The following is a 576,716-nucleotide window of genomic DNA, read 5'->3' as shown; positions in this document are numbered from 1 at the left end:
TCCATTTTTCCCTTTACTTTGGTGGATCGTGTTTTTTTTAAAGTTGTCTCTAAAGGCATCACAAACAGCAATCAATTAAGAAAATAGTTGCCACAGATGGCTGGTTTCCCATGAAATTTAAAATATTATATGCTAATCAGATTTAAAAATCCTTCAAAATATAGTCACTCATCAGATAAAATAAAATTTTGTGTAAAAAGTATTTATTGTTAGTTAAAAGTAGTTGTGTACGTTGCACAAGAATTGTAATTTTGCTATGAGGAATAAGTTTCTAGAAACATATTAAAACTTTGCCACTTTTATGCCACACTTTATCACTGGCAAATGCATTATTTACTCAACTAGCATATACACTCGTGCAGGCTTCTTCCGTATTCCTAAGTACGCGTCACCTAACTGCACTCAAAATATGTGCATTTTTAACATGACTTCATCCTCCACTTCATCTGCTAAAGCCGCAGACGCGTCCAAAAAGTAAAGTCAAATAAATGTCTCTTTTAGCCAGAATGTCAACGTAATCAACATTTTTATCGTATGCAAGCAAAAGTCGTCTGCAAGTGCATGTGGGTGGATGGGGGCGCTGGTGGAAAGCGATATTAAATGCACTGTGAAAAGTAATTTATAGGAAAATTAAGTTACTTTTTGACTATTAAAAATATAACAAAATTAATGAAAATGGCCGCAAAGAAATAAAAATTATGATTTTTGAGGAACTTATTTAGCTTAAATTTAAAAAAAATATATGTATTAAAAATTATTTAAAATGCCAACAATTTATTTTAATAGTTTTTAGCAATTTGAAAAAAATAAAATAAAATAGAACATAAATATAGTGTCCTACTATTTCTTATTAACGGATTATAAATCAAATATATATATAAAATGGAAAAATAATTAAAGTGTCAACAAAAAATTTAATATTTTTGAAAAATGTATAAAAAAAATTAAGAAAATTTATAGAAAATTTAGATATTTGCGTTACTTAAAGCATTAAATAGATAATAGAAAAAATATTATGATAAATATAATCTTCGCTAAGCCTAATAAAAAAGTGGAAAAATGGAAAAAATAGTTATAATTTCAAAAATTTATTTGAATGCTTTTGGAAATAAAAAAAAAATACATATATTTCATTAGTACTCGTTAGCTTATTAGGTATTCATAGTACGCAATTCATAAAAAAAAGAAAATAAAACAACATAAAATAAAACAGCATAAAATAAAAAATAAATAAATAAAATATAGTAAACAAATTAAATTAAATAAAAACAAATTTCACTAAACCATTTTTCGCAGTGCTTAAACGTGCTCTCCATTCTGCTATTTGTGAATTTTGTAAGTTAACTGCAAGTAAATGTGGTAAAAATAAGTTTTGTGTAGGTGGCAAGGCACTCTAGCAGTTGCCGATGCACACACTATGAATATTTTCCGCTACACACTTACACACACATTACCGCTATGCATAGTTGTACTCATGTAACTATAGAATAAACTCATATCAGCACTTAAGTGACAGCAATTTTTAAACCTACTTACTTCTCATCTCCACAAATCCCTATATTTCTCGGCTTATATGCGTATATATGTATGTGCTTACATGCGTGCATATGTATGTGTGTGACTATGTACAAAGTAAAATGCGCATATGCTCGTATTTGCATAAATTTCCGAACACACGCTCGCATTTTGCTAACACAATTTTTCATTTTGAGTGAATTAAGTGCGACTGCTCGAGAGTGTAGAAATCTTCTATGACATTGTTGACAGTGAAAATCTCTTGAAAAATCAACACTATAGATATTTATTTATTAAAACTTTTAACTTGCTTGAATATTTGTGCGACTCAGGCGTCTCTAAGAGAGCAGATGTAAATTGGTACCAATCACATTAGAAAACTCCAGAAAGCTTGGATTTGTTAGCCGAAAGTTCTGAGACATTTTTTCTCCTTTGGATTGGGCTTCCATTTTCGAGTAGGTTTCGACAACACTCGTTTTTGAAAAGTGAAAGTTTATTTCCATTTGGCTTAACAGACGGCCAATAATGCATTAACACTAAGGTTACGAGTTCATCTTTGGTTTCAGGAAGCCTACATTAGAAATAAATAATTTCACTATTAAAAGATTCGTAACTATTCGATTTTCAAGATTTATTGCGAGTGAAAAAAATGTGTTTTGGTTCCTGGAACTGTTTTTATATCGTTATATAGTTCGTAAACCTTATCATTTCCATTGTCCTTACTGAAGCGTAAGAGTCGGTATATTTTACACAGAATTTCCTTTGAAATTTTTCGTATGGTTTATGTCGTTTTACGATGCCTTGATGTGGTGGAAACAGCGAACAATGCGACTCGCTGTTCTTTGCACAAATGGAGCTCCAAGAACCATTCCAACGGCTGAACTCGAACCAACCAATCGACATTTCAGTGGAAATAAAGTGGATAAATTCTTCCCAAGGAACTTCGGGCTTAGCACGATAAGTAGATGATTATTGGATAAAATAGACAACAACCACTTCCTCTTTATTTGAGAGAGAAAAGTAAGACTAAAAGAGACTTGCTAACGGAACTTACAATATCATAAATACACCGGCGTATCAAAATTGGTTAATGGTGTGGCCGCCGAAATCTATTTCTCAGAGCTGGATCATAAACGATTCTTCAAGCTTCCGAAATATTACAATATCTTCATGGTTGAAGTATTTGCGGTCATGAAAGCGTCTGAGATAGCTAACAGAACAGAAGCTTAGTAGTTCAACGGACTAGGTGAGTATCGAAATTAGATATCAAGTCACTCTGAAAGTTCGGGAAAAGCGTTGACGTTCTTTATGATAAATACTTCATCTCAAATTTAACTGAACCTCCATCTTGCATTCCTAAGGATCAGTAGTTCTGTATATGGCGTGACTGCTGGGCAGTATTATCTAATCTAATCTGGTTTAGTCGATTTTCTAGGGTTTTATAAATTTTATTTGAATGGTATTTCTACCATTTTCCATGGCTTTTTCAACCATACACCTCACCACTATGCTTGAATAGCTCAGCTACTAAATGTTTGGTATTAGTATAGGTATATATTTTTAAGATTTTTCCTGCCAAAAGGATCAATAAATTAATTACATAAACTTCAATTAGGCATTCGAATCCAAAAAGGCGTGATTTTGATACTCGACACTTACATCTTTATAACAATAGTTTTGTTTATGATCTCCAGAACGAGTTACTTTCCTTAGATAGATAGACTTCCATCTAAGAAGATATAACTGGATTTAAAAAAGCTTAAAATAGATAGAACCTGTCAGTAAAATGCATCTTAAAGAGATCTTACAAACTATAAACTTGGTGAGGGCGTAATCGGCACATTAAAAGAAAGATATACACAGATATGAAAAGTTGTAGTACCAAAATGGATTTAATAAATAATATCGACATCTTTTTTGGAATACGGTACACAAGAAGCTATGCAACAATCATGAGATGTCGAATCTGAGCAAGACTGACACTGAGATCCCCTGAATTGCCAAGGAAGCTCATCAGACCAGTAAACAAACTGGATGTACGATAATCACTGATATAAAATAAAACGCTAAGAAGTATTTACAAAAAAAAAAAAAACAACAGAATGTGACAACCATTCTTTCTTTCAAAATGTCAGCCTTTAAGGACACAAACATAAACGCTTTATAAACCTTCAGTCCTTGCTAGCTTAAGACGCTCAATAAGAATAAAATCTTGGACCTGTGTAGGACTAGACATTTGCCAAAACAAACAGATAAAGGAAGAAAATTAAAGCTTATAGTATAGGTCCACTTTTGCAAAATATTGCATGTTTGAAGCTCAAAAGCCTTAAGATGATCCACACCTTTGTCAGTTATTTGCCACTAATCTGTAATAACTGGTTCAATAATAACTTTTACGATCAGCAATTAGAACAAGCAAAAACTATTCATATTTTCGATTTAGACATAGTCGACACGCAACGATTGCGAGTTAGCCCCAGCGGCTACTGTTTGAGCGCAGAAACAATCAATGCCACAAAAGTGACGCAGCCACCGGCGCTGACTGCACAGAGCACGCCTTTTCAAAGACGCATAGACCAAATAAATGTCATTACAAATCACATTGGAATCTGCAGCAAAACGAATGAGTCCGACCAGGCACAACGACATGCAACCAACCACCAACAACATGGCCAACGCATTGCCGGCGTTCGCAGTTAGGATTCTTATAAACAGATCGCGCCTAGAGCACATAAAGGAAATGCCTTGCTATTGTTGTTATTGTCGTTGTTTCGCGCATGTACTAGTTGTTGCTCCTATTTCTGTATGCTGTGTAATTGTTTTTCCATTCGTTGTTCATTTTCTTGTCGCACGCTATTTTTTCCTGAAAGAGTCTTGTAATTTAATAGACTGATCGATCATAAAAATGATCACTCGCCGCAATGCGACATTGCCTCCACACAAAAAGCACACGTATCGACAAGTAGAATGGTGGGGAGGAGGTAGAGCGGCATATTGGTAACAGGAACAAATGTTACTGCCGAGCATACAACTGCTGGGGCGGTTAAGGAGTGCAGAAAAAATTTACAACAACAAGTTGGAGCGGCGCGATCAGTAGATCGGCGGTCTGACTGGTTGGCTGCAAGCAACGGCTGTAGCTGTGGCTGTGGCTGCGGCTGCGACTGCATATGATCATGTAGCAATAATATGCGTACAGATGTTTAGGCTGCAATTGGATCACTTCTGTTTCGGAATTAGATGATTTACGAGTGCCATTAAACGGAAACAACATAGCACAACATAGCACAACATAAAGGCGCATACGCAATACAAATGTGCGTTTGTGGCACAGACGGACAATCAGCGGTTTGGAATCACTGACTAACAGTGCAACCAAATGATTGAGTGAAGTAGCGGCGTACGACGGCGAAAGAGGCATTTCTTTGGGCTTGGCATTGCGTGTGTGCTGGCTGGAACTGATCGGTACTGTTTAGAAGAAAATTCTGCATTTAGAGTTAGTATTGATTAGTTACTAGTATGTATGCTGGTTTCGCTTGCGATTGGAATTTTCGAGTTCATGTTTGAATTTATGAGTCGATCAGTTATTATCAATTTGCATAAATATTGTTTCTTTTGAAATTAAGACTTTTAGTGCTTTGTATGCGCTAAGCTTCTGCTAGGCAGGTGCCGTAGCTATAAGCGACAATGCAAATAAATTGATTTGTTTGAGAAATTACTGCTCCAGTTCGATATGTAGGTTAAGTTATGATATGTTATATTGTATGACTGACACCAAGTCACACTCAAATAGTTGAAGGCAACTAAAGAAATTTCTTGGATGGATAAAATAATCGATAAAGCGCCTTGAACTGAAAATTTAATGTGCTATAGTTCACAAGGATAGCAGGAGGTGAAAGTTTAGAGTTTTCGATATCGATGTCGCAAAGGTAGAGCATTCAAGAGAATATTCCTGCAAACAACTTCAACATTTTGCATGTTGTATGTAAGATTTTTTAGCTAATCGCTTGGACGGCAATTAGACAACGATCAGTTAAACTACAAATAAATAGGAAACTGCGAACTGACTGCCAAGGTGAAAAAGACATCTTCTTCTTTGGCACTGAAACCGTGGTTTGATCTGGTGTGTTTCGGTGGCACCAGGCCTTTTTGGAAGGCCGGGAAGAGGTCGCTGATGAAGACCGTGCTGGGAGATCAAATGAGTAATCAAGGTCGGAGTCCCAACGCTTCCGCAGTCGGCCTACAGCCCAGATGTGGCCCCCGTGCTGTTTTTTGTTTCCTTGCCTGAAAATACTTCTAAAAGGGGATCCAAGCAGTATGCACAGCGACTCTCAAGGCTATTCCGGAGAATGTCTTCCGTTGCGCCTTTAAAGCTTGGGAGCGCAGAAGGAGGCTATTGGTTTAATAACTTCTTTTAAATCGTTTCAGTCCTATTACTTTCCGAAGAACCTTGTATAGGTGGTCACGCCACTTATACATCCTAAGTGCAGACAAGTTCATATGCACTAAGTCCATTGGCTGTGGGGGTGACCTTGCTTCCGTTGTCCATTCATGAATCTCGAATCGAAGAAACCATTTGGAGCCGAGCTAACGAGCACATTCGTTGTTCTAACTATCACCATGCCCACACAGAGAGTTTTCTATGACTAAGTTATTTTCAGTCAAAAATGTGTAATATTGTTTCTGATCTGATCTGAAACAAGACGACGCCAAATAATGATACCGGTAGCTTAGGCCAGGTTAGGTAAACACGAACACGAACAATTCCATTTCCATTGCTTGTCTGTTGCAATGCGCCGAACTACTAAGCATAGATCAAAAGGACCGTCGTATATCTGAAAAGCGCCTAAATTGATTGAGCTGGCTGATATCTATTCCTGCCGAATCGCCGGGATCGCAGAGAGTGCGACTATCGAGGTGCTTCAACCTTAATCTAGCGAAAGTTGGACAGTGAAGGAGAACTTTTCAAAAAATGTATTATGAGAAAATTATAAAACCCTGGCACCCTGCCCTATCAAACTCAAGTCTTGTATCGGTTTTTTTTATAATTTGACATGGCTTGCCCCCAAAATTTGGTACATATTATTATTATCGATTATAAGCATCGCTTCAATTTCCGAAGAGAGATCTTCCAAACCGAACGATTAAACCCAAGTTTTTGTAAGAATAACTTTTTTATTATTTTATTTTTTATTGTCAAAGTATCGCTACATTCTCCAAACATATTGTTCAGATCGGACCACTCAGCACATAGCTGCCTTCCACATAGCTCTACTCTCAGACGCTTCTATTGTGCCACATTCAAGTGAGCCAAGATTTTTGGTTATTATTTATGCGCTTTCAATTTGAAGACTTTAATAGCTTTACGGTTATTATTTTTCAAATCATTTTTCACTCTAAGCAAGCAGAGCGCATAATCGCACAGCAATTTACCTGCCAAATACGCTTTGTGCAATACTTCAATTTAATTACAATAAAATTACTAATATTTCCATCGACATTTGTCGATAACCGTTCACATCACTGTCACGACCATGTCAATTGCCATTTCAACTCAAATTAGTAAAAACGCTTAACTGATGCCAGTACAACAACTGGCAACAAACCTAAGTGCAACAAAAACAAGCAACGGCAATGTAACAAAATACAAATAGTAAGCAAAGTGCAAGGAAAAAGTAAAACAACCAGCAGAGGGAACACCATACAGCGGAGTTAGGAGGCAAAAGGAGCTCAAAGGCTTCAAAGGCCGTAAATGTCGTTGTTGTCTGACGATGCCCTGTGCACCCATTAGCGATGTCAGTTCAATTACTGAAACGCCACAACCACTGCACCACGCCAATGCCACCATTCTGACCGAAACGCCGCAGTGCAGAGGTGCTGCTTAAGGTGCAGGAGCGTTATGGCAACAAGAAGTGCCCGCGCTTGGGCTCTCGAGGTAGTGGAGGTAATGGTTTTGATATTTGCAGCGATTGTGGTTGGGCGGAGGGCCCAGGCGTCAAAGGCACGACGTACACATAGTAGCACAAGGTAACCACAGCAGCAGCAGCAACAGAGGTAGGAAAAAAATAAAAACGAACACGCCTTAAAGAGCCGCAGAGCATTTTTGCAATCAGGAGCAAAACAAAAAGATGGAAAAGTGTTGTTGCAAAGGAGCTGAGCTAATATCAAAATGTTATTCACGCTTTGTTGTTAAGTAGTAGTCTTCGCTGTTGCTGCTGCTGTTGTTGTTGATGTTGTTGAGCTGAAATTGCTGCAGAATGTCGCTGATCGTGTAATGCAACACATTTGAAGGTTCGCCTCGCCTCGCTCGAAGCCAGCCACCGTATAAAAATGCAACGACGAAATTTGTTGCGCGCAAGCGTCGACGGAATCGCTAGATGAGCCATGACGATGGCTCTGTTCCCCACTAGCAAATTACCAAAACCGAAATGATTACTGCAATTGCAACAATAACAAAAAGCGCTAAACATTCTTACATATGTACATTGTTTTAGTCATTTGCACGTTCTGACCGCAGGGCATGGTTAGCAAATTAAATGCAATTATCCTTGAGCAGAAATGATGATCCTTAATTTTCTGAGGTTTCGCACTACGGAATTAGTTAAATTTAAATTTGCCCACTTTACAATATTAGTTGTAAATGCTGGTGTGGGAAAGGTAGTGCTTCATAGTTGAGTTGAGGGTAGCAACATGTCAAGATTTAATAATAGCTTAGCAGTAATAATAATAATAATATTGCTTTGAGCTTTCACTGTTTCTAGCTTTCACTAATTTTTTTATTGTGTTGAGTAAAGCTTATGGCAAAGTACTCCGAAAAACTTGCCCAAACAAACCGACTCTAAATCATTAGAACTTTCACTGTTTCTTAGAGCTTTCACTCGTGTTTTCAATGTGTTAACATAAAGCTTTTTTGCAAAGCACTCTGAAAAACTTACAAAACCAAGTCCATTCGCAATGAACACCATCAATTAACCACCGTATTCGCCGGATTTGGCTCCGTGTGATTTTTTCTTGTTTCCCAAACAGAAATTGCCGCTCCGTGGAACCCTGGTGGGGATTACTTTGAAGGCGAAATAATAAATATTGATGAATAATTAAATATTTGGCATTTTATTCACAATTACCGGGTACTTTTTTGTCACAATATGTATTTATTGAATTATGAGTCCAGATCATAATATTTTAGAAGTACTTGTAAACCTTCCTGACTTGTAAAAAAATATAAACTTGGACTTTGCTCTAATCTGATGGAAAGATATGTGCCTTCAGAATATAACGAAATCACGTCTAAAGACATTGCCTCAACATTTCTAAATATTGCCAACATTGAGATCTTCGAAAAAAGTTGACAATGAAATGACAACAGCAACATAATAACTTCCAAACAAATCCGTCAAATGTCGCAGTTTACTGTCGCCACATAGCGGTTCAATACCTTTGATCTCTAATACGCGTACGAACGGAATTACATACAGATGTATTCACCTATGCTCGAACGATATCGCGAAGGTTAAGAGATTATCAACGCAAACTGTTCCCAAGCATGTGGTTTGGTGAAAAAATAACAACAACAATAACAATTGTAAGTAAATACACTTGTTCGTCAATTACGAGAAGCGAGCGCAAAACCTTTACTCGAATGCATCTATAAACGGAAAAGAGACAGAAAAAATAAACGAGAATATCAAGAACACGGTAATTGCTTACGATCGTCGGCAACATTTTAACTTGTTTTAATGTAATTTATTAAACGACTCAATAAGATGAAATATATGCTGGCAATAAAAATTGATATAATACTTGGAATACGTCAACTTCCCTACTTCATTTGATACGCTTGTAGGTGCTTAAGCTCATTTAGAACTTCCTGCTTGCCGCCGGGCTCTGGCCTTGTAGCCCAACCGCTGCTGCCACTCCAGTCCGCCTGTTCACTCGTTTTTTAATTTCAAAACAAAGCCACGACTGCTCCGGCTCGGCTGCATGTTGACTCTTTGTGCCTTTCTTGATCGCTTTGTGACATTTTTTCTTACGACAATTTGATTCCGTTTGTTTTTCTGCTCTGCGCTCTCATTTGCTGACGGCGCTTCGCTTTGCTCTGATCATTAAATGTTTCATTTGTCTCAATAAATTCTTTGGTAATAAAGCAGGTTGATACTTTCTGTTGCTTTTGATCGCGTGCGACGGTTATTTTGCACAAGATCACGAGATTACTACACTGATTGAACTTTACTATTTTGTACGAGCGTTAGAATTACATTCAATATGTAGTTATGATGGAAAAGATTTTTATTATAGAACTCTAAATTTCATTAAAATGAAATTTCTTCTCCAAAAAAAGATCTAACTTTAAGAGTTTTTCAAAATATAGTCGGTTAATTATAGTACTATAGTCCCCGACAAATATTTTAAAATTTGTTACTGAAGAATGAGTATGTCGTGAAATAATGTTATAAAATATAATTGACAACTTTTCTTACTAACTGATATATAGGTTATAAAAGCAACCGAAGGGTCGGGTATCACAGTCTTTAATTTTTGGTTAGCATGTTTACTTACTGCGATTAAAATATCTCGAATATTATGACGTAAGAAGTGCATGAAATAGTGATAATATTGCAGTAGCCTATCTAACGTCAGGGAATGTATCTAAATGCACATATTAATGGAAAGGTGTCCTGCTCTGGGAAGTAAATCCGAGAGGAGCGCTTCTCACCACAGGTTTGAATGTGCACCGAAAGAAAGATATAGCAGAAAGAAGAAAAACCATTAACTTCGACTGCACCGAAGCTATAATACCTAATACACATTAAAATGTTTCCATATAAGAACATGATTTTGATCAGACATTTTATATGGCAGCTCTATGAAAAAGATATCTTGTCAAACAAAAAAGTTTTCTATACAACAAATTGATTCCATTCGATCAGTTTGTGTGTCATTGTATATTATGTAGTTGTCCGATATCAGAGGTTTCGACAAATTTTCGAAAACTGAGGTACTACTATGTTTCCCTCTGCGTATTACAAACTTTATGACATTCCAATACTACAGTGGGTAAAAATAATACGATTTTTTAATTTAAATTTCCATTCGTCGAAATATTTCTTTTCAATGTTGGTATGACTGTCAGTGACACCTGTGCCAAATGTGACATCAAAATAGTCATTAGTGTTTAGTATATGCGTATCTTTCTAAAGTACATAAAGTGCATTCGGCGAATTTTACAATGAGTGAAATTATGTCGCGAAAAATTGTTTTTTATTGGTACAAATCATTCAAAGAGGGTCGAGAACGCGTTGACGACAATAATCAACACGTCAATAAAATAAAGAAATTTGTGGTTGAGAATTCACGATGGCATCGTAGCAATATTAGAAGGATCAGCAAAAACTATTTCTAAAGATCATATCATCGGCATACGCCACCAGCTGTACACTCTTATAGAAGATTGTACTTGCTCTATTAAGTTCTAAAGCTCGAATTATTTTCTCCAGAGTAATAGAACTTTTCTATCTTTATGTGTTTTTTTCTACCCGACCTTTAAGGAAACCTCGCAAAGAAGCAGGGGCGATAATGGAGTTATTAAAGCGTAAAGCTTAATACAAATATTTGTTCGCTATAAGCAGGTTTGGTTTAAATAACAGATAATATCTAGAGAGAATCAATTAAACTATGAGTAGTGTGGAAAAATGTAGCAATACTGTTGCTAATATATTTATGCCAGCTCCACCCACTGTGATTATCTCTCATATAAAATTAAATTTAATTAATTATAAACTCCTTCTGGATACTTAAGTCTTGGGTAGCAATTATGCGTAATTCAGCATGGCATTATATAGCACAAAGCAAAATACTATATAAACCAACTATTTATTTTATTTTCATAGCGCTTGTTAGGTAATTAGCTGTAATCGGCATTACGCACACGTAATGGAATATATATCGCAAAATTACGGTAACCACTTGTAATCTAAGCCTGGCCTACTAGTATTCTCATTTCGTTTCCCACTTTAACATGTGTAACGGGAAGTTAGACCGAGGTGCTGTAACACAAACATTAGATCTAATAATTAGCCAGAGTGATCTGCGTTACTAACGCACATAAATATCGGCAAATAAGCGCATTTATAATTGTTTAATTTATGCAGAAGTACAGATATACAAGTATATAAATGTTTATTATATTATAAATTAGAAAATGTATAAATAAATAGTAAAATTGCGTTAGATTCACAGTTGCGATCTGATTGTGGTCGACGAGTGGAAAAAATATGCGCAAGAAATAATTAAAGAAAAAAATATAATAAAATGGTCATTCTTGTAATACAAGCAAAGCCTTTGCATGGCAACCGGGTATTAAAAGTAAGTGTGAATTATATACAATTTTTATATTAGGTAGTGAGTAGTGAAAACTTGCTTTTGCAAAATAAAAAGGTACGTCTGCGTAGCGACTAGCTAGCAAAGTTGCACCTATAGAGAATCGACACGATAATTACGTTGGAAGAATAACACCAACAATAGCCTTATAGTATTAATAAAAGACTAATCAAGAGCGAGCAACATTGCAATTGCGTATCGAAGGCATGTGTTGGGCGCCTTGCTGTGTGTTGCCAACATTAACGAAACGGTGCAACCAGAAGCAGCGGCTTACTAAGCGTTTGCCCAGCGGCTGGGAGTTAGCCGGGCCGGCATTTATAATTGGCACTTTGGTAGCGACGGCACATTTGTTGCCTGCAACTGTGTTACCGTACTTTTTTGTTATAACCAACAAAGCAGTCAACCACTCCAGCGAACCGCTCTTAACCATTTTTGAATTCTTAAATGCAGTTTCAATTTAATTTCCATTTTCAAACCATTCATCGGTGAATTGTCAGTTGTTCTTTGTTGCTCTTTCATTAGTTGCTACTACTGGATTTTTGAGCAAAAAGTACATTCGCAAGTCTAAATGTGCATTTACAGACATTATATTCTCTTTAAGTACCGCTTAGCTTAAGTCCGCTTAATACATCTTCTCTCTTAACTGTAATAATGAAATAATTGTAAATACTTGTACATATGTAAGCGCCTGCCTTCGAATTACTAAATAAAAATATCGGATTATAATTATTCAGAATAATGAAGTGAATTAATATCGGATCGGTTTTTCTCTCTTTGTTCCGTCTAACTTAAATTGAAAGAATACAATAGAAGAAACTTAGCAAATGAAGACGCAATACATTGAGTTCTCTGAAGTGAATAGAGCCTTGACGACCACTGACAATTTATTGTGCTAAAGAGAAATCCTGTTTGGTTATCGCTTAAAACAATGCTAATGAAAATACCTCAAACTATCATAATGAGTTGTACTGCATTCTGAGTCTTCCCAGACCGACAAGCTTCGAATATAAACGCATCTGAATAAGATATAGTACTACTATAAGCAAAAAATAGTAAGACTTTGCTTAAATTTTTAAATACTCGTAGCCTCAAAGTAATTCTCCTTAGCCCCAATAAACTTCTGCCAACATTTTTTCCAATCCTCGGCACAGTTGTTAAAGTCAGTTTCCGGAATAGCCTTTATGTGGGGAGCCTGATTTAGAAGCTTCAAAAAATCGGATTTTTTTTTTGCTTAAATCTCTTTAAAAATAATCTAGGAATATGTCTCTAAAGTTTTAGACGGGAATTTGAAATATTTTCGAAGCTAGAAGGAAGAAAATAGTGACCAGCATCTAGCAGACATATAAGCAATTGGGCAGAAAACGAAAACTTTGACGCGCGATTTCTCGGTTTTTCATTTTTAAAAATTTTCTTAATTGACGGGCAGGAAAGAAAAAAAACTAAAAGTCGTATGGAATTGTTGCAAAGTTTATTATCTTTGGCAATAAGTTGTCTTCTATTTAAACTAAAAAAAACTAAGAAAAGTCAAGTTTGGACATATTTTTAAACAACAAAAAGTAAAATTTTTTTGGTCAAAAACCATTTTTTTTCAATTTTTAAAAAATTTCTAAAATTTTACACTTTTTCTTGGTATGTTTTTAGTTTAACTAGAAGATAAATTATTAAAATTAAATTATCTTTGAATTTTTTGTTTCCGTTAGAAATTGCGACCTGCATCCTGCCAGCCGTCCGACAAATGCACATGCGAGATGCATCGGGCAAATGCTTCCCAAAAGCGGAATATCTAAGATTTCGAATCCAAAAATTGTGTGTATGATGTTTAAATACATAACTATAAACCCTAGAAATATTGCTTAATTACTTATTTGTTTCTTTCCCAAAAAAATCCTCAAAAAATCGATTTTTTGAAGCCTCTAAAGCGGGCTTCCCCCTTAATGCGCGTAGCGATTCACGTTTGATGTCTTCAATTCACTCAAAACGGTTTCTCCGAAAGGCCGTTTGAGTTTGATGAATAGCCAGAATTCACACGGAGCGGCACGATATTGGTTGAAAATTTGGCGAAAAACTCACGGAGAAACAATGCACTACGCAATGGTTTAAGAACCAAGAGTTTTCGGCCCATAATTCCGGTTTTTTTTTTGTAGTTTTGCCTGTTGACAGTTTGGCCGGTCGGAAGGAATACGCAATGCACCACATCTCGATAGTCGATTTTTGACTTGCTTTGACGTGGGTTTTTCGGCTTCGGCTTACCTTTGTCATGATATTCGGCCGACTGATCGTCTGTTTTCCTTTTCATTGATGGCGTTTTTTACGTGGCGGGCTCCAAACCCAGCGCACAACCCTGTGTAGGGAATGTTTCGCCTTCTCACTATAGCTCGCCTTCAAACGGATGTTCTTTGGTTACTCAGAGGATACTTGGTCTAGGACCAGAAGTCGTAAACTGCTTGAGCCGTATGTAAAAGAAACGATTCTTTTCTTCTTGCCACTCTCAAGTGAATGGCAATCAATGAACTTTCCTCAATTGCGTGAACTTCCACAGAAGGCTTCATCCTCCGAAGTAATTGGTGTTATAGTTTTCACAGTTAAAGGCGGCTGATACTATACAGAATCATTAAAGTTTATTGGATGTAATTCTATTTGATTGAATGGAATATGAAAATATAAAATTCAGATTCTGCTTCAAGAAGGAAATACCCTATTTTTGTAATTTTGGTTTTTTTTTAAAGAAATATTCCAATATTTTTCTTTGACTTTAAAAGAAGTCTCGCTAAGTTGCCCACCATTCCTCACTATATACATTTCGCCATAGGAAAATGTACGCTAATAACTGTAATGGAGTTCCACACCCCCCAATGTTACTCATAATTAGATGCGTGTCTTTAACATGCTGCCCAATTAGTCAAGAGGCGTACATTTTTACACGATACACTTAAACGATAATGTTTATGCAAGAAGGTATTTATTTAATCTTTATACCACCAGGGGTCCGTGACTGGCTGCATAATTACATATGTATGTATATGCCAGTGGGTGCAGTGAAATCGCAACCAACATATGGAACATCACTCAATTAAGCACAAAATCCATGAAACATTAATACTTTTATTTTCTACGACTGCATATACATACCTACGTATGTGTGTGTGTAAATATAATTAAATATGCATAAACTCCAGGCGCAATTCATAAGTAAGTACTCTCCACATTAGCCGAGCAGACACATGTGCCACGCCACGCAGTCAATTTGAGTTTGCTCCGGCAACCAGCAGCCGCTGCAGCAGCACACTCATCGTTTTGTCTTCCTTCCTTCCGGTTTTGGTGAAATTCAGTGAAGCAATTTCTATGCGAATTTATTTCGTATGAAGATTTATCGCGATTTTAGACAGCACTGGCGACACCTGCCAACGCCTACGAATGTAATTTATGGCGTCGAAATAATAGTCTCCGCTACACACCTACACCTACAGACATACATACATATACATGTGTGAGTGAGCAAGTGTCTGTGGCAAAATTTGAATTTTGTGTTTGCACTTTCCAGCATCCGAGCTTACGAATTATTTTCACGCGTCTCTTTTTTTCTGTGGCACACACTTCACCAAACTTTGGTTCATTTGAGTACAGTTACAGTAAGTTTGTCGCTTTCAATATTTATTTTATTTGTGGCAAGCTAGGAAAAAAATATTTTGCCGCGCATCATCAGCTTGCAGCGCGGCAGTTCGCCGATGGCAGTTGGCAGCAGTGACAAGCGTAACGACGGCTGTATGCAGCGAAAGAGCCGGTGAGTGAGTGTGTGTGGGTGTCATTGTGGGTGTGTGTGCGTGAAAATGTAGTTGTATCAGCATAATACCATATACTTTGGTGGCAGCTCCACTTGCTGTACTCATGTGTCCATCTAGGAGGCGGCTGTGTCAGCTTGACTTGACGTGGCTCGCCTGTTCGCCAGCATATTAGCATCTGAAATGAGACAATTTAAGCGCGTTTCGAATTTCAGGAGTTGCAATGTAGGAAGTATGAAGTCGACATTGTACTGCAGCTGCCATGATCTTTTTAACTGAGTGGCAAGAGTGAATGAAAATCATATTTATTTCAAACCCGATCGGAATGCTTCGTCCTGAGTGTATAGAGTGATTTGCAACCAATACAAGGGTACATAGAAGCGGTCCTAAATATATTGTTATTCTCTTTTGTGGATGCAGCTTTTGACCATCTCATTTTCAACCATCTCCAATCTTCAACTAGTAGAAACATGTCAGTTAATACCAGTTAATTATAAAGACCTTTTAGTGTTCAGCTTCACGGAAAGTTTTTTCTGTATTCCAATATATGTATACTTTTCGCCTTACCTTATTTCTCATCCTGTAAAATTATATCATCAGATGTATTGTTATTGGTTTAAGATCTGTCTGATAAAAAGTTTTAAAATAGTGATATATAGAAGTAAGGCCGGACTAAAATGCTTTTTTAAAAAACTCGGCTTTAATATTCGTCATTTAGTGGGTCTCACCGAAGATGATTCGATATGATGAACTAACAACATTTTTACACCAATTTTTTTATAAAAAACGTATACGCTTCAAAATTGGACGTTAAATTTATTTTTTTTATTTTCTTTAGCTAGAAACGAGCCACTGGGACCAGATCCGGAACAATTCGAAGCCCAATGCATATATGTAATTTTATTATTTTTCCTGTGTAACCCAGTGAATCGGTCCATTGTGATCAACCTCTTTACACATATAGTTCACTGTTCTATTCAAAGATACAAGAACATTGGTCATTCAAAGTCATTTTATTTCATAGTTTTGTCTTTCCGACCGGAACAGCTCTTTTACGATCCTGGGCTCTTCGCCTTTGGTGCTAACTAACTCAACGGACTACGAATTGTTGTCTTTTCAATACTTGTTTAACAGATTCCCTGTTAATCGCACCAAACACACAGAAAACGTTCCTGACCAAGAACTCTGGTCAGTGATTCGATCACGATCGATGATTATCAGACGCGACCATTCCCGTTCTTGTACCGTTCTCGCTTTCGTTTTTCTGACCAACTTTGTGTGTATGTTGGTAAAGGAGTTATATATAGTATGTTTATATATAAAATTGCTTGGATTTTGATCCACAGATTGACGTTTTACACCATAAAGTATTTCCCTGCCTTTCATTCTCATAAGTTGCAAGAGTATAAAATGTTCGGTTGCATTCGAACTCAGTACTTCCTTATTGGTTTTATTGATATTTTCGATTTCACATTTGACAAAAAAATTATGGGAACAAAAATTAATGGAACAATATCAGAATCACTATTCACAATATTAGCCTTTATCGAAGAAAAACTGTAAAATAAAGCATATTTTCTTATTGCTGGTGTTTCTTTTTGAAAGGCACTGAAACAATATTGAATAGCCTTTTTAGTACGAAAGCTTATTTTTGTAGCAGCATATAGAGTTACTCAAGGCGATATATGTATAGATTGCTATAGCCGTCTAATAGAAAAATAATAAATTTATTTTTATAAACGAATTTCTCAACGTTTCTCGAAACAATTCGGTTGTTGCAGAAGTTGCGTTGGAACCACATGTTGTCAGGATCAACTGCTTCCAATTGCGGCCACAAAAAGTTGGTTATCACCGATCTATACCGCTCTCCACTGACCGTAATGGCGTCACAAGCCTCAATTCGAAAGAAGTAAGGACCGACAATGAATTTTCTTCGTACCAGGATCAACAGTTTCGTTTATTTACCGCACCACTCAGATGAAAGCGAACCTCTTCGATGAAGATGATTTTCACAAATAAATCATTATCATTTTATAGTTGTTTCACAGCAAAATCAGCAAATATACGATGGTAGCTTCAATTCTTGAGGAAGATCAACTTTATATGAAGGCAAGACCAAATCCTTTCTCAAAATTCTCCAGGTTCTGGTGAGATAGTCCCAATTCTTGAGATCGTATTGGAATCGACAAATTGCGGTCTTCAGCAACACATGCCTGAACGACAGCAATATTTTCATTACTTCGGGAGGTTCTTTGTCTCTTTGGCATGTGTACATTATGTAAAGAATGTGTACGGTCGAAATGTACAGTAATTCGACGAATACCTAGCACAGGTGGATGATTATTACGACTATTAATGGGAAAAAGCGCACGAACAATTGCAATTGAAGAACGATTATTTTGATAGTAAAATTGAGTAACTTTAAACGTTCTTGCGTATATCTTTACATGATGGATTTACCGAATACAAAACAAATTACAGCTCATGACATATTACAAATGGGTGAAACGACACTTAAAAATCATATCGTCGTTATTGGATAACCCGGCACTATAATATGCCATGATATTATTTTCTTGATTTTTTTCAAAAATTTGTCTAATTATAACAATCAGATCGGTGGTGCCTTCTCCAGTTGGTGATCCTGCTGTTAGTCACTTAAAATTTGGTTCACATTCATATTAAATGATAGTGTTTATCCTATATTTAGCAGTGTAATTGGCCTGTAGTTTGCGTATTGCAATTTGTCTCCTTATTTGATCAAAGATTATTCCGGTTTCCTTTTACCAGGGCATACTTTTTAAATTCAAACTTTTTGTTTAATGTTTTTAAGTAATTCAGTTAAATTTTACAATTGTAGAATAAATATTTTTTTCAAAGCATATTTTAATTTTGAAGAACATTTGCAGAAATGGAATTTCCGAAAAAGCGATTTGGAAGTAAATATATGCAAAAATGTTTAGAGCGCAAGTTAACACCGAAACACTACATTTAAATATAGAAAACGTTCTAAGTTCAGCAATACAACGCACACCATGATACACAAAGAAATAAACACTACGAACAGCAGTAATCACAAAAATTACATCGTGATGTTAAACTGCAAATTTGAAATGTACAAAGTTCGCCAGCAATTTTCCACATGCACACACAATTTTCAAAATAACAACATAGCAACAACAACAACTCAACTCGAGCAGCATAACCACGGTACTAGCATGCAAACAAATCGCCAGCAAGCGCCCCCAGTGACTGCAATGAAAACAAGAAAAGTGTTTGAGAAAATACGGCACAGAAACGACGTGGGCCAACAAGGGCGTCGCGTCTAGCCCGACAATGCGCCGGCCTACGAGGCCGGAGTAAGTGCAAGTATAGTAAGAGTATTCGCACAACAGCCAAATAGTAGGCTATAGGATAAGACGAAACAGTGTAGGCACCACCAAGTGGTTAGCAAGTGAACGCGGGTCGCAGGGCTCGCGATCTAAATTGTTTCGTGTGCAAGAAAATTAGTTTCAATGCGGACAAAAATAAAAACAAAAGCGAAAAATGTTCAAAAAATAAGGCAAAAATGCAAAATAATAACAAAGATAGCGAGTGGCACAAGCACAGTGTCGTTGCGGCAGTTGGGCATTTAATGCAGACGATGCGGAAATTCTACCAGCGCCGTAACATACACCAACACTCACACACAGCCAACCGCATGGGCACAGTGCGCTTGCTTTACAAGTATGTCGGAAACTAATCAAGCGCTAAGCAAAATCCAATCGCGAAAAGGGCTAAGAGCGAAATTCCACCGAAAATAAAAATAAAAATTAGGTTCCACAACAACAAATGGCGGCCATGTGCTCGTTTATGCTCGCATTAAGCGATAAGCGTTGGCAGAAATGAGCGCGTCTGGCAAAATAAAAGACTTAGGCAACGAACCCGAGGAGCGGCACAAAGGGCTAACCGTTGTTCTTGCATGCGCTTGTTGCACCAACCGCCTGCGGGATGTGCGCGCATAGCGGCCACGCTTGACTACCGACAGCTGCCGCCGAGTGTGCGCACACCCCGCGCTTGCCACATTCGACAATGTTGTGCGTTGTTACTTTGTGCTCCACTTCAAATTTGCAGCTAATAAGTATGACTTAGTTGAAAACATTTCAATAGCAGTACCAATCGTCGGTGCTGCTCTTACTTTCGCTGTTTATTTCTTTTCCACACTTCTCCCTTACTATTGTAGTATCTTCAACTGTTGATTATTTAGGCGGTCGCACGTCAACATCGACAGCCAGCCTGCCAACAAGTGGTGGCTGTTCTTGAACTAAAAATTTTATTTATTTTTCCTTGCTTCCACAAATATTGCTGTTCACACTATCATTTCTTCTCTCGTCTACGCTTTACGCAATTCCACATACAGCCAAAAACAACAGCAACGTCCTTCTTCCACCTTCCACTTGCACATTGCGATTCGTGAAGTAATTACTATAATTAGCTTCAAGGTAGATTTTCCAAAATGATGGTGCCTACGCGCCAACCAGCCACCATTGACCAACCAACAACTCAACTGATTGCAGCGGTCAGTTGCCACTTGCTTTCGCTGCTTCAATTGGTAAAAAAGGTAATATTATGAAGAAAGCAACTAAATTCGCGAGCTCAGTGTATTTTGTTGATTATTTGGCATCGTCTGCGCCATGTGTACTTGTACTGTTCTTTAGTTGCAGCAATAAAAACGAAATGAATGCGCATACTCTGCCTAAAATCCAAATCGTCCAGCTTACTTGCCAAAAACCTGCTTTCGTGTTCTTTGTTTTTGTTTTCTTTTCAACAGTTGTTGCTTTTATTGCAGGCATTTATAAGTCGCGTTACAGATTTTGAGTTTTATTTTCATTACTATAGCTCTTGAAGTTATCATGTCGTGTATATTTGTTGTTGTTTTGCAGCTTTTATATTTTTGTGCTTCTGATATTTGTTGGTAAAAAACTGTTACCATTTTGGGAGTTTTATTACTTTATTATTCACGAGATGGTTGGCATAAGAAAAACTTTTTGATTAATTAATTAAAGTAAGTAAAAAATAATTATAGGAACAAACGAATTTGGGTGTCATCAAACATTTACTAAGATATCTTTCCTATTGACCTATATATTGTATATATAGTACATATGTTATAGTTCATATAATAATAAAGCCGACCCAAAGTTTCAAAACCTTTTAGTAGGTATATGGAAGCTAGAGAAAATATTGAACCGATTTTATGTATTTTTGACATTACTAAAATTACGAGCCAACCATTTATATTTCGGCATTAGAAAACAAAAATAATTTCAAATCATCAAAAATCACATTATTGTTTTTAAAAATATTTCCATTTAAGATCTATAGCTTACTTTTAACTGCGTTTAAATTATCAAAGCATTTTTGCTACACTGATTCAATTATCTTCAAAACATGCTGTCTGAATCCATGAACCGCCTCTTCAGGTGCCTAAAAACGTTGATCTATTAGTTTATCTTTTACGTATGGGTCATTCAGTGTAAAGTCAGAATCATACTGTGGATGATTCATAAAATCGATATTTTGACTGCTCAAAATTGCAGTTGTTTCAGTCGATGTGCGAGGGCTAGACTTGTCGTGGGTATGGGTGATCTGTCTTCAGCGGTAGGATTTCCTAATTTCTTCAAAGACAACTGACAAAAAATGGTTCTGTAGTGATTTGGTTGTGACATATCCAGTTTTCCAAAAAAAAAAACAGGCAACCCTTCGCTTGGAAGTGCTTAGTGCGTGAACAACTTTTGTTGGATTCGGCTCATCAGTCGACGACTGTATACTTTCCGGCTTATGGCATATGAGTCGACGATTAGCACCCTATCTCGAAGTCATAGCCGTGTTTTGAAGCTCCGCTATCGTATTTTTAACATTTCACTCTACCTATTGACAAGAGCTTGTTACTGAACATTACAATATCAGTTTGCGCACAGCTTGCGGAACAACAACTCATTTAGAACGAGCTTAACCCCCTCGATTGCATCGATAATTTTTGGTCCTTGATGGAGCTTCATCAGGAACAATTTTGTTCAGTTCATCGAAATAATCGCACGAAAATGTTCGCGATTAAATTTCATTTTTGGCCGAGATGAATATTTTAAGTTACCGTGTGCAACACATATAGCGCTCGTATGTCAAAACATCCAAAATGTGGAAGTTTGAAATAAAGTTGTGAGTTGTGAGATTGCAACACTGGGGTTGCCAAATCCCGAAATATAAAAGGCAACTTACTCATTAACAGAAAGAGATGCTTTTTGAGTTACGTTGCGGCACTTTTCACATCCCAACATCAATATGTAAGGAATAAAGTCAACCGAATATTTGAAAACAACACATCAACAACATCACATCCCAACATCAATATGTAAGGAATAAAGTCAACCGAATATTTGAAAATTCTGATGTTAGTCATATTTGGTTTAAGGAAAGTTTTCACCCGATTTTATCCATTTTAGAAGCGGAGATACATTGTTGTCTCTCAATTTTATTAAGGCATCTCGACTTATCGTCCGATTCATGCGGCATAAAATCCACCTGAAATTCAAAAGTCGTTATAAAGTCTATGGGGAGAATATTAATCAGATTTAACCCATTTTTGACATCAGGCAATACTACAAGGTATGTTCCAAAGTAAACAGGACTTAAAAAAACAGAACAAATGGTTTTTTCGGCAAAATTGACTTATTTTATTCAAAATAGTCGCCTTCTGCTTCAATGCAGCTTTTTGCACGGTCTAAAAGCATGTCGAACGAGTGTTTTAGCTCGTTGGCCAGTATGGCCGCCAGTATGCCGGTGCAACTCTTTTGAATGGCCTCTACGTCTGCATAACGCTTTCCTTTCATGGGTAAATGCATTTCTCTGAAAAGTAAGAAGTCGCACGGTGCCTTATCAGGTCAATACGGGGAGTGCTTAATGGTTAAAATATGATTTTTGGTCAAATAATCTTCCTTCGAATGTTGGGTTCTGAGCAGTTTTTGGTCGTCAGTCAATTTGTGCGGAACAAACCGTGCACACAGTTTTCGTAAGCCCAAATGTTCGGTCAAAATGCCATAAATTGATGTTTTGGAGATGTTTAATTCCATTTCCATGACCTTCAATGTTGTTTTCGGCTGATTTTTGATGAATTCACGCACAGTTTCGATGGAATTTCCGGTGATGACAGATTTTGATTGGCCCACATGTTGATCGCCATTTATGTCCTCAAAAAAAAAAAATGCCATAAACTTGTTTCATCAAAAGGAATGTTTTACCAATTTAAAACAAAATTTAATGTCGGCTCTTTTTTCGAAGCTCATTTTCGCACCGGTAACATAAACATACTGACACTTAAAACGCAATAAATTCACTTCCAATTTATGAAATTTCATGAAATTCTCACCGGATAACCGATAAAGATAGCAGAATCAGGGGGCGCTAGAATCAAAAATTTTACTTTGGAATGCACCTTATACATATATCTCGATGAACTTTAATAACATATCTTACAAATTGAAAGCCAATAGGCACTGTGGTCCCCACATTTCGTATCGGGGGCTTGAATAGTTTTGATCCAGTTTTGACTATTTCAAGCCTCGAAACAGCTTACCTTAAAGATATGTACCTCGTGCTTTATTTGTATATTTCGAGAATCAGATGAAATTAATTCTTTTTTTTATATGAGAAGTAGTTTTGGTTTATTTTGAATTCAACCATTTTAACAACTTGATGTGGGAATGCCAGATATTTTTTCTGTGCCGAATTTGGTTTAAATTCTTCGGGTAAGTTTTGAAATAAGTGAATTCAACTAAAGATGGGCGGTCCATTGTGAATTTTAACAAGGGCTCCTATATGGTTCTTTTGTACCATCCTGATTACTCATGTATCGTTTTGTATTAGTTTTGAAAAAATTGTTATATGAGGAGTGCGTGGGGTTATTATCCTAATTCATTCATTTTCATACTGTCGTAAGAAGCTTCAAAAGGATTAAACCTGTGCAAATTTGGATGAAATAGCGTGAATGGTTCGAGCAATATACATATGTATTAAACCTTAAATTACTATGGAGTGGAGCCACGTTAACATTTTTACAATTTTAAAACTACAAGTTTCCCTCCTAAGTGCAACTCGTTGTATCAAACAACAGTATTATTTATTAATTTGCAACTTAGTTATGGCAATTTATAAGTTTTCGATTGAACTCATCTTGTTGGAGTAGCAGTGGTCCAACTGCTCGCATCTACAACCAAAATAACCAGCTTTTTATGGTTACAGGCAAAGCATTTGTCAATTTTCATCCAGATATTTTTAGTATTACTCAAGTTATTGCTTGCATAGGCAGACGGACGGACAGACAGTCATGATGCAAGAGTTTAAAAAGAATACATGTTTTTGCACCTGAGCTGAAGAGTTGGTAAGCTAACATAGAAACATTTCTTTATATTTGTGATTTTAATATTCAATATAGTTATCTGCCCTCTCTTTATTTCCATACTTTCCTTATATGGAACAAAAGATTTAAGTCTTCATTGATTTGCCACTCTTTGTTCATTGTGTTTGACCCTTTCTTCTGTCTTACTCTTCTGGTGTACTTGAATTCAATATAGGAGACAACTACTACAATAATAATTCTTTGTCTAATCAGTAATATAAATCAGAGTAAAGTATAAGTATATATTATACTGAAGAAAATAATTTCGATTAATAATGGTCTCCTTGTCCAAGTTGGATAAAGTTAAGCCGCGCTCTATTAGTTTCCTTTTTTTTCTTAAGATAGCTAAGTATTCGAGTAAGCACATCAATTATGTCTCCAGTTCTTTCAACTGCTTTTGCAACTAGACTCGGGTAGATAATTTTTGAAAACAAAAAAAGATCATAGTAAGATGAAATTCTATAAATTTGCTTCTTTTTTACCACTTTCAAAGGCTTCAGCATTAGTTTGAATGCGGAACCGGCATTTGAGCTTTCAGTTTTATAATATTAAAGTTCTAGGTGATTTTCACAATTGAAACTATTAAAAAGCACAAAACCAAAAATTGAAAGAACAATCATTTACAGAATGAGAAAGTCTGAAACGATTCTTTCAACATTTTATTTGTGGTTGCAAAAATAATTTTGCGAAAATCCTCAGCAATCAAATACAGCTGCTGCCTCTATGTTGTTGCTGTCGGCGCTGGCGCTGCTGTTCTAAGCCACAGTACAACAGCAAATTCAGAAGCATTAATAGAAACAACAACAATCACACAGTTAACTAAACGACATTTTAGAAAAACCCGTGGTTGGCACATCCTTTTGCACATTTCCTTACCACTACACAGCAGCCATACACTGCGCATATATGGGTATTAGCAAGCTTGTTGTCGTTGCTATTATACTTTTGCGGTTACAGAACAAGGATGAGCTTACGACCGCACTGTCTACGGATTTCTTTTGCCACACAAACGCACACACACGCACAAACACACATTGCCGATCGTTGACTGTTGGCTGCTGGCGGGAGATGTGACATTTGTGAGTGCCACACCGTACAGTGGTAACAACAACTACAACGCAAGGAGTAAACAGCTGCACATTTGGGAAAGTAAAGCAGAAAATGCATGCAGCCTGCTGCTGTGGCTGTTGCTGTTGCTGCTCGTGTTTACCAACAATATTCAGTTTCATTCGAAATTTTCTGCATTTCCTTGTATTTGTGCATGTGCGTTAGTGCAATGGCAGCCGGAAACGGAAGTGCAAAGCTACTCAGCAAACACCAGCATAAAACAATGCAGCAAAAATGCCAGCGCCACTTCTCTATTGCTTGCTGTCCTTCGGTTTGTAGGATGCGGGTTGGGATGGGAGGCTTTGTTGCTTGTTTTCGGTTTGCATCTTTCAGCTGTGTGCAGGCTGGAGAATGGAAGCGGGCTAAGCTGTGGCTTTTATCTACAACTTGGCATGACGTGCTCTCGTGGTCGTGATATCCTCTCAAGCACAAAACGTTGACAAACAGCATCTAAACGAAGCGACGACGAATAACCAGCGGTAGCTATCGCCATGCAAAGCAAGCATTCTTTGTGGCAAAAGAGAGATTATGTGGAAACGCTTGCAGCTGTCATAATTTTTTGGAAAATTCGCACAAACCAAAATCAAGCATATACTCGTAAACAGTATTTTGCATCTACTAAGTGACATACGGTGTGTTGTAAGTATTTGAGTGCAAGTGTATGTGTGTAAAAATAACGGTTTGCTTTATACTTTTGAGAAATAAATTTTCCAGACTTAAGAAATAAAGTTCCGTAAGCTAAAGTTCGATTTTCGGAATGATTGTTCAAAACGAAATTAAAAATAAAACCACCTACATATATAAAAAATAAAACAAAAATATTTAGTCCTTTTTATTTAAAAAAGATGTTTAGTTTTTATGTAATTTCTTATTTTCCCATAAAAAAACCAAATAGAAGTATTAAATTTTTTCACCTTCGAAAAAAAAGCTTTCTCATGTGTTACAAAACTAGGATTTTATAAAAATGAATCAGAAATTATGAATGGCTTTGTCGGAATTGAAAAGGTTAACTGAAAAAGTGATCACTTTGAGACTTGCAAGGAGTGAACATCAGCTCCAATACTAGATATTTATATCAAGGAAATATTTACTTGCAATTTAGAATAAATGGATAAAATTTCGGTCAAAACTTCATAACAGATATCAGACACCTAAATACAGCAGTTCACTAAAAGCTTTCTGGTTTCAAATTGCTGTTAAGCGATCCAAGCCTTTTACTCGGTCTATCCATCCATCCCTCTGTCCAGTCAACAGTTAAATTGAGAATGTTATAGTGCTTGGTACATGTGATTCTTGGCACTCAGACGAAATTGGTACCGAGGGTGCATTGATGCTATTTAAGACTTGACACAATCCTTTAATTAAATGGATTGCCGGCCGAGCTATTCAAATACGGCGACGACGAATTGACAAGATGCGTGCATCAGCTTTTCTGCAAGATATTGTTGGACGAAAGCATGCACGACGATTGGAGGTGTTCTCTATGTTTAGGGTGACACCATAAACCGCGCCGATTACCGTGGGATAAGCCTTCTTAATATCGCATATAAGGTTCTATCGAGCGTATTGTGTGAAATATTAAAACCCACTGTCAACAAACTGATTGGACCTTATTAGTGGGGTTTTATATCTGAAAAAGCCACTATCGATCACATTTTCACTGTGCGCCAAATCTTGGAAGAGACCCAGGAAAGGAATATCTACAGACACCCCCTTTTCGTCGATTTTAATACCGCCTTCAGCAGCACGAAAAGGAACTGACTCCATGCTCCGTCTAAATTTGGCCTCCCCTCAAAGCTAATACGGCTGTGTAAACTGGTGTTGGGAAATACTAAAATCTCCGTCAGGATTGGAACGGTCCTCCCAAGCTGTTCGATATGAAACGAGGTTTCAGTCAAGGCGACTCCCTATCGTACGACTACTTCAACCTACTATTGGAGAAAATAACTCCAGCTACAGAACTAAATAATAGATAATATTTTTGATCTCAGAAATGAAGTGAAGTCTGAAAAATGAATACAAGCAATATTGGGTGAAGATGATACTTTGAGTCAAAAGCATATGCAGCAAACAATTTCGGTTCGTTTGTAAGCTATGGAAAAGATCCAAAAGTGTATAAAATTGGTGTCACTTGAATTGAATAAAAGACAAATGGAAAACTGAAAAAACATTTGTGAAATTTGAAAGAAAATCAGTTTTGTATCGAATTGTCACTTGCGACGAAAACTGGATTTATTTTAAAATTCGGATTTAGAAAAAAATTATGGGTTATTCCTGAACAGCCGTCAACATCAACTACGAAAACAGATCGATTCGGTAAGAAGGCAATACTGGTGAGAACAGAAGAGAGTGGTATTTCATGAAATTCTAAAACCTGTTGAAACTGTTAATACTAATCGCTAAAGAGAAAGAAGTGAATTCAGGCAAATATGTAAATTCAGGATACAATCAAAGTACTTGGCTGGGAGCTGTCATCCGACTCGCTGTATTCATCAGATTTGGCACCTTCAGTTTACCATTTTTTCATTGCTGTGATACACATTGGCTGAGATGCACTACGATTCCTTTCGATGCAGAAGTCGAAACTAGGGTGTATGAATACCCCCAATTCGCCAGAATGGTGGACAAAATGTATAAAAAGCAATAATCAATACTTTGAATACATTTTATTTAATATTTCCAGAATAAGTATTTCATTTTCACAAAAAAACGCTCATTTCATACCAGTACACCTGGTACATATCATTATCTTTATTATAAACCATTTTTATGGCCTTTTATCTCATGTTGGACATATGATTTGTAAAAACCCATTAAAATCTTTTTCTTAGTATACAAGTTAGAAATGATTGTATGCCGAGTGTAGGTACTAACAAGTTCTGAGAAGAAGAACACCTCCGAGTATGTACCAAACAAATTTCAAATTGGAATGTGGTTTGTGAAATATTGTTACTCAAGTGAAAGCAGGCGTGGTCTGTTCCTTATTTTAAGCTCCTACATAGAAAGGCTAGATAAAGGAACTACAGCTTCTTGAGACTTCCTCTTACTGTGTTATTGTTAAAATGGCATAAGATATTGCCTATGAGCTCAAATTTAGCGTAAGCTCAACAAAGTGCAGATCAAATAACATTAAACGATAACTCTGTAACTCGAAATGTTTGCGAAATCACGTAAACCGTTAGAAACAAAGGGCCGACACATAGAAGGTAAGCAAAGAAAAAGCATCAGCACCAAATCGCCATTTATGCGCCGCCATGACGTGAACGCGCCAACTTAGCCGAATAACAGCTACACATCAGAACAAAAACAACAACAAGAAATCCAATAAGTAAAAGAAAACGCTTATGGTCATGTGTGGCCTGTGCAATGATGTCGCTGGCAAACAAATACGATTTGGTGATTGTGACAACAACAGCAAATAACTGCACAAAACAACAACAACAAAGACAGAGCTGAGGATGAACTTTGTGATGACTATGTGGCACGCAACAATTGAGAATTGCGAATTGTGGCAGCCTGCTCGCATGCGGCCATATTTTTGGCCACTACAACAACAACTTGCGGCATTTCACTTACACTTACGGGGCAAGCAGAAGTTCGCTGCGTTCGCACTCTTTCGTATAACGGACATTTGCATGGCTCCTTTGATGGCGTCGGCCACACTGGGGAGTGTTTTCTTTGTTAGAAATGGAACACAACGGAATAGAGCTTAATTGTTGTTGCAACCGAGCAGTTGAAGAAAAACCGCTAAATGCTTACAAGTTTAACAACAACAATAACAACAACAACGAGGTCTGTGGCTGCAATGACGTTGGTGACGTCAAAGTTTTTGATTTGAATTTGGTGCCACACGAAACATAGCAGCCTAATCTTAAGTGCACACATGCGTATTATTGCTGTAATTGCTGCACATGCGCACACAACCACCGCTATGTATGGCGTATGTACGTGGCTGTTTGTCGGAGAACGCAGCTGAGCACTACAAGCGGACAATTGTGCCAACAGGAAGCATCGAACTTATCGCATGCAAATGCAAATGCAATCAGCCAAATGCCGAAACACGCACAACGAAAGACACACACACACACACACAGCCGCATTCATTGCACACACGCTCAGCGTGCATTAGCGTAAGCGCAGAAGAATGCCACAGCCGAAAAAAGTGCCACAGCACAACACAAGCCAAATGGGGGCAAAGTTATTACAACTTGAGGCGTCAGCGGTTGCCATGTTTAGTTGCCACAACATGCACTGTGCGCAGCCATTTTCGTTGTTGACCCTCAGCAACTGCAGCGCTAAAAACAAAGCCGCTTTTTCACTACTGCTTAGACTTCTTCTTCTTCGTTGTCGTCGTCCACATTCGTTCCGTCCACTACTTTGGCTTGGTCATCCCGACATTTGCACTCATTTCAATATGTCCAATTTGGGTGACCAGCACTTTGTGTGTGTGCTCCTTGCGAGGTCTTCATGTTCAGCGCCTGTGTGGCCTTTGTCGCTTATCGCCCTTTCATGTTTGCATTGCGAAAATTAAAAGCCTGCAAAGGGACTGGCCAAAACATGGACTGTTAACCCTCATGTGTAGCGTAGACTATTACAATGAGACGCGAGCGAAGTTTGGCATTCCATGTTGGCTGTTGCGTAGGCGACTTAGACACTTAGACAAAAGAGGTCTTTAGTGACTTTTGAGCCGCAGCGCTGAGCACGCATATCTAAGTATTTTTACATACAAATATGGAATGCTATACGTATAACGGTATCGGTATAATGTGGACATATTGTGAGGGGTTGCTTTACTGAGGAAGTATGCGTTATAAGAAAGACACAACTCAAAATAATATATATTGCATTTTATTAAATATAACAGAGGCTAACGGTGCTTTGTACAAATATTATCATATTAATAAAATATACGCGTAATTGCTTATGCGACACCGAGAATAGTCACTAATTTGATTTCTTCTGCGTTACGAATATGTAGAACTGCAACTTCCTTCTACTCGATGTCAAGAAAGAGGAAAGGTTGTGGAATGTAAATGAATATAGCAAAGATATGAGTACCAGGTCAAGTGGGAAAATACAGTCGTCAAACTAACTTTTAACATAGTTATTCTATACTCCCTGAACGGTACATAAATCGTGTCATTTTCTAATACAAAGTTTAGGACCCAGACAGATGGACTGGATCTTAAACTAAAGCTGGAGAAGTAGGTCAGAAAAATATTACTTTTAACACAGAATGGAAGGTGGAGACTAAAATTAGCCGACCATCTAACAAATATTTACAACATTCGATAAGGTGAGCATGGCTTCTTCACTGCTCGCATACCGACAAGGCATATGTGGATGTGGTGAATCCTGGAGAAGAGGCGTAGCAAGCTTTTTCACGGCTGGGCTGAAGCTAGGAGAAAATGTTGAAGGGAAAACTTTCTGTTAGAAACTCTTCGTCAATCTTAGCTTTTGGCTATCGAATTACTGTAGTTTTTTACAGGCAGAACTGCAAAGCCGATGAACTAGACAGAGGAGGTATTCTTGGCCCGTTCTCATTGGTTTGGAATCGAGATGGATCCACATTGGCATTATACGTTTTAACAATGGACCTCATTGGTCCTCGCATGCGCTTCGTAGGTGCTGATCGACGATCCGCTCTCATGCAACTGCCAGATCATGTTGTTGTTGTTATTATATCGGCAGAGTTCTGCCGAGCTGACAGTACTTGACCGGATAAAAAATTCGGGTCCGTTCCGGTTACATAGTCGTTGAAACGGACTGCAGGATTCTTTTGACCTACAGTAGAACGCAAGAGATCTACTGGATTAGTTACTTTTAGCAAAATTCATCTTTCCACAATCGTAGGGGTTCAGACTCAAGTTGTCAAAGTTGTATGGAGGAGGGTAATGTGGAAAAAACAAAGCACTTTATACCGCTTCCTTTTTGATTTTTCCGCCTTTTTGTGATGAAGACTTAAATATTTCGCAACTCTTACGGTCAGACATCTTGTGGCTTTATCGACTTGGACTAGGTTTACACGAGGACTTTATATCAGATCCTTTGGATCATTGAGTCGCCAAACCAAACTCTGGCTGCTTTTTCTCTGCCCACAAACCTGCGCGGGAGTTGTGGATGGAAGCCGTTGTAGGAGGATCAATCAACTTCACTTCAGATTTCCTAGCTATTGCAGTATTTATCAGACCGAGTTTGCAGGAATAAAGGTAGCGGTAAATATACTGCTGAGTAATGGAGTCTTCAGAGACGTCACTATCCATTCGATACTAGCCTTGAGCTCACTAACCATGCGTTCAGGGCTGGTTAAATAATTCCTAACCTATAGGGGGTAGGCTGCAGCGGAATGCCACGCAAATGTAAAGCTGGTGAGCTGACAAGGGAAGATACTTTAACTCCGCTGTCAGCAGAAAAGGAACCTAAAGTGTGTTCTACTACAGGAAAGCTGGGCTTCGTGGGAACTTGGCCAGCGCTGGGCTACCATCGGCTCATACCATGTCGCAAGCTTCTTTTGGCCTAAGATGGATCGTTAGAGTTCCATTGAACTTTTTACCCTTCCTAGGTTTGGTGGTTCTACAAGGCCATATCCCAATTGTCGTTCATGCTGCAAGAGTGAAAATCTTACCGGACGCAGGCTGTAGAAGCTGTATGGATGAAAACGAGCTGGATAAATCTCAACACTGGGATCAGGAGCTGAACTATTGCGAATAGAAATTAAACAAAATTAGTTTTCACCACAATGGTTTACTGACTTATAAGATTAAATACAGTAATTCTATTTTTATGACTTTATAAAGGATCCGATCTTTGGATCAGATGGGTTAGATCATCCTAAACTATTAAGCACAATTTGACTAATATTTACATACAAGTATATCTGATTAAATGAATATATATTATATAATAAAATATTTGTATTCTAACCCCCTTTTACAATAATATTTTACAAAATAACAGTATCATTGCGAATAAAACAATTTTCTATTGCATGTAAATGTGAGGAAATACATATATTGGAACCGAAAGGTACACGCTTTACCCACCGGAGATGAACACTGTGATAATTATAGTTTATGAGTGACCCGATGGCATTTTGATGCAATGGACAGTGACATGAAATTCAAGTGAATGAGCGGATGTTGATGGCAGGGATCGCCGGAGAAAATGCATGCAACAAATATAACACATTTTGGTTACTCCAAATGACACGAAAGTCCACCATGTACGCTCGCTACAAGTGCTCACAAATGCATTGCAGGCACGATAACGCTCAACTGCATATACGGACAGCCCAAACAAGAGCTTTGCCGCCGATATGGGCATTGGTTGTAGTGGAAGAAGTGACAGAGACGCAGCAACGCGTCAAACAAAGACGGAAGGCGATATCGTAGAATATGCGACGTACTCATATACCAGGATGGAGGTGGCGCTGCATGACGAAAGCAAGCGCCAAAATATGGAAGTCTGCGCCTTCATTTGTCAACGAACGAACATGCAACATTGTCACAATGAGGCATTCGAGAAACAAACCATACACGGCTCCAACAAATGTTAGCATGCAGATTTGCTTGAGTGTATGTCCGTTAACGCCTTGTTGCGTACCACGAAACATGCGCTAAGTTCAGCACCGTCGCCGTTGTACTTACTTGCCGCACATATTTGTGGCATGTATGGACGAAAATGCAAATGTTGCCACTATCCTCAACGATGGTGCTATAGTATGGACCTGGTTAGTGCAACTGAAATTGTAACACTTCAGTCATTTCAACTGTGTTTTGTATTATATATAACTATGTATATATGTACTATATATATATACATAGCACTCTTTGGTTAAATACGCTCATATACTTGATTGTGCTCTTGCTTTGCCATTTTCTCCAGCCTCGAAATAAACATGAAATGGGTTTAGATTCGTACTATTTTAAAATTATTTGACATATCTTTTGGTCTATCTGACAGTTGGCGTTGTAGCTTCGCATATGTATATCCACGCGGTTGTTTGTTGTTTGTTGTCGCAATGGTTTGTTAGTTGATCGTAGATGATAAACACGACAATTCATTTAAAGGTATATGAAAATTATAAGAATTCTGCTCACGTCTATTAGTAATATAACGGTATTTTCTAAAAATGATTATTATCAACATGAGAATAAAATATAGAAATTAGTGATTGAGAATCGACGATTAAACTGACATCGTTGGAATATCGGAAGGATTAGTGAAAACTCTCTTGAATGATTATTTGGGCCTAAGGGCAAGTATAAGCACGATTGGTTCCAAAATTATTCAATTTTTTCGAAACACGGCGTCGCGTTAGCGTCTGTGAAATAATGCTTTCCGGTTACCTGAATGTCATGAAACGTATTATTACGGGCGATAAGTATTGGATCTATGCTTACGATCCGGAAAAAGACGATCAATCAGCCTAATATTTTGGGAAAGTGAGCCGCAGCCGAAAAAAACACGTCAAAGTAAGTCAAACATTAAAGGGATGTTGACTGTTTTCTTCGATTATCGAGATGTGGAGCACTTAAAGTTCCTTTCGACCAGCCAAACTCTCAAATACTAAATACTATTTGAGTGTAGGGTCATTTGCGCGAAGCTATTCGTAAAAAGAGGCCGAAATTATGGGCCGAATATTTTGGTTTTTGCACCGCGATAAAGCACTGTCGCACTCTTTCTGTGGGTTTTTCGCCAAATTTTCAACCAATATCGTACCGAAGCAACCGTATTTCCCTTATTTAGCTCCGTATGACTTCTGGCTACTCAGAAAGCTCAAACGACCGCTTCGCAGAAACCATTTGGAGGTGTGAACCAATACAATATTAAAGTGGAATCACCTTTTATTGTTCTTAAAAGGAGATTGTTTTTCTGCAAGTCGTAATACTCGTAATCTTTGATATAGTGGAGCTCTGAGACCTATTATGCTTCTTCAGATTATAATGTGGATCTCACCTTGTCAATTTCCGAAAAAGCTAGTCCACTGCTTCCTTGGTCTGTGGTGTGCCTCAGTTGTTAAATGTACCTACATATGTGTATCATCGACCTTCGTAAGTTGGATTGCTTCGCTTATGTCTGCGCTTGTCATCCAGAGAGAGCTTTGATTTCAACACATGATTTCCCTTTTAAAACTCAAAACTTTTTTTTAACTCGCTGAAACTTCCGCCGCTTCTACACGGAGTAAAGACAAAAATCAGATCGCGATTTGGATGAAATTGGTTTGGTTGAAGCGGTTTTTCGCCACTAAAGTGTAGTTGATTTCCCTCACCTCCGTCTCAAAACATTTTAATGTATTTTAAGATTTTAAGGAATTCCCTCAGACCACATTTGTTCTATTTTCCCACAAGCCTTCCAAAGCTTAGAAACCTGATTCGTTTATGAATAATAAAGAACATGTGTTCGCGAAATTTGTCTGTGAGTTTGTCTTTTTTAGTAGCACTCACTCGTACGGCGTTGGAGAGATTCACGCACACACGCGATTAATATGCCTCCATGCGAATTTCACCAAAGCTTTTTGTACATTTTGCGATTTTTTCGCGTTATGACTTATATGTATATATCTCCAGGGATATGTTGCGTTCTTAATATTTATGCAGTTGTATATCGCTATCGCCATATTTATTTAACAAAATTCTATGTTGAAATGATATAGTGGCAAATGTAATGAAATGGAAATGAAAATGGCTTAAGAATTTGCGTGAGTATGCGAGCGCATAAAAATGATAAGTGTGTGAATTTTGCGTGTTGAGTGCAAGTTGCGTTTTAAGAGATGCAAAAGAATTTTAGAATAGTGTGAATAAAGAATATTTTCTCAGATACTTTTACACTGAGAAAAACTAATTTAAATATTTGTTATTAAAAATTAGAAGTTCAAGGCTTTGAGGCATTGGCTCGGCATCTTAGCCTCAAGAAAATCGACCACAGCGTTTTCTTATCACTATGAAACTGATAACACATTGAATATCGCTGTGAAAATTTTAACTCATTCTTTTCCTCTTTCAAGCACTCTACAATGCAGTAGTATGGTTGAGGCAAAATCGGCTGGTCGACTACTGGCTGCAGGATAATTTACATATAGAACCTTCGGACATAGCTCGGTGGATAGTGGCGGTTTGGCAAGCACCGACTACACGATCCCACTTTTTAACTGGGAAAAAAGGTTCAAAGTAAACGTAGAAAGCGATGGTTGGCGTAAAGGTATGTTAGCTGCTCGCAACACTCTAAACATTTATATGGATGGCTCGAAAACGGAGGATGGAATTGATGAGGGGATATACTGTCCAGAGTTAAGCATAAGGCAATCTTTTAAGAGGCCGCATTACTGAAGTATATTTCAAGCTGAGATTTATGCTATTGCGAAAGCCGCTGAGCTGACCTCTAATCTACCTGCAGGCAATTCCAGAGTCAGCTTCTACTTTGACAGCCAAGCACCAATCATGGCAGTTACCTCGTATCTCATAGCGGCCAGAAAGTGTTGCCGGAAGCCAGCAAAGTCTCTTCTACTGGGGGCCAGGTCTCAAAGACATCGAAGGCAATGAAATAGTGGACGAGATTGCCAAGATTAACAACCGAAACACATGCATTGTCTACACGACGATCTAGGCAGGCATGATAAAAAAAATCAAATCAAATGATGGAACGAGCTCCCTGGATGCAAAACAGTACACATGACCGCTATTCGCACTCGTTAAAAGACACTGTAGAAACATGTTGGTGGGAACACATGCCCGCAGAATGGGGCTGCAGATCGAGAAGACTACAGGAAATGTCTAGAGCCGGGCATCAGGGAAACAATGAAGCTTCTCTTTTGCATTTGTCCCACGTTAGCAAAACTACGTTGTAAGCATATCCAGTTCCTACGGCATGATACACTTGAAGAAGTATCGATAGTGAACCACTGAGTCTGTTAAAATTTGCGTAAAGTGCAGGCATCCTAAAGGATGATTACTCCTCATGGACCTTGAAAGTGAACTCCATCTGGTATGGCTGAAGAACAAACCTGGTATAAGCGTGGCACCATTGCTGCTGAATTTAAGAAGCTTTTGTAAAAAAAACGATAATTTTTCATGCTTTCGAATTTCTCTCTGTGTCTGCAAAATCTTCCCAAAATTTTGATTATTTTTGGTTTCAAGTTTCAGTGTGCGTACGAAGGAGTAAAGCAATAAATATGATGAAGTAAGATAAACAAATAGCAAAAGACGCGACAAAAAAAATTAAATCAACAACTCTGGATGAGCAGAAATGGAAATCTCTAGCTTTTCATAAATTTTCACAAGCGAAGAAAAAACGAAAAATAACTAAGCGTAGGAAAAAAGGATTTTGGTGTGAGTGGAAGAAAAGTGCCTTTTTATCGTGTGTGCTCCCAGGAGAATTGCGAGTCTAGTTGCTATTTTGCATAGAAATGGCAAAAATCAAGCAAGATACACGCATATGTGGCGGAAAAAGAAGGGTTTGGGAATTATGGCACGCACAGACAATGAGGAGGTGGTGGGCAAAATAATGGGAAAGTGCTAAAATTGAGTGATGGTGGCAAATCCTTTTAATGATAAAACACGCATAAGCAATTTACAATTTGCCTGCGTGCGAATTATTTCTGATATGCAAACAGTATGATATGCAAAGGGTAGCGGAAAGGTACAAGTGGAGTTTTGCTGAAAATGCCGACTGATTGCCTATATTTAGGCGGTTTCACACGCGCGCACTCTAACGCTCATCACACACGCACGAAGCGCACACATGTCCACTTTTGGTATTAGAAATATATGTGTATGAGATGTTACCTCAATTTGGTCATAAATATGTTTTGTTTACAGGCTTACAACTAGTAGACACCTTAAATGCCTTCACTTTTATTAAGGAACTTACAAAATTAGGTTACAAGGACGAATAAACTTCTAGTTAAGGCCATGTAAGACTTTGTGATAATCAGTTTTTTCTTCCTTATCACATCCATCCAAGTTTTTATTTTAATTTTAAGAGTTGGCCAAACGCTGTTAGCACTTTGAAAACTTTTATTTTTTAAACAAAAACAACAAACAACTCAAAAATGAAATAAGTCATAATACCTGAAAAACAACTTGACTTTAGAATAGTATAAGAATTGATACATGTCTTAATAAAATTGGAGATAAATTTGAACCGTATAGTATCGAAGGATAGAAAAAAGTTGCGGCTCGCAGAGGCTTTTGTCACAACGAATAGCATAGGCCCAGTACATTGAAAATTTCCAGTCTCCTGCTAGGTGCTGCTGAGGAGATGTGAGTCTTTTTCTGATATACAGATCAAAGGGCCCTGATCTCACGTTTACAGGCTGCTGTGAAGTTTAGAATTAGATGCTTGGGAGTTTTCGGCTCCATGTTGAAATATCGTCAGCTTGTACAAAAAGCTACAGCCATGTTAAACATGAACTTTCATTTCAATCGTTGAGTTGGATATTTGTCGCTACATAACGACTTAACTTCTTCTTGGTAAATACTCGGAAAACGTTTCATAGGTATGGAAATTTTGGTAGGTGGTACTGCAACGACTGTAGCCGTCAGTGTTTCACTTAGTTGTTATTCGCTACCATTAGGTCAAGCACAAAGTTACTTCCTTTAGTCTTACTGCCGCGGATAACTTTATACTTCATTGTGAAGCTTACGTTTTTGGTTTCGAAGTTTACGATTTTGGTAATGTTGTTCCTCAGGAGAAAAGTCAACGGTGACTCATCACTTAAAGCCTGCGTTTGTTGGGACGAGATTACGTTCTCTCATCCATACCCTTCTACTGTCATATGATGCATTGTATGTTTAATGTTTGATTGTTTTCAAGGAGATGCAGGAAAGTATTTAGAGTCTCTATAATTGAAGACCTTAAGAAATAGGGTATCAATCGGTCAGTTGGAATATTAGCACTACCAAAAGGACATAATTTAATATACAAGGTGATTTCCAAAGTAAAAAGGACTTAAAAAAAACAGAAAAAATGTTTTTTCGGCAAAATCAATTTATTTTATTCAATGGCCTCTATGTCTGCATGACGCTTTCCTTTCATGGGCAAATGCATTTTCCCGAAAATGAAGAAAACGCACGGTGCCATATCGGGTGAATACGGGGAGTGGTTAATGGTTTAAATGTTAGTTTTGGTCAAATAATCGTCCTTCGAATGTAGGATTCTGAGCAATTTTTGGTCGTCAGTCAATTTGAGCGGAACAAACCGTGCACACACCTTTCGTAAGCCCAAATGCTCGGTCAAAATACGATAAATCGATGTTTTGGAGATGCTCAATTCCATTTCCATGATTCCAATGATGATTTCGGCTAATTTTTGATGAATTGAGGAACTGTTTCGATGGAATTTTCGGTGATCACGGATTTTGATTGGCCCATATGTTGATCGTCATTTATGTCCTCACGACCACTTTGAAAACGTTGAAACCACACCAATCATCGCCATAAACTTATTTCATCAATTGAAACGTTTTAGTAAAAGTTTTACCAATTTTAAAACAAAATTTAATCTTGGCTCTTTGTTCGAAGCTCATTTCCGCACTGAGAACACAAATATGCTGACACTTAAAACGCAATAACTTCACTTGCAATCAATGAAATGTCATGGAATTCGCATTGGATAATTGATTGAGATAGCAGATTCTATGTCACCAGTCGAGACATAGATGGCTGAAAGCTGTTGTTAGAAAGAAAACATTACTTTACTGAGACAACTCTAGTAGTTCATAATGAGAGTTGAGGCGAAGCACGAGGTTTAACAAAAAGGTGTCTATCCAGGCGCGCAGTACTTATATTTCGGAGGCTTATGTAATTAATATAGCTACTTGATTATATATATTGCATGTATATACCATATAAACCTAAGGCTTTTTCAACCTTTCAATTCATTGGATCATAAATTTCGAACCTCATTGGAGATAAAACGGTAATGTTAACGTATCTTTTATAAGCCCAGCAGATAATCTGCCAACATGAATGTGTAATTTCGTTCAATTTAGTAACTTACACCGCTACAAAGCCACACACTCACACATACGCATACATATAACACATACATATATAGGTAAGCTTACTGGTATGTAAGGTCAAAATGGCAAAATATGAGAAACGTGAATGTAATGGAAACGGCAAATATTTTCAATTTAAAATGCAATTCATGTGAAAAAATGAGTTTCGAATCATTTGAGGCGTGGCAAGAAATCATCATCAACATCAACGCGCAACACTACAATCAATGTTTTGCGGCCATAACAATTTGCGCGCACACACACCCATGCTCATGTGCACGCTGTGCATGCCGCATATAAGTGGTAATATCAAAACAACAACAACAATAATTGGTGCATACGATGCAGCTGAAACGGAGCAGAGCGATGAGTTGATCATAGGTTGCAGATTTCTTGGCCGGCCATGCGGCGGCGCAAGAATTGAGTTCAACGGGCGGCAGGATCATCGCTACGCCAGCAACATACCAATAGCAACAACAACAGCGTAAAAGAAAATAACAACAATGCTGATATTAAATACATTTGATGTGGACGCAACGAAATTGGCAGTTGCACGAATGATGCAATGATGGTGGCTGGCAGCGTGCAATGGCTGTGCTCGCCAGCACAGGAGGATGCAACGCATGCGCAGTTGTGTGCTGGCTGCCAAATGGCAATTGGTGCTTGGCGCAACTGAGGCATTGAGCGCAGCTAAACCGATTTGTGTAGTGCAACTTGTTATTATTTTTGTTAGGCTTGTTGCAACTTTCGTTGAGGGCTGCCGTTGGCGCATTTCCTTGCAATTATGTGTTGCTGTTGTTTTCGCTGTTATTAAAGTAGTATTGCTGCTCGAGTTTTGCTTTTTTCGTTTATAATATTTTTGTTGCAGTTTAGCGCGTGGTGGCAAGCTTTTTTTGGTACGGTGGAATAATAAGAAGATTTTTTAGTTATTTTCGTTTATTATATAATAAAATTAATTATTATAAAATAAAATAAAATTATTATAGAATTGTTAAGATATATTTTTTAAAATAAATGTGGGTTCCATCGACTTTTTTGAAGTCGATGTAAGCAAATACCACCTCCAATGGAAATTTTTGAAGGAATATATATCTCCTCTTCGAGTGGATTTTATGTGAATCTCATTTATTTTATTACTCTAAAATTAGAATAAACTTTCAGTTTGTTTGCACCGAAGTTACAATACCCTTCACAAAAAAACAAAAACAATTCCATACAATAATAAGCCATGCCAAATATTTTGAAAATACCTCATCAAATGAAAAAAATTCTTAAACAAAGTCTTGATTCAGATCACTCAGTTTGTATGACAGTTAGATATCGGCACTTCCAACAAATGACGAGCTTCTTGGGAAGAAAAAGATGTGGAAACAATTTCAAATCAATGCAGAAAAAGTATAAGTCCAAACTTTGAAGATAAATGAATAAGATCTTATATGAACGGATCTCGAAAAGATTATTAGAGTAGAATAGATAATAAAATATTAAATACCAGTAAATACAGGCTTCCAGAATTCACAAAAACAGTTGGAGACTCCTTTTCAAAGTGAGAAAAATAAATTCCACCTCTGAGAATTTTTAAAGAGATCATCTCATACCATCAACTGCCTATAATGAGTGTAGTCATTATTTTATACCTACATACTTGTATGTTAAACTCACATCTCTTATTACTCTAAGAAAGTTTCTCTGATCAAGTTATAGCGAACAATTGAGTTTTAATGACTAATTGCTTATATTTATTCTTTCAATGAGAATTTCTAAATTTGAATGACATTTTTTGAGAAATAGATTTTTTAGAACTCTGTTTTAGCTTACCGAAAACAAAAAAAAACCGAAAAGAGATAGTTTGTAAGATGCCGCACAAGTCTGCTTAATATAGCTTAAATCACGTGGGCCTTCACACCGATAAAATAGAAAATTGATAAGAATTAGCAGTTTAAGGAGTCATTATGAAATTATATGACAATATATAGTATTTACTTGAAATAAGCCACTGCATGGACTTTAGTATATTAATAAGGAAAATGCTAATACTAATATTGGTCTAAAATCTTTCTCAGAAGATCTTCTAGTAATTTGCACATCATTTTCTAAACTGTTGGATGTCTAATGATATCGTATTTTGCTCAATTAACTTAGGAAAGCTTGAAAAGACTAAGCGCAATCTGTTATTTCATTTTGAAAATCAGCTGATAGTTTCAGTTGGAAAAGACTGCTGTCATTAGAATTAATTACCATATATATAACAAAACCGCTTAACGATGATAAATTAGGCTGCTAATCGAACTTGAGATTTATTATATCATTTATATTATTATTTTACATCCTTATTTTATAGTATATACCTTAAAACATTTTCACTTTTTTTTATTTATTTTTGGTTTCCATGAAAAGTGAAGTTTAGTATTCTTATGGATTTTTCTTGCGATAACTGGGCAATTTTTCAACTCTTTATTGAACAATTACTCGTGGTAAGAGTGGTAAGCGAATGCTTTGGTGGAGAAAATGTCTATCAATCGATGGATTTCGAAAATATTTCTATTAGGTATAGGGGGCTAAGAAAAGTTTTGAACCGATATTCCACTGTTTGGTACAGGGGCATGTTGCCATCCCAAAAATATTCCCCCGAATTTTAATTCCGGAACTCACATTTTGTTATATAGGAAGTATGTATGGTTGTCATCCGATGCCCATATGTCATTTTCTCACTATATAATATAAATCTTTGGACAACCTCACTCACCAAATTTGGTTATAATTGGTCAAGTAGTTCTTGAGGTATAGGTTTTCACATAAGGATTCTATGCACAATGTCCAATTTTAACACTCAAACCAATAAAACCTTCCACTCCATCTTGATTGTGAAGTTTAGTAGTTTTTAACAAAACCGTAATATAATTTTACCCATTGAAAAAGTGCTAGAGGGACTTCTTGTCAGTAAGTGTGGTTTATGTAGCTTTAGCGGTTAATAGGTTTTCCGTTAGTGGCATTAGCTGTATTAATAATCTCCATTTTTACTCAAGTTATCGATTGCATAATATGATATACACATATTGGTATAAAATAAACTGATAACCCAACATCAAAAGAGATTTCCTTATCTGCGCTTGGTGCTCGTATACAATACACTATATAAGTAAGTATATCGATAAGTTTTACGTATGTATATGTAATATAACACAGTAACATGCATAAAATACCCACTGTGCGAGAACGAGAAAATGTAATTTGACTGCGATCAGCGACTATGGCGGATTAAGAAGCATGAAAATAAAAATGTTGTAGAACATAATTGCAGCAGGAAATGCAAGTAAAAAGAAAACAACAACAACAACAATGAAGCTACTTTCCTGCTGGCGATGTAAGCTGTACGATGGGCGCCTACTCCAATATGTGATTTTATTTATTTTCTACGCAATCATATTATTTCGATCGCTTCGCAAAATGGCAATTACTGCCATGAACAGCAGCATATTGGTAAAATGTTGCAGCAACACGACGAAAAAGCAAAGCAAATAAATAAATAAAAAATCCTTCATGTGAATTACAGCAATTTACGGTTACCAAACCATACAAACTTTAATCATTGTGTTAATGCAGTTGAAGGCAGACCGTAAAACAACAACAAACACAAGAAGTAAATAAGAAAAATTATAAAAACAACAATTGCTGTAAACGCAATTGCTTTTTTGGTGCACGCTTTTCGCTTTGAAAAGCAATTAATTCTCAAATTACACTATCATCCGCGTGTCCGCAGCCAGTCGCCCGACTGTCCGCCCCACAAGATGGAGCGCCCATAAACTAAACGGAAAGCTACACTCGAATTATTAGCAAACATTCGGATAGTTTGTGCGCTCATTCACGCGCACAAATGCGCTGCCAAAGACGAGTAGCAAAATTCTTATCCTTAATCGCTGATTTCCTGTCACTTGTCTGTTTTCCTGGTGTGACGGCTCCGGCGGCTTCGGTTCAGATTCAGCGAACTTTTCCCGCATATCACACTTCATCTTCTCATTACCCTCTCCCGCTTCTTGCTGCTTTTTGTTTAACGATTTCCTTACGTTGTTACTTGCTGAAGAAGTTTCAGCAGAAGAATTCTTCTAAATATTTGCTCGAGTTGATGGGAAGCAGCCAAATGACCAAAAAGTACCTCGTATCTAATTGCATGTGCGGGTGTTGGTGTGTGTGTGTGGTGGAAAGTTTTCTTTGTTCCACAATTTGCGTACAACTTCCGTTCGCACTTGAATGCCTCACTGATTTCGTTTGGAATGCCTCAGTGGCTGCCGCATGCCACACTCCATCGATTGCCACTAGCTTGTTTTCGTTTTCGAATTAGTTTTGTTTTTTCAGTCTCCGACTGTCACTCGACGCATACGGTTGTGCTATCAGTAATTTCGTTGTGTTAATCAATTTCGCTAGTGCAAGTTACATTTTCGCATTCCTTTTCGCACCTTATTTTTCAATAAGCCTGCTCTTATTTACTAACTCTTATTAATTAATTCAAATTGTAAAAACATGTCCCCTTGGGGGACCGCTCTAGAAAATAATAGGTTCGCCCTATTATCTTCTAGTCCTCAAGCAAAAAGAAAAAAAAAAGCCAACCCTATATCGAATGAAGAATTATTTCCTACTCTACCAACAACAATTAAAGACAGTCCTAAATATATAGTGGTAAGTTCAAGTGATGCAAATAAACCGTTGAATAAATTTTCCTGCTTCGCCGTTCACAAAGCCCTGAAACATATTAGCTCTGAAATAATAAAAATCAGTCAACTAAGGGACGGTAATTTGCTACTCCTAGTTAAAAATAGCACTATCGCAAAAAAATTCACTACAACAAAGCAACTCGTTGGGATATGCAGTGTAAAAATTGAGCTCCACAAAAATTTAAACTCATGCAAAGGTACTATTTACGCTCCGTGCCTAAACGATATTCCAGAGAACGAAATAATTGAAAACTTGAAAGAACAGGGTGTCATATCAATTTATAAATTTCCGAAATACATAAATAGCCAACCAACTCCAAGTGGTGTAGTCCTCCTAACTTTCGATCGCTACTCCCCTACCGGAAAAATTGATGTTTCATGGTATACAACAAAGGTAAAGACCATACTATCCAAATCCTATGAGATGCAAAACTGCCAGTTACTTGGTCACACTAAAAAACGCTGTAATAAGGTCCCTACTTGCGATACATGTGCATTACCAACCCACAATCCCTCACCCTGTACTCGCACTCTCTGTGCAAACTGTTCTGCTGATCACCCAGCTTCAAGTAAACTGTGTCCAAAGTTCAATCAAATTAAGAATATAATAACAATTCAAACAGACAATAAATGCTCTTTCCGCGAAGCAGTAAATATCCATAAAGCACAAACACCACCTGTTTTCAATTCTTCATCTCCTTCATTCGCTAACGTTATTAACAACCCGACAAACATAACTCCCACAAACAATCAACAAAACACTCAAACAAAAGAGCAAATCTCGCTCTCCTCTATTACTTCACCTACAACTTCCAACTCTAAAACAATCAGCACAAACAACGAAGAAAATGTAACAACCACTATAAATCAAACAAATTCAACTCATTCGTTTCCAACAACAAGTGCAGTCGAAGACTCAACTGTAACACCTTTTGACTACAACGCAACAAACTCACTCATTTCAAACTTGATCACCCAACTCAGTAACACTCCCGCCGCCCCATTACCCACAACCCCATCACAAAATAGACTATGAGAATTCTCCAGTGGAATTTGAAAGGTCTATTTAACAATTATCCAGATTTAAATATACTCATAAATGAATTCTCACCACACGTAATTGCATTACAAGAAACTCACCTCCCAGCAAATAAAACTGCATATACTCCTCACAAATACATTGGTTATTTCCATAATCTACCACAAAACAAATCAGCTAAACAAGGCATTGCCCTGTTTATCAAAAAACATATCAAACACAAACGTATCCCAGTCTTTTCCAACATTTCCGCCATTGCAATAGAAATTAACATCGGTTTCAAATTTTCCATAGTCAGATGCTACATCCCTCCGAATCAAAAGTTTACTGCAGGGTCATTAACGCTGTTCCTGCACCCACAATAATCATTGGAGATTTTAATGCTTGGAGCCCCCTATGGGGATCTACCTTCTCAAATGGAAGAGGCCAAATAATGGAAGGTGTTATTCTCTCAAAAAACTTATTTGTTCTTAATGATAGATCACCAACTCACTTTCACTCCCACAAAACTTTCACTCATATAGACATCGCTCTTTGTTAAGCTTCCATAGCCCATAAACTCTGTTCTTATATTCTAGAAGACCTTCAGAATAGCGACCACTTTCCTATCATAACTACCCTCATCACACCGATGCAATACATAATTAAGCCGAGATCAAAATTCCTTGCAGATAAAGCTGATTGGTTAAAATATTGCTCCCTGCTCAACACATCAACAAGTGTTGAAATAATATCAGAAAACATAAACGCAGAAGCATCAAAAATAAAAAGGATTATTCGATCCGCTGCACATATCTCCATTCCCCAAACTAGCACAAAAAAATTTTCCGCCAAACTACCGTATTGGTCCAATCTATTAACTGCCTTGAGAAATACAAAACAAGCTCTTTGGTCTAAATTCAAACAAAACGTAACAACTGAAAACTTAATTAGATACAAAAAAGCAAACTCTAACTTCAGAAGAGAACTAAAGTCTGCTAAACGCATAGCCCTTGAAAAACTAACAGCTAATATAAAACCCACTTCAAGCTCTAAAAAAATATGGAATGACATCAAATCTCTTTCAGGAGGACATAAACAAAATAAAATTGATTTTATTCAATCTCCCGTAGGTCCCATTTACGATCCGCAGCATATTGCTGAAAACTTTGCACAAGCATGGTCAAACAACTCCAAAAATTTCAACTTTCATCCGAATTTTATAACACTTTCTAATCAAATCATTTCCCAAACATACCACAACCCATCCCCGTGTTTCGAAGCTACATTGATAGAATCTCCCATTACATTAGAAGAGTTCGATTCTACTATCAGCAAAATGTCCGGAAAACCCCAGGATCAGACAAAATTTCCTACCCCTCCTAAAAATCTTCCATACTCTTTAAAAATCAGACTTATAACCCTATACAACAACATATTAAAACAGGGTATTGTTACCTCAAGAATGGAAAAAAGCTACAATTATTCCCATCCCTAAACCCAACAAATCGAGTGCCTCAATTTCAGACTTCAGACCTATTTCCTTGATACCCTGCATTGCCAAAGTTTTGGAAAAAATTATATCAAAGAGACTCATGTGGTATTTAAAACAAAAAGGACTGATAAGCCCCAACCAGTTTGGTTTTCAAAGTGGTCTTTGCGTCATTGACCCACTTCTTTACTTTGAACACCACGCTACAACAACAATATCTACCAAAAATCACTTATCCGTCCTCAGTCTAGATTTTGAGAAAGCATTCGATAGAATTGGAGCTCATACGGTATTACAAGAATTAAAAAAATGGGACATTGGAGATAAAATGTATAATTTCATAAAGTCATTCCTTTCAAATCGTAAGATTACAGTAAGTGTTAGTAACCACAACTCCAACATATACCCCTACATAATGGCATACCCCAAGGATCTCCCTTTCAACAACACTATTTATTATTGCCTTTAACCAATTAAGCAACTTAATAACCTCATACCGATGTGTAGACCATATCATCTACGCAGACGATGTTTTAATTTTTTCGGCTTTAAAAAATTTAAACCAAGTAAAAATCATTTTTAGCAACATCCTAACCGAAATAGCAGAATGGTCTAAAACGTCAGGAACAAAAGTTTCTGCAAGCAAAAGCGCAACATTTCACGTTTGCAGAAAAAGAAAATGCACCTTCCCTAACCTATCCTTCGAAAACACACAAATTCCTCACACTACAACTTTAAGAATACTTGGCTTAATTTTTGACAAAAAACTAACATTTAAGGAACATTGTAAATATGTTAGATTAAGTTTACTTAATAGACTAAATATTATAAAGTTTCTCTCTTCAAAACACTGTCATATCCATATCTCAACTCTCATAAATATTGTAAAAGCATTGATGTTGTCAAAAATAGACTTTTGGACTCGCAATCTATGGACACTGTGCTAAGTCCCATCTCGCACTCATTGAAACCCCTTATCACATAGCGGTAAAAGGAGCATTCGCGCATTCCCTACTTCTCCAACCAAAGTGGTCTTAACTGAAGCAGGTCTACCCAGCATCCATCTCCGAACAAAGCAGAATACAATGATGCTCATACCAAAGCTCCTCCACTGCAAAAACTCCTTTGTTTAATGCGATGAAAACATATCGTACCACCAAAAAACTATCCACGATCGTACAATGTATAAACATTATAAAAAAACTTGACATAATATCAACACCACAATTAATAAAGGAGAACACTCATCCTCACTGGCTGACGTTAAAATCATGCATAATAAGTACGTTATTCAAGTATCAAAAATCAACCACCAACGCAGAACAATATAACCAGCTATTTAACGACGCAGTAAACACTTATAAACCAGAGTGGAAAATTATCTACACCGATGGATCAAAATCGGACACCCACACTTCGTTTGCAGTGACAAACGACCAAGGTGTCATTATAACCGTCGGTATTTTACCACCGTACTGCTCTATACTTACAGCTGAAGCGGCTGCGATATACGAAGCGGTGCTATTTATTGCACAATCTAAAGAAAAACACATCATATGCAGTGATAGCAAATCGACAATTACCGCGCTGTTGAATGATACAAATAACTCAGTATTGATCAAGAATATAAAAGATATTTTATTCAAACACAAAAACATAATCAAGATAATGTGGATCCCTGGACACGCTGGTATTAGAGGCAACCAACTTGCAGACGATCGCGCCAAAAAGGCGAGTAGAGAACCAGTTTTCTCGTACGCACACGTCACATCAAAAGATATTCGCAACCTAGTAAAAAAGGAGCTTCACGAGTCAAACTCTAGAGACTGGATAAACTTTCAACACCAATACAAGGAACACAATCCCACTGGTGTCAAGCAAAACTACCCATCCGACTGTTCCTGCCAATACATAAAAATATTTGTGCGCCTTAGATTAGGTCATACTTTAAGAACACACAATTATCTGCTGAACAAAACGGAAAAACCTAGCTGCACACTTTGCAATCATCCAAACGACTCAGTTAACCACATCCTAAACGACTGCACTGCACTAGCACAAAAAAGGAAAACCATCTTTGGAAACAGGGAACCCTCCCGTCTGCTGAAAACCCCAAACATTGACAACATAAATGCTATCAACAATTTTCTTAAGATATGTAAGATAAATAACATTTAAATATTATAAGCAAATAAAAACTCAGTATTAATTTCACACTTAATTTTAATTAGACATAACTATTGTAATAGATAGCCGAAGGCCCTGGTAGCCAGTGCTTAATTCTCTGTGTATTAATTATTAATAATTAGTTCTCATTTAAATAAATAAATAAATAAAAAAATAGTTTTGTTTTTGCTCAGCCAATCGTTGATTAAGGGTGTCACTTACAGGAGTAGTCACTTAAATGAATTCCAATAGATATGCATGAGCGTAAGGCTTTTGAGTGTGGATAATGCATAAATATATTTAAAAGCCATTTGGGTTTAATTGTTTTATTTACAACCAAACTAATTTATATCCATTTCATTGTTCAAGAAGAAAGTGCATGTTGAGCATACTGGATACTTACTTCTTTTATTATATTCTGATTTAAATATTTCAATATTTGTACAAATAACGTCTCATATAGAGTTAGTAGAAAGAGCAATGAAAAATTTAAAATTGGTTATGTAACAAACCCATATTCTTCTCCGCCAACTGCGATTGTTCAGAGGTTAATTTAAGTAGCGTTCAGCCTTCAGTTTCAACAACTTCATTGTATAGCAACTAATCTACTTAGCCAAATATAAGTCAAATTCCTCAAAACTTTACTTGTATGTAACAAAAAGGGCATGCATTATGATAGTATTCATCTTAATTGGATTATAGAAGTATTATTTTATGGAAAGAAAAACGACAAAGATTTTATAGAAATCTATACATTCGTTTGGGTTTACGTCAGTACCTGCCGAAGTCGGCCTAAGCTCATGGTGCTTTAAAAAGCACATAGATCAATACAATGCGTTGATCAGCGCCCCAAATACTAAATGCTTTTTGCACGTAATTTTGGTTTCAATTGGTCTAGCTGGAAAGGGCACCTTTTCCAACTTGGTCGGGTTCGAGGCCGATCTAAAATCTATGCCGTGCTGTGGGTCCAGCACCCGACTCCACACTGGATTCAATTTTTCAACCCTATGCGCCTGTAGGTTTAAATCGCAGCCACCGTGAATCTCCACAAAGGGCCAAACCTACTACCAGTTGAGCACCCAACCGCCCAATGACTGATGACATTTGTCGCTTGAACTTTCAAGGCAAGCCCAAAATCCAGACACAGTGAATATGGATTTTAGTCGGCTCTTACAACAGGCATACCTTACCGCGGGCAAACTCTAACCTTGCCCGCTGAGGGAAGAAATCTATACAATAGAACACACATACATTGTCTGTCTTTTCAAAATTGGGTAGAGATTGTTCATCAATATAATTCATCCATAAACCACCTTACCACCGTTCGTCACTAGCAGAAAAATATCCTTCTAGATATTTTTTCTTGAACTTCCTGGAATCAAATTGTACACAATGAACCACAAAATTAAGACAAGCAACCAAACAATGATAAAAGCAACCGTCAACTTTTATAAACTGATCTCACTTGTATGCTCCGGCTAAAGTCCCACTTGTCGCCAAGAGTGATGATTCCAAAGTGGTTACAAGATCGACTTAGTTATCTAGAGTATAACGTCGAAACGATTTAAAAAGATGTTCCCACTATGGTGTGAAGAACTTTATATTGAAAGACTTGAATAACGTTAACATTTGCATCAGCAGAGCCGCCCCGGATGTGAATTCCATAAGATTAGATCTGCCAAAGTTATATATGAGTAGCTAATTCTTTAGACTGGGGAGGGATATTGTCTTTAGGAACCGGCACAGCTGCTCAAACCTAAGCCTGAACTGGGTTATGTTGGTTTTCGCGTGCCCTTTCCCTATTCTATTCTATGTTTTATCATTTGGAAGCCCACCATATTTATATTCTTGCAACCAGTTGATCCAGAGTTTTTTTAGTTTGTTTTGTTCACGTATCGCTTGTGCGTATCACCTAAAAGTAATCGAGATAGATATAGGGTTTCATATATATGTATGTATATAAATGATCAGGATGACGAGAAAAGTTAAAATCCGATTGGCCGCCTGTCTGTCCGTCCGTCCGTCCGTGCAAACTGTAACTTGAGTAAAAAATTGAGATATCTCGATGAAATTTGGGATGTGGGTTTCTTAGTACAAAAAAATTTCGAGCCGTAGATGGGCGTAATCGGATCATTGCCTCGCCCACCAATCGCCATTAAACGAAAACATATAAAGTGTCATAACTAAGCAATAAATTAAGATATAAAGCTGTGGTACAGACAATTGCAGTACCCAGGGGTACCTGTAGGCAACTTTTTTTCAAAAAGTGGGCGTGGCCCCGCCCTCTAACAAATTTAATGTACATATAGAATCTCTTAAACTACCGACAGGGTGAAAATGGATGAAATCCGAGGATAACTCTGCGTACTCCCTATATAACGGTACTGTTAAAAACTGCAAAAAGCGTAATAAAACAACAACTAAATACACCGGAGATATTAAATTTTATCACCGAGATGGTATGAGAAAGCGTTATGGGAGTCGATGTGAAAATTGGACGATGGGCGTGGCACCGCCCACTTTTTGGTGAAATCCCATATCTCGGGACCCGACATTCTGTGGCATTCTTCTTAGCACAATTTTAAATTCCACTTGATTCGACCAGTTACCAGTATACAAGTGAAGAAGCAATTAATATAACGGGTTAATGTCTTTAGTGTATGCCACTTTATGACCAAAAATTGTTGAAATCCAATAAAAACTGTTCAAGGCCATAGATATCGAATATTTAAACCCCGCTACCTATAGTTGACTTTTGATCGAAAATGTCGGTCAATGTGTGATATATATGTATAACTGAAATTTAGGGATAAATCCTTCTTTTATAATGGTATGTCTGTATGTCAAAAATGGGTTGAAACAGACTGATACTTCCCAAGCCTCCCTTTATTTACTATAAAAAGTTTTGAACTTCGGGGTGAATTTGTACCGCATATATCGGTCAATATTTGAGTTATACCAGTGAAAATAAGAGAGCGTGTTTTACTCATAACACTGTATCTTTGTGCCTAAAATAAACAAATTTGAGCAAAAACTTGGTCTATCCCCTATATATCTAACATCATGATTTTCGAACATCCGGCCAACTTTACTCCATATGATTGTCTTACACCTTAAAGTATTTTCCTGACTTTGATTCTTGCAAGTTGCAAGAGTATAAAATGTTCAGTTGCACCCGAACTTAGTCCAATCTAACTTGTTTCTTACTATTTTTGTTTTATATTTTGTATGTGGGTACCACTGAAAATGTGTAAAAAAGTACACAATAAACTTTGGGAGCGCAATGAGTAATACTATGTTTTTCGACATGGAGAGTGGCTAAAAATTGGTTTCGCAACATATAATATATAAAATAATATGAAAAAGATAAAAAAGGTTCAAATATTGTATATACTTCTTTCATTTACTTACACAATGTTCTACCCATGAAAACTCCACACTGTTTTCAATAACAGTATATTTTGAATAAATTAACAAAAAATTCAATACATTCACCGAAGTGTGAGCATTTGGGTGTACATCATTTGTTAATCAGCTATCAGCGAAGGCAATCAAATATGGTATCATCAAAAAGTAAGCGTGAAAATGGCAACCACAAAAACAAAAATTTCTTACAACAAACCATTTGATCCTTTAACGCCGACTCCCATGGATCATTGTTTTTGTTCATATCCGCTTGGAATTAGTTTCGACAACATTTAATGCAACACCCTTCGTGTGCGCCGCCAACTCACCTCACAACGCGACTGATAGAGCGATGTACAGTTCGTGGCCATTTGGAAGCAGTCAAGCGACAAGGTGAACCAATTTCCTTTGTACGCTCGGATAGTTCTAATGCGAGTGACAAAATTCTGCTGCGGCATATTTAACCCATGCTCTGCATAACTGTGAAAGTCGTGGGTTTTAGTTAGGTATGACAGCTTCTTAATCAGTTTTTGAACAGTAAATTGTGTGAATGGTTTGATGAACTGGTTTCCAGTGTGATTTTTAGTCTTCTTTATTTTATAGTCTTTTTTTGATTGTATAAAAATTATTGAAATTAAATTTAGCGCAACTTCACGTGTTTCTAATGTTCATTGTGAAATTTCAATAACAAATAATCTTAATAAGTAAGATTTTATTTAACAAGTTACCTTCATTTGTATTCAACATTGGGCACTCTGGCAACATTTCGGTCGATAACTTTCTATTCAGCACTTCAATGTAATAACTTCATTAACCGAAGTGTATTTTAAACATTTCATTTTTCTTTTCACACTGAAAAAAGTCCTTAGAGCATTTGGTTGAGATAGCATTCGAAATGAGTAAATGACATAGTTTGCCACTTGCTACCCCTTGCTTCTACTTCATTTCATTAACAATATTTGCCAAGACTTTTCTGCGCCATCCCTTCCATGCCGGCCTGCCGGCCTGCCTCCCTTGCCACATTGACACTTTGACATCGCTACATATACATATGTATGTATGTGTGGAGTATAAGTGCGTTTGTGTGCGTGTGGTGTCCTTTATACTTTTGTGCATGCTCTTATGCTCTGCACTCTTGTGTAGCGGCGTGCGAATGATTAATGACTTCTGGACAAATGGAAATTGTTTGAATTGCATTAAAGTATTTCTATGTGTTCGAATAAAAGCAAAAATGAATCAAATAGGAAAAAGGGGTTTGCGGCATTTGTTACGTTTGCTTATCAACGCTTCGCTTGTGCAACACCAACTTGGGCTGCAGATGTTGAGCAAGCAGAGCATATAGTATATTCCGCATAGATACAAATGTATTACATTTAGATAATCAGGAAATTGCTTATTGCTTAATGCTGGCATTTGTTGAGCTAAGCTTTGTACACAAAATTTAATCCGATGTAAGAATTCATGCAACGTGAAACTTGTCAAATGGAAAATAATTTTTTAACGGGGTTGGTGAACCGCAATACCGTTTGAAATTACTTTTAAATATATATTTTTTCGCCAGCATCTTGCATATTAAAGTTGCATGCACACTACATTTATTTTATAATTTTTATGTGCATTGAAATTCAGCCTTTTGGAAACACATGAAGATTCGATTTTTGGCAGACATTTTTATAGCTATTTTTTTCAAATAGTTGTAATCGTCCTTCGTCCAAGTCTTTAAGAATTTCAGGAAGATCGGTTGAGTAGTTGGCTTTTGGTCTACTTGGATCACCAGAGACTTTCTTGTGATATGCATAGAGTTTGAAGATTGATATTACTATTTGCTGCAACAGTTGAAAGCACGATTTAAAACATCATTTTCAGTACGGCAATAATAATTGAAGTACAATATCCGTTAAGGCCTGAAACCACTTGACAACCCAACGAGCTTCCCAAAATTATCCAGGACTTTCATAAATACCTACGTATTCGTTTATGGCTTAGTGAATGTTAGTAAGATGGTATTAGATGGTATTAATTTTATCAGTTTATTCTGAACAGGGTATATAGTATAGGGCCATCCATCCGTCTATTCATCGATGTGTATATACCCAAACTAGGCTCTCGTTCTTGAGATATCAATCTGTTATTTTGCATGCACGCTTTCCCCTTCCAGAACTTTATTTGTCAGAACCACCGATATCGGACGACTATAGCTTATACATTCCACATATAATATACTAACCGTTTAAAATCAAATCCCTGTAAGGAAAACTTTTTTGTACAACAAGATATTTTCAAGAAATTTGGCATAGATTTTTGTCCAAGAACACGCAATAATCTCCAATAAATATTTCAGATCAGATCATTATAGTATATATGTAACTGCCATATAAACAGGACTGTCGCAATTCAGATAAAATTCTTTTTATACCCTTTTATGCTATAAGAAATGCACCTAGGCAAATTATATTTTTTGTGCAGCCGAAGTTAATGTTTTTTCTTCAGACTACAGAATCTAGACACTACCCTTGAGATTTCGCAACTTTATCATAATACGGACAAAAATGCTAGGGCTAAATCTATCCATCGAACCATGTCATGACATCTTATATTTCGAAGAAATACAGTGAATACATCACTCAAACACTACAATCAAGCTTCGCCATTTGAAAGGATTTAGTAAGTACTTAGTCCATAAAATAAAATTTTAAGTTTAGTAAAAAACTAACTATCTTCGTTAGCTCATACAAACAATATAATCTATTTGAAGACCGATTTTGCAAAATACCGTGGATCGAGCAGCAGTTCGTATTTTAATTCGATCAGTTTAGCAGTGCCGACGGCGGATGACTGAACCGGTAGAAGAAAAGCTCTTCTTCTTCACCAAACGAGTTCGTATTTTTCCATTTTCCAGAAAGTTAAAGCAGACCATTGTGCATATTAGAAAATGCTGTTCAGCACCTTTCTGGCCAATAAGACAGTCTTAGTCTTTGTCGAAGTAAGTTCACGGGTGCAGTCGCCTTTTTCGACTATTCCTTGGTCTGTGGAGTATACTAGTAGATCCAGCAGAGATACTCTTTTGGATTGTACTTTTCCATCGTTAAATACTGACTGACGATTACGACAGATTTCTCTTACTAATAAGGACTGTATCGAAAAGAAACTGCACGCTTTCATTTCAATATTTCTTATAAAGCGGCCATTTGGTGATTTAAAAGCTAGAAAAATGGTTTAAAGTCAGTGTAAATTGTGTGAAAAATATTATAATAAAGTTTAAGGAAACCTGTTCTCAACAAGATTTATCAAAAAGTATACGAAAAAAAGGCCCTAGTGATTCAAATCTTGAAGCAAAGGTGTTGGCCTTAAAAAACCAAAACAAACCAATGTCTGTGCGCGATTTGGCGAAATTAGCTAAACCTAGCAAAGAAACAAAGACATTATTAAAAACTTATAAAAAACAAAATATTCTCAGAAAAAGTAAACGACGACTAAAAATAGGGAAAACAAGGAAATTGTACAATCGTTTGCAAAAATATTCTGTTGAGTGCATTATAATGGACGATGAAACATATGTAAAAATGGATTCAAGGTCCACCTCTAGCGGATATTACAGCATCGATACGAGCAGGCATTGACCCAACAAGTTTCTCAAAAACACTGCTTGAAATTTCCTCCTCCCAAACACTTTCTAACGTTTTTTTAGTTCTGGTTTACTTTCACTTTTTTGACACAAGTTATTTTTTTTTAATATTTTATATTTGTGTAAGTCAAAGATCACTTCGTTAAAACTTAACGGAAAAATTCCATTACCGCAACAAGTACCGTTACAATGAGTGATAGAACACGTGTTCGCTAGAAATTTCTTAATGGTAAGTTACGCTTGGCCGCGGGTGTATGTAAAAATGGATTCAAGAACATTACCAGGTTCCCAATTCTATACGAACCCAAAAGATGGTACTGTCGACCAGACCGTGTAAACAATTGAAATAGAAAAATTTGGCGAGAAAATACTCAACTGGCAGGCTATTTGCTCTTACGATCTTAAGACCACTTAATTTTTCTCAAAGGGTTCTATATCGGCCCACAGGCGCTCCTTAAAAGCAAACGTGCAACTTTTAATAGTTGACGTCAAACTTTAGGATTCACTGTATATATTATTCAAACGATCTATGACATAACTCCATTTTCGTATAAAACAAGACTACGCAATTTTCTAAATTACTTTCAAAGATGTCGAAACCTCTAAGTATATAAGAAATTTACACAAATATAAATTAGCGATTTAATTGTAGAACTTAAGCCTATTACAACCACATTACAATTTCAAAAATCACGTGACATTTGTTTAAAGTTTGGCAAAGAAATGTAATCAGTTTTTTAATGTTATGATCTATAGTATTCATGAAAAAGTAAGGGTATTAATAATTCAAAAGCTCCAAAGCTTAACAACCTCCTTTCGGCTTCAACGGAAATCCATCAAACATGTATGACCACCAACCAATTAATTTAATACAATTATTGTAATGAAAACCAATATTACAATATCGTATGCATACATATTTTATTTATTTCCAATTCGAAAATGCCCAAGGGCACAGCCAGCCATAGCGTGATCCCTGCGACCGCAACTCCACTGACTACCATATTTGACGACTAATTTGGCTGAAAATGCATTTTTACACACAACAATTATTAAATAAATAATAATAAATGCAGACAGTGACAAAAACAACAAAAGCCCGCGGCAGTCAGCAAATATTCGTATTAACAGCAAAAACTAAAGAATAACGGAAAATACAAAATACAATATAGTCGCGTATTAAAATAAAATAATAATGCATCAGCGCAAATTATGACAGTCAGCAGCAACAGCACAACAGCAACTGTATTTGTTGCATATGGGGAGCGACATTTTCCGAGGGGAAAAAATACGCCGACAGCAGCAAATTATGACAAACGGAAACGAAGCCATTTAAATGGAAGCTCATGTCCGCCAGTCAATGGTGGCGCACACTCGCCACTCCACCGCGCCACTTCGCCGTAGCGTGTATTGGTAGAGTTTTGATGTCACATAATGGCGTCACAATATACCAAAGTTGGGGAATTAAATTAAATAAAATATTTATTTTTGCTGGCATAGAGACGGAAGCGGAATAACGGCATGTGCCGAATGTATTTTATATTGTACAGTTACAGACTTAAAAAGCGTTATGTGAGTTAATACAAATTATCGAGTGAATTCACTTGTCACTTTGTCAACTAACGGTACATCATTATCAATGCTAACCCCTGCAATTGCAGAATTTATGCAGAGGATTTTCCGGTAATGAATTTCATTATTAATTAATCGTTGAATATTATTGAATGTTATTTGGCAACTTATCTTTGGCGCATGGACTTTCGCTTTTGGCACAGAGCAAGAAGGTTCCGAAGTAAATGTATTTTAAGAATATTCCAAAATTAAAGATCCCTTACGTTTGGCTCTCAGTAAAGAATTGTGATTGAAGTTAACAAAATTTCGCTCAATGTTGCAAATTATTTGCAATTTGCAGCCAATCTGATATGGCTGAAAAGTTTATATCGTTTTAAACGAATATAGAGCAGTTCGTGGGTTTTGAAATTACAAAATAATATTTGTTTGACACTATAATATTTCTAGTAGTGAAAGTGTAAGAGGATATACCAGTCATCTACTTCAATCATTGTTCGTGTTTTCTAGAAACATCGTTCTCAAAGTCGCCGATCATAATTTCCCAGAAATTAGTGAAGCTTTTTTATTGAAATTTTTTACAGTTCTTTTAAATAGCATGACCTCATGATTAATCAAAGGTTTTTTTCGATTACAACTAACTTTTTGAAGGCTAAGAAATATACCTAAAATCATACTGTTTTGATTGCAACTTTGTCAAAACTAATTTTTATCCAAATTCTTCGATTAATCACGATATATACTCATCTTCTAACCGATAAAATTAGATTTTTTGATTTTAATTTAATCCTTCGTTTATTATGCTGACCACCGAGAGGAGACGTTTTTGGACGGATTCGAAAATATTATTAAAATTTTTTTCTATGATATGCTCAAATATGGAAATTAATGAATTCATTTATTAAAAGAGAAAAAGAAACAACTAATGAGGGTGGTAATTTTTCGGCCGTCAAAACCCAAGTAACCCCTTAGGAGGTTTTACTATATACAGTTAAAATTTTCAAAAAATCGATACTTATTTTCTTAATATGCATATATTTATGAATACACACAGAAAGTTTCGTATCGTTCCTGTAAATATTTTCGAAGTTACATGCAAATTTGTAAAGGCGTATCAGAGTGCTTGGAAGTACAAGGCCAAACTTTAATCGCATTTTTCTCAAACTGCTGTTTTCAAAGTCAGTGACCAATATAAGCTTCTTAAATATAATTTTTAGTAATACTTACAATAAGTACTTTTTTATAAATAATTTGAGGACGAAATTTCGGTCAAAAATCGTTTTTTACTTAAAAACCGCCATTTTGTAAAAAAAAAAATTATTATTTTGCTTACTCCTCCGATTAGTTAGTAGATTTAATATTAATTTAACGAAATCTGTTAAGTTTTTTTAATTTCAGATTATTCAGCTCAGTGGAATTCTAGTCATCGCAAAACGTCTTTTTTGAGAAGAGCTCCCGAAGTTTAGCTGTAGTTCCTTTCCAAATAAATATTCACACCAATACTAAGCCTTAAAATACAGTTAAAATATACCATAATATGTGTAAAAATTTTTGGTTCAACAAATTTAAAAACTTTTCAGTAAAAATTCTGAAAAATTCCCTTTATTCGGCCATCTAACTGAATATGACCCCTTAAACATACCATCTCATCAAATTTGACTCGGGCTGACGAAATAAATTAATTTTCACGCATTTTTATAAAAATCGCTTTCAAAATAAGCGCATGAATCAATACAAACATGCCAACGTTTGATCCAATTTGCTATACTCTTGAAAGTAGAGTTCTCAGCTTACAGCTTCTCAACGTTAATCAAAATCGACTTTTGAATCTCTGCTATATCTCTGATGCCAACACGTTTTGAAAATACTGTTTTCATGATGTCATAATAAACACAAAATTTCAAAATATCTTGTTCCTAAATTTCTTTATTATGAAAAAATTGTCAGACATTGACAAATAGAGATCACACTTCACACGAGCATATAAAATTGAAACAATTCAGGAAAGAAATGTTTATCGGCTCAGTTTGAGCACGCAGTTCAAATGGCCAAATTTGGTAGTTACTGTCAAGGAGAGACTTTAATTTTCTCCAGCACAGATTTGAAGCACTCTCCTCACCCTCTTTGCACACAGCTTTCGCAAACGAAAACATATGACAACATTTCTCATATCACATTTATTATACTGCAAATGGTCAGCCTGATGAGCCGTGTCGATTTAGCCATATCCGTATATTCGTCTGTCTGTATATAGTTTTTGAGATATCGATCCAAAATCTGGTACACGTGCTTCTCTTCAAGAAGCGTTTCATTAGTTTACTGTAGCATGTAACTGACCAGATATTCACCATGCGCGAAGCAGATGGGTCTGGTAGTGAACGAGGGCAAGACGATATGTCTCCTGTCATCAAACAAACAGTCGTCGCATTCGCGATTAGAATCCCACGTCACAGTTGACAGTCACAATGTCGAAGTCGTAGAAAATTTCCTCTATCTTGGAATAAACAACGTCACGCAACATCAGCCTTGAAATCCAACGCACAATATCTCTTGCCAACAGGTGTTACTTCGGACTGAGTAGCCACCAACCACACTCTATAAGTCACTCAATATTCCCGTTCTGCTATGTGATGCAGAGGCATGGACGGTGACAATATGTGATGAGTCAACGTCAGGAGTTTTCGAGATAAAGGTTCTGCGCAAGATTTATGGTACTTTGCGCATTAGCAACGGCGAATACCGCATTCGATGGAACGATGAGCTGTACGAGATATACGACATTCACATAGTTCAGCGAATAAAAAGACAGCGCCAGTAAAGAAGAGGGTAAGTGATAGAGTTATCGGTTACTTATAAATGATTGTTTATACATAGAATATATCATTTTGTTGATGTGACTTTTGTGTTGCAATGCCATAAAATACTAGCTAAGTAAACCAAAAAATAAGGAACATATTTAATTAATGCATGCATCATACACTAACTCAACTCTATAAACCGACCGACGATCCTAAATACACACACTTTGTATATATTATATAATATAAAGTTAATCACACTGTGAGGGCTAGGAGCCTGCGATCACGGCGCTGGTGTCGGTAATGATGCCAAAAGCATTGCACTAAATGCATAATTCAACGAAATTGTCATGCCTGCCAAATTGACATTCGAACGAGAACCACCGCTGCTGCTGTGGAAAACTAAGAAAAATAAATATAACACACACACACTCACACAAATACTGAAATACGAAAGCGACAGCAGTGAAATAATTTCATAGCGCTTGCATGGCGAACAACAATAAAATTAATACAAAACTAAAGTGCAATAGTTGTGCGCGCATTGCGGTGAATAATAAAAAGCCGTCACATTAACAACCACTTTTGCCGCGCAAACCGTCCGCGCGCCGGCCGCCCGCTCCATGCGCTCGAAATAACAGCGCAGCGCGTCACTCTTAGCGGCGCACAAAACCGACAGCAATAATGTATGGAATTTGTTTGCTGCCTAATTAGCAGCGAGTTTTAAATTTATAATTTGATAAGCGGACATTTTTAACTTCTACTACACACTCACCATCCCACACATACACACGCCAGTATAGGAATTGTAAGGGTATATAGTGTTTGGGTCTGCGCTGGGGTTGCGCATACGCCATGGCGGCCCAGTGAATACTGCTGGGAATGCAATATGCATGATGCCCGCCGGTTGGCAACGGTATTTTGTAATTGTTTTAATGCCAGCGAATTGACATGTGTGCGCTTTGGTAGCGAGCAAGTGATGCAATTGAAAATTTCGTTTGTCAGTTTTATTTGCTTTTAAATATTACAGTTGGCCTGTTTGCCATTTTCCACATGTCAATTAACGTTTATTTAATGAAACTTTTACATTCCAAACCGCTGCTAGTGCTTATTCCCTGCACGCTACGGCCGTGGTCTGGCAGTGACTGCGCGCTTGTATGCGTGTTTATGTGTGTTCGGGTGTGTGCTATTTTATATTATGTGGCTTGCGGCAGCAATTGTTTACTCGCTTTTGTTGTGCACTCGAGCCTTTGCTCCACCCCCCACAGCTGCATTATAATTTAACCAATTTGCTAAATTACATTTTCGGCCATTTTCACCGCCTTATCCATTAAAGTAAGCCATTTTATTTGCCATAACTTCACATAAAATTATGCATTTTGAACTGATTAAAAATTAGCCGCACTCACCGTCGTAAGCGTTGGCCCTTTTCTTACCGTTACCGCCGTGCGTTGACGCAGTTTTACAACCACCGTTTTTTTGTTGTTGTACCAGCAGAAAGGGTTCGAAGAAAACAATTTATACTAACATAAAATTACCAGCACACTAATGCCGCGCAGCTTTTGGTATTGCCTTGAAAGGGACATTTGTGTGATTGTTTCTTTTAGTTGTTGTTGGGTTGTGCCTGCACCCATTTGGTGTTGTTGTGGTATGTGCCGCTCATCTCAAGAAATCTTAAGTTTTAATTAAAAGTTTTCTTTAAAATACAATTTTATCTGCATTACATAGCTGAAGTTTAGCAGAAGCAGGTGTTGCCTGTTGGAATTTAGGAGTAAAAAACTGGTTGTTTAAAAAAATTAAAATGAGTAAAATAATAAAAAATAAGTGAGGAAGAGCTACGTTCAGGTGCAACCGAACATTTTATACTCTTGCGACTTGAAAAAATTAAAGTCGGGGAAATACTCTAAGATGTAAAACCAATTATATGGAGTAAAGATGGCCCGATGTTCGAAAATCATGATATTAGTTATATGGGGGCAAGATACACTGTTATGTGCAAAACACGCTCTCTTATTTTCATTGAGATAACTCACATATTGGCCGATGTATGCGGTACAAAGTCACCCGGAAGTTCGAAAATCATTATTTTAAGTATATGGAGGCTAAGGGAAGTATTGGTCCGATTCAACACCTGTTTGAGATATGTACATACAAGGCGGCCCATCGTCCAATTTTCACACCGGCTCTCATAAAGCTCTCTCATATCAACACGTTGGTAAAATTTAATGTCTTTAGAGTATTAAGTGATTGATCGCACTTTTAGTAGGTTTCAACAGTACCGTTATATGGGGAGTGAGCGGGGTTTTAATCGGATTTCGTCCATTTTCACAGAATTGGTAGGAGTTCTTATTATATTCGTGATATATACATTAAACTTATTAGAGGGCGGGGCCACGCCTACTTTTTCAAAATTGTTTTTCCCAAAGATGCCTCTGGCTACTGCACGGACGGACAGACAGTCAACCGGATTTCAACTTTTCTCGTCACCCTGATCATTTATATATATATATATAATCCTATATTTACCTTAATTAATTTCAGGTGATACGTACAACCGTTAGGTGAACAAAGTTATAATACCCTGTGGCAACTGGTTGAAAGAGTATAAAAAAATGAATAAATATTGAAACCAACATGACTTTCTTTAATATAACAGGTGGCGCAAAAATAACCTTCCGATGTTTTTTGGAAAATGAAAAACTTTTTTAAAACATGAGAAACTTTGATTCAGCTTGTGGATTATTTTTACTTGGTCTTTTAAATTTTTTAACATCAAGTCGAGAATATGATATCATGTAAATGGCCGCCGCCACCGGTGATTGTCATTTGAGCCCTTTTTATGGCATTTTCCATCACTTTGGTCAGAACTTTCGGCGATAGGTCCTCACATTCTTGACGGATGTTGTCTTTAAGAGCTGGAAGAGTCTGAGGCTTGTTGACATAAACCCGCGACTTCAAAAAGCCCCACAAAAAGGAGTCTGGAGCGGTCAAATCAGGCGATCTTGCTGGTCAGTGCAAATCGCCAAAACAGGAGATTAGGCGCCCGGGAAATGCATCCTTCAGCATATCGGTTGTGGCACGCAGTGTAGCATACCATTGTTTATTTACGTGTATTTCGCATGTGTTTACTACACACATGTCAAAACAGAACTGATATTAGAGGTAAATTGCAAAATTTACAGCATCTTCTGAAAGGAGGATTAGTTTTGAGCCACCTTGTATATATTAGGGTGTTTTTTTTTTTGAAGTATTCATCTTTTTCAATCCCGTCATGAGATTTCCTTGGAAATACCCTAAAAAAATTCCCTGAAAATTTGAGCCCTTAATATTAACATTAAGGACTGGACCAAGGCATGTAAAAATTTTCCATTGAAAATACACGTAAATCGTAATATTTTATCTTTAAATTTCTATAGCTCAGAGGCATTTTATGGCATCGCTTTGATTTTGAACACATATTTCTCAGAATTGAACTCTCTACAAAGGTGCCCATTGGGACAATGTCCAAATTCACATAGGCGAGGTAGTACGAGGCTATAAACCTGATTTTCCACGAAATTCGCATTTTTCTTTATATACATATCTCGTGAACGACCAGAGCTATTGAAAAAATGTAACTGACAAACTTCTAGGAAATTTTATTTACTACAAAAAAGGTCCAAGGTCAAAATCGCTATCATTAATACTTCTCGAGATATTCGGCTTTTTAAGTAAGGCCGAATGGAATTTTCATAGAATTTTTATTACATATGTTTAATTACATAGAAATTTAATTTTTCCTTTCCATGAGCTGTACGAGATATACGACGACATTTACATAGTTTAACGAAGTAAGAGATAGCGGCTACGGTGGCCGGCGGGGAAAGCAGAGGAAGAGAAAGACATCCACTTCGTTGGAAAACCAGGTGGAGTAGGACCAGCTACATTTGGAACTTCCAATTGGCGCCGAATAGCGAAAAAGAAGAACGACTGGCGCGGTGTTGTATGGAAAATTCTCCAGTCCCGTGTTTTTAATATCAGTTTTAGAGCAATTAAGAGATAACGTACCCGTTCCGTATGTAGTTTTCAATAAAAATTTTAACTATATAAAAAATGCATAACATAATGTTTTTTTATTGATAAGGTTTTCTTATAAATATTCCTCTCGAAAAAATGTTTTAGTTTTTAACGAAAGAGCAAAGTTTTTCAAACGATGTCATATGGTATTTTTCAAACAATAGCAGCCTTTTCAGAATTTTTCCTACAGGTAACTTTTTTCACTGAACCACGACTTTAACGATAGTGTAATTCGGTCTGGTATATTTCAATAACCAAATTCCTGCTCAGGACAAATACGCAGCGATGACTTCTCAACAAAATGTGAAAATCTCCTGTGCTGGAATAGCGGCAAGTGTATTTCAAAACGCAAGCGGAACTACTGTTATTGTTGTTAATGTTGCTTAATAAAAGCACTTACATGTAATTTTAATTTTGAGCTGATTAGTGTCGCTCTTCCGAAAAGTGGCAAACAATGATAGCCCAACCCCCGTTAGAAGACTCGAGTCGGCCGAAGAAACGATAGGCGCGCGCTCATGCAGCGAAGCGGATGTTCCAGCTAATGCCATAACAATTTCAATACCAGAGCGGATGGAAAGAGAAAGGCAGGCATTTTGTTACCCCTTATTGTTGTCTGTCTTTCAACAAAGTTGTAATTTGACAATAAAGAAAATTCATAATTCTTTAGTATTATGTTAATACACAATAGCGGAAGATTCTGCCGTGGCATACACACCAGGGGTGCTAACGGCATTTTGCAACAATAACAACGAGCACAAAACGCGAAACAGCAAGTGTTGGCAGTCAAACGGAAGCTGAAACAACATAAACAGTTGTAACAGTTACACTTGCCGTTTTGCACCCCCATCTCTTGCGGCAAGCAGTCAACCAAATCACCACCGCCGCCAGCAGCGCTTACAACTCATTTAGAACAACAAACAACCCTTTATGGCTTTTAGCATGAAATTATTGTTGTTGTGTATTTTATGTTGCTGAGTTTCCATTATCGTTGGCTTTGACTTTTGCCAATAAATATGGCAAATCCGTACGGTCATCTATCTCCTTCGCAGAACTAACCTCAGTTTGGACCTTGGCTTTCATCGAATTTCCCGCGGTTCACTCCTCATAAACCCATCCTAGTGGCAGATCTTGACCCTTTCAGTTCGCAATTACAAATCCTTTAGAGTGGCTAGTCGTTGGGCCCTCTAGAGGGGTAAATATGATAATTTTCGCTTGTAATTGCGATTTTGTTGTTGTCTATATGTGTTTGTGTGCCTTTAATTGCCATTTTGCGCATTTTCGAACGTCTTCATCCCCACCATATTCAAACTCAACGAAGCTAATAGGGCAATGTTTGTGAAATTCCTCATTTTTGCTGCTCCGCTGTGCCAATTATATCGATCCCATGGGATGTGTGCGCATATACTATAGTACATAAATCATATTGTGCAGATTTCTTTATAATGATGTGATTTTTGACAGATGTCTTACGAACTGAAATAGGTTTCTAAACTGCTGCTTCTTTTGTTTCGGTGGTGAAAAATATGATTTTTTTGTATTCAAATAAACAACATGACCTGTTAAATATTTTCTGTCAGGTTTATTTGGGTAACGAATAGCTAAGTTAAAGTATACAGAATAGGGTCTACCATTAAATTTTCTAGGGATTTGTAAAAAATAAAGTAGAGTCAGAAAAAACGTTGTTTTTACAAGTTTTACATATCAAAAATTTTTGTTAATAAGCAAGAACGTATACACTTAATTTTATCCATGCAGCTCTCAGAAAGGAAGTGTACAGAAAATCGCAGTTCTTCAACGTTTCCAATGCAGTAGTCGGTAACTTGTTGTCTTTTGTTTTTTGCTTCTGCCCTCAATGGCACTGCTAGTGATCAAGTTCACGTTTGACCTTCAAACGTCTCAAGAGGTTGTGATTATCCAAAAGATCTTTGAATCTTTCTATCAAGCACTCAATAAGAGTTTCCATTTCTTTGGTTTTCAAAGAACATACTTTTCCTGGAAGCAGTAAATGCAGTTGAAATCCATCCAATACTTCTTTAGAAAAGTTCGTCTTCAAATTTTCTCCAATTGTATCAAACAGAGAAATATACACTGAGACCCTTTAGCGTTCTTCGCAAGTTCTCACGCAGAAATTTTCGCTTTTTATTTGTCGGCCGCAGATTCTTGGTTTTTCTTCGTCAACTTTCAGTTCTGCCGCCATTTTACATTTTATCGTGTCTGAATAAATGGAACGAAAATATTCCTCGCCTTTTGTTTTCGATTTCGGAACGTTACAAGCAGCGTATCTATCAAATTTGATTCCTTTGCCGGATCAATAAATTCTTTCTGAAGAATCACGCTGAGTGAATGAATTAAATATTGGTTATCACATAGTTAAAAAATCCCAATTATATGTTCAAATTTGTACACGCCTGCATTGCTTTTCCCGCTGTTTCCTTATTGTTCCATTTACTAATTTTTATAAGAAAATGGAAAATTTCTGTATTATATTACGGTTACTTTATTTTCAGAGCAGTAATGTTTATATTTTTGTTTCTACGTGTTTAGTACACGGTTGCATGTCATGAAACATATTATTACTGGCGGTAAGTCGTGAAGAAGAGACTTACGACCTGGAAACAGACGATTAATCCGTCGAATATCGTGGCAGAGGTGAATCGAAGCCGAAGAAACCACGTCATAGCAGGTCAAACATGAAGGTTATGTTGGCAGTTTTCTTCGATTATCGAGGTGTGGTGCACTCCGAATTCCTTCCGACCTGTCAAACGGTCAACAAGGAACTCTACAGGCAGGAGGAGGAGGAGGGACTTATGGGCCTACAACTTTTGGTTTTTGAATCACGATAATGCACCGTCGCATACTGCATTGATTCTTCATCAGCTTTTCGCCAAATTTTCTACCAATATTATGCCGCAAACACCGTATTCACCCAACTCAAACGACCACTCCGTGAAAGCTGTGAAAGTCAATGTCAACTGAAGACATTGAACGCGAATCGCTACGCGCATTGAAGGCTATTCTGGAAATAGATTTAAGTAGCAGTTTTGAGGATTGAAAAAAACCTTAGCACAAGTGTATTAGCGTCTAGGGCGATTACTTTGAGGGGCACGACATAGATATTGAAGAATAAATTAAGAATTTTAAAATTATGAACAAAGTCATACTATTTTTGCTCACGGTAAGTAGTATGTCTTTCTTTGTTTCTATCTTTCCTATAATGAGTTCTGCTCAAAAATACTCTAGGATCTCGCAGTGCGGTAAGATGGACAGATATACAAGATTGTAGATCTTTGAAGTGCATGAGCTGTCAATGTTTTGAAACTGAAAAGAAAATTGGTTGCAGAAAAAACGAAATTACTGCCCAGCTTCTTTAAAGCTTCGCCGATATGAAAATTTAATTAAACCAGCAAGCGGTATAATATTTTTTTATTAACGATCGTAAAGAGATTTATCCTATTAACCCCCCCTAATGCTTGAGGAATCTCACTACTTCCACTTTGAAATAAAAATTTAGCGGTGCTCACATCGTGCTGCCATAATTATCAACCTGGTGTGACAACGACAAAATGTGAAGTTGCGCCGAGTGTTTCGTTAACTTCACTTGGTATCCACTAATTTATTGCCACTCAGCAACAAGAAGCAAGCACACACCCATTCGTACAGATCACATTATCGCATGTAAGTGCATACGCCACATAAGTAAGCAGCTAGATGCAGAATTAACAACAAAAATAAGCGAGTCATTTGAGTATCAGGGAACCCGAGTATCATCAATCTGTTAATGTCAAAATTGTCAACACTGTCTTGTACAGAGACAGCAGCAACAGACGCCAAAACATACTCTCCACAGATAAGAGAAGAGTGGAAGAGTGGAAAAAAGAGACACTTTCGAAGAAATTCTCGCCTTTGCAAATGGCACCCTGTGTGTCACAGCTAAGTTTGCTGGCTGTGTTTGTAGGTGTGTAGGAGTTTGCAACATGCCCCCAAATGATTTGCCGTTGCAGAGGACTGCAAATTCATAAACCAAAAATAGTGAACGGCTGGAATGTGAGCGTCTCTACATGTCGGTGCTGCATTCTTCATGTGAATGTGTTGCTGTGTTGCTCCTACGTATGCACCGTTGTAAGTGAAACCGCGTGCAACTGACAAATTACTCATTAAGACATTTGCAGCCAACCAGCTGTTTTGGTTACCAGAGCTGCTGCTGCTGCTACACTTGCATTTGTTGTTATTGTTGCTTTGGATTATTTGGTGCTCGTTGTTGTATGTGTTGCAATTTCCTTTCCGTCAAACACCCGCCTCACACCATATGTTGCATATTAGTTAGTTCCTTCTTGTTGCCACACACTCACACACACACGTGAGAAATGCGCTCAAGTACACCCACACGTTGTCGCAAGCAAATTGCAAGTAATATTATGCGCTACATGCCCCACCCTGTGACGTTGCGTTGCAAAGGCAGCCATAGCCACAATCGCCGCAGCCGCAGCCGTAGCCGCAACTCAATATTCGCTTTCTCTAATTTACGCCATTTGCGCTTTACCCTTCCGCATCCCTCCCCCTTCCCATTTAACCGTGAACTGGCGCTCATACTCCTGACTCTAGCAGCTGCAACTTTACCTACGAAGTTGTAGCTGGCTGCTTTTGGTAACAACAACAACAATGGTGAATACACATGCAACAACAACAACAACCCGATCTCGAGCAGTGTGTTGCTACTGTGTTGCATTGTTGGAAATCGGTTTGGTGAAAGGGTGATAAAGTTGTGCCAAGATGGTGGCATGGCGTGCTTTGGGGGCAGTGTGGGAGATTTGTTGCGGCCTCAGTCGTAGTAGCAGCGGCATATGTGGCACAGCCTGCACACCAACAGTCAAATTTCTTAGATTGTAATAAATCAAATTGCAATTACGCCAAATTAGGCATGTTTTAATTTTTGCATATGCACACCAACCCACACGCACTCACTCACATATGAATCAACCTTGTGAATTATATGTATCTGTGTATGTGTGTGGTTTGAACATGTGGACTCAATCAACGACACACCTTCGCATATGTTGCATATTGCAGACACATTCATGTCGTGTGGGCGTATAACGGGTTTAATTAAGTCGCCAAAATACACCGATACGTTTTTGAATGAAAACTTTTGAATCAATACTAAGAAATTCTCCAGTGCAGTTAAGTACACTGAGGCAAACTTTTACCTGAAATTCATCTGGAAATCGCTAAGTCTTGGCAAAAGCAGGAAAACAGTTAACTTCAGCTGCACTGAAGCTATAATACCCTTCAAAGATATATTTTTTTAAAGCATTAGAGTGTATAAAAATATCCTTTTCTTGATTGTGATGTAGTTTGTATGACAGCTATATGCTATAGTGCTCCGATTTGAACTATTTCCTCAAAAATTTTACCGCTGCCTCAGATTATAATCTGGGTTTCATTTCATGAAAATACCTTGTCAAATAAAAAAGTTGCCCATACAATGACTTGAATTCGATCGATTAGTTTGTATACCAAATGTATTGTCCGATATTGGTGTTTCTGACAAATGTGCAGCTTCGTGAAGAGAAAAAAACGCGTGCGAAATTTCAGGTCGATATATCAAAACCTAAGAGACTAACTCGCTTATATAGAGACAGACGGGCATGACTAAAAAAATTTAGTTTTTTTGTACGATTGCTTAAGTAGTAAACAACACGTTATTGGACCAAAAGCTGAAAGGCGAAGAAAGTTATATAAACTACTAAAATACACTCAAATTGCGTACATTGAACCACAAGCCCCTAATTACTCAATATGTGAACCCAGTGCTTCCAGTCGTCTTTTTACCGCAAATTACGGTCAATATGTGAGATATATAATTGAAATTCGTACTAATTATTTTCCTGATGTGCTACAAGTGGTCAGATCAATGTGATGTTGTCCATTTCATTTCCTGCAGAGAAATTCCCTTTCGCTGCAACACACTTATGCCAACGAACATTCCTGTCATCATAGCACTTGGAAAAATCCTCGTGATGACCATCAGAGCCTACTTAGAGTATGTAACTAATATTAGGATTTTGGAATACACGGCTGACTTTAGTCCATATATTTGTTAATTGTTTGTGAATAACCTTGATGAACTTTGAGAGCTTTTTATTAGCCTGTAGCCTTTTATTTGTGTGCAGTATTAGAATAAAATAGAAAAAATCGAGTCCCTGTACGAGTATATGTACATCAACACACCGAAACTTCAAATTTAATGAAGAATATTTATTATCATTCGAAAGAACATTCTTTCTCATTTATTTTTTGAAGATTATCTCTTTCAAATGTTGGCTGCGGCTACGTCTCAGATGTTCCATCCGGTGAGTCCAATTTTCAATGAGTTGTACGAGCATTTCGACTGATAACTGGCGAATCTCAAGCGTGATATTTTGCTTTAAGGCTGGAATCGAATCGGGACTGTCTACCTAGACTTTAGACTTTAATATCCTTACAGAAAAAGTTTAATGGTGTGATATCACACAATCTTGGTGGCCAATAAACCGGCTCAAAATGTGAAATTACATGTTCATCGAAATGTTGTCTCAATAAATCCATTGAGTGATGTGATGTGTGGGAAGTGGCGCCGTCTTGTTGAAACCAAATGTCGCCGACATTACGAGCTTCAATTTCACGCATCCAATAGTCGGTAATCATGATGCGATAACGGTCAACATTGACGGTTACGTTCCCGCCGTTGTTTTTTCTGGATGAAATGGCAGCTTTGAATTCAGCCAAAAATTAACCTCATCGCTGAACAAAATTTAGTTCGAAAGCGTGGGATCCTCTGGGAACTTTTAAAGAGTCGTTCCATATGTCAGTCCGAGCTGCTGCGAACGAATCGACTCTTCACGGCCTTCGTGTACACTTTCAGCTGCGGCTGCTATATTTTCTTCACTGCGTGCTAGACGTGGTCTATTCGGTTGAATATTATGCAATAATGAATGCTGGGTCTCAAGATGGGTGATGGTGTTGCGAATAGTACGCTCAGTAATCCGATTATATTGACCCTAAATTGGGAAAAGCGCACGAGCCACATTCTTTACAGAACGTGAATTTTCATAATAAAGCTGACCGATTTGTACACGTTGTTAGGCGCAAGTCTTTCCATGATGAGATGCCAAACAAAATAACATGGCAGCTTGGCACGACTCTCTCTACCTCTACTTGGATCACACGTTACTTCGTGTTTCAAGAGTATGAAAATAGTATGGGAAGATTAAAAGATTACTATAATCCGTTTAGCATTCTAAGTAAAAGGTCCAAAAAAAATATGACTCTTAAGTATTATGTTTCTCTCGATGTTGAAGTGCGGCAGGTATAACTTTAGAGAGATAAGATTTCGTACTAAATAGACTTCTCGGTCCCTTTTTCAATTACTTGACTCAGTTTTGTTAAAAATTGACATTAGAAAATAGAGAATGCGCTATATTTTACAGTTTTTCTTTGATAAAGGCGTAAACCTAGCCATCGGCTGAAAATGTATTCCTGGTTATTGTCAGTTTCGTTGACACCACTCCAGTAGTTTTGATGTTAAAGTTGAACCACGCTCTGGAAGATCAATTATCGAAAATATCGATATCCAGAGTGGCTCCCAAATAGGCATTGTATCGGTCTTTTAGGAGTTAAATATTGTACAAAGACGCTTTGGAACAATTTAAATAAGTCTGAACATAAAAATAAAATGAATGTAGAGCTTCCACAGGAAAAAACCTCATGCTCCCAATTTCCTTTTGCGAACCGCCGCAAAATCGCAACCAAAGGGATTCATTTCTGAAGCGAACTGGTTATGATAAGGCGGTCACTTACGAGAATGTATTGCAACAACGATAAACTTGCAGTGATTAATTGCACTATTAATTTGGACCAGTACTGTTAAGAATTCGACCATTAGAAGAAAGCGATCGCCCGCTAGGAAAGGAATTGAGTTCCATCAGGACAACATCAGGCCACATACATCGATAGTTACTAACCAGAGACCTCGGGTACTTCGTTGCGAAGTTCTCATGCGCCCACCTTATATTTCGGATCGTGCGCCAAGTGATTACTACGATACTTGTTTCTGTTTATTTTTGTTGATTCGTCTCAAGGGAAGCACATGAAAATCGATTGTCCAAGTTTTTTGCCGATAGGAACCAGGGTTGCTAAGAAATCAGAACAACAAAGTATACTAAATAAGGCAGGTAAATATTACTAGCTTTCATTTATTACAAAAATAATGAATTTCCTTTTACTACACCAAAGAGTATTTACCTATAATGTATATTCGTTCTCTCGAACTGACGTAACCGTTTATTGAGTAATAATGTATTGAGGTAGACTGTGCAGGCTCTTAAAAATATCATATTTAATGCGTTACGAGGTGGTTCTAGCAAAAGCCAAAGTGCCGCTGTGAACTTGATATTATAGTATGTATGTACATACATTAAAGAGCCACAACTTTTAATTAGCGTGTTTTGGAGCAAGAGCAGATTGGTTTTTGGGAACATTTTTATTTTTATTATGGCGAATTTGCACATCTTCAAAGTGCGTACGCTTACATATCTCGCATTCCAATGCGTGGCTGCGTGCATCCTTTGCGCGCTGACGACTACAAACAAATGCACGGCACATACATATGCCAGGGACAATTGCCTTTCATTATCGCCATCACCGCGGCTATGCAAATGTGGCAATCAGCGCGACGGCAGAACGCAAAACAGCCTGCGGCTTGAGCAACATTGGCGATGGCTACTTCTTCCTACTTGATTTTCATCATGTTTGGTGACACTGGTTTGGCTGCTGGTTAATTTGAATAAGCATGCAATATCGCGCTTGTAAATACATTGAACTCTGCGCAAGAGCGCCGCCAGGCAACCATGGAAGCCGCAACACTCCAATGCCTCATATATGTGGCGGCGCAGAAAGCGACTTGCAACAAGCCACAAAAAACACGAAAATAATCGATATAAAAAATGCAAAGCGCAAACGATGAGCAAGGCGTGCAAATGCGACGGCGTCAATATGTTCGAAAACGGCAAACAGCTACACGAACGCCTTGACCACATACAATGGACAACACGAACATGTCTGCAGCGGCATTAGCAGTGTAATCAACGGTCGGCGACAAGTCACTGCCATCAATTGGTTAGCGCTTGGCTAAATGGAACGCCAAATCTTTGAGCGCGCGCAGCGATCCGCCGCCGTAGCGTTTTGGCAACTGTGCGACAGGTTGTTTTGGTTGTTTGCTTTTGATTTGTTTTTTGTTGTTTTTTCGTAGATCCGCAATGTGCGTGCTTCGCGGATATTTATCTTCTTTTGCGTTTTGCAGATTTTTATTACAAATCAATTGAATGATCATTAGCATAATTTATACAAAACGCTCGCTTAATGATCGTCGCCTGCAAATCGCAACGCCACTTCTTCGATGCGTCTGCCATTGCGCTTGCCGCACTCATTGCGCTTGCGGTGTATGTGACCGCAACAACTGCGTGTAATTTTAATCATTTGAAGCGCGTTCATTGGAACTTGCCGTCTTCATGTGGTAGCCGCGGCTTGGTTATTCGTTGTTCACACACTTGTTGTCATTGCATGTAGACAGCGGAGAGAAACTGTGACAACAACAATCACAACACGTAAATACCAGGCTAACAAGCAAACTAGCAATGACTGCAACACTTATTGGCTTCGACCACTTAGCGCAATCTCGGCCTAAGCGCCGTGAAGGACGCGCTCGTTTTTCAAGGCGCATTGCGACGCCGCACCTGAGACACCAAGAAAGACATATGAATAATTATAGAGGCAACAACAAGTGCAGTACGTACAACAACAACTGTGGTTTCAGTAATAGGTACTGATTTGTATGCCATCCAAAGTCACAACGGCGGCCGTCGTCGCCTCTGGCAGTGCCAACTCAATTCGGTGTCAGGTCTTTGGTCTCTTCGAAGCCGCCAGTTTCCACACGTTTCGTTTCCATATCATCGAATACACTAGAGAAAGAAAGCGACGTTCCAGTGGGATTAGCGCTTTTTATTCGGCTTTGAGCGTCGAGCTGTCATCTATTTATAAACGACATATCTAAAATTATATAAATTTTGCTCAGCATATATATTATACTTGTATTGCCGTTTGAAATTAATAACAAGGGATAGCCACTGTATCATGCTGTATACAATTCGAAAAAATTCCGATCAGAACTTTAAACAAACAGATGTTTACGAAATATACTTGAGCAATATCTTATTGTCCATCTATGATTTTGCGATGACTCGAGAAATTCCTATATCTGAAAATTTTAAGGTTAAGTTAGGTTTTCTGATATATATTGCTACTTTTGGGCGATGTTCTTCGAAATATTTATGGACGTTCAGTTATTGTTTGCAGTTATTTCTGAATCTGTAAAAAGAAACAGTCGATATAAAGCGATATCAATCCATGCATGAAGGTTCTGACCGTTAGCCATCAATTAGATGGCTGGTCAGTTCACACAGAGATTCAATTAATTTTCGATACTTATTGGTTCATATAAAATTAATTCGTTGTCTTGGTTGTTGTAGAGGTGGAAACCCATTGGCAAAAGGTGTGGACTCTTGCCAAAGGTAGTTCTTTTGCTCTATGAAACAATAGTTAATGTTCTAAGGTATTTTTGTATGGTGGAATACGATGGAAAATACTATAAAATTGCTGAGTGTTCAACGGGAGACTCTCATCATTATTTGTGATGCACTACGAACCACTCTTATAATCGCATTGAACGTCTGGCTGTGTATAGTATCAGTGGATATACTTGTAGCTGCAAGAGCTGTCCTAAGACTTAGAGAATCAGGGTACTTGGATGACTGCGAGCCTGGCCACCATGAAATCCATATTTTGATTTCATTCCAAGATACTTGATCATGGCTCTCGTTTTTCTGCTCACAAACCTCCGAGGTAGGCATGGGAAGGGAGAACTCGCTGGAGGAGAGGGGGGATGATCTTTTTACGGTTGGATCAAAGCTTGGAGGGTTTGGTTGAGGAGCACATTGTCGGGAACTTTTCAACAAATTCAGGTTTAGGAGCCCTGACCTCTGCATTGTTTTCCAAGTGGAAGGCGATGGCAGTCACTTTCAGAACGGCGACTATCCACTCCGATAGTAGCGCACCGATATTAGCCATGAGTTCTTTGACTGTGCGCTCAAGTCTAGTGACTAGTGTTTATACAGGTCTAGGGTCTAGGGAGCTCTTCACTCTCAGCAAGGTTTATATTTGAAAGGTTATAGGGTTCTACCTGGACATTGTCTCATCAGGATTCATGTAGCAAGATTAGACATCTTAGCTAGGACAGCTGCATCAGCTTTTAAAAAGAAGATGATATAGAAACATCTCAATACTTCCTCCTCGAATACATAAATGCCAGAGCAAGCAAAAACATACATTTAGTCATCCAGGTGAAATAGCAAACATAGACAAAAAACAGATACCTTAGCAGGTTTGTGTTAGGTCCAGGGCACTTTGCCGATAACCAATCTCCAACTTCAGGAGTTTTTCGTTTTTCTTCACAAATAACTGAACACAACAGTCTAAGCCTGATCCAATCCGTTATTACTGAGCGATCTAAACTAACCAAACCTAGTGGTAAGAAAATTTTTCTAGAAAGCTAAACATGCCGAGTTGATGCCCGTAGGCTGGATAAAAATCCGGGTACGAAGTCAGCTAACTGCTATGCTTATCCTTGATAAAATAGAGAATATCATGCTCTAAAGATTCGAGGTCGCCTAAGGGTGAAGGGTGAATCTTTTGGTTCAATATTGTTTTCTGAGTATTATTTCATTTATGGAAAATTAAATGGAGATGCAAATATTTTTATACTCTCTTATGATGTAAATTTGTTCACCTAACGGTTGTTTGTATCACCCGAATGATCAGAACCACAAGACGTGTTGGAATTCAGGTGATTCTATCCGTCAATCTGTCCGTGTAAGCAATAACTTGTGTAAATATTATTATATCTTGAAGAAACTTGCTACATATGTTCTTAGGAATGTCGGCACCGAATAGCACTACATATCTCAATGTATTCAATCTTACGCCTAAAAATTGGACTTTTCAAGGACCTGGAAACCAAATAATTGGATCCTGTGCATGTGGCTAATTTTTTCCGAACATAGTGGGTCATTTGTGGGGTCTAGTAATAAAATTCGGTGAAAATATTTTTGTCATGGCAGCATGGCCCATCTTTGACCTTTGAAAATTGCGAGAGTATAAAATTTTCGTTTACACCCGAAATGTTTTTGATCTGGTTTTTGATACAAGAACTTCGAGCACTACACGTGTTTTGAAGCAGATGTTTGTGAAAAAATTATACGTTTTCGAGAAATATTACTTTTCCTTTACTTTTAAATTCTAATTTTATTTTTATGCCGAATTATAGTTATTTATATTCATATTAAAATTTAAATGAAATATACATATTTCACTTCACATTTGTAAAGCAAATATCAAATTCCAATTTCCTTACAGGTGCCACAACGTGGTGTTGAACTGACTACTTGATTATCATCTCAATCAGCATATCAATTTCCAATATCCGTGATTACTCCACATTGTAGAGTCTACAAGAAGGAAAGGCACAAGCTCGAGACGCCTTCATATAATTTCATATAAGTACATATGAGTGTGTGTCTGTGCTGGGTTTCCGAAAAAGGCATAAACGCTTAAAGACACACAAAAACTTGATTTACGACTCCCAGGCGGCGTCACCTGAGATTAAAAAGCGAAGCTCATACAAGCAATTTTCTCGGCAGCTTTTCGTTCCACTTCAATCCGGCGAAAGGTAAATTATACAAAAGCACATAACGCACATAAATATTTGTATTTTCGTTTGTATGCAGAAAATCCCTTTGCACCTTCATCAACCCATTTGGTGGTGAACAATAACAACGTTGCAAGTTGGAAAAGCGACGGAGAAAAGCCAAAGCAAATGCTTTAAAATGTGAACCAACTGCTGCAAAGGATTCTGGGCACACATGCTCACATACTTAACTCGTTGCCGTTATCACTCATACACGGGCACGCATATATTTCGCTCTCATATGTGAAAGGATAACGGGTTGCTTCACAGCGAAAGTGTGTGTGTATGTTTGCGCTGTTTATTGTCACCCGGTTAGCGCTTGCCAAGCGCCGAGCTGAGTGGGTGAAATGGTGTGCCGACGGGCAACGGTGTTGGCGCAAGGCTTTGACTGCCTCATTGTGCCCAGGCAACGAAAAGACCAACATCATTGGCACCATATGTTGCGCGTAATTTGTGTCGCTCTGCCGAATGAAGTTTTTAATGTCACAATGGCCATGTGTGGCATCGGCGTTTATTGCTACAGTTCTTGGGTGTGCATTGTTGTCGAGCGGGTGTTACCTTCGCTTAGCTACAAACGCCTTATGTTGTTGTTATTATGGTGCTTGCTTTTATCCGCATTGCTCTGGCTGATATTAAGATTGGTGGTGCGAAACCCATTTGGCGTTGCCGCTGCATTGAGTTGGTTTGTCACAGATGAGCTGACAAATGCGTAGTAAATAAATCAGCGCAATAATTGTGAAGCATCAACTTGTGCGAATGAGTTTGACATCTCCATGAAGGGGTTTTTCCGTCCTTTGGTTCCTGGAGCGTGGTGTGTGTGGCAAGGCTTACTGCCTGTAAATAATTTTGATGTATATTTTCGGCATGGTATCAATCCTCATTATGTAAGTAGTACTGATATGAAAAAATTCCTAACTTTTAAAACCTAAGTATAATTTCTATTCTGTAAAATTCCAAAAGTTATAATCTGCAAAGCAAAAACCTTAGCAAGCCCTTTACAAATAAAAAAAATTAAAGAACTTGGTTTTGACTTGTCAGTTGGCATGACCACTATATGCTATAATGATCCGTTCTGAACTATTTCATTGAAGACTGCAGCGTTGCCAAATTTCTTGAAGACGTCTCTTCAAATGAAAAAGTTTTCCATACAAGCACTTGATTCCGAACCTTCATTTTGTATGACAGATATAGTATACGTGGTGACAAAAAAGTACCCGGAAATTGTAAATAAAACTCAAAACATTTAATTATTCATCAATATTTGTTTTATCGCCTTTAATGTAGTAATCCCCACCTGATGTAATACATTTGTGCCAGCGAGTTTTCCAATTCTCGAAAACCTTTTCAGAAGCACTTTTTGGGATGGCCTTCACCAAATTGTGTTTTAATTCTTCGATCGATTAAAAGCGGGTTCCACAAAGTAGTCATTTCAGTTTGGTAAGCAAAAAAATCACATGGAGGGAAATATGGTCAATACGGTGGTTAATCGACGATACTCACTCCTTTTTTTGGCTTAAAATTCAGTCACATTCGTGGCCCGATATGACGGTGCATTATCATGGTATAAAAGCCATGAATTGTTCTTCCACAATTCCGGCCGTTTCGAAGGATGTTCTCACGCAAACGCCTGAAATCAGCTTTATCGGTACGAGTTGAGTAAGAACGCGTTTCATACGCAAGATATCCACCAAAATCATTCGAATGGGCTCGCGAGAGATTCTGAGCTCTCCTATGATCTCTCTAACACTCCCCTGACGATTTTCAAGCACCTTTTCTCGACCGTCTTTGAAGACTTTGTACCACTCGTATTCTTGTTGTTTTTGATAAAACTGAATCAGACAGTCGGCCATGATCGATTCAGCTCGTCATACTGATCAGTTATATATAATATATGCATGTGTTATAGATCCCAACGAAAATGAAATAAAACATTCGAATTCGGTAAAAATTGATGGATTTTTTTTCTGTAGTGCAGATAATTTTATGCCAGTTATGATTTGAATAAAATGTCGGCCTTATGGTCACCACGGCTCTGTTTGCATATACCCACCCATTAACGCCAGTTTTCGATGGCTCGTTGCAACAATTGGCTATTATGCGCTGAAAGTTGCCTTAGAATTCCTAGAGAGTTGCTGATTGATTGGCGTAAGTCTTTGATTTAGCATACCCCAAAGAAAATAGTCTAGTTTCTCGAAATTAATGATTCATCAAACTTTGCACACAATGTGTTCTTGCTTAGTCGTAAAGCATGAGGCGGCGCACCGTTTTGTTGGAAGTAGAGATCGTCTGCATGGATATCATTGAATTTCGGGAAAAAACGTTTAAAATCGTGTTGTAACGCTCTCTATTGATGGTAATGTCATTTTGAAGGAAAAAAACCCAAGATGTCGCCATACCACTATTCACACCAAACGGTCTGTTTTTGGGGATTGAATTGCGTTTCTTGAATCACAAGGGGACTAGGCTCACCCCAATAGCGACAATTTTTTTATTGAGTAAGCCATAAGCCAGAAATGGGCTTCATCTAAGAAGATGCTTTTTGGATTACAGTGCCTACCGGAAAACTTGTATTTGCGCAATAATCTTGGACAACTTGCAAGCGCTGCACCAAAGTGAAACATGACATGTTGAAATGGCAACCTAACTCAACCCACAGATAGAGTTTGACACAAATTCATAAACAAAAATGGCCTCCACCTGCTACGTTACATTCTCTTTTCTATTTTAATATATTTTAATCATCACGGTCTCTTGGGAAGTTAGAGCCGCCAATTTGCGTTACCATAGTGTTATAAAGATAGAGCAGAAACTCATGTATGGACAACCAGCCTTGAGCCTATCGAAAAATCTTCATTTCCCCATACACCTATATTGGTTCGGTTAATCACTTAAACTACTTGCGGCGATTGTTATTCAAATAAATGATAGCTATTAGCAAAATTTCGCGCACGCACCCTTCAGCCAGAAAAGAGACCAAGTAGACAATTGGCAGTCGCAGCCAGATAATTGCGTTGGAAAAATTGAAATTCTGATTAAGTCAAACGATTAGCGGAGAAACAATTAAATATCGACAGTTTTTGCCACTACCACGTACCTGGCAACAGACTGTGCCGCGGCAGACGGGCGCGCTATTTGCAAATTGCGAACCACAGTGGCAAACGCACGTGCAACCGAAATGCTTGTCCAGCACAAAAACCAACAAAGCACATGCCTACTCGTGGCGCGCTGGCTGGCTGGCTGGCTGGCGATCGCGGAATGTTGGGTCGACGATGTCTCGATGGCTGACGCGATCGCTGGCCTACAATGCATACGTGGATACCAGCTCAGCAGATAGCTGAGATTGCCGCTTATGAGCACATTCATACATGTGAGTTTGAGTGTACGTGTGCGTTCGTGGCATTGGCGTATGTTACGCTGTCATTTTTGCTTGAATTGTCATGGCAGTGGCATTATCTATGGCGACAATCGCTGCGTTCCCCAAGCCAAGCCAATGCCGATTCGCATTTGGAGTATCTGGCTGGCTAACTGGCTGTTTGGCGTCTCATTTGTCTAGGTCTGCGACCGGTGACGCTTTTCATTTGACTGATGATCGTGATTTAATCAGCTACCGTTTGCAGAGTCACTGAAGTGGGCCACAAAACTATACAAAACCAGTAAGGAAGAGCTAAGTTCGGGTGCACACTAACATTTAATGCTCTCGCAACTTGCAAGGATTAAAGCCAGGGATGTACCTTATACCATGTTCAGACCGACACTTAATCACACGATTTCGGCTGGTGAATGGACTATCCCACTAATCTTAAAAATTTATCAAGATTTCGCCATACAAAAATGACAGTTCCAAATCACTTCATTGAAATGATTTCAAACTGATCCACGCTAAATCTCTCTGTGCGACTCTGATTTTGCGCAATCTACTTGTCAGCACTGGAAATCTGTTACATTATCACAGCTGATTTAGACACTACGAAGGGGGAAAAATGTAAACAAAAAAATTTTTTTAAAGTAATGAATCGAATTTCACCTGAAAATCGACTTAACAAATGAAAAAAATGCATCCATTATTTCTATTATATGGAAAATATTAAAAAAATACGGCTTTTATTTGAAAATACTATATGACAATCTTTCCTTTTGATAAATATTAAGCGATGTGAATTCTTGAATGACAATAACAGCTGTTTTTTGATCTTTCTAACGGCAGTGAGAACACTGTTGGGTTATGAAATGCTTAAATGTAATCTAATCTTTTAAATTTTCGGTCTGAACATGGTATTAAGAGACATAAGGCTTGTTAGTTATACCGGGTCTAGGGTAAGTTTTCCCAAATTTTTATTCATTTTAGGCACAAACATGCACCGTTATAAGAAAAACACGCTCTCTCAATTCTATTTAGGTACAAAGTCACACGGAAGTTCGAAAATCTTTATATTCGGTATATGGGGGCTAAAGGAAGTATTAACCCGCTTTAACCCATTTGTAGCACACAGACATACTACTATCAGGAAAGAATTTTCTCCGAATTTTAATTATAAATTTGACACCACAATATTTTCGGTAAAAACTCAGCTATAGGTATCGGGGTCCAAATATTCGGTACCTAGGGACTTGAATATTTCTTGCTGAATTTAATCAATTTTTAGTTATAAGGTTGAAGACTCTAAAAGCATTATTCGTGAAAAGTTAGGTCCCGTTATATATATTGCTTCTTGATTTGTACACTCGAAAGGAAAGAATCAGACATGGGAAGTAGGCGTGGTTGTAGTCTGATTTCGTCCATTTTTCGAGATCGCTCACCGTCCAATTTTGACCCCGGCTCCATCAAAACCCTATACCATTTCGGGGATATAATTATATGTTTCTGGTAGATTTAGTTATGGATACCGATTATCATCTACGAATCCCTATTTCTGCCAAGGAATGCGCATACCAAGTTTTTTCAAGATATCTCAATTTTTACTAAAATTACGGCTTGCACGAACGGACGGACAGGCAGACATTCACAGGGATTTCAACACTTACATTTATATATCTATCTGGTTTATTTTTCGATGATACATAGAAACGTTAGTTGAACAAAACTATTATACTCTGTAACAGCATGTTGCAAGAGGATAAAAAGGAAACACTGCAAGCGGTCATGCACTCATGCAACACTAGCAAAAACAAAGATTTAGCAGTTGCTGTTACTAGTGATCACGTTGTGGCTCATAAGCGCACAATTTCAACTCACCGAAGCGCTGTGGGCTCCACAGCTGCTGCGCACGCATTTGTTTGTGCCTCATGGCAACACCCTTCCGCATTACCACCGTGACGTAAAATGTCGTTTGTACGATTTATGGCATGTGATCATCAGCAGTTGTTGCATACACGTACGGCTCAGCTCACCACCCACTCGCCACATTTTGTGCCTGCATCGCAGGCGCTTTCCATCCGCCGTTGATCACTGGTCTGTGGTAGGTTCATGGGTTACATCTAAATTTGCGCGCCACTCGCGTTTATCTTCGCCGTTGCATCGCCGTTGCGTATGCATTTGTCCGCTGTTGTTGTTGTGTGGTTTTCCCGATATTTGCGTCACATCAGCAACGCAGAAAATCAGCAAACAAATGGAATTTTAAGGTGGTGCCATTGCCATTGCTATTGTCGTACTTAGTCGCGGTGATCGCTTGATTGTTGTTGATGTTGGAGATTCCTGCTTACCTGCGTAAAATTTATTGTTGTATTTTGTCAAATCATGTCATTTGTTTTTAAAGAGCTACTCTGTGATGGGTGGGGCCCCTTCAACGTGTATGACTATGGGCTGAAACGGGTGACTAAGCACCGGTAGTACTGGCTGAATACATGTGAACTGTGTTGTAAGGAATGTTGGTATGTCTATGTGATCAGCAATAAAAATTGATGATTTTTAATTTTTTATATAGTAGTAAAATTTATTTGATCGATCGAATGTAAGGTGACTTTTTTATGTTCTGTACTCTTGGAATAAACCTATGTACGCGGAGAAACCATTAGCAATCTAAAACAACAACAAATTAAGCAGCATTTGTTGCTATTCTGCAAGACTAAGTACCAATTCGCGAAACTTGCCTTTATACCTGTAATTTCCCTCCAAAGTCCAATCAAAAGTAAGCTGTAAAAGACAGCTGCCAAAATTTTCATGCCTATATTTTGTAATTCAACTATCTTGGCAAGGGACAATCGATCAGTGGTGAGCGAAATTCTGAAAACACGGTATAATTTGAACATAATTAGTGCTTCATAAACGAAGCTAAAACTGCATGAATTAGACTTGGAGACGCATTCCCTGAACTCCGATATGAAAAATTGGCTCGAAGACATCTTAAAGTCTAAATTAAAAAAGTTTTCAATACTACTATTTTTAATAATTTATTTTTAATGAAATTTATTATTTTAAATAGATTATTTTAGTAATATCATACTTCGAAATCTATACTGTAACAGTCAATCAAGCAGAATTTTGGTTTTCTCAATTACGTTCAGGTAATTTTGATGACGAAGATGCATCACATTGTGGAAGGCCAAATAGAGAAAATGTCGATGAAATAATGGAAAGCGTGGGTTCCAAGCATCGTATAAACACTCTTGATTGCTCAAGAGCTAAAAATCGCACAAAAAATCTTTCGGAACCATGTAAATATATTTGGATACAAAAATAAGCACCATATATGAGCGCCTTTACAATACATTATTGTTGTTTGGTTGCAGTTGTCTACTGCTGCTTACGAAATATTAAGTTCCAGGAATTTCAGAGTAGTGGGTTTCTTATTCTGATTGTATGAAACGTTGGTACGGTTAGCTACAAAAATATTGGTAGTTTTTTTTTATATATATACTTATACTAACGTATATGTATAATTTTGGTTGACCACTTTTTGCCATTTTTGTTCTAGACATTATTCTATCAGTGTAAATTGAAATTTCGAAATTTCAGAACTGAAGCGAGCGAACCATTGTTGTGCTACACGAACTGATACAGCACTGTCTCCGCAAACTTCACAAATTTCATTGGTGGTTTGCGTGGCATTCTTCCCATTTTTATACAAAAATTTCAAAATATGGCGAATTTCTTCATTATTTTCACTCATTTTTGAACATCTGTAAACTTTTTCAACTTTCCCGAATTAAATTTTTTTAAGGAAGCTTAAAATCCCATCTTTCCAAAACATGGTATGACACAATGCGATTGTTAGCGCTGTGTATAAACGCTATCTATTGTATGATAAACGCCATCTATTAACAAAATACGAAAATATTTTTTCGACTACCCAATATATTTTTTAATTAAAGTGAATTCTGCCTCCCATAGCCTAGTGTTCGGCACATGTGAAATAAATACCCAAGTGAGGTTTTCGGCCATAATATATAAAACGACCAAAAACGCCTTAGTTGTTATCTTATAATCCTGCTTTGTTTTTTATGTACCGCAACTGTCTCCTACTCACCATTTAAACATATACGAGTAATGCCTGCATTAGCATAACTAATTGAAAACAATTTTTTGTTCAATTTTTTTCAGAAGTTATTACACTGATTCAAGTATTGTTGGCAGCAAACTGCCCGCAACTATTTTTGCAAAATTCATTGTCACAAGTGTGTGACATTTCTGGCTATTATTGCATGTTACCTATATTTATTTACAACAATAATAATAATAAGCACGACATATGAGTGAACAAATTTATAACAAGCTTATTTCAGATATTACCCTCAGGTGCCGCGCCACACAACTGTTGATTACCTCAAGAGCGCTCACACTGCAACTACTCTCACACGCCTGCCACAAAAGAATGAGTGGACTAAGTAGCTCCATCCTAGAAATGCTTCCAGCAGCGCAGTTCTCCCTCACTGCTGACGTTTGTACTTGTACACATGCATATAAACTTTTTGTTTTAGCATAATGACAAAAGTTTCTCATTTTTAAAGTTGGACTTTGCTATCAAAGCAAACAAACACAGAACAAGAGAAAAAGCAAAACACTGCAAAAACGTTGGCATAATCGTATTTACTGTTGCTGACTTGGCCTGGTTATGTTGGCTGATTACCGAGCAGTGTTGGTCATAGCTTGACCATTCGACCATTCGGCCGCATAGACCAACTGGTCAGGTGGAAGAGATGACAATCATTTAATTAGAAACTTTCCCATAGGCTCTTAATTGTAGTTGATGACACTGCGTCGACGTTGTAGCAACAAATACATACAAACAACTATAAACAAATACGAGTATATGTGTATATTTAGTTGTGCATATGCATATTCCGGTACATCTGCTCAGCGCTACGGATCTACAATGCTCTTGTGTTGGGACTAGGTGTGTTGCTTATTATTATTTTTATTACATTATGAAGACAGGTGCGGAAAAGTTGTAGCAGTAATTTAATGTAATTACATTGCCCGTATACTGGCCGCTCGGCACCGCGCTGCATCTCCCCCACATCGTTGGTCCACTATTCGAATATTTGTACGGACATCCAAGCGTAGCAAACGAGTATGATTGTAATCAGTGGTCCCAACGAGCATACTTGTGATCTGATATGAACTTGTTCTCAGATATGCTTGCATATAAATATTATTAAATGAGATTCTACTAGTTGGCATAACGGTATTATGATATTATTGTATTTTGTGGGTAGAAATTAAAATTACTATCCGATAGACAGGTGAGACTTTTGTATGTGGAACAGTGTTCTTTAAATTTACTCATTAATAGTTTAATAATTCAAAGCTCAAATTTTATTTCGGTGGACTAAGAGAAAAGGTTTAGTGATGGTCACCCGGTTGCTATTGTTGTCTGGTGAATAAACGAAACATACTTCGCTTACACAGCATTCTCATGTCCGATATTGCATGCGTGGTATGACCCTGGATATGTTTTTGTACTGTCTCAACTGTTTCAGGGTGCAACGCTATTCGCCGTGGTAACCATTTCTGTCACCATCGAAGGAGAAAAGTCACCGTATACAACATTCAGGCGCTCTTTAATTCACTGAGCGATTCCCTTCCAAAAAAATCGACTCACCTACCTCCATAATTTACCTAACTAAACAATTTTCATCTTATAGACAACAAACTGCTTATGATTGTTTATATTTTTATATGTCCTTTTTGGTTTTTCATTTCTTGTGTATAAATCTTTGAAATCTCAGGCTGAATTTAAGATCACACATTAATATTTGCAGTGCACAAAAATACAAATTTAGCATTTTATTTCAAATATTTTTATTCTTCAAATTAAATTCGTTTCACATATCATTCCATAAATTAAGCTTTCAGCTATATATACTCAATGGGAGATAGAGAGTTTTGCCAAGACTCATTTAGCAGACTGTGGCCACTGCTACTGCTTACTCCCTCTGAACTTTCGAATATGCTTATCGTTGAATTCGGAAATTCGTCGCTTTCGTCGGCATCCGGATATTTTCTCTTCGGTGTACTGCTGGATATAACTGGCTCTTGCTCTTGTGGTTTCTTGGCAGTTTCCGTCATTACTTCCAGACAAACTCTTTTTGCATTTATTTTAGATATCAAATGTTCAAGGAAGGCTATCGATCGTTTTTGCTTCTCACCCATGATTTGTAACTTTTCCACAAATTCCTCATCCATATTTACACTTCGAGATTAATTTTATTTTACTTTAAAACACCGTCAATTCAAAACTGTTCTGTTGCAGATTTGCTCGTTGTTGCAGTATTTATACAAATTTCCTGTGATTGAAGAGCGCCCAGGTATGAATTTTCTTTAGTTTAATCGCTTCCTTGGCCTTGTACCAGTTTCTTGGAAAAGGTCACCGAAAATGACGTAGGTGTGTCTACCTACTTGTAGTTACCGTGCGCAGACAATGGAATAATTCTGGCAAACAAAAGCCCTGTTTCAGCGTAGGTATAATAGCTTTGTGAAGGTCATTCATAATATTAATGTTGAGTAAATTAAAAAAGATATTTTACTGCCGGTTTTATGTGGAAATACCTTTGGGAATATTTATTATCTGAGTCAAAAATAATTTTTAAAAACTACTTTTAAAAATTTGATATTTTTACTAAATAATCCAACTACTTTATAAACGAATCACATAATCATAATCGAAATATTCTCGCAAAGTTTTATTGTGATTTCTTGTGGTACTATTGTTAAAAGGTTATAAACCAAAAAAAACTCAACCCAAAGGGCGAACATCGTTACCATAGAGAAAGAATGGCTATACCAAGATCTATCCCAATTTTGCTCATATATATTATGGTAAACTATATTGTTAACAAGAAAATATGTCCTATATTAAATATATTGATTTCATACACAGTACTATAAAGTCAAGCGGCAAATGGAAGATCGCTATATTGGTTAAATTGTGAAAGATTTGAACTGATTTCATTAAAATTAGGTATGCTTGAGAATACATTGGTATGCGTTTTTATATTCTTGCAACATGTTTCTACAAGGTATAATAATTTTATTCACCTTAGTATCACCTAAAACTAATCGAAAAATTGGCGATAAATTCCAAGATTTAACTAAACAGCGAAATTCGTAGTACCCAGAATGTTCGAGTGCCACAGTTCTAGATAGTCGTGTTGTCGTGTAAAGAACAATTGAGGTGAAAGCGAGAAGTTGTAAGCTAAGCTTAGCTGAATAATAAGCCATTAAGTTGTTGGAATTAGAAATAGAGATAAGTGTACAGCCATTAAATCGGGGCTTTTATTTAATAAAATTCAAGACTATAAATTGACTTAACTTGAGTAGAAGTTGAGATATCCTAAATAATTGGCACACGTATTCCTTGGCAATAAAAGTACTACTGCCACACCCAAAAACGTCATTAAATCAAAACTTATTGGTGTATAACTAAATACCAAATAAAGATGCACGGGTTCACAATAAATAGATGTCACAACTTGGCGATATACGTGACACCACCCAAATTTAGGAGAAATCATATAGTTCCGGACCTTTTCGACCGACTAAACAAAACTATGGCACCAATGATATATCAGGATAAAGCTTTGCACAAATACTGCTTTTGAAGTTTGACAGCTTATGATCAAAAACTACTTAAATCGATAAATATGTGGTCAATTCAGATGCATTCTTTTCTTGAAAATTATATCTCTGTGTATCAAACATGGAACGATTTTCGAACTTCCGGGTGACATTATACCGCATATATCAGTCAATATGAGATCTTCTCAGTGGAAATAAGAGAGCGTGCTTAATTCATAACAGTGTAACTTTGTGCTTAAAATAGATTACCTTGGGCGAGAACTTGATCTCCCACCTATGTAACTAATATCTGAATATGATTGGAGACTGTACGTGATGTTCCCTAATGAAACTCAGTGAACATTTTTTTATTATTTGGCTTGTTAATAGGTAATAGATGAAATCAGGTTAAAACTGCCCCCATCTCGCATATTTTCCTGAAGAAATTTCTCAGACTTTGATTCTTGCAAATTGCAAGAGCATTAAATTTTCGGTTGCTCTCGAACTTAGTCTTGCCTTACTTGTTATTTACGGTTTCTGAAAGATATTGTTGTTGAAAGGGATTCCCTACCCAGGGTGAAAGGATTCGCTGAAGTACGCCTGTGCTTTTGATCTTTGGAATTTGCAAGAGTATGAAATGATCGGTTATACCCGAACTCAGCACTTCCTTTACTTGTTATTAATATAAACTTAATTAGAATAACAATCGCTAAACATATGTGTAGTATGTACTATACAACATTCATTATCGCAACATATCATCACAGTTTTAGTTTCTTTGGTAATCGAAGATATAGACCTCGAACCAAGCTATAGAGTGGGTACTTTGCAGATAATTTTTATCGTGCTCGATGCCATTTTCTAGTTGATACATTTTCTCAATATTTTCCCTTGATGTCTTATCGATTTTTTTTTGCAGTCGATTATTTTCTAATCGATAAATTTTATCGATGTTTTTCCTTAACGATTGATAAGTATTAGCAGAAAACGGAATTATTGTTCTATCGATTTTTATTGTAGTCGATTATTTAACAATCTGTATTGATATTACCGTAACGATTATTAATTATTAGTAGCAAAAGGCATATCGTTCTTCAAGAAGGTGGTAAACTGTTGTATACAGTTTTTTTTGAGATTTGGTATTCGACAAATTTACTCGAAATTTTTCATTAGTTCGTTCTTCTTTTTTATAACGCTTTATTACTACAGTCTAAATTGCAAAATATTTTCGCAATCTATATACTATATATATTTTTAGTAGAGTGGACATAAAAGAATCCTGGAACTCTTACTTTCTCGTTTCTATTTAAATTTCATCACAAGACGCGGATAGAAATCTTAAATACCAGCTTTAACTACTTTACATGGAGTACATATATATGTACTTATGTATATGCATATGTAGCTGGTCTCCATCAACGCTTTGGAAATTTTGCAAATGAAATGTGAAAAATATGCAAATCAGAAATTCACCTCTTTGCAAGTTCCGACTGTCATTTAATTACAATTACAACATACCGACGTGTCGACGTGTCGACGCCGATTGAGATCACCTTTCGGGTGCCGCGACTACTTAAGTACTTTCATCGATTGTCGATTTAGTGAGTAGACGGTGAACTATAGGGCACTAAGCGACAGACAAATACAGGTATAGAAGAGTAGTTAGCTACATAGTTTTCACGTTGATTACCACTCCAGAGTTCACGGGTCAACCGCCTGATTCCTTTCAAATGAGTAAGAAGACTGTATTGAAACGTGTTCGAACGCTGACATTTGTCGCTCTATGGCAGTGCCGACGGCTGTTGATGAGTTTTTGATTAGCTCCACATTGTAGGCGTGTGGATAAATGCGAAGATGTGCGGGGGATGTGTGTGACAGTTGGCGTAGAGTTGGTGATTAAAGCGCTGACCTTTGGCATAAAATGTGTTGATAATGATGAAGACATTAGCGTTGATGGTGGAAATGCTTTTAGGGAGGGACGCTGTAAAGGCAGACGAAAACTGCATAACGGAGGCGAAATTAAGTTAAAACTAACGGAGATGAGTCACAATTATATTAAAGTCAATAGCATCTCATAACTATTAACCAAAATTATAAGTTGTTGGTGGTTCGTTTAAAGTTTTCTTTTTCGCTCGCGCCAAAAAAGTTTCAGTTTTCCCTAAGATTCACAACTCAAACCGAACGGAAGTGTAACTTTAAAATTGCGCACAAACACGCCGGAACTCCTTTAAATTGAAATGCGAAACGAATCGGAAGTGCGGAGTAAAAAGTTTTTTAATAGTTTCGGTTTCGGAGAAAGTAACGAGTTGCGGTTTCGGGTCATGGTATGGCTGCAAACTTGATGTCTTTGGCGATTTGCGGATTTTAGCATTCGCAACGCTCGAGTGGAACACAAAAAAGAATAACCAAAAAGCATAAAATACACAAAAAGGGAAATATTTACAAAAAAAGTTGCCATAAAGCAAATGAAAATTGTACGCTTGCAAGAAAAGGGTGAAAGGCCATAAATTTTCTTCAAGTGTCGATATTTGGCAAAGTTGGCAGAAATGTTTGCCGTGTTAGCCAAAAAATGCCAAACGCCTAGCAGTGCGGGCGCGTAAGGACCAAAAGGGCAGCTACGCCGTGCAAAAGGCGAGTAGTGCGAAAAAACTTAAAAAAATATGTATTATAACTGTAAACCACTGCCACCGGCGCTGCATGCGCTATTATTATTTTATTCCATCCGGAAAACTACAACAAAAGTAAGTTCAATACGAAAGTGAGCGCAAACCTTTGGCTATATGAATACATGAAAAGATGGATCTCCATATTGGCGGCAGCTGAAGTGCTTGGCTGCCAAAGTGTAGCGAGTACTTGCCAAATCAACTGGCTTTCGCCGCAGCTGGAATTCCAGAAATTTGCTTTCAGGCCGTTTTAGTTGTTTGCATGTGTGCGTGTGGGGAAATTTTTGTTGTGAAAATGAGATATTGTGCTGTTTTTACAAATCTAAACAAGTTTTCATTTTGTTGAAACGGTTTACGTAAAGTATGAAATTACTCACAAAATGGATTAAATAAATTTGTGTTTTTTATAAAATATGTTCGTGAATGCGAATGTACATAGATCAGAAGGTCAAATGATGAAGAATTGGTAAATTTGGCAAATAATATTTAGGTATTTACTGCAAAAGTATACAAAATTTGTTATTATTATGAACAAATTATTTTAACTAGCTGGGACTCTACAAAGGTAGAGTAAACTACGCGATATTTTTATCCGCTCTTTCGACATGTCGCTTCAATAAGATTTGCCATTTCATCATGCAAAGATATACGATCCAACAGCGAGTGGAAATGATTAAAATTTACAACCGAAATTCGGAGTCGGTCGGCTCAACTTAAAGAGCGCCACGTCCAATTAACGGTCATCATAGTCGTCTTATCAACAATTAAACGTCCAGTGGAAAAACTCGAATCCACAGGCAAAGTATAAAATGTTCCCGTGCAAGTGAGACAAAGAAGTGTACGTAGTATCGAAAATATTTTTGCCTCTGCCGCATCGATTGAGGAGGGCCCTAATCAGTCTCTCACTCGTCGTTCTCAAGCGTTGGGCATCTTGTGACGTCGTTGTGGCGAATCTTGCGAAAAGATCTTGACCAACATCTTTACAAGATCGAATTGACACAAAAACTGAAGCCGCCTGACCAACAGAATGTTCGCGAATTGGGCTTGAAAATGATGCGGATTTTCATCGAAAAATCATCTTCAACGATGAGGCTCATTCCTGGCTGAATAACTTCGTCAATAAGCAAAATATGCGTTATTGTTTTGGCAGCAATCCACACGTACCTCATGAGTCACCATTGCATCCCGAAAAAAATACAGTTTGGCGGGGTTTATAAGCCGGTGGCGTCATTGGGCGGTACTTCTTCCGTGGTGATCAGGAGTGGCACGAAATTGTGAATGAGAATCACTACCGCTCAATGATAACCGAATATTTTTGGCCCGAATTGCATGATATGGACTTGAACAATATGTGGTTCCAACAGAATGGCGCCACAAGCTACACAGTGAATGTCATTATCGATTTATTGAAAACCAAGTTTAGTGAACGTGCTATCTTATGCAATGGCCCAGTTAATACGCCTCCTCGATCGTGCGATTTGACGCCATTAGACTATTTCCTGTGAGACTGCGTCAAGTGTATGGTCTATGCCACCAAGCCAGCGACGATTGATGAACTTCGTGCGAATAACGAACGTGCAACTGTAGCAATATCGGTCGATTTATGCTTGAAAACCGTCGAAAACTGGGTTCAGCGTCTGGACTTCTGCAAGCGTGCCCGTGGTGACCATGCAAAAGAAATCGAGTTCCAAACATAATGGCATCGAATGTACTTTCATAGGAATAAAGAATTTCGTTGATATAACAAACCGTTTTTGATTTATTAAAAAAAAAAAAAAACTTTTGTAGCGTGAAAAATCCGTTATATTATTAAAAAAGTTTAGTTTTGAAAATAATGTGACTTTTTTAGACAAGTGGATTTCAAGAAAAACGAAAACTCATATTTTTTAAGGATTGCCATTATGTATAAAAAATTATTCGGGCAAGTGACCGCCCCGGTTCGTTCGAATAAATAAATTTATTGTTTTGTTGATTGTATGACATAACCTAGCGTCTTGTTGAAATCAAAGGTCGCTCACAACATCATTATTTTTGCACGAAAAAGTCATTAATTAAGGTTCTTAATAGGTTATCTTTGACTGTAACATTATGGCCGGCCCAATTTTGAAGAAATATGGACCCATGATTCCTTCTGCCCACAGAGCTCACCAAGCAATGACTTTTTGAGGATGTCTCCATAATGGCTGGTGTATCATCATCACTCCGAATGCGTTTCATTTAAAAAAAAGGGAGCATCATTGCTCAACAAACTTTTCTTATGAAAATATTTATCCCAAGATGGACCGAATGTGCGACGCGCTTGATCGTTGTTTGCTTCAATTCTTGCAGAGTTAGATTGCGTAAGCCTGCAACTAAGATCCTTCCGCAAAATTTTCAAAAATTTTTTGTGGACATATCCAATTACTGCGCGTGATGGCGAATGGACTCATTCTGGTCTCTTTGTTACTCTGTTCCACAGCAGCAATAGCATATTCGGTACACACTATAAGACAGTGTGAAACTGATAAATAGTTTATCGAATTACTGACTTTGCTAGGCGATTATGTTGTCCGAATATGGGACGTAGCATTCAGAACCATTATTTTGGCAATAAATTTGGCCGATTTGAATACGTTGTTCCGGTGTAAGTTTGCTCAATTTTGAAGGAATATGGATCGACGATTCCACTGGCTTACAAACCACACCAAACCGTTGTTTTTTCTGGATGAAATGACAATTCTTGAATCTCTTCAGGCTGCTCTTCGTCCCAAATGCGGCAATTTTGCTTGTTTACATGCCTATTGAGCCAGAAATGGGTCTCATCGCTGAACAAAATTTGCATCGAAAACGTCGGATCCTTTTGGAACTTTTCAAGAAGTCATGTCGTTTGGGATGGTCGATCGGCTTCAGTTCTTGCACAATCTGTGTTTTATACGTTTTCAATTTAAAATCTCGACGATCTCGACGATAAATGCTTCAAGTCGTTCCATACCTCAGTCCGAGTTGCTGCTAACGGCACCGAAACGACTTTACAGGGTCTTCTTGTACACTCTCAGCTCCGTCTGCTATATTTTCTTCACTGCATACCGGACGTGGTTTATTCGGTTGCATATTTTCCAATAATGAATCCTGGGTCTCAAGATGGATAAATAGCTTGACACGATTCACGCATGATCTGTCAAAACAGGGCAATGAGAAAAGAACTCTACCCGATCACCCGTCATTAAAATTTTTAAAAAGTTTCTACTACTTTAAACTCATACCCATATCATTTATATGAAAAATCAGCTAAATATATTTTCGGTGCAATAAAAAACATCAGATGTATCATTATATCCAAATATGTCTAGTTGAAAGCACACGAGGATAATGGTATCGAAATGCAAGCTGAGTTTCACCATTCTGCCAACTATTTGCGATGTGCACAACTAAACTAAATAAGGTGGAGTCGGGTAGTACAGGATATGTAAAACAGAAATAGTAGTAAGAAAGGATTGCTCGCTTCTTCGCGCATGTAATTTGAATTATAATGTGATGCCCTTTTCGCAACCATATCGCTGAAGCCTACAATCGACCTGACTATGATTGACTGGACCAAGCAAACAGCTTGCCCTTTAAGTGGGCAAGAGTCTGCCAAGGGCATTCGGCAAATGTTTGTAGGTAAAATGTCGGTAGTGTTAGCTCCACATTGTCGCACAGTGGGGTGCGTGAGCACAATTTGTGTACGGGATATGTTACAGCATACATTAAAAGGATTTGAACGCGGACAAACAACAGAAAAAACACACCAAAGCGTTGGGAGAATTTCTATTTGCAATTGATAAGCATGCAAAAAGGGATTTTAGTATGGATATATTCCACGCGCCGAACGAGCAAACACACACGAAAGGCAAGACTAGCATTTTAGTTGTATTTTTTCCCGCATTTAGGGTTGTGGGGTTGAAAAAGAGGTGTGTCAGTAGGTTGGGTTGACTTTGGCAGTTGTCGTGATTTATGTGCTCTACGCTTGCGGTTGACTCCAGCTTGTGCGGTATGGGATGCATTAAATTTGCGCTTGGCTATGCTTGCCGCTTAGGTTGTTGTTTACATACTAATCCATGAAATGGTATTAACTGTTATCGCTTTCGAATTTAATTGTGTGACGAGCTGTAGAGCTTTCTTGCATTTTTATTTACGCATTCGAGACAATTTTAATAAGATGCCGAAGTGATAAAGATAAAGAAAAGTAAGCAATTTAAATTAAATATTTTATAAATTCAGAGTTAAAACTTAAAAGCTTAACATTTAGTTATTATTTTTGTGAAGTTTTAAAAATTAATTTAACTTTACGTATGTACACATGTAGTCCAAAGAAAGCATAGCTTCTGACCAAATCAGTTTTCCCGGATTCTCTGTCTTTCTGCAGCCAGGCACAGTCGAGTGTGTACAGTTCATATACTAAAGTATAGTGCATGAACTTGATATTTTTAGCTTTCAGCCGAGATTTCTTCAATGAGTAGCTTCTGGTAATATTTAATGATACTCTCTCAATTCATATTTCTTCCGGTGTTTTAAAGCGTAGTCATATTGCCCAATCCTGTTCTTGTTATTCATTAACGACAACTCTTCTATAATAAAGTACTCGAAAATTGCATTGCATATATCCGTAGTATATCGAGCACGTATAGATTTTAAATCATATATCTCAACTGATGAAATGTGTCTGTTGAAACAAACTTAAGGGGATACTTTAGCACCGCTAAAAAAGGTATTTTTCCCAATTTTATTATGGAAGAATAAAAACAGATCACATGCGATTTTTTACATATATATTAAGAGGTATTAATGACCTACAAAAGAAAAATTATTTTATGTCAAAAAACAAAAAAATGGCGGAAATATCAACGATCCCGTTGATTAACATTTTTCCTGCAACAGTAAAATTCCTGGCTAGGCTTCTTATCCGAAACGAAAAAAGTAATTTTTTTTTTATCTGGAAGCTTTTATCAAGTGCAATGTAGAGGGGTTTTGAGAATTTTGAAAAATCGGGGATGTAGGCCATGATTTTGTAAAAAATGCCATTTTTGCCTGTGTTTTTCGTGATTAAAATACTTAAACAACTGTCAAAATGAGATGTTTCTCGGAAAAGTGCTATATCACGCACTTGAGTATAAAATTGCCTACAAAATACGCTTTGGTTTAAGTAAATCGGTTAAATAATTCGCTCGTAATTTTGACGGCCGGATGAAAAAAGTTAGCTTCGAGGAAACGAGCCTCAAAGTTCTTCGGTTGTATAGACCGCAGCATGAAGTGCAATGGTTCTAGAGCCTATTTCTTCGAAAATATTCGGAGTAAACCAATGAAACTTCGGGACTAAATTTTTGAATAGTTTTTCAAGTTTTTTAATTTTTTGAAATTTCTAAAGGCATCTCCCCCTTAAACAAATTGATTGCTTGGTGTGTTGAAATGATTTGCAATCGAATCTAAAAAAATTTTAAGACTTTACCGAACCAATAAAAAAATATAAATAAGAGATATGCAATTTTACCTAAAGGTAGGCCACGCCCATCGTTCACTTTTTTCCCGACTCCCATAAAGCTCTCTCATTCCATCTCGAACATAAGGTTTTATGCCTTTGTCGTCTTTAGTTACTGATTTATCGTACTTAAAGTAGTTTGGAACAGTACCGGTACATGGGTAGTGGACGGGGTTATCCTCCGATTTCAGCCATTTTTCATTATCGGTAGGATTGCTTAATAGATTTGTTCTGATCGAATTTAGTTCTTTAGCGGTTTAGGAGATATGTACAGTAAACCCATTAGAGGGCGGAGTTACGCCCATTTTTCCCCAATTTTCAGCCGACAGGTGCCCGTAGCCATTGCGATCTCCTGTGCTCTCTCGAACTTGCACCATATAGCAGGATTGGGATGATGAGTGACTTGTAGAGTTTTGTCAAAATTCGTCGGGAGAGGACTTTACTTCTCAGTTGTCTACTCAGTCCGAAGTACATAGAACCTGTTGGCAGGAGTTACTCTGCGTTGGATTGCGAGGAGGCGTTAGATTTAATACGACTTTTGGAGTGAACCATCAGCGCATGCATAGATTTTTTATGAAATTTGTAGAAGATGGAAGAATTTATAATTTTTTTTAAGTTTATTGAAGGTAATACCCTGCATATATTCAAGTTTGTATATGCACGTTTTCCAGTATTATACGTTTTGATGTTATAGCAAAAGTAGAATGCTTGAAGGCACCTCAAGTAGTGAAGAAGGAATCTTGTGCGCCATAAGATCTAAATTAACCAAGTGAATACGTTGCAGCATCCTTGAAGCCTTTGTTTGCGGTGCGTATCCTACGCATCCTTTGGTGTAAATTTCGTTGTTTGTCCGATTGTTAATTGGGCCATGAAGCCAAGTTTGCATGTGTGTGTGTGAGCAAGCTGTTGCAGCAACACAGCATAAACACCCACGCAACACAAATGCAATAATAGAGGCATCACAACCAACAACAACACCAACATTATGAGCGTCAGCAACAAAAGTGAACACAATGAAAACCACATAAACAACAAGAGCAACAACAATAGCGTATAAACTTAACAATAGCTATGCTGCAACTAACAGCAACAACCACAACAATGACATATGTACAATAACAATAAACAAAGGAAAACGCCACAAGGCGAAAGTATGAATACCCACAGAAGCAACAACACCAACAGCAAACTGTGGCAATGGCAACAAAGCAGCCTCAACGGCAGCAGCAACAGCAGCAGTCTCACCAGCCACCAGCAGCAACAACAAAGGATGTCGAACAAAAGGACACCAAGTGCAGAAAGCAGGAATGCAATTTGATCCTTGCGAAAGGGTAATGCTGCGCAGTATTCGCACAATGCCACACGAATACGCACACATGCTCACGCTTGCACGAGCATTTCGGCTTGCGATTGTAGGCTGTCGCGCACGCGGCGCTTGAAGCTTCAAGGCAAGCAAGGAAGTTCAAATGACGTCTTTATCGAAGGGGGTGCAGCTGGAACAAAGAGCGGTTTGTATGCAATTCATCTGCGTGCACTCGAAGCAATCTTACTCATAAAGGGTTGCCAAAAAGAATCAGTCGAGGGTCAGCTCAAAACCTTAGTGTTGATTTGGAACCACAACAATGGAACTACGTTGTCGGATTTCTTCAGTTTGCTGCTGCAATTGATTGAAGGACCTTAATTATTGGCGCGTGTGATTTCACCTTTCTTCTCTGAATTCAATGAAAATATTTTGTGGAATCATTATGAAGCTGTAAGTGCGGTACCACTCTGTGAGCATGTTTTGAACGGGAAGCGCGTGTTGCGGGTGGGTGTGTACTATTTGAATGTCAAAATGATAATTGGTGCGGAGTGTTGGGGAAGTGTGGGGTGGGCATGTTTGAAGTATATGTGTGATAATTGCTATATTTAGTCGACAACAACTGAGTAAATTAACGGTTGTCGTGTAATTCTAGAGCGGCCTTCAGCCAAACACGTGCTCTTTTTGTACTGAAAATAAGAAATGCGTGAGAAAGTTTGTGAAAAGTTTGTGGCAAGTGAGGTAAGTTTAAAAGACACCTGTGCTCAGCAACAAGAGTGGTATGTAGCGTATAGTGAGTTCCTCAAGGTGAAGCGATGGTAGAAGATAAGTTCAGTATAAGGGTCTGATTTTCGAGATCTCCAATATACACCAAAGGGTAGTTTTATATGACAAAAGTTCTACGAAGTTCCTCTGAGTTGTGCCTCCAAGGGATCTAATCTAAAACATCGTGGAAGTTTTTTTTTGGTTTTATTTTCTCTTCGTCTATCCTTAAAATTTCTAAATCCTGCCATAATTTTAACGAGACATATTTCTTCATACTCAGGTTACAGACTACCGTAACCACCAATTTAAGATTAAACCGAAATCTTACCCACCCTTTATCCAAAGTTTGATATGGATTTTTCTAACCTCTTATTTTTACCTTGATGTTGTGGTAGCAGTTATTCAGACGTTGTTTGTACGGCAAGGTGCAAGTTATCTTTCGTGTGGTCGAATCATAGAGAGAGGGGTGTTAGATGAGTAGGTTTCATAGAGCTGGCAAAGAGGTGGTTATAGTTACGATGCGGAGATATATTGCATGCAAATCGTGTGTGCAGTGGATGGTGGTTTGGATCCATTCAATGGGTAGGAGTCCATGAAATTTTTAATATATCATCTGTGAGTGGCGTTCAGAGGTCAGTTGCGTCCGTGGTCTGGTCGGTAAATAGTTGGCTTAATCAAGTAATGATCTCTTGATACTCTTCGAAGGCGGCTCCACATCAAGCAGATGACCACAAGAATGATTACTAACAAAGCATCTTTGTAGAAATTGCTGAGGTAGTAATGCATTGTGTCCTTTTCCTGGAAGACTGCGAGACTTACTGTGTAGGTGTTCGGGCGACTTAAAAAAGCATCTTGTTATTGTCCGAAGAACAGTGTTCTGACTCGTGTGAAGCTTCATCATTTGTCTTTCACTAACCGGTTAGCGACTTAAAGAGTTTGTTGTGGCTCAATAGTTTGACAAGAATCGAGGTCCTTTGTGGGGCGAAAAAGAAAACTCTGTAGAATGTAACACACACAATTTTAGGGTTGATAACAGTCGGATTTGTAATACTATCGGTTGCAATATTAAGATCCAGTCTGTACTCTCTTGTCCGTTTCGTGAATATGGTCGCTATGGATTTCGTAGCGTATACCGCTAGGTTCCTTGCAGAGAAGAAACGAAAAAGATCGGTGAAATAGACGTTAAATCTTGAACACATAGCGTCTGATTTCATAGAGCGACCAGATCAAAACTTGTTACGTTTTAAGTATATCTTTACCGTATCGCTTACGACGTTAAAGGTTTGATTGGAGAGTTTTACCATAAATAAAATTAATAACAAGTTTGCTTGAAAATGTATGCTTGCTATGGAAATACGGCTTCGAAATCGTTAAGAAAGATTCAGAAGTCTATTTTATCACGAACACAAGTATTCGAGAAGCACAAAGCATTGAGTAAAGGTGGTGAAGTCATCGGAAACTTGCATCAAGTGATCGTTGCATCGTTCGTCCATTTCTGTCAATAATAGTTGAAAAATAGTGCCTGAGAATCATCGGAATGGCATCAGAGAGATAGTAGAACATCTCTTGTAGATGGATTCAACATATTCTGGTTAATTTTGTGGCTATGAAGCGTGTCAAAGGAAAGTCTGATTTTTTTTGAAAAACGACGGCGATTATAGTTCACAAAGAAAATTATTTGCAACGTATCATTTCGGGTGATGAGAAGTGGGTTTATGAATTTCACGTCGAAACAATCTACCGAATGGCTCACCAAAGATTAACCTAACACAAGTATATAGAAAATTGGATAAGTTATCACAGTAGTCTACCATGAAGGCGGTAATAAAGGTGTGTATTAAATCCGTGGAAAATGTGAAATTTATTCGAAAGAAAACCATGTAAATTCATTGCAGTAAATGCCATAAGCTGAGGTTATAAAGAGGAATATGATGTAAAGTTCGCACAGCTATGTTGCTCCGAAGAATATTGATGAAAATCACTAGAGCAAGCGAAAAAGACAGCTTCCATTGGTGTCAAAATTGCCTTTCCTGCCATCGTAAAGGTTTGTATTAAAGTTCGTGCAATTGCAGTTCTTTGAATGAGTCCAGTATGGGTAAAATTTTTTCAGACGAAAATTTATTAATTGGAATTAGTAACATAAGGTGAGAGAGAGAGAGGTTACATATGGTTGCAAATTGATATGAATATGTTTAAACAGATGATGTAGTCCTCGAAATTATTTACTTAATATTTTCTGTCATACAACAACAACATCGATCTGCTACTCTCAAACGGTTTGCGAATAAATGTCTTCTAGTAACTCATCCCACTTATAAAACCGGACTTAACTATACCGCTCCAACGACTACTTTCCATACTTACTTCAAAATACGTGCTGTACACGGGCATGACACCAAATATATTCTGCACCCAAATTGGGATACTTTCTTAGAAGTATTTAAGACGAAAAGGGTATAACCCTTTCATTACCTCCAACTTGTGCTCCGGCACAAATCATTAATTTTGACAATACAATTATGTGCATAATTTTCCAATTATGTTGTTGTTGTTTTCTCCCAACTGAAATTCATTATCTTTGTAACACAATTTAATTCAGATCTTTATGGCGCATCCAACTGTGATTCAAATTCATTCAAACTCAACAAAACGAGCAATAATAACTGTGCAAGCAGCCAAAGGCGTTTTGCGGCTGACACCGAACCGCAGTAGGGCAAAGCAAAGCAAAGCACAGCAAACCAGCAACAACATCAGAGTTTACACGCTTGAAACCAAAGCAGAAAAAAGTGTAATTCCCCACACGCCTATTTAAATGTGATGCCAGAAAACAAAGGCCATAGGCATGGCTGCAGGATAACGCTTAAACAAAACACATACATACAAACATTCCACCCAACATAGCGATGACTGTGTTCGTGTGCAAGTAATCGAAACGGGTGAAAGGATTTAAGTTAGTGATATCATAAAAATCCTTATCATGCGTTGTCCTTGAGTTGCGTTGCGCTGCCTAGGTTTTGTTAGTGTTATTGTATTTTTTCCATACGCTTCAGGTTTGCTCACTTGTATTTACTGCGCTTGCAATGCGAAAATAATTTCTTTATCCCTTTTATGTGGCCATTTGACATGTGCCAATGCACAAAGCGACGCTTCCCAAAGCAGCAAATAAATATGTATGCATCCGTATATGTACATATGTTTATTAAAATACCTATATATGTTTGTGGAGCGCGTATTCGCTGCGGTAGTGTATAATAACAACCCTCAAATGGGTCATTTGCGTATCCTCAAACAGCAAATAAAAATCAGTGAATAAGAAAACCGGAAGTGTCAAAGGACATCCGAGTTCAATTCTATACGTTGAAAAGTATATAAAGTATGTATGAGCACAAGTGCGTTTCGAATTACTTTGGTTGTGGATAAATGATATGGGGCTCGCTTAGAATATTCAATATATCTGTATGGCCCAGTTGCAAAAAAAAGTTTGCCAAAGCCAAGAAAGCAAATGTCGATCTTTATAGTAGGTATACCACAAAAATGTGACTACAATGAGCAGTGAGACTTTATTCATAATTTCTAAATGATTAATTTATTCTTCGAAATATGTGTCACACCGCTCAAAGTAGTCCCCCTCAGCCTCAATACACTTGTGCCAACAATTGTTTTCAATTCTCAAAACAGTTGTTAACGTAAATTTACGGAATAACCTTCACTGCGCGTAGAGATTCACCTTTAATAACTTCATATGACTCAAAACTGTTTCTCTGGAGCAGTCGTTTGAGTCCGAAATAGCCAGAAGTCACACAGAGCTAAATCAGCCGAATGCGGTGGTTGCGGCATGGTATTGGTTGAAAATTTGGCAAAAAACTTACGAAGAATCAATGCACTATGTGACGGTGCATTATCGCGGTTCAAAAACCAAGACTTGTCGGCCCATAATTCCGGCTTCTGTCTACAAATAGCTTTACACAATTGACGCATAATACTCGTAATAATCCTACTTGACATTTTTCTCGGTCGGAAAGAAAATCCATAATTGAAAAAAAACTGTCAACAGAACCTTGATTACTAGACTAGACTTACTTTGACGTAGATTTTTCGGCTTCGGCTCATCTTTGGCCGATCGATCGTCTGTTGCCGGGTCATAAGCATAGATCCAAGACTCAGCCCAATGCACTTTATGTACTTCTGAAAGACAAGCGACAAACATTAACGGTTATCTTGATGTGCCATTTGTCGAGAAAATATACTTTGACGAATGGGTTTTCTCACAAAATTTAAATTAAGGAGTCTTAGTGTTTTTTGCTCAGAGTTGTATACTGAAGTTAGTCGCGGGACTCAAAATCTTTTACTAGTTTATTCCAATTAGTTCCGTTTCTTCTTTAAAAGAATTTAAATTTTCCAAAATATACTGATACTGTATCCATAAGTTCACCTAGACACTATTGGAAAATATAAGCATTTATATATTATATGCTCAATTGTTATTGAAATCATATTATAAATATTAATCTCTATTGCCTTGAAAATAAATTCCTGAGCCTACACAATCATACCAATGCTTTTTAATTTTCCATCCATTTGTAAAAAGCCTCGACTTGGATGGACTTCAGTGCCTTGAGCGTTTTTTGGTGTTAGCTCATTTTTGAAGAGCCATTCGTATTTTTGTTGGATTTTTTCGACCTCATATTCATAAAATCACGTTTTGCTCCAGAAATAATGTGTTTGATGAATGGGGACGCTACTTTGTAAAATATTTTTTTTTTTTTTGCGACGCCTACTCTGAGTGCCCAAATATTAACCAAAATGTGTTGCATCGATCCATAAGGGATGCTGAGATCCTTTGCTTTGCTTTTCTCTGATTCCAACAGGACGATTAATAATCATTGTTTATGTAACTTTTTCAATGATATCACATTAACAGATGGAGTGGCAATCTTTCAATAACTTCACTAACTTCACGAAAATCATGGAATGCTTTGTGTTACTCAAATATGGATACTAGGGGTCATGATAAAGTAGACGCACCGGAGCACTTCTGTCACACTTTCAATGATTTCGTAGCCGTAACATCTTTGGAGGAACAATTTGTTAAATTTTTTCCATAGTAAAAGTAGCCAGACAAACTGTCCGCATCGTAAACAAGCAACTGACAAAGACACACCAACAGACATATGAAATTCAAACTTCATGAACATTAAAAAAGGCGTACCACTCTAAGAAAAAAAAAAATTATGGATTCGGTTAGCGCACACAGTTTATATGTACCTTTCCAGGCCAAATTTGGTATTGACTTTATATTAGAAAATGTTACCTCAAATCTATTAAATATCATTAAATGATTCTTCAAAAAAATCCATCGATTTCTTTATGAAATTTAGATTATCTCAATCTCAAACTCTGAAATTTAATCGGGCGGTCTAAATTTCAGGAACACTTGGTGCTATCCAGTGAACCACTATCGATAAGAGTAGGCTGACATTGCCCTAATGGAACACAATTTCTCTCTTACTATCCAAAGCTGTCCGCCTCAAATTGATTGTGTTCTTTGTATGGTTCAATTAATGACAGTACAGCAGGTTATAGTATAACTTTTCGGGTTATATTATTTTTGTGGAATTTTTGACTATTTGCTCTCCAAAGTACAGTGCATTTTTCACATCGAAATTACCGGATTGAAATTAACGAAATCAAATTTGTGAGAGACTGGTTACCGATTTCAATAGAAGTGTTGGTTTTTGCAAAAATTTTTACGTAGTAGACACTTCTTAACTGATGAGCCTGATTTTAGAAAAAAATCTTGTGTAATTTGCAGAATTCTAAGAGACGAAAGTACGAATATATTTTGGAATTTCAAACGCTCGATAGACGTACATGTTGCCTCATTCGTTTTGGTTAGAAATAACAACGAAAATGGCGTGTGAAGTACACAGATACACCGAACTGAAGTACAAATATATAAAATCCTCTTGTAGACAGTTTAAAGCCTCTAAATATATATGTATGTATACCGCGATTATCCACACTACCGCTGCTTCACGTACGCTCCGTATCAGCGACAGCGTAAACTCTTCATCTACACGCCCCTTACTCTCCTTCAATGCGTTGTGTGGAGCATTTTCAATAACAACTTCTTGCCAACGTTACATTCAAATTTGAATGCCACCACTATAGGATTGTATGGTATATGCCTTTCTTGTTCGTGCGCTGCTCCCATTATGCTGTGTGTGTGCTTTTTGTTTGGCTTTTTTGCTGCATGCCACAATGCAAGTCGCGCTGCATAGCGCCATGGCCGCACGTTTCATTGCGGTGCGTGTGCGCCAAAATGACATTTCGTCTAATTACGGGGTGTGTTGCATGAGTGCCAACACAAATTCATGCGTTCAGGCGCAACGACGGCGAGCGGGCTCTTCGACCAACCGGCTACGAGACGGCCATGTACGGTGCTAACGGCCAAATAGCGGCGGCAGGCATCTTTCATCAACTAAAAAGAAGCACAAACAAATGCAACATGCAACGAAGCACACTTTTGTGGAACCGATTGTTGGCTGCCGTTGGCTGTTGGAGCTAAAACTTGCAAATCGTTCAGAAAAGCAAAAATACACAAATAAGAACAAGATATAAAGGCGCGCATTTAAATATTGATATCAAATTTGTAAAGGGTGATCCATTTTGTGGTTCCCTATCTTTTTTTTTAAGAAAAAAAAACAACAAAATTTCCAAATTTAAAATGTTTATTGTCATTCAAATAACAGTTTTTGTCATACATTTTTTTTTGAAGATTATCTTTTTAAAATGTTGAACGCCATTACGTCTCAGATGGTCCATCGGTTAAGTCCAATTTTCAAGAACTGAGAACTGAAATGACACTAATATCTCGAGGTTCAATTTCTGGCATCAAATAGTCGGTTTTCATGGCACGATAATGGTCCCCATTGACAGTTACGTTCTTCCATCAACATTTTTGAAGAAATATGGACCGATGATTCCACTGGCCCAAAAACCACACTAAACCGTTGTTATTTCGTCCCAAATACTGCAATTTACATGCCCATTGAGCCAGAAATGGGCCTCATTGCTAAACAAAATATCGAAAACTTCGGATTTTCTTGGAAGTTTGAAGAGTTTTTCAACTCCCCTAATGGAATTTGGTCCCACAGACACTTTTTATCGAATAAAGTCGACTAGAGGGCCCCAAGAAATTTTGAATGCGGTAAACTTAAGTTCCTCCTCCTTTATAGTCTGGACTGGATATGATTGAAGTGACTTTCTGCTGTCCATAAAAGTAAAATATTCTTTGGGACGCTTTATATAATACGAGTCTGGTCCGGTAAGTGTTTGTCCTCATCGCCCGATGATAGAGTTCAACGTGGTCGTACGTCGATTTCAGAGAATTTCGGATGAAAACGCAATAAAAGTGAAAAATCTCTCATTAGTAACGCCGACTTATGGTGCCATCGAAAAGTAGTGGGTATTTGAACGCTGCCTATGGGTTGAGTGACGTTTAAGTGTTTGACTTTGCTTAAGCGCAATCTGAAAAAGTTTGACCGTCGACCAGACAAAGAACTGGTTTGATGGAAAGGTGAAGGCCAAAAATGTCTGATATTTACAAGGGGTGATCTACTTCGAGTGTCAGAAGAAAGACAAGGGTTACAGGGCATTATTCGAGTCACTCAGATTTTGAGCCATCGCTGTGATACATCATTTTCTCAAGAAAGCTGCTCTTCGGTTGGAACCGTCGATTCCAGGCCTAACTGTAGCATATACATAGCTGTCATACAAGCTGAGAGATAGGAATCAGTTTTTCAGATTAACAAGATATTTTCAAGCCACAATTTGGCACAGATTGTTGATAAAGGCTATGGTACAAACTCCGAAGAAATTGTTCGGATCGGATCACAATAGCATACAGCTGTCATACCAACTAATCGATCGAAATCAGGGAAAAGATCTGTATGTACTTTTTAATGCTATAAAAAATGCACTTGGGAAAGTAATTTTTTTATTTGAGTTAAAATCATATTCTAGTACAATTACTCTTGTCGTTTACTTCAGCACCCACTGTGCCAAGTCGTGCATTATCCTCCTACGAGTGTTTCAGTATTTTATCACTCTCTCATTTACATAGCGAAATTGCATACCACCGCTCCCCAGCTCCGCATGCACTTCGCTTTAGCTTCTTAATGAAATGCACTAAATGCGAAAATTCCATGCAGCGCCCGGCACTCGATAAACGATGCCTACTCCCCGCCGGGTCCGCATGGCGTATGAGTGTGCGTGCGATAATGAATGTGCGGCTACACATAAGCACACACACAAACACACATACATATATGCATGTTGCAAAGTAAGTAAACACACTTATATATGTGGTTGGGAATGCGCCTTTTTGGCCTCTTACTAACAACATTTCGTCGTCTGTAATTAACGCGATGCATTTCTGCAAAGCGCCCTTACATGCTGCATGCCACCACAGCAAACAAGCCTACAGCCCAAAGCCAAATACACTCGTTTGCATATATGTGCGCATGTGTGCGTGAGTGTGTTGTAAATACCGAGGGACACTTTTAACTTTTCGCACTTTTAATAATCTTGCTTTATGCGTGCACCTCCACGCGCACACCCACCACCCTCCTCTACCGTGCAACGGCAATGGCTCTGGTTGGTTGCATGCGCTAAGATTAATGTGTGCAACACTCTCGGCACGAATGCGAAAATTTGCTGGCGTCGCATAAGAAATGGAAATTTATCATCAATTGCAAGCGAGCGGTAATGAGTTTTCCATGCCTGCCCGCGATAGTGGCATTAACGGGGCGCATGTGCTCCAGTACACAAGTGCTCACAGGGCAGCGGCAGCGACTTTCCTTTGCGTGTTGGCCTTAGTGGCGGTCGGCAGTGCAATGTGCGTTTCTAAATTTAGGCCTTTCGCATTCGGTGCATTTTCATTGAACTCGCCAACGCCATTACCAGCGAATAACTCCGAAAAAGCAACAACAACAAACTGGCACTCGATTTGCAAATGTCGTTGTTGTTGCTTGTTGTTACTTTTACTGTTTATTGCGCTTATAATGCACCTACAAAGTAGCTCGATTGCCTGCGCCTGAGCTGGCCGCCTAAACGTCTATCTGCCCATTCGCCGCTGGCCACACTTAGCCGACTTGCAACTTGGCATTTTCGGCTGAATTTACGTGCGCTTGTATATTTGTCATTGTCAACATTTCTCATCTCTTGCTTTCACGCAGGTGATTAACATAAACGCGAGACTGTCATGTCAGCGGCGGTGACGGTGTCGCTGGTGTTCGCATGCTTCCACACTTTCTGATTGCCACCAACTTGTTAGTTGTCCCATTATATTAAAAAGTGCTTTCAGCTTTTCTTCTTAAACATTTTTTTTTTTGGCATTTTGATTGTATTTCGGTTTTCCGGCAACTTAGACAGCCGCCCACTGTCACCTTGCACGGCATTAGTTTGCTCAGCGTTACGCCCACGCGTCGCATTTTTGTGCCTTGTCGACGACATCTTTCAGTCGCATATTGTTCTTCGCGGTGCCAAAGGACGCGTTAATCCACTGTCTAGTCGACAGTTGTGCATGTGAGGTACTTGTTCTTCTGTTTCGTCTGCAGACGCTGCAAAGGTGTCGTTTTCTATTATTAACATCGCGCGCTCGTAAATCATTCGGGTGAATGTGATACCGAATTAAGTTGTCGAGTTGTTGTATGCAAAGAGTTCATGAGTTTTAATGCAAGTGAAACTGTCCGATGTGGAATTTCACATCAAAAATCCAGTGAGGTAGGGAATATGTCTAATATCTATCATTTTGACTTGATTTTGAATTTATTCGCGTTGGCATTTGAGCACCTTCGTTCATTTGGTAGGGTCAGTTCCTGGTAAAATATTAATTTTACTCAAATTCTTCGAAAACTATTGTAGTTCGTTGTTATTTATTTCTCTTAAATTATTCGACAAGCGGATTCAAATTTAATACTTTTCCTACATGTTGCTGCAGATTGTAATAGTTTTGTTCACCTAACTAGTCGTGTTTGTTTGTATTTGTATAACCTAAAATAATTGAGTTGCATAAATAATTGATTAAGGTGATACAATTCGAGGGAATGTCTGTCTGTCCGTTTGTCCGTCTGTCCCCCTGTTCGTCTGTGGAAGCGATAACTTGAGTAAAAATTTAGATATCGTAATGTAGTTGTATAGGTGCTGCTCAGCAACAAAGTGTGGACCAGTTCGTAGATGGACGTAATCGGACTATTGTCACGCCCACAAACCGCCTTAAAACAAAACTCTTAGAAAGTACCTTAGCACTAAATTAATATATAGAGCTCGCAGGGCATCGCAGTAGCAGTGACACTTGCGGGCTAAAACATTTTATAAAATGTTCTTGGCACCGCCCTCTAAGTCCTTTAATGTACATATGTATCTCCGAAGCCGCTTAATGTAAAATATTCAATTCGCTCAGCAATTCGCTCAAGATCACTTGATCAACCCGAACCCGTCGAAAATTAAAGGGTGAACCATTTCCAGGTTCCCTACTTTTTTAAAAAACAAAAAAAAAAAACGTTGAAACTTCAAATTTTATGGGGAATGTTTATCTTTGGGATTTAATTTTTGAAGATTATCTCTTTCAAATGTTGTCCGCGGCTAAGTTTCAAATGGTCCATCCGTTGAGTCTAGTTTTCGATGACTCGTTCGAGCATTTCGACTGGTAATTGGCGAATGACACGTATTATTTTCGCTCCAGTGACTGAACCGAAGCGGGATTAACCACATAGACTTTAGACTTTATATACCCCTCAGAAGAAAGTCTAAAGGTGTGATACTATACGATCTTGGTTGCCAATCGGCCGTCTCAAAACGAGAAGTTATCTGCTCATCGAAGTGTTTAAATAAATCTTATTGAAACCGCATGTAGCCGAGATCTCGCAAGATTTCAGGCATCAAATAATCGGTTATCATGATGCGATACCGGTCGCCATTGTCGGCTACGTTCTCACCCGCATCATTTTTGAAGAAATATGGACCAATGATTCCATCGGCCTACAAACCCTACCAAAACATTGGTCTGTTTGAAATGGTAGCCCCTTAATCTCATCAGATTGCTCTCCCTCCTAAATGTAGCAATTTTGCTTCTTTTCGTACCCATTGAGCCAGAAATGGGTCTCATCGTTGAATTTTTGGCTCGAAATCGTCGGATCATCTTGGAACTTTGCAAGAGTCCATAGAGCGAGGTAATATCGCTGCGGAAGTCGAGCAGCTTCAGTTCTTGCTCAAGCAGTATTTTTATGATTTCAGTTTAAGATCTCCATGTAAAATGCGCCAAGTCGTTCCATACGTCTGTCGGAGTTGCTGAGAACGGTGCCGAATCGACTCTCCACTGTCTTCGGATCCACTCTCTCTTACGCGCGAAACACATTTTTAGGTGAATTTTTGTAATAAAGTTGAACGATTTGTAAATGTTGCTCAGGCGTATGATGAAGGCGTTCCATGATGAATTGCCAAACAATGCTAAATAAAAATAACATGACAGCTTGACACGACTGACGCCTGATCTGTCAAAAAAACTTATTTAAAGTAGAACCTTTACTTAGATCAACCGTTATAATTAAAATTTGTAAAAAATGCTTTCCTAATAATAGTAATAGTAGTATGGTTACACCCGAATTTAGCACTTCCTTACTTCCCGCAGAGGGTATGAAATATTCGTTGTCATCCGAAATTAGCCCTTTCCCATAAAAAGTTTCAATATTTAAATTTTTGGAAAATATGGGGTCATTTAAGAAAGTTTTAAAATTAACTTTTGAGATGAGCGACGGTAGTTCTAGCAACTCCTGAAATAAATGAAGGATAAGTCCTTAATTGACAACCTATTTTCTTGGAACTACTGCTTTTAACTTTACTGTTGTTTTTATTATTTGTTTTTTGCAATCTGGTATAAAATTGTAAAAGTTAAAACTTCGAGTGCTTGCCATTATCCAAGTACCCTCATCTTCCGATTTGAAAAATGCAGCTTCGAGAAAAACGCGTATAAACATTTCCGTGATCAAGCTATCTGACTCAAATACTTCAGCAGTGCAGAAAATCATGTAGGAAAACAAATTTTTTCAATATTATAACACTTTTTAGGACCCTAAAGTACTCCGGAAGTGGCCTTACTTAAGTGTGTTTTTTTTTTTTGCTGGAACGTTTAATAATTCACTAAAAACATTTGATTTTTTTCCATAATTGAATTTTACACTAAAACAAAGTTGTTTCAATGTCTATCCTTAAATTTCTTGACTTTACATTTGCAAAATTATAGAAACTCCATACAATTGGCTCAACCTGAATCATTGCTTCTGCAAGGACAGCATAAAAAACGTAAGCGCGCCTTATCTGCGGATTTAGAAAATATCATAACAATTTCCAGCAGCAAATTTGATGACCCTAATTAGAAACAATTCCACAGTTGAATAAACTGCGTCCGCACACAATTGACACTCAAGTGCACAGAACGCACGCAATGGCAGGAACAACAAAGCGCACATAAAGCGGTTAACAAACAGAAGTAACAATAGCCGAAGTACCATTGCTGGCTGTCATTTAAGCTGTCATCTTAAATGTTGATCTCGTCTATGGCACATCAAAACACACATAAAAGTCATCAAATTCACTGAAAACAACATTTCAGTTAAGGCATTTTTACACACGTAACCTGTTTGTTGTTGTTTTGTTATGGGTACTTCTGTTGTTTAACTTTTATCCCCGAGCGCATAAAAAGCCGGCACTCCACCCACTTAGGCAGACCAAGTAATGGAAAAAATACTCGGCGAACTTAGCGCCCACCCACCGAAAGCAGCAGAACCGCCTTGCAGCCTACACTCTGTGGTGGCAACAACGAAAGCAAGCTGCACTAGCAGAAACGAGTAGCAAAACAAACACTTTCTCGTATGCATACAATATTAACAAAAGTGGCAACACTGCAACTCTCTGGGGTACGTCAAGCAAATGACAGTTGATTAGACAAGAATCTCGCCGGCGAGCGGCAGTCACACAATAGACACAAAGCGGCGGCGGTGGCGGCAGCAACAACAACAGCACACAAGTGCCACATTATAAAAGTACAACAACAACAACAACAGCGAACAAAATGAAAATCAGCAATGACAATAGCAACAAAGCCATCAAAGAGGGCACAAAACGAGCATCAAATGGAAAATTGTAAAATTATGCAATTCACAGGCGGTTGGGCGGGCGCACTTTCCGACGAATACACACACTCATATGCATATATAGCGGCATCGTTGTAACTGACGGCAAGTAAGTAAGCAGTTTGAGGGATTAAATTGTCGCAACTAGTAGTCACAACACATTCTAGCTCGGCACACCGGTGCCCTGTAATCACCCTGCCGCTCGGTGTGCTCATCAGCAGTGAAATTTCGCCTTTACATTTTTCCATCTCCATCTCCGGAGGCCCGCAGGCGTCGCTCAAAACAACGACACATTAAAAGATCTGTGACTGCAGATAAGATGCAGTGCAACCGTCGCTGTGAGCAGACACTCGGATTGCGCCACGAGCTCCGCACAGCCCAGCTGTTGTCGAAAGCTTGCCGCCATTTAGCAGGGCTTAGGTTTAATTTAGCTTGCAGGATAACATGTCCTTATTGACGGTTCACTGCGTATTGCGCTGGTGGGTGAGTGTGTGGCAAGTCCCCGCTTTAAATGTGTGATCCGAACGTCATAATAATATTCGTGCGAACTAATCGAGGTAGCGCAGATGAGGTATGCCTACGCTTGTAACTGCCTATTTTCAAATAGTTTTCATATGTCTAATACTGCTTTAAAATGTTGGCAACTTGGTCCGATTCTGAAAAATAAAGACTATCGTTATTATCTGTCTTAAATATTCGAATTTTGATCTAACATTCAAGTCATATCGGAAGATTATTTAAAATAAATTATGTTTCGGAATGAATCACTCCGTTTCACAATTCTAACAATTTGTCTTAACTTATGTAGTTCAAGAAAGCAAATGACCAAGGGATGACTATATTACTTCTAGGCATTGCTTGTGTGGGATCATAACTTCACTTTACAACTTGGTAGGAACGTATGAGCAATTAAAAACTTAAGATTAAGAGAAACCATTTGGGTGATTGCTTTACATAAGCGTGGAAAAAACGCAACTGAAATTTATGATATTTCCAATAACTTCATTCAACATTCTCGATGTAATGTTTTTACCGCGTTATTGGTCGTTTTAGAAGGAGAGGTGTTTGTCTTCTAGTCGATCGATCCTAATCAGTATTTAAAAAACGTTCGCGAACGCATTCGGAGAAATCCCCTTACAAACCAGAAAAATATGTCAAGGAACTTATCAACATATCAAATGATCTTCATAACATACCTGGTAATCTTCTGCCAACATGCTTGATGCAAATTATGCTCAAAAGATGCAAGCGACTTCTTCGATGGTAGGTGGTCAGCAATCATGAAATTATCCTTTTAATAGATGAAAAAATTTCCAGCCTCGTTGTTAGCCGCCAAATGCAGATTCCATGTGTAACCAGGTCCTTCTCCACCTGGAATTTCTAACAGAGTGAAGGTTTTTATCTTCCTCCGCTTCTCCGGTGTGTACTGCGTCGAGTATCACAGGTGGAGTGTTTTCATCCATTCGGACGACATGACCTAGTCATCGTAGCCGCTGTCTCTTAATTCGCTGAACTAATGTTAATGTCTTCCTATAACTCATACAGCTCATCGTTCCTTCGAATGCGACATTCGCAGTTGTCAATGCGCAAAGTACCATAAATCTTCCGCAGAACTTTCCTCACGAAAATTCGTAACGCCGGCTCATCAGATGTTGTCATCGTCCATGCCACTGAACCAAGCATCAAGACGGGGATGTTGGTAACTTGTAGAATTTGGTCTTTGTTCCTTCTCAATTGCCTGCTCCATCCGAAGTAGCACCTGTTGGCAAGATTTAGTCTGAAACGCGAATGCTACTTCTGTTCGTTTGATGACAGGAGATATTTCGTCTGTTCTGATTGGAAACCAATGGAGCACAGTTTGTAATAATAGTTAATGAACATGGCCTGTCGAATACGTCACAAAAATTTGGAGAGTCTCAATACACTTTGATTCCAGCAGAGTCGTCAAAACCAATAGAAAGTGTGCGTGGGTTGGGGTTTAGTGTAAAAATTTTACCATTTCCAATAAAATTTTTTTCACTTTTCATTCAATACTTACAACAATAGATAAAGGAAATTATTCTAAAAAATTTAATATGGTCTTATTTTTATCACAACCTAAACTTGTAACGAAACTTATGGCAGAACTAATCATATCATTAAAATCTCCGAAGAACATTTTAAAACAATGAGCAATTTACTTTCAAATAGGGTCCTCAGAGCTTGAGTTTGGTCACGAAGTGCTAATATAATATGAAATACTAAAAAATATTCAAATTTATTGCGTAATAGCGTTCAATATTTGAAAATCATTACAATAATTTGAAAGCTAATATCTGGTTGAGGAAGGTAGATAGGCATTTCTCAAATTTCCTCTGCTATTCTTTGAAAGTATTTGAGTTAGTCTTCAGAAAGCTCTGAAAATAAATCTGATTTATTAAGTAAACCGAACTAGACTCTTTACATAAATCTTTAACTTTCTGAAAGAGACAGAGTCTAACCAACTTGTATACTTAGAAACTTTATTGTTATCGTACCATTGCGATAATACAGTTATAAAGCATTTAATATAGGCAACAGAAATAAGTGGCCAACTACATAATTTGACGTCTGAAATGACTTTAATTAGCAGCAACAACTTACCCCACGTTAGCCCATGTTAAAGTGATATCGCCATGTTGGCAGACAGCTTTTGCACGCGAATAATAAATTCCAATTATGTCAAGTGAAATATTTTAATAAACACTCGTGTGCAACGTGAAATGCGAATAATGGCACTAAAAATGTGATTATGCAGAAATAAAAGCGAACGAAATGGCGAAAGAATATTAAGTCATTGCATCTTTAAGAGTCTTAAAGTGGGGAAAGAAGTGGCAACATCAGTACCAAAGGTTGGACACATTATAAATTAATTTATTGCTGCCGCAATCTGATGTACTTCTTCTTTTTCTGTAATATAAGAAAAACAACAACACTTGTAATACTTAACAAGAAAATTAATTGCCACTGCTTGAAGCAATTAATATTAAATGTAAGTTCGCTTTATTAGATAGTTCGTATCTAGCATCAACAATTTAGACTCTCTCAACATTTAGATGTTCAGGCTTATATTTATAATTTGTCCTGAAAAGTTTCTCTTTCAAACTTATTTCCAATAACAGCTGTTCGGATGCGACTTAGCTAAATTGTGTGTTTATATACTTTGTCTATTAATGTAAAATCGAAGAAAACCTGAATGTAGGATCCTCAGCTAAGTTATCAAGCATCCCTTTTGCGACAACTAGTCGAATTCGTTTTTAGAAAAGATGCAGATCTTTTGGTACAAGTCTAGCATTGACACGCTTCATACTCAAAGCATTAACCAAAATGTGTTGAGTCGAGATGCCCTAAAGATAATGTGGTCCACTGCGATTACTCTGATGGTAATACAACTATTTTGAAGCACTGTTTCTTGAACTTTTTCAATGTTATCATAATTAACTGAATTAACAGAGTCCCTGCATGATTTTCGATGACTTCCCGAAGTTCACTGAATGCTTTGTGCCACTCAAATACTTGTGTTTGCAATAAAGTAGATTCTTCAAAACACTTCTGCAGCATTTTCAACGAATCCATAGGTTTCGTAGGAAATTCATAACTTCAAGCGAACTCCTTGTTAATAATCGGACATTTTCACATGGTGAGTCTGAAAGGAAGCAAAGCAAATGGGTCTGGTAGTGAACGAGGGCAAGACGAAAGATCTCCTGTCATCAAACAAACAGTCGTCGCACTCGCGTATTAGCTCCCACGGCAGTTTTGTTAGTCATAACTTTGAAGTTGTAGATAGTTTCGTATATTTGGGAACCAGCATAAACGATGGATAGACGAAAACACTACAGATTTGAAAGTATTCGACGCAGTACCCGCCGGGAGAAGCAGAGGAAGAGGAAAACCTCCACTCCGTTGGAAGGACCAGGTGGAGAAGGACCTGGCTACGCTTGGAATATCAAATTGGCGCCACGTAGCGAAAAGAAGAAACGACTGGCGCGCTGTTGTTAACTCGGTAAGCGGTGTCTAAGCCAATTAAGAAGAAGAGTCTGAAAGGTATGCTTCGAACACACCCACTTTTAAACAAATTTTCAAATATAGATATTCCTACCGATAGCAGTTCGTTATACTAAATAGCAGCCTTGTATCTTATTGTGGAGTTTAGGTTAGGTTAGGGTAGGTTAATCTGGTAGGCCAATAAGCCACGCATAGTCCAGTTTTGATACTTTCCGATACCAGATGGAGTTCAGTTGCTAGGAGTAGTCATCCTTTGATGCCTACGCTTTGAATTTTAACATCCTCTTCGGCCTCACTATCGATACCTCCTACAGTGTATCATACCGCGGGGACCCCAAGTGTACAAGAGATTATCCATTTTTTTCCTGGCCCCTTGCTCTAGCCATTTCCTGCACTCTTCTCGATATGACAGCCCCGTTCTGTAGGCAGGTGTCTCTACAAAACCAATTAGTATTCTGATCTTGTTCCCATAGTCTCTTCTATCGAATGCCAATAGGAATTTGGAGGAGCTTACTATGTTGTTTTACTAATTTTCGATTGATGGCGATTATAAAAAATCTCTTTTCTATTTTCTATTTTTTAATCCCGAATTTGGGGTTATAAAATAATAAAATTTATTTAATTAAAATGTTAATGTAATTATTTTTTGATGCATTATTTTCAACCTTGCTTACAAGAAGATTTCACCCCTTAATACTAAATTTTGATGATTTTAAGTCACAGGTGAATAAATAAGCAAATATTTTATGCCATATGAACTTTTGAGGACATAAAGTTAAATAACAGCTACAACAGTAATTTGAGAAGTAAAATCAAACCATTCCTTATTGTCGCAAAAGAAATCAACCCTTTCAAAAGAGCATTTCTTCAACTTTTGTGGATTTTTAATAAACTTCCCCAACTCCGTGTATGTGCGTCCAATGCGGACTCCAACTCAATCCAAATAACAATGGGAGAAATGGAATTACTGTCGGTTATAGTCTGGCAGCAAAGCCGCATAATACCACAAATGCGCCGAAAGGGGTACGAAGTGGAAAAAAATCTTTGCAAGTCAAATGCTAACTACTCCCAATGGTGACATTTGCAACATTCCAAGCACTTTTCCCATTAAAAAAATATCCGTTCTTGGCCGCAGATAGCAGGCAATATGCCATTAAGGTGCAAGAAGAAAGCGCGCACTTGCTGCGGCTGGCTGCCAAGATATTACCAAATCGCTGGCGATATGAATGATACCAGCATTATGCGTCTCGTGGCAGACGCCGGGGCAGGGATAATGCGCTTTTGACGACGACGCGATGAATAAGGCGTAGGTAATATGAATTTCATGTTGATGAGATTTTCGAAATTAAAAACAAGCAAAGGGATTACATTATAAAGGCAAAATAGAATGGCTTCGATTTGGGATGAAAAAAATATTACTGAATTTGCTTTTAAAATTATGCCATTAAAAGTGTTTTTCTTTTTCGACATTTGTTTCACCATTTTTTTTTTTGCTATTCCATTTGCTGTAAAGAAAGTGCCAAGCAAGAGACAACGCCTCCATTATTAAAATAAGACAAAAAGCAAGCAAATGGAAATGCTTTCTTGCTTGGCTTTGACAAGCTGCCAGGCGCACCCACTTACAAGCGTTGCTTTACGCCCACGCAAAGGTGAAAACCACCGCCACTTTATGGTCGTTAAGGTTTTAACCGCACTCACACAACTACACACACACACACTTACACATACATATGAAGCGTTCTCATGACCAGAATCCGAGCATGTCTTAGCTCAAGCGAGAAGGCGGGTATCGATGCAGTGCTTGTCAAAAGGTGCTTTTTCATTCACTTTGAGACATTGACTTGTCGCTCCACCTCGCTTATCCTCGGTGTCTTTCCGTTTTCTTTTTGTGTTTTTGTTTTTGCCAAGAAAGGTGCTGAAAATCGAATTGTTGGCGTCTTATTGATTTGATTTGTCTAACAAGCTCGTTTATTGTTTAACAAGTGAATAACAGATTTTCTCGTTTTCGTCCCCCCCTCAGACCATTTCTTCCTTTTTCCCGTTAAATTCGATTATCAATTTTATGTATGTAAATATGCGCAAAAACATGAATTGCCAATGGAAAATTGAAATTTGCATAATTCAATGGGTGCAGATAAGTTAGAATATGATTTGGTGGAATTGAACAAGTGTGTGAATTCGAAATGAAATTATTCATTTATTTCACTTTTCTTCTGTGTTAAGTGGGACTACTTGTCGAGCTCATTTATACAGAACAAATAAGTAAGGAGCTTTTTATGGAATAAAGCTGTGTTTACTCTTCTTGGTTAAGGATCTTAATGTTTTCAGCGCGGGTAACTAAACAATTATTTCGAAAATATTGACAGTCGAAAAAGTATTTTCATATTTTATCAATAGACAAGTCGTATATCTCCAGTGCTACCAATGACATTGTGTCATACCATATAGTGTTGGAACGGTGAGCTTCATTTAACCGAAAAAAAAAAATTAAATTCGCGGAAGTTGAAAAAAAGTTACAGCTGTTCAAAAATGAGTGAAAATAATGAAAAAATTCGCCATATTTTGAAATTTTTGTATAAAAAGGGAAGAATCGATTCTCTACCGTTTAAATGTTGTTCAGGCGTACGTCTTTCCGTATTGAAATGCCAAACAATAATGAACACAAATAACTTGACAGCGTGGCACGATTCACGAGTGATCCGTCAAAAAAAGGCTATTGAAAAAAGTATCTCTACTTGAATAACCCGTTATATCTGTAGGGCGTCAATATAGAGGGTCAAATTAAATTTACGGTAACCCAAAAACATCTTTTTGGTGTTTTCTTACATAATATATATAAAGTGCATTCAGATTGAAATCGGTGAAAACTGAAAAAAGTGTCTGAAAATTAATGTAAGATTGGAATTAAATACACCCTGTACTATGTAAAAATAACGTAAGATTTAAATTTGCCACCATTTATGTATTAAAGTATTGACAACCTTAAAAATAACAACAAATTGACAGCTGACAGTTCAAGTTTAGTATATATGGATCATTATACGATAAGACAACGTGTGTTCATTATTGAACTATATTTCAAAAATAGTGATTGCGGCCACCTGTATGCAAATTTCATACAAAATATGGTCGTAGTAGTGGTTTTACAGGGTGGGCCAAAAGAAACCAAGGGGTGTAAAAGTTTAATAACTTTTTCGTTTATTAATTTTTTTTATTTTTTCTTTCAGATTATATGTATAATATACAAAAGGGAAATTTTTTTACACTAAGTATGAAAAATGATGTCTCTTTTTAGAGCATTGTCCATAACATCTTTCAAAACTTGTGGCTATAGCGTTCGAATTTCTGCACCAATGTTTGCCTTGAGTTCAAGGATTGTCTCTGGCTTGTTCACATACACTCGCTCCTTCAAATAACCCCATAGAAAATAGTAGGGTGCTGTCAAATCTGGCGATCGCGCTGGCCAAATAGTTTCCGAATTTCTGGAAATTATTCGCCCTCCAAAAACTTGACTTAAAAGTGCCATTTTATTTCGGGCTGTATGGGCAGTAGCTCCGTCCTGCTGAAACCACATACCAGGTCTGTTTTCAAGAGCAGCGCGTAAAAAATTTTCTGTCATAAACCGATACCGCTCTCCATTTAATTTCAATAAAAAAAATTAATAAACGAAAAAGTTATTAAACTTTTACACCCCTTGGTTTCTTTTGGCCCACCCTGTACTTAGTCAACGGTGAAGATTAATTGAAATGGCGGCATAATTGAATCCTACGTTATCTACGATACGGTAATTAATCCGTAGAAAATGTTAAACAACCGAATGTACCTAATATAAAAAAATGTTCTCAACCAAATCATAAACCTTTTGGAACGTTCAGTTATTTATCTTTGCTTTATCAAGATATTTCCGAAAATCTTTGGTTCACGAAATAATACCGCATTATCTTACAGAAATTTGTGAAAACTTAACTCTGGAAAAAATTGTTGTATCATTACGGAATACTATGCATCGGGTTGACATAGAAAAATTCATTAGAGGATCTGTCCATGGGATCATAACTAGTAGGTGATAAAAGAAAGAAGCGGCATTTTTAATATTTTAAAATACTCAATTATAAAAAGTTAGGGAAATTATAAAAGAAACATTACTTCAAGGCTATGATTATTATTTACCTGCGTACTTTATATGGCAACTCTATGTAGCACTAAATCGGAGAAAGTAACCGAGCAACGTTTTACATGCAACGGATTTTGATCGGTAATTTTAGAGGGTTGCTATGTGCTATTAGATTAGATTAGATAGATAGACGAGGAATGCACCGAGACCTTAGGTCTACTGTGTTCTTTCCTATATCACAAAGACTCACCTATCCCCAGCATATTAATAAAGCTATTAGCGATTTGATCTCATAGGAGGAAATTGCTTTAAGTTTCACTTGACTTTTCACCGTTAGACTTTTTCCATTTTTTATGTAAATTCAAAAGTGAAACATCAGGCGTGTCATTTGCCAGTTACCAGTCGAAATGCTTGAACGAGTCATCAAAACTCCGGCTCAAAAAGATGGATCATCTGAGACGTAGCCACGGCCAACATTTGTAAAAGATAATCTTCAAAAATTGAGACATTTTTTCGCGTATATATAGAGTCCGGCAGACCGTCTTGGCTAAATCAACTCAGCTCGTCGCACTGGTCACTTATATACATACATATGTACGTAAGTATATACTTTATAGGGTCTCCAACGAGTCCTTCTGGGAGTTTGAACTTCGTAGCAAACTCAACTGTTAAGGGTATAAAAAACTAATTTATAAATAACATATTTTGCAAAACTTTTTTTGCAACCTAAGCATTTTCCTTGGTGAACTAAATGCTTTATAAATAAAGGATGCAAATATGTTGTTGAAATAACTCGAAGTAAAATGTGGCGAAGTTTGTTGCTTATTATCCTTGCAACTTCCATTACCACCTTCTGCAGCCGTTGCTGCCGCACCGTTCGTCCTTTATAACCACAATTTAAGTTTTGTTACTTCGTTCATTCGTTTCATTTCATTACTTATCCAAATGCCGGTTTGGGGCTTAGAACTCCGCCTCTTTAGCCACATCAACGGTGAAAGCAACTTTCCCGCATTGCTGTTGCTTTTCTGCTCCATTTTCTCAGTTTTTTTTTTTTTGGCTTTTGGCAAAAGGGTGGGGGGAAGGATAACTACGGTCGAAAGGATTTCTCAACAACGATAAGGGAATTGCTCTGTCAAGCAAAGTGATATATGGTCCGAAAGGACTTCAATTTATACAATTTTTATACTTTATTCTTCTATTCTATTTCAGCGAGAAGATGCGAATTTGCGATTTTATTTTCAATATCGTTGTTGTGTTTGTTATTCGTATGCGTGTGCGCGCATGTTGTTGCTCCAGCAGCTACAGCGTCAGCTATTGTTCTGGATTTCGTCGCTTTTCCTTATTATTTAGCGTTCTACTTATATGAGCATGTTGTTGTTTTTGTTGTTGGTTGTTTGCGCATCGGTGTGTGTGTGTGTATACAGAGGACGACAAACAAGAATGTAAGGAGCGCAAGAAGCGAGTTGGCTGCGTTGCAAATAAGGAAAGCGACGAAGAATTTGTGCGTTGAGAAAAACGAAATTTTAATGGATTTTATAAACTGTAGACACATCAGCAGACAATGGCGAAGGCATGATGAAGTGGGGTGGCGAACGCAAATATTGGTTTATAAGCAACATTTTTTGCTGCGCATTGTTAGTGTAACTGTTTAATTTTAATAAATAAAAGCGTGGCGCCTTGGCAAGCGTCTTTTTCGACATTCTTCGAAGCATTTTCGCACCCACAAACATACAAACACACACACAACACATGTACACAAAATGACTTTTTCGTTCGCAATACAATTTAAAATGTATCATCTCATTGCCTTAATTTGAAGCCACCTCCAACGCTCGGCACCCAACTTGCCCCCCGCCACCCAAAACTTCCCGCACATTTCCCCAATCAAAAAAGGGCAAATGGGAATATTCGTGTCAGCGGAATTGTAATTTTCGCAATTGTCACGTTCGCCATTTCAATCGGATATTTGCGGCGGGCGGACACACCACTCTGTGGTCGTATTATCCGCTCTAATCTAATTGAACGCACACAAAATCGCTGACAATAAATTTTACTTATGCAAATATTTCAATTTTTATCCGTATTGCTGAAAGATGAAGTATTCGCGCGCATTGAATCCGCCAGAGATCCCATAAGTCGTGATTCCAGCGGCTCAACTGCATTAATTCGTTGCCTGCATGGGTGTATGTGTGTGTGTTCGTAGTAGGCTTCGTAATTTATTGGCATAAAAAGGCAAAGATAATTTGTGAATTCTCTTATTGATATCTTATCGGCAACACAATTCATCTTTTGTCTTAAGTAAATATACATTTGGTTTCATAAATATACATTTGAAATACTTTTCTGCATATGTCCTGACAACCTTTGAGCTCACTTGTTTTCGTGGTGGCCTTAATCCTTCATATAAATTTTATGGGAATGTGTAGATCTGTTAATCAATTATATAGCTTACGTTAGTAGGTAAGCAAATTCGAAACCAGAGTTCACTTTATAGCTACGCTGCTTCATTAATGTAGATCAAACTTTTATAGTCTTGATGATTATCAGTCGAGAAAAACTTGTGAACAATGCTTGTTTCGGATTGTTATTGAATAAAACACTGAAATAAATTTTGTTCCTACTTCGTTTGCTCACAGAACATTAGATTGGTATTAGACCCAGGGAGCTCGGGTACATTAAGGATTCTAAACAGAGAGAAAGCAACGTGTAAGGACACTTTCTCTTCAACTGTCATAGTCTTAATGTGCTTTTTCGATTATTGGCGGTACAAAGGCACTACAAAGACTGGCGTTTAAGCTGCCCAAGCGGAGTTCTTCGTCATCTCATGCTACATGTGAAGCAGAACTTTAGTGAATATAAAGGATATTATTACAATACTTTTCTAGAGTTGGTCTTTTTAAAAACTGTTTTCTGATTCAGCGATGCATAAACGCTTGCCTTGTCATTTCATAAACATGAAACAGACTTAATCCAGAACTTATTCTTGTTCTTAATTGGCGTAGACATCGCTTACGCGATTATAGCCGAGTTAACAACAGCAAAAGGGGGATCTCTCATCCGTGGCTTGTTGCTTCCTTTCATTGGGGGTGTTTTTTTACGTGGCGGGTCCCAAATCCAGCGCACAACCCTATGTAGGGGATGTTTCGCCTTCTCACATTAGCTCGCCTTCGAACGGATGTTCTTAGGCTACCCAGAGGATACTTGGTCAAAGACCGGAAGTAGTGAGCTGCTTGAGCCATGTGTAAAAGAATCGTTTCTGGCCACTCCCAAGTGAATGGCGATCAGAGAACTTTCCTCACTTGCGTGAACTTCTACACATGACTTCATCCTTAATCCAGAACAACGTTCGCAAATTGTACAATTTTATTACTAAAATAATGGTTCGGTTCTCGTAACGCATAGCACGCTACGTCCAATATTAAAATATTCACTAACAGAATTCCAAGGCTTCAATACCATATCCCGAGTTCAGCATAATCTGTATGCATCCTCTTTTAACGTACCCATTGTAACGGGTGATACAAGTAGAGGTACTTTTTTCAATAACCTGTTTTTTGATAGATTACGAGTGAGTCTTGTCAAGCTGTCATGCTGTTTTTGTTCATTATTGTTTAGCATTTCATCAACGAAAGACGCGCCGTGTAAAGATTTTGTTTCACGCACTTCGCTCAACTTATCATCAACATAATCGAGCGTACTAGTCGTGACATCATCACCTATCTTCAGAACCAACATTCATTATTGAATAATATTCGACCGAACACCGAATAGACCACTTCCAATAAGCAATGATGAAAATAGCCGTAGCTGAGAGGGTACACGAAGACCGTGTACAGTCGATTCGGCATCATTCGCAGCAACTCGAACTGGCATATGGAACGACTTAACGCAGTTTACGTCTTGATCTTAAAATGGAAGCGTACAAAACACAACTTGTGCAAGAACTGAAGCCGCTCGAAAAAATAGTAAAACGTTTTTGTTTAAATTTCGGGTGAAAATCGTTTCGTAATACAGCTTGTACAAGAACTGAAGCCGCTCGAAAAAATAGTAAAACGGTTTTGTCTAAATTTCGGGTGAAAATCGTTTCGTCAGGTGCCGAAACGTTCAGAACGAAGGGAAAAGACCTTCGCTGATAATTGTTTGTCACGAGCAAATGTTTTTAATTGGTACAAGTTATTCAAAGAGAGAACGTGTTGACGACGAACCATGTCCAGAACAAAAATCAACATCAACTGATGATTAAGACGTCCATAAAATAAAGGAATTGGTATTTGACAATCGACAATTAATAATCAGAGATCTTACTAGCATCGTTGGAATATCGGAAGGATCTGTGGCCTAAAAAAAAGAAAGCTGGTTGCTACCAAAATTACTAAATTTTTTTGAAAAGCAGGGTCACTTTAACTGTGAAATAATGCTTTCCATATACCAGGATCTCATGAAGCGTGACAAAAAAAACCGAAGTCGAAAAAAACACGTCAAATCAGATCAAATCAAGGTTTTGTTGATAGTTTTCTTCAAATATCGAGGTGTCGTGCACTCCGAATTCCTTCCAACTGTCAACAAGAAATACTATTTGAGTATTATGTCTCATTTGGCTGAAGCTATTCGTAAAATGAGGCCGGAATTATAGGTATACTGTTGGTTTTCGCACTTCTTCGTGAATTTTTCGCCAAATTCTCAACCAATATCGTTCCAAACCACCCTATTTGCCTGATTTAGCTGCATGTTTTAAATGAAAGTTATTGTTGGAGATCAAAGTGGGTTGTGAAGTGAACATATACGTTCTCCTTTACAAATGACTACCTCATCCATTGTCTGCAAAGGCTTTATGATACCTGTTATCGCTAACGAGGTTCTGTCCATCAAGTACATGTGCGGTATACCCTTCAACCTGCAGTTACGTGTCCTGATGTACGTCGGATGTAATGAGTCATCTATCTTAACATACACAATTATAGAACGCATAAGCCGACATTATGAAAACCGACCCCGTAAATCGTTCACGAGCTTTCAGGAGTAGCAGAAACAAATATAATATACTTGTATTATAGGAAAATCGAGAGAGCTCTTGTAAAGTTTAGATGGTTGCCGAAAATCCAGCTTGCGCCCGCTTTGTTCAGATGATAAGTATGCATTGACATAAAAGTAGACCAAACGTGGACTAGGTTTCGAGGAGAGGTTGGTATCTATGTACCTATTCCTTACCTTCATGACTGAAAGGCAATTGGCCTTTAACAGGCTTATCTATAACAACACAATTTCCCGGCAACAACTGCATCTACAGCAGAATTCATACTTAAACATTTTAAATATTAATATTTTCTGCCTCGTTGCCAAGTGGCAGTTGAACAATGTCACATTGCGTTGTTGTTGTTGAAGTGATTTCATTATTGCATTTAACATTTAGTACGGTTTGAAGACAAAGTGCAAAGCGGTGTACCCATTCATTGAAATCCACATTCGCATTGCATGCAACCACATACCACTAACATATATGTACATATGTATATGTATGCACTTATGGCGCGTGTTATAATTTTTCATTTTTTCTTGTCTCGCACAGGAACATTTATTTCTTATGCTGATTTCTTCATTCCTCCACCGTGAGCGGCACCGACTTGCTGTGTTAATTGTTTGCGAAATTCTATTAATAACTGAATAGCAAATGGTTTTGGCAAAATGCGCAATTAGCCACAATCGCATGCGACATTGCGACATGGTGACAACAATCCTTACACACACATGAAGTGAATAACAACAATACCGTCGCGCAACACTGGCGGCGGAATGATGCGAAAATTTCCTGACAAGCGAATAATAGCACTAGAAACAACTACATACAGACATACAAGTGCGGCAGCATAAAAAATATAAGGTGACTGCTGAATTCGCACGGCGTCGAGAAAAAAACGGGTGTGAAATGGAACAGTATGGAAAATAGACTTTTACAAAATGTTTGAATGTGTGGTTTTATTATAATTTTAAATCGTTTAGTATTGGATTTTTTGAGGAGACATCCAAGCCGTAAAATAATCTTCTGTTGCTCTCTAGAGGTACTCATATCTCCAATGGCAGAATATTTACTGGTGGCCAATTCTGTTTGTAATAAACAATAAGTTTAAGGAAGAGTTAAGGAAGCAAACGACTGATCCAGATAGAGGTTTTGACAGATCACGCGAGAGTCATATGATTATTGGATAATATTCGACTGAGTAGATCCCTGCAACATGCAATGAAGAAAATGTATCAGCCGTAGCTGAGACCGTGGAGACTCGATTATTCGCCCTTCGCAGCAACTCGGACTGACGTATAGAACGATTGATGAATTTGACGTTCAGGTCTTAAATTGAAAGCGTACAAAATAGGCCTTGTGCAAGAACTGAAGCTTTTTGACCTTCCCAAGGCGACATCGATCCGCTCTGCGATGCGGCCCATTTCTGGCCCAATGGAAATGTAAACAAGCAAAATTGCCGCATTTGGGACGAAGAGCAATCTGAAGTGATTCAAAAACAACTATTTCATTCAGAAAAAACAAAGCTCTAGTGTGATTTATAGACCGGTAAAATCATCGGTCCATATTTCTTCAAAAATTATGCAGAGGACAACGTAATCGTCAATGGCCAGCGTCATTGCGCCATAATAACCAACTATTTGATGCCCGAAATTGAAGCTCATGATCTCGGCGTCATTTGGCTTCAACAAGATGGCGCCACTTTCCACATATCGCATCAACCAATTGATTTGTTGGTAGAATACTTCGGCGAGCAGATAATTTCACGTTTTGGGCCGGTCGACGGTCACACCAAGAACGTGTGATATTACACCGTTCGGTTTTTTAGTTTGAAGAATTAACTCAATTATTGTAAAAATAAAAGACTAGAAGAAAAAGCATAAGACTATCTTCATGGTTATTCAAAAATATTTTTTAGTTCGCTGACTTGTTCAATTTTTATCGTCTTTGATTGAAATTCATTTTCTTAAGATACTCAAAAAGTTTTGTTATCGCTAGCAAACCTATGCATTTTTGATAAAACATCAAGCGAAAGAAGTTGTAATACCAAAGCTAAATATTACCACCGGGTATAAAAATCATTCATTAATCTGCTCCACGATAAAAAAAATTAAAATTTAATGAATAACAACAAAATGCACACCACTCTTTTGTTCAATTGTTTCTTTCTCCTCGCTATAATTTCGTATTTTCGCTCGGCATATTTCTGCTTTGGCTTTTACCTAACTTGACATGCAGTTGTGTTAATTAATAACTCGTCTGTGGTCACAATTAATTGCAAGTCAACCTCAGTCGAGAGAAATTCATTAAGCTACCGGGAAAGTGAAAAAAGTTCCTACGTATTTACAATCTACAAATGTATAAAGTAAATTTATGCATACATACACAGGAATTTTGCACGATTCAAATTCTCACTTGCGTAAAGCTTATATTATACATACATATGAATATACAAGTATGAGGATGGCATACTCGTTAGTTTTATTTTAATTTAGCAATTTTTTGAGAGAATATTTAAATATACATATATTATATTTATATTTGGTTTGATGACGAGTTTCTCGCCGCTGCCCCAGAAAATTTACCATCAATGATTGCTATGCTAGTTACCGACAGACCCTTAAAAAAAGTCCACAATATAATTTTGAAAGAAAAGTGAAATTACTCGAGATAGCAAGACTCCAAAGACATTAACTGACCAGAAAAAACGACGCGTTGATGATTCGAAGCAGATGTTCAAGCGTAATAAGCCCAAATCCTAGTTGGCGTCAGCTAAAATTATATTAAAACGGTCTTCAAATGAGTGATATGTATATGATATTAACTTGACCGAAGAGGCTAAATTTAATTTTATTGAGTTAATATGGAAAACTTAATCCAGAAGATCGAAATTCTTAATATTATGACACTATATGAGGTTTAGACCAAGCATAGACCAATTCCTTCCTAATTCAGCGCTAAAGCACTTAATTTGTAATTGAAAATTGAAAAATTTGTCATTTTGCTGACTTTTACGGCAAACTTGACTTACAATTAGGATTTTTTGCCTGTGTGCTTTTATATCTCTAACTCATTCACTCAGCGTGATTCTTCAAAATGAATTGATCGCTCTGGCAAAGGCATCAAATATGGAAGATGCGCTGCTTCCGAAATCGAAAAGAAAAAGCGAAGAATATTTTCGTTTCATTTATTCAGACACGAAAAAAATGGCGGCAGAACTGAAATTTGACGAAGAAAAACCAAGAATCTGAGGCCGACAAATAAAACGCGAAAATTTCTGCGTGAGAACTTGCCAAGAATACTATAGGATCTCAGAGTATATTCCGCTGTTGGAAACAATTAGCGGAAACTAGAAGACGCGCTTTTCTAAACAAGTAATGGATGGATCTCAACTTAGTTTGCTGCTTCCAGGAAAAGTACATGCATATGTTCTTTGAAAACCAAATAAATGGAAACTCTTATTGACTGCTTGATAGATAGACTCAAAGGCCTTTTGGATAAAGATAACGTCGTGCTCGTCGTGAAGCTCAAAGGTGAACTTGATCACTGGCAGTGCCATTGGGGGCAGAAGCAAAAAAGAAAAGACAACAAGTTATCAACTACATTGGAAACGTTGAAGAACTGCGAGCTCTGAACGCTCGTTTTCGACAATTCGCCGCATGAAAACCTGGCCGATGACGAACATGCTTCAAGATAGATTGAACGGTCTGACATTGCTACACACGTATCATGACATTGAAGTCACTGCAGAAGAAGCTCTCGAAAGATTTTCAATACTTGGCTCATATCGTTTTGTTGTGTGAAATTGTTTTATTCAATACCCGAACTGACTACAGTGCAATGTACAATATTGCAGTAAAGTATGCCAACCGCACGTCTCTGAATTACAATGTGTTTTTTTTTTTCAATTTAGTAAGATTTGAAAAATAGAAGGTCGATTTTAAATTTGTCCAAAATGATATTGAACTCTATAAAAGCTACTATATTTAATATAATAATCTTACTGTTTCAAGCAAATGTTTATTTCCTCTAGAAAAAAAAAAAAACTATATCTGGATCCGCCTCTGGTATATAGGGACTCAGGGAGATATTCATCAGATTCAGCCCCTTTTTTATACATAGATATACTACTATCAGGAAAGGATTCTCTCCGAATTTAAATTGTACATATATCCCATAGATACTGGGGTCCACCTATTCGGCGATTAGCGTCTTGAACAGTTTTAGTTGAATTCGGATAATTTTTGGTTATACTTCAAAGGCAATATTCGTGCAAAGCCTTATACCGTTATGTTAATTAAAATTGTGTAATATGGGAAATTGGTGTTATTGTAGTCTGAGTCCGGAGATATGTGATTTCATCTACAAGTGGGCGGTGCCACGCTCATCGGCCAGTTCTTACATCTCTGGTGGAAAATTTTCTGTCGTATTTAGTTATTGAGATATTTTTACAGTGTCGGTAAGAATGACCTGATCGAATTTGACTATTGTAGCCTAAGTGCTTTAAGAGATGGGTTTTAGTGGGGGTTTTTAGTGACCTGCAAGTGGCACATACCGCTGCTGTGACGATAGCACCGATGATGCGGAAGGCATTTTCCACCCCCTCACCCGCAAAAAAAAAACAAAAAAAAAAAAAAAGTGCTTTAAGAGATACATATGTACATTAAATAAATTCTTCGTCAGTTTTTGAGATATCCGAATCTTTACTGGATGGTTTTAGCTTTAACACGAAAATTATATATTAAATTTTTCTGGTTCCACCTAACTTCCAAATACTAACCACTAATTAAATTGCATAAGTCTAAAATTTTGGAAGATTTTGTATTTGAAAGCCATACTAGATTAAAAATATTTCCAAGACTTATTACAAATATTTTGATAAAAATAAACTAAGCTTTTAATTTCTGTAAAATTCGTTTGTCTTGAATGCATTGTCGAAATGTACCTATACTTGTATATAACCGGTAACCGATATAACGTGCACACACAGGTACACTCAGTTATAAGTATATCATGGAATCCAAACTGACCTAAAATACTACTATTTTCCTGTTGGAATTATTTTTAGAGCCTTCATCTTTTTGTGCCGCAATAACAACTTTTGATGTATGTAGTATATACCCAGCTCCACTCTGAAATAAAAAAGGGCCTCCTTTGTCCAAATAGCCACTGTCCATTGGTCATAAAATCCACCATAAAATTTGTGCATTTCATCTATGGCCAGCACCGCTAACGTACATCACTTCGCCAGCAGTTGGCGATTGTGAGCCAAAGGTGTTGAATGTTATGCAACAACAACAACAGCTTGGAATACACATGTGACTCGCGTCGCAAAAATGGACAGACAAATTGTAAAAGGCAGACGATGCCATTTGGCGCAAAGACTCAGGCACTCAATTAACTTGGGCACGTCCCCCACAAACAAAAGCGGCACACAATGAATGCAATTGATGGTTGGAAACTGGTGGAAGCCAAATAAACCTAACATCGGCGCAAAAGCTGAGACGGCACTGTTGAGAAGCAGTGACTTCGTTTAGGACTACAATTGCTTTTCAGGCGGCAAAAGCTAAAAAGCCTTCCATTGGCTCTGTAGTATTTGCATTCTTTATTGTAAACTTTTTAATAGTCACAACTGTTTTACACTAACTTACTATATATTTACAGTGTGCTTAAATAAAAAACAGACAATGTGGTTTAAAAAGATTAAATATATTTTTATAGAAGTGCTAATCAATAAGATTAAGACCCCAGAGGTCTGGGGTTTCTTTGACGATAGCCTTAAGACCGTACACCTGATATTAACAGAGCGACCAAATTAATGTTCTGAGTGTTTCAAACGGTAAATTATTGTACTATTTTTGGTCGAATATCTTTCAAAGTGTGCAAACTTGTTGGACATACATACATATTTAGTGTAACCGTCTCGAAGCTTTACGTGAAGTGTCGAGTCTTTTAAGTTGTAGTTCAATACATAATGGGTTGCGCACTGTGAATAAGTTTTTTACCATTTCCATTTATCTGAGATTAAAAGTATATGTATTTGGTTTCAAATGTTTCTTTTCTTTATTGATCTATGCTTTCCACGGCGGGTACTGTGTCAAATAAATTTTCCGCAAAACCTTTCTCTCGAAAACTCGTAACGTCGACTCTTTAGATGTTGTTACTCACCATCCATCCCTCTGCACCATATAACAGAACGGGAATAATAAGTGACTTGTACAGTTTGGTCCTTGTTCGTGGAGAGAGGACTTTACTTCTCAATTGCTTCGCTTCTTTGTGCAACCTGAGCAAATCTTGAATTATTTTTTCCAGCAGGACATTAAAGTAGTCGCCTTGTCCGAAACCTCATTTGGTACCGAACGGCTCGGAGAGGTCCTTCCCGATATTGACGATTTTTTAGCTTACACAGCCGTATTAATTTTGTGGGGATACTCTTTTTCGTGCTGTCAAAAGCAGCTTTCAAATCGACGAAGAGTTGATGTGTATCGATTCTCTGTTCACCGGTCCTTTTTAATAGTTTCGCATAGTGAATATCTGGTCAGTTGTTGGAGGATGGAGTCATGTGTAGAAGTTCACGCTAATCAGGAAATGTCAAGAACACAGCAGCATTGGATGAAAGTCCCTCCTTTGGTGACGATCACTGCAAAAGTACTAAGGATTACGATTTAAGGGCATTCTGGTTCAAATTCTTATGGAAAAAATAGTAGGGTACTCACTCGGTATCTCTAGATCCTGAAAAATTGTAACGTTATATCAATAATAAAGCTCTTTAAAGTCGTTATTTCATTTGTAATGGTTATACTGCTTAACCAAAGATATAAAAAATTATTATCAGATAAAAATTAAGGCGACCAATAGAAGGAGCGCCGTATATCAGTGATAGTACATATTTTAAAAGACCTCATAGGTGTTAGAGGGCAAAATACCAAGGAACATTCAAAACAGTGGACATCACCCAGCAAACCGTTGGAAGCGAAAGCTACCCTAATGCCCCGGAAGGGGATGGCCACTGTCTTTTGAAATGCACAAGGTATGTTCTACATCGATTACCTGCAAAAAGGCATAACATTCACAAGGATCTACTAAATAATAATAATAATATAAATAATAAATGCCCTTCGCCCATAAAAACGCATCATATCACACTTCGGATGTCTCCACAGCCACATTTTTATAAGCAGGCTACGAAATATTGCTCCTTAAATTTGGAACATTTTGGTAATCTTTTTTTTTGTACAAACCGGGAAAGTCATATGCAAAATAATGCAGAAAATTTTTCGAATAAAAATGTTAGCCTCCAATACTTTGCTGATCTCCATAAAACCAATATTCCAGACGAGCTAAAGACCGTGGTGTCATATGTATGGAGCTAAAAGGAGACTACCTTGAAAAGAAACGGTCATTTGTTAAAATATTTCGTTTCTTGGATTTTGAACCAAATACTTAACGGACTATTCTTGACCCTGAAGATATTTAAAATTTCTTTCATATTTCGCAAAACTGCAGCGAGATTGCCTAAAAATTACAAAATATTTTTAATTTCTAAACAGCAAACTGAAAAATCTATAAAATCTCGCATCAACAACCGCATACTTTTAACACACACAGTAAATCGTTAAATATCTAAAGATAACCAAAGTAAGCGAGTAGCCACAAAGCTTCTGCCACGCATTTGCTTTGGGACGTCTTTGCTGGCGGTGGAGACTGTGCCGAGATTTATTAAGATTTAAACGCGCAGCCTGGAAGATTTAATAGGTGTGAGTTCTGAAGTTTCAAATTGTAATTATTTTTTACTTTGAAGCTGCAACTTGAAACTTAAACACTCCGGCATGCAACTTCATCTTTCATCTACAGCTGTGTCTTTGGGGGCTGCAGCTGCGCATTTCCGGCCTCGATCGTAAAAACTGTTAAACTGTTGCATAAATGACGACTGCAAGGAGTTTTCGACCAAAGTGAAATGAAGTTGAAGCAGGCAAATGATTCTCTTTTTATTGCCGTTGTTACTGTTACTCTCCTAGAAACACTATTAAGCAACTTTGTTGGTAGAACTCAATTAAAAATGCATGTTAGTCGGAGCGTCTGCCATGTTCTGAGTGTGTGCGTGTGTGTGTACCTTGCTCTTCCAGACCCTTGGTGGATGTGTGATTTGGAGGAAAGAGTAGGCGGATATTGGTTTGGCTCAAATGAAGTAAACGAATTTCAATTAATTGAAGTGCGTCATTTGCACGCACAACAATTAGCATTGTCCGTAGTGCCACAATGTCTGTGCCACAGGCAACATACATACGCGAATACATACCGTAATAATTGTTTGTGCTTTCACTTTCTGCTACTTGCAACGATATCAATACGAACATTCATTTCCCATCGCACTTAAGTATTCATTTTATGCTTGTATTGTATTTTAAATGCTCGTGCGTGCGTGCCTGAGTGTGTGTGTGTGTGTCTGTGTCTGTGCGAAAAATTGTCGAACAAAAATGGTTTAATAGGTTTTTGAAATGAGCCAATTGCTGATGGAAGCAATTAAATGACGCCCCAAGGACACATACATGCATGTGTGCATATCCTGCGCTCGCTCGACAGTGCTCACACACACACATACTTACATTCATCCTTGTATTTATAAATATTATAATTATAATTAGAAATTTCGTCTATTTCATTTCCTTCGATGACGTTGTTCAAGCACCTTCCAATAGCAATTTATTTTGCGCTACTTGAGCGCCTCCGCCTGTGGAGTTACACTCACAACAGCATTACCACGTGCTTTAAAGCTGCTTCAATTATCGTTATTTACTTATATATATATATATATATATGTATGTATATGTATTAATATATAAACATTTTCGTTTTGACAATTATGATACATCTCCAGCTTCCATTTTCTGTGGCTGTTGTGATTTCTGTGGGTTAAAATTCGCCTTCCTTCAACGCTGTGCTGGATCTGTTCCCAACCCACGTTCTCTGCGCTTATTTCATGCTGTTCCATGTAAACATATTTATATCTTCTTCTATAACATATTTATATACCTACATATATATATTTTTTTTTTTTAAGTATTTACGTTGTTTATTAAAGACTCTACTACACCAGTGCAGCAATCTGCCCTCAGCTTATCATAAGCGTGCTCGCTAAATGTCCTGTTGCGCTCTCGCATTGTCAATTGTTTCGTCCAACGTTGGCGGGCGGTGTTCGCACAATGCGCTCATCAAATGCAGACTTAGCTGCGGCTGACAGCTCTCGCGAAGCCTGTTTTGATTTAAGTTCGTCATTATTATATTTGGTTAATATGCGAACGTTTTTTATCGTTTTCAGAATGTGCTTCATTTCTTTTAGAATATAACTGTGTTTCAAAAAATAAAATACATAAAACTGAAAACTCCTTAAAGTAAGTAAAATCTCATTAATATAAACATTGAAAAATACTCAAATACCTTCAATTTATATCTGATTAAACCGGAACTTGCGTGGTATATTTAAATAATAACTCTGCAGAGAAGCAGCAACTTTTATACTGTTGTAACTTGCAAGGAATGTTGAGAAAGAATTCAATATTCATTATTCAGCGAAAGGGCGAAAGGATTCCAATCATCTTTGGTATGATATCAAATGGAATTATAGATCATAGACTTACTCATTATTATTGTTTGCTTCATATCCAGAATATTATATAAAAATCAACCGAGTTAACGAACATGAGATATATGTATGAGAAATAGATTAAACCAAAGGGACATTACATTAGGGTATGTTAGAAAATATAGACCACTGAAACGCAAATTACTAAATGTATTATGGTATGAAGCTTAAACCATGGCCTAGACCAGTTTTTTCTTATTCAACGCTAAGCCACATATTTTAAGAAAACATTAAGATATAGTACATATATTGTGATATGTGTATATTGACCAACAGAAACGGTTAGCAGTCAGCTAGAAATTTGGAAATCATTATATCGGGTGTATTTTTGCAAGGGTAAGGTCTGGTCAAGTATAGTCGAAACATGTGACCACACAATTTTAGGAAGATAATGCACGCCTGGCCGACATATGCGGCTTAAAGCCTGCTAAAAAAACGAAAATTGCTATAGGGCTTTGTTAATTTGTATTTAGCGATATCACTCAGCTGTTTGGTATGCGTTGCTACCTCGAAAGTTAACTTGATTCATTGCGAATAAATGCATTTGCTGTCTACTACAAAATAGTTTTGACAAATTTTTCAAAAGTAAGTATTTAAAAAAAAAATTAATCGGCTGTTTTGGAACAAAGTATACATCCACTAATGAAGTAGAGCAAAAAGTATATTCATAACTAAGTGTTTTAACGAAGCATCAACTAACGACTTACCAGATTAACAAGTTCGGTCTGAATGACCAAAACAACACAATATTGTGTGAACTTCATAGTGAAATCGGAAGTTAAAAAAACTTAATAATGGGTTGGTGGGTGCTAGAGAAAGTATGAACCCTATTTTTTGCATTTTCACTGAATTTCAATGATATATCTAACAGATTTAACGGTATTTTCTGTAAAAAGTTTTCAATGTTCTCAGTGAAAAGTCATATCACAGAACCTACTCGACCGATATCCACCAAATTTGGTGTATAATGTTACCTTGACAAAGTGGGACTACAACCATGCCTACTTTTCATATAACACAGTTTTAAATTCCTGTTGATTCCTTCACTTTCCGGTATGCAAGAATGTATCTGGATAAATAGTGCGTTTAAAGCAGGCCACCTTATGACCAAAAAGTATCCAAATCGAAACAAAACTATTCAAGTCCCCAGAAGCTGATATGTGGATTAGAGGTCCCATTGCGCACTATTTATCGAAAAAATCGGATAACCTGTGAGATATTTTATAGAAATTTGGAGATAAGGTCTTTTCTAATAATAGCACATCTGTACTATAAAAATGGGTTGAATCGATACATAATATCTTTAGTACCCATATATCTAACAGAAATATTTTTTAACTTCCAGTTGACTTTATACCGCATATATCGGCGAACATGGGAGTTATCTCTATGAAAAAGCATCTTTGTGCCTAAAATGTATGAAATCGGGTGAAACTTGCCCTAAACCCCATATAACTTACAAGCTTTATGTACCTGAAGGTATTCCCCTGGCTTTCATGCGGGAAAATTGAAAGAGTATGAAATTTTCGGTTCCACACGAACTTAGGCCTTCCTTACTTGTTTCCTTGTATTACCGATTTTTTGAACCGTTATAAACAGTATCCACTTTGAAACAAAATTTTGTTTGTGGTATTGAATCGAGGAATTTGGGTGCTTAGTTGGGCTTGTGCTTCTTACTAGTTATAGTGTAGTACTTGTTAATTTGGCTTTGGCTGTAAGAAACGTACATCAATCATATTTACTTTTTGTTAAGTCAGGTAATCGGATGCCATTCAAAATATTGTTTCAGTTAATATTTTTTAGGTTCTTAATAAAAAACATTACATATTAGCTTTTCTGTAATTTATTTGATGAAATTTCGATTTCATAGTAAACGGATGAGTTACTTCTGTCATTTCAATACACTTTATGAGCTTGCATCGGTATTATGAAAATTTAGGTTCTAAAGAATATTAATGGCCAGGGCCGTGCAGAGAAAACCGGGACCCGTGGCGAATATAGGATGCGGGCATTCTAGTTCATTAATTTATTGATATAACATTTTATTAATTTTGAGAAAAATTACTTTCATTTTACCTTATGTACTGCCACCTTTTTGTGGATGTTACATGTGCTAGATTTACAACAACGGATCGCTGTTCTAAGCTTTTCAAGTGAGATTCTTGTTAGAATCGACCTTTTAAAATCTTAGATATGCTCGAGTATATGGTAACTTAATAATGTTCTGATAATGCTCCCAAGGGAAACATTGATGCTAATCTGGAAAAAAATTTCCCAAAAAGTTATTGCAAAGCACCGGAACCCCTGAGAGAATAGATACCTATTGCCTCATTAAAGATGGGGAGAATAACATTTTCTCTTTCAGGTTATTATCACATGGATAAGGTTTTAATAACCTAACACAACATAAAGCCAATTTGTAATTTTCTACTGATTATTAGCTCATGCTTTTAATGCAAGAATAAAACATAAACGAAATTTAATAAATAAAGTAGCATAAAAACGAACACTGTTCAACTTAACTCGCTGACAATATCAGATTTTTCATGATTGTCACGACCTTTTATGTCACACTCCAAATAACGAAAACATTTTAGTCCAGAAAAATGACCGAACTGAGGTGAGTACCCATTTGTGGCTAAGTGGGTGCATGACATTGCAGCAAACTGCATATATGCGCATAAATACATATATTTTACCATATTTCATTGCATTGTGTTAATGCAGCGAGCACACATGCGCATACATACACGCATGTTTGGATGTGTGACTGCCAATGGAAAATTGCTGTTGACATGATTTTGCACTTTCGTATCGACTGCATTCCGCAATTAGATTGTCACACCAGCGCACACAACATCGATTGATGTGTGAGTGTGTGTGCGTGTGCCACATATAAATTTATAAAGAACACATCACCGCAATCGCAAGTTCCAATTCCACCTGACCCATTTCCAACGTTTTGTCGTTTTTATGATCTCTCACTTATGCACATTTATGCATGCAGACATATTTCTTTGATGTTTGAAATTTTTATGTACGGTATGTATGTACATATGTATATGTGTTTGTGTGCATGTAAATGTTGATGAGTTTATAAATTAAACTGCTGTTGAGTCGTTATAAGCGAGAATTATGTTGTATGGCGTCGTTTTTATTTTTTTTTGCTTGCGTCTGACAAACGCTAATATAATTTGAATGTGAAGCAAGTTACGTAACTAAAATTTTCTTTTGATTTTTGAAGAGCTATATATGAAATAAACATAATTTTGCTAATATAGCTTGTATTTGGACCGATATTTGTGGTATAACAGACCGGGGTAGATAATTTTTGAGAGCAAAAAAAATAATAGAAAGATGAAGCTAAAGGCAAATATCAAAAATCAAAGAGGTGATTTAACCGTTACTCGATTTAAATTTAGTCCAAAAATTTCTAAGTATCGCTGAGGATACGCGCTGCTCAATCTATTCTTCAATTGACAAATTTTTGAATTGTGATGCTTGATGGTTGTCACTATCGTGTCTTATCTCATACTTTTTTAGTACCGCCGTTTCAGCCGAGTTGTCAATTGCCATGTTGTTCAATAAGTCTTGTCGTTTGATAAGAATACAAAATTTTATGTTTCAAAATACACTTTATTATTTAGTATAACCTCCCTGAACATTAATACACTTGCTCCAACGATCCTCCAATCTGCACCCCTGAAGTGAGAATCCGGAAGGTCTACAAAATACGCTTCAACAGCCGTTATGACCTCTTCATTTGATGAAAAACGATTGCTACGCATACATTTTCTGAGTTCTGGAAGCAAATAGAAGTCGCTGGGGGTCAAATCTGGTGAATACGGTGGATGCTCCAACAATTCGAACTTTAATTCATGGATTTTAGCCATTGTCAAAATGCTCATGTGACATGGCGCATTGTTCTGATGAAAAAGGAAGGAAACTGATGCCGATTTCTGGAATTGAGCTCGTTTCGAAGCCAAACAACCAGGTTCACACCCCTTTTTAGCCTCTTGTTTCGATTCAGGATTATGGTGATAGACCCAAGTCTCATCCTTAGTGATGTATCGACGCACAAAATCCAACTTATCCTATTTAAAACGCTTTAAATATTGCTGAGAAAGTCGCATTCGAATGAGTTTTTGTTCTATTGTGCACACAGCTTTCTAAAACCCAAATTTTGACTTAAAATACTTGTATAGCGCACTCTGCCTAATGAGATGTGTAGAGCCTCTACTAAATCTCTCTCAGTCAATCGACAGTCTTCCAAAACCATATCCTGTATTCATATAAGCAACAGTTTTCCAATACACGTCTAAATATTCTCAACTCAAATCATTCTTAAACTACTTATATTTTATCCTCATATGGGTTTACCGCTATTTCGAAATCGTAATAATTTACTATATTTGCCCATTGTTATATAAGCACATATTTAAAGATTGCAACGAAGGTAATTTCAAAGAAAGCTCAGTATAAATGCACTTCAGTTCAATAATGATAACACAAGTACTATATGTCATTTATGCTTCTTTTGCTAGCACATTTTTTCTCAGATAGAAGCAACTTTGCGAGTTCGGGCGCTGAAATCCTGAAAGTATAGTTCACTTTATTGCTTAAAAGAATGATATGGGAAGCTTGTATGTATAATATGTTTTATCTATATTGTGTATGAACTATGTTGTTGTTGCTATTGACTTTGATGATGTCATCGACAATAGTAATACGAAATATCAACTGCAAAAATAACATAAGAAAAAGAAAAGTTCGATGGGTCATGGAAAAACTATTCGTATGTGTAAACTTTTAAAAACCATATCGCTAAAGCTTGACTGGCGGTCTTTGTGACTTTAACATCTAGGTAATCGAAACAAGGAAATGCTTGAAGCCGTTCATAGTTGCTAGCAAAGCGATTAAGTCTTATCGAACGATCCCTGTTTCGCAATTTCATTAGGGCAAAGTTAAGTAAGAAACCATTACAGTAGAAATTGTTTAGCGTTGCTGGTTGCCAGCAGAGACAATTGAAAGACGACACATACAAGTCGTATATACCTATTTATATACACACAACGAGAATGGTAAAATGCAACTCGAGGGAACAAGCGCAATAAAGAAATAACATTAGTAACCAATGTCGTCTACAAATGCATATAGTGAGAAAATCTTAAGGCATGTTGTAAAAGCAAAAACAGAAGTGTACTTTCAGATCATACAATTGTGTGAGTATGATACTCTCAGACCAAACAATCATATACTAAGATGGGTCGATTCGTTTGATAATATTATGAAGCTAAATAAAAACTATGAAAATGGGGGACTAAGTTCGTTAGGATGCTTAAGGCTGCTTATTAAATCTATGTTATTTTATTTTCCGAATTCTGTCAAGTTGACCGTCCCGCTCCTTTCTGGTTATGTAGACCCGACTGTCGACTGGTTATATTAAGGCGATATTGTTATTTTATTTTGAAAACGTTGTAAAGTAAGCACGAGAATAAAATGCATGATATGTACATAAAAATCTCGAAGAGAAAATTTTTGCCCTTGAAACGTATACTAAAAAGTTTTCAATTAATATTATTTTTTTCAGTGTTTTTCTGAATACGAAATACTTACATGATCCTACGGAAAATATCCTCCAATGATGATGCTTGAAAAACAAGAACGCTTCAAGAAGCGCTCGCAGAGCCTTTGGGAGTCACAAAACTATGGATTGTGACTGGTGATGAAAATGGCAACCCTAAAACCTAAATCATATGCAGAACCTGGTCAACCAACCAAATCAACGCCCAAGCTGATTACACCAAAAAAAAAAATCACTCTCTTAGGTGTCGTCAGAAGCCTCTCAAACCGGGTGAAACCCTAGGTGGGATACGTTACTAACAACACCTCATCAAACTGAAGGAAGTAATTGCCGAAAAATGCCAGAAATTGCGACTAGACACGAGGCAATAATTGTCCATCATCACAATGCTCAGCCTCATGATGCAAGACCGGTATTTGAAAAATTGTAGCGGGGAAGTTTTGCCTCATCAAACTTATAGCCCAAACCTTGTCACTTTTGACTACCATTTGCGCCGGTCAATGCAGAACGCCTTCAGTGAAACCATATCAGAAAAGAGTATCAAAATTGACTTGATTCGATTTCTCCACTGTAGTGAATAAATCACAATGGAGACGACGTACAGTGCGCCCCGAAGACGTAACTGCTGTGCAATTAGAGCTATGGCCATCCACTTTACTTCGTTACACCTTAAAAAAGTTATGATATGGTGTGCTCTATGGGCAGAGGGAAAACATTGGTCCATATTTTTTTAACATCAAACCAGCCATAATGTTACTGTCAACGGAATACGCCAACTATAACTATAATTAATGACCTCTTCGCGCTAGAATTGGAGGATGTTGATGTGGTCGACTTTTGATTCCAATAAGAACCGAATAATCAATTTGTTGGAGGAACTTTTAGTCAGCGCATTATCTCGCTTCGTGGGTTTGTGGAGTGGACTCCAAGATCGTGTGATTTAACAACGCTGGCCATTTTTTTGTGGAGTCAGTTGTCTGCGCAGATTTCCCCCAGCGGGCAGGAGATAGAATTTGCAGCTTGAACTAATATTATAGACTTTGAATGAAATTTTTTCTAAAGAAAAGACATTTGAAGTTCAAGCAACAAATGTCACCCGTCATTTAGTTTGATCGGTGCTCAACTGGTAATAGAGTATCGAAAAGTACAAGATATTACCGGAGGCTTAAAACTGCTACCACAGGGAGCAGTTAGCTTTGGAGTTTGCTCCAATCTGCTCAGTGGGTTCGGCCTTTTAGGGAGATTCTTGATGGATGTGGTTTTAACCTAAAGGCAGGTAGATTTAAATTCAGTTCAGTGTGGTATCGAACTGAGGCCGGGTGCCGAACGCACAGCACAGAAAAGGTTTTAGTTCGAACTCAAATCCGACCAAGGTAGAAATGTGCTCCTTCCACCTGACCAATTGGATCTTGCAAAATTCTTGTTTATTTGGGACGCTGATCAACGCATTGTTTTGATATATATTACTTGTATATGCAGTTAAGCACCGTGTGGTTAACATAACGAATGTTGTCTACGAAGATAATAGAGAGACGATTGATGCCTTGAAAGAGAATGTTCGGAGTATTATTGCTGATATACGGCTCCAATTACGACAAAAAGTGCTCCCACGGCTGTAATTATTAGAAGCAACCGCGGGTGACACGTATGCCAAATCATTATGCCCTGTACAGGTGGTGGTTACAGGTAAATTTATCAACACCCAGAAGGAAACGTCGAATACCCTAAAACATGTATACATAAATAGTCAGCAAGTTGATCTAAGTCAATTGAATCATTCAGCTGCACATTTGTCGGAACCGACAATGGTCCGACCACTATAGCATATAGCTGTCATACAAACTATACGATCGAAATAAAGTGCTTGTAAGAAATCTTTCGTATATGTGAAGGGTCTTATTGGTGAAAAGTGCCTCCGTAAATATTAATATCCTTTTTAGATCAATGAACGAATAATCGATTCTCAAAGGAGCCATGAAGGGTTTAAGAAAATTTTACATACATCCTAAATTACAAAGCAGATCCTAGTAATTACAGTTCTTAAGTTATATCAGACTCTTATAGATACCTCTTCTTAGTTATTGGGGAAATTGGAAATATTTCAAAAAGTTAAAAAGTTATATTTGTAATTTATAATTTTAGTCGTAAAGCTGAATTAACTAATCTTACTATTTTTTGTTGAATTAAATATAAAATTGCAATTTATTGAATTCAAAATGACATTTCGAATTCTCAACTTTTCCAAATTTAAAATATGAAGCACAGCTTAGTATAAAATACATATTTTGAGTGTATAACAGAACTTAGATCTACATCAAATGGTGTCTTGTGTATCTTGAATATTTCGTTGTGTTTTACTTGTAAATATATACGCACATATGTATAAATAGGTGAATGTGTGGATATTTCAAATGTTTCGAAGTGTTTTCTTTTGTGAAAAGCATGGCAATCTTCGCACAGACTTCAGTATTTCTAACTTAAACACGAATGCGAATACCATTTACTTAACAATTTGGGTATATACAGACATACATATATTTATATATATGTGCACATTCATATACATATGTATAATATATTCATGTATGTATAAAAGGTTGCTCGCACAAGGATATGCCACATTTCTTGAGCATATCCAGCATGCTAGCTCGTCTAATTGTCATGTGAGTATGCGAATAAAATTCGGTTTTGTTAAGTTTATATATTTTTGTTTTTGATTTCTTGCGTTTGTATATCTGTTGGCAATACTACAGACTGGCAATTTCTTGAACAAAACTATTGAAATTTTAATGCAGTAAAAAGCATTGAAATTTATAGCTCATAAATTTTGAAAATAAAATGATGCTATACAATTGTCGGCAACAAAAACCTGTCGATTGCCACCAACCACCACCCGCCGAGCGCAACAAACCGTAATTGCACTGCAGTTGTTCAGTGCTTCATGCTGTCAATATCTCAACTCCTTTATTTCACTCAACCACCACGTCCGCACCCGCATTCGAGCCCGCTGCTGGCCGCTTGCGTTTGTCATGCGTGTTTAAGGATTTTTGGCAGAATATAACTGTCTGCAAATGATATTCGCAATATCTGGCATCGCCTCCATTCAACAATGCAATATTTTAATTGCTGATTTGTGTATTGCGGCGCTGCTTTTAAATGCGAATTAAAAATAATACTTCTTATTTGCCACAAATTCAATTTCAGCAATTCTTCTCTACGACGTGTCTACGTTGCGACTTGAGAAGGCAGCACAATTGCATTATTTACGGTGTAGGAGTTGAAAAATTTACATATTTTCATATTATTGCAGCACTTCGTTCCGACTCTCTTTAATTGAATTTGCATCGCAATTTCTTTGCAACTATTTGCATTAATGTTTCACCACACCACGCCCACACCACCACTGCAACGCCGAGCGCAGTGATGCGATTTTGCTAATGTATTCTTATTGCATTACGTTGATTTTGTGCGTGTGCTTTACTTTTTGCCTTCGGTGCGACACTCAACCAGCTGGCAACGACCCACAAGTACCGCCGCAAGTCGACGACAGTCCATTGCACGTTGAAGTGTCCTTCACAACATCAAGCTGCGCCAGCGGAAGTGCAAGCGTTTGAAAATATGCATATAGTATATTAAAAAAAAATTTATGAATCTTTAAATGCATAAAAAATATGTAAATTATGAGCTGATTCTCAAGTTACAAATGTAATATTTTTTAGCTGGAAGCATTATATCTTTCCCACGGAATCACCGGATTAAGTACTACTTTGCGGGAAAGAGAAAGACTTCAAGTCTCATCTATCATACGGAGTGACTGAAGCCTAATATACTGTCCATATCTTTGTTTTGTCATAAATAAAGCTGACGCTTCGCTGACAGCTTTCCATTTACCAGAGAACTGACACATAAGTGCTGTCAAATTTATCACCGAAAAACTACTGCCAAATGAAGTTTATAACATTTCCCTTACATTTGAAAAATGGGGGCACTGAAAAACTACGTGCTCAGAGTCTTCTATGCACTCTGTATATCTCGGACAGCACGGATTAAGGTCGTGATGAAATCGGAACAGATAGCTCAATATTTAGGTTAGATGGAAGTCTAGGTCTCCATGTTGTTATCTATCCACCAATAGATTTACTGGTATCAGTACTTGAGTTGGTTAAGGCCACAGTGTGATGCTATTGGTTCTCTCCTCTTTTTTTGCGCCTACAGACGACTCTGGTAGCTTGTCTAATTGCGCCAATTCTTGTCCCTGGATGTCAATGGGCGGCATACTAGCTAGAACTTCAGCAGCGTCGCTTGATATCTTTCCGAAAGTACTTTTTATTTGTTTAGCTTATGCTTTTATGCAGGGCTGTGAAATAATTTCTCATTCCCTTAAGGTGAGTGATACCCTTTCTTCCACCTTCCTTGGACTTATGAGCAAGACTTCCTCCAGTTTTCTGCTCAGCCATCTCTAAACTTATGGTAGCACACCATGAGTTGATCATTTATGCTATCACTGAGCAGGAAGCCATCTAATTGTTTAGCCATTGCTACAACTATGATGTCATCTGCATAAGTGATTGTTTTCACGTTTTTTGGTTAACGTATTCTTAACACTCCAAGACAAAAATACCCCGTCGTACATCGAGTTCGATAGTAGAAGGCCTAAAACCGCGGCTTGCGGTACTTTACTCGAGATAGTGGAACTCTGTGTGCCATCGTCGTGACGAATAACAATCTCCTATTTTCAAAACAGCTCATTATAATATTTACGAGATACTGGCTTTGGGTACTACATATAGAGCTTTGATTATATTTGCCCACTTTGCGGAGTTGAACACATCCAGGGTAATTAGCTCGCAATATCCAATCCAATTAGTGATTCGATACCAAAAATTTCCAAACTTTATATTATTTTAAAGTGTTTGTATTAACTAAGACTAATTCGTATGATTATTTACAAACTATCACACATTTTATTTACACATTTTTATATTTACCAGACACTGGGTGTATTTTTGTTCTATCGCGAAGATAGAAAAATACGTCCATTGAATGAGTAACTAAATATTAAGCTACGATGCGTGGGTATATTTTCCAACACCAAACCTTGCTAACCTAGCTAACTTCTTTTCTCAGCTTTTGCCGTATCATACTGAGAAGTAAGAAGAAGTGCATATAATCTCATAGCAAGCCTGATCTTCGCTAATGCACTTCTCGCCTATTGTTCGGTGCGCATCCTTACCGAAATTAATCAACTCTTTAGTCATCAACTACTCTCTCTATAGACTAAACATTTTCGAACCACTTGCTTTGTATATGCCTCATGGACGAGTGTTTAAACTCGATCAAGCGCAAGAACCGTTCCCATGCTTCGTCCAGATTGACTCAGTGGCATCAAAGTTTAGTGCGAATACTTTTTCAGGAGGCCATTGGCTGCGATTGATATAAGCAGTCTTAAGACATTCGATGTCGATTCATAAGAGATTTGCAGAACCTCTGCTTTCTCGCTGATATCAACACGAGTATTATCAAAGACTATTTCTTTAGCTTCTTCGATTACTTTCTTTGCTTGACTTTTGACTTTTTTTTATATCGTTATCGCCATTAATATATTTAAGTGTATGGACGACTCATCATAAGCAAGATTTCGATAACTTCACGACCTTCACTGAGTGCTTGTGCCACTCAAATATTCGTGTTCGTTATAAAGAAGATTTTTCAAAACAATTATGCAACACCTTCAACGGTTCCGCAGCCGTTATTCGATTGGAAATATTAAATTTTTAGCAAAACCGTTGTTCAACTTTTATGAATCGTAAAAACCGGCAAATAAACTTCGTGTGTCGTAAACAAACAAGTATCAAACGCTGACTAATTGATATATGCAGATCAAACTTCAAAATGTTGTATCAACTTAGAAGAAAACAGTTGTCGATTCGGATTTCAGTTAAACCAGTCCAGATCAAAGAACGTTTAGAAATCGTTCCACTTTATTACGAAAACTCACGTTTTATAAATAATGTGTTTCGGGCGCTACGCTCAACCTATGGTCAACCTAATCGTTGCTGAGAGTGTACACAGAGACCGTGGAGCCATGACAACCGACTATGTGGTGTCTGGAGTTGAACCTCTTGATCTCAGAGATAAGACGGAATGTTTGGTTGAAAGTCCATATATGTAATTAACGGTATAAAATCACTCACTTATTTATGCAATTACAAGTGTCATATTTATAGTCATGCCTAAGTATGAACCTTATACGTATACATACATACATATGTATATTGGGCACTCAAAGCGCAACCACAAGCGGGCACTTCCAAATGCACGCACTCGTTCGTGAAGCTGATTATTTTAGTTATTTCAATAATACTTCAATCAGTGTCCATCAAATCAGCGCAACACAAATTTCCACTTCGCTGCACATCCACATTTTTATTGACAAATTGCCACCGACGATTGTGACAGTGAACGGCACAGTGGGGCACCAGGCCATGGGGCATGCAACCACGTACTCGTGTACCATACAAAGTGCTTTTGAACAACTGTGTAAGTGCAACAACTAAATTATAACTAAGCGAAATACGATGACAGCCACTGCCTCTAATGTGGGTGGTGTGGTGTAGTGGAGGGGAGTATGAGGGTGTGCGGATGCTGCGAGCGGCATAAGCAGACATCGAATGCTGGTGGCGGTGGACTAGTCGACTGCGTACATATCACATTCGACCGGATCTATCAATTGTTTCAGGGAACAACAACAAAAATAACAGCAATTGCGAATCGCAGTCAACTTATGGAAGTTTAACGTGAAGAAATCTGCATTTGAAATGTGACAATATAACAAATTCAATTATGTAAATCCATAAATGTAGCAACATGCCGATGGCGGCGGTGGTGGCGCAAACAACGACAACAGCAACGTACTATACTGAAATGAATAACAGTCACATCAATGATCATACAATGACAAGAGCAATTGTCGCGCGCCGGACCTTACACCAGGCAGCGGCAATCGGCCTCGAAGTATCGCCACTGGTGTTGTTGCTGGAACGAGTAAATTGTGGAATTGATGAATGAGTCAATGCCGGCGACTAGTCGCACGAACCAACTAAGTTGAATGCATATTTGCGGCTGTTGTTTCGAGAGTTAAGTGAGGGTCTGAGTGCCGAGTGCGAGATAATTCCATGTGAATTGCGGTGTGTACATTTCTCGTGGATGGCATAGGCATGTAATGAAGTGATATAATCTCTTCAAATATTTTTTATTTCAAAATATTCTTTTTGAAAAGCTTTTGATGAGCTGAGATTTATTTTTTTGAGATTATCTCTTTCAAATGTTGGCCGTGGTTCCGATGGTCTCAGATGGTCCATTTGTTGAGTCAAATTTTCGACGATTCGCTCGAGCATTTCGACTGGTAACTGGCGTGTGACACCACACAGGAAAAAGTCTAGCGATGCGATAAAACGTGAATTTATTTGCTCACCGAAGTGTTCTTTCAATAAATTTATGGATTGATGTGATGTGTGATAAGTGGCGCTGACTTGTTGAAATTAAATGTCGCCCAGATCACGAGCTTTAATTTCAGGCATCAAATAGTCGGTTATAATGGCGTGGTAACGGTCACCATTGACGGTTACGTTCTCACCGGCATCATTTTTGAAGAAATATGAATCGATGATTCCACTGGCTCACAAACCAAAAACAGTTGTTTCTGAATGAAATGCCAACTCTTGAATCTCTTCAGGTAGGTTTTCGTCCAAAATGCTTTTGCTTGTTTACATACCAATTGTGCCAAAAAAAGGTCGGATCTTCATGGAACTTTTCAAGAGCCCATAGAACTACTTCAGTTCTTGCACAATCTGTATTATGTACGCTTTCAATTTCAAAACTAGACGTAGAATGCGCCAAGTCGTTCCTAACGTCAGTCCAAATTGCTGTGGACTTCGCCGAATCGACTCTCCACGTTCTTTGTGTATACTCTCAGCTACGATTGTTATATTTTCTTCACTGCGTGCTGGACGTGATATATTTCGTCGAATGTTATTAAATAATAAATGCTGGATCTCAAGATGGGTAATGGTGAGGCAAATAGTTGTATGCTCAGTTGTCGATTATGTTGACCATAAGTTGAACGAAGCGTGCGAATCACATTCTCTACAGCACTTAAAATTTCAGAATAAAGTTGAACGATTTGTAAACGTTGTTCAGGCGTAAGTCTTTCCATGATGAAATGCCAAACAATACTGAACAAAAATAACATGACAGCTTGACACGACTCACGCGTGATCTGTCAAAAAACGGCTATTGAAAAAGTACCTCTACGTAATTTGAACAGGTTACATTAAATTTTCCACAAAATTTGTAACTTCCAGATGTTAACGTCAAATACTCTATTAAGTATATATACATACATGTATATATAAACGATCCGTGTGACGAGCTGAGTCGTTTTTTTCCATATCCGTCTGTATATACGCGAACGAGTCTCTCAGAAACTGCTTATTAGTCGAAACTGCTGATATCGGGTCACTTTAGAATATACAGATCTTCATAGCATATAGCTGAAACAAAGGGTTCAAAATCAAGATGTTTATTGAAAACCTTTTCATATATATACAAGCATATCCCTTGACAACACTAGGACTTTTGAAAACATTGATAAGATTGGACTACTATTAGGCTAGAGCCACTATAACTGACCTGAAATCAAGTTCCAGTTTGTAAATTTTTGTTTTTTTATTAGACAAGATATCCTCATGAAAATAGGCATAGATTATTGCTCAATTCAGTGCTTGTTTTGGTTAATCTGGTAGGCCAATAAGCCATGCATACACCAGTTTGGTATTTTGTGATACCAACAACTGCTAGGTCATCTCAGACTCTGCGGTCTAGGTATCGATACCTCCTCCAGTATATCATACTGTGGACACCAGATGCTTACGGCGTAGTCTTGCCAATGCGGAACAAATGCACAAGAAATGTTCCATTGTTTCCCTGGTGCCCTGCTCTAGACGTTCCCTGCAGTCTTCCCGATCTCTCAGCCCCATCTGCTATGAATCAGAGTCAAATTGTACTTCAAAAAATGCATCGAAAAGTTGTAAAACTGCCTGCTTGACCTTAGTAACAAAATAATTGAAATTTGTCCATAAAATACATATATTTTACTTTGAATGAACATTTTGTAAATACCATTTGTCCCAACTCAGATGAAGTGATGATTATTCTGTAATCATATATTTAGTATTATTTATCGCAGAATCTGAAGTCGATCACAGCTTTTGACAAGAGCTAACAACCTCTTCCAAAGACAGTGGAAAAACTCTGAATAAATTTTAACTCAAAACAGCTTCTAATAAAATCTAGTTGCCATTTTGTGGGCATAAAACAGGTAGGTACTCTTTACGTTGTTATTGTTTGTTACGAAATGGAACTGTCTAAAACAACAACCTGCCAGCTTTTTAAGGATTCGTCTCAAACAACAACCTGCTTTGGATTTGGCCTTGCATCCATTTTAAATTGTTTTCACTCCAGAAATGAAGTCAATGTTCCAACGGCGTTTACGTGAATTTACGTTTACGTGAATTTGCTGATTTTGTCTTGGAACAACTTAAAAACGACAACAATTTTTTTTAATCATCTTCTCTGATGACACTCACTTTCATCTGAGTGGTGCGGTAAATGAACCAAATTTTTATAATGTGGTCTGGTTGGATCATTGGTCCACACTTCTTTCGTAATGAAGCTGGTGACACCGTCACTGTCAATGGAGAGTGGTATAGTTTGATGACAACCAACTTTTTGTTTGTAGCCGCAATTGGAAAAAGTTGATCTTGACGAAATCTGGTTCCAACAAGACGGCGCTACATGCCACACAGCACGTGCAACAACTGAATTAATGCGAGAAAAGTTTGTAGATTCTATTATTTCAAGCAATTGAGACATTGAAAGACCTCTATGAAGTTGTAATTTAACACCATTATGCTACTTCTTGTGGGGTTATTTGATGTCATTTGTCTTTAGCAATAAACCTGACTCTTCACACGCTTAGTCAATATTGAATATGCTATTCCAGACTTGACTTAGAGGAAAAAGCTTTTTGAGCTTATCGATTTCGTTGCTGCTAATTAAGTCGTGGAGACCATTTAAATAATCTTATATTCAGAACTTAATTGCATCGATTGTAATTCACACTAAATTACAAACATTTGTATATCCTTCACAATTAATGTGTTTTTGTTTTAATGAATAATATCACTCTTATTGAAAATTATTGTATTATATAAAGTTTGAATTTATGAAGGGCACTGAGTTTGAATACAAGTATATAATATTTCTTCAGACTACGATTCTAGAGTTTAGTCGTCTCTTCCGAACTCCGTCCACAAAATCACATTTAGCACTCCAGTTGATAATGAAATGCGATACTCAATTGAAACCGAATAAGTGAAGGCATTAAATTAGACGAATCACCCGACGGCGAAATTGCATTTTGCATAATTGGCGATAATCATATTGCTGGCGCACAAAGACAGCCACCAACCGCGTAGGCTGCATCATTAACAAACAATGACGAAAATGCGGCAAGTCGCTAAGCCAATGCCACAATAGTTAATGTGTTTGTATGTAGGTATGTATCTATGTGTGGACGCTATGTAAATATACTTAAGTAATTGTGGAAGAATTTGTAATGCAATACCAACACAGCAATGAACTGTAGTGGGCAGCCAGACAGGGTGGCAACACTCGGCGCAACCGCAGGCGAGCTAAATGAAGTGTGAGTTGCAATTGAAATTGGAAAGGAATTGTCAACAGAAAAATAAAAGAGCGGACACGCTTCGCGCTTGCAGAAAGAAAGCGTTAAATTATGTAAATTGTCAATGCAGACAAGAACACAACAACAACAAGCGGCGCAGAAGTACAGAAATAAATATGTGAGTGAGTTGTGGGACGATGAAAACAAAGTAAAAATTTGATTAGTTGTGCAGCAGCAGCAGCAACAGCAGCAAAAGCAACAAAATATATGCAAATATATGTATGTGCGCATGTGTGTAAGAACAATGGCAATGTGGCACTAACGACGACAAAATAAAGCGCGGGCGTGTCGCTAACAACAACAACAACGCAAGCAACCAACAATGACAAAAGCAAATTCACAACAATTTTCAATATTGTTTGCTGACGACAATTTCGAGCGAAGGCCGCGCATTTGTGGCGAGTTGCACGACAGATGAACACAGCTGTGTTGTTGTGTTGCACGTCACATATGTACATATACTGAAAATAACAAATACATATGTATATAGGCATATGATCTATAAGCTATTGCTTGTATTCCATGTTGTTGTTGCAAATACTTGTCATATACTCGTGTGTTTGTTGCCGTGAAACATATGACTTAGTGTGTAACGCAGTGAAATCAAATCACAATTTAAATTTACAGCTACACTTTGTTGAAAACTGACACAGTAACGGAGGCGTCAAACGGTATTCAATGCTGCAACTATTGTATATTGCTTATATGTGTTTGTATGTGTGTCTGTAAAACAGAATTTCCTCTTTCATTAGCGGTTTGGAGGAAGTGCCAATCCCGCTTCCCGATTCCCGGGACTCAGCACTCAATACAAGCTGCTCTATCGAGACATACTTTGCGACGATTCACTTACAAATTTAATTAAGTTCAATTGAAAGTAACACTAACAACCGTCAACGCCGCCGCCAGATGCCAGCAGACACATAGCAGACGGCCTGCATTGCTGCCACATTTCTCTTCTACTCTCGTGTATGGTATTTAGGTATGAATTAATATGTGCCGTTGTAATTTTAAATTGTTGTGCTAGCAATTTTTGGAATGTGCGGCTTTAGTGTGTATGTGTGTGTTTGAAATTTTAATTTAAAATATTTATTTGATACGCTTTGAATGCGGGTTTACTGCAGTTGTCTACAATACAGGAGGAGAACAAATATGTACGTACATTTTTTTGTTTGTAACACCCAGAAGGAAGCGTCAGAGTCCCTATAAAGTATATATGTATATACATAAATGATCAGTATGTTGAGCTGAGTCGATTTAGCCATGTCCGTCTGTCTGTCTGTCTATCCGTCTGTCTGTCTATCTATCCGTCTGTCTGTCTGTATATATAGGAACTAGTCCCTCAGTTTTTAAGATATCGTTTTGAAATTTTGCAAACGTCATTTTCTCTTCAAGAAACTGCTCATTTGTCGGAACTGCTGATATCGGACCACTATAACATATAGCTGCCATACAAACTGAAGGATCGGAATCAAGTTCTTGTATGGAAAACTTTCACATTTCAAAATGTATTTTCACAAAAGTTGGCGCAGGTTATTTTCTAAGATAATAATGTAATCTCCGAAGAAATAGTTCAGATCGGTTAACTATAGCATATAGCTGCCACACAAACTGAACGATCGGAATCAAGTTCTTGTACGGGAAGCTTACTCATTTGACCATTTATCTTTACAAAATTTGGTATGAATTATTGTTTATAGAAATAATGTAATATCAGAAGAAATTGTTCAGATCGGCTCAGTATAGCATATAGCTGCCATACAAACTGAACCATCGGAATCAAGTTCTTATATGGAAAACTTTCACATTTCACAATGTATTTTCACAAAAGTTGACTCAGGTTATTTTCTAAGGCAACAATGTAATCTACGAAAAAATTGTTCAAATCGGATTACTATAGCATATAGCTTCCGTACAAACTGAACGCATAGTTACTAACAGAAATGCACCTGTGAAGATTATTTAGCTTTTAGGTGCAACCGAAGTTAACGTTTTTTCTTGTTTTATGTATAAATTCTGTGGATCGCACAAAATATGAAACAATACAAGGTCTATGAGGAGAAGTCATCCTTTAGCAGACTTTGTAGTCGCAATACACTGTGGAACATTTTTGGGATTATTGTCTGGGGGGTGATAAATTCCAATTCCGGAGATGGTACTAGGTCATTATAGTAAAACCCTCAAAGGGTTTGGCGTTCGTATGTGTCAGTTTTTTTATGACCTTTTAAATTTTTTCCTTATCTTGATGTTTTTTCGCTTAGTTGTAACATTTTCAAAAAAGTAGTTTTTTTTTTTGTTCTTTTTTTTTTGCTTTTCTCTGCCACAACAACTCCATTTTCGAGCCATCCGTATAAATGTTTAGAATGTTGCGCCTTACTGGAATTAAGAAACGGAACAATTTATTGCGAGGTCTCTGATACCTTTAATTTTACTTTTCACAAAAATATATAACATTCACAAAATTATAAAAGTAAGTAGAAATTATATAGTACGCAACATCAAAATTGATCTTAATTGGCAAACATACCACCGCTTATACCCAAAACATTATCCAAAATGTATTCAGCAAATCCACAAAATATGCCAACACGACGACTTTCAAGCACTGTTTCTTTAAGTTTTTCGATGTACTATTGTCATTAATGTTGACTTCACGACATTCGCTGAATGTCTTGTGCGATTCAAGGAGTAAGCTGGTTTCTCCAAAGTATTTACCTCTACAACATTTCGAACGATTCCGTATCTGCGATTTCATTCGAAACACAAATTTCTAAGCAAACTTGCTGTTCATTTTTTTTATGGTAAAAATTCCCAAACAAACTTTTCTCGTCGTAAACAGCTGTCAAGCACACAATAATTGACAAATAGCGATCAAACTTCACACGAAAATAAAAAATGTTGTTAAAGGAATTAGTCTTTACAATAAGCACCAAAGCATGTCTCCTGGTTCGTGGCTAAATTGCATAACGTACGGTGGTCAGACGAGTACAAAATGGATAAGTTTGGTAATTCGGATACTAGGAACTTTGTCTGGCACCCCTCTAATACGGAATCCCAGATTTAGAACAAACACTGTAAAGCAAAGCGCCACAAACCCATGAGTTGAAATATTCTTTCACAAATTGGTCGAAGGCGTAATGGGTCAAATGGTATATAGCAAAGTATTAGAGATATGGATATAACAACAGAATGAAGATTTCGAACTTAATAGCAAGGCCACAAAGAAGTAGTTTTAAGTCAACGAAGTTCTGACCTCAATCGCATAAAAAAGATGAGCACCGCTATTAAAATAAATGTTGCTGAACGGCAAGCATCCAATTCGCGAGATTTGCGGCAGGTACCGAGATGAATAATTAAAAAGATAGGAACACGGCGGCGAAAGACCGAAAAGATTATTTACACAATCAATAGAGATCTTCAATCAAGTAAAAACGTCTATGTCTACAAGTATCTGGACCTCGCTAAATGAAATGATAGGATATAATCTCAATATTTCGCTGATACGTTGTGGATTTCTTTTAGCTTCGATATTCACCATCGACCTTACCGGCATGGGTGGCCCTACTGGAAGCTACGCTACCGCCAGCATCGCTCTTTGGATCATTATATCTACTGACCAAAGTAAAATGAAATTTGCAAAATCAAAAATTGCGCAAAAAAAAAACGTCAATTTTATTACACATGAAGTTGATTTTGATTTAAGCTGTACTTTTTTTCAATGGGCCACCAATCTGATCGTTTTATCAAGTTTGTTCAAATTCACATTTGAGTGAGAGTTCTCATCGCCTGGATTGAAGATATTTCATATGACTTTATTAAATTTGCAACAACAGATTTATAAATAATATTCTTGATTATCCAGACATTATCTGACTTGATATCGTATGTTTGTCATGAACTGCTTTAGAGGATTAGACTAAATGATTCTACGATCCAACCTCAATTCCTTTTATATAATATATATTTCAACTTATATTATGGCTCAGTTAGTCAGGTGTGGAAATCAGAATACTCACACTAATGCATAAAACAACAATGCATTATATATGAGCAGTGAGTACACATACCTATATACATACGTTTGTATGTGTATACCCCACAAGTACTGTCGTTAGTTATTATAAAAACCTCGAACACTTAGCGAATGATTAAAAAACCATTAGTGCACCAACACCTTGGCTAATTAGTGTTAATAAGTGCAGGGTATGTCTCGAAGTTATTATTGCAGTTTAACACTACATTTTCTACGTTCGTAGATATGTATAGGTGTGAAGCGTTCAGCAAGCCATGCATACCGCATGTCATCATTAGCCGATTCTTGTGAATTCTTTTCGAGTAAAACAGCTGTTGGTGTGATAGCATATGTGTGAGACACGAGCAAATGCTGTTAAAGTGTTCAAAATTAGTTTTCGTGTACAAGTATTCACACCACAGAAAACTGTTAAGAAAAATGTATCAATATACACGCGTGTGTATTGACCACACGGAAACGGAAGCGGCATTCGCACGCTGTCGCGCTGACCACCTTTGAACATAGGGGCTCATAAATTCACACACTAACACACCGCTGTACAGGCTTGTATGTTAGCATGTTGTTTTCAAATTCAGATCGTAAATTCCTCAATTATGCTGCCATAATTATTTTCGATCTTGCACGCTATACTGAATATATGTACTTATGTATATTATAAAAATATCCGCTGCCAAGCCTGTCATTTCAATGGCCAACTCTTGGCTCGTTGCCCTGCACGCCAATTATCCTTTCGTGACCTTTAGCAATCGTTATATGTTTTCCATTTGTGGTCATCTTCACGCGTCTGCCTTTAATTTATTTTAATTTTAATATTCATTGAGTACTCATTGAGCGCCAGCTGTTCTGCAGTCATGTGGCAAGCGAAGAGTAAATGTAACAATACATTTGCTTTCAGTTTAAAATGAGTTCACTCTGTTGCATTGCAAATTGGTAAATTAAGTAATGCTTATATGTAATGCTTGAATAATTATTTCAAAATGAATAAATGTTTAATGTTTATTGATATATCATATTTTCCTTTTTAATCAACCGTTCTCTTTCCATTATTTTCACTGGAATGAACTTAACCTTTAAATGGGATTTGATTGCTGCGAAGCTTCGCTATTTATTACATAAATTGAGTGGTGTACTCTTTATGAACAAGTGAGAATTTTTCGACCTTCACTTACTTATCCCATTACCAAGAAATTTGTTAAAATATCACATTAAAATTTCAAAAGTATTAGTCTACCATAATTCTATTCTCTCAACATCATTCATATAATATTTGATATATGCAGTATAAAGTCCACCAGAGAGAAAAAAAATCATTGTATTGACTATAAAGACACAAATTCACATTAAATTAAGTATAAAATTCGTATACAAATTAAACCAGAATCATCCTCACGGACCATTATGGATAGCATAAGGCCAACCGAGGGAACACAAATCAATACATTGGCTCTTTGATAGATGGTCTCGTAGAAATCACGAAATCAAATTGTCATTAGTATCCGGTAGAAATTAAAAGCTGCTTGGATTTCAAACAATTTTCATTTATTCAAACACTCGCAGCAGATCAACTATTCGAATAACAATGCTACGATTATTATTAATCGAAGAACGCTAGTCTAAAACCCATTTCGAGCCATCGATTTTTAAGGCGAAGTTTAAAATATCTGAATAATCGATGTACGAGAGATATGATATAGTTGCCCAATCCGATCTTACGAATGCTCAATCGAAATTTAGCCTCTTCTTCTTCTTCATCTTTACTGGCGCAGACAGCGCTTACGCGGTTATGGTTATAGCTGAGATAACAACAGCGGCCCAGTCATTTCTTCTTTTCGCAATGTGGCGGCAATTGGAGATTCCAAACGAAGCCAGGTCCTTCTCCACCTGATCTTCCCAACAGAGTATAGGTCTTCCCCTTCCTCTGCTTCCCCCGACGGGTACTGTGTCGAGTACTCTCAGAGCTGGGTTATTTTCATCCATTCGTTCGGCATGACCTAGCCAGCATAGCCGCGATCTTTTAATTCGCTGAACTATGTTAATGCTGTCGTATATCTCATACGGATTTCATTTTGCAGTGAGTTTAATCAATTTTCTTCACAAAATCAAGAGAGTTCGTTACACCTTTTCATATATTTAAGGGGGTATTCTACTCTAGAAGCATGAATCTCAGGTAATTTTTAAAGTGTCGTAAAAAATAGGCAATTAATATTTTTACTATCCATTTTTTTATGGTGTTTTTATTGAGATCTTAAGAGTACGGAAAAAAATTTAAAAAAAATATTAAAAATTAAAATAATTTAAGGGGGAGGGGGCAGAGACAGGCGTAAAAAAAATAATGGCGCATCTGGTGACATTGATCCTGACTCTCCTGGTGATCTGCAAAAACTAATCAGTAAGGATGCTGTTATAGTCCCTACCTCAAAGAAAACGAAAATTTTTTTTTTGAAAAATGGCGACTGCCTGTGAATAAAAATCATTTTTTACGCTTTTTTTAAATTCCTGATTTTTTTTAAAATATTAAAAACAAAAATTTTGACACGATGCTTATAGGCACGATAAAGGACTACTTACAGAAGGTTCACACAAAATTTCAAGTAAATCGGATGAATAGAGCTTGAAATAATGCCGGTACCGTGCGGAAAAAAGTAGTTTCGAGAAAAACACGTTTAAAAAATTCGATACGTCCGAACCGGGCTACGTACTGCGTCACTAAAGTAAGTGTAGCTCTTAAAATAATTTTAATTTTTAAAAATTCTTTGGAGGATATGTTCTTAAGGGTCTAAACTTTAAATATATGAAAAAAATCGAATTTTTCAAAATTCTAGAGTAGAATACCCCCTTAAGCACGTCGTGTATTATTTAACTTAAACACTTCATTGCAGATTTTCGTTTTGAAACAAGCCTAACCATTTTTTTGAGTGGTTTTACGTTTTAAAATAAAAATGGTTTGGTTGGTGGTTCGGTAAAAAGAGGCGGTTCGATTAAAAAATCTGTTCGGTTTGTAGCTCTGCTTTCTATCACCAAAAATAAAGGGAGATAGATATAAATGATCAGGATGACGGGAAAAGTTGACATCCGGTTCTGCTGTCTGTCCGTCCGTGCGTCCGGGTAACTTGAGTAAAAGTTTGGATATCTTGATGAAACTTGGTATGTAGGTTCCTTTCGAGTTCATAGATTCATGCCATAAAATGCCATAACTAAACACTAAATTAAGGTATAAGCTGTAGTAGAGAAGATCGCAGTAGCAAGGGGCACCTGTGGACAAAATATTTTGAAAAAGTGTGCGTGGCCCCGCCCTCTAACAAATTTAATGTAGATATCTCCTGAACCACTTAAGCTACAACAACCAAATTTGCTGTGTAGGGCTAACTCATAAATCAAAATTTATCGATAAAAAAATGTCATGACTCTTTACTTTTGGATCTAATCAATTTTTATGTTTCCTCAGAGCAGATTTGAATTATTACCAATAAGTGTTTTTAACGTTCGGCTGGGTTCAAATTCCATATAAGTATGAGTAAGTAACTAGATTTGCACTGGTTTGTGCCGCGATTATCTCGAAACCGTTTTTTAAATCGACGTGGCTAGAAATATTGTACATAATGGCGGCTGTCGCTAGAAAAGAAGTTTTGCCAATATTAATATGTTTGATTCCATAATACTTCAGTCAAAATTATATTGTATACAAATTGTCAGGTGATCTTAAAATTTTAAAAATTTGCATCATTAAAAAATATATAAATATGTATATACATATATCGGTTTATAGTCATGCTAACCAATACAGTTATGGTTAAATTTTGGTATGAGGAACATATTGCTTTCAAAAAATATTGTTATTATCACTCAGTCCTATACTACTCTATCCTGTGCAAACATTCAATTTAACTGTTCACTTATTTAGTTTGCTAATATCATATTTGTTTAGGATAAATAAATTAAAAACTTGAAGTCTGCGATGTCAACTGTGTCCAACTAAAATAGTATATAGATATACACAAACATACATACATGCTTATATGTATTTAATGTACAATAACAGACATTTCACTCGCCAACTTAAGAGTATATGCACATACATATACATATTTTCACTCCGCCACTCGACTTGGAAAAGTTTTACTACCCAATAACAATTACGTTTACGATCTGTTTACCGCATTACAAGCCATTATGCACAATTTCAGTCCACTTTTCAGCTGTCAATTTATGCAAATTTCCAAAATTTCGACAAAAGCGTTCAAAAAACACAACAAACAAACGCCGTAGGCCAACGGCGCTGGGGTGGGTGAACGGCCGAACCGTAAGAAACCACACAATGGCTACTAATCCCCATTAACATCTCGTCGTTGAGGGCTTTGCCTTGCTACATACATATATACATACGTTCATGCATATAAATATGTGTTTGTTGATGTATAAATCAGTGTGCTTGTGAAAATGCAAAAGTGAGAGTTTCAACCCCCACTCGGCCTCCTGATAGCGCACCTTCAATGTTGCGCTTAAAATGAAAAAAAAAGTTATTTTAGAGCGTTGCCTCCCTGACGGGCATTTAGGTGTCTGCATTTGGTCCATTGTTTTGTCCGTGAAATTCACTACGGTGGTGGCGGGGAAAGACCGGGGTACAAAAAATGCGCGGAACCCGCTTTATGCCTATAAACGAGCATAAACATGGAAGAAAGAAATTTTAATTTATTTTCATTGCCCATTTTGAAGCTCATAATGCGCTCGTTATTGTTGTTAAACATAGCGGTAATACTGGTCTTCTTCTTCTGCTGTACTCATATGTGCACTAACTCTCGTGTGCGCTGTTAGTGTTGTTGTTGCTGTTGATTATTGGTACCATACAGGCATTAACGCTATTTTACATATGAATATGAAATTTCACATACGCCCAACACAAGCTTCGAGTTTAGCGCACCCCCACATGTCGACACACACACACACTTGCTACATGCGCCACATTGTCACAAAGTCGATTCCACGCCGCCTTTTATATATTGTTATATTGTGCCCATATGTACGTATCTTTGTAGTTATGTAATGTCGCCATAGACACCTGCCTACTATTGTTGCTTCGATGTATTCTTGCTCGCACCCTTTGGTCGTGACTATGCAACACTTTCTACCGCTTTTGTATGTTTACTTGTATTTGTTGTTGCATGTGCTTGCAGGGTACCCATGTGGAGGGTTTGGCAGAAATAAAGCCACGCGCTTTCATAAATATTACAATTTTATAATAGTTTAATCCGGCGCATATGTGCAACGTGCAGCATGCAACAATGCCGTACCCGTATTACAAAACCCGCCACATCCGCTATGCACGTGAGTAGCGGCGCATCGGCTCAAGAGAAAAGCGGCATAAGCGTAAAACGCGTCAAAATCCCATAATATGGGGTGTCAAATATTGTAAATGTGACGCGGATACTTTTGACATTTTTTCATTTCCAAAACTTACAAATTTTTTTGGAGTTTTAAATTTATATTTTTTCGACTTTATCTGTTGGCGTCAGTGATGTTTATGTACATATATTTGGGTTTATAAGGCGGGTGGTGCTTTACTCAATCAGTGAGTCGGTTGAAATGGTTTTGACATTATTTTGAGAAACTTAAGTATATGATGAAGAGAGAGTTCCAATTTTCAATTTGCTTTTTAGGACTGATCACTTTTTTATAACTATCATGTAGTGTATTTGTGGGTTTAATATTCATTTTATTATTATATTCAATAAGTATAGAAAAACAGAAATGCTATATATATAACTACCCCATACCAAATATATACCCTTTATATTGTAATAAAAAATAATCCCTTTATTTTGTTGAAGATCGACATCAGTAACAGGCATGTTCACAAACACTTTATTAAACCGATTTATTTTTAAAGAAATAATGACAAGTCATTCCTCCTATTCATAGAAGCCACAAACAACTTTTATAAGGATTTTGATCTTATCAATGGCTAATGAATCACTCCAAAAAACACCCTTTAGAAGCTTATCCGAACTCTGGTAGGTAGCCATTCATAAGTGGTTTTCAGAATTCTGTATCAGCTGGAAAAGATAAACCTGAAGATCTTTCAAAAATGATTGTTACGGACGAAACATCCATAAATGATAACGGATGACCATAAAACGTGGTTCAACTGGATACGCTACTCTCAAAAGGCATTAAACGCCTTCACTCAATACATTCTTCTGCGGATTAGATACCCAGCGAGCTCTTCCTGCCTTCAAATTGCAAAGGTCCCAGGAAAGAAAACGCGCATTTCGAAGTAAATTTCGGGGATATTCTGATATTCTGAAAATATATTAAATATTATTATCGTAATGATTGGTGATAAGACCGCAACAGTTTAAATCTTTTCGGAACAATACGAAACATTAAGTCTTTCTTCTTCTTTTGATTCTCTCATATCATAATCAGTAAATGTTAATATTTAAAAAGAAAACTTGTTGGCTGCCATTTTCGTATTTATATTAAACATATGTATCCGAACACGGGAGTTATATTTTCAATGGCTTCTCAAAGGACTACACCTAGTCCACGTGCGATCTATGATCAGCCATCTAACCCAACCTAACCTAACCTGTATGTACATATATAAAAAAGTAAGAAAGGGCTAAGTTCGGGTGCAACTGACAAAGGAGCTTCTATACTGTTAGTATTTCTAGTCCTGGATAACCATACTCTTAATAGCAAGGCATATTGCTGCTATTTGATGCACCCTTAACTAAAAATTGTCCAACTTAAATGGAAATAAACCATTTTCTAAATAGAATAAGCGCTACGAATATACAATAGATCTCCAAATATATAGCTTCTAACGAATGCTCGTACCGCATTCGGGCTATGAATTCAAAGTTCTCATAAATAAGTAAAAACCTAAAACAGTGTAAACAAAACTACGTTTCTGGAGCGGGAGAAAACTTGTGCCGCATAACAGAACCACATAAACAAAGCACACGAAACGAATCGGGTCACAAAGGGTGGAGGTGCTGGTGAACGGTAATGGCAGACCATCAACCGACGCGTCGTCTGCTGATAGCATTCAACCGTGCAGAAGTTGTCGCACATCGAGTGATTAATGATTGTCAAACAAATTGAAACGACGAACAGACAGGGAGCGAACGAACCAAGAAATAACATTCAATGTACAAAGTAAAGAACGGCATGGGAAACGAGTTGCAGGAGCGTAGAAGTAAGGAGACAACTTCTAGTGAGCATGAGGATAACGGAGGATAAAAGCTTTTCCGTTGCTTCATCTTATGGAGGGTTATATAACAGCGCCTGACAATGGGTAACTTGAACATGGCGCGCGGTTCAGCGTAACGCGATGCCAATCGAACATTACATTCCGAGCTGAGTTGAGGAAAGTTTCTGCTGATAATTAAGTTAGCAGTTTGGTGGCATTTGTCAAAGAAAAAATACAGTGTTTTAAATTTTCATTACTTTAATTTTCTTGCATTTATTTTTGGTTTCAGTTATTAATTATAATTTCTTTTCATTATTATAATTCCATTACTTATTACAATTGAAAATGTTCGGTATTTTGTTTATACGTTACTTTAGTGGTTTTTGAGTTATACATTTTCCATTGCATTTTTTGTATTTTTTGCAGTTTTTTCTTTACACTGAAGCATTGGTTGCTCTGCTTTTACACTGTTTGCTAGTTAATAATTTTATTTATATTTATATTGTTGCTTTACTTACATTTAAACATATAATAATAAGTATATTTATAAAATAATTTCTCAAATTTACAATACACATATAATAGATTAATCAGGCGAAAGCTCTTTAAAGAGCTTTCACTTCAATTTTTTTTGTTTTATTAGTTAATAGCTATAAACATTTCTCCTTTTTGTTGCTTTGTTGTGACTCGCTAGTAAAGCAATTTTCTCGCTATGCTTTCTCTCATGTATTATTTATTTTACAAGTTTTCATTTCAATATTTGCAGCTTTCTTCGTCTGACACTTCTAAGCATTTATTTTCTATTCCTTCCGCTATTTACACTTAACTTGAATGGTACCTAACTGCAGTGTTATGGATGCGTATGCGAAAGCTTTAATGTGTTTTTTTTTTTGTGAAAGTTTAATCGGTAGCTTTCATTTTATGCTGTCTAATTTTCGAAATTTATTTTAATTAATGTGTTTTAGCATTATTATTTGTTTTTTTTTTCAAGCACACTCATATTTTGCTACACATAGTTGATATCGCTTTGCCAGCTTTCAGTCAAATTTTGTCTCAACCGCTCAACTTTTTTCATGTATATTAATCATTTTATATTTTTCAAATAGTTTTTTAAACTATTTAGCTTTTCTAAGAACTTAGTTTTTCATTTGCTTTACATTAACTTAATTTTCTATGTTTTCTTATTACATTTTATTTTCTATTTCACATTCTTTTTTATTGTAAAATATTGAAACAACGAAATTTTTGAAACAAAATTATGTGAAATAGCTATTATACTCTGTAGCAACATGTTGGAAGAGTGTAAATATAGCATTAACTTGAAAGCTTTTAAATTTCGACCAGTTTTTTAAACTTTGTATGCGACACTGAATTGGAAACTATTTTTAAAGTTGTGTTCTTGTGCTTATATTGTTACAACTTTGTATTCTAAATGCAAATTGCTTACTCTCGTACAAAACCATAGAAAAATATTGCAAATTGCATGCTTTCTTACAAAACCATCGATCACTTTTAACGTTTTCTGTTAATTAACAGTTCAACTGAAGCGCACATATGTAATGTTAAAATTGATAGAAAGTTTAACAGTTTGTATGACATAATGTCAAGCTCATTTTTTAAAGGAGATTTTTGGTTGAAGAAAAGCGAAAGATCAATAATAAATATAGCTATATCTTATATACATGGTATATAATATATTTCACAGTATCTAACGATTTAATTTTAGCATAAAAAGTCTTACATGGGTTAAAAGTGACAGTAAGTTTAACAGTTTAATGTCAAGTTCATACTTTCACGGAGATTTATGGCATTAAAAAAGCAAAAGAACAATACTGATTACAGCGATATAGTATATATAATGCATTACACAGTATCTGTCAATTTAACTTTAACATAAATTAAAATTTAAAGAAATTTTAACATTTTGTCTTACATAATATCAAAATGATAGCTTCAAGAAAATTTTCTTACTAACTTTAATTTTTCATCATTAATCGCTGTAGAAAACAGTTAAAATTGGAAGGAAAATTAATAAGATCTTCCGAAATGTATGTATGAAGAATATTCGAACTTCTGGCCGTGTACAAATTTATTTCGAAAATGTCTACAAAAATAATAATTAATAATAAATTACCTTATTATATCCATTATTTAGCTTTTTAAAATACACAACACTTTTCGTCAACTAAATAAGTACATGTTTACATTTAGCACAGCAACACTGAAAAATAAGGCCTTAGCAATTTGCAGACGTGCTTTACTTTATATGCTATATTTTATATTTTACACTTGATTCTTCACATGAAATATTTCAGCATTCGCGCAATATTATTCCTAATAAGTTGTTACTAAATGTAAACGCAGCATTATGAAAATTCAGTGAGAGCAGCAACTCAACTTCGCACAAATTTTAATCAACAGTAAAATATGAAAATTTTCACTTGGTTTTGGAAACTTCAATTCAATCGCTATGCTTTCGTATACTGCTTACTTTAAAAACTGTATATTTTGTTTTCAATAATTTCGTATTTATAAATCATTACCTTCATCATTTCGTATACATAATTTTAAGGCGATTTTTTGTTATTTCAATTTCAATTTCATTTAATTATGTATGTTTTGCTAACAGTTTACAATATGTCTGTATGTATGTATGCATGACTTAATTACACTTACAACTGAGTTGCCGCTGCTTTGCATGCAGCAGCTGTTGCTGCCACATTATTACACTAAATATATGTATATATATATATATAGTATATATACATGTATATATGGTATTGCGTAAATCGTATGGGAGTGGTGTAGAATTTGAAATATTAAAAGTACATTAATGTTAGATTCTAACGCGTATTTGTTCGTGCAATTTACATACTTGGTACTTATTTTAATTATAAATAAATTGAATAATCGTATAATATTTTCAAATATTTTTGTTTCCATAGAAAGTCGTATACATTTGCTTGATTGTATGCCTTTTTTGTTTTTAAATATATAATATATAATAATTCATTAGCCAAAAATGTTTGAGATTGTATATTCAACAGAAATCACACTTCTTGCTGAAGTTCAAAATTCGAAATTTTCACGTTTAATTTGCTTTGGAGTATACATACATACGTGTGTGTGTAGCAAAAATATTTCCAAAGCATTTTGCTCTAACATGTTGAAAACACATAAACAAAAGCCAAATTACACATATTTTAAAAATAAATAATTCTTTTTTACAATATACAATATAGTATTAGCAATACGTATGTACATAAGTAACATCTATAGTCATACATATGTATGCGTGGGTGTGTGAAAGCTCTGTGCCTATTTCCTCTGCATATATTGCATAGATATATGTATATATACTTTTTTATTTTTTAGTATAATAAAATACTTGTAAGTGCGAAATATCAGTTTAGCATAATTAAATAAACTTTGCTTGCCCTTAAATTTTTATTAACAGCGTTTTTTTTGCATCTGCTACTTCGTCTAAGTACGTTTTCAATGTATGCAATGTATGTATATATAAAAAGGTACACACGATTTAAGCTTAGAAAAAACATGTCACATCTGTGTAATTACTAATTTATTTAATTATATTTTAAATAGCTATAATTTCATTCAATTTACGTATATCGTTTTCATTCAGTTTCAATATCAATAGCAGTGTTTTAACGCACTTCCATCTTTAAGTTTACATAAAGTTCAGTTCGAGCAGCTTGGAAAGCTTTCAATAAATTGCTAGCGCTAGTACTAAAGTAGAAAGGAAAAGTTCAATAAATATAACGGCTTAAGTAGACTCTATGCTATGCTAGTTGATCATATCAGGAAGTGAACAATGTACAACAACATTTAATATTAGATTTTAATAGAATGAGAGCGAGTCAGTATAAGAAATATGTAAACTGTAAACAAAGACTGAATCAGTGATTCATGATTGATATTTATTAGAATTGATAAGCGGAGAAAGATAGAGAGAGGAGTGAGGTAAAAGAAGAATATAAAAATTTAATCACATAACTAACTAATTAATTGAAAAACTTAAAAGTAACAAAGTCTAAGCAAAGAGGGTGGAAAAATTAAAATGTCGTATTCTTCTCCATGAATATAACAGAATCCAGCCAATACTTGAATTTAAAAGTTTTTTCCTTCCTAATTAATTTAAAATTCCTTTGAAAGCAAGTTTTAAAAATTATTTCATACTGTTGTATGGGACCCTAGTTACCAAATTCATACTGACAGGTTAGCGTCGGTCCAAAGACAATTTTTACTTTTCAAATTAGGACATTTCTGATGGGATTCTAGGTTACGTCTTCCTCCATGCACTAATAATTTAAAACTTATAAATCTATCTTATTTCTTAGGAGTTAGGAGTTGTAAAGAAATGTTTGGTATGATATTCTCAGTAAAAATCCTGAAGGGAACAGTTAGCAGTTCTTTTCTCCCCTCTGAAGTTAAATTTAGTATTCCGGTTTGATTTTCGAGGCAGTTTAGACCTTTACTGTTGTAATTCTGTAATATCTTGTAGATAAAATTTTAAACTTAATGACGCATTCCGTCGCATATGTCATGATTTTATTTCTCATTCCTGCACACTTGATCGTTGGGTTATATTGACAACCCAGAATTGAAGGAACTCAGCAGTTAAAAAAAGGTGTTTGCCAATGCTTTAAGAGAAATCTAACTGAGAACAAAAAACTATTGTTTGGCGTCTAAAGTTATCCAACCATATTTTAAGCGTCGAACGTTTTTGATTATACTATGTTCATAACAGGGCAATTTTTGCCACCCAAACCGGTTTTTGTAGGCGAGGAGACAAAGTAACGTTTTATGTTCTTAGTCGTATCAATCTCAAAAAAACTATTGCAACCAGCATATCGCTATACTCAGCGATAGTCAAGCTGCACAAAGAGCGATCTCAGTTTTTGAAGTCAAATCGCTATTATTGGATCAGTGTATAGGAAGACTAGTGGTTACCTATCAGTTTGCAACCGCGCACACCAGATCTGGCTGCCGGGGCATAAAGGGATAGCCGGCAATGAGCTGGCCGACGAACTAGCCCGCTCCGCGGCTGCTTCCAAGATGATGGGGCCAGAACCAGGCATTGCCGCAGGGCCTCACACCTAAACTGAGTTACTCCGCGCGGTGGAGAGAGTGGAAAGAGAACGGCACTGGCAGCAGACAACAGGAATGAGCCGCGCTAAATTACTACTAGGAGATTACAACCTAGCAAGGTTTAGAGATGTGATCAATCTCCCCCGAGGCAAATTCCGTTTTCTTGAAGCACTCTATACAGGGCACTGCAGACTCAATGAAACACTTGTCCAACATGGACATAGTGCCTTGCACAAACTGCCGGTTTTGCGACATGGAACAGGAGACTCTAGAACAACTGATTCTAGATTGCCCAGCAATTTGTACAAGCATGCTCAAGGCCCTAGCATCTATCTACGTAGACAGGTATCACATCACCTCAGTCGCGCTCTACAACCTCGTGGAATTATTCAGAGTGCTGAGCCTTTGTGATCACGTGCTATAAAGGAGAGGGCACAATAGCTCATAAGTTGCACTGCAAAACCTCAGTTATTTTTATTTTCTTTCTATCTATCTATTCCATGGCAATTCGAAACTGAATTTTTTCAAATTTCATAATGCTAAAATAGAACTGATTCATAATACTGATTTCAAATTTTCGACACAATCTTAAATAACAACCCCATAGAGGCTGTTGAACCCACCGATTTCTAAAAAACAAATTGTCGATTTTGAAAATCACAACAAAAATTCAACTAAAATATCAAGGAAAATATACTTTAAAATTGTTAAACTTTAAGCAAAGCGAAATACAACAACAAAATCCATTATAATCAAATAATCCAGCGTGTAAAATAAATAAAAAACCAAAAGTGTTTGTGTTTCATTCAATTTTCTTTAAAATCCTTCATTTCTTTATTATAATAATTGTTTTAATAATATAATAATAATAATAATTAATAGTAAAATAATTATAAGTAAATTAATTAAAATTATATATTTATGTATATAGGTTTTTCGCATGTATTCACTTAATATTCTTTTTTAAAATTATTATATTTTTCTTGCTATAAAGTAAAACAAACAATACTACATACAAAGAGAAGGGACAGTAATCATTACAATCGAAGTAATAATAGTAATTAAATTAAAGCAATTAAAACAATTGCAAAAACATTACTCAAATACATATTCATGTAAGTTTATATATATGTATATGTATGTGTGTGTATGTGTATATAAACAATTTTTTACAAGTGCAAAAGAGTTTAGCGCTTAACACAACTCAACACTTAAAGAAAAATTCGTTATTGTTTTTGTTTTGCGTGTTTTGAAAGAAATATAATGCAAATTAGTTTTTTTAACTAAACATAATAAAATTAAATTTTTTCAGAAGCATATTTTTACATTAGAAAAACGCATACGTTTTGAGCTGCGCTTACAACTTGAGCTGCCAATATTTGGGGCTTCTAGGGTTGCATGTGGAAGGCGTCGGGAGGCAAGGACAAGGATTAACATAAAGTAGTGGCTTGGTACATTACGCAAACAAACTTATTGTGCTTAAACTAAAAACTAAGATTTAATTTAATTTACATACATAAGTGTTATATTAAACATTATAAAGCAAGATTGTGGATACTCTTTCTCTCTTTCTTTCCTTCTCTCTCAAATGATTAAACAAACACCAGTTATTTTGTTTTACTCACATACTTGAAATTCAAGGGTTGTTTTGTTGCTTTTTTTGTTATTGTTGTAAGCAATCATAAGCGAATTCAACTATAACTAAAATTAAGCTTTAACATTAACTAAATATAAGATAAAACTAAAATTTCTTTTGTTCCCTTTAAATACATATTATTTTATAGTACATAACATTTTTCGCTCATTTAACTTAACGCTTGCGCTTAAGAATGCTTTGCCTTGTTGCATTGTGAGATTGTAAAGAAAACATCAACAAATAAGAAGCTACACTAGTAGAATGTCTCTTTTTTGTTAAAATTAAAAATTTTAACAATTTTTTTGCAAACTTTTATATCTTTTATGAAAAATTCGATTTTTGTTAAGCACAACTTCAAAAAAAATGTAAAAAAAAACTTTGAGCAAAAAAAATTTTGGAAAAATTTTTAAATTTGAAAAAAAAAATTTAAATTCAATTAAAAAAAACTGAAAATAAACATAGTAACATTATTATAATAAAAAGAATTAGTTTTTTAAAATCAATTTTTGCAAAAAATCAATTTTGTGGAATTTTAGTCAAACAAATTTTGTTAAATTTTATAAAAAAAATAAAATAAGAAATCAGAAACTCAGAAATTATTATTTTTTTACATAGTAGATAAAATTTTTTCGTAAAAAAACCCAGTTTTGAAAAAAATAGGTATTAATTTAGTAATTTCAAAAAAAAATAAAAATTCAAAAATTATTAGTTTTGTACACAGTTGCCAATATTTTTTTGTGTTTTATAAAAAACTTACTTTGAACTCAGATTTGAAAAAAAAATTTAATAAAAAACTCAGTTATAAAAAACAATTTTTTAAAATCCAAAAATTTGTTAAGTTTTATAAAAAAAATTAAATAAGAAATCAGAAATTCACAAACTATTATTGTTTTTTACATATTTGCCAATATTTTTTTTTTTTGTATTTTTGTTTAACTCCGCAGCTTGTGCTTCTCTGTGTGTAGCTGTGCAAGGCATTATTTGTATACTTTTTTTTAATATCTTACTTTGCTCACTTCCTTTTGCATTTAACTTTAAATTTGTTCTGTTTTTCACGCTTCTGACTCACTTTTTGCAACTTAATTATATTTCAAACAAAAAAATCCATTTAAATTTATACTCATTTTATAGGTCAGTAGTGCCTATAAATATCTATATACATATGTATATGTATATATTAAACTTTTCACACAATTTTTTATTCTACATACAAATACAGTTGTTGCTTTTTTACAAATCCATTCATATATTAATTTAATTTCCTTTTACTTAACGTGACTTAATTAGTTTGCTTATGCTTTGTTGCTGTAATATTTGAATTTCGTGCTTGTTGTTTGGCTTGCGCACAATTACACAGGCTGTAACACTTGCGTTTACACTGACAAAAATAAAGCAATGTTTGTAAAATTCGCCTCTAGTTTGCGTGTGTGTGTATATGTGTAGCGCTCCTTTTCTTGTAGCTGCAAAGTGGGCGTGTTTAACTTACAACGCATGCGCAGTTAAGTGTTGTTTTTGTTCTCTGCATGGTTTTGCGAATGCCTTGCTTTGCATGTTGCTATCTCTGCTGTGTTTCTTTCAAACATATAAAGTTGGTTTATTTCTAATTACATAATAATTTACGCATTTGTTTATGAATTTTTACAAAGTTTATTTTCACATTTTTGTTTTTGCAAATTCGTGTGCTCTGAAATTTGCTGCTAAATTTAGTTTATATGTATTTATTTTTTTGCATATTTTCTTTGCCTTTTTTGCGCTTTGCATTTGTTTGCCGTATTTCAAGCTTTTAAAATAATATCATCGTTTCAATAGTGTGTATGTGTATGTATGTTTGTATGTTACTATGTACTTTAGAATTAGTAGCTATTTATACATATGCTTGTAGTTATTTGTATTATTATTTTTTTTGTTTTTATTTTTTAGTCATTTATTATGTATGTATATTTTTACTATTTAAATTAACTGATATTGCCACAATTTGTTTAAATATTTTCATTGTTTTATTTTATGTTGCATGCATTCAAGTGCTTTTTGTTTGCTCAGTTACCATATATTTTATTTTATATGTATGCATATTTGTATGCTGTTACACCGTGTACTTGCTTTTAAGTCGCATTTATTAAGGAGATCAACAACTTTCTGCGTAATACGCTCAAATTTGAACTTTGACTGCATGTGTGTGCGATATATGTATAGTGTATGTAACGGTATAAGTGGAGAGTTGTTGCGGTAATTTTTGCAAGAGTTTGGGAAGAAAGCATTGTAGTACTAGTAGAAATTTAGAAAATTATTTGCAGTAACTCTGGCTGTCAAAGTTTAGGAAAAAGCTCTGAAAAAGCTCGACAAATATGTATATGCAAAATCTACTGTTGTGAAACCTTGTGAAAAAGTTTTTAAAATTTGTTTAAAAGTATAACCAGTAACTATTGTTGTGAAAGCTTATGAAAAAGCTCTTAAAAAGATCTGCAAAAATTATAAGTGCTATTTTATAAGAAAAATAAAAATTAGAAACATATATGCGGTATCTTGTATTGCGAAAGCTTGTGGAAAAGCTCTAAAAAAGCTTTAAAAATTTTAGAAACTCGCCTTTAAAAATGGAAGTGGCTTTAATGTAGGCTTTAATGTATAAATCAAACAACTATTGCCGCAATTCTCAAATAAATCATTAAACTGAGCTTATGCTTTTGTATTGTTTTCAATCATTTTTTGTTAAGTTATGAAAATTATATAATTATTGCAGCTTAAAACTGTTCGTAAGTTGTGTGTAAACAAATGTGTTGTATTTTCATAGGAAATTCGATCATTTTTTTCAATATTTAGTATTTACAATTTGTTTTAAGTACTTAAACGCTTTTTGTTATCTGCAATTTTGTGAATTTCAATATTTTTGGGCTTTTAGTGTTACAGTGTAGAGTTTTAGTTACGATCTGCTGCAGCTTTTGGTTTCGACACACAATCGCTTAAAGAACTCAAGCGCTGTAAAGATAAGAGCAAATTGAAAAATAATTTTTAATTATTTTTTTTCGCTAAATAAATAATTATTTCAAACTTATAAAAATAAAAATTAAAATTTAAAACTGTTTCGAAAATAAATCATTTTCGGTCTTACATTATCAGGTGATAGCGGTAACATTAAATGTTAAGCAAATGTTAATTCTCTGTTATTGAAATTATTTTATATTTTGAGCAGAATGACAAAAGCAACAATGTTAAAAATTATTTTTTCTTAATTTAAAATAGTTCATTATTAAAAAATCTTACACTTTTGAGGCGAAATAACCAGGCTAAGGTGTTTTTCAAGGCCTAAGCAAATACTGCAGCGTCCCCTTCAATTTTACGAACTTTTTGTTGCATGAAATTTTATGAAAATTTTAGGGATTTAAATTTTGCTGGGCTTCAAGTCCAATTACGTATGTCCATGAGGCGATAGGCGTTGGTAAAGCAAAGTGTTCAGATGTGTGTGGGTGTGTGTTGATAAAGCTGGTTGCACTGCAATATTTGAAGTTGTAGTCAAAGTTCTGAAAGATGAGTGTAACGTCTGTTTATTTTTTGGGGTTTGATGTATTCGCCAGCCATTTTGCAGCAATAGTAGTTGTGCAAGCGTTGTTGTAGCGTACAGCTGCCGCTGCTTGTGGGATTGAGAGACGATTTTTCACTGACGCTAATGCAATTTTTGCTAGCACGAGTGGTCTTTGTTTGCATTTTTGAGATAATGGTGTGCTGATTTTCTTTTTTTGTTTTTTTTTTTCAGTAGTATTTTGGTGCTTTTGTTGGTTTTTGCTTTTTAACTAATTTAGTTTACATATTTGTTGTTGTTGTTTTGCTATGTTGATAGTGTTGGTGTGGACACCAAGGCGGCCGCCGCTGCTGCTGCTGCTGCTGCTGCTACTTCTGCTGCTGTCGCCACCTCCAAAGTTGATTGCCCATGACTTTGACTATAGTCCTGACTCTCAACTACATCGGTTAATTACAAATGCTGCCCATAATACTCGGCGGGTGGATAGTGTGGATAACCTTGATGGAAACCGGGATCACCGGGTGGACGATGCATCATATGCGCTTGACTATCCATCATATAGCCCATGGCGTCATGACCGTACGGCGATGGACCCGGATGTGGTGTGTAGACTGAAAGGAGAAGAAGAGAATAGGAAAATTATGAAAATTTCGGAAATGACTAAAGGATATTTTCTAAAAGTTGTTAATAATAACAAGTTTAATTTTCAAAGTACAAAAACAGAAATTAAAAAATTAAAACAAATTTAATAGAAAAAAAATTAAATTATATTTAAAAAATTTGCAAATAAGTTGTTACTAATTAATATAATATTAATATACTTCTTAAACTGAAACTAAAAGTATTTTCCAAAGTTTTTCATATTGAAAACAATAAATTTAATAACAAAATAACTAAAAAAAAATTTGTTAAAAAATTTATACAAAAAAATAATTTGAAAAAAATAATTATTAATTTTAATATTTTCGAAAATAAGTTATCACGCAATAATACAAATTTTTTATTAAAGTTAAGGGTACATTTCAAAATTGTTAATTTTAAAAACATTAATTTTAATTTTTTTAAAACAAAATTAAAATAAAAATAACCATTTACAAAAAATTTAATACAATTAAAAAATAGTTAAAAATTTAAATATTGTCAAAAATAAATTATTGCAAGTTAATAAAACAATTTCTTTATTTACTTATATATAAAGATTTATTTTTTAAAATTTTATTATGTAAAAACGAAAATTAAATTTACAAATAAAATTAGGTAAAATTAATTTAAAAAATGTAAATAATTTAGAAAATTAATTTCCGATAATTAATTGAATTATTATTTTTTTAATTTCTAATTACCTGCACGATTCGATTGGTCGATCATTGGTTGCACAATTCTTCGCCTCGCGTTAATAAACCTGAAATGATAAAAGATAATTTTTATGTAAAATTATACACTTAAAAAAGTTAAAGTAAATTTTAAATATATTTTTTTTATAAATTACATTTTTTTTAATTTTTCTTAATTTTTTTTTTTTAATTTTTCCAATTTTTTTAATTATGCTTAATTTTTTAATTTTTGTTTAAGTTACTGATTTAATTTACTTAATTTATTTTTATGTTTTTGTTATGTTTATAATTTTTTCATATAAATTACATTTTTTTTTGTAATATGTTTTAATAATTTTTCTTAGTTATTTAAAATTAATAATTTAATTTATCTAATTTAGTATTTAGTTTTTTTTGTTATTTATATTTTTTTTATATAAATTAATTTTTTTTTAATTAATCCTAATTTTATTTCAGTTTTTCCGATTTTATTTTTAATAAAAAAAAATAAGACTTTTAATATTAATGGTTATACCTCTCACATGCCACCCCAACATTCACAAACCAACTGAATTAATATTTTTTCAAATTAACAAAAAAATTCCTGCACAACAAATATAATAATTCAGCCTTCTTCCTGTTTGGATTGCGCGCTTGGCCACACTGCAATGCGGCCAACTGTAAGCCATACACCACTTCTCTGCCACAATTGGCGGCATCGACGTAACAAATAATAAAAAATAATTACTTTTAAGTTATGGCGGTGTTTTACAACTAAATTGGCAAACGTTTGCGCGCAACAATAACTATCGCGTCAACAACAACACTACAACAAACAAAGTACAAATAAAGCCGACTTCGATGAAATATTGCATTGTGAGAATTTATTAAAATTAAAAAGTGCGGCAGCTTGAAACCACTCACCGCCAACAAACGAACCCACAAGCGTTGCACGCGGAAAAAAGCAAAAAGCTACGCGCAAAAAGTCGCCACGCATAATTTTATAAATTATTTATGAAATCCGCACAATCCACGCAATTCACCAACTAAATCGGCAGAATGATTGCAAGACTGATCAGTTGTTAACGCTGCGCGGTTTTAGGCTTTGGGCTTAAAGGCTGGGAATGGGTTAAGTGCGCGACTTAAGTGACATATACTAAATCCGCTATAGTGTTTTGTTGTTATTATTGTTATTGTTTTTTTATATTTTTTTGTTCGAACAACAAGCTGGATGTAGTATGGTTGTTTTCTTTAATGTAACGACAGCCAAGCCAACACAATTGAAAGCGCGCAAGCCGTGGAAGCTGTTTGACCGTGCAACAGTCAGAGGTTGCAAGCAGTAGCAGCAGCGACTTTTGTTATGATTATTGGTAATAAATACTGGACGAAATAATAAGGTACGCCATAAGTATGGCGAAATGGACATTGCTTATTATTATATATTTAACAACAAAAACAACAAAAAATACAAAGAAAAGAAAAACTTGTAGCAACAACGAAAAATATGTGTAACCAGTGCTGATGTGATTGCTATTGTGCGGAAGAGAAAAAAGTAAAAACAACAACAACAAACGGCAGATTATGCTTGAACTCAGGATAAAAGCGAAAATGCCGCCAATTGTGATTATATGCTGGGGACACTCACCAAAGGCCAGCGGCGCGCAGACAGGTTGCCAGAACAACAGTAAGTGACTAACTGCCAGCGCGCATATACTGCACAAAACGTAAAAAGTGCTGTGTGTAAGCCTTGGAGAGACAGAGATATTTGGCACACACTCACACATGCCGCACGTTTTTTTTTATCAAACTTATATGCGTTTTAGTTGCGGTTACCCCAAAAGCCTGTAGGTGCGCAAAAAACACTCATATCTGCAAAGGATACTGATATCTGCTAAACAAAAAAGTACAACAACAAGGCAACCTAACATCGGTAGATGAACTGCCGGCCAGCGGCTGGCTGACTGAGTGACGCACTGCTACCAACGACTGGTGCATAACTGTTACTTGTCGGTCACAGATTTCTTCTTCTGGCAACCGCAGGCTTTTTTACGCAAAATTTTTTGTTTGAAGATATGCGAGTGTATAAAAAATGATTTAAAAAAAAAAAATTGGTCTTCCAAAATTATGCTTTAAAGGCAAAAATCGAGAAAATTTCTAAAACAAACATCCTTGCAATAGCGACTTTGAAAAATCATCAAAAACAAGTTATTGACATTGTTCTCTATTTTTATTATTTTTCTTTTTTTTAATAAAAAAGAGTTTTGCTTATTTTTGAAGTTTAAGCTTAGTTTGGCAGCCAGAAATTTTCCTTATTTTTGAAGCTTAAGCTTGGCTTCCTAGCCAAAAAAAATTGAGGTTAATGCACTAAAGCCATTTTGATGCGGTCAGCCCTGCGGCTTTGGCAGCTCCCTTTTTTGTAGCAGAAATATACATACATACATACTTTTTCTTTTTTTTGTTTTTTTCATAAGAGTTGCTTTCTCGCATATCTCTTTAATATTTAGAACTTAAAAAAAATGAAATACGAATCTTTTATTCAAGCTTTTGAAATGGAAATGTCTGTAAAGCGAAGCGAATATTTTTTTAAGATTTATGAAAAAAATTTAGCTAACGAGTTTTTATTAAGAGATGGATAATTTTGCAGATTTTTTTAAATTATTTTTTTCAATAATTTGTAATTTTTAATTTTTTTCGTAATATATATTTTCAAATTTTTTTTATAATCTTTTTTTTATTTTTGAAAATTTTGCATAATATCTTCTTTTATAAATATTTTTCTTTTTTTTTTAATTATAATATTAATTAATTTTTATATTTTAAAAAGTATGATCCACTTTTTAAAATTTTTTAAAATTATTTCTTAAATTTTTAATTTATTAAAATTTTTTAAATATTTTTTTAATAATTTTTTCAAAAAAATCATTTAATCAATAAGAAAATTAACTTATTTTATGTTATTTTAAAGCATGTTTCCTTATTATCTTTTGCTGTTACAAATTTTATATACTTAAAATTTTTTATAATATCTTTTTTCTTATTTTTTATAAATTTGATTGTTAATTAAAACATTTTATTTAAATTATTTTTTTTTTTAATTTTTTAAAATTTTTGATGAAATAATAATATAAAATATCTTTTCTTAATTCATTTAATCAATAAACAAGTGTAACTTAGCACATGTAATTTTAAAGCATATTTCCTTATTATCTTCACATTATGCTGTTATAACCTTTATAATTTTCTTATTGCTTTGCATCGCTCCAATTTCGCTCCAAAATCGCTTTCCGCACCATTACAACCAGCCATAAATCATTTAAATTAGCGTTTCGAATGTGCAAACAACCCTTAATTGTAGGCGTATAACAGCAGCAAAATATGCACAAAAACAACACAATTCAAGCAAAAACAAGAACTTTACAATAACAGCAACATCATACACACGCAATATGAACATGCAACCTGTGCATACTTTCCTCTTCCTGGCTACAATCGTACATTTCTGTATAAATCAGAATCTATTTCTCGGCAAGCGTTTTCATAGTCGACATAAAGTCGTAAACACCCTTCGAAAACGCCATTTTACGAGCATTTCAACAGCAACAAATTGCACGGCAAAACGGCTTAACGCAGCTGACAAGCAAACACACACACACATGCACATACGATGTGCTGAAAATCCACATGCACACAAATCAAATGTTTTGGGCGACTAGCGCATCGCCACCCAACCCAGCAACCACCCACTGCAAACACCCTCTAAAAAGTGGCGGCGCTTACTTGCTGGCTTTCTGTCTACATATCCCCAATGTATGGGGTTTTTTCTACCGTTTGCGAAGAATATTCACCCGGTTGCTTGTGATTTGTTTGATGAATTCCTTCGTTGGCAGCATTTGGTTGCATGTGTGTGTGTGTGGCGCGCGCTTTATTGTGGACCAATGATGTTGCCAGTGTCTACGTGTCTCTTGGCTATTTTGGCTACTCCTTGTCGCTATTGTTGTTGGGGACGACAATGAGGCGAATGGCAATTGAGTGAGCGATTGCGCGAGTCTATGGATGAGTGAATGATTTGTGAGCGTGGAGCTGCTTAACTATGAGTATTTAAATGAGCATTTTGGGCGGCGGCACAAGAGAAGCATGTGTGCATGTGGGGGTGTGTGGCAAGTGAAGGGCAGACAAATAATTTGCAAAAATAATACCGAAAGCAACATCTTTGTATAAAATTAGCTTTCATTGTGTGTATCTCAAAGAAATTGCAGATTTATTCACTTCAGTGTTAACAGCCAACAACATGCTTTCACCAATAGCAAATTTTCTTGTCAACCAAGTTGAAAACAAGCAGTGTTGCAATTTCTGTTAGAAAAAGAAACAACGTTAAAAAATAAAAATAAAAATCGCACGTGATAAAAAATAAAAAACGCTCGTGATAAATTTATTGCATACACGATTTTTTCTACACATTGCGCTAGACACTTATAACCTACTCAATTTACCACGCTGCCCCAGCCATTACTACCGTCAACTCCACAACTAGGTACGAGCCTGTCTTCCAATCAACAATTGTGGACTTGGCGCTGCAACATACTAGTGGATGCCACAATTTCCGTGTGAGTGCCACACTCATACAAATGACTATGTCCAACCTCCTTCAGTCATTTAGATGTGAGAAGGCGTCGTTTGGTACGAACGCGTGGACCAACTAACAACTTCATCATCAAATTTGAATATTATGCGACAGTCGCAACATTTTGACACTCACAAGCAAAAGTGTTTGCCTACTCGTTTGCACGCTGGATTGCTTTCTTCGCCTGCCGTTGCCGCTGCTGCTGCTGCTGCCGCTGTCAGTGGATATCCGTGTGCTCTATTGCCAAAGCAGGCATCATATTACTGCAACATGCAACTTGCTACATGCCACATGTAGCACAGCCGTTGCGCGGCGTACCTGGTGCATTACCGTTTCTTGTGAGGTGACAAACTTAATGCATGCATCGCTATAGTTGTGAATTTTTTATTAGACAGCTGCAAGCGGAACTCATACTACATAGAAGTATGTGTGTGTAGAGAAATGCATGTTCGCTATTTAGATATAAATAGGAGTATAAAAGGAGAAACATTTGCCACATTGTCAGACATATAAAATCATATGAAATGTTGACAACACGAAAGCTTTATGAGAATTGCGCACAGACACGAGAATTCGGAAGGTTAGCAAGCAGTAGATTTGATAGTTGTTGTTGCTGTAAACTGTGGAGGACGTCGAAGCTGGTGATATGTAATTGGAAACCATGTTCGTTTTGCTTGTTACGATAACTTGCTTGAGTTTTTTGAAATTGCGAAGGTGGCGAATCGAACAAACCACTCGCATAAATCAAAATGAGGTAAAATGGAAAGAAGTTGTAAATAATTTATGGAAAAATAAAAGCTTTCTCAAATTTTTTGAAAATCCAAAGTTGGCGAATCGAACAAACAACTCGCTTAAATTAAAAAGAGGTAGAATAGAAACAATTGGTAAAAAATTGGGATATATACTTATACACGGTATTGAATTATTCAAAAATATGATTTTCAGGCTTAAGGCAAGTCTTCGATTTGAAAAAAAAAAAAATTTTAACTTAAAAGCTTGTTTTACCAACCTTTATTGTTCTAACAATATAATTTATTTGCGTGACTGGTGAAAAAATTTCCCTCGACTTGTGGCCTGAAATTCGAAAGAAATTCCTTTTCCTTTACTCCAAAATTAAAATTGTTAAGTCTATGCCTGTTTTTAATACCCAAGACTGACCTAATCACTTAAGATCTACCCATATTCTACATGATCTTAAAAATTTTATTTGAATTTAGGAGAGATATGTAGCTCTAAAAAATTTTAATCATAAAGTGAGCTTTTTACTATAATTAATATTTCCAAAACGGTATTTTGGTCTACTAGGAAAGGTTATAACAGCCCAAAAGCAAACTAAAATTAGACTTTTTAATTTTTAAAATATATCAATAGTCTTATTCTCTTAAATCGAAACTCGTTTCTTTACGCCACGACACACATACAAACATGCAAATGTGAACACATATGCGCCGCCAAGTGACGCTTTCGAATTCAATTAAAATATTTTCATTCAAACTTTCGGGCAAATGCAAATAAAAACTACACAAAAAGTTAACTCCCACACGTATCATCTGTGACGTCCCGCTAGGACGGCCATTTTCAGCATCAATTAAATTGAATTTTGCGCTCACTCGAGCACACTAATATAACCAAATATCGGAAAGCAACCCAGAATATATAAATATATGGTAGTATTTACCCAAAAACCAACAAAGCAGTCAACCAAAAAAATAATGAAAAAACCAAGAAAGCTGAAACTTTTAAGATATTTGCCATTGTTATTTTTTGTGTTTTTGTTTTTGGGAAAATTGTTACATTCCACTCTTTGAACGCAAACAAATTTACGCCACACTTAGTGGAAAATACGCAAGAAAGCGTAAAGAAATGCGGTGCGCGCTTTGCCCACTAACACCTCATAACAAACCAAGCGTGGTGTGGGAGGACAAGAGCCATACATTTGCGTTGCAAGTAAGTGGAGAACGCTCCAGCATGCTTTGGTGGCAAGCATAGACAAACACATACGCAAACTGCTACATAGTTAAATATAAATAGCAACTGAAATAGAAAACAGAAGGTAGACACTTTCGGTAATTTATTGCCTGACACCTTGGCGATTTGCTTGTCGCAGGCAAGAAGAAAAAAGTTTACAGCAATAGCAACAAAAGATTAGGAAAGCGCAAATCGAGAAAATAAGAATGCAGGAATACTTAAAAAGAACACCCAAAATCAACTGGCTGGCAAGCTGCTGGGAATCTAGTGGGAATTTCGCAGGCGGCGCAAGCGAAGCATATTTATAGGCTAAAACGTGGGTTTGACGCTTTGTCGCTTCGCTGCCCCACCGAGTAAGGCAGCACACTTTATTTTATTTTTATTTTTTTTTTTATTTATTCAGACTCAGTTTTGCCTATTTTGGCTTAAAAAATGTTTTTATTCACTCGAGTATACGAACGGCAACAGCATCGGCAGTGATGGCCGTCGCGCGTACTCAGTCGTAGCGTTTAAACCGACTTGAAATGGGCGAGAATTAACTAAAAACACATAAAATCGTTAATGGCGCCGAGAAGGTGGAATCTGGCAAAGGAGTGGGTGTGTATTAAAAGCTAATGCGAGGGCGAGTAGATGTCAGCGTAGTTGCTAGGGGTTGTTGTATGTACATGTATATACGCAGTGCTGGGGCGGAGTAGTCATTTAAATGACCAACTAACGGCCATTAGCACCCAATATGATGCGGCTTAAGCTCGAGAAGGTGGCGCTCGCCTTGCACCTCAGTACTGCTGCTGTACTCCCGCCTCAACTACAGAAGGCTACAGCAGCTTTCCACCTTCAAAAACAACGCCTGCTTGCGATAATATCGTGCGTTAAAGTTAAAGTGTGGATTTTTTTGTTTTCGATTGTTTTCGGCTGCTGAAACTTTTGTGGAGTTTTTTCCACAATTTACGCGTCTCTTTGGCGTTCTCCGCGTTGAATGAAAAGAAGTTTTTAAGCAATGGCAATGAGCGCATATATACTTTTAAAAGCAAATATTCGAGATTTGAGGCCATCACTGGAATATATGGTATGTAGATATGTCCATGCAACTTATTCACAAGCATTATAATGGAAAAAGTTTGTTAAAGATATTTTCGGCGCCACAAGTGAGTTGAAGAATTTCCTTGCACATTTTAATTTACTTTAGATGGTGCGTCTGCTTTTCTTAATTTATTTGCGTCCTATCTTACAAGCAAAACAGTTGGACAACTGTTAAATTCGAAATAAAAAGTAAATGAGAAACTTTCTATGAAAGCATGTGACTAGTATTTTATCCGCTGATTAGTTGTAATTGCGGTGTAAATGGTTTTTAGTTACTTTGACTGCAAGAATATCGTGTGGCAAATATAGAATTTATTACTGTTTTCATGGTGGAAAACGTGACTCATATAATTTTGAGAAGTGCTGCTGACGACATAATTTTTTGGCTGCATGAAACTTCGGTTTCGTTCTTGTAAAGTAGAACCGACTGCCGTAGGGTACTGGTAGGCTGCATAACATTTCTTTGTCGTTCTCAGATTTCTTATAACTCGGTAACCACAAGTGTTTTTTGCAAAACCAAAAAATAAAAAATAGACCAGAGTCTACAGTCACAGGCGCATCTTTTTTCCGACGTGTCACCGCAAATGGCGTCGCAATGGCCGAACTTAAAATGTTTTTTTTTTCGAAAAATCTCAATTTCTTTGTACGTTTGTAACAATAAAAAATTCTAATAAAATATTTAAGTTTTTATATGAGAAAAAATTGTTGAAAAACGAACGTTTTTTACTCGAGAAAGCCCATGTAACCCCTTAAATATTTTACACTTTAACTCAGTTGGCAGCACCGGTCTTAACTATATTTATGATTTGAAAACACTTCACTTACCAATTGTTCACTTGCAGTATCGTTAGGCCGGTATCTTGCGCCAACTGTTTTTTCTGATCCTCGGAGGGGTAGGGATGCTGTAATAAATAGCAAATTGCACAAAAGAATTTTATTAAGTAAAATTGCTTCAAAATTATATTTTTTCTTATTTTTTTAATTAAATAGTATTTAAAACTGTTAAGCGGAGATATTAACTAAAATAATAATTTTTAAAGGGTTTGGCAGATAAAATTCTTATAATTTTTATCAAAAATAAAATTTTCTAAAAAATCAACAAAAAAACCGAAGAATTGTTTTCTTATAGATATTCAAAGAAAAATTAAATATATTTTGAAATTTGAAATGTGTTAATATTTTTTTTAATTAAAGTCAAATAGTTTTGCTATAAATAATAGCTATTGCCTAATGAAGAAAAAAACAAAATTAATAAAATTTGAAAATTAGTATTTGTTAAGTTTGTTTTTTAATTAAAGTCAAATATTTTAGTGTAAAAAATTGCTTGTGTCTGTGTCTTTCTCCTAACTAAGAACAGCATGTTGATATTTCTAAGATATAGGTATAGGCGTCTCCAAACCGCTGCAAAATATTGAGAAAAACCAGTAGAAGATTTTCCAAGGCAGAAATAAACTCAGAGATAAGAAATCATATAAGAAAAACCAATTTGATATTGATTTGTGTCCATATACATATGTATATGTCCATATAAAAATATATGCATATTTATACATTTATGATATACTATATGTATATCCTTCATCTCTTGCGAAGCAATCACTTTGTAATTCTGAGAATTAATGAACACATTTTGCTTTTGCAGCCAAAATTTTCTAAGAATTGCACTAGTAAATTTGCCTAAAATATAACGAAATATTTGGAGAAGAATTCCACGAGTAAATTTACCTAAAATGTTACGAAATATTTGGAGAAATAGCGCTCAGCAGCCGATATGGTGATGAAAACTGCACTTCAACATTTAAAATTTAGTGCAGTCTGACGCAGAATTGAACTTAACACAATAATTATGCCATGTTATACGTATGTATTCATGTGTATGTACGTCAAAAACCCCTCAATTGTAAGCACCTCGATAAAAATTTTTGTTCTAATCATAACTAAGCATTTAATTGACAGCTTCTAGCTTATCTAAACAACGTCACTGCAGCGCCACACTTAAAAACCTGCATGCCACAAAACGGTAACACTCACCATACATACGAATATATGTACTTATATATGTGGCGATGTATGTGCGTGCATGTGTAATAAAACCGATTAGCAGCAGAACAGATCAATCAAATGTACGGTATATCCAACTGTCAGCACCTTTATGCGCAACTGACATTTTAATAAGCGCACTAAAACTCTGGCTAGCGCGCACACTTACACACGTGTACTACGCCATATGCACCAACACACGCACTCACACGCATGCAGTGTAGAGGGTATTCCTGCTATTAAAATAAACAATAAAGTTCAGTTAGCTACAAAGTCAGTCAAACACTTGAATTTATTGTATGTACTGATGTTGTTGTTGTTGTTGTAAGTTGTTAGCTTAACGCCAAAGAAATCTATGTGCTTATTTTCAATTAAACTCCAGCGCTGGAGCATCCACTTGAACATGTCCTAAATAAGCGGTGGCAGGCAGCGCCTAAATGCAGTCGCAAGCAACACATGCAACATTTAGTTGTTGTTTTTTTATTGTTTTATAATTTTTTTTATATTTTTTTGTGGTAAAAGGCCTCCATCAACGGCAAGCGCTCGGCCCAATGCACGCCCTCATAAATCTTGACGACCAGTAGCCGCCACAGTGGCGTCAGTGAGTAAACAAAGTGTTGGAAATTGGGAAAAAAATGCACTAAAATTAGGCGCAACAGGCAACTATAAGAACAACAACAGCTAAAACATATCATAGAGAAATGCAAACAATTTTTTTTTTTTGGGCTTTTTTGGTAAAAAAATATATGAAAGTGAAATCAAACGAAAATCAAAATGAAAGTAAGCAGCCAAGGAAAATGCTAGCAAACACTTGTGTGTGCGCGCATATGTGTGCATGTGAACAATTGCGGCATTGTTATCAAAATTGTGCGCCTAAAATACATACATACATTTGTATGTATGGCGTGTTATGTGACTAATCAAACAGCAACGCTTCTGTGTGTTGCATTTACTATGGTATATACTACGTACATACAAGTATATGCATATACATATGTATGTATGTATACTTGCACCCACACTTCACATATTGAAAAATTAAGCCTAGTAGCTGCTTAAATGTACACACGCTTACACGCAGCCACACATTTCCTGGCACAACCAGTAGCTGGCGCTTTAACTGTTTATTACAATTATTTAACGTTAGTTTTGATAATTTTTTATACTTTTCGGTTGCAAGCCAAATAAATATTTACTTTGATTTTATGACAATTTAACTGATAAATAAATGGAAAATATTTATCAGCAAAAATTAACTACAAATATATAAAAGTATGTATACGTGCGCGTGTGTGTGTGTGCGTCCCATACAACTTGGCTATTTCCTTATATTTCATATTTCTTTTATCTATTTATTGTTATGAAGTGTCTATGCAACACAGCGTGTCTACTGCAATGCTTATCTCCGCGCCTCGAAGCGCATATGCAATGCTTCGTTTGGCTGCATGTGTGTTTGTGTGAGATTACTTGTTGCCTTTACAGTGTCCAATTTGATGATTATATTTAGAAGTAAACAAACAATTAATGTTGTCATTCGATACTGATAATGATGGCATATTTATTACCACGATACGACTACTTTTGGGCTTTGACTTTGTATGGGTATGTGCGTGTAGAAATGGTGGCGCCACAAAACCTGTTGCATGCGCCAGACTACTTCAGCGTGTATATGCATTTCACGAGCGTTGGCAGAGCAATGATTTTGATGTTAGATTTTGGAGTTAGTTGACATGGTCAAAAAATTAGAAATTAAAATTTATTAGAGGCATATTTTATAAGGGAAGATTATTGAAGGGAAGAAGAAGTATTAACAATGATAACTTAATTGCTAGTAAGTTAAATAAGAAAGAAGAAAAAAACGTTAACTTCGGTTGCAGCGAAGCTAGAATACCCTTCAAAAATAGACAAGTTTTCATACAAGTCCCTGATTTGGATCGTTCAGTTTGTATGGCAGCTATATGCTATAGAGATACGATCTGCACAAATATGTTCGGAGATTATAACGTTGCTTATAACAAATTTCCATGCTGGATTTCATAAAGATAACTCGTCGAATAAAAAATTTTTTCATACAAAAACTAAATTTTGATCAATCATTCTGTATGACAGCTATATACTATAGTAGTCCAATCCGAACAATTTCTGCGGAGTTTATTTGGTGTTCTTAGACAATGATCTGTATCAAATTTTGGGAAAATATTTTATCAAATAAAAAAGTTTTACTTGCAAGGCTTTGATTTTTGCCGATTGGTTCGTATGGTTCGTATCGATATTTCTGGTTTTTGGAGAGAAAAACACTTTTGTGAATAAAACTATTTACGCAAAATTTCAGATTGTTATCTCAAAAAGGGAGGAACCAGTACGGGTATATAGAGACAGATGGATATGACTACAATAATAATTTATATATATGAACTTGTACCCTGTTAATTAATATTAGCAATATTAAGTAATATTAACATCAATAAGGTATAGAAATATATAATATGAAGATTATTTTTCAGAAGCGAGGTTCAGGTTAGGTTTTCTAGATGAGTTTCTTTTGTCTCAAACGAAACGTTATACTTGAAAAGCGATCATTCATTTTTCATTTACGTGCTCCTAGCATCACACGCTGCTCTCTTGTCAAAAGTTGCATATGAAAGCAACATTTTAGTAAGTTAATTAAATACGATTGAATATCAGCACAAAGGTTGCCTTGCAAGTGCTGTCAATCTATTTAAACGACTGGTAAAGACTGTTCGATTCGCCATTTTCTAATGCGTATCGAATCTAAAACAGTTGATATTTTCTAAGTATTGAATTGAGAGACCTTGCTAATGCTAAACCAACTTCTGTTGCCAAAGTGGACTTAGTCTCCACAAAAATCGTAGTGATTTCTGTTGCTGTAATTTGTAACCAGTAGCTAAACCAGCTGTTTTCCTCGATTATACGGACGCGAATTAGTAAATACATATATGTAGTAGCATATATAAGTATATACATATGTATGTAGCAATATATGTATATTTGTCTTTGTGCAACATATGCACTACTGTTTTCTTGCATAAGCCTTCATTGTTTGTCTGAACAAATTACGCCGCGACCGGAAACCTTTGTACTTTTCTCTCCGCCTGCAAACAAATTAAAGCATATACATACATACATACAGTCATAGATATTTTTTTCGAAATTCCAAAAACAAAGTTCACGAATAAACAAAAACACACATGAGACTAAGAACTGCACCTTTCCGTTTTGATTATTGCATCAATCTTTAACATACCAAAATAAGCATACTCACACATACTCATACAACAAAACACATGTAGATAAATATATATATGTACGTATGTATATATGTATACCTATTAATTGTCTGATTTGATTCCCGTTTCACATTTTCGTATATTATTCATTCGTTCATCACTCACGCGCTTTTGTATGCCATACACCTTTACCTCACCGTTCTTTCAATTTCGCTTTTTTAATCGCACTCCTTTCATTCAGTGCCTTTGTTTGCCTATTTTCATGAAAATCCTCTTTTTTACACCACACAACCAGCCGTTGCGCATATCCTTTCTATGCAGTTGTATTCCACCAGCGGCCATTGTTTCGCTTCGCTTGCAACACACGACATTATAATATTCAGTGGCTCACTCACACGCATGCATTTATATAGTATTGAATTTTGTGTTCGCATTCAATGGTGTTTTATGTAAAAAAGGTGGATTTCAAAAAATTTATATAAATTTTCGACTATGTTCAAGGGACTAAAGGGTTTCTGAGCACGCGCCAAACAAAAGCCAACAGTCTCAGCAATGTGAAAAGGGTTTATACAACTTTCAACTTCCGGCAGATGTGGGCGTTTTGTTTGCTGTTTTGCGGATGCTGCCTACAATATTTTTTTAAATTTAATTTTTTTTTGCTTATTTGGTTTGTCAACTTTTTTTAATTGCAGAATAATGTGGCACAAGCTGCGGTAGAAGTGACTGGAATTTAACTAGTTTTGATATATTTTAGGCGACATTTGGACTACTTCTAGTAGCAGAGAAGCTATCGAAAAGACGAAACAAGAGAAAACGTACAACCGAAATTATATTACACTTCACAAATAAAAAGTTGACATTCAAAGACTTGACTTTGGTCAGGCAGTTTGTATAGCAGCTATATGCTATAGCATTCCGATTCGAATAATTTCTTCACAGATTATAGCACTGTCTTGTACATTAATCTGTGTCGAGTTTGGTAAAAATATCTCGTCAAATAAAAAGGGTTTCCATACAAAGACACGATTTTGAGCCTTCAGATTATATGACAGCTACATGCTATAGTGGTGCGATATTGGTGATTTCGACAAACGAGTAGCTACTTAGGGAGAAAAGTACATGTACAAAATTTTAGATCGATATCTCAAAAACAAAGGGACTAGTTCGCGTATATAGACACTGACAAACATGGCTGAATCGTTCATCTAAAGTACAAAACAACTTATCATCAAAAAATCGAAATTGTTTTTTTTATTGCTTGCTATTAACTACATTATATAGTATTACATATGTACATATATGTAGCATAAAATTTTATCTTCCGATATATCCGATCAAATTTTGTGTCAATTTGAGTGGTTTCTATTATAAAGATTTTCCTTCGCCTGAAAACTTATGAAAAGTGATGTTACGCTATTTTGCATTTTAGATGACGATATTTAAATATGCACATACATACATATGTACCATATTTTATTGGGTATGTGACAATTACTTTAGTCTTTTTTGGTCTATATTGATATAAGCATTTATATAATAATTTTTTGGTAAATATTTTTTCGCTATCTCTTCTCGTATAAACATACAAATCTTTATCTTACTTTGCTCTGTATAATCGTTTAAGAAATTCGAAGTGACTTTCTTTATTTATTTCATTGCATTCTAGGCACGACGGTATCATAAATTATCTTCAAAACCCACCCAAGATTGCAATGGCAGCATCTTTGTGTGCCACACATTTTTAACCAGAAATCGAAATGAATGAATTTATAAAATATGGCAAATTTTATTGTTTTTTTCAGTCACTAAATTGCACAAACATTTTAATTGCTTTGAAAACAAATTGAAATGAACATAATAAAAAGTTCTTAAAATGTCAAAATATTTATTTATATATTTGCAGGCAATACATATACAAACACACATTTATAAAAATATACATATGTAGATATGTGTAGAATAAATATATAGCAATGCCAACTAGCCTTTGATCTGCAAGTGCTGACTATGAGAAACTTCTCAACTCAACGCCAAAGTGCGCTGAAGACATAACGGCACCGTGCCGTATGTGCATGTGTGTTAAATAACATAAATTCCATTTTAATATACTCCCGCTAGGTAATTTATGTCTGTTGACTACTTTCTGGTCATACTATGCCAATGAACGTATAATTACAGCAACAATAACAACAACAACGCAGCAAGTAGAAAATGAAAACATGTGAGAAAAATAGCAAAGGAGAGCGGAGAGATTCGCAATTTCAATTCTATACATATGTAAGTATGTATGTGTGTGCGTAACGGTAAATATAAATGCAAGCGAAAAGTGGCCAGACAGACGGCGCAGCCAGCAAATGGCCGCAAATATGCATTTGTATGAAAGTGTATACATATATGCCGTTATTTGCATATAAAGGCAACACCTTGTCTTGTAGCTGCCTGCAATAACGTCCAAATGCCGAACTAAATTTATTAACGAGTAAACAAAGAAAATGCATTTCGCACAAACCAAACGAGAATTCTGGCAAGGAAAAGTTAAACAGCCATAAACACATATACATAAATGTATAACATACATATAAATGTGTATGTATGTGTATATGTGTAAGTATAATAAATGTATGTATGTATGTAGTATGCGACTGTGTGCTTGTGTGTTTGCTTAACGTTAGTCTACCCGCAAGGATAACTAAACTCCATTTTAACTCACGAATTCAGTTGCGGTTGTGGGCGCAGCTTATAAGAAATATTTGAAAGTCTACACTACAAGCAATGCACAACAACAACACACATAGCAATGTATAGTATGTATGTGTGCAACTAAAGCTGCTTAGCAGCAATGGCATAGCAAACTATTGGTTGGAGGGCTAAGGGGCGAAGGAAGATGTCTTATTTATACACCTGCCGGCTTTCAGACGTCTTACGGTACATATAAGTTATATAGTATATATGTATATATGTGAACATATGTATATATGTATGTATATGCATGGGAGTGTGTGTGAATTTTCAATTTGAACGTATTTTGCATAAATTGTAATATCATTGCATTGTGTAGTGTCGCCGCATGCACAGCATGAATGTAACAACAACAATAATAACAACAATGCATGCAAATAATTTAATATGAGAATATTTCGAATAACTGTGACTTGCTTGCTTTGTTCTTTTTTATTCTAATGTACTTCTATTTTCTCATATCCCCACTGCAGTGCGCTTGCCATCTCTCTCTATCTCTCTCTCTCGCACTACCGCTACTGCTGTTATTTAGTAGCAGAGGCGTATTTCTTGCATAAGAAAACGGTAAATTTCATGCAACAAATGACATTTTCGACATGTACGACAGACACTAAACAGCAAATGGCACAAAAACACAAAACACATACACACGCATACATATATGCACCTGAATAGAAATGTGTACACCTATACACACACACATTTGTAAAATTTTACATTTATTTCTCGACATTTCTCCACTTAGCAAATGCAATAAATGTGCACATGTTGTGACAATCAAAAGTGGGTTTGGCCGCACTGTCATCGTATTGCTGCTAGTCAAAGTTCAGCGAGCAGCTCTCCTTTATAACGGTACATGCTACATGCATGCATGGATGCCTGCAACGTTGTTATCCTTACAAGACAACTGCCAATAGAAAATTGCATTTTACGCTTCGCTATGACATGTCCTAGGAGTACAACAACATGAATTACAACAACAACAACAATGATGCTAACAAAAATAATAACATATAGTGTATATTCGATTATTGGAGCAGTCAGCGCTTGGCGCACCAGCAACTGCACACGTAGTGGTGCCTGGCGACAGGTAGTTATTAGAGTTAGGTGCGCCTTTGCATATGCAATGTTCGTAGACTAAGGCTGCCACACAAAACTGATAATGCAATACACGAGTTTGGCAGTTGTGGTAAGCAACTAAGTAATGTATTGGCATGAAATGTTATTGCGCACGCATACATAAACACACATACATTCATACACACACGTCGCTGCCTGTGTTGGCAAGTGTATTGTATATTAAATGCTATAAATATATTGCGCCAAATATGTCCTCAGCTGTCCTGTGGCACGCCTCTGTGACTCGGTGTGCAACGTCAGTGTCTTGTTGGCTGTGTGTTGCACGTAGCATTAACTTGCATTGGCAGCACAGGCCGGCCTCATGCAGGTTTTGTATTCGTGTTGGTGCTATAAGAATAGAGGTCAATATGAAACTGAATTATTGGCAGTAAGTGAAATGCCTGCATGTGCATTTTGGTGTGTGTGTGTGTGTGTGCGTGCATGCATGTGTATTGACTATTTCTTGTACGAAAATAATGGCAGAGAGTTGTGTTTTGAGTTTACATGTTATGCAAATCACTGAGTCGTAGAAAATACATGCACATTTGGCGGTGGCAAATTGCTTAAGCGCTTTCAGGGACCCCAATCTTATTTAATATTGTTAGGTATGCAGGCATGTGTATATGATTATTCATGCAATAACTGTTAATAGCTCTTTGTGATTAAATTATTGCGGAGGAACTTGAGTAAAATAATTAAATTTTGTGCAATTTAAATTTTTTTTAAATATAATCTCAAAGGATCTTGTCTTTTTGGTCTAATAAAAGTGAATAAACTTTTTTGAGTAAAATTTAAGTTATTTTTTATTACTTTTGTTATATAAACTAAGTATTTGATTGTAACTAACTTCGCAATTAAAGTTGAAACATGTTGAAATTTAATATCCCATTCAATTTTCTTATATAAAACCTTTAAAAGTTTTCAAAATAAATAGAATTTATGAGCCTGAGATGAGATATGGTACTAAACTGGGAACAATCTGTGACTTTTTTCTCTCCCGAAAATCAAATTATACACTCAGATGTATACGGTTTAAGTAACTTTAATCTACAATAAAAATTCGCTAAGGACATTATACTATTATTAAAAAAAGTGAAGGGTCTTTTAACTAAACTAATAGTTGTCAGGCTTATCATATAATAAAAGAAGTAAATTGGAGAAGCGATTGTATAAATTCCCGTTGAAGAACTTGAAAAATTATGTTATTTAAACTATTCCAATCAATGTTTTTTTCAAACGGGTGATCAGACAAGATCTTTCAAATTATTTTGAATTTTCACTTTCTCCCATTTTCTTCTCAATTCTAATACTTGAGCTATTAAAATATTTTATTGCCATTTTTGAGCCTCTGTGCTGTTTTGCTCTTCCGAAAATCAAATAATTCGCTCAATGGAACGTGAGATGGGTCTACTGCGGCTATAAAAATATATTTTTTGAAAGAAACAAATATCATGCAATTCAAACTAATCGTTTGAAAAGTCGTAAAGTATCGAAAGAAGCTAATCTTGAGATTTATAAAAAAGATTTGCTTTGAAGAACCTCACAAATTATGTTATTTCAACAATCAGTGTCAAAAATAATGAGTTGCTGTAGCCGAAGGAGGTGCTAAATATGACCTCTCCAAATTGTTGAAACTTAGATTCTCCCTTCTTATATAGAAAAAAGGTCATATTTTACCTTATTCAGCTACAACAACTAATTTTTTTTTACTTTGATTGTGCCAAAATTCAACAAAAAAATAAAGCCACTTATTCTTCTCCCGCCTAATGCCAAATTAAAACACACTCACTTTTCGCCCCCATAAATGGCCCTAGATAAACCCTTGTTGCAACCATTTAGATATCATTAATTTGCTGCGAGCGTAATCAATGAATCATCGGGCATGTTCCGTATGCAAGCGAATGAACGATTGATCTGCAACAATTACGCAAATATAAAGGGTCGAGTAAAGGCCATGCAAAACGCATATGTATGCGTGCAATATTCGTCACATACGCGCCAACCAGCCCCCAACAGCCACCCACACAGACGCACGCAATCAAACAATATCCAGCACACGCAAATAGACAATAATATTGACATGCAATAATTTTATGTGTTGGGGCCTGCAACCTGCTCCGACTGCTTAGTAGCTTTCATATCCGCTACGAAAGTCCAACAGCCAAAATGCATATGTGTGTGTGTGTGTGTGGTGTTGGTCATGTGTGCCGGCATATTTTATTTTATTATCAGCAGCGACCAACAGTCAAACAAAATTCCGTGCAAAAACCAATCAGCCTGCAAGCGTGCAGGACAACAGCAAATGGAGCGCTCGCACCCCAGCGCCGGACGCGGTGGTCGCTCGGTTACATTTTACCCCTGTTTTGTGGCGGCCAGCTGAGGCGAGCTGCGCCACAGGTTTCGCATAAATACAGTTGGCCTGGTCTGTTTGGTTGTGCAAATTTACCAACACACTGGCTGTGTTGTTGTTGTGTTGTTTTCCACCGGCTTTGGACTTTTGGGCGACTTATGGTTGAGGGATTTTCGTCGAGCGCATTTAATGCGTACGTGTGAATGCATATAATTCATGAAATTCATGCTAAAATAATGCCTCACTTGTACCGTAGATAACGGTGTGTAGCGCCATGCTTGGCCATAACAACAATTGTAAGCGAAAGCTAACAAAATGAAATAGTAGGAACAGTTGGCTATTTTGCATATTTTTATGGCAGATATTTAAGTGTATACGTATACATTAAGGTATGTATGTGTGTGTGTTTATATAAGTATATGTTGATATGTCTCTCTATTTCCTTTTTGCACGACTGCTTGGCGGAAGGACAGCCATTTTGAAGAGGAAATGAATTTTTGAAATTCGAGCAACATTTTTAGCCAAATTGTAGCCACATGATTCACACGTGTATATGTATACATAAAGTTTTTAAAAATTTAGATGTCTGAAAATGAACTAACTAACTTAAGTCTTTTATTCTATTTTTTAATATTTCCGCTATTTCTGCTTTCAAAAATTAGCCACCTTGAAATCCTTCAGAATATACATATATACACTTACTAACTAGCCCCATTTAAGAAATATGGCATAATCACACCGCCTGCGCATTTTAATTAGCACTACAATTCCAACTAATTTGTAAGTCATCAATAACTCAGAAGCCAACAGAGAGAAACCACCAGCGCACCACCGCTGCCGCCAACACCGACGACGACGCCGACACTGTCTATGCGCGCCCATTACCTTTTCACCTGTCAAATAATTCCATTAACAGCACAGCACAGCAGCGAGCAGCGGCAGCGAGGAAGAGGAGAAGTGAAGTGCGACTGAAATGCGAGGCGTTGCACAATTCAATTTACCCTTTTGTTACGATGCAGCCAACGCAACGCGCCGCACCGCGCGCCTTACAAATTGCAACGCTGACACTAATTACGCGCTGCGGCATGCAACATAACGTACAAGTATAAGTGTGTGCATTACTTTTGCAATGCGGGCAGTTAAGCAGCCAAGCGGAGGAGGAGTGCAGTTTGTACGTTGGCGTCGCAGGAAGACAAATGCCGCGTTGCGACAGTGGCGCGCAATCGCGTTGAGTTCATAAAGTAGAAAATGCAAAGTCCATACGGAATATTAATTTGCCATATACAAAATAATTAATTACCGTCACGCCCCGAAGGCAAGGAGTCGAAAAGGGGGTCACTGAGAAAGTGTTGCGCAAAAGTAGGGTGCGTGTTGTATGGTATAGGAGCAACGCGCAGGATAACTATGGCGCGCGGAATCGTATGAATGAGCGCGCTTTTGTCGAGAATTTTGTGAGTTGTGCGCGCTTGCATCCAGTATCGTATTAGACAAACTGTAAAAAATAGGTGCGCTAGTCGGATATAAATCGCACGAACCTTCAAGTGTTATTAACTAAAGCACTAATTATTGAAATACTATATATAAATATTACAGTTAACGCGTCACACATTAAATTCATTTGCTTTTCTATATCCGTCATCTATATAATTTTGCCAATCCAGTGCCGCTCTGCGCCATCTACATCGAATGGCTGTACGCGCTTTATATTGCGCCGGCAAAGCGCGTGTAATTTGTATTTAAGGCGGCCTTTGAGGCAAAGCAAGGCAGCCATTATGAAATGAATTTGCATTGGTGTCGCGCAGCCTTCAACACGGCCGCCCTCGAGCGCATAATGTCTGACGCGCCGCATACAGTGCCAGCGCGCGCTCCAACAACAACCATAGAGAAGCAGCAAAGGAGTGGTGTCAACGTGCTACGTATTAACTTACAAATTTTTGTAACAACAACAACACAATTAGAACAACAATTGCAATAATAAAGTTAAGAACGGTCTGCATTACTGCGACAGCCTTTTTAATCTATTTCAATTTCGGTGCGCAGACAAATACTTACGAATAAATAATGTTGCGGTTTTCCACACATATCTTTTTGGGCAGCGCATGAAGTCATTTAAGATTACCATCGCAAAAGTTGTTGCTGACATTTCTTAAATATGCAGCAAATATGCAACACATATGCTATATGCGCGCTGCTCAAATATGTCGCGGCGGCTGGCTGGTTTGGGCAAATACCGCGCAACCCACACAACAGCCAGCGCTTGCTGGAGGGGCGCGCGGGTGGCTATTTGTGGCAGCTACACTTGAGCGCGTACATACGCATGTACGTTTGTGTTGCAAGTATATTTACAACAACAAATTGTTTAACTTCAGACAATCACGTGTAGTTGTGTAGCTGGCAACAAACAGCTGTGGCGTTGGAAAAGAAGAGTGGGTTGGTCGAAGCGGACATAATGCAGACACACGCTTTGCGACGCGGCTGTGGCAACGGCAAATTATAGCGCGTTTGTTACAGTGAAGGTGGAGCAAATAAGGCAAAGCTTTTGCATGCAAGACGCGCAACGCTCAGCATATCTGTATGTAAATGACATGTTGCAGCAGCGCTAACTAAAACACAAACAATAACATTAACGGCAATTGCTAATACAATAAACACGACGCAGCAAAACAGCCTGTCCCGCAAATGTAAACAAAGTGCAAATGCTACAACAACAACCGCAACACCAGAAAAAACGTATTTACAACAACATATTAATACAGCTAGGCCGTCATCAGCGACATAGCTACTGCCATAATTATGGCAACCGGCACTTCCACTTTGGCATTCCTTTTGCACCATTTCATTCACATGCCAACCGCGCCATCGGCCGCCATCAGCCATCAGCAACCGGACCTGAGTCAATCCATTTGGTTGGTTGGCTGGCTGGCTGTCTGCATGTGTACACATGTAGTCGTACTTGTTTGTACTCATTTTTGCACCACTTGCTTTTTCCATATTTCTCTTGCCATATTTTTATTTCCATATTGATTTTTTTTCTTGGTTTTGTTGCTGCCGCTGCGTCTTAACCCTTGCCAGCGCGCATGCATATTTCCACATTCGTCATAAGCACTCATTAGCGCCGTGTCAGTGGTGCTTGCAACTCCTTCGCGACCGCGCGCTTTCCTGCCGCGCCGTATACGCCGTGCGCTTGCAGACTGGTTTACTTCATGACGAATGTTTGTTGGCGCGGTTTGTATATTTATTGTTGTTGTGGTGCCATTTGCACTGGCATACAATGAGGCAGCCAGCCAGCCAACCATCCAGCCATCCACATTTGGCCGCCTGTCGAAGACGGAGACGACGCATGTCAGTTTTGATGTTTTCTCACATTTTGCGTTGGACGCGTACGTGGTTGGCTGACTGCATGTTGCACAGCTAGCTGCGCTGGCCGTATGGCTGACTGACAGAGTGACTTGACTATTTCGTGCCTCGCAATTTAGACGACGCGACGCGTCGCGCCGCTTTGGTTGGTTGGTTGGCTGGCTGTTTGGTTGCTTGGTTGTTTGGTGGACTGATTGCTTGGTCGCTCGCTTGGCATTTTCATCAACTTTTTGACGTAGGCCGTCGCCGTTGCTGCCATACACAATTCGCACCTTGCCAACTTGCCAAAGCGGCAAATGTATGTATGTGTGTGTTTTTGCTTTTTCTTTTACATTTTAATTGGCAACTAAACGGTTAATTATCGACACTTAATATAGCCACGAGGTTGTCTGGCGTCCAAACACGTTGTTTCTTATGTGTTTGCATGTGAGTGTGTGCTGTTTTAGCCATTTGGGCGCTTGTTTAACGCTTCGAGGTGTCGCAATGCGGACACAAAATGGTCGATCGGTCGTTGGCGTTGAATATGGCATTTGACATATGGCTGAGATGGTAATGGCACATACGCCAAATACATAATAATGCTTGGGGATTTTTTATAAAAATGTACATATGTATACAGGTGCAGGATTATTAAACAAAGAAAATAGATTTTTACAGAAGATATTATTAATTCTCCAAACGAAAGCAAAATGAAAAATTTACTTTGATTTCATAAATTACTTAAAGCACGAAATCTGATTATTTTGTAATTTATAATTAAATTTTTTAAAACGCACTTTCCGATACTCTATTTCAGGTTCCTTTCTAGTCTAAATAATCATTGTTGTCGAGTCTCCTATGAGTAGCTGGAAAGCTTGTCGAGCTTCAGGCACCAAAACTTTCAATTTTATGTACTAAGTGCGAGCTGTAAACTTTTTCTTCAACTAAGTGATAGCTTTCATTGTGCTTATTCAAAAAAGCTTCAAATCTCTTCCTTATCACGCAACTTTTCTTCTTAGTATGTTTTCTCTTAAACCCTGTAAAAGCTTTCACTTCGCTTTCACCAAAGCTTTTCTTACAAAACTTCTTCAAGCAAATAAGTGATGTTTTCTTTGTGAAAAGTTTGCTCAATCCAGCTTAATAATAGCTTTTGCTATAATTTTACCAAAGTTCTCAAACTATCTCTCCAAATGAATAACTGCTTTCACTTCGCTTTCATAAAAACTTAAATGTTTTATCAAATTTATACGACTATCCTTAGCATGTAATAAGTTCTCTAAAACTCCTTAATAGTTTCTAATTAAAGCTTTCGGTGCACTTTCACAAAAGCTCTTAATCTGCGCTTTATCACATAATTTTTTGCAAATGAATTACGTTTCCTCAGCATATAAAATATTCTCTTCCACTCCCTGAAAGTTTCAGTGTGCTTTCATGAAAGCTTGTAATCTGCGCTTTCAAAAAAGCTCACAAACTGCGCCTTATCGCATCACTTTTCCTCTTGGTGTATCTGACTTTAAAGCCTAACATCCGTTAAATGTGAAAACTATAAAAAAGTCAACCTTTTTGTGACTTTCGCAGACCCCGTTTGAGTAGGTAGTAGTGGCTAAGAATACTTTGCCATCAAACTAAATTACATGCTAGAAAGCTATGAAACTCCACGAACTGCTACACAGTAAGTAAGTAGACGTGGCGGTCAAGTGCCTTCAAATAACTTTTGAATGTGAACAAATCGCTTTTGAATGCTTACGAATGGCTTGCGTATGCTATTGAAATCTACTATATACGCTTAATGGCTTTTACGAATGCTGACCGGACCTCTAAATGACACTTCCGATATAAACAAATTTGTTATGCCCCATTTTGTGTACGCAGCTCGCAAAGCTAGGTTAAGCAGTGGCGTAAGCAGGAAGCATACAAAATAGTTGCAAGCATTTGCAGAATGACCCTTACAGGGAGTTGTGGCAAGCAGGGCGCCAGAGCTATGTGTAGTTGGAGTTTTATTTGCAAGTTTATATGTTTTTTATGATCATTTGTAATCAGAAAGGGTTAATATTTATATTTGTTTGCCTTTTTCTTGCCGTGCGACCACCTTTGAGCGGCAAATGCAAACTGCTTAAGTTCGATAATTTTCGAAATTTGCCTTTTCACAAACAAATATGTCTCATTTGCCCAAATCCAATATGCAAACGCTGTCCTGTGTATATGTGCGTGTGCCTGTGGTTAGCAATTTAGATAAGCTTTGATTTCGGCAATGTTGACCAATTCACTTTTTCTTCGGTAGTTTTGGTCAATTGCCGGTCAAGCATAAACTCCGCACATATTAAATGCGTATATTACTTTGTGTGTATGTGTGTGTGTGTGTGCTGGCGGCGACAAACGAAACTATCAAATTTTATTTTATTCACTTGCTGCTTCCTCTTGCCACATGTCGGTGCTAAAGAAAGCTCGTTACACTAGTGACTGCAAATGCATTTATTTTTTCAAAGATTTCCTGCTAGCGATATGACGCTAACCGCAATGGTCAGCAGCAAAAAGGACATTAGACGTACTAAGCTGGTATGGTTATGGGCGCGGCAAGGAAGTGGCAGTAGCTTTACGAAATTGACCAAAATGTGGTTTAAGTTAATTTTTAAGTTTGCCACTGCTTATCGAACGATAAAAAGGTATACTTGGAGCGTGTTTGGCATGCACATATACACATATGTATGTATATATACTTGCCGCATTTGCTATATGAGATATTGATAGCAATCTTAATGGTATTTCGTAATATTGTTTTGAAAAAGCCATTACAGTTTTGGCAACAAGCAAGAAAAACAGGAAAATGAAGATGACCGTGAGCGCCACAAAAAAAAAAACCAACAAACAACGTTGAAATGGAAAAACGTGAAAATCGCCGTTACTGAATAGATGCTGCGAACGGTGCGGCTATACGCAGCAGGTTTGGCATATCGGTGAACTTTTTGTGGTCAGCCATAGATCAATATGCGCAAAAAAGTGGCCGAAGAAGCAAACATACTTATTTCTGCAGCAAACTTCAATTTACAAGAAAGCAACAACAACAAATACAGTAAACGGAAATGAGTTTTATTTCGGCCAAATGTAATTGACCTGCAGGCCGCTGGCGAAAACATTAAAAATACGCACATAAACAGCTGAAAGTCTATGAATATACACATATGTATATATATCTATAGATTGGTATATATGTATATATAATGCCTGCTAAAATGCTTTTCCATTGCCGCACTATCAGCACCCCATCTTAATAGCCGCCCCCGCCCAAAGCTAATGCATTTCAGCATTAAACGAGAAAAGGACGCAGACGCTGGCGAGGATGTGTCTGACGACAGTGATGAATTGCCGTTTAAATCAGCGCATCGCTCATGTTTACTTTTGCGTACGCAACAGCGCAGCACACAACACGTTCCACATACATAGAGCGCCATTCATGCATATTTGTTGTTGTTGCACTACCTAGCGCTCGTTTTGAGCTATTACCCTTAATGCTATTAGCGCCGATTTGCAGTAGCATTAAGAAAATTGTTTTAGCCGATTCTTGCTTTTTGTTTTTGTTGGCGCATATACTTGCAACCTCCAATTGCCACGCACTTTTTATCATTTGCGTTTTAGTTACGCATTTATTTGCCGTTGCAAGCTATATACATTTGTATGTATGTATTGTTTATGTAAATGTGCGCTGTTAAGTGAAATTGTCTTTGATGCGACTCGCTTTTTGCTCACTTGCCATTCATCGACATCATTCAATAGCTCAATGAATTTCCTTTTTCGCTAGCGCATTTACCAAAGTGACGCTTTGTGGAGGATTTAGTTAAAATATTTTATATTTGTTGTGTGTGTGCACAGATTTTAAATTGAATTTCTTGCCAATTGCATGTAATGGGGGATGCTTTTGTTCAATTGTATGCCGAGTTGAGTGGATTTGCAATTTTTCCACAGATCTTACATTGTATTCTAGCAAGTCGATTTGATTTATTGCCTTGTCAAAGCTGTGACGGTTTTTGCAAATAGTTGTTGTAATGTGCGTAGTTGAGGTTGAATAGTTTAGCGTTTGAAGTTAAAGCGTTTCTGAATGGTCGTTGATTGTTGTTGTAAGTTACCCTAAGAAAAGTTGATTTGGAAAATTCGGCGAATCTGGCATTATTAAACTATTTTTTTTGGCTTAAACTACATTATATTTTTCTATAAACCTTATTGGATTGGCATAGTCTTGACATAAAAACTTTTCCCCTGTAGAATCCGCTCTACTGTGAAAAAGTTTGATTCGCTCGACTTCAGCGCAATAAACTTTAGACTCGTTTTTCTTGAAATTGAACGATTTCCTAATCCGGACGACCTTGGTATTCAGAAGCTTTTGCGAGTATTCATTTCTAGTTTCACCTGTTGTTTAGATTAGTAACATTATAAAGTAAACTACGTAAGATTTTTATACCCTGAACAGTGTTAAGTTTGCTACGAAGTTAAACAAAACACAAAGAAACGTCGCAGTCCCTATAAAATATTTATATAAATAATCAGCGTAATGAGCTAAGTTGATATAGCCATTCCCAGCTATTTTTCCGTGTGTATATACGCGAAGTAGTTCCATTTCACTCTAAAATTCTGCGCATATCCTTTCTTAGACCCTCTTGAAACAGGTGATTCCGAAAGTTGTTCTTGTAGCCGCCATTTTGTAAAGAAATGTCTATATAAAAGCTTTATACATTCAAATACCAGTTTCATAAAGTTTCAATGTGAGATTTTGATTCTTTTTCATATTTCCTTAACAAATTATGAAAGTTAGGCCTTCAAGAAGGTTGAAATCATGTCTACAAAGTGTTAATTAGGTGAAAAAGCTACTTTGGAAATATCAATAAGTCTCTTGGGTGTGGCTGAAATAACGTGACGTTTCAAAGATTTTGAACGGATCAACAAAAATATGAGTTTTCCTCCGTATAAAGTTATTTTTAAGACTCAGCTTTGGATATAAGTGTCTAGTTAAGTCTAGTATAAGCAAAAAATTTCAATAAATTATAAATTTAAGCAGTTTTAGCAGAAAAAACTGATCTTTATATGTATATATAAGAAATATAACACAATTTTTGGGTTAAATTTCCACAAATTGTTCAAAAAAGATTATATTATATACATATTTATAACAGAAATGGCCTTTTTCGCCAAAATGTCATCGCTTTGTTTGCGCTGGTTAATTAAAAAATACTTTTGATTTTATTTGTACTGCAGTTATACAGTTATTTTATAAAACAAATATTGTGCCATTTCGCTTGTTAATCCCAAAATTATTGCGCAATCTTACTCATCCAAGTACCTCCCCCTACCTAAACTGATCTCTCGAACGCCCACCTGCTCGATCGCACGCGTACCCCTCACCTACAAGTCGACAACTATATACTATACATATGTATGTATATACATATATACATACATATATACATTCATATCAGCAGCGAGATGTGTCGAAACGGATGGCGGCCATACTTAATTTTGCGCACGCCAACGTAAACTTTACACCAGCTAGTAAATTGTCAGGCAGTGTCACCGTGCAATAACAATAACAGCAACAAGAAAAGTAGTAACAACACCAGTAGCTACAATACATAGCAGAAAAAACACAGAAAAGCTACAAAACCAACAAGAAACACAGCTAGACAGCAGCCACAGTAGCTAAGGCAAGCGCCAACAACAATAGCAATAGTAAAACAGCGCAACACATTTCAACCAATGGCAGCCGTACTGGCTACTGTGCAACAATAATAACAACAGCAACAACAATCATGCGCATGGGTGTGTGTGCGTGGCGCAACAACAAAATGCATGCACTATAAAATATCACTCCACCTACCGAACAGTGATGGGAGTGAGAGCGCTCCAATGGGCGCCAAGGCTGCTTACCAAGCATTTAATTGTTGGTAGATATTTATACGTACTACATATGCACGTGTGTGTGCGCGTGTTTGCTGAGTATAGCGCGGCGAAAAAAAACAAAAACAAATGAATAAATATTTTTAATCGCATTTATGAGCAGCAACAAAAAAAACACGGGAAAAATATTGTGTGTTGGTTTTGATGTATGTATGTATGTATGTGTGTATAGTGGGAGAGCCGCAGTGCGGAAAGAGTGATATGAAATCACTTACGGCTGCGTGTGCTAGTTATGCATACATACGCAGAATGACTGCTCATACTTAGATACACGGCACAGACTTTGAGATATCAATGCGTGTGTGTATGTATGTGAACGCGATAGTGTAAATAAGTAATAATATGAAATAAAAATGGGAAATAAGCAAATAAGGTGAGCGACATGCAAGTACATATGTATGTATGTATGTACAAACATATGTATATGCATACATATATACGTTAAAGGCATGTGTTTATGTATGTTTGTATGTCGGTGCGTAAGTATGGCAACCCGTTAGCTGCAACTGTAGTGGTCGTAATAACAATAATAAAACTCTGATATCAGCTTGTTTAATAACAATGGCAGTAGCTTTTAATAACAAGCGGTGGGACAATAACAACAACACAGTACACAAAGTCATGCTACTAGTTTCAGGTATCACAGCGACGTTGTGAAAAAATGGAAACGCAACGGCGCAAAGATTCTTATCTATTGCATGTGGATATTATGATAGTCGCTTTGGTATATACATATGTACCTATAAGTATGTATTATATGTCTGTGCTTACGTATGTATGTATATTTATAAGCAGGTGAATAAATGAAGAAATTGCATATCGACAGATATTAAATAGGTTAGTGGAAATATTACTTGCTCACATAGCTGTTATTTACTATTTTCGCTATTAAAGAAGACTAGAAATATCAAGCAGTTTTGGAATTTTTCATGATTTCTTTGCAATAAATGGCGGTTTAAGTTGTTTATAGCAGATCCTGTACAGATAACAAAAGATCCGTTATATACGTTATTTAATTTTTCACCTGAAACTTCACGCAGGGTGCATTAAGTTTGACACTAGGTTTGGAGCACCCAATAAGAGATCAACGTGACAAGCTGAGTCCATTAGCAATCCCCGTCTATCTGACTGTCTATATGTAGATACGCTAACTAGACATTCAGTTTTTGAGATATAAATGTGAAGTTTTACCGATGATCTTTTCTCATCAAGAATCTGCACATTTGTCGGAACCGCCAATATCGGACCACTATAGCCTACAGTGTCCACACAAATTGAACATTCCAAATCAATTTTTTGTATGTAAGACTTTTTTATTTGGCAAGATATCTTCAGAAAATTGTACATGAATTAAAATCTAAAGCAACAGCACAATATGGCAAGAAATTGTTCAGATCGGATGACTATAGCACATAGCTACCATACAAACTGACCGATCAAAATAAAGTCCTATATAGAAACCTTTTTTATTTGACAAGATATCTTAACGAAATTTGAAAATATATGATCTTTGAAAATATTTTTTTGATTGGACTACTATGTATATCATATATCTGCAATGCTAACTGACATATCTAAATCAAGTTTTCTTATATAAAAAAAAGTTCTTTTTTGTGTGTGAAGGCTATTAAAGTTGCAACAAAGATTAATGCGTTTTTGTTTATTATTGCAATCTTGCTCGATTGTAGTCCACACTTTTGTAGCGTCACCATGAATTACATACTGCAGTCATTCTAATTTAGACAATATTGTTGCAAGATAAGCGTGTAATTAACAAGAGGTCATATTTGAAGGGTCAGCGTGAATTCTATATAAAACTTGATGTTTTCTGGCATTATGCAAATATTTTTTCTAGTAAAAATGGTCATTTTCTGGCAGCAAAATATATGAACCAACTTAAAAGCTCATGGCAAAAAAATTAGTTGTATTTTTACAACTTTGTGAAACTAGTGGACAGGCAATTAAGCATAGATTTATAAGCGTTCGCTTAAAATAAATACATAAGATGAGCTAAAATATTCACATAATTTCGTGACGTACATACATATGTGTGAATGTGGCAGTTTTAGATGAATGCGTTTTCACCTAACCAAAAACCATTTTATTGGCAATTGTTCGCCGCAATAATTCTTTAGTTATTTGACTTTCCGCTCAACACTTGGCAGCACAACTCAAACATCCGCTGGCATAATTCATACTTGCCAAGCCGAAGCCAAGAATTACATAAAATAGTACAAATCTTTTTGATTTATAAGCGTACAACTATAAATCTTCGATGTTTTGTGTAAACAGAAAAATTGCTGGTACAATTTCAAATAAACAAGACTATAGAAGAAAATAGATTTTTATTTTCCCAAAAAAACAAAAAAAAAACGAAAAAATTATTACACAGTATATACCTAACAGCGACAGCACTGAATTAGGCCGAAATGATTTATTTTACATTTCTAAAGCGTAACTTAATAAAACTATCTTAAAAATTTCTTAAAAAGTTTTATGCAACAATATTAGATTGTTATCTTTTTTATAGTTTTGCACGCCCACTCACCGTTAAATGCTGAAACAGCCACGCTCTTAAGATATTTGTTGCTACTTTTGGGAAAATGCCACGTTTCTTTTGGTTCTTTTTACCATTCGCATCGTCATCCTCTTCGCCTGTGCCCTCGCCGCTGCCTATACTGGCATTGCTGGCGTCACCTGGAAAATCAAAAGTGGAAAAATATATATTAATATGCATGAAGCTATAAGATAATAATAATAATATTATTTTTGTTGTTATAATTTATACATTTTAACACAAATGTTTGAATTAATTTCATTTCTTTCCACTGAAATTTTGAATATATTATTTTGCATACAATTTATTATGCGTGAGTTGATTTTTAAGTGATAAAGCTTTCATAGTGTAGTTGATAGCTTCCGCTCTTTTGCTTAAAAGAAGCTTACACATGGAAAGCTTAACTCTTCAGGAAGAATTTGTGGCTTTCACACTGTAGTGTTCCGGTTCACGCCAGTGAATGTTTATTACTTTTTTTTTATTGTTGAGAAGGAAATGGAGAATATAAATAAATATAGAAAAAAAGTAAATTTGTAATTGATTTGTAACTAAGCACGTAGCTTTCACTCAATCAATTCGAAGGTGAAAGCTTTCCAAAAATTAAATTGTTTTAAAATTAAGATTTCTTTCACTCCGTATGTGAAAGCTTTCTAAAAGTTAACTCTTTTTAATTTTTTTTAATTTGATCATTCTCGTTATTTCAAGTTTGAAAAAATTTTGATTTCACAATTTTCAAATTCTCAAAAATTTCCATTTTTTATCAGTGTTTCGCTGCAAACAATGAAAGTCCTTTACGTATGTTTGTAAACAATATATTCTTCCAACCAATATTTGTTTTTAAATGTGTTTGATTTGATAGGCTTTCATTGAGCTTTTACACTCTTACAATTTTTCGACTGAAGTGAATCTTGAAACTAGCTATAACTCCAGCAACTTTAGAGCTATGTACCGTACATCTTAACGATGTGGTGCTTTTAATTTCAGAAGCTATCAGCGAGCTTTCACTCTAACAATTTTTCGAGGCACAATTTTGTAAACAAAAATCCTTAAAAACTTAAACTTCTGAATTCAACTACTTTAATTTCAGAAGATTTCAGGGAGCTTTCACTTTTCGACTGAAGTTAATCTTGAAACACACTATAACTATATTTTCAGCAACATTAAATATAATATTTGTTTATAATTTTCTTTTGTGTATATGTAGATCTTAAATCTGCTGCTTTTAATTTCAAAAGCTTTCAGAGAGCTTTTACTCTAATAATTTTTCGTTGTATAATTTTCGGAAAAATTCTTTAAAAACTTAAACTTATGAATTAAACTACCTTAATTACAGAAGCTTTAAGGAGCTTTCACTTTTCAACTGAAGTCAATCTTGGCACTAACTATAACTTTCAGAGAACTTTCACTGTAACAAAATTTCGCTACTTCAACTGTTTTTTCACCAAAAAAAATTAATTTAAGAAAATTAAATTACTTCACGTCAAATAAGTGTAATATCAGTTCAAAGCGATCACTTGCTACACACTACGCACCTCATCTGGCCCCTGCGCTCAACTCAAGCACACTGTTTGCTTCATTTCATCTGGCTGTTTGCTTGTTTGTGGAAAATTAATATTTGTCATTATGCCCGAATGCAACGCATAATAATGTCCATGCATAATTTCGGCATTAAATGAGTGTTTGGTTAATTTTCAGCCAAGTTTATCTAACTATCCGTAAATTGTTGACTCGCTACGCCAAGGTTTTCGAAGCTGTTGACTCTGACCTGAGGACAACTAGTTATGCGTGTACATTTATTTACATCAAACACACACACATATGTAAATATACTCGTATATGAATGTTAGTGGAGCCTTACTATCAACAAGCTGAAAGCGAATTACTGTCAGTAGCTAACCACTGACTTTCTGGCGGTAATTTGGACTAAGCATGCAACGCACCTACTTGAGCACATACTGTACTTTAATATGCATACATATTTATACATATAATCATTATTTGTGCGCAATGTTATCATGTAATGCGCCTCATTGTTTTGTCTCACTAATGTTTATCATTTCACTGTTTGATATGTAAAATAGTAGTTTGCTTGCCACAAACAACTTGAAATTTTCTTCAGCATGATAATGTTGTACACAGCAAGCGCAAACAACAGCACAGCTTCTTGTATTCCAGGGATATATGCATTTTGAGAAATCTTGAGAAATTATGTTATTTATGTGCGCATCTTCGAGAAAGTACACGTAAGTAAGTGGGTATATTGGTTGGTTTTCTACGCAAATCCTGCCACAATTAGTACGGAAGTTAGTTAAGCTGTGGTTGTTAGGTAAATTTCCGGTTGAGTTGACTCGCTTCTTGACAACAGCATGTCTTAGATAAAGAAGTGATAAGCGTCCAGGTGAATGTCGGTACTTTATACAGCTATATTTACACAACTAACGACAACAATGTAAGTGCGTTTGCCAGTGTACGGGTATGTGTAGTGCTTGCTTAGAATCACTGCATGTGAAAATGAGTAGTTTAATAGCTGGTGAGTTGTGTTGTAATGAGGCAAGTTGTTGCGTGTTGCGCCACACAGATAACAAAAGGACACGTGTAAACAAGAAATTTTGAATGAAATCCAATTTCTAATTTCTGAAGGGTAGATTAGATTAAGCAGCATATTACTGAAATTTACTTAATGTCGGCTTGATGAGAAAAGCAAACTAAGTTTTGATAATTAGAAAAAGATGTAATTAAATACACTTAAATGGCATGAATATTCAAAGGAATATACATATATATATATATAATAACTTAAGCGGCTATAACTGTGGAAGACTATTATACTTAAAATTAGGACAAATCCAAAAGTCCAAAAAATTATTGTGGACTAGCCAACATTTTGGTTTCTGACAAAAAATGGTTTTCCAAAACAGTCGATTTTTGAAAAAAAGATTTAAAAGTGACTTAAATAATTTGAAATTGTTATCAAAAATTATATATCTTCGATCACCAACTGACAAATATATTTACATAAGAAGATCGTGTGAAATTTTCAAGCAGAAAGTTCGCCACTCCCTCACTAACTCTGAAAGCAGCGTTTCGAGCAAAATGTGTTCAAAATGTTGGGAACCGGTTGGACTAAGTTAACAAATTCTTGAAAATATGCTGATAGCTCGGAAACCATTTGGCATTTAAATGCGATAAATATGCAAAAACCACTCCCTCACTAACTCTGAAAGCAGCGTTTCGAGCAAAATGTGTTCAAAATGTTGGGAACCGGTTGGACTAAGTTAACAAATTCTTGAAAATATGCTCATAGCTCGGAAACCATTTGGCATTTAAATACGATAAATATGCAAAAACCCGATTTTTTTTTTTCAAGTGACAAGTGAATATAAATAACTGCTTAACCATAATATACCTGGTCCAAGTGTTGCGAAAGTGTCAAGAACTTAGTACTCAACTTCACTTGTTATTATTAGCATTTAGTCAGTAAAATTTTTATTAAAAATTGAAACTTTTTAACATATAAAAAGAAAACTCAATTGGCAATTGAGACCTTCTTCCTGTCGTACTGCTCTCTGCCTGCTGTTTCGTTTATCTTTATTGTACGATCAATTGCTTAACGATCGTCCCACTCACGAGTACTTGCAGCTAGCTTCAAGGAATTGCATGTTGCAGAAAAAGGAACGTAAAAAAATTCTGCAATCGAAATAAAGACATCATTTTTCGATTTCACTATCAAAACACTAAAAACCACTTTAATCGCCAGGAAATCAGAGTTTACTTCAAAATCAACTCGACAAATCCATAAATAATGTATTCATTGCTCAAGTGGACGCTATGCAACGCTATGTTGCAAGGGGCAAACGCAGCTATGCATAGTAAAAATAGCGATATATGTATATATATACAAATGTATAGAAAGAGTGTAGTGTTGCAGCATTCCTGTGCCATGTGTTGCACTCCAGCGCTTAAGAGGCCAGCAGGCAGGCAAGCAGGGCGCGTAAGCCATTACAAGTGCTTTTGCACATCGTTATTATAACAATAAGCAACACGCTCATAAGATTAATTTTCAAGTTTAAGTACAAGTAGATGGCCATGCAACAAATGCAACGTGTGTTTGTAAGTGGTGTGGTGTGGAAGTGGTTATGGAAATGGGCTGGGAAGTGGAAATGGTAATGGTAATGATGCTGAAGCGCGGATTGTAAGCTTTACTTGAGTTGAGATTTCTTCTTCGATTTTTTCCACTTTCGGCACCAACTGCATTTACATATCGGGAAGTGCAGATATACACATGTATGTATATACCATGCATTTGTGGCAAGCAGAAGAGTGCCACCTAGCCGCCATGAACTGTCGCGGCAGACGTTCGTCGCATATATGTATGCCGCAGCGCATATGTGCTTAGCTTCCTTCCTGGCAATAAAAGCACACACATATTTATTTTTATATACATATATTTACATACATATATATGCTTACATACATATCTATACATACTTAAGCAGATGTCTGCCGCATTGGCCGCGCCGCCATAAACGCATTAATCAATTTCATGTTCTTTTCCACTGATGCTTTTACGATTTTACGATGATTCTGTGCGCATTCAAGTGCGCATGCAAAGAGCCAGCACCATGCTGCACATACACATGCACATACGTGTGCATATATCAAAGTGCATCAATGCTGCAAGTGGCGGACAAGTGCATGGCGCAACAGTTGTGGTGCCGCCATGCGATTGGGTATGGCGAATGTGGCAGCAATGTGGCGAAATAATCAATTTCGAGCATCATAAACAACATTTAATGAAGTTGTAAAAAGTGATTATTTGTATGTGCTTGTATTGTTCTTTACTCCTCTCTTTGTTTTGTTTTTTTTTAATTTTTTGTTTTATGTAATGTTGCAAACCACAAAAGCAAGCGCGCTGCAATAAAAACTATAAAGCGTATAATCCGCCACTTGAGCACATCACATTTTTACACTTTTCGTGGCGTTGCTTCGATTTATGGTTTTTTGAGTGTTTTTTAATTTCTATTTGTAATTTATTGCCGAAAATTTGAATGAATTATTGTGAAGCGCGTCGAGCGTGTTACCGCCGCAAAATACCGAAAAAAAATATTTTGAATGTTAGTTTTAATGCGTTTATTACATTGTTTGGCTATTCAATAAATATGAGCGCAATCTTAATTTATGCCTGTGTATATATTAAGGTTATTTTGCTGTTCTTGAGCAATCAGAAATCCTCTTACGCTGCGTAAACACTATAAAAATTAGCATAATAGCAAATTCAACAGCATTTCGAAAGCGCGTCTGTCTGCAACGCCGCCTTTTGTTTAATCTCACTGAAAATTAATTTCATTTACAGTGAATTTTATTTTTATTTTATCATTTTTTTTTTGGTTTGGCTTTCAAGCATTCACCGCCATTTGCGTCTTCAGCTTCATACAACGGTAGCTGCGAAAATTTTCCACCTTCTTGCTTGCGTTACTCGGCGTTTAATGCGATTAATCAAATCGTACTTCCGGTTTACACTAGAAATGCTTTTAGTCGTATGTGTGTTTGTGTATATGCATGTGTATTTTAGTGGAAAATATAAGTAGTTGTTGTTGTTTAGACTATATATTTCTAAATTTTGTTGGCTGAAGAGTTGCTTTTGCTATTTGGTGCTACGAAAAAATAAGCATGCTTCAACTATATGCATACACATAAGTATACTTACATATATACATATAAATATTATGGATGTATTTATGTATGCTATTTATATGCTGCCATATGCTAATAAGTCTCCAACGCCACCTAACCACATACTAGCCGAAGCAGGTGCGTGAAAAATGTGAGCGGAAGGTGTTAAAGATAAACAGAAATATTTATTTGCCACCCTGTATCGGCTAAGTACGTGCATTGGCCGCTTTTTGACATGATTATGCGCTGCTGCAAGTACATGAAAGTTTAATTCAATAAATATTAAAGGAACTACGAATTGTAGGGGGGTTATTAATAACTTTTACCAACTTTATGAGTGGCGTCATAAAGCTTCGAGTTGACCGTAGTACATCAAAATCTTAAATATATGTATGTGAAAAGCGTTGGTTGTAGGGTGTGAAAAGCATAAAATAGCACAAATAAATAATAGTAGATATCTAAGGTGGTATTAAAAATAGCACCGAGAATAAGCAAGTAGCAGAAAAAATAAAAAAAATTAAAAAAAAAAATAAAAAAATATTAATGCAAGTAGATTGGTTTCTTGCAACGAAAAATCTAAGAAAACCTAAAATTAAAAAAAAACCAAAAAAAAATAAAAATCAGGCTAAAACTGTTACAAAAGACCAATTATAAATTTAAAAAAATTTTGCCTGCAGTTTATTTGTAATGCATTTTCTAAAAAAATAATAATAACAACAACAACAAAAACAAACTTGTCTGAACCTTTTTCATGCTACCACGAAAACTCTCTCCTATTTAGTTTCTTAAATTTGGCGAACTTTTTAGCTACAACATCCAATGAAAACAGTGCCTTTATACAAAAATATTTTAAAATGAAATAACAGTGAACAAAAAATAGAAATAAAAAAAGTTTAAATAAAAACCATTAAATTGCGTTTAAGCAGTTTTGTTGGGTTACAAACATTATTTTGTATTTATACATACGTAACTTAGATGACGATGAAGAAGAACGAAGCGCAGCAAAAGCTATAAAGAATCCACAGAAGGTGGAAGAGGGCGGTTATTTATAAAGAAAAGTGGTTAAAAACGAAATAACTGTAAGCAAATACAAGGAATTGCCAACAATACAGTTATATGTATAAAACTGTACATTTATACACTTACATACATATACAAAAAATATATTTATGTACGTTGTATATATGTACAAATGCTACTATATGCTACTCTAAGCATATTTCTCAACACAAAGGATATGTGAGCTATATTTTCCAAGTAAATATGCTTACATATGCCACATTGGCAGACATTCGGCGCTGGCAAGATTTGCTACCCACTACACATACATATGAACATATGAGCACATGAGCATAGGTAGAGCTAATAGCAAGTGGAGCTGAAGGAAAATCACAAAATTTACTGCAAATTGGAATTTTGCGCAATTGTAGAATGCTAAGAAAAGCAAAACTATGAGCGAAGGAAAAAAAGACAGAAAAAAAACTTGAGTGAAAAGTGCGAAGAATGAAGTACAACTAACTAAAACTCCTACGAATGAAGCGGAAAAACTAACCAAATAATACAAGCTTAAAGCCAGGAGGTACATGAAAGGGCAAAGCTAGAGTCCTTGCCACAAACTCACAGCTAGATGTTTGCAGAACTAAGGGTAGTAGTGTGTAGTAGCTGTAACTAAAGCCAATAATAAATTAAATGTCCGGAAACACAAATAAACGAAATCAGCAAAAATATATAAAAAGTAGCAGCAATCGATGGCAAGCAATAGCAGTGCAGCAAGTGGAAGAAGAAAATAAAAAGAAAAGGGAAATCACATACGTTTCGTCTAGTGAAATAGCAAAATAATTTCATTTATTTTTTACAAAAAAAAAGCAAAAGTAATGAATTAAGTAAAAAGTAAGCCAACAAGACAGTTAAAGTTATTATGCCATGGCAGCAGGAAAAACCCCCATAACGAGACATAAATGTCATATGACCTTATCAGTCGTTTAATCGAGAATGAAATGAAAAAATCATATAAAATCTGGTATCGAACTACATACTAGCTTGCTGGCGCATACCAGCACGAAGATAAGATTTCCAGCAAAAATGTGAAGTCAAAGGAAAAATCAATGTAGTTTACAGACGCAGCAAACTGATTACGGTTTTTTTATGTGCCCTAACGGTATAATGAGTGAAATAAAATTTAATTTGTTTATATTAGCGTCTAGTATTGTTTTTGGTTTCCAGTAATTTTGTTCGAAAGTACTTTTTATGCGCTCTTTAACTGTAATAATATTTCTCATTAATCAGTATATATTTACAAAAATTAAATAGTCATTAAAAGGCGAGTAAAATTGCCCGTCATAAGTGCGGGCGATAAGCACGTCATTTCTAAATCGGTATATGAGTAGTATATTTAAAATGCAGACACATAAATATATAAATATGTATGTAGCATAACAGCGGCTTATCAGCGTAAAAACTCTGCATACTTTCACTAACCATTCTTTCTGGTCTAAACAAAGATCACTTGCTCATTTATGCTCTGCTCTCTTGAAGCGAGTTGACAAAATCAAGTCACCGCCAAAGTTTATTGCATCCAATTAAGTATTGATTAGATTGGTGCTATTCGATTGTATTACTATACTTAGTACTTTAATTATTGGCATTTCGTAAGAAATCGTAAATTACTTTATTAAAATTATACCATTTTCTCAGATATCCATGTTCCACAAATAGGCACCTACGCAAGCAACCAAGGTATTTTTTTTTGTTAGTTGATCTGTCGTATATTACTTTTATAGCTCATAACTGACGATTAATAGTCAGTTTGCGATTTACTGCGGTATTTTTTTCAAGCATACATATTGTTTTTGTTATTGATAACACATTTTAGTGCCAATTATTTCAATTCAATTCAGATTGAGAGATGACAAGTTCAGCCTTCGCCATTCTTTATTTTTTTTCACCCACGATTTTTTTTTTATATCTTGATTGTTGATTTGTTTGCATGTCGAACTCATAAGCTCATGTCTCATCAGCAGTTATAATGCTTTCCATAAATGTGGGATTGGAATTCGCATGATCAAGCATGCCTCAAAAACTTCAGCATGATCGGGACAAGTCGAGCAAGAAGGCGTTTCATACCCAAAATACCCACAAAACTTATTCGAATGGACCCGCGAGAGATGTCGAGCTTTCCTGCCATCTCTCTAACATTTGTCTGAGGATTTTCAAGCACCATATTCTTTTTTCTTTTTTTATATTTTCATCAGTTAAAGAGGTCACAGGAGTCGTTGCATTAACCAATATAAATACTTAGAATCCTCGTTTTGTAGGCACTGCATATATGTATGTACATATGCAGTTGTAGATACAAATATGTAGTTTTTCACATTTGTTTTCCATAAACTTCACTTAACTCTACGTTTTTATTTATTTTCTTGAAGTAAAAACACCAGACCATGATTGACAAGCGATTGGCAGTGTTTTGTGTAAACAATCAAATGCATTGCAAGCCATTAGCGCTGGAAAATGCATGCATTAAATCATATGCATAACTATATGCGCTTATATACACTGCCAACGAGGCATAATACAGAACATGAATAAAGCGGAGAAGGAAGATTTCTCTACCACACAATACCTCCCTTAAATGTATTTTCTGAATGAAACAAAGTTTATTTTAAAAATATAATTTAAAAAACATTTTCGAAAAAACATTGTTTTCGTATGATATTTAAAAATAACTAATTTTCCATTTGCACTTGATGAACCCTATCGCGCCGCATACTTTTGTCTGCTCGTTCTGATGAATTGCGTTGCCTGTGGGTGGCACAATGCCCCTTCTTTCAATTGCGTTCGCCTTTTTTTTCTAAATATTTGAAATTATTTTTACTTTAGTTCTGCGCCATCAAGTGCCGCACAAGCTCAAGCATCCGCTCTTGTTTATTTACACACTTGACTTGTCATATTTCCAGTTTTTCTTTAGTGATTTTAACTCAAGAATTTCTTTGTGATTAGCAAATGCATTTATAATTTGCTCACCGTTCAAGTGGCACGTATGTATGTATGCATTCGTGTGCGGCAGTGATTAGCATAGCTGCCACTTTGCCACTAAAATCACTACGAATCACATTTGTATTCGAGTATGTGCGCGTGTGTGTGTGTTTGTGTTCAGTACGCGGCAACGTCAAATTCACCGCTGCCACTTGAGTGATTTGTGTCATTCACTTAATAATGCAGGATTGATTGATATTTTGAAGTAGCTTTATACATCATACAATAATTGCATAGTTAGTCGAAACTTAAAAGGGTGCTTGAGTGCTGCCACCGAATGGAATTTCGACTAGACTAAGTGTGATTTAAGAGTATGAACTGGTATGACTCTGATGGAGTAGGAGCGCTCATACATACCATATGTATGCGTTTGCGAGGCTGCCAGCGCTGAGTATGCCATGAAGATTCTTAGCAGTGATGACTATACAAAAAATATCCTTAAACAAATTATTTTCGAAAGCATCATTTCTCTCGAATTTATTTTTGTAAAATCTCTCTGCATTTTTTTTAATAATTTTTTACCATTTATTTTCGTCTCTTTCGACCCAAAAATATTTATAACACTTCTTTGAAATTTTCAAAATCCCTAACCGCGTACTATTCCAACAAAAATATGTTCGCTTTCTTTAATTTTACTTTTCAATGTTAATTGTCTCCTCACTTTAAAAGCTGTGCACCGCAATTAGTCGCCGCTGCCTGGGTGGTTTCTAAAAAGCGCTTAACTCAATACTGTGCGTTTGGCGACAAAGCATAAAATACGCCAATTAACACTTAAAAAACGTGTGTTTTCTTTACTTAAACAACTTCTTTGCTTATTTAAATATATTTGTGATTTGTTGTGCCACTCAACCGCTGCCTTCTACGCTGAGTAAAAGTCATATACGCAAACACTTGAAGCGTGGTCGAGTGGAAGCTGCGCTTGAATGCCAAAAACAAAGCAACACTGTGTTGAAAAAAGTAAAAACAAAACAACAATAATAACAACAGATGCATTGTTGGTGCTTGAAAGCGGCGGCAAAAAGTGCTCTTCTATGGTTGCACACATTTATGTATATAGTATATGTGTGAGTGGCACTCGAGCAAATCCACTACATATGCGCTGAAGTGTCACAAACACTTAATATAACACACATAAGCAGACGTGCAGACGCTCATATATAGCGGTTTATTTAGTTAGAGGCGCGCTTGTGTGCTCAAGCTTGATTTGACAGCGTTGCATACTTTTATGCTTGACTTCGTGTATTGTGAAAATACAGACAAAACAACAATAATATGCGCATAATACATATGATTATAAAAATAGCACATACACCGAGGTATAAGCAAAAACAACAATAAATATATTTTTATTTATGAATTTTCTAAAGACTGTCTGCATATGTGGGTGGTCCTTTAGTTGCTTTGGTGGCTTCTGTACTTGAAGTTTGAACTGCTGTTAAGTACGCCATGACGGATGACATAGTAGATGCATGCATACATGTATGTATGTACTTCTGTGTGCGTGTGTCTCTCTATTTAATTTGCGCTTTGTTGTGCAGCCTAAAGTGTTATTTCGGTAAACACGTTGAGTGCCACTGTGCGTATACTTAATTAATTGTATTGTCAAAGGAAAATAATATAAAAGATAGCAGCTTATTATTAGCGAAAAGCGAAAGAAATACATTTTTTCAGTAGAGCGAAGCATCTTTCTGAGTTGCTAAGCGTTGTAACTTAAAGAAATAAAATATTTGCGCTAAGAATTTCACTATTGAAAATTAATGTATCAAGTGAAGTAAAGTGATTATTTTTTGAATATATATGAATATCTTTTACAAATCGAATTGTAGTAGACAGAATCATTATAAACGAGACATGAAAAATAAAAACCACAGCAAAAACATATTTAATTTCCTTACTGGAGTTAAAAATGTCAGCTTTAACTGTAAAATATTAAACTCAAAATTTTTTTTGGAATTTTTGGAATTATTAAAATTTAATATTTGCCAAAATTTTTTTTTTATTTTTTTACAAATCGATGTGTACTAAACAAAACCGCTGCAAACAAAAAATTGCAAATAAAAACAACAAAATAAAATATATGATATGGCTTTCTCTCCATAGTGAACAATACAAAATGCAGCCAAAACCGTAAAATATTTAACATTTTTGAGGAAAACATATTGAAAAGCTCTAGAATTCCTAAATTGATTAACCTTAACTATTTTAAAATATAATATTTGCAAAATGCTTTTTATATTTTTATTAGTTTTGAATTCAAAAATTTTTTTTACGAGATACAGCTTAACGGTAAAATATTTGAAAATATTTTTATACTCTCGCAACAATGTTGCTAACGAGAGTATTATAGTTTTGTTCACATAACGGTTGTTTGTAAGTCCTAAAACTAAAAGAGTCAGATATAGGGTTATATACATATACCAAAGTGATCAGGGTGACGAGTAGAGTTGAAATCCGGATGTCTGTCTGTCCGTCTGTCCGTCCGTCCGTCCGTGCAAGCTGTAACTTGAGTAAAAATTGAGATATCATGCTGAAACTTGGTACACGTATTTCTTGGCTCCATAAGAAGGTTAAGTTCGAAGATGGGTAAAATCGGCCCACTGCCACGCCCACAAAATAGCGGAAACCGAAAACCTATAAAGTGTCATAACTAAGCCATAAATAAAGATATTAAAGTGAAATTTGGCACAAAGGATCGCATTAGGGAGGGGCATATTTGGACGTAATTTTTTTGGAAAAGTGGGCGTGGTCCCGCCCCCTACTAAGTTTTTTGTACATATCTCGGAAACTACTACAGCTATGTCAACCAAACTCTATAGAGTCGTTTCCTTCAGGCATTTTCATATACAGTTCAAAAATGGAGAAATCGGATAATAACCACGCCCACCTCCCAAACAAAGGTTTTGTTGAAAATCACTAAAAGTGCGTTAACCGACTAACAAAAAGCGTCAGAAACACTAAATTTTGCGGAAGAAGTGGCAGAAGAAACCTGCACCCAGGCTTTTTTTAAAAATTGAAAATGGGCGTGGCGTCGCCCACTTATGGACCAAAACCCATATCTCAGGAACTACTAGACCGATTTCAATGAAATTCGGTACATAATATTTTCTTAATAGCCTGATGACATGTACGAAATATTGGGGAAATCAGTTCACAACCATGCCTTCTTCCAATATAACGCTATTTTGAATTCCATCTGATGCCTTCTCTGTATAATACATAGTACATTAGGAACCAATGATGATAGCGGAATAAAACTACACAAATACGGTATTTGAAAAATATGTAAATGACGTATAATGAAATCTCGATTATCACTTTATCATGCGAGAGTATAAAATGTTCGGTGACACCCGAACTTAGCCCTTCCTTACTTGTTTTTTATTATTTCTAGAGTATATAAAATTATAAAGTTAATCAGTTTAGGAATTTTAAAATTAAATTCTTTTGCAAAATAAAATTTTTTATAATTTTATAATTAATTCTATATATATTTTTTTTTTAACTTTTTATTTTTTTTTTCACAAAAATTTGCTATAACGTTAAAATATGCGTTAGGTGTTTAGACAAAAATTCATTTAATTTATTTATAATAATTTTTGATTTTTTTTTCGAGTAAAAATCAGTAAACATAACCTCAAATATTGCCTTCATTAACTTAAAATCAAAGACGCCACAAATTCGCCTACAACATATTTCAGCGATATGAAAACTACACGCGACACCGCTTACGGCTTTGACAAATCAACGCAATTTTAAAAAGTAATAACAATTTTTTAAAACCAAATTTTTTGGTTTGTGCACGCGTCCTCTAAACACGCAAATGACAAATGGTTTAAATGTATTTGGAAAAAGCAATTGAAAAAATATTAATTATCAATATTTTTCATTTTGACACAGGCAAGTTTGCGCAGCGCTTAAAAATAATATTGCACAGAAGCAACAAACCAAAAAATAACAACAACAACCAGACTCAATGGAAATCTATTACAAGCCAAAGTGCAAAAACTAAAAAAATTAGTTGATTCGCACCGCAGAAAACAAGCAACAGCCGCGCATGTTTTGCGCAAACGCTTGTGGCGGCACAAGTTGAGTTGCAACATTTGCGCATTTGCCAAAAATGGCAACTGGAAAAGTGCATAAATCACGCAACTAACAACGGGCAGAAGTCAAAGCAGCATTGCCAGCGCAACTAAAACAAGTTTCGCAGATGAGTTGCGGCCGCCAAGTCAAGCTGCGCAGCTGCAACACCAAAAAGAAAAAAACGCAAAACACTAAAAACACAAAACTAAAAATTCGAAAAACACACAATCTAAATCAATTGCGGCAAAGCACTTTTTTTGTTGTGTTGCTCTCAACTCGTTTGGCTTTCGGCAAAATAGTGGCGTTATTTTGGCATTTCGTAGGCGTTGCGCTGATAATATTAAGCGAGTAGCACATTAATTGTAAGCGCTCGGTAATGGCGCTGAGATAAATAGTAACTCATACACACACATACATACTACATACAAATAAAAAGTTGATAAAAAATATTAGTTAACGTTTCAGCAGCAACAAAACTTTTTTTTACTTTGTTTATTGTGCGATTATTGATTGCCGCCGCTGCAGTGGCATTTAGCTGTCCACCTTTAAAGCGCTGCTGGAATTGAAAGATCAAATTGTTTTTAACTGCGTTGGCTGCTGCTGCTGCTGCCGCCGCTATTGCCGCTCGATTGTAAATTATTTTTATTTTAGTCATTAATAATTTTCATAAATTGCATAATAATTTATTTTAAATAATCTCTTATCAAGGTTTGCTATCAGTTAAGTTGTGGAGGTGGTGGGTTTAAGCGGGCTCAAGTTAAGTTGTAAGCGTTTGCGGTTTTTTATGCAGAGTCTTTGGTTTTGTTATAAATTACGGCTAATTAAGGATCTGCCAACAATTGGCTGGAGAGCTCAAATAAATCTTGGCCGATTGAAATATATTTATAGCAATTTTTCTGAGTGCCTAGTGGGGTTTTCGTATGCATTTTTAACTGTAGAAATCAATATGTTCAATAATTTGCTATTTTTAGATTTCGGTAATCATAGATTCATTGAATATTTAACTAAATGTCAGTATGGTTTTAGTGCGGTATAGATTTTTTCCTTTACTTAAGAGGTAAGCCCAGTCAGGGATTTTAGAAAAGCAAAATCAAAATTTCTTACATTTCAATTACATTTCAGGGTTCTGTAAATATAACCCATTTCTTAGAAATATTCCACTGTCCAGTTTGCTGTAATGTTGAAATGACCTAGGTATATTTAAAAAAAAAAACCTGGGAAAAGAAAAAATCTTTGCTTTATATCTATATCTATACTTTCACAAATAATTCGCAATGCTAGGTTTTTTCAAGGCTCAAGTCTGGCATAACTTAATAGGTAGTTTGAAATACTATAACTATGAAAAAATTTATTGAAGCTAAACACTTAGTGAAATAAAGGTAAGAAACTAAATCAAGCGCTGAAAGCATTTGTTATCTGTATCTCTCTATCTCTTATATGAATGGGTTAATTTGGTTGCACCTTAAGCGCTCTTAGTTTGACCAGCTGGTATAGTGCGTTCGAATCGCTACTTCGAATATAATTATCTCACACTATTAAGCAGGTTATATTAAATTAGGTTAGATGGCTGATCAAAGATCGCACGCGGACTGCTATATGTAGTTCTTTGTGGAGCCATAGAAAAAAAGAACTCCTAGAGCTTAATTTCCATTCCCGCCAACTCGGCGGGATGTCTGAAGGTATGCGCTCCCAAGTGTTTAAGTTTTGACCTTCCAAAGCCGATACAGTAAAGAAGAAAGTGTTCCTCCGTACAGCTTCTGCAGACGGCGTCTGGTAGGATTCCCAGCCTTACTGCGTGGACGCCAACGGGTAATTGCGTGTTAAAAGCCCCTTAACTAGGGAGAGGCTAGCCTTACTGAGGGCAAAGAGACTACTAGATCTCTTGCGATCGATCTTGGGTCAAAAGGATTTTGCGACAGCGCATGTTTCGATTGTGGTCCAGAACTGGCCAAGCTACCGCGATGCCCAGCTACCTAGAAGTAGAACACAAAAGGATACGCGAGCACTGATCCGCTCCTATTCTATACATAGCGTTCTAGGGTACCTTTTCTTGCTAGCTCATCAGCTTTAGAGTTTCCTGCGATTCCGCTATGGTAGCTGTTGGTGATTTCCATCTTCTGACAGTAAATCCCTGCACCAACCCTTTCCCCAAGCTATTATGCAAATTTAATATAAAAATTTCGATAGCTCTCCCATTTTTGAAGAGCTTAGTAAAGTTTTTTGGGTCAAAACCGTTCGTTGTCTTTTCCAAACTAAAATTTGCGCGCGGCTAATTTTACTCGCAAAATAAATTCACTTCAAAACTATATATTTATATATGAGCATAAATATGTTATCATATTTAAAATTCTCGATATGATTTTAAAAACTTTAATAAAGCTGTTGTTGCCACTTATTTCTTTGAGTTTATTTTTTGATAGCGTGGATACAAGCCGTTATCATACTTTTATTTTTTTTTCTTTCATTTTGTTTTATATTAATTTACATATATACATGTATATATTTTTTTGAGGTCATTTATTTAATATGTTTTCCACCTCCATTCGCGCCTTCAGTCGCACCGCAACAATCAAACGTAGCAAACCAGCCCGTAAACCACACCGACCAAACAACCAATCACTGAACCATATAACAACAGTGCATTGTCGTTTGCTGCATGCCACACAAGGCTGCTGATTGCAGCAAACCGTAAGCATCTCCCCAATATCGCAAACAATATGCAGCGCCACAGCTCACGCCAGCATTTCGGCATTCATAGCGTTGTGTATTTCCATTGTGAATTATTACTTTTCGGTTGCAATTTCACGCGCGCACTCACACTAACGGACACGCGCACACACACACATAAATGCATACACAATATATCTCTATTTTATGCATAAAAATTGGAAAATTTGTTATTGAAAGTGTGTATTAAGTTGTAGGCGCTCAACACGCCGCGCGCCACCGCGCCGCATGCCGACGCTTTGTAAATTGCTGTTTTTGCGCCTTCGCACATTTATTGGCGCGTTGAGCTGTGTCGGCGCAGCGCTGGGCGCGCAGTAGATAGTGCAACGGATATTTCAGTTATTGTTGCTTTTGTTGTATAAGCGACATCTCGCAGTCGTTTGAGGTGGTTATGGAGACATACATATATGTACATGTGTCGCCTATATTTTGGGTGCGCTTGATGGATTTATGTTGCACATTCGCATCAATTTTTCATTACTGGCTATGCGTTGTTGCTGCCACTTGCTGTTGTTGTATTTTAGTTTTTATTTTGCTTTATTTTTGCTGCAATGCACTTTATTGTGCATATTTGTGGCATAACAAAATTTTTTACGCGCATTTCTCTGTGTTCTTTGTTTAATTGCGGAGCGGATTTTGAACCCCATTGTTGTAGTTGTTGTTAATGGAGCGCGGATAGTGTGCAAAGTCGCGTTATGGTTGCCAGCTTTTTTCCACATGTTTTTGCACGTCTATTGTGGCCTATATGCGTTTCTTTTTTGTTGTTGTTGTTTTATTTCCCAATTTTTCTGAATTTCTCCATTTGCTCACTAGGCGCGAAAATTTAATTTGATGTGCGGTCGCCGCGTAATTTGTTGCAAACAACATCGTGTTCGCGTCGTTTGTGGCATTGCCTTTTAATGCAACACAAACGCGCTCACACACACAACATAACGGTATTGGCATACTATATGTGTCGCCAAATCAATGCTGCGCTTTTACGTGCCGCACTCCACATTGCAACTACTACGCCTATCGACAGCTGGAGTGTTGCATGTTATTTTGTTGTTGCAGCTAACTTTTTGCACACTTTTTAATTTAATTTCTTGCATTTTTACAGTTGGCTGCCGTGTTATTTATAATTTTTAATGCATTAATTTTTTGCAATTAAGTGATAAATTTTGCGGTGAGGTTTTGTGATTTTCGCGGCGCTGTTGTAACTGTGTGTTGTTGGCATAGGCTGTGCGCGGAAAATGTTTTTCACTTTCAGACACTTTTTTCTGTGTTTTTTTTTTAATTTTTGCAACATGTTATAACATTTTTGTTGTTTTGCGGCGTTATAATTTCGTAATTTTTGTTTTTGTTGTTCGTTTTTTCGAAAGAGATATATAACTTTTAATTAAATTATAGTGATAGGCGTAGCGAGTGCCGCGCTTAAATCGGGGGGAAATAACGTGTGTTTTGCGGTTTTGCATTTTAAAATGTGCGGTCGCAGCTTAAAGCGCAGCAGCAGCGCCAACAGCTCAGCAACAATGTTGGATTTAATTATTTTTAATGCATATTATACTATTTTTTATAGCTACACTTAAAATGCCATAAATTTTGCAGAACAAAAAGTGCGACTTTATCGCATTTTCTCTTCACTTTTAATTGCGGCGTAAAACAATGAGCATAATAAAGTAGAAAGGGGAGAAACAAATTGAATTTTATAATGGAAAAATTGTGTAATTAAATGTATTATTTTGAATTATGAAAAGTAATGTAATTAGATAATTTCTATGTGAATGGATTTTAAAATTTCGAATGCGGAAATTCATTGGATAATAAGTCGTTGCCACTAAGAAATTCGCGTTCAAGGCAGAAAAGTTGCTCTTCTCGCTGTGAAATGTTCACTTGCCAAGAGTTTGAGCTTTGTTAGGGAGGTAAATAAAATTGGCATTGCACATATACTTGATTTTTTCGTTTGAAAACTAGAATTATCTGACAATCGAATTTTTGATTGATAAATGTTTTGTTTTATTTTGCAAAAAAATAAGGAGGAGAAAATATAATATATCGTCACCTAAACTGCAAAACAATATAATATCATTAAAATAATCGAAATTGCGTTTTTGCATAAAATTTTCAGCTTCCGCTCTCAGATATAACCAATATATAGCGAATATATAACCATTTTATAACCAAAACTCAAATTTTGTTTCAATTTGAGTGGTTGGTGTTATTTCGTAAATTATTTTCCCTTTAATTTTTGTTGTTTTAGCCTCCTCTTTTAATGGGTTCTAACCTAATGTGATTTTGTTTCACTTTTTACCATTTTCAAAGGCTTGTGGTCTAATAAGAAACTTCAGAATATTTTCAATAATTGAAAAGGTACCAAATTCCCAATAATAACTATAAAATACTCTTTTCCAGTTAGTTTTGTTTATTATTTTACTGTTTTAAATTTATTTTTGTAAGTTCGTGTCGAAAGAGGCGTAACAGGGTTCTGAATAGCTGCAGGGTTTTAATGAGCACAGATCTAAAGACGAATATTATTAGTAGATTCAACATAGTCTGCAGCTGCCATTTTTTAACTTTTAAGAATATTTACGGCTCATGGATGAAAATATAAGCATTTTTAAGGCTTAGTGATGTCAAAACAGTTAAAATTGTTACCTGAATAACTGAAAGTCTTTCTTGTCAGCATGCTTCTGACGGCAGATTTTATTTTAGCAACACACGCCCACAGAATGGGGCGAGATGACTGAAGGAACTGTTTAAAGCAAGGCACCAGGGAAAGAATGGACAGTATAAGCGTCTGGGGTCCCCACGGTATGGTACACCGGAGTCTGTTAAAATTTGCATCAAGCGCACGCATCTAAAGGATTACTACTCCTCATGGACCTAGCAACTGAACTGCATTTGGTATCGTAAAGACCCAAAACTGGTCTATGCGTTGCTCAATGGCCTGCCAGATGAACCTTACCCATCCTAATCTTAGCATTAGAAATAGTCTAAAGTTACTATTTTGTATGTCTTAAGAATTGAAGGCATTAGCAACTACTGAATCTACTTCTTTATAAGACATATTAATGTGCAAGTAAAAAATGTTATATGGGAATTCTAAAAAAATTAAAATATTCTTAAACTACGTTTTATGGCGAATTGCAATCGAAAAGTACCATAGGATTAACTTACTACTATTACCTGCCCGTATTCCGAGAGTTAAAAGGTTGAAGCTTGTTCGTATGGAAAGAGTTAAGTAAAAGCTATCAGCATGAGCGGAGGGCAGCTGATGACAGACCCGACTATTTCAGGTTTATATTGGAATACTGTATAATTATGCAAATATTACAATAAAAAAATAAAAATAGACATTTTTACACTACAACAACAGTGAAGTACTTTGGCAGCAAATAAATAAAATTTAATACTATTATAGTTTTAAATATATATAATTTTTTATTGTTATTTTAATAAAAGGAAATAAGTGTAACTCTGAAGGGCAAGTTCCAAAAAAAATATCGCCTTCATTTTAATTAATTTTGTAATTTTACAAAAATCTCCACCACACTTGCAGCAATGAAATATTTATATGTGAAAAAGTATACAACAAGTAATTGGATAACAATTTGACAAACCAAAAACAAAACAAAAAAAATAGAAATAATAAATTACGTGATAAACGTAAAATGACTCAAACAGCTTGCGAACAACAGCAAAATTATGATGGATCACCAATCAAGCAACACCATCAACTTGCAACAGCAATGCAACAACGAGGATTAACAGCAAAAACGAGCGCATAACAATAAGAATGCAGCAACAACAAGAGTTAACAATATTACCCATTGCCGCAGCAACAACAACAACAGCAATGTTGTGCTGCACTGGCATGAACATATAAAGCCAATACGATTTTTTCTGCTTTAGTTTGCGTATGCGCTTTTTACTCAACGATTTTTATTTAAAATCCAACGCTTTTATTATTATTTTTATAATAATTTTTCGCTTCTTTTGGCTTCGCTATCGATGTTTTTTTCAACATATTGTACACTGCAACATTGCAGGCAATTCCTTTTAACCAGGTATTAACGAATATATCCATTCCGCATTCGTCGGAGCACCTAGGCAAATCGTGTTGTTGTTGTTGTTGTTGTATCGGCCTTTTCGGCGCTTGTACACAAGCTCGTACATTTTTATGGCGGATTTGTGTGATCCGTTGCAATTTTGTGTTGCATTGTTTTGTGGCCTCAAACGTGTTCGATTTTTACGTGCTGTTTTTTAATTCATCCGTTGCAGCGATTTTGTGGCAATTTTTTGCTTTTTAACAAAAACCATTTTTTCCGGCTTGTACATTTGACTCCGCTGCCATTCTTTCGCACACAGCAGTATGTATGTATATATTCATATATAGTAAATGTGAGTGTTTCTAGGGCCTGTGCAGTATTGACTGACTGTCCGACTAACTGACTGACTGTGACGAACTGCCCGTCTGCGTTGAGCTTTTGTCCACAACGGCCCCAAACGGCTGGCGGTTGGCGGTTGGCTTGTTCGTTCGTACGCCATTGCGGCGCTTTTGTTTACCCTTGCTACGTGCAACGCCTCAGCATAGCCAAGAGCATAAAGTGCAACCGATCACCGAATCGGCCAGCCAGACAGCCATCCAGCATCCACGCTCATTATTTTTATATGATTTTTGCGGTTTTTAAGGTTCTCATGCCAGGTTGTCATAATTTTTTGCTCATCTTCTACGGCGCTTTTTTGTTGCACTGCGCACAACAGCCGTTTTCAATATTTCTATGGTTGCTTTTTTTGCGTACTTGCCACTTTTAAGCAATTTTCTTTCTTTTCGGTTATGTTTTTCTCGTATTCTTTCCCGTTTTATGTGCATCAAAGATTATATTTATTTTGTTGCTGTCCATAGCGCAAAGGGATATTGCGGGAGGTGATGCTTCATATAATCTTTTTTGTGCCGCTGCAGCTTAAAGTTGAAAGCAGTCGAAGTTAACGATACATTCGACCGCATTATCGACGGGTCACACGAACATTAAACAACAACACAAATGTTGCAAAAAATAAAGAAAAAACTGTTTTTACACTAACATCAGGCAGCAAATATAATGGACGTTGGTATACAGCACTCAATATAATAACAACAACAGCGCATAATAGTACTTTTGCAGCAAGTACACTTGAAGTGAGGCAATCAATAAAATTTAATATGAAATTTTAATATAATTACAGTTTGATTTCGTTATGCTCGGTTCGGTCATAGTTTACGTTGACGGCGTTGGTGCAACATTACTCAATGCCAATCAATGGGGTCAAGGATCATTGAGCTCGGGCGAAAGGCTGTGCATAGCAGGAATTCAGTTACATATTGATGGGTGAAATGTTAGCACTCATGTTGAAAGTTAAGAATTAATTATATAACTAAATTTTTGATTAAATATTCTAAGAAAATTATTATTTGCCTCTTCTCTTTATTTAACAAAAAAAAAATTTAAAATATTAAAATTATAAATTACAATTGGAAAGAAATTAAAAGGTATATGTCAAAATATTAAAATTAAAAATTAAGTAAAATTTAATTAAAATAATTAATAAAAAAATTGAAAGCTTTAGAAGAAAATTTAAAATTAAATTAAAAATAAGGAAAATAAGTAAATATAAGAAGATTGGGACCAAAGTTAATTTAAGAAATCATGCAATAACAAATTTAGAAAAATTATCTTAACAATAACGAAAAAAATGATAGTAAAAACAATTTAAAATAAATTTAAAAAAATTGAGAATAAATTAAAAAAATTAAAATAAAAATATTTACAATATATTAATATCAAGACGAAAAATAGGTTTTAAAATAATGAAGAAAAAAGAAAAAATAATTTAAAATAATAAATGAAAAAATTAAAACAAAAAAATTAAAACAAAAAAATTAAAAATAATTATAAAAATATTAAAGCAAAAATATTATGCCTGAAATTTTGAAATTTAATTAGATACAGATTTCCAAAAGCTAGTCTCGAAAATCTTTTTGAGAACTAGTATGGAACTAATAAAGGAAAATAATATGAAAATATTAAATTACTTAGAGATATAAAAAAACAAATTAATGAAATAAAAATTAGAAAAACAAAATAAAATTTACAATAATAATATATAGAATTAATTAATTAAAATAACAGATGAAAAAATTAAAACACTTAGAAAAATTAAAAAAGTAATTAATTAAATAATTTTCTAATTATTTTTTTAATTTAATTAATTGAGTTAAAATTAGAAAAAAATTTAAAATTTACAATAAAAATATTAAAGCAAAATAATAAAAAAAAAATCTAATATAATATAATTCAAATATCCAAAATATTTATTTCGAAAAATTTAATTAGAGACAGATTTCCAAAAGCTAGTTTCGAAAGTCTTTTTGAGAACTAGTATGGAACTAATAAATGAAAATAATATGAAAATATTAAAACGCTTAGAGATATAAAAAGCTAAATTACTTAATTAAAAATTAGAAAAAATATCAAAGCAAAATAATACATAATTAAATGCAGACTTCCAAAAACAGGTTTCGAAATTAAAAAAAAAAGTAATTAATTAACTAATTAAAAATTAGAAAAATAAAATAAAGTTTACAATAATAATATATAGAATTAATAAGTTAAAATAATAGATGAAAAATTAAAACACTTAGAGAAATTGAAAAAGTAATTAATTAATTAATTTTCTAATTTTTATTTTTTTAATTAATTAATTAGTTAAAAATAAGAAAAAAATTTAAATTTGCAATAAAAATATTAAAGCAAAATAATGAAAAAAAATTTAATATAATAGAATTCAGTTATCCAAAATATTTATTTCGAAAATTTTTTTGAGAACTAGTGTAGAATTTGAACTGCAAGTGAATATTAATTATTCAGTAATGTTTTATTATTGGTTATACTCGCAAAAACAATGCAGTTCTAAAAAATGCTCACATTTCTGCGTCTTCATTTCATATATTATACAGTGTTCCTAATACTATATACTCGTACCAACACCAAATATAATTGACAATAAAGATCAGCATTTACACAGTTACACACCAACAAACATATGCGAATTTGTATGCACAGAAAAAACACATTCACATCAATCTCAAATGCAAATGGCAATTTATTTATTGTCTATTTTATTTATTAATAATGTTCATAATTGTCAAATTTGGCAAATTTATTGCGCCAACGCGAGCAAGTGATTTCAAGAGGGAACGATATTTACTGCCCGAAAAACGAGCAGAAATCAGTGCTGTTGTGGAGTGAAGGAGTTGGTGGAGCGGTGAAGGCAGCGCTGATGGCAGCAGGCTTATGCAAATTCACAAGTTTGCAGATGTGCGACAGGGACCCGGCAGGCGCTGAGTGTGAAAAAATTTACGAGCTGCAGTTGAAATGTATCTCACCTTCATTATGAGACAAAATAAAAACGACAATAACAAATACAGTTCAACTGCCAGCCAAGGCGTTGGCGTGCAACATAAGCCATAAAAAGTATAAAATAAATAAAAGTATGCAGTATGTTGCATGCAACAAAATGCAGGATTTTAACGATTTATTTATTTCTTTATTTTTTATAATCTTATAGACTTCTTTATATATGCATGTAAATATGTTTACTATAAGCCAGTTGTCAATGGAGACGCATTGTTGTTGTGATACATTTACATATACGGATGTGTGCCTTTATTTGTCGCTGGCTGCTCACTCACCTTTAAGATTAATGGCGGTAGATTTAATTTGTTTTTGGGTGTTCTGATATTCATTTCTTTGTGTGTGTATGTGTGTGTTTTTATACTTCTTTTGTTTGGGATCGACTTGTTTTTGCTCTGCTGTCTTTTCGTGACAACAAACAGCGCGCACATGCATGCCTATGGACATTGCATGCGTGTGGCAGCAACAGCTAGCAACAACAGTAACGAAAACCCTAAATGCAACAACAACAACAACACCACTCATCACCAACATAAAGCATAAAAACGTGTTTGCAGTTGACAAAAATGATGCTGCCCCTCGCAGCGCATTGCGGTGTGTCGCCGCATAAGCTGGAGTTTGTTTTCTCCACGCTCTTTCAATGCTGCACGCTGCACACTATGCGCAGTATGCAGTCCACCTCACATGCGCACCAACTTGACTTTAATTTATTTCATTGTTGTTGTTGTTGCCTTTTTCATCTTTTATTTTATTCAAAATGCGCACGCACAACAAAAATGTGTGTATGTATGTTGCACAGATTTGTTGCATCACAGGGTGAAGTACCCCTTGAATGGTGGAAAAAATCAGCATAGAAATCACAACGTGGGCGACATTTTAGTGCGCCTCGGCTTGGTTTGGGCTTGCCGCACTCCACTCAACTCGCTCTTGACTGTCACATACATATGTACATGCATGCATTTGTTTACCAACGCTGTTGTGTTGTTGCGTAAGCATGCGTATGTATGTGGCTACACGTATGCGCGGGAATGTGACATGTAAACACCGGCTCTAAATGCCATAAAAGTGATGCTACGTGTGCCATAATGGTCGAGTCAAGTCGAGTGCTATTTGACGCTGCAAAGGTGTCACAAAGGCAATCTGCTGTTTATGCAACCATTTCTGCTTGTGCTGCTGCAAATTGCAAAAATAATACTAAAAACTTGTATTTACATTTTATGCTGGCATCTGTTTTGAGTGCGTTGAGTGGCAAGCGCTGTGTGGCATTGCTAAAAGTTTTCTAGCAGAAATTTTTGCAGCAAATAGATGAAAAATGGGCAGTAAAATGAAATAGACTTAAGAAAAAAGTTGAAGAAAGAAATCAGTTTTTAGAAAAATCCAGAAACGTTTGTCTACGAGGTCAGTGGCATTGATTACTAAAAGAAATATTGCTTTATAAGCCAAGGTATTGACAATTAAATGTTTTTCGTTGGCTAATTCTTCGGAGTAGAAAATAAATTTTAACAGAAAAATGATATATTAGAATTTTTTAAAGTTTTATACTAAAGTATAATAATATTTATACTTGCAACAAATTAAAAAATTCAGCTAAATTCACCTCGCCTGTCAAAACAACCTTGCCACAGTCAGTCAATGTTTTTTTTTTTACTTCTATAAGTATACAGAAAAATCTGAAAGCCGCTATGCAGCCAAAGCATGTGCCTATAAGTGTACACAAAAGCCAGCTATTTGCACTTCAAATGCAGTCTGAACAAATTATTCCGAAAACCCCCAATGTCAATGCAATAATGAAGACAAACAACCACCAAAGTGGCGGGCGGCACAGCGCGCCACAGCATAACAACATCGAGTGTGAGCGAGTGACTGAGTGATGACATCCAAGCGGCGCAAACAGCAGCAGCAGCAGCGACAACAACAGTCAGAGACGCTGTTGCGATCGCCGCATAATGTCCGTGCATATATAAATACATATGTATTTACCTGTTGGATACAAATCTCCTGCTGTGCGTGGCGCTGATGTGACATGAATACGTTTACTTATTTGATGGACTGTCAGTGTGGCAGACGATATTGCTGCTGTGACAAAATACAATGTTTATATTTAGTTGTTGAGCTGCGGTTGATTTGTTTGTTTAATTTTACTGTGATCCTTTTCATTTTATTTGTACTTCCTTAAGTTATTATATTCAATTCTTTTATTTTTTCATTTTTTGCTTTCAGTTGCTGTGTGTAGCAAAGGCAGCAATGACATTGTGGTAAGCAAAGAAAATGGCCACGCTTTTATGAAAGGCATACAAAATGACGATTGGAATGCTTAATTAGTGAGTCTGCTTCTTGTGCTACAGCAATGCAATTCAATTTTGTGTAATTAAATTGTAAAAAAATTAAGTTTTCAGTTTAGAATAGCCAAACTTTATCATTAATTTCTTCTATAATTTTGACTTATGTAGATCGGCTTTTAAGCTTCAATGCAAATAAGACAGACAGAAGAACCTGACTTTGATCGCCCAATTTGTATGACAGCTATATTCTATAATGATCCGTTCTAAGCAATAGCTTCGGAGATTGTGCCATTGACCAAGAAAATAATGCATGCTGAGTTTCGTTTGAATACTTCGTTCAATGGAAAAGTTTTCCTTACAAGGACATAATTTTGATGGCAGCCTTGGGTTAAAGAAAAATCTATAAATATTTTAAGTCAAATAAATTGCAGCATTTTTAGCATTAAAGCCTCAACCACTCCCTCACTTCCACTTCCCGACCACATATCGCTCGTAATTTATATTTTCTTTCATTTCAGTTATATTCTTTGCCTTTTCATTTCCAATGGGTCTGATACCACTGTTATTGCTTTCAGGCTCTCTAGACTGGAATTTAAATCCTCAAAATTAAAATTTAAAAAATCTATGAATAAAAAAATAAAAATGAAAAAAGTAATACTCGTATTAAAGAAAAAATACTATATCAGAAAACAATTATTTTATCTGTGCTACAATATACATGATTCAACACCGTCTCTAAAAAGCTACTTGCCCTTGACCCAGCGCACATTGGAAAATTACTTTATCAGCGAAATCAAACTAAGTTGCATGTTGAAAATTGAGTTTTCTTTGACTGCCACAATTGTGTAAAATTAACTTCTTCAATGTTGCAGCCATTTTTTCTGGCACTTTGCTGATTGCGTTATCTCTGTTATTGCTACCACTTCGAGCAGCGCAGTAGCGAATATCACTTATATACGTATATATGAATGTGTGTAGCAACAAATTCGCTTATAAATAACGAAAAAACATTTTTGCGCTGACATCATAATTGCAACCACATGTGGCAAATGTACAAGCAAAACTTGGTAGCGAGACGGCAACTTTTGCAAAAAAAAAACAAAAAAAATAAAAGAACATACTAAATTAAGTAGTAAGAACGCTAATGTTTGCGGTGGCGCGCAATGTCGATGAAATTGTTTAAAAAATTTATTAAAAGCACAAATTGTACATATATACTTGGCTTTAAAAGAGATTATATAAATACATGTACATACGTATGTGTGAGAAGTATTTAAAAAATATTTCTTTAATCAGTCTAAAATTATTAATTTTAATTAACTTTTTAAAATTAAAATTTTTAATTAATTTTAAAATTACAATTAAATTTTTTAATTAAATTTTTAATTAATTTTAAAAATTAAAATTTTAATTAATTTTTTAAAATTAATTTTTAATTAATTTAATTTTTTTAATTAATTTTTTTTTAATTATTAAATTTTTTTAATTTAATTTTTAAATTAAATTTTTAATTAATTTTTAAAATTAATTTTTAATTAATTTTTAAATTGAAATTTTTAGTTTTCAAAAGCATTAATCCTCTCTCTTTAACTCTACATTCAAGCTAGTAGAATTTTTTTTGCCTTTGTCAAAAATAAGCGAGTAGCGAATCGAACAAGCACCTAACATAAATCAAAGATAATCAAAAAGTAACAGTTATAGTGCTTTTAGTACACTCTTTTATTGATGCCTAACTAGTAAAATTAGAAAAGTGTAAATCTACTCGCAAATGGTATAAAATTACAAAGCATTATTTTAAAAGCGTCCGAGAGCTGCACTTTACCCTACCGCTCAAATATCTACGTATACATATATCGATATACATATGTATGTATATGCATTTAGCTGCACCCTTGCCTTATTGCATTTGTATAGGTATTTCATTTTATTTTAGCGTCACAACACAGCCGTCCGTCCGCCTGTCCGCTAGCCGTATAATTTCTGTGTTTACTGTAATGTTAAAATTATAACGCATAAGTCACGAAATCGCTTAAGGCGACTGTGAGGTTGTGGCAGCAATGCAATAAGAAAAATGGGATGTAGAGAAAATATAAGCAAGAATAATTTGCTTGGCTTGTATTTAGTTGGGGCGGCAATTGCAGTTGCGGGACATGTTGCAGCCGCCGCCACCGACGTCACCGCGGCATGTGAAAATCTTTCAACACGAAACATGCTTTTTTTCTGCTGCTGCAGCCACTACTGGCTCTTGTCTATACTGCATTTTATTTTATTTTTGCTCTTTGTTTTGGCTACAGCTGAGCTTGTGTGTAATTTTTTCGAAAAAATACTTTTTTTATTTTTAATTTTTTCATTTTTTTCGATCTCTCAAAGCTTTACACTGCTGCTTTGTTTGGTTGCAGCCATGTTCCAACAAGGTCTACGTAAGCGCATTTGCACATATGCAACTAAATACGTGTGTGCGTGTGTTTGTGTATTTCGTTAGTGGCATGCATTCTGCCATATGTAAGACTAATTTTATACGCGCTGCCATAACAACAAAATGGTTTATTAAGAAGGGAAATGAAGCGTTTGCCATGTAGAAATTAAAAACAGCAACTACGCAAACAACAACAACCAGCACAATCATTGCAGTGCAGAAAATGTGCAATTTGCGGCATGCATGTGTGTGTGTGCATATGTGTGTTGGTGGAAAAGAGACGGTGCGCTGGTGTGGCGCAGCGCAAAATGCGCAAAAGTCTGTAAAAATAGACACATACACACATACATGCGCGAAATAAGTGAGACGAAAAGCAAAAAGCTACAAATTGCTGGCGGAGGGGGCACCGCATAACAGCAGCAGCAGCAGCCGTAGCCGTGGCATGATGGCGTGCTAAAGTTAATTAACCGACAATTTTCTGCTTTTTCTTCATATTTATGCATTGCTTCAGCGCGTTTCTGATATGTACAATTTTTTTCCGCCGCACAAATTCTATAAGCATTGTTCTTGCTTTTACGCTTTATTTTCTGCCTGTTGGTTGAACAAAAAAAAATTACTAAAAATAATAGCAAAAACAAAAAGTTGTGCTCAACATATGTTAGTTATGCACAAAATTCAATGCATAAGTGGCACTAATAGCGCTGCGAATAATTTCAAGTGATTGAGTGACCATGAAAAATAGTACAATTAAAATTAAAGAGCAAGAAGTAGCTGAGAAACTGGCGCTAAAAGCAAAAGCAGCGTTCTATATTTAATTTTTTCTTTTATATATTCAAAGAGAAATAATTATGTTTGAAACAGAGTATCATTGACCTTTGGTCGTTTTAGGAAATTAGACAATAAATAACAACATGGCAGCATGGCTGCTGCAAAGCCACCCTACGCAAGCAGAAAAGCAACAAATGTTAGAGCTACAAACAACCGACTGGCAACTGAACACCAAATATGACTGTAAATATGTACAAGATATATACATATATGTAAAAATATGTATGTGTGTGTTTTTGTATGTGTATTCATCTTATTTGTGTGTATATATGTGTGTTCCCCAACCGCATCTAAGCATTTGTACCACATTCATGGTCTCTAATATCGCCTTCATTTAGCCTTTCACGCTGACATTTTGTCGTCCCAACTCCAACTGTCTAATAATAATGAAATATTTGTGGAAATTCTTCAAAGATTCTAATTTTCTTTTGTTCTGCTGCACACGCATGTATTATACTATTTAGGCGGCACACATGTGCGTGTGTTTGTGTATACATATGAGTATGCTTGCACTCGCTACGCCACATAATTCAACCAAAAGCGAAGAATTTGATCTTAAAACCCCACAAAAAACAAAAACAACAACAAAATTATTCAGATTCCTTTCTCCGATTTTTCCAGAGGGACTTTGTGGAAGGAGTATTAAGTTACCTAAACCGCATGCACTGCCTTGTAAGCACTCAATAGTGGGTATTTATGTTGCTATATTTAAATTTACATACATATGTACACAAAAATTAGTAAAATGAATATAAAACAATTTAAAAATGTGAGAAAACGATTTATTTAGATTTTCTTACATGGTGGAGGGAGATTTTTGATTGAAAAATTTAAGTCGACTTGAAAGTAAAAAGCTTTTCAGGCTTATGAATACTAAAAGAGCGCATAAAACTCAACTTCCGCTTCCAAGGTATTACTACATAATTAAATCTAAAACTGAAGGTCTTATTGACACACAAATATGGTTTTTCGTTGCTGACAAAAAGACGAATTCAAGCTAATTTTTATTAATTTTTAACAATAATTTTAACTTGAATGCTATAAAAGCTGCTTAGAAACAAAAATTAAAATATTTTTTTTTATAAATAATTATGTTACATATATATTCTTTTATTGTCTTTTATTGCAAAGCATTGCATATGCAGCCCAAAATTAATATCAAAGCATGTGTGTGCGCGCACGCACAATACATCGCCATTGAAACTCATAATGGACTCCCTTTCAAATACAACCAGTCAGGCATTTTGTTCCCGCGCAACAACATATGTTTAGGGAAGCTTTGCTGAAGTCAGCAAGGGCTGAGTCGAATCAAAAAAGTAGCATTAAAGTATAACAAAATTAAATCAAACAAAAAATGTTATAAAATATCAAAAAAAGGACAAAAAATATATAAAGGAACCAAAAAAAATTAAATAAAATTATAAAAAAATTTAAAGAAATTATAAAATTGCAGCCTCCATGCAACAAGTTCACACACAGCCAAATACTGCGCCTGTAGCCGTGCAAGGCAATCGAGTAATGTCCAATAATCTAAGTAAGCAAGCAACCAACCAAACAGCGTAGCTGCCAGCCAGCTCAGCATGCCAGCCGGCTCAGCTAGTCACTCACTAGGCGCTGTTGTTGCAGTCAAGCGTGCGATGAACCAGCGAACCTATAATAATGATAAGCTGGTTTTTAATCAGAAAATTTATTGTATATCTCTCACGTATCGCTTGGCGAGTCGAATTCGAGTTGATGATGGGTTATGGTTGGCCATAATTATAGGTCCTGTCAAATGCTAAATGAAAAGATACACATGCATATCAAACCGAAAAGGGCACACAGAACTATACATAGCGCGGTATATATACATAATATATATAAATATATTGATATGTGTATGTATGCATGTGTGAATTGAGCACCTTTTTGTGTTATTTCACATGACTTTTTAGTGTTTGTAGGTGTGCGTGTCTGCAGTTTGGTTGCATACGTGACGCCTATTTGTTGTTGTTGGGATCTTTATTTTTTGAAAATTAATTTGGGATAATATTCATAAACTTTTTTAAATTTTTAATAATAATATTATTATGTTTTCTTCGAAACTTAGTGCATTTATCTGAGCCTTAAATCGTTATTATTATTTTTTTTTGTTGAATTTCACGATTGATTTTTTTTGAAGAATGTCTCAATTTTTCTTTAATTTTTGTTTGACGAAAACTGTTTCTACTTTTGTTAACATTGCAATTTTTTTTATCTGTATTTAATAATTTATAATATTCAATAAAAAACTTACCACTTGCACTTGTGCCGAAATTGTCTGAAAATAAAAAAATGTAATTATTAGTATATATATATACATTTAGAATATAATTTCAGCGTCTTAAGCTTATTATACATCTGAAAAAGTCTTATTTTTGTTTCTTAAGTCTATCATATTAAACACAGCTTAAGTAGTGTCTTGCCTAGTTTTGTTGCTGCCGCTTCTTTTCTTGAATGAAATTTTTGTCTCACAGTCGTTGCACCTCAAAATATTTTTTAAGACCTAATACTTAGCATAAAATTATACAAAACATAACACAAACCATCTCGAATTCTTAAATTCATTCATTCATGCCCACAACTAGCTGAAATTAATCAAATTAATATCAGACCATTAATAAATCTTTGCTTGAAGCTAAACGCCTTGCCACATTCATAGATGGTTTGTGACACGTTCAAATTCACTTGCCTTTATGGTGTCATCAGAAAAATCAGAAAAATCACAAAAACACTAAAGACCGCTATATTTCACTTTAAAACTAAACAAAAGTGATTTTGTTTGCTTAAATCGATTTGGTGTCACTTTGTGATTTTCATAATTTTTTCCGGTGATTTTGATTCATTATTGTTTATATGCACATAATAACTATGCAACAACTTAAGTCGCGCCCAAACAAAGTAAAATAAACTTTTTAAACCTAAAATAACAATGCTAAGCCAACCAAAGCCGTGATTTGTTTCGTGGTGTCGGTGTATTTTGGGGTTTTCACAAAAATTGTTTTCTTCCCAGCAAATACACACATACATAAAACGAGTACATTTGTTGTTGTTGTTGTGTAGTGTGGCCACATATTTATAACATTGTAGCTGTTGGTACTATTAGCGAATAAAAATGAAATATATGTTTAGCCATCAATCAAATTCGTGGCAAATGTGCTGGGCGACTGCGTGTGTTCGTATATGGGTGTATGTGTGTGTGTGCATTTTGAGGAAGCACAGGAGTGAATGAATGTACAAATGAATGAATGAATTGAAATTGGAATTAGATGGAATGTATGCCGTGCTCTTGGCAGACCGCAGATATTTTGGAAATATTTCGTTTGTATGCTTTTAAGAAATCCGTGAGCAAAACAAAACAAAAACAAAGTGTTTTTTAAATAAAACGCGTATTTAAGAAATCATATATAAAAACTTGAGCTGTACATAAATCATGCCAGAAAATAAGTAAATTAAAGGTTTTTGTTATAATCAAGCTCGGGGCGTTAAAAAGGTTCCAACATGTGTGTTTCTTAAATGTTATTGTTTTCCGTATGAATCATGGGTTCGCTTGTAGGCGTGATCGTTTCACATTTTTGTGTGGCATCTTGCGATTCGTCATCGGCAAATCAATAAAAAGCAAGCAAACTTTGATGTTTGCAGTATTGCGGGCGGAGACATATGTATTAAAATTTAAGTAGGATATTGAGCAAACAAAGTTGAAAGTTTTATTTCGTATTTTGAGCGCTTCCGAGAATTTGCATAAATACCGGCTAGAGCTTGGGAAAGGTAATTAAAAAGTATGCTAATGTTTAGAAGAAAAAAGACGGCGATGAATAGCATGTGATTTAGAGACGGAATTATATTAGAAGTTGTTAATTATTCAATACTGGGATTACAAAAAACTAGAAAATACAAAAACAAGAAAAAACTTTAAGGGACCATAATACCCTTCACAATTTTCAATACAAGAATTTGACATTAATGGTTCAGTTTGTATGGGAGCTATATGCTATAGTGCTCCGATCTGACAAATATTTTGGGAGATTATATAGTTGTTTTCGACAATAATCCGTTCCAAATTTCGTGAAGATATCTCATCAATTTTAAAAGTTGGCCATATAAGGACTTGATTTTTAACGTTCACTTTGTATGGCAGCTATATGCTATAGTGATACGATTTGAACAGTTTTTCCAGAAATAGTCTAGAGCAATAAGATAATAAGCTGTGCCAAATTTGGTGAAGATATCTTAACAATAAAAAAAGATTTTCATACAACTACTTAAATTCGGTCGTTCAGTTTGTACAGCAGCTACTATAGTTCTTAAAGTGAAAAGGATACTAAACTAAATTTCAGATCGATATCTTGAAAACTCAGGGACTAATTCGCATATATACAAACAGGGTGGTATGACTAAATCTACTCAGGTCGCCACGCTGATAATTTATTAACATATTTTATATGGTCTCCGAAGTTACAAGCTTCGTTGCAAACCTAAAATATTCCGCCAAAAATATACCATAATCGCCTGAATTCATTCTTAATTTAATTGATTTATTTTTATAAATTTTTGGGGTTCAAATTTAAGAGTATAAAAGAAAAAAATTAAGCGTGAACCCTATAAAGATTTTGAAAGCTGCAGCAAAATGTAAAAAATATTTAAAAAAATAGTAACTCAATATTAACTAATTTTAGCTAACCATTGTTTGTTACCTTATTCCCGTAACCTTCGAAAAAACAAAATTTATTTTTCATACCTAATAATATGGATAAGCGCTTTCAAAAGTGTCACTAAAGCCTGCGTCGCAAGCCCAAATCCAAAAAAAAGACAAAAAACGCCGCATAGTGTATAACTCCCTCAGTGCATAGCGCAGCTTGTCACATAAATTCGGCTTAAAGTTATAAAAATATATAAATTTTTTCAAAAGCGAAACTTTTGCAATATATTTCCTTTAAATACGGCACAGAAAGGCAGAGAACACAATGATCGCGTTGCCGATCGTCTTGGCAAAGCCATAACCATTTGTCCCTAGTGAGCGATCAGCGGCTGCATCGCCGCAGTATAGTCACTTTCTTGTCCATTTTCCAGCCGAAAACAAAAAATCGCCAAGCACTTCAAAACTAAGCATAATAATTTTGCGCTTCAATGAAATGTGATCCGCCATAGGCGCGCGGTGAACGCATAAAAACACCAATCAAGTATAAAGAGACGCGAAATTAAAAAATAAAAAAAATATTTTGAAATGATGAAAGAAAACAAAATTAAAACGGCAAATAAAGAGTTAAAGATTAAATGAAATGAATGTAGCCAAGGTAGCGCAGCAAAGCTCGAGTGCAAATACCTGCAACACACCTTAAAATCACTTGGGGATATCATCAGCAACGCAACGCATCGCTATGACAGCACATAAGGAGCTAAGCTGAAGGCTTTTGCGCTAACTTGGAGGCTGTTGCTGGCTGATCGCGCAGTGATCTTCGAAAACTCATCATGAAAAAAATGGCAATTTTATTTATTTCCGTTTTTCATTTTCAGATTTTTAAGACTTATAAGTATAGAGTAATGCAAGGCAGTTATTTTTTCAACATTTTATTCAACCGCATTACTGTTGTTGCGTTTTTTGTTTTTGCTTTTTGTGACTTAAGGTTTCTTCATTCATTTACGCGCTTGCCGCTCGCTGCGCGCCGCCATTCTTGCTTCGTGTTGCTCTTACTTGTAAGTGCATTGTGTAGATTTGTTGTGCGCTGTTGCTGCTGCTGGTCGAACACGCATTGAAACATGTTGTTGTGACAACAGTACGCGCAGCTTCGCCTTACTTCATTTCATGCTTTAAGGCTTCATTTCATCAGCGCCTCTTACAAAGTGCAAGCGAAGACCGTTTGTGCTAAATGCAGTCAATTCAGTTGACACTTGGCCGATCGAAGAGTTCATAAATAATCGTCTTAGCGGTGGAGTGCTGGTGTAGTTGGCGGTGGCGACGGCGGTGTTGTTGCTGATGGGTCAGCGATTGATCGCGCCCTACCGGCAAGGTTGCAACAAATATATATATAAACGCTATAAAAATATATTGATATCGTCATCTGAGCTCAGCGCCTATGTAGCTTACAAGCTTAAGCGCTCATTCGCACCTTGGTGCACGAGCGCGTTCTTATTTTTAGCACAAACGCGTTGGTTTTATTTGGTGACAGATTTCTTTCAAATTGCTGACTGACGTACTCCTACTTGGCAGACGGGCGCATACAGTGTAGTCAATTGCACAATCAACACATTGTCAGCATTTAAACAGTGTTGCCCAACCGCCGCGACGCCTGTTGACAATTTCAAATTGTACGCGTTGTGCCGCGTCGCTCCCTGTCAGCGCTGGGATTTGAACGTGGTCGCGCCGCATTTTAAATTGTTGCAAGGATTTCATGCCGCTGTTCAACAGCAAAATGTAAACAATGTTCTTAAGCATTCCACCAGCGTTCTTCGGAGATACACCGTAGACGCGTCGCGCGCGGGACGCATTCACTGTCGTCGCCGACCGTGCTGTCATCTGAAGCGCTTTTGATTCTTCACTGAAGTTCCTTCATTTTAACTGACAAGTTTCTTGCGTCACCTACAACACACACGCATACGTGTATATAAACGTGTGTTTGTATGTGTATATTCTACGTACTTACTAATTTCTCTTCGGCCCTTCAGCCACCTAACCTTTTCTGTGTGTCGTTTTTTTCGATCTTCGCGCGCGCAATACACTTCGTCGCATTTAAATGACCGAAAAGTCAGTGCCGTCAGTTGATCTCATTTTAATATTCTAGATACTCAAATGAAATACGTGTCTGGCAGCGCAACAAACGTTTATTGTTTCGTTAATTGATTGTAAAAACATTTATATGCTCGCAAACTACTGCCACACGTGTTGTTGCTGTTGCTTTTGTACTTATATACGTTGGTTTGTTGTTGTGTGTAGATGGTTTTTGGTAGCGCTCACTGCTGGTGCAGCACGTCCGTTGCATGCCGCAAATTTAAAATGCACGCTGCATCGGCGCAATTCGCTTTGGCGAAAAATTGGTATGCAAAATCGGTTTGACGACAACTGTCGCGATGTGCGCATTCGGTTTGGTAGCGAAATTTGTTGATGTTTATTGTGCTTTTGTTATTTTTTTGTACTTTTTGTAATTTCTCAGCTCTTTTCGGTTATTTGCGAAATCGGGTAAGCCAATTTCAGTAGCAGCAAATGTGTCCACATTCTATTTGTCATATCATTATATATATAAATGTATATAAATAATACTTTTTTGTTATTGTCATTGTGCTGGAAGGTCATTGCAAGCTTTGAAACAGCCTTGAAACTGGGTTGGGCCAACGCGTCGCCATTAATGGTTAATGTAAATGCGTGAGAAAGCTTTTTCCACAGAAAGAATACTTCTTTTTCTCACCCTGCGACAGATAGAATCAGTGGAGAGTGTGAAAAAATTTATAAGAATCAAATTTACATGGAAAAAAGAACGAAATAACATATATTCAAAATTATTAAAAATTGTAAGTGATATTAAAGAAGAAAATTAAAGAAGAGCATCTAAAAAGTTAGAATTAGAAATTAAATTCAAAATAGGATTTTTTGTGTGTGGTGATTTTCAAATAAAAAAATTTTAAAAGTAAAAACAAAAAATTCAAATAAAATTGGAAAAAAATAAACGAATTATGTTAAAAGAAGTTTGAGAAAAATTTTAAAAACATATCAAAGAAATTTTTCTTTTTTGCACACTTTTAAACTTTACACTTTTCCACCAGTAAGGAAAATTAAAAAAAAAATAAGAAAAACAAAACAATTAAAAAAATAATTATTATAAAAAAAACTTAAAAAAAATTAAGCGTTTAAATATTATTTAAAAATAGTTTTTTATTTAAATTTAATTTAAAAAAATTATAAAATAAAAAGATAAAATAATTTAATTGGAGAATATTTAGTTCTTTTAAATTTTTCTATTACAATATTTTTGTCTCTGCAATTTTTCAAATTATGATTTATTTTCCTCACAAAACCCATTTGAAAAAAATAAAATTATTGAAAAATTAAAAAAAAAATAATAAACATTTGAAAATTAAATTAAAAACGAAAGTTTGTCTAACTTAGTTAAAAAAAGTTAACATTAAAAAACAATTTAAAAATGCAAACAAAAGGAAAACAAATTCGAAAACAACAATGACTAAAAAAACAAATAATAATCTTAAAGAAATTGCAAGAAAAAATAAAAATTAAAAATTTAAAAAGAAAACGTTTGAAAAACTAAAAAAATTTAAACATTTAAAATTAATTAAAAATATTTTATTTATTTAAATTTAATTTAAAAAAATTTAAAAGTAATTTAATTAAAATTTAATTTAATTTAATTAAACACCTTTAAATTTTTTCTCCACTAATTTTTGTTTTCTTCGAAATTTTTCAAATTAAAATTTATTTTCCTTACCAAAAAAAAAACCTTTTGAAAATATTAAAAAAAACTTTGAAATAAATAAAAAAATATATTTGAAGTAAATTAAAAAAAAATTTAAAATATTAGAAATAATAAACATTTAAAAATTACATTAAAATCAAATTTTTATTCAAGTTCAATAAAAAATAAATAAAAAAATGCTTAGTTGAAAAATATTCAATTTCTTTTATTTTTTTTCTGTTTCAATTGTTTCCTCTTAAACTTACTCAAATTAAAATTACTTTGTTTCCATCATTCCTTCTACTGCTTATACAATACATACTTATCTCTGTTTGTGCTGCTTTCTTATCTTAGCATCTCCACTTTGTGCATGTGCAACTTAATTACACGACATTAATCTTGTCTTAAATGAGTAATATTGACTTGAAATGCGAAACCGTTTTGTGTTTTACATGCAACTTTAATACACTTGCACCAGTACATATAAAATTTGTTGTATGAACTTTATGTTATTTGTTTCAAAACTCTCTTATTTCCAGAATTAAAATTTTAAATTATTTTATTTTTTTTTTAAATTATAATTTGTTTTTTGTTTCTTTTTTTTGTTGCTTGTGTGTTGTGTGTTCAATTCAAATTCGTTCTGCCTCACAAAGCCAACTCAACTTTTGAAAGCTTCCAATTTTTTGCTCGGCACTGCCCAGGTTAAGGAATTCAAAAACTCATTACAGAACGGAAATGATGGCCGTTGGCGTTCGCTGTTGCATTGCCAGCACACCAACAAGTGCAAAGCGCTTTGTGATATTGAAATTTCGCAAAAATAAAGCAAAACACACGCCACTACACATGTTAGCGTGCAATAAGCATACTTATGGACGTGTGTGCGGCTAATTTGCAGGCCGTCGTGGTAGGAAATGCCAAAAATCTTGCCATTTAACATTTCAGCACACAGCAAGTGGGCGGCAGACAAGCAAAACACATTTCAATGGAGACAATGGAATAAATTGCAATTGTAAATATGTACGTAAGAACAAGAAATTACTTTAAATTTAAATTAATTCGAATTTATTGCAATACAGTGGCGAGCAGCGAAAAGCGTATTTCCGCGTGTGGACATAAAGGTGGGCGCGGCGCGCGGTGGGCTCCGTTAATTAAGCGGCTTTCACCGTTTTTCGCGCACAGAAATCGCTTTCCTTTGGCACAAAAGCGGCTATTGGAATGTCTTGACAGCTTAGAGAGTGTTAACATTGCGTTCAGCGACGTCAATCAATTTCGCAGCGCATACAAAACAACAAACAGAGGTTGCCATATATTATTGCTATATATTTTCAATGCAAACTCTTGTCTTATTTAACAGGCTAAACTATATATGCAAGCATTTATCGGCATATTTGTGCCTTTTTGTGTGCTGCCATGGCGGCGAAATGCCGACAAAGCGGTGGAAGAACGCTCAAGTGAAGCGTTTCATTTCGACACTATAACAACAACATGCAAAACATGAATGACGATGCAAATATAAGCGCTACAAAAATGTAAAAAAATCGAAAAAAAGCTAGCAAAGCTTAGAATATCAGTAAAATCGTAGTGTGTATGTGTGCGCATGTGTGTGAATGGTGGAATTGCAGCGACTTTGCCGCTTTGTTTGATGCTGTTGAGACTGATCACTGAAGCGGCACACGCGCGCGCAACGCTTTGCATCTCTAAGTACAACTTTAAATGCTTTGCTATTGTAGACATGTGTGTGCGGCAACTGCCTATTTGTAGCTACATACTTACAAGCATTCATACAACTGTTGTATGTACATATGTATGTATTGCTGATTTTGCATTCTCAAAGCAATCGCATTGAGATTTGCGCTGTAAGTGATTCGCTAAACACAATCGCAACGTGCGCTGATAAGTGCCGTTCACAAACAAACATACAGTTATATAGAAGAATATACATATATAAGTATAGTCACCTTTGTGCTCACTCCATGCAGCTTCACACATACACACATTGGCTTGTGTAACAGCATGTCAGTGCAGGCGGCAGAAGTGCTTTGATTTTTGCTTGATTTCATTCAAATTCAAGCCAAAGTGCACGAAAGACAGAAAAAATAGTTGCGAAAAAGTGTAAAAAATAGAAAACCACTAAAGCGCAATGCCGAATTGTAAGAATAACAGTGGTGTGGTGCACAAGCAGCCCGACCGTATGGTATGCAAAATAGTTCTACATGCAAGTGGCATGCAGCATGCAGCGGTACCAACTGATGCTTACCGGCCATATATGTATGTGGCAGACAAAATTTGCTAGCACTTTTGCATTTTTCTTTGCGCGCCAGCAGCCGTAACGCCATTTTCCCTATACGCGGAACAGCGATGAAGCAGCAAATGACTTGGCAAAAAGTGGCAAGCAGCAACAAAATTTAAAAAATTGTATATGTGCACATGGCAGCAAGGCAGACGCGCACAATGGAGACCTCTTGCTTGTGGCTTGCCACCACTACCAGTGCAAATGCGGTTGCGCGCGGGTCGACCGCGTCGCGTCTGGATTGCTTTCAATATGCAAACGAGCTGACTGACTGTTTGGCTGGCAATGCATAAAGCTAACGAACGAAAAGCAGATCGAACGCGGGCGTGCGGGGGTAATATAAAGAGTTTGCGCGAAAAATCGCGTAAGAACGGTAAAAGGCATTACATTCTTTTCTTCGTATTCTGCAACCCAATGGCGGCATTGGCTAAAGTAATGTACACGGTGGTGTTGGTAGTTGTGGGACAGACGGCGAGATCGTTGTATCGATGGATTGTACGGAACCGCCAAAAGGATAATCAGCAACAATTTAGTGTTATTACACCACGTTCGAAAATCGATCGAGATCGTATGGCAGTGACGCCGCAAGGAGATCCATAGAAGAATAAAAGCACAACAACACGTGTTCGTGAAGACAGCGCATTTGAAAAACGTAGCGGTAAAGTGATCGTTTGAAGACAGCAAATGTAGATTAAACAACAGTTGAGCAGACGGATGGCAAAGACGATAGACAAGCTGTCGGCGATATAAAACGATAGATCTTCGGCATAAGGATGGCTGGTGCGCTGAGCGCTTAGAAATGTAGACAACGTGATGATACAACTGCGGTGCAATCGAAATAATTGACCGCTGGCTCACGAGTCAAAGCGTTTGAGTTAGTGAATTTAGCGCGCGACTGCGCCACAAAGCACTGTTATACTATTTTATATTGAGTAAATACACCAATTTACTAGGAGACATGCGCTCAAGCCCTGTAGCAATGCCTTCGTCATAAACACTATATGGAAGTACATGCAACAACCAAAAACAAAGCGAAAAAAATTAAGCTTAAGCAAACGGCATCCGTAGACACGGTGCCGCGGTCTAAAGCTTATTGTTGTTGAATCGTGTATTTCAAAGAAAATCATTACTATTGTCGTTGTGGCATCGGTTGTTTACTTATTTTGGCTGTTACTGTCGCACCAAGGTCATCAACAACCAACTTTTGTTTCCTTTGACTGAATTTGGCACTCAGCAAACCTTTACTAACAACTTCGGTTCAGCTAACATAAGGTAAGGAAGGAAGGTAGTAATAAAAAAATAAATAAATACAACAACTAAGCGTACGCAAATGACGGTGAAGTGCTGCAAATTTCCATATCGCGCACAAAAGGCAGGAATTCTTGCGCATTTCGCATTTCTTGATTGGTTTTATTTATAATTTTCGTTTTTGCAGACCTTCGCTTGAGTTCTCATTACTTTGTAGGTTGCAACATGGCCTTTGAAAGCATGGCTCAAACGAATGTTGCGCATGATCGTTGTGGAAGACGCGGCAGACTGATTGTGGTTGCGCTTGAATTGGCTTTCTATGGAAAAATGATTTGCAAATTGAGTTTAACGAATAAATGTTGCATAAAATGCAACAACAACAAGAGGAGTACATTAGGTAAGATGATCTAAGCAAATTACTTGATGTTGTCGGTGAGATATATTTGTGCTAGACACTTATGATCTACAAATAATGGTGTTTGTTGTTGTTTTGAGGAATTTCAGCAATCAAACTATTTTAGGAATATTGATTTTGGTATAAATAGAAAAACAGCGACAACTTGCAACGAAGCTAGAATACCTTTCACAAATAAAGAGAATTTGATTTTGATAGGGCAGCCCGTATGGCAGCCACCTATATGCTATAGTAGCCTGATTTCAATAATTTATATGGAAATTGTTTCGTTATCTTGGGCGATAATCCGTGCCAAATTTTATGAATATATCTCGTCAAATGAAAAAGTTCTTCATAGAAAGACTTGCGTTTGATCGATCAGTTTATATGATAGCTCTACGCTATAGTGAACCGATATCGGCTGTTCCGACAAAAAAGCAACTTCATGAGGAGAAAACGACGTGTGCAAAATTTCATACTTATTTATCAAAAATTGTGGGGCTAGTTTGGACATAAAACCGGACAAAAATGGGTCCTAAGGACAGCATGTATTATAAGTCTGTATATCCCTGCAGAAAAAAATATATATTTAGTGCAATTTCTCTATTGGTGACAAGCCAGTAACGAAATCTGCATCTTGCAACCATATATGTATTCACTGATAAGCAGAACTGAGCGCCATAAAGGTCGAAATACGTAAGTCAGTTGAAGTGACAACTAACTTAATATATACATAGACATACAAGCGATACAACACCGATGACTAAAATAGCAAAAAATCTAAGTAAAAGCCCTTTATGGTTATATTATGGCAGTAAAGACCAGATTTGAAGGCATTCACCTAGCAATAATCAACTCTGAACTGCTAGTTCCCTAACAAATCTAACCAAGTTGTCCAGTAAAATCAGTCTCACCTCTGATAATGTGTCTTTTCAAGGATTTACACTCGCCTGTGTGTTGGAAATAATTTTAATTCTAAAGCTGCAACTCAAAACTTTACGGAAGCGTCAGATGAACTATCGATAAAAAAATAAACACGGGCATTACCGAAGACTGCGTTGCTCTACAACCCGAAGAATGCAAAGTATGATGGCGCACAATGGAAAATAATATAGACCACAGAGATGCGTTGCCAGACACGTACATACATACAAAAAATAAATATATGTGTGAGCATGCCTCTACCTTGCCTAACACAGCTCTGGTCTCTCTTTTTCAAAGCAAACACTTTTTGTACGTACTGTTTTGGGCGCTTGAGTGCTTGGGTGCTCGCCTGAGTCGTTCCTGCACCCCCGCTGTTGCCACCGCCTTTTCCGGCCTCAACTTTTGCGTTATGCGACGCGTAAATATCATTCAACAATGCAATTTCCGCCTGCTAACCTGCTGCTGTTGGCTCTCGGCCATAGCCACCTCAACAGTCATCAATCCCTAGCATTCCGCTTAAGCGCTCATGCGCCAACCTTCATTACCCACAATTGTGCACGCACTTGCCACACACACTTGCAGCTAGATAACTACAAACTCTCATAGACGACACACCGTTGCTCGTTGGTGAGGGAACTACACCACCTACACTGCCCCACCACATTTCTCCAAGTCCGTTTGCCACTATCTTCGAGCGCCTTGCTAGGCAACTATCCATCCATCGAGCATCGTTCAAAACCATCTATATGCCTGCGCTATTCGCCGGCAAGTTGATGTATCTACTACTTACTTTCTTACTAACTCAGTTACATGCCGACCACATGTGGCAACTGGCGCTGCCACCACATACCAACTACATGCATACATACGCTTACTCCACATGCGCGTAAGTTGTGTGGCAGCCATTTCGCGCCAACCAACCAGTCAGCCAACCAGCCAGCCAGCTAACAACAATGCAGTGGCATGCGAGGCTATTGAAGCCGGTGAGTTGGCAATGCGGCAGCTGGGACGCCAGGCATGTTCTATCAACTGTTCTACAACGTCTACGACATGCATACCACAAATGAGTTTGAGAAGCTCATTTCCCGCTGCTTCAGCTGCTGCCACGGTTAAACCCGTAACCACCAGCATCCCCAGCAATAACAGCAAATGCACCGCATAGTCTCAACAGCAGCAGCAGCAGCCTCACAGACTCACTACCGACGTTAGCGTCAGCGCACTTCCTTCTCCTAGTACTAACTCCGTCAACTTGTTTTGTGCTTTTGTTCTTTGGGGTCTGCAAAGCCTGCAAGATGATGCGTTAACATTCTGTAGTAGACATACATGTAATATGTATGTGGTATGTGGCATGCGGCAGCAGCCGGTACACTAAAGTTGGATTAGTGTGCCTTTGAATGGCTTGCCATAGCCCGAGGCTCGCTTAGCTGACTGTCTGACTGGTCTACCGACTTCATCATTATCCTCAGCATCGGCATCGGTATCAGCTTCAGCATTGGTTAGCGTTGTCAGTGGCTATATGGCTACGGTTCGTGGCAGCAGTGAATGTGGTTCTTATATCAACGGCATTCAATTGCCGTTGCATTCTTTGTTCATTGCTTTGAAGTTTTCTGCCGTTTCTGTTTTTTGCTTTATACCTCCTATACGTACGCTTCAATATAGCGCCTGTTTCCTTGCTGTACGCATTCAAATTCAGGGTGTCTCTGGCCGTCAATGCAATGTAGGTTTTTGTGTGTATGAAAATCTGCAGCCAATACCCGGATATTCCTAATGCATCATCTCCTGCGTGTTTTTGATGCTTTGCATCAGAAATTCCAACTCCCTTTGATATCTGGTTTCTACTGCAAATGAATCACTTCTCCTTCATCCTCCTTATCAATGTAGAAAGAAAGCTTTCAATCTAAGCAGTTGTACCCTTTCTTCTAGCTGTCCTCTACCGTTACACTACTAAATCGTACATCAAGCCCTTTTTTCTTTCTGTTTTCTCGTTTTTGTTCGTTACATTTGCTTTGCTTGTCTGTCCTGCTAAGTCTTCAGCTCATCAACTCAAACATAGATTTTGTAATTTTAAATTTTTGTGTAATTTCAAAGCAAGTATAGGCTTTTGAGATCATCTTCCTACGAGTACCTTGGAAAATATCTTTGGTATTATTTTAATGATTTTTTTTTTCATTTTTTTTCTCCAATGTTTTTTTTCGATATTTTGTTGGTTTTTTTCGCAACATAACAGAATTTTTTATATTCAAGTTGTACGTTGAAAAGCTTCATATGAAAAAGCTAACATTTAAAAATATTTGTTGCTCAAGCTAAGCTTTAAAGACTTTGATTTCCATACTATTTTGGAAAATTATACATTATATACTGACATGCTCACTGGCTCTACGAAATTTAATAATCAGTTAACTTGGGTCTTCAATGAGAGTTTGAAGAGTTCTTTGATATCGTCCCACACGTCATTGTTGAATGTTGATTCCAAAACCTAAGAAAGTTATCCTTTTTTCGCCGTTAATGTAGAAAAGTGCATAAAGTTCAATGACATGACACCCCTTAATGTGCTTAATATACTACATTTTATCATAAAATACTGAAATATATTTAATTTTTGTTACTCACCAGGACTGCCGAGGAAGACTGAGGAGTATAATCGCCTTGAGGGATCTGCATTTCTAGCATCGGCAGGTGATGACCATTCTCTTCGACACCATCGACCTGAAATTTTTTATGAATAGAAAAGCCGCTTATTAGCAAAAGTCAAGCACAAACTGTAAAAACTATATAACGAAAATTCATTTAAAGTTAAATAAATAAAAAACAAAATTAAATAGATAAAAAACATAAAAATGTCGAGAAAATAAATTTCGAAAAAAGCAAAAATGAAAATAAGTGATATATAAACAGAAAAAAATTATACAGTAAGCAGGAAAAAAAGGTGCAGCAACCTGTGCTTAACTATTGAAACGTTTTTTATAAAGCATTTTATATATAAATATGTATGTATATATATCAGTACCTATGCATATATACACAAAATATATAAATAGAGCCTCATGTCTTCAATAATAAAATTCTTTGTATCAAAATTGATAGAAAACTACCAAGAAGTAAAACATATTTGTAACACTTGTCAACTTAGCATTAAACCAGCGGACTTAACATATCACCTTATGTACATATGTAGAAGTATATACTAGTGCATACGTGCGCTTAATGCTTTTAATACTCTTACGACATGTGTCTTATTTCCTATAAATATATTTTATTGTTGAGCAAAACTATTTTATTTTGACCAGGGTTTACCCCACCTGCGCTCGTAGAAATTTTCGATGTTTCCCAAAAGCTCATAGATTTACAATGTCTTATTTGGGGCTTAAGACAAGGCTAGTAGCGATTTGGAACTGTAATATTTCTTTACTTATTTATGAATATATAACTATTTATCGGAAATATGGTCGGTGAGATATGGAAGCATATGTAGATATGCGCTATAAATAAAATATTTGTGTGAAAGAGGCTTATAGAGAACTTAGTTACAGTAGCTGCCATCAATAAGTGACGGAGTTTTGATATCTTTGATATCAGTGAGTGATTTTTTATTAGTTTTTCTATAGTTGAAGGTTTGAACGATTTTTTTTTTATTAGTGCAAGGAAAGCTATTTTTATTTTATTTTTATTATTTTTTCTTCAAAAAAGTCTTTAAAAATTTTATTTTTTATTTCTCAATATTTTTATATATGTGACCTGGTCTACGGAAAGGGGGCTTAGGTGTCAAAAAAAAAGGAGAACAATTAATGAGATAACGAGAAACTGAATTTTTTCCTTATATAGAAACTAAATATTTCAAACTCGGCAGTTGTGACGCCATTTCTGATGAGCCCTCGGAAAAAGATGCGCCCGCGTTGGAGGGTAACTCCTTACAGGATCATCTAAAGTGAAAAAATAAGTGTTTTAGTCAAAACCTTATCTTAGAACTTGCACGAAGGAAAAAAAGTAAAAATTGAATTTTTGTCAAACATTTGTACAAAAAAATGAATATTTAAGTGAAAATTTCGCGACTTTTTTCAATTAGTTTTATTTGATAAAAGCCCTTTGTTGATAGACTTTAAAAACTAAGTTTCAAGAAAAACGCGTTTAGAGACGACACACTTAGCCTAGCTAGCTTCGAGCGCACAAGTTCTCAAGGCTGTATCTCCAAAACTATTAGTTGGATCAACTTGAAAATTGAAGACAATATTCTAGAGGTGCTGTAGAGTTTAATAAGACAATAAAAATAAACCTATATAACCTATATATACCAACCTATATAACCTCTTAAATATAATTTCTATTATTTTATACTTTTCTACATTCAGAATTTACTTGGAAGCATTAAGTGGCTAAAATTAAACAGCACCAATTTCAAAAAACTTCAAAATTTAGATATAAGAACTGTGAATCAAATATGTAAACAAATTTATTTGGTTAAAAATTATATTTGATTTTATATTTCAAACAACGAATCTTATTATTTTTTAGTAATACTACTTTTTCGTTTTTATGTCCAACTTTATAACAATTAAAAACTCTATAATGCTTGCTACGCTTCCAAAGAGTCTCAGAAAACAAAACGGAAACATTTGCATAAGCATAAAATAAATCTTTATTAATAAAGCTAATTTTAGGTACACTTTGTAATGCATTAAAACGCCTGCGATAGCATTTCAAATGCACCAAAGCGCAAAAGTAAACATTTTTCTGTCCAAACGATTCCCAGTTGACTTACAAGAAGACATTAATAAAAATTTCATATTTCCATTAACTTTTCAAAATGAACCATTCAAACATTTGCCAACATTTTGCATGCCGCCACCCTGTAAACACTACCCACACGCACCTCACAAGACCTGCACCACAACGCCCTCACGATGTTACGCCCAGCTAACTGTCTTAATATGCAATTTTTGTCAATGTTATAGCCACTACAGCGGTTAAGGTGTCATAGAGCAGCGGTAGCAAAAAAAAGTCCATAAAAAAGTGAAAAAGAAAAGAATGTAATCAGCAAAATTGTTGCCATCGCGTAAGAAATATACACACTACTTGCGGCAGGCAGGCAGTCAGGCGTCAGCCGAATAAAGCCATGTCAGGCAATGAAGCGCTAATAATAATTTACTTTATTAGCTGCAATTGCCATAAAGACAATGGAAAATTCAAAGCGTAGTATAAACAACAACAGCGCGCGTTCTTGCTGCTGACAGTGAGCGCACAGAAAAAAATGAAGTTTCGAATTTCATGTGTTCTTAAAACTCAACAAAGCAAAAAATTAATGAAATTTAAATTGAAGTTGCGGTGGAAAAATTTAATGCCATATCACAGCAATTTCCTCAGCGCAACGTCGCGTTAGTGTGGGCGCTGGCGCTGCCTTGGCGAAAAGCCGTCGGTGGTGGGGATTTGCATTTCCGGCGCACATTTTTTGCCGCAATTTTCGAATTATGGTCGCACCTTTGTTTAATTTGCAAGCGAGTGCGGTCCTACTCAGTTTTTAAAAATTTTTGGTTTTTTTTGAAGTTTGGTTTTTTTTTGTGGCACGACTTTGTCACCCTAACTTGCTGCAATCGAGCTGTCGGCACAGCGCGCCTTAATGGCCAATTTTCTTGGGCGTAATGCGTTATAAGGACGTTTTTGTGGGGTGTTTATTTACGTATACTTTTTATGAATATGCAATACGTGAGCGGGTATGGGTAGTTGTTAGCAATACAAGGAGCAACTTTTTATTTTACTTTAAAGTGTGTAATTATTGAGGCTTGTGCTATAAAGTTAAGTTTAGCTAGTTGTTTAATGTTCGTGTAGTACTATGTTTTTCTAAGATTTAAAGTGAGTTATTAAAAGAGTTAAGAGCCTTAAGCACTTTTTATAAGAAATAAGAAGTTTCCTCAAGCATTTTCAATAAAAACACTTAATGCGTGTAGATTTCGAAATGGAAGGAAACCTTTTTCTAATAATGCAAAGTATGCGAATTTTTTTGCAGATTTTTTTTTATAATTTTTTTTGGTAAATATATTTTCCAGCTTATTTTCATAAATTTTAAATTTAAATAAAAATTTTACTTTAGTTTAGTATATAAAGTTTATTTTAAATTATCCCGTTTAACTTAAGAGTCTAAAAGCTTTCTAAAAAAATTATTTTCTCTACTAATACAAAGCTCTTAATAATACAATAATATTATTAAGGCGGTCACACCTATATAAATGAGTTTTAAAATGAAACAAAACACTCAACTTTCTTCAGAATGGGTTCTTTTTTTGTTGAACAGATAATTTTATATCACATTTTGAACAAAATGACGGCCAAATATCCAGAGTGGTTCCGTTTGCATATCGAAACCCGTTTAAGCCAATTTTCGGTGACCCGGTGCAGCATTTTGGTTGGAATTTCAGCTATAGTGCGCTGAATCAGCTCCTCGAGCGCTGCTAGTTGATTAGCATAAATCTTTGATTTAAGATACCCGCGTAGAAAATATTCTAGAGGCGCTATATTGCATGATTTTGGCGGTCAATTGACTGATCCATTTCTGAAATTAATCAGTCGCCAAACTCTGCACACAATGTGTCTATGTTTAGACGGGAAACATGCGGCGGCGCACCGTCTTATTGGAAATAGAGATCGTGTCAAAAATGTCCAAATCAAGTCATCTCTATTGGTGCTGCTGTATATTTACTCTGATAACACAACTAGTCAATTTAACTTATTGGCTAATTTATAAAATTATATGAATTAAAAAAAAATTTGTTTGACGCAAAAATATTTGTAAAGCATCGAAGTAATCATAAATTTGATAATTTTAGGAGCATATATTAGAAAATATTTTTGTTTTAAATTATGTGTGTGGAAAATGAAAGAAAAAAGCTATTTTCTAAAAGGTATATTTTTTAAATTAACTATGTTTTTATCCCAAAAAGCCTTGTAAAAAGGCGAAATGATCATAAATTAGGATATTTTGGGCATATGTATTTGCTAGAAAATAGGATCGTTTTTTTTTTTAATTTTTTAATGATATGTACATAGTTATTCGAAATTAAGAAAAAATAAGCCGTTTTTCCAAATGGAAAATTTTTCTTGAGTCTGTAGAAGAAACACTGATATAAAATTTACTAATTTTACATGCTTTTTATAGCTTAAATTAGTCAATTTAATTTTTTGGTTAATGATTTCTGAAAGAAATTAAAACTTTAGTACCAAATGTACCACATTAAATCAATAAATATTTTGTTAGAAACGTCAACTTTTTTACAAAGGCCGATAGGTTGTTAAATTATGGTACTTTAGCACATAACTAAGAAAATTATAATAAAATGTTTGTAATTTTTTAATTAAAAGCCGTTATAAAAGCGTTTATACGCATTTTTAAACTTTAATTTATTTAATTAAAATTTTATAGCGCATAAAAGCATCGCAATCTCGCAAATTGAGTCCCACAGAGAGTTGAATTTTTCTAAGAAAAATACTTTTTTTTACCATTTAATGGGTATTTTCTTAGTGTTTAGAGTTTTCAAAAAATCGTTTAATCTTTTTATTGCTCATATATTTTTAAATAGGTCTTAAATGTGTATATATGAATATTGTATATAAAAGACACTTAAAACTAATACACATAATAATAATTATATTATAATAAATGCTAAATCACCAAAAATCCAATTAGAACTAATAAATACACCTAATTTCTCCACGCGCAATCATACAATTGAACATGTTTTGAGCATAAAACCAGCACATTTATGTCTGAAGACATAAAATTTAGCTTCGAAAACAATTACGCGCATTTCTGTAAGTCCCAGAGCATTTAATTAAGCTACAAAAAATCTATTAAAGCGTTAAGAAAACAAAAGACATAAAACAAAGTCGCAAAATCACAGTTTATTTGTATTTATATAGTCAAAGGTGAAACAATGAGCACTGATAGCAAATTTACCATGAAATGTGTGTGAGTGTGTGTATGTGCATGTGCCTATAAAAATCAACCTGTGAACGCATAAAAATTTGTAATTGCGTCCGCCACAATTTTACCACCCCAACAATCACACACACACGCGAACACTTACGCTAAGTTCTAAACGCACCAAAATTTTATGCCACATATTTTATTATTTTATTGTATTATTAGTACACATTGCTTTTGTTAGCGGCTTCCTGTTGCCAAACGCGCAGACATAAAATCAACATAAAAATCATAAAAAATCAACAAATTGTGACACTTGATGCGTTGCCGCCGACGCGCTGCTGTGGTTTCCATTGCGCCTAATGGGACCAAGTTTCTGTGTATATAAATATGTATGTATGTATGTATGTGTGTACTACTACGCCGCGCTACAATTCGCGCTTAGCGCGGCAGCTGCGTGCATTTTTCATTATTTTTTGTGCCACAACAATAAGTAAGTAGCTGTTAGCTAGTCTAACTAACCCACTGAATGACGCACCGACTGTCGCACAATGCCCGCCTAAATGACTTAGTGAGCGTGTCTGTGTCAGCTGAAATCATTACCCAAGACACAACGCGCGCTGCCGTCACAAAAGTGTAATAAAAATTTTGGAAAAATTAATAGACTTCGACGGTGTCTACTGTGCGTGTAAGTGTGAATAAGAGTGTGTGAGTGTGTACAACAACAAAAATTATAGCAATAAAAGTTGTGGCAATAGCAACAATCTCTGCGCGCAGACTTTTTTCGCACATAAATCTTTATAATTTCTTTAATGATTCTACGTTTGTGGCCGTCGCATTTTCAACGTTCGCTCATATATGGCGCACACTAAAGTCAGCCAGCGCGTCGCTGAAATGGCGACGACTTCAGCACATGGCTAAATGCCACCGCGCTACTGCCGCGCGCCGTTGGGCAGGGCGTTGGAGCGCATACGCCATATCTGGGTGGTGTGATAGTAATATTCCTGTTGTTGTTCTTGTTGTTGTTGGTTGTAGTAGCGCGAAGGTGGCGTTGATAGAGTGTCATTTAACAATTCATTCATTTGCACGCTCACCAAAAATATTCATTTTCCGGACAGAGCGAGTAAGAGTGTACGGCGAATTAGTTGTTGTCTGGCGCAGCGAGTTTGTTTTTGTCGCTGCGAGAGCGACAAGCGCTCCCTTGCAGCACTTCGGTTGTGCGCTTGTATGGCTCACACGTTTGAGTGACGCGAAATTTCCCCTCTAGCATTCTTACGCTCAGTCACTCAACGTAACACACAGCCGCACAAACAGTTTTGAGCGCCAGCATTTAGTCACATATCGTAAATGCTCTCAGTTAGCGCAAGTAATATCGTAAGTTCAACTTGCTTTTGCAGCGAATACAGCGAATTTATCTGCAGCGTGGTAAACGACCAAAAAATGTATCTGCGAAATACAACTCATAAATAAGAGCTGACAATATTATCCAAGTTGCATACATTTTTGAAATTTTGTGCGATTTGAAAATGCGCTAAATCAGTTAGTATTAGTATAGTGCTAATGTCAATAACTTCATTAAGTTTCTTGCTATTTGATTTTTCATCAACAGTGCAGCTGAGTTACCGCTCTTACATATAATTTCTTTGACAATCGTTTAAAAATTGATGAGTGCCTACGGCAAAGAGAGTCTGTTCTTAATTTCATTCAACTCTTTTGCCTTGGATATTGCCGTTTTAGGCGCAATACTCTTCGCTTAATGCCTTTAGCTGAGTAATTGTGTAGTTTATATAAAAGAAAATCAACAACTTTTGATCTTAAAAAAATATTAAAATTTTAAAATATGAAAATTAGAAATAAAATGTATCAAAATGGTAACTAAAGCGTAGTATAAGAAATATAAATGTTTTGTGTTGTCATATGAAACTTAGTATCAGGTTTGTTGTTAGGTTTGTTCTTGTTGTATGCGGCACTTTTTCACATTTTAATTAAATTATTTTTTAACTGAGTTCGCTTTGCCTGATTTTTTCTATTTTGTGTGACGGCTGCTTTTGCCGTCGCTAAAGCTAATTTTTTTTGTTTCAAACTGTGCGCAATATTATGTCATAATTTGCATAGCAATCGGGGTAAATATATATAATGAAACTATATTAGCAATAAAATACTATTAAAGCAATAAAATATTTTTTAAGGACATATCTCGTTTTTTTTCTATTTTGAACAACCAATATTAGATATAAATAAATACATATGTAAGGTACTTTTCAGAACTGAGAATGTAAATAATTTTGTTTAATATTTTATACATATTCTGGAGTCATACGACGCACATATTATATATGGTTTGCGATTTCTTCGTTTACACAGCTAAACACTAAAGTTGGATTTCAGAATTTTTATTTGAAAATACAAATTTTATTTTACAATATTGATGTTTTTGAGATCAAAATTTTATTTTCAGTGGTTTTCTAATATTTAAAAAAGCTAAAATTTGAATTTTGAATTTTTTAAAAAACTTTCTTTTGACGAAAAAAAGAAATATTAGACAATTTGAATATAATATTTCAAAAATTAAGTCAATTGTTTGTACCCTTTTAAGAGATTTCTTGCTCGAATTCCAAGCATTTTTCTAATAAATTTTTAGTTTTTGCTCCAGCGAAATATATTTTTTTCAGAAAAACATTGATTTTAATAACGTACTAATGGTACAAAAATATATACTAAAATTTATAAAAATATATAGATACTGAAGTTTGAAATATCGATTTATGTATAAAGCGGAATATCTTCATGGCAATAAGGGTTTGGGTTTTTCGACCACTTTTATCATGAGCTAATACATATATAAAAAAAATTAATAAGAACGTTATTAAAATAAGAAAAAACAAACATTGGGATATCAGACTTCACTTAACGGTGGGCTTACAGAACGACATGATATAAACTTATAGATAGCTATTGGTGTATTTTGTGATTTCGGGTATAAATGTCTACCCATTTCTTATAATGTATACTTTATACTGAATGGAACAGTTAGCAGTTATTTTCTTCTCCATCTAACAATAGTTCAATTTAATATCCCGGTTCGCCTTTCGTCGACGTTGAGATCCTTACTATTAAAATCTTGTAAATCAAAATTTGAACTTAATGAACCATTCCGTCGCATATGTCATACATTTATTTCTCATTTTTACACATTTGATTTATCTGATTCACTTTCCGAAATTAGAAATACTATACTTGAATTGCTTTCTCTCAATAAATGTTAGATGTCGACGCTTAAAAAACTCTCTCTCTGATGACTCGGCTGATTCCGCACTTATCCGGATGTGCCCCTCGTGTCGGTTGGACGGGATGAGAGTAAACGTTGGGTTATACTTTTAAGGTGATGGATGAATACAAAAGTAAAACGATAGGTGTTAGAGATCACCGTAATTTTCCTTTAACTTTAATAAAATAGTTGGTGAAATATTGAATTTGACTATCGGATAAAACTTCGGATAAAGTCGGATAAATAAACATAAGTAAGTTATTTAAAAAACCAGAAAAAACATTAATTTTGACAGTATCGAAGTTTTAATACCTTTTAAAGGTGCATTTCTTATAGCGTAAAAAGATATAAACACATATATTCTATAGTAGTCTGTTCTGAATAATGTCTTCGCATAATAATGTCTTAGCGTTGCTGTATACAATGGCAAATGCCAAATTTCGTAACGATATTTCGTCATATACAGAAGTTTCCCAAACAAAGGCTAGACTTTGAACGATCAATTTGGCTGCTATATATTATAGGAGTCCGATCTATAGATATCATCTTTTTTCGTTGCCGGATATTAATTCGATCCAAAAATAGAGAAGATATCTTGTCAAATACAAAAGTTTTCTATACAAAGACTAGAATGTGAACAATCAGCATGTATGGCAGCTGAATGCTATATAGGGCCAATATTGTCGCTTCCAACAAAATCAGCAGTGTTTTGATAGAAAACGACGTGTGAAAATTTTCAGACCGATAACTCAAAACCTGAGAGATTAGTTCGCGTATATACAGATGGACTAACAAAGCTTAATTGACTTAGCTCGTCACGTAAATTATTTATATAAATACATATGTAAGTACTTTATCAGATCCTCGAAGTTTCCTCCTGGGTGTTACAAACTTCGTGGCAAACTTAATATACCTTGCTCAGGGTTGAAATATCGATAGCTCTTGGATTATTTTGTTTATTTATTTATTTTATAAGCAGCTACCCTGTTCTTATAAGGAATACCAACAAAAAAAATTGTCGCCATAAAGTACCTCTGGAGCCAAAACTTATTATTTGAGGAGCTTAAACAAATAAGTTTTCTGTGAAAGTGAATAGAAACCGTAGAACTTCTGCGAGGTCATTCAAAAAATAGCAAAGGCAATATTAAAAATCATCATTTTGAAAAAAAAAAATACTTAAAAGCGTACACATTCTGAAAAGTTCTTTGAAATATAAGTTCACGTAAGTTGTTAAAAAAAAATACTTTTACGAAATAAATTGCTTTATATAATTTAAATATGCTTTTAATTCAATATTCACGATACATAGTATACATACATTATATGGTCATACATACATACATATATGTATGTATAAACAAAAGAATTGTTGGATTCTAAAATCAAAATAATAGAATAAAATACAATTTCAGCGCTCAAAAACAAAATGCAACAAATGAAAGTTTTTAATTGCCGCCTGAAATTGTTAAGAGAGCATATAGCAACAATTTCCGGCAGTGAAACGGTAATGAAATCAAAGCAACTAAAACGAAATTAAAACGTAAAACAAGTAGCCTAAGCAAATATAACACATGCATGCCTGTGTGTGCGTGTATGTATTGTGAGTGCTATCATTTAAAATATTGTATTGTATGCCACAAATCAGAGTAATGAAAATATAATAAACTTTACTGAGCAAACAACTTGCTTTTAGTTAGAACGCATTTGGGTGAATGTTTGCACACGGAAGCTTTTCAGTTTTATAATAAAACATTTTTCTATTTGAAGTTTACTCTTATACTTTTTGTGTTTGATTTCTTGTTGCTGTACAACTTTTGTTGTAGCTGCTGTTTTATTTTCGTTAGAGTTGCAGGTTTTTGTTTTCATTGTATTTTGATATGAATTTTTCAACGCTCGTAAATCATTTCACCGCATTGTAGAATAGAAGCGTACAACAAAAACAACGAATACGCACAGCTGCAGTAATAAAGTTGAAAAAAAAAATGAAAAAAAGAACAAATATGACAATATAAGTGTTTGTGTGTATGTGTTGGCACAACTTTTGCAGCTTTTGTAAATTAGCTTTTAGAATAGAAAATTTAATTTCCAACACGAATAACGAATTCACACACACACATAGCCGCATATAGTATGGTACATACGGGCTTGCAACAAAAGCTGCCACAATGTTTGCACGCGCATAAGTAAGCATTAAACGCGCATATATGTATGTGTTTATGTTTTTGTATGTGTGCGAGGAGAAGCAGAAAAAAAACTCGGCGTAAAGTGAACCCTGCACTCAAATAGAAAATTGGAAAAATGTGGCTGCCGTTGTCGCGCTGGTTGATTTTCCTTGATATTTTACACTACCGTGGTTGTTGTTGTTGTTGCGTACGTTTGCGACTTGCTGCAACGTCAGTGGGCTTTATGGAACTCAAGCGAACAGTAACAACAAGAAAGAAGTAATTTAAATTTTTTCTCAGTGCGGCGCGCATAGAACAAAATTCCACAAATGCTTGGCAGCCGCCGCGCGCTGCTGAGACACTGTGCGCCGCTAGTGCGTCAAGTCGAAGAACACTTGCGCTAAAAAGTTTGATGACAGCAACAACAGCTATGGAGCACAGCAGCAGCAGCAGCAACTTTTACATTGCCAGCCAAGCGGCCATGGAGGCCATGGAAGTGGGGGCGACATTTGAGGCGATGGCGGCCAAGCGAGGCTATGCTTTAATGGATAACTGTGTGTAACACACACATACATACACATATAGAAAAGCGCACGAGTATGGCAAACACATTATGGCGGGTGGGTGCTGTCGTTGTTGTTTGTTTTTTGTTGTCATAAGCGCGTACACTAATGGCAATAGCAACGATAGCAGTATGCAACGACAACGCGACGGACAAATGAACGAACGCGCCAACGGACAGTTACATTTCCAGTTAGTCAGCGAGGCAAATGGTTCGACGCGCGAACGGACGGCGCTCTCAGATAATATACATAACTGTATATATTGTGACCGTTATGCAGAGATAGCTGAAGCGGCTGTGACGACGCTGATGACTGCCACGACTGTCAATGCCACCATTACAACAAATGCGCGCTGCTCACACACACACACAGAAACACGCGCGCTTTGGCAAAAGCAAAGTGTCGTCTGGAATGTTGCTAGCGCGTGGGGTGTTATTGCTGTTGTTGTTGCTATTGTTGTTGTGCACACATACCTAGCCCTTGCGCGACTGTTTGCTGGGACATGCGGCCGGGCGATGGTGATAAATCATTTCAACTGTCACTTTCGAAATACAATTTTATCTAAACAGCAGCGTGGTTGCCTTTTGCATTTTTCTCACTCTATTTTATTTTACTTTACTTTACTCAATTTTTTTTCAGCCAAGTTTTTGCTGCTTTAGAAAATGTCCGCTTGTGTGCTATGCTCCCACTCTATGGCCGGTAAAAGCGATTTGTCGCAGCGTGTGAAGCGTAGCGTGCTCTTATCACAATGGTAATTACAACAAAAAATACAATAATTAACAACACTAAAAGCACTCAGTAAAGTGTAACAACAACAAAATGCAAAAAGTAACCGTATTCATACGGAAAAGTTCTGCATTATATGATATGCTTTTAGTGTGAGCGTTTGCTTAATTTTTGTTGTTTGTTTGTGCAAATTAGTTGATAAGAATTCGCGTTTTATTAGATAGTTAACGGTAGTTTACTTTAAGTGCAATAAAAATGGTGCGCTAAACTTGTATGGAAGTGTCGTAATATTTCATTGAGGTCGGTCTATGGGTAATATTTGGGACCTCAAAAATATTAACTTCTCAAATTTTGAGCTTAAAATCGCAAACTTTTTTCTATATATTTTATTTTAGTATATATTTACTTGTATATCTCTATAACACATTCCATGAAGATGCCCTCACCCAAAGCTGCTGCATCACAAAAACAAAGTAAAAACAAGAACAATCAAATATGTTGTAAGCAATATTACAAAGTTAAAGCAAAAGTCAGCTCATTGCTTGAAATCGACAACTTTTGCACACTTTTCGTATCAAATTTTTCGAGAGAATCCCAAGCGTTGGTTTACATATCTTTTACAACGTTTTTTTATTCGCATGTTGTTCTTTTTTAAGTTCTTTTTTATTTTTTGCAGCAGCTTGTACATTTTGTCGCTTGCGCATATCATTTTACAAGCGCGTTCGGACGGATAACAACACATGACGATCACAGATCGTGCAGAGATCAACTACAACTGGCGGTCGTAATTTTTGTGTCACATTTTTTTTGTATTTTTTTGTTTTGCGTTTTTTTTAACACATTCAACAGAGTTTTATAAGCGTTAAAAAGCGATCTCTCAGAAAAATTACCCAATAAAGTGAGAAATAAAAAAAATATTGAAACGAAATTCGCAAGCAACAGTGAAGTCAGTGACACTGAAGCGAAAGGAATTGTTTGCAGACAGTTGTGTCCAGCATATGTTGAAGCTAGGGGAATAGTAGAGCCAGCGGAAAGGCCAACAGCATCAGCAAAAAGCACCAAGGAGTTGTCGCTGACATATGACTGTTCTGCTGCGCTCTCTCTTATATTTCAACTGACTAAGAAATTTTTACTAAGAATTGCGATTTCCGTCATTGCCACAGAGCGTGTTTACTTTTAGTATACAGAGTTAGTTATACATATGTATATATCTTTTTGGAAGGAAAGATTAATTAAAATTAATTAAAAAATTAATTAATTTTTGCGTTTAAATTAATTTTTAAAATTAATTAATTAATTGTTTCATATTATCTCATATGTTTCTATATATTTTTATTTTGCAAGGAAAATTAATTAATTAATTAAAAATTAAAATTAATTCATTAATATTTCAAAATAATATTTTATAATATTAAAATTCTCTTATGTTTCTATATTTATATTTTTTTGCATTAATTACAATTAATTAATTAAAAATTATAATTAAAATTAATTAATTATTTTTTTTAATAATTGTTTTATATTATCTAATACGTTTCTACCATTAAAAAATATTTGCCTTTACTATTTTATTTTTTTGACAGAAATTGTTTATAAAAAATATTGTAACATTTTGTATGCATTTTTAACTGAAATTATATAATTTATAATATATATTTCATTTAAATTTAATGTTATATTCAATAAAAATGTTCAGGAAATTGTTTTTTTAATTTTTAAAAACAAATTTTGTCGCTTTTTATATAATTTTTTTGGAACTTCAATAAAAATTTGTAATTTACTTTTTATATGACCAATTATTTTTTCACAAAAAATATTTTCCTTCACCGCTTCACTTGTTCATAACAATTTTATATAAAGAAAATAAATACATTCACATTTTCTAGCTTTCTTGTGCGTTTAGTTCAACTCGAAACCAAAATTCCATTATATAATACTGTCTTACTGGGAACTGACTGCTACTTCGAAAATATTTTTTAATCAAATATGGAATTGTTATTAATATTTTGAAGATTTAAGATTTATTCCTACTTATTTGTCACTCAAAAAATACATTTTTTTTGGTTGCAATGTTTGAAAGCTAAATTTTTGAAGCATAAAAACTAAGGAAAACAGCCGATTTGACATTAAGAGAGAAAACACTTACGGAAATTTGTTGTTTTTGTACTAACGGCACAACCTGATGCAAGTGCACCATTCCTGAACTGATTTTTAAATTCAAATCGGATGATTTATTTCAGTATTAATTTCAAAGAAGTATTCATAAAATTTGGTTTGCATAACTTTTGACAACTTTTTTCGCCATTTTTTCAAGCTACGTTATTCATTAATTAAATTATGGATTTTTATGCGCGCTTATCTTAATGGAAATATGGTTTTTTTTGCCAATCATTAATAAAGTTACTTAGTGTTCGCTAAGCAAACATTGCACTGCCATCCATTATAGCACACCAGCACACATTTTGGTGGATTTCAGTAAACATATACATATATATATACACTTGCATTTAGCTGATATTTTATCAACACGCAACGGACTTACTATCTGCAGCGCGCTAATGCGAAAGCAGCTAGCGAAATGGAGCGCTTACACTCCGCTGACCAAACTGGCGAGTAAATAATCAAATAGTCAAACAACCAAATAACCAAAATAAGCAAACAAACGATGAAATGATGTTTACCAACTACCGTATTTATACAGCCAACACTGTTGCACGGCAGTTGCATACATTTTGGGTGGTTACCAAATTAGCCGCCGACGCGGTTAGCGCTGAAGTACATTTTTGGCTTTGGTCACAGCAGCGTCTGACTATTGAATTTAATTTATATTTCAGTAAAAAAGCAACATTCTACATATGCGCTTCTAATTTTTGCAGAAATCTGTTTCGTCTGTCTTTTTCTATTACAATGACGCGTTCACTTTGCCTCAGTGACGTCGTTGTTGACGCCTAAAATGCCACCGCTTACAGCGTCTCATATGTGTATAGGCACTCGTCTCATTCACTTATGCATTTGTCCACTCGTCTGCGCCGGCTTGCGTTTCGTTCGTTTGACGGTCACGTGACCCTAATAAATCACAGATTTAATGTTACGTGAAATGGAGTGTGCGACGCGGCACTCGATTGCAGACAGGCCTCGCTACCCACCCAGTCCAGCCACCCTTTCACGGCCTGATTGACAGAGTGATTGTTACAGTTAGCCGTCTGTTGTGCTTACACACACAAACATACTACTCGCCCATCTGACCGCTAAAACGCCGGCTCAAGAGCGCCGTAGCCTTGGTCATCGCTACCAAATACAATTTTGATTTTGATTTTGTGTGCGAATTTGTGTTTGTTGTTTCGTAAAGTTCGGATTTAGTCTGTGGTCTACGCGAATCTGTTGGCATTGCGCTGCGGTCTGTACAATGTTTCAGGAAATTAATATGTTTGGGTATATCTTTTGAGAACTGTGCGTTGTAGAACTCAATACCAAGCCGAAAATTAAGTAATCATAATTCCAGTAAAGTTTAAGAGTACATATCGTCAACTAAAATGCAAAATAATGTAACATCAGTTTTCATAAGCATACAAGCGAAGGAAAAAGGATATAACAGAAGTCACTAATTTTGAAACAAAACTTGAGTTTTGGTTATAAAATGGTTATATATTGATTATCATACCCTCATATTGTCTATCGGTTACTATACCTGACAAGGACTTTCAATTTTTTTTTAAGATAAGCACTTTATTTTACGATATAAAGTTTTAAGTATCCAATGAATTGTTTAAGAGCTATCTCATAAGCTAGCAGGGTCGGAAGTTTACAGAGGGTTTAAAACCGGTGTAAGTACATATATATTATGTGTCGGAAATGAAAAAATGATGTACTCGATTGCAACAAGTTTCTTAGTTTTTGAGATATCGATCTGAAACTTTTCTCACGTCCTTTTCTCCACAAAAGACTGCTCATTTGTCGGAATTGCCGATATCGGAGAAAGTCCTTGTATGGAAAACTATTTTATTTAACGAGATATCCTAATGAAATTTGGCACAGATTATTGCAAAAGGCAACGCTATAATCTCGAAATAAATTGTGCAGATCGGATCAATATTGCATATAGCTGTCATAGAAACTGATTGGTCAAAAACCAGTTGTTGTATAGAAAACTTTTTTAACTGACCATATAGCTTTACGAAATTTTTCGTGTGTTATTATTTAATGCAATAGTACAGTCTCTGAAGGAATTGTTGCGATCAGACTACTATAGCACCTAGCTGCCATACAAAGTGGCCGATCAAACTCAAAACAAAGAGTTTTTATACACTTTTATGTTGAATGAAATGCTACTGTTAAGGGTATTATAGCTTCGAGGCTACAGAATTGTGATTTTCTTGATCTCTATAATTCACTCTTATAGTTTATTGCTTATGTTGGTATTTTTTTTTATTTCGACTTATGCGTTTTTTTTTTGTTTATTTCAATTAAATTTAAAATTTTTTACAGTTTTTCTTTAAAGTTTTAACCCAAAAAGCTTAAACTTCCAAGCAATTATGCTCTTTCTTCTCCACTCTCGAGTTGTTAACCAAACACAAAGCTTTCACGCCTAAAACTATGCCATACACAAGCGGCATTTACACTTTCATTGTGTTCGTCTGCTTTTTCACTTTTATTTTGCAATTTAAAATTGTGCCTCATAATTTATTGTATTTGCGTTGCACACCTCAGCGTGCGGAGCGCCAGCACAGTATCGATTGAAGAGTCAAAGAACTTTCACCCATGCACACACACATACGCGCGCACTCAATGATAAATTAAATGAAAACAATACAAAACACATACATACACATATGCGCTACAACAACAACAAATAGCAAGTGAGTATGTGTTCACAGATATTTAGCATTGAATGGGTTTATAAAGGCGTATGTGTTGGCGCTGGTTGCTGTGCTGGTGGGTCAACCGCATGCGCCGGCGCAGACACTGGCGCCCAACCAAGCACACACAAGAGTCGTGAGCACATTTGTAAACGCTACTAACATAAACGTGAGTGGATGCAGACAATGCAAAGTTCAGTCGCCAACACAAACCCACTCACACATACATATATATGTATATGTATGTATGCTAGTTATTATCATAACAATATAAATAAAATTAAAAACGAAAAGCGAGCCAAGTTAAATGAATGTGTTTGCTTTACTGTCATGGCTGCGTTGTGGTGTCTCGCGTTCGTGTGCTGGCCGTATTGCTGTTGCGCGCTTTCACTGGCTGCACATGTCGCTTACACAAATTGTAGCATACATACAGGCGCTGCGACTTTTGCCTGCTTACACACATCGAAGCGACTTCGTGCAGCAAGACATTTACTGTAACCTGCAAACTACTTTCGCACGCATACAAGCAAGCCATCGAAGCAGCATTTATTTGCGTGTGTGTGTGTGAAAGTAGGAAGTGAAATAAGGAATACGTAGTGTGGAATAACATTAACATTAAAAACCCCCAAAACGACAACGACAATTTCCTCATTATCGTAAAATTTATTCAAGCAAAATAAATTCATTGGTCGTTAACCTTGACACTGGTTTTCCATTGTGCACTCGCTTGTACGCCGCCGAGCCTGCTCAGCTGGTTGGCTGCTTCCGCTGCCTCCGCCGCTCGTGCGCTCCACTGCCTACTGCCACACCGTCGGCATTCTGCATTGACTCGCTGCTTGCTGCTCGCTTGGCCTGCCAATGCTTTTTAGTAGCGTTTCTATGTGTCTTTTACTACTTTTTTATTTCTTTTGTTGTTATGATTCTCTTTGTTTGGGCATACAAATTTGGCGCATTTAACATTGGAGGGCAACGCCAAGCAGCCAACCGCGTTGTGAATGCAGTTGTTAGGGTGATGCGGGTGCCAGCGGGGAGCGCGGCCTAATAGCCAGCCAGACAGACAGACATGTAGTCAATGTGAGCCGCCATAAAAACCATAGAAGCCATCAAAAACTGTTACCACACGAATGTAGGTGTGTTTGTGTGTATGTGTGCTTATTTGAATTCAGCTTTTGTTGCTTTTTTAGTGTTGTTTTATTGGTGTATAGTGTGTGAGCGTGACGCTCAAGGCGCAAGTACTTACATGCCTATAAATAGATGTGAGTGTGGTGTTACTGGAACGAAAGTGCCATAAAGTGATCACACACGTACAATTCGCTTTTCAATCTTTAAACACACACACACACTTACATATATGTATATATGTACATAGCCAAAATAAAATCGTGTACCTTCACATGTGTGGCACAAAAAATAGAAGGGCAGACAGAACACCGACAAATATTGACGTTTTGTGCGACTCGCAGCTATGACAACTCAACGCTAGCACACTTTTAGGCGCAATAAAAGCAAATTAATTCAAAATGTAGCAAAACACAAGGCAAGTGTTTGTTTTTTGTAGCTTATCAACGCACGAAAAAGTGACAGATAAACAAACACGTGATGAAAAAGCAACGGGAAACTATGGTAAATGTTTCGTATAAGTGATTTTTATATACAAACTCTCTTGGGCATACATTGTCTACCTAAAAAAATTGTATTTTCAAGCGCAAGTAAGTTAAAGGAGTTAAAGCGTAGTTAGAAGTAGTGAGAAATTCGTGCCAAAATTGAAGGAAAAATCGATAACGAAAGCGACCGGAAAAATTATGTCACGAACAGTTAAATTGCATGAAAGATGCTTAAAGTATACTTTGTTGCGCACAAACTTTTTAATTTTAAAATTTTTATACATGATATGAGCTACATTACTTATTAACCTTAAAGTAGCATTGATGTTGTATACGGAATTACAAAAATAAAGCTTTTTTTATATTTAAGTGAATCGCTCCACTTTAAGAATCCCCTAAAAGCCTTTCGCTCTTCTGAAAACATTATTCGATGGCTTTAAAATTGTACACATTACTTTAGCTTAAAAAATAATCAATACATTTGTCTGCACTGCCCCAGGCGTAGGCCATATAATTGAACAAACATATACAGCATGCGCCTAAAAGTCTGCTCGTCCACTCGTAACCGGCACTGCCAGTCGTGCAGACAATTTCATATACGAAAAGACAACAAAAACATGAATAAAAAATAATCATTTATATACAGTCACCAGACAAATTGTCCTGATTTTTGAAGTCATAATTAAAAATGTATATAAAGAGCGCCTGCTGGTAGGCTTGTTTTTTCACAGACCCACTACAATTCGTGGCACATGTTTCTTCATGCATCTTTGCCAGATTTTTGCTTTGTGTCTGCTGTGGCAAATGAAAAATGACCAAAACACTTACACGCACATGTACACAGACACTAAATGAAGAAATTATCAAAAGGAAAAAAAGCTGGCAGACATGAAAATTGCCCATGGCCTAGAAGCTTCTGTGTGCAGTGTAAAAAGCAAAGAAAATAGGCCGAAAGCGACACATACTTGGCAGTAATGCTAAAAATAGGCTTGGATTTCAAGCAAGTACGTTGAAATTGTGCTTGCATTAGATTTAAAATTTTATTTGCGGCTACGCTGGAGAGACTAATTGAAGCGCACTCTTGTGTGAGGGCAGGTTCTTTTGATTTTCAAGGCGTTTCACAGCAGCTTGAAAAAAAATTTAATGTTTTGCCTTAAAAGCAAGTAAATACTCTTTAATAAATTTTCATCTTGTAATAAAAATCGATAAATGCTCAAATTAGGCAAGAGTAGCTCTAATATATTTAATAATGTATAGCAAAAATGGCTACCAAGCATGAGTGTGCACTTTTAGCAACCTTCTTCATGCTTTGTTATAGATTTATTTGTATTTATTGTACTAATACCAACATCGGGAGCGCTTCCTGCAAAATTTTGCATTTGCGCCTTAAGGCATGCTTCAATTATTACTTATTCATTTAAATGCTGCTAGCGCAGGCTGATTTGGGGGAAAACACATATTAATATATGCGCCTAATGTAAATATATTTTACCTAAGCACTTTAAAATTTCGTGTGTCTTCTTTGAACTGCTTTATTTTTGCCTTTATGTTCATGTTTTCTAAATAGTTGCTTATACGCCCTGGTATCGCTAAAATTATTTGTGTTTTTATAAACGCTTGAAGGGCGCAGTAATTTTTTTTTTTTGAATCAAATTTGTTGTAAAAATTCGCTAAGTCATAGCCAGCGCCTCAATTTCATTATCGACAGAAATTAAAACTTGTTGCATACTATCTTATGTATACTTACATATATAATACAAATCAAGAAACTTTGTGGTGGTAAAAATTTGATTTTTTTATAACTTTTTTGATAACTTATATAAACTTATATATTGTTTTCTAAACTTTCTTTAATATTTTTCATAATAATTTGATTGAAATCATTTTCTTGTTGAACTTAGTTCTTCATTTAACATTTTTGAACTAATAATCTACAAAATTAAAATTTGAAATTATTAAGTAAAGACCTATAATAACTACCTACTGCTCAACTTTGGACCTAAAATCGAGTGGGTCTCCCTTGGTTTTTCTTGCATGAAACCCAAAATAATTTAATTTGCGCAGAAATATTGTAATGAAAAGTAGTTTTTTACTACAAAAAATAGTTTTCAAGTTGCTTTTTCTACCATTTTCTGCACCCTGTCGCAGAATGGCACACAAAAAACAAAAATTTACAGAAAACCTTTTGCTAACAAAACAACTAGTACTTGTATATGCACATAAATATTATATGCAGCGCGGTACCAAGATATTAAATACAAGAGTAATAACAAAAAATGATAATAAAAAATAAAAATAAAACAATATGCACCAAATAACAAACAAACAAACAACAACATTGGCAATGAAGCGAAATGAAGAAAAGCTTTTGTGCCAGCAACCATTAACTTAAACACACATACACACGCTACTCCGTCATACAATTTCCATTTATACCACTTCCGCCTATGTATGTGCGCGGCGCGTGTGTATATGTGTGCCGCCTTGTGGCAGCTGTCGCTCTACGCATTGGCTGCTGTTTGTGCTACGTTTTGTGCTGCAAAATCCAAACCACCCACACACAGCGCCTTTTCGCCAGCTCGCTTGTAGTTGTATGCCATGCAGCGAGGAAGCACTTGCACACACACACGTACATATCAATGCATATAAACGTCATCTTAACGCCTCCAAGCCGTAATAACGGAAAATGCTAAAGCGAAAAATCGACAAAGCATAGGGAAAAGCAAAAATACAAGCGAAGAAAAAAATAAAATTATTATTTTTCCTACTCAATTTAATTCTTTTGCTGCTGGCTAATGCCAGTTGGCTGTCCTTTTGCGAATTTTTTTCTACCAGCCTTAGTGTAGTTGTGCTGTTTGTAAGCTTATTTTTTTATCTAACATACATACTCACTCCTATACATAGATACAAAGCCAACGCGGTCGCCTACCAAGTCACTTATGCCGCCTTGTCTTCGTCTACTTTCGTTATTCCCTCATTTCTTTTATGCTTCACCTACTTGTGTATACAAGTTATTTTTGCCAAGTTGCCTTCGCATACAATTCTTCCTAGACTATATATCGTTCGTTGTTGCTTGCCTTAGCATGTATTTATATGTGCTAAGTGTGTGTGTATGTGCTCATTTTGCTGCCTTCGCTGCACACTTTTCTTTTGAATGATTCGATGATTTTAAGCGCCTGCGTTATATGAAAACCAATCGCATCAAAGCACCCCATTAAATTTCATCGTCAGGCATGCTTATACATATGTATGTGTATGTATAACGCCGTTGGTATCCTCGCTGCTAAGTTGGGCGAAACAAACACACAAGCAACGCTACCAATATCCTGTGCATGCCGCTTACCGCTCACCGCACATACCGCAACGAAATGAAAAGACAAACTTTTGCTGTGTTGCAGCTTTTTAGGTAGCTAACGCTACCAGCTGTCGCCGTGGCAGTGCTTGTGGTTGCTCGCCATCTCGTCTCATTTCATTTCATCTCAACTCATCCGAAGCAAAGTCATCTCCTCTCATCGCAACTCGTCGTATAGCATAGCAAAGCATCATAAGCGAAGCTCGTCTTATATGAGCTGCTTCTTCGCCGAGCCATTGTTGCCAATGAACGCTTCAATGTTGTTGACTATGGCTTTATGTTGCTCAGTAGCATACATAGCGGTCCTTAAAATTATGATGGACTGCAATCCTTTCTAGCACATAAAAGGTTGCATATGCATAGTTTCGCATTGGACTATGCCAGTGAGGCAGAGTTGCGTAGCTTTCACTTAATCATCTAACCATTCCATCCTTTAGCAAATTTTACTATGCTCACCTACTCACCAACCTACTCACTCTTTTGGTGGCATTCACTCTTTTATGTTGCTTCGACTTGCATTGGATTTCAAGTGGCACCAATTTTTTCGTATTATTTGTTGGTCATTCCAAGAAAATCTTACTAAAATGATCTCCCATCCAAGCTAAGTACCGTCCTGTCTCTGTGTTTACCACCCTGTCTACGTGTATGCAATCTCACATGTCCATTTTAGTTATTTCCCGAGTTTAGTTACTTGTTTTTGTTAGCGAAAATCAGCAATACCATCAACATCGTCATCACAATCATCACCATAACCATCATCATTTCCGGCTTCACCGCCAGCATCACACTTTAGTCAATCTAAATGTTCTGTGCACCCTTTAAAGCCAGCCCTTTTTGTCATATCCAACTTCCGCATACACACACACATTTAGCGCTTTCTCCTTGGCCTCTAGTTTTATTGCTAGCCAACCTCGTTGTTCCATTTGAATAGCTCCATCAACACACCATTATGAAAGCACTTTGCTGCATGTCTACATATGCAACCTCGTCTCGCAAATGCCTATGTATGTGCTCGTTTTGCTGGTGTTGTCCTTGCTAAGCAAAGTTTTTTTTTTAATTTTCACTTGCTTTTAGCTTGCGTGGAATTTTTCATTTATTTTAAACCCAACACCCATATGTTTCATACTCCATACTTTTTCGCAACTATTTGTTGCGCTAGGGTTTCTATTTTCCTTAACTTTTAAAGGTTTATTCAGAACTGATTAAGAATCAAAGTTATATTCTGAACTGCCTTGAGTATATTCTATGAAAATATTTAGTGAAAAGTTGTGAGTTTTCAAAAGCACACAACTTTATCTCTAATTTTGAATACAGCACAAGGAAGATTTTTGAAATAAAGATTTATATTAGAGATTCTGAGCTCGAAAGATAAGTTGTAATGAGAACAACCTATGTTTGTACTTGTTTCTTTTTGCCCGACTTTTTGGTTCTAAAGATGATTTTGGCCTTAAAAACAAGCAGCGGAAAATATAAAGTTCTGATGAAAATTCGTGAGTGAAAAAGCTTCAAATCTTAGAATAAAAGATTGCGTTCATTGAACAATTTTTCTTTATAACGATGTTGATTTTTTCTAGATTCTTTATGAAAAGCTTTCACATAATTTCGAAAGCTTTCGCTTTATTTTAAAAGTTATGTTAATTCGTATAAAAACGAAAACTGTCGCTTAGATTAACAGTAGATTATAGAATCTAGTTTGGATTACAGACCCTTAAAAATCATTTTTATTTGATGTCAGGTAATAAAAATCCAAAAAATATACGTTTTCCTTACAGCATTCATATGTGAAAACTGTTTCTCCGAAAATGTGCTAGATTAGTTTAAAACCCTAAATATAAAGGATTGTAGTTACTGAATAAACCGTTTATTCTTCTAGATAACAGTTTTGCTAAATTTACTGAGAAGAGCTTTCCTTTAAATTCGAAAGCTTTCACTTATTTTTGAAGATTATTTTAAAATGATAGATTTAAGTCTAAAAGCTTTCATTTAAATTCTATAGCTTCGCTTCGTTTTAAAAATTATGTTAAAATGCTAGATTTTAGTCTAAGAAGCTTTCATTGAAATTCAAAAGCTTTCACTTAATTTTGAAGGGTATGTTAAAATGCTACATTTTATTCTAGAAAGCTTTCATTTAAATTCGAAAGCTTTCACCAAATTTGAAAATTATGTTAAAATGCTAGGTTGTAGTCTAAGAAGCTTTCATTTAAAGTCGAAAGCGTTCACTTAATCTTGAAAATTATTCTAAAACGAACGAAAATTAAAGCTTTAGTGTTTTGATGTGGTAAACGGTTACTATTTTTGCTTGGAAAGCAATTTTTTGTCAAAATCTTTACCAAAGCTTTTTTAAAAACCCTTTGAAATGTATTAAAACTGCACTGTTGTGCTACTTTAAGCCTTTATTTAACTTTAAGCACACACTAAAGCCACTTTAAATTGCGCAAGAGCGAATAGTAAGTAACGGTCTGCTTACCACTCGCTAACTTTCTACATGCCACACCGCACCGCACCGCCACATCTAATTTCATTTCTCAATTTTCCAACTAACACACCGCTCCGCCGGCCGTTGCGCTATCACATAAAGCACTCAAACAATCTAACCAACTTTTCATGCAATTTTCTTCATTATTTCCTTATTTTTATTATTTTTTTCATGCGCTGTGTGCAGTTGCAGTTCTTTTTGTGTTGGTGAGCTTTTTTGCAGCTGTTGTATACGCACAGCTCGTATAATGGAATTTTCAGAAAATTGCATTTTCTTGATAAGTTCCTACATTCTATATACATATACCATACAAACATATATATATGTATTCTTTTTTCATGCATTTACATTTCCTTGGTCCTTGTCAGCCAACCCTAGCGGCAAACAAGAGGAGCAGCTTAGGTTCATATTTATACATAGTCCCTGGCATATACAAACTTATATATGTAAGTATATGTGTGTGAGTACATAGTTGTACACTGTGACCCAAACTTGACAATGCCAGCTAGTTGAATGAAGAGCAGCAAGCTGGGGCGCCAAATCGACCCGGACCCGATTCTGTCAGTGGTGTGGCAGATGCAATTCTTCTTCTTCCACTGCTGGCAAGCATTTTTTGCTGTCGCTGTATCTTTTTTCCCCCCACCCGTTTTGCGCTTCCTCTTCCTGCTGCTGATTTCGCTCATGACCATGGCTGCCATATTAGATTTTGAATGCATTTCCGTTTTCTCACCACAGTAGGCGGTGGCTGGAAATAGCGCAGGAGCAAGCAGCAAACACACAACGCCAAGCCAACGGCGTCTGGTGTATGTAGTGGTTTATGTGCTTGTTTGCGTTTGCATTCACTCGCTGCACTCGTGTGCTTGTGTTGCACAGAAAAATTCACGAATGACTGACTGAGGTATGCGCTGACGTCGCCGCTGAGCATTGAGTGAACAACGACAAGAATGAATGAAGCGGCGAAGAAGCAAATTTGGTATTGCGGCATGTGGCAGAAGCGGCATAACAGTCACCTCCTACAGGAAGCGAGCGAGTATTTGGCAAGCGTATGGGTGAGTGTGTAAGTGTATGTGAATGCCGAGGAATGAGCTTGTCGGGCGCGGGCCATGGCGAGGTCAGAAAAATTGTATGCGCTGCTTGATTGCAGCCAAACAAAAAGGAGCTTTGCTTGACTGCACGAGTGTCGGTGTGTATGTGTATGTGTTTGTGTGACTGTATGTGCGCGTATTTGTGTTGCTGTGCACAATTTGATGGAAAGAAAAGTGGCAGCAATAACAGGCAAAAAACGAGTAGCGAAAAATAACAAGCAGCAATATGTATGAAAGTGAGCAAAAACACCAAAAACAAAATGGTGGAAAAAATCGAAAAAATGCGAAGGAATGAACGTATGAAATGCAAGCAAGAAAATTCAGTGAGCCACAAAAAATATATTGTGACAGCGGGGATTTCAAGGAATTTTCTTTCATTTCATTCTTGGCTGTATTTTATTTGTTGTCGCTCGTGAGCGGGGTGAGCTGGAATGTGCATGCATGTTTGTATGGACCGCCGTGTGTGTGTGTGTTTGGAATGTTGTAAGCATGGAGAAAAGCGAGCATTGCAGGCGGAGCCTTATCGTGATAGCCAGTGTTGGAGCTAATATTTTGCTTTAAAGCGCATTTCACTTAGATTTAGAAGATTTTACTATTTAAATTTATATTGTTTTGTGGGGAAAAAAATTATTTCTATATGTATCAGTCTATATAAAAATATCGATCTGAAATTTTCCACACGCTTTCTGCAGAAAAAACTACTCATTTGTTGAACCCGCTGATATTGGACCACTATACATTATAGCTGCTATACAAAATGTCCGATCTGAATCAGGTTTTTATATAGAAAACTGTTTTGTTTGATGAGATATCTTCATTAAACTTGGCATGGGTTATTGTTTAAGACTATAGTGCCACCTTTAAAGAAAATGTTCAGATCGGACATCAATAATATATAGCTGCCATACAAATTGGCCGATCAAAATCTGTTGCTTGTATGGAAAACTTTTTTACTTGACGAGATATCTTTATAAAATTTGCCATGGATTATTATTCAAAGTAATGTTACATTATCCGAAAAATTTTATATATCCGCTTACTATAGCTGTCATATAAAATTTCGGTCAAAATTAAATTCTTGTAAGAAATATTTTTATTTGTGTTGGGTGCAACCGAAGTTAACGCTTTTTATTGGCTTTAAATTTCTTTATATTTCATTAAATAATTATTTTGCTGTTGGTCTTAATTTCCACTTCTACGAAAAAATCCGACCCAAACCCCTTTCACTTCATACCTCCACTTCATACCAAAACTTCGTTAACTCAGTTTTATTAAATCCCATCGTCTTACCGCTTTCATTTTTTCTTGACACAAAAGTTTCTTTATTACATTTTCTCTGCAATTACGTTCAACTACAAAATACTTTTATTTGAAAAATTTTTTTAGTCCTTTTTCAACGACAATCCGACTCACCCATATGTAGCTTTTGTAAAAATTAATTGCTGCTCCAAGAAAGTGGAAAAAAGGCACACAAAAATAAAGAAAAAACTTGAACCAACTGTAAATTGGAATTTTTAGCTTGCACTCTAATGACATTATACGTATATAAACGAGCAGCACAAGCATACTTTGGCGCACCAATATTAGTACTGACTGTGTGTGCTCACACAATCCTTCATAGCGCGCATTGCTTGGAATTGTTAGCTGGCAATTTTTAATGGGAAATTTTTCTGAACCTTTGGAAAAATGCTACAGCAAAATGGCATCAAACGAGTGAAGTATGTGAGAAATGTGCAAAATGGGAAAATACTATATATATGTATGTAAGGACATTGGCTTATGTATGAGTATATATGTGAAAGTATTTGGGGTATGGCAGTGTGAGTATACAAAAGCTCATCATACTGTCGTTAGAAATATTTTAAATGGATGCTATTTACAAATTTGCTCGACTGCTTTGGCTCACTTTAAAGAAACGAGTGGAGTAATATAATGTTTTACTTCACTCTCATTTAAATTTTTTGATTTTTTCCAACTTTTTTATATAATTTCAAATCATTATATACTAAGGCAGCCATTTTTTGTATTATTTTGTATTTATTTGTTGTTTTACACTTCGAAATTTATTTGGTATAGCATACTTGTAGGCGTCTATGGTGCTTACACTCTTCCAAAATGTTGCTGAGCAAGTTTTTATGAAAGAAAATTTTCTATAATTTAATTTGAAGTGAAATGCATCAATGTAAATGAGTTATCCACAAAAAAGTAGAACGGTAGAGCAGATTTAAAGGGTTTAGCGGTCTCACTCACTAACTAATTAAGCTGAATTTTTACGAAGAAAGGTTTCTGGACACGAACAATTTCTATTTTATATAGAACAAACATGAAATTATTATTCATAGATACATTTCAGTATATCCAATAAGTATAACATTTTTTTTTGTATATAAATTTCAATAATATACATTTTTTCAAAAATAATTGTATACGTATTGAATATAAAACTGAAATTTTTCATTTTCCAAAAATTTATATTCTCTTTATTTCTCAAAATTTCATCAAGCAACTCTAAAACGTTCGAATCTTCAGTCAGCGTCAAGCTGCGTCAATGTTAAGTCAAGCATAACTAAGCAAGTTTACCCATAAAATGGAAGCTACATGACGACGTCAAGGTACGCATATATGCGCGAATACAAACACACTCACACAGAGTACAAGAAAACGTGACTAATTGTAGAATTTGTCAAATTGCAATAAATCATTGCAAAAATTAGCGAACGACATGTGAAAACCACAGAAGCTATAACTTCATTTGTACACACATACACAAACATGGTTTGCATATACAATTATATAAATATATATACATATGTACATATATATTTACAAATATCTATATATTAAGTTGTGGACGCTTGTGGGCGCAAATGCGTGGAGCATGTGGCAATTGCTTGCCATTTTAAGATCAGAGCAGCAGGCAAACGCTACACCAAAACGAACACAAGGGTGGCGAAAAAGAAACCAAAATTGAAATGAAATAACAGCAGTAAAAAAAAGGAAGAAATCCATAAATACAATAAACCGCGAGCACAAACAAACGAAAAGTCTTTAAAACTGCCATAAAAGCATTTTAATTACATTGCAGCAGTTCAACTTATTAGTTGTGGAGCCGTGTAGCAGCACATCAGTCAGTTAGACAGCCGCGCAGGCAGACGAACCGGCAAGCAGACGACCACAAGAAGCTATAAAGTGGAGTGGTATGGAGTGAAGCGCTATGAAAGATCAGCTACCAAAGTAATTTGCTCGTATACACACGCACAACAACAACAAATATGCTATACTATATATATACATATATTTATGTATATAAGTATGCATGTGTGTATGCCTGCAAAGGCAGTTGTGAGCGCTCGTTATGCTCATTAATGCCTTTAAGTAAACAAATGGTATCTAATTTTAGTGGAAAATGCTAAATCGAAAAATAAAATCGGCATTTTTTACGATTTCGATCGGTTTTTATTATTTTTCATTTATTTAGCTACAGATTGTCGTTTTAAGTTGCTAATAAAAAGCAGAAATAGAAATAATGACATGCACACAGATGAGTGAGCTATACATTTTTCTTTTTTTTTTACAGATAGAGAGCAGCGGAATTTTTCAAGGGCAATAATGAAAGTGCCTCACGCAGTACACTGCGCGGAATTTTGTATTAATTTTCAAAAATATTTTGCTTTGCTTGTAGGAAGAAGTTTTTCAAATATTTTTAAATTAACAAAAAACATAAATTCAACGGAAGTACTCGTTGGTAGCGCATAGTGTTAGCACACAAAAATATAAAATATTTTTTGCAGTGCATTGCGTGTTATATGTGTGTTTGATAGCGCGTTAAATGCTTCTCGGCTACTACTCTTGAGCCACTAAATCAAGCAAACGCCATTAATTAGCAATTAGTATCCGTCGAGCTTACATTAGAAGCCGACAGCGGTATATTTCAAATTTGTTTTGCTTATAGGAAAAATTAAAGTATTTAAAGTTTTATATAAATATGCATGATATTGGCTAAGAGCTATATGGCGAACTCAAAATGTTCCAATGATTGATTTTCGCAGCTTACTGATTTTAATGAAGTTACTAAGTGATTGCTTTTAAGCTTATAGTTTATGTTGTTCTATTCAGCATTCGTTAAATATAATCAAAGCGAATTTATGATAATTATAAGATGCTACTATTCATTCCAATATTACTATTTAACTCCGTTTTACCTACATAAATTCAAAATATTCTGTTTTAGGCACTGTCCGCTTTTATTATTTCAATATTTTTCTTTCTATGTAATATTTCACCGATATTTTGCGTCAAAAAATAATTTCAAACTCAATACTAGGCTTATGAAAAATAAATTTCCTGTTATGTATAGCCAATGCCTTAATATTAAGCAATCAATCAGCCTTTTTTCAACTGAAATAGTGTTGCTGAAATTTACATACATTTCTACGGTCTGCCATAAGCTCTCTGCAATCACAAATTAACCTCAAATTATGAGCACACGTGCTTTAATTTTTTCGTGGCCACAAATGCTTCATAAATGTTCATAAGCTATCATAACTTTAGCACGAAAATCTTTACATTTAATATTAAAAAAAAAACTGTAAATAAATTTCTTCAAAAAGGTACATAAAAAAAACAAATTTCGGCAAAAAGGTATACAAAATAGGGCTATCTTTCAACTTCAAGCTAACAACTTTTTTTTCAACCTACTCCTCTCGCAACTACTTTCTCAACATTCGTATATCCGTGAGACAAACCAACAACAACAACATTGTAATCCGCTGCTAAATTGCTGCGAAATAGAAAATGCTCGGCAAATTGAAAACGTGTCCAACCAACAAACATCAATATTTAAACATAAGTAATCACTTTGTAAACGTTTCACCCCACCAACGGCAGGCAGTCGGCGTAGGCCAAAGCGTTTTTCTTGCCGAACAAAATTTATCCGTACAATTTGTACTGGGCATTTTAGATGATGATCGCCACCCAAGCCAACTTCCGGCGGCGCGCTGCTGAGTTGCCACGTCGAAGCGGAAGCAACAAACGAAGAAAAGCCACTCAAACTTTGTTGCATAAAATTGAAGTTGTGCGGAGTTGTGTTGTTGTTTTATTTATTTGTATGCTTTCTGCCGTACATTTGTTGCAACACACACACACACATATATGTTCTGTGCCTGTTGCAGCACAATGTTTAGTTATGCTGGTCACAGCGTTTGCCGGAGATGTGGCTGCTGCTGCTGCACGACGCATACACCTCGTAAAGCTGCACAGTTTATAGTGCTGCCTGCCGCAAATCGACAGCTGCCAAAGCAACAGCGCCCAAAAGCACACTACATGCACGCCACCAGGCGGAAGGGCAAACAAAAAGTAACATACCAGCACTGGGCGATATTTGTATGGACTGCTAGAGAGTTGTACCAGCAGAAGGGTGGGGTGAGCAGAAGGCTGGCAAAATTTTGTACGTCGCAACATGCAACGTTATAAAGTAACATTTTTTATGCCTCAAGTGCAAAAGTACTAACAACACAAAATGTCCAACATGCATAATTCACGAAATTCGCACACACACACACACACACAGCGCACACATGTATGCACACCACCGTAAGCACGAAGAATTTGTGTTTAGCCAAATAAGACGCGCTTGCTTTGCATCAGCCCCCTTTTGCCGGTAGCAGCCGCGCTCTCCAAACGATTGGGATTTATTATGAGACTTGGGAAATTGAAAATGTCTACACGCGCCGCTGCCGCAACTTCTTGCATCAATGTTTATATTAAATCTACTAGATAAAGCGCCTCAAAGTATGCTTTGGAATTATGATGAGCTTGTTTGCTACGTTCTTCTATTGCTTCATTTCAGCATATTTTATGTCTTTTTATTGGCATTGTGTGCGTGCCTTCGTTTCTCGTTATCTTTTTGCATGCTATTACATTTAGTTGGTTGTCATGCTTTTTTTTCCACTTTTGCCTTTTACGACAAATTGATTACGTGTCAAATGTTTTATGCGTGGTGTGACAATTCTTCGTTGGGTCAGCGTTGCCAAGTTTCATTATGCCAGTGAGGTGTGCAGAAAACATTTATTATTGCTTGTGAGATGTGGGTATCAAAGGTGAGTTTGGTATTTTTTAATTCAATTTGCAAAAAAGGCTTGAATTCCCGTTCTAGATAAAAAATAATATTTTTTTTTATAAAACCTAAAAAAATAATATTTTTTTCTAAGTAAAAATAAAAAAAAAAAATTTTTACTAAAACTAAAAAAATATTAATATTTTCTAAAACATATTATCATTTAGGTTTAGTACAGTTAAAATGCGATTTTTTCAAAATAATTATGTTCAAATAAGCAACAGATTTACGCTTTGTTGTTATAGAATCGCAAATTTGCTAAATTTTAATAAAAAAAATTCTTTTAAGAAAGCAGCTAGTGAGAAATATATATTTTAGAATTTAAAAATTTTTCAATTTTCGATATTATATAATTTTATATGCTAGAACATTATATTTAATGACTGTTTGATAACATAATTTTTGAATACCCAACTAAAAACAATCCAAAAAGATTTCGAAAACAAAATTTTTCAATTTTTTTTTTCAAACTACGCCAATTTTTACGCACACTCTCTTTCGCAACACTGTAAATAGTAAATATTTTTTCCAGCAAATTCATTATGCTAAGAAACTTCACTTCAATATTCCCCACTACCCAGCGCTCTTAACCCACTTACATATATTATTTATTAATATGTCAGTGTCTAATTACAAGGTTCAGTTGTGTTGCCATAATAATATGGCAATAAAATTAAAAATCAACAGTCAGCGTATACTTAATGAGCAACTGTAAACTGTCTGAGTGACTCCAGACGGCATAAAATTATAAAAGAAAATAATAATATTTCTCTAGCCCTGCCATATTAATTACCACCAAAACAGCAGTAGTCAGTGAAAGACGCAGAAAATTACAAGGAAGACAAAATTAAGTATAATAAACAAAAAGAAAAACACATAATTTAGCAACAACAAGAAATAATTATAGCTTCCCATCAGTGGCTGTGGCATATGTCACATGACACACGGGAATTCTATTTACAAACGCACAGCGTATATCGTCCGCTGCCATAAACCATTTTATAGCACATAAACCAAGCTTAGTTAAAATGCTATTAAAAATGTGACCCATGAAAATTTTTTTACAGCATCCATCTACCATAAAAAGACTATTACCCAGCTAACATTCATCCTCTTCTGTCTCATTATGCATTTCAGAGAATGAGCACATTGTTGTTGCCATACAATTGCCATGCACCATTGTCTGAGTTATCAGCGAGCACATCAAAATTTTCATAAATGCCATAAAAAGTGCATATGAGTAAATGCAAGCACCCATATACACACACATACATACACACACCAATACGTGTGACAATAAGAGAATTGCAAAAAAATGGCAGCTAAATAAAAATTAGCAATCAAATAACTATGAAAATATAAAAATCGCATTTCGCTAATTTTTCTAGCGCACAAATACTGTGGCACTCAAGATTTTACAGCTACGCGCATAAACGGTGCACCATAAACGCTTCAGTTTTGTTGCTGTAACTTGGCAGATGCTTTTATGACGGCCAACGCGACTCTCGTGCACTTTGATTTGTACTCACTTTGGGTACTACGTGTATCTGAAATGTGAGTTTTCCCCCAAAAAGCATTTGACAAATCAGCAAAACGCTGGACAGGCATTTGTTTATGATTTTTCAAAATCATGCGGTTGCATGTGTGTGTGCTACTAAATGTGTTTTATTTGCAAGTGAAATAATCGGTGAAATGGTTTTGCGCTCATAAACTTTATGCTTTTGTAGACAGTCGTAAAAGCGGCAGCCGAGAGGAAGCGAGAACGTTGTTTAAAATCGTATACTCGCTTAGAAGCATAGAAGTTGTAAAATTTCTTATGGAAGAAAAAATCTTAATGTCGTGTGCATTTCATGCGACCAGTTGATCAGGCAGAATTACATTTTAATTTTATGAACGATTCTTGAAACGATTTTAGGCCACATAAAAATGGCAACACTGTTGCCGCTTGTGTGTTTTGACAGTTGTGACACTAAACACTTAATTGACAAACTTAAGTGCGGAGAAGTGTCAACGAATTGGTATAGGAAATTGAAGCAGGTGTTGAAAAAGCTGTCAAGTGTTTCAGTTTCATGGAAAAATGGAGTATGAAGCTTTTTGCGGGTCAGCTCTACTAACAAAATAAAGCATTTTTTTGGATTTTTTCTTGAAATGCACTTAAATGATACTGAAAGCTTGAGACATATGAGTACAGAAGAATCTTAACATGAGCAAAAAATTTTGCAAAACTTTTAATACAAAAAGCTTCTTCAAATTGGGGAAAGTTTCTAAAGCTACACTAACTAATAGTTGAATGGAAAGCTTAAAAGGATCAATTTAAAATTAATTTTGCTTATAATAAATATAAATTTCGTTTGCATCGCAGTAAAAGCTTGTTAATTTCAACGAAACTTCCGGAAGCTTCTAGGTCAAATGAGATAAATAAGTACAGCAAAAGCTTAACACGATCAATGAATTTCACAAGGCTTTTAATTCAAAAAGGTTAATTAAATTGAGTAAAGCTTTATAAAGTCGTACTGTCCGGCAGTTGAGCGTATGAAAAGCTTAGTTGAAACAATTTAGGATTATTTCAACAAAGATTAAATATGAAACTCTTTGCAGAGCAGTATAAGCTTGTTAATTTAAAGAAAAGCTTAGTAAGACCACTGATTTTCACAAAGCTTTCACTACATAAATCTTGACTAAAATGGTGAAAGCTTTATAAGGCTTTTAAAATATATTATGATAAATCAACAAAAGAAAAGCTTAATGGATCCATTAAAATTCGCAAAGCTTTTATAAAATACAAATAAAATAAATAAAAAAAATATTTCTGTAAAAGCTTCCAAAATAAGAGAGGTATTTAAAGTAAAAGAAATGGTTTCATAGCATTTCGTAAATATATCTGAAAACCATTTCTAAACTCGCGAAAACTTGATCTAATTGGTGAAAGCTTTCTAAAGCTCCGAGTTCAAATATTACAAATCAATGAAAAAGCAGCTCTGTGGGTTCATTGAGTTTTGCGAAGCTTTTATTAAAAATAAAATAATAATTTTGCAGAGCTTCATCATATTAGTGAAAGCTCCTTAGACATATAGGACTAATAGTGCAAGAATAAATACGTATAGGAAAATCTTAATGAATTCATAAGGTTCCGCATAGCTTCTATTATATTTAAAAATCATTTCCGGTATCGTGTAAGCTTCATCGTATTAGTGAAAGTTTACCAAAATCATAAAGCATACCCAATACTAAATATTGGTATGGAAATTGTAAATATAATAAGTTTTATACTGCATAAACCAAACGCTGAATGCTTAAATAATCTTGAAGCTCGTTGGCAATAATCCGGCGACAGTACGCTTTGAAATTATAAGTATTGTGCAAATTAACTAATAAAGTTGCACTCAACCCCATATGTCCGCCACAATAGAGTCATAAATCACTAACCTTTTCGACAAGCTGTAATTGCCAATCAACAAATTAGCGAGTTGAGTTCGATTAAAACGTCACTACAAAACACATACCAATAACTGCAAAAATATCTATACAATTTTAGCTAAACGCTGCTTGTATTAGATTTTCAACAAAAGTGTAAGCAAATAGGCGAAACAGCTGATTGACAGACAAATGGCAGCAGGCGAGAATGAACTTGGCGAATAAAAATGACAGTCACTTTTTGTTTCGCTTTTGGTTGTGGGCAGACAAATGGGCGCGACGACGCGCTTCGTAACTGAAAACTAACACCAGCTTACGCAATAAAGCTTGGCAACACACACACACATATGCATAAGCAGTCAGCAGTTTGCACGAATTTGTGTAGTTATATGTATGTGGCATATGTGTGTAGACAGCGAATGACAGCTAAATGAAGGCTGCTGATAATCTGTCAAAGAGCTGTCAAAAACTGCGTAGACTCATGCAGCGCAGCAGGCCGGCACAAACATACAACTACGTATGTATGTGTGAGTGTGTAAGCTCCGGTGCGGCGCTACAATGCATGAATGCGAACTGACAGCAGTTGATGCCTCCTTTTTAGTTGTTTATTTGCAATGTTGTTGTTGTGGCTATTGACCTTTAAAATTTTCGCCATATATACTTCTTTTTGTAGATGTCATGTTGTCGGCGTGTGTGTGCGTGTGAGCGAGCGTGAAAGTGTTTACTTGCGTCAAAACTGTCACTTTCGTTTTTATAAAATAATAAATTGCAAGCAACAGCAGAGTTGTTGTTACTTTTATCATTGTCTGCCACTAATACCAATAAAAATTTGTATTTGACATGAATTAGAGCCATTAATAGTTATGAGTATGCACATATATGTTATTTTTGTTTATATTTTATGTGTGCCGGCGTGTGTTTGTGACAGCTTGTCACTTGACGAGAAAATCAATAAATTCTCGGTTCAGCATTTAATAACGCGCGCAGTTGGTCGAAAAGTTGTCCAAACTACACACTCTCAATTTTGATTTTCCGTGCTCACGCAGACACTCTCACTCTCAACACTAACATTTCGAATAATTGACAGGCTATGCACATATGTGACCGGTCGGTCGATCACTCCCTTGGTCAACGCTGGTGACAGTGCGAAACGTCAAAGGTGTTTGACCGTAAAATTCGGGTAGACGCGCGACCATTGCGAGCGCAGTGTTGACCCGCTTGACGCTCGACATTTTTGTTAATTGAGTGAAATTTGACAGTTTTAAGTAACGCGTCGCAACATGACATGACGAGTTGAATTGAAGATATATCAGAGGCGCTCAGGCGTAAAAAGAAATTAATGGAATGTGTTGAAATGTTGCTGGGTTTAGCAAAGCATAAGTGCGCTTAAATGAAATGAGAATTGACAAAAAGCAGCAATAAAAACTTTAAGCAATTGTACTGAGTTAATTTTTAGCTTTTAGCGCGACAGTGTTGCCAGCTTAAAGTATATTTGCTTCAAGAATTTGTGTTGCAAGTGAACTCACAACACAATTTATCGATTCGAGTTGAAAGTAAAAACTGTGCCATGACCTTGAAAAGATAGCGAATTGCGATAAAAACAATAACAATACTAAAATTTACAAAAACAACAAGAACAGCAACAACAAGGCACGCAAAAACAATACATTATCTCACCCCTTAGAAACGTGCGCACACCTCCAACGCACAAGCGTTAACCTCGTATGCCTGCATACAGTCAGCAGCAATAAATTATCAGCAATAATTTTTCATCTTGAAACGGCAGCAGCAACAACAATGCAGCTGTGCGCGGCAGACGAAGCGCGCAGCGCAACAGTTGAAGCACAGTTGAGAGTTCAAAGCCCACCAACGCGGAGGCGGCACACATTAATTTCAGACAGCAGCAGCAGCAGCAGTTGCAACAATAACAAGACACGCAATCAAATGTTGCAAGGCAACTTTACGTAAATAATAAATAAAATGGTTAAAATTCACCTCAGCAGTAGCGACTGCGACAAAAACAACAACAACAACGCAAAACATGTTGTGAACTATCGAAAATAACAACGCGGAAATATATTACCGAAATGAGCGGCGAGCGGCAGCAGTTGAAACAATGCGCCAACAACAAAACAGTAAACGATAAAGCGCGCCGCATCCATTTGTTGTTGGTAGGTAGCGTTAGAGCGCTTGTGCGCTGCTGCTATAAATTCTGCACAAAAAAGCACAATAATTCAACCTGAATCGGTGTGACTGAACGCCTGCGGCAGGCAAGTTCAATGTACAAAACACCCGCTGACGACGAAGTCACTGCAATGGCAACTGTGCCGCGCGCCACCGCGCAAGCTCAAACTGGGTCCACACACACACACACACACACTTATGCATGCTGAAAAAGCGCCTGAGTATAGTTTTTGCGTGTGTGTGTGTATTGGTGGTAAGCGTCGCGCTTCTGCGCTGCCATTAATTCTAGCGCTCGCCGACTTGTTTGACAGTTCTGACAGACTATTATTTAAAGTTGCGCTTAAGTACAGAGCACGCTGCCGCTCACCCGCGCACCACCATTGCTTTGGTTGTTTTTGTGGCAGTCACTACCGCCACCTGTAGTGCAATGCCATTTCAACACAAGCACAAAGCATGTGTTGTGACGCCGCGTCGTTTTTCGTGTATTAAAGAGTGTGTGTGTGTAGGTACCATCTATACGGCAGCACTGCCACTGTCGCACATTTGTAAAATTTGTACGGCATTGTGCACTTTGTCTTCCGCTTATTTATGGCCGCTCTGCCGGCGCGTCAGACTGTCCGCCTACCACGCGCGGCCAGGCAAGTCTGAGTGTCTATTTTCCTTTCGATTTTCATCAGACATATTGCGGTATTCTGCTTGTGCTGGCGAATGTAGGTTAGTAGAGCGTTTGTAGGCCGTTATTAATAATCGTTTCGCCGGTTTGTTAGACAGCTTTTTAGCATATAAACTCCGACTGTTAATGCTAGCGGTTGGAAGCACCCTTGTGCGGATTTGTAAGCAACCAGACATGACTTAGTAGTTGGTAAGAGCAACTGATGTGCTCAGAATGAGCAGTATTGTGGTCAATTCCAAAAGGCTTTCACTGACAAAACTTTTCCGCAATAAAAGCGTTAAGTTAAAAGTAAAATTACGGTTAAGTTAAGTTACGCTGAGGCTAAGTTAAGGTTTTAGTTTAATGTTAAATTTGTTGTAAATTTTACAACTTAGCTTTATAAGTTCGAAGTTAAGTTAGTGCCATAGCTAAGTTTGTGTTCAGTTCAAGGTTAAGGTCAAAGGTATTAAAACGGAAGTAGAGATGAAGTCAAATAATGACGATAAGGTTACGGTTAAGTTTAAGTTAATTTTCAAATTTAAGTCAATAGTTTTGAGTTCTAAGATAAGTTACAGCAAAGGTTAAATTTAAATATTGACTTAAAGTTACAGAAAAGGTTAATTTTAGTTCTAAGTTAAGTTTCAGAAAATTTAAGTTCTAAGTCTAAGTTACGCGCTTTGTCAAATTTAAGTTCTAAATTTAAGTAACGGCAAATAAGTAAGTATTTAAGTAACGGCAATTAAGTTTAAGTTCTAAGTTAAGTTACGGAAAGTTAAGTTCTGAGTTTAAGTTACGGCCAACGTTAAGTTTAAGTAATGGCAAATGTTAAGTTTAAGTTTAAAGTTCAGAAAACTGCACATCTTTAATTTGGAGTAAGTTAAGGTGTACTTCACGTCTTGACGTTTCAGTAAATTTTAACACAAAACAACACCAATATTTGTTGCATATACATACATATATGTACATATATATATATATAGTTACGTAAACAAATAAACACAAATAGTGCCAGCAAAATTAATAGTGACAATGACTTTGCCAGTTGCACTAACAAATTCCCTTTTCTTTGCAGTGCGACAAGCATACGACCGTCGGCTCGAACAGCACACTGAAATATGTAGGCGAAGTTCAAGTTCCCTTCCATGAAAACATTTATAAATAAGTTTGCGGCCACAATCCACTGCAAAGGATTACACTTGTCAACCATAATTCAAACAAATTAGTCATTGGCATAATTTTCTGCCGTCGCTAACGTCACGCCGCTCCGCATGAATATTTGTGCAAGCATGTTTGCGCGCGCATAATGGGCAAAATTCCTGTTTGCGCATACAGCGCATAATTTTCCAAAGTAAATTGGCGCTCACATACACAAACACACCAGCACAGCAGCGTGTTGCTCTGTTTGTATTGACGGCAGTTGTCATTATTATCAGACGCCATATTTTATGTGATTTCTCATGGCACCAACGCCTAACTGCTGCTACCAGAATGAATGGGTCGATTTTTTGACGGCCACCACAACTACTGTCACGCCATGTGGTGCGACGGTGTGGCGTATTCTTGTCGCACTCGCTCATCTAGATACACATATGCACGCACTTTACGCTTAACGCGCTCACAATTGCTGGGTAACTGACCTTTTGTTGTGTGTGCGCGCGTATGCGCGGCGCGTCTATGGGCAGCGGTGACAGTAAGGGGAGGAGCGCGCTTGGCTTTTCGCTTTCCGCCTTTGGCCTGTCCAAAACGGGAGAATTATGGTTTGTTTACATTTTTGCGCGTGGCAGCCGGCAAATATTCGCTAGTAAATATCCATACATCACACACACAAACATACTCGTTCGTTTGTATAGAAGAAATTGGCGCAAACGAGACAGCACATGCTACATTGCTGCTATGTTAAGTGAATATGTGCGCAACTGTGTATGCGAAATGTATTTAAATGCCAGTAAATACCTGCGCCGCGACCCAAGTAGTGTGTGCATGTATGTATGTGCGTGGGGTGTAGCGCCTGTTATGCGCGTTGTGAAAGCAAAATTTATGATGTGCGGTTTTTTAGGCACAACGCGCTATCACAACAAAAAGCTGATATATTATGTATGTATGTAGGTGTGTGTTTATATCGAAGCTTAACTGTTTATATGCTTGATTTGATTGTACTATATATGCGTTTTAGATATATATAGTACATATACAATATTTTGTTATGTTTTCGCTTAGCATGTTGCTTTAACAACCTTTATGTCCCGTTGAAGCTTTTAAGGTTCTAGTTGTTTTTTATAAGTTTTTCCAATGTAATTGGTGCTCGAAATGTGCCCTTACTGTAATGGCGCGCGACCTTCGCAGTCATAGCGACGTTCGTTACACGAACGTTAACAAGCTCTTGTGGCCCAAAGTTCGCTTAGCTAACATTTGTAAGTGCGCTTAGTTACTTAATTACAGTATTGTTCTAATTATATGCGATGAATAAAGTACGAGTTTTATTTAAATAGAAATATATACACTTCAAAATACAGAAAAACAGAGTATATACATGGGAGCTTTTTATATACTTTTGAATAAAGCTTTGAATAGTATGCTTGAATGCAGGCATTGATTATTGAATTTAAAAATGTGATTAAACAAACTTAATGCTTAAAAGTATATAAAATAAAAAAAAATCGTATAATCAGTCACATAAATTGATTAGCTTTTAACCAGAATTTAATAGGCAATTTTAAATTTTTCGTAAATCTTTACGTAATTAATTAGAAGCAATAAATATATTGCGTACTAATTGAATAAATGTGAGAATAAGCAGTTATGTATACCTACAACAAAAGTTATGAAATTATTAGTCCTTAAGAGAATATTTCATTAATGGATTGTCTAATCGAAAGAACTGAAAGCTCTAAGGCTTCCAAAGAGCTTTCTTCGTCCTTTTCAATTTGTGAAAAGTTCGATCAATCTGCTAATTGACTGTGTCTTTTTAAACTCAAAAGAGCTTTTTAAAAAAGCAATGAGGACTAGCAGTGAATTTGGGCTAAGCTAATCTAAAACCTATTGGGATATGAAAAGCTTTTAACTCAAAAGCAAGAAAAACTAACGTTTAATAAGATACAAGTTACTCAAAGTTTCTTAAAAACTCCTTAAAACATTTTTAGAGCTAGCCCTCTAGATAATTATAAACTTCTACAGTCAAAATAATTATAAACTTCTATAAATTATATACTTTTAAAATAAATGAAATTTTTTTCGAAAACACAAACTTCAACAAACAACTTAAAAGCAAAGTCCAACAACATCCAAGAGAGCTACTAACTACGTGGTTTTAAAAATCTGACACTTAAACTTTGTAATTATTAATTCCAAAACACGTGACTTCCAGTCGACTAAAATGAAAGCTTCCAAAAAAGCTTTATTTTTGTTTCATAAAAGCTTTTCGAAAAAGTTTTATTATCTTGCCTAATAAAAAGTTTAGACTAAACTACTCTTTAATCTTTTACGTTTTAAGAGTTTTTATTGATGACGAACGCTAAATTTGGTTAAATCTGCTCAACAGCTTTTTGATGTCATAAAAGCTATTTATGAAGACTGAAGCTAAAATAAATTTAAACTGCCATAAAGCTTTTAATTTAAAAAAAGGTCAAGTTTTATTCAAAAACTCAGTTTACTACAAAAAACTTCAAAGCTAATTTCAATAAAATCATAAAGTTCCTTATACTGACAACAGAACAGAAGTCTGTCATTCAATTTTTTTACTCTCAATCCTCACAGATTACTTTACAAATCTCTTTTAGTCACAAAACTTCTTTATAAGCATACATTAACACTATAATATCTCTTTATAATTTTTTTATTTTCCACTCATTCCATTTAAATTTTGTTTGCTTAAATTATTCTGTGAATAATCTCTGTCTAGATAGTCGGAGCACAAAGCGCCAGCATTTTAATGAGCTGCACAAGCTACACATATGAACACGCTCTGCTTTAACGACTGCAGCTGAACAAATTTGCGCTAAAGCACGAGCTAGAGTTGTTAAAAAATGCGGCTAAACGCTACTAGCGCTAATGTGATTTTATTAGTTTTTATGATTTCTCGCTTTAAAGCGCGCAAATCGCAGTGAGAGCATCACTTTCAAGTTGAACTCACTGTCAGGGTATTACGGCTACTGTTTCTAGTGGCTACCAACCTAGATGTGAAATTCTGGATGTAATTGGATACCATGCAAAGGCTAGTATACGCATTTGGGGTTATAAGGCACTAGAAGCAGCCATACAGGAATTGGTTCTGCTCATAAAGTTAATACGCAGATTTTATTATGAGCAAGCTGGCGCTGGTTGTAGAGTGTATATTTAAAGAAAACGTTGTTGCTCACCTAAAGACTGGTGAATGCGTTTCATTATAATGTAAGCACGTAAGAGAGTTTTGGAAGATTTATGTAGAACAACATAAAATTTACCGGATAGGAAAAGTAAAAAACTAAACTTCGAAATGGAATAATTATAATAATGAAAACGCGCGCTCAGGCATGGTGTGTGCCCACTGATCCTGCGCGCAATGAATAGTGACGCAAGGCAAGTGAGTTGTGAGTGTCTGTAAATTCCATAAAAAATATCAACCGAGCAAAAAAGTATTTAAATTTCTATGCGGCCTTCAAAAGCAGGAACAGCGCTTAGTTTTTACTACCATTATTAAATTTTACGATGCAAGTACTTTTACACTTCATTCTTCATTCGCAAAGCCATACTGCGAGTATGCAGTAGAGTCATAAAATCTGACAGCTGGTTGAATATACAAACGAGTAAGAGTCTTAACGCGAAGACGCGCGCATAGAAACACAAGCTATAAATATGAGACGATGAATCGATGAATGAACAAGTGGCGGCGTACTCAGGAGCATGCGGAGCGCTAGCGCAGGAGCTCGGAGATCATAAAATTGTGCACAGCACGGACGCGAACCCTACTAATGTATATATACTTGAGCGCTAGTTAACACGATCGCAGAAAGAGTGCCACTAACACAGCTGTTGCACTTTTCCCATATCTAGCTTGTGTAGATATGCGCGCGCAATAAATCAAAAATGCTGCCGCCGCAAAAATTTTATTACGCGCGCGCGTAAATGTTCGATCACGTGGCAATATTAGTGCGCGTTTAATGCATTTTTCATTCAACGGCTGCCAAAGTGTATTAACAACATTAGGGCTTGCTAGAATGCAGCACGCGAAAAATATAAATTTGCCGCTATAAATGAATGCACTGATTAAGCGCGTATAACTATTATATATATTTTATTATAGGTATTAGAAGCGAAGGTAACTAAAATAAATTTTCAACTTCTTCTTTACTCCTCAAAAGAGGCGTCTCCGCGCACGTAACGCCGACAAGGCTGCTTTCAACAATCAATCGATTTTCACTGCCACCGCGCACCACAACTACTTTATAAAAATCTCTAATATTTATCGACAGGTCACGCGCGTTCACTAGTACCTGCCACTGTCACGTCGCCAGAGTAGCTTCAAATTTCAGTCAAACTCATTAAAGTGATCTTTTAATATTAATACACTCTAAAGCGCTATGCTGTATGCGTTTCGACTAGTAGCAATTTGCGCAGATTCGCACACATTGTGGGCGTACACAGTTTACTCCACCCGTCTAATCGAACGTGATCGATCAAGCGAACGCGCGGGAGCCGTCAATCTGAAATTCCAATTTCTGTGATGATTTTGTTGACACAACAACAACAATGAACAGGGCAATGTAGACAAAGAAAGATGTGTCGGCGATGACGTTGATGATGTTGCTGTTGATATTTAAGATCACCGGCTTTTTGCTGCTTTCCTTTTCGTTTCAAAGTGATGGAATGCGCTCAAGGTGTAGACAGTTTTTGTACCAACCTCACATGGGCGCGTGTGCGCGTATGTATGGCGGCGGCAAGTGGTCAGCGGCGTAATCATGTGGATATATTCTATTGATGTGCGGCCGCGCCAATTTTGTAGCTTCCGCGGCGGAGGAGGGTTTTTAATTAAAATTAAAGTTTATAATAGGTTTTTATCAGCTGGCCTTCTGCATGTCTTAAATTAAAAAGAAATTTCTCATTTTCGGCGTAGCGCTACGCCGTTTACTCAACGTGGTGTAGAGCTTTAAGTGGGCGTGTCCGGTACGCACGTACCATCAGATTAGCGCAGCTGCTTGTCGGTCGGCCGATACAAGGCAAGTTTAGTATTTAAAATGAAAGGGAAACAATTTTGATTGATGTTACGCAAAGTGCTGAGCTTATGATGTAATACTACAACAATAAATTCATTATAATTAATTTATGTGATTTAATAATGCTACCGTTGAGCAGATTTCATCACGCTATATCAGTTCATATATCATATACATGTGCCAGCATGTTGTTGTTTATTCGAGAATGAAAGTGTGCGTCGAACTTTTAAAAGACCGGAAATTGAAACCTGTTACATTAATGTAGGGATGCTGCAACTTTGCTTTGGAAATTGGGTCAAAAACTCATATGATTTAAAAACAAATGAAAAGATCGTTTTAAAGAAAGAATATAAGTTAAGTATAAGTTAAGTAATAGCAATAAGTATAGTGTTAATGATGCGATGAAATGTGACTTACCATCATATGTTAGTTCTGAAGGATTTAGTGATGATAAGAACTTACCATCTGAAAAGAGAAAGAAAATATTTTATCATTAAAAATTGTGTGATAAGAAACTCTACAATATAATATAAAATATAAAATTTTTTTTTTTAATAAAATTAGCGCTTAGCTTTGTTTTTAAAAAACGAGAGAAAAGAGAGTGTAGGGTTATTAATTTTTATATGAGTCTCATTCTCAGTTTCGAACAAGTCTTAATCTTAATCTGAATTTCCCTGTTAATATCAATCTCACTATCACTCCCAATCTTAATCTCACCCCCAAACTTAATCTCGTCCTTAATCTCAATCTCAATATCGACATAGATTTCAATATCACTTTCAATTTTAATCTCAATCTCAATCGCAACCCCAATCTCAATTTCAAGTTCAACCTCAACCTCAATCTCACTCTCTATCTTAGTCTAAATCTCAATATCAGACTTAATCTCTATCCACTCTCAATCTCAATTTCACTATCACTCTCGATATTAATTTACATCTAAATCTCAATATCAATTAGATCGCAATATCACTCTCGAAATTAATCTCTAACGCAATCATAATCGCAATCATAATCTCAATCTTAATTTTAAGTTCAACCTCAACCTTAATTTCTCAAGTCTTAGTCTCTGTCTCAATCTCAAAATAAATTTCAGTCTAAATTTCAATCAAAATCTAAGTCTAAACCTAAATTTGCATATAAATCTAAATTTAGTCTAAATCTAAATCCAAATCTAAATCAAAATCAAAATCGAAATCTAATTCTAAATCTAAATCCAAACCTTAGCCTAATTTCATTGGCAATATCACACTCAATTTCGATTTCAATAGCAATCTTAATATAAGTCTTAGTCTCAAATTCAATTTGAATTTAAATTTTAATCTCAATTAATCTACGAGTATATTTAGCAAAATAATAAAAGCTAGAAACCTATTAAGGCTTCCCTACTGACTGTATGTATGTATAGCTACACCCTCTACTAATAAACCCTTCATTCATGCCGCGATCATATTACGAAAATTCTTTAAGTTTTCCAACTATTTAACCAAACAAAACGTGTGTTGAAATCTTGAAGAAACGTCAAAGCTTTAAAAACATATTTGTTTGCTGTCCAAAATTGCTTAATTGCCCCACCTAACTGACAATGTTCCCTCAATAAAGCAGAACACACTTCCCATGCCATGACGACAAGTGCCAATGGAAATACCGGAGCACGAAAATCGTTGAACATACATTATTGATGCACCTATATGTGCAAATACAGTAAATTTATAAAATTAAAAAAAACAACAACAATAAAAATTTAAAATAAAGTGTGGTACGCAGCAGCCATTGGAGTGCAGTCACAGCAAACGAGCGGGCAGGTGCGGGCGGACGACAAAATTTCATTTTGGACGACAGGTGATAAATAAATCGAATGCCATATTTAGGCTGGGGCGCAAAGTGATCCCTTTCAGCGGGCGCGCTCCACTAACTGACGTACTGATTACTTGTGGCGCATTCGCGGAGCGCTATTGCTGTAGGAAGCTATCACTAAGAAGACGCGCGCTGCTTCTACTTACACTACCGCGGGTGCAGCGCCATTTTGTATGGTGCTGCATTTAATTGTGCAACAATACCACACAAAAACAAATCGACTGCACCTTGCGCACCACGTGCAAAAGAAACCGGGACAATCAATGTCGTCGAAAGCGACGCGCTGTGTTGGCGTTGATGAGGACACACCAGAAGCTGCGCGTTTATCTTTTGACTCTTATATGTTTCCTTTTTTCACTCTTTCAAGTGATGTATTTTTTGTTGCTGCCGTGCGCGCGCATTTTTAAAAGGTGTTGCACAGTATGAATTGCCTTTTCTTCAAGGTAGACAACGACAGCGATTCGAAAGAGTGCAAATTGCCGCCAAATCGAATGCGCGCAGTGACAATTGGCGGCGTCGGCGTGGCATGCAGTTAAGAACGTCGCAGTGGCAGTACGATGACATTTGCACATTTGCCATGACCATGCGGATGGTGAGACACTATGCGCGCGACCGCATTCTGACATTAATTGCGGGTTAATTTTAAGCTTTGATTTGTGCACATTGCAACCCACAAGCAAACGCGGCAACGCAAAGCGCTGCGGCGAGCTAACGCTGCGGCACGCAAAGCAGTGGGGCGGCGCGGCAGCGCAGTGGTACTGTGCGTGTGTGTATGCAATGGTAGTGGCAGTGGCTGTGTAGTCAATTTAAATGCAAAATGATGCATGAACTGTGCGGCGCGCTGCGGCCGCTGTGCCACTATGCATTGACAATATTGACAGCGAAATTATTGCTAAGTGCGGTTAATTATAGTGATTTATTTGCCGATCAGTTGGTACGATATGCGGGCGAATGCGCGCCGCCACTCGGACGCGCATTGTCAGTGGCAGTCAATTGGTGCACCGAGTGCATAAATAAATAAGCGGGTAAGTTAGTGTGGCAACTTGATGAGTGGCGCGCCGAGCAGATTTGTTAATTTCTTGCATTTCGTTGCGTACATGTATATGTGTTTGTTTTTGTTTTTTCAAGGTACCTGAGATGCAACACTGCTGATAGCCAAGTAAGTGGCAAATGTATGCAGCACTTGCAACGCTGCCATTGCTAATTGCAACAAATCGCTCAATAATGGTAGGCAACAAGGCGATCAGGTAGCATGATACAGGTGTAAGTAGTGCAAATACAATACAAATTAAAACGAGTTCTATCAAATGTAGCAGAAGTAAGCGCTCGCTCGAGTATATGCTTTCTTACATACATAGTTGTATCAATAACACTAATCACGTGTTATTAGCAGCGCCATAGTATAATTCATGCAACATTGAAACGTGTTATGTGAACGTCAAAATCGCCACAATATATACATGCCACACACATACATACACACACATATATTGCATACATTGCTTGCTAAGCTGTCAGCTGCATTACAACAAATAACATCACAAACATCCGTCAGCAATATATCGTCGCGTGCATGCCTCAGGGGCCTTCAAAATGTTTGTATCAACACGTTTTTCACTTGCAATTAAAATTTTAGAACTAAAAAAATACATCTAGCAGTGGCATTAAAAGCTGCGGCTACACACATAGCGAGTGTACTTTGAAGCATTGCTGTACATCAAACTATGCATGCCAACATGCATTGCCGCACAGCAGCATTTCACACTCGAGTGTTTGCCTGCTTTGCTATTCGCTCACTTGTATGCGCCACAAGTGTATGGTAGAAAAAAAATAAAAATAAAAAAATGTGAAAAAAACTAATAGTAATAATAATAATAAAATACAACAAAATTTAAATGCTAATTAAGATAGCGTGCAACGCCAGTACAATGCCAAGTATCGGCAACGCTGCTGCCCGCCCCAAGAAAAGCGCTCGCTCCGTTAATACGCTAAACAGTATTTAATTACTTTTGAAAAGTCAAGCAAACAAACCTGCCATACATGCAAACACATACACACACATTCACACACATGTATACAGACACTTTTCGCTGTACACACGCTTGCAAGCGAGCGTTTTATATGAGAATTTATTGGCGCACAGCTACAATTTGCGCCTGTGTTGGCAGCAATTTTCTGGCCAGACAAACGCGACAGACAACGAATGAAAATTCTTATTGCTACAATGTTGCAGTTGTTGCTGTAAATAGCTGTAATGCTATAATGGACCAGTAAACGTGTAGCATGCCTGCCATTATGCGATGTACTACGGACTTATTATGCTTGTTATTAAAAAGTTTTTATTCTCATGTTTCTATTTTAATTTTTTTTGTTCGCCTTGGTGTTGTTATTGTTTTAAGTTGTGTCTCGTGCACTTTGTCGCTTGCGATTTGTCTGTCAGTCAAGGCATAATTTTTGTATTGTTTTTTTTAGCTTTATTGCACCGTCCGTGTGTTGTTGTAGTTGTTGTTTTGCTAATACTATTTTTTGTTATGTTTTGCTAATATCATGCCTTGTGTCTTAGTTGTTGCAAACAATTTGTTGTATGTCGTGCAGTTGTCGAAAAATTGCTGACTGCATTATGTAAGTGAATTACTGCAGCAGCAGATGAATTGTTGTGCAGATTTATTGAGTGAGCAGTTAAATGGCAACACAGAAAGGAAAACAAAAATTTGGAAAAAAATTCCCAAGGTGCTTAATAGGGTTTTATATCTGCATTAGGATTTGTAAAAAGGAAATGATTTTTAAATTTAATATTAAAAATCAATTAAAAAAAAAAATATTTTTTTTGTATAAAAAATTTTATTTTTATTTATTTTTGTTTTTTTGTAATTTTTTTTTATCAATAAAAATGTTTATAACTTACAAATAGACTTGTATATATTTACTATACTTGTATATATTTACACCTACGTATATATACACATATTTTTGCACTTTTGCCGTTATTTGCTCTATGGTGCTCATTTGAATGCCGTGTTTTATGGCTATTTTATTATTTTATTAATTTATTTGTTTATAATTTTTCAAGTTAGCAGTTAAAAGCACCGCCCAAGCCATATAAGTTATCAGCTAGATATTGAGATAGTACTAAGGCTGTTTCAAGCAGTTGAATGTCTCAGAAAATTTCCTAAATAATGATAAGTCTTACGGCAAACACTAAACAAAATATAATACATTGTGACAAAAAAGCACCCGGATATTGTAATTAAATTCACCGCGTAAATGTTATTACAAAAAAAATTATTTTGCTTAGTTGATAGAGCTGTCCTTAAATACTTTGCCAGTTGTGAAAGCGATCTGTCAACCAATTTGTTTCCAGTAGCTGCTTAAGTCGATACACCTCAGTAGTGCGTTGCGATTTTTACAATGGATAAAAATATCATTATAAATGTTGGAAAAACTTACGGTGATTCATTTTTATCAAAACACAAGCCTACGAGTGACGCAAAGCCTGCAAAGATCGTTAAAGACACGTCTCGCTCTGCACGACCTTCGACCTCTCAACTAATGAAAGTATTAAAAAGATAAAGGATATGATGCTTGAAAATCGTGAGGTTAGTATTACAGAGATGGCAAAAGAGCTCGAAACCTATCGCGAGTCCGTTCGAATGATTTTGGTGGATATTTTGGGTATAAAAGGTGATCTTAATCGACTTGTCCCGATAAAACTGTATTGAGTTAAGTTAAAACGGATAAGATTTAAATTTTTTTAATTCGAGTTTTTTGTTTTTATTTTATCAATTGAATGCATTTTGTTTTAAGAGTATTGTGTGAAAATTTCAAGTAGATTGAAGTACAAATTTGTATAACTGTCGACTGAACGTTTTACAAGAGAGCTTTTAACTTTTAAAAACGTTTTCACTACAACTTCTGCACCGATCAATTAAAATTTGGATCACGATTTCTGCAGATAATTTACAAGGAAGTTAGGTAGAGTGAATGTCTGATGACGCACCGAGGCTTTAAAAGGCCCAATCGGAGACCACAGGGGCTAAAATCAATTCTCTCCATTATATCCTCTCTGAACCAACCTATGCTCGTGAGCAAATTCTTCAGTGCAAAAAGTTCTATTCACGAAACCTGCACTATTTTTCTATACAAAGCCTTGCATTCGCATAGAAGATGTCCTATATTCTCTCCTTCTACCTGCTGACAGCTTCTACAACAGTCATTGTATGGCGTTCTCAGTCTACTTGCACGCCTTCCGATTAAACGTGGTAACGCCGGATTGTTATTTTCAAATTTCTTAAAAATATTTATTTCACAAAAACTATTTAAACGAGCTTTTCGTAAAAAAATTAGAAATATTAAAAAAAAATTTGAAGAAAGGTACTATTTAACGAATGAACCTTTAGTCGGACGATGCAGCAGCAAGTTATAAGGGCACCGAAATCCTACTTTTTTCCGAGGCACGCTAGAAGAATTGCCGCAATTGTCGTATATATGTGTAATAAAGGCTGAAAAAAATAAATTCGATGATTTTTCTTTATACAAGGAAGCCCATTTGAGCTTTACACTGTCCTGAAGCCTCAAGCAAAATTTTAAAAACTCGAAATATTATTTTCCCTGAATTTTTTGGCGCTCAAGTAAATCAAGTTTCTAATTGTACAAGTTACTAAATTATATGCAGCAGCTGCCGCTTATAAACTAGCTGTTTTTAATAATTAATTTGTGGCCCCTCTTACTTGCTGTCCCTTAACTGCTGGGGACAAAGTGTACACACACACACACCAACACATGCAATTAAAATTGGCACATGCAATTGTGCATTTAATTATTGCAGTTGTTGTTGTAATGAAGCACACCAAATTGGTGCTGTTGCATGCACCAACTAAACAACGAGTGCATGCCATTTTATGGGCAAAATTGGGCATGCATGTGCACACACTCACACACACTCTCGCACGCACACAGCGACATTCGCAAAAGTGTTTAAATTAATCATATGCGCAATTTATCGTAATTATTTTGCAACTTTTCTAGCTGTCAACACGTTGCTATTTCGCTGTTGTTGCTCCTTCGGCTTGCTGTTGCCATTGTCGCCGCCGTCGTCGTCGCCGTCGCCATCGCTGTTGCTTGTCACTGCTTACCACCGTTTGCTATTTGCTGTTGTCTGTTGGCTGTCAAGCGTTCTGCCAGGGCAACAGTGATATAAAGTAGCATGCAACATGCCACATACATATTATACATGCAACATGCCACATACATACTTGCATATGTGCATACTTTGTTGCAGCTAATACACGCACACACGCATTTGCAATTCATAGAAACATCGTTTTGTTGCACATTACATGTAGTATCGTGATTATTGCCACTGTTTGTCGCATAAAGCGCTAATTGACAATATTTCAACGCAATCGCTGTCATTGCTGCCCCATTCGGCTTGTTCAATATATTATTTGCTTGCGTTTTCTTGGCATTTCAGCGAAAATGCATTTCATTCAAAATGTTGCACGCTGCACCACTCATTGATAACTTGCAACATATGGTTGCATTAATTCTAAGAATGTATATGCATATACTTGCACATAATTTTGCATATAAATTTATATTATTCTGCGACAAAAATATTTATTGTGCGCCAGCACAGACCTTGGTAATTAGTTGCACTGGAATGAGGAAATTCTTGGTACGATATTTTAAAGGGCAATTAGTGTGTAGGGTGAAATGACAGAGTCGCCGCAAAATGTTGCCAGTTAATTACATATTCGCGAACATGTCTCTCATTTAGTTTCTAATTTTAGAGACTACCTTGCTGGGCTAATTTGTGGCAAGTCTTGCTTTTCATAATTTTATGCAACAGATCCTGTGATATGGGCGCTTCATGGGGGTAAAAATTTTTTTTGGAAATTTTTCTGAAGACAAAAATCAAATAAATATATATTTAATATAATTTATAAATTCTAATATGTAAAGTTTTTGTTCGAAATTATTATTTTTAAATGTTAAATTTGTCTTTCCCCCCTCAAATATATATACTGTGAATTATATTTGCCTCTTTTCGCACTTTTAAAAATCCAATACGCCGCGTGTCCCATAAAAACGCGCGAACAAGCTACTTCGGCGCGTCCGACCAATCAATTGCAGTGCCACAAGTGCAACAAGGCCAACAAACAGCAGATTTATGCTATTGGCTAGCGAAAAAAGCTTATAACGGCAATTGTAGCAAACAAAAACAATAACAAATGAGAAAAAAACGAAAACAAAAAATACAATAACGGTATTAAATACTTTATTGTCAAATACAGGTATGAAAATGTCACATCAAATATAAAAAAAAGTTTAAAATGTTTATTGTAATTTTTTTGAACATATATGTATGTAGGTATGTATATATAGGTAATATTTATACGTAGGTGCATTGCATAATATAAACTATTTACAAGCGCCATAAAAATTATAATTATTGCACGCAGGGTGTGGCATACTAATGAAAAATATGGCTAAATGCCACAATAAGTGATTAAATTACAATGATAGCGGCAACAAAAACAACAAAAAAGTATTGTAAAGCAAAATTAAAATAATTGCAATTACGCGTGGGTTATTAAATTAAATGCAACAACACATTGCCAAAAAAATTATTTTATGTTTTCAGCTTGCAATTTTTTGTCTTATTCAATTTTAATTTTTTTTTAATTTTTTTGTGTTTTTTTTGCTTAAGTTGCATGCACTTCGAAAAAAAAATGCATTTATGCGCAAATTATGCAAATTCGCATACAACAATTTTTTACCACAACACTCTTCCAAAAGCACACGACTCATTTTAATTCGTTTTGCTATTTTATTATAATTTTATTCCCTTGTTTTTTTGTTGTTGTATTGTGTTGCGGTTATTGCATTAATTTTATTTTTCATTAAAAAGCTTAACTGATAAGCATATTATTGTTGTTATTAAAATTTAATATATTATTTGCATGTGTGTATGTATGTGTGTGTGTGATTGTATGCCATTTCACATTGCGCTGTCCATTATTCGGCTGCTGAATGGTTAATCCGGCAGCTAAAAATATACAAAAGCTTACACGTGAGCTAACAAAATAAAATGAAAAAATTAATTGAAAAAAAAACAAAATAAATAGCATATAACTATTTGCTTATGCGCGTAATTTCGTTTGCATTATTAAATAATTAATGTAAATAAATTATAATGGCAGCAAAAAAGCGCTTCTGTAGATTACGACAGCCTATCAAATGAAAACCTTTTAATGTTATTTCACTTTTTATAATTTTATTATTTGTTTATGCGGTTTATAGGTAGGTTGAAGTCGCCAAATAATACCGCCCCGAGCTGATAAGCTAACCTATAGAGATGAGATAAGTCAATGTTTGGCATGTGGCTGCTTTGACAGTATAATGATGAAGGGGTAATGGGAGAGAAAAGGTGCTTTAATACTATATAAATACGTGCAAATTCATACAAATAAATAAAGTAGTAAGGATTTAGTGAAATTTAAGAAATTATCTCGAAACAAATTTTGTTGAAATAGAAGCGAACTCAGGCCTTTTTGTAAATACTAAAGGTTTGAAGCTTTTTATATGATATTTTGTTAGCTTTAGAAGAAAAAGAACAGTCAATTTTTCTTTCCCTCAATAAAGTGTGTTTTAGAGAATATTTCACGAAAAAATAAACCCCACAAAGTGGCTACTACAGTCTAGAATTTTCAAAAAACATATATTTTTGGCATAATGTATGATCCAAAATTTTAAATAATATTTTTGAAGATCTTGAAAACTGTTAAGAAATGTTTCCTTTGCATAAATCGCTGTAAGGGTTTGGTTCAACCAGCTTCAGATCGTAAAACTTTAAGCCCATTTTTATCAAAACTGTATTTTTTAAATCGGCCAAGGATTTCACTCGGAGACTATCGCACGTCTTTCCTTAAGACTTAACCAGTAGCCACATAAGATTTTCTGATATTATTACACATGTTTTTTATAAAAACTTTTCTATAACTTTTGTCTACTGTGTCAAGGCGAACGAATTTCTAGCATCTCCATCACACTTAGCGGCTGTCCTGAAAAAAGTAATTCTCCAGATTGGCCCAGAAGCCGCCACTTCTGGTAATACCAAAAAATTCGATAATCTCATGCTCACAGAATGATTAACCAAATTGAGACTATTTCCGAAGTCTCTAAACAGACCTTAACCTTTAAACTGACATAAAATTAAAAATATTATTTCGTTCAGATGAATTTATTGCAGAATAAAAGTAAATCGGAACTTGAAATACTCTTTGATCTTCAAAAGTTCACAATATATATTTCTAATACAACTAAGATGCCTCAGGGACAGCTCTTGCGCACCAGACAAAAATCACGCTCTCAAGGCGCCGCAGTGCTTGTCGTCCATTACATTTGGCAAGCACTGTAATCGTCCGTTACTTACTGCTCAACACATTATCTGCCTATCGAAAGCGTTGAACCTGCATGCTAAGCAGCCAACACAGGCTGAACAACGTAAAAACCAAGCTGCCACCACCATCACTAACGTCCTCGCCACTAGTATAACCGAATTCCTGAAGCAATACGACTTCGTACGCCGACTGTCACAGGTAAGCAGCTTTTTGCTTGAATTTCCGATTGTCAATGTGTTTGTTGTGTTGTTTCGTTTGTGCTTTGTTTTGTTTTTTACTTTTTCAAGGCAAGTTGTTGTTGTACTTATATAAAATATCCATCGATCTTGAGCGATCTTTCATTTTCAATTCAATTAGCGCTCGTTTGGAATTTATGCAAAAGTTGTTTGTTCATCAACACGGCAAAGTGCTGGAGACACTGTCTACTAAAACAACAGCAACAACTCGCACACTGACTACAGCTCGCAGAGCGCGACGGTGTTTGGCGACGGTGTATTGCCGATGACGACGAAGATGTCGTTCGCATTGAGGATAAAGTCTACGCTTAAAGCCAGGCTTGACGGCGCTGAAATTACCACATCACAGCGCGTATTTACATACACACATACACAAGCACAGCGCTTTCTGCCATAGCTATGGCATACTTGATACAACACTTGATCCTCACCTCTGTGCCGCTTGGCGGCTTTTGTTCACCGCTTCGAGCCATTGCAATATTATACAGATATATGCTTATTGGAGTGTATATGTGTATGTATTTATGAGCGTGCGCGCGCGTTGCGATCACTTTTCGTCTATAGATTGGCAACACCGAATGAGTTCTTTTTTGTCATCTTGCTTAGCAATGGCTTTTAAGCATTCTTTTGTATTTTTTCTCTCATTTTACTGATCGCTTTGGTCCGCTGGTTATACTACAGCGAAGGTGTAGATTTGTTGTTTCTCTTGTTGAGCGCGTCTTAAGTCGCGGTTTTTAGCCTTTTTGATTAGGTGATCATCGTAACGCATCACATGCCATGTTCTGGTGTTGTCCGCCTGGCTGCTTGCCGCACACAACCCCACACACACACACGCACACTGGTATACACATTAAACCCGTACACGACAACTAGTCAGCTAGGTTGTCTGTCTGTCGCACGTCTGTCTGACTGTTTGTCTGTCTCTGCTCGGCTCACTCGACGCGCTCATTGACCGGCCACAGTCTCAATCTGTGTCCGCGGCCGCAAAACACTAATGTCAGCCACACTGGACACAACGTCTTCTTCTTTATATATTGAGAACCATTGCTTCGGCCTCCTCCTCCGCTGGCGGCGACCTCTGCCGTTGTTATTAGCTGCGTCTGCGCGCCTTTCTTTGTCCGACCGTTTTTGAAAGCGCGTCGTTTGAAATTGTCTTCAGGCTCTTTGCGCAGGCCACAAGTGCCATGTTAAGTTGCTTGTTGTTGTTTGTACGGCCTGTTGCAGCTGATATCGGTTTGTGTGTGTGTTGTTGTGGCAATCGTATTTTTAAATATGCAAATAGCTGTAACTTCTTTCAGATTTTTATTCGATTTGTAGTCCATATTGTAGTTAGCTCATTTCGCCATGCGTTTCAAGTGGTTTTTCGTTGTGTGCGCTTGTGTTTGCTGTTGTTGTTATTAGCGTGCCGTGGTACTACTCCGTATAGCGCGCCGATATGCACTTTGTTGTAGCGTTGGTTTCTTTACTTTTATTATTGCTGTTGTTGTTATCAGTTTGCTGTTGCTGTTTCCCTTGTTGTTGTTGCTGTTGGTGTTGCTGCATTTGTGATGAAGTCAATGTCGAACTCCATTATAGCTCATTATCGCCTTGAGCGTATAAATTATGTTGATGGGATTTTTGAGTTGGCCATTTTCGTTATTGCTATTGTTGTTGTTGTTGTTTTTATTAATGTACTTGCAATGGTTGTAGCCTTCCCGCTTTTTAGCTCAATTTTAAGTTGTTTTTTTTTTTATTTTATAAACAGCTTTTTCAACTTTTTGCTTCACATTATCTTTTTCGTTGCCGAAGTGCTGGCGCTTGTTGGTCCGATGAAAAGATACATATGAAATTTGTATGGCTAATAATTTTATTATGCTCGCAGAGACATGTGTTAGTGGCGTGCATATTTCTTAAGTAAAACTGGTTCGACATTTCGTCGAATGAAGGGTCACATGAACTGTTTTTGAAATAAAGAGCCCTAGAAGTCATATTTGCTGAGTTTCGTCCAGAAATAGCAGTAAGGTTTTTCAACACAGCCATATACATATACATACATATGTATGTATGTTGTTTGTGCATGAAAATATACATATATTAAATTCTATTTATATAAATTTTAAATAATTTTAATTTCACAAGGAATTTATATTGTTATGGTTAAAACATGTAGGGTGGGCATATCTTTATATATGTATATACTGTATATATATTTACATTTTATATGCATATATATGTATATAATTATACACACATACCGACATTCACACTTGCAGGCAGCTCTCATTGTATGTACGTACTCCCATTACCTTATCACTCTTATCAAAGCGAACTTAAGGCGAACATGTAAATTTACTTATGAAATGCTTTTCGTTATACTCTTTTATTCTGGCCTTTTGCCTTTTCCCCGATTCTATGTAAATGCATCTTCGACATAGTCGCCGCTGATAAGAAATGCACAAATAATGTTATATATGAATATATATTTGATAGCTGCGAATGTAACAACAAATTTTGTTTTAAAATGTATGGAGAGGGGTAGGCCGTTCGCTCTCTGTTGCTGCTGTTGTTGGACTTGCTTAAGTTATTGTTTACTTAGCAAAAATACGTTATTTTAAGCAATATGATTGTGATGAAATCATTGCAATCGCAATCTAAAGTCGTATATGGAATTCAGAAGTGGTAGTTGAAAGTATTCCCACGGTCAGTAAGGCCGCTAAGAAGATTTTAGATTTCAGAGAAGTTTTGAGCCAAATGCATGACTGCCATTTATTACGAAGGTGGAGGTGTTATGGCTATCCCTTTATTGCATTGGGCAGTGTGACTACTGAAGCAAATAATTATCGGCTAAGTCCTGTGAAAACGGTTTCAGCTTTGAAATTATCGCTTGAAGCTTTTAGATGTGATAACAAGTTTTCTTTCCAATAATTGAAATACGTGAGATTTCATTTCTGAAGTGACCCAATAAAGTATTTTGACGATTGGAGGAAGCGCTGGCTTAAGTACATAATTAAATGGGGACTAGTTTGGAGCCCACAACAATATTTTTAGAACTACCTTGTATTCTTTCTCTTCAACTGTCTTGAAAAATACTCTTGCAGGCTATCCGACAGATCCTTGGAAAAAATTGTGTGAGTCATTTTTAATGAGAGTACACCTGGATTACTCTCTGTAGGAGACAATTGGGAACGATTAATTTGTATAAGATAAAATTGGTAACGAAATAGTATCTAACACGTATATTTAAGTGTAAAATAAGGTATAAATTAGTATTAAACAAATATTGAGGGTATAATTGGTTATTTATTAGTTTTCAAATGTTAAACCTGGCTTAAAAATATATATTTTATGTATATTGAAACATAATTCTGCCAACAACAAAAGGATAGACAAGTTGACTAGTTCGTAAAATCTTTAAGCAATTTTTTTTTTTGCGCAGCATTTCGAGTACTTAGGATACATTTAGTCTCTTCAAAGGTGATGCATTTCATAAGATTAAAAAGCCATTAGACACATGTTCCTTTGCGGTCTCTTCTAGAACTTATCAATTTTTTCAAAAAACTTCAACATATGTGAAATTGTATAGCTAACTTAACCTGAACAAGGGTATAACACGGTCTTCTTATATGTCACTTCTTCTTTACCAGAATTCAAATTAATTTTTTCTACACATTATATAGTAATATATATACAGGTTACTATACCCGATGTTTGTGAGATGAAAAAGAAAACGTCGGAAGACTCTATGGATTATTATAAATGATCAGAGTGACTAGCTGAGTCAAATTATGTGCCCGTTCCTTTATAATCGAAATTGTTTAAATATCGATCTGAACTTTTTCATACATCCTTCTGTCACCAAGAATATACAATCTGACCGACCGAACTCGAGTCCTTGTCGATAAAATTTTTTTATTTGACAAGATATCGTCAGGAAATTTGGTATATATTATTATACAAGGCATTGCTAAAATCTCCGAATATGTTATTCTGATCGTAACCCTATTGCATATAGCTGGCATTTGAACTGGCCGGTCAAAATCAATAAAACGTTTTTAATACTCTTTAATGTTATAAAAACTGCACCTGGCTTGAATATTATACGGTCGGTGCAGCCGAAGTTTACGTTTTTTCTTGTTATATATTAAATTTATAATTATTATAATGCAATTTTTTTTTATATTTTTGGTTCCAGCATCATTTCGAAAATTTCAGCTTGACTAATTTTAATACACTTCATACCTCCTAGACATGTATGGCGTCAAAATGTGTTGATGCGCATGCAACCCACTGCTCCTCATAGTATGTCCAAGCTATTTCATCAACATTGTTCTATTTTGCTTTATGCCAGATTTGCATTCTTCCCCCATTTAAATGCACTTTATAAAATCGCATATCTTTAATGGTGTGCGTGCATGTGCTACAATTTAATGTTCGCATCTCACTTTGCATATCCACTTAAAAACAATTTAAATTATCAGCAGAAACCCATATAAAGCTGCACTTTTTCATTTTGACCGCCGATTCGCCACGCCAGTCTATGCCTTAGCGTAGCGCTGGCTCAGCTGGCTAAATGACCGACGCTGTAATGGATGTACACACATATACTAGTAAGTGTGTGTGCATTGCAAGGCAGCCAGGCTGCCTGGTGACGGCGCAAGATAGACGTCAGGTTGCACTGCATCGCAGCTAGTTGTGGTGATCGCAAGCCTTGGCGCACCGTCCACGTTTGGGGCGCTGTGCAAATTTGCATGGCTTATTCGGGCGTTTGAGTTCAAACCGCGAATTATCAATTTTGCGCCAATTTCGTGCTAAAATAATTCTAGTAAGCAAGCAGGCGCTTAACGTTTAGCGGCCCCTACTCCACTTTAACTAGTCGTTGGCTATATGGCGCGCTATTATTTGTATTTCTTTTGTTGTTGCTGCTTTGTGATAACTGCCTGGGTACAGTGGGAAGCACTTCGTTCGCTATCACTGGCCATATTGAGTGCATGCAGTCAATCATTTTATCTGCACTGCCAAAGCGCCCTCCTTTGGTTACCTTTTTTGCCAATGTGTCTCACACATTTGCGCTGGAATTCTTTGCGCTCTCTTTTTTTTGTGCTACATTGTTTTGTGTTGTTGTTATGCGGAAAATTTCATGCCTGTGTAAACCATTTGTAGACAATTTTGTTAGAACAACTGCTGGAATTGAGGCTGCTGTGCGCCACAACTACAACAACAGCTGCTCTTCATGGCTGCCTAACATGTTTTTGTAGCTGCTGCTGCCACTGCTGTTGTTGTCAGACTTGTGGCGCATAATTTTTCAATCTTTCTAATGCACAGTGGCTGCTGTGTTGCCAACATTATTAACAAACAGGCAAAGATGTTGCACAAAAAAAAAACACAGTTGCGAAAAAAGCGCTTCTCTGAGGAAGGCAGTGGATTTGGCTGCAACTATGTAATTTCAACGGTATGTACTTGACGCTCTTATATATAGTATGTATGTGCAACAACATGCTGCTGAGTGCACTTTCAGCCGCTAAAGCTACACTGGCAACAACAACAACCGGCAACACCATTTCATACTAATGACTTTGTGCTGTTATAATCTGTGCAACAACTAAAAGTGGCTGGTTGCAAGTGCACTTTGCCTCTACCGGCTGGCAAGCAGAAGAGCTGAAAATGTTCCTCCAGCAGCTAATGGCAGCAGCAACAACTGCCGTTTACTAAAAGGTGGCAGATGCGCCTGTGTCCGAAACTGGCCAAATTGGCGCGCGTTTGCTGAAGAATTTATGCAGTGGCTGAAATGCGCATAACTCTGCGCCTTGTAAATATGTGTGTTAGCACATCGGCAAATACTGTTGCATATGTAAATCTGTGTGTGTCGAAAGAAAAGATCTGCTCTGGCTAGATCGCTGCAAGCGCAGGCTGTGGCACAACAAATAGCTGCAGCTTAGTTGCCTTGCAACTGTGGCTGTAACGTATCAAAAATACTTGAATGTATGTGTGTGTGCGGCGCAAAAATGCAATGTTCGTTAATGCGATTAAAATTTAATTAGAAACTTTTCACCTCAACCGCAGCGCGTACTAATTTTGCTGTCAGCTTAAGAGTAAGCTAAGACTTACATATATTTAGATAGAAATTTAAGGTGAAGCAAGATGATTGTTCTAAATGTCAGTATTAAAGGTATGCCAATTTATTTAAATTAAAAGTGCTAATAATAAAAAATATATATTTATAAAATAAAAATAAATTAATATAGAACAAAAATTTAAAAGTTAATAAAAAAATATAAATACGATAAAAACAGATAAAAAAAATAAAAATATATGAAAAAAAATATTATATATCATATAATAATATTTATAAATTTATTTTGTTTTTTTTATTTATTTTATTATGTTTAATAAAAAAATATTTTTTAAATAAATTATTAAATTATTTATTAGAGTTTTTTATTAAATTAAAAATTTAAAGCCTTGGAAGCTGTTATAAAATAAAAAATATGAAAAATAAAAAATAAAGAAAAATTATTTGAAAACCAGAATCTAAGAAATGAAATTAAAAAAATAATTGAATATAATTATGGAGAAATCGAAAAAACGATTTTTTTTTATTTCTTAGGAGCAATTTCTTAGCTGATTTTGCTAACTAATATTAGACAACAATAAAAAGTATACAATTAATAAATACCTTGAACTAATCTACCAATCAGGAAGCATGAACGTGTGGCAAATCATAGATATTTTTTATCAATTTGATAAATAACATTAAATTACTTCAATTTCTTTGAATTAAGAATAATCAATTATAATTATTTAAGAATTTTTTTTTTTGTATTTCGAAAGCAAAATGCTGCTTAACAAAGTAATAAAAATTATTTTTTTTAATAAATACAAATAAAAATTAAATTTTTTTTAATAATGTAATTTTTTAATTTAATTTTTAATTTAATTAATTCTTAATTATTTAATAAATTTTAATTAGTTTGACTCTGCAAAATTATTTAAATACTTTAAAATTATTTAATTTGAACTTATATAATTTACTTTAATTTTTTTATAATTTTTTCATTAACAGACAAAATTTGTATTCGTAAAACTTTTACTCCCTCCTCGCGTCTATATATTTTCAACTTTCAAAGAGATTAAAGCACATAATTGCTGTCAAATGCTGATTTTATTTTATTTTTTTCAATTATAAATTCATTGCGGTTTCGGCGGTTTTTTAATTTAATTAAAACACGCGAATCAGCGTGTGGCAAGTGTGAGCGCGCGCATAGCGCAGCAAGCGTTGCACACCCGCGCCCACCAACAACAATTAAATCTTAGCTTTTAATATGTATTTTTTCACACTTTGAGCTGTTTAAACTAATTTGGTTTGATAAAAAATTATGCAGTTTGTTAATTTACAAGCGGCGCAGCGGTCTGCCCCTTATTTATGTTATCATTTTATGCCTTTTTTGTCAGCGTGGGCATATTGAAATTTTAATGCAATTTGTGCATGTCATGCATGTTTTAATAAACATGTGAAATAAGCAGATATAAAGCAAGAAAAAAAGCGGCATTTGTATGCTAAAAACATTTGAGTTTATTTTAAATGAAAACGGCAGCGAAAAAAGTGGTAAAAAAATTGCATGCGACAGCAAAAATGTGCGGCATGCTTAATTACATTTTTGTCTGTGTTAATAAAGTTTTTAATATGCATAAACGCATATGGCTGTATGTGTGTGTGTTGTGCTACAAGATAGTTAAGGGTATCTTTATAAATATATTAATTTTTATTTTTGCATTTTAGTGCATATGACAGCGAGCACAACGTTGTGGCAAGTTTACAAGCAAAACATGCGAAGACTTTTTATGCATGTTCAACAAGTTTACAAAAAAAGAAGGCAAATAAACTGCAATTAAAAATTAAAAATTAATGCAAAGTCGTGCTGGCAGACGTATTTGTACAAATTTACTACCGAAAACATTGAAAACACATATTTCCAATTAAGCGCATACTTTTTATTTGTTTTCAGGTTTTTTTTTTGTTTTATTTTTTTACAATTTTTTATTAAAATTGGCAATGCAGTTGCGCTGAAAAATTATAAAAATGTTGAAGTTTGTTGCGGTGGCACACACACACACACACACACAAAATTACCGACCACTAATTAAATATGCTAATTTCGCATAAATTTTGTATTTTCGTGATTTTACTCGGTTTTTCCTTATGCTCTTTTATTTGGTGTATCGAATTAATAACACAAAAGTGACAGACGCTACCAACTAAGTCGCACATAAAAAGCGACCAGTTATTTTTATGCATGAAATGATTTTTTAAGCGACATTTTTGTTCATTACATTCTTTCATTAACGTTTTTTCGTAGCCCGCACTCTGCCACATGTTTCTTTTTCATGTTTTTTGCTTGCCATTGCAAATACTTTAGGTGATTTAAATTTCATACACAAGCAATTAAAAAATTTGTTTGAAATGCAATTTAATAGAACATCAAAAGCCGCATAATGACGAGATAACACAAAACAATAACGATAACAGTAAACATTCAGGCTGCAGTAAAATGCCACATGCTGATATGCGTGTGCAACAACAAACACTTGCATTGGAGTCAAGCGCCAGTGCAATGCGCACGACAAAGCCAAAGCTATTGCTGTTTGTGTCTGCTATTATTGGCGGTTTGCTGACTTATTTTTTCGCATTTATTTATTTTTTCACTATTTATCTTTATATTATTTTATTTTTTTATTTCATACAATTCTTGTTTTTTTTACTATTCCCGTCACTTTTTCATTCATTTGCCACATCACAATCAATAATAACACAGTCATGCAACAAAGCGCCTGCTCTTTATGGCATAAACAACATAAACGTTGCGGCATCACCACATCATTCATCAGCTCGCACAGCGGCTTGTTTAGCCTATACGGGTAAGACGGGGCGTATACGTATCCGCTCGTTGCACTCTACACCTTTGTGGTTAATCTGACTTTTGCATAAATTTGCTTTGCTACATCCCGTTATTCATTATAAGTTTTTTTTAATTCGATATTCGCCATCTATTAATATTTCATAAGCTGTTTTTGCTGCCTGCTGCTGCTGCTGTGACTTATAATTATAAATATTTAAATTTACCTTTGGTACAGCTTAATTAATAGTGACAGTTTTAAATTTTTTGCAGTTTCAGTTTATAAAATTTTTTTATTATTTCTCGCTTTTGTCATTGATTACTTTTACAAAGAATAGTATTATTGCAGTAAGCAATAAATTAACAAGACGGTAGCACATGTAACTCTATAACTTTATGTATACATATATGTACATACATCTGTGATATATATATATACAGATATATATAAGTATATACTCATTTATATGTATATTTGGATGTAAGTCTATGCAATATATAAAACATCTGACACTAGAATGCATTTATGACAGCTTTATTGAAAGGAGGCGTTGCCACACGATATTTATATAATTACTATATACGGAAGCTGATTAATTAAATAGAGATATTTATTAGCTGAATTATTGATAAGTGATTTTTATAGTTAAAGATTATTCGCAATGATACCTATTTATTTAGTTCTTTCAAGTTTTTAAACGAAAGTCCGGAAAAATAGTCGCTACTTTGAAAATTTTTACGATCTGATGATTGTGGCTAGTATGAAAATAGTCAATAGTCAATGCATGAAATTTTATTAGTAAGCAGTTTATTGTCTATTTATAAAAAGCTAACATCGAGCTTAACACGTTATTAATATAGAATCTTGAAATATATATCCTCGATAGATATACAGGAACATCATTTACTAGAATTGCTTGGGATTGTTGGGATTATCAAAAGCATATATTTTGATTGTTAGCAAATTATTTTTTAATAATGTAATTTATTTTCCAAATCCTCTAAAATTGTAATATTTTTCATGATTTATAAAATGTAATTTCAAATATCGTGATGTGATGTATTGATATGACGTGATTTAGATAAAAAAGTTGTTAAATTTTTTTAATTGTATGTAAATCACTTAAAAACTTAAATTCAACTAAAAAACTGAATATACTTAGTTGGCTGAGTGATATGATACACATCATGTGATAAGTTCGGGTGTGATGTGATATGTCAGAGTGATGTAATTGTTAGAAAATTATTATAAAAAAAAATATTGTAATATTTTTCAAGATTTATAAAATGTGATTTCAAATATCATGATGTGATATGTTAATATGATGTGAGTTATGATTAAAAAGTTATTATATTTTTATAATTGTGTATAAATCACTTAAACAACTTAAATTCAACTAGAAGAAACTAAATTAAACAAAATATAATCAGTTAACAGAGTCATATGATATACATAATGTGAAAAGTATTGGTATGATGTGATATGTTACAGTGATGTGATGTCTAATATTGCAGGACTAGAAAAGTTGAAGGTTTAATTTGACTGTTTGGTATCATTTTGATATATTAGGAATATTTTTGCTTCTAATATGCGATTATGATTAATTTTAGCAGAAAGAGAGAGAGTGATATGCAGTGTGTCATATGATGCCGTCGGATGTCTTAGTTTGGTATGAGATATGAGTTTGATAAGCTAAAAAGCTGAATATTTGACATCAATTGAAAATAATAATCAAACAATGATTATTTATGGTTATTATAAAAATTACTATATTCAAAATGCAAATGCTGTTTCTATGAATGTCTCTTGGAAGTGGGAAAGATACGTTGGAAATCGTTTGATGTGGTGTTGGATAATGAACTGCTGGGAATTAGATAGAATAATTGTTGTTTCTAAAAAGTTAAAAGCTGAACAACTTTTGTGGAAATTATAATGCTTAAAAGTGAATCCGAAAAATCACCAAAACCTTCAACAACAGCACGTAAAATATAAAATAAAAACAACAAAAAATTTTACTATACAACAAAGATTGTGAACACATATTTTAAGTATCCGTACTAAACAACAAACTGAACCCCAATCAGTTCAATAAAATTTAATAAAATAATTTCTGAGAGGCGCTTCTTAATTTTGTTGCCTGTTTAGGCGTACGCACAACACACTTGCATTACTCAGCAATTTTATGCGTTATTTTCCAACTTACCAATAAACAAATAAATATACAGCCTCTTTAACATTTTATGTGGCATCAGCTACGCTACTTCCTTACTTTCTTCGTTTAACCGAATATATATCACAACTTTGCGCTTGCTCTTATTAAAAGTTAGTAGATGCCATTTAAGTTCGGTGTCAGCCACATTGACTTGCCGCGGCATTTTAACCACCTTCCGCTTGTATGCAAGTATATGCGTGCATATGTATGCCCTAATGCTTATGTCTACTACTTAATGTGGCACTTTTCCATTTGAATGCAGACATAATTTCTAATTTGCAGGACTAATTTATAGCCTACAGCCACAGCCAAAAAGCTAGCCGACTGCCGTCCACGTAACAAGCAACAGTATATAGCAAGGCAAATTTGCTAACAACCGCAAAAGATTTTGAGCAAAAAACAATGAAAAGTTCTATAAGAAGAAGCCAACTTTTGCCACTTACACATCAGCAAATAAATAAAGCCATTTCTTCTAATATAAAAATCGTTTTCTCAGCAAACAAGAAATTACTTTTTTCCAGCAGCAAAAAGTAGCGAAATAAATAGGAAAAAGAAATTATTCGTAGCTAACCGCATATGCGTTGAGCGGCAAGAACCCCAAAATGGCAGTTTTAGCCTATAAGCGTCTTCAATAGCTGCGTAGCGCGTGGCTAGAGGTGTCTGCATTAGATGAGTGCTTGAATGCTAGTAAAAGTGGTTGTGGCAAGGCAAGTGGCAGCACAGTACGAGATGTAAGTAAATATTGCCTAATTTCGAATTGCTCACAGAATATGCATTAACAGCGGCAAAATTGCCACTTCAGTCGGCTTCACCCGCAAGAAGGCAAGGTGTGCGGCCTAAGTGGGTAGGTTGGTAGGTTGCGAATGTGCCGGTGGTATGGTAGTATGGGCGTTGTTGTTGGGTAGCAAATGAAAATAAAAACCAAAAGGTGTGTAATAAAAATAAATGTCAGTCGTTTGTTTATATCAAGTAGACACTTTGGCGCAACAAAAGGCAGCAAGAAAGCAAGCGCCTTACTGCTAGAAGAAAGTCAAAGTGACAAGAAAGCAGGGAAGTGGGTAACTAGTGTGCATGAAGGTGGTAAAGTAGGGAGTAACAAAAGTGGTGAGGGTATATTTTTTTTGTTTGGTGAGCTATATTTAAAAGCTACTGAGGCGTGGTGGCAGGCACATTTACAAATCCCAGTAGGCACGACTAATTTGCAGCTTTAATGTGATTTTCGCTATATACTTAGATGTTTAGGTGGCAAACTATGCCGAATTGTAGAAATCTCAAATATTTTAGTATCAAGAATATAGGTATTTGGTAACTACTGCAAAATATGCTAAGCTTTTGAACTTTCAAAATTATTATGAAATTACTCACAACTTGCACTTGCCACAAAAGTAAAAATTTTCTTAAATATTTTTCTTTTACGAAAAATCCGCCGGCAATAATATTTAGAATGCAATTAAAAGCAGGAAAGCATTTTAGCTTCGTGAAAAATGTAATTTTCTGAAACTCAGTATTATCAACACAAATTTTATTGTGCGTTTACGGCATCAAAAACATTCAAAGATCAATCGCTAGCACATAAAAGGGAATTCCATTTATTGCACTTCCTTCCTTACTCCGTTTTTATGCACTTACAAACACACATACACACATAGGATATACATACTTAACAGACAATGTGGAATGCCTTGGAGGCGATTTTACGGCACCCACAATATGCCATTAAATTATACGTGTAATAGATCATCAAGGCAGTGCACATACACATACAAATATACATCTATACAAAAGTAAAAATTCGTGTGTGTGTGTAGGAAGCATTTACGCATTTATAGACCCAATTGCATGGTGGTCCTTTTAGGAAGTATAAATTTTTAATAGCAAATGCACACAATCGAAAATGAAGAACTTTGAACACACACACATACATGTGTGTTATATGTATGTTGATATGTGCCTGCGCCCCTGCACTGCCACACCACTGACCACAATAAAACACTTCTGCTCAAACGCAGCTCCTTAGCTGCGGCGACGCCAGTGCGGCTAAGCGAACAAGCTCGGATTTTTACGACATAAACATAAATTTTATGACAGTCAAATAGACGATGACGATGACGATGACGACGACGGGGTTGCCGTTGAAGACGCAGATGAAGGTGGTGGCGCGAAAAAAGGCGAATATCGAAATTGAAATTGAAATTCGAATGGCAGGGAATTGTATCGGCAAGTTATGTTAAGCGGCCGACGTGCGAATGGTGTGCCTAGGTGAAGTAGTAGCGCGTCAAAACAATTGTGCTGAGATGATGGTAAAAATTTTAACGAAACAATAACTTCGCGTTGCACACAAACATGTGGAACATATGTGTATGTATGTATATATTAAGCCAGTGCAGGAAGTCGCGTAAAGCGCTGCGAAGCTTGGGAACTTTTACTCATATTGTTGTTGCTGCTTTTTTATTGTAGCGCACAGAAAGGAAATCAATTTTACGAGCCAAATACAAAAAAATAAGAAAACAATAATTTTTTTTTTTTTTGGTTTGGCTGTGCAGTTTAGAGCGTGCGGCACCTTTGCAGTTGCACTTTCGTTTTTGTATTTTTGTTTGCCGGTTTTAATTCGCTTAGTTGTTGGGGCAGTTGCCTACCTTCGTAAGCATGAAACAAAGCAGCAACAGCAACAAAAATAATAACAACAATTGCAGCTGTGAGAAACTATTAAAAAGCTATAAAAACCGGGTACGCTTTCGAACATGTGAGTCTAAGAAAATCAGTGGAGTACGCTAAAATGGAAATCACTTTATATACATATGTAAGTGTATATACATATATACATATATGTACATTTAGGCGGCAATTTGCTTGAGATATTCCTCAGTGTCTTCGGTACCATGAATGGTTCGGGCTGGACTAAGCAAGATACTGTGAATTTATGAATGAATCGTTTGGTGTTTTGGTTGCAACAACTTTATATGCACACTTTTAGGTTAAGGTAGATGTTTGATGAGGCATTGTGTTATATCATTGTATAAAGTGTATAGATACATTTAGCTATGTAGCTGTAAGAACTATTAAAATCAATTTTTTTCCCCGTTTAAGGAGTAATTTTGAGTATTTTTGTATAGAGAAGACACTGACCGATTTTGAATTTAATAACGATAATTCAGAAAATATTAAATATTACAAATTGTCAATAAACAATGAGTATGCCTCAACAACGGCAACCTAATTTTAAAAACACTCGTATTATAAAAATTTTTCATATATTATGTCTGATATTGTACCCTAAACAGTTTATATATACACGAACGAGTCTCCCAATTTTTGAGATATCGCCCTGAAATTTTACAAAAATCCGTTTATCTACTGATCATCTGTGTGGACCACTGATATTGGACGACTACAGCAAAAAATGTAATACAAATTGAACGATCAAAGTCATGTCATTGTATGGAAAACTTTTTTATTGGACGAGGTATTGCCACGAAACTCAGCAGTCCAAGGCAACAGTACAATATCCACTATAGCAAATACATAGCTCTCATATAAACTAATTGTTAATTTTTTTATTTTTCGAAATTTCATCACAAAAGTTCACAAGGATAATTAGCCAAAACAATGCTAAAAGATCTTAAAAGATTTTTCAGATCGAAGAACTATTAAAAAAGAGCATTCGGGAGCAGCTGATATTAGGTTTTTTGAATTTTTGTTAACAAATTAAAATCCTACCAAATAATTTTTATGGCGAATTTATTTAAAGTAATCATGGAAGTAGCCATGTGTAGAAGTTCACGCAGGTGAGGAAAGTTCTCTGAGCGCCATTCACATGGGAGTGGCCAAAAACGCTTATTTTACATATGGCTCAAGTAGCTCACGACTTCCGGTCTTAGACCAAATATTCTCTGGGTAGCCAACAATCATCCGTTTGAAGGCGAGCTAAGCTGAAAAGGCAAAACAGCCATCCCCAGAGTTGTGCGCTGGGTTAGAGACCCGCCACGTAAAAAACACCCCAAATGCAAAAGAAGAAAACAGCCTCGGATGAGAGACCCTAACATTGACAGATATAACCGTGTAAGCGGTGTCCACGCCAATAAAGGAGAAGAATACTCAAAGTGATATGAAAATTATTTCAAGTATTTATATACATAAGTTTTTATATAAGTAAGAATGTACTTATGTACCATAAAATGTATGCGTGAAGACGCAAGCCGTTATTATTGCCTTGATAAAAGATCTTTATGACACTCAAACTGTAATCATCATCAGCCGAATGTGACTGCATATGTAAAAGTTATAACAACAACAGTCACAAAAGAAATAGAAGCACACTCAATTGGAATAAGCAATGCAACAATTACACGTATTATATTAAAAGCACAGTCAACAGCGCGTAATGACCAAAAACTAACAACAACAACACCAAATTATTAACAAATTCAAACAATGGACATAAAATACATATACAAATCTAAGCACACGCTCACACACTCAAATGCAACGTGTAAAAGGTGTTATTTAGCGACGCTCACGTGCGGAAGAAATGTCACGCCAATGTGTGAGGCACCACCTCATGTTGTAAGCGCATTTATTTAGTGCTTTTAGGACACATTTTACATACATACATATCTGTAGATGTATGTATGTACTTATATATGTATGTATGTACACTCGCACCACTCGAAAACGCAACGCAGTGAAAAGTAATTGCATTTAAATACGTCAACATTAAATGCGCACGATTTGTTGTTGCTGATAATTGCGTTGACAACGAAGTGACACTTAGAAACACACATACATAAGCGCAAGCATATCATGTAATAATGTTGTTGTTAAGTGAAGACATAACTGAACTGAACTGAAGACATAACTGAATGGCCGCAGAAATAGAAAAATTGAGAAGAGAACACAAGCTAGCCCGCTTCTCTAGCCCCCAAATACAGATGAGTATAGACTAGTATGTCTAAATTGAAGGCAAACACTTTGTGCTAGCCAAAATTAATTTGCCACATCAACATTGACGACGCTTAGATGAAGCTATTGCTGCTACAACAACAACTATTGCTGCTTATGTTGCGAGTGACGGCGACAAGGACACGCGCACTCAAGCGCACAAGGACAATTAAAATGTTAATGAAATTATTAAAGCGAAAATCAAAGCTCAGCAAGCGCGCATAATGCTGAGCAGCAGTTTGGAGAGCTTTAGTAATGCTTGTGCTGACGAAGAGGGGTGCATAAAATTTAGAAAACTGTTAATCCTCACTGCTAAGCCGTTTTCGTGAAAATTCTGCCACGGAAAATGTGAACACATAATTACGCTTTTTTTGTTGTTTTACTAGCTGTTGCAGTTCGTCCGCCTGCCTGGCGGTAATTAGTGTTGAAAAATGTTATTAAAATGAAATTAAGCAACTTGCCAAGCACGCAGTTATCATTGTGTGTTTTGGTCACTGCATGCGCCTACAAAATGTCCATTTGTCGCGCGGGCGCTTTGGCTTTTAAGCCGCCGCTAGCGCTAGTTCATACCTAATTATACATGTACCTCTATACATATATAACTTATTTTAAACACACTTTGTCGTTGTTGCAATAATTGCTTGGTATTCCAGGTATTTTTTGCGCTATTAACGGTTAGCCTTTAGACCTAGATATACACACATTGGCATACTGTTTTCTGCACTTATTTGATACTCGACACTATATGTATGTATGTATTTAACTTTTATTTAGTGCCTTAGTAGGCGCTTTTGTAACTATGTGTTGGTGTTGTGTGCGTTGACAACAATTTGTCGTTATTAATTTGTTGAAAAATTGATGCAGCAGATAGTGTCAGCGTCAAGCGTGACAGTCGGCTGTTGACAGTTCTATGCGCTTGTACCAGCTGCATGTGTAGCAGTAATTACATGCATGGTTGCGTATTTCTAGGATGTGCTTTGAAATATTTCTTTTGGAAATAAGAATAAAATATATTAAAAAAAAAAAAAAATAGACACCAACTGCAATTTACAGAAAATTGCAAAATTTAAAAAAAATATATTAAAATAATTAAAAAATATAAAAAACATATTTTCGAAATAAAAAAATATAACTATAAGGAAAATTAAAAAAAAAAAATTAAAAAACTAAATAAAATATATCCAAAATTAAATAGAAACCAAAAATTAAAAAAAAAATTAGGAAAATTTACAGCAAATATAAAAATAATAAAAAAAGGTAAAAAATATTTTCAAAATAAGATATAAAAAAATCAAATAGAAAACAAAAATTAAAAAAGTTAAAAAAATTAAAACAAAAATTAATTAAAAAATATTTTCAAATTAAAAAATAAACAAAAATTTAAAGCAATCAAAAATTAAAAACAATATATAAAAAAAATGTTAAAATTTGAAAAATGATTTGACAAATAGCAACATCTTGTACATGAACTAAAAATATTTTTTTGACTAACGGGCATGTACAAATTTCTAAAACTATCAAAATCACAAAAAATAAAAACATAATATTTGCATTGTTTTTTTTAGCACAACTTAAAGCAAAACGTATGCAGAGAAATTGTGCTTAAAGCTTTCTAAACTATTCGTTTAGCTTATTACCATATTACGAATTCTCAAAAGTACTATCACCAAGTCAGCGTAATTTTTAGAATAACAAAAATAAATTAATTACAAGTGAGCAAATAATTAAATTTAGCTACACGAAAAATAGTTTACACTTGACAACCTCTAGCAGCGTGTTTGGCAATGAAAACGAAGAAACATGGATGAGCATATGTTAATTTATATATTTATATGTAACCCTTTTGAAACTTTCAGTGATTCTAAATATTCAAAAACACGGAAATTCTGGCATCTCTTGATCATAAGTAGCAAAAATATACTGTAAAAAGCATTTTTAAGTATTGGTGAAAGCTTTAGTACTATAATTGTTTTCCTTTTTTAGGAAAAAGTTATTTTTTTTTTAATTCTTGGGATTTAAAATATACCAAACGAACAATTAGTTTCTGTTTTTTCGAAAATAAGATTTGTAAGTTTTTAATAAATATCTCACAATTCATGCTTTAAGGCTGGATGAAAGCTTGCGCGTTATACTTCCTCATTTTGGAACGAAAAGGATTATTTTCTTATTGTAAATAGCCTTAAATAACTGACCGCATTTCTGAAATAAGATATTCAAAAGAACCTTCGCGTTTTCAAAACTTGAGTCACATCTGATGATATTTCAATGTACGATTATTAAAAAACAAAAACAAAAAAAAAAACTTTTTTGGCTTTAAAACTTTTTAGTTGCATAAAAGTAACTCAAACGATATGCTTTAAAGCTTGGAGAAAGCTTACAAGCTATATTTTTTTCCTTTCGAAACAAAAAATATTATTTTCTTAATAGCAATAGTCTCAGGCAAGAGACTGTATGCTAGCTTTCACCTTTTACAGACAAAAGCTTTCGCAAATGTGAGTCACATCTAATCTCTGGCGATATGTTCGTTTACGATTTAAATTATATTTCTTAACTAAATTGCATCACCGCTTTTTTAGATCCCAATTTCCTAGAATAATTTAGAAAAAAACATTTATCGGCGCTAGGGTTTCCGAAAGCTTACTGCAGTCTCTACAAGAAATCAACTTTTAAAATTAGGTGCTTTGCGACTTTTTGTCAGTGCTGTTGACTAGTCAACTATTTGAAAACAATAAATCAGCAATGCTATTTAAACACCAAAAACAAACAACAACAGCTACAACATACATGCACTAAAAACACACTAAGTGCTCGAATCAAATGAAACGACTCACATCAAATACTAAAATTGTTCAAATATTTCGAATTTAATTTAAAATGAAGGAAAATTAAGAAAGATCACCAAGACAATTTAGCGCACAAGAGATCGTCATGCCAACCCAAAAAATATACATCACTTTTATATATAAATTATATGTACATACATATATACACAAATGTGTATGCGAAGTGAACAAGTCGGGCGATCATTTAATTTGAACAACAATGGCCCAAAGAAAATGTCTTTAATTTTCTCAATTTGTCGATTTTGTCATTTTTGTTTTCAATAATGATTGGTATTGTTGTTGGTTCGCATGTGTTACGCGCAACAAAGCACTTCACCACAACCTGGGTATGTGTGCGTGAGTGAGTGTTGATGTCGTTTTGGTTGCTTTCTATGCTTTCCTCGAAGTCGCTTATTTTTGGTGAATTTCGTGTGTGGTTGGATATGCGCGCCAACTGGGATAAGATCGATGAACTTTCTTTCTTCTTCTGATCACACACGAAAGCGTGTGCGTATGCGTGTGCGTATGCGTGTGCTCGTGTGTGTGTGCGTTGAGCGTGCTTTGTGCTGCACACAAATTGAATGAAATGAAGGCGCAAATTGAAGGCGTTGGCCAACAACAAAGACAAGATTGCCATAACAGCACAGGCAGGCCATGACAACAGCAATCATCAGAGTGACTAAAAAAGAAAACCGACCCAAAAGAACGAAATACGAAAGACGCACAAAACAACAATAATAACAACAATGCGACGCTTTTCAAATTAATACGCATCGCACGCGGCTGTTGTTAGTTGCCACGACATTGCTGGTAGTTGTTGTAGTTGATGTTGTTGTTGGTGTTACCGTTGATGGCTGGCATGTTGCATGCACTATGCTTATGCATGCAGCATTTTGTAGTTGGTGTTGTTGTTGTATGTAGTTGTGGTTGTTGTTGTTATTGTTGCTGCAATTGCATTCATTTGACTGTCGATGAGTTGTGCTATATTTAAACTTTTGATTTTTGCTCGCTGTGGGCTTTGTCTACGAAAATAACTTGTTGCTGTTGTTGTTTTTGTTGCTGTTGTTGTTTTTGTTGCTGTCGTTGTTGTTGTATGCATTTAATTTATATGATGTTGAAAAAATAAAACCGAAAACAACAAAGTGACATCGGCAAGAAATGCATTGTACCTTCTGCATCACCTTCTGCTGCCACACACATCCACACACACATACGCACAAATACATACATGCACATGCATTTGCAGCTATTTACATACACTGCAGCTTACAAATTATTTGTTGCTATGTTAATGCTCTCAAGTACATTTCATTGTAAATTTTTCCCATCAAGGCATTCTTATACACACGCACACACACATACATATACACAAACAAACGCACATTTACTATAAACGCATTAAAGTTACTATTTATATTCTATTTAAATGACATCGCATAGAAATGTGACTTTATTGTGCATATTAGCTGTGCGCTGCAGTGTCTATATATAATGTTGCAACGTTGTTGGCGGCTATCAAATAAAATATATTGTAGAAATATCACGGCAAATGTGTTGGCGATTGCAAGCGGCTAAAAGCTCACAACACTCACCTTCACCAGCACTCATATCAGTGCCTCTAGTGAAGTATGAAAGCGTGTGTGGAGTGCAGCGGAGCGTTGGGGACAGTAATGGCTTGCTGCATATGGGATTTGTTGCTTATTAATGTCACATAATTTTTGTGTAAATATGCCAATATGACTCAAATCACAAAAGTGAATTAAATTAACAGCAGTTTACTTAAATGTACAACAGCGCTGATAGCTCTAGTGACAGTACAAGCGCTTTTACTTTGCATATGAATGGATATTACGAAATCAGCAAATGATTTGAGGCTTTTGAGAGGCGGATTGAGAGTTTCACACAGAACTTTTACAAAAACAACTCCAGTGTTTGTCTAACAGACTCGCTTGCTTATAAAGTACTTTCTTATTAAGTCTAGATCATATATGTATATATTTGCACTGCAATTATTCAGCATCATAGATTGAAAAAATAGAAATTGTAAGCTTTTAGAAAGCGTTTGCTTGTTAATATTATAAATTTTTCTTTTTTAGAGTAAATACTAGTAACACAGGAGCCTGCGTATATAATTTTTTCTCTTTTCTTTTGTGCATATTCACTAAAGATAAAGCTTAAAAAGCTCTAATGTGTTAAAGTTACACTTTTTTTGATCGATCCTTTGAATTACAACTTTCGGTTTATGAGCAAAATTGTGAATATAAAACACCAGAAACAATTAAAGAATTTTTTTTTGGGTTTTCATATGTATATAGTTTTAATCTAAATAAAAGCTTTAAAAGCTCTGTTGGGAGAAATTGGTGAAATCTCTGCAAAATTTATGAAATTAATTTTTTAATTTGTTTTGGTTTTTTTTAATATATATAAAAGCTTCAAAAGCTCTTAATGTGTTAAATTAATTTCGCATATTGTTTGGGCGTTTGAATTGCAAAGCACACAGGCAATCGAAGCGTTTACTCAATTCAAACTCGAAATCGCGAATTATTTTTTAAGCTTTCGAAGAGCTTTTTAATGGTGGTGTATAAAATTTCTTAAAGCTTTCATTTTTTTTAACATTTTGAAATTACAAATTTTAAGCAAATATTTTTCTAATTTTTGGCGCTATTTAGATATTTTTTAATGTGAAGGAAAACTTGCAAAGCTGCATGGATTTTTATTGAATTTGAAGGAATGAATAATCTTCAGTTTTTAAAACTAATGTTTGAAACACAAAGTTAATATTCTAAAGTTTATTTCTAACACGAAATAATATTCGGAAAAATATTTAGTCCTTACAAGCAAAAAGCTTTTGCAAATGTGAGTCACATCAAGTTTCTGGTGAAATTTTTGTTTACGGTATAAAATAATTTCTTAACTAAATTATATCACCGCTTCTTCTTAAATAAATTTTCTTAGACTAGCTTGAAGAACACTTTTCGGCTTTAAAGCTTGCAAAAGCTTGCTGCAATTTATAAAAAAGCTATAATTAAGTGCTATGCGTCAATGCGTTTTTATAAATAAAAAAAAAATTGTTTTCTAACGTTTGATTTGAAATGTGTATTTTAAAATCTCTAAAAGCTTTGGTGAGCTTTTATTTTAGTTGAACAGGGATTAGATGCAAAATATGTTGTTATTATTATTTCTAAATGACTTAAAATCTTTGTATTATCGGTTAATTTTGCGCTGCAATAGTGAGAAACTAATATTTAAAAGCGCTGAATGCTTTGAAGCTCCTTTGTGACATACGATTTTAACTGTAGTTCAATCAGCTTTCGTAGGGATTACATATTGCTAATAACAAGTTTTGGTGTAATTGACAGTTAAATTTGTGTTCCAATGGCATTAATGATAACTTGAGCTTTATGAAACCGCTCTAGAGGAGACAAGCTCATATATAATTTGTAGATATGGGCATATTTAAATATACACAGAAATTAGCATTAGCTACACATGTTTAACATTACTCCCTGTGCTACATAACTTTCCACTTTTTAACATTTTTACATTATTTTTACGTTATTGAACTTCCCGGTTACCTACATATGTATATATACATATATATAAACATACCCACAAATTTGTTTTTTATGCAACCTAATTGTTCGCCGCCTGCTACATTTTCTTTAATGACAAAAATGTCTATCAACAACATTTTAGTCCTACTTTCCTATAATATATATTTACACACACATACATATGCCGTTATTTGTCTTTGATTGCTGGTTTTGTTCGCTTGTTTGTTTACGCTGTATACCTCATCACGCTACCCACCTCTCACCTGTCCGCCCAACTAACTATCGACCCATCGTTTGTCACACATTGTCCGTACCGCCTAATGTCCTGCCACGAAATTGTCTCAATGGTCATCATTGCGCGTTGTCCATTCAGACACTGCGTTGATGACCAACTACACCGAACATACACACATACACTTTTATACATGCATGTATCTATATATGTATATGCATACATATGTATATGTCCGTGTTCATACTAACTATGCTAATGTTTGAGGTGTTACTTGCCGGCCAAAATAAATATACAGTAGTGTAATCATGGCTAGCAACAATAGCAACAAACATTTTCCTTTTTGTTTTTCCCTACTATTCTAATGACTAAAAATTATATAACCGTTGTAAATGTGGGGAGTTGAAAAAGTAAGGAAAACACTAAAATTGCGGAACTATACAATTTCATTTAATAATAGAGTTGAGCACAAAGTACTCAAGTCACTCGGTTGGTTGGTTCGCCGGTTGCATGGCGGGGGGGTTGCTTTGTTTTTACTACTTAAGTAAAGGGAGCGACACAGCAACAATGACAAAAAAAGCGTCATCTAACAACGGTCTTTAGTCACTATTAATTTGTTGGGTGTGCGCGTCGAAAATTACTGTATCTACTATGCCAGGGCAGTAACTAAGTGGACATAAATGAATATATGTGTGGAGTGTATGTATATTAGAATGAATACGCACATATTAGACTATGGTGTGTAACGGTTGCTTGTAAGTTGTGGCAGCACATATTTTTAATATTATTATGAAAATTTCAGTGCTCACTCTGTCTAGAGACAATAAAGCAATAAACCAGCGCTGTGTTCACCTGTGGTATTTAATAATGGACAAGGGAGTCAGCTGAGTACATGTGAGTCCATCATTCGGTAAATCGTGAGTTAATAGTATATTTTGCTTTAAATTAGTTAGTGATTTTTTCAATAATTCTTTAATTAGACTAGTCTGAAGTATACAAAAAAAAACTGTAATATAATATTTCTTTTGGAAAAAAATAAAATATTTCAAAATAAAAAATAAAAAGAATAGAATTGAATAATTTTGAGAATTTATTCCAGGAATAAGGAAAAGGTAATCGCAGCTCGTTTCCCTAGAATTTATTAAATATGTACAAAGTCCAGACGGTGTATCAACTGTTAGCTTCTGACCGCCAATGGCGTCTAACATATGCTCAAGCCATCCTTAATCACCACCAAGAGGAAGATGATTTTCCATCAAAAATAATCATGAGTGATGAGGCCCATTTCCATCTTAGCGGGTACGTAAATAAGCAACGCTTCTGGGGCACTGAAAATCCGCATGTAACCCACGAAGAGCCATTACATCCGCTCATAGTCACTGTATGGTGTGCTGTTTTCGCTGGATGAGCCATCGGACCTTTTTTCTTCGAAGACGTCGCGGGCCAAACGGTTACTATGAGTGGTGAGCGCTACAAAGCAATGATCAACGAGTTCTTTTTGCCGCAACTTGATGAATTGGGATTGGAAAACATGTGGTTCCAACAGGTCGGTGCAACGGCACACACTGCACGTGCCACAACCGATATGCTGAAGGATGCATTTCCCGGGCGCCTAATCTTCCGTTTTGGCGATTTGCAGTGGCCATCAAGATCGCCTGATTTGACCGCCCCAGACTTCTTTTGTGGGGCTTTTTGAAGTCGCGGGTTTATGTCAATAAGCCTCAGACTCTTGCAGCTCTTAAAGACAATATCCGTCAAGAATGTGAGGACCTATGGCCGGAAGTTCGGGCCAAAGTGATGGAAAATGCCATGAAAAGGGCTCAAATGACAATCAACTGTGGCGGCGGCCATTTACATGATATCATATTCTCGACTTGATGTGAAAAAATTTAAAAGACCAAATAAAAATAATCCACAAGCAGAATCAAAGTTTTTATTTTTTTTTTAATTACAGCCAAAAAACATCGGAAGGTTATTTTTGCGCCACCTTATAATATTTGAATATGTAAAAAAAAATTTATTGGCAAAAGAATGTTGCCTACAGAGCCAATCTTCTGAATAACATATTTCAAGAGGACACAGTGATTCTAGGTACTGGTGCTAGAGATCTTAGTGACGTTTGCCAGCTGGAGCTGACTAATTCAAACATATGTACGTATTTGGAATAATCACAGCTCTCACTTCCTAATTCGCTTTCATATTATTCACATATTTTGTTCAACTGAAAATTTATTGTACATACAATTTGTAATCTGCCATATTTAGATGTTTCTTGAAAAATCAGCTGAACTTAGTTCACCTTACAAAAAAGAAATTTATAAAAAATATGTTATAAATCATAAATAAAAACAGAAGCTGATTAGAGTTTCAAGATACCTTTGCGGAACTATTTATGTATGCACAAATTCCGCGTGATTTATAGAAATCTGTTTATCACCAGAAGTTCCTCCACCATATGTATGCTTAAAGCGATAATTTTGTATAGAATTGACAAGAGAAGTTTATAAACAGCTCTGTCACGAATTTCTCAGCAGTCACTCTCCTTTTCTAATAATTTCAATTTCTATATTAATTATCGCTTAGATTAAGCAAATAAATAAATAGTTCAAAAAATTTTTCACAATTAACTTGACTTATATACTGGCATTTAGCGTCAATTCAATGAAAGATTTTGTTGTTCGCCAGAGATTGAAATCACGTAGGCTGTGATTTATGTATATTTAAAGAAGAAACCCGGACTTTGTAGACTAGTTTTCTGCCTGCTGAAAGATTTTGTTGCTTTATTTTTATTTATTAATTTTTTGTTTTAAATACTTATATGTTCTAAATACTATTGCTATCAAGCTGGTTATGAGTAATGATGGGCAACTTTGGATTTGGTAATTTTTTCTGCTATAGAGAAAACCGAAAAGTTCTGCTCTAAGATAGAAAATAAAATTTTGTAACTTTTTTGAAATTTTCGAAAGTCATAAATACTTTTTTTTATCAGCTTACTTAAATAAAACTTTATACCAAGGAAATATATAATCCACATAAGAAAGAAAAACATTCAAAGCTACAACTAAAACAACCAGGAGGAACCTTCTACAGCTACATGCAGAAATATTGCCTGTGTTGCAGTTCAAATCGGCCACTAAATTCATGCCGATATGGTGCATGTAGTCACTCACACATGCACACAAACACACAGTCGCATTTAAATTGCTTTATGAATGCCAGCCACTGTGCTGGAGATGACGTCTCACTGCCATTTCTTTTTTCATTTCTTATATAAACGCCACATTCGTTATAGTATCTCGCTACCGGCAGAAATTAAATATTTGCTGCCTTCATAAATTGCCTACGAAGATGAGTGTCAAATATTTTAAGTTGATGCGATTTTAATTTCATAATAATTTCTGACCACAAATCGTGCGTATGATGATGAATAGGCGTGCAGTTAATATGAAACTTAAAACAGCATACGTTTTATGCACAAACACACCAACCATGTATGAAATTTAATTTAAATAAACGCTTTGAAGGCAGTAAGCAATCGCGGCTTGAGCGGGTAAAAGCGAAATGCCGGCGGTATTTTTCGCGGGATTATATATCCGACAAAGCACTGAAATTAATGTCTAAAAATTGCAAATTTTTAATGAATTCAAAGATATTCGCATTTAATATTTCGTTATAAAAATTCTCCATTTCTTTGTCATTCCAAATTGATTAAATTTTACTCGATAAAAATTGTAATTAAATATAGTGCAGTAGTATCTAGTATAAATTGTTTTTGTTTTACTAAAAGGCATCATCAATATAACTTCCTAAAAAATTACTTAATAAGATTTTTGATTAAATATTGCGCAATAATATTTTGTTTGTTTTGTTTCTTAATAAAAATTTGCATTAAATAGTTTGCTAAAAAGTTAAATTAAATAATCTTAATAAAAAAATAAATATTGTGCAATAATAATAGAATTTTTTCTAATAAAAAGGTATTTAACATTTTCCTATAAAAAATTATAAAATTCCTTAAAAAATGAAAAAAAATTATAAAATATTGTGCAATAATATTTTGCTTATTATGTTTCTTAATAAAAATGTGCATTAAATAGTTTGCAAAAAAAATTAAATTAAATTAAATATTCTTAAAAGATAAAAAATTAAATATTGTGCATTAATATTTGAATCTTTTCCAATAAAAATGCATTTAATATTTTCATATAAAAAATTATCAAATTTCATAATAAATAACAAAATTCATAAAATATTGCGCAATACTATTTTGCTTCTTTGTAAATGAAAATTTGCATTAAATAATTTGCTAAAAAAATTAAATATTCCCAAAACATAAAAAATCAAATATTTTATGCAATAATATTGTGCCTAAAATTTTTGTCTGTGTACATATGTGTATTAAATACTTTTCTATTAAAATTTTTATTTTCACAAAAAATAAAAACATTTCATTGAATGTTGTGCAATAACATTTTGTAATAATCTTCTCATTAAAAAATGTGCATTAATTTTTCGCAGTAAAATTTTGCATTAAAATTTTCCCATTATAAATTCGCTTTAAATTGTTTTCATAAAAATTTGCATGCCGACTTCTTCTTTTACCCCACCATTATATCAGCTACTTATTTGAGCATCATGAATTGTTGCCTTTGTGCCGCTATTCCAATGAAGCGTTTTTATTGCCATTTTATTTTCAATAATTAGTAATTTTATTGCGCTTGATTTCTATTTTCATTATATTCATACTTTATTATATTTTATTTATTTTTAACGCCCAACAACAATGCGCGCCACTGTGCTTTACTATTGGTGCTGCCGACTGGCGAACTATGCTCGTGCATTGATTTAAATTTCAATGTGTATTCCCTTTATGACGCGCCGCCAGCCACTCGAGCAGCTGCTGATTGGACGACAGCGGCAACAGAGCAATTAAACAACATGTCACGCAGGCAAGCACAGTTTAGCTGATAAAACGTGCAATTGTGGTGAATGATGAGCGTTTGGCTGCCGGTGATTACTGTTATAGTAGAAATTTTATATAAAAACATTGAAAGGAATTTAATAAAGATAACTGAACTTGCAACATTATTTTATCTTTTATGTTTTTATTATTTTTTTAAATTTGTTTCCGTCCAATACTCTTATTAATACTTCCTGATTCACTCATCTTCTGCCTCACCGCTCATAATTTCAATCAGCGTCTCCGTCTTCGCAACTAGTTTGTTCTAATACTGCGCAAGAAATCTTACTACGCCCCTTGGAAGCGTACAAATTTGCAACGAAAAATTTTCTGTCACAATTGATAAAAATCACATTTTCCATTTGAATAGCATTTTATGTATTCGTGCAGAAACTTAATACAATTGAAGCAGAGCAACCCTGCCGGAAATGTTTTTCACTTGACGCAAATCCGAAAAGTGGGAACAGGTTAAGGATTACAAATTAGAATAAAATAGAAATTTTTTTTCGATTCAATAAAATAGCACGGGATTTTGAAGAAATTGAAAAAAGTAATTAAATATTATTAATAACCGAACAATTAATATTCTTATATTTTTTCAGGTTTTCTTAATATCTTTTAATTTCTAATTTGAATATTTTTTGGAATGCTGCTTGAAATACATATTTCCTACCAACCAACATTCAAAGCAACTCGCCATTATAACTTATTAGTTACACTAATACACCGGCGTTCGCGTTTCCCATTGCATTGTTGCAACTTGCCATTAATTCCGTTTGCGTTTGCTTTTTGCAGACTGCTTTTTTGCACGATTTCTTATTGGCGCGCCGCACCGGCAGCCGCAGGAAATGTCTGCGCTTGTAAAACAACTTGTTAAATATAGGCACACATGCACACACGCGCGCAGACATAAATGTCTATGAAATATTTTATCAGCGTCAAGCGTGCAATGCGCGTAGCCGAAATGGGCGAAGATGCATAAGTCCACCGCTGTCTGCGGCGGCAAACGGTGGCAGGAAATATCTATTTTCCACACTTCTTCATCGCAACAACTCAGCAGCAGAAATTGCAAACTCCGCGCTGCCGCTGCTTTGCACTCACTCATATTTGTTAGTATACTTATGTATATATGTGTGTGTGTGTATGCAATTCTTATCGCTTTGGTTACAAATTTTTCAGGACTACAGTGGAAAGATCGCGCTATGCGTATGTGTAGTTGTGCAATTAACGTGAAAATTTCACTTAACTTATTCAAGTGGAAATAATTTTATATACAATATATATATTTTTTTTCCACTTACAACATTGTTGCTTATACTGGTTGCTGTTGTTGTATGCATTAGCTGTTGAATGTATGAATGGGTGCTTGTGTTAGCCGCTTTCGTTTGTCTAGCGGCGGCGTCGTTGCGGCTGCCAAACTGTCAGCGCAATTTGTTTATGCCTAATCAAATGTGAAAATCGATTTTTTCCTACTTAATGAGTAGAAAATTTATTTAAGCATTTTGCGGTAGCGACGATGTAGTTACATATGTGGTAGATTTTCATGTATCGTAAATATATATTTATGAATTGTGAGTGGGAAAATGGTGAAGGTGAAGCTCTCGCCAAGAAAGTATTAGATATTATGTATGTGTATACTAAAATAATTATTTGAGACTAATAATTACAATAATTTTGGTTCATAGTTTATACTCAGACGTTATAAAAAATATTTAGAAAGCAAAAAAAAATTTTGAAAATTGTTTGAAGAAAAAAGGCTGAAAAAAATTGTTACTCAACTAAAAATTGTAATATTTTTTATACAATATTTCGATGTTAATAGAGAAAATTATTAGAACTTGATTTTTTTCTGAACACCCTTATACTTTATGATACAATATCCATGTTCGATTCGACATTTTTCTGCTTGCTATGTTTGCATCCTGCTCTCCCATCGAAAATTTTGCAAATGCTAAATTTAGTGAGTTGATTTCGATACATGAGAGTATGCTATCCTATAAAAGTGGTATAAACGCTAACCAAAATGATACCGAGCTTTATACTATTACACATTTTAGACCAGTTATATCATAGTGAATGGCTCAGGAGGGTTATGAAAATTATTGACTGTCAAACTTATGAACTGGTATAAATTTTAGTCGTTTAAAGAAATTTAATCTTCCCTTAGGTTTTTTGAAATCTTCGCACGGCAAATGTATATCCACCAAGGAAAGATGAGTAACAGAACTATGCATGCAACAGAGCACATGTTAGCACAAGGTGATATCACAAATGCTTAGATGACTGGTATAGCTTGATCGATTCGATACTCCATAAAGTTAGATTAATCAAAACTCATATATTTTACAAAAAACTGTCAAAAATTATTTTTTTACATTTGAGGAACTTGAGACTTGAAACTTATGTAATTAATATAATACAATAATAAAAAAATATTGAAAATATGCCTTATAAAATACCAAAGCTAATATAATCTTCTTTACTCCAAATTTACAACCTTCGACCGACTACTAGCGCCACTTAACTGCACCAACCACAGCCGCACTACAGGGGTTGTAGCAAATAACAGTAATTTTTCTGACTCTACGCCGCGTGTTTAATAGCTTAGAGTCAAAACTGTAAAACGACAATTGCATTTACGTTTTAAAAGCTTTCGAAGAACAACACATTAAACCCCATAAGTTAAATTACACACTTCAATTAATACACCAAACAAAACACACACACACACCAGGTCACCGCTTAGTATTGCTGCCAAACAGCGGTGATTGGTGGCTGACAGCCCGCTTACTCACAATCGCGCTTCAACGAGATGTGGTGCAGTTGGTTAATGTCCTGCTGATTTGTTTACTTTAAGCGCGTGCAACAACAGCATTAAATACAAAAACACAAAATACAAAAATCACAAAAAAACACTAAAGCGAAAATAACAACAACATGCATGTAATGCAGCTGTTTGATTATTTGCATTCAGCAGCAAGGAGGGTGTGCTGGTGGCAGGCAAACTGTCACTCAAAGCATCAAAAGTAAACCGCAAGCATTGCGTGGAGACTTTTCAATTTGAAAAGGATAACAAACGAAAATTGGCATTAGTGGATGTGTTGCATATGCTGAGGATTTGAATTTAATTTATTTTACTCGCTTGCGGTGGTTAAGAAAGCAGCTTTGTGTCGCCTCGTTAAGCGCAAGTAAATTTTATACAATTCATTCGTGCGCATGTGATGTATGTATGTGTGTGTGTTTTGATTGAAATAGTTATTTTCACTTTGTTTTTAATTGCTGGACATTTAATTTGACATTTTGACACTTGTTTTGTGCGGTTATGAAAATAAAATTTCAAAATTTCTCCCCTCCAGCTCTCACCGGTGGCGCAGACGTGTTAACGATACTTGGCAGTTCTCATATACTTATATGTAAGTGAGCATAATCAAGTGTATGTTTTACGGCTTGTTGCATGCCGCATGCAAGTTTAAGCCAATGCTTATGCCGCTTGTGGTTTGGCCCGAAAAAGGTGCCTCAAAAGACAACCTATAATTATGGCATTAAGGCAAGTGAAATTTTAATTTCTCCGCAGTGCGTAAATGAAAAGCAATATATGTACATATGTATTTTTGTAGCTGTAAACAACTTTAGTTTGCACGTAGGGCTTGTGGGCGTGCCGAAGTGTGCTGCGTTGACTTTCGTGTGCGCCTGCGCGCTGACATATAATTATAGGTTCTAGTTAGATTATAACTTTTCTCCTGAATATTCCAAGAATTGTAATTTTTCCATGTAATTGAGGTATATTTTTAACCTTTTAGTTTTCTTGGTTGCATGAAACATTTTTTTTAATTATATGTTTGTACAGTTCGCTTGAAATTTATGTAATTTAGATTATTCTTTTGATTTTCTTATCTAAGTTTTTTCTGAATATTTCTCTGATGGATTTGGATTGAAATTATTATTATTATTTTTACTCTTTGTATGTTTTTTTTTTGTTTTGTTAAATAATTTTTATTTTTTTAGAAAATGGATTTTTTATACATTTTTATTAATTTATTTAGTTGCAAAATTTTTTTATTAAAATAGTTCTGAAATTTTTGGTTAGCTGTAATATTTTTATTAAATTTAAATGCATAAATTAAAATAATTTATATTATTTAAATAATTTATATTTTATTTTAAATTTTTTTTTTTTAATAATTTTTATTTATTTTAGGAAATTAATTTTTCGTATGTTTTAATAATTTCTTTGTTGTTAATTTGTTTACTAAAATAGTTGTTGAAATTTTTTTAATGAGTTGAAATATTTTTATCAAACAATTTTTAGTTATAAATTAACTTTTAATATTTAATATTATTTAAATAATTTACTTAATTATAAACTTTTTGTATTTAATTTTTTTTTTTATTTTAATAAAACTCGTAAAAGATTTAAATTTTTTTTTAATTATAAAAGCCTTTGTTTTTTAATTTCTAGTTAGGAAATATTTTATAAATTTTCACAAACAAAAATCTTAGTTAAAGAATTTAAATTTTTAATTTTACTTTTTTATTATTTTTTTAAATACTTTATAAATTTTTTAAATAATTTATTTCGTTACAAAAACTATTGCTTTTATTTTCTGGCTTACAATTTTGGAAGTTAAGTAAATATTTTACATATTTGTGACAAACAAAACTCCTATCTAAATCCTTGGAATCTAATGGATTATTTAATGTATTTCCAATTTTATGTCTTTTCACCACAAAAAAAATTTTCCTACTTTTTTTCTATAAACTAAAAATGTTCTTATATTCATATATTTATATATGAAACGTAAAAAGAGCCCTTTCAGTCAGTGATATAATAGCTAAGTCTGAAAAAAACATTAACACACAAAAATCAGGCACTTCCTTAAAAAATTTATGAAAAATGCTGTTTTTTTCGTTACAAAAAACTTCAACCTATTTCCTTCTCGCGCATAAAAGCCGCTATTTTTTCCTACACCAACAACAGAAACACCACTTTTTGATTTGTTCATTTCCCTTCTATTGCATTGAAACTGTTATTTTTTTAATTTCAAATTATATTTTGGTTGCTGATGCGATGAATCATAAAAATGGTTGAAAAGTCGTTGTCAAAAGTTGTTGTCGTTTAAGCAAATCAAAGTGTTGTTCTTGTTGCGCTTATAACCCCTCAGTAGTGCAGATGCATTGTTGTGACTAGTGTTGTTGTTGATATTAACTGGTGTTGCTTGTTTGTCAACTTCCATGACAATTTCTTGCTTTCGTTTTTGCGTTTGTTTTTGTTGCATTCGTTTCGCGTTTTTTTTTATTTTGATTTTTTTTTGCGACTATTATTATTCGGTACTTTTCGTACTTCAGTTTGTCACAAACGCATGTTGCCACTGTCAAGCGCAACATTGGCTGTAGTTGTTGTTGCTTCGCAATGCCGGTGGTTGTTTCTATTGTGGTTGGGCTTGTTGATGCTACTGCTGATGAATGCGCGTTAATTTTGATGGCTTTTTACAATGCGATGCCCTGTTATGCTGTGAAGTGACGCGATGTGTTGTGATGCGCGTACCAACACCAAAAACACCCCGAAACATTTTACGAATATTAGCAAAGGCTGTTTCACCAAAAGGAGAGTTGAAAAAAAATATTATTTGTTATGCTGCGCGTAGACAAAAGCGGTGGAAATTTAATGCGCACCCCTTGCCGATAGACCCACCTTTAGCGGGCAGTTCGTCATTTGATCATTCACTGGTCTCATAAATGCGAAATATGATAACGCATTATTGTTTCGGCTGCTCGAATTGCTGTCGCTGGCGGCGCCACGTCATCATACGCTATGCGCAACAGCGCGCACGTAAAATTGGAAACTTGTACTTTTTGTTGTCGCCTTTTAGGGGTTGCACCAGGCGCACGTAAATACAATTGCCTTCTGTCTATGTTGACGCATTGCTTTTTGGGAGATGTTTTTTGCTGACTCAAAAATTATTCTCTTTTTTATTTGCAGTGTGTTGGCAGTGAAAAAGGGGTGTGGCCACATTTATCGATACGGGTAATTTTTCGCTACTTTGCAAAATTAACTTTTGCGTGGCATTTTTAGTGCGGTAATGCGCAATTAGATGCTTAGTGTAAGGACTTGGTACTTGGACACATTTTTTTTAATTACAAAAAACAAAAATGTGCATAAATGATACAAAAATTAGAAAATTTTTGTGATACAAATATTTTTTAAAAAATTTGCATTTTTAATTAAAAAATAATATGAAACTTAAATTAAAAAAATCAATAAAATAAATAATATAAAAATATGAACATTTTTGTAAAAACAATTTTAGTAAAAAATTATCACATTTTTAATTTAATAAAAAAATACAAAAATTACAACATTTTTTAATTTAATTTTTTTTTTTAATGCTTACATATTTAATTTTAAAATATTAAAAAAATATGTAAGTTAATATTAAAAAGAAATTTGTACAAAAAGAAAATAGTCGCAAAAAGTCGCTTCTCAACAAACTTAAAACAGTTTTTTTTTTTCATTTTAAGACTCCTTAGCAACTTTCACTGCGTTAAGCCAGACCAGAAGACGCCTGCCTGCAGCACGAACCGTTTATGCGCTAAACTTCTTCAACTTCTTCAAAAAAAGACAGAAAAAACACTGTTAAGTGTGTGAAAATGTTCGCTCTTGGCTCTTAAGCCTGTTACCTCCACCACAAATGACGTCAATATAGCAGACGTAAGCGCAGTCATAATAATTTCCTATGAAAAATATGCTCAACAAGCAGTGGAGAAACACTTCAAAGTTGCTGCTTTTGCCGCCAAAACGCGCATGCGCTGCCGTCTTTAACAGCCCAGCCGGCACTTTCAAGAAAAGCCCTTTGAAAATGGGCCGCTCCACGTAGCACTCACAATGCACTCCACTTTATGTATACAACACCAGATACCAGAAAGAAAAGAGTGAAAAGACAATGGTCACAGCACCATTGGAGCACTTCAAAAGCCGGGGCTCAAGCAATACTCCGAGGCATACTTGAGCGGACAAAGCGAAAAAAATCACATTAAAAAAGCAATAAAGCGAACGCCAAACAAAAGCGTTTTCGAACGCATCTTTTGCATTGAATTTTACAGATCTTTACTAGCACTACTACAACAATAATAATAACAACAAACAGATTTCAATGTAATGAATTATTTACGGTGATAGGCAAAAATTGTAACTGCGCGCGCTGTTGCCGGTGCTTGCGCCACACGGTGTAACTACTTGCAAGCGGGCAGCGGGCAGCGGTCGGCAGTTGCAGCTGCACTGCACTGTGCGGCAGACAGTGATAATGCATTTTCTGCGCAGACGCTCATGCGCGCCCAGCTGTCTGCCACGCCGTGCTGAGTAGAAGCTTGCTTTTTTCATAAGATCTTTTTATAGTTCGCTTTTTTGTTGTTGCCTTATGAGTTTTGCTTGTACGCATGAGTGTAAATATATATATATTTCTTTCAACGCACAAAGCAGCTTACGACGCTTTAAGCGCCCAAAAGTGTCTGTAGCAAATCATAAAAATGGGATTTTCAGCTTAGCATTCAATCTTTTGCTTTGTCTGGCTGGCTTCACCTTTATAGCTGCTGTAGTTGTTGTTGTTATTGTGTCATTTTGTTCTACTTTTTATAAAAATTTATTTTCAAACACACAAAAATTGTGCGCTCAATTGTTGATTGTTTAAACTTTGCCGCTACATGAGATTCGACTGCGTCTAGGCAACCGCGTCGTTCGTCGGAGCTTTCGATACATTAAGCTTTGTAGCGCTGTGTTCGTGTGTTCGCACATAAACTAGGCGTGTCGCAATTTTACTAAAGTAATTAAAATGATGAATTTATGTTGAAGTTTATTAGGCGAGCCTAATACTATTGATTTACTAGTGAGAAAACTAAAATAAAAAGCTTTACGGCATCTATATGTTTGTACATGTACTCTACCAATTTGAGTGGTTTTAAAATTCTGCTTAAAACTGGTCAGCGCGCGTATGCTGTGTGGCTTTACGGTTTAAATACCCGTTCAAGGTGTTGGAAATTTAATTAAATGCTCGCAAAATTACTTCGGACAACAATGTTGCTTAATGGCGCTCATTAAAGTGGAGGCTTTTAAGCGACGAGCAGCTACCTTTTTGGTTTTTTTTCAACGAAGAAATTTAACTTTTTTGTTTTTGTGTTGACTCACTGTTCTACTTGTTGCATTTCTTTCGGTTTTTAGGTTACCTAATGCCAACACTTTAACACAATTTCTATTGAGTTCCATAATAAATTACATACCAGTCACAAGCAGGCTTCTATGACGCACATAAAAGCACATATCGCGCATAACCTACTCTAAAACTCTCGATATCACCTACACCTGAGCATTTAAAGCAACAGTCGTATTTTATAGCTCAAATCAAAAAAACTAGTAATAAAAAATAATTTGTATTTATGCAGCACTTACCAGGGTCTGATGTGTCTAAGACAGGTGGTTGTTGTGATAGTGGGCCAGGTGTACTACCAGCGCCCGGCGACCTAGCGTCATCGTTCATGGCGCCACCATATGACAATTGTGAACTAGGGGGCCGCTGTAAATGAAAAGACGAAAGAGCGAACATATACACATTAATAAAAATCATATGTGGTGTGCATAGCAATAATTGTGTTAAATAAATTTATGGCATTTTAAATAGGTAAATGGTTAAAATTTAAATTCGTAAACATACTTATAATAATTTTACAACTACTGAGTACCGAAATCACTACTGCCATTATTTACATATGTATATGGCGCTCATCACAGCTGTAGTCACGGCTACTCGTGTTTGGACTATGCTTCGCGGCGACTTCGGCGGCTAGCGCTTTTGTGTGGGCTGCGCGCTGAGTTCAAAGCGAATTTTGTGTATAATTTAATTTCTTAATTTTTTTTGTATTTTTTAATTTTTTTTATTTTTTTGTTGTAATGTTTGTATATTTTTTTTAACGAAGTGCAATTAAAACTTAATTGAGTATGCTAAAGACAGTTTAGTTTGCCGCTAAAGTTTTAATGTGATCTTTGGCATGACGAAACTTCATAATAGACGCATTCTTAGCACGTTTGCTACGTTCTCAATATTTGCATACATAAATTTTTCTGATTTTTCAATCAGCATATAAGCAGTTGTGCTATTAAAAATATTTTTAATTATTTTCTTGTGGCCAAACATAATTATCATTTCATTATAGAATAAAAAAAGTGAAGAAAATATTTAAAATAATTCTTCAGTAATGCCTCACCAAAGTCATTACATCCCAAGCAACAAATCTTCAAAATGCGAACGGTTATAGTCACCCTCCCTCTCACACAATGCTCTCAATACCCCCATTACTTACATCTCTTTTGTTTAAAGGTTACGTTTTTAATTACATATTATTTTTGTGTTTTTTGTAATAAAGAATTTTTCAACTATTTTGCCCACGCATGCACAGCCATGTAATATGTAAACTCGTAGACCTATCGTTGCTTATGCGTATGTAAGTGGGTAATTAACTGGGTAGCACATAAATTTTGATTATTGCCGGCAAAGTGGCATGACGAAAGCCACATAATTGTCTGTTGTTTTTAAATTTATTATAAATTGCTTATTAGCATTTTTTAAATTAATAAAATCACTTTTGACTAATGGAAAAGTATATGCACACGCAAAAAGTGACTAAACAAATATAATTGGTTTCAGAAAAAAGCAAATAACAAAAATAATAATAATGCATAAAACGTGACTGTCTCGTTTACATTATTGGTAAAAAGTAATTAAATTTCGTGAGCGACGCTAATCGAAACTTAAGTACAGAAATAAACAAGCCGCCTCATTGCTACGCCTTATAGAATGCGAAGTGTTTGGAAATATATTAATTTGACAATAAATTAAGTTGAAATTGTAGACGACAGTCAAACCCAAAATATGCTGGAAAATGCATAATTTTGCTTTTATAATGACCACTGGTGAGAGGTGTAAAATATGAAATATATGGACAAATTTTGAAAAAAAAAAATTTATAATTTTTGGACTGAAGACGACGTAAAATGTGTCGAATCCACGACTGACGCATACACAATTTACCTTTTTGCGCGTTTTCAGTACCTGCGCCCTTGAAATATTTATAGCAACCTTACCCAGATTTTAGTATTATTTAAAGTAAGGAAAAAAATTAAATCACTTAAACAAATATAGAATATTTTTGAAATTGTATAAAATAATTTATAAATAATTAAAATCAACTTTAATTAATTATTTATAATATTATTTTAATTAAAAAATTAGTTATAATTATGAAAAAATTATTTCAATTAAAAGATATTAATTTTATTATGAATTTTTAATTATTTTAACGAAAAACTCAAAATTTTTACTTTTTTAAATTTTAATAATTAGAAATACTTTTAAATTAAAAATAAATAGTGAATTTAAGATTAAAATTAATTTTAATATTAAATTTTTATTTATTTTAAATTAGTAATTTTAAATTTTATTGGTTTTTTTAACTATTAATTTTTAAGGAAAAAAGTAGAGTTTATTACTTCTTTAAATGTTATGAAAGAAATTATTTAAAAATTATATATATAATTATAAAAGTTATTAATTACTTATTTTCTAATATTTTTTTTTCAGAATCCTCTAATCGCATTCAACAATGTCCTATATAATTCTTCAACGCATCTAAATTGTAGAATAGTTCAGAATTTGGGAATCTATGAATGAACGAAATATTTTTGAATAATTATGAAAAATATAATTTTTATTTCTTTTTCGACCAAAACAAGAAAAAACGTGTATAAAAAAAATATAATTTAATTCTATTTTGCTACTTGTTATCAAAATCCTTTAACCGCATTCAAAACTGTCTTACAAATATTTTCTTAAGCACATATTTTCCCACACGCACACACTTTCACTTGAAATTCTACGATTATTGTCGGCATGGAGTTTCCCAGTAAGCCGACAAAATTTTCCTTAACAAGTCGACCGATCGACTAGACCAACCTGTCGGCCTGTCAAAATGTCAAAAACGAAATGATGGGCTTTACGCAACGCTGCATACATATTTAAATGCTCAAACACACACATACATATATGTATGTATATAGGGTCGCAGAAGCACCGCCAAACATGCGAGCACGCTTAGCGAAGTATGTGTGTACATATGTACATTTGCGTGCATATCAAGCGCGGTCAGAACGTCTAGACCATGTCTAAAAAAGTTAAAGCGAACAGCTACAAAATCGTCATACACACATGCATACGTATACTACATGCATGTGATTAAAAAAATGTTTTATAAATGTATAAATATATGCTTAGCTGCAATTTAAATGAAAATCGCAAGCGTAAGAAATTAATATGCGGCTGCGTGTGCGTCTAAGGTTCGCACATGTGCTCTAATGCATATGATAAGAAGTATATTTGTGTATGTATGTGTTTGTGTGCATTTGAACTTAGCACATATGCGCTCTACCTTTATTTTTATGTATTTTCTTCTTAGCTCATTTCCACAAAAAGCTTGCAACATTGACGCGTCAAAAGGCATGTCGCTGACGGCATATTAAAATTTGAACGCAGAATTAGTGGATATTCATTTCAGTCCTTTTGCAAATTAATATGGGAAATTTAGTTATATAAAGCAGGTGGCAGGGCAATCAACTGTTGAAAGTCATATGCTGGAAAATTTAATCATTAGTTGTATATAAGAATGGAAAGTAAACTGAAGAAGAGAAAAAGTTACAAAAATAACTTAAACAAACTCATCAGTGTTGAAGACTGAACTTCTAAATTAAAAACAAAGATGGATATAAAATATGCAGAAGCTTTTGAAAAGTTAATCAGCTTTAAAAACAAAGTATGCGGGCTCAATATTTTGTATTTAAAGAATTGAAAAGTATAAAAAATATCTCCCCCAAAACAATCACATTTCACTTAGAGAGAAAACTAAATTTAGTAACAAAAATTTGTATTCTTCAAAAAAGAAATTAATTTATACTTCTTTAGCGAAAATTTATCAAAACGTAGAAGGAAAAAATTTCTCTTATCCACTTTGCATCAAAGAGAAAAAATCCTCTAGTTGTCAAACAATAATATACAAGCACAAATGCTCTGATCAGCTCACATCTCTTTACCTATTTGAAACTCCACACCGCCAAGCCACGCCTTTTCGCACACAGCGAACTAATATTTCATTTTTGCACGCCGCAATAACCAATTATAGTCAACGCCATAACCAAGCGACTGCCAATAAAAACAAAAACTGTAAAACTCTCCCACCATTTGCTGCGACCTTTCATAATCAAAAAGCAAAAATGGAAAAAAAACTAGAAAAAAACTTCACTAAATATGACACTACGCCAACTAGTGCCTCTTTTAAATGCAGACAACGTTTCTAAATAGTTAATAAAAATTATTTGCATTGCATTTTAATTGAATGTTTTCAAATTTTCTGCACACAGGACGAGCATGCGAAATGACAATAATCATAACTATTAAAAGCAAATGTTTGATGAGGTGAAATTCAAATGCGTGCAATGGCTAACCGCCATCACGGGTATTTTGAAAAGGCTAGCATATGTATATATATGTATATACTATATTTTATGTACACAGTTATATAAATATATCTATGTAAATTATGAAAAAATCATAATAAAAGAATTATTATGCATGAGAGTAGCAACACGGAGTACCCAAATGTCTGTCATAGTAAAAATAACTCTTTGAAGAAAAAATTAAGAATAAAAAATATTTGAAAAGTGAAAACAATTACAAACACAACTGCTTGCAAAAGCAATACAAAAGGCGAAATTTCGATTATAATTACAAATGAGTCGTTTCACAGGCAGCTGAGTGAGCGCTTGCTTTGCCTTTGCGGCAAACGTGTTCTATACAAAAAACAACAGCGTGAGTACTACAGTACAGCAGTCACAAGCAAATTAAAAAGCTATATATACATGTAAACTGCTCGACGTCACTTGAATACATATTAAATATATGTGAGTATTTACCAAGAGTGCTCAAAAAAATTTAAGATATATGCTTGCTTGCCGGTTTTTTTAACTCTTTTCATATCGTTTATTTTGCTATGAAAATTGTTGTGAGAGTTCTGAAAAATTACATAAAAAAGCAGTGAAATCTAATTTGTTGCAAACATGCGCTTTCAGATGGCGTTATTTTTACGCGATATTACAGACATTTAGGAACACTAGCGCTGCTTGTATGAAAAGTGGGTTTAAAAAATATAAACAATTAACAAGAAGTAAAAAAAAATTAAAAAATTTTGATTAGTTTTAACAAAAAAAAAAATACAAAAAAAATTTTGATATTTTTGAAAATCTAAGAATAATCATCAGCTTTTCTTACGTTTTTTTTTTTTAAATTCTATTAAAGCAAACGAGCAGCTAGATATATTTGTCTGCCGCTTGCACTATATAATGTGTTCAAAAATATTTTTTTTTTAATATTTTCAAAAATATTTTTTTTTTTGTATTTTTAACTATTTTAATTTTTTCAAGAGCTTACGTTTATTCTTAGCATATACACAATATAAACAAAAAATTCAAACAAAAGACTATTTTTTCATTATACTTTTGTTTTAAGTTTTTCATATTTTTTGTTTAAACAGTTTTTCTCATTATTTGCTAGACATATGTATGTATGTACATATTCATATATGTCTTTATATTAATTATTTTTCGTTACAACAAACCACTGTCAAACCCAAAACAAAAGACTTAAGCGCGCAACTCGCCGACGCGTGTTGCGATTGGCGCTGCCTGATTGCGAGTTGTTGCTGCAGAGTGCAACCATTTTGCTGGAAGTGTTCAAAATTGTGCTATGTCTTAAGTGTATAAATGAATATGTAATTAGCTTTGTGTATTTTAGCTCTCAACGATTTTATTTTAGTATTTTTTTGATTGGCAACAACGCGTGCCACTGGATGTTGCAGCTGCAGCGTGCGCTTTTATTGCATTTCTGCCAATATAGACAGTTTTCTATTTTCAACTCTGGCAAACTTTTATGGGCAAAGGTATTTGCCAGTTGTAAATAGTGATTGAGTTGTCAGAGAGTTGCCGAGGCAAAGGAATGCTCAAGGAATTGAGGTGTTATACAACATGTTACTTGCTTGAGTTGATAACAAGTGTTGCATGTGTTGTTGGAGGTAAGAGAAGTCTGCGCGAGTTTGGACATTTAGATGGGATGCAGCGCGATTTGGCATAACAAGTAGGTTTTCTTAAGAAAATGTTAACATATTTATAATGAAGTAAAGAAATGAGTAGAGGAAAGTACTAAAGGTATATAAAAAATATTTTTATAATTTTCTAAGCGGGATTAAACAAATTTAGCTGCTCGTTCGCTTTAATAAAATTAGAAAAAAAATTATAAGAAAAGCTAATGATTATTCTTCGATTTTTTAAGAAATTTCAAAGTAAATATATTTTAAAATCATTAATATTTGTAGTTATAATGTTAAAATAGTTATAATAACAAGCAATTCGAAAAACTATAAACTTTTTTTATGCATATACAAATTTTGTAAAATCCTAGCACTCATTTGTTTCGACACTCGAAACTTTCTATTAAAAGCCAATTCAAGCAGCACTTCAATAAAACTATTAAAACTCAATAAAAAGCTTATCGGCAAATGTATATTTTCACTTAATTGTTAATTGCAATTATAAGAGTTTACTCTCCAGAATGCCTGTGTAAACTCCATAAATATCGAAAAGCAGTGGCACAATTGACAAGTGCATGCGGCATGAGCATGAAGTGCGCCGCCCTCAGGGCATCAGAAGTGGCACTTTAAGCGTAATACTTAAGTACTTGACTTAAGCGCTGTGAAGCAGATGGCAAATTGAAAGAAATAGAACAAATTATACATACAAATTCACTTGCTGCTAGCAAAAATCTCAACTATAACTTAAGTGTCCAAAGAGCGTGACGGGTAGAGTTGCAAAGTGTTGAAGTTCAGCAGCTTAGCCACAGAAATTTCAATAATTTCTGTCTATAAATGCATTTTTTCTAAATAAAAATGAAGAATTTCCAATTCCACATTCCAACTTCTGTATTTGTTTTTTCACACATCCAGCGCTTGTGCCGCGCAGCCGCCACATTTACTCTTAATTTGTTTAATCAACAGCGAGTTAGCGTCGATTTTAATTATCACACATTTGATGAGCAGTTAACGCGAGAGCAACCAGCAGTCAGCTATTTATGCCTTCGCACATGCGATTGTTACATTTCCGCCAACAACAAACCACAAGAACAAAAGCAACAACTTCAGCAAGTTCAACAGCATGGCAGCCAGCGAGAGCATGTAAAAAAACCTAACTTAGTAGCCCCTTAATGACTTTTACTTGCTACACGGTTTTTGTCTGCTGCGCTAGCATCAAATGGTGTGTTTAATTAACTTTAAATAACAACAAACGCTTTTATCGAATGATTTTATGCAGATGTGTGTCTGTGTATTGGACGAAGTGGCAAGTCCATTGAATACGCAGAATCGTACATAAATGCGGTTATAAAAATCTTAATGTTTATTTTATTGGCTTTCAGCGAGCAGCAGCAGCAGCATGCTTTCAAAGCCACTGGTTCGATTTAGTAGTAAATTTTGTAAAAAGGTATTTTTAAGTGTTGTTTTTGAGGTCTGTCAATACGCTGCCATGCTAAGGTAGCACCAGTTGAAATGTATCTATTAGTTTTGAGCGGCTTTAGTTTATTCATTGTAACACTTTTATCACCATTTTTATTTAATTTTGAGGCATTTGAATTGAGATATAGCTAAGCTGTTCATTGACTTTGTGTTAGCTTTCTTCTAGAGTTTGAAGCTCAAAAAATATTTCAGCATCAATTAGTAATTAGCTATGTATGGCAATAACACAGTTTCCATTTCCAAGCGCTTTTTGCCAATATTGATTTTTTAAGTAGTCAGGCCAGTTTGAGGCCTTGTAAAATTCGAAATTGGTTTTTGTAGACTTTTGACCCTTAAATACATTATTAATTTGGCAGAACACTGAAATAATTCTTTAAAGCATCAAAGCGTCTTTTTCTTGAAACTGTATTTTTGAAATCCAGCTACGATGGTACTCGGTTCCTAACCTCACCCAACAGTAGTTTCTCGAAAGATCAGCGCTCATAGCATCTCTACTTAAAATAGTGCATCCAAAAATTGTGCGAAAAGCCGCCACCTTGTAGCAAACTGTCTATATAAAATATTTTATACAAGAGAATTCATATTTATTAAAGTGTTGTATCGAAATTTCGATTATTTTTCCCATACTCCTACAAAAAAATGTGAAGGTTGTAATTGTAATGCCTCGTCTACAGTTTTATCGATAATTTATTAATCAAACTATTTTCTCTGCTAATTTTGAAACTTCGATAAGAAACCCTCAGAAAGTAAAAGCAATAGCCTAGAGTCTATGTAAATCATCTTTTTATTATATTTTAAAAAGAAAAATATGTAAAGCACATTAATGTAGACATATCCACAGTTTCTGTTATTTTTAATCTAAAAAAATGCTAATTGCTTACTCGACTCTTCCATAACAATATTTATGCTTGGTCGGTCCAGTTAAATCCGATATCTTTGTGCACGCACCGACTCATTAGCGTTACGTGTTTTATACTCCCTTGCACTTGCAACTAAAACAACTTACGCACAACTCGCAAAGACATCACAAATTACGTTTTTTGCTTGAAAATCATGCGTGCCACAAATACCTGCAGCTAGATGTGCGCTCTAACCCTTCCACTTTGCGACAAATTAGTGCAACGCATTAAGATACAGTAGGCTGTTGCCTTTTGTTTTTGTACAAACAACAATGCGGCTAGCCAGCCGCCACCTGCCGTTATCGCTGCAGCAAGGCTATTAAATTACAATTAGGGAGCAAAAGTGCGTAAGGGCGTATGCAGCTAAGCGAACGCACTTACTTGTGTGTATTTATAGTTGTTGTAAAGCATTTTTTCAACGATTTCATGCATGAGTTGAGGGCAAAGTGCGTTTTTTCGCCTTTTTCACACGTGTGTTCTGCTCACAATGCGCCACCGCAGCGCCACAAGCTAAAGGCGCTGTGTTCGGGACGTGCCCGAAGGGTTCTTGCGAAATACTTTAATTAATATCCAATTCAATTAATGCCAATTAAACTATCAAACTCTGTGCATCTACTAAAATACCAAATAAATTTCGCTATTAGCAGAGCAGAGCAACTGTGTATGTGTATGTGTCGGTGGGTGCACTTGCCTCAAAATTCAGTCCAGCGATCGCGTTTAACAAACAACCGCACAAATTTCCCTTCCTTCCACACTAACTGTTGTCATTAAAAGCGCCAGCAAATACTAACTAAAATGCTAATGAAAGTTTAATCCTGTCGCAGCGCGAAAGCAGACAAAAGAGAAAGTAAGCGCCAAAACCATTCGCATGTACATATGTGTGTGCATTCAAACTATCTGCCACAACACTTGACCCATAAGCTTGCCACGTATACCTTCGCGCGTTTGCATAGCAATTAATACTAATGTTTATTTGGATTTCTGGCATTATTTGTGACCATTACACCCACATATACATATAAGCGTAGCTGAGTTTTTTTGTTGGCATTGTACCATTATTGTTTTCTAAGCTTGCATGTCCCCAAACAGTTATCAATATTAAATTGTATTTCATTAAAAAAATGCGCTTAATTGCGCGTCGCTAACCAATATTTGTAATATTTGTGTGGTGAAGAAGCCAAAAACAAAGCGAGCCATATAAATTCGTTGCAACATTAAACAAAGCAGCTTGTAGCTAGTGCCAGTACCTAACTCTTCAATGGACTTCGCTTAAAGCTTACAAACTTGCGCTACACACACACAGGCATACATACAGTCGCGCTTGTATATCGGCGCGCATTTATCTTAAGTGCGCTTTATTAATAAATAAATGAAAATTAAAAACAGCAATAACAAAAACAATAAAATTGTTAGCAAACGCCAACAAAGCTAAAACAAAAACCAACAAAAAATTGTGCACTGTCTGTGCGCTTCCCACACAGACACACACCCGGCTGATAACTTCATTGACAATCGCCAGCGTTATCGCTATAACCATTAGACGTTATGCCACTTTGGGGAGCTACCGGTGTGGCGCCAACAGGGACACGGCGCGCAAGTGGCATGGCTGTGCGGCAACTACCAGCTACCGTTATATGGGTATGCTATTTCTTTGTTTCTTTGATACGCAGCGTTGCAGGGCGGCCCAAAGTGGTGTAGTTTGTGGCCATGTACCGTTATAACTAACCGACTAAGTGTTATTTGCAAGCAAGCAATAAAAAGGGTGAGTGGCTCAACCCCGCTACCAGCCAAACACCCCCACTCACACACACACACTTACTTCCTGTTTAGTGATCAAGAAACAATTTAACTTATTTGCAAAAACAACAACGACTTAACTAAACTGTCGTACGTAAGTATTCCCGCAAGTGGCATGTTCTTATTTATTAATGGTGGGCTGTGCCACTCGAAGTTGCACGTAAAATGTTGAAATTATTTATTTATAAAACAAATGCGAAAATTGAAAAAGGCGAAGGCGAAGGCAAAAGCGGCGAACCAAAATGGCTGAGAAGCCGCTGTGGGACAATTTATGGAGGCAGCGTGGTTTGGGGAGATAGCAGAAACGAGGGGCAAATATATTTTTGAAGCAAGCGCAACTGTACGGCTAAGTTTAAATGTATTTTTAATAAAGAAAATTAAAAGATATTTGAGAGCTGGCTTAAGCTATTGCTAGGATTTAGCTGATGGTTCGAATAAAGCATGGAAGAAGAACAAAAATTATCAGTAATGAAATGCAGTTATGAAATCAGCTTTAAGCAAGATATGTTAGCAGCTGGGGCTCACTATGAAAGACAAGTCAATAAAACTAGCAAATTTGATAATGAAGGGCTGATATTTTTTAGAAAAATATTTTTCTATTTTTTAATATTTTTAATTTTATAGATTTTTATAAATTTTTTTTCTAATATTTATTTTTCCTATTTTTAATATTTCATACTGAAAACCTGGCATTATCTTTATAAATATTTTTTAAATTTTTTTATATATTTTTAAATATTTTGTTTTTGTTACACATATATATATTTTATATTTTTAATGTTATTTTTTTTTATATTTTTCTTTCATTTTTTTATATTGTTTTAATTTTTTTTATTATTTTTTTTATTTTCAGTTTCAATCTTAATTCTTTTTAATATTTTGTTTACATATTTTTGAACTAATTTTAATTCATAAAACGTTTAATTTGATATTTTCTTATTCCTAATTATATACTAAATTTTTTTAACTCAGACCACCGATATTTATGATGACATTTTTCCAACACCCTCGCTTAAGGCCTACTAGTGCCATAAACATTAAACTACGAAATAAGTTGATATTAAGTAATCAGCTATAGATAAATACGCAACAATAACACAAACAAAAACAAAAACAAAGTTAGGACCAAAACTTTTCTATTTATGTAATTATACGTACAAAACTCGGTTAAGGCGAAGGGAAAATGACGAGGCGGCGAGCAATAAATAGACCTAGCTGCAAGGTGTGGGGAAGTTAATGTGTTTTACGAGTATTTAAGAGAAGGGTTTATTATTTAAGGGTCGCGTAAAAGTAGTTTAAGTAAAACAAAACTTTGTTCAATATATTTACTGACCAACGGCTGGCAGATAATGCAAGCTACGCGAGTCGCCTTGTGGCGGAAAAAATCGAAAGAATTACTATGACAAGCAGTAAGTAATTTATTGCTACTGCTGAAAAAGAAAAACATAAGTGCTACAAATTGATTAAAGTAAAAGTTGTTTTACTTTCGACTAATAGCGATGATGAAATCAATGTAAGTGGTCAGCAAGAAAATTAAGGGAGTTTCGGGTAGAGATCAGAAGTGGAAGACGTTCCGACGTTCCAGAGAGGAAAGATGTGATTTTAATACACACATAAGTATATATATAAATGTATATATATTTATTTATAAACGTATAAATCGCTCAGCAAACCTCGGCGCTAACAATGCCAAAACTCAATTATGCGGTCTTAACACCCTCAAAGCATCAAAGCAGCGTATCTAAAGGTTATAACAACAATGAAGCAAATACTACTGCTTATAGGTAGGATATAATTATACGACATACAGTAGCGTACAAAATATTAGTATTGTTATATTGATCTCTATATTTTGAACAAATTTTTCTAAATAAAAGCAAATATATTTTTTTAGAATTTAGGTATAATTAATTATTCTCTTTGCTTATAACGAGTTGGGGATATATAACTATTAAAGTTTCCCTTCTAGAAGGAATAATTTGACAAATGTCCGCATATTTGTGATTTCGAAAGCATTAAATAGCTTAAAATAGCTGTAACTAAACATATTTCTACATACATATATATATACATATCGTAACCAAAAATTCAAAACAACGTATCATCAAAAAAATCGAAATTGAATTTTTTATTGCTTGCGATTCACTACATCTAATTACATATATGTAGCATAAACTGACTAAAACATAACCAACATATAACCAATATATAACCAACATATAACCAATTTATAACCGAAACTCAAATTTGTTTGTGTTTCAATTTGAGTGGTTTCTATTATACCGTTTTTCCTTCGCCTGCAAACTTATAAAAAGTGATGTTACGTTATTTTGCATTTTAGGTGACGATATACGTTGACAACACCTCGGTTGCCACTCTCAGCACGTCTTAAGCGCGTTCGCAATTAGAAGCCATAATGCATTTATAGCACAAGCAACAACAACAAAATCATTAAATTAGACAAGGTATTATTTTACGCAGATGTAATTAGCAGCTTGTGAGCATTTAAAATTGATGTAAACCACCAAATGTGATGAGGTTACGGATCATAGGACAACGTAAGAGGGAGCAGTAAAGCAAGAACAATGCGGCTTCGGTCAACTATTTGTGTGGCAGAATTGCAAGCAGCTATGTAATGCATTACAAACATAATTTATGCAAGTAAAAATGATTTAATTTCAATAAAATCGAAATTTAAAAAAACTTTAAAATGCGAAAAATCAGTATTTTATCTTTATAATATGCTAATAAGTCGACCAACTATTTCCCAGTAAGGCACAACTAAAGAAAAAAGAGACTGTGTGAACTTAACCATTTTATAGCTCAAAGCTGTGAACTTTCATACGCCTGGTTAATTGGCAGCATATTCGCCTGCTGTCGGCCGCCCGAACGCCCAACCACGCCTTGCCGGCAAGCACCGCAACCGCCCACAGCAGCGCGCACCCTAACAAGCGTGTGTTTTTGAATAAGCACATACATACATACATATATCCATATCCTAATATTTTTCTTTCCAACAACAAAGCTTGCAACCAGACGTTCTTGAATTATTTTCAAATTAGCCAACATACCAATTGGTAAAAAATAATAATTAAAGTTTCGGAAAATATGCTGGAACACAATAATCACTTGTACCAAGTAGATTGCATGGAAAAAATCACAACACACACCACTTACAGCGCTGGCGGTGTAAGCTATAATTTTCCACCCGCTCCCGCAGTCAGCCAGTCACTCACGTACACTCACGCGCGCCATGCGCTCAACGGATAATCACTATAATCAAGGCGTTGCCTACAAATAGTCGAGACAAAAAAATATGCAGCAATATTTGCACACAGACACATACCAATATAACTATGTGTATTTACATGTATTTGGCTTTAAGTTGATTGCGCTACGTACTTCCTGTCTGCTCGCCACTCGATTGGGTGGTTCTACATATTATTGTTGCTGCTGCATAATCCAAGCTAACACGACTTATATACTTATATAGTCTACAAAAGACATGCACCCGCACCTTGAGCTATTTTCAACCTTTCCCACACACTCGCCCAATCCCTGGTCTACCCAGTCTGGTCTGTGCCGCTGTTGCTTGTCTTTCTTTGGCTTTGCGACCGGTTTGTCTAATTGCGCGCGAGTACACGAGTACTAAACGATCAAATTATCGAATTGCAGGTTTATTGTTGCATTGTCCCCATACATACATATTTGTACTTCACACATTTTTTTCTTTCGCTGGCTGATCTGCTCCTGTGAAGGGAAATTCACAATAATTTTGCCAAAGTAGCGCAAAGTATTTTCCATATATTCAAAGCATTTCAAATATTTCTAAATGTGGATTTGTATGTATGTGTGTATGTAAATAGAAAAAGTCTCTTTGTCCGTTGTCATTTGCACGCGCAGAATTTAATGTTGCACGTATCCTTAGGGCATTGTTGATGCGTTGAGGACACGTTTCATTTGCTTTCCTTGCTGTGCTGCTGGGAATTCTACTATATTATAGTGGGTGGGTGGATTTCGGCTGATTTTGGCGTTCAAGGTGATTATTTTTTCATATGTATAATATATTTATTTTATTTCATATCATTTCATTTTATTTTATTTTTTGTTTACGCTAAAATAACATATGTATTTTAAACACTTATTTTAGGTTCGCTTCTAGTCAAAGCCTTTATATAAGAGTGTCTAAAAATATTATAAAATATTAATTATTTTGTTGTTCTTGTCGTAGCGGCATTATTATTATTCACATAATTTGTATTAATGCTGCCAAATTAAAAGTACTTTACCGGTTAAAGTTTTGGGTTCTGGTTACGTAGACAAGTATCTCGTAGAAACATGAATCATGTTCACTTTTACCCTCATTTTTATAGCTTTTTGGTATCTATGCAAGTTTAATGTCTGCAAGGTAATGATATCTGAGTCAAAGTGCGTGAATGCTAGAATTTTTATTTTTCCAAAATTTGTTTTACTATTTTTAACTTGTGCAAACTTCAAATTTTTAATTAATTTTGTTTACTTTATGATTACTAATTTAAGTTATGTATCAGAATATCTAGTTTTTTTTAATTTTCGTATATGCAACATACAATTAGCTGTCATATCTAAATATCTACACCAAGTAATTAATTTCGTGTACATAAATATTTAATAAGTATCATGCTACTGTTGATGTTTTTAATCAATTTTCATGTGCAAGTCAACTTTTTTTATCTTATTTGGTGTATTTGTCCCATTTCAGCCGTTCAAAGTACCTGGCGCTGGCGTCAGACCCTCGAACATTATAGCAGCGTACATGTGTAGCTACATATGTACTTGTTATGTATTTACAGTTAAGTATAGCAAAGCAAAGCAAAGCAATGTTTGCACTTCCTACGTAATATCAGTTCTAAATCGGTGGCCGTAATAACTGGTAAATATCACAAATTACAAACATATCACACAACACTATTCGGGCATATGTATAAACACATACGCGCACATATGTCACTGTTTGCACACAACTACATATTATATGATAAGTTGATAATTTCAAATGCTTATCTACAATTTCAGGTAGCTTCTGTATTTTTTATTATCAGCACTAATTTCACTGTTGTTTACTTAAGATTTCCGAAAAAATCATAAAATTCTACAACTATGTATGTATGTGTGTTTGAGTGCGCACGAAGAAGCGCAAAAGTCGTATGCTCTAACATACTTACATATATACATACATACGTATGTATAGAAGCATATTGTGGCTGTCGTTTTGGCTACTTTACCGTGCACCTACTGTATTTAAAGTTTTAAAGCGTCAATTTCGTTTTATCAACTTATAAATATTTAATCACAGTCATGTACTTACACATAAGCGTGCACGCGCACATCTGAATATGAGGAAACACGCATTTGATATGCGCTTTATGTGTACATATGTATATATTTGGCATTGCTCAGGTGCCCAACTAGGCCTAGATGACAGCTGTGAAGACAACATGAGGCGTGTGGGCTGGAGGGATTTCGGTGATGTGAAATACTATGCTTCGACTCTATTTTGTATGCTGCTGAATTTATGTATGTATGTATATACAAGTATGAATGAGTAAAATAATAATGTCTCACTTAAAGATATGAAATAATATTTATTATGAAATTTAAAAAAAAAAAATAATAAATAATTATTAAAAATTAATAAATAAATTTAAGAAAAAACTTAATAAATTAATTAAAATTTAAAAAATCTGAAATCTGACATCTCTCAAAAAATGTTTTGTCTACTCCCCTGCTTTTAATTAAAAAAATATTTAAAAAAAGAAAAATTAAAACAAAACTTAATAAATAAAATATATTTAAGAACAAAACCTAAATAAATTATTTAAAATTTAAAAATCTGAAATCCCCCTAAAAATGTTTTATATATACTCCTGCTCTGATTAAAAAAAAATTTATAAATAAAATAATATACAAACAAAAAATTAATTAATTAAAATTAAAAAGAGAAACTGAAATCCCCCCAAAAATGTTTTATCTACTCTTTCATCTACACCCCTGATCTGATTTTAAGCATTTTACGACTAGCTGCACACAAGGTGTTTCATTGTTGTTATGTTTTTCAGATTTTAATACCGTTAGGCATATCTACTGGCACACATTTCTTGTTTATATCTAAATGCTTTTACTGATTTTTTATTAATAAATGAAAGGTAAATGTCTTCCATCTAGTCACTAACCGCAAAATGCTATCAACAATCTGATTTTTTCCCGCTACTTTTTGATATCGTTATTAATTATTAATGTTTGTGTCCAAACATGAAATTATTTTGTACTCTTTAAGTACTTTGGTTGGTGTTCGAGTTGTTATCTGTGAGTTTGAAGTTTTGCTGGATTTGTTGCTGATTTCATGACAATATTAAATTGGTGACTTTTCTAGGAATGACGCTTTTGCTGCTAAGAATTTCTTATTTGTTTTTATTTTTTTTATATTAACGGTAGATTTCGTCTTGATATGCGAAATTAAATTCCAGTGAAAGTGCTTGCCGCTTGTATGTATGTATGCATAAGTAAAATTTGCGCTACAGTAATTAGATCTGATATAGTATCAGCACTTTATAAGAAAATTAAAAATAAATAAAATATTTTGTTAGTTTCACTACACGGTGGTCATACGGGGTATAAAGAGTTGTAAACTTATCTAAAATCAGCACTTGTATAGGCTACTATGATTACTTAATTTTATCTAAACAATTATTAAATTTATTTAATGTTGATTTTCTTATTTCTTTTATTTAGTTTTATTATTATTTTTTTTAATTTTGGGTGCCTTCATTTTATTTTATTTTATTTTGTATACTTACTCTGAAGACTCAATTTGAAAAAATAGTTCAGAGCAGATGAAAAATCAACTGCAAGGTAACGCAGCAGATATGCTGCAAGTTCAATAAGACTAAAACTAAGGATTTTTACATACATAGGTATAGACATATATTTACAGACTTATAGCCACTATAACGGGGAACTGGCCTTTTGAAGAACATGCGCTAACAATTTTGCAGCAGACCTACAAGAGAATACTGTCAACCGTTTTCGACTTTCTTTGTGAAGGAAATAGCATATAGCTGTCATATATACTGAACATTCAATGAGAATCCACTTACATCCTGTATAAAAAACTTTTTTATTTGATAAAATATTTTCACACAATTTGGCATGAGGTATTGTCAGAATCAATGGTATAATCTCCGAAGTAACTGTCATACAAACATACAAACTGAAAGACGAAAATAAAGAGTTTGTACGGAAACTGTAGAGCTTCAGTGTAACAGAAATTAACAGTTTCCTTGTTTTTTTTTGTATTTTTCTATTTCATATCATTTTATTTTCTATTATATATTATTTTTTTTTTGCTTTACCATAATTTATTTTAAATTATTTTCCATTTTGTTTATATTTTATATTTTGTTTTGTTTTTTCTTTTAATTTTTGTTTTGTGTTTTTTTTTTATTGATTTTACAAAGTATGAAAATTAATCCCTAGACTACTGAATGCTGACATACCTGAAAAACATAACATATCTAAAATGCCAATAATAACTATACTCAGTCTTCTGCCACCAGCTAGCTATACTAATTTAAAAAAAATTTGCAGCGTAGCAATATATTTCTTACACTATTAAGATTTATATGTAATTGTGAAGAAATTGGAAGCCAAATTATATACCACATATCAATCCAAAGCAACCTACGACTTTCTATTCAGCTTTCTTTATATCTAAATAGAGTGCACTTTGTAAATTATTGGCATTTGCCGTGCCATTTTAATAAGTGCCAATCAATTGAAATAGAAAAGCGGGTAAATCAATAAATTCCGCTAAGCAATTAAAGTGTCTCGTGGCGAAATTGCCAATGCTACCCAACTAATGCAATAACAAACACAAAGATATGCAACTTAATCTATTAGACTGAGCGCACAACGTCGTTGCAGTTGTATATGTGAAAATGCATATACTATAACCTATGCATGTGTGTATTTATTTCTCAATCACATAAGGCTTATATGTGAATACGTTCTTAATTCATCGTATATAATATATGACTTTATACATATGTTTATACTTACATATACTTATTAACCCTCTTTATTGCATATGTACATATGTATATTTTTCAGTCAAAGTCTGTGCATTTTAAATTTTCAATTTAAAGCAAATTACAAGACGCCAGCAATGCCTAACCGCCACCTTCCACTAATTGTTTGTAATGAGCGTATGAGGCAACAATACATGCGCATACTCGTACATACAGTTGTTGCATAGTCAATGCTAAAGCGGCCATATTAAATTTCCTCAAACAAAACCAGAGCAGCCAGGCGTTGGTAATTAAAAAGTAAAGCCAGGCACCCTCAATTCTAGCGTTGCTACACATATGCAATGAATATATGCTGGCAATTATATATTAGCACATACATATGTATGATATATATATTTATATATGGGATACAAATATACAGCATATCAACGCTGCAGCACAGTACAATGACACTTCAACTCCCCCGCCGTTGCTCCGTTTTAAACCAACGCTGCTTTAACTATATTTCGCCAAGCTATTCATTCATTTTCCAGCGCCATGACGCACACAAACACGCACATATAGACATAGCCAATGCGGAATAAACTTTTTGAAAAACAATTAAATTTCATGCGCGCAATTTAATTCACAAGGTGGCAACTATGTGTTGTAGACAACTGGCATTTGCGCTCACACTACAGCCATGTGGCATGCCCCACTGCAGATGACGAGTGGCACAAACACTCAGCGCAATGTACATACTTGAGTTGAGCAGTGCTTTTAAGCGGTGGGTGGCAGATCAGTGTGTTTTCTGGGTTCACTTGAAATAATGAAATATATGTAGACGAACATTTATATAATGCATGGATGGTGATGGGAGTGAAGCGCTTATATTTGCCTACATACGAGTAGCTGTGTTTCTATATAATGTGCGAATATATGCATATGTATGTGTGTGAGTGTAAGCTTGCCACTTGTGGGTGGCTATTGTGCGCGGTGTGGCAAATGCAGCAATTCCCTTAATTAAGCGTATGAAATAGAAGCACAACGAGCGCCATTGTTTTGCGTACAAACACATGCAACCCATACACTCACACACACACAAGCAAACAAGCAATTATACAAACAAACAATCACTTTCGCAAATGCTTGCAGCAACGACGGAAATTCGAGTTGCTTTTACTTTGCACATGTGTTTGTGTGCGTGTGTGTGTGAAATGTAGGAAAGGAAACCGCAAGCGCACCGAGCCGCGCTGCTAATCAAAACCAAAACAATAAACAATATGGCTGGCAGGCGGTCGGCCGAGCGCGCGGCTGAGTGCTCTACACCCAGCAACCACAACAAGTAAAAGCGAAAAGAAGGCAACACAAATCCATCAAAACACACACGACACATACACACACACACAGAACGTTTTGTATTACTTTTCGATAAACGCGTAGCTGCGAAAAGGATTTAGTTATTTGCTTTAAGGATATTAGCGAAATGTACACAAATCACAATACAACAATTGCCGTACGCTTTTTTGTTGTTGGTTTTTTGTTTTGCGCTGTCTACATAACAATTAACGCTGCTGTTGCGGTTGAGCCGTGTGTTTGGTGAAATATTGTTGGTTTGCACAAAAATATGTTGCACGTCCAATTTTCGTCAAACTGCGTGTGCGTTTGTTGTATTTATTCATGTGTTTGTGTACTTATTGATTTATAAATGTTTGTATTTACTTCGCAGCGAAATCCTCAAAGCAAATAGTTGAGTAAGAAGTGGTTGAAGAATATGCCAATATGAGGCAAGGCCGTAAATAAGCGAATAAATAGCGGTAGTTCAGAGGTATCGAATTATTTAAAGGTAGCATTGTTCATTAGATGTTTATACTATGATATACATAGCTGTGATATAACTTTAATTAATTTTTTTTGTAATAAAAATTAAAATTTAATAATATTTATTTTTATTTTTTTAATTTTTGTGCAGAATTTTTAAATTATTTTATTTTTGTGCTTTTAAATAATTTTTTTTTAATTTTTTCTAATTTTTATGCATTATACAGGATTTTATAAAATTAGAAAAAATTAAAAAAAAATTATTAAAGTTAAAATTTGTATGAAAAAAAATTATTTAAAAAAAATAAAAAAATTTTATTGCAGAATTTAAAATTAATTTAAATAAAAAAAATATTTTAGATTTTTTTTATCTTTTATCGTATTTTTATTTTGAAATATTTGTTTTTGCAAAACAAAATTTTTTTGGGCTTTTCTTTAACTTATTTTTTTTTAATTTAACATAATAGTTTAAACATAATATTTTTTTTAGCCTTTAAACATTTTTTTACTAAATTCTATCAAGTATTTTTATAGTATTTTTATTTAATTTAATTTTTTTTCCAAAAATAGTATAATATTGGCTATAAAAATATGTCAAGTTAGAGATAGTTTTAATTTTTGAGAAGAATGGTTTTGAAATTCCTTTTGGAGTTGTGCCGATTCATACATTTTCCAAAAAAAACAGGAATTCGAAAAATTAAAAAAATCCTGCGAGATATTTAGAAAAGTACTAGAATCGCTATAATTTAAAATTAGGCGAATTACTTCGAGGAAAAGTTTTGAGAATTATACAATTTTGAATTTTGAAAACGATTGAATTTAAAATCACCAACTTATCGTTGTGAAGTATCGTCTCATATTTTTTTACAGGCATCGTCTTCGAATATGCAGCATTTTATATCTCCCCTAGTAAGATTATCATTATTGGCTATACATACATATACTTATACATACATATGTTTGTAAGTAATTCTATTATGCCAGTACATATGTATATGTACATATGTATGTATAAGTATGTATGTTTCTATTTGCTTTTACGCGTGTGAATTTTCATTTGCCACAGAAAACTAGCGACCGCGCATCAAAAGCTGCTTGCACAAATAGTCCTTAATTCAAATACAACCTACAGATCTATAAATACGCGCACACAAACAAACAAACATTCAACATTTCAACATTCAATCAAACGCATTTTGGTTCAACTATACAATGAGTTAAAAATTCAGCCGAAGTGCTGCTTTAATAGCACTCGAGGGTATTTGCCAAGCAATGCAAGGGCATAACGGCGTTGCCACGCATTCGCACGCACGTGTGTGTGCAGCATTCATTTGCAGCAGTTGGAAAATTATTTCCAATTTAATTGTGAAACGAGCCTTGTGGTGATTAACAATCGATCATATTTCCATTCATGCACACACACATACATAAGTTTATATTTAAGTTCCTATATGCATGATGGCTTATTCTCTTTCATTTTCAGTGCGCCCAAAACAATGCTATGGATTTTCACTAGGCGTTTGTGTATGTGAAAAATATGTATGTACATATACGTATATACATGTATATACATATATATTGCAAACTCAACACACCCAAAACCCAGCGAAAATCCTTACGCAGTTGTTGTTATGCTGACTCAGAACTAGAAATCATAATCCTTTTTAAATCCCAACAGTAAAGGAAAAGCGTAAAAAACATGACTGAGGCAATGACGTGGGATTACATTTCAGTAAAGGTTCTGAGCGTGCCTAAAGCCAATTTTAGCTTAACACAGAGGTTCAACGATTAACGGTGGTTTTAAATTTGCCTTCGATGGGATATGTTTTTAATGTTTATGGGAATCAAGCTGGCTTGTTAGCTGGTTTATAAGAAGCAATGGCGTTGTTGTATTGTGCCATTGATTCAACCAGTTTTCAGGTGTAATCTGCTTGTATGGTTAGCCGCTGTGACTGAAATTTCAACAAATGCTAACAGAGCATTCTATGAGAGTGCATGGTTAATTGTGCGCTGGTGGATCTTTTTATTTTTCGGTAAGTTATAGTTAATAGAAGTTGTTTATACTCATAAATACTTGAAAAAGTATATTTTCCTTCGAAAGCAAAGTCACTTTAATAAAGCAACCAAATTAAGGTAGTGCACCACTCTCCTCCAAATAGCATAATTAAAGAAATCGCATGCTATTTGCGAACCTTGGAGCAAAATTCCACATTACAAGCAGCAACTTGGTTTGGTATTTTATCGTTATCCTTATCAATTTACATAATCTTGCGCTTTCTGCAAGTCATTCGTCTTCTTTTCATTGCATTTGAGCAGAGCCGTGTGCGTGTGTTTGGTGTATTGCATGACTAACAGACTTGAAGTCACAACAAACAGCGCCTGCGTGTCAAGGCAGTGGAAATGCCAGGCGAAAGGAACCGGTTGCATTGCACCGAGTTAATCCTTAAGCATTTTATTTGCTTAATTCGATGAAGTAAATTGCGAGTGGAAATTAAAATGCAACAAAAAAAGTAGTAATAAGATGGGTGATAGTTGTTTTGCTTAAGCCGTTGTTTGCTTGGGTTTTTTCATTTGGATTTCTTTGCATTTCCCAACAACGCTGTTGGCTTGCGAAACATGCCAGCAAACTAATTTTAAATGTCAGACTTATCTGGCGAACATGATTTCATGATAAATACCTTTGACCACATGCAAACAGATACCAAAAAATAGCAAACAAAAAATAGAAATGAAATAAAATATGCAAACAAAGGCGCACACATATACTGCGAGACGTGTGTGTTCCCCAAAACTTGTTCGCCGCTTGTCCGTTTCGCCAGCTGTCTATCCTTCAGCGCCTCACTAGCTGACAGGCTGACTGGCTAGCTGGCTGGACGTTAAGCTAGCTGACCACTGCTAACGTAGCTAGCTGTCCGTATAGTGTCTATCGCCGCCGTTTGTCTATGAAGCAGTCGTGCAACAATGCGACACACTAACATTGGTTGGTTGACAAAAACAACAACAGCACCAGCAGCGCAATGCAGCAACACCTCGGAGACAGCTCAGCGACAGCAGATTATCGCCTCATTGCATGTCAAGTGGACTCAACAACAACAACTGCCCAAAGTGGCGTCTTCACCAGGCGAGCGGCGACAGTCGACAGTCGACAATCGCTGGTGTTGTTGATATTAATGTTGCTGTACTTACTGCAGTCACTATGTTTTTTTACTTTTGTTTTTGCTATGTTTTCCTTGCTTGTTTTGGTTGTTGTTTATTTGGCATGTTGTTGCAACATTTTCTTTGTGCGAACAATATGTCACAATGTAGCGAAAATCTGTGCGCCACTGCCAAACACCATTGCATACAAGCGCTGCAGCAGCAACGGTAGTGTCGCGACGCGCCGCACGAAAAGTCTACCAAATTTTCAATCTATAAAATCTCGCGACACACTGTCACCCTCAGCGCAGAGCGCGCCCTGACACCTTCGCGCCTGACAGCGCTCATTTGTTATCGCGCGCGCTAAATAAAAATGTCCGCTTAACGCTGTTGTGGCGTTAATACATGCCACAAGCGGACACATGTGATCACATGTGGACGGCCAGCGTCGTTGGTATGGATCTTATAAAAAGAAATCTGCATATCGCTGGTCGATCGGTCTGAAAGTTGTCCGATGTTGACTTAATGATGTGTCGGTGTGGTGTATATATATGCATGTGTGTGGTTATAAAGTTTAAGTATGTGAACATTGAAGTTGCTAAGGCGCAATGTTGCATTATAGCGTGCTTGCCACAAAATGTTGCAATTACACAAACTCTTTCGAAAAATGCTTTGGAAGCTATGGGAATATACCTTCATATGTACATATATGAAAAATGTTTATTATAACAGTACTTGTGTTGTTGCATGAGTGTTCGCTCACCTAAATATAAAAATAATTAAATTGAGAGGCATCCAACTGCATTTGCAATGAAGTTACTCACAATAAAAGGATATTAATTGAAATTTTCTCGAAATTATTACAAAATATTATTTCCAAGTATAAAATTAAATATATACATATGTATGTATGTCATACATACATTCATGCCACATGCAACATATGCGCACACGAATTTACAACTGTATCTCTAAATAAGCGTACATCAAATTAATTACACGATTAATGCGTTCGTGTATGCCAAGCACTTAGTTGGACTCAACAGCATGCCCCTCCACGCCACCACGTCACTCTTCTCCCTCACATAGTCAATTAAGAGCAAGCATTCTTGCGCACTTTTTCACTTGTTGTCATTCATTATATGAAAGACTTAATTTTCTACGCTTTCGTATGCAAATGCGTAGCTGATATGCGAAATGATGTCTTACCCCGCTGTGTAGAAGAAGATGTTGCATGCAACATCCCAAACATACAAAAACGCACTCAACGCATTTGCGCTAATTTTTGCAATAATTTATTTTTCCTAACAATTTTTTTTTTATTTTAATTATCAACTTGCAACTTGGCAATACTTATCGTTGATCTAACTAAAGAATCTAGAAAATCTGCTCATATTGCTACAAGCCGAAGAATGCAGCAGGCATTGCATGTGGCAGATCGTATTGCAGCGTTGTGGGAAAGTGTTTGTTGTTTTTGTGATGCTTAACTGGTGATTTTTTGTAGACTTGTCCGGAATGTGGTGAAATTGTGTGAAACATGCAATTTGAATAATTACGTGCAACTTATTTGCATTATGTGCCACAAACATTACATTAGTGTGTGAGTGTATGCGTACGTGTGTGTGTAGGGATAACAGCGATTTCAGCTCGTTTGCTCGTTTTGCCTGCTGTGGTATGCGCTGCTGCTACATCTGATCTGTCAGCCGATAAGCTTACAATTTACTGATGCATTTGGTGCATTTTTGTGTAAAATAAAAATAACGAAGTTGCCACAACAAAGCGTTATCGAGGGAATAAAGAATAGCAGTATTGAGAATAGCATTTCGGAAAAAAGTAGAAGGTTAAGAAATAGATGCAGAAAAGTTGTAGAAGTTACAAAAAAAAACAACAAAATTGCTTGCGAGTTGCAACAGCTCTTATTATATAACATTATATGAACGGCGGTGAGAGAAAAAATCTCACGCAGTAAAGCCGCCTGATTATGATAAAGACATCTTTTTACAAAGCAACGAAAACTATGTGAAGTAAATTTTTTGTAATTTTTTGCCAGCGATTGGCAAATTTTTGACAAACTTTCAAATATACTTTAATGCTGATATACATATATATATATATTTATAATAAATTTTTATGTATTTTGTATATTCTTCCAAAATTATACACCTTTACGCACGATTACATAACCTCAAAAAAGGCATTAAGTCAAAAACCAGCACTACCGGTACCCCCAGCAAGCCTAGCGCGTGCTAGCGCTCAATCATGCAGACAAATGAGACTATTTTTAACAATCGGACCACAAAAAAAAAGAGCGTATCAGCTGAAGAATAAAAAAAAAACTAAAAGTAATAGTAACCATGAGTTTTTATAAAAACCCAAAATATCAAAGGAATGTATACAGCAACATAATGGCGCTCCACAGGGGCCAACAACACACATATGTTTGTAGAAGGTGAAAACAACCAGTTAGTCAGTCAAGCAGCAAACGTAAATGAACAGCAACTACAAACAGCTAGATTTTATAAGCAACTCAACATTGTTGTTGCTAGCCATTTCCTCGGCTGACCACCTGGCTACAGAAATTAATCATACCGCTTGTTACCGATTTCAATTTGCTTACTAAATATATACGATATACTAATCGTAAGCGTATTAACAATTTCGCCCTCTGCATGATTTTTCTTTTTTCTATTTTCTGGCCCCCACAACTTTATTGCTGAATTTCCAATTGTTTTCATTAGTTTTGTTGTGTTTGCGCAAGTCATGCGGCGTCCAAGCGCCTACCGCGTTACCCGAACGCCTCAAACAACTGACTAACTGTGAACGCGCAGGTCAACAAATAACTATTTATTATGCATGGCAAAATTGCTTTTCATTTTTATTAATTCTTTTTTTTTCGTTTTGTTAGTTTTGATGCCCCAGCGACTTGCTTTTTGGCAAAGACGCGCGCTCACGCGGTGGCAAACGAATTTGCTACAATTTTTGTTGATGAAAATTTTGTAAAGCAGAAAATGTGAATACATACACTCTCATATGAATACATTAGCTTATCAGCGAAATTGCATCTTGGCGACAAAGCAGAAATAATAGCGCAACGCACACACATCCATACATATAGGAATATTAATTTTCTTAGTTGCGACAAGTAAGCACACTAAGTCAGCCGCACCACCTGCGTTCCAGCGCTTAAACATTTCGGTTGATGAGTGAATATAAGGCAAAGCGGAGCATGATTTGACAGAAAGTGTTCACCGACAACCGCCGCGACGCGGCATGAAATTGAAGAGCGTGAGACAGGCGGCGGCAGCAGCAATTATTTAAGCGCTTTTTAAGCCAACCCACTAAGCGCTTCTTACGTGCGCTGAACTCAAAAGTGAATTTCGATTTTTATTCTTTCCGTTACGCTTCGTTTTCGGCGTGAAAGTACTTTTTGAGTAGATTTCTTTGAAATCAAGCAGCGCTACCGAGTGTGTAGGTACTTACAAAGTGATTATAAATATTTGATGCTGCCGCAAGCGCTGGCGCGCGCGTTCTTTATGTTAGCACTCAGATGAAACAACGAAATCATAACAAGCGCTTGCATTTGTTACAATGTATACAATGTGTACAATGCAATGGCATGCCATGATGGCGCAATAAGTAAGTGGTGCTGACACGGCGGCATAGGTCACATAGGATATGTTCCCAGCCGCTTTTATTGTTGTAGCGCGAACGTCTCATATACTAACAGCGCTTTGGTAGCTTACTAAAAACAATTTCACTATATTACTCAGTAAATTTTTACATATATTTTTTTAATCTTTTTGTTGGCTTCCCATATATGATGTGCTCATACTTATTTATGTTAATGCCGCGGCATCCTTTTTCTTATGTATGTCTGTATGTAAGTGTCATACGGTGGCGTTTCTGACGTCTGCTAGTCTACGCCGGTCAAAACAACCATGTCATTTGCTATAGTTTTCTTACTTGCAGCACAAAACGTAAGCCATGTCATAGCTAAAACTCCAAGTCATGCCGCCGCTGGCTGGAATACTCAAGCTGTCAATAGCGTTTCATACAAATGTGGTACAATTTCAGCTGAATTTCTGTGATGCGCTGGCTATTAAGAGTTCTTAAGTGATTTGTAAGTAAACGCATATACTTTTAGCCATCATCGATTCGCCATTTCGCTACTCGCTATCTTTGCGCGTTATTCCCTTCTTATGAAATTTACAAGTAAAAGCGAAACACATAGCCAGTTGTTAAGTTTATCTATAAGAGTTAGTATGCGGTTATCTTTTTAGTATAATATAACCGCTATCTTAAATACTTCCAACATTTTAGACCAATTTAGACCATTTTGATTTACTCAAATCACAAGCTACTATCTTCTCTAGTGTTGGCAGTTTGTTGGAACAACTATTACAGTGTGTTCTTTTCGCTACATTTCTGTTTATGTATTCTTGAATTAAGAGATTCGCCATAACATATTTAATTTTTTACTTTTCGTAAATTCGTAAAAATTCTTAAAAATTCGGATTTGAGCTGCAAATAATTTTTTGATAATTTTTTTCTTTCCTACAATATACCATTTTTAAAGTCTGCGTTGCTTAGCTAAGCATTAAATATCCGGTTCCATGTTACCCCAATTTTCTTTCAAAAAAATTTCCTTTAAGCGCTGGGGCGTCAACATGCAATTCACTTTCTGCTTTTATGTCGCACAACTTACTATTCATAATCACTCTATCCTTGCTACTTAGCCCAAATACTACAAAGTATGTGCGTAAATATGTATGTATATTGAAGCATCGTTTCTTTGAAGACTACATTAAAAAGCGTTAAAAGGAAACAAGCCGCTGCCACAACATACTCACTGGATTATCAGTACAAAAATATACAATTCGGCAAGCACTTTTTCAGCAAGTCAATATATACTAAACAAATCCGCCGTCATTTCTTCTTGCCATTTCTATCTCGGGCCCCTTTTAGTTGGCTGTTCTAGACCATATGTATTATGGCAAGTCATCTTGTACGTGCAAGCCAAGTGAAGTGCTGTTTAACAGTTGTATATAGTTATTTATGTGTGAATATCTCTGTGCTTAAAAATATAAGTACTACAAATACACATATATATATACATACATATATCTATTACTATATACATATGTTTATAACGTACCCTTTTGGTACACTCCCTCAAGCTCATAGATGACTTGCATTATTGTAAGGCATTTGCATTCGGTTTTACATTGGTATATGTTTAACATATATGTATGTGTATATACATTGTTATTGCAAATCATTTTTCAGTGCTCAGACCAGTCTAGGGTTTTCAAAAAATCCAAGAGGACTTCTATAACAATGCTAGTCCAGAGATTGACCTTGTGAAGCGCTATTTTATGTCGAAATTATCAATATAAAATCTTTGTATATACCCAAGTGCATGTCTCTAAAGCCTGGAAGAAAATTTTATACAGCTTTTCATTCTGTCCTATTTACTTCATTTATTTACGAATTTTGGGTAATTTTTCAGAGCTCTAAACAGAACCTAACTCTTTAAAATCGAATCAAAAGTGGGTTCAAATATCTGAAACGTTACGAAGTGTATATTGTTTTTGAGCTCAATAACAAAAATATATTTAGATGTATATGATAATATAAGCTATCATATACATATATATCGGCACCTGAAATGCAAAATAACGTATTATCAAAAAATTCGAAATTTAGTGTCTTATTGATTACGCTTCACTAACCAATTTTAACCAATATTAAAATTTTGTTTGACTCATGTTTCATTTTATTTCGTGTTTTATTCATGCCACTGTAAATTTCCGAAAATATTGTTACGTTATTTTGGATTTCAGGTGACGATATATATATCTGTATTTATAATATTTTATAAACATATATTACATTTAAATTCATTATCTAATCTGGTTTCTTGCTTACAGACAAAAAGGCTTCTGTAGCCACACTCCAAAAAAGTCATGTCATTGCTTTATCTCTCTCAAAAAATAATCAATATTTCAAACGTCATCTTCAATTGCATAGAAATATGGTAACTTTTAAACTAAAGCCAATTTAAATAGTGAAAGATTTTATTTAAATATTTTCTGTATAAAAATACAATATTCTTTTTCGGCATCAAAATTTAATAGCTTGTGAAAAACTGTGTATTTGCCATATGCTAAAATATTTTGCACATTTCCGTCGAAAAATCGTACGCAAAACTAAACAACCAGTTTTTAGGGTCGAAAAATGAAATCGCTGTTTAGTTGATTGTACGAAAAAACATATATTTTTATATGCATGTGTGTTTTTTATTTATATTTTCGGATTTCGACTGCTTTTAGTGCATTTGCTGCGCCTTCCTTTGCCATTTCCGGCACATAAAAACAATTCAAGTCTATTTCCGCGATTTTAGCACATAACAGAAAATATTATGCTATGCTAGTGATTTTTTGGCGGACATACAACTACATGTGTACATATGTATGTATGTAGATAAGTGCAGGCATACACCGAACTTTTGCTGAGCGAGATATGTATGTGTGCTTTTTTCATGAAAAGTACTTAAAGTCTTGAAAAGCTACCAAAATGATTTCGAAAGGTGTTTAAAAATGGTTTTTTAAGTCAAAGGATTTGAGAAAGTTTGTTTAGGATAATGCCACTATGCCTGCACCCTTCGTTGATTATTTGAAAGCTGTCAACAAAAACCTCTAAAGTTTTGAAATTATTGAAATTTTTTACCATATGTCCATATTTGAGATAACATGTCAACAAAAATTTCAAAAATTTTTGAAACTACTTATGTACTTTCCATAATAATTATTGCGCTTTGAGAGGTCAATATCAAAGCTTTGTCTCTATTTTCGCGTGAAATAGCTACCGAAATAAAAATCTGCCTTTTAGAGTCGTTTTAAAATCACTATAAATCTGCCTACGACGGACACAGTCAAGTCACTCAGCACATCTTTAGTCTGTACCCACACTTAGCATCGCAAAAAGTGCATTTATGCACACTTGTTTATTTTAGAAAGATCTACACACACTGACGTATACATAACCACACATTTCCATAAAAATAATTTATTCAGCTGAATTATGTAACAACGCGCGCTTACTGTTCATTCACCGCTAATACCGCTCATCAATAAATGCGCATATTTTATAACAACCTTTCAAATGTAAATCAATTTTGAATAATTATACAAATTTAAGCGACGGAAAAATATTAAGAAAATTAATATAGTAGAAAATAAAGCGAAATTCGCAAAAGCAAAAAAATAAATCTAAAAACGGGCACTCACTTTATGTCCACTGTGCCATTGGTGATTTGTTGTTATTTAGCATTTTAAATCTTAAATCCACAAATGCTATGGATAACTTAATTGAAATATATTACGACATAAATTAGTAATGAATCGGCGGCGATGACGATAACTAAGCGAGCAATGCGAGAAAACCGATGATTGAACACACTTGTGTATGTGTTATTTGTACACATGTGGCATATAGTATATTCATATACATGCATATATATACAAAATATATCCATAAATGTGGCCACAACTCAAAACTGGTTATAATTGATTTCTTTTGTCGACGGCTCATCAACAACGGATCAGTCGTCAAAATGACGATTAACTCATGGTAAGCCGAGCCGTGCGGAGATCGCGATCGTGGATTAATGATGAGCTTTTGATAAGTGAAAGATATTAAAACTGTTATTATTGTTGGCGTGGTAGTGAATGTGTGCATTTTAGGCTGCCGAGCGTAAACTGGCTGGATTAGTGTGAGATGTATGCTGAATTCACTGAACTTCATTGTGGCAATCATTTTTATTGAGTTCAAGAATTGCTCAGAGCCGATTTTTATGATTTCCCTATGCAAATAAACTTGATGAAGATGTATGCTTATAATTAAATTGATTTTCAAAACCAAATTTAAACGTATTTAATAATTGATTGTCATACAGTTTGAGTTTAAATAATTATTGGACAGTCAAGAAAAATGTTGAATTTAAAAAACTGCTTTAAAATAATGACAAAAGACGACCGCACCTGTTGCCAATAAATTTTTCCATTCAAATAATAAAAAGGTTCAAAGAAATAATATCGGATTATGTTAAATTTCTATATTATTTTACTTTTTTTTTATTTGGTGCAGAAATTCAGTGGAATATTACAGAAAATGGAATATTTAAATATTTCATGAAAAAATAAAAAATAAATTAAATATTAGTTAAATAAAAAAATAAAACAAATATCTAAATAACGAACTTTTTTTTCTGTAATATCCGATCTGTATAATTAGTTCAGAGATTGTAGCGTAGCCGTAAATAATAATGTAAGTCGGATTTCGTGTAGATAATTTGTCAAATAAAAAATATTTTCATACAAGAATTTGATTTTGATCGATCAGTTTGCAGAGCAGCTATATCCTTTAACAGTCGGATCTCAACCATTTATGTGGAATTTGTAGCGCGAACTTGGATAATATTCTATACCAAATTTAGTGAAGATATATTTTAAAATAAAAAAGTTTTCCTTACAAGGTCTATGCTTTGTTTGATCAGTTCGTATGGCAGCTATATGCAATAGTGACTCAATCCGAACATGTTCTTCAGAGATTGCAACGCTGTTTTGGATAATAATCCATGCAAAATTTTGCGGGGCTATCTAGTCAAATAAAAAAGTTTTCCATACAAAAACTAAGTTTTGTTCGCTCAGTTTGCATGGCAGCTGTATGCCTTAGTAATCCGAAATCATCTGTTCTGACATATCAGCAGCTTCTTGAAAAGAAGAGAAAGTCTGCATAATTTCAGTTCGATATCTCAAAAACTTTGGGACTAGTTCGAATACTACAGACTGCGCGGCAAACTTATACGCTCTGTGCAGGGTATATGAATAGGTAAGGATTTGAATTTCATAACAACTAATTATTGATTTTTAAATTTTCTGATTTTTTATTTATCAATTTCCCAGATCATCTAATCAAAAGTTACGATTAATAACTGCGCAAAAAAATGTTAATCTACGCCACGTGTTCACCTCTAAACTCTCATTAAAATATATATGTGCATATATCAATTAGAATAGGAGCAGCAGTTGTGCTGTTGCCATTTGACCTTTTATATAAATTAAACAAAAAAAACAGCAGAAATAAATAAATAACTGCAAACAAGTATAAATGATCTTTAATGTGCTACACAAGCTGATTGATGGCCATCAGGCGCAGTGATCGCGCCAGTTAATTAGTTGGCGTGCACTCAAGTTGAGCACAAAGCAAAACTTTGCTTATGCAGATTGATATATAGTTTTATATAGTATATGCTAAACAGAATTTGTATATATAATATGTATATGTATTCTATATATAGAACACGCCACGCTGGGAAAGGTCAAGCAAACAAAAGGAATAAAATATTTAAATATATATTTTTTAATACACACAAGTGCTTAGTGGGTGCAGTGAGGTCATTTTATTGCAAACCCCTTATATAAAGTTTATTTTTGCATTTTGCACTTAATTTTAAATGTTGAGTGCTGATTTGCTCTTATTTTCTCAGGAGTGGCTGGCTGGCGCATGATTATCGCACCTTATTTGTCGCTTGGCTAAATTTATCTCGATTCCGCATCAAATCGTGCTAATTTCGCATAAGAGACTAAAAAAATGCATATTTGAATCATGAATCAAAAGAAAAAAAATGTAGCATGCGTGAAAAATAGAAAAATTTCATGAATCAAGAGAATCATGAATTTTGTAGCATGCGAGAAAACTAGCTAAAATGCACAACTTTGTTGTTATTAGCAACAAATTAGCTAGAATCTAACTAAAGTGCCAGAAATATTTTCTTTATATCATGCAAGAAAAATATTCCTCTTACTTACTATGACTCCTAGGCAACAACTAGGTCCACAAAAACTAAAAAAAAAATATTTTTGGAGTTTCAAGGCACTTATCACTCCTCAAACGCAACGCCATGCTCATCTCGTCGCCTGTCTTAATATTTTCATTACTATTATGATTACTTTTACTGGTGTTATTATGCTTGTCTTTGGCCACGGCCTTTTGATTGCTTAAGTGATTCTCAGCGCATGCCAACATTCATTTTATGGTCACATTTTTCTTGCCATATAAATACTTAAAATCTTAATTGTATTAACACACGCCCAGAGTCCATGTAGACGCTGCCCGCTGCCGTGGCATCAGCGGAATGTCGCATATGTTTCCTCGACACACTGTTGTTGCACTGATTACGATTGTTGCGTTTTAGTGCGTGTGCGTGTGTGTGTTGGTTGTGCGCATACCAACACAATCGGCGAGGGAATAACAGCATTTCGCTGCAGTTGTCATACATTGCATGCTTGCCACAAGTTGTCGGACGAAAGATGGACCAAAGTATGACTGCCTGCGAAGGCGAACATCATTAACAGCAGCGGAACCAACCATAGCTGCAACAACAACAACAATAACACAGCAGTGTCAACAATTGTCGCCGATCATGGGACTTCATATTTTTCCCATAATAAGTCAGCGCACATTCGCACAAGAATTATGACAGCAGCAGTTGTGGTGTTGTTGTTGTTGTTAATAGTGTCGTTGATGTTGTTCTTATTCATTTATTGCTACCAAGGTTGTTTGACCAATGTTGTGTTGTTCTTGCCGGGGAATGACTTTCAACTAACTATAACAGCAACGACAACATAATTAAAACATAAACATGGCCAACATTCTGTCAGCGTTCCACCAACAGTGGTGAGCAGAATATAGCACTGCTGCCGCGCCCCGCTTTAAGATGTGTAAATTTTTGCAACAAAAAAGGAGAAAAACTGAAAAAGTCATCACATTGCTGGAAGTTGAAAAAGATGTCTGGTTGAGTTGAAATCATTGAATGCCAAAGCAGACACATAGGGCTGTGGCATTGTAATAGCAAGCGACAAAAAAAACAGACTGGCCGTGGCAACAACAAATGCTGCAAAGAATGTGATTTGCAATTAAAAATCAATAAAGCAATTTCTCCACTTTTTTTTAGCAACCGCGTCATATGTATGATACAACTACACTTGCATCACTTATTCTAAGTTGTTGTGTTTGTGTACTGTTGTTGCAATATGACGTACAAATTGTGTGCAATACAATTATATTGCAATTAATAAAAAAGCAAAGTGTTGCCAACGAACTAGAAGCAAACCTAGTAAAATTGTGCGACCTTAAAAGGAGATAAGATCGCGAAGAGATATAAAACTATATGAAGAGAGGTAGAGATAGTTTTGAAAACAAAGGGTTATAATTAAGTGACTTTTGCGAGTGAACAGATTCGACTTTCGCGATTAAATATTTGTGATAATCATTAATCTCGAAAGATTACAGGTTACTTCTTCTCACACAGAATCTAAAATCTCTATAAAGAGCTTAAGGTGAAATGTTCTTCTGAACAACTTTGTTGGGATGGCTACTCTCCAACGCAAGGCGAAACGAAGAATATTATTCCATCAAGCCAACTATCAGTTAAATTATCAGTTAGCTATCGAGCAGCGCTACCCGATATATCTGTTAATGCTTTTATTATTCCTGAACAACTGAACAACATAGTTGGAATAGCTGCTCTCCAACCCAAGGCGAAACGAAGATTATTATTTCAGCAAGCCAACTGTCGGTTAAATTATCAGTTACCTACCTAGCAGTGCTATCCGATATTTCTGTTAAAGATTTTATGAGCTTGCTATGACCGAATTTAATTGATTGGTTAAAATAACCGCAATTCTTATTTGTATGTTGATACATGGTTTCCTTACGCAAGAACTTTTATCGTTGGAGTATGGGATTATTATTTACATATATTTTTCTCTCATTCTCTTATTAAACATGATAGTGGTTAAGAATCTTAACTTGGATTTGATATATGGCAGCAACGAAACTCAACACAATTAATTTCTAAACTCGAGAAAGAGCTCATCTACTCTTACACATTAAAGCGCGTTATAAAATTAAAGCTTCCTTTATGACATCCCTCCATCTAGTGTCAACTTTTGTCTATATCCGCTTCATGAAATATTAAAACAAAATGTTAATATGCACAAATTTGACGCCGGCGCCTCAGCGTTAATTAAATTATGTTTTTCCCAGTGATGAACTTTCTTTGCGACAGAACCTGCATATGCAAATTATATAACTATAAAACATACGTACACACATACATATGGATGTATGTATGTACAACTAATGAATAAAATTTTCTCCAGCGATGTGCATTAAAGGAGAAACTTCGCGCTCAATTTCACAACCCAGTCAGCTATTTAGATAAGCAAGACCGTAGCGCGCAGCAGCGGCATCACCAACAGCCAGCTAATATCCTGGCTGGCTAATCCCCACCCTGTTTTGCATAAAATTCCCATATACTAAATGTCACCGACTGCTATTTGCGCATATTGTGGCAGCAAGCAGGAAAAAGTAATCAATCAAATTGCTACCTAAATTGAAAGGCAACAACGAGCAAAAAGTGCGCACCCGAAATGCGTCGCATATGCCAAAGCGACGACAATGTGGCAGCCCGCTTGTCCGCCTACCTGCCGCGTTAGACATCGCTGCTCATTGCCAAGCGGGCGCGTCAAATAAACGGGGTTTTGTTTCAACAGAAAATCAACCAAAAATCGGATTATAGCAAGCAGTTAGAGCGCGCAGCGTGAGGGGAGACAAACGCATGCCGGTTCGACGGCGCGCAGTGAGTGTCACAACCAAGGACTGACGTGAAAAAGGACACTTCCCATAGCGACGCAGGGAGCGCGACACACGGAGCGCATCATCAACTCAGCGTTCAGTAGAAGGAAGCAGTATTTGCAACTACGACAACATTAAGTAGAGAATTCATTAGCACTGGCAGCAAACTACTCGCAAATGCAACAATATCCAGGGAATGCAGCGCCGCAGCATGCTGTGAGTGACGCGCGCGTCGAAACAATTAACTTTTTTGTTCATTTCATGCGAATTTCGTTTTGATTTGTTTTGCACAAGAAAAAAAAACGAAAAGACAAAAAATGTTTATAATAGAATAAGGCAAACCAAAGCGGAAAAAGGCAGGGTAATGCAAAGGATAATGCAAAAGTGGCGTTGCAGCGCCTTGCTGGCGGGCGGGCGCACTTCTTGCAGTGAGTCAAAAGAGGAGTTCCAAAAGCAAAAAGGGAAACAAAGCGCTTCCAAAATAAAACTGAGCAGTCGACGCCCCGCTGTGCGGTGCATACGCGCGATCCCGCGGTGGCAAGGACACGCATACAAGGAAAACTCCGATTTTTGCGCAAGAAGTTGCTGGAGAGATGCGCAAAGTGTGGAAGAATGTTGACGTAGGACACAATTGGGATGCTTGTGAAAAAAAAGCGAAGAAGAAACTTTTAATGAAATGAAATTTTAGGGTGAAAATATATGAATGAAGAAACTAAAATTAAAATTAAAAATTACAAAAAAAATAATCCGCGCCAATTCATTGAAATCGTTTATTTTTAATTGTTGTCTCCCATTGTGCGATCAGCACGTGTGGCTTGTCTGCACAAGGTAAGACCAAACAAAGTTCACTGATTTCGTTGAAGAAAGCGAAAGCTTGAAATCGACAAAAACAATCTTCCGTTGTCTACAAACAATACTTATATGTTACGCTATGAACTCTGAACCCAAAGCAACCAAAAGAAGCAAGAAAAAAATCTAACGATCAACGACAAATGATCGAACGCACTGTAAGCATTAAAACAAAATTGAAAACCGACAAAAAACAGCAACAATAACAATAAAATCACAAAGATAATGCCACCAGAACAACAACTTGATCGCTTAGCTTACAGCCGCTCAGCATTAGATGGAGCGTTGTTGCGCGGTGTGGCGCGCTCGATCGATCGACCGCTGTGCGCACCATGGCGAACGCGTCTGCACCGTTGGACCCAACGCTCATTGTTGCGCTCACTTTTGGGCAAAACAGTCAGTTAGACAGGCAGTCAGCAGCTCGCAGTCAGCAGCTCGCAGTCAGCATCTTTTCGCTTAAATCACTTCAGTGTGCTTTTATTTTACGTCTTTTTCGCGTAGAATGAAATAATATTTTAAGAAAAAAAATTCCCCTACAAATGAGTATTCACACACATGTACATATGTATATGTATTACTTTCGCGATTTTTAAATTGATTTGTGTTGTTAAATATTAAATTCTTATAAGTCATTTGCACATGGGTGCGCGCCCAATGCGATACTCACGCACTGGGATGCCCGGTCAGCAGGCAGCGGGCCGACTGAATCATACTCTGCTTACTGATTGTAAGTATGTAGGTGTGTGTGGCATATACAATGCGTTGATGCTGCTGATGAGTTGCTGTTGAGGCTGGCAGTGTATGACATTGGCTTTTAAGACCTTTAGCTTTAAATGTTATTGGGATGGGTTGAGCGAAGAAGAAGAATAAAAAATCGTTAGCTGTAAAGGGTGTGGCATGATGTAGGACTAACAAGATCGGGGTTGCTTTTGATTTGGTGAAAACATTAATTAACTGGCCTAAGTTGGGCGTGTTGCAAGCACAGATGCGTAACACATGCGGAAGTTTAAAAATTGAAAAAAAATTACAGAATTTTTAAATTAAAAGAAATTAAAACAAATATGTTGAAAAATTAAAGCAAATATATTTATATATTGAGAATTTATATGATTTCGAAAATTGTAATATCTAAAAATTTATAAAAAATAAAAAAAATTATAAAAATTTCAAGAACTCACAAAAATTCGAAAAGTTTAAAAAATTTATAAAAATATGAAAAATTTTCAAAAAATTCGAAAAATTTTTTTGAAAAAATTTATAAAACTTTAAGAATTTAAACATTTAGAAACTTTAATTATGTTTTGTTTTTAGTTTTAAAATTTGAAAAATTAATAAATTCAAAAATTTAAGAAAATAAAATTTGCCTTTATTTCATAGATAACACCAATTTGAAAATATATATAATAAATGAGCCTTATATTGCATATAAGTATACAATGGCAACACGATTCTCTGCACAAAATATTCTTTCATCACAAAAGCCTTATTGTTTAAATCCCATGAAAGTTATATCAGATGAGCTTCTTTTACTTAAAAAATGAATGCTAAGTTGAAAAAAGTATTTTTGCTATAAAAATTTTTTTGCACCCTGTATCTAGACACCGCAAATGACAAGGGATCTCACGTATCATTTACACTCTGCCTATAGTTCGCACAGCGGTCGACTTACCGAAAATGGCAAATACTCTTTTTTAATTTTTTTCCACTCATTTTCATGTATGTTCTTTACCTGAAATGTGTAGAGATAAAATTTAAGAAAAGGTGAGTTGAAATACGGCCAAACGTAATAATAATCAGTAACCTTGCTGGTGGTTGCTGTCCATCCAAGTCGATACTTATAAGCAATAACGTAGACTTGGAGTAAATTAAAAGATTTTTTGAAGAAAAAAAATAAACATAGGCTTTTTGTATGCTCAGCTGCGTACATATATGTATATACATACATATATGAATATATATTTTCAAAGTTAGTATTGAAAATCATAGTATAGTATTCATAACATAAATTTATTCATAATATAAATTTGGTTTGCATTTTTTAAACCTTGATTAGAAGTAGGACTGAAGCGAGCCTAGAAGTATTTTTAAATGAATTTTTCCTTTCAAAATCTTCAAAACCCTGAAACCACCTCAGTACTGAACCAATATTTGTATTATAACCAAAACTATTATAGCCCCTGCACATGTCTCTCCGCTTCGCCCACATATTCCGCTTTCTATTTGTAGCATAAATTTTTCTTCTCAAACTCCCGCACCAATTATGCCCGCATTAAATACTTGCTTAAACTCTGTACGCCATAAAATATGCAACACGAAAATCTTTACCCTTTATTTACCCTCAAAAGTGAAAAAGAAGCCCAACAAACGTGTTGTCCATTATTTGATTATGTCTAAAACAATTACATGCCTTCACTGCGCTGCAACTGCATATTGTAAAGTCCCCAGATAAAAGTCGAAGCAGCTTTCGGATGGCCTTGCGCGATCTCGCCGGCGCACAGGAGAGTCATAAAAATTAGAAAATTTGATTATTTTAAACAGACGAGACGTCAAAATTTGCATATTACCTACACTTGCGCAGTTCACCGTTATTTAACACCCGAGTAGAGCGGGGTAATAGGTCGGCAGCGCATCAACGAAAATTTCATTAGCAACACCCAACAACCCCCTCTCCATGGCCAGCAAAAGATGTGCGCGGCAAAGTTGTGCACTTAAATGAGTTTATTACTTTTTGACTGTCATTTTTTGGTTTCGGCAGTGGAAGTAACAACAACAACAACTACAATAACAGCGTTATAACGAAAGTGTAACAAAGTTAGGCATTTGAGTTTCTCATTTTCTCATCAACACAAGGGCATAGACGATGCGAGAATTATTATTATAACTGGTACTTTTTTGTGTGTACTTACTTCTTTTTCACTTGACGTGAAAGGGGTGAATATTAAATTTCCGCGCACACACCAATAAAGCTGCTAGCATACCACGGATTTTGTTGCACGCTCAGCCGCGCAGCCCATCACTCAGTTAGTCAGTAATGTTAGCAAACAACCCATTGACGCGGATTTATTAAGTGAATTTGGAAAATTTGCATTTGACGGCCTCAAACCGTGCTTGTTGCTGTAGACTGGTGGTTGTTAGTTGTTACCGGCGGGTATTGCAGGCGCTGCTCATCTGCGCCAAATTAGATAATGTCTAAATTAGATTTAAAACACGCACTTTGCGGGTTTCAAGACCACAATCCGCCCATTTGCATTTACGCGGCGCATAGCGACGGCTTCTTCGGCTGCAGATTTTCGCAGCGAGCGCGTTTTCCTATAGCATATTTAGCGAATCAGATTTCGCAGCCATAAAGGTGGCTAATACTAATGCAAGTCAAACACATACATACGAACGAAACAGAGTCTATGCGCGTGATTTGTGGCTTTGTTTGAAATGTTGCTGAGTTGTTGGAAAATCACATCACTGATGATTGTAGCGAATTTGCATATAAAATACACGACGCTTTGCTATAAAAACGGGAAGTATGCCTTTTAGCAGAAAAAAAGTGGTTAGTACATATTCAAACAACAAGTCTACAGTTACAAGCATGGCACGTACACTTATGCAGCTCATTGTTCAATATGGACGTTTAATCAACTTTATAGGCCACAGCGTGCATTTCTAAGGTCTCGTGTCAAGACTTGCACTGATTTGCTAATTTGCAGTGCTATTAGCGGTATTTTTCTGGTTAAGTGGCTGCTTAAGCGGTGTAAGAATGAGGCATGGGTGCATATATAGTATGTGTAAAAAATAGTTTGGTGTGCATTTAGTAGGTTTCAAGAAATTTTTAGGAGATCGCACGTTCTATAATACTTTCTTGTAATTAAAATAAAATTTTTCTAAAATAGTAGTATATTTGAATTAAGTTATAAATAATTAGTTACATAAACCGATTATAAATCCATTTATTTGAGCATTCAAAGCTATAAAAAAATATATTTTCTCGATTTTGTTTGTCTAGTTTGTACGGCAGCTATATGAAATAGCGGACCGATCTCAACACTATCTTCGAAAGTTGTAGCTTTGACTTATAAAATAGTCCGTGCCAAATTTCATAAAGATATCTTGTCAAACAAAAAAGTTTTCCATACAATAATTGGTTCTTGATCGTTCAGTTTGTATGACAGCTATATGCTATAGTGGTCCAATCTGAACACTACCTCCGGAAATTGAAGCATTGTCTTTGTCATTAATCTATATCAAATTTCGTGAATGTATCTCTTAAAACAAAAAAGTTTTTCATACAAGAACTTGAGTTTGATTGATCAGTTTGTATGACAGCTATATGTTATACCGTTTAGATATCGGTGAATTCAACAATGAAGCAGTTTTTTGTCGTAAAAAGAAAGTCTGCAAAATTTCAAAACACTTATTCAAAAACTAAGCGACTAGTCCGAGTATATACTGACGGAGGTCTGTCCCTCGACTTGACGCTTAAATGGACACGTATAGTATATGCTATAGGGTCTCCAACGTTTTTTCTAAGTTTTGCAAGCTTCGTGATAATCTTAGTACACACTATTCAAGCAATAAAAAATCATTTAAAGTTAGGGTGTGGCATTTAAGTCAATGAAATATACATTTCACTACAAATAGTAGAGTTAAAGCAACAAAAACTGTATATACTAGAGTTGTTGGTCAGCTGGAAAATGCAAGAGTTCTGAACAGCTGAAAGTGGCAGACGGCAAGACGAATCGAAACGTCGGCAAGAGGATTTCATATCAACTGTAGAAAATTAACAAAACCATTTGGCTTGACCTGATTACTTAATTGAAGCAGCCGACGCGAAAAGAAAGAAAATAAATACAAAAACAAAAAACACAAACAAATTAACTTAAAATACAAAAAAAACACAAGAAGAAGTAAGCAAGAAAGCAGCAAATGCCACTTTAAAATTGTATATTTGTGGATATGTAATGTGCAGAAGCAGATAAAATGGAAGCAACAGCTCCGATAATGCCAAATTATACAAGAGATACAAACAAAAGTAAGCGCTTTATCCAAAAAACAAAAAAAATTAGTACAATTTAGACGAAACTTCAAAAAGTGGCGCGTAAGATGGCGTAAACCAAATAACAACAACAACAACACAAATAAATAATAAGCACGAAGCACCACATACATACAAGCAAAACCATTAGGCACAACTAAAACAAGAACCGTAGAAAGAACAATACACAACACACCAGCAGCAGCAGCAGCAGCAGCAGCAGCATTGACTAAAACAAGCGCCCCATACACTGCAACGCCTTATCTGCCCCGCTTTCCCCCAGCAGCGCCGCCAGCCTCCACATGCGCCAACAAGATCACTCAACTTGGACGCCTCGCCAGCCAGCTCCGCATCATCAGCGCGCCAACAAACCAAATTAAAAAAAAAATAACAACAAAAACAAAAACTTAAGTAACAACGCTAATGTGCGTATCTAATCGCAAATGAAGTGCGGAGAAAACCCGAGAAAGAAGAATTCTACATTTGGTTTCTTCATATTAGACATATTGCCGTTGTTGTTGCTTGCCTTGTGGCATTGTGAGATGCTTCGTGCTGTTGGTATTATAATCTCATAGGGATTTGGAATTAATTTCCTACGACTTTGGTCTGCATTTTGGGGTATGCCGAGTGTATATACATATGTTTTGTACATATATAGAAGAACTAAGTTAATCCAGCAAAGTCAATGAGAAAACATTATTATTACAAAAATAGTATGAAGATGTTTGGCATATTAGAAATTCTCTTACCTTTTTTCAGCTAGTTTAGAGAAAGTTAGAGAAAGCGCTACTATAGTCCCCGAACTACATTCTCTTATATATATAAATTATTAATATTTATATTTAAATAAACGCATTAAACATCAAAATGTTGTCAAAAATTATCTACAAAACAAAAACTTAGCGCTTGCACTATACATCTTGAAGTTGGCTGCAGAAACTAGCAGTGAGAGAGAAGTGTGTAGATGAACAAATGGAAGAATGCGATCTCTCCTCTCATGGCAAGTATGAATACCTAACAGAATTAATCTGCCACATTTCTTCAATCTCCTAAGTACTATTGCAGAACTCAAGTGGCGCGCTGGGTGATCGCGGTTTTTCCATTGTTACATACGCAAACCAATGTCGACTGCCCAGACTTATTGCGCAAATTACACACTTGATCGCGTCTAATTTCTATGCAACGCTTTGCAAGCGCGCACAGACAGCACTCAAGCGCTCCCCAAGTTGGATAACCGTGTATATATTGGAGGCAGTTTCCTCGCAATTCACGCGATCAGCGGCAAATGTGCGATCATTGCCACTGATCAGTCGTTTAAGTGTTACAATTGAAGAAATTTCGCGTTAAATGAATAAAATTGGAATAAGAAAAGAAATTTCATTTATGTGCGCGCAACAATTTGGGTGGTGCCGCGCGCGTCGAACGCTCATCAGCACAGCGCTACTCTGCAATGAGGCGGGCTGATCTTCAGGCAATTCAATCGCAATCAAGGCATGTTGCATTATTGCCAATTGTCAGTTTGAATGCAAAACTACACGGTCGCATATGCCTTGATGGCTGAGCGCACGCATACAGACCCGTTGCGCTCAATACGATTTCGATTTTTCTTGAGTGTGATTTGTGCGCTTCTTGATTTTGGGGTTAAACTGTGTGTAATTTTATTGCAAATTGCCGCGCTGACTGTCAGTCGATCGCGGCGGCAGCGGTGTGGCCATTTGGTTGACTGGCTGACAGGTTAGTTGGTTGGCCGGTGTGACCGCCCGCTGTGTCGCTCATTGCCGCCGCTGATGAGTTTAATTCTGATTGTTTCGCAATATTGATTTCGCTATTGGTGGGGTTATTGTTGTTGTTTACGATGATAATGATGATGAAGCGATGATAATGATGAATAATAAATTCAGTTGCTGCAAGTACTAGTGTACACTAATACGGGGCACATTGATACCGTACCGTACATTTTTTAATTAAAATTTCATGTCCGCCGCAATTGTTAAGAAATCGGGTGCAACAGCAAAATAAAAGCGGCAGTCCTCAAGCATAATTATGTCGCCAAAATGAGCTGCTTCATAGCGCTCGTAATGGATATATGTGATCAGGTATTCTGACAGACATTTTAGTGCGAACATAAGGTTGATATTGTTTTTGTTGTATACTTTACACAAGGTGTGTAGAACTTCAATATCGAGTTATATATCTGCTTATGTATTGGAATGTATGACTGATTTCTAAGATGAAACTCCGAATAGGCTGCTCAGCGAGTATTAGAGTCGCTTTCATTTTGTTGCTACCGCACTGTACAACAACAACAACAACAAAAAGAACAACTGCAAGTACAACAACATGTAAAATTGTCATTGCTATTACAACAACATCTGTCATCGACAATTGATTTTACACCAACAACAAAACATATTTTACAACAACAACAACTAACACATTACAACAACAACAACAAGAGTAACCTTAGAAATTCCAAAAATAATAGCAACAACCTCAATATTATGCACAGTATTCTACTTCGCAGTTCATTTCTTAGGCATCTCGCTTAGTCCGCTCAGTCAATTCAGCCAGACACTGCCACCAAAGAAATCACTTTAGCACAGCGGGTGGTGTATTTTTCGGTTTTTAATTTTATTTACGTATCTTATATTATACAGTCGCTATTGTTGTTGTTTTCCTTTTTATAATTTTTTTTATTTAACTTTTGTTGTGTTTGTGCTCACGTTGATTCTCAGCCATTTCGTATGCTTTGTTGTCGAGAAGTTGTTGAGGCAAGCACATGTGTTAGCAGAATCGTTTCCAGAGAAATGCTGAAGTAGTTTCGAGAATCGCGAATTTTTAAGAATGAAGGACAATGGTGCAACAATTTAATTTAAAAACAAAAAGAAATTATATATTTTTAAGTAAAATATAAATGAAAAAAAATATTTATTTTCAAGTAAAATAATACAAGTATACAAATACTTGTACATATATATATTTTTTTCGTTTTTCATAAAAAGTAGATAAATTTCTATTAAAGATTGTTTGGTAATAATTTTGTATTTAAGTGATTATATAAGTTTTTATAAGAAGTCGACACTCTTCAATAAACAACTCAGCCTGCCACAGCATCCCTCCAGCCATATTCGAAGTTAGTTGTTTATTTGCATAAATTACTTGCTGCCTTCGCTGCCAAACCTTAATTTGCAATATATTTGCAATTTTTTGCGCTAATTTAGTTTCTTATCCTATAATTGAAATTCATTTCGATTTGCTGAAATGCTTTACAAAAGGACACAAAGTATAAAGTTTACAACGGCGAATGTCAAAAGATAATGTCGCGGCAACAAAGGAAAGAACTAGGCAAATGTTGCAAGGTGGGCCACATAGGCAGCGCTGTCGCATAAACTAGACGAATTTATGGTAGTAAAAAACATAGAATTACATATATAAATATATATGGAAGTATATTAAGTTTGCCCATAAGCAGGCGTAGGCCATATAATGCGCATGGCAAATACAAAGTTATGCACATAAATATGATTCTTAAGCTTTACTTACACAAAAAGGAAGCAGCTATTGGCAATATATGTATATATGTATGTAAATCTGTAAAAGATTATATTTTTTGCTAATATGAGGATTAGCTTGGCGATTTTTTGCATTTTTCGGATGCGAAGGTGGACTAATTTTGTAAAAAAAAAACTTCAAAAAATTTAGTTAAATAACTAAAGTTGCCAGCATATGGAATCTTATAGCGCAAACTTGCCACCAAATTATACAAAAATCAGCTAATTTCGGCAAACAACTTAGAAATAAGATCCACAGCACCTGAGCAATGCCAAATGTGGCAGCAGCGCGACAGCTAAATACAACAACAAGTGCAACGATTTGCCAATGCCAACTTAGGCACTTACGCTGCACAAGCACCACGAAACAAACAGCACTTGCAGCACAAAACTTGCAACTTTGCAAAACAACAGCAAGGCGTGCAACACAGCCACACTCAGCGCGAAAAAGTTAGCAATACATTTTCGCGTTTAAGCATTTAAGTGGCAATTAATAACAATTTTTATGAGCCGAAAAAATAGTTGACAACATACAGTGCGAGACAGAGAAAAACGCTGCGGCAACATTTAAGTGGCAGCAGCAACAGCAAGTGTGGGTAATGAAAATCGCACTTAAGTGTGCACACATGCTTGCTTACTGCCATACAGGAGTGTGCGTTTGTTGGTGCGCAAGTCGTACTCACATCACAGCACATGTCAGCAACAAAATATTGCATGTTGCAAGATTATTTTTATTTTTTATTTAATTTTTTCTTTGCGCACAAAAAGTGTGCCTGCAACTTTGCAGCGCTGCCTTTTATTTATTTAGCAACGCTTGCATCTGTATGCGTGTTTATGGCCTAGAAAGAGCAACAACATTGGCGTGTTGCACAGGCGCTGCCGCCGCTGCTGCTGCTGCTGCCTTTGACAAGCGCGCCAATTTTACTGAGACAAACTAATTTGAAAACTCATAATATTGTGAATTTTATGAGCAATTATGATGTAAGTTTTATTGACCAAGCAGCGTTCCAACAACAACAGCAACAGGCGGTAAGTAGAATAATACGAAACCAAATGACAGGCGCGCAAATATGAAACGCGCGTTGAAAACCAGCTTGTAATTCGAAGCTGCAGCTGAAGATGTTGTCAACAACGTTGTTGTTGTTTGGTTGGTTGGCTGTCGAGTGCGCGTTGCGTGTTGCTGCCGCTGCCGCTGCAACTGCACACACATGTTGCGCTAATGAGTGGAGATGGAAATGGAAATTTATGCGCGAGAGCTTTTAATTAATTTGTGATTTTGCATCGAGACGCTTAATAGTGACAAAGAACTGTGCTACTTTCGTTGTTGTTGCTTCTGGTGTTTGGTTAATTTACTGGTGTGCCTGTGCCTGCGTTGCTGCCAACTGTTTGCAAATTTATTTTTTCGTTTTTTTTAGTTGTTGTTTACATAAATGTTTTTGTTCTTGATTAATTGTCAGCTATTTGATAAGATCTTTGCTTTTAAAGATAGAAAGAATAATTCTCTTCTGTGATGCTCAGATTTCTTTCACTAATGCAAATTGCCTCAAAAAATTATTTTGGTGTCAAAGAGAAAATATTATGAAAAACAAAAACAGTAACTTTTTTCTAAAGGATTTGGAGGTGTTTTTACTAAAAGACTACAGTTACCACCAATAATTTTAGATTTTTGCTTTTTAGCGGCTGCCTGTATATACTATATATAATATACATATCGGTTACCATACTATATAAACGAAAAATTATGCAACATCACTTTTCCTAAGTTTACAGGCGAAGAAAAAACGATTTAATAAAATCATTCATACTGAAACAAAATTTGACTTTTGGTTATAATATAGTGAAATAGTGGATATGAAATGGTTATATACTGGTTATATACCGGTCATAATTGAGAAGCTGAAGTTTTTATTTGTCACATAATGTAGTGAATCGTAAGCAAACTCAATTTCGATTTGTTTGATGATTCGTGACTTTGCATTTTATGTATTAAATAGTGCTTTAATACTCTTCATAAGTGCATTTTTATAGCCAAAGAGGTGATTGAAAGAGCTTTACCTTGATTTTGACAGGCCAACTATGTAATAGAGTTGTCCTATCTAAACAATTTCTATGCAGATGTTATAGCAACTCGTCAAATATCGATTCAGTTCAAATTTTGTAAAGATATCTCGTCAAAAATAATAGTTTTCCATACAAAGACCTGACTTGGATCGTTTGGTTTATATAGCAGCTACATATATGCTATAATTGTCCGATATCAGTCATTCCGTCAAATGAGCGAGAAAAACACATATGCCAAATTTCAGGTCCATAACTCTAAAACTGAAACACTACTTTGCATATATACCGACAGAGTGACAGAAATGGCTAAATCAGCACTTGATTCTGAGCATTTATATAAGGTGTAAAAAATATATGTATAATTTTCACTTCGTTACTCATCTTCAAAATATAAATATTTATCATAAAAATACCAAGCAATTCCATTTGCATTCTCAACAACATGCTTTTCCACTTAACACCAACAAGCTCAGCACAATCGCGAAGATAAAAAGTCAACCCAGAGTCAGTGCAATAAGTTAGAAACAACAACAGTTGTATAACGGCGAAATAAAATATGCAAATATAAGACATTTGCCTGCATTTATGCATTAATTACATAACAACCAGCTGACAATGAAGCATGATGAGCAGCGTCGAAGAGATAGAATTACAAGGGAAGAGGTGGCGTTAATAAAGCAAATGCTGCTAATGGGGGTGAACAAGCGGCGCTATTGTTGTTGTTGCTGTTGCAAGTACTAAAGCTACTGCTTAAGAGCGCTATGCTTTATCTGCGCGCTCTACATGAAGGGTGCAAAGAATCAATCTACAAATCATATTTGGCATGCCAGCAGCCTGCTTACGCGCAGTAACCAACAACAGCAACAACAGCACATCACAAGCCATACACATGCCGTGGCAAAAGCTGAAACAAATAACAACAACAATGGTTTGTTATTACTTATACACACAAGAGCTGAATATTAGCAAGCTTAATACCCTAAAAGTATGCAACATAATGTGGCAAGCGCCAGAGAAGAGTGCTGCTGCTGCAAAAAAACAATAACAGGCGTCAGTTATTCCCAAAATCCCCGAAGCGGATTAGTGCGAGTACTAAGCAGAGACTTGAAGAATTTCAGCTTGCTACAGCAAATGCTTATTGTTATTTGCACTTGCCGCGCCTCGCGCCCGCTTGCCTGCCTCCTGCCAATTGACGACTGATGTTGCTGATGTATTTCTTTTGTCTGTGCGTGTTTGCGCCGTAATTGACGTCAATTTGGTTTTCGCACCGTGCATACCAAAATTAAACGCACCCATACAAACACGCACACATACACATTCGCACACTTATGCAGCAGCCACTCATTCACCCAGTCACTTAGTAAGCGTTGCTGGCACGCAATTTCGGCTGTTGCCTTCTTTGCGCTGCTTAACTACTAATGCCATGCAACACATTGCGGCACGCAGGCTCCCAAGGCGGCCGAGCCGACCGAGCGCTGCTGGTAAGTAATGGAGCGACAGCAAGGAAGGATATTGAAAATTATGATGGCACAGGATATAGCAACTTAACGCAAAAGCGCGCGCATACACCCACACAACCACATTCAATATATGTGTGTATGTACGTGTGCCTTTCAGACAGTAATAAAGCACAAACGCCAGCAAGATAGTCATATAAAAGGAATTGCCATTTACGTAGGCCAATAATCAGGATATATGCGCGTACAAAGGCAGCCATTAAGCAGGCGGCGCGGCAGGCAGGGCGCAATTGCGGCAAGTAGGCCGCTGGTGGGTGGCGCCTGGCACGAAATAAGTCATCACTGGGGTTGGGTGTCTAGCTTTTGGCGAATATGAGTATCGAATACCGCTGCCGCATTGTGACAGGCGGTAAGCGTGCAACCAAAGCGCTGAAGGTATTTTCAGTCTTGAGTGCTTGAGCCTTTTTCGCTTCCCTTAGTTTTTTTTTTGTGTTTTGCTAGCGCAGGCATTGCTTGAGTAGGTGGCATCATATTTCATTTATTAGCTGTAGGAAAATTCGCGCGCAGGTGGAGGGGAAAATGCGTTTCACCCCTCTGCCACAAGGGCGTGCAGCTTGGCAGTGGCTGAGTGCACAAAATGAAATAAAAGCGAAAATTCGTTACTTTGTGCGCGCTCGCAATTTTTTTATTTTTGGCGACAAGCAAAAAGTATGCCAAAATTCATTTTTTAACTTTAAGTATTGTTGTTGTTGTGCGCTCATACATATATATTAATATTTCGTTTCTGTTACTTTCATTTCTTTTTGCGCTGGCTGATTGTCGTTGTTATTATTATAATGCAAGGCATATGTCCCAAATGGGAATTTTCAGCATACTTTACTTTTTTGCCTTGCGCTCAGTGGCAGGCGCGCTACCAGAAAAGAAGATTTATGCCAAAGCAATAATGCGAAAGTATGCGCATATGAGACGCGCATGAATGGAGTTGGGCTGTCCTTTAGGGTAACAGCGACTGGAAAAGTTGTGCTAAGTAACGAAGTTGCCACTGTGCGATGCTCTAAACAGTGTGTGTTTGAGTGGGGCATATGGTTGTAGATTTTCTTTTCTAAGACAGCTCACTTCTAACTCAATGTGGGTAAATAAAAAAAAAGAAATTGCAACCTTTTTCAATTTGGCGTAATGCCTTTACTTACTGCCAGAGTAATAATATGCGTTATGCAAAAGGAGCGAGGAGCGCTGAGTTAGACTATGCTTTTGTTCGCCTAATCATAATGAAAATAATATCAAATAACTTTGGCGGCAGCAACAGTAACTTTTCGAACACACTTTGGCAATATGTAAATGGCAATTGTGTATGTGTGTATATGTTAAAAGAAATGGCAAATGCTAAGAGATGACGCAGAGCTGCTGGTTTTATGAAATGAATGAGTTTTTGTTGTAGTAAGTTTTTAAGGACAAAAAAAAAATAAATTTATGCTACATAAAATTTAATTTACATTTACATTATAAATTTTATATTGGGGCGTTAATAAATAATTTCCGATAACCCAAATTTTTTTCGGGTATAATCCTTCAAATTTTGTTTTCGCAATTTCTTTTGCGGCTCTAAAAGTCATTGTTCCAAAAAAAATAACAATTAAATTTGTTTACCTAAAATTAAAGCAGCGACCACCAGCGTTGACGTTGCCACACAAATTTAAGGTAGAACAAATTTAAGGCACGGCAAAGCTGTGAGTGCTTCCAAAATTCGCATGCTACTAGGACGCCCCTTATAATGTTGCCACCGGCCGTAAGCACATGCCTCATTTTTGCTTAATTACTTTTCTTATGCGACTCCGTACGCTACAAACTGCCTGCGTTGTAGCTACCGCTCGGCAAGTTTATTAAAATGTTAAGTGCTCCCGGTTTTTTGCACTTCTTTCCTGCCATGTTCCTTAAAGTGGCAAAGCCGCATTAAGCCCAGCTTGTGCCACGCGACAAAGCGTAGCAATAGACAATTACCAAAGTGTTTTTAAAAGCTAAAGGATGCGCACCGGCAACAGCGGGAGCATATAAGAGCAAAGCATGACAAAAAGTTTGCGAAAAGTATGTAAAATTGTAATTAACATTTCTTATAATGGCAGTCAGAAAGACATTAGACGCAGATATGAATGTATGCTAAGTGGCACAGGCGAATGAAAGTCACAATTAATGTAAAAGTACACAGCGAGAAATTGAATGCAAGTTTGTTGTCGCAAAACGTTTTTGGTATTGTAAATAGTTTTGGAAAACTTTTGTTATACAAATATTTAATGGCATAATTTTTGAAACATATATATATTTAAGTAAAATATTTACAAAATTATTGCTAGAAAAAAATTATTTGCATTATTTGCTCAAAAAATTACTTCATTTGTTCTCATAAATAATTTATTATCTTAAATTTCACTGCATATTAAAATACTAACACCTTCCAAATCTTTACAAGACAAAGAGAGGGTAGAATAAAGTCTCACAATTTAATATTTTATAATAAAAAAAGTAGAATTGATGAAAACATTCAAAAGTTAAACAAAAAATACATCAAAAAACACTAAATAAAACAGCAGCATTTATAATTATTTTTTGTGATTTTCGAAAAAATATTTTTCAGTGTAGCAGATACCTTCATCACATCATCATACATGAAAAAACATGCACATAAATTGCAGTGATATGAATTTTCAAAAATATTTTTTTTCCAGTGTACCAGCAGCAAATGCTATTACAAGCAATTATAAACATTAAAACCACTTTTTCCCCTATTTATTATAATTTTTGATTTTATATAAAAGGTTGGGCAAAATATTGCAAGCTTTTAAGTGTCTTGTTAAAAAATGTTTTTAAAGCAATAAATAAAGTACCGTTTCTATTTAAATTAATACAAGTAAACCCTATTTATAAGCTCTTTGAAAATGCCAGTCACGTTTTTGGCAAGTAAATCGTACTTGTGGCGCAAATGAAATTAAATTTACCTGCGTCTTCTTATTTAAATGGTGTTTAAAAACAAGGCAACAGAAGTTGTGGCACAGCTGCGTTCATTTCTGAAGGTGCCACTGAACACCTTTTGTAAGGATGCGCTTATAATGAGTGGTGGGCGGAGAGTTTTATTGCAATTTCAGGAAAGTATACAAAAATTATGCGCTCAAGTATTAAATAAAAACCAATTGACATTAAGGTCTCAAAAACTTTATTAATTAGCAACAAAACGTCTAAAGCAAAAGTGTTGAGAGGTACGAAAAGCTAAAGCGGTTGGGTGGCGGCAGCAAAAATACACTTTAATTTACAAAAAATTGCTTAGTATGCTGCCAAATAAAGCGAAATTTTTAAATTATTTTTTAAGTTATTGAATCGCATATTAAAATTCGCTTTTAAAAGAATCCACCCTTATTGTTGCAACAACCTTACATTACTGCAAAGAAGTAGCTACGATTTGCATATCTACCAAAACGATTTGATTATAAATATTAAATAAATATTTTTGAAGCTCATATCTAAATTGTTTTTATCATAAACAACAACAAAAACATATGTGCAACAAACTTCATTTTCGTGCTTAAAAAGGCAAACATCATCAATTGTGCGCAAATATTTTATTTTTTTTTTTTTGTTGTTGTTGGGCACATATCTCTCGCCTGTAGTTTTGAAGCAATTTTCTTGAAGTCAACCAGCACGTGCGCCATTAAATATGCAATAAATTATATTGGCGTATTTTTGCTGCTCGTTTCAGCAAGCGTAGCTTACCGCTGGAGAATACAATCATATGCACATATTAGAGTATATGCGCGTACTAATAGCGTAAGAGACTATTTCTGATAACACACACTACTACGAGCGCACGGATGTTTTGCCCCAAAATAAGCTGCAGCAAATTATGGAAAATCCTTACAAAACACACAAAAAAATTGCTGCGAGCAACAAACAAAGCAGCCAACAAATGTGCTTGTAAGCCGCACAGCAGCATGAAAAGCGCAAAAGCACAATGAGCCAATGTCCGTCCGCGCCAGAAAGTAGTAGAGCATAAGAATTTCAGTTTGTGCCACTATGGCGACCCCACTTGCAAACAATCATTGCAAGAAATTCCATTCAGTAGATTGTATTGTGTGATGAGCAGAAAAATGTACGGAAAAAAGTACTGAAATAGAAATGGAAAAAGTGAAATAAAAAATAGTATTACATAAGAATATATATGTGTGTGCAACCACACGCGTAGGCTGACAAGCATTTATAAATGCACATATTAGTAGGACGGATTCCGGAAAATAGCAAACCCTGACAATACAGCCAAAAAATAGAAAGCTTACTGTGCCACACATACATGTACACACATGTATGGAGCTGCTAAGCAATCCCCCACAAAATGTACAGCGAAATAGAAAAATAAAAGCTTATATAATGATGTCCTGTCCAGAGGATATACGCACCATACACAATACAAATAGCCAAGAACGGGGCGAAAAACATCAACACACCGTATAAACAACATCGAAATACCAAAGACGGATTTAAGTGCAAGTGATTTATTGATTCGCTCTTTTTTGGGGATTTTCCAAGTGGTAGCATACGACAAAGAGCAAATCTGCGTGGCTCATCTTCGTAAGAGCACACATGCGCTTACATATGCTTGTTGCTGTAAGCGCCCTTCCACTGACCAGCGCAGAAATTAGCTAATGTAGACATATAAGGGATCTTCTAAAGCCATGGAGACATTTTAGTTATCCCACACACCTCCAACACGGCAGCTTGGGGGATACTGGCGGAAAGCTCAGGGTAGATAAAACTGTGTTTGGGGCTCATGCACATATATACATACATATGTGTGGTTATGCTACGCGCTATGGCTTTCAATGTCTGCCGCAGCAAACAGAAATCAAAAATATCTAAACATTGACCATTTAGTTGATAATCAAACGGTCTAAATGTGGGTGTATATTCGGGATGCTTTTTGGTTGCTACTTAATTTTCGAGGTATAAGTGTATACCCAGAAATGATATATAGAAGTATATGTACGTATATAAACCATTTCACAAATACACAGTGATTCCAAAGGTCGGTAGTTATAGTCTGGTTATTACATAGAAAGATAGGCACGTAGCCTGAGAGATAGCGTAGACTATTGGTGGTCAAGCTTGTGTTACTAATTCTCTCTATATATGTAGAGAGGTATATTAAGAAAACAAAAAAAAACAATTTTTACACATATAAGTTGAACGAGAAAATTGTGGCAAAAGAGAAAGCCAAAGTTTCAAAGCTGGCAGTACGAAAAGCTTTCAATAAAAGCTTGAGTTATATTTTTATGCCAAGTGAAATAATGTTATTTAAATATCAAAAACGCATTGCATTGGATTAGAATCAAAAATGTTAAATGAAAGCTCCAAAGCTTTCACCAGTTATCGTTTTTGGCATTTCAAAACTGAATGAGTTGGAAATTATGACATAAAATTGTTTATACTTAATAATGGTTTACAACTTCTGAAAAGGAACTAGAAGAGCTTTCATCCAGCACAAGCGTTCATAGCTCAATTAAATGAATTGTGAGCTTCCGTGGCCCTATTTGATGAGTTATTAAAGCTCGTGATTTTTGTTAGTTGCTGTGAAATAGGTAACAGCGTCGTAAAATAATTGTCTCCTCAATATGAGTTTTCCCATAAAATGAAATCCCTCAACAGAAAACCACACAAATCTAATATTAATGAAACCGCAATTTCACTTTGCCTTACTAAAATGAAAATAATTGATTTTCCAAAATGATTACAGTGCTATTTTGTTTCATTTTTAAGGGTGAAAAGAATTAATACTAAATTGAAATAGAAAAAGTATTTGTACGCCCGAATTAAATATTAAAATTCCCAGCGAATCCATCACATATTGCTTTCAGACCTCACAACGCCTCGCACAAGCAATCGGCAAAATTCAATTACGAAGGCACACAAACACATATACAAAGTACTTATTTACTTATGTATTAAGCGTGATATTTAACTCCCCCCTTGAGAATCCGAACACGAGCAAAGGCAAAACTGTATAGATATCTAAAATCAATAAGTGACCACAACCATACACAGTAAAAAGGGTTAAAGGCAATTGCCTGATACTTGCGTGCACTCGCCGTAAAAGATTAAATTACAATTTACAAGTGGTCAATATGCCGGTCAAATGCGTTAAGCGCTTTTAAGCGATCAAAGCATATCGACCCAAGGCAGTGGAAGCATTTCAGAAAAGTATACTCTTAGCGGAAAATGTTTTGCGTAGTTGCAGTGCCGCCCCTCTTTGGTTTTGACATGTGATGCGGTCAAATGGCAACGATATATATTTCCTATACTATTTTCGGAATTACATTTAGACTCATTAGCCACATAAAGGTTAAGACCTTTGATGAGAGCGACAATTATGGTATGAGTTTGAAATAGCTGAGGCTAAACTAAGCATGATGGGATTAACTGTACCAGTTGGAAATGTTTTGTGGGAAAAATAATTTGACAAAAATCCTTATACATATGTGAAATGCAGCTTTCACTGAGGAAAAATTTCGCTAAAAAAAGTTACACTAAAAAAAGCTTTCACCGAAAATCTTTCACATATTGATTTACGGTTTACAGAAATTTTCATTAAAAAATGCTTTCACTGAAATAAGCTTTCACATATTGATTTATAGTTTACAGAAACTTAAAATATGTCACAATTTTTATATACCTCGTTATTTATAAATAATATAAACAGTTTTCATTGTATTTTTGTAAATTTGTTTCGAACTTATTTTCAGAAGAATTCAAATGCTGCTCACTACTCATTGCTCCTTACTCTTCTTACTGCTATTGTGCTTACATGGTGTTTTTCGAAAATGCAAGCGCACATTTCGTTTGAAATCCGATCACCTACACTTTGCTCGAAGCTTATGTGTGGATTTCGAGAATTGCCGGAAGAAAAATGCGCACAGCTCAGCCGGGCTAAAATCAATTACAACCGCATTAGGGGTCAGCAAATTCTAAACATTTCAAGAGGAATGTGTGGAATTTATACATTATTTTCCGCCGAGAAACCAACATAAAAGCTTAATTAATTGCTAATACAGTGACTAACAAGTGCAATTGCACCCACCCACCAACACGAAAAGCTTCTTAAATTTCCAGCAATTACCACATTAACTCGAGGCTTTAGAGCGAAAAACAGCTTTTGAACTCAAGCCGCATTGGCTGTAAACCGATAAGGCTTCCCGATGTGTGTTAGCTAGGGCAAATATGTCTTAAGTGTGAGCATTTATCTGACCAATTTTTTGCAAAAAAACAAATAAACGAATAAAAAAATTGTGTTTCTAACAGTGTATGGCGGCTAGAACAGACACAATTTATAAAAGCTCACAGGCAACGCTTAGACTTAAACATAAACGTTGCGCAAGTTTTAAGGATGAGTAAAATATATATATGTATACATATTTTGCTTTGGAGGACATTGGCAGCTAATGTAAGAGCTGGTGTTTAGTTATCGCCTATGCTTGGGCTATGCCCTACTATAATTTTAAGCTCTTAAGCCGATTTTAAGCTTATGAGGTGAAGTATTTTGCGCTTGTTTGACTTAACTTTGTTGCTGTGCTCGTTGTCGTTGTTGCTGGTGCTCAATTGCGAAGCATAATTATGCAGTGGAATGTGCCAATTGGGGCAGCATTTTTGCTGGATCGTTAAATGTGGTGAGAAAAGATGGTAAATGGAGCTAATAGATGGAAAGTTATTGAGCTTTATGCATAGATGAAGAAAAGTTAAGGGTCTCTTAAGTAACACTTTTTTAAATAGGTGGAATTTACTATGAAAAAAAAAATCAAACAAAATTGTAATTTTTGTAAAGTCAGAACCGAATAAACTTCATTTTTAATTTCTTTCTCTTTTTAAAATTTTGTTTCTACTGCTCCATCGGTACAATCTTACGTTCTTAGACTCCAGTCATTCGCGGAAGAATGCACTAATCCGAAATTAAACCCAACCAAAATGACAAAAACGCAAACAAATGGAATGAATTAACCCAACCCGCCGAAAAATCAAAAATTTTTAAGCCTGATTTGGGCCAAGGAATTTCTGTTGCGCAGCTACTTTATGCCGGTGCTACTCAGGAACGAGCGCGCACAGCGAAAAATAAAAGCACGAACATTAAACAAATGGAACGAAACAAATTTAATACCATAAATTTCTATAGAATTTTGAAGTGTGCGCGCGACTCCGGCAAAGCGCTTCTCATGACACACACAGCCGCACGGTCGGACCCAAACCAACAACAAACAGAAGAGGCAGCGCAGAGTTGCGCCCAAAAACGGTCAATGAAGAAAGTCGGAAAGTCAAAAATAAACGAATCGGCGACATGGACGCAGCAACTGGTATTGATTCGGCTTGATTTGGCATATTTTTTCCTCAACATCACCATTTAGTTATTTTCGTAGGTCTTGGCCTTTTTGCTGGAGCTTCGTGTGACACTGTGTGTGCGTTTGTTTGTGCGCATTGTCAACCGTCGCGTCGCATCACATCGCTGGGCGTTATAGAAATCCGATTTAATGCGTACGTGCAACCGGGCGGCAACGACGGAGCGGCTTCTATTTGAAATTTTAGTTTAACAAAATCAAAAAGATACACACACACAAACACACATAAATTGTACATACATACATACATACATGCGGGTAATCAAATGTAGAAAAAAGTATTTTTTCCAATAAGCTGCACATCGCCGTTTCATTAAATCAGTTGATTAAGAAACAAGTAGCAAGCATGATGCGGCCGACGACAAACAAGCAGCAGATCAGCGGCAATGTGAAAAATATGAGCGGCAAATAGGAGAAAAAAATTATGTCGCTATTTCCAATTCCAAGAAATCAAGAAATCCAAACGAAATCCATTTGGTATGTAGACGGATTTTTTTAAAAACAAATATATGTGCATACATACATATATGTATATGTTTATGTTCATAAATATTGATAGGATATGGCGGTCAGGCGGTCACACACTGGAGCCACTGTGGCCGGAATTGATACTTTAATCGAATGTAAGTAAGGGTGTGTGTGTAGGTGTTGAGTTGTATCAACAATAGCTGGGAATGTAAATGTTGCTTTTCATTAGGACATTAATAAAGGGTGGCGCAAAAACAAATTTTTTGGAGATATCTAGCAAATATGTATGTATATCTTTCAGCCTTACAATAATAGTATATAGGGTTTTTTTTTACCTGCCACAAGCAGGTTATGTGCTTACATTTCACTACAATATTTAATATCGTAAAATTTCAAGATTCGGGTAGCAAGAATAACCAACATATATAACTAGTATAACGAAAACCCAAGTTTTGTTAAGTTATTTTGCATTTTATGTAACGATATACATATAAATCCAACAAGCCTGCACTTAAATACAAAAGTCGCTGAAATCTCGACTGACAAATTTTGCGGTTTCATGAACTTGAAAACCAAGTAACGACTCAAATCTGTCAAAAGTAAGATAATTTTATCAATGGCAAGCAAAAAAAAAACGGAAAACCAAAAACAAAAGGCAGAAGAGCAAATGCGATGCACAAAAATTTTGATACAATTCTTCAAGGCAACGAATTCAACGCGTCACCAATAATAAAGGCCAAGAAGACCTACTACACCGCAGTGTTACAGTCACATAACTCAGAGAAATGTTGCTGGTAGACATTAATGTATATATGTGTGTACATGCTATTTGGTTGAAATTCCAAGTGCGACACCCGAAAGCCAACACAGAGTTTTTTTCAGCCACTGGCCACTGACCAAAAGTGAAGCGGACTTGAAGCGACAAAAATCTGCCAAAAATACAGCGAGCAGCAAATGAAAGACAAAAAAGCGACAAAAAAGCGCGCAAACCGCAAGGAAATATTGTTACCGAACTGCGACCTAAAATTGGTTAACGTCCAGCGTTGGACGAACAACGGTCCGGTTGTGCCGCATGGTTGTGTTCAATTTGATGTTGATGTTTATGTCACCGATCGTGAAAGTGTACGTACACACGAGTGTATTTCACTGCCAAATGATCGTGCAACAAATGACTGACTGCAGCGACATAGAGAGAAAGGACCAGCGCCGACGAGTATGTGTGCTTGTTGTACGTGATTATGACGCATGTGTGACGATAATGACGTATGCATGGCTTGTTCACCGCTGACGAACTGTCCACGAACTTGTGTAGTTGAGAGAATCTACTTTCATGATTTTATATTTATGTATATTTCTGCTTCGTTTTGCCTGCTTTGTGACAGTTTCGAAGTTTTGTTGACAGCAAAAAATTGCGCAGACGCGACACTTCATCCATAATAAAATCATGAAATCATGCTACGAAATTTTGCAAACATTTTTTGGCAACACAACAAGCAACATTGTTTTTGTAAAATTAATTTTATTGTCATTTTTGGCCAAATCCTGCTCGGTTTTCGCTCTTTACTGTTTTTGTATTATTTTTCCCTTCCCGGTTGAGGTTAGCATTAGTGGGGCTTCCTTTGATATCATTCGCTCAGTTGCATTCATTCATTATTGTTGCTGTTGCTTTTGTTGCAAAATTGGTTTGGTTTTTACAAATGACTGCACAAATTTCGGGTAAATTCATTGCAAACCATAGCGGAGCACTTGTGACGATCACCTGATCTACACGAACAGCAAGAAACGTTGAACGAATATTGAAGAAAAAAAGCCAAAAGACTGACTGAAAATCGTAAAATTTGGTGTTGATTGAATGCTAGTGTGTTATTGTTGTTGTGTGGCACACGAAAATGAGCAATTTGTATGGCAGACTGTATGACGTCGTCTGCGTTATTTGAAAAGCTGTCGAAAACTTATCCACCACAAATCACACAGATGAAATGCGAAATGTGAAACTGTACAACATTTTTTTTTTGGCAATATTAAAAATAAACAGTAATTACAATTATTATGCAATTCTTGCTGCATATTACTTTTATAGAACATATTACAAAATACTCCCAATTTATTTTATAATAGAAAAGATTGGAGGAGCATGATCGGACAACTAACTGGTCACTGTCTGGTGGCGGCACACGACTGCAGAAGGGGGCTGACCGATCGAAAAGACTACAGGAAAAAGCAGGGCACCAGGGAAACAATGGGGCATTTCTTGTGCACTTGTCTCGTATTGGCAAGACTACGCGGTAAACATCTGGGGTACCCACGGTATGATACTCTTTAAAAGGGATTAATAGTGAGGCGGCAGAGTCTGCTAAAATTCGCGTCAAGCGCGCGCATCCCATGGGTTGACTACTTTTCTTGGACCTACTAACTGAACTCTATCTGGTATCGCAAAGGACCAAAACTGGTCTATGTGTAGCTAATTGACCTACCAGTTTAACCTAACCTAGCTTAACCTATTTTTGTTTATTTTTATTGCTAATTGCAAGGTATCCACAAACGCTTTCAATTAAAAAATATCCGAATTTGCTGTTAAAAAAACAGTCAAACAACGATTAATTCGTGCCACAGCCATTTTGTGCGAGACAATAAGGAAAAAATTCGATTGGGCGTTGAAATCAGTCAGCCAAGTCGTCACTCATTCACCGACTGCAACATTTTTGTTAGCAACAAATGCCACAAAGCCAAACAAATATCTAAGAACCACCAGCAAAAAATTTGTTCGAAACGCTCGAAAGACCACAGTCAACACGCCCACGGCAATCACGCAATATAATTTTCGAGAATAAAATGATTAAAACAACAGCAACAGCAATAAATGCAATCAGCAAACGCTTAAGTGCTTGGGAAGTTAAGTGCGCACGCCGGCCAACCTACAAAATTACAGCACAACAAAAGCAAAATGTAAAAAGTAAAAAATCAGAAAATGGGAAAACCCGCCTAAAACGATCCCTAACAAAAATTAGTTTAAAAGCGAGTGGAGAAAAAAATGTTACGAAGGAAAACATGCACAAAGTGAGTCAGTCATAGAAGGTGTTTCACATGCTTGGTTGCATGATATAAACGCCGCTCGAAATCATGGCAGCATTAGGGTCTATCAGATACCAAATAATTTCTGAATGCTTTAAAGTGAAGTAAAATGGCAAGGAGCTGGCAAGCAAGCCATAAAGACACCCTTAAAACTCAAAAGGCATAGCTCAACAGAAAGTAGGCGGCACTTGATGCAACACGCACAAAACTCGCGTCGCATAAGGAAAATAAAAATCAAATTACATACATAATTTTTGGTGGAAAATGTTGAAGTTAATATGTCCACACGCGCACTCATCATATTTCAACCGATTTCTGACGAGTGAAGAGCGTAAGTTGCTGACATCTTCGACACGCTGCCGAAAATTCACACGAAAAGTGAGTGGAGTCCCGTAACAAGAATGGAATTATGATCTCAAAAGCATGCCTCCTAGCGCAAATTGTCGGCTGTCTCTTGTTGTTGGTATTGTGCATCACTTTCCAGCAGCGGCAGCCGCCCTCATAATTGCCACAACTACGTTGCCGTCAGCTGCTGCCGTTATTGTAGGTAATTGGAGATGCCACGAGTGCCGCCGACAGACATTCTAGTCGCTCTTTTGTTGCAAAGCGGCTTTATGCCAACAGCTTAACAACGCCAAGCCACTGCAGGGTGTAGACATTTTAATAACTTCATTATAACGAATTTTCAGAGCATTTTTTGCTGAAAAAAATCGGCAACGACTTTCTTGTGCCCACCATCTGCATCCCCAAGGATGCTGCACACAGGCAGAAGCAGCTAAACAGTCGACAGTCTCTTATTACAGACACAGGCGTGAGAGGGTCGTCGTGGCGCAGCGCTATTGATTGACCGGTCAAGCCGAACGCCGCCGAAAAGTTCAATTGATCCCTTTGATATGTCTGTTTGTGTTTGTGTGTGTGTGTGTGTGAGTATGCAGTTGACACACTCTTCTTGGCAGTAATTTGAGCGCCGTAATCGAATATTGGCGCATGTGACGTGTAAATGATAGGCCGGACATTACAATATCATTACATTACCGTTACATTGAAGGGTGCTTGTGAGTATGCTGGGAAAGATAATGCTGTAAATTTGGAACTTTATGCTGTAAGAAATATTAGTATTATGTATCTATGTATATAGTGAATTTTAGAGTTACTAATATAAAAATTTACTTAAAGATATATTACTTATATAATTAAATAGATGGTATACTTAAAGTGTGATAATAAATATGAAAGTCACAAGTTTTTGGTTCGTCGCACTGATTTTTCTGAGGAAAAATTAAATTTTTTTGACATCGAATATAATATATAAGCAATGAAGATTTAGTGTTCGACAACAATAATTCTGCGCAGACTCCTCTAGCTGGACTCCTAAAACTCTGATCAATAAAGTATAAACTCTTTACTTCAGTAAAATAATCCACTTTTATTTAGTTTATTAAGCTTATTTTATATAAAATATTAACTGTTAGCAACATAGTAAAAGTTCTTAGCGCGGAACTAGGCTAGGCTATCTGTATATCTTTTAAAACTTATATATATGTACATAAATTCATTTACAAATACTTTCGACTTTCTTTACTTTATTTTGCGCGCAATTTTGAAAAGCAACAAAACTATTTGGGTTTAATGTCTACTAAGCTTAAAAGGAACTAAAATAGTTGTTGCCCTTAAGTCAAGTTAAATAAAAATTTATATTTAAATTTATAAAATTTAGTGGTTAGTTGGCACCGTCTTCATTTGTAATTTCCATCCTTTTCACTTTTGTTAGCTTTCAGATTTTGTAAAACTTCCATTTTTCATCAAGTTTTGCAAATCTTTCAGCCAACTTTTCAAGCTTTAGGCAAACTTTGCAAAGCTTTCACCAAATCTTTCTGAGCTTTCATAAATTTTGAAAAGTTTTAATCAACTTCATAAAAATTTGGAGAGCTTTCACAAAATTTTTCTGAGCTTTCCCTAATTTTTTCAAAGCTTTCACGACATTTTTCTAAGCTTTCACTAAATTTTTCAAATCTTTCACCAAATTTTGCAAAGCTTTCACCAAACTTTTCCGAGCTTTCGCCAAACTTTCTTATATTGGTAGTTACCTGAAAAAGAAAATTGCAAAACTGTTTGTTTGACGAAAAAATAGCCCCTAAATCGATTTCACGTCGTCATTGCAGTAAAACATGAAGCCTGCAATTTCGAAGTTAATTATTTTCATTCCCAAAAATTGTTGTTCACTCTTTTGGCACGTCTGTGATTATGCCGAAGTCGCAGAAATTTGCATCCTCTCTCTTTCAGTAAGTTTTTAAGCCACTTGAACTGCCCTCTAGTATCTGATGGTCCAAGATGTCCGCTTTTGGTTGAATTTTTATGGTTAATCTCGCGCAGGAAATTTGTTGCAGCTGAGAAATTATAGCAGAAAATATTATGTCCCTTCAGTTCACAAATAATTACAAAACACGTGTTAATTATATTTTTTTCATCAAATATATTATTCATATATTTTATTGGCTAACTTTTTTCCATCTCTCCATTTCGCTTTCAAACATCTTGCTTTCAACTTCATCATTATTTTCGTTTTGTTTTTAGCTTAAACTATTAAATATTATTTACTTTTTGCATTCTATTTTTGTAATTGTGTTACTATTAGTTTGCCGTTGCTCGCTATTAATTAAACATTACACTTTACGTTATCCAGTTCATTTATTTGTATTATATATACTATATGTATATACATATATATATATATAATTTTTATTAAATTTTTCTTTGTTGCTTTTTGCTTTCTTCTCATTAATATTACAAGTAAATGTTAGCAATTATTGTTATTTGTTAATATTCATTATTCAATTAGTATACATACAAATAATTAAAAATATTACATTAAAATGTACTCGTATATCATGTAATTTTCAATTTTTATTTTATTTTTTAACACTCCTCATTTTTTTAATATTTTATATTTTTTTTCTTTTTATTATATTTTTTTTAATAAAACAAATAATAAAAAATGGTATTTTGATTGCGTTTCAAGACAATTTTGCTAAGATTTATCAAATTATAGGAAGAAAATTATGTATGTTTAAACGAAATTAGCTGGAAAAGCGCTTTAAAGCAAAAACGAAAACGATTTTGTCGCTTTACTAAGCCAAAGAAAAACAAAAAACTCAAGCGCTACACGCTAAAAAATAGTTTGGTTCGTAAAATTAATTTAAAGCACGAATTTTGTATGTATGTATATATGTATATAAAAAAACTCAATGTATATATGTTTTTTTTTTACTTTTTTTATAATTTTATTAGACAATTAATTAAGCTTTAATAATATATATATCACCTAAAGCAAATTACGTATTTCAGTTGCGATATCAACTAGTTTCTCCTTCGTCGTGCCCTCCTTACTACTCACTATCATTTACAATTGTCCATTTAATTTTTTGCATTTTACTCATTTAACAGAATAACAAATATTGAACAGAACTTCTGCTTATTAATGATATTTTTTTTTTAATTTTTTATGTTTGTAAAATAATACAATAATGTTTTACGTATATTCGTTTCAAAAAAAAAAACTTTTTAACAAAGCAAAGCTTTTGGACTGCGCCAATTTTTTCGATTTTAATATTTTTATTTTTTAATTAACAAGCATAGTTTGTTGCGATTTAGCTAAAACAAAAAGTAATATAGGAAACTTTCTTGATTGGCCATAACATATTTTAAAAAATTTTAGTTTGTAAACCGTTATTATTCCTTTATTTATGATTTTTTTATTTTTTAATTATTTTACAAATAGCACATGCGTTGTTTTTTTTTGTTTTTGTACATTAGCAAAATCGTACGCCACTGTGCTATGTTATTATTATTGTTATTTTATGTATAATTTTTTTATTTTTTTGCTTTTTTTTAATATTTGTATGACAAAAAAGTACAACAACTATTTTATTTACTATCAATGCTAAATTTCCACACCTCACTCCTATTTATAATTGCGTAATTATTATATATTTTTTATTTTCTTCACTTACACGTAAGTTAAAGAAAAACGTATACAAGTTTTATTACATTAGAAAAAATTTTGTTGCATTTCAAAAATTGCTATCAGCAGTTTGAAAAGTTTTGAAATTTTCGTTTACTTGATTTACCATTATTTTTGGATTATTTATAAATTCAACGCTTTTATTGTTGTGTTGCTGTTATCAATGCCCATATAGCTTTACAATCGAAGCAAAAACAAAGATATATATATATGTGTATAATATGGTATTTTTATTTATAATAATAATAAGTATGCTAGATTTATATAGTTAGTACTTTCATTGTCCTTTCGGTTTCCACATTTAAGTTTGAAATCACCCTTTGTGGGATTTAAGTACGTATGGTATATAGAAGCGAAAGAACAAGTTAGTATACATGTTTACAGGTTGAGTGGCACAAAGAGCGGCATGAAAGTGTTCACAGCTTTATGAAAACTTGTGGTGCTTTCACTAAAAGTTGTATAAGTTCAGTAACATTAAAGTGAAAACTATTTGTTTTAAGTGATTTCATTTTTTTTGTGAGAAAAAAGTATAACATTTTCATAAATTTTATTTACATATTTTAAGCTTTTGCAGACAAAACTTTTAATGAAAAAATATTTATTTTTAATGCGTTACTTTATAAAGATTTAAAAAAAAAATTATAAAAAGTTCGTTCGCATTTTTCAGTGAAAGCTCTATACTGTTTATTCATTTTAAGCTTTTGGAGACAAAACTGAAAATAATATTTACTCTTAATGTGCTTACTTCACAAAAAATTTCAATAGATTCATAAAAGCTCGTTGGCACTTCTCAGTGAAAGCTTTAACTTCAAAACTTATTTTTTACAAAAATTACAAAAAAAAATTAAAAAAGCTCTTTCGCACTTTTCAGTGAAAGCTCTACCCAGTTTTTGCCACTAAATGTGTGCATAAACACTTCCATTACCCCTCTTCCTACCGCATTACCTTTAGTTTTAGTTTTTAGTAAAATATTTTTTATTTATTTTCTATACGCTAAGGAAGTAGTAAAGTCACAATGTACATAGTAGGTATGGTAGTATCTTGCTTGCATGGTTGCAACGCACTCCAATGCGGAATGCGCCCTTAGCAGGCTATCCATAGAAGTAGCATAGTAGTAGTATACATTTGATGTGTGTTAGTTTGTTTGTTAGTTTGTAGCAATGAATTAAATATTTATTGTAAGTAATTTTTCGTATATTTGTATGTATATTCTCCTCATAACTTGCTATATATTAAAATTCAACACTTTAAATTAATAGTTAAATTTAATAAAAAAAAAAAAAATAAAAATCATTTCGTATACTTTCATTTGAACTTAGGTTTTGTGTTTTTATCAATTTGCTTATACACGCACTAACTTGCTTTGTTCTTATATTATTATTAGCTAACTTTTAACCTGCTATACACATATTCTCATTCGCTTACTGTTATTTGTTAGCTGTTGCGCCACTTTTTCCTCTCGTTTTTATTGTGTTAAGTAAATTACGTATATATTGTTACATTTTTATGAACAGCACTGTCGGTTGTAATAATTTTGTTTGTGTAGTTGTTGGTAGAAAATCAAATCTATGTCAAATTGGCGAGTTGAAAGCGCCAAGCAAAGTTTTTAACGTTTGGTTTAAAGAACAAAACTTTGTACTGACACAAAAAGTTGCACGAAAAGCTAACAGTACGTAGACAAGCGCAGAAATTATGCAAATTTTAATGTTTTTCATAATGCATATTTATTAGTGCGCTATAATGCATGTTTGTATGTTTGTTAAGGACGTGTTGGTATTTTTGTATTTTTCAAATGGTATAACCGCTTGTATTTTTGTTGTTTTTAACTTCTCTTAAGAAAAATCGTATACTTTGTGTTTGTGTATTTTGTTTTAAACTAAGCCTAATCTTTAATTACGTATTTCAAGTTGATTTTACTTCTTTTCAAAGGAATATTTTTGAAAATTTTGCAGTAATACTAACATTTTTCCACCATTTCCACTCCAATTTGTAAATATATATATATATTATTTATATATATATATAGCTTATATAATAATTCAAATAAACTTGTAACTCTGAAGTAATTGCTACTATTTTACAAAATTTACCTGCCACTATTAGTGCACCGTCGAAACGGACTCAAACCCCAGACATAATAATCAAACAAAAAAAACGGTGGAAAAAAATTTCGCTCAGTGCATATATTACGTATATCGGTTTACAGTTACACTTAACGCTAACCTAAAACAAAACAAAAAAGTTCTCCTATTGCCCCCTGTTATTGACTATAAACTAGAACTTCGCTCACAATATACACTAGACTTTCGCATTATTTGTATACATATATATATATATATGTATATATATTTATATACATTTAAATATATATTATTATTATTTTTTGCAGTTATTTGCTTTTGTATATACTCCTACTTTCAATTAGTTACTTATGTTCTCAGTCATTAGCAGTTATTACGTATATCTGTTTCGTACAGCAGTTGCTGTAGTAGTGCTGTAGTAGTTATAGTAGTATTTGTAGTAGTAATGAGTGAAATTGAGTGTTTTTGTTTTTGAATATTATGTAAGAGTTGTTGTAAGAAATATGCGCTACCGCTCACATTATGTAAAAATGTTAGCACATCACACATATGTACATAAAGATGAAACTCGCTTTGCAACTGCAAACTAAGCTTTATGTTGCACTTTGAACCCTTAACCACGAAAGTGCTCAGGCACACACGCCAACAGCTCGGCAAGCGCTCGTTACAGTTCGTCGTGCGCGCAAAAAATTTCTATTTTCTCTTAAAGCTTCTATTGCGTCATTAAACCGTTCAAATACTCTGAAGCTTGGAGCATGAAAGCGCCTACTTTTGGTTGGTTGAATTTCAAATAGTCGAAATAAATATATTTCATTTGCAACAGATCTCACTGCTCCACCTTACTGCAGCATTTTACTAAAAATCCGCTTCGTTTTTAATGTGATAGCTCGCATATGTCTGCTCCAATGGTGTGAAATGTTGTTGCAGTTGTTGTTGGTTCGTTGAATCCTGGGTTGCATTTTTTGGGATACACAGTTTTTAAGACAGTGAGAGGGCAACAAAAGCATTAAAGATGCGCCAGTTTTCAGTACAAATTAATTTTTAAACCAAAAACAAAAAAAAAACAAAAAGTTTAATATGTAAAGTTGAATATTGTCGTTTGGGGTGCGCGCGCTTTAACTATGTACAGAAAATATTAAAAAAAATAAAATATTTTTTTCTCGACTAATTTGTTTAGAATTTTTCTAGTCATCGAAAACATAATAATTAATAACCACATAACGACATAAACGGCATAAACGGCGCTCCAAACAGTAATACAAAATTGGTTACTGTCAGGACTATGCGTATACCGTTATTTGTGGCATAGACCACCGTTCGGTTTGGCAAAATTGCGGGCGCTTGAATGCTATAATGGGCGGTAGGTTCTCGGTAAGTAGTTAACTACATACATACATAAGTGTATATACCATAAGTAAATAATTTAGTTTAAATCTTTAGGATTAGTTGAAATAAAATTTAATATATAAGGTAAATATATATAAGTATGTATTTATGGTTGTTGGTATATATATATAAATATATATAGTTTTTGTATTAATATAGAATAATATGTATATATATATTAGCTTATATATACATATATATATAAATATATTTAAATATATATTGGCGAGCTATATGGGCCTCTTGCAAAAACGAAGTACTTTTTCTCACAATTCCATGTTCTTCAATGCGCTTCAAACAAATGCTCATTGGAGCTATTTTCTTGCGTTTGCGCACTGGCTTCATTTCAAAACTTTTTATTTAGTTCAAAAACCCTGGCATTGGTTGTTTTGAATGCAAAATTAAATATTTCGTTTCTTTTTTTCGTTACTTTTTTTAAGTTGTGGTACTTTTGTGTTAAAAATTGCTTTCTTCTTCTTCTTCCTTTTTAATGGTAACCTTTAGTTTTGTTATTATTGGAAAACTTTTTACAAATTTGTATTTTTGTTTAGTTGTTGTTGTTTGTTGCTTTGTAGTTATGAAATAATTTTTACAATAGGTTTGTTTGCAAAAAACAATGAACAAAAACAATGCTTATTATGCGACTGGATTAGTAATCCATTGTTGTTATTGTAACGCAAAAATTTCTTATGTGCTATTTACACAATTTCAATTGTTCTCACCGCACACCAGCAGAGTTGCGAAACACTGCAACATTGCGGCTTGCAACAAACTTATGCATACTACACTTACATATGTTGCTAGCAACAATGTTGCAACACTTCATACTATGCTGGCTGCCAACAAACAAATTCACTGTTCTTTGCCTTTTACTTTTGCTATGGTTTTTATTGTTTGTCAATTGTTGTTGTTGTTTGGTGTGTGGTTTTTGTACGCTTTGTTGCCGCAGCGGTGTTGCACCCACGTATAGTGACAATGAAAAATGGCTGTGACAGTGGTGGCGACGCAGCAGCTGCATTTGCGTCTGCGTCAGCAACAGCAGCAAATGATTTTCATTGCAATGTGCAACTGGCAGCTTTTGATTGTAATTATTTTTGCTGCATTGCCTGCTGTTTTGTGTGCAAATAAAATCGCGCCTGGCAATGCTGCAATTTTCGCGATAAAAATTGCCGCTCATTGCTGTCCATTTTCGTTTGATTTTTACACAAATAAAAATGTTCGCTTGCATTTGGCTGCCCGGGACATTTATCCACCAGTGGTAGCGTGTTGCTGCGTTGAAATGTTGCTCACTTGCTGTTGTTGCTGCTGCTGTGGCGCTTGGCGGCTAGTTTGTGTGCATGCGTGCGTTCGTTTGTTCGTTTATTGTTCGTGTTTTACTTGTGCTTTTTTCGGTTTTTGAGCGATTTTTTGGTTTTTGTCAGCTTTGTAGGCTGCCCATTGCCATTTTTCTTTGTTGCTATACGTGTGCGTAACGCCTTTTGAATTTGCGAATTTGTTTGTTGTCATTGTTGTAGCGGTGTGGGTCTCATTTGTGCTATTGGCTCTTGTTTTGAACGAGTTCTAGTTTTATTAATTTACAAATTTGTTTGTGGCTTGGTTTGAGCTCGTTCGAATTTTTCTTATGCTTTTTCGAAGTTTTGCAATTTTTTTTTGGCATTATTCGTTTTCATTTTAAATTTAATTAGTACGGAACTGTTTTTATTTGCTTGCTTTTTAGTGTAATTATTATCTTTCTGGTTTTTTGCTTATTTTTTTGAAATTAATTTAATTTAATTTATTTTAATCCCAGGGCATTGTGAGCACCCGCTTCGTTTTTGCAAGAAGGTCGTTATCGTACTACGAACATGGGTGCACCACCGCATTGTAGCTCGCCAATATAGGACCATGTGCTCCCGCGAAGGGGGTACTCACAACGTCTGGTGTACTAGCTCCATCGGTGTGCGATGTCGAGTCGGCATTACTTCTTCCTTCACCATTAGCTGAACCTACTTCTGGTGGTTTGGTGGTGTCCCGTTCGTCAATCACTAAATCTATTGGCATTTTACCCTTTAAACATGAGATATATCGATGACAGAAATTATCGCATAATTCATGCACCTGCAATGGCATAACAGAGAACACGAAGAAAAAGAGCGGTAGAGAGAGAGAGAGAAGAAGAGAAAGAAAAAGAGAGAAAAATAGTTCATGAGTTGTGATTGCAAAATGGTTTTCAAAAATTTACAAACTATGCTCGATACTTTATACAATTAAAATATTTTTAAATATTTAGAATTTTTATGCAATGTCTTTCGCTTGCTATTTAAACAAATGTCAATAATTAAAAAAATACTAAACAATTGTTTGGGTATTGATTGGTGGGTAAAATGCTCTGATAAATTTTGTAGAATTTCGTACGTTTTACTTGCTGGGTTTCAACATTTTTTTTTTGATTTGTGGCGCAATAAATTGCTAAGCGTCGTGTTTTTCACTTGTCTGTTATAAATTCTAAATAGTTAATAATACAATAATTATTTTGCATAGAAAGTGATGTATTAAAGTGAGTAAATATGCTAAATTAAATTTAATTTAAAGGTTTCTAATGCAAATTACAGCCGTTTAATAAGCCATATATTACACTAAACTGCAAAAGGCATATGTTATAACACATATTGCTTTTCCTTAATTGAAGCGTTTATATATTTTGTAATTAAATATAATTTACTAACTCACTGAGTGTCTAATAGCATAATCTCGTAAGAGAAAAGAGTAATGGCTTTTTTATTTAAATTGCTCTAACTGTTATTTATAAAATTTGTTAATAATTGTACGCTTACATTAAATATAGCTGTCTTCGATTCGTCATAGCAGAGCTCGCTAGCTTGACGCGTTGCTCGCTTGTTAAGAAATTTTCATTGGAAAGCAATAACCAAGTGAGCGCGTGGTAGCGGCAGATCAAAACGATTATATAAGCTTTAATGAATTTTTTTTAATAAAATATTCAAGAACAAAATTTTTTTAACATTTTTTTTATTTAAATAAAACTATTTTGTTTTCTTTTTTTTTTAATTCCCAAAAATGCAATTATTTATTTAAATGAAATTTTGACAAAAATAATTTTTAATTGATTAAATTAAAATTAAATCAATTAATTAAAAATACATAAAAAAGTGTATACAAACATTTTTTTTATTAAATTAATTAATTAAAACATTTATTTAAAATAAAAATTTAAATTAAAAAATTTAAATCAAAAACAAAATTTTTAATTTTTTTTTTTTAATTAAATAATTTAATTTTTATAATAATTGCTTTTTAGTTTCGTTTGTTGTAGTATTGTGCTTTTTATTCCCTATTTTCTTTACTTTATTTTTTTTAATTAATTATTTAATTTTTTTAATTTTTAATAATTTTTTTTATTTTTTATAATTTTTTTTTATTTTTGTAACATTTTTTTTTTTAACTCCCTAGAATTTTATTATGATGTGATTTTCAAAGCCATTTCCTTTTTTCTGTGAAGTATGCTCTGGTTTAATTTTTTTTGTCAATTTACATGAAACTTTCTTAATAAATCACTTTTATGCAAAACGTATTAAGCTTATATAATATATTACATAAAAATACAAATACATATCATAAAATAATATAAGCCCAGAAAGAAGAATGCAAGTAATTACTCATACACTTTTATAACTTTTTTTTTGGAGCAAATCAGTTTTATTTTACATTTTCATGCAACAAATTAATAGACGCTTCCAAGCGAATATGCAAATATATTTTAATTACCCATTCAGCGCATCGTTCACACATTCATTCATCATAAAATATGCGCTCGTTGCAAGCAGCATTTTTCGCGCAATTAATAGCTGCGCCGATATTCCCTCAACAGCAAAGCGCATACACACTGAACATGCATGCAGCAAGTGCATGCCACATAAGCACACACCAAAATGCAACACTTGCAACGAACGAAATTCAACTGTCAACCTCAACACTGACAGATTAATCAAACAATTATTATGTTTATGATCATTGTTATTGTTATTGTAAGTGTTATTTTTGTTACTACCGCTGCGGCTGGTGTAGTAATTATCGCAACTGCGCATCAAGCAAAGATCGCGCCATAAAATATATATATGTATGTATGTAAATGCATATCAATTGTAAATATATTTACAAGCGCGTGCGCAACGAACGCCAACAACAATGCGGCAAGCAAAAGCGAAAACAAAAATATTTCACTGAAAATGTCTGGTGGAATTGCAATAATTATTTGTGAGTTCACTCGCCGTTGCCTGGTATTGTTATCATTGCTGTTATTGTTATTGTAATTATTATAACGATTATTGTTATGCGCATGTTGACGTTTTATGATGGCATTGCAACGCCAACAACAAACAAATGTCGAAGACGACAGCGAAGCGTCGGCTGGCACGAAATTGATTTGTACGCATGTTATCTGTCACACCACCAGCGCTTCTATAAACACAAGTGCATCAATACTACCAGCTAGCTGCAACACACGGAGGCGGCAGTGGCGGCAACAAGTGTGATGTGTGTATTTTGACGAAAAAAAGCGTCAACGTCTGCGCTGAGGAATTTCTGAGACGCATTCTTGCAGTCCCTTTGGAAGTCGCACGAAATGACAAGGCAAACGCTAGCGCATCCAAGCGACAAGCTGGTCAACTTATTATACATAATATATGTATGTATGTATGTATGTATGTATATATGTATGTACATAAATACTACAAGAAGGCAAAGAGTTTCAATAAAGAGGTGGCACGTTGTGCCTGGTAGAGTTTAATAAAACAACGGACGAAGTGTTTGGGAACTTTGGATGAAATGCAACATTTAACATTCACATGCAACAGTTTGTTGCAAGAAAATAATTTTTGTGATTAATATATAATTACGTAAGGCCGAGTATGAAACAACTCTAGATACGATTTTTGGCAAATGCAACTTGCAACATTTATTTGCAACAATTTGTGGCAAACAATTAATTTTTGAAATTGACGTAATATTATGCATAACAACTGCTAAAGTACAATATTTACATAGAAAACTATATATAATAGTGCTTTCAATAACGCTCACATTAGTGTGTGCAAGCAATAGCTGCCAGAAGACCATGAACAGCAGGTAAGTTGATTTTATTTCTTTGATTTTTTTTTTTTGGCTACAACTTGAAGATGCCAATGCTGCAAGAAACTAGTTTGACTGCTTTTGTGCGCAGTTAAACTGTGCCACGAAATATGTAAATGAGCAAATAGCGGCAGAGCAGAGGAATTTTGAAGGTTTTGGAAAGAAAGAGGTGGAGCATGGGAGCGTAATGTAAAACTAAGAAAAAGTATTTTACACAAAATATGAAAATGTCTGCGAACTTTCAATAGGCAATAAAAATATCAATGGTAATGCACGTGCCACGTCAAAAAAAAAAACAGTTTAGTTTGACAAACAATAATTATTTGCAATTTTTAGTAAGATTTCAACTTAATTATTGCATAGCGCAACATTTACTCATCGCTTTTTTGGCGCTACACTTGCCCAACTCACCGCATACTCGCGCGTTGCACTCTAATTTGCATTACAGCAACGCGCATCGCGCTCATTTCCTTATCGCTGCTGTTCATCGTGCTCACTTGTGCACACATATGCACGCTAAAAAAGGTTAATAAAACATTTAAATCGCTCAAAGCTTTCGGCTAATGCGCTGCCTTGCATCCACAAGTGCAAGCGCTATGCCAGACTGCCGCGTTGTTGTTACTGCGCATGCGTCACAGCTGCGCGTACTTTAGTGCGCAAACTTTGTAGGTTAATATATGTATAGGTATGCATATTTGGTATGTGTGCCCGCGAGCAATTCGCCTTTTCTGCATATTTATGCGATTTTTGCATTTCAGCTGGCGGTTTAGTTAGCCACACGAGTGCTTTGCTGCAGATGCGAGTAGTGGAGAAGATAAATTGGTTTTATTCCGCATGAACTTTGTTGTTGTGCGTTTATGTGTGTTTTTGCATACTATTGAAAGGGTGCCACAACCTTTGGTGTGTTGTGCGTTTGTGTATTTGTGTGTGTGTGTGTGTGATTTTCTTTTTAATTTTCTACTTTTTTTAATACAGTCGCCCGCCATTTAAGCGTATTTCAGGTTTTACGCGCTATTTTTTGCGCCCTTCATTTTATACGCAGTCCTCTCATATGATTTTTGTTGTGCTATTTTTGCACATGGATACACACAAAAGCTAATTTGCATGCGATTTGCCGGCAGTAAGTCTTTTGTTGTATCAGCCATGCAGCCAGCCATCTTCTTCTCGCCCAACATTTGTTGGTTGGTCGCGGAATTGCTTGTCGGTGGTGGCAAAGAACACAATTTTAGTGGCGCAGGTATACGCGAGCTTTTCAAATTTAGCCTTTGTGTTAAAGTGGCTTTGGCAACGGTGGATGAAACGTGTGGCTCCAGTATGTGTTATTGTATGAAATTCGCAAATGCTTTCTAATAAATTTAATCTTCGAAGTAAGAACTTTAGTTTTTGGTGAGTTTTATAAGTATAATGAAAAGAGTACCATAATTTTATATTTTTTTTATTTTATTTTTTCAAATATTTTTTTAATATTAAAATTTTTTTAGGCAAAATTTAATTTTTTTATATTTTTTATAATTTTTTTTATATTTTTTTACAATATGTAGTACATTCTACAACACAATTCGGCAAAAAAAAATAAATTGTAATGAGAAAAATAAAAAAATTATGAATATTCTTCCTTACTAACAATATAATAGATTGGGTAGTCGAAAAAGTCTTTTCGTATTTCTAATCAAACATTATATGTAAAATATGTAATGAAGATAATAAAATATTTTTGAAATAGTAAGTTGATTTTGTTTACATAATTATAAAAGTCAATGACATATATTATTTCAGCATTCAAACAAAATATTCTAAATTGAAGAATAAAATATTAAAAAAATTTATTTTTCTTTAAACTTTTTTTACGCTCATCAAATGCCTTACAAATGCATGTATTCTTTCCCAGCGCTCCATATAACAATAACGCAGCCAAGCACTCAGCACTCAGCTAGCCACTCTTCTGTCCCCAAAACACATTCCATTTGATCTTGCCATTAATTGTTCTTCTCATTTTAATGCATTTATCAGCATCGACAATCTTGAAAAGTAACGCATACATAATTTTTTAATCATTCATTGTGTCGTTAAGCAACAAGTTTTGACTAAAATGAGTGGCGTAGGAAAAGGTACAAAATTTACATATTTAATACATGTATACGATCAATACATACATACGTACGTAGATACATACAGACTTGTAAATATGTATGGGCAGCTTGTAGTATGAGTTTGCATGTGACCAAGTCCGCAGCGCGCTGGCTACAAAAGCAAAGCACCAGCTTGCCACATTGATTGTTAAAACAAGAAGAGGTAAGTCGGCTATCTCTTAGATACACATATACATTGTTATAACACATGAAAAACAAAAGCGCCTGTCACGCAAGCTAAAACTACTTAAGAATAGTGCCTGAACTTCGCATTTCAAATTACATAATGTATATATGTTTATACATATATATAAATATGTATATAGATTCACTTTGCATGCTGCTTGTCTGCTAGTTGTATCTGCTAAATGCAGATGCAAATCTTTTTGTAGTAATTTTCGATTTCCTCTCGCAGATATCTAAATGACGACAAGTAACTTCAAGTCGCTTGATTATTAAGCGAGCTAGCTGGCAGTCAAGTGTATAAAAAAATATATAAATAAATAAAATAAAAAACTCGCAGCAAGCCTTAAACGCTTACTATTATTGTTATTATTGGAAAAAAGCAAGTGAACAACCAGAAATATAGTTAATTGTTGGAGTATAAGTAGAGCGCGTGTACAGCGCAAACTCAGAGTGGGTTACCAGTTAGGCGTGTAGCTGACTGTTTATGCTGCTGCAATTGCAAACGGATGTACGTGTGGACCGTGTGGCGTCACTGCGGCACTGAGACCCTTTTTAGCGCATTGCCAGACTACTGTGCCTGGGTGTTTGAGCCGGGGAACAGGTTTTCAAGCGAAGCAAATAGCAAAATATTTAAAAAAAAATCTACAAAAAATATACTAGGGAACGTAAAGACAGTTTGTCAATAGGGCAGATGTTGCCACAAGCTGACAAATGTAGAAAGATATTGCAATAATGAAGCTGTGGGCTGGCAGGCTTCAAGAGGCGTACAAATATGCCGAAAAAGCGCACTTGTTGCGACTAAAAAGATGTGAACACTTTTTTTTTTTAATTTATTAAAAAAAATAATCTGTATTTAATTTGTAAGTGATTTGTCGTTTGTTATTAACGACATCTATTAGATCATATTTAAATACATAGAAAAAATTTTAATTCTACCAAAAATGTTATAATTTAAGTTTCTGTTACTGTTCTGTTTCTGTTACTGTTACTGTTTCTGTTGTTATTTTTATTTTATTTTTATCTTATTTATTTTTATTTCTTTTCGTTAAAACGCTCTTCTCAGGCAGCTCTGAGCCACAAAGCGCCGCAGCGAGTGAGTGACAAATGACAAAACAAAAACCTGTCGTGGGATGCGATAAAGATCACTGGTCACACTGGGTTGCATGCATTCGTACAAAATGATACATATGCAACGGCATATATAAATACAAATATATAAACATATGTACACATACAAATATGTGCACTGAGACAGCACACATATTACCGGTTGGATATGAACAAATCGTATTGGAACCAAGACCGGCTGGGAGGTGGGTTAGCCAGTTGTTGGTTGAGTTCACTAAATGGACATGTGCATGCATGGGTGGATCGACGTATCGGCGGATGGTTGTATGGCGAATTGATGCATAAATGTTTCCAAATTTGTTGTAGGCAAGTCGAAATATGTAGTGGAATACAACAAAGCTTGGCAGTGAATAGAAATATGATTTAAATTGTATAAAATATTTATTAAAAATTATGTTTTTTTATTTGAAAATAATATTGAGATCATGGCTTAAAAGCGGCTAGAGAAACTCACCAGAAAAAGTAACGCCAATTGAGTAGTGAAAACTAGGTGACACCGCGGCTTCTAGCAACCAACGCTAATAACACTCATTTGTCAAAAGGCAACGCTAATGCCAACTTATCAACAGTTCATTAACTTTTTGCATCAAGCGTGCAACAACCTACATATTTAACGTATGGCTTTCACTAACAAAAGAGGAAAAGTTTTGTTTGTAAGTGCGACAATGAAAGTCGCAGTAATTAAGAACGATTGCAACGTATGTTCACGCAATTGCGTTTTTACGCAAGCGCTGTTGAGTTTGCACAATATGCATTCAAAGCAAATAAAAGTTGTGCAAAACTAATTTCACCGTTTTATTGCATTACTCAAAATGAATCGACGTTCGCATGATGCGAGGGTGCGTGGTGCGTAATTCAGCAGCATTAGCTTGAGAAAACAAGCCGTAAACATAGCTATGCTTGTAATTGATATCAGTAACTAAGATAAGCAACGCAAGAAATGTGTAATTAACAATTGACTAGCAAAACCTTTTAAAAATACGTGTAGAATTTGGATTCAGCGCAATTCAGCTGAGCTGAATATGTAAATACAGTTATATATTAAAAGGTGACTAGCATTTATGTTGCATATAACAGCAAAAAATGCAATTCAGCTGTGCTGAATAAGTGAATACAGTTATATATTAAAAGGTTATTAGCATTCATGTTGAATATAACTGCGAAACTACCAATTCAGCTCAGTAAATCAGTAATGTATACGCAAATAACACAGCTGTTGTGTGTTTCGATAAGCAGAGTGTAATTAGTATAAAAAATTAATCAGTAGTACTGTGCTATAAGAAATAAAACTTAATTTTATTTTATAATTTTGACTATTACTATGCCTATTAAACGTATTTTTAACAACACGACTTGAAACAAAGCGAAAACCAGTTTATCATCACTACGCTTATAACGAGTGTGGCTTAAGTCAGTGTGTCAGCAAGCAATGCAAGCCGGCAATGCGGCAAGCAATTGAAAAAACAACCCAAATCCCGAATCAGTTTTAGGCCAAAAATGTGACAACAAAAACTGACGCTAACCGAAAAAAATACCACTCTGAAACACAAAAACAACACAATATAAATATACCATGTTTCCAAAACAAAGTGGAAAAAACATTTACAACAGCAACAGCAACAACGGTTGCAGCAGCAGCACAGTTTCAGAGCAAACTTGAAAGTCGAATTGAAATTGAAACCAAAACAGACACATATGTAGGTTTGTATGTATGTATAGGCAATGCATAAATCGAACAGCAGACAACAATAATATATAGCAACCGCAGCAGACAATCGCATTTACCTGAACAAATACAACAAATACGAATTAACCAAAAAACCCAACTGGAACACGGCAGAGAGACAAACTACGCGATTCATTTGTATGCGATCATTGATTTTCAACAATTCGTTTTCGTTTTTCTTCTACACTTATTTAAGCCTTTGTATTTTTATTTTTTTCTTTGGCGAGTAGAGGGATCAAGTTCAGCTGGAAAGCGATAAAAACGTAAGAAGACAGACAAAAAAACATTCAAAACACTAAATGCTGCTGCAGCGGATGATCATGTGAGGCGGCAATATGAAAATGTTGATAAGCAACATGTTGCGCCGCATAACAACTGATGCGAATGCTTAAAAGCTACGCCTAGTTATAAGCATGCATTTTACCTTAATGGCCAAGGGTCAGCGCCAAAGCGTAGGCAAAGTCTGGCCACAAGGTGAGTAATATATTTATTTGCCGCTAAGTTGGAATTTATTGTAATTTTACCATACTAAGCATTTACCATATTTACTTTCGTACTAATAAAATGCATTTGCATAATTTCTCACTTAATTCTTAACGAAAATCACAAGACACTGCGCGCCGAGTGGACAGTGGAAAATAACAAAAACAAAAACGAAATCATTAACATGAAAAAGAAAGACGGCGTTGTTGTGGCAGCTTGTAGACACAGTCAAGCCGCGTTGCGCGCTCAAGAACGCCGCGGCCACTGTAGCGAATTTTATGGCGCACATTTTATTGACGTAATGATATTATTGTACTTATGTTTGTAGTGACCAGGCGCTGACGCTGAAGTTTTGTCCGAGTTATGGTTGGCTAAGCATTTGCTTAATTAATTTTTAAGCAACACTCATTAATTTTGAATTTTCAAGCTGTTTTGCATTTTTTTCTCTTCTACAGTGTGTATACAAAAAAATTTTCAGGGTCACTCGAAATGGTATAAAAATAGAACACCCCCATTAAAATGCTTGTAGCAAATTAGGAAAACTAACAATTAGCTCTTTAGTAGAAATTAGTAGCTGAAAAAAGTCGTGTGCAAATGAAAAGTTATAATGAAGTGGGTGTTGCTGTGAATTTACTAACCAACAGCGCATGAATCTAATGCACACAAGCCACAAACATTTTTTTTATTATAATTTTTAGTAATTTATGCATGCTATTTTTGATAGACTAAGTGCGGATGTCTAGCAAAGCGTTAAAAGTTGGCAGTATGATATAATCTTTTGAACTGAAAATTGACGATTTGACCCTGAGAAAGTGCGCGGTGGAGCAAACAACGTGTTGTTTAGAGCGATAGCTGTGCACTTTTAGTTGGCAGCAGCCTTTCTTATCTATGCTTTGGTATCAGTATATTGTAAAAATGAAAAATGCATAGATATTTTCATATATTAATTATGTTTTTGTTACCTTTTTAAATAAAAAATGGAGGGAAAACTAATGACTTTAAAAAGAATTTAAAATAAAATGAAAATGTTAACTAGAAACCACCTGTGTATTTAATGTAAAATCACACCTCGTGATTTTTATGGCGGTTATTAGTTTGCTTAGATAGTACAATAGGCAGGCAGACAGACAGGAACTACATAAGAGTGACCCTATAACGGTTTTATTGACTACAGTTGAGGTGGTGCTTAGAGCGTGAATGGCAATATTTTAGGTTTTTGAACGTTGAATATATTTTGAGTACAGATTATATTCGAAAATTCAATAAAAATTTGAAAGCAGAAATTTTAATTAATAAAAAAATTTCAAACATTATCATGAAAAAATTAACAAATTTAAATTATTAAATTAATAAAATCGTATAAAACAATTGTTATAAAAAATTAGTTAAATAATTTTTTATATTTTGTTATTAAATCAATTAATATTAAAATATTTTAATTAATTAAAAAAAATATTTTAAAAATTAACAAAAATAATAAAATCGAAAAAATTACTACAAAAACTTCATTAAATAATATTTTTAATTTTTAATATTAAATTTAAAAAATTAAATTAAAATTAAATTAATAAAATTAATTTAAAAAAATATATGATACTTTTTTCAATTTTTTTATTAAATAAAATTTTTATTTCAAAAATTAATTAATTATTTGTGTGTGCGTGTGTGCGTGTGTGTACAAATTACTAATTAATTATTTTTTTTTTTAAATAATTTTTAAAATTTTTTTCGACTTTTTCTTTGATTAAAATTTTTCATTGAATTTTAAAATATTACTCATAAACCTTGAAAATAATGAAGTTTCAAAAAAATACTCTCTCTCTTGCAACATTGTTACATTATATGACAGCACATGTCAAACAATGAGCATACCGAAGCGCCGAGCATGCTTCTATAATAAATACAATTTTTTTTTTTTATTTCTCACATATATATGTACATAACATATGCACGTATCTCACTTTTCACCTGCTCTCTGCTGTTTTTATTATTGCCATTTATTTTATTATATAGACTATTTGTTACTTGTATTGTTTTGTGTGGTGCTTGGTGTTGGCGTCGCCACCGCCGATATTGTAAAAGTTCGTGTTGGTGGCGCATTTGATACTTTTGTTGCTGTTTGCTGGTTGTTTGCATACATTAAAATCGTGTTTGTTGTTTTTGTTGCTATGAATGGTTGCGGAATTATTTGTTTATGCAGGCAAACAAACAAAAGCGGGACACAATTAAAGTTGAAATAAAAATCAGAATAGAAGCAAAAAAAAGTGGAGGGAAACAAGTCATTAATGTTGCTATTTGTATGAGCTGTGACGGCGGCAAGTGGTCACATGTAGCTGATAAGCTGCTAAGGAATGTGCATAGAATATATGTAATGTGTATGTCGGAACATGTGAGAGCAGTTATGTAAATGTGGGAACTATATATGAGAGCAGCATGAGAAAATTAAATATAAAAAAAAATAATTTAGATAAAAAAAAAAAATATTTAAAAAAATTTTAAAAAATTTCAAATTTGCAAAAAAATAATATTTGAAATTATGTTTAATGTTTATGTCTCAAAATAATAAATAAAAATCATTTCTCATAATAAAAATACGCGCCAACATTTGCTTGTCAGCCCGCAACTTGTGTGTGGTATGCCATTTTCATGTCGCCACTGATTGGTCATTAATATATCGAGTGTATAATAGGGAGCACAATAAATGCGCACATAAATAAAGCATTAAATTGAATTGCCAACAGCAGTCTACAGCACATTTTGGGCTATTTTCCGCACAACAAGCTGACATTTTCCATTGTGCCACAGTTGTGCGAACAGCAGCATATGTTGCGCACTTAGCATGCTGTTGAAATTTAATATCAGCTCTTGTTGTGCGCTTTGTTAGCGCTGCTGACGATTTTTATTGCTGACAACAATTACCATACCATGTCAGCAACAATTCAGCCAACTAGCCAATTACTCATTCATTCATTCAGCCAGCTGGCTGTAGTCAACGCGTGCATCCGTCCGTCCGTCCGTCCACCGCGTTTACCCGTCCGCATGACCGCTTAGCCAGTTATTCGACTGGTTATTGTCATTTGACGTTTCATTTCATTGCACCCTGATCAGTATTGACTTAATTTAGACATTTGGCTTTCAGCTACCAGCCAAGTTTAAAAGGCGCATAAATTGCCTGACAATCATGTGGCAATGTAACTCGTTGTCATGTGAATATGTATGTTATTATTGGTGTTCAGCATAAGAAATGCGCAATGCCTGCATAATTGAAGTACATTCAATGAATTGTTGTAGCATTTGTGACTTCTTGCTTTGTATGCGACATTATATATAATCAATTTTATAAACTTTTGCTTGTAAAGTAAGTTGTTATGACCAAAACTATTTGTTTGCGTGTTTTCAACAAGATCACGCGCTATTTAGCTAAATTCAGCGCCTTATTCCTGTATGATGTTATAAGTGAACTGTCTTAAGCAACTTGCAACTGAATTTATTGTAGCATTATGCTGAGAAGGTAATGGTAATTATTGATAAGCATTGCGTTGTTAGTTTAGTATTGTAAATGTTGAACACTATTTGAATATGATATAATTTCTATTCAGCACAGTAAAATTTATGTCAGCACACTAAATTTTTTTTAAAGTGACTGCCTTTAACATAATGTAGCTCAATTCAGCACTTTAAATTTTATTCAGCACTCGCATTTTTTTGTCAGCGCAATGTGTATCGTAATAATTTATTGGTAAGCATGTATTTACTATGCAAAAAGTCTAGCTGAATACTGTTTAGGAACATATAACACATATTTTAAAGCCTTCATGTTTTCAACAGAGAAATAGTTAAAAAAGGTTGCATATCCGTATTTTGCATGTATTTTGAGAAACTTGTTTTTAACTTGAAATTATAATATATATATAAATTATATATATTCATAATATGAAAAACATTTTGTTTTTTAACGTTTTAGTGCTATTTTTTAATACTTTTTTATTTTTGTAATTAAATTTTACTCTTTTGCATTCTTCTTTCATAACTTATATATTTTATAAATTTAATAAAAGATGGCACTTACTTTTTCTAACTCTAAAAGGTGAAACCGAAGTACTTGTATTGCTTGCACCATCTGCAAAAAAGTAAAGATATTTTTAAAAATTGGTTTACTATAAATTTTAGTTTAAATATACATTTCAAAAAATATTTTTAATTAAAGACACTGAAATTTTTCGTAATTCGCATAATCATAAACAGAACATATAAATTATATTGAATTAACTGTTTACACAATGCCTTAGAAGACATTAATTTTGCAACAACAGATAATTTTGATTTGCACCTTAACCTCACTTAAAAACATCACTTATAAATGTAAATGTGTAAATCTATTTTATAATTAATTTTTTTCTAATTTAAATTAATTAATTAGTGCGGAATTTTATTTAGTTATTTAATTTTAATTACTTAATTTTTTTTTAATTTTAATTAATTTATTTTTATTTGTAATTTTAATTAATTTAATTTTATTCTTAATTTATTTATATGCACAACCAATTTTTTTAACTGCAGCCCAACAACAATTAGCTACTAAGCCTGTAGATGAACGGCGATAAGTTGAATTTTACGCTTCATTTAAACGCACCTTAATTGGACGACGGCGGCGTGCAAAACAAAAAACTTAAAGCACAAACTTGCCGTAGCGAACAAAGCACAGAAAGCTGCAAAGCCGCAAAAGGAAGATAAATTCAAGAGTAGAGTAGCGCTTTTAAGCCAAGCGCTGACGCCGTGGGCAGTGACGCCGCCTTGATCTCGTATGCATATATACAAATATATATTTATAAGTAGTTGCTGTTGTTGTTGGCTGTGGTATTTATAATTTCCATGTTTTGCAGCTCAGCGCTTTTTATAAAGAAATCAGACGTTTTTAAAACGCTTAGTGGTTTGATTTTAGATACTTTCTGTTGCGCGCTGTGGCCTTAGCTTAATCATTTCGGAGTTCATTTCAGTTTTTGCTCAATTCTGCTTTCACATATACATACGTGTACATGCATATGTATATAATTGTGAGCTCGACATTTTAGTCACTTTTAATCGCATTAAAAACGATTTGGAATTTCAGGCTAATGATGATGAGCAATACATATGCATAGCGCAACAGCGGAGCACAAAAAGTGAAGCACGAAAAAAGCCGCGCAAACTTTCCACAACCTTAATCGCAGCAGGCGGTAACCGTGTCGCTGCAGCGAGTTAATAAACGCAAAAAGGTCGCAGCATTTAAAACGTCAAAGTCAAAATTTGCGCACTTGAAGCACTGCCAGACACCTCAACCAGAAGAGCGAAGGCAATAAAAAGTCGCACTGTCAAAATTCGCTGACACTAACACAGAGCACAGCAGAACATAAGCAAAGTGAAAGAAAAAAGAAATCCTGCGCTTGGTTGGATACCTCGTTACAGCCTCACCTAATTAAACTGTCAACTTGACATTTGACATTTTTACGACACTCGGCAGTCGGCCTATAAAAATAAAGCAAAAAACACGAGCGCAAAATTAAAACAACAAGTCGGCTGCTTGGTTAAGCTATTAAAAAGTTTCACTCCTTACTTAAAGACGGAAAACGCGAGTATAACAACTACCAAGTGACATGAGTAACAACAACATATAGTTAACCAAACAAAAAGCGAAAAAAATCAATAAGCAACAACAACGTTGTCCACAACAAGGCATGGCGTAATATTGACAAGTTCAACTGCAACATATTGCAATTTTCTCGCCATACAAACCATAACAACATAATCACGGCGCGTTGCTATAGGCCGCACAGCTTTGTGACGGCGCGCTAGCGCTAACTGACTATGTCCAAAACAACAACACTTGTAGCAACAAGTACAACAGGAGTGACAACAACAACAACGACACCAATAGTAAGTGTAATAAATGGCAATACAGCAAGTATCCAATGGAAATAAAATGAATTTTATGGCTTAGCGTTGTTGGCTGAAGCATGCCGCTGCAAGAACGCCGCCACCGCATACTCTGCTGTAGTAGCGGCCTCTAGTAGTACTTAAAAATACAAACGTTAAGTATGTGTTACTAAATGCACATTAAATGTTTATTCAACATTTTGCGCGCACACACACACACAAACTGCCGCGCGCGCCTAAACTAAAACCGAATAGCCGCATGTACTCTGACTCTAACTGGGCGTACGAGCGTTCTGTGACATTGCATGCTTGCCGTTGGAGTATCCGCAAGTTAGCGTTGCAATGAAAGCGAAGCGCGATCCGTAGAAGCGCATGACAGCTTGCCTCGGCAGCGAGGCGAAATGATTTATTACACAAGTACGCAGGCGCACTGTCAAACTGACAGTTGGAACAAAACACTACAACGCCATAAAATGACGCGCCACTGTTATCGTCGTTTTCGCGTGTGTGTTTAATAGTGTAACAGCGATCTTTGTTGGTACTTGAAGCGTTGATGTCGACATTTGTTCGTAGGACCATCGAGCCCTCGAATTGAATTGAATTGTATAGAAATATGGAAGTGAAATTTCGCAAATGGCCGAAACTCATAAAAAGGTGGGGCGCCGAGATGATAGCAGTCGTACGAATGATAAAAAGATGCACATTTGCAATAGTGCCCGCAGCACGACAAAATATCAATAAAATGACGTCTGACAGAGATCATTCGTAAGTAATAGTGCAGTGTAAGCTGTATGAAGTCATTGTGAAATTAGTTTTAAAAAAGCAACTGCATTGAGTAATGTGTGACTATTCAGCAGAATTCAGCCAAATATAAATTATAGCGGCAAGTATAAGCGCATTGTTACAGACACTTTCAGGTATATCTTGGGTAATTCAGCCCAATTCAGCTAACTAAAATTGCAGTCATTCCCACATTGAACCGGAGTAAATCATACTCAACTGACATCAGCTTAATTCAATCTAATTCAGCAAAATTCTGCAAACATTATTCTATTTAGTATTTGAGCATGTCAGCATTCAGCTAAGAAAAAATTATAAGAACGCAATGTTGAAAAAGCTTGTCAATTGGTTTTTATTAATTCAGCGCAATTCAACTAAAGAAAAACTCAATAGTTTCAAAAAAGACTGCAATAAATATTTTTCTTCAATATATAAGTAGCACATATTGATATTCAGCTAAGAATAAATTATAACTTAGCAATGTTGCAACAGCTTTTCATCTCGTTTTTCAATGATTCAGCGCAATTCAGCTAACGAAAAATGCAATTGTTTCAAGAATGGGACTGCAATATATGATTTTCAGCTGATTTCTGCTTAATTCAGCGCAATTCAGCGGATGAAATTTACATAGTTTCGCACATTACAGCATAACTCTTTCCTCTATTTAGCAATGAAACTTACATATATACTTTTAATGGACGACCGCACGTCGCAGCCATTTGTAAGCACTTTCATTGCACTATCTAATGCAATACGAATTTCGTATGCAACATACGTAATATTGTAAGCGATTGACTAATGATGATTCCAACACTATATAAATAGGCTTTAAAGGCGATTAAAGAGTCAGTTATATGAAGTGGCAATATTTGTATGCATAATTTGCTTTCGCCGCTAAACGGTAATTGCATCGTGACAACGAAATTAGCATATGTGAATGCACATGCGATTTTCCAAAGGGTTTCCCAGAATTTATAACGAGTGCTTGATGGGCAAATAAATGTGTGTGCATTTGTAGTAATTGTTATTTGAAATGTTGGTCTTACATATACAAAACTAGTAGTTGTAGAAAGGTAAATTTGTTATTCAGCGCGATAGCTGAGTTAAACAAAATAACCAAAATTTTCCACACAGTATTGAAAATTTTCAGGTAAAGTTGGTTTGTGTGAAACAAAATTATTTATTTATCTTTCAGCGCAATAAAAATTTTGTCAGCACACCCATATTTTTGTCAGCGCTTCGTGTATCTTAATAATTTAGTTACACACATATTTATGCAACGCTAAAAGACGTTGCTGAATAATGCTCTCCTTGGAAATACATGCCTCATGTGTTTTAAAAAAGCCTTAAATTATATTGAGGCATCTTAAGGCTACACTGAGGAATGTTTTCATTTCACTTTCTAAAGCAGAGAGCGCGAAAATGTCGTACGGCTCATTTAAATGCTACGCATCATATTTGCCTACACTCAGCTGTGGCAGCTGCGAAATGCTCGGAGATTTTTCATTGTTGCAAAACTAAATGGCACTCAAAAACGCATACATATCGACACCGAAATTTCCATACATACGGCATTTCGGTGTGCGCAGTCAGTTTAAAACTGTGGCATACCACTTAAGCAGCACTTGGCATTAAAAGATGACATATGCAACAAAATCCGCGACACGACCGTCACGGACGCCAGCATGCGGGGAGTATTGAATGTTTACGATTAAATTTTACTACAGTCCGCGTGACGAGCTAACTGCCTGCCAGCGAACGATGCAGGCGACGGAACTGCTGGTGAACGTTATGGTGTGGCATATTGGAGCTTGCTGCTGGGATTTTACATGCATTAATGAAATAAAATGTTCAAAAATCTGTATGTATGCAACAAAACCGAAAAGGTTTAATGCCATCGTTATAGTGGGTATTGTTGTGGTTCATACTGTTGTTGCTGTTGTTGTTATTGTTGCAACATTGACAGCATTCAGCGCGCGCTGACATAAGACGAGCAACAAGTTTACCGCACAATCAACCGGCATCAACGAGCGACAGCGCAACAGATCAACTGCGCTCAGCAGTCAAGCGTTCGGCAATAAAATAAGTTAACAACTCAGTTATTGAGGGAATGACGGTTGAAAATACATATATGTATATACTTATATATATATATATCTACATATAGCTATATGTTGTTCTCATGTGCATTTTATTTAGTAACGAAAAAGCTTAAAGTTTTAGTTTTTTTCATTTTTTTTGTTGCTTTTACTACATTGCCGTCGAGCGCATGTGGGCCGCGCTGGCTATCAGGCCAAGTTCCAGCCTCCAGCCGGCATAGTCGTGCATTTCTGTATATCTAGATACTTGTGGGCTGCTGGCATTGTTTGTGGTCAGCAACAATGTGAATTTGCTACAAACAATAACAACAACAAACATATGTATGTATGCAATATGTATGTGCAACAGCTGCATGTTTGCATGGTTCGTCACTTTGTATTTGTTTATGTATCGCAGCGCTTTGACATGCCGGATCACAGTCACTTGAGATTAAGAATGATAATTTTCCGTTGTTGTGTGCTTAATGTTTTCGCAAATTTCAGCACACCGTTTTATTGTGATTTTTTCTCTCGCTTTTTAATAATAAAAATACAAAACAAATGCAGTAAATTTGCAACAGCGACATTGAACTTGCCTGACGACGACAAGTGCGCATGCGTTAGTCGCCGCTGCGCCGCCGCGCCGCCTTAGTTGCGACGGTCAGCGGTAAATTGCGACAAATTTATTTAAGCGGCAAATAAAAATGCTGCTTTTTACGAGCAACAGTCGCTGCCGCACACTGCAACGGCCAACGGCCGCTCTTCTAATTGAATTGAATTGAAAAATTTATATGTTTATACATCGTCAACATTAACTGTTGCTTTGTGATGTGTTGTTATTGCTGTTTTTATTGTTTGTATTTGATAATTGAAAATTTTGCATTTTGTTTTGAGGTCAAGGTGAACTTGTTGTGCCAATATTATGGCACTATGCAACATGCATTTATTACAATTGCAGTAGCGGCAATATGTTGCAAGTGCGATTCATTAATCTATTTATGGGTGAGATATAATAAAATGCAATTGAAGGCTTTTGTATATGACCGTGCATACATTTATAAGTATGCAACACTTACCAGTGAGTCGACTTCGGGATCCGCTGTGTAGTAGGGTTTCTGTGATCTTATCTGAAAAGAGCAGAGGAAGGAAAATTATATGTTAATAAAGTGTTGCAAGGTTTAGAAAATGAAGAGTTATTTTATAATTAATTTAAATTTTAATATAAAATCTCAAAAAATATTTTATACTTATTTTTTATAATTAACTGTAAAATATAACCTCAAAACAAATGTACATATGTATATCATGTGCCGTACAACAAAAATTGTATACATTTTTGTTAAACTTTTTCAATTTTCTTCCACATCACAACCACGTAGGTGGCATTTTATCAATTATTGCTTTGATGATTTTTATCTATGCAACACATTGTGCGTGTCATTTGGTTTATGTTTCGACTTGTAAGCACGTTTACGCCACAACCGATGGCAATAAAAATTCATATTACCAACAACTGTAATAAACTGAAGCGCTGCAAAATGCTCAAAGGCTTACACACATATATATAAACATACATACAAACACATACACACATATAAAGGCGGCGCATTTATGGCTGAGCCTTTGCAAGCGCCTGCATGCGGAGTAATTCGCATGTTTATTGCGGCAAGTGTTGCCAGTGCGTACATGTGCCTATATACATATATGTAGCTGTTTGTGTATGTACATAGGCCGCCCAATTCACTACAAATATTCACCGCTCATTGTGCACAACTGTTCTTTTTCCCGCGACAACAACATTGCCGCAGACGCTGGCGGCTTATCTCGTCACCGGTTCCAGTTGTATTTTTACTATTATTACAACAATTTTTTTTTATAAAATTTTATCTATTTTTGTTTTGTCTCATGCATTTTTTGTCGTATTTCGCATTTTTTCCCTTCGCGCTTGTCCTTTTGGCAATCAAACATTGGGGGTTTCGGCCGTAAATATGCATATATGCATGAATGAAAGTGTGTATAAGGCTGTCAATATGTATGTGTGTGTATATGCATTTGATTGTCTGTTAGTATTTTCATCGGTAAGACCATTAGTCATGCTTGCGGCATGACGAATCCACATTTTGCGCACAACATTTCGATTTTCATGCAAACAAAGCCACTCCAGTACAACAAAAATAATAAAAACAAGAACTACAAAACTATAAACATACACACACACAGCCTTGCTTGTAAACACCTCCTGATATTGTAATGCATTCGCTGGGTTGTTGGCTCTTATAGACAGGTAGTTCGACCGCATCTGCTTACGAAAATATTGAAAACATTGTTGTGCGGCACCAGGTAAAGGCCAAGTGGCTGCATATGGGAATATCATTATACTACTTGCATACATTGTAGACTTCCTTGCTTTAAAACACAAATTTTTCTGATTGTTTTCATTCCGTTGCGCTTCCCGCTGGGTTTTGTAAACTCTCAACGTGGTTGGTATTGTACGCGCTTAGCCTATAATCTGCTTAAAATCTCTGCACCACCAATACGCCTTGCTTTGTCTGTTTTCCAATGAAACAATTATTGTGTTGTTGTTACTTTTTTATTATTATTATTTACTTTTGTTACGGAATTTCGTTGCAGTTCTGTGTGTAGTGTTGTGTGTTCGCAGTGACATTGACAGTTGGCTGTCAAAATGCGTTGGCACTGAGGTGGGCGGTCTGCGCTGCCTTAACTGTGTCTGCGCTACGTCGGTATTTGTTCGTTAGTTAAGCCTCTTCGGCTTGACCTTGTGGCAAATCGTTAACAGATTGTGTGTGACCAAAGTGTCAAAATGACAGCTGTGTAATGACATTGTGCAGGAGTATGCCAAAAGGCGCAAAGATTTAATTTTCAAATAAAGGTGTGTGCGAAGCGTGAATTTCCATAACTTTCGACGAGGTTTAATTCAGTAAATTTTTAGACATTATTGCAAAGAAGGCAAATTGTCAAAGTTTTTGCTTTTATATTGCATTTTTCAAATACTTCACTAATTTTTAATAAACTCCCACCGCCATGTACGCTTTCTAAACACTTCAATTGCGCTTAGCAACATTCAACATGTTGCGGATGCATTCACAGCATAAGCAAGCAATAAACTCTACTACTACAGCTGCTATTTTCAAATTGTTATGTTGCTGCGCAAGTAAAGCTGTCTAACTGGTTTGACCGGAGCATAATTGCAACAATAACAAGCACAACAACAACAGCCACAATATGTGGCTGCCACAAAAACAAAAAATATAAATGCTCTTTCTGTACAACTATTAAAACACACAAAAATCAATATCGCACGCATTCTGCAGCCAAGTAAAAATAAAAAATAAAAGACAACAGGAGGGGAAAAATTGAGCAAAAGAACAGCCAAAACGCGCGCACGGCGTCGAGATGCCTCGTCAGCGCATTTTGACTGGTGCTTTTGTTACTGTCGCCATATTTGATTGCTCATGTCGAAACGTCAGCGGCAAATGTCAGCCTCGTCGTATGGTTCAAAAGAGTGAGCACAAGTAGTTTGCTATATATGCCAGTATGGGTGTGTGTGTTGCCAAACGTCAGCGAACGCTTGGCGTGGAGTTAATTATAGTGTTTGGTGGTCGCCACAACAACAGCAATACGGCAATTGTTAGCAACAGGAAAACATAAAATATGCACCAGTAGAAAAATGAAAATATATTGAGAGAAGAAAAATGGCAAAACTATGCGAGCCAGCTAAAATGTAGCAAACGCCTCGAGCGCTGGCGACACGGCCCACTGTGCACACGCTTACAAACACACACACACAAAGCTACAAATAAAGAGTAGCAGTAAGCTTGACTCACTGCATTCATATGCGCTAAATTAAAAATGGCTGACATGGGTGCATTTAAAATGTTGTTTGCAACTAATTACAACACGCCTTTGCGGCATGAACATTGTCGTTCGTTGAGGGTGTGTGGCGGAAAGAAAATGTTAAGGCACAAAATTAATGATCTAGCAGCCAAGAAAATAAGTAAATTACTTGCCTGCAACATGTTGCTTTAACTTTTTTTAATTTGCACATTCATAAAATGTTGCGGAAACATTCTACAGCTGAAGTAAAAAAGGAAAAAAACTGTATGAGCCAAAAGTTGTTGTTCTTATTTTGCACTTTGCTTTTTGGCAGCTGCGTGATACACTATGTTCTTCCTTTTTTCGAAAATTGATTTCATTTAATTTATTTTTGTTGCTTTTGTTACCGCTGTCGTTCGCTGCTCAACGCTTCGTATGCATGGCGTTGGTTGGGTTTTTAAAAATGTATAAATCATCATAACAAGTAAATTCACAGCATGAGACATGGCTATAAATAAAATCCCCATATATACATATATATATATATGTATGCATGTGTTGTTGTTGTGTGTGCGTGTATTGGTAAAAGCAACAGAAAATTTTGTCGCAGTGTCGTCGGTTTGTCAGCGAGGATATTTGCAAGCAAAATGTCGTATAAATAAAAAGTATTCGAAATTATATTGAAAGCAAGCGAAAAAATGAGTTTTAAATTTAAATAATAATAAGATATAAATGCCATTTTTGTTTTACGTTTTCATTTTGATTGCTCTGCCTTGGCTGCTTTGTGCTGTGCATGTTTAAAATGCAGGCAGTGCTGCAGATATGCTACAGTGGGACGGATTAGCGAAAGATTTTGAGTTTTAAATTGAAAAATAATCAAAAAAGCATAAAATAATAGAAATATAAGAAAACTTTGCAAAAATTAAACTATTTTCATTATTTTTTTTTCAAGAAAAAATTTTAAATTTTTACTAATAATTTTTTTAATTTTTTTTTTACCAAAAATAGCAATTAAATTCTTTTTTGAAAAGAATTCTTCGAAATATTTTTATAAAAATTTAAAAATTTTCTAATAAAAATTTTGTTCAAATATATGCTTTTTTTACACCCGCGACACCCAAACAAGCAAAGCCGATGAGCACGCACTTATACGCACATTTTATTGCCGAATGTGCTTTATCTTATTAGTATCTCTAACGCCACTCAGTCGCCCTTTGTTTTGCCCACATTTTTTTATTGTTTAAAATACGCATAATTGCTTGCCAAATTAGCTGCTAATATCTAGTGTCCAGCGACTTTACGCTTCATGCTTCGTTTTACAGTTCTTTTTTTTTTAATTTCTTTTTTTAATTTTAAGCTCTCAGCTGTCGTTGTCGCGATTTTCGTGGGCTGACACAGTGGAATGTGTGCTGTATTACATGCCATGGAAACTAATGTAAGAACATTAAAAATATTTATAGAGCACCAATATATCTAACTATAAGAAAAATTTATTATATAATATCAAAAAGCATAATTACGTGATATTGCGTTAAATTGGCTTAAGTCGACTTATGCTTTTTAGATTTCAGGTAAAATTCTGAGCACTCTCTTTTTGAACGTAAAGTGGAGATTCTGAGTTTACTATATTATTTTAGATAAAATTCTTACTTGTATAACGAATAAATTGAGAGCATCGCTCGAATTTTCAAAATTAACTTAAATCGACTTAATATTTTTCACTAATATATTAAAAATTTAAGGAAATTGTAATGAAAATATATTTTTCTGTTATTATTAGTAAGTTATTAAAGTTTAATAAAAATTTGGTAATGTACAAAGATAACCTTTATCTCAAAAAGCGCTTAACTAAGAAATAGCAAATTTCTTACTTATTGCAAACTTCTTATATTTTCCTAATTTTATTCACTAGTATTGTCTACTTCTGAAATTTTACTAGTTTTCTAGTTTATTTTCATTTACTTTTACAGTATGCCCGATCGTTAGCAATCAGCGTTCGCTTATCAATGTTGCGCTTAAGCGATTATTTGGTGAGTTATAGCAGCGAAGAGTGGCGCACACCGGTGTCAGTGTCATGCGGAACCACCAGCTACATTCCTTTGTATATCATCAATGCATATACATGACTTAAGCATTACTTTTTTCATTCTTAAAAACTCGCGCCAACACTGGTAGTTATTCAATGCTGACGTCCGTCGAAATCAGAACCTAGAAAAGTGTCTATCAACAAATAAATATTTATGACAAAAACTCTTAAGCTTTTTGTTAGCCATATTCAATGCTAAGTATGTGTGTACTTGTGTTTGTATTTATTTTTGTATATAGTATTTGTTCGTTTGGGTAATAAAGATAAAAGTGTGCCTATCTACCTTCACAATAATTTAAGTGTGGCTACATGCATGAGTACATGAATGGATGGGTGATAAAATGTGTTGTTGTTAAAGTAGAGTATTCCCTACAAATTGTGGAAAAGGAAAAAATATTTTTAAGAACTTAATTTTTTTAGTTAAAAAATATGTAGGTTGCTAAAGGGCGCTATGTGAGAGCTCATGGCTATATATGTATAATTATATTGAAAGACAAGGTAGAAGACAAAAAATTAGAATTAATAATTCTTTAGCTTAGAACACTGAGATTTGTTTGAAATCATCAAAAACCCATAACGATATATGTATACTTTCCTCATTTAAATTTTTTATTTGCAGCTCCTTAAAAAAGGTGCTCCAAAGCTGAAATCACTGCAAATCCATATTTTTATAACGCGCTTAATTTCTCACACGGTCACCGCACAGTGGCACTATCGAAAGCGTCAGCGCGCTCAATAAAGATTCCACAATATAGACAACAACAACAATAACAACAAAAATGCGGTTATACAATATTAACAATAACAAGTCGGAATAAGCTAATCGACAATATAGACAATAATGTGGCTTGTAATTTTTATTTGATCCGTAAACGTTGCGCTACGTTGTTAACATAATTTTTTTATCTTTATAATACCGAAAGGTGGGAGCTTAATATACCGTAATACGTGCAGCCTTATCCATTATATTACTCATAAGCGCTATATACGCATACATATGGATGTATAAGTATGTAATTCTCATTTGTTTTATTTTTTTTTAAGAGAAAATTTTCAGAGCGCTTCAAAGCTGAAACAGCAGCGAACGTTGCACATTACGTGTACTCGCATTTGACGGTTCAACTCACTTTGGTCGCAAATGTCAACACAACTTCTTTAATAACATTTCTTACTTGAAGTCGATGGAAATTATTAGCTGCAACATCAGCGCTAGGCAGATAACAACACTGCACCCAAATGCATTTACGCATTTCTATGTTTACTTGGGCAATAAGCAGGCATAAACAACAACAATAAATACAAAAGAATGCATGCTTCTTCTAAGCAAATATTTACTTAGTTGCTGTGTACTGTTGAGATTCAAATTATCTTTGACTGCTGCTGTTAATGCTGCCAGAGGCGCATAGCGCGCTACTGACTTATGTAACTACTTTCAATGCAACAGGACAACACTCACAACCGTACCAATGTACTTATCAATAATTGTTTAAATATGGTAATGGAGACTTCTTCTGTCGTGTTTGTATACAAAAACAAATAGACTTTTTCAAATTTGTCAAATAAAGCGAACATAAAATCGTAGGTGAATGTACGTTAAGTAGCTGAGTGCACTTGTTTGTATGCCAAGCGCTTATGAAGTAGTGCAAGCCGGCATGATAAGTTACATTTCAAATGCTGAAGAAAGAAAGACAAAAGGTGCCTTTCTTCAGCGCATGCATTTTTGTTTAATTATACGCGCACACACACACACACATCCGGTCGGCTCATAACCTTAGGTGAGTGCAGTAGCTAATTCCTCTACTTGCCTGCCAACTTAGATAGCAGCGCTGCATATGCGTGTAGGTGTGTATGTGTATGTGTCACAAAGTTAAATGCAAACGTGTGTATATTTATTGTTGAGAAATTAATTAGGTGAAATCAGTGAAAGACGGCCAAAATCCATGTCATAAAATGATATGAAAAGTAATCATAAAAAATGAAGACTGATAAGCAAGTTATATGCATACCTCCATACATACATATGTATGTAGTATAAGGGAGGTGAACTCGAAATCAAAAAATTACAGGAAGAGCTAAACACAAGAAAAAATGCGTATATTCAAGAATATCTTTCGCTAATTTAATTAATAATTTTATTTTATTTAATTACTCTAATTTTAACTTCTTTACTTTTTAATTTTTAATTATCACTAATATTTTTATTTTAAATTATTTATTGAAATTTGAAAAATATTTTAGTATTTAGTATTTAATATTTTCATGTAATCATAATTAATTAAATTTTTTAATTAAAAAAATTGAAAATCCTGTTTCTTTAATTTTAATAAGCAGTTATTTCTTAAATAAAGTGTAATTTAATTTGAATACCATGATTAATTTTTTGTAAATTTAACTAATTATTTTTAAACAAAAATTTTCATTTTATATATTAAATTAGTAATTAATAATCTTTTTTTAATAATAATTAATAGCTGCAGCTAAACACAAATGCTTCTTTTGTGTAAATATTGAAAAAAATTCAAAACTGCTTTATTTTTTGTACTTAAAAATTCAAAATTTTGTTTTAATTTTAATTAATATATATATTTTTTTTTATTAATTAAGTTTTGTTACTTTAATTAACAATCCATTAATTTTATTAATTATTATTACTTTACACTGAACTTTTTCAAATTTTAATTACTAATTTTTTCAATTAATTATGAAATATTTTAACATTTATTTATTTATATTTTTTTTTTTTGCTTAAAATAATTGTATTTCTAAAAACTAAGTTAATTAAAAATTAAATTTAATTTATTAAAATTAATTATATTTAAAAATTTAAGATCCAAAATTATTCCAAAATTATTTTTGATTTTATATAATTAAACAAGTACCACTGTATTAATAATTGAAATTTAAGGCATAATAATTTTTCTGTTTTCATGAATGTGCTGATTTTAATTAATTTTTGAAATATTTTGTATAATAATTAATTTTTTTTATATGTTCTCCAAAATTATAATTTGTTCTAGAAAATTTTGAAATTAAAATTAAAGTTTAATTTACTTAATTAATTTAAATTAATTTTTAATAATTTTCAGTAAAATAATTACGAAGTTCTAAGCTAACCATTTAATTTTAATAATTTTTCTGTTAATATCTGCCACCAGCATTTATATCTCTTCATTGTTCCCATTTTCTCTGCGGCCCTCTCTCACAATTGAGCACGAACTTTATGACAGCTGAGTTGAGTAGCTTTCCATTTTACAACAGCACTACTCCTACATTTCCGAACGACTTCTTTTGCTTCTTGAAACTTTATGACAGAGTCGGTAGTCAAACCAAACAAACATAAAAATACCCAGCTCTATATAGCTGCACACATGTATGTATGTAATTAACGTTGTAAAATTATATTTAGCAATTGTTTGGAGCAACAAATAAATTACGGTTTATTGGCCACAATTTGCTCGAAATTTTTTATGCCACCGTTTTCATTTCACTTCATTTTCAGTACAATTTATTTTAGTGTTACCGAAGCAATTTCCATTCAGCGCTTTTATGTGACTGCGCTATTAAGCGTTTATCACGTGAGAAATTAAAATCATTTTAATGCAGGCATATTCGACGAAAAAAACGCAGTACGAGTACTAGCATTGTGGGATTACGGAAATTTAATGACGGCCGCATTTTTATTTCGTTTTTCAAATTAGTGCAATATAGTAGGGAAATAACATTTCATAAAATTTTAAAAACTGCTAATGCATTTGCGCCATTGTGCCCAGCCGGGAGGGCGAGTTTTCGGGTAGAGTACAGAGTATCGCGCTCATTCGCGCCGTTATGAGGTGTTGCTGATATTAAAAGCTATTAACTGTTATTGCTTGATTCATATTTGCCATTGTTATAACTTTGGACTACTGTTTGTTTTTGTCATAAATGTTGTGCAATTGATTTTACGACGGCGTGTGTAGGCATTAAGATAATTAAAAGTGGTAGTGATTTCAATACAATGTGCGAGCGAATCGAAAAATGCCGTTATTTGACAGTTTTAAGTGCGAAATTAAATTTGTTGATAGAAACTATTATTTTTAAACAACCATAAGTAAATTTTTAAGAAAATATTCTTCTTTTTTAGATTTTTGTATTGCCGCAACATGTTGCCAAAACAATGTATCCCAGCACCAATGTGTATATAGCGCATTAAAATGATGTATGCTCCCAGCGAGAATAACAAATTACTAAAAATAATAAAAATAAAAAAACAACAACAACAATATTAATAAATCCAGCAAACACACATTCACCAAAAATTGATTTACAACACAAGCGCGCTGTTGTTGTCTGAGAACAACACCACAACAGCTTTGCGGCTGTTAATGACAACATGACAACAACAATGTTAGCAGCTATGCGGTAGCATCAACAAATGTGCGCGCAATTAAATCGCAAGCTTTCAACTAAATCATTTCGGTTTAAAATACGTATAAACGTTTGTATAGTAAATAACGGTGTTATGATAATCGCGTGGTACAACAACCACTTTTAGACAAACCCCAGTGTCAATGCCACTGTTGTGATCATAAATTTTATGTTGACGGTAGCAATGTAAATGTTGCCGCAACAAGTGCTTGTCACGCGATGTTGAAGCGCACATGTTGCTAGCGACATTGTTGTGGGTAGAAGAGCAATTAAAAATTGGAATTAAGGTTCTACATAAATAATTTTTTTTTTAATTTTTGGAATTAATGAAATCGCTCAACAATTTCACATATCTAATATTTGTTGATATTTTTTCTAAACCTTTAACTAAAATTTTAGCATAATAATCAGCATTATTTTTTTTCTTTTTATATTATATTGATCATCCACTTTCTGTCATGAATTTCCCGCCCTGTCAGCAACATTGTTGCTTGCAGCTTTTAGTGGTGAATTCATAAACAAAAACATCAATCACATTGATCGGCAATGTAAACAAATTTTCCTACAAAATGGTAGAAAGCTGTGAGAAGATGCAGTAACTGGAATAAAAAAAAATATTTTTGAAGTAAAAAAAGCTTAGAAATGGAGAGAAATGTACTATAATTCTAGCGATACCTTTTGTGAGCAATTTCCCGCCAGAAGTTAGTATCAGAATTTATTGTTCACAACCAAAGAACTACAAGTCTAAATCTTGTTGCCTTGCAAATGTACTGCAGACCTGCTTGTAGGCACAAAGTGTTAATAAAAACTCTCATTTTACTGTTAAGTTTTTTTTCTGCTCATGAGCGTACACATCAATCAGCATCGCTTCGTGATTGCTACGTCAGACAGCTGTAAACTTAGAATGTTTGTATGCGCCGAAAGAGCTATGAACTATTTTATATACATTTATATATCTTTATGTATGCGCGAGTGGTTCTGCGCCAAGGAATGTTTCTGCGGAAAATTTAAATCAATTAACCGCATACCATGTGCTCGGCTAAACTTAGAACGCGTGTAGTTACCACCTTTACATATATGCCGAGTGTGATTATAAACATGGCTATTTATGGTCTCATATACATATGTACATACATATGTGCATATTTATATACCAGGAAAAAAGGCATATATTTTACATTCATACAGCGTTGAGCTTACATTTCAGATTTACTATATAAATTTAGAAAAATAGCGATTAAATAAAAAACCAAAGTTTTCCAAAAAATTTATTGAAAACTCAGCTTTTCGGTATAAAGATGTTGCAAATGAGCCTATTATGTAAATATATTTTTTTTTATTAAAAATCAGTTTTTTAGAAAAAAATTACAAATATACTTTTATAATATATTTTTGTATTAACTAATTTTTTCCACAATACTGAATTTTAATTAGCCAATTACCAATCACCAAAAATATGTAATTATAAAAATTATTATTAATTATTTATATAAACGACTTTAAATTCAGATTCAAAGGAAGCAAAAATATTATTTTAATTTAAAAATATTGAAACTAAATTTAATTAATTAAATTTAATTTAACTAGTGTTATTTTGTAATTAAATTAATAAAAAAAATATATATTAATTAATTATATTAGTATTATGTAATTATATCAATTAATTACTTTAAATTACTATACTTAATTAAATTTTAAATTAATAAAATTAAAGCTTTAATTTAAATTTGTAATTAAAATAATTAAATAAACATATATTTTTTTTAATACCAAAATAATTCAATAAATTTGTTGCAAATATTATTTTTGGTTTTGACAAAAATAATTTAAAGTAAATAAATTAATTAATTATAAATATATTTTTTATTTTATTTAAAATTTTTATTTTTTTTTGCTTTAAACTTGATCTTACAGTTTTCGCGATTTTAAGCGTGAGCTTTATTGACTTAATAATGATAAAGCTTAATTTTATATAAATTTGTCTCCAAACTACTTGAATTTAAATAAATAAATTTTAGCCTATATACATATATAGTATAACAAATGAGAAGCTTTTTGAATTTCAAATATTTAACTATTTGTGAAAGGCAATAAAACTAACGCCATGACTTAGCTCGTTCAAAAACACCAATTATATTTTTCCGGATATTTTTAATTTTCTATAACTTTTTTTCTATTTATTTACCACTCAGCTTATTTTTAGTTTTTCCATTAAAATCAAGAAATTACTTTCCCACAAACAACAAAAAAGTCCACGTATAGGCGTTAAAAAATGTATATTTTCCAATGACGTCTGTCTCACGTCTGACGTGTAAGTGACAAGCCGAGCGGCATTGTTAAACAAATAGCTAAATATTTGTGTGTATGCATGTATGTATGTGTATGTGTGTTTTGTATTGAGATGCCTGTGTGCTTTTGTGATTTGCTTGATTTACGAGCGAGCGAATTTCTACGCCACTCAATGCGCGAAGCCCGAAACGCGACGATCGCCCGCGTATGAACGTATGGCGTGCGTGCGTGGGCGGGCATTTGATGAGGATGAATTTCGAGAATAATGCAGCGGTGGCCAAAGCCGTTAAGTGGCAACAATTTAAATTTAAATAAACATACAACAAACAACAACAAGCAAATATAAATATAAATAAGTATGAGGTCAAACTAATACAGAGAAATCGAACTTTAAAAAATATTGTGGCACATACGTTTCAGAGTGTGTGTGTGTGAGAGTTGTACACGTTCACGCGCACAAATATGATTCCCAGTAATATTTCATTTAAAATAAGCATTTGTTGACGCATGCAGGAAATTACAACAAAATCAAGGTAAATAAGAAATGTTGCTGCAACAATTGCAGGCGCAGGCATGTCAATGACCAGACTTGTGGACTAAGCAACTTTGCGCTGCATAATTGCTAATGTAAACATTGACGAATAATATTGCCGACCGCCCTCGTGGTGCAGGCCGCTCGGCCCAGAGCGCTGTTGTGGCGCTTGTGACATGTGATGCACGCACTAGTTATTTGCTCTCCAAATGAAATGGAAAAATGAAACGATTTACATTTTCAAAAAAAAGTTTTCAAATAGACGCACACACACACACATACATACATATGTACATATAAGCGCTCATTCAACACCTTCCAGCGTTCGGGCAATATTGTTGCAACGTTCCGCCAGCCAGCCAGCCAGCCAGCGAGGCAGTCATCCAGTCAGCTCACACGTCATGTATGGCAAGGCAACAAATGGATATAATAACAACATTTAAAAGGCGCCAAGTGGTTTTATAAACAAATATTGCAATGAAAAGTTAACAATAGCAAGCGTCGTGTTTGTTGAGTCTAAGAAGTTAACCGTAGCGCGTTGAGTTCTTCCCAGTCTGTGGCAACCAACTGTCTGTCTGGCTGTCGAGCTGTCATTCAGCACATTGCTGAATATGTTTGTGTGTATTCAGGAAAATTTTCCTGCTGCTCATGCACTACTTAGGCAACTTTCAGTACAAAAATACGATATTGAATATTTGGAAAAATTTGAATTTTTTTGTAAACAAAACGCTGATGGCCAGCGCAGTTGTAAGGAGAACAGCCTAATCAGTTAGCGGTTGGAAGCTGGCGTCTATCGGTGTTTAATGTCTGGCATACATTTTTACAAGACGCGTATAATGTACGGCAAGGGGTGTGAGGGGCGGTGGGCAGCGCCACGTAAAATGATGTTATGACGTACATATGTGTGTATGTAATTAAAATAAACATTTTAGTTGGCTGCAAAAGCTGCGAAATGATTGTGGCGCGGCATAAACAATTTAGGGTGCTTTTGTGGCCAAATTCTTGCTTGTTTGATGGCAGCGAAAATAGTTTTGTGAAAATTAGAAAAAATATATAAAAAATTGAATTTATAAGATGACATGGGCCTTAAAACTTCTCGAAAGGAAAGTATTGCTAATAAAAAGCAATTTTTAGTATGAGGCAAGCTTAATTTGAATGGCTTTTAAAATGTTGCAACTTGCATATGTTGCCAGAAAAGTAAATTTCTGCATGTGGCACTGCCAGAAACGCAAGTAAAACTATTTGCTGTTATAAAGTTTACATAACAACAGTTATGACTGCGCAGTAGCATTACAGTTGCGTCAAAAGGACACGAAGAATGCTCATTTATTGCTGTTTATTGTGTCTTTCATAACACACATACACACGCCGAGCACACCTTTACAAGTTTTGCGTAGCTGTAGTTGGTAATGAATTCATTTCTTACCTCCACAAGCATTGTTCGCGTAATCTAAAACCGCTTACGGCCACACCAGGGGTTGACGCAAGGATTCCATCAAGCAATCTATGATTTCATTTACCGTTGTTACTGCACTCATTTGATATTTTTTTAATTCGAACGCATTATTGTATTCGAAATTACTGCGTGCATGTGTGCAGGTATGAATGAATCTTTTTGTGGCGCGAAGGATATAGCGCGGCTAAGGCATTTGCGGTGATAAAAAGAGGGTAGGGGCAAATTAAAAAGGTACCCCACAACTTTTTTCAAAGCATTGGCCCTAAAGGCTGCCGGGAAAAGAAGCATGTAAGTATAATTGAAGAAGCAGGAATAATTCTGCTTAACGAATGCTCGACAAGCAAGACAACAAATATATAATAAAATAAAAAAACATAAATGAAACAAAGCAGATTAAAATGCCTTAAACTTGTACACAAATGGTATTTCTCTCATACATTTTTATATGTATGTGTGTATGTGTTAGTGTTGTGATTTTGTTTAGAGCGCAAAAGGTATGCTACGCCACACTAAGGGCACTAAAGGCACAAAATGAGCAATATGCGCATGCGCAACAGACACATACAGCACAATAGTGCCACAAGGAGACACAAATTGTATGCGTTAATGCCCTTTTTTAAATGCCTGCCGTACGTTTGTGTGTTACGAATTCACTTTTTTGTAAACGAAATATTTTTTCTCTGGAAAGCAATGCGATTTCGTTTTGAAACAATGGAAAAACCAAAGGTAGAATGTGAACCTTTTCTTAGACTGGTGCTTGTGCCTTGGCTTCATTACTGATTACAAACGTTGTAGCATTATAGCTGGAACCTGTATGCGGCGCATATACTGCTGGCGGCAGGTAAATTGAAAGAAAGGTCGTTACGCCGTTAAGGAATCATAGATGAAATTAACGAAACTAGTAATTTTGAGCAATTCTAGAGAAAAATACCGAAACGTAGCTGAGAAAAGGCAAAATATGTGGCATAGAGTACACATACATACATGTGTTTATGTGTATGTATGTGCATACATAATTGTTAAGAACACCCAAACCATTTGTGTATCACAAAAAATCTATATTTTCTTTTGGCTTCAAATGAGAAAAGTGGAAAAAATAGAAAAAAGTAGAAAAAGAAAGTAATGAGCAGTGCTCTGAGATGCGCAGTTAGATAAGCATGTGTGTATGTGTGCAGATAATGCGTGTATCTACATCTGTAGGTATGTTGTGAAGTTTTCGGTTTGCTTTGACAGCTGAATTTTATTATATGGGGCAGCAAAAGGTTTGATAAAACTCACGGCAATTAGAATTTAAATATCAAAACGCAAAGGAGAAACTCTAATATTGTAGCAGAGTGAGCGCTAGCACCTAAGCAACGTGTGCAACGAACACGTAACTGTCACGCATGTGGCAATGTATCTTCAATTCTTTTTTTCTTATTTTTCTCTCATGCTAGTCTTCAAATGCCGTTGCCGTTGTGGTTGTGGCGACAATTATGTCAACACTTTTGGCTATTAAATTGCCAACACACTTGCTACACATTGCTCGCTTGCCACATAGCAGCTACGCATATACTACATATATTTGTCAGCTCTTTTCTGTAATTTCTTGCTCAGCTGTTTAGGTGGGTGAGCGTAATAAAAATGTCTACCTACATGTAATTTATTTGTTTATAATTAGCAGTGTCTAAAATCGGCTACACGCAGTTAAATATACACTTAGAAATGTATGAAAGTGTGGCACTTGCCACACAACAGCATATGTGTATATTATATAGGTGAACATTTTATATATGTGCATCTGTGTGTAGGTGTTGCAACTAACTGCCGCTTTGCGGCATGTGTAATTTATTTGCTTGCATGCTGTGCTCAATTAACCGATTGATTTACGCGATTAATTATTTAATTAAATTATTGTGATTTTTGCAGCAAACAACTAAATTGAATGCTAATTAAGTGGAGCAAGTAGAGAAAGTTGGTGCAGAGGGTATAAATGTGGAAGTAAAAAAATAGTTACTAGAACAAGATTTTGGGTATATAAGGTACGATTTTAGGTATGTTTTACAATGATTAGAGAATTATATACAAAAATGTATATAGCGGTAAATATTTTCTGCATTAGTTTGCTGAAATTATTGGTTTTTTTTCGTTAAAAAATACCCTCAATCTTTCACTAGTAAATATTTTTGAAGGAAAAAATTTTCGCTTGCTCAAGAATCATTGCAGTTTACTAATTAATTTCGCTTGTTGTCAATATTAATGATGATAATTTCCTTGTATGCAAGCACTTTTTGCAGCAAAATTTTTTTCACCAAAATTAAAAACTCAACAAGCAAACTCATCAACATCAAATTTTGTGATTGTAAAATTCATAAAAATAAAAATTAATAATTACATTTCATACAACATACAACGGTGAATATTGCAAACCAGCAACAGCAACAAATATTGACAACAACAGCGAGCAAAATCTAGAATCTGAGAAATGCTTGTTTTCATGCTGTTGATGATGCGTTAAAACAGAATCACAGTATTGTACATACCCATATATGTATGTATATGTATGTTATGTGTATGTTTGCAGCATGTTAAAAGAGCAGGAAGAAGCAGACTAGGAAGCGCAGCGCTCACTGCGCAGACAGAACGTTGTCGGGGCAAACAGCAGACAATCAGCGAACAACATAGGAATCAGCCAAACATACATAGTTAGTATGAAAAACAGCCGTCAGTGCCAACAGCAGCATCACCATCATCATCGGCGTCAACATACAGATGTATTTATTGCAGCAACAACAACATGAACGACCACTAAAGCCAACAAACTAACAACCATGCTATTTACCCGTACTTCATTAATCATTATGCCAAATGCCAAAAATTCAGAAACGAAACAAAAAAAAAAAAACAACAACAACATTATTACAATAATCATCAGCAACTGAAAGAGCGATGTTCACTTATGAATTCTTTGCGCTTTCAGGCAGTTGAGGCGGTTGGCGGTTGAGCGCTGAGTCAAAGGCGGCAACCCAGTGAGCAAAAATTTTTGATTTGGAGAAAATCATATGAAAAATATTTTTTAAATATCACGCTTTTAAGTAAAAAGTGCGCGTTGTTGTTGCCGCCACAAGCAAGTTTCGGTTACAATGTGCGATTTTGTAAAATATTATTGATTTAAAAAGAATTTATATTTAATTAATTGGCTTGTGCAAATTTTAAAATTAATTGAAATTGTAAATTATTTGCTGACTGGCTTATGTGGCCATGTTGTGTGGTATTTCATTTTAGCTGGCATGTGAGTTCACCAAGATTTATATGTGCTTAAGTATGTGCATATTTTCCGAAATAAAATCAATTTCGCTGTGCGTTATGAATAATTTTAAAAATGAATATTTATTGGGTAAATTTTTTCAAGAACGACATTGTAGAGCAAAAGGTAGAGGAAGATTGCTGAGTTGTTGTTAGCGTTTATTTTTATTTTTTTTGGTAATATTGGTTTTTTATTTTAATTAACAAATATTTTTTGTTTAATTTAATATATTTTAATTATTTAATTTTTATTTTTCATATTTGTTTTTATTTATAACATTTTTTTAATTTAATTTAATATATTTTAATTATTTAATTTTTATTTTAAATACAAATTTTGTTAATTTTCTTTTAATTACTTATTTTAATTTTATCTGTAATTTTTATTTTATTTTATTATTTATTTTTATTTTTTATTTATTTTAATTTTTTCGTATTATTTAATTTTTAATAAAATTTTTTTTTATTTATTTTAATTTTTCCGTAATATTTAATTTTCTCTTTAATAAAAATTTATTAATTTTTAATTAAAATTTTAAATTATTTATTTTAATTACATTTTTTTAATCTCAAAAATGCATATAAATTTTGAAATATTTTATAACATCTAAAATTTTAAGTTCATACAAACGCAACTTTCCATGCCTTGACCACCTCAGTCCACTCCCTGTCAAAGCTCAGTCAACTACCATCATGGTTTTATCACGCTCTATTCCTATCGCCAGCAATCTGTCTGCCAGTTAATACGCCTATTTGCCACAATACAAACGCACAGTCTGTGTTGCGCCTCACACTCACTTACTCACACGCGGTAAGCGCTGAGCCTGAAAAATTGTTCACACCAAACAACCATTTTACCCCCACTTCTAAGAAATGTGGCACTCACACGATTAAACCAAAACAAAAATCGCATTAAAAGCAAGAAACAAAAAAATAAAAAAGAAAAAAAATTAAAAAAAGAGAAAAAACTATTTAAGTTTTAAAAGCAGCACATACATCAAGCATTCGATACACATCGCATGCAACATCGCTCACCAGCGCGACAGCAAAGTTTAACCTCTACACTCGCTGCCTACAAATTTTTGTTTTTGGCTTTTTTGTTGTTTTTGCTATTTTTATTTTGCTGCTGCTGCTTCTTCTTTCACACTTAAATAAAATATATGAGTTTCGAAAATAAACGTTCACAAAAGTCAGCTGCGGCAACTAAATTAGAAACATCAAGAGCGGCAAAAACAACAATACACACATGCAACAAAAACAATTGCACTTTGAAACGGCCAAAAGCTGAAAGAGCAAAATTTTTGCGTATACACAAACACAACAAAAGTGCATAGAGAGCAAAGCGATATTTAGAAAATGCAACACAAATACTAACAACAACTGCGTAAGCAACAAATGTTGTGTCGGCGTTATTTTTGGCAACATAAATAAAGCGAAAAAGCAGCTTTGTAGATTTGAATTTTGTTTTTCATTTTTTCGCGTTGCAATAGTGTCATTTGCTTGTTTGTGGCAGCAACAGTCTGCAAGGAAGATGCACCATGGCATAGCGGCAAGCGCATTGATGAAGACAACTATTCGCCTGACAATCATGACGTCGTTGACACACATACCCACACACACAGACGCATGCTTTTGGGCGCACTTTTGAATGATGATCGACATGATAAGCATGTTGATGAAGTTGCTGCTGCCACAGGCTGCCTACTGGCTGTCGCAATGTAAACAACACTGCATGCAGACTGCGCGATCGGCAACGCAAATCCACGTTATGCTTATATTTATTTTCAAATTCTCGCTACTTATTACACTTTTCCGAGCTATTTTTGCGCAAATCGCTAAGTGTGGCACTAAGCAGTTGTTGGAAATTAATTTGTGGCGGTGCGTGTGTGTGTCTGTGAAATGCGCACAAATTAGTATATGAAAAATTATGCTACTAAATCTGCATGCCGTTGTTTATGTGCGGAATTAAGATTTTGCAATTGAGCAAATGTTGCAAGTGTGTTGCCGGCGGCTTTAGTGCAACTCAAGAGTGGGGGAATGCAAAAAAACACTTGTGTGCGTACAGAAAAGTGTTATGTGCCACATATATTTCAATACTGCAACACGCGGCTGCTATTTTTTGTTGGAATGACGCGAAATATAAATGTATGTGTTATTTATTTTGAAAAAAATTTTAAAGCTTTCTTTAAAAAGAAATTCGTCATAAAAAAAAATTCAAAATGCAACAGCGCTTAAAATAATAACTTACACATTATTCACTTCTCAATAGTAGAGTAAAAACACAACAAAAATCTCAAATGTTGCATGTATATATAAATATTAATTAAAAAATTAATATTCTTTAGCTTTAAGTTCATAATATTTTCTGGCTTTAAAAGCCTACATCCCTTCTATAAGCAAGTAAAATAAATATGCTGCTGTGCAACATGCAACGCTGGCTTCAAAAAATCTTCAACTCCAGCAGCGCTCAACCAGCAATGGCTCAGTAGCGAAACAAAGCCATCAAAAAGCGCACAAATGAGCCATAAATAAAAACATAATTTTTCTGATTATTATTTCACTGCACTGACATGTCATATTTGGCATATTAAAAATTTTTTTTTTAGAATTTGAAAATTGCATTTTTTTCCTTTTGCTGCAAACTGAACATCCTTTTGTGGCGGCCACAGCGTTGTCTGCCAGAGCAACGCCACTTTTGACTTTTTGAATTTTTGTCGCAGCAGCACATGTGTTTTATAAATATATTTATGTGTACATACCACATATATGCATGTATGAATGTGGCATGCAACTACAACAGGCGCAGCACGCAAAGAAGGGCAGGCAGACAGACAGCAATCATAATGTGATGAGGTGCCTGCGTTGATGGTGTTTTTAATGTGATCTCGCACCAGCGCGCTGATGTTGATGCCGATCATGCGGCTGATATATGCTTTTAACATTGTTTTTGTAATTTTTTCATTTCTTTATTGCACACTTGAACGCGCCTCAAAAATCGTTGCAGCAGTGCGGCAAGTGCGCGGTAAGAGGAAGGGCGAATAAATATATACATATACATACATATATGTATTAGAAAGTTGTGGTATTATTGCGGCGAAATAAATAAAAAAAAATAACAACAATACCGAAATAATATGCGCGCATAGTCGCCGCTTAGTGAATGGGAGGTCGATTTGAGTTCGACAGTCAGTCAGTTAGTCATTGGTACGGTTCATCATCATCATCAGTCGCATCGCAACTAAAGTTACGCTCAACCAGCATTAGGGTGGCTATCAGCGGCCCCATTATGGGCAACATCCACTTCAACACCATCATAAAGCCGTTCAGCGTATTCGCCCGCACAGTGTGGACATAATTTTGATGTTAAACCATCGTAAATTATTCAAATGTCAGTGTGGCAGGCAGCAAGCCTGAAGTCACCAACAACGCGCACTGCCGGCGAGTACATATGCTGGAATGTTGCAAACATGCGCGCTCACTGCTGCGCGTTGCCAAAGGAAGTGCCTAAGTGTTGTAGGGTTGCAGTAGTGATTTTTTCACTAATTTGTTTTTTTTTTTTTTCAAAGAGTCTGTCTCCAAAAGTAGCTCGAGATTTATTTGCGTCGACTCCAGTTGCTGGCACGCTAAAGGAAGTGGCAACTTGTGTTTTCAATTTTCGTCGACTTTGTATTTCCTTTCGATTTGCTTGTTTCACATTCATAATTATTTTTAATTCTTTTTAATTTTTTGTTTTCGTTTCTTATGGTGTTGCACAAACGCGCTCAATTAGTGGGCATTGGCACTACAGGCAGCAGGGCGTTGCTGGCAAACAGACTACGCGGCTATGTGTCACCGCATGTCAATGTATGGCTGAGTATCTGCTGCAACCAACATCATTCCACCACCAAGTCCACCAACCGCGCGCACTCACACGCCCGCCCGTCCGCCTGCTTGCCACACATATTTGTCACATCTGTTTGTGCTCAACATTGTTTTGCTTTCCATTGAAATAATATTTTTATTGTGCATCTTTAGCATTTAATTTCAACGCCACGGATGTGCACAACAATAACAACAACTATCAAACAACCAAATGTTGGAGAAACCAAAAATTAAATTAAGTATTCCTGCTTTATAAGTACATACATACATATGTACGCATACTTATTTATACATATTTGCGCGCTCGTCTGTCAATTCCCGAGTTTTAACTCAAGTAGCTCAGCTTAGGTTTGGCAAAATGATTGAAATCATACGGCGTCTGCGCGCAACTCAGCTTGATTTGGACTTTGCATGAATGTTGCCTCCCGCTTGTGGAAATTTCGCCCTCACCGCCTATGCCAGCATTGTTCTTGTTGTTTTTATTTAATTATTCTACCCCCGGTAATCTGATCGTTTAACAGTTTTGTACGCGCTCAAGTACGCGAGTGTCTGCCACATGTGTTGGATTTTAGAAAATAATCTCCAATTACCAGTCAAGTGGATCTGCTGGCTGGCGTGGCAGTCAGTTTGTCAGTTAGTAAGGCAGCGAAGTGTAGCGCATATAATCCATCAATCAGTAAGTAAGCAAGCAGAATTTATGCCTAAGTGCAGTTGAATATTTCGGAATATAGATACTAGTTATGGCAATGAAATCGAAAACTTTTCTAGGGTAAAAGTGAAATGAAATCTCAGCCGCCGCTTAAGTGGGAATTAGCAGGAAGAAAGTATGGTTATTCGCGGAAATAGTATGTGGCACATATGTTTCGGATCTATTTTGGAACAAAATTGGTAAACCACATTTTAAGCAGATTCAAGAAAACCCGAACCCGAAGAAATACTTGAATATTCAAGATAACTTATTTTAAAAACGAAGTGCTTAAATTAGAGCTGCATATGTTTCCGAAACATCCCTTATAGTCACTAAAAAATTTGCAGTTATTTAAATTTGTTTCACAGTTTTTTTGGAGATCGTCACCTAGAATACAAAATAAAGTAACACCACTTTTCATAAGTTTACATATGAAGAAAAAATGATATAATAGACACTACTCATATTGACACAAAATTTGAGTTTTGGTTATAAAATGGTTATGTATTGGTTATATATCGGTTATAAAGGTTAAGGTAACCAGTATATCTCTGACAGCGGAATCGCCTCAAGTTTAATATGTCACAATTATAGTGAATTTTTTATTTAAAAACAGCGAGAGCTTAACTTTATTGATATTGAAAGACCTTAGTACCTTGATGAAAACACATGAAATACTCTATGCTATGATTTTCTTTATTTATTGTAAATTTTTTTAATTTGCTTTAATTATTTCAATATTTTGTAACCGCTAATTTACTTCAATATCTCTTAGAATCATTTATATAAGTATTTCTATAAATATCTTACCTGTTTGCTGAACATTGCTATATCTTCATTGAATGATTCTGACGAACAGACATCACCACCTTGCACGCCAGGTTCTCGGGGCGTACATGTGGCCAGCTCACATTTTTCAAATATTAGCGCCAAGAGCGGGAATAGTGGATGTCTGCAAAGGGAAAAATCAAAAACACAACTCATTAGATGAACACAGAAAATAAATATTTACAAAAATAACTATATATATAATACAAAAAATATATATAGATATACCAAAACAATATATATATGTACATATATAGAGATTAAAAAATATATACATATTTACACTTCAATAAAATCAAGAGTAACGCACTTAAAGCGCAAATAAAAAGCGCATTTGTTTATACTAATTACCGCAGAGTAATGAAAGCACTGCGTACTAAAAGTGTGGCCACCAACGCCCATCAAAAGCCATTAATGGTGTGGCAAAAATAAGCAACAACAAACCAACTCATAGCCAAGTGCGCGTCTACATAACAACAACATGGCAGCAACTTTATTTCTCAATGCGCACCCAAGTAGTGGGCGAATTAGCATGAGAGTTGAGCTGAAAGTTGCCAAAGTACTAAGTAATGCATTTTAATTAGAGCATGCACCGAGCGACGCATCAGTGGCAGCCATTTTTAGCTGTGAAATGCCAAAGCCAGCAAAGTGCGCGCATAACTTTTGGAAAGCCGGAGATGAAGCAATGTACTTATTAACCAAACGACAAGTGTATGCGCTGCGGTGCGCTGTGAGAACTGTGGTGTGGGTTGTGCTGTGCAGTGGGTGTGTTGCTTGCAACTTGACGCTCCCGACGCCGCTGGATGCGCGCAGCAATATTACACGCTGAAAAGTCATTTAAGGGTGGCGGCACAGCTGTATGAATATGTTGTGTGTATGTGTGTAGTTTTAGAACTGAAGTCGAAAGTGATTTGGTGCGGCCGCGCGGTGCGTTGTTGGCAGATCCGTAGCAAAGTGGTTGGCAAAAGGGCGCATGTTGCATGATGCTGCAGGCGCGGAGAATGTTTCATGGGAGATGGTTGAGTTGGGAACAAGTAGTGTGGGGGGGTATGATTTGCTATGTTGCACGCTGTGGTGGCACCAATAAATGCGTATAAATAATGAGCTGCAGTGGCGTTGGTGCATGGAATGTCGTTACTTAGCGGCAACGGTTGCTGGTGGCTTGCGTTTCGTTGTTGGTGCAATGTTTTCTTAGCAACTGTGGTGGTGCAAAGTGCGCGCATTAGATGTTTGGTCTTTGGAATGGTAAAATTTTTGGAATTCAAATAAAGAGGGGGCAATCTTAAGGCGATGGGACAATATTATTTTTTTGTTTTTTAAATATTAATTTAAGAATGTGAAAACTTGGTAAAAGTGAATAGAGAAATATATTTTTTTCATGTAAACAGCTTACTTTCCCTTACTGAACACCCACACACACATAAAAACATTATTGCGTGTCTATAATAACGCCGTTTACCTATCTATAATTGAGTGCAACATGTTGCTGACCTTAAAACGTTTGTCTCAGAATTAATGGTTAAATTGTTTTAAATTGTTTTATAGCGTCAACGTTGCCACACACCACATAAATTACGTTTTACTACTGAAAGAGCAACAACAATAACAACAATTATTGTTTTAAAACACATCTCTAGAGGCGGGGCGTGCGAGTTACGGGCGCCTGCGAGAGAGCAACTTAATACTGTAACAGTTGGCAGCACGTAAAAACAGTTAATATGCAATTAAATGTATGTGTGTGTGTGTGTGTGTAGCGCCAAAAACTTGCATAAATGGCAATAATTTATTGAAATCAACAAGTATGTGACAGCAACAGCGCTAAAAAGGAGGGTCATTGCTGCACGAAAACGTAATAAATCTCAGAGCGCAAAAGCACTACACACACAAACACCAACGCAGACGTCAGAGATATATACTAGTCAAAATAAGTGGCAGTGTTGCCGCCAGAGCCTGCGCGAGCCGTTCGGCAACTAGTAGGCAGCGCTGCCGGGTGTTGTTGCTGTTATTTGTTGTTGTTATCACAATTTATTAATAAAATCGCAGCGCGGCGTTGTGTTCACAAGTCTTGTTGCATGCATTTTTTTCGTCTGACCGTCTTTTGTACGCCTCCCTGAAAAGCTGCGCCATGTGACTTAATCAAAATTGACAGCAGCTGTCAAATAATTTGCAAAACTCAACGTACTACGAAGCTATGACGGTAATAATATGCTTGCAACAACAAAATGATAAGAAAATATTGAACATTAGCACATGCCAAGTGAGTTTTTGCGGACTGTCAAAAGCGAAAAGTGAATCAGCTGTTTGCCTTTGACTGCCATCCGTATTACTTACTTATATACACACAATAGTGCTGAGAAAGAGCGCGAGAGAGAGAGAGAGAGCGCGCAAAGATACTGCAGCACCCACAAATGTGTCATAATGACATTACCGACTGTCAAAAAGTGACAGGCGCACAAGCAGCGGCGCGTTGATAACTTTGACCAATATCTGTCAAAACGCAAAATATATTTACGGCTATCTACAATTTGTATATCTTTGTTATTCTACGTTATTTATTATTATTTTTTAATGTTGTTGTTGTTGTTGTTGTTGTTGTTGTGTATCTCGTGAGACTCGCTTTCAGCTGTGCGCTTTCGACTTGTCACACTGGCAATTTGTGCGTGTCAACACTGAACTTCAATAAAAGCAGTAGCAGCAGACAAAACTGGACTCAGCAACATTTATATTGGCCGGCTGTAGAGCCTGTTTGCTGTACGCGCCGCTGACGCCACCGTCGCTGCTGGTGCCGCGGCTGCTGCTGACTCTGCCGCTCCACCGTAATGACAAATTGTTTTTCATGTGCAACTCGACGTTTAACTGTGTGTGTGTGCGTGTGTTCGCTTGTTTTGCCGGCTGCATTTGTTGTTGTACTACAGTCACATGATAAATGGTTTATTTGGGTGTCTGCGAGTGCACATATGAATGCTACTAAAATTTTTAAATTTATTATTATTACTTTTTCGAGCTTCACATGCCTGGCACTTGATTAATAAAAAAAATATGTAGACATTTTCGCAACCATTTCTGCGCCGCTGCAAGGTAAAACAAATGTTTAGCAACATGTTGCGGCAACATACTTTTGTATATAATAGTGTGTTTTTGTATATGTAGTGTATTTTTGTATGCAAAGAAACATATTTCATTTTGAATAATTTTTGGTGAATAAAAATCTATTAGCAGCAAACAGCTGCCAGCGACGCGCAGCCGGTTTCTGCTTCACCTTTGCTCACTTCCCTATATTGGCTTGCTAACCAACTGCGCGCTGCTCTTTTTCTTACACCTTTACCGCCGCCATAACATATGCTCAATGCGCTGCATACACATACACACTTTCGTACATATGTATGTATAAGATATCCTTTTTATTTGTATGTACTTTTTTCTGTATATCCTCACAGCAAATTTCAATAATCCATGCGCAAACAGTCAAAGAATGGCATTCCGCGCTCTCCGAAGAACGCCGAAAAAATTCATTTTCTTCCCTAAAAATGATCATGGCCTTTTGTATTGCGGGATAATGGCTTGAAATGGCCAGCTACATGTGTTCTCTTGGGTTGCTTTCGTTGAAAAAATAAATGGTTTTGTTGCTTTAATTTCCAGTTCCCTTTGCTCGATTAAAATTGATGGATTATGTATGGTCATTTGCGTTGAAAATGTGCCTGCCGCTGTGTCTGACAATGCGGCAGCTATTTAAATGTGTATATGTATGTGTATTTATAAATATATATATGAGTATACTTGCTCATCGGTTCCAGTATTTCGAAGGGAACTGAAGTAAGTTGCCTTAATTCCTTGTTAGGATTATACAAAAAAATGCCACTTGGTCTTTCTAGCTAATTTTTTTGTTACTATAAAATATAGCTTTAATTTTAATTTTTTCAGTAAAGGTACAGTAATGTACAAAATAATGCTTCAAGAGCTTGAAAAGTAGTTACTTATTAAAAAATTGTCACTAAAGTTAAAACGTTTTGGCATAAAAATGAATATTAATAATTTTTTTAGAATAAAAAATTTATATACAATGGACAAAAACAAATTTTTAGTTAGCAGTACGGTAGTCGTCAATAAAAGAGTTAACAAATTTTGAAATAAAAAATTCATATTGATTATTTATTTGATTATTTTTGCAATGAAAATTAAATATGTATATAATTGACAAAAAATATTTCAAACACTAATAGGGTAGTCCTTTAAATAAAAAAAAAACAATTTTGTGTCAAATTTTATTCTTTAAAAATTTATACTTCAAAAGTAAGCTAAATATAGAATTGACAAAAACGTTATTTCAAATAATAATAGAGTAGTTCTCAAAAGAAAAAATATTTGTATCAAATACTATTTTTTTAAATTTTATTGCTTAAAAGTTAGCTAAATATATATTATATATACATATATACATATAAATATATATTTCGTCATTTTAAATTAATTTATAAAAAAATTAAGAATATTATTTCTTAAAATCATATTGTTTAAACAATGCTAAACTATAATGAAGAACAAGTATTATAATTTTTTTATTATATTATTATTTTTTTATAAACATTTTTTTTCAATTTTTAATTATATTTTTGGTAACTTTTTATTTAGTCATTCATTTAAATTCCACGCAACCTCCTTTCTGATTGCACCTTTCCGTTTGATTTGACCAAATAAATAAGCGCAGACAATTCAACGTACTTTGCCACCAAAAAAGATATCCGCCATCCAACATAAACTAATACCACAACTTTACAGTTGGCTTCACGCTTCTGCAAACAAATTGCACCTGAACAAAATTAGGGTATGTGCGCACGCAACAACAAAGACACGAATCTAGTGAGCATAATGGCTTTTTAGTTAAATTCTTTTTCGGTTAGCAAATGGAGGGCTTTTTCCTGCTACACTTCCACACTTACTTAACAAGTTAGTTAGAGGTAAGTGAGGGGAATTAATAAAACTGTATAAATGACGCCTAAATGCAGTACCTAATTTTTTCTGTTTTAACGTTTTTTCATTTCTTTTTAATATTTTTTCACTTTTTTTGATTTTTTTTTTTGAATTTTTTTCATATATTTTTTCTAAACAAATGCTTTTTGTGCGCTTGCAGAGCAATTTCACTACCTTGCTGCGGTTTTTTCACCCTCGATTTGTGCACTAGCCAGTAAACACTATAATTTTTCAATTAGAATTTCAAATGGTTGCTGTCACTCCCCACCACTTTGACCAGCACTCAGTCATTTGCTCGTTTATTTGACATTTAATTGAATAATTTTCTTCGGAATGACGAGCGGCAAGCGAGCGCAAAAGCAAAAGCATGTTTCAGCAGTAAATTTTTTATGTTTATTTTTTCTATATAACCATTTCTTCATGTTATCTACTTTATTAGAGAATTGAATGGAAGAAGAAAAACGAAACGCTTTTGGGGCGTTTGATATGCCTGCACTTAAGGCACTTTAACACATTGCAAGCTGTTGTTATTGTTGGATTGCATGCGCTGCTGATCAGCAGCTATAACACGAACACAAGCACAAACACAAACACAAACATATAGATTTACATATATATAACAGGCAGTGCATTAGCGCTTTGTGCTTATATCCTTTTTTCGAAATGTCCTTTCATTGTTTCGTGCTCTTTCACTTTGTATCTTTGAGATAGCTGCTAACTTTTGTGTTGCCAATAAAAGTGACGACTCATGCGCGCTTACAGATGTACGATGACAAGCCAAAAAATGAACTAAAAAGCATGCATACAGCTGAGTGGCACGCATACACCTAAGTGGCACGTATACAAACACCTTACTTGTATGTGTGTGCTTGTGGTTTCTTACATTTTAACCGTTTTTATGGAGTCCGAACGAACGCAACCGGCCTTTTTTTTGTGCAAGTCATAAAAGTGCTGCTGCGGCCAGTTGGCAACGCCGCTCATTCAGGTTGTTTACTTTTATGATAGGCACTAACACGCATTTATGAGGCGCAGTGTTGTGGCTGAATGTGATGTGTGCGCGCGCATATGCAACCTGTCCATTTCATCTTATGTGGCACGTCAGCAACGCGGCGCGCTCGGACATTTGAGTGCGCTTACAAGTTGTTAGCAAACACTTGAGCAAAGGTGTTAAGTTCTTAATAAAAATGTGCACATTTACTGCTGCTGCTGCGCGCTGCCGCCACAATAAATTTGTTCGTAATGCTGCAGCTGTTGTTGTTGTTGCTTAACTCCTACTCATCTTCAGCGCGCGCTGCAACGCTTCGCGTGTTTATCACTCTCGTTGTTCTTGTTGTTCTTGTTTTCATTTCATTTTTTTATTGCTGTTGTTGCGCGTTGTCTTAATACTTGTATATCTACAACCCAATAAGTGTTGTTGTACAATGCACTTGATTTCATAATTACCCCTTTGTGTGTGCAACACTTCAGCATTCACACCGGCGACGGGTGATTATGATGCCAAAATGTTGAAGGTGAGCATGTGCTAAAGTGTTTTTCGATCTACAGCTCATTTTTTATGCACATTCTTTTATTATTTATTTTTGTGTGCTCCACAATTTCGCATTGCCCTTTAGTAGGTGTGAATTGCACATAAGTGCAATGTTTTACTCACCGCTCTGGGGGTGCAATCGAAGGGAAGCTGCTGTTCGGTAAACAGGTGAATCGAATTTCGCACCTATGTGCTAATTGTTAGTAATAATATGTGAAATTAGCAATTTCGGTTGTTCATTGACGCCGAAGGAGTGTGTGTTGTGTGTTACAACTATAAAGACGGCCGGTGAAAATGTTGTAAATCAAATTGTTGTAGTGGTCTGATACAATTTGTGAAAACAGCGCATTTAATTGATGGCAAACAGCTTACGGCTTAATGAATTCATAATTTTTTTTTCGCTTTGATAGCTCAAATGAATGTGCGAGACACTTAAATGCATATGTCAGCCGAAAAATATTAATAGCGAAGCTTTTCCAAAGTTTTTGCTCAAACAGCAGCTTTAAAGTGAAAGCTAACTACTGTTTGCTTATAGTTTGATCTTAATATACGTATGCACTAAATAATATACAGTTATTTGAAAAGCTTCAAATTTTTTTTTGCAATATAAGCTTTTATATGAAAGCCTTTTGAATTATTGCGCTTAAAAGCATTACCTAATGAAAGCTCATTTTCTTAGAAGTAAAATCCTTCTTTCTTATTATTGGTTAACAAATGCAGGCTGTCTTTCTAATAAGTGAAAGCAATTTATTAACAAATGAAAACTTTTTTACATGTGAAAGCTCTTTTTTAACAAATAAAAGCTTTTTTACCAGTGCAAACTCTTTTTTGATACCTCCAAAGTAATTTACTGCAAAAACAATTTCATAATAAATAAATATAAGCTTTTTCTACATGTGAAAGCTCTTTATTTTACAAATGAAACTTTTTTTTTAACAAATAAAAGCTTTTTTACCAGTGCAAACTCTTTTTAGATTACTGCAAAGTAACTTACTGTAAAAACAATTTCTTAATAAATAAATATAAGCTTTTTCTAAATGTGAAAGCTCTTTATTTTACAAATGAAAGCTCTTTTTTACAAGTGAATGGCTCTCTTCTAATGCAGTAAAAGCACCATTTACTGCACTTCACCACTAAAAGCAATTACTTAACAAATGGAAGCATTTTTGGCATGCGAAAGCTCTTTCTTTTACAAGTAAAAGCTCTCGTTTAATGTAGTGAAAGTAAATTATATATTTCGGAACTTTTTAGGTTGTATTTAGCCGAAAATAGCTGCAAATAACAGCTACAACAAAATTTTGTTTCTTAATTAGACTTTTTCATTACAAATTGTCTAAATCTGTGTAACATTTATCACCTATTGACTTCGAAATATTTCTTTGTCATTTCATTATCTATAAGTTCGTAATTTATGCATTTAATTTCCCTTAAGCATTGCATTCATTCTCGGGCGCCTATTTTAATACCATTAAAAGGTGATTTCCCCTCTTCCGCCATTGCGTCAGGTCAGTAATTAACACTACTATTGCTACTATCAACAACTGCTCAACAGCTGGGTGATTCACTCACTCACTCTACACATTAATTAGTAATCCACAACAGCTTATGACGGATACAAATTGTATATTTGATAAGCAAAAGTTGGAAAACGACACTCTCATGCGTGCGCTGCGTCGAGGGTCGCTCGACTTCGGCGGCTTGTGAATGGCAAATGTACTATATATTGAGTTATATACATACATATATATATGTATATAAAAATTCTTACTTTTTATTGATCAACTACAAACAGACGGTTGATCATTTTTGCAAAAGCAAATGACCGGCAGACAATGCGACAAGTGACGCGCGTATTTATGTTGCTGTCAAAAAGATGACATATTACAATATGATAACTTGTCACAAAAACAGACAGGCGTGCAATGTAGCGATGTATAGATTTGTTGTAGCAGGCGCATTTCGTGGCATAGAGCGCTCAGAACGGAGCCGGTGCTTGATTGAAGCATGCAGGCAATACAAATTAACACTTATTAGTGAATTTAGTGAGTGGCGCAGAGCGAGATAGAGATAGCTAAATAGAGTTAGCGAAAGAGAGCGCTTTTAAGTGGCACTACTGAGCAGTGGAAGCAACAGTGAATTGTTAAAAGGCATTTAATGCAAATATAGTATGTAGAACAGCAAAGAAATATGCATTTATTACTTGGACACGCATGTATGTGTGCGCAGCTGATTGATATTTGCAAGCGCAGCAAAGCTTGCAGCTTGCAGCGGCAAAAAGCAGTAATATTTTGCATGATTGGCTAGATGCTGGCAATGGACAGCGTTGCTTACTGCATACCAATGCTTAAACGCACATTTGCATATAATATGCGGCAACGTTCGTTAGCCTTATTGCATTCATTCATAAATTCATAAATGTTGCAAATTGCGAGTTATTACACGCGACGCAACAGGAAGATATAACAGGCGCATATTAATACCGTTTTTTTTTTGTTTTCGTGTGTTGTTTGTGTTGTGCAGAATGTGCAAATATTTGCGCCTATTAAATAAAAGCAGCTATTTACCAGGCTTGCCACACAATAAAGGAAGCAAGGAAGCTACAAAAAAAGGCAGCCCATTTGAATCGAACGAACGGTCAACCAAATTTCCCGACAATATTGTGTGTTGTCATGAATGAAGGCATTTAAATAAGAAAGCGCACGGTGGCGTTGCATGCTGCACAGTGTTGCGCGCCGGAAGATGCAGTGGCGCGACCATATATGGAGCTTGTGAGAAAGAAAAAGCACAAGCAGTCAGCCGGTACTTGCTTGTAGGTCGTGCACCCATTAAATGGAGGCAACAGACAAATAGCACATATATACATATACATATATTTGTATATGTCTGTATGTATTTAAGCACGCATATGCGCCGCTAAGCCGCCAAGTCTGCTACGCAATACTGCCGATGTGGCAATGCATGTGCGCGGTGGCAACATAACGCATACACGCAATGCAATGCGCATGCAAGCCACATGCAACGCGCAAGCGGCTGGTTTCCACAGTTTGTTGCTAAGCTACCGTTGAGGCTGGCCGGTGTTGTGTGTCCCCATTTTATGACCGCCAAAGTGTGCGCCGTGTCGCTCGCTGCAAAACGTATGTGTGTGTGTATCGCTGTGGCTGTTGGGGTACGCGCGGTGCGTTCGTGTATGCTTAAGCAGGCCTGTCGTGTTAGTGCTCAGCTTTTGCGATAACGTCAACAATGCGGAATGTTGCAAGCCATGCTGTGCAGATAGTGCGCACTACTTGCTGCTGCTGCTCCTGAGCTGCCTGACTGTTGGTCATGGCCATAAGGATTAAGTTGGCAGTTAAGAGCCATGGTCACTATCTGCGCCAACTGCAGTTCACATGCAGCTTACGGCTGCTAGCCGCGCGTTTGCGAAAGAAGTTTACAGCTTTAATGAGTGGTTAGTTATTTTTATGGTAGTCGCTAAACGGAAATCAGTTCTGCGCCGCAAGCAAGTGAGCAGCTCACAAACAAAGAAGGCAGAAATCAACTAAGAACACAAATGGATTGGTAAACGGTAAACTAATCGCTGCATAACTGAATGCAAAATGCTAATAGCGCTTGCGCTACGCACTCAAGTATGCTCGTACGTCGCTGGAGCGGCGCACACTGGAAGCGCAAGGCAGCTGTGTAGTAGATATATATTCTTTATATTTATATATATGAATTATTTCTACTTATTATATACGTACACGCAATGCGCAAATTAAAGTTTTGTAATTGTGCACATTTACACCTGAGGCAACAGTTGCAATCAAGTGATGCGGCAGACGCAGCAATAGTGCCCGCCATTGCAAGCTTTGTGCTGCAGTGCGCACAGGCGCGAAATATCATAAAAAAAAGTGACGCAAAGGGCACTCACATTGCGTACGGCATATTCTTTAATAACTTCCTTATTACATTTTTCATATTAATTTTCGCCATTCCTCAACTAATCACCACTCATTGCAACTATTTCTCACTCTTGTCTCTAAATGGTCTTCGCCGGCACAGCTGGTCAGTCTAAAATCAACAAATTAACACTTGCCGCACTCACAGGCTTCTCTAAGTCCACGCATAAAACCTAAATGCTAACACAACAACAACACTACAACTAACTGCTCAACTAAGCAACTAACCCCTAATAAATTTGGCTTTTAATCAGCGCCAAGTAGGACACGCTCAAGCGTGCAATTTCACGAACCCCTAATTTAACAATTTACACTCGAATAACGCCCTCAAAAGGGAAGCATAAAAAAGCAACAAAAAAAACTGTGTACCACGCATGCTCCACAAACATGAAGGCGAGTGAAATGAGAGATTTGCTAGTTTTTTTTCGTTTGCGCTTTCAAATTTCTTTAGCTGCGAGCCGGTACATCAAAGTGGCCACACTTTTTCAACGAGAAAAGACAGAATAAAATATAAAAAAAGAAAAAAGAAAATAAAAAAAGGAGAAAATTTTTTTTTCCTACAAAGAACGAGGCCTGTAGTAAAGAAGCAATATTTGTTGTGCCAGCTGCTCATAGCAAAGAGAGTGGAGAGCGAATCTGCTATAATGTCTTCGGCTAAGCAAACAGGCCTGATTAAAAGCATTTTGGAGCATAAAAAATTCAGAACATACATATATATTTTCCTGCAAACTAAACTACTTTGAAGAAAATTTTATTAAAAAAAAAAGAATTAACTTTACTTACTCATAGATCGCATCCTTATCACGTTTATGTACTTCGGGTATTGCGCCCATTAAGTGATTAGCAACCGGTGATACATGACTAGGTGTACCATGACCACCAGCGCCAGTGTGGTAGCCATGCATGCCAACTGTTGCCGCCGCCGCAGCAGCGTGTGTCATGTGCGGTGAATGATGCGTGGGGAGGCCTTGTAATCCGGGCGGCCGATGTCCGACATGTGGATCGTACATGGCAGCTGCTGCAGCACCCGAGTCCATACCATAGCCATGCAGGCCATCATCATACTGTGAGAGGGAAAAGAGTGGAAAAGAAGTAGAGAATTAGAGATTTATAAAAATAGAAATATATAAAAAAACATAATAAAATATATAATAATTTATAAATTAGAAATAATTATTTAATATTTAAAACTTTTTGCCACGTGCAGTTGCTTTTGTGGCAGGTATGTAGTTATTATTTGACAACTTTTGGTGCAATGTTTACAATTTTTAATTAAAATATATTATTTTTTCATAATTTCTGCTGTTAGGTTATTAACATTGCAGCAATTAGTGGCGAAAAATCTAAAAAGTAATTATTGCATGAGTTTTCTTTATTTGGTAGACAAAATATAATTATTGTTGTTGTCATTTTTTGTTGTTCTTGTTGTTATTTTACTTACAGCACATTTTGGCTGAGTCATTGTTAGCGTTAAAATTGCTGTTAATTAAAATTAATTGCAAAATAATCTCAGCAATTTTAATTGGCAGTCAGCTATAAGCCAAAGTCATGAGTATAACGTGCAATAAGTTTTTGTAACATCTCAAAGTCGAACTCGAGCGCGGATGCGACGAACTGCTACCATACATATGCACACAGCTTATATAGTATATTTTTTTTTTTCAAAAAAATCAAGCTAAATGCTGTTCGCGTACACACTTGCAGTGATTTGCGCTGTAGGGAACGGGGCGTGGTGGTGTGCACGGGTGACAACAAGTTGTCAGCTATAATTTAATTTTTTCCAATGCATGCAAAATTAGACGTTTTGATGAATTACAGGTTTCAAATGTGAAATGGCATTCGTGGAGTTTATCACTCAGCTTTTTATATTTAAATCTAAGCCGGCTAAAAAATTTATATACATATGTATGTAAACATATCTTTACTTAGTATATAATATAGATTATACTTCTTTATTTGATTTTATCTGCGCGTCTGTTGCCATGAAATAGTTTGATAAATATTTTATGGCACATTTAATAGCTCAATAATGTCAAGCGCGTATTCTCATTAACACCAACAACGCTCTTACATATATATATTTTCACATGTACATATATGTATAAGCTATAGTTAATGCGCCGCGTTGAAGCTATTAAATAGTCGTAAATCACCTGGACTTACTGTGTAATAAAAAAAATGTGGCAAAATCTTACTAGCTTACGAGACTGGCAGGCGGAATTACGCTTAAAAGTGGTATACAAAGATTTTTTCAAATCTAAATGCTAAATGCGCGTTTACACAGGTATCTTTGAGAGCAAATATTGCACAGCACTAGGGTGTGCCTAAGAAATATTTATTAAATATTATTATTTATTATTTTTTTTAATGTGTAAATGTGGGTTTAAACAGGTACTTTGTGTAAAATTATTTAAGGACGTTAGGGTGTGCGCGAAATCATTTTTATACAGAACTTTTTTATTTTGAATAAAAATGCTACCATCTGATTTACACAAGAATTTGTATGAAAATTTTTTAACAGCATTAGGGTGTGCGAAAAATATTGCGCTAATAATATTTCACAACACAACGGTGTGCGCTAAATATTGTCATTAAATATTATTAATAATAATAGGCATTTTTGAATAAAATTATTTTCGGACATTAGGGTAAGCGGAAAAAATTCGTATACAAAACTGTTTTATTTTCAATAAAAATTCTACAAATTGATCTATACAAAGATTTTATAAGAAAAAAAAATTTGACAACATTAGGGTCTGCGCAAGTTAATAATTATTGGAAGATTTTATTAGAATAATTTTTGTTTACAAAGAAAAATGCTAAATTCGTGTTTATGCAGCTTATTGCGATATTTAACAACATTAGGGTGTGCACATAAAAATTATAATTTGATAATTATGATTTTATTATTAAAAAGAATAAATTTTGAAGCAAAAGCTGAGCTATAGAAAAACATCAAAAATATACTAAAAAATATAAATTATTTTTATTTTTTTGTTTACCACCCTAACAAGCGAAATTTCACAGCAATTTCATATTTTTGCTGCGCTGAATGCAAAGCAACAGCTGACATAGAAACTGGCTGATCAAGCTAAGAAACAAAAAATGCAAAATTTGACGAAAACTTATTCCCAGCATTTACACAACATATACATACATATATACATTTTTTTTTCTATATGTATATTTGTATATACACCCAAATAAAAATACATATGTATGTACATTAGTCTGTAAAATTATTGCGTCAAAAAATCGCTTTCGTTACGCGAGTGTATTGACATTGTTGCAATCTGGTTGTTGTTACTGTTTACGTTTATTTCGCTGTCGCTGACAACAACTTTGCCGCTTGACCTTGTAAATCTCGCTTCAAACAACAAAGCCAGCAATATTTTTACGCTTCTTTGTGAAACAATCACTCGAAAAACGCCTACACACGGCAGGAATAAAGATGAACTTGGCAAAACAATCGAAAACTTGGAGGAAAAAAAACTTTAGCAACAACCACACACCGTACAACAACAATAAACACTTGGCCGTTGCACGCATTTTGCATACGAAATTGACGCCTTGAACGCAGCGCGCCGCTATGAAGTTACTGCTGTCGCGCTGTTGTTGTTGTTGTTGTTGCTTTTGTTGTGAAGTGAGTAACAACAGTTTCGCATACAATGTACGACTCCAATGGAAATGTGACGCGCCACAAACACGAAAAATGAAATAATGAAATTATATCGCCTTTTCAAGATCTGTAGTGTTAAAACTTTTGTAAGACATTAAAAAATTTAACGCCACGCTCACCTGACGTGCCAATACACACACACACGCACATACACTGACTGCCGCATGCACACATACACATAATAATAAAAACACAAATACACGGCAGCAAGCGCCTCAAGTTTCATTATGCGATATTTACCGTACGCTCAGACGGGTGGGTGGCTATTGGAGGCTGGGCGAAGCGTGCGCGCGGCGGCGTTGCGCAGTGCATTCAACAAGTTTTCCACTTGAAGTTACTTGCCTTTTTTACAAATTCTTGTCTTCCCTCCTCTTCTGCGCGTGCTACCTTTTGCTGATTTTTGTCAAAATATAAGGCAAACGCTGGGGACACGCTGCCGCTAAACGAGGCTTGTGAAACGTCAAAGATTTTTATCACATTTCTCTTTGACACTCTACACACCAGCGCGCACACACACACACATTTACGTGTAAGCTAACTGATTGCGGTGTATTTCACACTGCATATTTTATGCTCGCATTGTTGTTGCATGTTTGTATGTATTTTTTGCTTATATTTTTTTATGTGGCAACAACAACGTTTTAATAAGCGACAATTGAATGAGAGGCGAAAATGTACTGTGGGAAGCGGCAAACTGCGCGCGCTGCCCTGTGTGTTGCGCTTATCGGGGGCACAAAATCGCGCAGGAAGACAGGCAGTCAGGTTGACTGAAATGAGCAATTGACAGTTGGTGTAAATGTCAAGTTGAACAAGCCAGCCGGCAGGGGTGTGAGCCGGCACTTTACTATTGTGTTGCATGTGGTTACTATTGTTGTTGTTTCTGGTGTGATATGCGTGCAGTGTGAGGATGCTGCGGCAGCAGGAATCCGTTCGGACACGAATGTGGCGAACAAGTGTATGGCATGATTATCAGCAGCTTTCTCATCAGGCTCATCAACGACAACGACTGACAGAGCCATCAGCCATCAGCCATCAGGCGACAGGCATCAGAAATCAGCCACCAGCCCAAAACACATAAAATGAGGTTAAATGATTGTGTTGTGCGTTCTGTTATCGAGGGAGGGCAAATGAGTTGATGAAGCCGCAGATAAGCGAAGAGCGTGGAGACTAACTAGCTTTGTGCTGCTGTGTGGAGTGACAATCTGAGAAGAGTTGAAGTGCTGTGAAGTTTTAGATATACTTTAAGAAGTGTAGAGGATTGTAAAAAGTTGAGTGTGAAGGAAAAAATTTTTAAGCGATGGCAGAGCTTAGAGGAGTATGTAATTAATTAATGAGAACTTGGCTCAGTTATAATGTTAAATTAAAAAATTATTAATTTACATAAAAAATTAATATATAAGTTAATTAGAAATTATAATTAACAATTCTCATCTAAAATGTTAAATTAAAAATTAATTAATAAAAAATAAAAATAAAACAAAACTTTTATTGGTTCAACAGAAATTTTTTTAAAAGAAAAATTAAAATCAAAATTAAGTTATTTAAATTAAAAAAATACTAAAAATTAATTAAAGTTTTTTCAAATAAATTATAATTAACAAGTGTGGCTAATTCTCACCTAAAATTTTAAATGAAACAAATTAATTGACAAAAAATTAAAAACAAACATTTTTATTGGCTCAACAGGAATTTTTTTTAACGAAAAATTGAAATAAAAATTTAGTTAATTAAATTACAAAATTAATAAAAATTAATAAAAAATAATTAAAAATTATTTTAATAAACTATTTTATAAAAAACATATCGCTAATTATGTTGCTTAAATATTTTTAGTGGAGAAGATTTAAAAAAAAAATGTTTTAATGTAACCCGAAACCAAAAATTACTAACTCTGTAAATGTGCGCATAAAAAATTACAGAACAAAATTCTCCAAACTAAACTAAATAAATCACAGGAAACAATAGAGCGAAGACCGAAGCAGCCAGGCAACACCTGCGCGCGCACACACAGCAAACAGAGCGCGATGATGCACGCAAACCTTGAATAAAAGGAATAAAAAAACAAAAACCACAGTAAGCAACGAGGCACAAAGGCTTGCCACAAATCGCAAAATACGCAAACACACTCAAATTCACTCACACACCCAGCTGCAAATGCTTGAGACAATTTTCGCAAAACTAGTGTGCCATTGCGCCTGCGCGCCGAACCAGCGCTAAAACAGCAAAAAAATCGGGAAACAACAAAAAGTCATACATATACATATATCTTTACTTTACTACACAATTTACTGCTATTGTTATTGAAAAATCGGGTTTACGAAATAAGCGCAAATGTCCTCCAATGTGCCACCAATACACACAGACACGCAGTTACACCCACATACATATGTATGATTTGCGCGTTGAACGTTGTGTCAAAGCTTGCATGTGTGTGTGTGTATTACAGTTCGTCGCAGCAATTGTCAGTCGCCCGCAGGCCGGTCGCAGCAAGCTCCGTCCAGTAGGCCAGCCAGCCAGCCAGTTGTGGCACCGGCTTGTTGCAAATCCGCATATTTTGCTTTGCTATTGCGCGCCCTTGTTGTTATTGGACTTTGTTTGCTGAATTTTGTGGGTTAAACTGTTTTTTGTTGATTTGTCGCTGCAATTCGTTGCAGTTGCTTTATTTGTTTTTGCTCTTCGATCGCATTTGTTGCTCGGCATTTGTCATACTTGTAGGCGACGCTGGCGGTGACCGTTGCCAATGTTAAGTTGCAAGCAGTTAGCCTGTTGCAAGGCGCTCTTCTAGCTGCCTAGCTGTGGCAACTAGTGTGGGACTATTTTGCTAGCCGGCTGCGCCAGCTGTTTCGCTTTGATTTCTTACTGCTTTGATTTTTTTTGTATTTTGTTTTTGCTTTCGTATAGCTACATATATTTATTTCAGCGTTTAGATACATTTGCGCTGATATTCATAGCATAGCAAGTAGTTAAACTATAAAGTTGTTATGCTAATTTGTAGCGCGCAGACATTGAACTCGCTCTTGTTGTTGCTAATTTTTTTAGCTTGCTTTTTCGCTACTTCTCAGCCAACTAACCATGCTGACTAATCTTTGTATTTGTTTTTCATTTATATTATTTGTGCTTTTTTTGCCATTTTTTTTTTGCCTTTTTTCACAAATAAGTTGCAGCATGTGGCCCTGACGGTGTGCGCTGTGTGAAAAGTTGTTCAATCGCTCGTACGGTTCGTGTGCAAAGGAAGCAGGAAGTAATTTAGCGTAAGAAGAAGAAGCAGAGATCGTTGTAGAAATCAAAGGTGGCATTGTTTAGAGATTAAATGAAGAAAGAACAGGCAAACTGCACTTTGAATTAATTTACTTTTGTAATTGTTGTGCTTGTTATTTACGGTATATAAACATATACATAGTATATTACAAGTATTTAGTAGCCTTTGAGAATATATATAAGTATGTATGAAAACTTATTCTTGTAGCGAATTTAGCAGTCTACAAAACAGGTCCATAAGTTATTCAGTGTCAAAATCTAGAAAAAAAACTTTTACAATATTTTACATTATTTTACAAAATAATTCTGCCAGATCATAAAATATTTTATTTTTTATACATAACTTTTGTTCTTTCTATTAGCAAAGCTCCTGAAAATTGTGTTTTTCAATTAGCACGGCGGAATAAAAAGCGGTAAAGAAGAGATCAAAAAATTGGTTGAAGATATGTAAGAAATAAAATTTAAAAATTTAATTAATTAAAATTAAAAAATTAATTTAATTAATTCTTTTAATTTAATTTTATGTTTATTTTTTACATAAAAGGAACTCTGTTTTTCTAATTTGCAAAAAAAAAATTTAAAATATATCTAAGCAAAATGAATTTCATTTAAATTTTTTCCCAACATAAACGGAACTCTGTTCTGCTAATTTTCAAAAAAATTTAAATTTATTTAATTTCAAAAAGTATTAATTTAATTTAATTTATTTAATTTAATTTAATTTAATAAAATTTAAAATTAAATTAAATTAAATTTAATTTAATTTAATTTTTTATATAAAATGAACTCTATTCTCTATAAAATGAACTCTATTCTCTAATTTGCAAAGTAGTTAATTTGTTATTAATTTTTTTTATTGTTTCGAAAAAATTTATTGACATTTTCATTTAACTTTCCAGTGCCTCATCAATATTTCAGCAGTTAAGCTCACTGCTTGAGTCCATATACATATGCTTTCATTGCTTAATTTTTTGACATTTCACCAGCAACAACACGTGCTTCTTGTCATTTCTAATGTTTTATTTATTATTATGAAATCAATAATTCATGCTCGCTCCCAAAAAAAAATATTTTCTTTTAACATACTATCATTGCCTATAGTTTATGAATTCTTGCTGACTGAATTGATTACGCGTCCGAAACGACCAGCATTTAATTTCTGCCAAACATAGCTCATAAACTCATTGATTCATTAATTTTATTTATTTATGTCGAAGTAAAAATTTCCAATTTTTTGCTTGATTGCCGCACTGTTGGCTCATTCATGACAACGATGCCTGCGTTGGCTCCTTTTATATGTGTATAGATGTATGTATGTAAGTTTGTGTATTTGTTTGTGGTCAAAAGCCACTGCTGTCTGACTACGCATTGCTGCATCTTGTCTGTGCAGTTTTGATTACTTTTCGATGGCAACTTAAAATGCAGTTAATGTCTTGAATAATATTAAAATATGATTTTTCAATTTCAAGAAACGAGCGGTGAGGCCATAGGTTAGTCGGGAGTCATATGATTTGTTATTAGCAGTTGAATATTTCTGATGAAATGAATGTGTTTTGTGAGTATGTGAGGTCAATTTAAATAATATATAGAATATATATGTATAATCATATATACATACATACATATGTACATCTTCATTTATGAGCAATGAAATTTGCTACACAAATTTTACAAGATCCTGGAAAATACCGCGAGTTTGACAAATTTTCGCAAATTACAAGTATAATGATATCTGCTATATATGATTGAATAGAGTGAACAGAAAAATAGAGAAAAATTGAAACATCCAAATAGAGACCACTAAATATAACAGGCAATAAAGTAACATGCAAGAAATGACAACACAAAAAAAGCTCAAAATAAAATATTCCGCTAATATTAGCAGAACCATATCGCTAACTGCTGTGTACTATGCCACGCCGCACTATCAGCCCGCCAAAACCACCCTTTAACACCCACATTTTCTTAGGTACACACATACATCCATAATGTATATATGTATAACATATAAATCAACCACCAAACAGACAAGCATTAAAGCGAGATACCCAAAAATAAGAATAAAAGCGGCCAAAAATATCGCCAAATCAGCGTTGGCGCAGAAATCAGTTTTGTCTGCTTTTGACAAGTTCAAAACAGAAATCCTTCAAAAATTACGATACCCCATAGCATGCACAAACGCTTACATTCGAGCATACAAACATACCAACATGCGATGTAATACAATAAGAGCGTAGTGCCTGCCAGCCAGCCAGCTGAGAGCAGTGGCAAATGGCCGCGCAGAAGAGCGACCACGTGCAGAATACCCGCGAATACTTTGCAATATGCGCATGTAAGCGCATATGTATGGTTGTATGTATATATGCAGACATCTTTGAAAGCCTAAAAGCTCACTGGAGCTCACAGGAATACACGCATACGAGTTGTTGTATTTACAGACCAGCAAATGCATGTACCATACAAGTGTTTATATATACACCCATGTATGTTTATAAATATGTACACACATGCTATGTATATAAGTACGTTATATAAGTATTGAATTGATACGATATGCAATGAAATTCAGTAGCCGAAGCCCTGGAGCATTTACATATACACACATATATACATAGATATTCGTACATACAGTTATATATTATATGCATACATCAACGTTAACATGCATATTAATAGAAATTTACATATTCATCTATAGTTCATACCTATGTAGCATGTATATATGTATGTATGAATGTTTATGTGCGTCGTATGTTGATTAGTTGCTATTGTGGGCGCATAAAATTAGGTATTTTTTCATGTTTGCAGCACATTAAGCACAGCAGATTTAATACGAGCAAACACAAAGTACATACATATATACATACATAAATACATATAAACATATATATGTGGCTGGGTAACGTGTTCGAACAACTTGACTGCGCGGCAGCGACAGGACAGCACGTTTAACTATACACTTTAACCACGCCACGCAAACCGCTGAGCTTATGTAAGTGTTTGCAACAACATGCCTATTTAATATTTATTTATATTCGGTTGCGATTTTTTTTTCGCTTAGAACTTAAGTAATAATTTTTTCGCATAAAAATTACACGCGATAAGCTTTTAACTGCTCGTACTATTGCAATAAGTGAGTTCTGAGAAAGTCTAATGAAAGGTGGAAAAAGCAAAAAAACAGTGAATTAGAACAAATTGAGAGCTTGTAGTATGCGCATATTTTGTGGCAAATTTACGCCGTGTTTTACATTAACAAGTCATTGCACAGTTTACTTGCCAGAAATTAAGTCAACATAATTTCAGAAATAATTTGATGAGTGGTGGGCTACTCGGCCGAACGCCATATGCACATAATTCCAGGAAAAATTATTTTTTTATATGCTTTTAAAGCAATAAAGTGGGTTAGATGCGTTTTTATAAGCCGCTTGAAAGCAAGTAGCAGTGCCATTTTAGAGTTATGCTAAAGCGTGTGTATACATAATTTCATTTAAAACTGTTTAAATGCATGAGGCGAATTTAATTGCCGATAAAAGAAGCAAAATTGTTCATTTATGGGTGATGCAGCGCTACTAGATGCATGAATTATAGAAAAATATTGTGCACTTGGAACCAGTAATTAAAAAAAAAAAATAAAAATTAGAACAGCAACTTTGATTTTTGCGGCGAATTCAAATACTAGTTTTTTAAACTAAACTGCAGCTGTACTTTGTGCAGAAATACTTTGAATACAATATTTTCCTATTTCAATTTATGCGGCGAATTGAGTTTGCAATTGAGCAAGCAAAATTTGACATAAATGAGAAATAAACTCATTATTCGCGCCTAAAAGTAAAAAAAAAAACAAAAATAGCAACTTTGAAATTTTTAAATTTTAAAGCGAATTCAATTTTTTCAGTAAAAACTTATTATTCGAGCTAAAAGTAATAACACGCAATGAAATACCAAAATTAGCAACTTTTAAATTTTGCGGCGAATTCAAATTTTTGCATAAACAACGCACATATGCTTTAAAAGCACTTGAAAAACAATATTCCAACAAAATTTCGTAAAGCCGCAATTTATGTATTTTTTTGATTACATTACTTGTGTATATTCGCCCTAGCAAAATAATGCATTCAAATTGCCGCCAATTTATTGTTTACATCGGTTGAATACTAAATTGCTTCAAATGCCATAATTCGCACGCTGCTCAAAATATTAGTGCACTAAATAAAAACAAACAGGAAAATTTGCATGCAACTAAGCTGGGAAAATAATCAATGCGGCGAATTTATCTTTGAAAGTCAAGCCAATATTTGGTATGCATTTTAAATATAGCAATTGCGTGCGCACAGACGCGTCTGCATGTGGATGCGTGTATGTTTACATTTGTGGGCACGTGTGAAATAGTGGCCGACAAATGCAAAACTGCAAAGCCCCATAATTCAGGCTATCACTTTCATCTGAAGCGCTGTGCGATATGCAAACTATGTAAACTGCCCGAAAGACAACAAAAACAAGGCAGCAGTGGTAGCAACAAAAAGCGCACACATGACCGTTACATGCCATTAAAGCCTTGTAACTGTATACATATGTCTGTGCCTTGTGAGCCTAAACTCCCTAAGTTTGGCAGCTTTGGCGCTCAATGGCCTTTGTGTGCACTGCCTATACACGTGTATACATATGTACAGTTGTAGTTATGTATGCAAACATGGATAATGTGCCATTGCCACTTGCTTATTTTGGTTTTGCATACTTGCAACAAAAATGCGTGAACTTGAAATAACCGGCAGCTAGTGTGGCCTCTTGTGCTGGGTGGAAAAAATGCCGATTTTGTTGCCAGACACATATATGTACATATGTATGCACATATACTTGGTTGCCGCTTTTGTTGCTGACAACACTTTGGTAGAAACATACGTACACATAGGACTACAAGTGCACGCAACACCAAGGCCTAACGGAATTCCTAGATATATACTTAACGTTTATACATAAATATACATATATGTATTTGTATACAGTAACCAATGTCACTCTTTTCCTACTCGCTGGAAAGCAACCCCGCTTACAACCATGTATGTGCGACATTACACCAGCCGTACAACGGTACTATAAAGGCAGGATATACCATGCAATTGTTGCTGTTGTTGGCTGAGAATCGCGCTTGCCTCATTTCAGCCATTTTCGATTTTTTTCGCAATTTTTCCATGGGTTACTCTAGGCTAGTCTTTTGCGTTATCAGTTAAGACAACAAAAGCCATGTAAGTTTCAAATTGTTGGCTGGGGCTCTCCTTTCACGTTGCAACATACATAAATACATAAATTTGTGGCATTTTGCAAAATTTGTGTGTATATTGTTAAAAAATACTACTTGCAACATGTTGCGTAATTAATATTTAAGCTATCTCGATAATTAAATAAATAATAATTTTATAAAATAGGAACAAAATACAAGCGAAAATGTAAAACAAATGTTTAGCAACAATTTATTGCAACATTTTCAGGCAACATATGAAACCAAAGGCTTAAGTTATGAGAAAACTCCATGAGTTTACCTGATATATAGATGTATGAGATATAAAAACGCAGTTAAGTATATACACCTTTATATATGCACAGTTAATTTCACAAAACTGTACAAAATGCAATTTTTCAATTTATTTAGTGAAAGCGAAAACTATTGCAAATTCGAAAATGTCTTGTATGCTGATAATGGTAATTTATAGACACATATATTTCTAATTTTATGATGAAATGTTTTTATTGTTGCTAAAATGTAGCTGCAACCACGCAACAACTACTTCTGCCTTCAACACTAACCAAAAAATGTTATAAAATGCGAGTGAGCTCGCTGCACATTGCTTATATCTACAACACACACACACACATTTATGCACGCACATTTACGCATAGGTACAATGTTTGCCGCTACGGCTCAATAATTTTGCGTAGGCGTTTAGTGATGCAGAATGGTTATCTTCAAATGTTGCACATACTTACATATACATACATATGAGTGTTTGCTGGTGTCGAAGTTGCAATTTCTGCCTGGATTGCGCACACATGTGTTTTGTTATCTATGCCATTTGCTACATACAACGCCGATACATGTATATATGCACATACTCGTATAAGGTAAATGTATATTGGCATATTATGTGCGAGTAGTTGCGGCAACATGGTGCGTCCTCATTTACCCACGCTAGCTGATACAATTGTTTTGTTGCAAAAACGATTTGCAAATGCGCAACAGCTCGTAGTTAAAATAACGACAAATATAAAAACAAAAACAACAACAACAACAATAAAAAATAACAAAAACACCAACAATGAACGTGAAAATACCAACAAAAACCATGTTGCAACGCACTACAAAATTGTTGGCAACAAAAGTAACAACAATAACAGCAGCCTACACCACCATGGGATGTGCTGCTTCGCTGGATTGTAGATTGTGGCAACTAAAAGTCATAGCTTAGGCGTAGCACAGCCGGTCGCCGTTAACTGCTGCTTTTGGTGTGCTCTCATTTTTGTTGCTATTGCAATATTTGCTAAATTGCATGGTGAAGGTGTTGCACATTGCCGCCGCCGCCATTGTTTTTACATTCACATCTGCAGCCATACGTCTGTATTGGTGTGTGAAAGCTGGCGCATTTTCGGCTAGCCAAAAAGGGGCGCAGTTAGCTGCATGCAGTGTAGGTGAAGCATGAAGGGAACTTAGAGATAGTAGACACATATAGTTGTAGCTGCGTTTACACACGTTACTCTGTTGAGAAATAGGAATAATAGCAGAGTGATTGTGTCGGCTAAATGGAGCAAACGCAGGCGCAACACCAACTATGTATGTGTGTGTGTGTGTGTTAGTGTGCGCGCGTATGTGCAGCACATTGAAATGGTGCTTAGGCAGCCCATTGAGGTTTTCGGGGTCATTTATCGCGTCTGCTGGTCAGAGCGGGCAAGTTCACACACACCTATATATTTATATACATGCATATGTAAGGAAGTGCATTTGTTTGTTTATATAGAGATAAGCATTTTGCAATGTGGCTTGTGCAGCGCATATGTGTGCTAAAATTTGCATATGTGTCTGCCACATAACCAATGCCACAAACGATTTTACCACTGGCGCTTAAAGGTGGTAAGCTTTCTGTTCGAAAGCACACACACACACACGCATATATATCGATATATAATCACTTGTGTTTGTTGCTGTCGCTCGCTTTATATGCAAATGCAAATGCATATGCAACTTAGCAAATATGCTAGTCATTTTATTTATTTACTCACTGGTGTCTGGCCACATGCCACAGGCCTACATAGCGCCACCGATTCAGTGGCTTTCGCTGTTGCGAATGCGCCTATTATCTTTGTATGTAAAATGCAAACGTTATTTGCTTATGTAGTTGTAGAGGCACAAAAATGTGGCATGCCAAAGTATTGATTTCTTTAAAGCGCATGTTGCAACTTTAAAATTTACCAAAAAATTTAAAGCGTTCGTTCGCTTAATTTATGATGTAATGCTTGTATTTACAACTTTTACTAATTTTTGATTAATTTTTGGGGCAATTCCGTTTTTATTGCTGCTTTAACTGCGCGCTACATGCCATCAAAATTAAATGTGTCCTATGTTTCGGCGCTACATTGTTTGTTGTTGCATGCGGCTTGGCTATCAGCGCGTTTTATGCCGCCCGCCTTAGTGTGGGTGTTGCTACTTTAATTTTCTTCTTTAATTTCCTGAAATACCGGCACCGAAGCGCGCTGTTTCCATAACATTTTAGTTGCTCGCTGCTAAATTCAATTTTGTTAATTTCCATTTTTACTAAAATCTATTTTGTTTTTTCGTTAAATATTTTTATTTTTGTATTTATGTAATTTTGTCGATTTTCTTCGGCGCACACCCATATTTATTTGGTGTTAAGCAATTAATTTTTGTTGCGTGTCATTTGGTTATTTGGCCGCAAGTCGCTTCCGTCTGCTATTTGCCATTTGCACTGCGTCCTACATCAGTGGCTAGCTATATTAGAGTTCCGCCTCCCACTAGTGGCACATTTATTCATTTCTATTTTTTGCTCTAATTCACTCAGATGTTTATGGAAGATATATTTGACATACACAAATGTTGGTTGTGGAGCATCAAAAGATTAAGTAATAATTAAAATAGAAATGTTTTTCATAAATTTTTGTGGCATGTCTCCATGTTTTCTTCAACACTCACACTGCATGCCGCACCGCCGCCGCAGCTTAATTTGCCGCCATTCGTTTTGGTTGCAATTTGAAAGTGTGTTTGTGTCTTCGGATGACCCTCGAATACTTATGCGTGTCGAATGACGATTAGAGATAAGCTTTAGAAACGCTTGAAAAGTATTAGTTTGAATTGTGGCACAGAAGTTAAAGGTCAAAAAAATTTTACTTTTTCGCTGCGTAAGTGAAATAACTGTTTGTAGAGTCAGTAACTGCTATTTACAGCAATGAAAACGTATTAATTATTCAAAATTGTATGTGACTTACAAAAATCTTGTGGTTATAATGCTGAGGGGCAAATATTGATTGAGGAAAAAAAGGAAATTGAAAAAAAATTGTAAAGAGTTTCAGAACTAGGAATGGTTGTAGAGCATTTTATGAAGATGTGGATCTTCGCATACCAAACAAATCAAAATTTTAGATAATATTGATTAAATATTAAAGAAAATGTAAAAATAAATATTTCAAGTTAAAGAAAAATTTCGAGTCGAAGACAAAAATTATTTTAATATATTAAAAACAACAACAAATAAAAATGTTTGTAGTTTTTAAACATTTTTTCCAATATTTTTCGAAAATTCGCAAAATGTTTGAAAATTCCCGTATTTCAAACACCGTAAAAAGCACAATAAATAAGCGCAAAAGTTTGACTATTGCTTGTGCTTAAAAAATTTTAAAAACCCGACTAAGTGATAAATAAACAAATATTTAGAAATACCTAAAATCTAAAAAAATTTCGAAGTTGGAGTCAAATTTCGAATTGAAAAATAAATAAAAATTGATTTTAATATTTAAAAATCTACAACAAATAGAAATTGTGAAGTTTTTCAATATTTTTTTTATAACTTTTCAAAAACTCGCAAAATTTTTGAAAATTCCCGCAATTCAAATACCGTCGAAAGCACAATAAATAAGCGCAAAAGATTGATCATCGCTTTAGTGCTTATAAAATTTCGAAAACCCGACTAAGTGACAAATAAAAAAAAAATAGAGATACTTCAAATATATAACAGAGGAAAATTATAAAAAATTGTGGCACAAAGCATTAAGGTATTTTTAACTAAATATAATAAAAATAAACGCACGACACAGAAAACAAATTAAGACGCTACAAAATATGCTAAATCAACATATGACACAAAAAAATTGCTTTTGAAGAATTTATGAAATTTTTTTTGAAAGTGTTAAATTGTTTTGAAACGCGCAAATGACACTTCAAATTAAATTTTTTCAGCAGAAATTCCAAAAATATAATAATATTAGAAAACGGTTTTCAAACAAAAAAATAAATAAATACAAATACGCAACTATATGAGGGCGCAGTGACGTCAGCTAAGTGAAGATTTTATGAGTTTGGAAAAGAACTAAAAAAAGCACATAAAATAATTAAAAATTTGCAAGAGTTTGGAAAAAAGTTTAAATTCAGCTTAACGCTTTCATATTTTTAGTAAATGGTCTCTTTAACTATTCAGAGTTTACATTTCGGTTATGAGGTATAGTTGATACACTACTTAACCTTTTTATGCAACGGAAATTTGGCACATTTTGTTAAATCGACAATTTGGCAGTAAAGCATTAAATTAGTAACAAAAAAACAACAAAATGTACAGGTAACTGTAATTCTTGTAAACTTTTGCCAGCTCAAAGGGTCGCTCAAACTTGACTTTTGGCAAATCTGCCGCGTTTGTGGCACGCACAGTAAGTTGGCGCGAGCTTAGTACGTGTTCGCGTAAGAATTGTAAAAATCCACCAAAAAAGCAAAAAAAAAGAAGTAAAATTTACATTTGTACCCGAGCTGACTGCTAGTTTGCGTCGCCGTCACTGAGGTCGTCGAAAAATACCCGTCAAAGAAGTTACTCAAAAATACTAAAATAAATTGCGTGCTGATGGCTCATTTAATTTAATGAGCAGCGTGCAACTTGTCTAAATGATTTTTGTGTTATAACTTTGCGTTTTTTTATAATTTTTTTTTTGCTTAGTTGATGGTTCTTACTCATTTTTTTTTTGTTTTTGGGTTCTACGTTCTGCGTTTTTGTTGCTTATACTTGCAGCCAAAGAAAACACGAAAAAAGAAACAAATTACCAGGCTACACCTGAGCGTTTTATAACTTTTCGCTTTTGCCTAAATTTGTAAATTTATTTCATTCTTTTGTTTAGGCATTCTTCTATGCGGCGAGTTTGTCTATTGTGGCTTCAAATGCTTTAATGATGAGTTTAGAGCTTTTTTGCCCAGCGTTCACATCGGTTTACCGGTTTTTGGTGAGTTTTTGTATAGTTTACTTTTGTTTTTGTGTAGTTTGTTGTTTTTGTATAGTTTACCTTTTTGTATATGCCTTTTATGCCGCGCGTTGTAATTTCAAGTTCAATATGCGTCTAAATATGCGCGCATTTTTTTCCTCAAACAATTTACTTTGTTTCAACTCGTTTGTAGCTGTGCTGCTTTTGAGAGATGAAGCGTTTTGTTTTCTGCTTTTTTACTTAATTTTTTTTCATACAGATGCTTATCTGCATTCGGTAATGCGTTCAAATAAACATTTCCTTTGTTAAAATTAATTTTCCTAAATATTTATTAGCGTAAACGATGTACGATTAGAGAGCGTGTTGCGCCGAAATGGGTTCATTGGCTGAGCGTAAATTTTAAATTTTGGCAAGATATTAGTGAAGAAGAGAATTAATTTGAGAAGAAAAAACTTAACTTTGGTTGCAGCAAAGCTATAATAATCTTCGCAATTACAAAAAGGCTTCATACAATGACTTGATTTCGATCGTTACATTTGTATAGCAGCTATATGCTATAGTGATCCATTCTGTACGATTTCTTCGGAGATTGCACCATTGTCTTAGGCAAGAAAACATGCCAAATTTCATTAAGATATCTCATCATATGAAAAAGGTTTCCATACAAGCACTTGATTTCGATCGTTCAGTTTGTATGGCAGCTATATGCTATAGTACTTTACTATCAGCGATTGCGACAAATGAACAGCTGCTTTAGGAGAAAATGACGTGCGAAAATTTTTAAATCGATATCTTAAATACTTGAAGGCTGTTTCGCGTATTTACAGAGAGAAGGACTTGGCTAAAGAGACTCATCACATCATGCTGTTCATATATGCACATACATATATATTTTATAACATCTCCTTCGCTTACTTTTTTGTACTACAAAATTTACGGCAAACTTAATGTACCCCGTTTAAAATTGTGTATGAAAGGCAGATGCGGTAGGATTAATGAGAATTTGAAAACTTGTTGCAAGTATAAAATATTTTCTAATTGTGAGTTGCAAGTCGCTCAGATTTCGTTTGAAATGCCGAAAACTAAAAATAAATTAGCTGAAATATTATAACGGTATTTAACTACAAATAATAGCACACACTTGCAATATTCTCTGTAGCGTTTTGCAAATCAAGTTGCTACTCCCCGCCAGCACCAAATGCCGAATTTGTGACGCATTTAAGCTGCGGGCGCCCTACTTTATAATCACATAGCCATTGCACTCACTTAAACCCATATACATACATATATGTGCACTTGCTTGTGTTGCAACCGACGCACGCAAACCTGCGAGGAGCCACAGCTACTTTAGCCTTTGAAAAATGCATTGTATTTAAGCGTCATTATTTTCAAAATTTACAAGTCGCAGAGGCCAGGCCTGGAAAGCACACCGTGGAGCGCAAAAGTCTTACTTTTTTCACAAAAGACAACAACAAGCGCGCAAATGCCACATAGTATATGCGAGCGTATTTGCGTTGATAGGTGATGAAAGCGGGGTGGTGGCTGGATGGCCGGTCGAACGGCAGGACAAGTGGAGCGCGCACGCAATGTCGTCATTAAGCTGCGCTTATTTAAATACACATGGAAATTTTTGTGTGCCACAAGTTAAAGGGTGCAAGCTGTAAGTGCCTTCATATTTATAGTAGCACTTGCCACAATAAGATGTGGGGAAGCAAGATAAAAAACGCTAAAGGCTGGAATGCGGAAAAGCAAAATTTGCATTGTTTTAAAGGCAGTCGTTGCAAGTGTTGGAAGATTCGAGAGCTGCAGTGCAATTTTAAAGTCAACATGTGGTGGTGAGTGTGTGGCAGCTTTTATTAAATATTTTTCTTACATATTTTTGTTATTTAAAATATATATTTTTTTTTAAATATTTTTATAATATTTTTATATTAAATTTTTTATGTATTTAATTTTTTTTTTTATTCTAAAATACTTTTTTTATATTTTTTGTAACAAATAATTTTTAATTTTTTCATCTAAAAATAAATATATTTTTATATTTCATTTCATATTTTTATTATTTAAATTTTATCTTTATTTAAATAATTTTTATATATATTTTTAAACAATTTTTAAGATTTTTTATTTAAAATTTTTTCTTAGTTATGAATAATCTCCATTATTATCCGTTTAAATTTTTGGCGCATTTTAAATTGACCAATAAAATTCTCCTATCTGTCCACCGTGATTTAAATTACACGTAAAGGCAAATTTTGTGGTTAACCTAAAAATTAAAATAACAGTAAAATTTGTTAAAATTTTTTTGTTCCTTGCAACACATGCGCGCACACGCCACACCTTCTTAATTTTATGCAAATAAAAAACGCCATGAAAATAAATTTGTTTTGCCGGCATGAAAATGTATAACAATTTGTTGTTGTTGCTTTTTTGCAACGCTACGCAAAAATGCAATGCTGCGGTTTTAAGTATTTGATGGCCACAATAGGTTGCAACACACGTATATATGTGTGTATGCTTACTTTGTATGCGAAATAATCAAATTAAGTATAAAAATTACTTCCTGCCAACAACAACAAACAACAAATATACCACACAAACAACACAATGCACCTTGTGCAACATACACCTACTTGTGCATGTGTTTGTGCAATTTCATGAGCGGTCAGCGTGGCTTGCATGCTGGATAACTGACTTTTTTGCATTTGTATGTGTTGTTGTTTTTCCTTTTTTGTTTTCTGAATTTTCCACCAACACTGCCAATTTTATTGTTGTAATTGTATACCGCAGAATAGCGCAAAATTAACAACAACAATAAATATTATAGTAAAATGCAATTGAAAGGTGTATGTGTGAGTAAAAACGCAAAAATGCCGCAGCAACAACAAAATTGTTGTGAAAAAAGCGCGGAGCGTATGTAAATAATAAAACCGCAACAAATGTCGCTGTAACATTGAACAACATTGAATGCCGGCAAGGTATACGCACAACCACACACACACACGTACGAGTTTGACGACAAAAATGCAATAAAATTTTCCTGCCGCACGGTGTGAGCGCGTTATGCGCGCCTGTATAGGTGTATAGGTGAGTGGCGACGCTGATATGCGAGCGCTCGGTTACTTGCCAGCGCGCCGCAAAATGGCAAATGCGCGCAAAAATGGCAGCTCGCAGCTCCGTACAACAATAAAAAGTACAACTGCGGTATGGTCGCCGTTGCCGCCTTTGCCGCCGCCAGGATTGTCACTTTTAATTGTTGCCGTTGCAATTCGCACATACCCATTGCTTGTGACTGGCTGCAGCAGTTAATCGGCAAGCCGCACAATTTTCATGGGTGTAAAATCGAAAATTAAACCACAAACGTAAATTTATTTGTTTGCCGCGTGAAATGGAAATGATAACTATAAAAATGCCACATTGATCGGTTTGCACGAGTGTGTGTGTGTGTATGTGTGCTTTGTAAGTGGATGAAGTACAAACATATGCATAAATGTCACTTGCAGCACTGCGCACTGTTTGATGCTTGCTTGTGGCACATTAATACAATTTTGTCAAATCAGAGTTGTTGCGCTGTGTATATATGTATGTATGTATAAGGTACTCATAAAATATGCACATTTGAATATAAACCGTTAAATTACAGTTATAAAGTATTATTACTGGAAAATTGCGGATATTTTCTTCGATGATGCGGCAAATATGTGAGAATAGAGAAAGGCTGAGAACAACTGGTTTAAATTTTGAGCAGGAAATTACTTAAATTTTTTAAATTAATGCTCATTAATTATGGCTAATATTATTTATAATATTTTTTCTTCGAAAATATAAATTTTATTATATGATTTTAACGTATTATTTTTATGAAGAATGGTAAGTGAACTTGTAGGTTATGTAGCAGTTCCTACATAAATATGGCAAAAAACTGATTTTTTCAAAATTATCTTTTTTATAACCTGAAGAGTATATATTAAATTTGTCAGGTAGTTTTAATACAGAAACAAACGTCGGAGAGCCTATAAAACATATGTATATATATATATATGTATATCTGCTCGTCTGTATAGACGCGAACTAGTCTCTCTGATTTTGAGATATCGGTCTCTAATTTTACGTACGTGCTTTTCTCCCCAATAAGCTGCTAATTTGTCGAAATCATCGTTATCGTGCCACTATAAACTACAGCTGCCATACAAACCGAACGCTTAAAACCAAGTCCTTGTAAGGAGAAGTTTTTTATTTGGGCAGATATTTTCACAAAAGTTGACATAGATTCATTTCATAGCAAACACTACAATCTCCGAAGAAATTTTTCAATTCGGCCAACTATAGCATATAGCTGCCATACAAACTGAAAGCTCAAAATCATGTTCTTGTATGGAAACTTTTTTATTATAGCTTCGTTATAACCGAAATCAATGTTTTTTGGAATTTAATAACAACAATAACAACTTTCCTTCCTCACTTTTTTATGCGGACTAGTGAAGTTATGGAAAAAAACACAAAACCACAAATTAGCTAGCCGCCAAATGCTACCTGACGTTTTGTGAAAAACAAATATGATCACTTGATTTTGATTTTCGCACATTTAAATTAAAACACATTTTTTATGTAAAGAAGTTGCTGCGAATTTGTGATTTAAGCACTCTATTTCACACATTTTTTCCACGGCATAATTTTTTATTGCAACTTCGGCACTTCGACAAAAAGAAATAAAATAAATATCTGAACCGCTTCAGAACCAAATCAGCGGTTGCTAATGAATACATCGTTGGTGGGGGCGCAGCATTGCCCACAACAACTAACGCTAACGAGTACCGATTTAAACCATATCAAATCGCATATTCTGTTACCACAGAAAATTAACAAGCTCATTGTTACACCACATTAAAATGCCAGAAAAGAAGAGCAGCATTTCTTTTTTCTACTTTTCAAATAATTTTGGTTTTATTTATTACTTTTTTTTGTGAGCGAAACGCGCTAATTTCTTAGGCTAACAACTCCACACTACACTACAATAAAGGACTTTAGCAGCTAGGCGCTAATAAGACAACAAAAAAATTAAATAAATAAATGAATTTAAGAAAAATACACACGAATTTGAGAAAATGAACTAAAAAGCTGGAAAACGTAGAAAATTTGAATACGAAAAGGCTGTGAAGGCAGCAAGCAGCAAGTGCTTTTGAATTTATGCGCCACAGTTAGTTTTTTTCCTAACTGCATATTCAAATTAGTTTGACGCTTATATGCTGGATTTCGTACGAAAATTTATTAGTTCACATTTCAGAAAGTTATTGGAAAATTTTGCGATCACGTTTTGCTGCAACGCGGACAGACATAAAGGCAAACAAAGGAATTATTTTGCATACGGCCAACAGCTGTGCGGCATGAAGCTGTGAGGGGCACATATGTAAATACACCGCCGCCATTTTGCACATCACTGCTAATTTATTAACAGTTTTAAATGTTAATATGCGCCAAGTTCGGCTTTGTTGTACATCACATTTAATCGCATAATTAGATGAGCCGAGGTTGCATGGTTTTTGGTTGAGTCAAAAAAATCAAAAAAATAAGCAGTTAATGCCAAAAAATTTGAGATTTAAGCAAATAAAAAGTTGGCTAAGGAACTTAATGCGCACATATTTTCAGTTATAACAGTGTTTATATATTGATTTTCTTACATTGTTTAAATATAATGAATATATTTCTTTGGCTTATTTTTGTGTAAAAACGCATTTGAAGAAGTTGAAAATTATTAAAAATTGTTTAATATTTTTTTTTATAAAATTTCGCGTCAACAACGTTGTTTAGTAACTGATTTTTAGTAATTTTTTATTAAAACAACATTTTTAAAAACATTAAAATTAAAGAAAATCAAGATTTCACGCTCAATATGCTGCCAAAAATCTAAGCATATTTCTAAATATTTTTGTTTAGCAAAAATTTGAATTAGCAACGAAAATAATCAGTCAACATGAAATCTTCGCCTCAGCTGTGACTAACGGCGCTTTTTTGCTTATTTCTTAATTTAACTTTTTTTAATAACACTGCATTCGTCAACCATTTGAGCTTTATTGGGCAGCCATATACGACATATGCGCGTATATAATAGAAATATATATAATAGATAGTGCAGACAGCGGTGTGAGCTTTCTTCAACACCTCTACATGGCAACTGTCAATACGCGCTTTATCAACTGTCAAGCGGCGAGCAGCGAAAGCAAGTGGAATTAGCAAGCTAAGGCAGGTGATAAGCTGGCCAGGTCAGGCAAACAGCGTGATCAGGAGCCACTACACATATGTATGTATATGTATATTTGTATGTACGCGCGAAGGTGTGCAAATGCAAGCCAATGATAAATATTAAACATTAACATAAACATAAAGCAACATTTTACGCGCCCAAAAAGTGCCTCTGACATTTGCTGATCAGCTAGTGCGCATTTTTTTATCACTTTTGCCACTATCTTTGATTTTGCCTAAATAAAATTAAAAAATTCACAGCTAGACACACGCATGTACACATATAGGTGAAAATAAAGTGTTTGCCAAAATATGAAGCCATTTAAATCCACTCACTCAATCACTTAACAGCGCTGTGCAAATATTAGCAGAGCATTCAATTTTTTTTTCATTGAGCATTTTTTTAACAATCGAAAATTCGGTTAACGTGATGCAAATGATGACGTTAATATTTTTTGTAACACATGAATTTGCGCTAAATAAGATATTTTAGCATAGTTTGGGGAAAAGTGCAAATCACTGTTTATATGGCTATGGACGGACGGACGCTTGTACTGGTTAAAATTTTTAGTACAAAAATTTTTGGAAACTAGTGCATTAAATTTGTAAAATTTTTGAGAAAAAAATATGTGAAAAGTATTTTGGAAAATTTATGGAAGCTTTGTATTGCGTAATTTGTTGCTGTAAAATTTTGTAGAAGATTTAAAAACACATTTTGAACAATTTTGTGTAAAAAAATTTGAAACACATTTTCAAATTTAAAAAGGATTAAAACACATTTTCAAAATGTTTGTTTAAAATTTAATATACATTTTCAAAATTGTTTTGAAAAAAATTTAAAACACATTTTCAAAATTTTTGTAGAAATTTTAAAATTTTGTTTTAATAAAACTTAAAGCACATTTTCAAAATTTTTCTGTATTAAATTTTCATATTTAAATACATTTTTTATCCTCTCAGGAATAATTAGTTAAAAATCTTTAAAACATATTCTCAAAAATTCTCAGTATTAAATTTTCATATTATAAAGCATTTTTTGTCTTCTCGTGAATACTTAGTAAAAAATGTTCAACACACATTTACAAAATTTTGGTAGAAAAAAATTTAAAACACTTTTTCAAAGATTTTGTGTAAAAAAAAATCTCAAACACATTAAAAAAAAAATATTTAAAAAAATTGTAATCATATTTTCAAAAATTTTCATATTTCAACTCACTTTTTGTCTACTCGAGAATAATTACTTCAAACGCCGCCATTTTGCACATTTCTCAAAAACTCACTTTAAAAATCGCCTAATTTTAATAATGAAAATTCAACAATTTTAACACTTTTTAGCTACGAGCACAACGTAAAATTATTCTGTACGCATTTACAATGCAATTTTAGTGTTTTGTTTTATTGCATGTTTTCTAGATTTTTGAAAATGATATTTCAACAAATTTAGTACCTACAGCATCGTGAAAAAATTATTTTTCAACCAAATTCAATACCTTCAGAATTGTAAAAAAGTATGTTTTTGCTCCAACTCAACCAAAAGATGTACACAACTTAACGAATAACGGTAAATTCATTAAATTCTTAACTTCACATAAAATTACCGTCGCTAGGTGGCAACGACAACTCACAAAAAAGCAACTGCAGCGCGACTTCAAACACTAATTCCTGACACGTATGTCTAACTTCTAGCCTTATCATAATTAAATTAACTATAATTAACACTATTTTTACTTACCCTAGGTTGAGCCATTAATGCTCTGGGAGCGATGTCCAGCCCGACCTGTGCCACTTTTGCAAGCAGCACGCGCTATGCAACGTTTGCCGAGTTGTTTCTCTTTGGATGCAGTTGCTGTTGCGGGCTTTTCTTGTCGGTGGCCGACTCGCAAGTCCACTAATTGGCGCTGCTAACTGTAGTTTATGAAAATTGTATTTTGTTATTTTGACTTGTTTCAAGTTTTATTGCAAAACTGCGGCACACAACACTCTCGACTCAATTTGCAAGCGCTTCATGCAAATTTTTTTGGTTCACACTGCTGTTTCTTCTTTTCTTTCTAATTCTGAGATTACTTTGCAATTTTACTGCAACACAGGCACATTTGTTTGCAATTTATTGGTTTTGTGGGTGATTTGGAGATAACTCGAACGACACACGCGACGGTAAAACGCGACGGAACGTACATATATTAGATTTTTGTTGCAAGTAAAATATTTATTTAGGTTTTAATTTATTTATTTTAAATATGCTTGGCGCACTTTTTATATATTTTTTATACTTGTATTGCAGTTGATTGTTGTGTATAACTGTTTTTTTTTTGTTATTTTGGATTTTTTGTTTTTGTTATTTTTCTAACTTTGACGTTTGAGGAGTTTGTGCTTATCCTCGAATGTTGTTGTTGTTTATAATTAATTAAATTTGCTTTAAAATCGTATACAATGCTTGTATATTGTTTTGTTTTTGCAATAAATATTCCTTTACATTTAGTTGTATTAATTAATATTTACTTATGTTGGTTTAGCGCTTAGTGCTCGTATATAATTTTGCGTTTTAGTATACTTGATTGCTTCGGATTGGTTTTTGTTGTTGTTGGTTGGTTTCTTGCTTCTTGCTCTCCTGCTCAGCGGCTTGACATTTGACTTCGACGCAAATCTTTTGCGTACCTTTTTGCCTGCTTATTGTTGTTGTTGTGGTTCAGCTTGTATTATTTGCATATATTGTTGCAGCTGTCATAAATACATTTTAGTGTTAGCTGCTTGTTTTAGCTGTTGTTGTTGTTTGTTGCTTTCTTTGCTGGCTTGTCAATACCGCCTAAGATGTTTTGTTTCTTTTTTTTTTGTGTAACACTCGTTGTTTTTGTTGCAGTTGCTCGTATACAAAGTTTCCGTGGAAAAGTTAAGTTGCTTTTGTGTTGTAGGTAAAATTTTTAACGCCTTCCTTTGTTGTTGTTGTTTGCTTGCTTGCTTTTAGAAAATTCCTCTAGTACATCAGTGGCGTTTTTGCCACGTCCTGTCTTAGTAGTAGTTGTTGTTAGCGTGTATATGCTCACAAATATCACAGCTTCATCGACATCGTACGCTCGCTCACCTTGCAAGTCAATAACTTTGTAGGAATTCACTTGCTTCCTCTAACAATTCTAAACTGCTACTTCTTAACTTGCTCTTATTTATTTTTTGTAAAATAATTGGTTGTGTTTAGTTGTTGGTTTTTTTTTTTTTTTGCTACAAAAAAATGCATAAGCAAATTATATTTTTTGTAAAATTTGACTTTCACGCGAAGCGCTGCACTGCGAATTGTCAGTTTTGCTGTTTTTCACGAATTTTTCACGATTTCTCACCGACGACTGCGACGTTTATCACACTTTAATTACCGACGCGTTTCACTAACTGACATGGCGGCTAGCACTGCTAAAGGCGCTTACAAAAACTTATGTTTTGATCACACAACAAAAAAATATTTTGTTCAAAGCGGCGATTGGATGAATTCGCAAATGAATGTAAGCAAATAAATAACTGTTTATGGCAAATTAAAAGTTTCACGCGCAAATCAAATGCAAGCACATTTCAGACAGTTCTATATAGGCTAAAATTGTTTTCTTCTTTGTTTTTGTATAACACGCTGATGCTTATTGTATTTGTAATGTACTTTCGCGCATAACTTTAGTTTTCTTATTTCTACGCGAAATCCTTACAATTTCTTTTTTATTTTGTTTAGGCTTTAATTTGCGTTTTGTATTCCATTCGCGCATAGAGTGGCAGCAGCAACTGGCAAATGACTTGTTTTCTGCGGCTTAGTTGTCTGCACTCGACTGGCTTGGCTTGCCTGTTTAACTCGGCGCGACCTGCTGCTGCACTCACGAAAATCGACTGAAGAAAACACACACTAACTGCAGCACAAGGCGCACTTCTTAGAACGCGCACCTACACGCCGCCGACTAAGTGACTGCGGCTGCCGTCTGCCTGCCGTTGCACTGTGTGTGCCGTCCGGCCGTGCGTCTTATGAGCGCCCGCTGCGTCGAAATCCTGTCAACTTGCAAAAGTCCTGCTAATGCATGCCAAACGCTCCACTAGCGACGGCAATGCAGCAGCGTTCAATTTGCGGCGTTCGATGCACTTTTAGGCGCGCGCAACTGCCACACACTTGTAAATTATTTAATTTGGAGCGATGTAGCAGAAATATGCAAAATATTTTGCAAAAATTGTTTTTGTTTTTTTTTTCAAATAAATATATACCGTTTTGTTTGTAAAGTTGAACGAAATGTACGAATTTATGCCGCGTGTTTTTTGCAATTTTCAAAAATATTTATTTATTTACCGTTAAATCGCGTTACACGTTACCGTTGTAGACTGTGCAATTGTAAAGTAGAATTTTCGTATTGTTATTGTTGCGATTTTTTGTTTGGGCACACAAAATGAATTGGAAATTTACGCTTATTATATTTCGCTTTCTACACAGCACACGTTGTACGCGTTTCGAAGGCAAACACACACTGGGCTTGTCAATCACAACGGCAACTACACTTGGCGGGGGTAAATAATAGCCGCTGCCGACGACACTCCGATAGGCAGATAAACACACACACACACACAAGCACAAACACCAAGCACCGAGCACAGAGCGCGCTCGCACTCAGCGCTATGAAGTATATCAAGCTAGCGGCAGCGGTGCAGCAACAACTACAACACTAGCTTGCGAAATGTGTGTACGAGTCAAGCGCACCACACAGCACAACGGCACTACAGCACAAGAACAACAAAAACAACAACATGCAGTCAACCAGCCAAGCGTACGCAGCAGATGGATGGATGGCTAGATGGATGACTCGACAGTGTAGGAAAGAAAGAACGGCCGTAGCGCTGTTAACGGATAGCGCGTTTCAAGTGCAAGCAGGCGCATTGCGAGTAGAGCAACAATTGTGCCATTAAAATAGTGCGAAAGAGCGCGCACTAGGCGCAGAGCGCACGTGTACGAATGCAATGGCATGCTTGGCGGTGGTAGTTGTTTAAGAAGCTACGAAGAAGAAGAAGAAAAAGAGTAGCAAGTATGTAGCGGCCGCTTAGGAAGGTAAACAGTCGTCGTATCAGTGGAAATAGCAGCGGTGGAGAGGCATTCAATGATTGAAAATGAAGTGCGCTCTCTCATGTACGACTGCGAAGAGAATGTTTGGTTGCGAGTACTCGGTAAGCAAAATGCGGCGAAGAGCATGGGGTAATCAAGCAAAGCGCACATATCTACACACTAAGGAAAGGGCAAACTGAAGAGCGTAAATAAGAATCTACTGTGAATTCGCCGTGTTTGAAAGCAACCAGCGAATTCATTTAACTATCAATAATACTCATAAACTGCATTCGTGTTGAAAGAGCGCAAGCCACACGGTTTTATATGATTTCATGGGAGCGCGTTGAGTGTTCGCTGCCGCGGCGAAGCGCTCATAAAAGTAGGAATGACTGATTTGTTAGTACGCCTCTTGTGACATGCCCACAAGTGAAAAGGTAAGGCAAAAGCAAAATATACGATATTGGCGCTCACTTGTCACACACCAACCACACTTAATTGTTGTTGCCCGTCGTATGAATGCGCATCCCCACAATATTTCGCTATGTTGTGGAACGTTCTGCGCGCTCCAGTGCAAATTGTTTGTGGAAGCTCTTATTTTCGGGCATACTTTACTCGATCTTCGCTCAAAAACTTGAGTTGTAATCTTGCTGCCTCTTCTCAATACATATCTACAAATGTACACATCTTGAACTTGCTACATTCCTGCTCCATCATCTGTTGTTGTTTCTTGACTGCAGTACGCCACTGGTGCCGCCTTCACCTTTCATGCGCCCATCATTCTGCGAAGAGCGCTCGTCAGCACAGCGCCCCAAAAGCGAGCGGGAGTGATAACAATAACAGCGCACAGGTTGGGCTGCCCGCTGTCTGTAGCGCCGTTTTGAGTAGAAATTCAAGTTAGCTCAAACGCCGCCTTGTTGTTGCTGCTTTTGTCCGTCAACCCCGCACAACAACGCATTGACATCGTCGCATTTCGCGCAAACATTTGAAATTTATTTGGCTTTAGCTGAAATGAGATGGCTTATATCATGTTGATGAAATACCGTTTTGTATACATAAGTGTGTGTGCATGTTTGCATGTGCCTCCACTACCTCCTCACATGCTTGGTGCGGCGCGCACGCATTGCTCTATCGCTCTTTGCCAACTTTGACTCTTACTTGCTGTGCGTCACTCTTCTTTGGCCTACCTGCTTCAACCCACACACCCCCAAACTGCCCCCTGCGCGTAAACATTTCACACGCCGTGCGCGCCCCCCTTTGAAAATCAGCAAAAACCAATCCCATTTGTTATATTCGCTTGAGTGAGTGGCAGTTTGCATCAGTTCGGTTTTCAGTCTTTTGGCCAACATCGTTGTCGACTCGTATGCTGTTCTTGTTGCTGTTGTGCTTTTGTTTGCGTTGTTCTTGTTGCAATGTTGGCTGCTGTTCTGTGAGCTGTGCGCTGAATGGTCGGTGGGTGGGTTTAACCAAGCTCGCTGTACTCACAACTGTTGTTGCAGACTACTCTTGTTATTGTTGTTGTTGTTGCTGCAGTTGCTGTGTTGTTAGTCGAGCGTTTCGCGTAGCATTTTCTGTTTTGTTGTTGCTCTACTATTCACTACACACACGGCTACGTGCTGGTTGTATTCAGGTGTAAGCACTACACTCATCATTTTCATCAACACCATTACTAGCTATGTTGTCAGCAACAACAATAAAATAACCAATACTCACTCGCTCACCGCAAGCCAGGCAGCAGCCGTGTAGTGCGGTTTGCGTTATTGCTCTCGCTAAATTCCGCTTCTTACGTGCATTTGCGCCTCTCCGCCGCTCAGTGGCGAACTTAAGGCCACTCACTATGGCCATTAATGAAGCGGCGAAAATGTGATGGATTATTTTGAAAAAAAAAAAAATAATAAATGCACATAAATAATAAATAGAGTAGCGCATTTTTCAAAATTTCATTACTCACTTAAAGGACTTTTAAAGCGAGTTAATTGAGTCATTGCCTGGAAATTAGCGAAATAATTGAAAGTTTTGAAGTTATGTGACTTCTGTCTGAGTACTTTTCAGATATATTTTGGTTCGTGTAAACAAATTAAATAAATAAAACTTGATTTTATTTTGAAATCTCCCTTTCAAATCTCTAAGCCTACATTCTTAAATATTTAAAACCCCCAAATAATTTTGGTTGAACAACTAAAAATTGAGAGGATAAAAATTAGAAAAATGACTTTAATATTACAGTTTATTCAACAGAAAATTTGTATTGGCAATCCAGGATATTTAATCCAACAATATTTCGTAATTTTGTATTCGAAATGCATGCTGTTTGGGATTTTCTTCGAAAAAAATAGTTAAGATTTTTTTTTGTTTTGGTAAGAAATAATCAGGTAAGTGATAAAAGTTGGTTATTACTGAGAGAATCAGTATTCATTTAGTCGTTCTGACTTTAGCTGCCATTTTTGTTATGAATTTTTGAAAAGTTAGTATCTCGATTACAGTTAAAGTAAAATACTAAAACGAACAACCATCATTGCTTCCAGCCAACTTCCAGCGCTTGAAATAATTCAAATAGGCCTTTCCGAAATGAAAGGGAAAACAATTTCAAATTATTAAAGAGTTTTGATGGCCAAAAAAACAAAATCTATTCCTCTACAAATATCGAGAAAATCTAAAGGGTATACATACATATATTCAAAGCAGGCAAGAAACTGATTTAAATGGGTTAATCAACTGCAAGATTTTTCAATTCTACGCAACTGTTCTGGCAGGAGATTCCGGCCAAAGCTGCTCAAAAAATATTATCCAAACACAAAAATAGTCCCCTAAAACAATGATTTTGTAACAGAATTGAAATTTCTGAAAAAACTTATATTTTGTACTTTTTTTCGATTTTTTCTAGAATATGAGCAAATATGATGAACTTTAGAGAAAATCAGGCATCCTTATAAAAACTCCGGGTGCAGCCTTTCTCCAACTAAATATAGTATGAAAAGCGACTCTATTAATGTAGGATGCACATAACAACAACAACATAGCAAAATTTTCGCCTGTGATTCCTTGCAGTGCACTTGTTGTTGCATATGCCTGATTGTTGTTGTTATATGTTGCAACTCTACATATCAGTCAGTCAAAAAGCGCTCAAAAAAGAGGGTCGCTCGCTTGCATTCGCTCGCAAACTCCTACAAGAAGGGGCTACTACAACCCGATCACTGGTCCGCACTAATTTTCCCTGCGATGTTGAGGGATTTGTGCTGTTGCTGCTGCTGCTGCCGATTTGTGAGCTCCTCTCATTTTTCTTTCTGCAAATCAGACGCCTAGCTTTTCTTACGCCACACTATGAATTGCTGGGGCTGTCGCTTTGGCTGACTGAGGGCTGTTGCCGTTGCTGTCTGTCTTCGTCGTTGTCGTTAGCGTTGCTCTTGCAGTTGTCGGCTGACGACTGGCTTTGTACAAGCATGTGTTCATGTGTGTGCGTGTGTGTGTATGCTAGTATGTGCTTGTGTGCGCGTATTAGTCTTCCGACAAAACAGCCGCTGTTTGTTTGTTGTTGTTCGTTGCTTTTATGTACTTTAGTTGGACGTTGTTGTTTTTGTTGTGTGCTTGTGTAGACAAGAAAAGGTAACGCCTTCGAAAGTTATATTTTTTGTAAGAGTCAACTGTTTCTTTGCGCTGCCGTGAAGACGCGTGGCGCGGGGATTGCAAAGACGTCAAACCCCACCCACTATAGCTACGCGCTTATATAATACTTATCGCTCGCTAATTTTAAGCAATTGAACTGTTTTAAAAATTCACACTAAATTTGTATGGAGTGTTTTCCATTTCGAAAAAATATATTTTTTTATTTCAAATTTCTATCTTAGCCCAAAAACCAGCTGTTCGGCACTTTCGCAAAAATGCTGAGCGTTTTTTATAGCGCTGTCAACATTGCATGCCACGACGGCGACGGCGGCAGTGTGTGACACATTTAACTTTTGGGCCAACAGCAAATTTTACTAACAAATTTGTTGCTAATAAATCATTTTCTGTTAGCACGTTGGAAAATTTCACACTCCTTTGTGTTGCGTACGCTCTTCGTCCTGCCCGCCAGCCAGCCAAACTTACTGCCTCATCGCCTTTTTCATATAAATGCACTCACTACCGTTAGTGACTGAGTAAATATGCATTGTAGCACCCCCAAACTTTCACAGTTACTCCATTTAGTCTTATATGGCAGCAAATTCGGCTTCCCGAAATTCGGCGCCTTCCTTGACACGCGCCCCTTTGAGCGCTCACTTTTAGTTGCTGAGCACGCGCGCAACAAGGAGAGTCACTAGGTGTATATGTATGTATGTATGTATGTACATGCAGGTCCTACAGACAGAGTCCTTTTTCACTTTTGTTATTCACCGTCGCTCGGTCAAACAGTGTTACTATTTATTCATATTGCCATTGTTGTTGTACACTACCGTCTACATCGTCGAGTCCTAGTGGCAGTTTAAAAAGCGGTTAACACATATTCCCAGGCAATTTTTCATCGAGCTTTTTCTGTGTCCGCTCTTTCTCGCTCTCTCTGCCGACTTCGCGTGGCGGTGGCGGTGATATTTAGGTAACTTTGCCACAACAACAACAACAATAAAATACAACAACCACTACAAAATACAACAACAACAACAACAACAAAAACGTACAACAACAACAACAATAATACCAACAACAGCGGTATCAGCATCAGCGCCAGCAGCACATCTGTGGCCTTCGTTTTGTATTGTCGGTTGGCTGGTTGGTTGGTTAGTTGGTCGCAGCTAGCATTGCCGTCGCTTTATTGTTGGGCCGCTAACTGTTGGCCCGGCTGGCTGTCTCGCTGGTTCGTTGTTCCTCAATTTTTCGTTTAGGAAAATGAAAAATTACTTCGCTGATTTGGCGGCGGTGGCGGTAGCCGTTGTTATTCTTGCTTCACATTCATTTTGTTGTCGCTACTGTATAGCTGGCTGCTGGTGCTGCTGCTGCCGCCGCCGACGATGATGCTGCAATTTTTCGTCGTTGTTTTCATGTCATTGCGCACTTTTATTTGCAACATCCCAGCGTCGCATGTGAAAATTGCCGCGCATACAACAGCAACAACCACGCGGCGACAGCATAGTAAAAACACAATAGCGGCATTTCGCTATACCGAAAATTCATCAAAAACAGCTGATTGCCAGGCTTTTTCCAAAAGGCATTGCAACGCGTTTTTATTTAATAAATAAACATTTGTCTGTGTGTTTGTGTTTGCGCGTTGGTTTGTGCACGTCATTGTTATTGTTTACACACACATACATCCATATGTACATATATATATGGGAAAGTGCTGCTAAATTGCCGTTGCTTGCGTCGGCGTTGAATAGTTGCTTTGTTGTTGTTGTACAACCATGCCCCCTTTTGTGTGCTTGTGCCTCTTCGTTGTTTTCTTTTTTAATTTTTCTTGTTTGCGGTGACAAATTTATGAGACTTTGATTGACGTGTGGTTGTGGATTTGCAAGTGATTCCGCAAGGAAGGTCGGCAACGCAGCGCCAGATAAACAACGTAAACAAACAACAGTGACAGCGGTAAGCGCAACAGCAACAGCGACACTCAGTAATAACAACAACAATTTTAATTGTAGCAAGTTGGCTTCGTACAGTAAGATACTGGCGTAATGGCATTCTGATAAACGTGCGGCAACATTGCGCCTACCAGCAGCACAAAATATCCTTTCAGTGGTAAACACATACATTCATAATTATAGCATATTTGTGTGTGCGTGCACGGGCATAATAAAATGTCTGCCAGCCAAACAATGATTTGCCAAAAAGTGCGAATGTGTGACGACAGAGTCAATGTAAACGAGAAGTTCCAAATTACTTTCGTCTTTGAACAAAATTTAACGCAGAAGCCTGTTTGTACATGACAAAAAAATATCAATAATATTACGGTAAACAAGAAAAAATCTTAACTTGGGCTGCACTCTGGCTACAACAAGTTTCACAGGTTTCAATTTTCTTACAAAAACTTGTTTTTGAGACACAGATTTTATGCCAGCTAAATGCTATAGTTGTCCGATCTAGAAAATTTCTTCAGTTATTTTATCGCTGTCTTGCGCAATGATCCGTGCTGAATTTCAATCCAGTTTGTGAAGATATCTTGTAAAATAAAAAAGTTTTTCTTACAAGGACTTGTGTTCGATCGCTCAGTTTGTATGACAGCTATATGCTATGTTAGTACGATATCAGCAGTTCCAACAAATGAGCAGCTACTAGGGGAAGAAAGAATCTGTGCAAAATTTCAAATCGATATCTTAAACACCTTTTCACTATTTTGCATATTTTATTATGACATGGTATAGACTGCCTTTAAGGGGTTACATGGCTTCACGAATTTCAAAAAATATTTTTTTATTGTTTTATTAAATTCTACTCCTGTTAAATATTATTCTAAATTTTCAAGTTAATCCGAGTAATAGTTTCGGAGATACAGCTTAAGAACTTGTGCGCTTGTGGCTGGCTAGGCTAAGTGCGCCCTTTTTAAACGCGTGTTTCTCGAAACTGTGGTTTTGAAGTCGGTTGGTAAGATTTCTCGACTTCTACTCAACCGACCTTCATGAGATTTTACGCAGGTCTATGAGATACAATTCGTCAAGACTTGGACGAAGATTTTTTTTTCGATTATAATTATTTAAAAAAATCCCAAAATTTTCACTGAAATTTTAATTTGTTTGTAAAAATGTCTGCCAAAAATCCAATTTTCATTTCTTTTTTTCCTTCGCCCAAGTTCTAAGTCAAAGTTTTAACTAAAACACGTATTTTTCACTTTAGATGATTCTGTAAGGAGTTATCCTGCCAACGCGGGCGCATCTTTTTTCCGAGGGGTCACCGGAAATGGCGTCGCAGTGACCGGGCTTAAAATATTTTTTCCAAAAATTTCTGAATTTCTTTGTGTTTGTTTGAGTGTATTTTTGCAGGTAGAAATAAAAAATTCTATTAAAATATTTAATTTTTTATATGAGAACAAAATTGTTGAAATAAGGCTGTTTTTTACCCGCGAAAACCCATGTAACCCCTTAAAAAAAAAACCTTACTAAATCTTTACATGAATATTACAAATATTTTTTGCGTTGCGGCCTTCTAAAATGTAGCCGCTCAGTTCAACCAGCTCCAGCGGTTTAACTTTAAACTGAATTTTCTCGAAACAGCTATTTTCGAATTTGCTGCAATGAATGAATCGATATATATAATATTTTTTTGAATAATTTTTTTTGAAAGTCTGTATGCTTTAGTTCTCCATTTAATGTAGACAATTTTCATGTTTTTTTTTATCTGATCAAAAATGGAATTTTTGAGGCTTAAAGAGGACAAAATTCTGTATAAAAATCGACTTTATTTTCAAAAATGCTGTCCTTTTGTCTAGCTTTGACTTTTTTTTCGATCGGAAGACATATATAGAATTCTATGAGAAGACGTTGTAGGGACAACAAGTTCTAGTTTAACGCAATTTTTATTAGGTTTCATTCGCAGAGAAGGCCGGAATCAGTGCAGAAAGGCAGCATATTTTTTAGCGCCATCGGAAATCCCGAAAATTATTTCATTTTTCCAAACAAAAATTTTATTATGTATATTGGAAATGTAAATATGTTTAAATGTAGCTTTAAAATTAAGCAAATATTGATACAATATTTCTCTTTTAAAGCACAAAAATCGACTTTCTTCGGACTGGCACACTAAGTGTACCCCTTAAGCATACGAATTATACGCTTAAGAGGACATATTTCGGTCATCACCTTTAATATTAACTTCTAAAATGAAGAGAAGACACAATTCAGCAATAAATACACACCAACTGAGATATTTTGAATGAGTATTTTACGAGTATTTTAGTTCTACATGCATAAATCTGTATATTTTAGAAGGCAAAATTTAGAATTGATTGCTTTGAAACCCAAAACTTATATGGTTCGGAATTTCTCAACTGATTTTAGGAAGAAGAAGGTTATTTTACCAATAAAGCCACATACTTATCCAAAATCAATGATATTTAATTTCCACTTATACTTTTTTCTGAAGTTATGGTTAACAAGAAATTAGTGTAAGCACCATTCCAAAGTTTATTCCCTCAAAAGTTTGGTTGTTAACTTATTGAGGAAGGTTAAATCGCTGTTAATTACTTTCAAAAATTTTAACAGAGATTAATCAGTGCATCGATAATGAGACCGCAGAGTCTATTAAAGTTCACGTCAAGCGCAGGCATCCTAAAGAATGACTACTCTTCTTAGACTTAGCAACTGAACTCCATCTGGTATCGCAAAGGATTTCAAATAATTTTCGGGATCACGATTTAATATTTTGCTTTAAAATATTTGGCTAATTATTTAAAATCATTAAAAAAATGTTCGATTAATGCCAGTTATATCTTCAAATGATCAATATCATTTTGTTTATTCTGAAGGGGCACACATAGTGTGAAGCTTTGAGAATTTTGATTTCGTTTATTTTATATGTACATGTTTCTCTATACAATGAGGTTTAGGCCATTCTACCATAAACTAGAAAGTTTATCGATCATAGGATACGACATTTTAATTTCAATGTCTGCCATTTTGTGAAATTTCAATTTGTTTAAAAATCGTGGTTCATTATGTGGGCAATACCTTACAGATTAATATTTTTTATTTTTTTTTGTTTTCAAGCACGGTGAAGGCTGCAATTACTGCAGCAGTGGAGGACTATTCTAATAACTTGGGAAAATTTTGATTTTTTTTAATCTTTTGTTCATAATTTATTTATGAACTTATAAATATATATATGTTCCCAAAAACTACCTATTTGAAGAGAACACATTAAGCTCTTTAAATTCGTTCCATTTAAACACGAAACCGAAATAAGGAATCGAATGACTGTGCGATATTTTAGGTGTTCCTTATATCATAAGTTTTTGTTTGAATGAACATACATATCGTCACCTGAAATGCAAAATAACGTAAAAACATTTTCGGAAATTTACAGTGGCAAGAATGAAACACGGAATAAAATGGAGCATGAGTGAAAAAAAGTTTAAAATTGATTAAAACTGGTTTATATCTGAGCACAGAACTTGAAAATGTTGGACTTATGTAATATTATGTATATAATTTGAAGTAGTGAATCGTGATCAATAAGACACTCAATTTTGAATTTTTTGATGATACGTTATTTTGCATTTCAGGTGACGATATGTATGTATTCTTCCTCAATAAAATTTTAACAGACTCTAGGCGCTTTTTCGATATGCGACGGTCTTTCTAATTCAATACTTGGAGTTCTGGACATCACAAAGAACAGACGTCTCTAGCTATCAAAGTGCGATTACTCGTAACCTCACGCAAAATTTGCCTATTTTCCAAATCTAACTGGTGAAGGTTTCTCAAATGTAATAAAAGTAGCTGCTGATGTGGGAAATAAGCTCAAACGTTAATTTTAATTTAAGTTAAACATTTTTAGAGTGGTTATGTATTATATTATATATTTTAAACTATTGGCAAAATCATTTTCAATTCGAAGTTAAGAGACAATGGACGTTTGTTCATTATTCTTTTATATTTAGAATTTTAGGGCTATTATGCTCAGAATTTCACAAAATTGTCAGAAAATTAGAAAAACTTTGTACCTTTCAAATATGGCATATAAAGCAGCGTTACAATTTGACAACCATTTATTGTATTCAAGCAGCAAATGAATATCGCATTACTAGTTTATTAAGTTGTACTCTCAAGTGATCAAAAATGCAGACAAAGTGCTAAGAGAATGTCTACTATCATGAAAATTAAATTGCCATAACTAACTGAATAAATGCTGAAATGCTGTCTCCAAAAAATGAAATATTTAAATTTCAAACTTACAGCGGATATGAATAGAACAATGCAGTCTTACATGGCATCTTAGTATTTAATACATACATAGTTAAAGCGAGCACATAAATGTAGCTGCATCTGTATACTAGTATGTACATATATAAGGCTATTTAACTGTACATGTGTATGTTTGGACCGGAAAAACTGAGCTATAAGTAAGGATGTTGCAATGCGGCTGGTGGACGCCCACTTGCGCACACACGCACACACATACTCATACAATTGAGCACACACTTTGACAGTTATGAGCTGGCACAAAAACAAAAAATACGAAAACTGCAGAAAAAGTTTAAAATTGCAAGACGAAGCCAAGAAGAAGTGGTTGCAAAACTTTGTTCCTAGGTATTTGTGTATGCTGCCATGTCTTTGAAGAAAAGGAAAAACTGAAAGTATTGCAAAAGTTCGACAGCAGCAGCTGAAGAGCAGAAAGTTGTTGGAGAAATAAAAAAAGGATAGTAGAAATTTATAAAAAATGCAAAACAAAAAATGAGCGAATGGGAGGTGGGTGGCGCTAAAGTTGAAATGCATTTGTACAAACGGTCAGATACAGGGTGAGAGTTTTGGTTCAAGTGAGTATAGGGTTTAAGTTTTAACAGGGTATATAGTGGTCAGCAATAATATGTAAGAGTTGTTGCTTTTATTAGCAGTATTCATGATGTTGTTTTTATTGTTATAAATATGTAGTACATTAGCCTGCACCATATTAACGACAATAACTATTTAAAAAATAATAATTTCGATTTCTAAATTGTATTAAAAATTACTAAAAAAAATTAAAATAATTCCCGTTATTTTACATACTAAATTTTTATATAATTTTGTAAAATTTATTGTATAAAATAAATCGAGCAATTATTAAAAAATATTTCCTTTCTAATTTGAAAAAAAAAATTATGTTTTAAAAATATTTTTTGTTGTTGTATATTCCAACCAAAATTTTTATGTTTTTTTTATTGTTTTAAAACGCAAAATAAATTACTTATTTGAAAAGAATAATTATAAAATTATGTTTTAAAAATATTATTTCTTGTTGTAAATTAAAAAAAATATTTTTGTTGTTTTCTATTTTTTCAAAACTAAAATAAATTATTAAAGTGGTAATTATTATTTTAAAAACAAATTTTACATAAAATATATTTTTAAAAATTCTGGTAAAAACTTCTTAAAAATTTAAAGTTTTTGTTGTAATTGTACAAAAACAATGCTCGTTGTTGTTGGTTTTCTTGGTTTAAAACTCTAATTAATTTATTAAAATATAGCTTTTTTTGCATAAATTTTTTATTGTTGTTGCTGGCAGAATAGACTTATTGGCCTTATATTGTTGTTGTTGTTGCTCGTTAGTGTTTGGACTTTTATTACACTGTAAGCAGCATTTGAAGCTTCCAATACTAGCAAACCTCAGCTTAAAACAAGCACTAACAACTCCAACAACACGTCATTGTTGTTGTTGTTTAATATAGTACATTGCTGGTCATGTAAGAATTTTCCTTCAATGCGCCTGACACTGCAATGGCAAAGGGTGCAACACCAACCAATGACTACAACAACAGCGCTAAAAGCATATCAACAACAATAAAAACAACGAAGACGTACGAAAAAATTGTCAGCAGCAGTTTGCGACCTTACGATGGACATTCGCTCAAAAGTAACGTGGAGGCGCTTTTATTTTTTCACGCTGCAGCTGAGCGAATGAGCGTAAAGTGGTGGCAACGACAACAATAACTGCAAAGCAAGCAATAAAAACGCTAACTACACCAATTCACAAGGTGCAGCTAGCATAGTTTGAGTACAACTCAAATATTTTGTAGTGAAAAAGTGCAACTCCATGTGTGGAGATGATTTACAGCGGCGCCCACTTTGCGCACAACACCCCACCAACACCCAAAAACCGAACCGAACCATTAACATCCTTTATGCGCATATAATACGCCTTCGAGTGCACACATACATACTCACATAAAATGCATACAAACGTCTGTGTGTGTGTGTGTGGTACTGCAAGTGCTACAACAACATTCGTTTGGTAGAGAGAGCCCACATAAGACAGCCAGTCTTTTGGTCGTTGAACGTTGGGTGGTGACGGTAATGAAGAAGGTTGCATGCAACTGGCAACGATTGCGGCCACGATGACAGCGCTGACGATGATGATGACGATGGCAATGGCGACCACGACAACGACAACAACGACGACGACGACGACGATGAAGAGAAGGAGTATTTGTTATGTGTGCATGACAATTCATCTCTTTCTTATAAACGCAATTTATCAAATGGCAACGACGACAGCAACATCCAAAAGCACAAGCAGCAACAACATCTGTACATCAGTCGCTTTCATTAGACGTTCAAAGGCAGTGGCTGCCAAATAAAGCCAAAGTAGACGACGGCTACGACAATGACGACGATGACTATGACGACGACGACGACCGCGACGACGTTGCCGGTGACGCCGAAGTCGAAGACGAAGTGGTAACGACCACTTTGAAGTTGACGATTGGCAGCAATGACAACAACAACAACAATATTAATAACAACATTTATAAGCAATGGTAGCGAAAGCATAGCCAAAGTATCATTATTGCGATGGCAGTAGGAGCTGTTGACGAAAAAAAATTGCACCTCTCATTTTTGCACACGTTTGTGACAATCATTTGTGGTGGTGGTGGCGGCGGCGAGTACATAAGTGGGGCCAGCACTGCAAGCGGCGCGCCATGGCGAGAGCATGTGTGTGCGCTGTCCGAGTGAAGTGGCAGTAAAAGGATATTATTTACGTATATAAACGAAAGATGAATAAATGAATGGTGGCTGAGACTGAAGTTGATGAGAGCCAAGGCTCTATGAAGTATTTGCCTCTGCGGCGAAATTTCTGTAAAAAAAATTTCAAAGTCGAAGCAAAATTCCTATTTTAATTACACTGATATTAACAACCGATCACCTTAGCGGAAAATCACTTCCTCAAAAATTATAAGACACATTCGACAGTCATACAGGAGATAATGAAAAATGTAGTCAGGAATTCTTCACTCAGACCCACACATACACACATACATACATATGTATGTGTGTATATATTGTTTGTTACTTGCGCGCACTGAGCGAACAAGTGCAATAATGGCGCTCTGCGCTGCCAACGACAATCGCCAATCGGCAAATATTCAGCCATCAGCCGTCAGCCATCAACCCGCTGCCGTAGCGGACCCGTTGTGCTGAGAGTAGCGGCGCCGCGAGCGGCAGGGTTTGTTTTGCTCATATTTCATGTCGACGCGTTGGCTGTTTTGCGGTCATACGAAAATAAGCTACTTGCCTTTTTGTTGCTGCCACAGTTGCTGTTGCTGTAGTTGTGGCTCACGCACACGTGTTGGCCGTCAATTTTTATGGTTTGTTTTTGTTACTTTCGCCGTTCTTTTTTATTTTATTGCCACTACGAAATCGCTATGAATTGTGGCGAAGAGTACAGCTGCTGTGTGCTGAACGAAATGGCAATATGCTTGAATATGGCGAGTGGAGCGAAGAGCGTGCAAATGAGCGGCGACGTTCGGAGAGAGTGTTTAAGTGAGTGAGTACTATAATTACGGCGAAGTGAGTAGTACAGTTGAGAGTACGGCAGCGCTCTTTTTAAATAATTCTCGGTTCGAGTGAGTGAGCAGGCACAAGGGGAAGTGAGTATGTTGCCTTGAGTCTGCTTTTTGAAAACTGAGTGTGTACTCTCTGTAGTGTTCAGGACTCATGCAATGATTTATAAGGATAACAACGCAAATGCGTCGGTATGTAAATAAAGTTTTATTTCGGCTAAATAACTAATTGTTTGTTAAAATTGCCAGCGCGTAATTATGTTGTTTGACTAAAAATTAGACATATTCCTTCATTTCATATATACCGTGACACCCAATTTGAAATTGTATTTTACGCGTGTTTCATTCACTTATTGAATTACGGCGAATTATGCAACTCGATATTCGCCGCTGCTATTTGCTCCATTGTAGCTGAAAATTTTCCGGCACACATGTGTACTAAATATTGGTGTTCTTGTTTTTGTTTTTGTGGTGTACGCATTTTCTTGCAGCACCGCCACAACACGCTGGAAACAGTTCCAACTGCGTACGCGTGTTTGATGACAACAAAAAATTCACTTTAAATTCCTTGCCGTCGTCAGTTTTATTTTATAAAATCGATTTCATTAGATTTTTAACGTGTTTTAAAGCATTTTTTGCTTTCATTTTAATTTTTAGTTTGAAGTGCGTCAAATCAACGTTAATTGTAGTATATTTGAAGTTAACTGCCGACGGTTTAACACACGGAAGTTTATTATATCGAAAACGTTTTGTGTTTTGTACATTACAAACGCGTTAATTTTTATTACGTAATCCATTAAGTAGTTACATTAGCTCGTCGATGTGTTGCTTTGAGTAGAAAACTAAGCTCAAATAAATAACAAATAAAAATAATTTGATATGAAACTTTATATTGATAAAATTTTAAAAATTTCAAAGGCATGTATTCCGAAAGCTAATAGCTACTTTTAAAAGTATGCCCATAATTTTCAATACGTGAAGCATTTTCGTAATATCTGAAATAAAAATTCGTAAATGCTCAAAATAACTATAAAATTGTGCTTGAATCCGCATGAATACTTCAAATATAGTTTCTATACACATTTAACTGTAGTTTAATGCTATAAAAATTTAATTATTCTTATGTCGACAATAATTTTTGATATATTTTCCAATATATGTAAAATACTCAAGAGCAAATTTTTTTACAAGGACTATAAAATTTCCATATGAAACATTGTATGCTGAGCGCAGATCAATGCGAGCTGAATTTTTTAGATTTATTTGAAAGTAGATATATTGGCCGGACCTCGACAAAAAAAAGCTAAATTCCTAATATCAAACCATTTCGCTTTTGAATGTTAGAAGGATAGCATAAATATATATAAATATATACCGTTTGAAGTGAATCGAAAGTTCAGCTAGGCGTATATTGGTTTGGCATATATCTACATAATCTTTTTTTCACAAACATGCAAGCATTGAAACTATTTTAAATCTGTTTATGAAAATTTTAAACTTTATGTAATTAAAATGCTCCGTCATACCGCTTCAGTTAATATATTTTATCCTAATGCTTTTTAAAAGATAGTTGTCGATGTTAATGAACACTTAATACTCATAAGGAAATTTACCGTTGCCTCATTTCATATGATAATGCTTAGTATTGTTTACTTCAATCGTCCTTGGACAGATATCTAATAGGTGTTATACATAGTGAGAAAAATATACCCGGAAATTGTTATTTAAGGTAAAAGGTAAAAGATGTTAACAAAAAATATATTTTGCTCAGTTGGTAGGACTGTCCTTAATTTCTATGCCAAATATGAGCCCGATCTGTTAGCTAATTTCTTTACAGTAGCTGCTTAAGTCGATACACCTCAGTAGTGCGTTGCGATTTCTGTTGCGATGGATAAAAGTATCGAACAAAGAATATGTCTCAAATTTTATATTTCCAACCAAATTTCGTGTGCGGTGATTCGGTTTTATAAAAAACACAAGCCTTTGAGTGGTACAATGCTTTCAGAGACGGTCAAAAGATTGTGAAGATATGCTTGGTTCTGGACGACCTTCAACTGATGAAAATATAAAAAAGTAAAGAATATGGTGCTTGAAAATCGTTAAGCAAGTGCTAGAGAATTGGCAAGAGAGCTCGACATCTCTATCGAGTCCATTCGAATGATTTTGAAAGATGTTTTGGATGTGAAACGCGTTCTTGCTCGACTCATCCTATATAAAGCTGAAACTCTTTCCAAAAACAGTACCCCAAACAGGTCTCTTTGGACATGCTTGATCGTGCGAATTCCGATACCACAGTCATGGAGAGCGTTATAACTGCCGAAGAGACATGGGTTTATGAATTTGACATTCAAACAAGTCAACAATCATCGGAATGAAGGGGGAAAAAACCGACGAAACCAAAAAACCACACCAAAGCCGCTCAAAAATCAAAGTGATGCTCATTGTGTTTTTGATATTCGTGGTTTGTTGCGTCATGAATTTGTTCCGGAAGAACAGACGGACAATAAGGAGTTCTATTTTGCCATATAGAGTCGTGAGTACAGCAGTCGAAAATGGCCAGAATTGTGCAAGAACAATTCTGGATTTTATATGATCATAATGCAACATCGCATCGAGCCACGATTGTGACCGAAATTAAAGCCAAAAATGCAATGCGTACCATCGATTAGCCACCATATTCAACACATTTGGCTCCGTGTGATTTTTTCAGTCATGCAGAAGGATTCTTCGCAAAGAGGGCTTATGAAAAGTGTTTAGAAGCTTAAATGCATTACGTCTGGTATGGATTACTTTGAAGCAAAATGAACAAATATTGATGAATAATTAAATATTTTGCGTTTTATTTACATTTTCAATTGCCGGGTACTTTTTTGTCACAATGTATAACCAATTGTTTTTGTGAGCTGCGGTATTCATTACAATTATAGAAAGGAGAAATTATGTTTGCTCATTAAATAGAATTAGGTAAATTAAAATACTTTAAGTATATGGAAAAAATTAAATAAATTTATAAAAAATTAATTTAAATAAAAAATTTAAAATTAAAAAAATTGTTTAAAAAATGGTCATCAAAGAACTAAACAAAGGTTAAAAGTATAATTAAAAAAAAAATTAATTTCAAAAGTTCTCTATCATAAAGGAAAGACTAAAACTAAAAATTAAACAATATATATTATTTTTGTTTTTTTTTCAATTATAATTATGCATCTCAAACTATAAACGCGGCGAATTCATCCATGTCACGTATTAATTATTGTCTTGCATGTATTTTAAATGACATTTGACACAATTTGCTTTATTTATAACAAATATTTTTTTACATATTTGTTTTTGTACGCACTGCAAGCCTTTAGCATGTTCTTTAATACACACACGCGCTACTTTTAATACACTCACATCAATATATAAATTTTATACGCTGTCATCAGAGCAAATATTTGCATATAACTTTTGCTGTTTTGAATTATGCCCATTTGAAACGTAAATATGGCCACTTAATTTAAAATACTTATGTTTAATCAAGATAATCATGCAAAGCTTCCATTTCTTCTGTGTATCACTGGATTCTGCAGCTGTTTGTTTGCTTTGGACATACTTTCTGCATGACTGAACGACTAAACAACCGCTTTGACTAACTTAGCAGTATATTTTATAAAAATAAGTGATAAAATAAAGCAATATGCACATGAAAATATAATCTGGTCTTAGTAAGTGTATTTAGATTAATGCTATGCTACTTAGCTGCATTAAATTTATGTTAACATATGTGTAATCATAATATAATTAGTACTACTTTTATTGCGCAATATTAGTGATTGTATTTTTATCGTGTCACATCCTTTTCGTAATCAGAATATATTTTTAAATTTAAGTGAATAAGTTTTAAATTTAATGACATTTTTTTTATATTTTTATATTTCATAAATAATTATTTAATTATTATGAACAAAAAGTTTTAATTTAATGAAAATTAATTTTTTTGTATTTTATTAATAATTATTTAAGTACTATTTTTTATATTATATTTCAAAAGTTGCGCTGAATATTTTCATATCTTTACATATTTTGAAATAATTGAAAAAAAACAATAATGAATTGAGAAATATTTTATGAAAATTATACAACTTTTACATATTACAATGTTCTTTCTTTGTATATAAAAGTGCATGTGGGGAGGAGAACGTATATTTTTAAGCATCGAATTGTTTGGCTGCCGAAATTATTGTGCAGTGACTGTTATCTCCTAAAATTGAATGCTTTCACTTTTATCACTTCAAATCTAAAATAAATACACCATCAATCATATTTTTCTAATAAGCGATGAGACAAAACATATTTATCAGTTTATTGATCTGAGCAATAACTTAGGAACATAAGCAACTGATATATAGTACACACGTACCGTTTGATGTATGTATTAGGTAGTCGAAAAAGTCTTTTCGTATTTTGTTAATAGATGTCGTGGCAGTCGTACAAGTATATCTCCAGTGCTACCAATAACATTGTGTCATACCATTACAGTGTATCGTGATTGCCAAGGTAACTGAAAGGTGAGATTTTAAGCTTCATTTAGCAAATTGGCAATTAAATTCGGAAAGTTGAAAAAAGCTACAGCTGTTCAAAAATGAGTGAAAATAATGAAGAAATTCGCTACTTCAAAATGAGAATATTCCCCGAAAATTTGCAGTGGATCCGGCAAATATGCCGGAGATATGAGTTCTACTGTAAGCATTTTTTAATTCAGTGCAACCGGTTCCCAAAATTTAAAACACATTTTTCTCGAATATAGTAGTGGGAAAGGCAAATTTCTTCGAAACGGTTCGATCGATCGGCTAAAAATTTTCACACGACCTAGTTATACTTGTCTGATAATAATAAAATAAAACAACGATCTTTGAGTTTAATGTCGATTTGAAAGTCACTCTGAAGAGTAAAGTAAAGAAAATTAAAAATTTTGGGATGCCGCCATTATCACTTTTATCTATGAAGTATACTACTGTGAGCAAAAAATAGTAAGACTCTTTCATTTCGCGCGCAAATTCATTCGCCGAAATTTTAGATTGGTATGACTGTTATTAACATCTGTGGCAAATGTCACATCAAAATAATCATTAGTGTTTAGCATACGCTCGTTGTTCTGAACTACATAAAGTGCATTCGGCGATTTTTACGATGAATGAAATTATTCTTGAAAGAAGTTTCATTAAATATTATGTGCGGAATCAAATTTCTGGTGCAGAGACGTTCAGAATATTAGAAAATGTCTTCGGTGATAATAGTTTGTCACGGGCAAGTGTTTTTGATTGGTATAAATTATTCAAAGAGGGTTGAAAACGCGTTAATGACGTACCACTTCCTGGGCGGCCATCACCATCAACTGATGATCGAAACGTCAATAAAATAAAGGAATTGGTGCTTGAGATTCGACGATTAACAGTCAGAGATAGTACTGACATTGTTGGAATATCATTTTGAAAGATCATTTGTGCCTAAAAAAAGTGAAAGCATGATCGCTTCGAAAATTACTCAGTCTTTTTCGAAAAACAGCGTGATGTTAACGTCTGTGAAACAATGCTTTCCGACTACCAAGTCATCATGAAATGTATTATTACCGGAGATGAGCCTTGGATCTATGCTTACGACCGGAAACAGATGATCAATAGGCCGAATATCGTGGCAAAGGTGTGCCGCAGCCAAAAAAAACCACGTCAAATAGTTCAAAAATCAAGGTTATGTTGACAGTTTTCTTCGATTATCGAAGATACCTTTAGACCGGCTAAACTGTTAACAATTAATACTATTGGAGTGTTAAACGTCGTTTGCGCGAAACTATTCGTAAGAAGAAGTCGGAATAATGGCAGAAAACACTTGGATTTTGCACCATGATAATAAAATGAATTTTTCGCCAAATAATATCGTACCGCAACCACAGTATTCGCCAGATTTAGCTCCGTGTGACTTCTGGCTATTCAGCAAACTCAAACGACCGCTTCGGGGTAACCAGTTTGAGTCAATTGAAAAGATTAGGAATTATAAAATTAAGAGTATTTTTTGCTCATAGTAGTATAAAGGTAATAAAATTTTGTAACTGTTTTGGATTTGAAATAAGTTTTAAGCAAAAATACCTTCTTCACCGCCAGACAACTTTTTGCGGAATCCCTCCTGGAGATCGGCTACGGTATCAAGGAGATCAAAACTTTTGAAAATAAAACGATTATTTTTTATACAATTTTTTATTAAAATGCTTTAAAAAAACTAAAAATAAGAAAAATAAAAGTACGTTTACTGATTTGCCCGTAGATATCATCCCTTGAAGTATTTTATGAGATTTTTTTTGTAAATAACCGACGGTTTACAGCAAACTTTTTAAGATAAAACTTATTTTTATTGAGAAAATTTTAAATAGTCACTTTTATTTGCTTGTATAAAATCACTGTTGTAATAAATATGTATAAAAGTATATGCTGTTATATAATTGTGCTTAACATATTCATATAAGAGTAAAAAATTACTTTTATTTTAGGGAGAAATTTCACACACTCTCTTTCTTTATTATTTTCAAACAATGAATCTAACTTAGTAAATGAGTAAATAAATAAATATATTCTGAAAATAAAACACGACTTTTACACATTTTAATACAAAAAACTAGTATTCTTAATTTATTTCACATTTCCATATTCCACCCAACATTTTTGGAAAAAATTTAATTAAATGTGAGTATTATAATAGGTTTGACTTCACCTATTCAACCATAACTTATTGACCTGTTGTTCGCTGTTTACCAGTTCCCTAATTATTTTGGCATACAAACCTTTCTGATGCCTTTTAAACGCCAACAAAAGTACAAAAATGCAGCTGTGAAGTGTGGGAGCTCAGCTGTAAACAGGTCAAAGCCGAAATTTGTACTTTGACGTATTAATCCGTTGCCAGACCATGAACTGCAAGATCACAATAGTTATATTTACATGTGTGTTTGTATGTAACTGCTGGCACCTTGCGCCAGCGATCTAGTTGGAAAGTGCAATCGAGATGTGTTGCAAAACCAGCTGAAAATTAATGTTGAAGCGTGCATCCGCTCCAATAGCAACAACGCTGCAAATACTTACCCTATATATGTACATATCTAACTGAAAACCAAATAATGACAAACATTTCTAAAAATACTGCAGCTACCTATGACTTCATATATGACACTCTCCCTTGCTAATAAATTGTCCTATTTTGTCGCTCAAAGTGCTCAAAAACTTGTGACTTTCATAGGTTAGGTATTTATATATGCCTAAGTACATAAGTAAATATATTTTGACTTAACTTACTCCAAATAAATACATAATTTTCATTTGTCTTATAGAATAATTTTACCTTAGCAACACTAACTTACCTTCGCTTGGGCTTGTCGTGCATTGCGTATGCATTGTTGTTGCCTCATTTAGCCTGTTACTGCCAAAAAGGGATCAGCTTAAAAGGATTATACACTTTGTTTGAGTTTTGTTTAAATGGTGTGTTGTAGTTAGTTTGCCTACATGGTAAATAAAGTATTTTCGCAAATCTAATGTCCTGCTGTGTGCGGAATTTAGGCGTATAGTCAGTTTCCCTTCGGTACTCGTATATTTGTCTGCGCCAAAGTGCGTCAAAGTGTTTTTGCAAAGTCATGCCTGCGGGGGTCAATCGTCAAAGGCAGTGCAAATATAAATATGTGCGCAGAAATGAGCCTAAGAAAGGCCTAAATTTTCTATGATAGTTCCAAAATGTCACTTGGTATAATTTTTTGTCTTGTTTTGTAAATTTTAGTTTAAAAAAATAGGCTTTTTTGACAATCCATCTACTTTACTAGCAAGTCTTAGGTAGATTAAGCTCAAGTTATTCCACAGAAAATAAAAGTCGTCCGTCGAGTCACTTTGAAAAAATGTTATGCCAAAGATTCTCCCAGCAGCCCACACTCAATGCTCAAAACATCTCTCTAAAAATAAAAATTACATTTTAGAGCCAAAATCGCACTTTTTACCCCCTCCTACATATATTGAAAATACTATTTACTGTCTTAAAATTGCCTAAAATATTACTTTTATTGATTTCATAACTTTACTTTTTCAACCGGCAATAGCTTCAATCAACGACCCGGGTCAACGGCAGCAACCTTGTTGCACCATCATCATTATGACGCAAACATTTTTAGCCACCGGATCGTCATATGTGTTGAGCACTATGCAGAGCAACTCTGTGCTCTATTGACTAACTCTTCGGCTCTGCATTTGACAGTCACATGATATGTGCAAAAAAATAAATTACACTGTTGCTTATGCCGTCGGCCGGACAGATTTACAAGTAAGAACAACCATACCGACTCAGTAAGTGATTACAAGTACGCCAACAGTATAAGCTGTGTTCTTGCCTACGGAAATATACCGTATATGTATATATTGTTATAAATTCATCCATTTTGGCGCACTTAAAGTAACACTCAACAAATTTCATATGCGTCACAAAATGATTTTAAGCAAATCGACGTTTCGTCTGCACAGCGTCTATATGCAGAGTTATGGAGTTGACATTGGAATAATGTCCTGGCCAGACACTGTCGAGCGCTACACAGCAGGTATCACCATAATAAGGCGTAGTGTCGGTAAATTTTTGGCTGCACAACCAACAAATAAATATGTATTAAACACTCCAAGTTGCATTGTTTTGACTGTCACGCCTCTTGTGTGTGTGGCGCAAAAACGTAAGCAAAAGCGTGCTTTTCAAAACCACTGACCTGCCTATCTGTTTTGCTATTTTGCCTGAAACGCAGTACGAGCTACTCGAAATACTTTCTGCTGATATTTAAGTATTTTGACCGCAGTTCGGCAACTAAATGCTTGTCATTTATCAATCTGACTGGCTCAACTCAACTCAACTTTCGGTCACCTTTCTTAGAACGCCTCAGCATTACTTGCCTTTCTCTCATATCTACGTACGGTAGTAGTACGAGCGTCTCGTGGCGCATCGAAAATGTTTCCGCACGTAATTAATTTTTTGTATCTTCATCAAAAATTTGTCTGGTCATCCTGTTAGCACTGTCCATCGTCCACCGTCTAAACAAACAATTTCCGAGCTCATTTTTCTTCGTCGATTTTTCTCTCTCTAACCGCTTACAGGTATGTATTTTGAATTATTTTCTGTCAACGTAGAGTGTTAGTTGTCAACATAACAATGTGTATGCATGTTTAATTGTATATATTTATGTTTACATATGTAATTTGATATTAACTCCAATATTTTTTTTATTATAACGGTGACAAATTAATTATAGCTTTATTGAAGGATTATGCGGCCCCTTCTGAATGGAAAATGTCACTTTTAGTGTCATATTATTGAAACATGCGAAAAGATCCTTCCATTATACTATTTATGTAGGTATGGCAATAGATGGACTTACCTTGGCAATGTTGGTAAATTTTAATTTACAGTACCTAGAAGAGAAAAGTGAATAATTTTAGCGAATTATTTAAACATATTGCGAAAAAAATTTATTTTATTTATGGTTTAATCTTCAGTAAGCATGCTATTCAAAACTAAGAGCAATGCAAAGCTCGTGCCGATTAAGTCCGGAGAACTACTGTGGGTAAAAAATAGTACGACTTTAAACAGTACGCGTGAGAACCCATTCGTCGAAATATTTTTTTTAAGGTGGTACGGTGGTGGTCCCAAATATGTCAATTGTCACAATAAAACAATCAATAGTGTTTAGTATACGCTTGTCGTTCTGAAGTAACAAAGTGGATTCGGCGATTTTTACGATGAGTGAAATTATTCATCAAAGAAGTCCCATTAAATTTTGTGTGCGGAATCAAATTTCTGTTGCAGAAATGTTCAGACTGTTGGAAAATGTCTTCGGTGATAATTGCTTGTCACAAGCAAGTGTTTTTGATTGGTAGAAATTATTCAAAGAGGGTTGAGAACGCGTTGGTGACGAACTATGTCCTGAACAGCCACCAACATCAACTGATGATTAACTCTTCAATAAAATAAAGGAATTGGTGTTTGGGAACCCACGATTAGCAGTCATGATCTTACTGGCATCATTGGAGTATCGGTAGGAGCTGTGAAAGCCACTTTGAAAGATCACTTGGGCCAAAGAAAAGTGAAAACATGACTGATTCCAAAATCACTAAATTTTTCGAAAACCAGCGTTGTTGAAACAATGCTTTCCGACTACCAGGATGCCATGAAAAATATTACTACTGGCGATGAGTATTGGATCTATGCTTACAACCCGGAAACAGACGATCAATCGCCCGACCGAAGCCGAAATAACCACGTTAAAGCAGGTCAAAAATCAATGTTATGTTGACAGTTTTCTTCATTTATCCGATCTCCTTCCGACTGGAACCACTGTCAACAAGCAATACGAAATGAGTGTTATGCGACGTTTGCGCGAAGCTGTTCGTTGGAAGAGGCCGGATTTATAGACCAATAACTCTTTTTGCATCACGATAATGCACCGTCACCGATTCATCGAGAATTTTTCGCTAAATTTTCAATCTATATCGTATCGCAACCACCGTATTTGGCTGATTTAGCTCCGTGTTTCTTCTGGCTATTCAGGAAACTGAAACGACCGCTCCGGGGAAACCGTGTTGAGGCAATTAAAGCCTTTAAACGTGAATCGCTTCGCGCATTGAAGGATATTCCGGAAATCAAATTTATCAACTGTTTCGAGGACTTGAAAAAACGTGAGGAATTATTTTAAAGGGGACGATAAATTAAGAATTTTAAAATTATGAACAAAATCTAGTTTTTGCTTCCCATAAGCATATTCATCAAGACTGAGAACAATACAAAGTCTATGTTGTTCAGATCCGTTGTATATATAGATATAAATATGCGGAAATAATTCGAAGGCAAATATTCTAATTCGAAGCCCAGTTCATGCATTCTTAACCAGGCAAATATTCTAATATGAGCCGGATAACACTTATAAAATCATTACTAGATAAAAGCTTCCTTTTTCCATCAAAATTAGTGTTTGATAAACACAAAAATTCTCTTTCAACAAATTTTACCCAAACTATCCTCACATATTCATACCCTACAGACGCATCGGGTTGCAAGGACATCCGCATTGCATATTGCAACAACGCATCATTTTGTACATATGTTTCATTTCAACTCATACCTTAAGAACTAAAACACAATATTAAGAACTAAAAATAAATAAACTTCAGAAACAACATGTTATGTAATAATGGTGTCCTTGAATGTAAATTGCATAACAATTTTATAAATGATATACAGTTTAGAAGTAGCCATACCTTTTTGCCGACACAGAAGGGGGATTTCAGATAATATTTGAGGTTGAACATTGCCTGCCGAGTCTGGCCGCTATTAGAAAATCCTTTATGCTAGTTTGTGTCGATACTAATTTAATACTTCAACAATTGGCATTGCCAAAATTTTGTGCTTTAATTCATATGTAGTCATTATCGACACTCATTTTCTTTTCGGGTGCCATAAAATTATATGAATTTAATAAAATAATGTAGATTCCTGGGGATTGTAGTACAAATAAGGATGGCGAAGATGATAATGATTTCAAAATATTAGTATACAGATTTTATCTTTTACTTAATAGCAAATCTTATGTAGATTACGAGCATGTTTTCGAGTTTGTTTCAGATGTCATGAGTTCTTAGAATCACCGTCGCCTGTAGACGCCCACTTAAGAGAAGTGATTTCGAAGATTGGCAAGGTAACCGTCTTTGGTATCGAAATGTCAATAGATTTTTTTACATGTATATTATGAAGCCTGAGAAAAAAAATACGATTTCCTTTTCATTATTGGAACAAAATGTCAAAATTGTCATAATTCTTAGTGATCTAGGCTGACCTAACTGCACATAATGCAGAGTATAATTATACCCTGAACAGGGTATTTTAAGTTTGTCACGAAGTTTGTAACACCCATAAGGAAGCGTCGGAGAACCTATAAAGTGTATGTATAAATGATCAGTATGTTGAGCTGAGTCGATTTGGCCATGTCCGTCTGTCTGTGTAGTCCCTCAGTTTTTAAGATATCGTTTTGAAATTTTGCAAACATCATTTTCTCTTCATTCGTCGGAACTGGCGGTATCGGACCACTATTACATATAGCTGCCATACAAACTGAACGATCAGAATCAAGTTCTTGTGTGGAAAACTTTTGCATTTGACAAGATATATTCACGAAATTTGGTACAGATTATTTTCTAAGGCAACAATGTAATCTCCGAAGAAATTGTTCAGATCGGTTAACTATAGCATATAGCTGCCATACAAACCGAACGATCGGAATCAAGGGCTTGTATGGAAAACTTTCGCATTTGACGTGGTATCTTCACGAAATTTGACATGGATTACTGCTTAAGGTAATAACATAATCTCTGAAAAAATTGTTCAGATCAGATTACTATAGCATATAGCTTCCATACAAACTGAACACATAGTTACTAAAAGAAATGCACTTGTGAAGGGTATATTAGCTTCGGTTCAGCCGAAGTTAACGTTTTTTCTTGTTTTCTTCTCAATTTACTTCAAATTCGCTTTGAATTTGTTTTTTAAAAATAACTAAAATTATGCACATATTATATAAAATTCGCTTAAAATTTAAATAACGAAATTTATTTTCTGTTTGCAAAAATTTTCCAACAAAATTATATGTTTTTTTTTACACAAAAGCAAAACATTAATAAAATTAACGCAGCCAATAAATTTTATAAACAATAAAATTTTTTTACGAGGAAATTATACCGCAAATAACGTAAATGGCTTGAGTCCATATAAAATCTGCGATAAAAATCACTGATTTGCATTTTTGTTAAACGGAAAATTGTAATTCAATTTAATCTGCAATTAAAATCTTACTTAACACAGTCACACCAGAGCCATATGTGCGCAAACGAATGGACAAGCAAAAGTCTCGGGCATCATTAAGTGCAATACAACGCGTTTAAATTCGCACACGGAGACCTAAGAAAAAAGCACAAATGAAAAGAAATTGTACCTCAGCATCTGCGTAAGAAAATGTGTCATTATTTTTACTAAAAAGCGTTTTAACGAATTTTTGGCAAATTTTAACAATTATGAATGCATATTATTTATCTTACGCGATTGCAGCACCATTTGGCGGCGACATGGCGGATGAATGTGAATAGCGCCAACAGAGGCCGCCACAGAACACAGCTGAATCAAGCAGTCATTTTGTCAATACAAAAATATGCACTCACATCAATACTGTCGCCAGCGTTGGCGTTAGCCTCACCATAAAGTTCATTGTGTTCTTGAATGAATTGTTGTTATGTGAACGGTATTTTTTGCGCTGCCGCTTGCATTTGTCGCTTTAAGTTTAGGTGCATTGTACGTTGTTATTGTGGTCTTAATGTCAAATAAATAAAATTCATAAAATACGTAAAATTCGTGAAATGCGTAAAGAAATGCAACCAATTAAAGTGAAATGGAAATGAAATAAAATAAAAATTAAATTGAAAGCAATGGCGTGAAATTTATGTCCTTTGACCAAATTTGAATTCAAAGATATCGGAGACATTTCCTCGTCGATATGTGCCATTATGTATGTGTGTTGTGTGGATATTTGTAAAGTACATATACACATATTTACTTACATACTTTCTATATATATTAACATATATACTTATATTTACACCCTGAACATTACATATACGAAGTATGTAACACTTTAACGAAACATTGGAGACCTTTGCATACAAACACTGAACGATCAAAATCAAGTCCATGTATGGAAAACTTTTTTATTTGACAAGGTACCTTCACGAAATTCAACACAAATTATTACCGAAAATATCCCTACACTTTTCGAAAAGAATATTAAAATCGGGCAACTCTAGCATATATCTGCAATACAAACTGAGCGATCAAAATCAAATCCTTGTAAGAAACACGGATTTATTTGACAAGCTAGCTTCACAAAATTTGGCATGGATTATTGTCCAAAACATCCCTACAATTTTCGAAGATACTCCAAAATCAAGTAAAGAATTTTTTATACACTTTTTTGCTGTAAAAAGTGCACAGGCGAAGGGTGTTATAGCTTCGATGCAGTTTAAGTTAATGTTTTGTCCATTTTTTAGTCCAGAAAGGCTTCTTTTGAAATTATACGTAGTATATAAGTATGTACATATATACATACATATATACAACTGATGCGCAAAAGAAAGTTGGTGGAAAAAACGTATTTAAAAAATGGCACTCCCACACACACACACACACACGAATATGTGCTTGTGGTATTCCTTTGACAACATTGTTGTTAATCACTGTTTTTGTTGTTCTTATTATTCCATTTTGCTTGCGTTTTTTTGGGTGCACTTTAAAACAATTCTTTTGTCAGTTTTCTGTGCGTATTTAACCTAATAAATTTCGATTACAACAAAGTCACCAGCAGCAACGGCTGCAGCAACAATCAACAATCAAAACACGTTGCCGATGAGCTGTACGATTTGTTGCTATTGCTGTGGTTTTTATATACACACACATGCAGCCAAATGTAGTGAATTTTATTTATTTGTTTAAATAACACTCGCTTTTGGCATTAAAAGCTGAATGCTTATTTATTTATTTGTTTAATTGTTTTTTGAGTAAACATGTTGGCGATATGAATTTAAAATCAAATGCAAATGCAAAATAAACTTCACTTCAATTTCAGCCAAACGAATGTGTATACAAAATGAAAGAGTTGTGTGTATGTGTGCACCTTCAACAACAACAACAACAACTCGCCTATGTGGCTGCAAGCAATTTTTGGCAGCTTGACCTGGCTCTCTGTGCGGAACGGCACATTTTTGATCCCAATAACAAACAATGCGTAAAATATAAATAGCGAAATTGTATAGAAAAAATCGCAGGCAATAGAAAAACAATTGCCAACAACAAAACAAAAAACAAAAACATTTAAGTGCGAATGAAATGGCTTGGAATCGTTAGGCAGCCATTTGAATAATGGCGGAGCGTGCGGGCATAATTTTGCAATATATTTCAGCTTAAATCGCTATATATGCTGCAATCTGTATATATGTAGTATATATGTATATACAAATGCATTAAGGTGAGCTGCAAAAGAAATAACGGGTTAAAATGCACCAAGAACCGAAAACAATGTGTCATTGGAAGAAGAAATTTTGAGTTAAAAATAAATTCCTTGAGATAGATTTTTTCGGAAATTTTATGTTTCACATATACTAGTCGGAACCTTTTAAGTTGTTACATGGGTGTACGGGTTTCAAAAAATTATTTTTTTTATTGCCTTATTAAATTCTACAACACTTCTAGAATATATTGTTCTAAATTTTCATGTTGTTCCGAGTGATAGTTTCGGAGATACAGCCTTGAGAACTTGTGCGCTCGAGGCTGGCTAGGCTAAGTGCGCCCTTGGCAAGATTTCTCGGGAACTACTCAACTGATCTTCATGAAATTTTACACAGGTCTTTGAAATGCAATTCTTAAAGCCTTGAAAGAAAGATTTTTTCAGATTACAACTATTTAATAAAAAAAAGTTCGCGAAATGATCACTGAAATTTTAATTTTTTTTTTGTATAAATTTCTGCCAAAAATCCAGTTTTTAGTTTTTTCCTGCAACCAAGTTCTAAGTTAAGGCTTTAACCAAAACACGTATTTTTTCACTTCAGATGATCCTCCTGTAAGGAGTTATCCTGCCAACGCGGACGCATCTTTTTTCCGAGCGGTCACCGGAAATGGCGTTGCAGTGATGAGTTTAAAATATGTTTTTCCAAAAATTTCGGAATTTCTTTCTTAATAGTGGATGTTTGCAACAATAAAAAATTCTAATAAAATATTACATTTTTTTACCCGGGAAAACCTATGTAACCCCTTAAACGGTTCAAAAGTTCTAATGAAATGCGAATTTTAAGTTATTAGGAAACTTTGAATGCTCAACGATACTTTTGAAAGTAAGCTAAAAAAAGATTATTATAAGTACAAAACTTAAAGGTTATTTTTTTGCCTCACCCTAGTATAAATACACGTTTGTAATTTCTTTTATGTAGAGAGGAAACTTTTTTTATCATACTCTAGTTTTGCGGTAAGATAGCTTTCGTAAGTTTTGGCAGTTCATTAACAAATTATTTGTTTATTTATATTTCGATTTTTGGCTCAATATTCAAGTAACTACGAGCAACATAAAAAGAACACCCCGAAAGCCGAAATGAAAATAAACAGTGGAATATAAAATTCACAGTACACTTCACCTTCAATCAAGTGTGGTGTATACTATATATACACACACATATATATAATGGTATATAGATATATATATGTGCATAACAAATGCAATTCTGTTGAGAGATCTCACATAAATTTCACAACGAAAGTGCGTTTTTAGGGAATCACATGCACTTTTCGTCCAAGATTTGTTAGATTGCGAGTGAATTACTTTCCAGAAATGCCGGGAGAGATGTGGGTTTCTCAAATATTTTCTAAATCGAATATATTTTTTATATTGAAACCAAAATTATAATTTTTAATAGATAATTTAGAGTTATATTTTTCAAAATTATCGAGATAATGAGGCAAATTGTGCAAAAATCAAATGGGTGTTTTTTAGATGCGTAATTTTCAATGAGAAATTCATTTCTTGGCAGCTTTTACTAATTTATACTCTGTTCGATTTGTCCTTTTCATAATGAACATACATACTTACTTCAGGATCCACTATTAAAAATATTCGGTCGACATAATCGCCCAACAGAGCCAATAATTCGAGCAACCATGGACCGGTTTCGCACCACGTTAATCTAAGTAAATAATGCGCATCCTCAGAGACGGTTTACAGTACGCACCGAAACACTGAATCGAAAAAGCTCTGAATCCACCGAATTGCACACAACGATCGGAATTGTACCCATCCACTTTATGACAAATTTTGCAAAAGGATCTTTGTTTGTGGGCTTAAAAAATCAAATTGAAAGCGAATGGCAATCATGCGTGTCGCACATTTGGTAAATGGTCACGATATTCGAAAGGAAATTTTTCTCAGCGACGAAGATCACCTTTGGTTAAATGAGAACGTTAGTAAACAAAATTGTCGCATTTGTAGTGATGATTGGTCCATATTTCTTCAAAAATGATTTCAGCCATAATGCTACAGTCAATGAAGGACGATGTGGAGTCATGATTACATAATGACTGTTTTGTGCCTGAATCGGATGATGTTGAAGTGGACACCTTTAATTCCAAGAAGACGGCACTCTATGCCATACAGCCAATCAATTTATCAAAGGATCAAGTTATTTAAGGAAACTTTTGGTTTTTGACTTCCATGATCATGTGATTTAATATCGCTGTACTATTTTTTGTGGCGTTGTGTGAAATCGCTTGCCTACGCGGATATGCTCGAGACGTTAGACGCCTTGGAAGATATTATTCGGCGCGTCATTGCTGAAATACGGCCACTATTGCTGCAAAAAGTGACCGAACATTGGCCTGTCGGAAGCTAATCATGGCGATCACTTGCCCAAAATGGTTTTTAAAACATAAAAGCAAATCCTTATCTTTATAGTAAAGCCTAATTCTTGGTCATAACAGTCAACTAAATGAGTTTTATATTTTCTTGAACGAAAACGTCTAAAAAACTAAACTTTTTTTTTGGAGTAAACGGATTTTGGAGTAAAAAAATTTTCGGTTACACCCGAACTTAGCTCTTTCTTACTTTGTGAATCCTATTAATTGAGTGTAATAAGCTGAGTTCATTTAGCCATATCTGTTTGTCTGTACGACACAAACTAGTCCCTCATTTTTGCAGACATCGATCTGAAATTTTTTTTTTGACAAGAAATCTTCACTAAATTTGACATGGACTTATATCCAAGCCAACACAAATATTTCCGAAAAAATTAGTCAAAATTCGACCACTGCCGCCGCCATACCTTCTCTGACACATCAAAGTCAAGCTATTATATTTTCCTTATCCGAGCACATTGAACTTTCTCTCCAATCTCACGAAAATAACTTCAAGGACAGGTTTTCAAGAAATTCTCCATTCTGGACTGAATCGACCACAAGTTTAAAATAATGATACTAAAGCCAAAACCGAACCAAAATACTGTATTTGTCTCTAGAATATTGACCAGCAAATGTGTACACAAATACATACATACATATCTACTTGGATTTGATTTACTCTCAAAGAGTGTCCTGTCTATTTGCCAGAATATAGATAGCAAACAAACACACAAAAGTAATAAAAAATTCAACAAAATTACTGGTCAAATGACTGACTCTTCTACAACGAAGCGTACCAAAATGAAACTACAACAACAACAACAGTAAATAAAACACAAACGTATAGGTACAGCGAGTGCAAACTATCAGCAGCAACAACAACAACAAAAAAACGAAGAAAAAAGTAAATACTGCTAATAATCTACACAAAATAAATTTATGTGCATTTCCGTTTTGAAATTGTTGTTGCTGCCGCCTCAGCGATGGCTGTATGACAGCTACTGTGCTGTATGTTTGTTGTGTTAGTTGTTGTTTTTGTTGCAACTGCATTTGCTTCCGCTAAAGTAAATAACAAATATTACTTTATATTATCGCACAAGCACAGTTCGAAGGACAACGACACTGTGACGAGGTGATCAGCAAGCCAATACCACAGGCGATTCAGGCAATTGTCCAGTCTGTGTGGCAGTGCGCCGTGTTTGGTGGCAATAAGGAAGGAGTGTTACTCAACGTACAACAAATATTATTATAGGAGAACAACAAATAATAATCGTCAATGTAAACAGTATACGAAACCAACAGAAACTGCTGTCGTTTGCAAGCGATGAAGGAGTTGGCCCCAGTAGCGGTCAAGTGTACGGGGATGTACAAAAACTTATATAACGTTGAATATTTGGAGAAAATGCGATTAAAGCAAAAGTATGAGTTACAGAGTAAAAGTTTGTATGGGGAATTAAGAAAAAGGGTATACAAATAATGTTTTGGAATTTCATTAGGTTGAGAATTAATAAAGAATTGAGGGGTGAGGCTAAATTTCAAAAACAAATGCATTTAAAGTCCCTAAAGATAGTCCGTAACAGCTAGAGTGAAACATTTTATTTTTCCTTGTCCAATCCTCAGCAGAGTCGAAGTGTTTGGATAACTCGACTTGATCACATGAAACCTTAAAAAGCACGCCTAGTGTGAAATTAAAAAAAAAAGTTTGATGTTTTTCATATATCGATAGGTTATGCCTTTAAAAACAATATAATTTTTAGTTTTTAATTTAATGAATTTTTGCAGGCTGTACTGGTTTACAGTCTTCTTCTTCTTTATTGGCGTAGACACCGCTTACGTGATTATAGCCGAGTTAACAACAGCGCGCCAGCAGTTTCTTCTTTTCGCTACTTGGATATTCCAAGCGAAGCCAGGCCGTTCTCCACCTGGTCTTTCTAAGGGAGTAGAGGTGTTCCTCTTCCTCTTCTTCTCCCGGCGGGTATTGCGTCGAACACTCTCAGAGCTGAGAATCATGTAATGTTGTCATCGTCCACGCCTCTGCACCATGTAGTCTTTGTTCGTCGAGAGAGGACTTTAATTCTCAATTGACTACTCAGTCCGAATTAGCACCTGTTGGCAAGAGTTATTCTCTGTTGGATTTTGAGGGTGACGTTGTTGTTGGTGTTGATGCTGCTTCCAAGATAGACGAAATTATCTACGACTGCGAAGTTTACTTTGTTTCCGATAGCGGTTCTAAAGATTAGCCTTCAATTAAAATTATCTATAAAAAATATCGTCGATTTAACCTGACGAAGAGAAAGTCGACATTTTTTTTCTTACTCTCTGTATAAAATATCAAAGTTTGGCATATTTGAGAGCTTTAGATTGGCTCCTTAATGTACATAGAGAAGCAATAGTTTTCTTCTAAATACTTCCACATTAGACAGTAAGGGAAGTATATGCACCCCAAGGGAACAATCGGCCTAAGAACAAACAACTATAAAAAGATAAAATATGAAAATTTTGTATACATATAGGTTTTTCAAATCCTTATGCACTCTCAACGAAATTTTTTGATCGTTCGCGGCATGAATATACAAGCAACGTGCAGTTCAAGGTGATTTTGAAATCAAATATCGTACAGAAGCGTGAAGTTGATGTTTATTTAAAGGATAATTGTCAGCGCTACTAGTGTCAACTCTGCATTATTCTTATTTATCAAGCAATAGTGTGTTTTTTCTGTAAATATAATTTATTGGCACTTCGTTATCTCAACACCTTCTACCTGTAGCCCCATACTTTTCTCCATGGCGATTGTTTTTTGTGGCACAATGTACAGCTGAATTTATCACTTCTATATTATATTTAAGTAAGTACATATATATGTATATTAATGTTAGCACTTCATTTTTACTTTAATTTGTTTTTGTATGTCAGCAACTTTTCATTACCATAAAAAATGCCAACTGATCAAATTTTAGCTGGATTGACAAATAAATACATTTTCACGTATTTTAATTACAAATCTTTATTAACGCCTTCGCTCCTGAGCTAATACAAGTACGCTAAAGCTTCATTCGATGACTCCATCTTCCCGACCGCTCCACTAATCGATGAGTTGAAAAATGAGGATGTGAACTTTATGTATTAAAAAATTGTCGACAATTGCTCTGGCGCAGGGCGAAGCACGTACATGTTCTGAACTGATTCCGTTTTTGACCGAAACAATCTATGACAAAGATGAAGTACTTTTGGCATTGGCTGATCAGCTTGGCATTTTTGGGCTAATCTTGAAAAATCCAACCAGGTCCAGATTATCATGAATTCAATATTGCCATATGTGCGCAATTTGGTGTCAGACCCCATACAATACTGTCGAACATCTTTTGCCCTTGTCCCTTTTACAACTTAAGGAAGAATGCCCGGGAGTTCGTTTAAACACAATATCGAACTTAGATTGTGTTAATGACGTCATCGGTATTCAACAACTGTCACAATCGCTACTGCCAACTATTGTTGGATTAGCTGAAGATTCGAAATGGCGAGTACCTTTGGTAGTTATTGAATATATGCCCGCATTAGCCGGTCAATTAAGCCCAGAATTTTTCGATCAAGAGCTTCGTGACTTACGTATGGGTTAAATACTACTGATGCTCCTCAAATTATTAATAATTGTTGTGTGGGAAGGAGTCCTTTTCAATTAAGCAACAGGACTTTGTAAGTATGATCAGTAAGAACCTGGGATTTACTACACAAATCACATGGAATTCCAAATTTATTTTGTCGACTTTATAATTCCGCTTTCGACAACATGAAAATGGTTGTTTTTGAATTCGAATTCTCTGCAAAACTGGCATTACCTTTTAAAAAGATCCTGAGAAACACCAGTTAGTCAATCGGTTAACGAATGGTTAGCGAATCAGTTACCAAATCGGTTACGTATCGATTAGCTAATCGGTTAGAAAACTGCTAACCACCTCAAATCGAAATTAAAAACAATAATGCATATTTAGGTGCCGCATAAATACTGAAAACAATGTTAACCTTGAAAACGAGTATACATAGAATATTCTAGCAACCAACTGCTAAGACTGCTAAGTTTCATTACTACAAATACAATTAATATCGCAATGAAATAAATAATAAATGGAACTTAAAATAGAGTAGTAACTTTAATATAGACATAATAACGGTAAAATCGATATTTACCACTGACATCATGTCCGTATTAAAAAAAAAACAACAATTCTGCATTATCTGTATCACCTGTGACGTAAATATGTCTACACTACGCGGGGTAGGTACTTCTACTGCCATGCATTTGAGGCATTTTAAATAAAAGCAATAAATATATTTCAACCAAAAATAACAACAAAATAAGAGGCACGAAAATAAAGTCTGGCAGCCAGTGTGCAAGGCATGCCCGTGACCATGCCTCGCGTTGCCTGTCAGCTGACGCGCCAATAGATGGCGCAGAGGTGTCACTTACAGTATTTGACATGTCAACAACATTGATGCCATAAGCTAACTGCAATTGTTGTTTTCCTACATATGGCACTGTTGTTGTTGTTGTAGTCGTTGTCGCGTTTCATGCAGTTATTTTAGATATTATTGTTGATCATCCTGACACAGCTTTTGTCGCCTAGCGTAGGTGTTCCAATTGCTCCATTGTTCTTGTTGTTGTTGTTTGTTGTGTGCATGCTATTACATATATTTGTTGTATGTAAGTTTATTTAGCCGTTGTTGCTGCTGTCATGAGTTTGTCAGTTTTAGGTTAAATTTTTGACAGCAGCCGGCGAGTCTAGCCGAGTGACTCGTCTCACAGTGTCACGTTTTGTGTTGCCGCAAAATCTGCAACGTAATGGGCGATACTATGGCAACGTCATGACGTATATTTCAACACACAGCCACACACATATGTACATAAAAGCACAGAATTTTGTGCTGCCAGCCGATATTTATTTATATACACGAAAGTAGTTAAATGTGTGTGTGTGTATTTGTAGGCGCGGGTGATAAGTCTTTATTTGATCGATTTTTGAAATATTTCAAATATTCGGCTCAAATCGCATTTTCAATATTTTTTTTTGTGCGCTGATGACATGCCAAAATATTTTGAACTGTCACACCGTAAGTTTCTCCTAGTATCCTTGTGTGTGTGTGTATGGGTATGTATGTGTGTTGCTGTCAGTGTATGAGTGATTTACGAAAAGTATGGAAAGTGATAAATGTATTTCTTATCTAAACAAAAAGAACACATTCATTACTACCCATATTTTTGACAGGCCTGACAAGGTGTTGAAGTTTTAATGTCTGAAGGTCAAGCTGTTCATGAAGAAGAATTGGCAAAGAAGCTTTAAAACTAATTTAAGTAGATTTAAGTAGAACTAACAGCATACATTTATATTTATAGAAGCATTTCTGGTGAATATAGTTAAGTTTTAGATGCTTTGAGCTAACCATTTCATTAGATTTCTTTGGTTCACAAAAGCTTGGCGAGTGGCGAATCGAAAAACTTGACTTTTCTTTTATTTTTCTATACAAAAAAGTGTTAGATTATTTTAAAAAGGAAAACTTGTTGAAAAGTGGGAAGAACTTTCATCAAGACACCGTGTAACGAATCTACTAAGGCAATAGCGAAATTACATTAATTGGTCTTTGACATGCTTCATGTATTCCCAGTGTCCTCTGGATCTGGAAACTAGGAATTTTTCCGTTCTCAAACCTCCATAAATGCTTCCTCGAAAGAAATGCAGAAAAATACAAGTATATAAAGTAGTTGTATGGGCTGAGGGATAACATCTGATTCGGACTGGTCTGTTTAAACTGCGGGCGAGATGAAAAATTGTTTAATAGTTTGGTAAAAACTTTTTTACGTTCGTATCTGATCTGCACATAACAATTAATGTGTGTTTCTCAGCTTTTTGTTGACGACATGGAAATTTGGAATTTTCTGTTTTTAATAGAATCTCGTCTACGAACTCTTTGGAAGTGTTTTTGGAAGTCTACTTTATCACAAACGAGGAGTCCATCCACCTCTGTTAATGACGATAACATCTAAAAATTTAAATGAACGTTGTGTTGGCGTCAAAGAGATACCAGAGGATCCCGTCCTCTTTTATGGATCCACACAAAATATTGTGGTTAAGGTTTTAAATATGAAGATGTGTGCATGCTAAACTCGTACCGAAAGACCTCAATCTTCTGTAAAAACGACGTCGAGTAGAGCTCACAAAACAGATGCTAGACGTCGTATGTGAGGCCATTATATTCATCAAATGCTGAGTTACTAGTGACGAAACGTGGGTTTATGAATTTGACGTCGAAACTAGAAAATAGTGCTCTAAAACCGAAAACCCTAAAAAACATGATATCGGGCTTATAACACGTTAAAATATAGCCAAAAATTTGATTAGGGCGTATATTGGAGAAAAATCTAAATAGTTCTCGGGTTAGAAAGTCGCTAACAAGCAAAACGTTATTTTTGTTATTTTCTCGTTTTCTATAGCTTTTTCCTACTAGTTACTTTAAAAGTATTGTGTTTTAGCACAAATTTATCATCATCACTGAGCAGAAAGATTTTTTACCTATAAGAGTAAGATTCGCACAATAAGCGGTTCCTCGTAACCGGAATTCAACCGAATATCTTTCGCCCAAGGGCTGCTATTTCAGCGGCCTAACCCTGTTTAGGTCGGTAAGGAGTCAATATTGAAACTTCAAAGCAGTTAAACGGACGATAGAATATTGATATGTTGTCCAATTCAAACTTAAGAAAAAAACCTTAAGATTTTTGAAGAGATACCAGCAAAGAATATAGAGCACGGAAAAGGTATTTTATACATATACATACCAAGTTAATATAGAATAATAGCTAGAAAAAATTAAAAGAATCAATAATAATTATTTTTGTTCGATCTAAGTTTACGACAAACGATTTATGATACGAAATCGCCATCCAAAATCATATAACAATTGTCTTGTTGTTAAAGGAAAATTTTTGAAATTATTATTTTTTGATCAAAAAATTCAGAAATTTCAAAAAACAGTTTTATATAAGAAAATATTTTTTTGAATAATTTTTTAAAATTATTTTTTGATTAAAATATTCAGAAATTTCAAAAAAGGTTTATATATAAAATATATTATACAAAAACTTTAATAACTGCATATAAAGAACTCTAATGTTGACCTCGTTTTCAAAGGATTTTAAGTCTTGGTTGCTTTTACAACCAAAATTTATAAGAAAATATATACTATACATAAGTATATGTATGTTGCCACCTAAAATGCAAAACACATCAGTTTTCATAAGTTTAGAGGCGAAGGAAAAACGTTATAATAGAAACCACTCATAGAAACAAAATTTGAGTTACAAAATGGTTATATATTGGTTATATCTGAGAGTGGACGCTGAACGTTTTGTGCTATATATGTGTATAAGATGATGTAGTGAATCGTAAACAATAAAAAACTAAATTTCGATTTCTTTGATGATACGTTGTTTTGCATATTATGTGACAATATACATACATACATATACATCCACATGGATTCGCATTAACCTATTAAATGCATAAAAATAGTCATTAACTGCATATATCCACTAGTTCCAACACTGATGTGCGCACCAACAAACACACATGCAAACGAATTCGCTTAGCAGTGGCATTTAAAATACTTCAATGCTTTGGAAAACGTTGTGTATAAAAAATGCTGAATACAGGTAAATGCCAGCGATTCGTGCATAAACCGAATTGTCATGTAATAAACCGAAATACCGATTTCACCGAATTTATTGCATTTTTAATGTTGACATTTACGTCAAATTAAATTTAATTGCCATTTTGTCAGTTGGCAGAACTGGCAGGTTGGTTGAAAGAGGAATTTCATGCTTCGTTTTTGGTTGGCTGTTGGCGATTGGTATTGGTAAGTCCGCAGAAAAAAGGAATAGTGAGACAGAAAAAAATCGTTTAATAATCAGCACAGTTCACCAGTTGCTGATATTATTTTTATCACTAATACTTTCATATTCATATGTATGTATATACAATTTGTAAATACTTGATATAATGCATATAAATATGGTTAAAGATGTATGTATATTAGAGGCGTAACCCACATGGATTTGTTTGTGAGAAGCTGTAAACAGCATTTTCTATTTCTTAACATTTTAACCTATTTCATTGGTAACATATTATACATTAGAATACCTGCTTGTGTTTATTTTTGGGCCGATTATTTCTGCTACAGAGTTTTATTGTCACCAAAATGTACGTTGTTTGTTAACGTTTGCCTTATACAATAATTACACCATGATTTTTTCACAAATGCACCGATTTGGGTTACTTATATCTGTCTTTAAATGGTTGAAAAAGATCTTACCGGTGACTGATTTCAACTGTGATACAAATATTATAACCCAAAGTATTGCTGTGTTCTACGACAAGTTTGAAAAAGTTAAGGATAATGCTGCAGTTAGATTGTATTAAGCGGATATTCTAGTGAAGAGTTCGAAATACTTTTTTTTAATCGATATAGGGTATATTAAATTTGCTATAAAATTTGTAACATCCAAATGGGAAAACTGTGACAAGACGAGTCGATTTACGCGTATTTGTCTATATCGTCTGTATATTATAGGCGAATAAGGCACTCAATTTTCGAGATATCGAAGAAGCTGTTCATTTGTTGGAACTGCCGATATAGGACCAAGTAAAGTATAGCTGCCGTACAAAATGAAAAAGTGGGCGCGATCCGCCCTCTAATTAGTTTAATTTTCATATCTCCTAAACTACTAAAGCTACAATAACCATATTTGCTCAGAAAAAAGTTTATAAGAACTCCTATCGATAGCGTGAAAAAATGAAATCGGAGGATAACCCCGCTCACTCCTCATATGACGGTACAGTTCGAAACTACTAAAAGCGCAATAAATCAATGAATAATAACGCTAGAGAGATTCAATTTTACCTTCGATATGAAATTAGAGGTCTTTTTTAGCCGATGTAAAACTTGGATGATAGGCGTGGCACTCCCTACTTTTTGGTGAAGTTACATATCTCGGAATATCAACGCAATTCGACTAAGCTTAGAACGTGACTTTCTTCTCAAATTCCTATGTCGCAGTGTGAAAATGAGAGAAATTGAACTAAAACCACGCCTATTTCCCGTATAACACAATTCTAAATTCGATTTGAAATCAGGAACCAATTGAGATAACGGGATAAAATTTTGAAATAATAATTCCTTTAAAGTATGCCACTTTTTAAACAAATATTGTCCAAATTCAAACAAAACGGTTCAAGCCCTTAGATACCGAATCTGTGGACCCAAGTAACTATCGTTGACTTTTGACCGAAAATATCGTTCAATGTACTGGATATACAATTGAAATTCAGAAATAATCCTTTCCTGATAATATTAACTTTATGTATCGAAAATGGGTAGAATCTGGTCAATACTTTCCTGAGCCCCCATATATATGTACGTACCAAATATCAAGATTTTCGAACTTCCTGGTCCCTTTATACAGCATATATCGGCCAATATTTGAGATATCTTGATGAAATCTGCAGAACGCGTTTTACTCATAATAGTACACAATTGTGCCTAAAATAGATATAATGGACTAAAACTTGGCTTAGACCCATATAACTAATATCAGGATTTTCGTTTATTCGTTGTATGTGAGGTACCTTAATGTAACCAGGGAACAATTAGCTGAAGGCACTATTTTGTTAATTAAAAAAAATCGTTCAGGAGCAAAATTCTCAAATTTTGTTTTCCAATTGGTTTCAAATGAACCTGAAAGGGTAGAGAGACTAATTTGTGAAAAAAAGCAATATTAGAACAGAATTAGGATCGTTTACATAAACCGAAAATTTATGTAGGAATATTATTTTTTTAAAATAAATGGATTGTTGTTTAACTAAATTGCTTTAATAATTAAGCTGACGTCATTGATATAAACACTGTGCAGTTGATCTGTTTTCTTGTGACTGAGAGATAACATGCAGCAATTTTTTACTTAAAAATGGAATTAAAGGGACGTTTGCAGGCTGTTGAGCGCTTTCTCTAATTGTAAAAAGGAAAAAAAATTGCATATAATTAGCTGAGCGAAGAAGCAAAAGACGACGATTATCGCATAGCAAACAAACAGAGCATTGCAAAAGCATAGGCAAAGGATAATAATTAGTTGATTTTATAAAAAAGACAAATTCACAAACAAGTTGAAACATAAATTTATCAATATCATTTGCTATAAAAATTTGATTTTATTAGCTAACAAAAAGAATAATAAGTAAACATCTTCATAATCCTGTCTATAAGCTACAGGCTCAGGCAGCGAGCTTTTCTTCCTGCAGGAAAAAGCACTAGCCAACAGCATAAAACAAGTTTCCCCTCTTTTCTTAACCTTTCCACACATAAACTTTCCTATAAAAAGGGGAAACGCAACGATACCAGTAATTTCCCCTTTTCATAAACGGCTCGTCTTCACCGCTACTTGTTATGGCACGCATCTTCCCCTCACAACAACATAGCAGCGGTCGTGTGTGTGTGCATGCGGTGTCGTTTCGCAACCCATCAAATTGACGCTTCACCATCGACGACCGCAACAACTGACGTTCGTGTGATTAATGTTACCCTCCCATTTAATTGGAGCGAACACATTCACTTGCCCAGCTCTACACTCTTGCTGCTGGGTACAGTCGTTGTTCTCCGCAGAGATGTTTATGCCGTGCAAGCGCTCTCGCTTCCTCGTATATTCTCTAATTTTACAGAATACAGCAACAATGCAAACAGCAAGCTAACTCCTTCACTCTCGCGTGTTTAACGGTCGTTGTTGTACGATGTCGGGTGTAAATGAGAGTACGTACATACACTCTTCTCCTGAAGTACTTCGATTTCTTATAGCATACAGTTTTTGTTGTATTTACGCTGCTTGCTACAGCTGCTGAGCCGAGCGGGAGTACAGCAGCAGCAGCAACCATTACGAGAAAATTCGTAATGGCCGAGAAAGTGAAACAGAGATATGGCGCGGTTGCATTAATGTAACAAGGTCGGCAATAAATCAAATTGCAAAAACATAAAGCACTTTTCGTGGTGGCACTGTTGTTGCAATTCGGCTGAGTTGAGCAGCAATAATAGCAACAACAAGAACAACAAGCATGAAGCACAGCCTCCGTGAAAATCACATCAAACGCCATAAAAGCGCCGCTCAAACCTATTGACCCCAGCAAAAGCGTAAAAATGAAAGAGTATTTATAACAAAAATAGTGAGTAGCGGAAAAAAACAAAGCACAACTTCGCTTTTGCCTACCGTTGCCTGTGGGCTTTTCAACTCCCCGTTCCTCGTCCACGGCCCACTCCTCGGTTCGGTTTGTCGTTTGCGCTGCAAATTGCTGCGAAATGAGTTATGTGCATTTAATAGATCGGCACATACGTACAACAAAAACAACAACCACAGCAACGGCAATAGCAACAGCGACAATTGCCAACGTGATTTGTGCGCCAACGAGACCCAACAGTCCTACAAAGCGCACCGCCAACGTCGCCGTGCGCTCGTATAATACATTGCGACAAATTGCCCACAAAGTAGATTGAGATTTATCATTATTTTAATAGCAAAAACAAAAGCACAGGCGAAACACTTAAAGAAATATACTAACATGTATTTATTTTCCAATAAATATAAAACAATAAATCTATACGTGACACACATTGACAAATTATTTAGAGTGTCTACATATGTAAGTGGCTTGTCAATGGGGCAATTTAAGCTGGAGCAAGCATCTGTATTCTGTACACGTTAATCGTAGTTGTTGTGGAATGTGGAAAGATGAACTTAAAAGCTTATAAATTAAGTTATTGATATCGATATATTAATTTTGCTATATTAAATTATTAACTATATATTTTGTACTTAGTGAGGGGTCTATTAATAGTATAAATAACTTTTAAACAAAAAGCTGTTTAAAGTTAACTGTTTTATGACTCAGTTATGTTTGTATTGCATTAAAAAGTTTATTAACGAGAAGAAACTTTAACTTCGATTGCACGCGAACTGTAATACCCTTCACAAATAAAAAAAAGATAGACACGTGAACTTAGTTTTATTACACCGTTGTTCTGTATTATTATTTATCCAAAATTTCCGTAAGATATCTTCTCAGTACAAAAATATTTCCATACAAGGAATGGATTTTTCAAGATCAGTATGTAAGGCAGTCATAAAACGAAGATTCCTTTTGAAGTTCCCTACTTTTTTTAAGAAAAAATATAGAAACTTCAAATTTAATGGGGAATGTTAATTATCATTCCAAAGAACATTCTTTCACATTTATTTTTTGAAGATTATCTCGTTCAAATTCTGGCCGCGGCTACGTCTCAGATGGTCCATCTGTAGAATAAAACTTTCGATGACTCATTCGAGCATTTCGAGGGATGTTTTGCTCCAACTACTGAATCCAAGCTGGATTGTCCGCACAGACTTTAGACTTTACATATCCCTACAGGAAAGAGTCAAAAGGTGTGATGGGACACGAGTTTAGTGCCAATCGACGGACACAAAACGTAAAATTTTCTGCCCACCGAAGTGTTCTCTAAATAAATCCATTGGCAGATGCAATGTGTGGGTAGTGGCGCCATTTTGTTTAAACCAAATGTGGAAATGGCAGCTCTGAGCGAAGCGCGAAACACATTCTTTAAAGAACGTGAATTTTCGTTATAAAGTTGAACGATTTGTAAACCTTGTTTAGGCGTAAGTCTTTCCATGATGAAATTCCAAACAATACTGAACTAAAATAACATGACAATTTGACACGACTCACACGTGATCTGTTAAAAATAGGATATTGAAAGGAGTACCCCTACTTGAATCACCCATTACTATAGTACTCTGATTTCAACAATTTCTTCAGAAGTTGTATCGTTGTCTTAAACAATAATTCCAGCCAAATTTCGTTAAGATATCTCGTCATATAAAATAGTTTTCATAAAAGGACATGATTTTGATCGTTCAGTTTGTATGCAGACTATATACTTTAGGGGTCCAATATTTGCGCTTTCGGCAAAAAGTAGCTTCTAAGAGAGAAAAAGTGTGCAAATTTTCAGATCTATATCTCCAAAACTAGTCTAGTACTAGGCGTATGCTCTATAGACGGAGAGATAGACCGATGGATATAGTTAAATCTACTCAACGCGTCTCGGGGTAAACTTAATCTGTTCAGAGTATACAAATATTCAACACAAATCGAGGATACAAACTAGCTTAGCGTTGGCTTCCACATTGAGCGTGAGAAAGTTTTGTCCAAATATGTGTAAGCTTGGCTCACTTAGAATGACCCTAACATTGTAATAAACGTCCACACAGGCTAAACCGTTATTATCCCACGAGGTACATGCTTGAGGTCTCATTATTTGTCATTCACAAATGGAGCAAACGTTAACTTTGCTGACTGAGGAAGCTTGATAATTAAATGATTTTTCTCTATTTCTCAATTGAGATCACCGAAATACCTATTAACGTTTTCTATACTACTAAAAAATCAGAGGGGCGAACGTCTTTGTGGATGGCTCGGTGTTCAGTGGAATAGCTGGTGGGAGAATTCTCTCTCCCTTCCAAACATCTATTTCGTTTTTAAGTAAAGCTAACTACCATTAAGGAAGCAGTAGTTTACCGCTGGTGAACCCGATTCAACAATCGATGAAAATAGAGCGGAGGTTCCATTGCCCGATCATAAAGAAGTTCGAATAGCAATTACTCGTCTGGAGAATAACAAAGCAACAGGGCCGATGAAACGACGCCGAGTTACTCAAATACGGCGGCCAAGAACTAATAAGGAGCATGAATTAGCTTCTTTGTAGAACATGGTCGGACGAAAGTATGGCCAATGGTTAGAATTTAAACGTACTCCGCCCAATCCACAAAAAGGGAGACCCCACAATCTGCTTAGTAATTAGAGGAGCTGAGGAATGAATATAACCAGAAGAAAATTGAAATTCAAAAAAATGTTGACTGAAGGAATCGTAGTCCACCTTCTTGCTTTTCAACGCCTTAAATGGTCTCATTATCACATACACTCTGGGCCGATTTCAATTAATCGTCTAAATCAAGCGCTGACTGCACCAATTCTGTTCGTTTGCCATATTACTCACAGCTATGTCAGATGAGTAGATATATATTCACATTGCAGGTCTTCGAACGGTGTCAAGTAAATCATGGCAGGGTTTCATGTTGTTTGCAGAACGCTTATTGATGCCTTGACCTCGTGTTACTTGGCGCTAGAAATTCATATTTCAACGCACCAAAAGCTGCAAAAGCCCACCCAATTTATGAATTGATGGCACAGATCGCAGTTCATTGTAGTTGTTTTTCAAGTATAGTAAGCATAGTATAAACGACTGCGATCGTGCTATACGAACGATCGATCAGTGGTAATTGATCATCAGAGCAATTGCCTACAATTAAACAGCGTGAAGTTGGTTGCAATTCGCTTGTTAACATATCTATTAAATAGAAATAAAAATCCATACGGGCAATAAATCAAATGGTAAAGGAAATACACAAATCAAAAGAAGTGAAACGTATTTGTAACAGTGAAGGCGGTGGAAAATGTGAAACTCATGTGTGGCAAAATGCTGTGTAGCTAAATGCGAACAAGACAAGTCTATTTGTTCGACGCTGTGGGAGGCGGTGAGCTGGCACTGCCTAAGAGCGAATATTGAAACAAATTAGGAAAGAGAAGAAAAAGCACTGTGCCAGGAGACAAAGGCGAAAGTTGAATCTGGTTGAAAGAAAATTATATTTTTTATTTATTAATTTTCTTAAAAAGCGTCTATGAATTTTGTTGCAAGTAACTATATGCATGTACATGGATGTCACTGATCATTTGCTGCCACCGATCGACCCGATTCCTTCGGCGAATATTACCAAACCATTAGAATATCAAATGTGCTAGTATAAGAAAGCAGCCAGCGTTGAATCTTCGGCGCTGTGGTGTAGGGGGTGCTTGCAACGCTGTGTCAGCCGAAAAATGATTGAGTGGTGTTTCGTTTTAAGTGTTGGGGAATTTTATTTATAACTTTTTCATTTAATTTTTTTTTCTCCCTAACAAACTACTATATATTTTGAATTGAATGGTGGCAAGAAGTGGGGAGTCCACAAAATGAAATGGAGTGCGTTGTTTGACGCAATAGTATCGCATAGCCGCCAGCAATAGAACGATCGAGGGTGAAAAATAAACGATTTGAAATAGAAAACTAGCAACAAGTCTACAAAAAGTTGTGTGTGCGTACATACATACATATGTATGTGTATGATCAGAATTAAAAAGAGTAATATTTAGCATTTTTGAACTTAAAACAAATTTTTAAAATGTCAAAGCAAGAAAAATCACTAACTTCGGCTGCACCGATGCTAGAATACCCTTCACAGACGCATTTTTAAACGTACAAAAGGGTTTAAAAAGACGTTTATTTTAATTTTGTTCGCTCAGCTTGTATGGCAGCTATATGTTATAGTGGTCCGATCTTAACAATTTGCTAGGAGATTATAACGTTGTCTTTCATAATAAGCCATACCAAATTTCGTGAAGATATCTTCCCAAATAAAAAAGTTGTTCATACAAAGGCATGATTGTATGGCAGCTATATGCTATGTCAATCCGATTTTACCAATTTGCTAGGAGATTATAACGTTGTCTTTCATAATAAGTCATACCAAATTTTGTGCAGATATCTCGCCAAATAAAAAAGTTGTTCACACAAAGGCATGATTTTGATGACTCAGTTTGTATGGCAGCTATGTAAGTATGTATATGCTACAGTGGTCCGATGACAGCAGTTTCGACAAATTAACAATTCCTTGCTGAGAAAAAGATATGTGCTCAATTTCAGATCGATATCTCAAACATTGAAGGACTTGTTCTAGGGTATCCGACGTTTCCTTCTGGGTGTTACAAATTTCTTGGCATATTCAAAATACCCTATTTGGGGTATAATTAAGAAGAAACATTACAATTCAAATTCAGAATATATTACTGAAAACTAAACCGTTATGTACTATCATATATGGAGGGGGTCAGTAAGCTATCACACTTCATTTGCAAGGTTGAAGTGCGCACACAAGACGCATTCATCATTTTTATTTCCACTAAAAAAATATCGATCGCATGCGATATTGGCGCACAGACCATCACTTTTCTACGAGTATGAACAACAACTCGATGTACATACAATCTATCTGTATGTATGTATGTATGTAGTACAGAGTACCGAAAATAATGTGGGAAATCTTCAGTTTGTTAGACTCATTACGATATCGCCGACTGGTGTGCATGTGCGTGTGGCTCAAGTGGTTCAATTTGGCCCCCACACTGTAAATCACTGCGATTCATACATATGAACCGTTATACATTCACATGAATTTATATTTTATGCTAACTATGCTCGGGGCGGAGAAACAAGGCAAGCTTCATAAGCGCCAATAGTTTTTGCTTGAGCTGTGTATATACTTTTTATCAGCGTTTGGATTGTTGTTACTATGTATGTTTGTATGTACATATATAAGTAAATAAAATGGAGCCACTTTTTATTTATTGATAAAACTCATTGCTCTGATTTCGGTTTAAGTATTGTTGTTGTTGCATGCCATATGCAAGTTCATTATATAAACAAAACATCAATTAAAATACAAATGATAAAAGCGGGATAAGTGCGCATTTAGGGAAAATTGACACTTGTTAAGTACATAAAATGAACGCGTTCATTTAAGTGACACTGTATAGGCAACAACTACAGCAGCAGCGTGTAGTAGTCAAGTAAAATATTTTCGGCAATTACAATAACAATCGAAATATTGTTGATAGTCCGCTAGAATTAGATCTGCAATATTATTCAGTTGTGGCTGAGAGGGACCAGCGATTCTGGTTCAGCCATTCAGGTTATGAGGACACTGAATGGGAGAAACGATAGAGTTGACTCCAAAGACGCTATTAGGCTACGAATAACAGGGTAGCAGTAATTAAGTGATTCAGTTTCCATAGGTTGGATAAGAATTTTCAGGTTTTTCGAATTAATTGGGTCTTGTTCAATTAATCAGCTGAAATACATATCCTCAACATCAAGATCAGAAAAGAAGTTAACTCCATCTACGCCGAAGCTATCATACCTTTCACATGTACGTTTATTATAGCATAAACGATTTTTACCTTGATTTTGATCGGTCAGTTTATTTGGCTGCTATGTATAAGCTATAGATGTTCAATATGAATAATTTGCTTGGAGAGTGTAGCAATGCTTTGAAGAGCAAACTGTACCAAATCTCGTAAGGACACTCAGTCAAATTAAAAAGTTTTCTATATGAGTACTTAAGAGTGACCTGTGACAGCTTTATGATCCGATAACGGCGGTTTCGAGAACGTGTGCAAAATTTTAAATCGATATCTCAAAATCAGAGCGAGTAGTTCTCATATATACCGACGAACTGCGCTTAATCGACTCAGCTCGTCAACTAAACTGCAAACTACAAACTTATTATATTCTGTATATTTAAGGAATATTGAAACCAGGTTTAAATGAGATTTTCCACAATATTTTACTACTACTATTATATGCGCAAAATACTGAACATGCGAAAATTACCAAAAAAGTGTTCGTCATTAGTCTATTGGTGTCACTTTCTGCTATGATTCACACCCCACAGCCACAGTTAGGGGCGGATCCACTATCCGCAGTTCCAGATGGCTGAAACATTGCACTATCGATTTACTCCGAAATACAATCGACAGTCATAGAGTGGACTGCAAACGATAAACCCGCTATAAAGCGAGGATAAGCGCAACAGTCGGATGGCAAGTTTATGAAATCTGTATTTTGGGATACTCATGAAATCATTTTTATTGAGTACCTTGAGAAAAGAAGGGCCATCAACAGGACTATTACTTAGCATTATTGAACCTTTTCAAGGAGTAAGAAGAATGGCCGTATTTGAAGAAAACGGAACTGCTGTTTCACCAATGCAATGCACCATTTCACAAGTACGTAAAAACTATAACTATAATTTTGCCAAAAAAAAAACATATTTTACCGTTAGGATGGGGACTTTTCAATTGACCTGTTACATCTCTTTGTTCTGTTTCTTCCTAAAGCTAATTCCAATAAAGCTGCAATGAGACTGCAAGCAAATATATTGGGGTCACTTTTTCGGGGACTTTTTCGGTTTCGACATAAAAAGCCGATAGATACACTTAATTGATATTTATAGCACGGTCCATAATAAAAATTGTAATGGTGATATTTATAATTTTTTCCGCAGCGTAGTGTTAGAAACCGAACCGAAAGTATATCTTAATAACTAGTCGAACCAGTTAGTTATTCCAAAGAAATTTACTGGGATTGAGTTCACATATCAAGATCTTTGTCACTCACGCAAGTACTTGTAGTTTGTAGGCGAGGGAGCGACGAAGAAAGACAAAGCACATGCTCTGTGTTCTTTTTCGTAAGAGTGTACCCGAAGAATCTGGAAAATCGATTTGGTGCCGTTTGCAGTAATTCGGACTGACGTATGGAACGACTTGGCCCATTGTACGTCGAGATCTTAAACTGAAGACGTACAAAATACAGCTTATACAAGAACTGAAGCCGCTAGACGTTTCCAGGCGATATCGTTTCGCTCTATGGGCAATTGAAAAGTTCTAAGAAGATCGCACATTTTCCAACCAAACTTTGTTCAACGATGAAGCCCATTTCTGGCTAAATAGGTATGTAAACAGAAAAATTGCAGCATTTGGCAATGGCTTGGTGTAGTTTGTGGGCGGGTGGAATCATCGGTCTATATTTCTTCAAAAATGATGCCGGTCAGATCGATTGGCTACCAAGATCGTGTGATACCACACTGTTGCACTTTTTACTCTGGGGATATGTAAAGTCTAAAGTCTATGCAATCTCGCTTCGATTTAGGTCTTTGAGCAAAATATCACACGAGTCATTCGACAGTTATCGGTTGAACTGCTCGAACGAGTCTTCGAAAATTGGACTCGACAGATGGATCAGCTGAGACGCAGCCGCGGTCAACATTTGAAAGCAAAAATCTTCAAAAAATAAGCGCCAAAGAATGTTCTTTCGAATAATAATAAACATTCCCATTAAATTTTAAATTTCTGTGTTTTGCGAATCTCAAAATGGATCACCCTTTAATAGTAAAAACGTAATATTGTAATTATTAGGCCACAATCCTATAATTTGAACACATCTTCAAGTTCCTTCGATTTATTGATTATACGGGAAGCACTTTTTCTCAATACCGGGAGTACTAAAAGTTGGCATGAAATATCAGCATATTCCACTGAGTTAATGTACATACATATAAAAATATAGGTAATTGTGATAAGGAGCTGTGCAATAATTTGCTCGTCATCACGCATGTAACAAAGTTGTAAACTTTTATGAGGCCACAGACGAAGTACAGCAAAGATATTGCTGCAGGTGATTACTAAAACAGCAAAGTGAGTGTTCGTATTACTGTAACATCACATAAAGGTCTTTAAAAATTTTCTTTTATTTGGAATTTAAAAGACCGCAGTTTTTGCTATGACTCTAGCAATGAATTTATGTGTACTTAGTTGAGCCAAATCCAGCTACGAATCCCTTTTACAAACACTATGCATTACAATCAATTAAGTCATCGTTTGTCAAAGCGAAAACAAAAGCAATAACCTGTAATTGTTTATGTGACAACTTTAAATGCTAGACCTTCTAGTACTCAGCTTGATAGTCGATTGGCTCAAAGCGGAAGTATCGCTCATTAACCCCTTTGCACCACAATTACCAAAAGTGACGTTTTTGCCATTTTTTCTCGAATGTATGTGGATTCTGGGAACTAGCCCTTTCCATATATGCATATGCATTGGCTAGGTTAGAACGTTTACGTTGCCCTGTCGGATGCTTAATTATAGCCAAGCTAGCGAGTTGCTGCAGCAAATCGACATAATTGGCCCGCTGTCGATATGGCTGTCCTTGCAACATGGGCAATGGCAAAGTGCGTTGCGCTAATCGTTCGCATTGTCTCGTAAATTGTTGCATTTTATGACACCGAAACTGTCAGTGTGGCAACAATCATTTCTGCTATTTCATTTTCACCGAGTTCTTTTTGGTTTTCGTTGGCATATTTTTCATCTTCCAGCTGTCAACAAACAGATTTCATGGATGCCCTATACGCTTGCTTTGGCTCTTGAGTTGCATATTCATTTGTTGCTCGGCTGTTGATGCTGCTTGGCTGCTGCTTGTATGCTACATTAGTGTTAAGTGTGGAAAAAAGGCGTGAAACGTTCAATTATCATAAAATTTACGATGAATGTGTGGCAGAGCAGAAGTTGTATTGAGAACACCTGAGCAGCGGCGTTCAAGCGAGGTTTTTTTTTGTTTTGGTGGACTTTGTCTTCGCGTCTCAAGTGCAAAGGGTTCGGTTAGTATGGTCGTAAGTCAGACTTAGTGCAAGATTAGTTGCAACAGGTGACTTCAAAAAAAAATAAATGTTCAAAATTCAGTTTGGCTTTGAATTCTTAGACACTCAGCTTGAGCTAGGGAAAACTGAATTCAAGGACTTAAAATGATCGCTTACTTGATCGGTAATAAAGAGGGATTCAGCAGTCATATATATAAGTATATACATATAAAAAAAAAACAATGTCTTCAGTTATTTTTTTTAATTTTAAGGTTATAGTTCTTTACTTTTGCTTGGATGGACATGAAATAATTGAATTAAAGATATATTTTCAAACGATTATATAAATAGCTTGTTAGTTTCCTTATTTATTGATTTTAAATTTAAATACTGCGATCTTAATAAATAATAATCATAATCACCACCGCAACCCACATACTTGAGTACCACAAAAAGGGCTGAGTCACTCGCAAGGAATTTAAAGCTTTTTTGAAGCTTTTGTATATTAATGTTTATTATTTAAAATGTGAAGGTATGTCTAACGAAATATTTCAATCTCAGTATGATTAAAGCCGAGCATCCTCTATCTTTCATTTTTCTTCTACATCTTTAACAAAGTGCGTCCGACAAAATATTTAGCCACACCGCGTATGAACCTATTGGACAGTGTCCAGTCACAACACCTACATCTGCGGCGAGATTGTCTTTGCTAAGAGCCAGTAGTTCGATGGACTTCCCACTGTTCATCTTGGACCAGAAGGATCATGCAGCCGGCCACTTAAGAAATAATGAGGTCATGCACTTTTTGACTTCTTTTGAGCGCGAAGTCAGCGAGCTAAAAGCCAGGATAGTCGCTCGGCTATCAGAATGAATATACACCTCTCTGAAGGAACTTGGACTTCCACCTAAAAGACACAGCTAAAGGTCAAGTTCGACTAGAAATCTCATATAGAAGATTGACGATCATATCGAGTGCATTATAAAGAAGTACTAGGGAAGTTACGAGAACGGTCCGATAGGTACTTAGCCTACAAAAGAAATATTTAAATTTTAACAAAATGGTGATTTATTCACATTTGAATCCACATGCACACTACTAAATGTTCCCAGCCAGTGACAGTAAGAAATGCCCGTAATGTCGAGAATATTGCTGCCGCTAGCGTTTCAATTGAGGAAAACCCAAACCAGTTTCTCACGTTCGGCGATTTTGCAACAGGATCTTGGTATACATCCTTACAATATCAAGTAGATATAAGAACTGAAGCCACTTGGCCACCAGAACCATCGTATGTACGTGAATTGGGCTGAGCAACATCTTTAAAGTGATCTGGATTTTAATCGAAAAATCATTTTCAGCGATGAAACTCATTTCTGGCTGTATGGCTTCATCAGTAAGCAAAATATGCGTCATTGGACAGGCAGCAATCCACATGTACTCCACGAATCACCATTGCGCTGCGAAGAAATTATGGTTTGGTGCGGTTTATGGACCGGCTTCCTCCGTGATGATCAAGACTGGCACATTACTGTGTATGGGAATCGCACCGCTCAATGATAACCGAATATTTTTGGCCCGAATTGCATGATATGGACTTGGAAAATATGTGGTTTTAACACGACGGCGCCACAATACACACAGCGGATGTCACAATCGAGATATTGAAAACCAGGTTTGGTGACGTGCTATCGCACGAAATAGCCCAGCCCATTGGCCGCCTCGGTCGTGTGATTTGTCGCCGTTAGACTATTTCCTGAATATTGAACCTAAAATTGCAGCAGTATCGGCTGATTTATGCTTGAAAACCGCCAAAAATTGGTTCAGCGTCTGGACTTCTGCTAGCGGCCCCGTGGTGACCATTCAAATTATATCGAGTTCCATACATAATGGCATCGTTTCTATTTTCGCACTAACAAAGATTTCCAAACAGTTTTTGTTTTATTTGAAACTTTATCTCTCTATCGGATTTGGTCTTAAATACAAGGTGTGTTCCAAAGTAAATAGGACTTTTTGTATCTAGCGGCCCCTGGTGATGCCATCTATATGTCGACGGGTGCGTTAGAATCTGCTTTCATGACATTTCATTGATTGGAAGTGAAGTTATTGCGTTTTAAGTGTCAATATATTTGTGTTATCGGTGCGAAAATGAGCTTCGAACAAAGAGCCAACATTAAATTTGGTTTTAAAATTGGTAAAACTTTTACCGAAACATTTCAATTGATGAAACAAGCTTATGGCGATGATTGCCTATTCCGTAGCAGAGTGCAGAAGTGGTTTCAACGCTTTCAAAGTGGTCGTGAGGACATAAATGAAGACCAACATGTGAGCCAATCAAAATCCGTAATCACCGGAAATTTCATCGAAATTGTACAAGAATTCATCAAAAATCAGCCGAAATCATCATTGAAATTCATGGAAATGGAATTGAACATCTCCAAAAAATCGATTTATCGCAATCTGACCGAACATTTGGGCTTACGGAAGGTGCGTGCACGGTTTGTTCGACCGAAAATTGCTCAGAATCCAACATTCGAAGGACATCTTGTGACCGATTATTTGAACAAAAATCACATTTTAACCAATAACCACTTCCCGTATTCACCTGATATGGCACCGTGCGACTTCCTCTTTTTTGGAAAAATGCATTTGCCCATGAAAGGAAAGCGTTATGCAGACGTAGAGGTCATTCAAAAGGCTTGCACCGGCATACTGGCGGCCATACCGCCCAAGGAGCTAAACCACTCGTTCGACATGCTTTTGGACCGTGCAAAAAGCTGTATCGAAGCAGAAGGAGACTATTTTGAATAAAATAAATTGATTTTGCCGAAAACATCATTTTTTCTGTTTTTTTTTTTTAAGTCCTGTTTACTTTGGAACGCACCTTGTAGTGTCAAATAGTGTCAAATACTGCTATAAAATGCTCTGTCGGTTGCGCTTGAGCTTAAGGATAGGACGGGGTCTTTCTTGATGTTTTCAGCCAAAATTATTTTACGTACCCCCGCGAGGCTGTTACGGGGCTACAACGGCAAGAATTTACTTTTGCGAACTAGAAATAGAAGATAGTAAATCTCACTAGCGATAGAGACGGAACCGAGTGATGAATTTAACTATTAATCAGACCGTCCTTGAATCTTTTAAATGACAAAAAAAAAGAACTCATTCGCAAATTACTTTATCCATATTATAAGAACAATTTATTTGCTTTCGTTATTTTTCATACAAATAAGTTTACAATTTGTATACAAACTATTATTATAAAGTTCCTCAGTTACTAATCCAAGCATCAACGGCGTTAAACTGAGGTCTTCGCAGTTTGATTTCAAAGCACTATTAACTTTTAGCTCCTTTAAAGAGTGCCTCTACTAATGACTTCTTCCATTTAGTAACTCCCACCTACTGCTTTGTGTACATAGGCGTAATAAAAGTGCTCTTTAATAGTCGTAGTCAACGACATAAAGCAGCCGATTCGAATTCATCAGTTGCACGCACTGCTTTTGGTGTTATTGCTTTTGTTGTATTGTGGCTTTGACTTGCGCATGCGTGAAGTCTCTGAAAACCATGGTAAGTCCGTTTTTATTGCAAGTGTTTTTTATTACAGTTATTTGAAATAAAATAACTATTTCGAAGCGAACTATTTGCTATGAACATACTTTATGCGATCCATTAATATGAGCTTAAGTGCATTTTTTCTTCGTGAATTGTAAAAATAGACCCTAACAAGGTGCTTACTATACCTATTACTGGTTGTAGCCGTTTTGCAGGGATGGTGTGTGTTAACCTACAATCATTTAGTATCAAATTAAAAATGCGTTCCTCTTGACTTTTATGTGTGCTATAAAAAGTTTAATGTTAATCACTTCTATTGTGTGCAGAAAATATTTTAACAACCAACTGAATTGTTATTAAGTGACTCAAGTACAATAAAAATAGCTACAGTCTGTATATATGTATGTGTGGATATGTATGTGTAATTAAAAATGAGGCTTAAGAATTAAAAAGGCAATTCAAATTTATAAAATAAAACTTCATTTAAATAATTCGCATTTTAAGCAGAAATTCCGGCATTTATGGGGTTATTTATAAGTTTTAACACTTTCTTATTTATCCTCTGAATATCTTTCACATTCATCACTTAAAGTAAAGTGAAGTAGACGGTGATGGTTATATCTGTGTCCATTGTCCTTTACACTAGGAGATTAAAGCATGTGTTTAAGGAATGCAAGATGTCACGAGCGTTTGGTAAAAGGAAAAAAATGAAACCAAAATTTTGTGATTGATCGTTGTCGTCAAGACCACCTAACTTGAGAATATGATCTTTCCTAGTCTTTTAAACGAAATCAAATACATTGTAAACCAATACAAATTTGTATACTCTCGCAACCTGTTCCTACAGAGTATAACAGTTTTGTTCACCTAACGATTGTATGTATCACCTAAAACTAAGCGTGATAGATATACGGTTATATACATATAAATGATCAGGATGATGGGAAAAGTTGAATTACGGGTGACTGTCCGTCCGTCCGTCAGTGTACCCCGTAACTTGAATAAAAATTGAAAAATCTTGATGAAACTTTATACGTGGGCTCCTTAGTACAAAAAAAATACGAGTTCGTAAATAATCGGTCCTCTGCCACATCTACAAAACGCCGTTAACCGAAAACGTATTAAGGACCATAACTAAGCACGAAATTAAGATATAAAACTCTAATTTGGCACAGCGGATCGTAGTAGCAAAGGGCACCTGTGGACAAAAATTTTTGAAAAAGTGGGCTGTGAAAATTATGAGCATAAAATTTAAGTTAAGTCACTGAAGTTTAAATTGACAAATTTATTCTGGAACTTTTCTCTCGAAAACTCGTAACGTCAACTCATCAGATGCTCCCATCGTCCGTGCCTCTGCACCATATAGCAGAACGGGAATAATGAGTGACTTATACAGTTTTGTTTTTGTTCGAGGTTTTTGAGAGAGGACTTTACTTCTCCATTGCCTACTAAGTCCGAAATAGCACCTGTTGGCACCTGTTTTCGTGGCTGACGTAGTTTTTGTTGTTGATGCTGGTTCCAAGATAGACGAAATTATCTACGGCTTCGAAGTTATGACTTTCAACAGTGACGTGGGTGCCTAGTCGCGTTGCGACGACAGTTTGTTTGATGACAGGAGATACTTCGTCTTGCCCTCGTTCACCATTAGGCCCATTTGCCTCGCTGCCTTATCCATTCTGGAAAAAAGCAAAACTAACGGTGCGGGTGTTGAGGCCGATGATATCAATGTCGTGAGTTTTCAAATATGAAGAAAAAGTTTTCTACAAAAGTACTGGTTTATTATTTTCTATAAATTATCAACTTTATTTTTCTGTATATTTATGTTTAATTTAGAACTCATAGTCAAATGGAATAGTGTGAGGGAAACTAAAAAATCCACTTTTTTGAACGTTATGCTCTTCAAATACAGAAATTACGTACAGTTGCACCTCAGGAGATGTTAAGCCACTTAGATGGGACATCATTTGTTTTTGTGGCATGCCACAACTTAACAACACTTTAGTACCTGCTCTAGTATGTGATACACATGCATACGTATTTATATGTAACGCTCTATTTATAAACTCGTTCCATAGATCTTTATGCTCTCACAGATCAGTCAAAGCGAGCAGTTGACGACAACTGCATAGTTTTGGGAGTGAAAGTGAAGCTAATGCCTCTTTTTTAACTTATTGCCACAAACAAGGAACACATCAGTTGTGTTTGCAATTGTTACATTTAATTCGCTTTGGTTTCAACTATTCACGAAAAGGTAAGAATACTTCGAGCATAGAAAAAGCAATCTAATCCACTTTTCCGCTGCTGGTAATTTCACAAAAACGAAAGAAAAAACTGTAACAATTCGCTTCTGATCAGTTTTGGACTTTCAAGCGAAACAGCAGTCGATAGAAGTCAACAGGATTTTCTAGGTAATCCATTTAGCACACATCAAACACATACATACAGACAGCACATTTGTGTACATGTGTGTGTGGTTGAGTTTCATTTCTAGCGTCCTTATACCTGCTGCCCAATAGGCATTACCTTCCCTTCGCACAACAAAGTCAAACCGAAATGCAACTGTGGCACAAGAAGTCAATTTCCAATTTATGAACCTTTTTAAATGAGTGATTTCAGTTGTTGTCCCTCCTCTTGCTCCCTGCCTACCCTTTGCTAACTGTCACTGCACTGTATTGTTATGGCTGTTTGTTGTTGTTGCTGCTGCAGTTTCTGCCGCTTATCGCCCTTAAGGCTGCATGTCCTTTTGCTCCTGCTGTGTGCCGTGTATATTGTGTGCAGATGTGAAAATTGCTTTGCGTTGACTATTATGACTTTTCATGTCGCCTTCATTTTTATTTTCAACTTCATCTTCGTCCTCATGCTCATCGTCGCTTCAGCGCGTTCGTTCGTCCGCTCGTCAGCTGCACCTTTGATGAACGCATTTTTCTACATACTGTACTATGTTGCATGTACGCGTGAGTGTTTGTTTGTACTTGTTTTTGTTTTATCTTCTGCTTGCCGCTTTTGAACTTGTCGTGCCTAGAGCAGCTATCAGTGCAGCAATTGCATTTATGGCTTGTGTGCGCTTGTGGAGAGTGAAATTTCCTTTTTTCTTCGGCCTACCATTCCTTTTGAGAAGGCTGTTGCTGCACCAGGTTGCATGGCAACATCCTGCAGCCATTCCTATTTGTTGTTGCACATTCCCTTTTAATCTTACTCTTACTCTTCCTTCCTTAGTGTTTAATATGTTCGCTTTAAGCATTTAAAAGTAACAAAATGCAATATTCGCCTCGTAAAAATGATCAATAATTCTAAAATTGCTGGAGATTTGAAAGCCATAAGGTCATTGTACCGATAACTATTTCCTAATGACAGAGAATTAATTTTGTTTTCAAGAAAAAATCTAAATATAAAGAAGGAAGGAATAACCCATCGAAGACTCCACTGAAATCTGATTTTAAGTTAAGTTGCAGAATGCGGAAGAGAAAGCAAAAAAGACTTGTAATGCTGTAGTGTCTCACTGAAAGTGGTCCTCTGGCTCTACGACAGCATAGTCAAGACAGAAAACTCTAGAGCTTTCAACGGTCCACTCGAACCATGACATTTAACGCCATCTTGTACATATTGTCCATAGACATCGTCGGAAGATGTATGGCTGTGAAAGTAGCTATCAGACTCAGAAGATTGGAGGGATTTACTATCAGGAGCTCTCTACCAACTCCAGCTTCAGACTTTCTGACTATTGCAGTGTTTTCCAACACGGTTCAGGGCTGCTTAAAGAGTGATTAAATTCGCTATCAATAGGATTGTGATAAGACTGATATGAATGCTGGCGGAATCGTAGGAAATTGTAAAGCTGATGAGCTAGCAAGAAGAGGCACCCTAGAACCGCTATCGGTAGAATGGAAGCGGGTCGGCACTTCCGCCCAAGATCGATCGCAAGAGATCTAGTGATTTCTTCGCCCTCAGCAAAGCTATGCTCTTCCTTGTTCTGTGGATTTTAATAGCACATTGTCCTATTGGCGTCCACGCAGTAAGGCAGGGAATCCTACCAGTTGAAAGGTGGAGTATTTTTTGATCCTAAAATAAGGGAAAGTGAAGACAGAACAGTTTAGTGCTGATGGTTGAAATTTTCTTAGGCAACCATAAAACACACAATTATTGAGAAATTGTTCAAAATATGCTAACAAAGTGTCAGACTCTAGTAGCAAATCCGTAATAATATGGATACATATTGGTAATAATATGCGAAATAACTAGGTGTTTAACTAGGATCCAAAAGCGATGAAAGAAAGGTATCCAATTTACTTGTGCCAATTTTTTTGCATTCATCGAAGCAGTTGTTAAAGTCAATTTCCAGAATAGCCTTCAATACGAGCGTACGAACGTAGCGACTCACGTTTAATGTTTGTAATTGACTCAAAACGGTTTCCCCGAAGAGGTCGTTTGAGTTTGCTGAAAAGCCAGCAGTTAAAACAGGCGAAAACGATGGTTGCGACATGCAAACCAAAACTCATCGCCAGTAAAAAAGCGTTTCATGATATCCAGGTAGTCGGGAAGCACAGTTTCACAGACGTTAAGGCGACACAGTTTTTCAAAAAATTTTAATGATTTTGTAACCAATCGTGCTTTCACTTCTCTTAGGCCCAAATAATTTTTAAAAATGGTTATCACTGATCCTTCCGATACTCCAACGATGTCAGTAAGATTTCTTTTTATTTACAATCTCTAATTTGTTCAAGTAAAACTTTTTCATAGTCTGTTTCTTGTAAAGTTTAAACTACCGAGCCTCAACTGAAATGACAAATGACAATTAACCATTCACATGACGAATTGAGCAATAAAAATTTTATTATTGTAATGAACAATTACAAAATGACATGTAGATTCTTACGATTGAACACCAATATGAAGGCGTTTATTCAGAAATGCACATTAATCATTCTAAATCAGTGCACTGGCAGTTACAAATACAACAAACAGTGTAAGCCATAACGAGCATTTGATGAGGAGGCACTCTCAAACATTTGTTGTTTTTACGAGCATAGATTTTATTGCCGTTCGAAAAGTGACGGCGGTTACTTAACGAAATCATTAACTTTACACACTTGGACGATAATGAAAAGTGGACAATTGGGATTTGAACGTGAAAAGCAACTTAACAAGAATGTTCTTTTGTAACACTCTGTGGTAACCTTCGAAAGGATTTTGGTTTAACTCGCTGAATAGACCACACAGTTGTCAAATACTGTGCAATAATATAAGAACAAGCCTTAAAATAACACAGAAGATTCACAACAAATTCCTAACAATCACTTGATTTCGATGCTTTAGTTTGTATGGCAGCTATATGCTATAATGATGCGATCTGAAAAATTTCTTCGGAGTTTGCATTTTTGTCCATGGAAAATTTTCGAGAGGATATCTCTTCAAATGAAAAAAAATTTCCATGCAAGCACTTGATTCCGATTGTAAGGTAGCAATATGACACAATAGGTTAGGTTGTATAGTTCATCCTCTAGAAATGTATCACACTTGGACTGTTATAGGCATGACTCTTTTTTACAAAGGAGATTACTTTGAGGGGGCGACTTCGATTTTGAAGAATAAATTAAAAATTTTAAATTTATAAACACAGCCTTACTATATTTTCCTCATATAAGTATATGTCCAGCATGCAAAGAGTCCCCTCGTGACTCTTTACATGCACCTCTAATCCTACACATCTGACGCCAATCAGCCTATGGTCCGACCCCATCGAAACAGCGCGTTTCTTGGATAACTTCGACGACAACTTATCTGAACCTTACCACCTTGGCGGGCACTAGGTAACTATTACAAAAACAACGACGCCGGAGCTTGCGTTTAGTAGAGAATTTTTAAAAAAGCTATAGCTATAATATATTTTTGAGAAAGCAATGGAATCCATGTGAGGGGTGCACGAAAGAATGGTGGAACTAACCGTATGTTGGGCAGTGTTGAAATGTGTCTATCTCGTCTACTGCTAAGCAGATAATACAATTATCTTCCAGTAAGATACTTAACCTTACCTAGCGAACACCGATAGCGCAATGGCTTGGTTAGAGTATGTACAGCTAGGGAAGGTCTAACCTTGTTGAGCATATAGACAGTCATTACACCTCTTTCTATGTACTTTGGGCAAAGAATTTTTTGCAACCTCGTTTGTATTAACGGTTGTCGGTCGTTCGGCAAGCTCCGTGAAGCCCGGCTATCTAGTAGTAGAACACTCAAAGACAGCGGATTTGCGACTTGTGCTCATTATACTGACAGCCCATCTGAGTTTTATTGTCAACTCTTCAATATTCCAAATCAATAAGAACTTCAGACCTATTATAAATGTCTACTAGTGAAGATCTCCGGTAATATCAACGATTCTAACCCTTTAGCGATGAAAATGTTTGTGTTTGTTTTCCCCATTTTACGTAAGTAAGTTCTCATAAATTCGCACTTAACCATACACACATCTCTCCTTTTCAAAGAGAGGGACATCAATTTTACCACCAATTTGTGTTTGTAAGTTTTTACTACTGTTTGTGTCAAACTTGAGACCCTGGAATAAGGCTAAGTGTGGTATCAAATTCAAACATTCACACATTATTCAAATCGAAAAGAGCGTAAATTTACATAAAACCTTCGGTTTGAGGGCAAATTAGCAGCGAAATAGTAAATACTCTACGCACCAATGAAATTTAAGTCAAAAAAACATAAAATTTGGAAATAAAAAATAATAAAAAACAGTAATTATGTAAAATGTTCACAACTTAATTTGGAGAGTCGTAAAAATTACATTCATTTTTATGCAGCACATACATACAAACAAACATACATATGTGAGTGGTTAAGAAAATGTAGGAGTAATAAAAATTTGAAGAAAAGGGACATTCCGCAGTCGTGTCGAAAATGCTCGTAAACTCGTGGCTGTGTTAGCCCTTTCACTTGTTCAGCAGGCCATACGAAATCCCATTGACGAGGAAATTTGTAGAGCACTTGTTGCTGCTCGCTGCTATTGTTGATAGGGTTATTATTTCTTTTATATCGGAATTTTAGAGTGTTGTTGCAGTCGTAAATATCGTGTTCACAATGTGCATAAAAATCACCTAAAAGCCGTCGAGGCGACACTAAAACTCGAAATCTTATCAACAAGTTTCCCACCCGGCATTCGGTCAACACGTCGCGCTACCCCCGCCATCAAATCCAACAACTGTTAAAGGGGAAGTTTTGCGGCTGTCGGCGTTGGCTTTCAAAGTGAAAGAATTTATGTGTTGTTAAGTATGCTTGTCTTCGAGCATGAGTATCTCAATCATAGAGCCACACCAATAACAACAACCGAAGTCTAGTACGCGCACATCTCGTTCCGTTCCGTATGCGGTTCGGTATCTTTTTTACGATTTTTATAGCGGAATTATTTTCATTTAAGCTTCGAATTTTTACGACCAACAAATTGTCCTACAAATTACACGTTAAATAGAAAATTATGACAAACAACAACGTTTGCAGTGTCATTACTGTCGCACTGCCATTGCTCGTTGTCGGCTTGCTGGTACCGGTGTCTGGCACTGCCACTGTTGCTGCGGCTGCCGCGTTTGTTCGATTTGACGTTTATGTAGGTCGAATCGGTAGTACCGTGTGCCGCTGCCCATTTCTTTGCCTTTAGCCAACAATAACAACAACCAATGTAGGTCTTGAGCGAAAGAAAAAGAAAGTAAGAAGCAGAGGACGAGATTCGTTGTCGTTTATGGTAGGGTCGGTCGGTCGGTCGCAGCGTGTTATGGGCGGCGTGTTGATTAGTGTCTTTTGGTTGCTCGCTTTGGTTGAGTTTGATTCGTGCGATCGTAAAATTTCTGATGCGTCAATTTGACATTTAAGTAAGTGTCATTATTATGATGTTGTTTACAAACACTACACTTTTCCGCTTTGCCGGCTTCATGCGCCTCTCTGTAGTCCTTAACACACACACACACACACATACACTTACACTAACATATGTGTGCGAGTGTTGGTTGTTGGGAAGATGTTGTGTGTGTGTGTGTTGCTTTGTTGGTGGCACTGATTTTCCGAAACATTCAAAATAATAAAAACTTTGTTTTTGTTGTTGTAGATGAAGTTACACACTCATAGCGTTGGAGAGTCGTAAAAGTTGCGCTCGGTTATGATGAAATTTTTACGACTTTCTGATGCGCGCTGCGTGTGCGACCAGCATTGCTGCGGCAGCTACCGTTGTTTTTGTTATTGTTGTTATTGGCGGTACAAGTGTTGTCGGTTGGCTGTTTGCTGGTTGCGGGTGCAAAAGTGGGTGAAAAGGCATAAATTTTCATAAACCGACAGGCACATGGACAAATAGTCACGCTGCCTTTGCTGTTGCCGCCGCTAGGTTAGCCTTGCTCAGCACGTTGTTGTTGTTGTGATCTGTTGCTTTGATTTGATATTTTGGTTAATATGCACAATTTAACCTTGATTATATATAGCGGTTTTATCGCGCCAATGAATGATTTACAGCTGCAAAATGTAATAAAATAAATTCGTATGTGTGTGTGAGTGTGCTTGTGTGTTTGTGAATTGATTTTCGGTCACATCAAATAGCAACAAGTGGTGTTTCATAGTGGCAGTAACATATCAGTCTACCTTTGACTTTGATTGATAGCAATGTTTAAAACATATTTGTGTGATTTGCAAGACAGGTCTTTGGTTTGTGGAATATGCTTTGCATGTTAGGACATGTGTATGTATGTATGTACATATGTAAGATTGGAGAAGTGACATTAATAGTAGCTGGTACAGTCTCAAAGTAGGCAAGTCCTAACACTTTACCAGAACATAGTCTTGTAGAACCCCCAGAGGTGATCTAGTGACTGATGACCAAAGCATACTGAAATTATGGAGGAAAGACTTCTCTAGCCTTCTGAATGGTAGTGAAAGCATAGCACCAAGACTGAAGACCATCGTCAACAAACTGATTAAACTTTATCAGTGCGGATTTAGACCTGGAAAATTTACTATCGAAAAGACTTTCACCATGTGCCAAACCTTGAAATTGACCCGTGAAAAGAGACTTGACACACACCACCTCTTCGTCGACTCTAAAACCGCCTTCGACTGTCTCTATGCCGCTATGTCCGAACTTGCTATCCCCTCATAGCTAATACGGCTGTGTAAGCTGACGTTGAACAACACCAAACGCTCAGTCACTATCGATATCAAGGGAGGTTTCAGACAAAGAGACTCACTATCGTGTTAATAATAATAATACAGGCTGCAGAGCTAAATAGAGCGCACGCCGATGATATCAATATCATTGGCCTCGACAAATGCGCCGTTAGTTCTGCTTTCTACAGACTGGATAAGGAAGCGACGCATTTGCGTCTGGTTGTGAACGATGGCAGCACGAAATATCTCCTTGCATCAAACAAACAATCGTCGCACTCGCGCCCACTTTATTGTAGACAGTCATAACTTCGAAGTCGTAGGTCATTTCGCTTATTTTGTGACCAGCATTAACACCAACAAAAATCACGTTTTCCAACAGGTGCTACTGTGGACTGAGTATGCAATTGAGATGTAAAAACCTCTCTCGACGAACAAAGACCAAACTCTATAAGTCACTCAGCATCCTAGTCCTGATATATGGTGCAGAGGCATGGACGATGTGGAAATCTGATGAGTCGGCGTTATGACTTTTCGAGAAAGAGGTTCTGCGGAAGATTAATGGTGGTTTGCGCATTGGCAACGGCGAATATCGCAGTCGATGGAACGATGAGCTGTACGAGATATACGACGACATTGACATGTTTAGCGAATTAAGAGACAACAGCTGCAATGGCTACTCTATGAAAATATTCGACGCAGTACCCGCTAAGGGAAGTAGGGGCACAGAAAGATCTGCACTTCGTTGGAAAGACCAGATGAAGAAGGACCTAGCTACACATGGAATCTCCAATCAGCGCCATACAGTGAAAAGAAAGAACGACTGGCGCGTTGTTGTAAACTTGGCTATAACCACGTAAGCGGTGTCTACGCCCTTAAAGGAGATAAAGAACCAGCAATGGAGACACTGGAGCTGTTAGCCGATAGGTTATCATGGTGGACATAGTTTTCAATTTACCATGAAATCGCCCTTCTCTAAACAGTGATCTGCAACCACCTACAACAACCTTGCGAATCGCTGAAATCAGTGACCATCAGCTTTCTAGTTGATCGGACAGTCCTCGCAGTTTTCTGTTGCTGGAGTCCACACTCCTTGGTGTCAGATATGCGCCAGTGCAAACATTCTTCATTGACGATCATGATACGATGTAAAAACTATTTGGGATTACACTTAAGCGGTGTCGTACATTGCTTTGAAGCGGTATCACAATTGCACTTGCTCTCCGGAGTGGTCAAACGTGCCAAATATCGGGTCGATAGCTTTCTCATGCTCAATATTTTCTATAGAATATGAACCACCCGGTCTTTTGAGATGCCTACTATTTAGCTATTTTGGCGGCCTTTAATAGATAGTCTATCAATACAAGATTGTGGACTTTTGTCGATTTATTCTCTTTGCCAGACGTTTTTGATGGTTGCAATCGAAGGAGAAGAGCCATCGTATACTCGTACAGCATTCAGTGCTATTCCCCATTTTTCTCAAAACGACAGATTTTATTATGTGATATATATTTTCTTCAGCTCTACTTAATTCAGCTAGAGACCAAGTATTGAAACTATACATTTTTTGTCATTTAAAGCAAAGTAATCGCTTAAATTTTTGCGGATTATCACCATTGTTCAGGTAACTATGGTCAAATTAAACGCTTCAGCTGATAATTGAGACATAAAATCAGAAAATTCAAATATTTACATATTTCAAATCGATAAACGATAAATATCATCTTACAAAAGCGCCTCACACACTTCAATGGCTCAATAAAAATAAAAGAGAAACAAATTTAATTATTAAAACTCAATTCGCCATTCAATAATTCAAAGGAGTGAAATCATAACTTTTCATTTTGCATTCAAAGCGTGAAGTCATAAAGCTGCGAGCAATCATTTTGATGAGACCATAAAAGCCATAAAAACATACCGAATTCACAAATCATAAATTACACCGAGAACAATAAACGAATAAAGAAACATCACTAACAACAACTACAACACAAACAACGAAAACAATCGCGGTGTACAAAGTGATTGTGTACAATAAAAGTAGTTGCAGCTGCAAACACGATTAAGACATCGTAAAGATTGAATTTTGCATTTGACAAACAAAAGAGAGAAACAGAAGAAACTATAAGGAACAGCAACAACAACAACATACGCAACAATAACAAATCGGCATGCCATGATTTGGCAGCCTTAAAGTCTAAATCCTTGTAAGTTGGCTCTGGACACGCTGATAGCCGACAGAGAACTCTCAAACGGAGAGGTAATCGTAGGCAGTAAATCTTGGCGCTGACACCGGCTTCAAATATGCGCAGCCTACTAGCCTCACTGCCTCCAACAGAGCCGCTGCGCAGACGCACAAGCTCAAATGCACACAGGTACATACATATATGCAGATGTACATACGCCTGCATATGGCTGGCTGCGTGTGTGAAAGCGTGCGCGCATGCGCAAACGCGTTGATAGATTTATGGCGCCAAATGAAATGCTATAAAACAACAACACCAATGATGAGGCCATAAATGCATTTGTTGCTGCGAGTGAAGGCGTGCAAGCGTCTACAAATATCTGCGTATGACTGAGTAGCGTCTACGTACTGAGGCCCGAGGGCGCACAGGGCGCGCAATACCTATGTATCTAAAATGTGGCAACTTGTTTATCACACCAGGAGCGCTGGAAATCAGATGCTGCACGCGTATGAAATAAATCGTTTAAGCATCATACGATTGTCTCGGCCGGTGTATGTGTGGCGCTCGGTGTGTTGGCGCATGCGCGCAAAACAATTATAATTTTAACTTCGATAATTAGCTGCTTTTATGGTTATATAACATTTGTTTGCTACTTCCACTAAATTATTCATTCGCTCACATGCACAAATGTATGTATGTGTGTGTAGGTTAGTTTTTCAGCGGGATTGCCATTATACAAGTTGTTTATGCAGGCAAATGGCATTGGCGCATGCGCTTGACGGAACTGGCAAGATTTATGACTGTGTTAAGAGGAGAGTGTTTGTGTAGCCACCGCAGCAAATAATTGCTTAAAACTGCGATCATCGAACGTTGGATTAAGTAATTTGTTGGTAGCACTTGCAAGGTGTCACAAAGCCCTAAAGATATAATGGCGTGGACAAATAGTAATTATGCTTTACCCACGAAAGCTGCACTTGGGCTTAGAGAACCTGGGTACTTAGATAACTGCGAGTCTGAGTATTCTGAAAATCTTGCTCACTTTGCTTTCATTTTAAAATAACGGGTTTTTCAATAGGGACGCTACAAAAGTAGACCAATAGGGACAGCCAACGACGCTATATTTTTCCCCGCACTTTTGACAATTTTCCTCAGTAATTCCATTTCATCGTGGAAAGAGATAAGATCCAACAACCAGTCGAATTTATTAAAATTTACTACCGAAATTCGGAGTCAGTGGCCTCAACTTTAAAAGCTACAATGAATTATCAAGTCGCCGATCGTAGACCTGGTTGTCGCTTCTTTGATGACGTTGCGTTAAGGGAGGTATAAGAGGGAAGGAATTCCTGAAAGAGAGGAGCGATGGTTGGATCAAAGTTTACGTTTAACGATAGTGGAGGAGTATACTGTTTGGATTTTTCCATCAGCTGGACCACTGTAGCATCTTCCACTCCGAAAAAAGGGCAGCGATATTAGCCTTGAGTTCTAAGGCTGTGCGCTAAAGACAAGTGAAAGGATGCTTAGAGCTAAATTCTATCAGAGAGTAACTTTATGATTAGTCTGCTTTGGGTGGCCACAGCGGTATTGCAGGTAATTGTTAGACTGATGAGCTTGCTAGGACAGATATTTCAGTCACAGTAATTTAATGGGAAACGGTAGGAGCTCCGCTGGCTTCTTGTTGTTCACTTCTAGACTAATATAAACAAATGTTCAATCGCAGTGTTCTTCTAGCCGAAGGAAATTTTTGCCCTCGGCAAGATCCAGCTTTCTACAGTTGTAAGAGTTCTAACGGGATACTGTCCTATCTGTATTAATGCAATAAGATTGAATTTCTTATCGGATACAAGCGGCATCAGCTGTTTAGAAGAAGATAGGTGAGATAAAGTCATCTCCCGTTCCCAGAGTAATCGGAACGGACCCGGATTAGTAGCCGACCAAGAACTTTCAACTCGACATCATTCCTCAAAATTACTTAAGGAGTTTTTTGCCGTTATAAAATCAACAAGTCATCTTAACAATTCCAAATCGAATGTCCCACTTTTGCCAAATCATAGCAAAAACACCACGGGTCTCATACTTTTAGACTTCCACATTAAATAGCGGAAATCGAAATAAAACCACTAAGAAATTTAATGTACGTTCAAGGCTTTTTTGTTGATATCTGATATTCAACTGCAGAAAGTTTTCGTCTGGCTTCACAAAGAACTGTACACAGAAGTAGCAAGAGTATAGTCAAATTTATAATAGAAAGCCGTACTCTGAGTAAAAATAATACTGTATCCAGAAAATTGAAATTAAGAGAGTGAATAGGTGTCTTTTTATTATCTATATTTGTTGGTTTACTAATATTGCCCGATAGTATATTTCTTTCTTTTCGTGTTCTTTGTGTAAAGAGTCCAACCTCTCAGATGGAGAAAGTATTCATGGAGACCAAACAGCGAGCAAAGAGTGAAAAATTATTGCAATGAGTGAGCCATATGTTGTCTCTAACAAAAAATTTCTCCAGCTTTTATGAAAAGCGGCTTTCAACGATATTCATTTTGAGCAACGAACAGTATCAACCCAGAAACTCAATATCATTTTGTTATTAATATCAGGGATTGCTATCAAGCCCAGCTTAGCCATTGGAGGAGGCCGCAGTGAACTTCTTAATAGATTGATCAAAGCTCAGGGGAAATTTTGATAGAAAGAAGTATTTTGTGGGCGTTTTACCAACTCTAGTTTTAGACTTTCAGACTACCGACTTTTTCGGAACCCCTGATTCGCAATACAGTCTCTTTCATTGAATTGAGGTACTTCATATTTAAAGCATGTGGGTTTGAACAAAGCGGAATAGAAGAAAACTTTTTAGCTGTTAAGCATCCGACTGGGAATGGATCGGTGCTCTGCTGTCGTTCTCAGAAAAGTCGCCGTTTATTTAGTAAATAGTTTCAGAGATATGAACGTCTTTGCAAGAATTTTGTAATCGCAAAACTCTAAACGCTTTTTCAGTCGAAATGCTGTCGGGAGGAAAATTTTCCGAAACCACGAAACCGATCGATTCTTGTCATTTTGTAGGTGGTCGTCAACTCGTGGTTTGAACCAATTCAGACATAAGAGTAAAATTCTTTTTACATAGAAAAAAATTCTAACTGTTGAAGCAGTTTTTTAATAAGCAAGCCGATAAAATGTAGAAAAAAACTTACTACGACGCAAAATGTTGTTCCAAAAATTCAACGGGCTCACCATAGAACTTTTGTGAAAAGGGGGTTAAAACCGGAGCAAAAGGAAGCGAACATGATATTTTAGAAGGCGTGGGGAGGCAGTTAAGCAATACTGTCTTCGTTAGACAGCATTGAATCCTGCTTCAGCAGACAAGGCAAAATCAAACCAGCAGTGGCTTAAAAGTAACAAGTAAAAGTTTCATGGTGGAATTCCAGATTTATATCTATTGTACTACAAATTTTAAGAGTCTCAAAAAGTTTTTGGATCGAGCAGCGTCGTCAATGTCAACAGAAACTGTGCGTGCTGTTATTGACCAATGTACGAATTACATACATTTGAGGGTTTGCATGAAAGCAAAAATTACTAAAATTTACCACATCGCTCATTTAATTTAGGCATTTTTAAATAAAGTTAGTTTCATTAAAGAATGTGATATAGATTAATTCTTATATTGGCCTGAACTTGTAACAGAATTTATGGCTGGATAAAGTGCATGACTGCTTAGGCAGCTCAAAGGCCAATTAGAAATCGAATTACAAAGAAAAGCGAAAATTTACTGATCGTGCCATTATACAGTTAATAAAGCAACTAATTTATGAATAATTTATTTATGAACAATTATTTTGTTACAGTTAGAGCGGCATGAAGAATTCATTATAGGCGCGAATTACAAAATAATTCGCCGCAATAAAATGATAAGCGCTGAGCACATAACTGCAACGCCTCGTGTGCAATTAATCAGAAATATTGCAGATATACCAAATATGCGCATACATACATATATTGTGTAGGTGTTTGCGGAGTGTTAGGTTTCCTTGCGAGCGTGCGCAACACAGTGATATCTAATAATATTCGTACTACTTGCATTACGCATTGCCTTGCATAACACGCTTCACTTCCTTTGATTGCGTTTGTTGTTTGCGATTTTCGTACTTGTGTGTGTGCGGCACTATGTGTTGGTGTGTGTGCGTGTTTGATTTATGGGATGTTGTCAAAGTATCCTTGATAAGTCATTAATAAAAGTGCTGCAGTTCGACTTTATTATTTTTATTTTCATATTAATATTATTTTACGCTGCGTTGGCTTGGGTTTTAGTTATTTTTACCACAAATCTGTATGGGTACATCTATAATATACCCTGTTTAAGGTATAAAGTTTGCAACGTTGTTTTGTAAGATCAAAAATGAAGCGTCATAGACCCTATAAAATATTTATGTATATACATGTGTTCGGCGTGACGAGCCAAGTCGATTTAGCCATGTCCGTCTGTCTGTACGTGTAAGAAGTTGTCCCTGTTGTATTAAGAAGCTACTCCTTTGTCGGAACGTCACTGTACTGAAATAAAATGTTTGTATGGAAAGCTTTTCCATATGACGAGATATCTCCAAGAAATATGTCCTGGATTATTATCTTGGGGTGGTTTCTTGTAGAAGACAACAGTGCAATCTCCGAAAATATTGTTCAGATCGAGTCACTATAGCGCATAGCTGCCATTCAAAGTGAACGATCGGAATAAAGTGCTAGTATGGAAAGCTTTTTTATATGACGAGATATCTCCAAGAAATTTGGCCTAGATTATTGCCTGAGACAACGGTACAATCTCCAAAAAATTGTTCAGATCGAGACACAGCAGCATATAGCTACAAACAAACCAATCGCAGCTCTTGTAAGGAATCTTTTGTATTTGTGAAGGGTATTGTTCATATAATTTTCTGAATGCGCTTTACAATGAAATGTTGCATGTAAGTTTTGTTACATGCAACATTCGATTTATTTTATTTATTTATTTTTAGTAATATTCCTTATATATATGTATATACATATATACCCAAGCATTTGATTTCAACGCGGCCGTATATATGTATATACATATGTGAGTTTGTGTAGCATCACTACTAGCCAGATTTCATTAAATATTTTATTGCCGTGCCACTTCGTGGAAGTTGTTGATATATGTATGTAATTGATGTTACCTCGTTGGCTGTGGCATGCGAGCTTCGCTGATTTCGGAATTTGATATGATCACGCATGATTATACAAACTTTAATATGTACATAATATATTTGTGTGGTGCCTACATTTTTACATACATATATGAGTGTGTATACGTATGTGGCAATGTTTATTAGGTTCTTACTTGCAGCGCAGATGGTGTTGCATTTGTTGTCGCTAGTGCTTTGCTGTCAAACACAGACGCACACCTTGTCCATGATGACTTACACTTTATTGTCTCGGTAATTTGATACTTATGACTCCTCTGAGAGATTCCTTAGCTGCCACAAACGCACATATATTAACTATTTCTTTCACTGCTGCCTTTGAAATATTGTTTGGTGCTACAAGTTGCAAGTTGCAGTCTCGAAGTTGTAGTTCTGTGACTGGAATTCATTCAGTCACCACAATTAGGAATAGTGCTGGAGTAGGCTCACGCTTCAGTCACAAAAATACAGTTATTCACACCGCTGTTGTTACATATGTATTTGTGTTGTAACTGTCACTTTAACAACAACCATATTGCACAGCAAAAAAAGTGAATGAGAAATGAGAAATCACTGCTATTTCACGTGTACTACAAAAGGCCATCTTATCTCATGTTAATGCCGCACAAAGCCACCGCCTAAGATAACCAGATAGCAGCTCTAACGTCACATAAAATAATAATACCCTGAGCAATAAAATTTCCAATCATATCGGCGTGAAGATTTGCCGAAATTTACAGTGTTTTTTACAGAGCTCAGCATAAAGTAAAATATATATGTATATTTTTATTTTTTTTTTAAGTAATTAAAAAAGGAGATACTAGTAGTTATAGATACGAGAATTTGAAAATGGTAGGAAATTGAAAAAATCATTGTAGTATGAAACCTATTTTAAAAAAGAGGATAAAATAATATACGCGCGGTCTTAGGTCTGAAAGAAGAAGACCAAATCTGTCGTTTAATTTTGATGGATTAAAAATGCTTGATCTCGATTTCCAGCAAAACTACGCGTCTTGTGGAAAAAAGTTAAAAGCAAATGTGTAGGCAATAAATATAACTACAAATTTTGTATTAACACATAACCTTAAAATTTATGTGAAAAATTTAAATAACCAAGTTTTTGTTTGTTTTTACTTTTAGCTCTCAAGAAAAATGTTTTCTTTCACGAAATTTGTGGTCAACTAACCTCTATATGTCCCAAACGCACTGTAATGTTTTGATATAAACTATTTCTTTTTCATTTTTTTTTACTTTATAACCGCGAAAACCCAAATTTGCAACTGGAAATTTTCACGTATCTACTCGTAATTTTTAAAAAAAGTCGGTTTGAGTCATTGAAATCCAATGGTATAAAAATATAAACGATAAGTAAACGCTAGATAAGTTTTCTCAGAAAATTAAAACAAATTACTGCAAAAGAAAGGAAGTAGGAAACATTATTTATTACTCGTCTTGTCGCTCGGTTTGGTGGTTTGGTTTTGGTTCAATGACCAATCTTCAAGATGTACATAGATATCGCTTGGACTATTATACATAGTCCTTTGAGAAGATATAAAATATAACTCTTATAATCAGATCTTATAAGATGACAAAACGCCTTGAGTTCAATGCAAATCTACAGCTCAGCCAGATGTCTGAAAGTGTGAGCTCGTAGGTGTTTAGGCCTTGATGTTTCAAAGGCGGGACAGTCAAGAAGGAAGTGCTCTCAACAATTACATACTAAGGTAAGATTTTCAACCTGAATGCGTGAATAGTTAGAAACCCTGCAACTAGCGGAAGGCTAGTCTTACTAAAGTCGAAGCCATCTTGAATCTATATTGTGTCAAAAGGATCTTACAACTTCACTAAAACTAAAGGCAGACTAGGTTCAGCTAAACAATTATGCAGTTACCTCCGATTCCACTATGGCCTGGTTACACTTAATTAATCAGAGATGATGGAAATTTCCACTCAAATTTCTTTCCAGCAAGTGATTTTTTCACAAAACACACTTACAGTGGATGAGCTTGAACTTCATAAATTACTTCGACCAATTTAGTCGTGGCACAACTATGACCTAGGGGAACACAATGGCTGTTTATGATGATTATGGAAAGTGGATAATAAGGTGGTGGTTTAAAATGTTAAATCTACTGTTTCGAATGTTTCTAAACCTCTGACGTGTAAAAATGGGTCCAGCGTAAAAGATTACTGAGGAATGGTCGCAGGTTTGCGCTTGTTGTGCAGAGTGAATTGAATCGGCACACATTGCCCGACAACTTTCTCATACCTAATATTTCGTGCTAGATGTGGACCGATTTTGGAATATCATCAATATGCTTATACGAGTTCAAGCACTAATGGTATATTATACCACACGATTATCACATTAAGTCACGGATAAATAACGATTCGAACGGGTGGGATCCTTGACTATCAATTGGAGTTTTGGAGATTAGTATCTTTTGAATCCCAATGTAATGACGCTCCTGAACATCATTGAGAGACGATGAAAAATAATTATATTTTGCTTGGTCCATCTACCGTTGTCATCATTATTTCAACCTCACACTTGAATAGAAATTCCAAAATATTGATCTTATCGGAAACCAAAAGTTGTTCCCACTTTATTACACATTTTTGTTATCTTAAGCCACTGTGCCGCTGACATCAGTTAGTCATTAGATAACGCTAAATACACACATAAATATCTTTATATATATTTTAGTACGTTTAGAACCCATTGCCTGTGTAAATTTACACGTATTGGCCATAACATGCGTGCATAGTCCATGCCAAAAGCTTTGATCCTCCGACTAAGCCGCGCTGATGCACCAATAAATTATAATTTCATTGTTGTCATGTAAATAAGCAACACACTGCCGCATACACACACACACAAGCAGACATATAAATAAACGAGCTGACTGATATATATCGATATTATATGTTTGTGTGTGTGTTGAAAACATGCAAAATACTTGCTAATTGCTAAGCTAAGCAGTGACAACAACAATGATAACAACAACAGCAACAATAACTGTCGCGGCGGCATTGCATATAATAAATAAATAAATCAATGCAAATCCATCAAAATACGAAGTTGTAACTTGTAATAAATTCTCGACAAACAATTTTCTCTTTGCCGGCGTAACACACACATTCACACATATGTATTTACATGCGTATATACAAGGTGTGTCATATGAATGTTTATATATTTTGATATGTATGCATTTTGTATGTGTAATCTAAAACATATGTGTATTATACCCATTGTGCTCATGTTGCGGCAGCGTAAATTGACAACTTAATCCTGCAACATGTCAATGGCTGCTCAGCGCAAGATTTACAAGCCTAAGCGCGTCAGCTCAACGTGGCCTAAAGTCTTCCAGCCGTTGAAAATGTGTATATCTTTCTACGAATATTAATGCCCCAACATACATATGCATAATAACACACACACATATGTAAAACGTAATAAAAATATATGCATGTGTGTATATACATCCTTGTACGATAGTTGCACGTGGTCTGTTATCACAGAAATCAGTTCGTACTTCATGCTTTTGAGTGACAAGAGTTCTGTTCTGGTTAGAAATTGAATTATTGTTTGCTCGTTTGTGATATGATGCTTAAAAGCTTACTTTGCTGGTGAAACGGCAATACATTATAATTGTTGCTATGAAATAGATCTGCTTGCCGTAAATTTTTCGAATTATTGCCCATTTCTGTACTATTAGTTGAAAAACACCAACGATTTCAATATAAATATGGCCTTATAAACGAAATTTTTCATAGTCTTTTAAGCCTTAATTTGAGCTTAAAATCGGATATATGGAAATGGTAATCGGTAATCTGTACCTCAATATCTTCGTCGTCTTCTTCTTATTCCTTACTGGCGAGAGATCGCTTGCGCGGTAATAGCAGTGTTAACAACAGCGCTACAGTCGTTTTTTCTTTACGCTATTTGGCGTCATACCAAGTGCAGCCAGGTCTTTTTCCACCTGATCTCTCCAACGGAGTGAATATCTTTCCTTGTTTCTACCGGCGGGTACTGAATCGCAAACCTTTACAGCTACAGTGTTCTCTTGCATCTGGACAACAGGGTTTAGATGGCGCAGTCGCTGTTTCTCGATTCGCTGAACTATGTCGATGTCGCTGCATACCTTGCACAACTCACCGTTCCATAGACTGCGGTATTCGCCGTTGCCAATGCGCAAAGCACGTTTCTCTCGAAAATTCGTAATGCCGGTTAATGAGATGATATCACCCTCCATGCCTCTGCACCATATAGCGGGAGGGGAATAATGAGTGACTTATACTTGTATACTAAAACTTTGCACGACTACTGCATTTGAGGATTTACCAAATCGAACAAAAACTGTTTAAACCCCTAGGTACTGACTACGTGGACCCAGTGCTCAAAGTAGATTTTTTACCGAAAATATCTTTCAGTGTGTGAGCTATAGGTAGGCTTGAAATTTTCATAAAAACTTGGAAGAAGGTGAGGTGGAAGTATCAAAACTTTCTACTCAAATTATTTACGGATGAATCGGCTGTATTTATAATTGATTTGTAATGCTGACGCCTACTTATGAGGTCTGTTTTACAAAGGACTGGTATTTCAATTGTCCAAATATGTTCTCGATAAGCTCCGCTATAGGGATCAACTCAGAATCTCAGGTCATATTGTCTTAAAACCAAAAATAACCAAAATCCGCTGGACAAGAATTTTCTTTAAGTGTTCATCATAATCTCTCTAAAACTGTTGAGGTATTTTAATTTGCGTCTATACTATTGCCAATCCGATTGATTGTCCCCATTTAAATAGCAATCGTTAAGTGTAGATGGCTTGTAGAATGCATGTGTCGGAAGACAGGGTTCTCAACAGTGTTGTTAATTTTTAGCGTTTCAAAGAACTTATTGGGTCGTAAAAGTACTTTCGTATTTTGTTAGTAGATGTTGTTGCAGTCGTATATCTGCAGTGCTACCAATCACATTGTGTTGGAAAGGTGAGATTTTGGGCTTCATTTAAGAGGCTTGCTTAAGAAGCTTAAAAAGATCGACTTTTTTTTGCTTAAATCTCTTTAAAAATAACCTAAGAATATGGCCCCAAAGTTATAAATGGGAATTCGAAATATTTTCGAAGCTAGAAGGGAAATAGTGACCGAGCGTCTAGCAGATATATAAGCGCTGGGCTGAAAGCGAAAACTGACGCGCGATTTCTCGGTTTTTACGATTTTTCTTAATTGGCGGGCAGGATAGAAAAAAAAAACTAAACATGGTTTGAAATTGAGGCAAAGTTTATTATCTTTGGCATTAAATTATCTTCTATTTAAACTAAAAAAATTAAGAAAAGTCAAGTTAGAACATATTTTTAAACAACTTAAAGTCAAATTTTTTTGGTCAAAAACCAATTTTTTTCAATTTATAAAAAACTTGTAAAATTTTACAATTTTTTTACTTTATCTAGAAGATAAATTATTAAAAAATTTGAATCTCTTTTAATTTTTTGTTTCCGACAACAATTGCGACAAAACCACATGCGTGATGCATCGGGTAATTGCTTCCCAAAGGCAGAATATCAAAGATTTCGTATCCAAAAAAGTTATGAATGATGTTCAAACCTATAACTATAAACCCTAGAAATAATCAATTATTTCTTTCCCTCCCAAAAAACTCCTCAAAACAATCGAATTTTTTAAGCCTCTAAAGCAGGCTCCGAACAGACTTTTTCGAATAACCAATGTATTTTCTTCTAACTAGATGAGTCGTCAGATAACCACTCCACCACCCTATAACTTCTTCTTTTCTATTTTAACAACTTGTTTTTTTTTTGGAGTTTTTAAATGGCTAGCTCACCAATACCCAAAATTACCACTTCAGACCAAGATTCCTAAGGGGAGGTACTATATTTGATAAAACAAAATCTTTCATCAAAAAAAGAAATACTACATATAAGAGCTTTAGCAGAATATTATTCTCTACGCAAACTATAGGAATTTTTGGATACTTAGTAATTCTGATACCGATTATTTACCACGTGAGTTTTCACCTACGCTTCGAAAAATGTACATAATATCCCGTTAATAATAATAATTATCATAATAACTTAACACGTGATGTTAAATGTACAAGCAGTCATGTAATACTAACCTGTTCACTAAATATTCAAATATGCGTTGATCCAAAGCTACTTAATTTCTAATCCATTTTGCAATTTGCGGTAAAAGTGGCAAATTAATATGTCAAACTGCAAAACATATGATGTCAGCCGGAGGCGCATCCCACCAAACGCCATATTACAACTCATCAGCAATACAATGTGAGCAACAAAAACAAGACTTAATGTAACAAAGGTAACAATGAGTATTGGAATCGCACTCAAATGCACACATACATATGTACACACACACATGAAAGCTTTTCAACGAACTACTGTGTGGCACTTTAAGCTTGGGCGGACGCTACGCAGTGCGACCAAAAGCGGTGGGGAGTGCGTTGTCTGTACGCGAAAGTGTTTTAGAAAAATCGCAATTGCTTTTTTGCTAATTTGTTTTTTGTTGTTTGGTCAAAAGGGAAATTTTCTTGAAATGTTCATCGGCAACACGCAGGCGGGAGTGTGCAAAAAAGGCGAAACAAACTGTTGTCACTGGGTGTGCGCTCTTGTCGAGTGAAAGTGAGCGTTTCCACCAGCGTAGAGCACGTTGAATTCCCCAAAGTGCGGACAAACAACAAAAAGTGATACTATATGCCAGAGCATACTCGCATATGTATTATTAAAATGTTTTTTTTTTGCTTGTTTTTCATTTTCGCAGCATTTTCATGCATGATCTGAGTTGATTTCCAAAAGAAATGCTCATCAGATATTTTTAGTAAATTATTTTTTGTGCCGCTAATGGTTATGTCTTCCTCGATGGCACTCTCCGCTAAGCGTGTACGGGGCGTATGTATGTAGATGGGCGTGTTGCGGAGTCTTCTGCTCTACACTCCCCCTCATTCAGTCGACACACCGACAAACTTGACGTTTAATTTTTCTTATTTTCCTTATTGTCTGCTCGATTGATTTCACATGTTAGCCATTCGTGCGGGTTGTTGTTATTTTTATTGTAGCTGCTGCTGTCAAGTGAATTCCCAACGGTGTGGCAAGCAAAGTGATTATCCTTATAGTGTCCTCAATTGTTGCAGTGTGAGCGCTGTGTGAACGCCACTGCGTTGTGGTTGTTGTTGTGTAGTAGACATGCGTGTGTATGTGTTTTTAATTGAAATGTTATTGTAGCCACCAACTATCATCCCGCATATGTGAAGAATATCTGAAAGTAAATACAATGCGTGCATACCTTCGCCCTTCGCCCATCTAACGTATCGACTTGTGTGCGAAATTGTGCTGGCTTTCGGAGTTCGCCTTTTGCCCGCTTTGAATAATGTATGCGCGACGGGATTGCAAGACATTTGATGCTCACTAAATAAAGTGGATTTGTGTGGACTTGGCGTTAATGTTGTGCGCACGCACACATCTACATACATATATGCATAGGTTTATCCATGGGTTAGTCATAACTGCAATCAAACTGGCATAATACACGAGTTCTATCATTGTGAATATATTTACCGTGCTTAGGTGCTTATTCCAAAGCGCCTGGATTAATATGGCATGCTGGTCAACTAATATTCGTGCTTCGTGTTAATATATTTTATAAAATACTCACACACTTACCCTGTAGGAATGTCCAACAGAAGTGAGCGAAAAAGTTTTCAAAGGCGTAAAAGCTGTTTCAGAACAAGAAAAACAGGTTAACTTCGTTGGAACAGAAGCTTTGACACTCTTCACAAAAAAAAAGTTGCCAATACAAGAACATGACTTTTATCCTTCAGTTTGAATGTCAGCCACAGCCTATAGTGCTTCGCTCTGAACAATATTATCAGAGACTGAACCATTGCTTTGGACAGTGGTAAGTAGGGTCTACCCATAAGAACGACGTGGTGTTAAAATGAAAGAATACTCTCAAATTTGATCAAAATCCACGCTTTGGAGCGTTTCAGTGTGTGCAGTCCACTCGCATGACTGTCGACTGAACTTCGGAGTGAAATGAGGGAGCCATGTTTCACCCTTTGTCACATATCGCCATAAAAACTAGTGCTCCGAATCATAAACTCGTCATTGTTTGCGGTAAAAAGTGAGCTCTCGTGGCACCTACTTTGCACATAGTTTTCTCATGCGCAATTATTCGTGAATGATATGATGGACACGTTCAGTTGATATCTTTTCGGTCATCCAAATTTATTTTTGGACCTTTTTGATTGGTGGTAACAATCTCTTTTGGAGGTTCACTGTGTTCACCGCCTTTGGTGCTCATTGGGTTAGTTTTCTTGAGACAGTGCCCGAAAACCCCTCATCAAGCCAAGTTTTTGTTTCAACTGCATTTTTTCCCTACATAAATAAATATTTTATAAACACGCGAAATTCCGTTATATCATATATTTCATTTATAACAAAAGTTGCTTCTCTCAAAATGATATAATTGACAAACTAATGATCCGAAATCTATCAAATTTATACACGAACCTTTTGAAGGTTAAGACAAACTAAAAATCATATGGAATTCTAATATGTAGCGCTATATGTGTGTAAGGCCGGGGACTTGTTATTTGCCCTGTTAACATATCTGAAAGCAAGTAATTCCCGTTGATTTCTTTTTTCCTTTTCTTCTTTACTCTATCCTTGAACTGTTATAACTCTTCGGAAAGAAAGTCATAAACTTGGTACATCTTTAAATTTTCAGATATTCGATAACTGCTTTTGAGAAAAATTTTAAGAAAAATTGAGGAAATGTATGTGAAAATTTAACTAATTACGTACAGACTATTTAATTAAAAAATTTTAATATTTTGTACGCCGATATTTTACAGCTCGAAATATTCCTACAGGGTATGCATAACTGCTCCGTTAGGAGTACTACTACCGGCATGCTGATATATACTAAGCATGTATGTTAATGCTAGTATGCTTGCTAATATTTTGCTCTCGATTTCACAATTGTTTATTTTTCATAACTCTAACGCTATGTAATATTGATGATCTAGTGTTTTAACCCATGAAAGGCAGGTAAGAATTATTTATGTATATGGCTAATGTTGTGTTTTGCAATTACTTAAGTATGCTCATGTGGCTGATTTGCAAATTGTGGTAAGAGTTATTATAGTTACTCATGAAACCGTTACTCTATACATACTAAGTACTTTTGCAATTAAATTCATTACAACAATTGTATATGTATAGAACTTTGCCAACTATCATGGGAAAGCTAGTTGTGGATGTCAGGAAGGCGAGGTATTTAAGACGTTAATAGTATATTACTAAAGTAGTAATATTAAAATTGCATACTGTCTTGAACAAAATACTGACTCTAGCTCAAAATTTAAGTAAAATACACTTTAATGTCCGAAAAAGATTATAAGATAAGAAACTAAATGTCTTCTTTTCCAATCTGCTGTAATGCCGATCGTGTTTTTCTCGAAATTGGATGAGGATGGTTCTCAAGATATGTTGTCAAAATATCAATATAAAAAGTTATTTTCAAATACATGTGTACTAAAACCTAAATTATTGCTTTTTTATGTGTGATGTGTGAAAATACTCTTAAAGATTAAGTCTAAGTAGATGACGGAGTGAGGAAGAAAGCGAAGACTATTGCAAAAAAAACGAGCAAAAGTTTAAATGCAAAGGTATTGAAATGTTAAATTTGTAAGCTTCAATGTATGTATTAAATATATTTGATTGAAAGGCGCATATTAGAGACAAATCATTTCTGTAATTATACAAAGAGGTTCTGTATGGACTCTACACCAATGAAACGGTTTCCGCTAAGTGAAATAGCGTAATTGTCGCCTTCAACAAAGGTCTGTTATGAGTCAATACAAGCATGCCAGCGCTTAATCTAATTTTCCATACACTTGTTTTAAGACCGGGCTGACATGACCTTCTGTGCCTTCAGCGATTTTTGGTTTTTCGATCTCGGCGATCTTACTGCTTGGAGCGCCATTCGCCAGATTGTTGACCAGTTTCGATGTAATATTCATAAACTCACCTCTCCTTATCAATAATGATGAGTTTGGTGAAATTAGTGTCTTCAGCTACGTTGTAAAGCATCTTTTTTGCGATCTCTCTTCGACGTCGTTTTATGCAAAGAATTCAGGTATTTTGATACGAGTCTAGCATTGACACACTTTATACCAAAAAATATCTTGAAATGATTCAAGAGGGTTTGTGAAATTGCCTGCTATCTCTTCGGTCCCATCAAGTGATTTTATAAGATTGTTTCATTATCTTTTTCGTTGTTATCATCATTAAAAGTGCTGGGTGGACGACTCGCATGAGGCAAGTTTTAGATGACCTTCACTGAATGATTTGTATGTAGCACTTAAATACTTGTGTATATATGTAGGTATATTAGATTACCCAAAATTAGAATTTCAATAGTTTTGCTAAAATATCATATTGACTGATATATATACGGTATAAAAGCAAATGGAAGTTTTTATTGCTTATATAGGATATATGGGGGTTAGGGTCTTCTTCGACCGATTTTATACATTTTTGGCATCACAACATTTGATTACAAGTAAATGTTGTGAGCTTTTCTGCTAGGTTCTTTGAGATACCTAGCGGTTTGATGGAAATGTATGGCTTAAAGTCAAGCGGGAGTGTGAAACTCCTTTTATTAAATAAAGGATGATCCATTTCGAGCTTCCCATCTTTTTTAAAGAAAAACACAGAAACTTCAAAATTAATTGGGAATTTTTACTATCATACGAAAGAACATTTCTATTGTTTTTTTTTTGTGAGATTATCTCTTTCAAATGCTTGCCGAATCGAAGCAGGATTGTCCGCATATACATACTTTAGACTTTACATATCCTTACAGGAAGTGATATCACACGATTTTGTTGGCCAATCGACCGGCCCAAAACGTAAAATTATCTGCTCACCGAATTGTTCTATTAATAAAGCCATTGATTGATATGATGTCTAGGAGGGGGCGCCGTCTTGCTGAAACCAAAATGACGCCGAGATCACGAGCTTCAGCTTCAGGCAATAAATAGTCGGTTATCATGTCGATGATTCCACCAGTTTACAAATCACACCAAACAGTTTCTTCTGGATGAAAAGCAGAGAAACAACACAAGTCGTATTTTGTACACTGTCAATTTAAGAGCTCGACGTAAAATGTACCAAGTCGTTCCGTTCGTCAGACCGAGTTGCAGCGAAAGGCGCCGAATTAACTCTCCACGGTTTTCGTGTAACTCTCAGCTACGGCTGCTATATTTTCTTCACTGCGTGCTGAACATGGTCTATTCAGTCAAATATTATCCAATAATGAATGCTGGGTCTCACGATGGGTGATGGTGCTGCGAATAGAGTACGCTCGGTAGGCCAATTATATTGATCATAAGTTGAACGAAGCGCGCGAAACACACTCGTACTTATATGACATCTAGAGGTAGTATTGACCCGATTATATTCATTTAATGTACACAAAGATATTCATTTAAGGAATATTATTATCAGGAAATGATTTTCAATAATGTATCTCACCGATTGTCATAAATTTTCTGTAAAAAGTCGACTATCAGCAATAACAAGATCGATATCTGGGACTAAAAATTTCATTTATAGCCAATTTTGGCTAAGAGATGCCATAACTTGAAAGACAAATTTTTCAAGGTTTTGTTCCGATGTCTTCATTGGTAGTTTTTGAATACACTGTTAAGTGAAAAGCTAACATGGAATCAAGTATCGTGATTTAAGGAAATTCCCACGTCTCCTTCCCGAATATGTTCTGATTTCGCACATTTTTGCAGTGTTGCATATGCATATCGATGCAATGCTGAAATTGGCTGATTGGTAGAATAGTTCCTGAGATATTGGAATGTACCTAAGAGAATATCGTGACAGCACATTGTCTAGTTTTTATAGCAATTCCTATGAAGTCCTATGAACTATTAACTCCTTTAGCAGTATTTTTTATTTATTTAGTAAGTCAATATAAGGAGAAAAAATAAATTTTTTAAATACCAAAAAAAAAACATGAGTACCCTGTGTGTCATAAGAATCTTTGTTCTCCTCCAAATTTTTTTGTACAAGGAGAAATAAAAACCCCAAAAATGTGATTATTTGAATATTTCATATACATATATTTTGAGGTTATGTGAAAAAGTCTATACACAAAAGTTTTAGAACTTTTCATTTCCTACAATATGTAACTACAACTTTTTTCTATAAGGCCCGAAGTTTTGCCGAAAATCTCAATTAACCATTCTTAAATTGAACTAAGCCTTTCCCCGTCCTTTTCCTGACTACAGATTGGCGTAATATATTTTTCACTTAATTTTTGGTTTTTTATCTTTCGTTTCCGATGAGTTTCATCATACTATAATATTTTTTGTTTTCAAAAATTGTTTCACGAAAAAAGCAGCTTCCTCAACATTTGCCTAATAAATGCCGATTAAGAGCAACAAAAGCAAAAGCTACAATAAATAAACCTATAAGCTGCTGTACACATGACCCGACTACTAATGCACAGTCACATATAGGTATACCCACATAAGATCGTATTTAAATAATAAATTTTGAAAAGTAAACAATACCGTCTAATGCTATAAAAATGAAAAATTGACTTCAGCAACAAATGAAGTCAAATAAAAGCCGGCAACTAAATAAATCACATTAATCGAAGACTAAAAACGATTTGAATAGCTAAAATTCAGTACGAAAGTTCAGAGCAAAACAGTATGAATAAGTTTGTGGTTAAGATCGTATGTGCTCCTTTAGGGGACTAAATCACATACAGAGGTATCTATGTGCTTATAAAGAAATGAGGCATCCAGCATTTAAATAATAATTCACTTAAGTTGGTAAAACACAAAGGAAAGGTCATAATTTTCAAGCGTAAAAACAGAAACTTGTTTGCTTGAAAACTAAACTAAGTTCGAGTCATACGGCATGTGTGTAGGTTTGCAGGTGAATCAGTATAATTGCGCTTAGCTGGTGAGTTATGTCGCTAGATAGTCGTCGAGCCAAACGTAGACACACAATTAAAAACCATTAAAAATTACAACTAATATGCACCAGAAATATCTGAGGAAGCACATTAGAGAAATTTATTTAGATATATACGAATATATGAGAGGATAAGACGCACGGACGGTGGTTACCGTGGCAGCGGCACAAGCGCGTCCATAGACCGGCTGGCCAATGAACTGATTGTCGGGCGAGTAAGTGGCAGACGGACACACAAAAAAGCGGTCACGACATTATTAGTCAATACCAGATAGTGCAGTGTGTTGTGGCACGGTGTTTTGTTGCATAACTTTAAATGCTAACACATGCACACAACCATACTACAGCGGCTATACGTAAATACCAAAACTAGGAATTCATACGAAGTGAAACTCCTTTTTGGTGTTGAAATTCTAACTAGCAACTGAGCCACAGCGCGAGCAAACGACTGCTCAATAGCACTAGACGCTCTGTGCTAGCAACTAGCAGCCAGAGAAAGGAAAAAACCTCAAGAAAGAAAAAGTAATCAACAACATAGAAGAAGCAGCGCATAGTTGAAAAGAAAACACCGACCGACCGACCGACCGTTGCAGTAACAAAAAGCGCCGCGCCGCACCGACCTGTTGTACAAAAGCAACAATCCATCTGTGTACAGGTGTGTGTGTGTGTCAATGTTCGGAGTCAGCGTTCAAATCGAGTCGACCCCAAAATAGTGGTGCGGACCAACTGTGGAGACAAAACATTAAAATAAACGACAGTCAATCCATCTTCTTTTTGTGTCGTCGATTGTTCACTCGTCGGCTGTTGGTTGGTTGTTGTTATTCATATTGTTGCGACTTTGAAAATGCTAATGGTAATTGGTAATGGAAAATGTAATGGGAGTAAGAATACTAGAATGGAAAATGCGATTGAATTGAATGGTGTGCATTGGGCGATTTATGTAAGTCGGTGTAGGCACTTTGTTCAAAAATCAGTTGTGTATCGATAGAGGTATGTATGTATGTCAATACATTTATATATATAACTATAGTATATAAAGTTAGTTAGTATACTTTTGAATAATATCTTTATCATAGTGAATATTTTTGGTACTAACCTAAGAGATAAAATGTAAGTTTCCTCCAGTTTTCATAGACATAACTCTATTACCGAGACACGGAGCCTTTCATAGGTGAAACCAACTCCCTTTTTGAAAATGTTTAGACTACATATGAGTCTACACCCATTGAAAAAAAACTAAGTTCCAGTTGTTTGGGATGTGAGGTAGGTCGCCGCCACTCGATACATCCTGTGTAACGCTAAATGGCCTGAGGCCTTCACGGACTCTGTAAACTCCTAACGGATTTCACCTTGGATTTCGACTCGAACACTAGGCTGGTGGTTAAATGGCCCGGCAGGGCTTGGAGTACGTTCCTCCTCCGTTGTTTTAAGTTGATGCAGTAGGTGTAGGTTGAGAGGACGCCCTCTTTGCGCTGGTCGGCTTTAAGTGCATTGCATTATAAGAGCGTGCCCTCACTACTGCTACATAGATAACCTTGGCATCACTAAAGTTGACTACCGGACTTCCGGGAGATGGATAGCGGCTCTGAGGCGTTTCATAGGATGCTGTCATAGAAGCCAAACATCGAGGAGAGAGTGAGAAAGACATCAGTCGCCTTATACTACTGCATTCAATGCCATTCTACACGTTGCACCTAAAGACATATCTGATTGGCGACGAAGGCCGTTATTAGATTTAGGGAAGCTGGGAATATGAGGGTCCCCAGGCAGGGACACTCGGAAATCTGCCACTGCTTCGATTCTATTCCTGACAAACTAGATTACCGCATCGCAGAACGTTCTGCTGGCGGTTTCTTCTAAGCTCAGACACCTACGAGGAATTTGTGGGCGGACGTAGCCATTGGGTTCAGTGACATTTTCACGGGTGGATCGAAGTTAAGAGGAAAAGTAGGTGGCGGAATCTTCTGTCGGGATCTTTCCATCAACCCTAGTTTCAGACTACCAGTCCACAGTAGTGCCTTTCAAGAGGAGGTAGCTGCCAACAAGGTAGCGGTAGATGTACTGCCCCGAAATGCAGCTTCCTTATAGAGGTGTGCATTCACTCCGTTAACCTAGCGGTTATACTGGCTTTGAACTCCCTGACTAGTCAAGGAATGCATGAATTAGCTTTTTGCATATTATTCTTGTATGTGTGTCCCGTTACAGTGGAATCGCCAGAAACTGCAAAGTCGATGAG

General features: G+C 35.6%; 1 protein-coding gene across 2 annotated transcripts; it reads right to left on the bottom strand.

The window, feature by feature from the left end:
* Positions 1–169,348: 169,348 nt before the first annotated feature.
* On the bottom strand, positions 169,349–489,579 carry LOC120766782 (homeobox protein homothorax). 2 transcript variants are annotated; one of them, XM_040092474.1, is made up of 15 exons: positions 486,705–489,579; positions 462,118–462,398; positions 450,886–451,027; positions 428,717–428,767; positions 422,939–422,989; positions 410,005–410,190; positions 340,092–340,215; positions 293,985–294,032; positions 249,624–249,719; positions 236,016–236,039; positions 204,258–204,406; positions 181,760–181,836; positions 173,296–173,354; positions 171,697–172,563; positions 169,349–171,411 (listed from the first exon to the last, which is right to left on the bottom strand). In XM_040092474.1, exons 1-14 carry the CDS (start codon positions 486,717–486,719, stop codon positions 172,403–172,405), a joined length of 1,464 nt encoding a protein of 487 aa, XP_039948408.1. In that variant the 5' UTR covers positions 486,720–489,579; the 3' UTR covers positions 169,349–171,411; positions 171,697–172,402. The 2 variants fall into 2 exon arrangements, with proteins under 2 accessions (XP_039948408.1, XP_039948410.1); XM_040092476.1 differs by having other exon boundaries at positions 294,030–294,032; positions 486,705–489,577.
* Between the last annotated feature and the right edge of the window lie 87,137 nt (positions 489,580–576,716).

Source organism: Bactrocera tryoni, chromosome 1 (genome assembly GCF_016617805.1).
Source record: "Bactrocera tryoni isolate S06 chromosome 1, CSIRO_BtryS06_freeze2, whole genome shotgun sequence".
NCBI lineage: Eukaryota > Metazoa > Arthropoda > Insecta > Diptera > Tephritidae > Bactrocera > Bactrocera tryoni.
Note: the sequence above shows the minus strand (reverse complement) of the source record. Positions and strands in the feature narration are given on the sequence as shown.

Bases quoted from the DNA above. Each gene is read 5' to 3' on its own strand.
- LOC120766782 (XM_040092474.1), bottom strand. The intron at 181,837-204,257 runs GTGAGTGGGCGT...TATTTATTACAG, and splicing joins GGCTGTTTCAGCATTTAACG to CATCCCTACCCCTCCGAGGA. The intron at 173,355-181,759 runs GTAAGTGAAGTG...TTATCATTTCAG, and splicing joins ATACTGCAAGTGAACAATTG to GTTTATTAACGCGAGGCGAA.